The 557,390-nt window shown below is 35.7% G+C and overlaps 2 protein-coding genes and 2 pseudogenes across 14 annotated transcripts; 1 reads left to right on the top strand and 3 right to left on the bottom strand.

The window, feature by feature from the left end:
• Positions 1-52,678: 52,678 nt before the first annotated feature.
• Positions 52,679-53,967, bottom strand: LOC112915867 (alcohol dehydrogenase class-3-like; annotated as a pseudogene).
• Positions 53,968-146,726: 92,759 nt separating this feature from the next.
• Positions 146,727-225,936, bottom strand: ITGB8 (integrin subunit beta 8). 8 transcript variants are annotated; one of them, XM_025993165.2, is made up of 16 exons: positions 225,839-225,927; positions 198,787-198,872; positions 193,384-193,552; positions 192,328-192,499; positions 182,648-182,894; positions 181,097-181,262; positions 180,157-180,315; positions 169,514-169,609; positions 166,600-166,689; positions 162,554-162,688; positions 159,605-160,010; positions 157,011-157,236; positions 155,385-155,491; positions 152,252-152,415; positions 152,048-152,157; positions 146,727-151,968 (listed from the first exon to the last, which is right to left on the bottom strand). In XM_025993165.2, the coding sequence occupies exons 5-16, from the start codon at positions 182,875-182,877 to the stop codon at positions 151,911-151,913; spliced, it is 1,947 nt and encodes a 648-aa protein (XP_025848950.1). In that variant the 5' UTR covers positions 182,878-182,894; positions 192,328-192,499; positions 193,384-193,552; positions 198,787-198,872; positions 225,839-225,927; the 3' UTR covers positions 146,727-151,910. The 8 variants fall into 8 exon arrangements, with proteins under 8 accessions (XP_025848950.1, XP_072620617.1, XP_072620614.1 ...); XM_072764516.1 differs by lacking the exons at positions 193,384-193,552; positions 225,839-225,927 and adding exons at positions 223,563-223,595; positions 225,385-225,491; XM_072764513.1 differs by lacking the exon at positions 193,384-193,552 and having other exon boundaries at positions 225,839-225,936.
• MACC1 (MET transcriptional regulator MACC1) lies at positions 224,173-406,670 on the top strand. Of its 6 annotated transcripts, XM_072764510.1 has the most exons (8): positions 224,209-224,279; positions 244,977-245,022; positions 323,996-324,191; positions 330,013-330,173; positions 385,651-385,773; positions 387,246-389,287; positions 393,041-393,229; positions 406,309-406,617. In XM_072764510.1, the coding sequence occupies exons 5-8, from the start codon at positions 385,659-385,661 to the stop codon at positions 406,519-406,521; spliced, it is 2,559 nt and encodes an 852-aa protein (XP_072620611.1). In that variant the 5' UTR covers positions 224,209-224,279; positions 244,977-245,022; positions 323,996-324,191; positions 330,013-330,173; positions 385,651-385,658; the 3' UTR covers positions 406,522-406,617. The 6 variants fall into 6 exon arrangements, with proteins under 6 accessions (XP_072620609.1, XP_072620611.1, XP_072620608.1 ...); XM_072764508.1 differs by lacking the exon at positions 244,977-245,022 and having other exon boundaries at positions 224,173-224,279; XM_072764507.1 differs by lacking the exons at positions 224,209-224,279; positions 244,977-245,022; positions 323,996-324,191; positions 330,013-330,173 and adding exons at positions 344,842-345,461; positions 406,619-406,670 and having other exon boundaries at positions 406,309-406,530.
• Positions 261,248-261,347, bottom strand: LOC112915895 (U6 spliceosomal RNA; annotated as a pseudogene).
• Positions 406,671-557,390: the final 150,720 nt, after the last annotated feature.

The following is a 557,390-nucleotide window of genomic DNA, read 5'->3' as shown; positions in this document are numbered from 1 at the left end:
AGCACTGTTACAGGGGATGACTATCTGCATTTTATAGTGTTTTATGTTTAGAGTTGTGTTGGATTGTATATTTTTAAAAAGATTACAACCATATTTATGGTTCCATGTGCTTTTCCAAAACCTTGCCATACTCCCTCAAGGGACGATGAGGTCTTTGCTTCTCTCTTTGAAATTGGGTGGCATTTTGTGGCTGTTCTGACAAAGAGCATGTGGTAGAAGTGACAACTGCCTGATTTATCAGATTCAGTCAAAAAATGTGATATGGCTTCCACCTTCTTTAGTGTCTCTCAGGATGTCCACCCTTGCAACCTGACCATGTTGTGAGAAAGCTCAAGCCACAGGGACAGAACAGGGGTAGGTTTATCAGCTCATGGACCAAGCTAAGGTCTCAGCTCACTGCCATTATCAGTTCACCTAAGAGTGAATTTTCACCTGATTCTAGCCCAGCCTTTGAGCTGTTCCAGATGATGCCACGCAGAGCAGAGATGAGGTGTCTCCACAAAGCCCTGTACACAATACAAGTTCATAAGCAAGATAACTACTGTTACAAGACACGAAGTTTTCAGGTGGTTTATTACACAATAGTTGGTAAGTGGAGAAATAGTCCTAAACAAGGAGCAAACCATTCTATTTCAGCTTGCCTCTGAACTTTTGTTGATGCTATTTGTGTAACTGAAATACCCTTTCCTTTTCTTCCTCTCTCATTCCTTGCACTTGTCTAAACTTTCTACTTATTTTTCTTTTTAGTAATTTTTTTTTTAGTAGGTCTTCCAAAATCCTTGGTCAAATACCTCTTCTATGTGTGTAAACCTTAGTAACAGTCCTGGCCACATGGACTGTCAGGATCCGTTGAAATGTCTTATGTCTACATTAGATGGTACATTCATCTTTGTATTATTCATCCTTGCATCATTAATCTTTGTACATCCAGAGTCTAACATAGTGCCTGGCTCCACCATCTACTACCTGTGTGAACTTGGCTAAGTTATTAAATGTATCCAAGACTCCCTTTTATTATCTGTGAAAGGAGATAAAAACTAACTCATAGAGTTTTTTGGGGATTAGAAGATAAAGTCATCTAAGGTGCTAGTACTGAGTAAGTGCTACATAAATATGGCTATTATAATTATTAGACTAACTTCAAAATAGGGTGAAACACTCAGCATTCTAGAAAGCATATGCAACAAATAATATTCTGAGAAACATTAGTGAGAGTTCTTGACCCCACTTTTCTTCTTTTCCACTGAGCAACTTGGAACGTATTACCTTTTCTCCACATTATGACTTTATAGGCTGCTCATGGAGAGAGGGCATGGTATATAGCTTAGAAAGGGGATGTCAGTTGGACTGATAAATGGATTTTGAAACTCAGTGCAGAAGTAAAAGTCTTGAAAACCAAGTTCTTGAAACAAATAAGGTACTTTAAAATTCAAAAGCTTGGCTTTGGATATCAAAATCCAAAGTCCTGCAGGCCTGCCAAAATCGCCAAAATGTATGGTTATATAAAAATGACAGAGATCCAAATCCTGCTTTGTATTCCTTCACTCCCACCTCCCAAGAAGAAGGGAATTTGGTGCATCCTAGCCCAGGCTTCCAGGATAGGTGAGGAAGCCTTTTGAAGCCCCTTGGTTATCATGGGGATGATTAGCAGACCAGCTTTTGCATGATGAATAACCTGAGCAAATATTTCTGAGGACCTCTTCACAGAGTTCTTTGCACTCTATGAGTGAGAGAAAGGATCCAATGAGTATACACTGTGTTGAAAGAGATCAAGTGGACTTGAAGGAACCTGATGCAAGACAGGAAAATGGAGAGTCTGTGTGGTGGGGACAATGACTGGAGGCCATTATCATCAGGGCCTACCAGCCCATGACAATAAGCACTTGTTAAAGAGATGTATAGCTCAGCAGATACCGGACACTGTAATAGTTACATTTTTTTCCTGGTATGATATATAAACTCCAAGCTGTGGGTGAGTAATTTGAATACAGCTCATTTAGGCAGAGACTCCTTTTCCTTCAGTTATTCCCCCTTTAGCATTCAAGTGAATTGACAGCATGATGTCCAGACTATTGCAGCAGCACCCCTCTGCAAACTCAGTGGATTTAGGGCCATCTATTGACCATTTCCTGTTGATGGCCCTTCCAACAGCATGAATCTCATCAGTGTGGTTTCCTAGTACTCTCACCCAGCTCCCCCCACCATTAGAAGCTGATGCACAGGCTTTTGTGGAGGCCAGCAAAAATATCCCCTCTCCCTGAGATGTGCTGCCTCGTCAAGACTTGCAGCTCTCAGCGACATCGACCTTCTTATCACTGTAATCTGGAAAAGCACATGCTGTTCTCAACAATCTTGGCAACAGGCTTTATGAGAAAATTTTGTGGAAGTTGTCTTTTCCAGTTATAGCTAAACCACCAGGGTCAAATTCTATTTTGCACACAAAATCCACTGATGAATACTGTTGCAAAACCTGTAATATCCAGAGATAAAGTGCTCTAAACTTGAATCATGAGCTATTCAGAAGAGAGGCACAGTAGGAAAAACAGTATGGAGGAGCAGTTCTAAAAGAAAATATTTGTCAGATTGTCTAAGTTCTTGACCTAATTTCAATAGTTACTAGCTCTAAAGCTCAGAAAGCTATCTTATTTCCCTGTTCTTCAGTTTTTTCTAAGATAGACAAAAAACCAATTATCTTGTGTGATTTGGAATTAAATGATAAATACAAAGCACAGTCCTGGGCATTTTGTGAGTTCTCATTGAACATTAACTACTCTTGTCATGCTTATATTATTTCCAGCCTTGATGGTGATGGAAAATGTCGGTTGCCTACCCTACAGCCATTTCCTGCTGCCTGTTTCCTTATAAACTGAGTATTGATTTGTGTATTTATCTGGGAGCTACAAACTACTAAATATTGACTCAAAACTTGTTTAGTAACAAGTGATTCCCCTCTGTTTCTGGGCACACCAGGAAATGGCACTTCCCCACCTGCTTGAAGGTGGATACAGCCATGTAACTTGCTGTAGCCAATGAAATAAGAGAGGTGATGCTTATGACCTCAACCAATAGCACTCTAGGTGATGAAGGTCCTGAGAGAGGACAATTAGTGCCCAAAGCTCTGTCAGACTATGATAGACATGAATGAAAAATAAACTTTTCAGCATCAAACAACTGAAATGATTGTAATTGTCATCTATTAACTTACCATACCTTTTCTTAACCCACCCTTGCTGGTATAGAAGAGCAAATTTCATAAAACTTATTTTTGGTAACCATTTTGTATAGCATCCTTTGATTTATTTTTCAGAAATTATTTTTATTACAATCAACTGCTTTTTTGTATAAATTTCCAGAAATGTATACCAATTTAGTTGTTTTGTTCATATTATATTGCACTGATTTTAGCTTTGGTCATTGTGAGTTTTGTTTTGTGGCTATTATTTTTAACAAGCTCAATATGCTTGTGTCAAAATTTTCAGATCTAAATTCCAATAAGAAGAAGTGAATATTCTATAATTTTCTAATTAATAATAAAGACTTATTAGAAAGGGAGAGGTATATGGAAAGGACTTTAGGACTAAATTGATAGGTTCGAAACCTGCCTCTGCCACTGCCTTCTGTGTTGTTTGGGATAAATTACTTAACTTCCTTGTGCATTACTGCTCTCATCTATAAAAAATTAGCATATAACTCACAGGGAATCTTATAATATCCTATTATAATTCTGTGATTAATTCTCTGATGAGGGTTAATAAATTCCTTTTTAAAAAGTTCTTAGAATGATGCTAAGCTTATAAAAGCTATCTAAATATCTTTAAGTGAAAAAAATGTATAGACTTAACTACTGTCAATTTTGTTACTTTTTTTTATTTGTACAAAATATAATTCTTGCTCTGTTCTTGTGACTATAAATTCTATCAGCAACATATAAGTTTTTGTCAGTTTTTACTCTATATTTCACTGACAATAGAATATTTATGTTGATGATTTTTACTAGTAATATTTATCATAAATTATTTAAAGTTACACTTAAGTTTTAGCTAAACTATGAGAAAGCTGAATAATTCTCCACAAATACTTTAGGATTATCTTATGTCTAACATTGGCCTATTGTATTACAAGTATAATTTTCCATATACTTTGAATCACTTTGTAGTCTGGATCCTTTTGAAGAACAAATGCAAACAACAGAGTAAAAATTTCAGGTCACATAGCACTGAAGCTAAAAAGGCAGGCTAGATAGAGTCAACATTTTTTTAAAGATTTTATTTATTTACTTGGGAGAGAGAAAGCACAGAGGGAGAATGTAAGAGAGAAGCAGATTCCCTGTTGAGCAGAGAACCCAGTGTGGGGCTCAGTCCCTGAACCCTGAGATCATGACCTGAGCCAAAGACGACACTTAACCAACTGAGCTACCCAGGTGCCCCTAGAATCAACATTTCTTACTTCCTTTTGTTTCAGATATGTATGAATCTTCTACACATTCATAAATCATTATTTGGTTGTCCAACAGATGGTAATTGAATGCCCACTGCAAGCCAACAACTAACTGTCCAGGCACTGGAGATACAGCATTGGAGATACATGAAGCCTTTGCTTCATGGAGCTTACATTTTAAATGGGGGTAGGAAGAATAGACAAAAGCAAACAAATACATACTTAGGCAATAATAAGTGCTCCAGAGGAAAGACAGAATAAGGAAGGTGGGCAATATCAAGGTATGAAATAGGGAAGGCAAGAGAGCAAGCTGAAGGTGTGTATGGAGGAAGAGTGCTCTAGGCGGAGGGACAGCTCAAAGACCCTGAGGTGGGAGACTGCTTGGTTTGTCTGAGGTAAACCAGAGATATGTGGGATAGTAAGACATTGTAGGGACTTTGACTTTTGTGTGAGATGGGAAGATAATGGATGTTTTCAGGCATGAGCTTGTGGACCATGGAGCTAGACTGCCTCAGAGGAATCTTGGCTCCCTGACCTGTTAGCTGGGTGACTTTGGGCAAATTATTTTTTCTCTCTGTCTGTCTGTGCTCTCTTTCCATAAAATGGCATGATCATGGCATCTGCAATGTGAGATTAGAGAAAGGATCAAAATAATTAATATTTGTGACATGCTTTGATTAGTTCCTGATGTATACAAAATGTTGTGGAAATGTTTACTATGTGAATTAAGGTATTTTAAAAGTATCATTTTGACTGTAGTATGGATTATTTATTGTGCGTATGACTATTACATGGAAAGTACTCTGTGACTAACCTTCAACTCCAGTGTTTTTAAAATATGGATTGCAATCTAATTCATGAAGTATCAAAGACATAATTAAGAAGACAAGAAGCATCATAGAAAGAATGATGAACTTGCAAGTGGAAGACCTAAAGTTCTGATGTTACTTTTTCATCGAGGTTATGATTCTGACTTATTTAAAGTCATGTAGTTGGGCCAGTTTGGATTCTGTGATTTCCATATTTAGAATTTAATTTAGATAATATAATTTTTTTTCAGAAAATGATTTGAAATGAAGCAAAGGGCAGTGTCTTTGCCTTTTCTTTTCTTGGGGAATATTGTGGCAGTGGCATGGGGATGAGGGATGCTATAGTAACATTCAGATGACTATAATGAAATTTGGAAAGATGTCTGGTAGCCTGCTGTACTCCTGTAGGGTACTCTACACATTTACCTCAGAGTTACATATCCTGATTCAGAACTAAAATGCAACATTAGTAGAGGAGATTCTAGATATATGAACTGAGTTAAAAACTCCTAGTTCTTTATGGTTTACACTGACATGCAAGGGATTTGGAGGGAATGGGGGGTATGAGAGAATCCTTGTGAATTCTGTGTTAGTGTGTGCTGTGTGTGTGTGTGTGCATGTGTAACTTGTATAACTATTCCTTTAGGCCAGAAGGAATTTCACACTTTTATTTGGAAAGATTAATGTTTTTTTTTTTTTCTCTTGGTAACTAGCAGTGTATAGCTTGAGAACATCAAATTAGTTATATAGCAAATGAGTCTACCTTTTCTTTACACATGTCCTTGTAAGAGATAAAGTTGCTAGACATCTCCACATATTTTATATGTTTATATATTGGATTTATTTATTATTTATTGTTGATTCCAAGCATTTAACTTGCAGCTTATTCAAAATGAATCTACCTTAGAAAGCTTGGTTCTTAGGATTTGGGAGTCATTGAACTCTTTGAGAATCTAAAAAACTAAGGGCCCTATTTCTAAAAATGAATGTACCCACCAAATTTTGCATGCATTTTTAGTCATCTTCTGAAGTGCAGCCAGATAGTCACATGATACCCTTCTTGCAGCCATAAACAAATAATTTCCAATTCATTTTTTGGTTTGTATTCATTTTGACTGCTATGTTAGCTGACTCATATTTCTATCTGTTTTGCTACAAGTTTAAGTACCAGGGATCCTTTTATCAGTAATACTGAGAAATGTTTACTTTTTAGAAAGGTCATTGGGTCCTCCCCTTTGCTTGACATTTATTACGCTGTATTCTACATGTCAATTCAAATGTGTCAATCTCCTTTAAACTATAAATTTTTCAAAGGCAGAGACAAGGTCTAATCTAAGGCCATATCTGGCCTTAGCTTATAGGCCCTTAGTAAATACTTGAATGAGCAAATGAGTGAAGTATTATTCTCATTAAGCAGTCAAGAAACCTGAAGTTATATGAGGTTCAGTGATTTGCCCAAAGTCAAACAGTAAATAAGTGGTATAGTTGATATGACACTCAAGGCTGCTGACTACCTGTCCAAAAATTTTTTCAATACATTACTTGTCAGGGATAAAATGAGGGGCTGCAGAATAAGCCACTGATAGTGTGTGATCCCTTTTTAAAGTCTCAGCAGCTTAGGACTGACCATGAGGATAGAGTGTAACTGTGTAAAGTCCTGTGATATGGGTCCCAAAGGGGAGAGGAAAGGGAAAGGAATCTTCAGGTTGAGAGAGGCTTCTACAGAGTAAGATAATACATAGGAAACTGTTATTTGCCTCAAAAAATTGACACATTTAGAATGTGTAGAATATTGATTCAAAAAGTGGTTTAATCTTAAACATAAAGTAATTAAGAATGTGAAATCATTGTTTTCTTTTAACATTATTTTTAGAAACATCTCTGATATCAGCCCTGTTACATATTCTTATTTCTCTTAACTCTTAACCACACACTAAGGTCCACAAAAGAGGACTCTTTAATGTCTTTTGTTCTTGATGTGTCTGTGTTGTTTCGATGATGATGATGATGATGATGATGATGATTTTTTTTTGGAGAGGGGGAAGGGGAACAGGCAGAGGGAATGGGAGAGGCGAATCTTAAGCAGACTCCATGCCCAGTGAGAAGCCTGACTTGGGGCTTGATCTCACAATCCTGAAATCATGACCCGAGCCCAAATCAAGAGGCAAATGCTTAACTTACCAAGCCACCCAGGAGCCCCAGTTTCTATAATTTTTATGTATAATAATAATTATGTGCCTCATTTTCTAAATGAAAATTTTGGATGTTTGTGAAAATAAAAGATGGCTTTTATTGATGTCTTAGTTTTATCAGCTTCTTTATCAACTTGATCCACTTAAAATGGTTGCTTTATGACGAGTGGCACAGAAGACTCAAAATGTCTTGGTTAGTAGCTGAAACAGTCCTTTGAGTCACTGATTGATTTTATTTTTTTTTTCCATTTCAATTTCTGTAAGAACGTTTCTGCAATTTGCCACATCTTTCAAAGTAGAAAACAAGCCAATAGAATGTGTTTCTCGGTAAAGCCAGCCACTAATGTGAGCAAAATCAATCTGAACATATTGCTTTAAATTTGTTTTGAAGAGTGATCTCATAGCATGGACAACTTCTAAATGGAAATGGTTGAGGAAATCAATGCTGTTTAGAGAATAGCCTAACTTTTAGAGGAATTTAAGTAATTTCCTGTTTTGAGGATACATAAAATACACAGGAAAGTTGTGCTTTTGTTGCTGTTGGTTGAAAAATCTATTTGATTAAAAAGGTCTTTTCAGTTTTTTGAATGATCCATTTTGAAGTCTAGCATTTAAGAAAGCATTAGGAAAATATCGAGGAAAGAGAGGTTTGCTATATGTAGCCCTAGGACATTTGACATCTCTTTATTTTTCTATCTTTTAAAGTTAATTTTTTAATCTTTAGATAATCATCTATTGACAGTGAACACTCACCCCCCAAAAGCAGCAACAGCATTTGTGAAATGTATCTGTTATGTATAAATATGCTCAAAAAAGCATGAGATCATGAATAGATTTGTATTTAGAACTGGACTAAGCCACAGATGTTGTGAGCTTTTGGAAGAAAGTACCTTTACTTAAGATACTTCACAGGATTTCTTATTGAGAAACCCCTATCATACCAACATCCTTTAGTCTGAGATTGCCATTGTTGTCATTCTAAGGAGGTTACCACTTCTGATTAACAGATACGGAAGCCTTTGATGTCCTACACACACACACACACACACACACACCACTAAAGACAAATTTAAAGGGGTCGCCTGAATGGCTCATTCATTTGAGTGTCTGACTCTTGATTTTGGCTCAAGTCCTGATCTCATGGTCATGATAACTAGCCCCTCATTGGGCTCCACATTCATCAGGGAGTCTGCTTGAGATTGTCTCTTTCTCTTTCTCTGTCACACCTCTTCCATTCTCTGTCTCTAAAATAAAAAGAAAGACAAATTGGAAGAACTAAGAGAAATAAACTTATAAGCATAGTTATTAAGATACTTGAAAGGAAAAATCATGTGTTTTCAAAGTGTTAAAGTCATTCCAAGCATGTGTCAGGGGTCTAAAGTTGGTCTCAGATATAGTATTTTTTTTTGTTGTTGTTGTTGCTTGAAAGGGTAAAAAATACCATTAGTTCCTCTTCGCTCAACAGCAAAAGTGCTTTGTCAGATCAACTATCAAATACCTGATCAGACAAGGACACTGACAAAAAAGAACATGGAGTACATGCATTTATTTTTTATTTATTTTGAAAAATATTTATTTATTTGAGAGAAGGAGGGAGGGAGGGAGAGAAAGAGAGAGAGTATGTGAGCAGAAGGGTCAGAGAGAGGGAGAGAATCCTTAAGCAGACTCCCTGCTGAGTGTGGGGCCCAGGGTGGGGCTTGATCCCAGGATTCCAAGATCATGACCTGAGCCAAAATAAAGAGTTGGATGCTTAACCAATTGAGACACCCAGGCACCCTGGAATAAGTACATTTATCTATTTTCTGTTGGGGCTTAGGGGAAGCTGGGAGAGAAAAGAGTATCTGTGATAATCTACATTTTGCAGTTCTGAGAGGGGATTAAAGGCTGGGATGAGGTCACTGGAAAAGAAATTCCAAGAGAGGAGTGGACAGTTCTAGTTAGCATTGTGTTCTTCTTTAATAGTGTACTGAGCTCCGGCCTGTAGAGAAGGTAGACCTCAATAAAGGGATTAGTAGGACTTGAGTGTGGTGTCACAAGTTGTAGAACTATTTGGGGTCATAGCAGCATCACTGCTGTTTTCTCTTTGTCAGGCAGGTGGAGAAGGTATTGTGAAAGAACAATTTGAACAAAAACAAAAATGGAGGGATGGTGATGGACTGAGAGAGAGACAGCTTCTTATAGAAGATACTGAGAGGATATTTGAATAAAGGAGATTTTTAGAATAGTCAAGGGGGCAGTGACAATGTGCTAAGTACTTCTATTAGTTTTTTTCTCATGAAATCCTTAAGGTAAACTCTACGAGATAGATTGTTTTCATCTCCATGTTATAGGGGGAAAACTCTGAGGCTTAAAGATAGTAACTTTCCCAGGATGGATATTTATTTATTTATTATTTATTTATTTATGATTTTATTTATGATTTTATTTATTTAATCGAGAAACATATATAGAGAGAGGCAGAGACACAGGCAGAGGGAGAAGCAGGCTCCATGCAGGAAGCCTGATGTGGGACTTGATCCCAGGTCTCCAGGATCACACCCTGGGCTGAAGGTGGCGCTAAACCGCTGAGCCACCAGGGCTACCCCCTCCCAGGATATTTAATGTTTTAAAAGGCATTTAAAGCCAGAATAAGGGATACCCTGGGGTGGGGGGCTCAGTCAGTTAAGTGTCTGACTCTTGATTTCAGCTCAGGTCATGTGAGATCAAGTCTTATATTGGGCTCTGGGTTCAGTGTGGAGTCTGCTTATCCCTCTGCTCCATTTCTTTCTCTTAATCTCTCTCTCTCAAATAAATAAATAAAATCTTAAAAATAAAGCCAGAATGATTCATAAAGCTGGCAAGTAATAGAGCTACAATTAAAAACTAAGGAAGGGCAAGGCAATTTTAATAAAATATTCAAAGGAGGCCATAATGTGAAAGAGCAATTAAAAAAAATCATTTGTAGCTCTAGAGGGAAGAAGTAGGAATGAATGAGAAGTTAAAAGAAGGGGTAAATTTCAGTACATCATAAGAAAGGGCTTTCTGAAATTTGAATTAATTCTAGGGAAAAGGACTCCTTTGTGAAATGGTGTGCTTCCTAATATGAAACACGTTAAGGTGCAGATTAGATGGCCACATGTTAGAGAAGCTATCGAGGAATTTCAGATTTTAGTAGAAATTGGAGACCAGCAAAACTTTAAGTCCCTGTAATTGAAAATTACCACCCTGTGAATTTTTTTTTTAAACATCATTCATATGTATTTTGGGGCCTAGAAAGTAGCAATTCAGACTCAGGTAACTAATCTTTCTAGGAGTCAAAACAAAAAGGGAAATGTAATCTCATTTCAATAAAAAAATAGAAAATTAATTTTTTTGGGTGTGTTGAGAGATAAACCTTTGCTTTCATCTCAGGGGCAAACAAATGCAAGTGTCTGTATTTGATTATTAGGTTCAGTCAATGGAGCAGGGAGTTTAAAATGATTTTAAATTATAATTGTCAGTGTCATTTGCATATGTTTCTTTGTATCATTGATCATCACCATCTGTAATTGACATCCAGAACCCAGTGTTTGACACGTCTTTGATTCTTGGGCCTGAGAAGCATACATGGATAATCTTTAAGAAATCATATATTTGTCACATATTTATAAGTTATCTAAATTGAATCAAATACGGTAGCAACTTTTCATTAGCACTATTTAAGTACAGTCTTAACAGCAAAGTGATAAAATCCACAGTGGCCTATAGTCCCAGCAGATGGAAGATCGAAGATGCTTCCTGTCTTACAATTATTTGTGAACTGGATCTGCTCTGTTTTGTTTGTTTGTTTTAAATTAAGATTTCTTATTTATTTGAGAGGAGAGAGTGAGCACTAGTGTCTAGAAGGGGCAGAGGGAGAGGGAAGAGCAGATTCCCTGCTGAGCGGGGAGCCTGAGATGGGGCTTGATCCCAGGATTCTGGGATCATGACCTGAGCCAAAGGTAGATGCTTAACTAAGTGAACCACCCAGGTGCCCCACTTCATTTCAAATAAGAAAACACTCCCTACTTTCTCCGCAAGACTTTTCTTATTATTTACATTGCATATGTTGGGGAAATTAAGACTTATACAGTAAGGGGTAGGCTAACTTTATAAGACAAAAAACAGAAGGAATCGTATTTAACCTTGCTTGGTTGAGCAAAATGAAACCGTGAATGTTATGTCTTATGGGTTATGTGTCTAATAGCAATGGATTGTTATTTAGCTCTTAGAGAAGTAAAGCAAGTGGAATATGATGCAGTCTGGAAATATAATTACTCTAATTTTTTGGCAAGTAGCTAGGAAATAGAAAATTTCTTATTGGGGATCCCTGGGTGGCTCAGCGGTTTAGTGCCTGCCTTTGGTCCAGGGTATGATCCTGGAGTCCCGGGATTGAGTCCCACATCAGGCTCCCTGCATGGAGCCGGCTTCTCCCTCTGCCTGTGTCTCTGCCTCTCTCTCTCTCTCTCATAAATAAATAAAATATATAAAAAAAGAAAATTTTTTATTGATAAGGTTAAGGAATAAGGAAAGCTTTTAACCACAAAAATTTAATGCATCCTTATTTAGAATGAGACTGACTTAGTTCAATTAAGTGAATTAAAAAATTATTCTGTATTAACCCTAGATTTGGCTTTGCAGAAGATATAAAATGAGACAAAATATCCATTTTAAGAAATTTACCATCTGGTATAGGATTAATCAAACAAGCCAATAATGCTAATAAAAGACCATATATTGCACATATTAGAACGGGTATAAACAAAATATAGTGGCATTCAAAGGAATGAGTGTTCACTTATTTGGGGTGGGGAAAAGATATGGCTTCTTGGAAAAAAATGACATGAAAAATGGATGGGATATTTACAGGTGGAAAAAGGAGAAAGGGTGTACCAGGCAGACAAATGATTAAAGGCAAGATAATAGGCAAGTTCTGAGTAAGTGTGCCAGCTAGAGTTGAGCATAGGTATGTGAAGAGTTCAGAGATAGGAGATAATACTGGAAGGGCAGGCTGAAGCCAAGCATGGTGAATATCCTGTATTAGATTGATGGGTGTGCATTTTTCTTTTCATAGGTGATGAGGGGTCATTAAAATGTGTGGAGTTGAAGGATGGCAGGGTCACAGGGCTGCCCAATGTTGTGTGAAGATTGTGCACTACAAAGCTTACAGGTTGTCACTCAATGGTAACTCTGTATTTCTATATGTATTGTTTTTATATTTCTATATTTATTACTGTGATAATGTTTAATTATATTATATTATGACAGATTCCCTGACAGATGAATATCAAGTGTCTTGAAGCTGTGGAGCCTTTTCTGATTTGTGTAAAAGCACCTTATGGGTGAGCAATACCCTGTGTCACCTGTGCCACAGGTAGGCACATCTTTAAGCAGAAGATAGACCAGTTGCTCCAAGGAAAGACTAGAGGCTTTGACAATAGTAGACACTAAGGAGCTTAGCTTGGAAAAGATGGGCTGATGTGGAATCTGGGTGGGAGGCAAAGGAAGGACCCACACATGATTTCAAAGATGGGTGACAGATAGTGGAGGCAAATAGGAAATAGAAAAGTGAGAAGGGAGATTTATCAGAGTAGGGAGAAGGGAGGTTCATGGAGGGCAGAGCTGAGAGGCTCCATTTTGAATACATTTGGAACCAGACATGTTAGTTGAACATCCAGGTGGAAGTGTCAAACATTAGACTGATATGTTGGTCTGGAGGGCAGGGGAGGATTCAGCTAGAGTCATCCACATAAATGTGATTGCTGAAATAATAGGAGAGCCTTGAGACAGGCAGGCGGAACATAACTGGTGTAAGAAGCAGTCCTCCTTCTTATCACATTTTGCTCTCTAAGCTCAAAAGAATTAAGAATAAATCTTGCAAAAGGAGTTTGCTTTTTTGGTAATGTGGTTGTTGGATAGCGTGTTTCCTTTCCAGGTCCTGCCAGCCATCAAATGCAGTCAGAACACCAGCTTTTATACATAAACATGTCATTTTTTTCATTATAAGATTAGATAGGAGTATCAGCAGGAGAGACTTTCTGACCAAAAGCAGAATTGTTCATGTTTTAATGGAGAATTAGAAGCACAGAAATAAGTTATAAAATACAGTTAACTCAAGAAGGAAAGCAATGGCAAAAACCGCTAAAAGCACTTTTATTTGAGTCTTTTATGAACTTTGTATTTGGCTCCATATTTTCATCTCATTCTGATATTTTCATCCTAATCTGATGCTAATATTAATTTACATTTCATAAAGTCATAGAATTGACGATAAGAGATAGTCCAGAAATACCTTGCGTGGCTGAGAAGCAATTAGGAGATGAAAATGTTTGTCTTATGTAGAGAATGAAAGCTTATTCTAATGTCTGTCCTGAGCTTCGCTTAGTTTTTTAGGTTGTCTGGCAGGAATATTTCCTGGTATTAGTACTCTAGTACTTTGTTAGGAAGACCCTATCAACCAAAAGATGTTGATGTTTCAAATGTTAGATGGAAGTTGACATTTAAATACTATTTATCTTCAACTTACCCTCTGTCCTATTTTATGCTACTTTAATGTACACAAGGGTCCCAGACTAATCTGGAAGTCATAAAATACTGGTTCCTCTGTGTTTTCAGGAAAGTTTTTTTTTTTTTTTAAAGAGCAACATATGGGTCATCATCAGAATTTCCTTGATGTATCCTCTTAAATTCCTAACATGGTAATGTTTGTTTTCTGAACTTTTCAGGGAAGTAGAAAAGTATTAATGTGTCAGAATCTTCAAGTTGATAGGGGGAAATCTGGCATGACATCAATGTACTTGAAAAATAACATTTTCATAATCTCATCTGAATATTGTATGACTATTATTACTCGATTTTCTGATGCTCCCATTGAACTAGAGTAACTTTTTCCTTTAATGTAGGAAGCTGTATTTAAGAATACTATTGGTAGAGTAGGGAAATTAAATGAAATATTTAATCAACACTTTGACTTACAAATAGAAATATGTAACTTTTTAAAGTAGGTCAGTATTTGTAAGCTATAATCAAGGAAGAAAAAATTGGGGGTATAAAGTTTATGAATTTGATTATGTTTTAAAAACTATAATAGAAACTTTAAATATATATAAAGATGTTCTATTAGTATGGTGAACTAGTCTCTCAAATGTTATTTAAATTTGAACAAGCTAATTTTCTTATCCATTTAGAAAACAGTTCTAAATTGTACTATATTTTTCTATTTTATGGATTAAAAGATGTACTAGATCTTATATTATTTAAAAGTGAATGTATTTAGTACGTAACTCTTCAGAGTTATGAAAGCTGTGAGTTGGATTGTTTTCCTCAATTCTGTCAATTTCCGCATGGAGAACCTAAGCTGATACACACACACACACACACACACACACACACATGCATGCACGCACTTAAACACACTGATTAGGTCCTTGAATTAAAAATAGCTCCTGAGCTGTTTTTATGTGAAGAATATAATATTTGTATGTATTTAGCTAATGACGTTTATCCAGCTGGTCTTTTATAAATGTTTACTAATAGTGACAACTGAGAAAATTAGTATGTGCAAGCATAGAATTTTCATAAATATTTAAATCAGGTAAAAATTCAGAAGATAAAGTTAATGGCTGTTGAATATATTACAGAAATGACTATGAAATGAACCTGGGAAAAAGCACATCTGGTTTCTAGGAGACAAAATTAAATCACATTTTCACTTAGAATATTACAGAAAACTTTTGAGATATTGTAGATTTCTTTTAAATTTGATTTAAAAATACTTAGGGACTTACCAGTCCAGAGTAAGTCTGCAGGCCAGAATATTAAAACCTTTTGAGGAAAAGTCTTGCTTTCAGACTTCCCCAAGGACGTTGTGAAATCTCTTGGGAACAAACTTGTAGAATTATAGAGATATTCTTCCAAACTTTCACTTGGCCCCGACAGCCTGATTTTTGATGTTTTTTCCTACTACTGAGTAAAATGCAGAACAGCTAACCAACCAACCAACCAAACAAACAAAAAAGGCTGGATCTGGAGAAATGTATAATTTGTGAAATTGTCTATAGTCAATGCCTCAGGAAATATGGTTTGAAGCATAAGTGGCTGGTGATACTGAGAACATAAAAGAATTACATTCTTTTATTTTCCCTGCTTTAGCATATGACCCTGAACTATTTGTCCATAGTGTTAACATTTTTCCTTTGTAAAAACCACATGTGCAACTAACTAGGAAATTAAAACGTATGTGTAATTGGTATGGACTGAATTGTGTTCCTCCTATATTCATGTGTTAAAGTTCTAACGCCCATTACCTCAGAACATGACTATATTTGGAGATAGGTCTTTTAAAGAGATAATTATACTTAAATGAGGCTGTTAGGGTGAGCCCTAATGCAGTCTGATTGGTGTCTTTATAAGAAGAGGATATGTGGACATTTAGAAAGAGACATCGGGGATGCATGTTCACAGAGAAAGGCTATCTGCAAGCCAAGGAAAGAGACCTTAAGAGAAATCAAACCTGTTGACATCTTGATCTTGGGCTTTCAGTCTCCAGAATTGTGAAAAATGACCAGTTTGTGGTTATTTTGTTACAGCAATCCTAGCAAACTAATACAGTGATAATCAAGTAGGTACTAAATCTTTGAAGAAAAAGGATTGATTCATTTAAATCACTTATAAATAAAGGTACTTATCCTGACATTTGAACTATAGGCTCCTATATGTTTTGGTACTTATGTAACAATTCTGATTTCCTATTATGTCACTCTCATTTAACACATATAACTAAAAAAAAAACAAAAACAAAAACCAAAAAACAAAACATGTATAACTATTGACGCTTGCCCACCTAGCCATTTCCATCATTCCACTTGGATTGCTTGCTGTTCCTTTCATCCACTTCCAGGTGTATGTTGCAGGAAAACATCTGTGAAAAAAAAACAACTGAATTTGAATTCTCTCTCCACCTTTTAAAAATTGTGGTAAAAAACACCTAATATAAAATGTACCATCTTTACCATTTTTAAGTGTCCAGTTCAGTAATGTTAAGTGTATTTACATTTTTGTGCAATGAATCTGATGAAGAACTTTTCATATATGACCTTTGCTATGTTGGGGTTGTTTTCTGTTTTTAGTTTGTTGAATGTTTTTAATCATGAATGGCTGTTGAATGTTCTCAAATGCTTTTTCTGCATCAGTTGAGATCATGTGGTTTTTGTCCTTTATTCTGTTAATGTGGTATGTTATATTGATTGGTTTTTGTATGTTGAACCCTCTTTTCATTGCAAGAATAAATCCTGCTTGTTTATGATGATATATTATCTTTTTAATGTATTGTTGAATTTGGTTTGCTAGTATTTTGCTGAGGATTTTTATGTCAATAGTATTCCAAGATACTGGTTTTTCCTTTTCTTTCTCTGTAGTGTGTATTTTCTGGCTTTGGTATCAGGGTGAAATTGACCTTATAAAATACATTTGGAAGAGTTCCTTCTTTTATTATTTTTTTTGAGTTTAAGAAGAATTGATATTAATTCTTTTTAAAATGTTTGGTAGAAATCACCAGTGAAGCATCAGGTCCTGGGTTTTTCCTTATTGGGAGGTTTTATATTACTGATTAATTCTCCTTACTAGTTATAGGTCTGTTCGTATTTTTTGTTTCTTCATGATTTAGTCTTAGTAGGGAATGTTTTTTAGAAATTTATCCATTTCTTCTAGGTTTTCCACTTTGTTGGTGTGTAATTATTCCTGATAGTTTCTCTTTTATTTGTGTGGTATATCCTCTCTTTCACTTAAAAAAAATCCACTTTTTAATAGTTGTGAAAACATGTTACTTAATGCTCTTGGAGTTCTCATCTGTTCATCCGTAAAATGGCCATATTATATACTTTGCCAGATGCTGTTCCCTACTTAAATGTTATTTTATTCAACTTTTTATTGTCACATTGTTGGTGCTTAATAAATAGCATTATTTTTCATTATTTAAGTAAGAGAAATTCCTCTCTGTCTGTAGATCACAAATCCTTTTCTCATTTCTTTTCAAAAGGATCATGAACTCTAAGCTTTGCATATATTATTGACATTTATTTCTTAGGAATTTGAAATCTTGCTTTTGTATTGTCTCTTATTATTCTTACACAATTCTCCTTTTGGTTGTATGGCCCTTCTATGCACAGGTTTAACTCAGTAAGAATGTATTACTTCCAGAAGTCTTTCATTACTAATTTCCTTATACACGACCATAGCTGGATACCTTATTTGTAGAATTTTAATCTGAGGTAAGTATTTTTCCAACTGTATTTTCTAGTAAGTAGAGTAATTCCATGGTCATTCCAAATACTGTGGGATACTGATTTCATTTAATTGTCCTGTAAATTTAAATAACTTGAGTCAAGTGAAAACCTATTAACTCCCAGTGAACCTGTTTTTAGTAGATGTGGTTTCAATTTTTAGGATAGAAGTGAATATTGCTTTTTTTACCTTTCTGGACTGCTTTTCCTGTGTTTGTTGGGAAGGCTCTTGTTTGATTTACAGGTTGATTAAACATAGTTGAGTTTTAATTTTTGACCTGATTAAGCTGTCTGAAAACAATTATAGGCATGGATAATGCATTTACCAATTTTTCTTATTAAATGTCAGCCCCAAAGCAGTATTTGATTTTATGAACAAAGGGAATATCCTTTGAATTCCCCTCATGGAAAACTATATACAGTTTAGTTTTATTGGCCTTGTTGTTAACTATTGATTGCTCTATAAATCATGGAGGGTAAAATATTTAGTTTTGGAGGGTAAAGAATGGGATCTGAGTATAAAGAGAGGAAATATAGCATTATTGTACTTTCTTAAAGTTATACAAAGTAATTGCAAAACTGTTGGTGAATTCAGCAGCTCTTATCTTAAACCCAATTATCTAGCCTAATGCTATTCAAGGGTAGTTTTGCAGACATTTGATTTGGAATTAGATTAGCATAGATTTGATTTAGAACTTTTATCTTTTGAATGTCAACAAATAATCCCTCAATTTGAGAGGTTTACAAAAATAAACATTAATTTCTTTCTCATGTTGCATGTGGGCTTTGAGTTGGCCATAGCTTTGTTGGTATCAACTGAGCTTCATGTGTCTTCTAATTTCTGGGCTTTGGCTGGTAAGCAGCCATTTTCTAGAGCATACTCTTCTCATGGTGATGAGAAGTCAAGGCGGGGGGGCGGGGGTGGCGTATAAGTAAACCACACAAATACATTAGACCCTCACATCCCCTTTATCAAAGCAGGTCAGATGGCTCAGCCCTAATCAGTGGGGCAGGAAGTGAATTTTGCTCCCAGGAAGGCACAGCAAGAGTGGAGGGAATGACATAAACTATATAATTCAACCTACCGTAAGAACCTGTCTTAAAAAAATACTGTGGACCCTCTTTGGACACTCTCATGATAAATTAATTCAACATGTCAATTCAGACTAGAATAAATTATTTTTAAGTCAGATAATTTTAGAAACAACTTATATTTTTTTAAGTCATGGATTCCTTTCTTCAGAGTGATGTTGTTGAGGCCCAAAAGTAAAAAAGATTGAAGTGAGGGAGGGGAACCCAAGTCTTCCCTGCTGACTGCTTCCTCTTTGTGTCCTTGCTTTCCCTCACTGTGGTTTTTTGGCAAACCCTAAGATGATTTTGCAAAACATAGTTTGAAAATCACTAGTGCAGCATTTCTCAATGCAGCCTCTACAGATGTTTAGGGGTGTTAGGTTACAAAAAAATGTAAAACATTCTGTGTGGGTTGTACAAAGTTAGGCAGAACTGCAGGAATTCTCAGAACCTTTACTCTGTTAATGTTCCTTGTGAGTCTCCAAGATGATTGTACAGGACTGCCAGACTCAGAATTGCCCAAACTTTTTGTGAAACAACTTAGTGCTTTGAAACATGTCTTAAGAACAGTTGCATTAGAAAACTCCCCTTTTATTTTAAAAAATCTATCATCTATCTATCTATCTATCTATCTATCTATCTATCTATCTATCTATCTAATCTATGTCTCTCTATTTGGAGTAGAGATCTGAGATGGAACAATTGGCTGAGTTTTTCTCAGCTAGTTAGTTGCAATGAACAGATTAAAATTTAGGACTCCCCAATCCCTCCCTGGGAATTTTTGGTCATGTTGCTGGGTTTATTCATATGACCAGGACATACTTCCACAATTATGTAGTGGTTCATGGAGTATTTTAACCTTTGAGAAAAGTGAGTCTAGTGAATGGTAGGGGTCTTATTGGACCCCTTTGTTAGGGTCCAATAAGAAAGAAATTGAGTAACCATGAGTAACTGGTTTCATAAAATGAATGAAAGATTGTATGATCTCATCTAAGCAACTTTTGGGATAAGCTACAGCATTAGCAAATGCTTAGGTTTTTTTTTTTTTTTTCCAGTGAAATTAAGGCTCCATTCATGAAGAAAATAATGGATAGTGAAACCATAATTTTCCATAACACAAACTCTGCTCTTTACTTTTATTTTTTATTCACAAATAAATGTCTGTTGTGCATCTGTATTATTTATGTCCTAGGTTACTGTTTGATAGCTCTCTAAGACTTATATCACATAGGAGATAAATTTGATCTGATTCTTGTCAAGAGCTTAACAGCTATTATGCGTTTAAAAGGAGTGATCATCATCAATCTTATCTAAGAAAAATCCGTGGTATCAAATGGTGGTGGAAGACCAAATGGAGAAGAGCCTTATTCTTATATAATTACCTGTGATTTGAAAATACAAAATTTCAAGGGGATTAAAAAATGCAGTAATAAATGGGAAATATCCAAAAAATTTCGGATGAACACTTGTAGAACTTGTTTTATGTCTCAAAATATCTGTAAAATACAAATTAAGAGAAAAGAACAGCAAATTAAGTCCTAGGAAAGAGAATTACTTTTTAATTTAACTTGGATTGTTTCATAAATATTGAGTAATTGTGGGATACCTGGGTGGCTCAGTCGGTTAAGTGTCTGCCTTCGGCTCAGATCATGTTCCCAGCCAGAGTCCTGAAATCCAGTCCTACAACTGATCCTTGCTCACCAGGGAGTCTGCTTCTCCCTCTGCCTTCTGCTCCCCTTGCTTGTGCACTCTCTCTCTCTTTCTCGGGCAAATAAATAAATAAATAAATAAATAAATTCTTTAAAAAAATATGGAGTAAGGGCAACTTTACACTTTCCTCCATTGTTCTTGTAGAGTAAGCATCCTATTTTATTTTTTACTTGATAGTTGAAAGAGGCAAGTGCAGTGTTTATAGTTTTTTGAGCCTCAGGCATCAGTTATTGAAATTGTGAAAAGCAAAATAAAACTTTCCAGGTGTGTGTAAATGAAAACCATATGTGAAGATAAACTATGATTAGAATACAGATTAAACAATGACATTGATTTTTAAAATGTACAGTTAAGGTCAAATTTTGTTTTAAGTGAATACAAAGATCTCTGATTTCATTAACTTTTGTGCACCTCTTGAATGTTCCCCTCTTATTTAAAATAAGTAACATGTATGGAGATGTCTTACTAGGTGGAGTATTATGGATGTGCTGAATGTCTAATATCCAATTTTGTAAAAACTGCTCTAAGCTATACTTTTTAAGATTTTGTTCCAGTGTCCCTCCTAAAAGGTCTCTGTATTTTTCTAGACTTGACTTTTTTCTGTTAAACTGAAAAAACTCAAACAAACCATATTAATTTGCATATTATATATAAATAGTAAAGTTTGTACAAGTCACAAGTACACGCTTATTGAAATTTTCACAATAGGTCACACCATATAACCTACACCCCAGAGACCCCTTAATATTCCCTTCTATATTCTTATAAGCTTTTGTATACAAAAGCAAAATTTGGGGCCCACGAACCTCCAGTTGGGTCATTTCACAGTTTAGAATTTTCACCCTCCTTTGGGAATTGACATTTCAAATACGATTATACATTAAACCCCAATGAGTTTGCTTATTCTCTAAATACTTGAAATTACTTTGATTTTTACCAGAGCTAGTTGCATCCAGTAATGTTCAGAATTTTTCTATCATTTTGGAAACCTCTGTTCTTAAACATAGGTGCCTATTTGAGCTTGTCTGTCCAGTTTTCAGCTGTTATATTTGGATTACATGAATAGTAAACAAGATTAAATGTTGCTTTCTTAGAAGTACATACACCTATATGTAAATAATTTCTGGGATCTTCTCTTCCTTCTTATATCTTCTGGGTCCTTTTGGTTTTGTGAAAAGTTAACTGTTATATCACATGGGAGGAAGGGTCATTATGAATTCAGCAATAGTGTGTTGTATTTCATAGTAAAATCAATTAAAAAAATTGATTTTACTATTTTACCATTAGTCATTGGACAATCATCCCTCTATAGTAGTGCATGTTTATGTATAACTATATATATAATATATAGTATTGAAGTTTAAATTTGTATTTAAAAAGTTTAAAAAGAATTGCTTGTGTTTTTCTTTTATATTATATATATGTATATATACAGAAAGAGAGAGCATGCATGCACAAAGGGTAAGGGACAGAGAGAGGTGGAGAGTGCTGGGGGCAGAGCCTGACTGGGGCTCAGTCTCGATCCTGAGATCATGACCTGAGCAGAAATCAAGAGTCAGATGCTTAAACGACTGAGCCACCCAGGTACCTTGCTTGTGTTTTTCTGTTACATGTTCTTTTTTTTTCTTTTTTTAAAGATTTTATTTATTTATTCATGAAAGACAGAGAGAGAGAGAGAGAGAGAGAGAGAGGCAGAGAGAGGCAGAGACATAGGCAGAGGGAGAAGCAGGCTCCATGCAGGGAGCCTGATGTGGGACTTGATCCCGGGTCTTGCCAGGATCACGCCCTGGGCCAAAGGCAGGCGCTAAACCGCTGAGCCACCCAGGGATCCCTGTTACATGTTCTTGAAATACCTTCCTTAGAAAGGTCATTTTTGGTCTCCTAACTTAACGTAGCTGGCTATCTGGCCCTATGATTCTCTCTTATAACTATTCTTTTCCCTTGTAGTACTTACTGCAATATATAAGAAAAGATTTGGAATTGTTACTTAATGCCAGGCTTCCTCTGTAGACTTGAGCTGATCGTTTTAGAGACCAGACCATGTCTATTTAGTTTGTGGGTATATCTATAATGCTGAACTCAATGCTTGTCATATGGTGCAGGTTCAATACATATTTGTTGCATGACAACAAATGACTTGAACAATATGATTATATTCTTTAAAAAAAAAGGATCCTGTAGCTATTGGACCTTCTATTTGCATTACAGGAGCCATCTGCCTTATATTTAGAGCTCAGCCATAACCTTGGGTCCCTCCCTAACTCTCTGAATCTGGGCTTTAAGTCCTTCTTACTTCCTTCCCTCTGGCTCTGACCTTGGGCCGCATTCAGAGAACCCGGCTTTGGTCTTTTCTCTCTGTTGGAGCCTCCCATCTGGTTTGTGGAGGTGGAGTGTTACGGATGTGCTGAATGCCCAGGGCCAAGTCTGTGAGCAGCTGCACCCATTTTCTTTGTAAACCAAGAGGGAAGAAGGTTGAAATGCACTGTCTTAAGTCTGTTTCCTATCATAATAAACTTTCAAAACCTCAGTAACTCTAAGTTTGAACATTTGTGCTACTTTCCGTGGGTCTGACTCAGAGACTGGCATCTACTCTTGAGCCCTGGTTAGGTGGCTGGGGTGCTACTTTCTGCTGATAGACTTTCAAATGCTAGCTGTCAGCCCCTCTGTCTGAAGCTTGACCACTGCTATCACTGGATTTCCCATGACTGCTCATTCTGTCTTAGGGGATGGCCAATAAATTGAGGTCAGATTCTTGAATGTGAGCTGCTTATGTGGTTGCCATATCTGCTTGGCTGCTATGCCTTGGCTGCCAAATTATTCTATTTGTATTCACAGCTTGTTTCTCCTTCCCCTAGATAGTATCACCTTCAAATTATGGTTTGCTTTTGTCTACCTTTTGGGCAGCAGGGCTGTGCAGATTGATGTTCAGACATGACGTTCATGTTACTCGTGTATTGTATGTATGCTTCAACCTGTACCCCATTCATGATCTATCATAATAAGAAAACATTCCAGGTGTACCTCTGTGGCTCAGTTAGTTAAATTCTGCCTTCCATTTATGTCATGATCCCAGAATCCTGAGATCAAGCCCCACATCAGGCTCTTTACTTAGCAGGGAGTCTACTTCTCCCTCTGCCTCTGCCTCTGCCTGCCGCTCTGCCTGCTTGTGCTTCTCTCTCTCTCTCTGTCAGATAAATAAGTAAAATCTTTAAGAAAAAAAAGAAAGTACTCCAAGTTTATTTAAAGTTGAGTTGATATCATTTTAAAAGATGACTATTTTCAGTGGCACTTGGCTTTTGACATGTTTCAGTCCTCTACCATTAAGATGGAACTGTGATAGTGGAAATACAGCCCTCTGCTTGTAAATAGGACTTGTTTTTCTGGGCAGGTGGCATTCCAGTTATTTCTGAAATGCATTTGGAGGTATTTGCTTCCAAGGCCCAGGTTAAGGTACTCTCTGGTAATGGCATGTGACCTATTTTCTTTAAATCTGAGATACTGAAAGGGCCTATGGCTTTAGATCTCTTTAAGAAAGGAGCTGTATTGGCCTGCTAGTACCTATTAGTATATAAAAGCAAGTCCTCCAGAAATTGGCAATAGGGATTAAGCATGTGTGGGCTAGCAGAAGTAACATAGAAGGCATAGAGTCAGGTTTTACAGCCTTGGGCAGCACATCTTAGCACATTCAACTAATTACAAAATAGTTATTTAAAGGAAACACTGGATGTAAATTACTTCATTTAATAATTAAGTTAAAAATTAAAATTTTGAGAAATTGCTTTAAATAAAATAATTATTTTATTTATAAGATAAAATAATTGAATATATTTGGGTTTTTTCTGCCTTAGGGTGATCCTGGGACATGTCTCCTCTGTTTTGATGGCTGTGCCAGGTTTTACAGAAGGCAGATTTATCAGCTTTTGTGAAAAAACACATGCAATCACTTACTGCTGAGATCAGAGTGAAGGGGGCTTAAGAGAGCTGATAAAATAAGCAGCCTCAGAACAAAAATAAATGTATACTATGTAGGTAAAAATAAAATATTTTGTTATAGGAGAATTTAATAACATTACTAAAATACTGTTTAAAGTTCTTCAAAGGAAATATGGTAGATCCTGCTGATTATTTTTTATTTTTTTTAGATCCTGTTGATTATTATTTCCAACACCTGCTCCCACCCCTTTCTCCCTTGGGCACTTTCACTATAGAAGCTGCAAAAACTAAATACTAATTTCTCTAGCTTCTCTTGAAGCTAAGCATGAACCATATTTCAAGTTAATGAACCTGGGAATGGGGAGGTGAGGATTGGTTAGAGAACACTCATGTAATGATCAAAACTAAGGAAGCCATCTTGTAACCATGAGTTTACAAACATGAGAAAAAGGCTAAGAGTCTAATAGTGATGCGATCCTGATAATGCAGAGTCACTGAACCATGTATGCCTCTCCCCACCTTTAGCAATTTGGTATATGTGTTAAAGATGATACTACTCAGAGAATTCTGGTACTTGCAGCTAAAAGCATGGTTGAATACTATTATATGTCATGAAAGTTACACATATTATTCTAAATTTCATCTTTACAACATTGTGACCTAAGTATTAAATATACATGAGGTAAAAGAGATGGGGAAAGGTTTACTTGCTCTTCTATGATCTTTCCCGAATTAGAGTTGGAATTCAAAATCAAGTTGTCAGATTCTAGCACATAATGCCGATAAATACTCTGATGGAGTTCGCACTAAGTTATGCCTGGTTTTAGAGCATAAATGCAATTGAACCTTTATCATTGGGGTTTTCTTCTCTGAAAGTCCCCATGACAAAGTTACCCAAATTTATGAAATTTATACTTTTGAAAACATTATAAAGACTCTCAGTCTTCAGATAAGTGCACAGCAGAGGGGTGATGATCTTGATTAGGAATTTATGTAAGAGTCAGAAAACAAACAATGAGTTTACTTAAAATTTCAGGTACATTTTGGAGAAGTAATTGGTTAGAGCAGCTTGAATAGCTTGGGATGCAGGAAACATGCTGTTTTATTTAGGTTGTTTGCCCCTAAGTCACTCTAGTTTATAGTGAAGTCAACTCCTACCTCAGATACATCTATTGGTACAGGATTGAAAAGCTGAAAGAAGAACTGGTGATTTGAAATATGAGAAGAAACTCAGTGAATGTAGCACTTTCAATTCATTCTGCTTGTTAGGTCCCCTCCATTTCTTCTCCAAGTAAATAGCCACCAAATAAATGTTAAGGGCAGCTGCTCCCTTTGTGGGAGATGCAGTAAAGCTTTTAAACAGCACTGAAAATCAAAGATGTCTCTGACTCTTCTTATTCTTCTTTTTTTTCTTTTCTGACTCTTAGAGCTTTAATGGTTTTCTACTCTGGATCAAAGCCAAACCTTCATCAGTGCCTAGCAGCTGTTACCGTGCTCTCACATAACTTATACCATTTCACATTCTAAGGAGCTTTGAAGTTGCTTTTTTTTTTTTTTCTTCTAGGTGACCATTCTTTTTAAAACTTTTGACTTGAGGATTAAATATTACAATTTAATGATATGGATTGGTTGAATGAATGAGGCAGGGAGCGTGTAGATTCAGCTGTTGGGAGGTAGGATGGCTCCAGGAATATTTTAATACAGAGTTGTTGGTAACAGCATCAGCAGACAATATATTTTAAAAGAAGAATTTTTTTGAATTGAAACCTGACTTAATTATCCTTAATAATGAAATAAGAATGAAAGAAGCATTAAAATTTATGATCTGTGTTTAAATTTTTTCTTTCACATTTTTTTATATGAATATGATACACAAATGAGATATCACCAGTTGATTTGGTTTGGACATTTTGCTGTCTTGCTTTTTTTGTTCTTCTGCAAGAAGAACATTCTAATTAAATTATTTACCAAGTCCCTTTAAATTGTTATCTTTTTCTGTAACTCAGCTAATGTACTTTCATTAAAAAATTTTTTCAATAAAATATATATAATGTAATTACAAAATAAGTAGAAAACTTCTTTACATATCCAGAAAGGGGGAATTAAAATGATTATAAATATTATTTGAGTAATTCCCAAGTTGTAGTTTTAAAAAGAGGTCTCTAAATGAAAACAAAAACAAAAACAAAAAAACTCCTAAAAACCGAAGTAATTGTTAAATTGTTTAAATTCTGAGTGAGAAATAGATCACATTTTTTTTTAAATTAAATTTTTTAAACTGGTTGAAATACACACATAAGCTCATTTTTAGGAGGAGGGCACGGCATCTATTTTTAAAAATTACTCTTAAGTTTTGAATTGTAGAGAAGTTTTTAAATACATAAACCATTTTAAAGTACTGTAGAAGTTGCAGTGAAAGTTCCTTGGACAGATATAAATCTCTACTGTGCATATATTCTTTAAATTTTTTTTCTTGGAAATATCTGGGAGCTCATTGTACATAAAGCTTATTAAGCTATACAATATACATATTATAGAATACATTTGTGATGCAATCAGTAGATACAGACTCAATTATTTTTCTTTATCAACATGTATGACACTCCATTGCAAATATGAAAAAATTTGGTATTTTAGTGGCTGAAATTCTGAAAGCTTAACCAGAAACGAAAGATTTTGTCTAGATTAAGAAGAGAACTGATATTTTCCCTCACATTTTGGCTCTCACAGGCCTATGCCCTTCTCTGTACTATTTAAAGTTTATTATTTTTATTTGACTAGAATGCTCTAACTTTATCTATGTGGTCTTTATGCATTTACAAAGTCAAATATTAACTATCTTTTTTTAGGCTAAGATAAATTTTAATGTTTCATAAATTGCTTCTGTAGTTACATTAACTTAATTATAATTTTTGTACAGTATTTTGTTCTAGATCAGTTACAGTATCATCGTTTCATAATTTATCCTTTCCTTTTTCTTTTTTAATTTAAATTCAATTAGTTAATGTGTAGTACATCATTAGTTTCAGATGTAGAATTCAGTAATTCATCAGTTATGTATAACACCCAATGCTCATCACATCATGTGCCCTCCTTACTTAAAGCTGTTGAAATTTCCTGTTCTACCAGTCTTTAGAGAAGTGGCTATGATATTTGCATTTTGTATAGTTGTCCAGGAATCAGCCTTAACATTAGTACTTTTATCTCTTGGGACATATTCCAAAGTTTTCTAAACAGTCTATACAGTCATGCGGAGAATATTGTGGTTTTTAAGATTGCTCCCAGCCCGTCCCTTGACTGAATTGTTTCTCCTTCATTGATGATATCATTGTAAACTATGAAGACCATGAAGACTAAGTTTTAGGTTAAACTCTAAGAAAGCTTCAGGAGGAAGAAGACTTCTTCTCTCCCAAGTACTGTACTCAAACTTTGAGAAAACACTTGTTTTTTAGCTTTTGCTATGCTACTGGCAGATGTTCACACTGTTAAATTTTGAAAAATGGCAATAGGTGAGTTAGCTTTCCTAGACTTAATTATTATACTGGACCTATGAAAGAGAATGCCCTTTTCTGAAGAGATACACATTGAGGTATTAAAGGGGTAATAGGTCTATGATTCACTCTTAAATGGTTCTGGAAAATTTTTCATATATATACACATCCATGTAAATAGAAAGATGAGGCAAATATGGCAAAAAAATTAACAATTGATAAAGTATAAAGGGTACACTAGTACCTTGTGTAATTCTTGCAATGTTTCTGTAAGTTTGAAATTACTTTGGAACTAAAAGATAAAATGTGTTTTCAAATTTAGATTTAAGCGAAAATGAATGTTTCTGGCCACCAAAGCCATACTCCTTTCTAATCAGTGTATTAATTACATTTTCATATTTTAAAATAATGAGAAACCATATCTATGATATTTTAGGACATCTGAAAGTAAAGAGGGTGAGAGACTTCCTTATGACTGTGGAGACTGCTGATAGTTGCTGCAGGAAATAGATTCTATGAGCGCTTCCTTCCTGTCAGGACTGAAAACAGGAAGCCCTGGAGAGCTGACTCTACCTCAGCACTGTGGGGAAGGTAGGGGTTTTATTTTTTTCTACTTTCTTCCTTCTAGTAAGAAATCAATTATGTGAATGTGCTAATCAAATTCCTTCATATACAATTGTAGTTTTAGGGAATAAATAAGTAGAATGCCTTAAACATGCTATACTCTGAGTACTCAGAAATCTTGTTTTTTTTTTTCTAATAAAATATGAAAGCTTTGCATTTAAGTTAGGGTTTTGCACATAATGATATCAAACACTTTTATCCAGTTATACAGTTATTTGACTTCAAAGATTAAATGTGATTAACTATCTCAGTTTTTCCTAACCTTTTCATATAGTTTTATACTTTTCAATAATTATAATTTCTTACATGCTTTGATGAATATATTTAATATTTATATCTTTACAGGACTTTCAAAAATTAGGAAAAAAAATCCCCATCAGACTATATGTTGTAAAATAGAACCATTGTGTCATTAGCTCCTATGAATTAAGCCAGGTAGTGTGAGGGTTAGTAATCAGCGTTAGACAAATGGGGAAAAATGAGGTGCAGAGGACGAAATAACTTTTTCAAAATAAAATAATTTGTACTTGAGTTTATGCTGTAATTTATGGTGTCAAGCAGTAGAATTCTTTGTAAGGCTTACAAATTCTCTTAATTTTAATCAGTTTATAATTAGACATTATATAGCCTTCGTTGGTCATTCTTTCTGTTTATTTATAATTAGTTGCAATTTAAAGGATCCAGTATTTTTTGCAATTGAAACCTACAGAATGCACACTGCTTTGTAATTACCAATGGCAAAATATTTTGAAGTCAAATTGTAGAGCTTAAATATGTGTTTTGATTGTTGTGATACCTTTTGTTATGTTTTTAGCAATATGGTTCTGAGTATCTTCTCACTTAGAAATGGTGGTTTAAAAAATCATCACTTTTAATATCAACTTATTTCTAAAATCAAAGCATCATATAATACTGGTACTCTCGTCTCATGTTGCAAGAAATGCTGGAAGTCCTACTTTGTGTGCTAAGAAAGGATTTGATTCCTCATATTTCTTTGGATGCAGGTCCTCAGGGTTCAGTCTTGCCATATATTTGTGACTATTTCCTTACTCTTGGCTACTCCAAACCTTCTTCTGAGTGTTGAAATCTTTAGTTTCTATTCTCTACCCTACTGTATCCTCTGAGTTGTGACTGTTCTGTTGTATGGAACCCTATTTCTCTTCATTCTCCTTATTTCATCCTTTTTCTTTTAAAATAGGTTTTAAAATAGGTTTCCATCTTCACCTTCATAAGCAAAGCCCAACTCACTGTGGATGTTTCTCCCTAATGGCAGGGTCACACAGTATTAGAAATTTCATAATCGGATATATAATGAAAAACGTTTAGAAAGAGAGGACAAGGGACACCTGAGCAGTTGAGCATCTGCCTTTGGCTCAGGATGTGATCCCGGAATCCTGGGATCGAGTCCCATATCAGGCTCCCTGCATGGAGCCTGCTTCTCCATCTGCCTATGTCTTTGCTTCTCTCTCTCTGTATCTCTCATGAATAAATAAATAAAATCTTTAAAAAGAGAGAGAGAGAGAGAGAGAGAGAGAGAGAGAGAGAGAGATGGTGACTCAGGCCAATCTCAATGAAATCATCAATATTTTCAGCTTTATTCTTACTCTTCAACCTTTTCCTGGCTAATAATCTTTCTAGAATCCCCATATTTATTTTTTCAAGAAATATTGTAGTCAAAGTTGAATGCCCAACTAGGAATCTATGCAGTACACATTTAGTCTCTTAATGTCAGTTTCAAGTATTGCAACACTTCTGAAACAGCTTGAGAGGGAGAAAAATGAAGAGAGAGGGAACAGAAGCTTGATGAGGTATAGGGGGCTGAATCACAAAGAGCCTCACATGTTATGTTCTGTGGAGATTTTAAAAAAATATAAGCGCTAAAAGGAGAAGCCTCAAAATGTATAATGGAATTATAGAGAAAGTTAATATTTTGGATAGATCAAATGACACGTCAGTTGAATTAAACATAAATATTAGATGATGCTTTTCAGACTTTGAGTGTATACAGATGGCCTGAGAATCTTATTAAAAATTCAGATTCTGAGTCAGTGGGTTGAGAGTGGAGCCTAGGATTCTGCTTTTCTAACAAGCTCTAAAGTGATACTGGTTGCTGCTAGACCATGGGCACACTTTGAGTAGCATGGTTTTAGAATACCCTAATCTTTTTGCATGGAAACATACCTTTTACATGAAGACCTTATATGAAAACTTTTTAAATAATTTCAAATATACTCTGATTTTAGTGTGCAGATTAAAAGAAAGGAAGATGTGTAATGGAGAATCAACCAATTAAGCATGCATTTTAAAGGATTCAATTAAGATGACAAGAATCCAAAAGATAGTAATTAGATTTGAAGTACTAGAGAATATGACACTATATTTCCATCAAGAGAAACAGAAATAGCATACATTCTATTAATAAATAGTTTTAACTTCTAAAGAAGAGAATCTGAATCATTCGTTTGCTTATGTTCTGCCAAGGTTCATAAAATTTCTTCATCAGGTAAATCCATGTGCCCATGTCAGAATCATGGCTTTCTGCTAACACAATTGTTTATTCTCTAGAAACTTGAAAGTTGGGGCCTGAAGATCTTTTACAGCTAGTCTTTTTAGGTTTATAATATTGATTTTTCAGTCCTATGTTTCTTTCAAATTTGACCTGTTAATACTAAATGATGATAATACTTATTTACATATATATGTATATATTTAATCATTTATATTTGCATAATACTTTAAAATGATTTCCACATACTTTGATGCTCATGATGATCTTGTGAGTTTAGCTATTTTCTCCCATTTTGTTAAAAAGGAAACTAAGGCTTGAAGATGTCAGGAAATGTGTCCAGGATCAGGTAGTTAGTAAGTGGCAAAACCAGGATTCAAATCTGAGTCTTTGATTTCTTTAAAATTAATTAATTTATTCATTCATGAGAGATACACAGAGGCAAAGACGTAGGCAGAGGGAGAAGTAGGCTCCCTGTAGGGAGCCTGATGTGGGACTCAATCTTAGGTCCCTGATATCACAATCTGGGCTGAAGGCAGATGTTCAACCCCTGAGCCTTCCAGGTATCCCTGGATCTTTGATTTAGAAATCTCAGTTTCTTCCACAAGGCCTTATTTCTTTTTATCGGATAGAACATATAGAGAGATGAAGTTATTATACTGTTCAGAAAGCAGGAAACAAAGAGAACCTAATTAGAGGAAATACGGCATTTATAAATTACATAATACATATATATTAAACTGTGAAACCACACATACATAAACAGAAATTCAGATTTTTTCCCAAAGATTCAAGTCAGGAGGATAACTTCTAAAGTAGATTAAATAAAGATTGTAGAATGAGAATGGAGAAACAGCTTCCTGAAAACTTTGCCCAGCAAGTCAACTCAAGAGTTGAGTTGCATGGCTAAAAAAAGATATATTAACTCTGATTAAATAATAAATTTTGACATATAGCAGTGAACGGACAATAGGAGGCGACCTAGAGCTTGCAAGTGTACAGACTGAAATAAATTACTTGTGACAGTGAAATACCAGTAATCTTGGATTTCCTTTAAAGTTCAAGCTCCCTTAAAAATGAAAAAAAAAGAGGCAAATTTTGTTTAAAAAATTATTTAAAATAAATAGTGCTGGCTGAACCAGGTAGCTGTTACTATTTGTGGTGGACTTTTATATCTTGTTAAAATTTAAAATTTCTGGGATGCCTGGGTGGCTCAGTGATTGAGCATCTGTGTTCAGCTCAGATTGTGATCCGGGGTCATGGGATCAAGTCCCTCATCAGACCCCTCGTGGGGAGCCTGCTTCTCTCTGCCTGTCTCTGCCTCTCTCTCTGTGTCTGTCATTAATAAATAGATAAAATCTTTGGGAAAAAATCTGAATTTCTGTTTATGTATGTGTGGTTTCACAGTTTAATATATATGTATTATGTAATTTATAAATGCCGTATTTCCTCTAATTAGGTTCTCTTTGTTTCCTGCTTTCTGAACTATTTAAGAAGACTTGGGCATTGTTCATCTTTACTTCCTTGTAAACATTTCTGCCACCTAGTGGACTATTGAAATGTCAGGTTGACTCATTAGATGTGTGGTTAGGCACACACACCTAGTGCTCTAGGTGAACTAGTTAAGTAGAGTTGGAGATGCTGTAAACCCTGTATTTATATGTTAAGCTGTGCTAAGGTAAATTGAGTAGCCAGCCTGTACTTAGGTATTTTGTATCCTGAGATCTCCATACACGGAGATAGTGGCTTCTGTACTCTTAAGTAGCTGTTTTGGTTAGCTCTGCTGAAATGAGCTATGAAGGAGCGGTCCCATAAGAAGTGCAAGAAAGACTCAGGATTGGAAGTAAAGTGCTTGAAGAAATAGTTCTGACCCTTGGTATTGTCGGTAGGAGATGATGGGACTCTGGAAATGTGGAAATATCTGGGAATCCAACCTGAAAACTTCAGTTTGAAGAGCTAGCCCTGGGGTCATATCTTAATCACAGATGTAATGAAATAAAAGTGTTATTACTATTACCAGCTTAGTAAATAACATTATTATTAGTTGAAATTATAATCTGATTTGCATGTTCTTTGTTCTCTTTATAACTACAACACAGGTTGTTCTAAAAGTTTTGTGTAGGTAGGGGCACCTGGATGGCTCAGTCTGTTAAGTATTTGACTCTTGGTTTCCACTCAGGTCATGATCTCATGGGTTGTGAGATTGAACTCCTGTATTGGGTGCCACACTCAGCAGGGAGTCTACTTTGAAGTTTCTCTCTCTTTGCTCCTCCAACCACTCTTGCTCAATCTAACAAAAAATAAATAAATCTTTTAAAAAAACGAAGTTTTTGCCTATTCATAATCTGAGATTAATTATTATGAAAGTGCTAGGAATGGAATCCTTGTGATACTGAATATATTAGTGCTAAGTTCACTTTTGGACATCTGATTTTCAGAAAAATTAGCAAAATCAGAGGTAAAAAAATAACCCCTGCATTGCCAGCCGATGCAGAAAATTTAATTGCCAATGTAGAAAATTTAATTTAATTTAGAGTTAAAGATTTAAAATGAATTAAGTAATTATCTCTTACTATAGCCATAGTAATATTGGAAGAATCTTCATAATTTGGGGAACACATTAGCAAGGACATTCCTGAGCATTGTACAATCTCATCTGCTCTTCATAATATGCACACCAAAACCATCCTGGAATTAGAGACTGAAGTTTTGCTTTAGAGTTTAGAGTTCAGGTTTAGGCCATCTGTTTTCTCCAGAATTTAGGGTATTTATTTTAAAGTTGCCTTTCCTAATATAATTTCAGGAAAATTAGATTTCCCTAGAACTCTGTTAAAATCTAATACACATGTATGCACGTGCACACACACACACACACACACACAGACACACTTTAACATGAAAGGTGGAGCTGGGCAAGAAACAATTGCCTTTCACAGCTTGGGTTTCAGTTTTTGGCCCTTTGATCCCTGGAATAACCTGTGTAATGTTTTCTGGGTCCACAGTATTCTGACTTTGCTCCCGTTCTCTAGTTCTTAATTTACTTTTGGTCTTTGTTGAGGTTTCTTTCTGGACTCAAAGGACTTCCTTGGCTTGTTTGGTTGATTTGGTTGGGTTAGACATACATAAAAATTCTGACATGGGTTAGGAAGCAGAAATGTCAATAGAGAAGTAGTCTACCTATTTTTTTGTTGTTTATTCTACTTTTTTGTAAAAAGGCAGTTGCTACTACTTATTTATAGTTTTTCCATGTTTAATTATTATTATAATAAATGTTTTTTATTACAAAAACAATAGATATACATTGCTAGAAATTTTAGAAAATACATTAAATTTTAAAGCAAAAACACCTATAAATCTATATTACATGGAGAAACACTGATGAATAGAACTAAAAACCAGCTTTTCAGCACATAAGCACAAATTTTTAAACAAAAGTCAGATGACATTCTTTATTTTTTTCTTATGATCAAATGTCCACTTCTCCATGTACTTTTATTTTCCTACGATATCATTTTTCAGTGGCTGTGGAATAAACCACTGTGAATATAACTTGTTAATTATTTCCCTACTTTGGACAGATTTAGATATTTAAATACCTTTTCTATTTTAATAATATTGTGTGAACATCTTTATATATAGAGATTTAATAGGCCTGAGATATTTCTTTAAGATATATTCCTAGAATTGAATATTTCTGATTTAAGTATTCAGAGGTGGATACATAGTATTAACAATAGGTCCAAAGTGTAGCTATTTTCATATTTCACAGTTAATTTAGGAATTTTAAACCTTTTTTGGGGAAGACCACTCTATTTTGACAGTTTGATTGTAATCAGAATGAGCAGAAAATTTATAAGGTTTCTTTTTCCACTTAACATATAATGCAGATAATCTGATTTTTGTTTTATGCCTTCTTTGATTTGGTCTTTGTTTACTTTTGGATTTTTGTTTGTTTATGGTCCAAAAACTAAACTTTTTTGAGGCAGGATCTTTTTTCTTTGGCCAAAATCTGGTGCAAAATTGATGATAAATGAAACAATAAAGCATATAAAATGTATTGTTCTTAACATGGAAAATGTTTCTAGTTTGTTTCATTTGATCATTTCCTATAAAAAGTTTATTAAAACCTTCTGAAGCATATCTGGAATTGAAGCTAAAACAGCAACCTCAGCATGTATAGTGAATGTACAGACTTGTTCAGTCTTCCCATAAAGGTACCAGATAAAATCCAGCTTGTAAAATAAGGTAACAGTTAAAATTATTCCATAGCAAATGTACTGTGCCAGCTCTCTCTGCCAACTCATAAATATTTCCATCCACATACACTTTCCAAAGGATAGTTTTCCAGTTGTAATTAAACTCCAAGCTGTTGCATATTTTAGGGCTTCAGTAATTTTGCCTGTATACAATTTAAATTTTGAAAATGGTATTCTTAATTTATTACAATTATAATAAATTCTTCTTAAAGAAATGTCCTTCAAATCTTAGGTATCCTTGTGTAGTAGTCTATATTTCAAAACTGAATACTTCTATTTTAATAAGGTAGTAGTTACTTTCCATTTTTCCATAGATAAACCCATAGAGAAGAGCTTCACAGTGGTTATAAGAAACACTAATAAATTTATTAAAACCAAAGATTAATGTGATGATCCCAACCTCAAAATAGCAAAAGCTCAAACATTTGGTTCTGAAGAAATGCAAATATTTTGATTTCCTAAGTTTCCTGTGGCAACTAAGTTTTTATGATTTTATGCCTCAGACAACTGTTTATCCTATGAAATGCCCTACCTGTTTTTCTTTATAGACTATTTGATTGTTATTATTTATTTTAAAATATTCATAGTATATTTAAATTTTTTATTTGTTGAGTGCATGCTGTGTTCAAGGATCAGTCCTAGATGCTTATTTAATATAATCCTCACAATAATTCTATGAGGGAATTAATGTTATTCCTATTTAACACATAAGAAAATGGAGGGTCAAAGAATTTGAGTAACATCACCAATGTCACACAGCTTAGAAATAGCAAAGCTAAGTTTTAGACTTAGTTCTGGATGAAATAAATACTACAAATTATATTCTTGAGAGTAGGCTACTATCTGAAAGGAACAAACTACAAAATAAAATACTGATAAATGCCATTTTATCTCATTTTTGTTTCCATATATTTGGGTTATTTTTGTAAGAAAACTGCAAGTGAAAGATGGCAAAATGAATCCTAAATGTATACCAAACCTACACTGAGGCTACTGTTTATATATATATATATATTTTTTTTTTTTTTTTTTTGGTGTGATGAAATCTAAATTTGGAAACAAGAATCAGAGCTGTAAAGAGACTTAAAGCTTAAAGGTTAAAGATTCCTTCCAGCTATGCCAGTAGTCAGTTCAAATAAGTATTTCATATTCCTTCAACAATGTTTTAATGACTATACCATTCTATCTTTTCTTAAAGTTTACTACCATTTGTTTTCCATTAGAAAATCATTTTAAATTAAGAGCACCTTTAAGATTAAAGGTCCATAGGCTGTAAGAAGTTAACAAATGAGAGAATATTCTTTTGTATTTCACCAACCTGAACCTATATCAAATCAAGGATATACATATGAAGATTAAAGTATAAATTACCCAACTTTTTACATTTCTTTCCTGTCTTCTTCCATGGCACAGCTATTACCCAGTGTAGAAAATGTACTCTTTTAGCCTCTTCCAAAGAACTTATGTCTCCTGAAGTGTGTCCAGTAATAGAAGGTAATTTACTTCTATTTGAAGCCAGAATAAAAGCTGATCAGGCCAGGATGACTTAAGCTACCTGCCAGCCACATTCAAAGGAATCAGAGAATCAGTAAGTCTCCACAACAAAGTTCAGGTGAATTCTTGCTGCCCTGGAGCACAGTACTTTATAAATTGTTTAGTAAAGTGTTGAATTTCTATCTTTATTCTATTTTCTCTAAACAAATGGCATTATTGCCCAAAGAAGGCTTAAAATGCCAAAATGAACTGGTGCCAATGGAAAATTCAACTAGTGATGAATAGAAGATTAATCATTGAGGAAATGAGTAGCCTTGGTTTAATGCATAGGACTTTAAGAAGACAGGCAGCATTTTTTGAGCTATAAGCATTGCTAGCAGACAGCATTTTATTTTTTTTTAGTAATGTTGTAGAAGAGAAAGTAAACAGGATTTGAAGATCAGAGCTTTCAAAGGGGAGAGAGAAAAGAAAAATACTTTTTTTTTTTTTAAGACTTTGGTGTGCAATCGTTCCTGAGTTAAGGGTGTTTACATGTTTTCTTGTTAAATCCTCACAATACTGGCACTCAGAGAAGTTAGGAGATTTGTCCTAGGTCAGAACTAGAAAGCAGCAGAAGTAGACTATAACTCTATGTTAATCCAAACCTGGAACTCATCCTGCCGCTCTCAAGAATATGATTATATTCAGTTTATCAAGGAGAAGGATAAAATCCATTCTTTTTTCTCAGAGTGTCATCTGAATATCACCTATTTCAAAATTATTTGGAAATCCTCAGGCTCATTCTAGATCTATGGAATCAGAATCTTTGGAGAAGGGCCTGTGATGTAATTATAACAAGTCCTATGGTGTGCTTTATTATGCACATTAAAATTTTATAGCTGCTGCTCTAGAGGAGGGTATGGAGGACTGGAAAAATATAAATTGAAAATGATACTTGAAAACTATTTTATCTTTTAAAGTTATTCAAAACCAAGCGTAATACACAGGTTCCTGCAAATGGGAAGCAATTTGAAAATAAACTAACAGCCCCAATGCCATAAAGGAAGCCTGGGGAAATACATGGATATTTGGTGATAGGTACAGTTAGCCAAAATCTTTTGCTTAAAGGTCAACATAATTTCTGTTGTCTGAAAGACTATTTTTCACACACTGGGGTATATACATATCTATTTGGATTTTGTTTTGTAACTGGCTGATCCTTAAGGAGATGCAAATGAAATCATGGAATAGAATAAAGATCTTGGATTTTCAAGAACTACAGACTTGGCCATGAATGATTACTGGATGCGTGACCTAATTTACATTTTGCAGCCTCAGATTTGTTATCTATAAAATGAAATAATAGCTAGAACCTTATTAGGTATGTTAAAATCTCTCATTATACTGGCAAAATGGTCTAATTCTTCTATTGGTACTTTTTTCTATAGGAAAAGTTTCTGTTTGCTAAATTATCAGCTTTTTGCTACATTATCAGTTTTTAAATAGCTTTCTTGAAATATAATTCACATATACAATCACAAATTCACATACACAATCCACCCATTTAAAGTGTACAATTCAGTGGTCTTTAGTATATTTACAAATAAATACAACCATTAACTCTGTCAATTTTAGAATATTTCTTCTCAAAAAGAAACCCCATACCTTTTAGCTATCACCTGCCTGTCTCCCATTACCCTATCCTGTCCTAAGCTGTCATTAATTTGCTTTCTATTTCTGTGGGATTTTCTGTCCTGAACTTTTGTGTAAATGAAATTATATAATATGTGGACTTCTATGACTACTTTCTTTGACTTAGTATATTTTCAAGGTTTATTATGCATGTGGTAGCATATATCAGTATTCATTCCTTTTAAGGATTGATAATATTCCATTGTATGGAATTACTACATTTTGTTTATCCATTTGTTCAATGATGAAGATTTGGATTGTTTCTACGTTTTACCTATTATGAATAATGCTGTTTTAAACATTAATGTACATTTTTTGTGTGTGGATATATGTCTTCATTTCTTGGGTAGGAGTAGAATTGCTAACTCATATGGTGCCTCTTTGTTTAATCAGTTGACCAAATGCCAGACTGTTTTCAAAATAGTTGCACCATTTTACATTTCTTCTATCAGTATATGGGGATTTCAATTTTTAAAAAATCTTCAACTCTTGTTATTCTATGACTTTGATTTTAGCCAGGTATGAAGTGATACCTCATTTTGGTTTTTATTTGCATTTTTCTGATGAGTAATGATGCTGAGCATCTTTTCATGTGCTTATTGGCCATTTTGGGGGGTTTTTAAATACCAACTAATTTATGTAAAAATTCCTGATATATAGTAGACACTAAAATGGTGGCTGCCACTGATTTTTTTAATGTTTCAAGTTGTTAATTTTAAAAAAATATATTTATTTATTCATGAGAGACACAGAGAGAGAGAGGCAGAGACACAGGCAGAGGGAGAAGCAGGCTTCGTGCAGGGAGTCCGATTTGGGATTCTATCCTAGGACTCCAGGATCAGGCTCTGAACTGAAGACAAATGCTCAACTGCTGAGCCATCCAGGCATTCCTCAAGTTGCTAAATGATATATATAAATTATAACATGTAAAAAAAATAAAAAAAATTATAACATGTAATGTTAGTTTCAAGAGTAGAATTTAGTGATTCATTACTTATATATAACACTGGGTATTCATGACAAGAAGTGCCCTCCTTAATATCCATCACACATTTAGCCCATTCCCCCCACCCACCTCCCCTCCATGAACCCTCAGTTTTGTTTTTCTTTTTCAAATTGCTTTAATTATTTGTGGTCTTTTGTGATTCCATACAAATTTTAAGATTGTTGTTCTATTCTATGTAAAATGCTGTTAGTATTTTGATAGCGTTCATTAAATATGTAGATTGTTTTGGGTAAGGACAGACATTTTAATAATATTTATTTTTCCAATCCATGAACATGGAATGTTTTTCCATTTCTTTGTATTCTTCAGTTTCTTTTATCAGTATTTTATAGTTTTCAGAGTGCAGGTTTTTCACCTCTTTAAGTTTATTCCAAGGCATTTTATTATTTTTGGTGCAATTGTAAATGTAAGTATTTTCTATTTAAATTATTTTCTTAATTTCTCTTTCTGCTGCTTCCTTATCAGTGTATAGAAATGCAACAGATCTCTGTACATGATTTTGTATTCTGTGACGTTACTGAATTCATTGATCAGTTCTAGTAGTTTTTTTTGGTGGAGTCTTTATGGTTTTCTCTCTCTCTCTCTCTCTCTCTCTTTCTTTCCCTCTCTCTCTCTCTCTATATATATATATATGTATATATATATATAATCATGTCATCTGCAAATAGTTAAAAGTTTACTTCTTCCTTACAAATTTGTATGCCTTTTATTTCTTTTTGTTGTCTGCTGGCTGTGACTAGGATTTCTAGTACTATGTTAAGTAAGAGTGGTGAGAGTGGACCTCCTTGTCTTATTATTATTATTTTTTTATATCCTTGTCTTATTTCTGACCTTAGGGGAAGAGCTCTCAGTTTTTTCTCCATTGAGTTTATGTTCACTGTGGATTTTTCATATAAGGCCTTTATTATTTGAGATGTTTCTTCTAAATATACTTTTTTGAGAATTTTTAAAATAATGAATGGACGCTGTACTTTGTCAAATTCTTTTTCTGCATCTACTGAAATGATCCTATGGTTTTTATCCTTTCTTTTATTGATAGATGTATCACATTGATTGATTTGCAAATATTGAACTACCTTGTATCCTGAAAATAAATTCCACTTCATTATGGTGAATGATTTTTTAAATGTACTTTTGGATTCAGTTTGCTAGTTTTGTTCAGTATTTTTGCATCCTTTTTCATCATATTGTACAATATTTTGCATTTTGGCCTGTAGTTGCCTTTTTTTGTGGTGTCTTTATCTGGTTTTGGTATCAGGATAATGCTGGTGAATGAATTTGGGAGTTGTCCTTCCTCTTGTATTTTTTTGGGATTGTTGGAGAATAATAGGTATTAACTCTTCTTTAAATTCTGTAAAGTCATCTGGGTCTGGACTTTTGTTTGTTGGGAGTTTTTTGATTATTGATTCAATTTCATTGCTGGTAATCAGTCCTTCAAATTTTCCATTTCTTTCTGCTTCAGTTTTGGTAAGTTATATGTTTCCAAAATTTTATCATTTTCTTCTAGGTTGTCCAATCTGTTGCCATATAATTTTTCATAATATTCTCTTACAATTGTTTGTCTTTCTGTCACATTGGTTGTTATTTTTCCTCTTTCACTTGTTGATTGTGTTTGAGTCCGTTCTATTTTTTGATGAGTCTGACTAGAGGTTTATCAGTTTTGTTAATCTTTTCAAAGAACCAGCTCCTGCTTTCATTGATCTGTTTTTTGTTTGTTTGTTTGTTTCTATACCATTTATTTTTTTTTCTAATGTTTTTTATTCCTTACTTCTGCTGGTTTTGGGTTTGTTATGTTCTTTTTCTAAGGCTCCTTGGGTGTAAGTTTCAGTTTGTTTGAGATTTTTCTTGCTTCTTGAAGTAGGCCCAAATTGCACTAAACTTCATGCTTAGAACAGCTTTTGCTGCATCCCAAATATTTTTGACTGTTGTGTTATTTCTTTTTTCATTTGTCTTCATTTAAAAAAAAATTCCTCTTTGATTTCTTGGGTGACCCATTCATTGATTAATATATTGTTATCTAACCCCCAGGTATTAGAAAGGTGTTCTTTCCAGGTTTTTTCTTTTGGTTGATTTCTAGTTTCATGGTATTGTCATTGGAAAAGATGCATGATATGATTTTGATTTTTTTGAATTTGTTAAGACTGGTTTTGTGGTCTAATATGTAATCTCTTCTGGAGAATGTTCCATATGCACTTGTTGAAAAGAATCTGTATTCTTGTAAGTCTGGTTTTACTGGTGATAAAGTCCTTTATTTATTTATTTATTTTTTGTCTGGTTAACTATCTTTTCTTCTATTCTCAGTGGTAGCCTTGCTGTATAGAGTATTATTGGCCACAGTTTTTTTTTTCTTTCTTTCAGCACTTTGAATATATTATGCCACTCTCTCCTGGCCTGCAAAGTTCCTGCTGAAAAATCAGCTGGTACTCTTGTGAGATTCCTCTTGTATAACTGTTTTCTTTTTACCTTTGTAGTTCTCCTTTATTTTTCTATTTGTCTAATGCCAGCAGTAATGTACCCTCTTTCATTACTCATTCTGCTAATTTGAGTATTATTTCTTTTTTCCAAGTCTACTAAGCTAAACATTTTCCAATTTTGTCAGTCTTTTTAAAGAACCAGCTTTTGGTTTCATTGATACTCTTTATTGTTTTCCTGTTTTCTATTTCATTTTTTTCTGCTGTACTCTTTATTATTTCCTTCCTTCTGCTTGCTTTAGTTTTAGTTTATGTCTTGAGGAAAGCTAGATTTTCATTTGAATTATTTATTATTTCTTAATATAGGCATAAACAGAAATTTCCCTCTAAATTCTGCTTTAGCTGCATCCCATAAGTTTTGGGGTGTGCATGTGTTGTGTGTTTTATCTCAGTATATTTCCTGATTTTCTTTTTGATTTGCAGTTTGACCTATGGGTTATTCAAGAGTGCTGTGTGTGTTTAATTTCCACATATTTGTGACTTTCCCAAATACTTACCTGCTAAAAGGTTCTAATTTTATTCCATTGTAGTCAAAGAATGTGTTTTATATTTTTATCTTTTCAGATTTGCTAAGATTTGCTTTTTGGCTTAGCACATAGTCTATCCTGGAGAATGTTCCATGTATACTTGAGAAGAATATATATATTCTACTGTTATGTTGAATGTTCTATAGATGTCTGTTAGGCCTAGTCATTTTATAGCTCTATTCAAGTCTCCTGTTTCCTTGTTGATTTTCTGTCTAGCTGTTCTATCCAATATTAATAGTGAGATATTAAAGTCTCTGACTATTATTGTTGACTTTCATTTTTGCTCTTCATTGCTATCAATTTTGTCTCATGTATTTTGGTACTTTGTTATTAGGTGCATATATATAGATTAGTGACTTTGTGTCATGAGCCTGCATTAATCCAATTCTATTCAAAATATTTCTAAAGAGAAGAAAAATATTAATGAAACCGTATTTCTTTGATTTTAAGATGTCATCAGTCATAAGATTTGCTGGTCAAGAAAAGGAACATATATTAAATATTCATGTTTATTTTATAAATGGAAGAATTTCTAAAAAAGAGTAAAAAAATAATGTATTTAATAGTTAGAATTAATTGGACCTTTAATCACATTTCTTGTTCTCAGCAGTCATAAATATGGGAGAATTTCCTTTGATTTGGTGGTTTTTGGTAGGATGGCAGTGGGACATGTTTATCAAGAAATAGGCCAGATTCAGTGTGTCATTGAACACTTTGAAAACTTCATGTAAACAACAATGGTAGATGTCTAATTTGCCTATGAATCTTTGGAGCTAATTGAGCCAATGAAGCAATTTGGTCTTTGACAGGCAGAAACCTTTAGCATTCACCTACTCCACTGTGATGAATCACCCCGGGTATATTTTCTAGCTTTGACAATACCTATTTTTTTTTTTTCTTTTTTGACAAATGTGAATAAATATTTGAAGGACAGGTTCTTTTAAAAACTACAGGCTAGGGGTGCCTGGGTGGCTCAGTCGGTTAAGTATCTGACTCTTGGTTTAGGCCAGGTCATGATCTCATGCTTGTGAGACTGAGCCCCATGTCAGGAGGCTCCATGCTCAATCAGTCTGCTTGAAACTCTCTCCCTCTCTCTGCCCCTCCCACCATTCATGCTATGTCTCTCTCTCAAATAAATAAATAAATAAATAAAATCTTTAACAATGCAGGCTAAATATTTTTAAATTAAACAAAATCAACCCAGTATTAATTTCATATCTCAGACATATCTTCTATACTTTAGAGTGGTAGGTAAATATACCACATAAAACTGTAAAACTATCAATTTATTTGAAAAGATTAACTCTGCACTTGACTTCATATCATTTTGGATAACGTTTTGTGTGTGTGTCTGACATGTGTACAGTTTGGGCTGATTGCTTTTGGCATAAACAGTCACAAAGTTAAAATGGTTGCCAAGGGATTGGGGCCAAATCTCTCTGAATCAGTCATCTTTTTGACAGATATTACATAGAACTACTCAGCTTTCTCAGTGAGGAGTAATTAGAGTCAAGTCATACTTACAGAAGTTCCTTTTTTGTTCTTCATGCTGCCTCTTAACATAGTTCAGAAGGGCCGTTACTCCACTACAGATAAATGCCAAACATTCTTTGGAAATAAACAGTAAAGCTGAATTGTGCATTTGTATATGTGTTGTAGCATTTAGTATGGTACATGCAGTTAGAGAAATATATAATCAAATAAATTCTAAGAAGGGAGAGGAGGTATATTAGAATGACTAAGATAAGTCTATTGCTTTCCTTTTAGCAACTAAATACTATTATTAAGAGAAGGGAATTTCAGTTTCTTTCACATTCTAATTGTGGCATATATATCTGTTTCATCACTATCTAGCAGGGTTTCTTCATGACTACCTTTTCAAAACTGTAGTCCCAAACTGTATCATAGCATGCTTGCTAATAATTCTTTTTTTAAAGATTTTATTTATTTATTCATGATAGACACACACAGAGAAAGAGAGAGGAGAGAGAGAGAGAGAGAGAGAGAGAGAGAGAGGCAGAGACACAGGCAGAGGGAGAAGCAGGCTCCATGCAGGGAGCCCGATGTGGGACTCGATCCTGGGACTCCAGGATCATGCCCTGGGCCAAAGGCAGGCACTGAACTGCTGAGCCACCCAGGGATCCCCTGCTTGCTAATAATTCTAATAAGAGTTTCTTGGTCAGATAGGTTTGAGAAATGGTGGATTTGACAGAGTTAAATAGTTGTGCTTTTGGGGGCTTGTTTTTTTAATCTATAGGGTTTCTTAGGGCCTTTTGTATATTTATATAAATTTTGAATCCCTGAGTATTGATAAGGAGTGCAGTATTTTAAAAATCCATTGGTCATGAAGTTCTTATAAGGAAGAACATCTCCTGAAGCTAGTTTTCCAAGAGGATCACTCTGGGAAACACTGCTGTGGTCTTCAAGAACATATTAAAATGTCTCCCATTCAAGACGTATTCCTTTTTTATGATATTTGGATAGCAATAAGACAAATGATCCTTCTTAAGGGACACAGATTCATATTTTCCCAGCTACCTGCTTCTCCTCTTTCTCTTCTCATAGTGAACAGTGTGGTTTACCAAATTGTACTTTGGAATTTTTTGTCTCTCTGAGAAGCAGCCTCTTAGCTTCAGAGAATTCCACAAATTGGTGAGGTCCTACCTAAAGACCACATGGACAGAAGTATACTCTGAAATCAAGTCCCTCAGAGGTATTCTTATCAAGAGAAGTAGCTACTGGTATAATGGCTTTCCAACTGAGGATTTCATCTTGTGTTTTAGAGTCTGCCATAGAGGACTGATTCTGCACTGATGCTAGAAGAGTGTCATCTTTATTAGGAGACTATGGGCCCCACCATAAATTATTTATAATCCTGAGTGATCTCTGAACCACTGGGGGGAAAAGAGTCCCTTGGATAGACTGACTGTCTGGGTTCACAATAAATTTCCTCAATCCACTTTTAAAAAATATTTTATTTGTTTATTTTAGAGTGAGATAGTAGATAGAGAGGCAGAGGGAGAGGGAGAGAATCCTCAAGCAGACTCTTTGCTGAGCACAGAGCCTGATGCTGAGCTTATCCCACACCCATGAAATTGTGACCTGAACCGAAACCAAGAGTTGGATGCTTAGCTGACCGAGCCACCCACCTTCCTCAATCCATTTTAGAGAAAACAAGAATTGTCTCAGGAATTGGGAGAACATGTGTTTGAAAACACTTGAGGAACAAGATTTTAATAAACATGGTGTGTATTAGTTTGCTAAGGCTGCTATAATGAAGTAGCACAGACTGGATGGCTTAAACAACAGAGATTTATTTTCTCACAGTTCTGAAGGCTTAAAGTCTGAGGTCATTGCTTTAGCAGGGTTGATTTCTTCTGAGATCTCCCTCTTTAGCTTGTGGATGGCCATCTTTTCTTTGTATCTTCACATGATCTTCCCTCTGTGCATTTCTATGTCCTAATCTTTTATATGGACACCAGTCATATGAAATTAGAGCCCACCTAATGACCTCACTTAATCTTAATTAGTTAATTTAACCTCTTTAAAGACCCTCTCTCTTAATATAGTCACATTATGAGGTCACATTCAAATTCAACATTTGAATTGGGGGAGACAGTTTAGCCCATAACAATGAATAGCCCTTGACCAGCAACCTTCTGAGTATATTCCATTAGGTCAAACATATTAACATCTCAGAGAGAAGCCAAACTTCTTGGCAAAAATATTGCAAAATTTTATGGACCATGGATATTTATAAATCATGTTTAAGCCTCACTTTGCTTTTCTGTGAATTTTTGCAAACCATATGATCTGTAAAAAGGGAACTGTGAGCTGCAATGTAAGATACTGTAAAAAAAAAAAAAAAAAAAAGGAAATCAGGTCCAAGGATTGTTTGTATACTGATCTTCGTATTTCTCACTATTTTCAGGTCAGAGCATCTGTAGAAAATGACATTTGTCCTTAACACTGGATCAATGTAACAGGTGCTTGTGACTGTTGAAACCTGAGGGGATCTTTATCCCAATGTGCCCATAACATTTTCCTCAGCAGAAACATGGGTCATGCACCATTACTAAACTATAAATGGCTTACCTGAAAATGAGGAACTTGGGGGAAATCAGATTCATGTAATAAAGTAATAGAATTTTAACTTGAAAGGGACCTTTGATATCACAAAGGTGATTCACAAACCTTCTGATTTGTTTTTACCATATCAGTGAAATACAATGCTTGCATTGATAGTTATTTAATGTCTCTTTATATTGACTTGCTTTATAAGAAACATTCAGATTTAACCACATCTTAGAAAAAAAGTATTCTGGGGTGCCTGAGTGGCTCAGTCTATTAAGCATCTGCCTTTGGCTCAGATCATGATCCCAATATCCTGGAATGAAGTTTTGCATCAGGCTTCCTGCTCAGTGGGGAGTCTCCTTTTCCCTCTCTCCTTGTTCCTCCCCCTGCTCATGCTGTCTCTCTCTGTCAAATAAATAAATAAAATATATATATTTAAAAGAAACAAAAGTATTTTGAGTTAGAATTCAAAATATGTTGAAACCATAACAGACTCTTAAAAGTAGGGAACAAACAGGGTTGATGGAGGGAGGTGTGTGGGGGATGGGCTATATGTGTGATAGGTATTAAGGAGGGCACTTGTTATGATGAGCACTGGGTATTGTACATAAGTGATGAATTACTGGATTCTACTCCTGAAAGCAATATTGCACCATATGTTAACTAACTAGAATTTAAATACAAATTTGAAGAAAAATATAGTATGTTAAAAATACCTTCTGACCCTAAAAAGTACACATCTATTTATAACCTATAAATATATAAATTTACATAAAATAAATATACATAAACATACATTATATATTAAGTAATATATAATACTAATATTTATAATACTAATTACTATATTTATATAATATTAATTAGTATATTATATGTAGATATAGTATATATTTCTTATTCCGTATTTGCTCTCTTTGATCATTTAGGAGTGGGAGAAGCAATTGGAAATTGTGGAGTCACTAACTAGAAGAAATCTGGGTTCTTGAGTGACTGCAAAAGAATGTAACATTAGCAAGAAATAGATCTTACATTAAGCCTCAGAGATACTGGTGCTGTTTGTTACAACCATTAGCCTACCCCAACTAATGTAATCAGTTCTGTAAGACTTTAGCTATTTCAGCCTCCAATGATCTTTTCTTGCATTTAGGTTTAGACACTTGTTTTTATTATTTATCCTTAAATAAATTTTCCTTAGGTCAGTACTTTTTATGAAACCACTTTTTTGGTTGTGAACCTACATTAAAAGTAACATTGAAGTAAGTGTGTTGCTCAGTCTCATCATTCCTTTGCATATTATAGTTACTATCCTATTTAAAATTTTAATTTATATATATAAATATATAAAAATATATATAAATATAATATATATTATATATATATATATATATTTAGAAATGTAACATTCAAATTGGAAAGAGGTAAGTGTAGTTATATGAAAGATTATAAAGCAAACTGCAATTGCCCTTGCCCATACTCTGCTTACCAATCCCAGGATCTTAACTTTTGGATGAATTCTCACTGCCTCTAGGCACTCAGAGTTAAACCTTAGTACATGAAAATTGAGAATAGGTAAAAATTATTCCTTATAAAGAATTTAGACCAATCTAAAATCACTATTACATATAAAAAGTAAAATTAAAACATAAGTACATGACTATGTAATACAGAGAGGATTGACTAACCTGAAAAAACAAGATTCCTTCTATTTTCCTTTAGCAGTTTTTAAAATGATTTTTTAAAAGATTTTATTTATTTATTAATTTTAGAAAGAGAGAAAGAGCACAAGCAGGGGGAGGGGCAGAGTAAGGCGGGGGGAGAGGGAGAATCTCATGCATACTTCACACTGAGTGTGGAACCTGAGGTAGGGCTTGATCTCATGACCCTAAAATCATGACCTGACCTGAAATCAAGAGTTGGCACTTGACTGACTGAGCTGCCCCGGCACCCCTTAAAATGATTTTTAATTTTATTTGCTTTATTGGTCTTAGAGTTTGAGAGTGCTATTTTAGAGGTATGTGTGATGAGGTAGATAGATGTATTTGTCTCCAGGTGCCGCTTACAGATGAATGCCACATATAGCCATCTTGGAAATGTTAATGCATTAATAGATATGAACCATTGTAAACATTCTATATTTTATTTTGTTTTATTTTTAAGATTTATTTGAGAAAGAGAGAGAGAGTGCAAAGGTCAGAAGGAGAGGGAGAAAATCTCAAGCAGACTTCCTGCTAAGCACAGAACCTGACATGGGTTTCAATCTCATGACTCTTGAAATCATGACCCAAGCCAAAAATCAAGTCTGATGCTTAACCAACTGAACTGTCCACATATTCTATATTAAAGCAAATTCAGTGGCAGAATATTAAAGATGAAGTGAATCAAATGCTCAGCAATATTATTGAGCCACTATAGAGGTTTATACTGTGATTCAAGTGTTTAGATTCAAGTTCTTTGAAAAGTACCACAGCCCCTCCTTTCATGGGCCTCATAGACTATGTTTTGAAGTATAAATACCACAGGTAATGGAGTACTCACTCAGTTGTGTCAGAACTGCCCTTGTGTGTCAAGTCTAGCATGTTCTTTAAACACTACACTAAAACATCCTCTCAAAACCCACAGAAGTTTCTCTCCTACTAGTATCCCTGCCTTGCCTTATCCCTTACCATTTCAACATGACCTGACTCTTGGAACTTACCCCTGTTCCCAGAGCTGTGTTTTATTCCTCCTTTGGGCTTTAGGATTTCAGTGATTTGCTTAAGAGTTGGATATCATTTTTGCCAACCTCATTATCATGGTTGGTTAATCCTTAAAACTATTTCATTTGCATTAAATAAGCCCCAAATGCTGGTTACATAAACAAAACATTTAAAAATGCCACTTGGCAGAGGAATCCATTGATACCTTAAGAAGGTATAAACATTTAATCACATCAAATAATAAAATTATTCTTTTTATACAAAGGAAAATTCAGCCTTAAAATATTACTAAAATGTCCTTACAAAAAGTCTTAAAATGTGACAAAAAGTCCAACCTAGGGTATGAGGCAGTTACAGAGGTAGAGATAAAGACTGCAATAAAGAATTATGTACATTAGATTGATTGCTTAATAATAAGCAAGCAAATTCTGGAAAGAGAATCTTTTTTTAAAATGTTTATTTATTCATGAGAGATCAGAGAGAGAGAGAGAGAGAGAGAGAGAGGCAGAGACACAAGCAGATGGAGAAGCAGGCTCCATGCAGGGAGCCTGACATGGGACTTGATCCCGGGACTCCAGGATCACGGCCTGGGCTGAAGGTGGCGCTAAAACGTTGAGCCACCGGGCTGCCCTGGGAAGAGAATCTTAAATCTAGTGAGAATTTCCAATAGATATAAACATTAGATTGTAAATTACCTTATTTTTATAATCTAGAAAATTTAAACGTATAACTTTATTAAATTTTATTAAAAGATTCTTATCTTGGCCTCAAATACTGTATGCCATAATTATTATTCCAGTGCTTAGTATTTTCAGTCTTGAGCAAAAATAATCATTAACCATATTCTAAAGTGTTCTTCCTTGATATCCCTGAAAAAGAATGTAAGTGTAATATCATCAGTTTATTACAAATATAAGAAAAAAAGAATAGAATAATCGTTATTACTAGATATTTATATGCAGCAATTTCTAACTTATAACAATTGATATAAATCAATTTTGTTCCTGAAAACACTGATGAAGGAAACTGAACATGACACAAAGAAATGGAAAAACATTCCATGCTCATGGAAGAAAAATATTGTTAAAGTGTCTATACTACCCAAAGCAACCCACATATTTAATGCAATCCCTATCAAAATTCCAACAGTATTTTTCACAGAGCTAGACCAAAGAATCTTAAAATTTGTATGGAACCGCAAAAAGCCCCAAATAGCCAAAGCAATCTTGAAAAAGAAAAGCAAAGCTGGAGGCATAATTCCTGACTTCAAGTTATATTACAAAGCTGTAATGATCAAGACAGTATGGTACTGGCACAAACACAGACATCAAGATCATTGGAACAGAATAGAAAACTCAGAACTAAATTCACAATTACATGGTCAATTAATCTTTGACAATAGTAGGAAAGAATATTCAATGGACAAAAGTCTCTTCAACAAATGGTGTTGGGAAAACTGGACAGCTACATGCAAAAGAATGAAACAGGATCACTTTCGTACAGCAGACACAAAAATAAGTTCAAAAGCGAGACCTGACAGTATAAAAATCTTAAAGAGGAACACAGGCAGTAACCTCTTTGACATCATCTATCGCAACTTCTTACTAGATCTGTCCCCTGAGGCAAGGGAAACAAAAACAAAAATAAACTAGTGAAAGTATATCAAGGTAAAAAGCTTCTGCACAATGGAGACAATCAACAAAGCTAAAAGGGAATCTTCGGAATGGGAGAAGATACTCGCAAATGACATATCCGATAAAGGTTTGGTATCCAAAATCTGTAAAAAGAACTTATCGGACTTAGCACTACCAAAACAAATAATCCAGTTATGAAATGGACAGAAGACATGAATAGACATTTTTCCAAAGAAGAAATAGAGATGGTTAACAGACAAACAATAAAATGCTCAACGTCACTCATCATCAGGGAAATATAAATCAAAACTACAATGAGTTATCACCCCACACCTGTCAGAATGGCTAAAATTAACAACATGGGAAACAACAGGTGTTGGCAAGGATATGGAGAAAGGGGAACCCTCTTACACTGCTATTAGGAATGCAAACTAGTATAAGCCATTCCAGAAAATGGTATGGAGGTGCCTCAAAAACTTAAAAATAGAACTACCCTATAATCCAGCAATTGCACTACTAGATATTTACCCAAAGGATACAAAAATACTGATTTGAAGAGATACATGCACCCTAGTATTTACAGCAGCATTATCAACAATAGCGAAATACGGAAAGAGCCTAAATGTCCATCGATTAATGAATGGATGAAGAAGAAGTGGTATATGTACACAATGGAATATTACTCAGCCATCAAAAAGAATGAACTCTTGCCATTTGCAACAACATGGATGGAGCTACTGTGTATTGTGTGAAGCAAAATAAGTCAGAGAAAGATGAATACCAAATGGAATTTAAGAAACAGAACTAAAGTACAAGGGGTTGGGGGGAGAAGAGAGCCAAACCAGAAAATAGACTTAATTATAGAGAACAAAGTGATGGTTACTAGAGTGGAAGTAGGTGGGAGGATGTGTTGAATAGGTGATGGATATTAAGAATGCATTTGTGATAAACACCAAGTGTTTTATGGAAGTGATGAATCACTAAACTCTACACCTGAAACTAATAATACACTGTCTGTTAACTAGTGGAATTTAAGTATAAACTTGGAAAAAGAAATAAATCAATTGTGATCCTGAAATGAATCAAATAATTTTATTTTTATTTTTTTATTTATTTTTATTTTTTAAAAGATTTATTTATTTATTGAATTTTCTTTTAAAAACCATTCACTTTTTATGTATGTTTCTGGGCTTTTTTTTTTTTTTAAAGCATTGTCAACAATTCTCAGAGTATTGAAGGAACAGGGCATGGTCACTATTTGAAGAATAAAAAGTAAACATTCTTTTTTTTTTTTTTTTTTAAAGATTTTATTTATTAGCGAGAGAGAGAGAGAGATAGAATGAGAGCAGGAGGAGAGGCAGAGGGAGAAGGAGAAGCAGACTCTGTGCTGAGCAGGGAGCCTGACTAGGGGCTCAATCCTAGGACCCTGAGATGGTTACCTGAGCTGAAGGCAGATGCTTAACCAATTGAGCCACTCAGGAGCCCCAAAAGTAAACATTCTTTTTTTTAATGCAGAAATTACTTTTATTATGTTAAAGTATTCCTTAATGGGTTGGCAGTTATTCATGTGAAGGAGAGTTCAGAAATCAGATTTATGGCTGTATTAGCCTTGTCCTTGATTAGAGATTTATGACTTCTACAAAAAATATTATTCTCTAGAGAAGGTTACTCTAGAAGTAGTAGTAGAGAAGGTCTAAGAGGCTGTGAACTTGGAAGAGCATCTCCCTGCTTGTCTGACTGTTCCAGTTGGACCACAAGACTTCGGTACAAGGATGGACATGTTTTCTCTGTTGAATTTAAAGCTTTACACCAGTTTGAATGCTCTTTCCTGCGTGCAACAGGTCAAAGGTTTCATTAATTTGGTCAAAAGGCAGACTGTGAGTCACAAATTCATCAATTTTATCTTTTTGGATATATAGTCAGACACCAACTTTGGGACACTTTCCACACTCTTCCATCCTCCAAAGGCAGTGCCTTTTCATACAGGGCCCGTTACCAGCTGAAATGGGCGAGTGGTGATTTCTTCACCTGAAGCAGCTACTCCAACTATGACACTGACACCCTAGCCTTTGTGGCAGGCCTCTAGTGCTGCTCTCATGACTTTCACGTTACCAATACACTCAAAGGAATAGTCCACTCCCCTGTCAGTCATTTCAATGAGCACTTCCTGGATGGGTTTACTGAAGTCCTGGGGATTAATACATTCAGAGGCTCCAGCCACCTTACAGCTCATGATAGTCGCCAATCCAACTCCTCCTAGGCCAAAGACGGCACAAGTAGAGCCGGGCTCCATCCACCTTGGCAGTGTTCAGAGCCAGCACCATTACCAGTTGAAATGCCACAACCTAGAAGTCAGACTTTATCCAAAGGTGCTAAAGGATCAATTTTAGCAACAGAGATATCAGCCATAACTGTATATTCAGAAAATGTGCTGGTTCCCATGTAATGTAAAATTGTCTTTCCTTTGCAAGTAAATCTGCTAGTACCATCTGGCATTAATCCTTTTTCCCTGTGTAACTTATCTTTTCGCAAAGGTTTGTTTTAGGATTTAGACAAAATTTGCATTCTCCACATTGTGGGATGTAAAGTGGGATGACAGTGTCACCTGCCTTCAGCTTAGTAACTCTTTCGCCAACACTTTCCACAATTTCAGCACCTTCATGTCCCAGGATCACTGGAAAACTCCCTTCGGGATCAAGCCCTACTCAGGGTATAGGCATCGGTGTGGCAAACTGCAGTGGCAATAATCTTAATTCGAACTTCATGAGCCTTTGAGGGTGCCACCTCTACCTCTTTTTTTTACAAATTTTTATTTATTTATGATAGTCATCACAGAGAGAGAGAGAGAGAGAGAGAGAGAGAGAGGCAGAGACATAGGCAGAGGGAGAAGCAGGCTCCATGCACCGGGAGCCCGATGTGGGGGGGTCTCCACGGATCCCCGGTCTCCAGGATCGCACCCTGGGCCAAAGGCAGGCGCCAAACCGCTGCACCACCCAGGGATCCCCACCTCTCCCTCTTCTATAGAGAGAGGCTTTCTTGCCTCCCAGGCAACTGCAGCCTTGCACTTGATAATCTGGTTCGCCATGTCCTCTGATTTGGGTCAAAAAGTAAACATTCTTATTAGAGATATCATATACTGACTTTCTTCAGAGTTGGATTTTAACAACTGAATTTATCAAATGTTCATTATTTGTCAAGGTAATGCATGAAATGCAAAACAAAATTAGATCTACACTGAAATTTAGGTTGCAAAATTTTACTTCCTTCATGTTATTTTTGTTTCTTATTTTTTTAAAGTCAAGGTTTTAACATGTTTCATACAAAATGTAGAAAATACAAGCAGCAATGATAAAATAAAAATTATCTATAGCCTTACCACTATTGAAGCCCAATCATTGTTAAGATTTGACATATTTTTTCTGTATTTTTAAAGTAAAATTGTAATTGTGGGTGTTTGTGTAATTTAAGATCCTGATGTTTAACTTTATTGTTTGTTGATAAGTTTTTTCCCCAATATTATTTCATAGTTTTCATACCCATTATATCCTTAATAGATACATATCATGTATTCTCAGTAGTTTCTTTCTTTCCTCCCTCCCTCCTTCCTTCCTTCCTTCCTTCCTTCCTTCCCTTTTTCCTTTTCTTTTTTTTTCTTTTCTTTTTTCTTTTTCTTTCTTTCTTTCTCTTTCTTCTTTCTTTCTTTCTTTCTTTCTTTCTTTCTCTTCTTTCTCTTCTTTCTCTTCTTTCTCTTCTTTCTTTCTTTCTTTCTTTCTTTCTTTCTTTCTTTCTTTCTTCTTCTCTCTCTCTCTCTTTCTCTCTTTCTATCCTATAGTTCTCCAATGACTATCTTCATGTATAAAAAAGGTCCAACTTTTATTTCTCATTTGGAGAATTCAAGGTCAGTGCATGTAAATCTTATTTAGACTCTTGGTAAATACTGTCATTTTTTAGGTGCCTCAGTGGCTCACTCAGTTGAGTGTCTGACTCTTGGTTTCAGCTCAGTTCATGATCTCAGAATTATGAGAATGATTCCCACACTGGACTCTGTGCTCAGTGTAGTGTCTGCTTGAGATTCTCTCTCTCTCTCTCTCTCTCTCTAGCTCTCCCTCTGCCCCTCCACTCATGCTTTAAGTAAATAAGTAAATAAATAAATAAATAAATAAATAAAATTTTAGAATAATAAAAAATTGTTAATTTTATTTTACATAAGGATTGGACCAAATTGAATTCTCATCAGTATACATGAGAACAGTTGTTTTGTCATGTTGTAACTAGGATTGGAAATTACCTGTTTTTTGTTGATGTTGCTAATTTGAAGTTAAAAATATCTCACTTTGGGGTGCCTGGCTTGGTCAGTTAAGTGTCTGCCTTTGGTTTGGGTCATGATCCCAGGGTGCTATGATCGAGCCCCACATTGGGCTCCCTGCTCCACGGTGAGCCTGCTTTCCTCTTCCTCTGCCTGCTGCTCCCCCTACTTGTGCTCTCTCTGTCAAATAAATAAATAAATAAAATCTTTAAAAACAATCTCACTTCAATCTGCCCATAGCACTTTGTATTTCCATTGCATTAATCATTTTAAATAACTTTTGTTTGTTCTTGTTCATTTTATTAAGAAGAAAACTATTTTCAGAAGCTACATATAATACACATTATTTGGAATTTTCAGAAGCTACATATAATATACATTATTTGGAATTTTCAATTACTTATAATTAAAAACACAGCTAAATAAAATATGCTCTTTCTTAGAATAAATGTTTAATTTGCCTTCTTAACATATAGGCTGCTTTTTGGCAGTACTTACCTGTTGGTAGAAGATATATTTTATTTATATGAAACCTTTTCACCATTGTAGAAATGGATTTTTCATTTTAAAATTTAAAGTCAGTTTTCTCTTGAGGTTAGAAGCAGCTATAGCCTAAAAAGAAATGAACTCTAAAAAGAGTTCATCTATAATTTCGATTGAGCATAGTATCGTATAATACAGGTTGTGGCATAATTCAACAAGTTGTTTTTTGAGAGTAAAGTACTAATACTTTACTAAGTATTCACCTTCTACACTTAGATGTATATTGTAATTTCAAGCATTAAAATACTTCATCTACAGATGCATGGAAGGCTCACTAGGTTGAGTGTCTTACTCTTGGTTTCGGCTCAGATCATGATCCCAGGGTTGTAGGATCAAGCCCCACTTTGGGCTCAGGTTCATTGTGGAGTCTACTTGAGATTCTTCTTTCTTCTCTGCCTGTCTCCCTCTACCCCTCTCCCTGCTCACTCTCTCTCTCTCTCTCTCTCATAAATAAGTAAAATCTTTAAAATAAAATACTTCATCTATCTTGTGCTTTCTTTTAATTCTTTTTTCAGGCAGTTACAGATTATACTAGGAAGTCTGCTATAAAATCATACCTGTTCATTCTAAATATTCCCTGAGGGTTTTAGTATTTTGGATTTTATTAGCCAGGTAGGGTTAAGACAACATATGGTACTGTGTTTAGTTGCTTTTTCACATTAATCAGGGCTGGTCAGAACTCTAAGGAGGATTGAAGAGGCCAGTCTGCCAAAATGCCTCACCCCCTACCTCTTCAGATCTTCTCTTACTTAGCCAGATTTCCTACATTAGAGTCACTGCTTTGGGTAGAACACAAAGTAGAGATGATGTGTATCCAACATCCTGATAAAATAAATTCATTGTTTACCTGGTAATGGAGGTAATCCATTATCATTGCCTAGATTGTCAAATCATCTTTTCGGAGTATGCTCTCTTTTAAAAACAATTAGTGTTTCAGGTAGAAGATAAAACATTTTCCATTATATTATGTGATTTCAAAAAAATATTTTTTTTTGGTTTTTTATTTACTGTGATGTAGGAGAGGTGATTGAGATTACTTTTTATTTAGAGTTGGTTTAGAAAGCACATAAATGACATAGAGCAGGGGCTTTGGAATTCTGTTTTTGCCATTTACAAGTTGTTTTAACATTGGACAAAATATCTTTTCTCTAGGAGTTTTTATGATCTCCTTTGTAAAATGAAAAAAGTAACACTCCATCTACTTGACAGGATTTTTGTGATGGCCAAATGACATACTTGAAAGTAAAAGTACTCCATAGATTGTTATATCTTATTTCTAAGGGCAAATATTTTGAATTTATATATAAATATTTTTTTTACAATTTAAGCTAAAAATATTTCTTAAACAACTTTGTTCTATGTTATCAGATATTTTAAAACTTGCTTTTTTTTTGAAGAGGATTGCAAATAACAATTTTATAGGCTATTCTTTGTAAAAGAAATGAATGTTCATTGTGGAAAATAGAGATAAAAAATTTTATTAAAAATTACTCATAGTCCCACTATTCAGAAATACCTCATGATTCTACTTAAAGTAGTAATTGGGGTTGTGGTCTTTGAAACATATTCTCTATGTTGCTGACATGTAAACATTATGGAGTTTTTTTTTTGAGATTTTTTTAATCTGATTTTTTGTATCTCTTTTTTGAAGACCATAAAAAATGTCTACAAAACTTTAATCTAGACATTTCTAATCCTATATCTTTGGTCTTAAGTATGATTCGTCTGTCCTTGTGGGAATGAGACTTAGCTGCCTATGTTTTATAAAAGAAAAATTCGATTTATCACTATGACTACATCCAGTAATCCACCTGGTTCATTGCCAACTTTTTACCACTTAACTGAGGCTGAATTAGACTAATAGTTTTGTGCACTGAACAGTGAGACTTTCAGCTCCTTATAATGATTCATGTGTTACAGCTGCAGTCCACGCTCGTTAATAACATCTGACTTTTCATTGAACCACAGAGCTTCCTTTCCTCTCAAGTAACCTTTTGATAAAATTTCAACTTTTCAGTTTTCTGGATGAACATGTGAAAGTTAATGAAATTCATTGACTTGAAGAAATCATTATTTAGGGCAGGTTAGACTGAGAAAATTAATTGTTTTTAATGTTTACTAGGATTCACATTTAGGAAATACTATATACTTTCACTGGAAAAATATTTTTTTCACATTTCCAAAGAAATGTTCATGTTTAAAACAGTTTTTTTAATGCAGAATAGAAACTTCCCCAATATGTTATATTCTAGAATTTTTGCTCTACATAAACCAAAATTGACTTTTGCCATTATAGGAGTATTTATGGATATTATTTCATCTTGCATCTCCCAGTTTGCTGTTATGTTATGTGAACATGATATGAGAGAAATTGACAATTGGTTCAAACCAAGAAGTAAGGAACCTAAAATACTCTGATTAATATCTCTGAAATATTCTCTTAAAATAATAAGCTTATGTAATCGAAATATGTAATACATATGTAATACGTATACATTAATTAAAATTAGGGACTGTAAATTAACATCAGCAAGCAAAAGTTGTAATATTTCTCTGGCAAACATATGACAGTGAACTCAAATTTTATAACCAAAGGAAATTTGGTTAAAATGGATGAGGAAATGATTGAAGATTGTTATTGGCTTTAAAGAAGTATAATATGGGTGTGTATAAATATTTTCATGAATTATGTTTATACTTTTTTAACAAATAATTTTGCCTTAAATAAATTAAAAGTATATTTCCTTTGGTTTCACTAGTTTTGAATATGGGTCCCAATATGATCTTCACGAACACAGCAGATAAATCATTCTGACCATAATGTTTATGATTGAGTGAAGAAAGTATAACTTCTTCCGTTTGCAATTTGACTTCTTTATTTATTTGGTGAAAATCACAGTAAGCATTTGTGGTAGATCCTATGGATTGTTTTCTTAAACATGCATTCCAGCTTCTTAATTTTATGACTTCCAGTATTGCAGTAACTAGAGGATAAAATAAACAAAACAAAACACTGCCACATATATCCTTGGCTAAGTTTCCAGGTGTGATTTGGGTTCCTCCAGTCTGGTACACACACAAGAGACTTGAATTTAGAACTAAGTTATTTGGATAGAGACCATAATTATTCTGTTCAGATGATGGTAGTGGCAGCGTGGGTCCAAGCCACCGGCTTCCTGATGCAGCAACTTTTGTTAGTGGCAGGTGCAGCATCCCCAAACACAGTAAGTAGCAGTGGGACAATCCTTGGGTCTGGGAACTTTCTTAGACATCATACCTAGAACTTCTCCTTTTCACTCAACAATTTTTAAACGAGAGTATCTAGTAATATGTCCCCTTCTATATAGCAGGTTTCTGTAGTTCTGTAAGGGAGCCCTTAACACTGAAGAACCTTCCAATTTTAAGCTATTCAAGGGAATTTTGATAGCCCATTTCTGATGATGGGATGAATAGATGCTCCATATTTCCATTTGTTATTTAACCTATGATTTAGGTGAAAATTGCTAGCAAATAAGGTTCTGCTTTCTTTCTTTTTAAAAGATTTTATTTATTTACTCATGAGAGACACAGAGAGAGGCAGAGACATAGGCAGAGGGAGAGGCAGGCTCCCAATGGGGAGCCCAGTGTGGGACTCAATCCCAGGACCTCAGCATCATGACCTGAGCCAAAGGCGGACGCTCAACCACTGAACCACCCAGGTACCCCCAAGGTTATGCTTTCTTTCTTTTTTTTTTTTTTATTTATGATAGTCACAGAGAGAGAGAGAGAGAGGCAGAGACACAGGCAGAGGGAGAAGCAGGCTCCATGCGCTGGGACCCCGATGTGGGATTCGATCCCGGGTCTCCAGGATCGCGCCCTGGGCCAAAGGCAGGCACCAAACCGCTGCGCCACCCAGGGATCCCAAGGTTATGCTTTCTAATAGGTTTTTTGACAACAGAATTATTGAGGATATGAGGGGAAAATGTGGGTTCTTTTCTTTAAATGCTCTTTTTATAGAAAATAACAACTTTATTCAGTGACGCAGTAAAGGTAAACATACATACATTCTTAGAATCGTACAGTATCTGTAATATTAGGGAAAATTAATGCTGCAAATCTAAAAATTATACATTTAAATAAGGTATGGTAGTAAATTTATATCACATCATTATTGCCTTTATCTGTTTAGTATGTAATTTATGATGATGTTCAGATGCCAATTCCTTTGTAAAGCCTTCTCTGCTCCTCTCATGCTTGCCTCTCTATCCAGTGAACACACATGCACACATATACCATTCCTGTATACCAATTCTGTATGTAATTCATATTAGTACTTTGATCAGAGTTTGTGACATTTATTTATTCAGTCTTCCATTCTTAATCATGAGGTCATTGAGGGCTTTATTGTAATCTCTGAATCCATAGTTTCTAGAATATTGTGGATGTTTAAAAAGTGTTAGCTGAACTGAACAGATAAGGCAATAGGGGAAGAGAAATGTGAAGAGGACAGCATTAGGGAACTACAGAGATTAATGGATGAGGAGTGTGGAGACCTATTGTTGCAATTATCTATCACTGTAAAACAAACCACCTCACAATTTAATGACTTTATTTATTTTTATTTGTTTATTTTTTAAATGACTTTATTTATTTTTTAAAAGATTTGCTTTATTTGACAGAGGAAGAGAGACAGCATAAGTAGGCAAAGTGGCAGGCAGAGGGGAGGGGAGCAGGTTCCCCGCTGAGCAAAGAACCTAATGCAGGTCTTGATCTCAGGACCCTGGGATCATGACCTGAGCCAAAGGCAGATACTTAATAGAGCCACCCAGCCACCCCACAATTTAATGACTTTAAGCAACAATTGATTATTTTCCTAATTATGTAGGTTGATGTGCAGTTTCTTTATTTCATTGTTATTTGAGCCTGTAGAATAGCTGGAAGACCCAAAATAACTTTACTCATGCCTGTCATTTGGTGTTGGATTTTAGCTGAGCAAAAGATGATGGTAACACTGATGATCTCTTAAAACCCTGTCTTGGAAGTTATGCAACCATGCTTCCACTGCCCTTTACTGATCAAAACAAGTACCTGGTCAGCCCAGATTCAGGGTGAAGGTAAATAGGTATCACCTCTTAAGTGTATAGTAATAAAGTTGCATTGTAATAGAGATAGGAAATACTGTTGCTGCCATCTTTGAAATCACTCTCTGCTACATCTTTATTTTATTTCTATCTCCCCTTAGATGTGAAACATTTTATAGGTTTCAGTTTTCCCATCTTTATGATAATAGTATGGATTTGATAATACTAAATTTCCTTGGAGCTGTAGGACTAAATGACAGAATAATGTTTTTGTTAAAAAGGTTCATTATTGAAAATGGAACCAGATTTTATCATGTCTTTATTTCAACTGAAATCAGACCTTTCTTTTTAAGTATCTTGTGAGCTTCATGAAGCTTTGCAGACTAGTGCTACTCAAAGTGTGGTCTTCACACCACCATTATTAATATATTCTGGAATCTTTTTTTAAGAAATAAAGTAATCCTCCTTTATCCTTGGTTTTGCTTTTATGGTTTCAATTACTTGCAGTCAACTATGATTCAGAAGCAGATGATCCTCTTTCTGAAGGAAGAGAATGGTCAGATGGTCAGTAGTAGTCTAATGCTACATCACAATGCCTACCTCATTCACCTCACTTCACCTTATCATGTGGGCATTTTATCATCTTATATCATCACAAGAACATGAAGAACAAGAAGGGTGAATACAGTATAGTAAGATATTTTGAGAGAGAGAGACCACATTCACATAACTTTTATTATAGCATATTGTTATAATTGTTCTATTTTATTATTAGTTACTGTTAATCTCTTACTGTGCCTCATTTATAAATTAAACTTTATTGTAAGTATGTATGTATAGGAAAAACCATAGTATATACAGGGTTTGGTACTATCTGCAGTCTCAGGAACCCACTGAGTGTCTGGGATCTTATCCCCAGCAGATGGGGGGAACTACTGTACATATTAATGAACATTATTCACCCCAGAGCTACTGAATCAGGATCTGTGGAGTTGACCCAGGAATCTGGGTTTTGACTAGTTTTCCATGAAATTTTAATGCATACTAAAGGTAAGAAGCACTGATACAGGATATATCAAAAGTAAAAATTAAGCAGTAATGTAAAGCAAAGTATTACTGCTTATTTGCCATACATTTAGTCAAAAGAATTTGGTAGAAGTATGATTACATTGCACAAATTCTCATCTCAGCCAACCACACTGGAGTTCTACTATTACAAATTCATTATTAGGGTTCAAATCTAAGAGTTTAATCTTAGAGGATAACCTCTCTAAGGAGAGGAAAAACATAAGCGAACATTAAAGCTATGGCAGAGGTAAGTTTTACTTCATTGTCTTTCTGAGAACCACATATCAAAATCTTAAACCAAACACCAGACAATAAAATTTTATTTTGAAAACAATCTAATTTTAAAAGTTTAGTCTAAATTTCAAGTCTCCTTGAGAAAGAAGGAAGATCTACAATGGGATCTCTGGGAGTGGGGAAAAAGGTGTGGAGTAGTCTTGATAACTTGAGAGAGGAGTAAGGTGGTATAACCTAGGTAGATGAGATGAAGAAAGTGGAAGATAAAAGATAAAAGCTATTCCTTCCTTCCTTTGGTCTGGGCCAGCCTTAAGGCCTGTTACTATGGAGATGAGTTTTGAAGTTGCTCAAGAACAGTAGAAAAGATAAAAGAGAGGAAGCGATGAGAAAGGAAAAGGAAGGGAGTGTGAGAGAATATAAAGAGGAGTGTTTGGAGCTGTTTACAACAGCCAAGAGAAAAGAAGACAAGCAAACTATCCTAAAAAATAGGACCTTCTACCTATAGATCTATGTGTAGACACTCTATCCATGGCCTAAATGTATTTTGGAGGCAGGAAAAAGATTCAAGTTTGAAAAATTCCCACATTGTTTTATTTAAAACTAAGTTGCTTGTGCCCTAGCCCAGCTGCAAGGGAGGCTGGGACAAATTTTTGGGAACTCTACCCACAAGGAAGAAGAAAGGTGATTTAAATAATACACAGCTGTCTCTGCCACACAGATACAAGTAACATATGGTTAAAAAATGATTTATTTCAAATCTACCCTCGGAGCAAAGATGAACAACTTTAATGAAGTTAAAACAACAGTTATAACTGAAGTTTATAAAAGATTATGAATTTATCTGTGGTCACTCTGATATAAAATAAATGCATTGGTTTTCCTAAAAGTTTTCTTAATGTCAGCTTTAGTTGCATTTACTTTTCCAAGTGGAATATTATCAGTTGTTGACATAGCAAATTATATAGGTCAGTGGCTTATAAGATGTTATTTTTAAAGCCATTTTATATTAAATGTTCAAATAGCATAACTAAGTAATCTAAAAAAAGAATGTTGATGGGAGCAAAAATTATTTAACAAAATATAATAATTAGACTTAAATCGAGAGGTAATTAAAATTTCAAAGCCTGATGCTGGCAAATTGGTTAAAAACACAACACTACTAAGCAGATATTAAATATATTACTGAATGTTTAAGAAAATGATGGTATATTCAAGAGCTACCTTGCACTTTCTAGTTGTTTAGCCTTGAATAAGTTACCTAGTATTCTAGGACTTGGTTTCCATATCTGTGAAATATGGAGGGGGTTGAAAATTTGGAATAATAATTTTCTAAAACCTTTTATAACTCCAAAGGTTTATTTTAAAAATTTTTTAAAAAAATATTTTATTTTTTCGTTAATGAGAGACACAGAGAGAGAGATAGGCAGAGACATAGGCAGAGGAAGGAGCGGGCTCCTTGCAGGAAGCCCAAAGTGGGACTCGATCCTGGGACTCTGTGGGATCATGCCCTGAGCTAAAGGCAGATGCTCAACTGCTGAGCCACCCAGGCATCCCAACTCTAAAGGTTTAAAAGGCACATTAGATTAACAGAAGTCTTAAAGTGTTTTGTCCATGTAAAAGTGTAGCAAAAATCTTCCCTTCATTAAGACTAAACCAAAAACACTTCAGATATGTTGAATTCTATCTGTAGAATTCCCTTTCTGGGAAAGGAAGTGGAGTTACTGGAAGCAACTGTAAAGCTATAAAACTCTTAGATAGTGCTTAGTGCAAAAAGAGAACTCAATAAGTTAATTAATATTAGCCATTAGAAAACCATTTCAGAACACTTCATAAGCCTCAAGTCCAAAAAGTTCTTTCTTCTTCTTATCCTATCACATAAAAAATACTTTCAGATCATTTACCATTTGGACTACAACTTTACATATAAATATATCCCAAGGGGTTAGGTTGCCAGGAAGGGAAGAGGAATATTTTACATCTACTGACCACCTCTGTTCTCATTACTTATTCTTTTCTCCATTCCCCTTTCCCTCTTTCTGACCTGTAAATTCATGATTATGAATTAAACCATGTGAAGTCTAATTTCAGAGCCCAGTTTCCAAGCTGTTCTTCTATGATGACTTTTTCTAGCACCTTTGATAGTGCTTTGCACATAGGTACTCTATAAATGTTGATTGATGTATTCTTGGCTTTTTTTGCTTCTGTCTTGCTTTAAAATTTTTTTTTGTAGGATTCAGTATTTGGATAATTTACAGATATGGGTAGATATGGGTTTCAAGATGTTTCCAGTTATCCTTATCAGTATCATAAGCAGTTTTTGGCATGCTTGCTAATGCAGCATTGCTTGATTTCTTTCAACCAGTGTTTTATTTCTTTTGGTTATTGAATAGTTATCATTGAACCCCTCTTCTTTCTTGTTTCTAAATCCCATCAATGGCCAAATCTTGCTTTTTGTCTTTCAAATAGCTCTCAAATCTCATGTCTCTCCATCTCTATTGTCAATACCCCAGTTAAAACTGCCCAGAATCACATCCTTGGACCTCAATGGCAACCTCCTAATAGATTCTCATATCACTCCTGCTTATCCCAGTATGGTGATTTTCCTCACAGTAGCAACAGTGATCAATTGAAAAATGCAAATGGATTTTGGCTGTTCTATTGAGCATCAGTCATAATTCAGACAAGAAACAGACTTCAGTTCAAATAGTTTAAATGCAGAGATTATAATGAAAGATTCACTTTGCATTACGGTCATGGTTAATTAGTAGAAGATCCCGAGGAACATGAAGGTAGACAAATGTGGAAGTTGCTTACTATCCCTTCAGGTTGAAAGAGCAAGGGGGAGGAGGTTGTATTATCAGAACTCGCTGAGAAGGTTCAGAGAGCTAGAACTATAATTGTGGAGAGACAAGCTATTACCAATGATACTGCTGTGAAACAAGAAGGAATTAACTTGATCTTCATTTCTTCTCCAGTCTCAGCTCTTTTGTCAATTGGCCAATTTAACTAGAAACCAGAGTGCAAGAACCTTGTATAATTTAGTTTACAGGTGTCAGCCTAAAGGAGAACAGAGCTGAGCAGATACCATGAAGAATAAGCAGTGCACCTTAGCACCAAATCCTTAATCTGACTGCAGAACCTTGTAAGATCTGACCCTTTCCTACCTCATCAGATTCATCCTTAACCACTTTCCTTGTGTCATTGAGATTCAGCCATATTGGAATTTTTTGTTTTCTTGAATGCACTGTGCTTACTCCCACCTCAGTGTCTTTACACAAGCTGTTTCCTCTAACTGATGATTCTGGCCCAATTTCACTTCACTAAAATTTAATCATCTTTCAGAGCTTAGCTCTAAAGACACTTCCTCAAGAAAGTTTTAATATCTTATGGTGAACAAAGAGTAAGCATGGTTATTGTTCTCCTGCGAAATCTGTTGTAGAGGGATGCCTGGGTGGCTCAGTGGTTAGGTGCCTGCCTTTGGCTCAGGTTGTGATCCTGTGAGGAGCCTGCTTCTCCCTCTGCCTGTGTCTCTGCCTCTCTCTCCCTGTCTCTCATGAATAAATAAATAAATCTTTAAAAAATACGTTGTAGATTATAATTGTCCCATTTGATAGCCATTTAAATAAAGCATGATAGTGAAATAATTCTCTCAATGTTACCACAAAGTGAATGTATTAATATCCGTACACTGCATAAAAAATAGCTAAAGGATGAGTCTGTTAAATCCCTTGAATATTGGGGCTCCTCAGACTTCTTTTCTTGGATGTTTTCTCTTCTTGTTTGCCATAGTTACATATATATTACATATATATTACATATATATAATGACTTCTGTTTATCCCAGCCCCAAGTCTTCTCTTTGGTTCCAGATTCATATTTTCAGGTGACCTTTAACTTTCTCTCCCAACACCACACCTGCTAAACTTATTATATTTTCAGTCTCAGTGGATCACTACATGAATAGCTTCTCAAACCTTGTTTCTTAGGCTCATTTTTTTAAACTTCTCTTTCCATATCTAAACAGATACCAAGTCCTTTCAATTCTAACTCCAAAATGTTCTTATAACTTAGTTTCTACATTGTCTCCCCATTGCTGTTTCATTGGGTCATTTTCTCACTATTTTAGTGTAATATTTATCTGTAGTCTTCTTGCCCCATTTTTCCTCTTCATCATGATCTGTCTTCTGGGCAGAGATAGCCACCTACAAAAACAAGATTTATATTACTATTGCTCAGAAGTATTTATCATACTTTAAGCTTTTTGCTTACTCCTCAGTTTGACATAAAAAGTTCTTTGAAATATGAACCATTTGAATCCTCTCTACCATTCTATCTATTCTAGCTTATCACTTACCATCTACTATCTCACCCAAGGATTCTGTTTGACATTTTGATGACATTAGTTGCCATGTGTTTTTCGTAACTTTTGTTTAGTGATGGAAGAGCTAGGAAGTCCTTTGAAAGCTTGCATTTCTGTGCTTATTTACAAGGCAGCTTAATGGCTAATTCTTGGCATATTCCAGACCCCATTTTATCCCATCCACCATTTGGTATTTCAAGAACTAGTGTTAATGAGAATTATGCTGAAATTACTCATACTGTGGTCTCCTTCTTTATAAGGCATTTGTTTAACCATTTATTCAATTATTCATTCATTTTGTTGAACACCTACTATGTGCCAGACACTAAATGTAAAGTTAAAGACCTTTTCATCAAGGAACACAGTCTAGTAGAAGAGATGAATATGTAAGTAATTATAGAGGTTTGATATCACCCTATTTTGAATCTAAGATATAATGTTTGTAAATGTATGGCAAATGAGTAGGGCTGACTTCTCATAAGTAATATATAAATGGCTGCTAATTTTTCAGCCCTTAAAAAATTATTATTTAAAAGAAAGCCTATTTCAAGAATTTCTTTTTGGTCCAGGCCCTTACATTTTCAAAATGTGTTTTAAAATTTCAACTTTTTTGTTTATAAATAGTCTTAGAAGTTCTCAAAAACAATTTAGAAATCACAAGGGAGATGTATTAAATGTTAAGTTATAGTTTATTTTTTTTTCCTGAGTGTTCCCTGGCATAGGTGATTCTGAACAATTAAAATACTGACTGACAACTTAACACCAAAAAACCCCCAAATAATCCAATTAAAACATGGGCAGATATATAGACATTTTCCCAAAGAAGACACACAGATGGCCAATGGACACATGATAAGATGCTCAGCATCACTTATCAAATGTAAATGCAAAACAAAATGAGATATCACCTTAAACCTGTCAGGATGACTAGTATCAAAAAGATAAGAAATAACAAGGATGTAGAGAGAAGGGCATCCTGGTGTACTATTGGTGGGAATATAAATTGATACCGCCATTGTGGAAAACAGTATGAAGGTTCCTCAAAAAATTAAAAATAGAAATACCATATGTTCCAATAATTTCACTACTGGGTATTTACCCAAAGAAAAAAGCAACACTAATTTGAAAAGATACATGCACACCTATGTTCCTTGCAGCATTATTTGCAATAGTCAAGATATGAAAGCATATCCATTGTGTCCACTGATAGATGAAGAAATAAAGAAGATGTGGTGTATATATACAATGGCATCTTACTCAGCCAGAAAAAAAAAAAAAGATGAGATCTTGCCATTTATGACAACATGGATGGAGCTAAGAGTATTATGCTAAGTGAAATAAGTCAGACTGAGAAAGGCAAATACGTATGATTTCACTTATATGTGAAATCTAAAAAACAAATGAATAAACAAATAAACAAAAAGCAGAAACAGACCTATAAATGCAAAGAACAAACTCATGGATGCCAGACAAAAGAGAGATGGAGGGATGGACAAAATGGGTGAAGGGGAGTGGAAGATACAAGTTTCCAGTTATGGAATGAATAAGTCAGGGGAACAAAAGGTACAACATAGGGCATATGGACATTGGTATTGTAATATCATTATATGATGACAGTTGGTAGCTGTACTTGTAGTGAGGATAGCATAATAAACTTGTCAAATTACTGTATTGTATACCTGAAACTAATGTAACATTGTTTGTTAATTTCAAAAGAAATCCTGACTAAAATAAATAAGAACCAACATATTCTTTGTTCATTCATAAATATAAATATATACTATTTAAATATAAATATATACTGTTTATTATATATCATATATTATAAATATAAATTTGTTTATGGGTAGTATAATTAACTGGCACATTCAAGTGTGTATACACAAGATGTTCTGTATGTTTATAGAAATAATGAGTTCTATTAGAACTTATTCCTCAAGAAAGGAGAATTTTATTCTCTTGGAAATAGTATCTAAAAATACTGACAAATTCTGTCTACAACCATTTGCTTTTCATACCCCAGATTTTTTCATTATGATTACAACTTGGATAGGCAGCTTGGGACACTTAGTAGGGTTACATATCTTTTTATGAATAATTTTTTGAGATACTTTCATTAACTAGAGCCATGATTTCAATAAAGTAAGAATCTAAATGTACTGTCCAGTTCAAAATTGCTGTAATTTTTCAATGTTTAGTTTGTGGTTTCAAATTTATTCTTTAAGGGTAAGTTATGAATCAGAAAGCTTGAAGGGACTTTATGGGGTTCATTGTTTCTACTATTGCCTAGACATGCATGAGACAAACTTACCTAAATTGACATTCTTATTTGAATCTCCTATGAAGAAAGGGGCGCCACAGCCTTGCCTGAGTGAAGTGCTTAATCATCCTTAGAATGGATATGATGTTCTTTCTTAGAGTGTGAACACTATTCGGCCCCTTCATTGAAAATTAAGCCAAATTTCTTTTTAGTTTTTGGTAGGTGCTTATTGGTCACACTATCCTTCATTAACTTGAAAGCATTTATATAACCTTTTGGTCTTCTCTTTACAACAATAAAAAAAAGAGGGAAAAAACAAAACCAAACACTTCTCTACTACACTTTTCTTATAGAACCTGTTTTCCTATTTCTTTTTTTTTGGGGGGGGGGGGTCTCTTTTAAGTTTCATCATAATTTAAAATACTAAAAAAATCTGAAGATATTTCTCTGAAGCAAGGTCAAGAAGAGCAGCCTTCTTCCTTCCAGTTCATTTGGCAAAAATCTATTGAGCATGCATTTCATTCCAAGCCAGTATTCTGGGTGTTAAAAGGGCAGTGCTAAACAAGGAGGCTCTGACCTGCAGGAGCTAGCCATCTGGTTAGGACGACCGAGGAAGGAGGCAATGCAGTCTGGAATGCTAAGTAGGTTAGTGTGAGCATTCAGAAAGGAGTAGCCAATGGAGGCCTTAGGCTACTAAAGCAGTTGAAGCACCTGTGGTGACTTGATGCCATATTTAAGAAATTTGTATGTTTATCTAGTGTAAAAAAAAAAAAGACATGAAACAGGTAAGAACTGCAAATTTAGTTTCGTGTGTACTTAAACAAACAAATGAAACCTTGATTTGAGTTGTGGCATTGTCCATAAGCAGCCTTTTGATTTGAGAGATTCATATTTACTCCTGACAAAAGATGAAAGCATTTGTTTTTTTATCCGTGACTCCTTTACCTGTAGATGATTATATGTATACATACATATATACATATCTATTTTGTTGATGAAGTTGAGGGGATGACTGCCATTTGGTCACTATATGTTCACTTTCCACTTTGAGAACACAATCCTCAAATTTATTCTATTCTTATCCTGAACAAAAAAATCAAATTTTTAGCCCTTGTTTAAGTGTTAAATGGTTATTATGGCACTATATATTCTTTATATATATATATATATATATATATATATATATATATATATATATATATATATGTATATGTAAATGTGACTGTATATCCTAATTCTCTGAGGATAGATCTGATTTTTACATGCAGTTCTATCATAATTATTATTTGACTTTTTCATACTCAAAATATCCTAGATTGATACATGGTTGGTCTATATGATAAACTTTAGGTCAACTGCAATAATGAGAGGATAAGGAAGTAGTTAGCATGAAGCAGTATGAAAGCATTTACAGCTACATTTTGAAATTAGTAAAAATCACACATCTATTCCTTTTTCTTTTTTTTTTTAAGATTTTATTTATTCATGAGAGACAGAGAGAGAGAGGTAGAGACATAGGCAGAAGGAGAAGCAGGCTTCCTCCGAGGAGCTTGATGCAGGACGTGATCCCAGGACCCCAGGATCATGACCTGAGCCAAAGGCAGATGCTCAACCATTGAGCCACCCAGGTGTCCCTCTGTTCCTTTTCTTGAAGAGGTCTGATATTTTCCGGCTTGGGACTTATTCCTGATTGTAACACGAGGGGAGTGGAGGGTGTTTTTGAGAGTCTATAAATAATTCATATAAAAGATGATCAATAAACAGGTGATCTCAAATTGGCTGCATCTGAGTAAATTAATTTTGAATGACAAAGATCTAAACAATTGTTTATGAAAATATATTCTATGCTATTTCTTTGTATTTCTGTATTCTCAATGTTATATTTCTGAATTGTCTATAATTAGCTTTGTCTTCTATTAAAATGTCAGCACACAGATCTCTAATGGAATAAAATAATTAAACTAGGTTAATGTTTTAAGTACAAAGATTTTCTGGATATTGATATGTCTTATATCCTCCAAGTTATTATTGTATCTGGGCAGGCCTAAAATTACTTTCATTTTAGATATACATTAGGTTTTAGTTGATGTATTTATATATTTATGCATCCTATATGAGGTTGTCATCATGGCATAAATTTAGAAAGTTCACCTGGAAATGAATTGGGGATGTTAAGTTGCTTGAGTTGGACAGAGGAAGGGATGATCTAGGCAGTCAGTTGTACCAAATGTTTTATTTTCTTGGAGAAATAAAATGCCTGGAGAGTTACCTCTGAAAACACTGTGTTTTAGTTTTCTATGGCTGCCATAACAAAATACTATGGACTGGGTGGCTTAAACAACAGAATTATATTTTCTCACAGTTCTGGAGGCTAAAAATCCAAGATCAAGGTGTTGGCATGGTAGTTTCTTCTGAGTTCTTTCTCCTTGACTTACGGAAGACTGTCTGCTTGCTGTGTTTTTCACAAGGCCCTTCCTCTGTGAATGTGTACTGCTGGTGTCTCTTTGTGTGTTCAAATACCCTGTTCTTATAAAGACACCAGTCTGACTAGGTTATGGCTCACCCAAATGACCCCATTTAACCTTAATTGCCTCTTTTAAGACCCTATCACATTCTGAATTACTGAGAGTTGGGACCTCATTATATGGATTTTGAGGGAGCACAATTCAGCCCATAACCCTTCGAAGGAGAAATTTCATTTGCTAGAATTAGTGAAGCCAAATCCTGTAGCACAAAAATTTGAAGGCAATAATGGGACAAGCTCTGAACTACTCCAAGAAAATTCTGGGGTGTTGTATAATAGTTTAGATGGCATATATTGTTGAAAGAATTTTTTATATTTTTTACTGTTTATGCTCTGAAAAGTTCTAGTGCCCTTGATTATTTTTACTTGAATACATGGATAACTCATATATTGGTGGTTTCTGTTTAGTATGTTTTATGCCTTCCCAAGATACCTTATTTAAATGATAAAATAAAAAGGCTAAGACTCAGAATAAAAGAGTTAAAATCTTATAATTAATTAGTTTGGTAGTCCTAAGGAAAAATGTTGAATTCTTCATTTAAATTTTATTACTGTTTTAGAAGATATGTTCCTTTCCCATACCATATATAAAATGATTAGATCACTTAGAGAAATGTAGAGGGAGATCTTGAAATTCATAGATCATTAGGGTAGGAATTAATATTACATATAATCTCCAGATTTTTAAATTTTCCATGTGAAGAATGTGAAACCCATGAAACCTTTTTTTATTAAAAGTTTAAGCTCTGGAGTCAGAACAGTCTGAGTTTGAATCAGTCTTGGCTACTTTTTAACAATGTGACTTTGGGTAAATTACTTAACCTCTTTGAACCTTGGCTTCTTTAACTACAAAATGAAGTGAATAACAATACCTTCTTCCTAGGGTTACTGTGTGTTTCAAATGAAAGAATAATTGTAAAGCATTTAGCACAGTGTTTGGCCCCTGTTAAGTGTTCAATAAATCTTAGTTCTAATAATAACTTAGTGCACTATTGCCCAGGATCATGGAAATGGTATTATTTGAAACCCTGACATTTCTAGTTTTAAAGGTATGTTTCAAATTTAGCAAGAAAACCATTTCCACTTTTAAAACTTTATAAATACTACCTACTTCTATTCATGCCTTCTTTTGATGGCTTCCACCAACCATTAAGTGCAATAACTTTCTTTAGAGTAGCTAAAAACTACTTTAGCTTTAACTCCTGCTTTGGCATAAGCAGACAGTTTTATTGCAGTTGGGATTATCAGAATTCTAGAAATAAACTGTGATTTCCAATTCTAGAAATAAAACACCTTTGATAGTTTATTAAATGGTGTTATTTAGGGTTGAGGGTCTGTTGACTTTTGAATATTTTTCAGATCTGGGGATAAACTTACAGCCCAACAAATAGAACTTTTTACTATTTCAGTGGATTTGTATGTTACTTAAAAATTGACAAGAACTGGCAAGAAGCTTGATGAACTATTCTGAAAAGTTTTAGAGATGCACATTTATTAAAATTAATTTTACTATAGTAAATCTAAGAATAGGCAATTATATGTATATCATTATAAACTGAACATACAAAAGTTTAATGAAAAGTACAGTTTAGGGCTGTGTTTTCCATGCAGAGGAATAGGGTTGGAAGGAATAGGGGCAGAAGGGCATGTATCAGAATGTTGGGGGTATGTGGTGGGTGGCTTAGTAGTGTGAAAACACCCAACACCCTCGGTGTGTTCCTCATTGCTTTGGCTTGCTTTTTAGTCATGCATGTCATGCATGGTATTCAATGTATAATGAAGCAGAAAATGAGATCTTTGTTTATCAAATGAGGGCATTGGTTATAAAAGGTTGAGAAAATCTGGTTTGGGTGAGGGGGGTAATGATCAAAAGTTACCATGGCAAAAACAAAAACAAAAACAAAAACAAACCAAACTTACCGTGGTAAAGTAAAAAAGGCTTTATTTAAAAAAAAAAAGGGGGGGCTTTATTGTCCGGTAAGTATGAAATCAAATTCTGTTTCTACAATTGCATTGTGACCTTAAGAAAGATAAATATCAGTGAGTTTCTCAGTGATAAGATGGGCATAATATTAACTGTCCTTAAATGAGGGTGACTGCGTGTTCATTTATTTTAGGGCCAGCACCTAGTTGCTATTCTCTTAGTAACAAGTATTTTAAATAGCATATAACTTCTTGTGTTCAGTGGTTATTGTCTCAGTCAGTTCAGGTTGCTATAACAAAATACCATAGACTAGATATTTTAAATGACAAACATTTATTTCTCACAATTCTGGAGGCTAGAAAGCCCAAGATTAAAAGTTGCTACCATAGTCAGCACCCTTTCATGCCATACCATTACATGGTAAAGAACAGGAATAAACTCTCATGTTTCTTTTTATAAAGGTACTAATCCCACTAATCCCATTATTGAGGGCTCTATCATCATGATGTAACTGCCTCTCAAAGGGGCTGCCTCTTTACTCTATCACATGGGAAGTTAGGGCTTCAATATAAGAATTTGTGTGTGTGGTGGGGAGGGAGACACAGACATTCAGTCCATAACAGCCACAGACACTTCATTATTCTCTATAACATGAGGCATTTTAGCTAATGCTACTATGTAATTACTTCTTTGGTACTATAACTTGCTTTGGTAAAGAGTATAAAGAGTAAACTGATAAAGAGATAATATGAAATTTCTGTAAAAAGAGTTAAATTATTTTCTATGTACAGAGATGAATTTTCTATGGGGATTTTTATAATAGGCATGATTGTATGAAAGTGGAGAATAAATCAACAAAAGCGTACAAATTGACAAAATGTAAGAAAAATGCCAGAAGCTTGTACATATGAAAAATTACATTTTTTAATTATACACTTATCTTTAATCAGATACATTTTATAATTATACATAGTAGCACAATTTTGTGAACTCTCTAGAAATCTATAAGACTCTGATCTGCCTCTGGTGGCTTCCCTCAATTAATTTAGAATGAAATAAGAAAATGTTGCTACTATGCAAATTTTCATTAGAGAAAAAGCAAAATGTTTGAATGGGTACAACTTAAGTCTTTTCACTTCCTAATTCATATTGGATTTTATATTACAGAGAGATGAAATGTTCTACTGAAAATAAATGATCACATATTGCTTATAGATACAATAGAAAATGAAAGTATAATTGCATATAGAATGCATCCTTGCATCTCAACTATTCTGTTTAAATATAATGAAATTACTAATATTAAATTAATTACCATTCATATGAAAATATATTCTCTAGTTTATTTTTAAAGATTCTTGTTATACTGATATGTTTGGTGACACATCATATCAGATTATATCTGTTGTCCTGGTCTTTTCTACGAATACCTCTTCCACCTGTATAGTACTGTTTTCATTTGAATTATAAATTATTTGTCATCTTAATAATATTACTAAGAAATTAAAAAAATGTCTTATTAAACATTTGCAGTAGAATTCTCATTCATTTAACAAAAGTTTATTTAGAGCTTTGTGTGGATTGTGCTAGTGCTAATGAGAAAATAAAATGAAATAAAGTAAAATAACTAAAAAGAGAGACATACTTGGCCTTTATTCTCACAGAATTTATAGTGCATGGAAAGGTGGTTATTAATATACAAATTACACAGACAAATGTGTGGTTAAGTGTTAAGAAGGGGAGGTTCATGGTACTATGAGGGAGTATAACAGGAAGAATTGTTTTGGAGATTTAGAGAAGGCATTTATGAAGAAGTTATGATTATAATAAAATATTAAGGTATCTGATCTTTAACACAAGTAGAGTTCATGGGGTGTGGTCATTAAGCCTCTCCATTAGGCACTTTGCAACATGGATGGAAGCTGGCTTTTTTGGTGTGAGAAAGAGAGAAATCCTAAAAGGGTTCCTAAGCCAGAAGCTAGAGATTTCTGGTAATCTTTTTTTTTCTTAAAGATTTTATTTATTTGAGAGAGAGATAGAGCATAAGCAGAGAGAGAGGAAGAAGCAGGGAGCCTAATACTGATGCTGGGCTCGATACAGCATTCTGAGATCGTGACTTGAGCTGAAGGCAGATGCTTAACCAACTGAGCTGCCTAGGCATCCCTGGATTTTTGATAATCTAATGTTGAAGTTATATTACCTTCACCATATTCTGTTAGTTAGAAGGGGTCATTATAATGAGCCCACACTCAAGGGGAAGATGTTACATAAAACATGAATACCAAGAGAGGGGAATCACTGGGAGCCATCTTAGAGGCTGCCTCTAATTTATGAAGTTTTCCCACATTTATCAAGAATATTGTATGTTTTTCTTTTAATCCCTTCAGGCAAAAGTGATAAATCCAACTTGAACATAATATTTTAATTTTTCCCATACACTACTAGATATGATTCATGGATAATTTGGTTAGACTACATCTATGGTTATATTTGAAATCTGTCTATAAGTTTGCTTTGTTTATGTGGTTTTGCAGTCAAGGCTGTGTTAATGTCATAAAATGATAAATGGCTTTTATTTATTTATTTTTTATTATTTTTTTAAAGATTTTATTTATTCATTCATGAGAGACACACAGAGAGAGAAGCAGAGACATAGGCAGAGGGAGAAGCAGGCTCCATGCAGGGAGAGGGAGCCGATGTGAGACTTGATTCGGGTGTCTGGGATCACGCCCTGAGCCAAAGGCAGACAGATGCTCAACTGCTGAGCCACCCAGGTGTCCTGAGGAATGGATTTTAATATAGAATTGTGTAAGACAGATATTACAAAAAAATTCTATAAACTGTGCCTGTGAGGACTTCAATTTGCAGTTTGTGTCTGTCTGACCTCCCTCCTCTGCCCAACCAATTCTCAAAAGGCTGTGTTTATCTTTTGCAAGGGATTAAAAGGGAAAACTATCCTAGGGAGAAGCACATTTACGCTTCATTAAGTATGATGTTAGCTCTAGTCTTTTTATAGGTGTTTTTTTTTTATCAAGTTAAAGAAGTTCCCTTCTGCTTCTAGTTTTTGAGAGTTTTTTTCATCATAAAAAGAAGTTAAATTTTTTCACTTTTTTCTGCATCAATTTATATGATCATATGATTTTTTTTTCTCTAGTCTGTGAATATGGTAAGTTACATTTATTGAGTTTTCCATATTTAACCAGTCTTGCGTCCTCAAAATAAATCTCACTTGGCTCTGGCATATAATTCTTTTTTATATTTTAGTGAGTTTTATTTGCTAGTATTTTGTTAAGAATTTTCACATTTATATTCATGGAGGATATTGATCTGTAGGATTTTTTTGTGCCATTTTGGTTATTATCAAGATAATACTGGCCTTATGAAATGAGTTTCCTCTTTTATTTTCTGGAAAATGTTGTTGAATTTGTGTTAATTCTCTTAACACTTGGTAGATTTTTCAATGAAACAGATTTCTTTTTTGAGAGGATTTTTTTAAATAAAGTTTTTTAAAAATTTTTTTATTTATGATAGAGAGAGAGGCAGAGACACAGGCAGAGGGAGAAGCAGGCTCCATGCACCGGGAGCCCAACATGGGATTCCATCCTGGGTCTCCAGGATCGCGCCCTGGGCCAAAGGGAGGCGCCAAACCGCTGCGCCACCCAGGGATCCCCGAGAGGATTTTTAATTACAAATTCAATTTTCTTAATTGTGGGTCTATTCAAATGATCTATTTTTTATATTGGGAGAATTATGTTACTTACTTTTTAAGGACATGGTGTATTTTATCAAAGTTATCAAAATTATGTTGTGAGTAGAATTGTTCATCATATTCCCTTATTATCCTTCTAGTATCTACAGGGTCTGTTGTGGTATACTCTCATTCTTAGTAGTAGTAATTTGTATGTTCTCTCTGTATTTTTATGAGTCTTGCTGGAAGCCTGTCAATTTTTCTTTTTTTTTTTTTTTAGATTTTATTTATTTATTTGAGAGAGAGAGTAAGTGCACAAGTTCAGAGGAGGAGGAAGGAGGGAGAGGGAAAAACAGACTCCCTGCTGAGCAGGGAGCCCAGTACCGGGCTTGATCCCAGGAGCAGGAGATAGCAACCTGAGCCGAAGGCATACACTTAACCAACGGCACCCAGGTAGCCCTGCCTAAAAGCTTTCTGACTTGCTGAGTCTCTATGTGATTCATGTCTTTTTCCTGGTCTTTTAACTTGAGAGAGAAAGCTATTGTTGGGACTTTTTGGTCTGTGCCCATTGGCATTTCCTAGTTGTTAGTTACCCAAATTTCAGTCTGGGATATATGTGGCAAAAAGAAAACCCAGGGAACTCATAGTATTGTTTCTTGTGTTCTGGGGATTCCTGGCCACACTGCCTTTGGAGTCTTATGTTTATTTCGCATATAAAATTCTGGGGTTTTAATTGTGGTTGATGGGAGGATTAGAGAAAAGTACATCTATTCCGTCTTCCCCAAAGCAGAAGTCTTCTACATGTCTTATTTTATTTTATTTGATCTTATTTTACTTTTTTAAAGCATTTTATTTATTTGGTAGAGAGAATAAGAGAGAGAGAGAGAGAGAGAACCAGCAGGCAGAGTGGAGTGAGAGGGAAGACGTAGACTCTGTTGAGCAGGGAGCCCAAAGGAGGCTCAATCCCAGGACCCTGAGATCTTGACCTGAGCTGAAGGCAAACGCTTAACTGACTGAGCCACCCGGACGCCCCTACATGTCTTATTTTGGACATGTAGTATTTTAAATATTATTTAGTTCTAAGTATTTTATAATATTTATTATTCCTTCTGTGATCAATGAATCATTCAGAAATGCATTTTAAAATGGCACAACGTATAGTTTTCTAGCTATAGTTTTGTCATTGGTTTCTTACTCTCGCATTTTTGTTAGAGAATATAGTTAATATGATGTCAATCTTTAAAATTATTCAGAAACTTCAGAAACTCAATGTGTTTGAAGAAGACATGCATTCTTCACTTGTTGGGTGGAGCATTCAATGATTAGTTCAGCTTTGTTACTTTTATTTTCAAGTCTCTGTATTTCTTTCCTGCTGGATATATTGTTTTACTAAGAGAGATATATTAAAGTATCACACAGTAATAGATAATTTGTCAATTTCTTCTGATATTTCTGTTAATTTTAATTTTTCTTTCAAGTTATGTCACTAGGTACATATAAATTAAAAATTGAAGAAATTCAGTATTCATTTTAAAGTCACCATCTTTATCTGTAATATTTTTTTGCCCTCATATTTATTTTATCTGGTTTTAATATACTTATTCCAGCTTTGTTTTGCTTAGTATTTGCTTCATAAATCTTTTCTCTTCTTTTGGCCTTCAGTATTTTGTTTCTTTATGATATATTAGTCATATAAAATTAATAGGTCTTTAAACATTTTTTAATTTAGTGAGATGAACTTTGGGTTTTTTAAACTTTTTTTTAATAAAGGTTTATTTATTTGAGAGAGAGAGGATGCACAGTGGGGAGGGACAGAAGAGAGAGAGAGAGAGAGAGAGAGAGAGAGAGAGAAGCAGACTCTGTGGTAAGCAAGAAGCCCATGTGGGGCTTAATCCCACCCAGATCGTGACCTGAACCAAAGGCAGACACTTAACTGAGCCACCCAGGTGCCCCCGAACTTTGTTTTTAATGAAGAATTAGTTTAGATTTATAATGATCACTGATAATCTTTTGATTGGCTGTACCATTTTATTCTGACAGTCCATTTGCCTCAGCATTTCTTTTTCTCCCTACCTTCTTTCTTGCTATTCATTGCTTTTTCACTTTCCTTTTTTTGGGGGGGTCTGTACAGAAGTTTTTCATTTTTATTGATAAAATTTAATAATTCTTGGAGCTGCAACTGGATTTTGAATTCATAATTGCTGTTTCTCATTCTCGTAATTGGTGTGTTTTAACATTTCTGGAAAAGTCTTCACCTTTACCTCCTTTAATATCATCTCATCCCAGTTCGTTCTATTATTTCCTTTGGAGTTCTTAGTTATGTACCATTTTTTTTTTTGAAGATTTTATTTATTTTAGAGAGAGGGCGTATGTATGAACAGAGGGAGGAGCAGGAGAAGAGGGAGAGAGAATCTCAAGCAGACTCTGCATTGAGCGTGGAGCCCAACAGGAGTCTTGATCTCACAACCCATGAGATCATGACCTGAGCTGAAATCAAGAGTCAGTCGCTCAAAAGACTGAGCCACCCAGGCACCTAAATATACCATCTTAATTTCTCATTTTTTATTTATTATAGTTTTCTTTGTCTTTACTATATCCTGGATAATTTCTTTCAATTTGTCCTTCATCTAATCAATTCTTTCCTTAGATTTTCATTTGCTTCTTTCAGTCACCATGGCATTTAATTAAGTTCTTTATTTTTTATTTTTTTTAAATTAAGTTCTTTAAATTTTACTCTCTATCTAAGCTTTTTCAGACAACAGAAGCATTAATAATTCAACTGTAAATCCATGAGGGCAACCTTGTGGTTATGAATTCTCTGGAGAGATTCTCTGCTCCCTCCCACCCCCACTATATCCTCATCTATGTCCTGGCTTGAGATAGGCAAATTTCCTTGTTAGCTCCTTATGGGTAGCAGATTTTATTTCTTCTTCACCTTTATACTGCTGATAGGAAATCTTATTAGATTTCTCACTTTGACCAAGTGCTAAATATTATCACCTGTGCCCTGCATATTATTCCGGCTTTAGAGAGAACTCAGGTTTCCAGGGTTGGGCAGAAGCTCTCAGAGGGAAAAGCTGCCTTAGCCACTGGCTTGTCTCCCAAATTCCCTATGTAGCCGTGGGGAGTGGCGGAGGGGGGGGGGGAGGAAGCTCTACAAATCCCTTTGTTGGTTTCTTATTTTTTAACTCAGCAAATTACTAAAAATTAAAACTATACATATATGTTTACTCACCATTTTACCTGATTTTTTTCTGGAGTAGTTCAGAATATCTGATGTTGCTAGAAATGAAAGTTGAGACATAATCCTTTTTATTTGTAATTTCACTTCCTCTGCAAATTCATTATTCATTACTAATTTCTGTGTTAGTGGGTGGCTCTATTACAAGCTGAAATCACCATACCCTTCTGGCAATGAGTCAGCTGTTTGGGGGTTAAAAGAAAAAAAGGAATTATACTTCCATCTGCTTGTTACTTAGGTCTTAAAGTAGATAGTTTCATCTCCTGACTTAAGAAAATATCTATTCCTATATTTCACAAACAGATGTTAGCTATGGAAACATTCTATTTCTATTTATTTCATATATTTTTTAAGCATGGTCAGTGTTTTGGTTGAGAAGGTGATCAGATCTCCCTTAATATCAGATATGGCTTGTTGTTTCCCATTGTTGTTCTGACTTGTCGCTGGGTACCAAATATGGAGACCATCTCAGGATTTGATGAAAGAGCACTAGATCTGACCACTGTATAGAAGAGAGTCAGTGAGAAAAAATACCTGTCCACACAGTCATAGATTGGATTCCTTTAGAGTCACAGATCAGATTCCTGCAGATCAGTCTGATTGTACTGCTTTCTAGTCTCAGCCTTGACTTGAACATTTGTGTTTATGACCATGGCTACTTTTCTAGTTAAAAGTGGAAAGAAAAAAGGGAGGGAGGGAAGAAGAAGGAAAGAAAAAATTTTCTTAAAATTTTCAGTTATTCTTGTTTAGTCATCAAATATATGTTGATTACTTACAAAGAAGCCACATCAAGGCTTCTATAGAAATTCATTATCCTTAGCTTGAAATATTTTCCCATTTGTACCCACTCTACCCACCTATCCAAATGAAACAATCATCGTGGTTCTTATTCATGAGTAGATAGTGAAGTCACGGAGGGCAAGAACCATGCTTTTACCCCCGCCTTTCTTTCCTCCCCCTCCTCACCTATTCTCTCCTTTTCTTATTTTTTTTTTTTTTAAACTTGAGGACCTAGGAATTAAAAAGTCTTCAATTAAATTTTAATTCAAGCCCCATTCCAGTGCTACCTTTTCTGGTTATACTGCCTGTGAGAAAATATCTGATATTAAGGGAGATCTGATCATCCTTCTCAATCCTTTCCCTTGACCTACCAGCAACACTATTTCCAGATTAAGGAAAAATGATCACATGTCTGTATTCGTTTGCAAAATGATGACACACTTGTTTGGTGTTTTATAAAACAAAAAGCCCTGTATTGCAAATCATGTATCATTCATTGTTTTTTGGAAACTAGTTATACATGAATTATATCATAGCCAATGCAGCCTGTGTGTGTTTCTTCCACAAGTTGCCATATTAATTTTTCTGCGTAGGCTTCCTCTTCAACTGTCACATATTCTTTCCCAGAAATCTTGCTGTGCTTTGTAACAAATATGTTAAAAAGCTTTTGTTCTGAAAAAAGCCACCCATTGAGTAGGAGTGTGAATTCAAATGTTAAGGTCACCATGGGATCCCACAGTTATTCAGCTCAATAAGATCTGTGTGACATCACACTTTTGTTAAGTTTCTTAGGGAAAAAAAAGAGAAGAGAGGCCAACACTTGCTGAAAGAACTTTTGTTTCTTGTCTAAATTCTCTGTCTCTTCCTTCATTCACCTCTAACCAAGGCAAAGGAGTATTTCCCAGCATTTTAAACTTATGTTATATAAAAATGGGATTGATTAATCCATTTTTGGAGTATAAAACACTGACCGTTTCACCAAGTGGCTACTTCTATAGATTTTCCTCTCTTTCATGTCCTTTTTCTAGAAAATTGAGGCAGATGTTAACTTTACTCTTAGAAAAGATCTTGTGAATTTCTTTTTTAAAAATTATTATTATAAAAATATACAACATAAAATTCACCATCTTAACCATTTTTAAGTACACGGCTCATAGTGTTAAGTATAATTAAATCATTATATAATCAATCCCCAGAACTTTCTCATCTTGCGAAACTGAATTAAATAACAACTCTCCATATCTCTGCCCCTTGCTTCTGGTAATGACCATTCTGCTTTCTATCTCTATGAAGTTGACTACTTTAGATTTCTCATTAAAATGGAATGACCCAGTATTTCACTTTTGTGATTGACTTATTTTACTTGGCATAATGTCTTCAAAGTTCATCCATATTGTAGCATGTATCAGAATTTCCTTCCTTTTTAAGGCTGAATAAAATTTCATTGCATACTACATTTTATTTATCCATTCATCTGTCCCTGGACACATGGGTTGCTTTTACCTATTGGCTATTATGAATAGTGATGCTATGAACATGGACATACAAATAATTCTATGAGAGTCTGCTTTCAGTTATTTTGGGTATACACTGAGAAGTGGAATTGAGGATTATGATAATTCTAATTTTAACTTTTGAGGCATCACATACTGTTTTCTATAGTAGCTATATTATTTTATATTCCTACCAATAATTCATAAGGGTTCCAATTTCTGTACACCCTTGCCTGCACTTGTTATTTTCTGTTTGTTTGGTGTTTTCTTCTCATGGGTATGAGGTAAAATCAAATTATGGTTTTGATTTGCATTTAACTAATGATTATTGTTTGTTAGCTATTAACATATTATCTTTCCATATGTTTGTAGCTATTAATATAGATCTTTCCATATGTTTGTTAGCTATTAATATATTATCTTGGAGAAATATATATAATATACAAGTATATTATATATATGAATCATATATATGTCATCAAAAATATATCATCTTCGGAGAAATGTCTGTTTAAGTCCTTTGCCCATTTTCCAGACATGTTATTTTGTTGTTGTGTTGAGGAATTCTTTATATGTTATAGATATTAATCATTTATCAGATACATGATTTTCAAATAGTTTCTCTCATTTTGTAGGTTGCTTTTCCACTCTGTTGATTTGTGTCCTTTGATGAATGGAAGTTTTAAAGTTTGATATAGTATACTTTATTTTTACATTTGTTGCCTATCCATTTGGTGTCATATCCAGGGCATCCTTGACAAATCCAATGTCATGAAGCTTTCCCCCTATATTTTCTTATAAGAGTTTTATAGTTTTAGAATTTATGTTTAGGTCTTTGATCCATTTTGCATTAGTTTTTGTTTATGGTTTATTATAAAGGTACAATCTCATTCTTTTGCATGTGGTTATCCAATTTCCCCAGCACTATTAAAGAGATTGTTATCGTTCTTTGGTTTTGGAACCTATATTACTTGGCTTGAGCTACTATAACAAAATACCATAGGACTGAGTGGCTTAAACAACAGAAATTAATTTTGTCTCAGTTTTAGAGGCTGAAGGTCTGGGTTCTCTACTCTGTTTCATTAGTCTATATGTCTCATTTCTTGCACTTCTGCTTTATTATCATAACTTTAAATTTCAGCTCTTCTTTATATCTGAAAAAAGGAATAAAAGTTTACTTGGGAATTTAAAAGTATCAGGTAAATAGATATGAAAATTTCTAATAGCTGGCTTAATTTCAAAGTGTATTTTCTTGACAACTTTGCAATATATATTATTTTGACTTCTTAGGAGTGCCTGTTCTAAATAATAAATTATTTATTTTATCGAAATATATTCTTGGATTAATTTATTCAGACTTCATAACTATATTAACTGTGTTCTAGTGTAATCCCCATTTGACTTAGTTATTTTTTTCTTAGTCTTATTTCTAAGTACATTATAATTTTTAAAATTAGATCTACATAAAGTTTTAAGCATTTCATTAAATAGTACTTCCTTTTTTTCCATATTTAAATTTTAGTTTACCTATAGCTTGTAAACAGACAATTATTGCTTTCCCCTCATGTAGAATAGAATTGTATGTACTTAAAATAAATACAAGCTAAGTCACACAGTAGCTAGGTGTGAAATGTCATTAGGCTCCTTTTCTTCTAGCCACATGATGTCTGATAGTACATAATCAAAGAAATATTAAAATAGAAAACATTGAACGAGTGTGGGAGTGAAGGAAAGAAAACAAAAGAGGCTGCTCTGAAAGAAACTTTTGATTCTAAGAAATAAGGCATAAGTTTATGGGGTACATATTCAAATTTTCTTTGTAACTTCTTATAAAGAGAACATCTTTCCATGTCACAAACCAGTTTTAGTAAACTAGAAAGAAATAGAATATCAAATGGAACCAGTGAAATGCTAATTTCACCATGAAAAAACAGATATCTTTCAAAAATAGGTATCTTTTTTAATTGAATTTCGATTTGCCAACATATAACACCCAGTGCTCATCCCATCAGGTGCCCTCCTCAGTGCCCATCACCATGTTACCCCATCCCACCTGCCCGCCTCCCCTTTCACTACCCTTTGTTTGTTTCCCATAGTTAGGAGTCTCTCATGTTTTGTCACCCTCTCTAATTTTTCCCACTCATTTTCCCTCCTTTCCCTTATAATCCCTTTCACTGTTTCTTATATTCCCCGTATGAGTGAAATCATATGATGATTGTCTTTCTCCAATTGACTTACTTCACTCAGCATAATACCCTCCAGTTCCACCGACGTCGAAGCAAATGGTGGGTATTCGTCCTTTGTGATGGCTGAGTAATATTCCTACCTTGAGGGTAGGCTATTAATATTAAATACATAAGTCTAGGGATCCCTGGGTGGCGCAGCGGTTTGGCGCCTGCCTTTGGCCCAGGGCGCGATCCTGGAGACCCAGGATCGAATCCCACGTCAGGCTCCCAGTGCATGGAGCCTGCTTCTCCCTCTGCCTGTGTCTCTGCCTCTCTCTCTCTCTGTATGACTATCATAAATAAATAATAAAAAAAAAAATCACCTTCACATGAATCCCCACTTCAGAGTGTTTTCTGGGGAACCCAACTGGAGAGAGAGAGAAGAATTTCAATCTTCTCAGAAAGCAGGAGAAGAATAAAAGGAAAGTTTTTTAAAAAAAAATAAATAAATACATAAGTCTATCATCTATATCTATTAGATTGCAAGTCATTTTTTTAAAGATTTTTATTTATTCATGAGAGACACAGAGAGAGGCAGAGACACAGGCAGAGGGAGAAAAAGGCTCCATGCAGGGAGCCGTATGTGGGACTTGATCCCAAGACTCTAGGATCATGCCCTGGGCTGAAGGCAGATGCTAAACCGCTGAGCCACCCAGGAATCCCGCATATCATTTTCAAAATGGAGCTGGGTTCTTGACACTTTCATGGGTACAAAATAAAGTGTGTCTCTGTATCTGAAAATATAATTGAACCTTTTCCTCCCTTAATCCCCTCAGGGTACACTGTTTCAGTATCTTCCAAGAAAATTATAAGAAGAGGGAGGAGTAAAGTAAGAGGCTGGCCTTTAAATATTCCTATAGATGCCAGTAATTTCATTTTATTAGTTTAAGTGCTTTAAAAAGGGAAAGTCAAAAAGCAAATTCTCTTTTCCCACTCATTGCTCTTTTGTGAGACCGTTATCATTTCTTAAGCATTTTTTTGCATATCACTGTAAAAAAAAGATCTGATAAGAAATCATTTATTCATTTAGAGGAGGGCATGCACCCTGGGTTCTTTTTCTGGTCCTGACGATAGAGTTCTGCTGACCCATGCATACCCTCCTGCTCTTTTCCCGTTATGAAATAATGGCTTTTACTTGTAATGTGATTAACCAGGGTTGGGGTACATTCTGCAACTACGGAACAAAATGAAGCCGTTGCCCCAAAAATGGACTGAACCTTTGACATTGACTGTATTAGTATTTTAATCAATGTGGAAACTATCAGAAGCTTGTACTTATAATAGTCCTAAACCACATAATGTAGCAGATAGTAAATATCATTATGATTAAAATGCCCCTTTTTGTGAAATCAAATATAAAAAAAGCCTACTATTAGGTCAGTACTGGTGCTTTACTTCCTTTTGAGACTGATAAATTATTTGATTATTATAATAACAGCAGCAGTAGCAGCAGTTAACAGCAGCAATGATAGCTAACATTTATTGTTTCTTATTTAGGCCAGTTTTATGGGTTGAATTGTGTCTCCACCTCCCCCCCCCGCCACCCCCAGTTCATATGTTGAAGTCTTAACCCCCAGTATCTCATCACATCACTGTATTTAAAAAGTTTTTAAAGAGATGTTGGAAGTTAAATGAAATCATTGGAGTGAGCCCAAATTCAGTGTGATTGATGTCCTGGTAAGAAGAGGAGATGGTGATACAGACACAAGGGGAAGAGTACATGAAGACACTGGGAGAAGATGGTTGTCTATTAGCCACGGAGAGAGGCCTCAGAAAGAACCAGCTCTGCCAACACCTTGACTTTGGACTTTTACACTTTGGAGTTACCTCCAGATTTGTGAGAAAATAAACTAATGTTGTTTAATCCACCAAGTCCATGGAATTTTATTATGGCGAGGATAGCAAACTGATAAAGAAAACAGTGTGCTAAGTGTTTTACATTCATTTTCTCTCTTAATTTTCATAATAATCTTTGGAATATGTGCTATTATTATTCCTACTTTGCAAATGAAGGATAAAATAATTTTTTTAAGGCTAATGAGTGGAAAAGCCAGGATAAGAACCACTGCAACTGGTTTCTAGCATCCACAGATTTATCCATGAGGATGTATTGCCCCTTCTCTGCCATATCTCAGGTGATACAGGCAGTAGCACAAATTGGGAATTTGAGACTCACCTGGGACTCATGAGTGTCTTGTCTAACATTACTCAGATCAAATGCCTAAGTCAGAATCCCATGTCAAATGTGTCTGACTCCATGACTGTAAATCCTTACCATCAAACTATCCTGACTTTATTTCCTTTAGTCGAGGAAAAGACCTATCTCTTAATTTCTTTTTGAATCTTTAGAGCCTGGCATAGTGCTTGAACAAAATTAAAATTGGGCAGCCCAGGTGGCTCAGCAGTTTAGCACCAACCTCAGCTCAGGGCATGATCCCAGGGACCCGGGATCGAGTTCCCTGCATGGAGCCTGCTTCTCCCTTTGCCTGTGTCTCTGCCTTTCTCTGTGTGTGTGTGTGTGTGTGTGTCTCATGAATAAATAAATAAAATCTTTAAAATAAATAAATAAACAAAACTAAAATTGACAAAAATAACCTACTTTGTTATGCTTACTTTAGTGCAACATTTGCAATTTTAATAATTATTCATTATTACTTAGAACTAGGGTCTGAAAGGAAATAGCAGATTCCTTCTGTTCACCCCCTTCTGTTAAAATCAATAGTTGATGACATTGGCCAGCAATTTTGTATTTCAATAATATTCACAAAAGGATCAGACTGTTAAATGGTAGTACATGGTTGGATGATTGTCTTTTAGCTATTTGGTTATTTTATCTTCTACCCCATCAGGCTTCTATTTTTTGTATCCACAGAAAGGCAATAACATTTTATTTTAGCTTTCTCAGTAGAGGTTTTATGAAAATTACTGAATAAAATGAGAGTTGGGAAACAATTTTAATTTAATTGAAGAACCAAATGGGGGAAAAAGTCAAATAACCTAAAAGCAATTTTATTCGATCATTAAATGACCCGTTTAAACCCAGTACATTTACACAGCATAAATCTTTAAAAGTATCACCTTTTTAAAACCATTCTGTCATATTTTAAAACTCATTCTCATAAACAACAACAACAAAAAATTCATGAAAATTCTAGGAGATCCAGAGAGATATAAAGGTGGATATTGTAGTTTTCTGAAATTTTCTTTACTTGTAAACTCCACTCTTCAGAACTTGTCTGAAAACCACAAGTTTGCAAATGCAAGTCTTATACTTCAAAAACAGATTTCAGAGTCCATGTATTAAAATTCCTTTGCTCACAGAGCAAGTACAGTAGGTCCTTGGCCAGAACATATTTCCTCCTAAAACATCTAACAAATTATTTATTTGCTTTCCCTAGCTCACTACTTATTAGAAGCAGCAAATTAAAAAGGAAGGCTCAGGGAATTACTAAACACAAATAAATTGTTAGCAAGAAACAGGGCTTCAACATAGGAAGAAATTTTAAAAAAGTAAATTTAAAGTGTTGTTTAATACCAAATGGCAAGATAGCAGTATAGAAAGACTGTAGCTTTTGCCCACAAATAGTCATGTGTAAAGAATCTTTGTTTACTACCTGTTTAAAATTTCATTGTCCATTTTATCAAGTGTAAGATGAAATAATATTTAATTTCTGGAGTGGTACAGGGATTAAATGAAATAATGTGTGCAAAATGCCTGATTAGTATTTGTTTAATTCTTAGGCCCAAAAGCACATCTCTGTATACACTTCAGTAGTTTTCACAACTCAATATATCCTAAAGTAATTCATGCTCATAATAATGAATGATACTGGGTTGTTATGACAATATTAAAGCTATATCCAGTAGGAATCTCTCCCAATATATATTTCATGTTAGAAAACACATCAGAATGATTATTGTTGGAGTCATCAATGGAATGGGTTACTTGGTCCATTTTTCTCTTTGGTTCCTGATACCACCACCATCTGGGGACACTGAGTACAGTATCCTCCTTCCAGGACTCAAGACGACAGGGCAGTTCATATCTCAAATGTTGCCAAACCACCAACACTAGAGATACAAGCTCTGGAAAGTCTCATACCGGCAATTAAATGCTCAGCCCAGAAGTGACACATTGCTTTCATGCATGAATTCATCATTGTCATATGTCTCATCCAACCACAGAGGGCCAAGATATGTAGTTTTGTTCTCTGTCCAAAAGGTGGAGGACTGGAAATATTTGGGGAACAACCATATGACTAAACTCAAAAGAGACTGATGTATAAAGCAAGTTTCCAATATATTTATTTGAAGAAGAAAAGTCAGAATGGATCAGACTGGGTGCCAGCATTCATCTGTCAAAAGATCTGTCCCATTGCCATCATATTTGTTTTAAATGGAGAATATCTATTTTTAGTTTTTGGATTATTGATGTCAGCTTTCTAACAACACTCTCACCTGTATCCAAGCTGAGAAGCTATAATTAGAAAGTTGCTTGGTGGTTGACAAGCCAGATCAGATCACAGTGTTAGATAATTTAGAGGAATGATTCATTCATTTTCTGATAAAGCCTAATGAAGTATCCTTGCCTCCTGACTGAGAACACTTCTCTAGGAATAGCAATGCTGGATTTAGTATCTCTCTTTGTTAGATTATGGTAAATAATCCTCAGAAAATTTTATATTTCTGACTTCTGTTTTTACCTGCCTCAACCTACTTCATCTTTTTTAGACAGACTCCCTTCAAAGTTTATTAATACCTTTGGTGAGACCCCATTCCAGCCCTGTTATTTCTACTTTTTTTTCAGTCTATTGAGGTACAATTGACAAATAAAATTGTATTATAAATATACATGTGATGATTTGATATATGTATATGTTGAAAACAGATTCCCACTATTGAATTAATTTAACACACATTCCATCACCTCATGTATTTACCTTTTTTGTTTGGTTGGTTTTTGTTTTCTGGTGAAAACACTTAAGTTCTACTCTCTTAGCAAATTTTAATTGTACAACACAGTGTTATCAACTATAGTCATGATGTTATGCATTAGATCCTCAAGACTCATTCCTCTTATAACTGAAGGTTTGTACCCTTTACCAACCTCTTCCTATTTTCCCCACCAAACCATCACTGCCCATCCAGCCCCTGGAGCCACCATTCTCCTTTCTGTTTCTGAGTTTGGCTCTTTCTCTCTCTCTCTCTTTTTTAAGATTCCACATACATGTGATACCATGCAGAATTAGTCTTTCTTTGTCTGGCACTTAATACAATTGCCTACTGATTCATCCATGTTGTTGCAAATGGTGATTTCCTTCTTTTCTAAGGATGGATAACATTTCATCATAGATAGACAGATAAATAGATATCACATTTTCTTTATTCATCTGTTGACAGAGACTGAGGTTGTTTTCATTCCTTGGCTATTGTGAATAATACTGTATTTAATATATAAGTACAGATATCTCTTTGAGATTGTGATTTCATTTCCTTCGGGTATAGACCCAGAAGTGGAGTTGCTGAATCATATGGTAGTTCTATTTTTAATTTCTTGAGGAACCTCATTAGTGTTTTCCATAGTGGCTGTACCAGTTTACATTCCCATCAATAGTGTTCATGGGTTCCCTTTTTCCACATTTTTGCTAGCATTTGTTATCATGTGTCTTTTTGATAATAGGTACCCTAAAAAGTGTTGAGGTGGTATCTCATTGTGGTTTTAATTTGCATTTCCTTGATGATTACTAACATTGAGTACTTTTTTAAGGTACCTGTTGACTATTTGTACGTCTTCATTATAAAAAGTCTTTTCTGGTCCTTTGCTCATTTTTAAATTGGGTTATCTGTGTTTTTGCTATTTGTATATGTGTTCCTTGTATATTTTGGATATTACCTCATCAGATATGTGGTTTACAAATGTTTTCTCTCATTTTGTAGCTTACCTTTTTGTTTCATTGATGGCTTTTTTTGCTGTGCAGAAATTTTTAATTTTGATGTAGTCCCATTTGTTATATGTTAGCTTCTGGTGTCAATTCAAAGAAAAAAAAATCATTGCCAAGACCAATATCAAAGGGCCTATCTTCTCTTGTTTTTGTGATTGTTGGTTGTTTTGTTTTGACCAAAGTATATTTTACTTGAAAGTTGGATCCTGTATATATCTGATCTCATTCTTCATGTTTTACTTCACTAGCTTTATATTAGGGTTGGGAGGTGTCTTTACTCGAGATAAATGGAAATATTAAATTTTTTAAAAAATCTCACATGCTGGATCTGTTTACTAGGTTATGGGTACTAAAATCATTTGGTTAAGAAGGATTCCTGAGTCTAATCGGGGTTCAGTGGTGAAGAATGGTGAGATTGGTTAGCAATGAGACCATGAATTCAAGTGGGGGATGGGTGTCATAACTGTACCTAAGCCTCATATTTGCCATATCAGGACTAAAGCAATAAGGGGGACAGATTAGCAGTGTGCCCACATCATGTCTCCAGATAATGATGGTTTTATTAGTCACCATAATTGTCAGGCCAAACGGAGAGGGGATAGTATAATTTTAGAACAGAAAGGGCCTTATTGACTTTATTCAATATTATTCAGAATATTTTTATGTCCTTGGCTGATCAATAAAGGCCAAAAGACATACTGATTAAATACATTTTCTTTAGAAAAACAAATCATATTTAACTTACCACATTTAATTATATGCTTGCTAAAGAAACACCTTCTTTTATAACTCAAGAGATGAAATCAGAGCCAAAAAGGAACTCAGTACTTACAAGGTCAATACTAGTTGGTATGTTTCCAAAATTGTTCTCAACATTATTGTACAAGAAAAAAGTTTCAACATTTCATTGAACAAAAATATACAAACTACTCTCTTGGGAGCTGATAGTCCTTAACTGGAGAAAAATATTCAAGGGCAAGATGATCTGTAGTCCACTCTCCTGCAAACACAAGGTCTAGAGATAAGGGATAACATAATATCACCAGTAGAAGTGCTTTTCTTGAGGTTCAGCATCTGGAGCACCTTATATAGGGCAAGCTTTTATCTCTAATGGTGGAAATGTCATGGAGTAAATGGTCAGGATATTTGATTTACTGTCTAGTAAAAATGTCATGATAAAGGGTTATAAGAAAAACTATTGTGCGGTGGGAACTAAAACAGTGTTAATACTAGTTCTTATGTTTCTAAAAATGTCTTCAACATCAATATATAAGAAGAAAAGCCTCAGTATTTCTTTGAGCAAAAATGTATGTACTGCTTTTTCAGGTGTTTGATTGTCCTTGACTAGGAAAAAATCTCTGGGGAAAATTGTTTCTTTACTTTAAGAATCTGTTTCCAGCAGTTCTAGAGATAATTTAATGTGAGCAGATACAGAATCAGTTAATCATTGACTACAGTTCCCACCTTCAGACATTTCAAGTTCATTACTCTGCCATGTCCCATGAAGTGAGAAGGAATACAACCTTTTAGGTTTTCCTGCAGTTTCTTATTTGTATGTTTACAGCAACAGATCACATTCTTAGTAGTTAGTGTTTGTGTACTGGCCTCCTGATGAGGCTGCCTAAAAAGGGAAGCCGAAAGCTTTAAGCCAAATGACAGAGGCCTCAGGGTATGTTATCTCTCCAGCTCTCTTCATTCATAATGTCTGAGTCTGGTCTGGTTTTGAGTCACTAATCCTATGCTAAAGCTGATTCCTTTGAAATCTATCTTTAGGACTTTCATTCAATCAACATTTATTTAAAATTTTTTAAAGATTTTATTTATTTATTCACGAGAGACAGAGAGAGAGAGAGAGAGAGAGAGAGGCAGAGACACAGGAAGAGGGAGAACGAGGCTCCGTGCAGGGAGCCCGATGTGGGACTTGATCCCAGGTCTCCAGGATCAGGCCCTGGGATGAAGGCAGTGCTAAACTGCTGAGCCGGCTGGGCTGCCCAACCAACATTTATTTAATGCATACTTTATGCTGAGAAATGCCTAGAATGTAATAGCACATTTTTAAAAAGAAAAGACACAGGAAATAATGGTTTGTTGAGAGGGAGGGAATACATAAGGAAACAATTATAACAAAACAATTAATTTAGCTAAGTTCAAAATTCTGAGGAAACCTAGAGTGAAGGGGATGTTGGGCAAGTTTCCAGTAGAGAGGTGATGAAAATACTGGATCTTAAAGATGGGCAGGAGTTTGTCAGCCAGAGAAGGTAAAGTGCAAGTTATATCAAACAGCGTAGAGCATTTAGTGATGAGAAAATAGGAGTGAGGTTGATGTACATTGGAAGCAAGATTTATGGGTTGGGAGATGGGTATTTGGAGAGGAATACGGGCAGGAAAGGGAGATTCAGATCATGTCATGAAGGCTTTGAATTCCATGGTTAAGGTTTGGGATGTTATTTTTTTGGCAGCAAGGGAGCCACTGAAATTCTGAAGCAGGGAAATACTATGATCAGACCTCTTCTTCAGAAATAACCCTCAGATTTACATGGAGGGTGGACTGAGGTGGGGAAGAGCCTGAGCAAGGAAGGTGGGTTAGGAGGCCATTTCAGCATCCTTGTGAGAGTTAATAGAAATCTGATAATTGGCTCCTAGAATACTGAATTGGCAGGACCTGATGACCAAAGAAGAAGATACATCCTTAAATTCATTCAGTAATTAATCATTGAGCTCCTATTCTGTTCCAGACACTATTGTAGACACTTGGGCTACTGAGATAAAAAGACAAAGCTCCTGTTCCCACAAAGCTGTATTCTAGTGAGAGAGAAATAAATAAGTCCACTAATGTACATCCTCAAATTACATGATGTGACATTAAGTGCTCTGAAGAAAAATAAAGCACATTGTGGAAATGATGTTATATGACTTCTGAGCTTGAAGCTTCTGCTTTTGGCCTACAGAACAATGTCTGAGATGGCCAGGTAAAGAAATTAGTCTAGCAGATAGGAGGATCAGGGGAAAAGGAGATCCCTGGGCACCCAGCTGATAGCCAGCATTGTCTAACAGAGTAAGGAACATTCTATCTGAACTTTCTACTTCTACTGAAAGCTGCCTCATCAGTGAGCTCAGAAGAATCACTAAGGAACTGCCCAACTAACCCACAGAGTTATGAGAACTCATAGATTTTTGTTACTTTTAGCCACTAACTTTGGGGGAGTTTTATTACACAGGAGTAGATAACAGAAACAATGAATGAAGAATAAGAGACAGTTACCATTTAAGAGTGATTACTGGATCACTGATATAAAATGACAAGCTGGCTTTGTGGCACCATTGGCTAAGAGAGGCAGAACTTGAAATTCTGAATTGCCCCAGGATGGAAAGTCTTTGGCCATTCCAGATGAGGGCAAAATTTAATTAATATTTTTTTAGTATTAACTTTGAAAGGCCAGATTTAAAGAGAACTTATTTTTTTCCCTTTAAACCTTAGAAAAGTAAAGTACTCAGTAAGATAGCTCATTAGTTTGAATACATATTTTAATTAAAGAGTAATTACTAATCAATATGTAACTGTAACTGTTAATCAGATCTTTTCAGATTTTGTTTTGTGTTTTCTGATTATTTACATAGGACAGGATCAGGGACAGTGAGAACAGGTCTTCAGAAATGGGTGGAATGAATAGGGAGACTAATACTAAGAGGAGAAAAGATGGAAACAGGAGCCTGAGTACTGAGATAAAGTTTTCTTATGTTAACTTTTATATACTTGTATAAAAGCCAGTTGACCACAGAACAGCATTTTGACATCCAGTCTGTTTTGAACGATTGTTGAAGAATTTTTTTTAAAAAAAGGTTGAATTTTCATAAAATAGCCTTTATTCTTAGGAACTGTACTACTCTTAGAGTTACTATAATGTTTTTTGTAAGTGAGAAGAACCTGTGTGTTTTTCTGGGTTACAGTATACTACATTGGGTCATAAATTAGTGAAAAAAAAGTCCTTGCCAAATATCTTAATTTTTTCTCCAGAAATTTTAATATACATAATATTAATTGTAACATAGTTGTAGTCTTTCATTTTAGTTACCAATAAGGATATTTCATCCTTTTATTATTGGCAGCAAAATTCATAGAAATGGCTTATAACACATTAATAGATCATCTTTGTCAGGTCCCATCAGTCTGGAAATTGCTGCTCAGTGCTCTTGTTATATATGTTCCTTCAATCTCCATGAGATTCAGTACAAAAGAAAATATCATTTTATGTATACTTTTATTGTGAAGAGAACATTGGGTTTCAAGAAGAGAAAAAAATAACCTTCACTTATCCATCTCCGCTGTTTAAAATGTACTTAACTTGACCTGGATATTGATTTTAATGTTCAAGGTGTACAGTTTATACTATGGTTTGATCACATGACCTAACAAACAAAATTCAAAATGAATCCAAAGCTTTGTGCAGCACCCCCTCTTCCAAACTAAATTTATATGTAAACTTCTCTGAAGAGGAGACAATGATGAAAATTGAGGGAAAATAATGAAATAATTAAATCTGTTGATTAGTGCTCTGGACTAAGCATTTGTATCCTTCAAAATTCATATGTTGAAATCCTAATCCCCAGGGTGATGGTATTCGGAGGTAGGGCTTTGGAGGCAGGAGTAACTAGGTCATGAATGGGAAGTGACAGTAGAGTGTTTTTTTCCATTCTGTCTCTTGCTCCACCATTTGAGGACACACTGAGAAGATGGCCATCTGCAAATCAGTATATTGAAGGCCTTTACCAAGAACTCAGCCGTGCTGACACTCTGGTCTTGAACTTCTGGCTTCCAAAACTCTGAGAAATAAATGTCTGTTGTTTAAGCCACATGGCCCTATACTATGTTATCACAGCCCAAAGACAATAAGACTTTCAAGTAGGAGGGAAGCAATGACATTACCGCAGTTTTTAAAAATTGCTTTTAACATATACATTTAAACCATGGAATTCTCAGTAGTGAAACTATTAATCTTGGTCAAAGAGTGGTTTTGACACCTGTTAAATAAATGCTAAAAGAAATGTGAACTTTTGTTTTCCTCCCAAAGGGCAAATAAAGTACTCTGCTATAAAGAAGCTGCATTTCTTGGGACAATGGACACACGAGTGTCTGCATTATAGCCTATTATAATTGGCCTTATTTCATAATTATTTATGTCCATGTAAATCTTCCGTATGAGATCATGAGCCCTTTAAAAGCAAGGAGTACTTTTTCCTCATCTTTATATGTCTGACATTACCTAGTACAGAACCACATACAAATAATGAGATGAATGAATAAGTTTGAGATCATGCATTTTGCTTCTTAGGTCTTAGCTCATAGCACTAGCAACAGTTGTAATTATTGTTATTAAATGTGAAGATTGCTACTTAATGCCTAAGCACCCAGTAGACTGGGAGCTTTGTTAGGGCATGGATGGTGTTTGTCTAGTTCATCACTTTATTTCTAGGACAAGCATACTGCTGGAGTATGGTAGTTTCCCAGTAAGTATAAAACCTAGAATAATTGAATGCATGAATAAATAAATAAACAAACACAGCTTCAGTGTACCATCTGTCTCGGAGAAGGAAAAGCCCCAAAAGTACTTCCTTTCTGTGGATATGAGTGTACTGTATTTTTATTTGCTGAAAATGGTAACCCTAGTGTCAAGCCATTTCCTATATAAGACTAGGAAGGCTGTATCTGGTTTGGAAATTCATCTCCAAGGTCAGGGCCCTATTCCTGCTTCAGAGTTTTGTTTCCTCTACACAGGGAGGAAGAGCCTTGGAGAGCCAAAAACTTACCTTTCTACATGGCTCTTTTTCTTAGAGGAGCCATGCAGAGGTCTTATATACATGGATTTTTTTTTTCCTTAGGCATGTTTTGTCTCATTAAATATTACACATAAAGTCATTCCTACTAAGGTATAAGTGACAGGCAAGGTTAATGTGTTATTTCTATCAGGAATATTTATACTGTCCCTACGCACCACCAAAATAAAAAAATTCAAACTGTGGAATTTTAGGATTTCTCTGAATTGTTTTTGGAGGTTGTTTTAAAAGTAGAAATTGTTTTGTTCTCTTGAAGTTAAGCATTTGGTGTTTGACTGTTATAGCTTCTTAAAAAGGTATATGTAAATCTGGGGTTCAGGCTCCAGAATCTGGGTGGGGGAGGGTTATCAGAAAAAAGGATTACTCTAAATTATTCAAGTCTCTTTATCCTATGACCAGAGGAAAAATAGACTGTATCTAACCTAAAAAGAAACAACTTCATGGAGTCCCTTCCCTTTGTTAGTGTTTCTTTTGCTAAGTATTCTCACATGTCATTCTTGGAGAAAGTTCTGTGAGGTGGGCCATTTTATGTCCAGGTTTTCGATGGAGCACCTGAAGTTCAGAGAGGTTGAGTGAGCTGCCCCAAGTCAAAGAGATGGTAAATGGCAGAGCTGTGATTCAAACTAAGGGTTTTTTTACTTTGAGGCCAGTCATCTTTCTGTTTTACCATGGTGGCCACCTTCCCCCACAGCCCCCTTTTGGGAAGCCCCAGGATCCCCCTGAAGCTGTTCAGGGTATAGGCCTAGGGTGTGGTTGTTGGGTAGTAAATGCCCCGTGGTTAAATGACTTTTGATTGCAAAGTTTTGAGAAAAAGCAATAATGCCAGATTACTTCAGTGTCAGAGATGGGAAAATGATTCAGAATCATATGCTGTTAGGCAACCAAATTTGGTTGGAAGTTTTTCTTTTTAAGAAGTTGAATTGCTCTTTATTCATGAGTAAAGCCATGGTGGAGGGTAAACAGATTGTGACACCACCATTGAGATCCATTCTCAAGGCCATTGGGCAGTTAAAGGGGAAGTGAAGCAAAATTGTGATGTAAGGGAACTTTGTCTTTGGTGCCCTCTCACTGACCCTTTAAGACTGCCTCTTTTCTCCTTTTAGCTCTGTGGAGCCTAATTATTTCATTTTTTAAATAAGATTTTATTAATTTATTCATGAGAAACATACAGAGAGAAAGACAGAGACATAGGCAGAGGGAGAAGCAGGCTCCATGCAGAGATCCTGATGTGGGACTTGATCCCAGGGCTTTGGGATCATGCTGTGAGCTGAAGGCAGAGGCTTAACCGCTGAGCCACCCAGGCATTCCAGCCTAACAGTTTAGAAAGAATCTGAAAGATTGCTCTACTGTCATGTTAGCTTGTGAATACTCAAAATGGAAACTTTCCTTAGGGTATGAGAACTTCAATAGAGGATATATGAAAAAGAAACAAAGAGTTGTGTTTTTAAATGGCAGCATCCCTGTAGGTCAGTAAATGGGGAGTGGGAGTCTTTTGGGGTGGAAAACTACTGGAACCGTGCTTCCTACGCAGTACTAGGAAAGAGTGACTATGAATTAGAGTTAGATACTTTATGTAAACTGTAGGTTGGTATTCTATAATTAGTAAGTTGAAGGCAGGACCCCATGACTTAAAAGTTGTAGACACATGGTGAAAATCAACAGCAAATTTTAAAAGAGGACTTAAACGCTATTGAGAGTTGGTGAGTGTTGGGATCAGTATTTGGCCTGTGGGAAAGAAGCACAAGACATAATTTCCCTTATAAAGTGGGAATTAAGGGAATTGGTTTGATATCCTTCATCTTTATGAAATAAAGAACTAAGAAAAGCTAAAAATGAATAGTATTTGATACAAAGCATCAGTGGTGCATTTTAATGTTGGATTTCTTGATGAAAAATTGTCTGGAGATACTGGGATTTGCCATTATAGATTTAATCAGACTAGGAGGCGGTATGATATAGTAGAAATAGCCTGGTTTTGAAGTCAGACAGGATTGGATCTTATTCTGAATCTATGTCAGTTACTTAATCTTTTGAAACCTCAATTTCCTCCTCTGTAAAATGAGAACAATAATACATAATTGAGTTATTTTAAGAATATTCTGAAAACTAATGAGATACTATCAATAAAATACCTAGTAAATATATAAAGGACTTTAGTGATATTCTCGTATTTCTCTTTCCTTTTATTTTAGTAAATAGCTTATATATAATTATGCCTGAATATCATAAACTGATTATAGTTTCTAAATTAAAGCAGTGAGGTAAAAGTAAGAAGACTTAGAAATTAAGAACAATATTTACAGAGAGTTAGAAAGACAAAACTATGTGTCTAGTTGGAGAAGTTTTTACCTTAATTTGATCACACTGTGCTTTCACATTGAGTTAGAAAATAGGCATATCAATAGGCACATGCCTCCTAAGTAGGAATAAAGGAGGAATAAATTACTTGGACCATAGATCAATAAGGAATAGACCAAGCTGTTTATATTCAAACCTCATAAGCATGCATTTATTGGGAACAGGAATTCATTAAGTATTATTAATAATAATGATAACCTATATCCAGAATTGGAGAATCACTTTTGGAATTGGAAACATTGCCAAGGACTTGATACTTAAAATTATTTAAATGCAAATAAAAGGAGTAGGGCAGGGAGAAGGGGCTGCATCTGATATAACTGATCAGGACTACATGGAAAATTATTACAATTTGTGAAATATGTACCATATATTAAGAACCACTGAACTTGAACTGTTTTCATAGATAGTTCTTAGCTCTCCAAATCTTCTGTTTTATAATGAACAGCGAGGAGGCTGGATGAGAGCATGAGAAGAATTGAAGGCTTGACCATGTAGCAGTTTTAGGCTATTTTGAGGAGTTGATCTTTTGCTCATAATCTGACATGTTTTAAAAGTCATTTTTGTGCATTGTTTAGAATAGACTATAGGGAACAAGAACTAAAGTAGGAAAAGAGTTAGGAGGCTCTTATAATAATCAGGTGATAGTAAGTGCTTAGACCAGGGTAGAGGGATTTGAGGTTGTATAACAGATCCTGAATTTATATTGAAGATAGAGCCAATGGGTGCACAACAGACACATGAAAAAATGCTCAATATCATTAATCATCATGGTAATGTAAATTTAAAACCACAATGAAATATTATCTGTCAGAATGGCTAATATCAATAACACAAGAAATAAGTGTTGGGAGATGCCTGGGTTTGCTCAGGGCCTGATCCCCTGGTCCAGAGATCGAGTCCCGCATTGGGCTCCCTAGAGGGAGCCTGCTTCTCCCTTGCCTATGTCTCTGCCCTTCTCTCTGTCTCTCTCATGAATACATAAATAAAATCTTAAAAAAAAAAGAAGTATTGATAAGGATGTGGAAAAAATGGAATCCTTGTGCACTGTTGATGGGAGTGCAAACTTGTGCAGCCACTGTGAAAAACAATATGGAAGTTTCTCAAAAAATTAAAAGTGGAATTACCATATAATCTATAGTAATTCCACTATTTGGTATTTACTTAAGGAAAACCAAAACACTAATTGGGAAAGATATGTGCACCCCTATGTTTATCACAGCATTATGTACAACAACCAAGATGTGGAAGCAATGCAAGTATCCATCAATAGATGAATGGATAAAGAAGATGTGTGTGTGTATATATATATATACACACACACACACAATGAGAATATTACTCAGCTATAAAAAAGAATGAAATCTTGCCATTTGCCACAACATGGATTGACATAGAGTGTATAATGCTAAGCGAAACAAGTCAGAGAAAGATAAGTACCATATGATTCCAATTGTATGTAGAATTTAATGAACAAAACAAGTGAAAAAATAAAGACAAACAAGAAACAAGACTCTTAAATACAGTGAGAAAACTGGTAGTTGGGAGAGAGGGGGCGAGTGGGGGGCTGGGCGAAATAGATAAAGGGCATGTAGAGTACGCTTATCTTGATAAGCACTGAGAAATATATAGAAGTGTTGAACCATTATATTGTACACCTGAAACTAATGTAACACTCTATGTTAATTATACTCAAATAATAATAATAAACAAAAGCTAGACCCAATAGGATTCTTGATGGATTGAATGGGAAAGATTAAGAGTAATCAAGAGTAACTACACATTACTGCTTTGAGTAACTCTACAAGGGATATTGCCACTATTATGGGGAAGTCTATGGAGGAGCAGGGTTTTGAAAGAAGAGTTTGAAGTATAAGGAGTTTGGTTTTACTCATATTAAGTTTGAGATAGTTATTAAATATCAACTGGTAGGTCAGGAGGTAAATGGATAAATAAATCTAGGCTTCAGAAACTAGAGAGAGAAACTTAGAATTGTCAGTGAAATAAGATCTAACACTGAATGAAATCACCCAACAAATGAGAAAAGTTCTTAGGGCTGAGATTTTGGGTCCTCCAGCCTTCAGAAGCTGGAAAGATTAGGAGGAGTTCCCAAAAGAGACTGGAAAGAAGTGGCCAATGAGGAAGGAAAAGAATTAAAGAAGAGTTTTATCTTAGAAACCAAGTGAAAAAAAGTGTTTCAAAAAACAGAGAGATTGACTATGTCAAATGTTGCTGGTCAGTGGAAATGAGGACTATGAATTACTTAGTTCAGCAATATGGAAATCATTAGTTGACCTGATGAGTTGTTTCAAATGGAGGGACAAAGAGGCTTGCCCTAAACCTTTGCAGGCTACATAACAACAGTACAATTTGAAGTCCATGCACTATATATCTACATTTCAAAAATTACAAATCAAAATAGAAAATAGCAGGTATTTTGTAACCATGAGGCACTAAATATGAGAAAAAGGCCAAGAAAATAGCTGAAACATTGGCCCTGATGTAATATTTCCACTAAACCAAAGTCAGCAGCCACCTCTCCACACATCCGAGCTTGGCAAGAGAGGAGAAGGATCAGTCCCCATCTTCCCATTATCATGCTGGGAAACATATAGGGGCCAGCAATCTTCAGAACATGGAATGTGGGTTTCCACTTTTCCTTTCCTTATAGTGCAAGCATTGAGAGCAGTCTTGTCAGTGGGATAATGCAGAGGCTATTAGCTTTGGGGTTACCAGGTGTCACAGGAGTCTTCTGGGAACTGAGCTGCTTTGAGGTCCATGAGATGGAGGAAGCCATGAGTCCTGTGGTGCACCAAGGTGAGGTATAGCCCCTCCTGCTGAGAGGATGAGGATCCTCAGTCTTAGCAATTTTTTTATTCACAGTGAGCTCCCAGTCATTTTGAGGCAAGTCTGGTCTTGCACTATAAGATTTTCTTTTACTTATAGTTGAATGAATTCTAACTGATTTATAAGCATTCAATAAATATTCATTAAATGGCTGAATGAATAAGAAAACATTATTATGACATAATATACAGCCATTAATAAGGGTGAAGCACAGCTATAAAAATGATGTTTATTATAATTTATGTATGTTTATATATGTATGTATATACATTTAGTGCATATCTAGAATAGGTGTACAGAGAAATATACATATGCACATGTGTCTTTATCACTTTTCAGTGAGTACAGTTCTTTGCTATTAGCAAATATTTGAATGCTTATGAATGAATAAACATTAAAATAATAGTTCACTGTCTTAATCTAAGAAGGAGAAAAGGCTCAGATCTTTATCTCAACCATTGGGTTCACTCCAAATTTCAGGTTGTCCTGCCTGCCAAAGGTACCTTTCCCTTTAAGGCCCCAAATATTTATTCCAAGGCATCTTTCCAAATTTCTGCTCAAAGCTGTTATTTTATTTTGCATTCTGTCTACCAGTGTTCATTAAATGCTTCAGGAAGTACTTACTTGTTTTTCAAATCCACTGAGATTTGTGCTAGGCAGGGTCATTTCCAGTGATGGCTCTGAACTACTTTGTTTGCTTTCTGCATTCTGCTGCCTCTGAATAGCCCCCCTCCATGCTGCTGTGGCTCTCCAATCTTCAGATCTTAAAATTCTCTTTTAAAAATATTTTATTTTAATTCCAGTTCATTAACAACAGTGTTATTAGTTTCAGGTGTGCAATATAGTGAGTCGGCACTTCCATATACTACCTGGTGCTCATCAGAAGTGTACTTTTTAATCCCCATCACCTATTTCACCCATCCCTCCACCCACCTCCCTTCTGGTAGCCATCAGTTCTCTATAGTTAAGAGTCTGTTTCTTGGTTTGCCTCCCACTTTCTTCCCCCCTCCGCCCACCATTTGATCATTTGTTTTGTTTCTTAAATTACACATATGAGTGAAATCATATAGTATTTGTCTTTCTCTGACTCACTTATTTCACTTAGTATTATACTTGCAAATGGCAAGATTTCATTTTTTTATGGCTAAATAATATTCCATTATGTATATGGAATAGATTATATATATAATATAATGAAATAATACATATATAAAATGGAACGGAAGAAGATATATATATATATATATATATATAATGGAATATATATTCTATCACATCTTCTTTATCCTTTTTTCAACTGGTGGACACCTGGGCTGCTTCCATAATTTTGCTATTGTCAGTAATGCTGCTGTGAACACAGGGGTGCATGTATCCCTTTGAATTAGTGTTTTTGTATTTGGGTAAATAGCCAGTAGTGTGATCGCTGAGTCATAGGGTAGTTCTATTTTTAATATTTGAGGAATCTCCATACTGGTTTCTCCAATGGCTACACCAGTTTGCATTCCCACCAACAGTGCATAAGTGTTCCTTTTTCTTCACATCTTTGGCAACACTTGTTGCTTCTTGTTTTTTTAAGTCTAGCCATTTGGATAGGTGAGAGGTGATGTCTCAATGTAGTTTTGGTTTGCATTTCCCTGATGGTAAGTGATGTTGAGCATCTTTTCACGTGTCTTTGGCCATCTGTATGTTTTCTTTGGTAAAAGCTCTGTTCACGTGAGGCCTTAATTCTCACTGCCCAATGGACATTGGACTATGGTTTCAACATAGGTTTCATTAAGGCTCAATAGGTTTCATTAAGGCTCAGGATGCCCAAGGAATGACAATGCAGACGAAAACTTAAGACTGCCTGTAGGTCTAGCCTCTAGGTCAGGCTTCTAAGAGGGTGCTCCCTACTGGCCACACTTCTGAGGCCTTGCAGGTTGCTTGGGTGGGAGAGCAGGGGAAAGAGGGTAGGAGTGAGGCTGAGGGCAGCTTATCTTCCCCAAGGAATCCTTTTCAGATTTCCTTTTCTTTACATTTCTCTGTGGGCCATATCAGAGTTCCAAAATGTTCCATCTAAAGCCTAATCCAAAGGGAGGAAAACATTAACACAAATAGCCAAAGAAACAAACTGCAACAAACAACCCCATAATTAACCTCAGGCCCTTAGCCCTCAAATAAAGATTGCCTTTTATATCATTACACAGATGAATTATGGATTTAATCTGGGACATCTGCATCTAGATAGTTCAGTGGTATTGGGCTTTTCTGAGAACAAAGCTTACCTCTGTATTCCTTTTCCTTTGCCCTGAACAAATATTTATTGAGTGTATACTATGTGCCAGACACTCTACCAAGTATTTGGGATACAGTGGTAAATAACAGATACATCCCCTATACCCACAGAACTTACATTCTTAAAATTAAAAGTTTGAACATGGTAATTCTTTCTAGAAAAATGAGAGAGTCGGCCCCAAGAATCAAGACCAGTTTATACTCTAAAATAGAGAAGATACTATCCTCTCAATAGCAATTTCACTTCTCTGCTCAGGCCCAGACACTATCTCTAGCAGTAGAAAGTGGTGTCTGGATACATTAATAATGAAGAGTGTTTGTGGGGTAAATCTCTGAATTGTGTCAGTAGTATATAATTTAGCCTAAGTAGAGTATTTTTCTAATCCAAACTCCAAGGAGAGAATATATCAGAACTACTTGGGAGCTCACAAGCACCAAGCACACACACAGCACACACCACATGTACACCATACATACACACACAAACCATCCCTTTTTCATCCCATTGCCCACCCCCCTCCACACACACACACACACACACACACACACACACACACACATATATATAAGGGCCATACTGCTGAAGTTTCAAGAGGGAATATTTGACTTGTGGAGGAGGTGGGGGCATAGAGGTAGGAAATCTGTTATGTTAAAAAAGTAACTGGAAATCTTAATCATCTATCAGATTTGGACTCTAATCCAGTTGAAAAATCAGTTGATTGGGAATTGGGAGAACTTATTTAGAAGGATGGTGACCATGTTCTCTGTAAGTAATCTATTAGGGCATGGGGAAGTCATGCCCTCTTGAGGTCCCACCTCTCCATAATTGTAGTGCTCTCCCCACCATGACCCGCAATTGAATTATAATTACAGTTGCTTTTCCCTGGTACAGAACCTTGCCTGTATTCTTCAACCACATTCACATGAGCTGTGGTGGAGGTAAATGTCCTTCTTTCACTGTAGGCCCTAAAAAATCTTACATACAATGCAACATAGGAATTCCAGAGATTGTGATTTTATGTAAATTGTATATTCCTGCATTTGCTAGAATGTAAGTTCTTATAGATTTCTCCTTCAAATCTCCAGTTGGTATTTCTTTCCTATCTTTGGAAAGGTCAACTCTGGCCATGGGAAGAAAAGTTTCTACCCTTTGATACTTTCTCTTTGTCAAGCAAATTCCAAGTCCTGGAGGTTTATCTGGATTCTAATGAGTCTCATCTCTCCCCAGGCTCTGGTCCCAAAAGTAGGAGTCTGGTTCAGACCTTTTCTGTCTCTGACAGGAGCCTAAAAAGCAGGCACACATTGCCAAAACTAGGGCCTTATTTTTTTGCCCAGAGACAACATATTAAGAAAGTGCAGTCCTGTTGTATATGTCTTGGATCAAAATCTTGGCCTAAAAATAACCCTGGCATGAGTGGGTTTTGGAGCATCTGATTCCTTTCGGGGCCTGGCTTATTTCAAGAATCACCTCATTAGCTGCTCATGACTCTGTCTTAGCCATCTTGATGATGGCACCAGATGCACTTAAATTACTTTTTATTTTTTTAATTAAAAATATTTTAATTACAATTATAGGAGATGATGTAACAGATGGTTATTTTTCCATCACCCAGATCTAATAGTTCTTTCAGTCTGTCCTCTTTTTTGATGAAAAAATCGTAGATACAGCTAAAGAAACCTTCATCCTAAACTCTTTCCACATCCTGAGTCCTAGCAAGAGTCGGTATCTCCAAAATGCTATAAATACAGTTTACTATTATACTATGTGTGTTATGTATCCTAATAAACAATATTTAAAGTTGTTTGTGTCTTAAAGTTTACACAAATAATAATAAACAGGGTTAAATTTTATGAGATCTTCATGAATTATGATTAATATATTTTTAAAGGATAATATTTAATTTAAATTTTTTTTCCTTATAGTCTTGGTTTTCTTCATATGGAGTGTTCTTCATTCAGTTAAATGGAACCAGACAATAGTAACAATGACCATTCTTTAAAACAAATGAAATCACACTCAATATTCTATTTGTTTACATATTTAAAAACTATTGACTGCAAGGGAGAAAAAAAATCTATCCTTAAACCACAGCAAAGAAGAGAAATGCGTTTTTCCTTGCTTTCAAAGAACTGATGACATGGTTAAGACCTGATGACAGCTGTAAACAATTGGGTAAGTGCTTCAGCAGAAACTGCCTTGTAAGATAGCAATACAGATTTGGGTTTGGGAAATCCAAAATGCATATGTGGAAAAACCCATCATCATGGAGCAGTTTCTAGTTGTTTTATGATCTTATTAGATTGCAAAACATGAAGCAGAATGGATTAACACATTCTTTACCTTGCCACTGGGAAAGCTTTGCAGGAATTTAGACATATGAGCATTTTGGTAGTAAAATGTAGATAAAATCATGCTGCAATAATTTAGAAATACTTGCATGAGGAATTAGAAAGACTTGACCAATGGTTTGAGTTCATTCTGTTTCCTCCTCATTTTTTAAATTTCAAAATCTGTGTGTATTTCTCATACAAAATGTAGAAGACATATAGAAAATCATGAAGAGGAAATAACTTGCTCACAATTCTTTCATCCTGAAAAAAATCACCATTGATCTTTTTTTTTTTTTCAATTGGGATGTTATGAGCATTTACTTGTGTAATTATTCTTGTGTAACATCATTTTCTTTCATAATTTTAAAATTATAAAATATGTTTATTATAAAAAATTCAAGCAACACACACATACTTGCATTAAAAAGTCTGTTCTTGACTACCACTTCCCATGCAAATTTCACTCCACTGTTTCAAACACTATTTGTTTCTATGCAAACATTTTTTAAACAATGGTTTTCCTATTATATTTTTCATTTGTTTACTTAATGATTGCAGCAGATTGTTACAGTGGTGACCCCCAGTGAACCATGCTTCCTGGAATCCACACCTTTGGATAGTCCTCTCCCACTTTGTGTCTGGGTTTGGCCATGTGTCTGGGTTTGGCTAATGGGACATAAGCAAGCTTGAAGCAAACAGAGGCTTAATAAGAACTTCCATAGTGGGGTTTGACCTCTTAGATCACTTCTTCTTGGAATCTAGCTACCATTCTATAAGGAAGCTGGTCTAGCCTTATAGATGAAGAGAAACTTTATGGAAGGGAATTGAGGTGCTGCTCTAGGTGTCAGCTAGCAGCAAATGACAGATGTGTGAGTGAGGTCTTAGACATTCCAGCCCCACCCAGTTTACCTGCCAGCTAAATGCAACACGATGAGTTCCCCTAGCCAACACCAGAAAGAACAGGAAAATACTTCCAGTCAATCTACAGCATCTTGAAAAATAATATATAATTACTTTGTATTTTATTGGTTTGTTAGGTAGCAATCAATAACTGAAACAATAATAGAGCAGTTCATTTTCATTCATCTCATCCTTTTTCATTTCCACTTAGTGCGCAATTATGTGATTATACAACCATTTATTTAGTTTCTACTTGATAGATATTTTGCTTGTTTGTACCAACAGTATTGCAGTGGACATCATATTTAACATTAAGGCAAATATCTTGATATACAGACTTTCATGCATACCTCTGAATATGTCCTTAGAATAAATTCCTGGATACCTCTGAATAAAGACTAGTTTATTTTTAAGGTTATTGATAGATTTTGCCAAATTGCTGTCAAGAAGTGAGATATCTTTATTTTTCAGAAAAAAAATATTAAAAAAAAAAAAAAAGGGACGCCAGGTGGCTCAGTGGTTGAGTGTCTGCCTTTGGCCCAGGGCATGATCCCGGGATCCAGGATCGAGTCCCACGTTGGGTTCCTTGCAGGGAGCCTGCTTCTCCCTTAGTCTATGTCTCTGCTTCTGTCTCTCTCTGTGTGTATCTCTCATGAATAAATGAATAAAATCTTAAAAAAAAAAAGAAAAAATGAAGATAAGAAAGGCCACATTTAATCATTGAAAATCAGCTTGGACTCTGGCCTGCTTATGTTAATTACTTAGATTGAGAAGGTGGAACATAATTGTGGATAAACAAACAAACTTCTGTTAATGCTATTGGAATAAGGATCCATCCAGAATCAGGCATTGTTGGAGTTGTAATTTCTTTTGGTAATATCTGTTTAAAAATTGAAAGCAGAGAGGAGTTATGAATTTGACCTCTTTTTTTTTTTGGAAGGTTTTATTTATTTATTTGAGAGAGAGAAAGAGAAAGAAAGAGAAAGAGAAAGCGAGCATGCATGAGCAGGGTGAGAAGCAGAGGGAGAAGCAGAGAGAGAGAGAGAGAGAGAGAGAGAGAGAGAAAGCGAGCATGCATGAGCAGGGTGAGAAGCAGAGGGAAAAGCAGAGAGAGAGGGAGAGAGAGAGAGCGAGAAAGCGAGCATGCATGAGCAGGGTGAGAAGCAGAGGGAGAAGCAGAGAGAGAGGGAGAGAAAGAGAGAGAGAGAAAGCGAGCATGCATGAGCAGAGTGAGAGGCAGAGGGAGAAGCAGACTCCCCTCTCAGCAGGAAGCCTGATGAGGGGCTTAATCCCAGGACTCCCAGATCATGACCTGAGCTGAAGGCAGAGGCTTAACTGACTGAGCCACTCAAGTGCCCCTGAATTTGACCTCTTTCAAAAAACATTTTTCAATATCTGGTTTAGTTGAAGATGTATATACCCTTTGTTTCAGAAATTTTGCTCTTAAGTATAGCCTAGGGAACTCTCATGTGTGAAAACACATGAATTTTGAAAAGTATTATTTGTAGTGGCAAAGCAATTCTGTTTGTCAGTAGGAAAATACTTATATGGCTGTATATTGATACAACAGAATCATGCAGTGCAAATGTTATTATAGAAACTTGTATATCAACAGGTGAATCTCATCTATGTTGTGTAGGAATGCATATGGATGTAGTAAAAGTATAAAACATGTATGGGAATAAGCATCAAATTCAGAGTAGTAGTTATTCTATGAGGGAGTGAGGGTCATGTGATCAAAGATCAGTTCTCAGAGACTTCTAAAGTTTTGGTAATATGCTATTTTTTATGAATATGATATTAATATTTTATAATACAGCATGGCAAATCTAGACTTCAGATAAAAGGAAAACTTTACACATCCTAGTGTCTTCAGCATATTTTATGCAAATAGTTTCAAGAACAAAAATTCTAATTTCAAATGAAGATTGATGATCGCGCAGCCCCAGTGGCCAAGTGGTTTAGTGCCGCCTTCAGCCCAGGGTGTGATCCTGGAGACATGGGATCGAGTCCCATGTCAGGCTTCCTGCATGGAGACTGCTTCTCCCTCTGCCTGTGTCTCTGCCTCTCTCTCTCTCTCTCTCTCTCTCTCTCTCTCTGTGTCTCTCATTAATAAATAAATAATTTTTTTTTAAAAGAAGATTGATGATGATCTATTGTGGTTTAATCCTGTATACCCCCCACAAAGGTATCAACAGTTGTTCCATGGAAGCTATTAAAGTTGCTGTCCAAAGTTAAATGAAATTTCAGTTTATCAGAGTAGCATTGAGAAAATAAGGGAATCTGTTCATGGTTCTTGATTAATGCCAAGTGTGATCAACACAAGAGAGTTTATTACACTATACATTATGTGGATAATTTGACATGTCATTGTGCCTGCTGTCTGCTTTGAGTTTGCATGGCCCTGAGTTTCAGAGTTGTATCTCTGATGCACAAAAGCATCTGTCATCCTTTGTTGTATATTTTCTGTTATGCATACTCTTAAAAAACATGCTAAGCATTCATATAAATTATTTAATGTGTTTTGGGACAAAAACATATGTCTGGCTTTTTAATAGGTTCTCCTCACATTGTATGTCATAAAACTGATTAGGAAACTCTTTTCCTTTAGAACTTTTCTTTTCCACTAGTCATATTTGCGTCTTAAAATCTTATTATGTGACTGAGGCGATTTCTCAAGTTGGGAGGTAGGTATGTGGCTATATGTTTTATTATTTTACACACATTTTATGCGTTTTAAATGTTCTGTATGTACACATTTTAAAGACTGTGCTGGGGGTGGGTGGGTAATGCAGAGGTGGCAGATGTCTCTTCTGTGGTATAATATTTCTTCATGCTGAGATGGGGAAAATACAGGTGATGGTTGGGGAATTCCCAGTCATATGTACAATCAATCCTTTTGTAGCTGGTCCCTGCTGACTGGCAGAGGAATCCCCAGTATTTTGGAAATATTTAGAATATCAAGAAAGTTTTCCAGTGGATAGGGCCTATTTTCACTTCCTTTAAAGTACTTCCTAATATCCCTCCCTGTATGATGACAATGCATTTTTGGCTCAGTTGGGGAAATAGTTCATGTCTTTACCCATTGAAGGGCCAGTCCTTCACTTTCCTATATAAGGAAGTGATAGCAGGTAGTACGGTGTAATAAGCATGTAACATGGACTGTGAAGACAGAGCATCTTAAAATCATATCCTGACATATTCTCCTGCAAGCTATGTCAACTTGAGCAAGGGCTAAGTTACTCAATTTTGCTGATTTGTTGTGAAAATCAAATGAGATCTCCTCTATAAAGTGCTTAACACACAGGGGCTCAGTCATATTTTTTTCTTAAGACATCCTACAGTTTCGGGGCACCTGGGTGGCTCAGTTGGTTAAATCGTCTGCCTTCGGCTCAGGTCATGATCTCAGGGTCCTGGGATCAAGCTCAGTGTTGGGCTGCTTACTCAGTGGGAAGTCTACTTCTTCCTCTCACTCTGCTGCTAACCCTCCCTCATGCTCTCTTTCTCTCTCAAATACAAAAAAAAACTTTTTTTAAAAAAAGACATCTGCAATTTCTGCATCATTTTGATGATATCTGTAACCATAGAATTGAATGGTTATATTAAGAAAACATATTGAAAGTCACACCTTGAAACTAAACCAGAGATTCTCAGGGTACTTGTTTTTTTCCTGGCTAACCATTAAAATAGTATGCTCAAAGATTCAATTTGGCTACTCTTTGTTGAGTGAGTTATTACTTATCAAAGCTAAGGACTTTCCTCTCATATGTAATTGTACAATAGAAGGTTCTTTATTTATATTAGAACAGATGAGTACATGTTTTGGTTTTGTACTTTTTATTTGCAAATTAGTGTCTATGATGATTTAACTGGAAAAATTATAGCATTTAAATCCATTAGAATTTTAGATTTTAAGTGATCTTTAGAGGCCATTCTGAGCCTGTTATTGCTACTGTTCCTTGGCCTCTCATTGTTTGTCAGGACCTACCAGGGGGAGGGTGATCCCTGGGGCCTCATCACAAAAAATTTCAATTGATTCATCATCAACAGCATCCTATTCCTGCCTTCCTTCTCCTAGCTGAAGAACTTCTAGAGATTTCATTCTCCAGTCAGTACAGTTGCTGTCCTCTTCCTCATCTTGCTCTGGTTTTAAGACTTGAGGAAAGAAAATTCACTCTTCTTTGGGAGGAATTTAGACTCCTTATCTCATCTAAGCCCCCTCAGTTTGGTCATTGTATTTTGCTCTTCACAGCTCCTGTTATGCTTTGATCCCCGTTAAAAATTTGTTTGATTTTAATTAAGGAAGACCTGGAGAAGTTGAAGTTTAGTAGAACCCAAAGAAGGTTAAGCTTCTTTTGCCTTGACAAAGTTGGATGACAATAAGGTTGAGTTAACTGACTTTTTATGCACATAGGAAACTTATACCAGCAGAACTGTTGAAGCACTAATGTAAACTGAGATAAGATAGAAGAGAAAGCACCAAAAAACAAGACACCAATCAGATAAATAAAATTCCATTATTTTGATTTTCTTTCCAAAAATTATGGAAGGGTAGCTCAATCCTATGTAGCTTAAAAACAAAAATATATGTTAACATCTCATAATACATACTTTTTCCACTTATGTATCCTCTAGTTAGAATATCATTTGTAATCTGTGTTTTCATTCTTTCTTGTTATTCTTTAAATTTTATTTGATTAGCTAATGCTGTGTTTTCCATTTATGGTAGAAATTCCAGAGAAGGAAACTAATCATCAGATGAAATAAAAGCAAACTGGAAAGAAGGAATGACATATGTGGTCCATTCAGCAAACTAATAACTAAAAGTTTCACATATTTAGTGTCAGAAAACAATTCGTTTCACATAAATACGTTTTTCAAAAATTGAAGATAACTATTTTAAACACATTACTAGAAATATTTGTTAAATGTATCTTGAATAAGTTCATCTCTTTCACAGTATAAACGTCAATAAAATGTTTTCTTTTTCTCAAGATTTTATTTATGAAAGAGAGAGTATGAGCAAGCACATGAACCGGGGGAGGGGCAGAGGGAGAGGGACAAGCAGACTTCCTGCTGAGTGAGGAGCTTGATTTGGGCTTGATCTCAGAACCCTGAGATCATGGCTTGAACAGAAATCAAGAGTTGGATGCTCAACCAACTGAGCCACCCGGGCACCCCTCAATGAACCGTTTTCTTGATGAATCCAGGGAGTATTTATTAACTGAAGATCTTAATCTAAGGTAGCCACTATTCTAAATGGGCTAAGATGATTATGGTTTTATTTATTTATTTTTTTAATTTTATTTTTTTTTAATTTTTTAAAATTTTTATTTATTTATGATAGTCACAGAGAGAGAGAGAGAGAGAGAGAGAGAGAGAGAGAGGCAGAGACACAGGCAGAGGGAGAAGCAGGCTCCATGCACCGGGAGCCCGATGTGGGATTCGATCCCGGGTCTCCAGGATCGCGCCCTGGGCCAAAGGCAGGTGCCAAACCGCTGCGCCACCGAGGGATCCCTGATTATGGTTTTAGAACTCAGATCTACTTTTCATAGATCTCTTTCTCCTTAGCCTTCTCTCCAGTATTAATAAGTGTTTCCCAATTTGCAGAGGCTAAAAGAGACATGTAATATTTATGGTAACTTGATACATACATATAATGGAATATTATTAAATTGATTAGTTTTAGACTAATATTTACTAAGTAGAAATGCTTAAGATGAAATAAAAAGTGGAAAAAATATATAAAAGTAGTGTATTGACTTGGATATCAGTTGAAGAAAGCAAAAGTATGTATATGCATAGAAAAACAAAACAGCGAAAAGTGAATAATACATAATGGTTGTATTGCTGGAGATTTCAATAGTTTCTTTGTTTTAATTTTCCAAATTTTCTAGTATATATATTCTATATCTACTATATCTGTCTAATATATCTGTCCTGAGATCTATATACATAAACTTTAAAGAAACAGGTAACTCACATCCACATAATGCTGCTGCTGCTACTACTACTATTACTACTACTTCTACTACCACTTATATAGTTATCCCTTTTCTTAGCACCTTGCATATATTAACTCAACAGCCTGTTGGAGACAATCCTCCATAGGTTTCTTGTACTGCTAACCATCTTGGTGGAAATGCCAAGAGTGCAAGACCCTGACTGTGCTATACTGGATCACTTCTGAGGATTGTGTTTGCAATGACAACCTTGGGAATGAAAGAAATATTAATATCCTATTCTGGGACAGAGTAGGCTTGCTTTTAGCCTTCCATAAAGCAGCAACTTCCCCAGGCCAGCATTCCTCTTCTGTAACACAATACACTGTGTGTGCAGGCATCCATCTAGGCAAACCTGCAGTGCTACTGGGGACTTGAATTCAGGGAACTGAGCCAGCAGTGTTGACACTCTGGCTACTGCTTTTGCTGTGGGTAATAAAGTCTTTTTTCTCTGATCTATAAATCTTGTATCTTTTGTCAGTGTTCATGAAGTTGCGACAAATTAATTTGTTAGCTTACAAGTAAGGTAATATCTAAGAGTTTTTACAGTTCTTGACAAAATTGCATTATTATTCCCATTATATGAGGAAAGAGAGACACAGAGGTTAAGTTACTGGCTTGAATTTATATAGCTAGTAATTGTCAGAACTAGATGTGAAACCTGGTAGAGGAGCTCCAGTGTCCAGGCTCTTAATTAAATTACTACATATTCTGTTACTGTGTAGCAACTGAAACTAGGTATTTTGGGAGTTCAGATGTCTACCAACTACTCTATGTGGTCAATAATTCTGCAAAATTGGCATTCCTAAGAATTGCCATATGATGATGCTTATTTTTCTTCAAAAGTATAAATGTGGCAAATTGTTACCATGAGAGCCTGGGGAAAGCAAGTCATAAGGTCCCTCTATTCCTATAGCATCAGCAAAATATAAAAATAAGGAGGTAGGATAAAAGCAGAAACTATTCTATCACCTTTATATTTTGTATTATATTATTGTATGCTTGCCTTTTTGTAATATTTCTGGTAGTGACTAAAAGGAAAAGTTCTGTCTGGGTCTTATCACTGTCAATTATCTTGATATCAAATATGGAGGTGGGTCTCTTTATCACTTCAAAGCAGTCACTAGGTTGAATGTCAGAGCTTGACTCTGCATGAATCTCTAGTTGCACTTGGATCCAGAGCTGCTGTATTATACAATTATTGAAGGTGCCATTGACATGCACACAATATGAATGGCCCCTTCTAGAGTTGTGTGATATGGAGTTATATGACCTTTGATGCAATCTACAAAGAGGGACATCACTGACCTTTAAAAAGACGAAACCAGCATAAGCAAAATATAATTTTTAGTATCTCTTGACTTTGAAATAAAAGAATTGTGTCTGAAAGCACTTCTGAGTGAACTCTTTTAGATTTCTTCTTCCCTGCCTTTGATTTTCAGATTACAAATTTCTATACAATACAAGCTATTCCTATTAAAATATTGTAGGCAAATCCTGGTTTATTGAGTCTGGGGAAGGGGTTGAAATGCTACTATTTAATATTATTTAAATAAATTCCCAGGTGGTGTCACTGCTACTTATCCAAGGATCCGTAGTGGGTCTTTACAAACTTATTGGTTGGTAAAAATCATCTAGGCAAGCTAATGTTTAAAAATGCTTTTAGGCCCTACTCTTAGAGACTCTAATTAGGTGGCTCTTGAGGATAACCTAAGGTTTTTTTGACAAGCAATTCAGGTGAATTATCATCAGGAAATTTTGGATACACTGTTCTAAATCAGTGGCTATCAGATCTGGCTGTACTTTACTGTTAGGATAGGGCTTGTTTAAAAAATAAAGAGATGCCTATCACTGAGAATTAGGCCCAAGTATCTGTTAGGGGCCTAAGAAATTGTTGCTTCCATGAGGGCAGGGACCAAAGTTTTTTGTTACTCACAATATCTAAAGAACTTAGCGCATTGTCTTACAAAGTGAATACTCATAAATTATTTTCCAATTGCCTAATTCTAGACTCCCCACAATTTACCCCTGGATTAGTCAGAGCCCTTGTGATTTCAAGTGACCAAAACTCATCTTAAACCAGCTTATACCAAACAAGGGAATTTTGGGGGTTAACAAAAATAGAACAGTCTAGGGTTGTTCTGATCCCTGGCATAGTTGGATTCAAATGTTTAAATAATATTATCAGATATCAGGTTTTCTGCCCTCCCTCTTCCTTCTTTCCTTTCTTCCTTTCTCCCTTCTTTCCTTCTTCCTTCCTCTCCTTCTTTTTCTTTTTTCTTCTTCTTTCTTTTTTTTCCTCCTTCTTCCTCCGTCTCTCCCTTCCTCCCCTCTCTCTCTTTCTCTTACCTTCCCAGTCTTTATGTCTTTACTCTGTTTCTTTCTTTCTTTTCTTTTCTTTTCTTTTTTTTTTTCTATTTAAGTGCTAATTTCTTTTGTATTTTCAGTAGGAGTCTACATGGAAGAAGTCCAAGGGCATCTCCAGGTCTACATGGTCCTTAAATCTTAAATGTCAATGGAAGAGTCTCTTTCCCTGATAGTGCCAACAAAATGATAGAGAGGAATCTAAGTAGCCTATTTCTGTGTGTATATATATATTTAGGGAAGAGGATACTTTGATTTTTGAAATTTGGAGTTAATTCTACTCAAACCATATGTATTGAAGAAGATGAATGGAAAAGTTGGGCGGGGGGAGTCATTCAAAGTTGGGAGGTGGTATTGTGCAGGGAAATATATATGTCTGCTATTGCCTCAAATCTGTATTTCCAGCCTCATTGTTTGGAATATTACTCAGTGGTGTATGACACACCCTTAACTAATTACTGATCTGGGACTCTTCTGCATCTATCCCTTTTCCTAAGGTATTCTTTTAGTTCAATGTTCCCTAACATTGTCCCCTACTCCTGCTAACTTATTGTAGTCATTCATGTTATTCTTCAAATAAAATGATCTTTTTCTCTGAAGACTTCTTTGGAAGTGTGGTAAAAAAAAAAAAAAACACATAACATGAAATTTATCATCTTAATCATTTCTAAGTATACAGTTCAGTAGAGATAATAATATTCACAATGCTGTGAAATAACAAGCTCCAGAACTTACTCATCTTGCGAAACTAAAACTGTATACCCATTAAATAACTCCCTATTTCCCCCCTCCTCTAGTTTCTGGCAACCACCATTCTACTTTCTGTTTCTATGAATCAGACTACTATGTCTCATGTATGTGGAATCATATGTTATGTGTGTTTTTATACCTGACTTATTTGGCTTAGCATAATATCTTCAGAGTTCATCGATGTTGTAGCGTGTGGCAGAATTTCTTTCCATTTCAAGACCAAATAATATTCCATTGTTTGTATATACCACATTTTGCTTATCCATTCATCTTTTGATACAAACTGGGGTTGCTTCCCCCTCTTAGCTATTGTGAATAATACTGCTATAATATGTCTGTACATGAAACCTTCTTAAATCCCTCCTTCATCTTCTCTTTCTCCAAGGAATGAATTTCTCCCATTCTTATAAAAATATTGGTTCTTCCCATGCCATTAATCCCATCTTACCCATGCCACTCTGCACTCCATGGTACATTGATAATTTTATGGGATTTGAATACCATCTGTATCACTCTTGGTGTATGCCTGGACATCCATTCTTACAGATGCCTCACTAGTTGCAAGAATCCAGAAAACAACACTGCTACAATTATGTAAAAACAAAAATGTTTAAGGCTGTCCAATTACTTCTCTATGTTGCAAGTTAAAGTAGAACATTTGGTGTGTGAAATTTTGTCTGTTTGTGTGTCTTAAAGCATTTGATTAATAAACTTCAAGTTTTTGTTCAAATTAATTGCCATAACTTTCTGTAGAAAAATCATAATTTACCCATATCATTTACCCAGTAGTTTCCAGAAGTACATTGCCAGAGAATTATAAACCTCATTCATGGAAACCCATATCCAGCTTCATGGCCATTAATGGTTTTGTATAATTTTAGTGCTAATGATCCCATTTGAAAGTTTTGATAGCTATCTGAAACTGCACATAAGGTAAATCCTTCAGATGTTGTAATTGTCTCTCCAGTCATTCTTGCTTTCAGAAATTGATTGCAATTTTTATGTTTTTTTCCATAAATATGTTTTTTATAAAGGAGAGAAGCAAAAAATAATACTGCTTAAGATTCTCTCTCTCTCCCTCTGGCCCTTCCCCCCCTTCTCTCTCTCCTCTTAAAAAAAAAGAACATTATTTACAATAGCCACATTATGGAAGCAGTCTAACTCTTTATTCATAGATGAATGAATAAAGAAATTGTGGTGTGTATATATATATATGTACACATATATATACACACCACATATATAATGGAATATATATATATATACACACCACATGTATATATAATATATACACACCACATATATGTGTGTGTATATATATATATATATATATATATATAATGGAATATTAGCCATAAAAAGAATACCTTGCCATTTATGACAACATGGATGGAGCTAGAGGGTATTATGCTACGTGAAATAAGTTGGACTGAAAAAGACAAATACAATATGATTTCACTTATTTGTGGAATTTAAAAAATAAAACAAATAAAGCAGAAACAGACCATAAATAGAGAGGACAAACTGGTGGTTGCCAGAAGTGAGGAGGTTGGTGAAGGGGAGTGGAAATTATAGGCTTCTAGTTATGGAATGAATGTCATGAGGATGAAAAGTGAAGCATAGGAAGATAATCAATGGTATTTTAATTTCATTGTATGGTGATAGATGGTAGCTACACTTATAGTGAGCATAACAAAATGTACAGAGATGCTGAATTACTATGTTGTATACCTGAAACTATACTTCAGTTAAAATAAATTCAGATAGCCTGTTTCAGATAGCCTGTGTTAGCAACTGATAGAGAACACTAGGGTAAGACTTCAAATATGTCCTCATCAGAAAGGAGTGTTTATCTAGTGCCCATCAAATATCTCCCTGAGGAAAAGGATGTGTGTAGATAATCATTCTTGGTATAAGCAGTTCATCTTCAGGTAAGATCTTCAGATAAGCTCCATGAGGGCAGGGGCTTTTATGAATTGCTCAGTGCTCTATTCTCAAAAAGTAGAACAGCAGCTGTGCAGAAAGTATCTGAACATAAAGAAATATTGAATACATGCTACACTTAAAGGTCTTGTATTACTCTCTGGATAGATATCCCTTTTCAGGTTTACAATTTTATCTAGTCCTTTTAGTTTTAGTTCCTAAGAGACACCCAGATATGTCCACAGCTCTTCATATGGACAACTGCCAACTCTAACAGAGTGAGCCTCTCATATGCAATGGTCAAAAGTGTGATTTCACATTTGTTCATGTGATTCTTTGATTAAAGTCTGCAATCTCTGTAGGGTCTGTCCTCTAATGTCATAATATATTTCTTATGCCTAGCAAAGTGCTTGGCACACAGCAGGCAGTCAGTAAATACTGGTTGAATAAAGAAATGAATGGATGAATGAATAAATGAGTGAAGTTGGACTACCAGAAAACTGGGTCCCAGGTTGTGCCAAATCCTTACACAATCATTCTAATGGGGAAGAAGCATGTTAATATTACTTGTTATCAGGGATACTATTGAAATCAGCTCCATGAAATCTGTTAACTCTGTTTCCTATAGGGCTATTGGTGAGTTTTTTTTTCCATCATATTACTCAGTTTTCTACATACTAAGTAATGAAAATAATTTATTTTTCATCCAGTTTTGGAATAACTTTGCTTTCCCAGAGAGAGTAATCTGTCGTCTTTCTTTTATAAGTGAACAGTAGGGGTACAGCTTTAAAAGCATGACCTTCAAGTTTGCAACATACATAACAAAGCTCTTGGGAGAATAGACAGCTGATGACTTGCAGCAAAGACCCTTCCTGCTCATGGCCATCTGCTGAAGAGAGCCACCTGGCCCAACATTACTCCACTTCCCAGGAACAGCCTGCATCAATGAGGACCCAATCTGGGTTTGGGAATGAGAGGTATAAGGGCTATGTTATCCAATTGGAAGAACTCTCCAGAGCTGGCCCAGCTTCAGTGTTCCCCAAAAGGGAGATTTCAATGGCTTCATAGTTCAACTCCTCTCTCTTCTCATTGGACTTCTTTATCCTTCCCCATAGGTGCTGATCTCAAGAACCACCCCCTACCCAGTAAACTTCCTGAATACAAAGACATCTCCTTCCTAGAAACCTTACAACCTTCTTTTTCTCCAAAATGAAAATTGAATGATTTTACTTCACCTGGAAACTCAGAAACCCAACTAAAGTAGCTAAAGTGACTTATATAATCTACATATTAACAGAATTGGTCTAGGTTGTCTATTTGGATGCCTGTTTGTCCAGTGTCTCTTTTTATTAATATTATATAATATTATTTTTAAATTCTTTTTTTTTTAAATTTTTATTTATTTATGATAGTCACACACAGAGAGAGAGAGAGAGGCAGAGACACAGGCAGAGGGAGAAGCAGACTCCATGCACCGGGAGCCCGATGTGGGACTCAATCCCGGGTCTCCAGGATCGCGCCCTGGGCCAAAGGCAGGCACCAAACCGCTGCACCACCCAGGGATCCCAATATTATTATTTTTAAAGATGTTATTTATTCATGAGAGACACAAAGAGAGGCAGAGACATAGGCAGAGGGAGAAGCAGGCTCTATACAGGGAACTGATGCGGGACTATGTCCTGGGACTCCAGGACCACACCCTAAGCTGAAGGCAGATGCGCTTAATCGCTGAGCCATCCAGGCATCCCAATATATAATTATTTTTATTGGGTATACTCTGATTTTAAAGTGGTGAACAAGGCAGGATTTCGATGAGTAAACAAACCAAATAAATAGGAATAATAGTCTGCTTAGAAGATAAAATAAACACTAAGCACAGAGATTTAGGTTTACTTAGGATGTGTTGAGATTTCTTGCACTAAAAGAAGATAGATATGCTGAAATATTGGGCATCTTGATTGTTTTCCCTCCAGTGTTCTTCTATTAGGGTACAGTTATGACCTTTTGAAATAAGTTGGTTGGACAGAAAAAGGAGGTGTGAGTGTATTTGCCTTTTCCTTAAAATTCACTTTCTGCTAAGAAGCAAGGTGGTAAAAAAAAAAATAATGAGAAAGTCAGGAGGCAAATGGTCCCTGGTTCAGTCAACCTTCCACAGTTTCCTCCTTTTAGACAGTTGTCCTCAAATAACCTTTATCATGATGTCTTGATTCTGTACTTCTTCAAGCCATTTATCTCCTGGGAAATGAAACAACGTGCAATGTTAAATTTCTCTTATAAAGTGGGTATGACTGCTTCTCAGTTCCTCATTTTCCAAACCCTTGTAACCAAAGTTACCAAACAGAAACAGCGTGAGAATTCAATAACAGAAACATTTGCTGATACAGTCGTTCATTTACAGGCATCTCATAGGTTCATTGTTTTTAGTGAATAGAAAGCAAAGCTTTTGACCTCCCAAAAAGGTGTTTTGGCTTGGGTAAGTGAAATATGTGCTCTGCTAACATTCCTGATAGACTACTCCTTGTACCCATATCAGAGACATTTACACTTTCTGATCTTATTTCCTCATGGTAAGGTTTTCTGATCTATTTCCTCATTTGAAATTTACCTCAAAAAATGAAATAGAAACATGAATTTCTTTGATCATGTTGGGGGAAATGCCAGGATCTCTTTTTCTTGTAATTAAAGTCTTCCTTAGGAGCACTACTTCCCTTAATGAGGGAATACTTTACATAACTAAAGGAACATTTAAATCTTGTGCATTTCCCATTAATGGCAGATTACTTCATACAGTCAGGAGTTTGGATATGATGTTTAAAGTAGACCTCAGAGACCATAATAACTTGAACACTAACTAGAACACTTGAATGTCTGAGTGTTCTAGCAGAGAAAAGAAATGGGGTGATTCTAGAGGTTTATTAGACAATTTGCTAACCTGTTTGTTTACTCTGTATTATGAATACCAGTTAAGATCTATTTATAAAAATAAGAGAAAATACAATAAAAAATATAGTGAGAACTGTCAGGCAGTTAAAGAAGAATTTTCTTTAAAATAGAACTGAGGAAAAAAAATAAATAAAAAAAATAAAATAGAACTGAGGGGTGCTTGGGTGGCTTAGTCAGTTAAATGTCTGCCTTCAGCTCAGGCCATAATCCCAGGGTCCTGGTATTAAGTTCTGCATCAGGCTCCCTATTTAGCAGGGAGGCTGTTTCTCCCTCTCCTTCTGCTGCTCTCCCTGCTTGTGTTCTCTTTCTCAAATAAATAAATAAATAATAATCTTTAAAATAGAAGATCTAAGAGGGCATGCATCTGTGTGACTCAATCAGTTAAGCTTCTGACTCTTGGTTTTGGCTCAGGTTATGATCTCACGGGTCTTGGGATTGAGCCCTGTATTGGGTTCCATACTCTGCTTGGAGTCTGCTTGAGATTCTCTCTTTCCCTCTGCTCCTCCCTCCTCTCACATGCGCCCTTTCTCCCTAATAAATGGATAAATCTTAAAAAAAAAAAAAAAAAAAAAGAACAGAACTGTTCTAATAAGTTAACAAAAGAGTACTAAGTCATAAGAAAAATCTGCTTGTCAAATCAGTTTATTCTGATAATCATCCTAAAATTTGTGGATTCTTATAAAACTAAAGTCTTTATAAAAAATAAATTTTGGGAAAATTAAGATAGTTATTTAGCAAAGATAAGATGATGTTCAGAAACATGGCTTGGAGAAATGAATCCTGATGTAAGAACATCATCCCACCAAGATAACAAGGGAAAAATGACAGTAAAAGTTGTGACCTCCTTAACTTAATTATACTTTTTTAAAAAAAACCCTGTCTCAGTCTTAAAATTTGGCTATAAAATCACTAAGTGGATTCAGTAACAGAGGATGGGAAGCAAAAAAGAAAGGATTAAAATAACTTAGAAGAATATCATTAGAATGTGACATGACTTCATTCAAAAAAGGACTTTGGTGGATTCTGACCCTAACTAGGCCCAACTTCACAAATTAGGAGCACAGGGATCCCTGGGTGACTTAGCGATTTGGCGCCTGCCTTTGGCCCGGGGCGCAATCCTGGAGTTCTGGATCAAGTCCCGCGTCGGGCTCCCTGCATGGAGCCTGTTTCTCCCTCTGCCTGTGTCTCTACCTCTCTCTCTCTCTCTCTCTGTCTGTCATGAATGAATAAATACATAAATCTTAAAAAAAAAAAAATTAGGAGCACAGGCCTCCATAAGACTGCCCACATTTCATATATCACCTGCAAGGAGATCCTAAACCACCCTCACTTCTGACCAGCTAGCTACAAATTTAGAGGTTTGCTAGCTAGAATGACTCACAGAACTCAGGAAAGTGCTATACTAATGATAGCTTCAATCGTCTTCTCCCTATAGAGTGAGGACAGGTTACTGTCCCAGCACATCAGTGTATGACAGTGCATGTATTGCCAATCAGGGAGTTAGTTAACCTCAACTTTGGTGTCCAGAGTTTTCACTGAATTCGATTATATAGGCATGATTGATGGAATCATTGTCCACATAAGAGAACTCAATCTCTAGTCCTTCTCTCCTCAGAAGTTGAGCTGTTATCTCACTCAAAGCCTTAATCCTGTAATCACATGGTTGGTCTTTTGGGCATGGCCAGCCTCCATCCTGAATTATCTCATTAGCATAAATCATCCAAAGGACTACTATGTTAATCTTATTTCAGTCACCTAGTTAGTATAAATTTAGGTATGGTTCCAGAAGCCCCCAATGAAAAACAAAGACACTGTTATCACTTTGGAAATTCCAGGGGTTTAGAGGATACCTCTTAGTAGCAAGGGACAGAGGCCAGCCAGATTCATTATTAAACTAAAGGGAACTGGGACACCTGGGTGGCTCAGCAGTTGAGTGTCTGCCTTTGGCTTAGGGTGTGACCCTGGGGTCCCAGGATCAAGTCCCACATTGAGCTTCCTGCATGGAGCCTGCTTCTCCCTCTATGTCTCTGCCTCTCTCATGAATAAATAAATAAAGTCTTAAAAAAAAAAAAAGAACCATGGTTCATTGAAAATTATTAAAAAACTGATACATTCCAACTTATTAAGACTTAAGGATATTTATTCACTGAATTTTGTATTTAAATGCTTGTAATTATTTATGTAATGCTAACATTGTTTTTCTAATAATCCTTCCTACAATATATGAGGTTTTATTTTATTTTATGTTTTAAGATTTTTATTTATTTATTCATGAGAAACACAGAGAGGAGCAGAGATATAGGTAGAGGGAGAATCAGGCTCCCTGTGGAGAGCCCTATGTGGGACTCTATCCCAGCGCTCTGGCATCATACCCTAAGCCAAAAGCAGATGCTCAACCACTGAGCCACCCTGGCATCCCAATATATGAGATTTTAAAGGTTGACTTCACTGGATAAGAAAATAACACATAGTGGTGTTCTCTTGGTTGTGATTCACAAATTTGTGCTTCTAACTTTACATTTTAGGAATTTTTATTTTCCACTTAATGATTTCCAAAATCACTGGACAGTGTTAATCTTATTCTGTTTACCAAAAATATAATAATGAAAGCTACTATTTTGTAAAATCTTAGCTCATTGGGTCTGAAAACAAGTTTGTGAACTTCAGTCATTTGACATCCAAAGGTTTTATATTTTCTAAAAGTAATTTTCTTAGGCTTTTATAATTTTCAGAAAGGTACTTACATCTACAGTACCCCCAAAATAATTTTTCCTCAAATATATTCAGGAAGATGATTTGTAGAAAGGCATACTGATAAAAGAAGAAAAAAATACAGAAATGACAACCCAACCTGATTCTTTCATTGACAAATCACTTGGATTACCAGCTGCATAAAAATTTTCCTCCACTTGTTTTTTTTTCTTCCTCCCTGCCTCTTTTCCTTTCTTCCTTATTTTCATTCATATGAGAGAGAAATTTTGAATTTGCAGATGGAGACTTTATTCCTTCCTAGCATATTTAAATTGCTTCTAATGTTCCACCAAAGGTCGTTTCTTTGTATTGTTAAATTATGGAACTTTTTGAAAAAATACTTAATGTCTTAGGATCCTAGAGTAAAAGGTAATAAAGCTCTGTATTTTTGTATGTGTGCTAACATACTTCCAGAAACTTAGCAAAAATATTTCATAACCCATCTGTGTAATAATCAAATCCAGAATATTCTACTATTCATATCCCAAGCATGGAGCCCTAGGCAATTCAGAAAATTTGTGGGTATTGAGCCAAACTTCTTGTGAAAGCATTTCTTACTCTGCTTTTGTTGTCATAAAATGGAGTGGAAGCAGTAGCTAGAAGGAGACCTGGAAAAGGGCCAGGTTGATAAGTGGAAGGCCACTGGAGATCAAGGCCTTCCCTAAGTATCATTGCTGAAGACAGAACAGTCTTCTTTGGTATTTCCCCACCAAGATTAATAACTTTGTTCATATCCTACCTCCTCAGGCTTAGAAACAATATTCAGCCTTTTCTTTCTACCAGTACATTTTCTTTTTACCTGTTAATGCATTATCTCAATGAAGTGTCTTCCTACAGAAGATATGATTAGTGAATTCACACTAAGAAGTTAGTACCTGCTAAGAGTAAAGCATGTTCTTACTCTTTTAGAAGGATATTGCACCTTAGAGATAATACTTTGATTCAAAGGGACAAATGTTTAATGATATAATTTTATGAATGCATAAGAGATTATGATATTTTTTGTAGATAATTTGATTATAACCTAACGAGAACAAAAAAATTATGAAAAATACTTAGATTTAAAAAAACAGATTGAACATAGGAAGAGAAATTTACAGAAGTCTATAACTTTCCTCTATGATATTTACATCTATCTAAAAGATATAATGAAGAGAGGGCATGGGATATTCTTTATTGAAAAATAAAAAAGAAAGCCTTATATCAAGGTATAATCCTCCAAAACATTTGTGTGGCTTACGAATAAAGCAACAATAATGCATTGAGAGGTATAAAAGAAGAGTTGAATTTGCAGTTTTGTACCGGAATACTGCTTTTCTTTCTAAAGAGCTCAAGTCTTTTCTTAATTTTTAGTATAAGTAGTTGACAAATATTATATTTAGCTTCAGGTATACAACATAGTGATTCAATAATTATACACATTATGAAATGCTCACCACAGTGAGTATAGTTACCTTTTGTCACCATATATAGTTGTTATAACCCTATTGACTATATTCCCTGTGCTATATTTATTATCTCTGTGACTTATTTACTATATAACTAGAAGTTGATACCTCTTAATCTCCTTCACCTATTTTCCCTGTTCCCATGCCTGTTTCCTCTCTGGCAACCACCAGTTTGTTCCTTATATTTATTAGTTTTCTGTTTTTGTTTGTCTTGTTTTGTTTATTTGTTTTGTTTTTTAGATTCCACTTGTAAATGAAATTATATGGTGTTTGGCTTTCTTTGTCTGACTTCTTTCACTTGTCATAATACCCTGTAGGTCCATCCATGTTGTCTCAAACAGCAAGATTTCTTTCTTTTTAAAGGTGGAATAATGGAATATAATATTACGATATCTTCTTTATAAAGAGGTCAATTCTTACTAAATTATCTTTTGAAATCGCAAACATAATTACTAATAGGATTTTATTATTGGACAGATGTGGTACTTGATGCAAAATTCTGAATTTCATTTGGAAAAAATGAGATTAGCTAAAAATGTTCTGAAGAAAAATATAAAAAGGAGGGGTTTGCCTAAAAATGCATAAGTATTATGATTAAATATTGTAGTAGTGTGAGAATAGATTAGAATAGATAATCAGTCTAGAATCAGCCGAGAATAGGTGGATAGACATCCTAGTGAATATTCACAGTTCTTTCAGAGCAATCACAAGGGACTCATGCCTGAAGACTTCCCTTAATTCAGCAACTTATTCAAAATGAATTCTGACTGATGACATTTTTGCCTACCAACTGGAACAGAAGCCGTCCATACCCATCCTAATACCTAACACCTAATACATCCTAATACCTTAGGCCTCTCTATTGTAGTACACCCCCTCAAAACCTATGCCCCCTCATCTGGCTGCTAGAGCCAGGTGTGCGACCAGAGGCCTCTAGACATGCTGGAGAGTTAACACCACAGCTAGTAGCTATCAACTATCAACTGACTGGGGTTACTGCACAAAATCTCTAGTTCCTTCCTCCCTAGTGTGGACACCTTAGAGGAAGGAGGTCTACACTGAATCAGACTTAACTTCCAGTTGCCCACGGTGGTAAAGAGTTTGATATGACATTCTTTATTGGTCATTTTTCATTTCTGCTTCTATTCCTCATTTCCCTATCAGTATTTCCTCAGATCACCTCCTAAATAAATTACTTTCACTTGAATCTTTGGAGGTGGAGGCAGCAGCTTCTGAGGGAGTCCAAATTAACCCACCAGCTAAGATTACATGATTACATTTGCTCATTTTAGGGCTTCACAGACCAGGGCTGCATAGACCAAGAGTCTAATTTTCTAGAATACACAATGCTATGCTGTAGGTGCTACCAACATATTGCACAATTTGGGGACATGGGTGTTATTATTTTTCCTATTTTCTTTTTGGGATTACTTTATTCTTGAGAGATTTTTAATTTAGAGTACAGCTATTAACTTTTCTGTGCAAAATAATTATTTGCTAACATTATCATAGTAGGGTATGTTTTCAGATTCCCATAATTTAAATTTATGAGCAAGAATGCATCTTTGGTTTGTGTGATCGCAATGGATTCACATATTAGTAAAAGAGTTGTATGTTCTTCCCACTGAGCCAGCCAGCACCCTCACATATTAGTAAAATAAAGAATTATATAATACATGGTGCCAGGACAATTAGTTAATTATATGAGATGAAATTCAAGTTATTCGTAACTTCATAATACAAAAATAAACACTATATTTATCAATAAATTAAATGTAAATAAAAGAAAAAATACTCTAAAGCAACTAGAAAATAGTGTGGAAAATCTTGTCTTGGGATGGGAAATGACTTTCTAACCAAAAAAACAGTGAAGGAAATTGCATTGTTAGATATTACTACATAAAAATGAAATATTTCTGTGTTGCAGTTGTATAAACAAAACTAAGAGGCAAATTATAGAGTGGGGAGATATTTTAAGAAATTTTGGCAAGGGTTACTAAAACATAATATTAATGTTATGGACTTTAGAGAGCCAGAAATGGATAAGTTCACTGGTTTAAGACTTCGTTCTGTTTTCTAGCTGTGTCACCTCAGGCAAACTAATTAATCCTGATTATTCTCTACTTTCTTATCTGCTAAAGGGAGATAACAGTATATGTACTCATAAGGTTGTTGTGAATATTAGATGAGATTTTCTAGATAAAGTACTTTGCAGAATGTCTGAAATATGGTAAGAGTTCAATAAAGTCTAATTCTAAGTATTTCTTTCTTTAAAATTGATCTAGATTTTTTAATAAATAGTGAATAATTACAATGCTATTTATTTTTTTGGAAAGATGAATGTGACAGAAATAAAAAGAGGACATAAACAATTTACAAAATAAAGATATTGAAACGACTAAGTGCCAGGCATTGAGGCACTTTTATGTATTTGTTATTTTAATACAACCCTATAAGATAGGCACTATTGTTATTTTCATTTATAAAATGAGGAAACTGAAGCACAGAGGGATTGAGGAACTTGCCAGTGGTCACACATCTAGTATTATTACATTTATTTCTCAAGGAGTGTCAGTGATTGTAAAAAATATATATATAATTTGAAAATTCCTTTACCTAATTTGGAATACCAAAAAACTTTTCACTATTTTTATAATTAGTTTATTATTATAACATATTAAATACTTTTCAGTGGAAATTGATTCTTTCCTTTTGTCCTTGCTAGACATGGGCAGAGGATAGAAATAAAATTTGGTTGAGTGACTGGAGTCATTCTACTTTATCTGCTTTCTCCTACTCAAAAAGCTGCGAAATAGCTGGTGTTTGTGGGACAGGAGAGGGAGGAGAACTCTCAATAACTTAATAAAAAATTTTCAAATAACAGCCTAGAGTAGAAAAATTATCTTTGATAATACTCATAATATAGAAAGCTGACAACCTAAAGGTCAGAGAAAAAAAGAGAAATTATGTAAGGAAAATGAATCTCTTCACAGAAGTCCCAAATGTAGGGAGGCACTTTGTTTAGGTGTAGATGACAGCAAAAAGTTTTAAGTCTGGGGTGGTCAACAACATTGAGAGCCTTCTGGAATCCTTAAAGACCTGTCATTCTCATTAGCCAGGATGGCAAAGCTGAGGGTCAACATTGGAGATGATGGGAATGGGGCATCATATAGGAAATTACTTTGATACAATGGAAGTCTACAAATATCCAATCAGAGAAGCTTTCCCAGAGGTTACAGAACAGAAAGACTCAGAGACTAAGTTAAAATTATTAAAGCTAATGGTTTATTGAATCAACATAAAGTGAAGAGTAAGATGCCAGGGAAAAAAGATAGTGTAGGTGAACATACCTATACTTAGGAAAGGGTAGAGGAGTAGAAGGACCACTATGTTATACAGTGCTTTCATGTCTTATCTTTCTCTCTGCCTTATCAGCCATCCTCATTGTCAATGTGATTAAAAGGACCAGAATTGAGAATGAACAAGGAACTCAGCTAATGGTAGGGGCCTGAGGTTAAATGTTTGTGCTATAGGAGAGACACAGAGGCTAGGATGACTTGCCACAGGTATAGCTTGCCCATTAGTTTGACTAAGCAATTGTAGATTTTATCTGAGTTTCTTAGGCATAGGACACATGAGCCAGAATGGATGTCACTAATAGATGGAGGGTAATTAAAAATCTCGCAAGTATTTGATATCTATTTTGCCTCATAAATATTAGTAGAACATAAAGATTTGGTGTCTCATGTGCCATACTAATATTTGATCCCTTTGATCTCTCTCTCCACCTTTGTTTATCACTAGTGGCCTTTTTACCTTATTTATATCTAATGTATTTCACATGTTATTAACTTAGTATCTGTGCTTAACACAAGTTTTTCTTGTGTCTCATAAGCTAATTTTGTACTTACTATCTATATTTAATGTTTCTTATGAGTTTTATTGATTCCATTTGCTTTTCCTGTCTTCTGTAGGAGATCTGAATATTCTCAAAGAATACAGCAAACACACCTTACAAAGGGGAGGGTATAAAGAGGAACAAAGAAGGATCAGGGGTTATACAGAGGGAAGACTTCTGTTTGTGGAGGTAGTTCCTTGGTGTAGTATGGCTCTACAGAACCTAGCAAAAGGTGAACAAGGTACTCTTTTTCTCTCTGAGTATTTCCTGCATTCCCTCTTAGCTCAAATACTCCAGACTGTTTATACAGCATTCCCCCCTTATCTGCGGTTTTGCTTTCTGTGGTTTCAGTTACCCGTGGTCAACCACAGTCCGGAAGCAGATAATCTTCCTTTTGACTTATCCTCAGAAGGTCAGTAGTACCTAGTGCCATGTCACAATGCCTACATCACTCATTTCACTTCTCATCATGTAGGTATTTTATCATCTGGCATCATTACTAGAAGAAGAGTGAGTGCAGTACAATAAGAGATATTGAGAGAGAGAGAGTGAGACCACACTCACAGAACTTTAATTAGGATATATTGTTATACCGATTCTATTATTATTGTTAATCTATTACTGTGCCACAATTTATAAATTAAACTTTATCATAGATGTGTATATAGAGGGAAAACATTGCATATATAAGGTTCATACTGTCCCATCTCAGGAATCCACTGGGGATCTTGGTGTCCTGAGGGTGAGGAGGGGGTTTTGGGAGCTACTCGACTGGTTTACATGGATGGTTTATAAACAGGTGCTGAAGAATACTCTTCATATAGCTGTGTATTTTGAAAGCATTTCTTTTATAAACGGTTTTATGTTGTTTATTCTTCTACCATCACATCTTTACTAAAACTAATAAATTGTTTATTTTAGGTTGATAAGGCTTAACTAGAAAAGCATACCAAAAATCAGAGTATCAAAGGCTAGAAGAAAGGGGAATACACAGATATTCTCAAGCAGTTGGCTCCTAAATTATTCAAGATAGAATTAAGACTTGTACACGGAATTTGATTGTAACATATAAAATAGGGATTCATCAAGTATCCTACTCTATAATTCCTACTGCGTTCAGCTTGTATATGTAGTTCAAGACATACATTGATTTTCACCATTGAGTACTATACATTCCAGCTGAATTTTAATTAGCTGTGTTCTAATATAAGGGAGAAAAATCCCCACTATCATTTACAGTAGAAGACTTTCTTCTTTGTTTCTCATCTTGGATCATGGAAATCACCAAAGTTTTACTGTTGTCTCTTAAGTTTCTGATCTGAGTGGGGGTAGTACTAGTCCAATATTTGGCAATTTCTATTTTCCCAGGCACTTACTCCATACAGTGTCTGCCACACTAAGACAAATTTTAAGAAAGAATATTTAACATTTGCAGTTTCTTATCTAGGTAATTTAATTGTCATCTGAAGACTGTTATTAAGGCCAAAAGTGAAAATGTCCAAATGAATAGGTGGCAAAATACTTCCATGATAACAGGTGCTAGTTTCATCACAGGAAACCTTGACTGTGCCAAAAGTTGTACTGTTCTGAACTCCCATATGGTTTTAATTCTAAAAGCTAGCTTTAACCAAGATGCTTTACATTTTTAATTGTTTTGAAAGGTTTTATTTATTTATTTGAGAGAGAGAGAGAAAGCATGAGAGACAGAGATCACAAGCATGGGGGAGGGGCAGAAGGAGATGGAGAAAGACTCCCTGCTGAGCAGGGAGCCCAAAGTGGGACCCGATCCCAGGACCCTAGAATCATGATCTTAGCTGAAGGCAGATGCTTAACTGAGTGAGCCACCCAGTCACCCTCATTTTTAATTTTTAATGAAGACCATTTGGCTACACTTTAAATGGGTTTTAATTTTCTTTTCAAAGATTATGAGAAAATATTCAAAATAATTTTTACAAATGAAGGATTATATTTCACAGTTGCTTAATAATCAATCTAGTTGTGTAAAAGCATTCAAAATAGTGTTAAATTGATGTTAACAATATTAATGTGACCATATATTTTAGTATTTCTCTATTGAATAGCTCTTTTCCCTAGGTAGAAGGAAACTGAGTGTGTGTCTGAGGTGGGGGACTACAAAGAGATAGAGATTTCAATACAAGAAAGAGTAAGTATGTATAGGACATTATATGTAATTAATATTTATATATGTCAAATAGGTTTTATTTTTACATCCCCTACAAAGATTAACACAGTGTTTCTCACATGGTACCGCTTAGCATTTACTGAGTGAATAAATGTAACATTTTATCTTATTCTTTTATACATATTTTTACAAAGGATTTTCAGAGAAGCAGGAGGTTCTTTTTATCTTTGCAGTTCCACCAAAAATAAAGGAGCACAGTCTTTCAGAATTATTCCAAGAGCAGTAGGGTGTGTGGAGGATTATCTCATTATCTCTGAGCATAACATTTCTGGAATCTCCCTAGAGCTAGAACAAGAAATTCCCTGTATTATTGTACTAGAAGAAAAAATACCAATTGTAATATTCAAGTATTATGCCCCCCTGCTTCTCCATTACTCTCCACCACTGACTCTTGTCACTCTCCCTTGATCCCCAGCAGTTTCTCCTTCTTGACATGGCTTTTTGCTAATAAAAAAGAAGACTAGAATAGTGCTCATGTCCAAATTATTGGCCCATGGAAAGAGAATTTAGATAACTGGAGGAAGGTTCATGGAGAAAGTGAATTAAACTGGACCTTGAGGTAAAACAGGAATCCAGATAGATGAAGCAACAAGAGCATTGAGGGTTAGAAGATGAGCATCAGTCAAGCAGAATAATGAAGTTCCACAGCTTAGAGTTTGTGATTGTACCTTGTGCAAAATACGGTAGAATATGTAGAATGAGTTTATACTGTGCAGGGTGTTTAAAAGCAGCTGAGGTAGTTCAGCATTGAAAAAGGTCAATAAATGTAAATTTACCATGTCAACAAACTAAAAAAGAGGAAAAATATGATCAGAAGTTACATACTATCATTTCCAGAATATCCTACTTGTTACACAGCCCTATTAAATTTAGGAGAGTGATACATAGAGATGTGAATACCAGGATCCTTGGATCATTTGGGGGGCCATTTTGGATGCTGACTATTGCAAATAGCAAAGAAGGGTATGAAAAGAAGCTTCATGTCTTTACTCATTAGGAAAGTGCAAATTAAAACCACAAAGATAGAGCAGTATACACCTATTAGAATGGCTCTTAAAAGTCTGAAACTACAAAGTCCTGACAAGGGTGCAGAGTAACTGAAAACACTTGTGTAAAATGGTAGATCTACTTTGCAAAATAATTCGGTAGTTTCTGATAAAGTTAACTGCACATTTGCCATTTGACCTAACAATTCTACATCTAGGTATTTATTGATTTATTTATTATTTTTTTAAAATTTTTATTTATTTATGATAGTCACAGAGAGAGAGAGAGAGAGAGAGAGAGAGGAAGAGACACAGGCAGGGAGAAGCAGGCTCCATGCACCGGGAGCCCGACGTGGGATTTGATCCCAGGTCTCCAGGATCGCGCCCTGGGCCAAAGGCAGGCGCCAAACCGCTGCGCCACCCAGGGATCCCAACATCCAGGTATTTAAATAAGGGAAATAAAAACATGTCTTTGCACGAAGGTCTTTATGAGAGTGCATATAGCAGTTTTATTCATAATCACCAAAAACTGAAAATAGTCCAAATACTCACTAACCAATGAGTGGATCATCAAGTTGTGGTACATCCATACAGAGGAATTAAGCAAAAAAAAAAAAAAAAAAAAAAAAAAAGGAATTACTTATCATGTCAACAAAGCGTTATGCTAAGTGAAGAAAAAACATACACAAAACTCTATTTTATGGTATAATTCCGTTTGTATGACTTTCTGGAAAACAGAGACTATTAGTGGCTGTTAGGACCTGATAATAGGAAGAGAGAATTGACTATTGAGTATTGGAAACTTTTGGTCATGATGGAAACATTCTGTATCTTGGTTGTGGTAGTGGTTATATAACTACATGTATGTGCCTGTCAAGATCCATGAAGGTGACATCAGAGAGGGTGACAGAACATGAGAGACTCCTAACTCTGGGAAATGAACAAGGGGTAGTGGAAGGGGAGGTGGGTGGGGGGATGGGGTGACTGGGTGATGGGCGCTGAGGGGGGCACTTGGTGGGATGAGCACTGGGTGTTATACTATATGTTGGCAAATTGAACTTCAATAAAAAAAATATACAAAAAAAAGATCCATTTGGAAAGAGTGAATTTTTCTGTAGAGAAATTATACTATAATAAACCTGACTTTTGAAAAAGCAAATGTAATTTATTTAAATATAATGCTAGCTTCCATACTTTAGTATTGATAAGATTGTGTTTGGATAAATGTCAGGTGAAGGGCTATTAATTCTGAGGGTAATTGCAGGTAGGATAGTTGGTTATGGTAAGAGAAATCAGTGATTGCATGAAAAGGGAGGTATTCTAGGTTCTTCAGAGGAACAGAAGCAATAGGATGGAAATATCTCTCTGTCTAATAGGATGAATATATATTTTTATATATGAACTTTATATGGTTTTTATGTCCATATTTTATTTGTTTATTGGAATTGTCTCATGTATTTATAGAGGCTTACTAAGTCTAAAATCTGATGGGGTAGGCCAGCAAGCTAGAAACTCAGGAAAGAGTTGCAGTTTGAGTCTAAAGGCAGTCTTCTGGAGATTTGCAGATGAAGTCCAAAGAGTTGATGTTGTTCCAAAGGCAGTCTGCTGGAGATTTCCCTCTTGGCTGAGGGAGGTGAGTCTTTTGTTGTATTCAGTGATAGAACAAACTGATTCAACTTCAATTTCACCTGATTGAATGAGGCCCATTCATATTATGGGGGGCAATCTGCTTTACTCAAAGTCCCATAATTTAAACATAAATCTCACTCAAAACACCCTCACAGACATATCCAGAATAATGTTTGACCAAGTATCTGGACACATTGTCCCAGTCAGGTTGACACATAAAAATAACCATCACAGGAGGTTGATTGGCTGGAAGGGGAATAAAGAACTTTCTGAGATGAAAGATGTTTTATATCTTCATTGGATTGGTAGTTGCATAGGTATATACATTTGTCAAAACTCATCAAGTTGTAAATTTAAGATCCGTGCATTCTATTATATGAAAATTACACATAGAAGAAAAACATCCAAAAGGGGCCTTGTACAGGTGTGCCATGACTGTTAGTACTCGCACAGAGTACCTATACATGAGTTGTGTATATGTATATGAGAGTGTGTGCGCATTAGGAAAGGAGAGATGGTAGATAAGGGATATTTTCTTGCTGTGATATTTTGTTCTCCACTTCTCTCCTTTACTTTTGAACCACCTGACACCTTCACTTTTTGAGAATGCATTTACTTTATCCCCAATTCTTCATTGGAAGTGTGTGGGTCTCTTCTATGCTGCTCTTGTTTTCAAATGATTACTAACTAATTAGGCCATTATCTACCTATTACCAGAATAGAGAGTTAAGATGTATGCTTATTCTTACTGAAACTTAAATTGCATGTTTATCTTTTATTAATAGAGGAAATTTAAAATGATACATATATAGTTACCATTCTAGTCATCCAATTTCGACTCAAAGACTTCTATATATATTTTTACCCAAATAGACTCCATGTCATCAGAAGACAATGAAATGAAATCTTGAAGCTTAATAATTGGTTTTTTCATGATTTATCCAAGGGCAAAGGAAAATGTCATTGTTGTCAAATAATAGGAAGATAGGAAATTGCCTAGTGAAAAGTAACCAACATTTGCAAAATCAGCCTGCAGATTAAAGTTAATATTTTTATGCAAAGAAATCTCATAAATTTAAATTCATTAAATATGAACTTTAATTTTTAATTTAATGAGATATAATCGGCATGCAATATATTAGTTCCAGTTGTACAACAGTGATTTGACATTTGTGCACATTATGAAATGGTACCACAATAAGTCTGGTTGCCATCTGTCACCTTACAAAGTTAATAAAATACTGACTATATTCCCCATGCTATATATTACATCTCCATGACTTATGTATTTTATAAATGGAAATTTGTATTTTTTTACCCCTCTTCACACATTTCTTGCATCTCTCTTCCCTCTGGCAATCACCAGTCTGTTCTCTGTGTCTGTGAGTCTGCATTTTGTTTTGTTTGTTTTGATTTATAGTTTCGACATATAAGTGAAATCATGAGATATTTGTCTTAATGTGTGTGACTTATTTCATTCAGCATGATGCTGATAAGGTGCATTCATGTTGTTGTAAATGGCAAGATTTCATTCTTTTTTATGACTAATATGTGTGTGTGTATATATATATATATATAAATGCCACTTCTTTTTATCCACACGTTCATCAGTGGGTGCATAGGTTTTTTCCATATCTTGCATGTTGTAAATGAAGGTGGGAGTATATATATCTTTTTTCAATTAGTGCCTTTGTTTTCTTCAGTCCAAAACCCAGTAGTGGAATTTGTGGATCATATGGTGCCTCTTTTTAAAAATTTTTGAGGAACCTCCATATTATTTTCCATAGTGACTGCACCAACTTCTGTTCTTTTTTTTTAAAGATTATTTATTTATTCATAGAGACACAGAGAGAGAGAGAGGCAGAAGCAGACTCCATGCAGAGAGCCTGACGTGGGACTCGATCCAGGGTCTCCAGGATCACGCCCTAGGCTGCAGCCGGCGCTAAACCGCTGTGCCACCAGGGCTGCCCCCAACTTCTGTTTCTATCAACAGTGCACAAGGGTTCTCTTTTCGTCACATCCTCACCAACAATTTTTTTTGTCTTTTAATAATAGCCATTCTGATGGGTATAAGATGATATCTTATTGACATTCAGTTTGCATTTCTTTAATGATTAGTGAGATTGAGCATCTTTTCATGTGCCTGTTGGCTATCTTTGGAAAAAATGCCTATTTAGTTTCTCTGCCCATTTTTAAATCCAATTACTTGCCTTTTTGTTAATGAGTTTTATAGGTTCTTTTTTTTTTAATTTATTTTATTTTATTTATGATAGTCACAGAGAGAGAGAGAGGCAGAGACACAGACAGAGGGAGAAGCAAGCTCCATGCACCGGGAGCCCGACATGGGATTCGATCCCGGGTCTCCAGGATCACGCCCTGGGCCAAAGGCAGGCGCCAAACCACTGCGCCACCCAGGGATCCCAGTTTTATAGGTTCTTTATATATTTTGGATATTAACCCCTTACTTTGCAAATACCTTCTTCCATTCAGTAGATTGCCTTTTTCTTGTGTCGATGGTTTCCTTTGCTGTGCAGAAACTTCTTAGATTAATTCTGTTCCATTTGTTTATTTTTGCTTTTGTCTCTTTTGGTGGTTGGATCCAAGAGACATTGCTAAGACCAACATCAAGGAGTTTACCCCTTATGTTTTCTTTTATGAGTTTTATTATTTATTTATTTATTTTATTGAAAGGGTTTTTATTTATTCATGACAGACACACAGAGAGAGAAGCAGAGACACAGGCAGAAGGAGAAGCAGGCTCCATGCAGGAAGCCTGACGTGGGACTCGATCATGGGTCTCCAGGATCACACCCCCTGGCTGAAGGCAGACGCTAAACCACTGAGCCACCGGGGCTGCCCTTTTATGAGTTTTATGGTTCAGGTCTTAGACTCATATTTTTAGGACATTTTGAGGTAATTTTTATGTAAGATGTTAAGATAGTGGTCCAGTTTCATTGTTTTGCAGGTAGCTGTCCATTTTTCCAGCACCATTTAATGAAAAGATTGTTGGGGATCCTTGGGTGGCTCAGCGGTTTAACGTCTGCCTTCGACCCAGGGCATGATCCTGGAGTCCTGGGATCGAGTCCCACATCAGGCTCCCTGCATGAAGCCTGTTTCTCACTCTGCCTGTGTCTCTGCCTCTGTCTCTCACTCTCTGTCTCTCTCTCTCTGTCTTTCTCTCTCTGTGTGTGTGAGTGTCTCTCATGAATAAATAAATAAAATCTTTTAAAAAAATGAAGAGACTTGTTTTCCCATTGTATATTCTTGTCTCCTTTGCCATAAATTAGTTGACCATATATCCATGATTTATTTCTGGGATCTCTGTTCTGTTCCATGGATCTATGTGTCTGTTTTTGAGGCATTACCATACAATAGCTTTGTTGTATAGTTTGAAACCAGAAAGTGTGATATCTCCAGGTTTGTTCCTCTTTCTCAATATTGTTTTGAATTACTTGTTTGAATTCTATGAAAAATGTCATTGGAATTTTGATAGGGATTGCATTGAATCTGTAGGTTTCTTTGGGTAGTATAGACAAAGTAATATGTGCTTTTCCATCCATGAGAATGGAATGTCTTTCTATTTATTTATGTTGTTTCCAATTTCATCCATCAATGTCTCATAGTTTTCAGTGTATAGGTCTTTCATGTCCTTGATTAAATTTAGTCCTGGGTATTTTACTCTTTTGTATGTGAATGTAAATGTGATTTTTTTCTTGATTTATCTTTCTAATAGTCCATTATTAATGTATAGATATACCACAGATTTCTGTATGTTAATTTTATATCCTGTAGCTTTGCTGAATTCATTTATTAGTTTTAACAGGTTTTTGTTGTTGTTGTTGTTTTGGTTTTTTGTTTGTTTGTTTTGTGGAGCCTTGAGGGTTTTATCGTCTCACCTGCAAGTAGCAGCAGTTTTAATTTATTTTCAATTTGTATGCCTTTTATTTATTTTTCTTGTCTATTGGCTGTGTCTAAGACTTCCACCACCAAGTTGAATGGAAATGTGAATAGTGGGCATCCTTGTCTTGTTCCTCATCTTAGAGGTAAAGCTTGCAAATTTTCCCTGTTGAGTATGGTTATCTGTGAGTTTGTTATTATGGCCTTTATTAGGTTGAGATTATGTTCTCTTTATATCCACTTTGTTGAGAGTTTTTATCATAAATGGATGTTGAATTTTGTCAAATGCTTTTTCTGCGTCTGTTGAGATAGCCATAACATTTTTATCCTTCATTTGTAATATGTGGCATGTCACGTTGATTCATTTAGACATAGTGAACCATCTTTTCATCTTTAGAATAAATCCTACTTGATCATGGTGTATAATCCTTTCAAAGTATTAATGTATTCTGTTTGCTAACATTTTGTTGAGAATTTTTGCATCTATGTTCATCAGGAATATTGACCTTTAATTTTCCTTTTTTGTGATGTCCTTGTCTGATTTCAGTTATCAGGGCAATGCTGGCTTCATAAAGTGAGTTTGAAAGCTTTTTTTTCCTCTTCAGTTTTTTGGAAGAGTTTGTTGCTACTAAGTCTTCTTTGAATGTTTGGTAGAACAGCAGTGAAGCTGTCTGGTCCTGGACTTTGTTGGGAAGATTTGATTGCTGATTTAATCTCCTTGTTAGTAATTGGTGTATTCAGATTTTCTATTTCTTCACGATTCAGAGTATTATAAATTTCTAGGAAGTTATCCATTTCTTCTAGTAGTTCAGTTTATGGCAATATAAATGTTCAAACCAGTCTTGTTTGATCCTTTCTATTTCTGTGGTATCTGTTTTAACTGCTCCTCTTTCATTTTTGATTTTATTTATTTAAGCCCTCTTTTTTTTTCTTGGTGAGTCTGACTGAAGGCTTGTCAATTTTGTTTATCTTTTCAAAGAACCAGCTCTTAGTTTCATCCATCTTTTCTATTGTCTTTTTAGTCTCTATTTCATTTATTTTTGCTTTCACTTTTAGTATTTCCTTCCTTCTCTAACTTCATGTTTCATTTATTCTTTTTCTAGTCCCTTATGTGTAAAGTTTATTTATTTGAGTCTTCTCTTGTTTCTTGAGGTAGGCCTGTATTGCTATGAGCTTCTGTCTTAAAACTATTTTTGCCGTATCACATAGATTTTGGTAAGTCTATGGGTAAGAAAATGGGATCTATTTTCATTTTTCTCTAGATTTTTTTTGCATGATATGACTGAGTAGTATTTCAGTAACATATTCTTTAATCTCCACATATTTGTAGTTTTTTCAGTTTTCTTTAGTAATTGATTTTGTTTTATATCATTGTGTTTAGAAAAGGGGTTTGATATGCTGTTTTCTTGAATTTATTGAAACTTCTTTTGTGGCCTAACATGTGGTCTGTCCTCGACAATGTTCCATGTGCCCCTTGAGATGTTTATTTTGCTGCTTTGGGATGGAATGTTCTGTATATACCTACTAGTCTATTTGGCCTAATATGTTTCTTAAGGCACTTGTTTCCTTTTGCTTTTCTGTCTGGATGATCTATCTGTTGATAAAAGAGAGGAGGATTAAAACCTACTATTATTGTACTGCTGTCAGTTTCACCCTTTGGATATGTTAATATCAGCTTTATATATTTTGATGTCTCTATGTTGTCATTATATAGTGCTTCCTTTGTCTTTTATTACATTCTTTGTTTTAAAGTCTATTTTATCTAATATGAGTATAGATACACCAGGTTTCTTTTCATTTCAGTTGCATGAATATCTTTTTCTGTCTCTTCACTTTCAGTGTGTACGTATCCTTACTTATGAAGTGAGTCTCTTGTAGTCAATATTTACATGTGTAAATATTTTTCCTTTTAAAAATTGATTTAGCCACTCTATGTCTTTCAATTGGAGAATTTAGTACATTTACATTCAAGGTAAAGTATTTATAGATATGTACTTACTAAAAAAAAAAAAAAAAGATATGTAAGATATGTACTTACTGCCATAGTACTTACTGTTGATTGTTTTCTGGCTGTTTTTGTAATTCCTGTCTTTTCTTTTCTTCTTTTCTTTTCTCTTTTTTTCTTCTGATTTGATGACTTTATTAAGTGTTATGCTTAGAATCCTAATTTTCTTTTGTGTATTTACTATAATTTTTTGCTTTGTAGTTATCATGTAGTTCACATATATCATCCTATGGATATAACAATGTATTTTTAAATTAATAGCAACTTAAATTTGAACATATTCCAAGATTCTACATTTTTACTTCTCCTACCATTCTTTGTTTTTTATGTTGTTTTTTATGTCAGTTTTTACATTTTCAAATTTTCTGTATCCTTTATATTTTTAGTTAATTTTACTACTTTTGACCTTTTTTTGAGATTTTACTTATTTATCTATTTAGAGAGTGCAAGCCTTAGCATAAGCAGGAAGAGGGGCAGTGGGAGAGGGAGAATCTCAAGCAGACTCCGTGGTGAATGTGTGGAGTCCAATGCAGAACTTGATCTCACAATGCTGAGATCATGACCTGAGTCAGAAGCATAACTGTCTGAGTCACCCAGGTGCCCCACTACATTTGACTTTTAGTGGTCTTAATAGCTTTATAAGTGATTAATCCCTGCCTTTACTATATATTTACCTTTTCCAATGAGATTTTTACCTTTGTGTATTTTTTGTTATTAATAGTACCATTTTTTTTCAGGTTAAATAAGTCCCTGTAATATTTCTTGTATGGCCAACTTAGTAGTGGTGAGCAACGTTAGCTTTTACTTCCCTAGTAAATCCTTTATCTCTCCTTCAAATCTGAATGATAATCTTGCCAGGTAGAGTATGTTTGGTTGGAATTTTTTTTTTTTTTTTAGCTCTTTGAATATGGCATGCCACTTTTTTATGACTTGCCAAGTTTCTGCTGAGAAATATGTTGATAGCCTTATGGGGTTTCCTTTGTACAAAACAATTTGTTTTTCTCTTGATGCTTTTAAGATTTTCTTTTAAACTTCTGACATTTTATTTTTTATTCAATTTTTGCTTTAATTCTAGTTAGTTAACGTACAGTGTAATACTGGTTTTAGGTGTAAAATTTAGTGACTTAGCACCAACATACAACACCCAATGCTCATCCCAACAAGTGCCCTCCTTAATTCCCATCACCCACTTAACCCATTCCCCACCTACCTCCCCTTCAATAACCTTTGGTTTGTTCTTTATAGTTAAAAGTCTGTTTTCTGGTTTGCATCTCAGTTTTCCCCCTCTATGTTTATCTATGATCCAGTAATTGCAGTATTAGATATGTACCCAAAAGATAAAAAAAAATACTGATGCAAAAGGATATATGAGTCTGAATGGTTATAGCAGCATTATCAACAATAGCCAAATTATGGAAAGAGCCGAAGTGTCCATTGACTGATGACATGAAATATTACTCAGCCATAAAAAAGAATGAAATCATGCCATTTGCAACAATATGGATAGAGCTAGAGAATATTATGCTAAACAAAGTAAGTCAGTCAGAGTGAAGCAGGAGAGCTAGGTTCTTGTCTCACTGAGTTGAAGAATGAATCTCATGGACAAAGGAGAGTGGGTAAAGTAATAGAAATTTATTAAGCAAAGATATAGAGAAAGCTCTCAGAAGTGAGAGAGGTCCTGACAGGGTTGCCACAGAGAGCTTTTTTGGCTGGCCTTTCATAGAAAACCTGACAGGAGAGTTGATGGATTTGAGATTTCTTGAGTGAATGACATGACTGTTTTGAGTCTCAGTGATTACTTGATAGCTGCCAAAGGAGGATACTCCCTAGTATTTTGGAGTCAGAGGGCCATATTTATTTCCTTATCTCGTTTTTTTTTTTTTACCTTATCTCTGCTGTGTCTCTGTGCCCTTGGGATTTACAGAAGCCCAGCAATCTGTGGGAGCCTGACTCTGGGCCTTTCCTTTATCTTTCCCTGCCTAACCCCATTTGTCCCTAACTCAAGAGAAAGACAAATACCATATGATTTCACTCATGTATGGAATTGAAGAAACAAAATAGATGAACATAATTTTTGACATTTTAATTATAATGTGTCTTGATGTGTCTGTCTTTGGGTTTATCTTATTTAAAACTCTGTGGACTTCCTGGATTTGGGTCTTTGTGTTTTCACTAGGTTGGGGAAGGTTTCAGCCATTATTTCTTCAAGTAAGTTTTCTCCCCTCTTCTCTCTGTCTTCTCCTTCTGGGACCCCAGTAATGTGAATATTATTCCACTTGATGTCCTAGAAATTTCTTAAATTATATTTTAAAAAAGGAAAGAGCTATTTAAAATCTTTTTGTTTTCTGCTTTATATGGGTGAATTCCAATACTTTATCTTCTAGCTCATTGATCCTTTTTTATTTTTTACTTCATCCAGTCTGTTGATTCTCTCTTGTATATGTTTTGGTTCAGTTATTGTATTCTTCAGCTTTGTGACTTCTATGTAGTATTTATGTTTTCTATCTCTTTATTGATGTTCTCTGTCCATCCATTCTTCTCCTGAGTTCAGTAAGCATCTTTATGACTACTACTTTGAATAATTTATCAGGTGTATTATTCACCTCCGTATCATGAAGGTCCTTTTCTGAGGTTTTATCTTATTCTTTGATTTGAGACATATTTCTTCATTTCCTCATTTTGCTTGGTTCTCTGTGTTTATTTCTGTATATTAGGCAAAACAGCTACCTCTCTCAGTCTTGAAGTAGTGGCCTTGTATAGGTGGTGATCCTTCTTTTTTTACTGGGTCTCAAGGTGAGCAAAACTGAATGTGAGCCATCCAAGAGGGAGAATTCAGTTTCTTAAAGCACTTTGGGATTTCAGATATCTGTCCTGTTGGACTTCTAAGCCAGATATTCTGGGGGCTCTCTGGTGCAGATCCCTGGAGTAGGGGTCCCTAATATGGGGCACTAACCCCTTGCTTCTCTGAGAGAAGTGCCTTTGGTGAGATCTCTTATTATTGTGTATCCCTGCCCTGGTGTAGGGTTTTTTTTTTTGTGTGTGTATGAGACCATGTGTGTTTGCTTCTCCTACCCCTCTTAATGTGATCCTCTTGTTATTTTTTGTACAGAGTAGTTCATTTAGTTTTCTGATTTTTCTGAGAGAACTGATCCGTTTACAGCTATAGATTTGTCTGTGGGAGGAGGTGAGTTCAGGATCTTTCTATGCTGCCATCTTGGACCCTTCTAAATACTTTTAAAAAACATAATAAGCAGTATTTTTGGAAACATTTTCAACGTTATTTGTTGTTTTCAGATTCTTTGGTCAGGAGAGAGGAAGTTGTTAAATTATATCCAAAATCATTCTTGAGAAGAATCTGACATTGTTTTGCTATTTGAAAGGGGGAAAATGGTGCTTATTTCTGTTTCAAATTATGCTCTACCTTGTAAAATAAGAATAGAATTAGTTAGAATTAGGGTAGACATACATAGTACTAGTCATTCATCTTCTTTACCTAGGAAGAAATGGGGCTCACTGTATAACCTTATATGTTATCAGCACCAATCTGTGTTACAACAAAGCCTCTTTTCAGGCATACTCAAGTCATCAGACTTCTCTGTCTTCCAGATGTAAGAATACATTTCAAAGCTTCTACTGGGTCCCTGAAAGCCCCACTAGGCTGGTAGTTAGAAGGAATATCTTTCACCCTATCCCTGTAGAGAGGTGAAATAGAGACTCACAGCAGGGATTTTTCCAAAAATTTTTAAAACAATCTTTTTTTCTCTACCACTTGTATCCTCTCTTTGTTTCCTCCATGGCCCAAGGGATCCTGACTCCCAGAACCAGTTCTCAGTACCATTTTTTATTCTTTGAGTCTGTCTGGTACATATACATATTTATATATTTCTTTCCCTTTTGCTATTCCTTGGCAATGTAAGTGTCATTTTCCTTTTTCCAAGCTCACACAAAAGCAGAAATAATACCAAAATAAGTGCAAAATTTAGTGGATTAGAGACGAATGTGGGTACATATCTGTTTATAGATCTACTTTTTTTTTTTTTCAAGATGAGATAAAATTGGATCTGGGGCAAGGGAGAAAGAGATGAATTAGACCTGAGGGAAGAAGAATAAACAAAAGTGATCCTCAAAGTAAGAGGGACCATAAGGATTTTCTACTGGAGTGCCCAGGGAGTGGAATGGAAAGGCTGCTGTGCCCCGGCATCTTTGATGTGGCTATCCACTTTGTATGCCCTAAAGAAAACAAATAGACCTGGACACTCATGTTACTAAACAGAGAGGAAGGAGAGAAGTTGTATATTTTGGTGAGGATGGGAGTATGAAGAGAAGATTTAGTCCTCTGACCAAGATGGAATTCCATAGGCCATGTTAGGAATTTCCCTGTTAATTAAGGTAGTGGTTGAGATCCTCCACTGTTTCATGCATGCACACAAATGTAAATGCATTTAGCTTTTGGGAAGAACAGAGGGGATTTCAGTGATAGAAAAATGGGAACTGGCTATAGATAATAAAAATATTTAATGTAGGCCTCTATGTACACTGGAGATGTTAGGCTTGCTATAAAAAGCAATTGAAGTCACCTTATTTATTAAAATAACAGGTCAGACAATCATATTATTACTTTGATTTTAACTATAAAAAAATGACAAGCAAATTTCGAGCATAGTCTTTTTTTTCAGGACATGTCTCAGGGGCCCAGAGAAAACTGAACATTATCAGCTCACCTGTAGTGAGTATTGAGTATCAAGTATACCATAACCATACTGAGTATCAGCTCACCTGTAGTGAGTATTGAGTATTTAATAGTATTAAATATTTAATAATATTTTAAAAAGAAAATTTTAATTGAGTATAGTTGACATGTTACATTAGTTTCAGGTGTACAACATAGTGATTCAGCCTTAGTAGAATTTAAAAGTATTGATATTGGGGCATCTGGGTGGCTCAGTGGTTGAATGTCTGCCTTTGGCTTAGGTCATAATCCTGGGGTCCTGGGATCAAATCCCACAACAGGCTCACTGCAGGGAGCCTGCTTTTCCCTCTGCCTAGTATTAGAGGGTGTGAAATTAATGTTTAATGTAAATTTTTTATTTATATTTTGTGAGCATATGCCAAATTATATAATTCCAATAATACCACTCTTCTATGTAAAAACTTCAGGACTTACTATTTTCCTAGTAGCCAAAATGAAAACTTCTAACCCTGGGAATCAAATTCTCTATAACTTTGGACCTGTAGGTTATTGCCTTTCATTATCCAATAATGTATCTCAACAAGATTTCATTGTTCTTGCATGGAATTCCCACTTTTGTCTGCTTTACCATTCCCTTAATTCTCCCTGACATCACCTTTCTACATGTTCACACTCACCTTTCCTTCAAATGCCAGGCCAAATGCTCTCTGTGGACCTGCTGTGCTGTGGTATAACTCCAACACGTGAGTGCATTAGCAATTGTTTTTCATTTTTAAGGTTTATTCACTCCTTCCTGTGTAGTAATTTTACACATACATCAACTCTTGAACTTAATTTATGACATATTTAGGAGGAGGGCATGGGGACATAGTTTGAGTAGCAAAACTAGTTAAACTAGTAAAAATCTAACCTCACAAAACATATAATCAGTCATTTATGGAGAGAAAAACAAATCTGGGTATGAATTCTGCCTTGGCAACTTGCTGGCTGTGTGTATTTATATGGGCCCTTTAACACTTACCTGCCTTGTTTTTCTTATTTGAAAAATCAAGGGAAATGATAATTAGCATTGCTGAAGATTCAGTGAGACAATTATATAAAGAATACGTTGTTAGTTATAGTTTATCTGCTATAACATCAAATGCAGTGGTTTAGCTAAAAGGATTGTTTCTCTACCAGGTATCAGTCTTGAGCTAAGCAGCTGATGGCTGAAGGGGAAGCTCTGACAATTTCAGCACAGGGCTTCCTTGGCTAGGACAGCTACTCCAGTTGTTCCAGTCAATAAAAAGAAAGAAAGAGGAAGTGAGATCCATAGTCCCTCTTCTCTCATTTCACTGGCAACATTTAGTCCTCTAATCACATTTCCTGCAAAGGAGTTTGGGTAGTTAAGTCTTAGCTATGTGCTCTACTGACACTCAGGTTCTATTACTGAAGGTGAAGGGAAAAATGGAGCCAAACAGCACTCATAACAAAATCATGATTCTGAGCTTAAAAGAACATAGTCCAAACCCAACTGGGATGAATTCTCAAAAATAAGGTCTTTGTGAGACCTCCTTATAGGTTTCATCTGATCTTTCCACTGCAACTGTTTTACTTATAGATGTTCTCCGCATATGTTTTCTTTTCAAACTATTAAAATTCATTTATGACAGGCAATGTGTCCCCATGTCTTATTTAACTTTTTTTATTTTAACATATTTAACTTGTCCCCTCATTTGCTTTACTCTTGCTCCAGTTAAAAAGGAAAATCACAACACAAGAGTATTCCATAAATTTCAGTTGTTTAAATATGGCTCTCAAGAATGGGCAATTGAAGTTTATGAACATGTTAACATTTGTATCAAAGTGATGGTAGAAATCTCTGGCTAGTAAAAAATGCCTGATTATCTTTTAACTAATTTTTCAGTTCTCTATAATTTGGATATTCTTTCTGTTTCCACTTTTGGGCAGCTATTAAAAGGGAAGAGGGAAATTTGGATGGCCTCATATCTTTATCATTGGCTCTGCAACTTTCTAGGAAAAAGTAGTAGCTTTTTGAAATTATGTAATGTCCTCTACCAATGACAATGTATGGATATTATTACATTTCCTTGTATGAAAATGTGGTATTGTCTGGCAGCTCTGAGGGTCATGTAACACACAATGGTAAACAAAGAAGCATTCTGTGCATTCTTAGATCTTTACGTTTTTATTTTAAAACATAAAATTTCATATTAATTAATACCTACTTTTAAACAGAATGATGCATTAATTAAATGCCTTGTCATAACTGTTATAAGCTCTGTTAGAAAAATAAACATCTCACAACAAACTACAGTGTCAGCTCTTTAATAAATACATAAAACAGAAGTTAGTAGTCAATCAGAATTACATGAACAGGTTCATAGTATATTTTCTGAAATTACCCCCCAATTTTCTGTGTCACTTAAGGCAGTTTAACTATGTATAGTTCAAAGCCAGAAATAATAAGAAACTTGTTTATTGAGAATTCATTTCTTTCATAAAAGTTATTTTATATTCAAATATTTTAATTTAAAAATACACTCTATATTAATTTTTTACAAAGGCTCAACTTGTTAAATGAGACAAAGAAGGTTATATTCCTGATAATTTAAAAATATTTCTAAATTATTTTTTCAAATGTTTAATAAAAACCCTTAATGAAGTAGCTGGTAAATGTAAAATAGTTTTAAGGTTATGTTAAATACACACAAAATGAATTTCTATATTATGTGCAAATTTATATTTTCTTATAATTTAGAATTAAAATATTTCATATTCAATATTCTTAATAAAATTTATGTACCATGAATTTTGTCATTGTGGGGAGTTCTTATCAAAATCACATTTATCTGTGGTAAGGTGTAAAGTCAGTAAATGTTCTTTACAAAAATCACACATTTTTCCATCCTTGATAACTGTAGTTTTTTTTTTTTTTAATATTATTGGATTAAATACTTTTAACTGAAATAGGTCACAGGGGTTGGAAATCTGATTAATAGAGTTAGCTTACAATGATAGATTTTATGCAGGAAAGTATGCCAGGTAGATAAAAAAAAAGTAGTGTTATTACCCTCAGGTATTTCATTAACAGCTGCCCAGATAGCTGAACAATTGTTTCATATAACTCAAATAAGTTAAATATGCAGTTTTATGACAATCATTACATGGCATTGAAAGTAAATTTATTAAAGCCAAAATAAAAATCAAACAAAAGGGCAGAAATGAGAAAGACGAACAAAAAACAGAGAGGACTTGAAGGGAAAGTTTTTTCCTACAGTACTAATTGGTTGTATTATATTTTTCTTCTGTCATTGACATAAGACATACAAGATGCTACAAAATCTAATTATGATGGTTTCATATATTTTTCCAGTTAATTCTGTTTAAAAGTGAGATGATCATACGAAAGTATGTTTTAGAAAGGAATAAAAAGATTAAACATTTGTTTGCAAAATTGGGAGAAACCCACTCATTCTTGTCAGTTAAGTTAGGTTTGCTGAAATCATAGCCACTAGCGTAAAGTGTACAGAGGAAGATGAAAGAGCTTTTATAACCTAAAGGTCTGCAAGATCTGAGCTCATAATCAGACAGGCTCCTTGATGAGTTGTGTGTAATTTAGTTGTACTGAAAATTGACTTCACACATTATCATAAATAGGTTCTCAAATATTTATAAGAAAAGGAATGTCCCTATTCTCATGAACATTTAAAGATGAATTAGTGTAATATTTATTCAAGTACAACTTCAAACACTGCATCTAAGATGCCAATGATTGCAAGATACACCATAATTTTAGAGATGTGAAATTGAAAAATAGATGTCTTAGAATCAATGAAATATGAGTATGTATAATCAGTTACCCATAATAAATTTGCCACAGAGTAACTATAAAAGAAAAAGGAAATTATCTAAAAGAATGCTTGTTCTATTTTTTCTGAAAATATCTCTCAGTTTGCATTGCATTAAATGGAATTCTTAAGGTCAATATAAATAAGAATAGTTGTAAATTAAATATTGAATATATAAAACAGATTACAATATGCATATGATTGAATTCCCAAGTAGCTATATTTCACTCAATACTTTTATTTAAGATACAGATCTTAAATCCTTTAGATCTGAAAGAAGCTCAAATGGTTGAGAAAATTATAAATTCTTAGTTTTTAATGGGTGTGTCTTGGTTCAGTTGCATGATGAATTTTGAAATCATTAAGAGATGTTTGGAAATGAAGAACTTCATTAAACCATTATATTGAGTTATTTTTCACAATTAGCCTTATTGGGCTTAGAGTTTTAGGGCAATCTCTTAGGAAAAGTGAGTATGAAAACTAGGAGTAAGGAAAAGAAGGACAAGTCATTAAGTACAATTTACTATACCATGTACCAGAGGAATATAATTCTATGGAGAAATATTTTCATAGTTCATCATAATCATATTTCAGTGTCTCATGGATGGATGCCTGTTGTCATACATAAGAATATATTTAATGGGATTAAATATATATTTAAAAACTTTATGTTACCTATTATAAAGTGTTGTACTTGATGCATCCACTAATTATAATTTCGGGTTGAAAAATTTGCCTCCAAAGAAATCTATTCTGTTAACCTTAGATTTTTTTTTTATCCTTATAAACCAAAGCTATATTGAACATTCAGTACATAATCAGATTTTTAGTAAGTTTTTGAGGCTTGCAGAGAATGTCTATGACTTCATACATATTAATGTTTAATAAAAAGATATGAAATGTTTATAAATCCACATACGCTGTGGTGTAAAGATGTCCCCAGAGAAATAAAATGCATACATTTATATTGTAGTGTATATATGGCACATTTCTAAATCATTACATACTTTACAGCACAAAAATGCTATCGTACCAAAAGTGTTGTTCAAGTTCTTTGTTAACTATTTAAAATTTCATTACTTATTTAATATCATGAATCTCAGGAGGCTCCTATGGTCATATTAGTTGAAAATAGGCTCTATTTACATAAATTATTTAATCTAAGAATAAGAATACCCTGTTTTCCCTTACCTGTTAATTCTTACTAGTCAAATATTAATTCTCTTCTTATAAGCCATTTTACAGGAAAATATCCATTATTCAAGTAAAATATAAGCTCTAGACTCTTTAAGAATTAGGTCTTTAAGTAAAAAAAGAAAGCACAAGATATCACAAGCATAACTACAATCATCATTAAGCATTGAACTGCTTATCAGGAAGTTTGTCTTTTCCTAGAACAGCCTTGGTCCATTATATTAGTGCAAACTAGTGAAAGTATAAAAATATAAACCCTTGATTTTTAAGGGTTTCATTTTATTATGCTCCTTTGGATAATTCATTCCACATGGAGATTAGTTTACGAATATTATAATGTTCATTTTTTAAATTGTCAGTATTTTAATGAATGGATGATTTCCACTTTTTCCTTTTGGAGAGCTATTAGGTATCCATAATTTTCTTTTTAAAATGGGTACTGTGTGTGACAGGCAGCCCACAAAATATGATTTTTACATTATCCCTGGTGTTCAAAGTTATCTTACACAAGTGAGTCACAGTACTGAATTATGTCAATGTCCCCAATCTCATTAGTTCAACTAAGCATCATAATTGCTTGGCTATAGGGGACAATTATTGGAGCTGCTGTGCTTGTTTGCTCCAGAACAACTTATTTTATGCTTTTAAATCCTCTTTGGGGTAAAATATGGGGTGGGGTTAAAATGCAAATATCTGGCATTTCTTCAAGTGCTGGAAGACAGCAAATTTGGGAAGTTAATTATAAAACATTTTAAACAAATTCCTTTGTTTTCATAGGCAAAGCTCTGTACTACACAAAGGACTATTGGACTTCTAGCCAATAAAATCAGACTGAATATGTCTGTAGGGATATGGTAATTGTGAAGAAGTTTCCATTGTGGAAGATAGACGCTCATGGCCTCTGATTCAAGCTCTCAGGCTGAGCACTTCACAACTCACAGGCTTGTGGTGTGAACAGATTTCCCTGTAGTTAGGCCATGCTGCATTCTCTTAGAAGCTATCATGTAAGACTGGAAGCCAGTCATGGAATTCAGTTTGAGTTACTCTTTTTTGCTTTATTTTGAAACTTTCTCATGCCCATATACTCAAGACTTCAATGAATCACATTTAAAAATACTTCCAATCAAAGATTTTAAAGATTCAAGAGGTAGCATGATATTGTACAATGTTGTACAATGAACACTAGCCTGGCAATAAAAAGATAGAAGTTCTCTTCAAATGCTGCCACTTAATCATTTGGGTGTTTTTTAAGATACCATTTAAATTTTCTGAGCCTTGGTTCCCTGACTAACTAAAAGGCTGAATTAGCTTATTTCTAAGATATGTCTATCCTCCTCCAATTGTATATGTTTAAAATTCTGGAGAATATGGTTGAGGTGATTCAGGGAAAGCATTTCTTAGGCTGCACTGAAGAGTGAAAATAGTATCGCTTAATATAGCTTTTAATTTGAAAAATGCTAGTATCTACTTGGAGTATATATCTGAGAGAACTCACTAAAAAATGTGGCACTTTGCTTGAGGCAGAGTTTCGAAACACCTTGTGATCTTCAACCTGATGATTAGACAAGTGAAATGGTGAAGCATCCAGTTTTTCAGGTAAGATCAGTAAGACTCCACATCTGCGCACAATGAAGCTGTTCAGGTTTTGATGTTACTTTACAGTGTCCCTTATTAAACATTCAGCTTTTAAAATCAGTATTCTAATAAAGTGACATTGTATTACTAGGGTTTTATGGCAGTAGTAACTTAGCACTTATTTAATCCAGTCATCTGTGACATATATAAACTTATCCTGTAAGAAAGAAAAAAATATAAAGGCAAAGAGAGAATGTTGGAATTAGTATCTGTAAGAAGCAGAAAACATAAACACATGCATAACACTACACAGTTTCAGAAGCAATATCCCTTAAAATTAAGGTTTTATCTACTAACCTCTTGAATAAGTGAAACACTAACCATTTATTCATCTAGATGTTTTTATCTATTCACTGCCAGTTGTTGAAGTGTTTGGCAACAGCAGTATAACTGCCTTTTATTTTTTCATCCACATGTGTGGTGTGGGGATTACTGTACCCTTGTAGTGACACAGCATTGTCTCTGGGAAGCGTAGGAATGGCAGGTACCTGTAAAGTGTAATCAGTGCTCTTCAGATGATCTACATTCTATGCTGATCTAAATAAGTTATATATTACAGTAAAGTGCTACAATGACACTAGTCTCAAACAGTAGTAAGACACATTTTTCTCTGAAAAATTCAGCAGCAAAGTGAGTCACATGATGATAAGGATGCTTGTCAGTCTTCATTCAAGTGGACAACCAGCAACCAGCATGATCTAGAACAGTTTGTCTCCTCCTGTGACTTCTAAAATTAAAATTTTTAGGAGCAATTATTAAAAATCCAGTTTCCCATAAAATACTTTTTATCTTTTTAGAAGTTGCACCTGAAAGTTTCATGAGCATTTAACTTGCTGATATCCATTTTTATTTCTTCAGGTTTCTCACGTCGGTAGGTTACTGCTCTTGTGCAAACGCTTTGCAGAATCAACTTGTCCTTGATGGAGAAAAAATATTATTAATTAACAGTCTAAATATTGGAAGTAGACAATGACATACTGATCGTAATTGCTTTTTTAAAATTCACTGACCTTTTTTGAGGCTGACACCCTGTAATCCGCCGAGGACTTAATTTTATTACTATTCCATTGTAGTATCACCTGTCTAATGATAAGGACTTTAAGCAACCCAATCAAGAATGTAACTATGAAGATGATGAAAAATATTCTTAAATAGCTTGGGCTAGAGAAACATTCTGTAATAAAGCAAATAAATAAATGGATTAAAAACTGGAATGAGTAAATCAAAGGATTCTAACAAGCAAACAATGTTCTCCATCTCAATTAATAGAACCAGAGATATTTGCAAATCTACATTTTCAGGACAGAAGAATGTCATTACTATTGATTCAAAAAGTAAACTGTCATTTTATTACACATTTATTACTAAAATATTTCCAAAAGAAAACTTTTGGATAATAGCCACAATTATTCAAAAATATTATTTCTTTGCAGCTTGATTCTTTAATTGTACTAACTGGAATGTGTCCAAATTCCTTAAACAAATACAATTTTATCTGTGGCAGAGAGGGGCAGTTTTTGTGGTGTGCGTTGTTGATCACTAAGTGGAAAACAGGATTCAGAAATTATTTAACAACTCTACGTTTTAGCACATGTTTCTCTTGTTATGCTTGGTCTTCATTCGTTGCACATCAGTAATGGAAAATAAAGTAAACAACTGCAGAAGCTAAAATCAGTACCACTTTAAAAGATGAGTAAATATTTCCTTTGAAACTGTAGTGTAAATTTCCATTATTATTACATGTAGCCTCTTGGGACAATATGCAAATCTCTTTCCTCAATTTTTATTAATTTAGTTTTTATTTGTCTTTTAACCAAATCTGTCATTTTTTGCTTCTAAAAACTCCACTGTGTATTTTTTTTTCAAGAACAAATCATTACTAGCTGGAAAAGGAAATGCTGCATTAAAAGGAGGAGCATACTAGGTTTTCTGTTTTAGCACTAGACCTTTGGCAAACTCTAGTTGGAAACTCTACAGGCTCTATGGATGCCAGAAGTATTACCCTAATCTAAGAGGAACATTGCACAATATGCCAGTATTCCACAGAATTCACCAGCTGCCCCAGATTCACAAAATTGCCTCCTGGCTTAAAGAGGCATGTGTTTTCTGCCCATTCTCCAGACTTTGGGGACTTTACCTAAATGTCTGAAGGTCTCCCTGAGACAGTCTTTTGGGAGGGGACCTGCCAAAGTTTAGAAGATTACATAGGTAATTTGTGTCTGAATTCCCAGGGAGGACCAAGTATGCTTCTGAATAACCCAAAATGCAGAAATGAGGCAAGGGCTCCTCTCCAAGTGGGAAGGAACACTTAGGGCCCAGTTTTCCTTGGTCAGTGATAAGGTTCCTTGAAAGAAAGGCTAAAGGAAGTCCGAAGGACTACTAATTGAAATAGAAACACCAAATGCAAGTGTAAGTCTCCTGTTGTTATTGGTCTCACACACAGAATCCAGGATGCTCTTTTTAAAGGTGGTGCCCTTAGAGTCTTCCACAATGACCTTCAGGTGTGTGGCAAGCATGCCTTTCATCCTGACAGACTGTCATTTCTCTTGGCTGACTTAGAACTAGTCAGTCAGCTAAAGCTGATCCTTAAAAGGGGACACGTGGTTTGATCCCACTTACTGGCTTCTTGCCTAGGAGGAGCTTAGCCAGAAGACCAGAACTTCACCCTTTAAGTGTGATTGAGTGGATAGATAATAGAGGTGGCTAACAAATGCTCTTTCCTGCTCTTTCTACCATAGTTGTGAAGGGGAGGGGAGCCCCCTAGCTTCTGATAAATTTTACAAATATTTCTAATGGGTTAGGATAGAGAACATTTTCAGGCTCAAATCTGCATGAATTTTAAATGTCATTTTGCATAGCCAAACATTTAGCCTCTGCCATGACTCCCATCTTAGTTTAGGTCAAGCAAGGGCTTTTCCTAAGGAGCTTTAAGGGAATACTTTGTAACCACACTTAGGTCAGAGTAGGTTTGTTTACTTAACATAATAAATGACATGTTGACAGTAAGGGCTCTATTTATTAGAAAAGGCGCTTGGCTTTCTGGAGTGATTGCTGCAGCCCCAGCTGGCAGCACATGGGCTTTTTGCAAAGCCAAATTCGTTACGGGCTAAGATCAGTGTGTATGCAATGGAAGAAGGAAACAAAACTGGAGAAAGTTTATTCTTCTGTGCAGTGTGAGAGCTGGAATTATCTTTACAGGTCGGAGGAGAGACTAGAAGTAATAGTAGCAGTAGAAATGTTTTCAAAGAAGACATAATTTCAAGCTTAATTTCCAATTCATATATACTTTACCACCTTAACACCTGAGCAAAGTAGGGTACTGGCTTTTGGCTTCTAATGAATTTTTGTCTTAAAATGGTCTGAACACAGCTTTCACATGTTTTTCTCATTTGCTTTTTCTTTTAATTCACATCTTTCTTTCATGTTCACTGGTTCATTTAATCTCCTACAATTCTTAAGGTTGGTATTATTATCTCCATTACAGATGAGGAAACTGAGACCCTGGGAAATTTTGTAAGAGGTCTGATATTTCTTATCCATTAATGTCAAGGGAAATGGATTAAGCCAACATCTTCAAATTAAAAGTTTCATGCCCTTACCATTTATGCTGCTTTTATAATCATTCACCCCTAAATTATATTTATATCAGAATGAAAAATACCAAAAAAGAATGGCCCTTTTTAAGTTACACATTTTTCAAAAGCAGATCATTGCTATTAGAATTTTTGGCTTCACCTGAAACATAAAAGAAAATTTTGGTTTTATATGAGGAACTTTGTAACTGGAAGCAAGTTTGGGTTATGAAAGATAATTAGGTTCCATAGTTTATCCATAAGGGTGAAATGGATTCAACATAGGAAATTTCCATTCTTGGCTCACTGAGGCCTCTGTAGAAAATCTTCTTGGTGTACTTCCACAGGGGGGCACAGCACGAGAATTTAGCTGGATAACTGAGATGGAAGAAGTAACAATTCAGCCAAAACATGGCAAATATACTCAGCGGCTTTTTATAGAGTACCATCTCTGGAAGACTGAGAACACTGAAGCAGTTAGTCCTTTCTTTAGGATGACTGATTATAGGCTCTTTGGGGGAATGTGATTCTCTACAGATACTCTTCAGTGCTTTATTAAGCTTTGGTTTACCTGATGTTTGCTCCATATAATGCTGTTCCATAAGAGCACATGAGGTTTTGCAACGATCAAGTATAGCTTGAGACAGGTTGTGAGGGTGAAGGCATTGCACACAATTCCTGTAAGGAGGAACAGAAATGAAACATTTAATCTTTGTAATGGTTGTAGTCCATAGTATTTTCTGCAAGAAATAAAATATCAAAATAGAGCAGTCCTGCTTTAGGACAGGAGTCTTGTAAAACTGGGAAAGAAAGCCATGACATTTATTTATAATACTCATTGAATTTAATACCATAGCAAAATATAACCACTATAAATATTTTAATAATGTATAAAATAAAAATAATGAATTTTCTGTATTGAGAAGAAAATATCCAGGAAATGCACAGATACTTTTTTTTGTTTTAAAGATTTTATTTATTTATTCATGAGAGACACAGAAAAAGAGAGAGGTAGAGACACATGCAGAGGGAGAAGTAGGCTCCTTGCAGGAAGCCGATGTGGGACTCGATCCCAGGACCCTGGGATCACACCCTGAGCCAAAGGCAGACACTCAACTGCTGAGCCACCCAGTCATCCCAGCATAAGATACTTTCATCACAGATAAAACTTGCAAAAATATTTTAGAGAATAAATGTTATACTATTAGAAAGGTTTAGCCATGAATACAAAGTTCAAATTTCAATTGGTTTCACTAGAAGTAACTCCAACATTATGTTTAAGTAGTGCATTTCCAAGAGAGTTACATAAATTACTATGTATAATTTAAATTTTTTTACTTGAGCTACCAACCTGGGAAAGTGAATGTCTTAAAAAATTTGAATAAAACAAATTGGAAGGCACAGTGATGTTTAGAGTAGTGATCTTTGAACATGCTCTAATTGTTCCTGGGAAAAACAACAGTGGCACAAACAACGTCACCTTCATTTAACATATCACCTTTTACTTATCCATCACTTATTCCAGAGTTGCTTCATAGCCGCTATCATTCTTTATTTTTAAAATAATTTTTCAAAAACTTGAAAAAAGAAAAAAATCCAGTAATAATAGCTAACATTTATTCTAGGATTATTATGCACCAAGTGCAAAGTTTGGGGGTTTTGTTTGTTTGTTTGACCTAAATTATCTAACTTAATTCTATCACAGAACTATAGCAGATATTATTAATAATCGTCATTTCCAATATCAAGAAACTGAGGCACAGAGATTTCAACAGTGTACCCCAGATCGAAGAGCTGATTGATAGTAAGCTGGGGAGTAGGCAGCTTTTAATCCTCATGCTGTACACCTAAAGCCTTGATTAAACAAGGTTATACATCAGTTATATCTCAATAAAGCTGGGGAAAAATAACAATGAATACTGAGTATTACTCTTTAAAACAACAAACCCATTTCTAAAAAGCTAACGGAGTGAATGTCCAGATCAGTTCTGATGCTTTTACAGCTATCTAGTGACCAAAAGTTGGAATGTAAGTTTTCTAACTCCTAAACTCTCCATTCAGTTCTTTTTTAGCATGATGATAACAACTTACTTGGTTGAGAAGATCCAGCAACTTCTAAGATTAAGGAAGGCAAAATAGGATGAACATAGCTATAATGAAGGACTGCTTTATGTATATTTGGAGTTGGAGAACATACCAGTTTTCACTGCAGGCTGTGTGACACGTGGGGCAGTGTTCACAGAAGCGGCCAATGCTCCCAGGATCGGTGCACTCACACCTGCCACATACACATGTACCTCTTCCACTACACACTTGGCCCTTTTGATTGACACAGTGCTGGGCTGATGCTGACGGGCACTGGCACCGATCCCCTTCCCAGCCACTGAAGCACTGGCATCTGCCCGCTTCACACTCTCCATGCCCTGCAACAGACACTCCAGGACCTAAGTTATTGGGGCTGCTGACTTTGTGTAGTGTTTCCAAACATAAAATCCCCTCCCATATCCATGGAAACACACCAACAGTCAAGTGAATGGAAACAGCATCATTTTCTATTCGTCTTACAAGAACAGTGCTAGTGTTTAGGAGGGTCTATTTTCAAAGCTGTTCTGTTGTCAATAATCTCCTGATGCTAATCTTTTGTGGGGACAGTTGTGACATCTGCCTTGATGCAGTGGCAGCTTGGACACTTGAAGGTCACTGTACGTTCAGTTTTATATTCAGTTTTAAATGAAAAACATACAAATATAAAAAAGCTACAAAGGCTGAAATAATGTTAATTGCCTGTTTTAAAATCTGAAGAACAAGAGTATTTGATTAATAGCTTCCATAATTTATTCTTTTGGTCTCTCATTATTGCTAAGGGCCTGGGATCATTTTGGTCTGTGAGGCAAACAAACCCTTCTAGTACTTCAGTTCTGCTAGTGCCATTTTGAAGATGAGATCTCTGGAGAAGTTGAACTAATCCTTTCACATCTTTAGGACATTATTTAGCAGGTTAGAAGGGCATGTCCTAAAATATGCTGTGAGCTGTTATTAGGTTGTAAATGAGAGAAAGCAAGGTGGATTGTGTATGTGTGTGTGTGCACATGTGTGTGTGGGTGCATGCAAACATACACGTGTGTTGGGGTTGGGGTCATGCGTGCAGACAAATGAGTTGAGGAGAAACACTGGTTACATGTACTTAAATGGATTTTAGACTGCAGGAAGCATCCAAAATTTAATATGCTCATGTGAATTAGAAATCTTCTAAAGGGAATATATATTACAGGATTACATGGTATTTCTCAAGCTTATTTGGCCAGACTTTTCCTTCCTTCCTTCTTTTGCTTCCTGGCCTCATCTCTCCCTCGTTCCCTTCCTTATATTGAGAAGCACATCACATGGTAACTATTTCACAGAATCTACTGTTGGACCAACTCAACTGCTAATGTAAAACTAATGAGGTCCAGGCCAAACAAATGCCTGCCAGACCCTGTTCCCTATATGTAGGCTGCACGACTAATCCTAGCCAGCTGACCTGTGAACATGTGTTTTTATTCTCAAAGGAGACTAGTGAAGAAAATGTTTGTCAGCCTACAGTTTGCATTTATAATTTATACACAAATAATTCAAAGCAGATTTTCAACTGCCTGTGGGCCAGTAGTATAGTCATATATAAGGGCTAGTACATTGGTTTTCGATATTTAACTATAAATAGAGACTGGGCTTCTCAATGTATTTCAAGCTTCTTTGACAGATTAACAGTTGTGGGATATGAGAATTCCACCTGTAATCCATTCTACCAATGATGCTAGGTACAGCAGAATAAATATTTGGCATATAAAATATTCTGTGTATATAATAAAAAGGCAATTCTCCATTGCATGTGATACAGGGCAAATTTCTAGTTTACACAAGAAAATTTGTATAGAAATTTTGTATAGGTTTGTTTCTTTCCATATGGTTATGACAGGAAATATTTCAGTTAATCAATAATTTAATATTTGCTTACCAAAATGCAAACGTTAAAAGGGTGCTTTGACAATAAGTGGATTTAGCACACTGTCACAGAAAAATTAAGTCATTAAAAAACAATATTTTCTATTAAATTTAAAATGTTGCACAGATTTTCTAACCTCTAGGTGGCAGCAACTAAATTAGCCAAAAAATACTTTTGATATTTTTGTTTTAAATTATTTCATTTTTAAATGTAGTCTGCATGTGGCCTCTGGTACTAATCTTCTAGATTACTTATGAAACCAGCATTTTCTTGGAGAATGCTATCCTTTGATAATTCTGTTGCTGGCATTGTTCCAAAAATAAATTGGAAAGGTTTAAATTATTACAGATTTATAATCCCATCTTTATAATGCATTAAGACTTTTCTAATGAATGGAAACTATGTTTTCATGGCTCACTATCCTCTGAGCAAGCTGGAGGGAGTGACCACTTATGAGAATGAATCAGATCTTTCTAGAAGAATACTCTGATTATAGAAAACCTGCCAGATATCATCAGTAATTTCTTTTTCTGGGTATATATCTTTACAAGATCAAGGCATACTTGAGAATAACACTTAATTTTTAGTTTTCATTTTGAAGTATTTTCTGTGCAAAATAATTTAAAATATAAATAGCAGAATCATGTGTGATAAATCTGTTGCCATGCCCTAATTTCATAGTTTGAAATTCTGAATATTAAATGCAGATTCAGGGTTGGTAATTATAAAAATTTGATTTAAAGACACTTCAACATATGTGCTAGCTTAATAGTAACTAGTAAAAATTACATGTATATATTTATACTTACCAGCACACAGATTTCCATGGTGATATGGACAAGAGAAATCATCCTTTTCACAGTATTTTCCATACACTTTTCCAAACTTAACTTTGTGACATAAACATTTTCCACAAACACAAACTCCTCGTCCACTGCAAACAGGTTGATCCTTGTGTGATTTGCAAGTCTCAGAAGGAAATTGAGCCTCATCAAAATGACATTTATTCTCATTACACTGGAAACACTTGGCATCTAGAAAAATTTCATCTACACACTTTCGTTTAGATCCTCTCCCATCATCACACTGACAGCTGCAGTTTCTGTGTATGTGAATTTTAGTGGTTTCATTGAAACCAATAGGTTTGATTATTGCATAGCTCTTTCCTCCTGTGACATCACATTTTCTCATTTTAACTGTTACATTGAAAAGAACCTAAATGAAAAGGAGGGAAAGAAAATATATTTATATGTCCTGATTATTTTTATCGTCACATTATTTATATCTGTTAATGATAGTTTAAATCAATAACATACCATCTTATAGAAATTTATAATACCTGTAAATTATACATGCACTCTTTCATAGGTAGATGTAACATCCCTTTTTAATTTCATTTATTTCTTAATTAATGAACTAGAGAGTTAAAGGAAGCAATGAGTGCTGCTTGTCTATATTGTACCATTAAATGAACATGGGTTCAAGCCTATTTGAAATGTCTACTCTACTTCCAATGATTAATTGATGTCCTCTGCTGATTTCTTAGCAAACTTGAGAGGGAATGACTATTTTAAAAATTAAGTCCTTAAAATGTAGAGTTACTGAATATTTGGCACAAGAGATAGATCAAATAAACTAAAGGACTACTGCTGAACTGGTTTAAAACCATGAGATAAGATGTTCAGATGAACAATTTTTTTAAAAAAGATTTTATTTATCTATTTGAGAGGGAAGGGGGGCTGCACATGAGCAGAGCAGGGGGAGGGAGAAGCAGATTCCCCACTGAGCAGTGAGCCTGAAGCAGGCCCCCGGGATTGTGACCTGAGCCGAAGACAGATGCTTAACCAACTGAGCCACAGAGGCGCCCCTTCGATGAACAATTTTTATTTTTGTTCCTATTTTCTGGAGGCCCAAGTGAAGTTTTAGGGTTCAATTTTAGTTTATACATGGTGTCAATGAAGGAAACCACGAGGCTTTCTCTGATGTTACTTAAGGAAAAAAGACTTAGAACTCTCTCAATACATATTTCTCAGTGGAGATGTGAGCCCACAACTAAAGATCTGGGTTGGCAGGAGTTTATTTCCCTTGTGAAATGACAGATCCTGCCAACTTTTTCCTTTTTCTCTATTTTTTCCTTTTTGTAGGACATGATTGGGTTAATGTGTCTCTGTATCTTTGTATTTGTTAGCCTACCTTACAATCTTCAGGTACTTTTGCAAATATGATTGTATGTTTTTTTCCATGTTAGAATGAGATTCATTAAAACTTAAAAATAATTTGTGGTAGCCTTTTTTGTTGGGATGGATATACATATGTATGTGTCTCCACTCTGACCAACAGGGCTAGCACAAATACACACATGCATGTGCACACACATGCACACACACACAAGATCTGAAAGATCTAAATTAGGCTTATATATTACATATATGCATCAGAAATTAGAATCCATTTCATAATAGTAAAATTAATGCAGTTGGTATTATGCTTGAAATGCTTTTTGTCCTTAAGAATGTTAAGGATTAACAGATGTGTAGGATAATGTGGTCATTGCCAAAATTAATAGAGCAAAACTTGGGGTTTATATAATTAAGAGGTCATATGACTCTTTCTGAAAGTCAAACTGTTTATACTACTTAGTTGAAAGTGAGGGGGGAAAAGGTATTATAGACAAAGGGAAAGGAAAAAAAAAAGTAAGAAGTAAGGAAAACCATTCTGCCAAAACTGATTTTGAAAGAAAGAACTACTAAGAGGCTAACCCTTTCTCAGAAACTTTGCTAGTACAAAGTTTATCTATACTTAATGAAAAATCAAATATAAATATTTTATAAACTGGTGTATATAATATCTTTGGAGCAAAATCCATGATTATGTAGAGACCTGCAGAATTAGATACTAGCAATAGTTGATTTCAAATAGCTTGTTGGAGCAACTATATACCTGCAGGTTCTAAACTTCCCAAGATGGAAAAATACGGCACAGAACTTTAAAGATGAAAAGAAGAGGGATTAGAAATCTTCTAGTCTGAACTTTTCACTTAAAAGTGAGGCAATTGATGCCTCAAGACATAAATGGCTCACTGAAAATCACTGCATCTAATAAGAATTCTTCTGTGTGCTTACTTTCTTTTATGCCAATACTGTGAGAATCCCTATCTCCCCTGGTCCTATTTCCTAACACTGCAATAATCTGGGCCCTTTGTTTTCCACATTTTATCCCTTTCTAGTTAAATGACACTTCTTTTTTTATTGTTCTTAATAAATTCTTTCACCTCTTCCTAGATTATTATGAGTGTATTGAGACAATAATACAGTGAAAGATTTTGGAGTTCTTAGCCTTTATCAATTGTTCCATCACTCCCATTCTTTTCTGTGCCTTATTACCTTCAATTTCAAATTTATTCTGATAATTTTCAGATTTGAAACCAAAAAGGTATTATCATCCTAAGTGCAGACACTACTTATTTGAAGAGATGTACTTTACTGACATATAGTGGCTGTCACCCCTAAATTTGAAGTTATTATTAAATAAGTATTTAATATAATATGTGTTTATTTAACTTGAGAGTTTGAGAAAATAGTGGAGTTAAAACAAGTAGGAATTTTGGAAAAAGACATTAAAAATCACTTTGAAGGGTGCAAATAAGATCGTTGGAGTCAGTAGTAAATAAGGTTTTCCAGAATGGTTTGATTTTTCTGTGAGAAAACATGCCAGACAACTTAGTTTATTTTAAATGGGAAGAATGTACACCCACGTACTTCGTCATTGCTTGTCACATTTCCACATCCGTCTGTGCCTGGTTTTCGGGTCCCATCTGGACAGATGGCAGTAATATTAAAATAAACTCCTTTTACCTGGTTTTCCACCTGAACTTTCACTTCTGAAATGAGTTTCTGCAGAGACATCATTTTTTAATTGTATATTACAAAAGTTTCAGATGTAAGCAACTAAACAGTCAAGCTTATTAAGTCATTCTAGATTTAATTTTTAACTAAATCAAAGAGTCTATCTCTATAAAAGGATAAATATAGTATTTCCACATAATGATCCAATTATATTTGAGATACATAAGAAATACTGAATGATTATACCATCTTCATTTAAATTGTTCTATTTTTTCGCAAAATTCCATGACTGCATTTTGATGACTTAAAGATATTTCTCGCTCAGGCTGTGTTACAAAAATAGTCATTTTAAATCCAACAGTATTTATATTTTGTTATAAAATTTAAAACATTGAGAACACCTATACTGTCAAAGGGTAAATCTTAACTGCTTAAAATCTGGAAACACATTTCTGACATTTATAGCTATTAAATAAACATTTCCATTTCAAACACTTTAGGCTATCATGAAAATACCTTATTGATATGGAATTGAAAGGTAAATTTTGGGGAGGGCATTTCTATACCATAAGTATAAGAATTACCTGCCTGCTATGGTCCTATAAATTTTCTAAGCATGGCCTAGGATTTCTGTCAAGTCCCTGGGGCTTGATTGTATCAACCAAATTTGTTCTAACCCTTAATACTGAAATGGGACCACTTACTAGACAGAAAACCATTCACTCATTTATTCACTCATTTATACAGTTACTCAAAAAATATCTATGTAATGCTTATCATGTATCAAACACACACAAATTTCTAGCACAATCTCTGGTTCCAAAATCCCCAGCTACATTAAATATATACTGAAGATCTGTGTGTATTTCATCTCATAAAACAGAGTCTACCACATGCAAAAATCCTTAACTTGTAAACAAAAGGAAAGAGGAAAGATGAAGTATATACATAAGGAAAGAGTGAATATAAAGAAAAATTTTTTTCTAATGACTTCTAATTTTTTACTTGAGTAAATTTTCATCTTCAACTGTATAATAGATAAAGAGATGTGTGCTTTACAGACTAATAACTGACCATGGTGGTAAATCTAAAACAACATACTTCTTCAAATCAGTAAATTTTATTTGGATTAGATAAGACTGTGTTAGCCACATTTTTAAATCTCCCAGAGAGTACATCCATTGTAATCACTTAATTCAACATTCTCAGCAAACCAACAGTTATTTCTAATGGTATGTAAATGGTATTGATAGGGTCAGAAGGAAATTCCTAATACAATAAGTGTTCTCAGTTCGCCCTTCTGAAGTCCTTTCTCTTAAAAAGTTAATCTTGTTACACCAATGTTTTTTGCTTAAGCAGAGTGCAAAGACAAATATCTAAAATTTTGCCCAGTTTTGAGATTTAGAAATTAGGCCCCAAACATAATATTCAGTTTCCTTTTTAATATCTAACAGGTAAAGAGGAAGAATTTTTTTATATATATAATTGTTTGTATTCAATATAATTTATTTTTCATTTCTTAATTTCAGCTTATTATTGTAGTCATGATTTTTATTTAATTTTAATTCTAGTGGTAGTGGAATGTAAAGGATAAAAAATAAAATGCAGTACATTCAGCATACACTAAATTTGTGTGTAATTTTATAAAATTCTTAAAGAGGAAATGCAAAAAATAAAAAATTAGGATGAAATATGTTTATTCTTTTCTTTCAATGAATTGTGAATTACTTCTGTTGGACTGTGAAGACAAAAAAAAATTTCAGAATAATTCTGAAAATATACATATATGTAAAATAATAACAGAATCTCAGCTTAAGGAGATTAGTTAGCCAGGCTAAGTCTTAACTGGATTTATATAGTATTTTCCCCATTGTTTAAGGTTAATCAGAACTACAGTTAGCTAAGGCATTGGATGCTTATCCTGGGAAAATAAAGAACAAAAGCCAAATACTGATGTTCCCTTTCCATTGGTATAGTCTGACACACAGGCAAGTTTGTCAATTTATATTGTTTGGAGTAACAACTGGGTTCATACTATAAAAACTAGGGTTATTTCTAACACTGTACATTCCCTTATTTTGATTATTCCTGGGAACAAACTACAGATGGGAATGAACTGTACACATTTGATCTTCCTTGATAAGAAGCTCCCCCAGTCCTAATGTTCTTTTGTAACAGTGAGAAATAAAAACAAAGCTGTTGTTCTTTATTTCATCCAATGTAGTTTTCAGATATAGAACAATTCCTTGGCAAACAAAACAAAAGTCAAGATTTATTTTCTTTTAAAAGAATAAAGTTTAAACAAGTCCTTCATTTTCTATCCCATGTCTACTTCCTGACATTCCCTTTTGTGCTCAAGTAGAAGGCAGAAGCTGCAGGGAGAAAATGAGAAGAGAAACCTGAGGTTTCTCACAATGCTTGGGCTACTATTTACACTATTCATCTCTACTGTGTCAAGAAGAGAATCAGAATTTGGGAAGTGAGGCTTTATCAGTGGTCCATAAATTCCCGGTAGAATAAAGCATATCTTTGATACTATGTAAAAAAAGAGAAGAAAAGAGAAAGAAAGAAAGAGAAGAAAGAGAGAAGAAAGAAGAAAGAAAGAAAAAGAAAGAAAGAAAGAAAGAAAGAAAGAAAGAAAAAAGAAAGAAAAGAGAAAAAAGAAAAAAGAAAAAAAAAAGAAAAGAAAGAAAAGAAAAACAGGAACAGGTATTATCACACAGAAGGAAGCACCTGGGGCCTAGAGTTAAGAATGACCTGGGTTCTGATCCTGATTCTGCTGCTTGTTTCACCTTTTGTTACCTTGCTTATCTTCTTTGAGCAAAGAATGGAAGACTAACATCTCCCTTATGGATCCCTTGTATGGATTAAATGAGGTCATATATAGAAACTAACTGGTTCTCAGTGATATAAAGTAACAATCACAATTGTTACAACATTTTAACAGGGATTATTCTATCCAGGTTTGACCTATACTAATGAGCAGATGTTTCTCTAAATCTTTGTATTTGTCTCTCTTCATGGACTGGGGATAGTGTACAGCTGTCAATTCAACAAAATAGTACACCTCTTCAGGTAATTCTTTTTTTTTTTTTAAGATTTTTTATTTATCCATTAATTTGAGAGAGAGAGAGAGACGCAGAGACACAGGCAGAGGGAGAAGCAGGCTCCACGCCAAGAGCCCGACGTGGGACTCGATCCCAGGTCTCCAGAATGACGACCTGGACCGAAGGCGGTGCTAAACCACTGAGCCACCAGGGCTGCCCTCCAGGTGATTCTTTTAAGCAAACTAGTTTGATAAAACTGCTAAAATTACTGGTTAAACAATCAAGTGATTGATCAAAGAGACCCCAACACAGTTGTCTCAGTAATCTGTATATCCCAGGCAGTTCATTTTCCCTGAAAGTTTGATGCTTTAGTGTAGATTTATCTTTATGACAGGAAATTGTGACATTTCTGATAAAAAAGTATATTCTTTAGCCATGATTTAGTGACTTACTGAACATTTGATTTGGAAGGAAATTCAGATAGCCTCTGGCTCAACATGAGTTTACTGTCAATGAGACAGTGAGGTACAGAAAGCTGAGGTGACTTTCCCAAGGTTACATGGTTAGTTAGTGGTAGACCAGGGCTAAATTCAGGTTTCTAGTTTTTAACCTAACTTTCTGCCCAACATTCCTCTCCAGATGACAGGACACTAATTTGTATCCTGCCATAGAAATTGGGGTTAAAAATTTTTGTGAAAAAAAATTATTTATTTATTTATTCATGAGAGACACAGACAGAGAGAGAGAGAGGCATAGACATAGGCAGAAGGAGAAGCAGGCTTCTCACAGGGAACCCAATTCGGGACTCAGTCCCAGATCCTGGGATCACAACCTGGGCTGAAGGCAGACACCCAACCGCTGAACTACCCAGGTGTCCCTTCTGTGAAAAAATTATGTGTAATGTATACATACCTGATAGGCATCTATTACCAAATTATTTAAGTTTGCAGCCTTTGATTCTATTTCACCAGCGATGGTGCCAGGCAAGAGGGGTAGAAGATCCTAGAAAATATACAAACAATATTTACTTAATGACAGTAGTATACAGTGGTTCAGCAATTAACAAATATTAAAAATTCTTGTAGTTATTAGTGGAAGGTGAGCCATTACATGAATGATAAAATATAAGATACAAGAAAAATATAAGCAACCAGGTAGGGCAGCCAGAACACACACACCTGAAATGGGAGTGTATTTATATGTGCATGAGCATGTATGTAGGCACAAATTACATATTGACCTAAAAACCCAATCAGAGTACAGACCAGCATTTCCCAAAGTATCTTGCATATTCCGTGGGACGTAGTTATCAAAAGGTTTCTGAGGGCAAATAAGTCTGGAAAGTTTTGCATATGGTTTCTTACAAGTAGATACTCAAAATGCACACTTGCAAAGTAAGGGTTCAGAGAAGTCCTGCAAGTTTTAAATAATTTAGCAGCAATAATAATTTGTTGCAGAATTTCTAACATTTTAAAATTACAAAACCCTTTTCTCATGTACCACATATAAATATTTAACAGAGCTACTGTTCCACGGAGTGACCTTTAAGATATGTTGGCCCAGACTGGAGCATAAAAAATCATTTTTTGCAAGTGCAAGTTTCATGGAGTGGGTTTTCTTGATGGATGGTACTTATAATTATGAAGAAAACTCTAGGTATTCCTAGTGAGAAAATGAGAATTAGCGTAGGGTTATAGGTTTACCTGAGTTCTAGATGAAGAAAACAGAAGAAACCAGTCTGACTGAAGTAACACATAGCAGAGAACAAAGCTAAAGCAGTAAAAAACTGCACAATAATTTGAAATTCAACTATTTTTTCTCTATAATTTTTTTTAAATTTATAATCTCATTCTCTTTTTTTTTCTTTTCAACTTTTAAAAAATTCTAGTTAGTTATCATATAGTGCAATAAAGGTTTCAGGAATAGAATTTAGTGATTCATTGCTTACATACACTTCCCAGTGCTCATCATATCAAGTGCCCTCCTAATACCCAACACCCATGTAGCCCATTCCCCACTCACTTCCCTACATCAACCCTCTGTTTGTTCTCTATCTTAAAGAGTCTCTTGTGGTTTGTTTCCCTCTCTCCTTTTTTCTCTCCTTACCCCCATATGTTCATCTGTTTTGTTTTTTAAATTACACATATGAGTGAAATAATATGGTATTTGTCTTTCTCTGACTGATTTATCTCATTTAGTATAATACACTCTAGCTCTATCCATGGCATTGCAAATGGCAAGACTCCATCCATCCCTTTTGATGGGTAATGTTCCAGTGTGTGTGTGTGTGTGTGTGTGTGTGTGTGTGTGTGTGTACCACTCTTCTTTATCCATTTACCAGTTGATGGACATTTAGGCTCTTTTCCATAGATTGGCTATTGTTGATAATGCTGCTATAAACATCAGGGTGCATGTACCCCTTCAAATCTGTACTTTTGTATCATTCGGATAAATACATCGTAGTGCAATTCCTAGAGTAACTCTATTACTAACTTTCTGAGGAACATCCATACTATTTTCTAGATTGGTTGCATCAGTTTGCATTCCTGAAATTCAACTATTAAGTTGAGAGGTTAAGAGCACAGGACTGAAGCTGTCAGGAAAGTTTGGATAAGTATATAACCTCCGTTAATGTGTTTCCTTATCTTTAAAATGGGCTTTAAGTTAATTATACTTCCTCATTGTTATGAGTATTACATGAGTTAATGTTAATAAACTCCGTGCCTGATGATAGTAAGTATTCAATAAGTGGAATCTGTTACTTTGTTAATAAAGTAGTTTGGGCATTTAATTTGGGCTCCAGCCCTACTTCTGTGAATATTAATGGTTGTTACATTAAAAAGGGGTTCCATGGTATATCAATTTGGGATTAAAGTTTCGTTGTAGATTTCTAACAGAAGAAGTAGCGTGATTAAAGTAATGCTTTCAGATGAGATATACAGTAGTAAGGTATTGGGGAAGTTGGTGGAGGGAACACCAGCTTTTGTGGCTAATTTAAATAGATTCAAGAATTTGTTGAAGCCGAAAGAAAATATAGTTTCTCTGAAGTATCAAAAGAAGTAAAGGACAGTGAGAGTGGAAAGAAGTAGATACCACACAGGCAGTGGAGATCCAATGAATAGACATGTGCAATGAAAATTAGGCTATACAAACTTCATGAAAATGAAGAAAAGAGTTTCCTGGAAAAAGGAACCTAAAAGACTGTGAAAAGAAAGTAACAGCAGGGTCACAGAAGCAGTTTTTTATTGGGGGGTGGATCCCATGATGCTGCCAGAGTGACATGGCTGCGGGTCTCATCCAGCCTGAAGGGTTATGGACAAAACCAACATTATTCTTAGGTAGGCGAGCTCTGTCTGGGTCAGCCACTTTGATGGCTCCTTCTGTTCCTTTATTGGATGACCTAGACCAAATCTTGGTCTATCGTTACTATTGAAAACTAAACTGATATTCCTCAACCTCTAACCTATTAAAAGAATATGCCTATGGACCGGAATAGAAGCAAGAGTCCAGACATAAAAGGTGTAGTTGGAATGTGATCTAAAAAAGTCACATTCAATCATCAGAATGTAACCTGGTAGAAGTCTTCATTATTGTCACAATCAGTACTACACTAAGTATCAATCCCTACACTTGGTTCTAAGTGTTACATACATAGAATTTATATATAAATCCTAATTTTTAGGATAATGTGTGGTATAACATTAGTTAATACATTATTAAATTCAGATTGTACAAAGTACAATAACTTTAGAGTCCTTACCTGGGTATATAAGTATTCTAATTTCAACTACCAATTTTAATTTTTGTATTTTGGGAATTAACATACCTTATACCAGTGAAACTGTTTTCCTTGAACTGCAAAGATGACATTAATGTTGTTGTCTATTAACTTTTCAGAAAGTTGGCCTAGTGAGGGATGTTCCTACAAAGGAAAATGAAGAAAAGAAGGGAGTGAAACTTAATAGCTCAATCCCACAAGTACCCAAACATCTATTATGAGGAAAATCATACGACTGACATAAAAATGCATTGTGTTGGGAAGGATTATGGTTTTATTGCAGGCATTTAAATTCCTTAAAAAAATAAGATCAGCATCATAAGGATATTTCCACCTCCCATAAAAATCTGTAACTCAGAAAAATGAAGAGGGCTGAACCAACATTGTGCCAAGGATGTTCAGCACCTGTTTAGATTAACATTGGCCTCACAGTGGTATACCCTGAAAGATAATGTGCTATCAGAAATAGACACATTAGTGACATTCATATTCTGAAATTCAGTAACAAGTGTTGAAATGCAAATATATGCATGTATAAACAGAAATATATATTCTATATATAACATGATATAGAATAAACTTTATTTAAAAGCAGAAAACCTGATATTCAAATCCCAGGTTGTCACTTTATGACAAAAATTCTACCTCAGGTCCATCCTGTGTAACATGTTAATGGTTTTTGCAAGATTAAAAAGATGCCAATTGTATGTGATCTATTTAGTGCAGCTTCTTATATATAGTAAGTGCTCAAAACTAATAGCAATTATCATGATTTTTATTTCCAACAGCTTATACAAAATGTATACAGATCTCTCAACTTATTAGTATACTTAACCTTTTGGCTATGTGACATATTATAAATCTGCTTTACTTTGATAAATAGATCTTATGCAGAGCCAACTGTGACACTCTGGATTACCGAGAAAGCTGGGGAAGAGTAGAGGAAGGGTATACAATTTAGTAAATATGAGAAAGCTGCCAATTATGGAATGATATCTAAAGTTATAAAAAAAATAAAATAAAGTTATATAGTTAGACATAGTACTTGATATTTTTTTCTTTTCATAAGTGCTCTTCCAGAAATTAAAGTGATGATTTCAAATAACAACTTCATAACTAGACACTTCTCAGAGGGATGATGTCATAATTCACCTGGAGTGGTCCTCACCTGTCCATTGGTTGCAAGTTGCAAATGAGGATCATGTGACTGAGCCTAATTAGTACCATGTGATTCAAGTTCAAATTACTATGTAGTTTTTATTCCTCCTTTCACCCTCCAGTGCTAATTGTGTTAGGGGAAATGTTGCTAAACCATTTTGATGAACATTTCTGTATTTGGGCAAACTATGTGAACTTAGTAAAAGAGCTAATTTGACTAGTTTCCCTTATAACCTAAACTCTGAGACCCCCGTATTAAACTTACATACATAGATATAAGATACAGCTTTGTGTTTAAAAATGCTATTGCTAACATGAGTAACTACTAGGATCTGTTTGTGTCCTCCTCTCCAAATTCATACATTGAAATCCTAACCTTCAAAGTGGGCCTTTGGGAGATGATTAGATCATGAAGGTGGAGTCCTCATGAATGGGATTAGTGTCCTTATAAAATGAGGTCCAGTGGAGAAAGCCACCTTGCTGTTTCTATCACGTGAGGTGGTGGAAATATTACTGCTAGAAGGTGTCATGTATGAACTAGAAAGGAGGCTCTCACCAGATCCTGAATCTGCCAGTGCTTTGACCTTAGAGTTTACAACCTCTAGAACTGTGAGGTGTTTTGTTACAGTAGCCTGAATGGACTAAGATAATAACCATAACAAATATGTTTTATTTCTATATAATCTGTTATTGTTGAGGTAGAAAAATCAAATTTTTATGAACTGCATTAAAATGTGATATGAAACTAATTTATGAAGAGGTTAAAGAAGTAATAGATTTGCATAGGAAAAATTCTGCCCAAAGCAATTCTTAAGAATGTAACTTTAAATAGAAAAACAATTCCCAAAACATAAATTCTGCCAGATAAATTCTTATGCCTTACTCCTAATACTATGTATACTCTTAAAATAGATTTATGACAGTTTCCATAATGTTAGTAAGTTAAAGAGAACAAATCAAGGAAGGGTAAATCTAGTTGTATTGAGATATTTTTTTTAATGGCAACAACTACTTTTGAAATATTTTTGCTTTAACAAAAAATAATCACAGTTTGCCAAGCATTCCCCCTTAGTTTTAAAGACCATTCATAATTTAAGGAAAATTTAATCCATATGTTTTTTTAACTAGTTTATACTTAAGTCACATAAAATCAATATTTAAAGAACATCCCAAAATGTAAGCAGTTTTGGGAGCCTTCTTAATCTCTTTCTCCCTTTCAAAAACAGGAAGTCACATTGATGGAAAAGTACACAAAATTTAAATCTAAAAAGTTCTAGTTTGGTCAGAAGCTCATTAAGAAGGTCAGTTCGATTTTTAAGTTTAAAAGAACACACTTTTGAACCCTAGAAAGAAATCGGTTTTAAGAGAAAATTCCAGCTACTTTGAGGCAGATTGGTTAAAATTACAAATGTTTAGCAGATGTTTTAGTAAACCACTGTTGACAGGAGAACTGTGGATTAATGGCCATTTTTGGAGCCCCTTCCCCTTTCCTCCATGAAGCATATTATCTTTTAAATATTTTATCTTTTATGTCTTGTATTTCACTAGCAGAACACTCCCTCTAGGCCAGCTGTCCTATTCTGGTGACGTCACTGCTTCACATCTCTAACTCCCCCCTGTCTAACCCATCACATATTGTTTCTCTAAACTCTAAAAATAATTAATAGAGATAACAGGCATTTCAGGGGCAAAAGGGAGAAGGGAAAGCAATGTGCCAAGACAGCTGCTAAGTATTTAAGGGCAAAAGGATTCCTTTCACATTTTTCTTCTTCACCAGCACCTTCACTGTGATTTGTGGGAAATAACTTCTAAATGTCAGAAGGGAAGAGGAGGTAAGAAAGATTCACAGGGAGCAACTCCAGTTAAAGAGATAATCGTGTAGAGGTGTATGGGAAAATTTTAATAATGTGCATAGATAGTGACAAAAAAAGTGTTTAAAATTCTCTTCATAAAACTGAACCTCATAGTAAAAAATTTTATAAGCTAATAGAGAATTTATAGCATTGAATATCATCATAAGATGAAAAAAACCCTCAATGTCTTATTAAATAAAGTACTCAATTATCTGGATTATTTTTTTTACAGTTCACTTTTTAGAAGAAAGACAAATAACATGAAAGCAATCTGCTAGTAGAAACACATTTAAGATGAAGACTCTAAATTCTGTGTTGTCAAATCCCCATCTATTGTAATAGCATATTTTCTATTTTTATAATTGCGCAGTAGTAATCACATAGACTAGGGTTTCTCATGAGTGGCACTAGAGTATTCTGTGTTGTGGTGCACTGTTCTTGTCCTGTGTTCTGTAGGATATTTAGCAACGTCCCTGGCCTCTACTACTAGGTGCCAGTATCTCCTGCCTTCCACAGTTGTTTGTAACAACCAGAATGTCTCTGGAGATTGACATGTCCTTTGGGATTGAGGGGCGGGCAAAATCACTCCAGTTAAGAACCATACCAAGAGCAGGGGCTCTGGAAACAGACCTCCTGGGCTTTAATTCCTGGTTCTGCAATTACTAGCTATGTGACACTGGGTAATTGTTGTAGCCTTTCTGTGATCCAGTTGTCATATGTATAAAACAGGTATAAATACTACTACCTACCTCTCAAAGTTATGGTGGAGACTAAATGAGTTAACATGTATAAAGGCTTTCACTTACCATTCTATAGTTATTACATCCAGATTATGGTGAGTGGGGGCTCATGTCCTGATGTCACACTGCTTGGTATTTACCATAGGCACCACTATGCAGGGCTGTGTGACCACAGACCAGTTCCTGCCCCCTTTAGTGTCCCCATTTTCTCATTCATAAAATGGAGGTAATAGCAATATCTATACCTCACTGTGATGTTGGGTGTTGTTATATAATGTAATGGGCAAATACCATAAAACTTAACAAAAGACAGCTTTCAAGAAAATACTGCTTAGTGAAAGACATTTGGAGGCCATTACCAAAGGCTAGATGTTGGGCTCCACTTGGATATGCTTTATTTGTTATACCTTGGTACCTGGCCCCTCAAGTGTTTGAATTTGTGGGGCCAAACACAGTATCATTGTAATCAGTGATATCCCAGTTGCTGATGGAGGAGGACGGACTACTAAGTTTTGTAAGTTTTTCAATTAAAGTGGTTATAAAAAGTTTTCTGCTTAAATATGATTGAGCTGAAACATGTCATTTAATAGGAACATTCTATTTCATAAATATTTTCACCACATTTGGTTTTTATAGTGTCACTTTTGCAAACCATTATTTTTTTCAGAGCTCATTTTCAGAGTCCTTATATAAGCAGTGCCAGGCTACTGTAAGCCTAGCCCAGGTGTTTCTGTGTGCAACTTTTGCTTTCAACTTAAAAGAAAAAATAAACTAAATATTGTTTGCAGGGATCATTCCCTGGCTATTTTTCTTTGAGCATGAGAAATCTTCAAATTAGGTCTAAAGTTATTATTGAAGTCATTATTGTTCTTATGGCATTTATAGTTTTAAACAGTTAAGACAGCAGTAAGCTAAAATCGGACATTTTGCTAATGTTTAGTGTTGTAATAATATTTTTAAAAACTGCAGCTGGACTTAAAATATTATTTAAAACTTTCTAGATACATTCTGCCTAGGTGACATCTCCTTTACTTTCCTGATTGTGCATGTTCATAAAACCCAGAGGTGCTTAGTGAAAGACATTTGTCTAAACTGGTCTTATCTCTAATTAATTTTAGAAGTTATGGTTTCATGTAGTGTTAAGCAGAGAAAAAAATAAGAAATATGTGAAAAGTATTATTACATGCTTTAGTTTAGCCATATTAGAATTACTGTTATCATTATTATTCTCATAATTACAAATCAGTACTTTCCATGAGACTCAATAAGTACTAATTTCCTTAACAGGATGATTTTGGTTTAGATGTCCTTGCCATTTGACTTTAAATAGCTGTTGTTAAATAAGTAAGTAAGTAAGTAAATAAATAAATAAATAAATAGCTGTTGTGCTGTTAAGCCTCAGTCTGTGCAAAAGGTAGTAGATTGAGGGGGTTATTCTAGATTTGTTTTTCATTAGATATAGAATTCAGTATCGTGCAAAATTAGGACTACTGTATAAATTTGGGCTTGAGAAGTACATTTTTAAATGCTCAAAACATTTAGAATAATGATTATTTGGGGAAGACTTCAGAGTCGAATATGTTTAAAACTATTTTTTTAAATGACTCAATTTAGCTTGCTGTCAGTGTCACTTGCATTCACTGGTTTTCTGAAAAGCAGCCAGTACTCAGTATGAAGACTGTAGTGTAGGGGGCAAGCTGGAGCTCTAAGAATCAAGTATCCTGGGCAAGATGTTTACCCTCCCTCACTACTTCATCCTGGATCGGTATGATGATACCGACCCTGTCAAGCTGATAGGTAGATTTAATGAGCTAAAGTATGTGGAGGGTCCAGCAGATCATCTAGTTCAGGGTCAGTGGTAATAAATGGAAGCAGCCAGCACAGTCATAGCTTCTGGTATTAGATAGGTTAGGTATGGATCTTGACTGATATTTATAGTATGTTGGTGGCCTTGTATAAATCAATCTAAGGTCTCTAAGTTTCAGCTTATTTATAACATGGGTTGTGGTGAAGACTGAATGAGTTAATGTAAACAATATGGTCAGCACTGTGCTAGTGCAAAATAAATGCTCAGTGAATTAACACTTTTATTAATATGTATCTGAGATTAAGAAGGTGAGAAGCAGAAAAAGATATTTAACACTTTATGAAGTTATTTATAAGTTATTTCTTAGCAGCAAAAATGGTTAACAGGGCTCTTTCCTGAAAGATTAAAATTGTCTCCTTACATGGAATGCTGTCTGATAACAGCATTCATTATAAATGAGCCTTGCAGATATTTGAAAATGTCAGAAATAGCCCTTTCATAAAAAAAGGAACACAAATAAATATAATAACTTTAACTTTTGTTAACTCAGCAGTGTTATGGATTAAATTATTCAGTCAAGTATCTTCTCAGGCTCCTTTTCTGCGGTTCTGGAAAAACTGCATATAATTGCAAGTAGTTCAGATACATGGTAAGAAAGAAGGCTTCCTAGGAGCTCCTACATAGCTCTGCCACTTGAATGTCCACCCCTTGATTTCATCTCAGGTCGTGATTTCAGGGTTGTGAGATCAAGCCCTGCCTTGGGCTTCACATGGAGCATGGAGCCTTCTTAAGATTCTCTCTCTCCCACTCCTTCACCCCCTACCTACCTGAGCCTACAAGCTGGCTCACTCTCTCAAGAAAAAAAAAAAAAAAGGCAACCAAACTTAGAAAGGCAGCTTCCTAAACATGTTAAATATAGTTACGTGAGCAGTCACACACAAGCAGAATATTGACTGCTTTTAACCATAAGGAAGCAAAACTCTTTAGTAATGCCTAACTAACTTTTCTGCAGTTCAGCTTCCGTCCTCTAAGGCAGTGACCTGTTCAGCCCCTAGTATATCCAAATGAGCTGCAGGGGAGGGAATGAACTATGAAGCCAGCAGTAAGGTAATTCTGAGGAGTTGTATGTTAGGAGGGGTGAAGAATTCCTGAACATAATAGGATGAGGCACAAAGAAAGGCTGAGTCAAAAAAAAACATCAAACCTAAGCTACCCAATATGTTTAGGAAGATGGTAGGGTTTTGCCTATTTGCATGTTTCCATCCAGAACAGAGAGTCACAGCAACTTTTGAAAATCCATTAATAAGGATTCATTTAATGACCAGTGCTCTTCCAAATATTTGCTCTTTGGCTCCCTTTCACTGTTACTAGAGACCTTCATATTATTCTTGGCCTCCATCAAGGATGGGGTGAATGCTGTAAGGAAGGCTCTGAGTAAGGGTGGGAATCACCCTGGAGAAGCTGAGTGGGGAGACAGGTTGAAATCCCAGACCCTCAGTATTAATAACCTTCTTCTACACTATTAATGTTTTTTATACTAATAGCTACTATTTTAGAAAGAATGCCATATTTTAAGCTGCCATTATTACTAGAGAAACTATAAAACACACTACTACTCAAGTTTTCATTCTGGAATTTAGAGAACAAGCAGTGGAAAATGTAATTTAATGAAGAGTATAACATTATTTTACAATGACCATATACTAATACATAATGTGTAAATAGAAACTATTTTAATTATATCTCACTTATTCATGTGAACCAAATTATGTGTTTTATGTCTTCCATAAGTAAGACTGCAACCAGGAAATTAGAGCAGCAATTATGCCAAGGACTTCAGCACTCTATCTCTTGTACTTTTCCCTTAAGACATTGTGGCAAAGATTTTAATGTAAGATTGAACTGGATTGAGACCCAACTCTGCTACTTATTAATTTTTTAGCTCTCTGTCCTTAGTCAACTTACTTAACTACTTCTATCCTCAGTTTTTCTGTTTGTTAAAAAAAGGGGGGGAGGGGATAATTATGACTACTCCACAGAGTTACTCTGAAGATAAATTCGATACTGTATGCAGTGTTTGCTATAGAAGTTTCAGTTAATAAATACCCAAAACATGGTAGCTGTTATTATTCTGGAATTCACATTGACATACATGAAATATATGTATACAAGTAGCAGAACTCTGGCTCATGTAATTTAGTCATATATAAGGTCTTTTATTAGTTATTTACTTTTATAAATAAAACAACCAGAGTGTCAGACCAAAAAGTTCAGGTACCATTCAATTGGTGTTGGCTGCTGGAGATAAAGCCAGGAAGCAAAGTGTTTGATGGCTTGTCTAACTTATACCTTTTAAAATTCCTCTATAATGCCAAATAGGAGAGGATGGAGATCATTTTTAAATAAGCAGGTAAATATGCTTAGAGTCAGGTTCAGGGTAGCTTTGGATATAGGAAGTTTCAGAGTAGTAGCGCATCTTGCAGATAAAAATAAATGCATAGTTGAGGGATCAATCAAAATGCTTCAACTTCTTTTGTTTTATTTATTTATTTTTTTTAATTTTATTTATTTATCATAGTCACACAGAGAGAGAGAGAGAGAGAGAGAGAGAGAGAGGCAGAGACACAGGCAGAGGGAGACGCAGGCTCCATGCACCGGGAGCCCGATGTGGGATTCGAACCTGGGTCTCCAGGATCACGCCCTGGGCCAAAGGCAGGCGCTAAACTGCTGCGCCACCCAGGGATCCCACTTCTTTTGTTTTAGGGCAGTGTCCCTGGAAATGAAGGGAATGAGAATTCTTAGGAGGAGGATCCCTTAAAACAATGACCTGGGATAAATGAGATAAAAATGTTCTTCTAAGGTATCAACAAACACACTGCTCCTTGGTTTACTCAATGCGCATCAGTGACATGTGAAAGGTTCATTCTTTTAAGTAGGTGGAACAATGTTTAAGGAGGCAAATGAAGTTTATGATAGATTGTCCAAATTCCTGATGTCATAAGAGCCCAAACACTGTGTAAAATTCCACCAGAATTACAGTTTATTTCCATAAGGTTAATATGGCATGGCATGATGTCTAAAAATCTGAGAGCATTTCTATGTCTTAAGAAATCTTTCCTATATGTATAACAGCACCCTCTAAAATACAGTTATAAAGACATGACTTCAGTGACTTGGCAAAAATTCAAAAGGACAATGCAATGCAATCTGAGAATAATGTGATTATTATTTTTTCTTTTTCAAAAAAAGCTTCTCCTTGTCTCACAATAGAATAGTTCCTCTTGTCTCCTCCTCCACTCCCTGGAAAATAATTAGTACTCTATCTCAGATTTTAAAAGATTAAGTAAAAGGAAGGAAAGATAAGAAATGACTAAATTAAAGTGGGTGGGTCTATCAAAGCGTAATGTGGCTGAATAGAAGAGAATTAGCAAAGAGGAAGACATTATTGGAATAATTCCAAATCCCAAAATTAAAAATTCAAACTCTAGTTACCTTTTAAAATCTTTAAGTTTTCAGACTGCTATCAAGAGGCTAACCCAACCAAGGTTTGAATTTGTCCTGTGAAGTAACACACTTGCTCCTCTAGATTTTCAGTATCTGGTTAAGATGTTGCAGATTAAGTAAATTTAAACTATTTAAACTTGACTCATGGGAACCACACAAATTTCAGCATAATTTATATGCTTCTAATATTGCAATTCCCAAATTGTGCATGAGGTTCTTGGAGTGCTACAGTACACTCACCAGAGCGCTTTGAAATAGCTTTAATTTTTAAGGTGATAATTAAGTATCTGCCAGGTAGCCATGAACTACTAGCTGTTAAGTAGCTTGTGGTTTTAAGATTACATTCGGCTCTGTTCCTTTAGGTGACATCATATCTTTGCAAAACTGGGCAGCATGAAAATCAATGTAGAACAGGAAATGAGGGTGGTGATGTCCAGTTTGATTCTAAGGCTTAGGAAGTTCCTATTAGTAAGTTCATTACTAAGAATGACATAAATATACACATATGTATTTTTTGATGATTCATATGTATTATTTTTTAACTGGCTACTATATTTTTAGGATATAAATAGTTTGGACCTAACTACTTAATAAATAGAACTGTCAGATTTTTTTTTCTGATTATGGAAACCAGGGGAAAAATTATTTAGACACTAAGGTACTAATATCTGAGAAAGCTTGGAAGCTTTTGTTCTAACATTCTGTGTAAATAGTTTCCATCAGAAATAAATGATGCTTTATACAGTTGATTTTCCACATGTAGAGTAGTAGCCAATGCTGGAAAGATGTGGTTCTAGGAGATTATATTAAGTGTATGATTCAGAGCTGAAGCTCACCCTCAGGAAGTAATTCAGATATCTACTGATTTTTAAAAAAGAGCCCCTATATATAGGTAAGCTTTAGAGGAAAGCAATGAGGTCCAGAATATTGAAAGCTGGCCTTGTGTTACTTTTTTTTTCCTAGTCTTTATTTAGTTCTGCCTATTATACTGTGAGAATGCTTCAGGCCAAATATCCTTTTCTTACCAATCCTTAATGTATATCAATATACAATTAATATACTATATATATATATATATATATATATATATATATATATATATAGCAAAGGCATATATATGTATTTCATTTTAAAATTCTTCAGTTGAGGGATCCCTGGGTGGCGCAGCGGTTTGGCGCCTGCCTTTGGCCCAGGGCGCGATCCTGGAGACCCGGGATAGAGTCCCATGTCAGGCTCCCGGTGCATGGAGCCTGCTTCTCCCTCTGCCTGTATCTCTGCCTCTCTCTCTCTCTCTCTGTGACTATCATAAATAAATAAAAATTAAAAAAAAATAAAATTCTTCAGTTGCATAAAAAGTGAGGACTTTTATCACTTTTATTTTTACATATTATAGAGTGCTTTTTTAGCATATCAGAGAGTTAGCTACTAGATGTTGTTAAAATGTTTTAGACTTATATCAGTCAGCATTTATATACTGCATTATTCCATAACTTCTCTCTCATGGTTTATCCTGACTCTGTATCATGCTTGTTTAGGTAAACTCTTGGTATAAGAACAGCTGAATTGCCTACTTAAACTTCTACTTTAGCCATGAGAGTCCTAACTTCTAAGAAGTTTTTGCTACATTACCATGCTTGTTGATCTGACGTAGATGTTGTTTTTGAGATGGCAGTTTCCATCATTTGGCACCACTATTCCTGCCAATTTGCTATCAAGAGCAAGATGAGATGTCTGATCTGTCATCACCAGCAGCAATCTTTTAGCTTCTTTTCGCCATCCAATATGACTCTTAAAATAAACATGTAATTAGATATTGTACAATAACATAGATCCGTCTCAAGAAACATTAAGTTCAAGTTTAACAAACATTAAGTCAGGCTAGAATAATGTGCATAAATACAATGCTGTTTTCTAAGTAGCATTAACTTTTATTTATACATCCTCTATTTTACCACAGCCATTTGACTGAACCAACTCCCAGCTAAAGCTTTCTGGTGTTCCCCCAGAGGAAGAACAAGCCAGGTTTACGAAGTGCAGAGTACCCAACACAATGTGAATAGGAAAACAGGCTATTTCAGGCTCTTCCTTGGAAAGTGGTGAGTGAAAAGAGTAGCTCTTTTGGAAAGGATTTTCCAAGTGCATAAGTTATTCTTTCCCTTTTATATTTTCCTATTTATAACCCTCTCCCAATTTAGCTCCTCTGTCCTGAACACATACCAAAATGAATAACATTGGTGATGAATAAGAGTTAGAAGAATGTATTCTTCTATATTATGTTTTCACTCTATAAATCAAAGAGAAAATAAAAATGTGGGGATGCCTGGGTGGCTCAGCGGTTGAGTGTCTGTCTGCCTTCGGCCCAGGGCATGATCCTGGAGTCCCAGGATCGAGTCCCACATCGGGCTCCCTGCATGGAGTCTCCTCCTCCCTCTGTGTGTGTCTCTGCCTCTCTCTCTCTATGTCTTTCATGAATAAATAAATAAAATATTTAAATAATAAAAAAATAAAAATCTTAAATTCTTGGAGAATTTGCATCTGAGCAAAAATTCAATATTGTGAAACTTCTTACCTCACAGACAGCTGCCTGAAGCATGGCATCAAAACCTCCTTCAGGTGTATCTATGTTTCCAGAGATCTTTTGTCTGTGAACTGCTTTTTCAAACTCAGTAATGTTCTCCGTCAAAGATAGCACATGGATGTATCCATGAGGAGGCATACAATCTAAATTGTAGTCACTATATGGGAAAAAGATGAAATGCAAAATCTATTTTGCTATGCTTCATTTAAAGATACTATTCACAGTAAAATTGTGTGGTTTGGTGTAAGAAAGGAATATATATAAAATAATATTTTAATTTATATGTATCATATATATTTATATACATATAAATAAATATATTTTTGCCAATATAATTTTATTAGAGAAAATCTGTACTTTATAAAATCAGAGAAAAGTTCGATATTGGTGGATATTTCTTTGCAAGTAGGAAATAAGAATATAATGGTTTAGTGTCCAAAAACTTAAAGATGATTAAAATGTTTAATATAGGACACCTAACAGGCTTTTATTAATGGTTAATTTTAAGAGGAGATAAGAATTTTCAGTGATTTCCTATCATATCTGACCATTAAACAGCTGAAAAACACTTTTTGGGAACTGTTTTTAGGAATTTAGTGAAAATATTATACTATTCTTTGATATTTTAAAACGTACTAATTTTTGAAGTGTTGCTTGGTGTGAAATTATTGATGAAAAATCAGAGTTTATTAAAATTACTTTGAGAATCCTGTGATGTCCCAAGAAGTGAAAATCATTCCTCAGGCACATGCATGTTCAGGGAGAAGGAACATGAGGCTCCATGAGGAGATGTATTCATTCCGACAGTTAGCAGAGCTGTTTTGGTAGATTATCTATAAAGTTATTGGGGCAACTTATGGAAGTAGAAAAGAAGATGTTAAAATGAAATGTTATATTAAGGAAGAACTGAATACATTTCTGAGAACTCAACAGGCTAATTAGGATATTGTCTGAGAAACTTGTATTTTTAAGGTCAGTTCTTGTTTCATGGTGGGGCATATGCTATTTAGAATCAGACTTTCAAAATGATAAGAAAAGCATCTCTTTCCAGAAAAAAGACAAATTCTCATCTTTCCAACTACCCTCCATGTCCTAGCTGAGCTTTCTTTGAAGTCCCATCTTAGGTAACATAATTATAAACATAGCAGCAACAAAGATAGTTGTCATACTGGCAATATAAGTACTTTAAATTTGACAAACCTTAATTTAACAAATTTGGAGCTTGAAGACAAATACAGAATTCTCAAACACGTATTTATATGCCTGTTTGCCTGAATATTGGAGGTTTATCCAAGATGACTAATATTATTTGTGAGTTTTTTGTGATGAAACGAAGTGATATTTGAAAAAACATAGAAACTTCAAGCTACACATAATCTCATAAATTTTCAGATAGGAACATACCTCCTCTCCAAATATTTTCATTTCTCACTTAATAAAACAAAAATATAAAATTTAGTAAGTCCTTTATATAAAAACAGAGAGATTTTATAAGAAAAAAATAATTTGGCATTTATGAAGTCCACACCAACCACCAGATACCTGCATTGATTATGAATCCTTTCTGGGTGGATGCTAATGTATGGTGAAACTGTTTTATCAACATAGGAGCCAAATCCAAGGCGGAAGTCACGGGAAAAATATGCCATTTTTCTAGATAAATCATTTCCAACGGAATTTAATTTTTCAATATTATTGTGCATTGATGCTGAGACATCAACCAGGTAATAAAGATCCACAGGATATTTCTTCAGAGGATGAATTTTCAGCATAAAATTAGCTTCAGCTTCTGGTTCAAAGAAAGACAGACATCATGTAGTATTCATTTTAAACATCTCAGGATAAGCTCTCAATAAATCAGTCATGCTTTATATACATAACAACTAGCACAAATTTGTGCATAATGAATGAAGTTAGGAATATCCTGGAATAATTTTAAAGCAATTTGAAATCTGTATCAGTTTATTAGTTTCCAACTTATACAATGCATTTCTCACAATTCCGTGGTGCAGATAGTGATAGTAACAAACGAACCATAAAGTTCTATGCTCAATATAAATGTAGTAGAGAATATGTTTATCCCCATATGAACTTACTTCCCTTAGTACCTAGGAAAGCACAGCACAATACTGCAAGCAGCATTCTGTCTCAAGAGTAGGTGGCTGTATTGGTTTGAAGAAAAGTAGAAAGGCATCTTAAGAAAGTTACCTCTTATTGGATGAGGGTATAAATTCATCCTTTTAGGTTAAGGCATATTTACATATGAGATGTGAAAACTCTGGTACTGAGTAGTATGTTACACTATCCAAACTAAGTAATAACTCATTATGAATTAGATGATGAGATTCCTCCCAACAGTAGTCATGGGATGAGAAAGAATGAGACAGTGGTCTAAAGAACTGTACCCAGCAGTGCCACACTAGGGACCTGGGCAATGTAGGGAACAATATTTATCTAACACATAGTAGGTGCTTGATAAACATATGTAGAAGAGGGATCATAGAGGCAAAGGAACTAGATGTGAAAAGTGGGAAATGTGGGAGCTTCCCAACAACTGTGTACAAGACAGTTTTATTTGGTTTTCTGTCTATTATCATTTGATACAAGGACCTATATCACTGTATCCAAGGATATGGCACTCTGTGGAGTTGGTAGTTCTGTATTTAATTTTTTTATCAATAAAATCAATAAATAAATAAAATTATTTTTATCTATTGATTGATCTTATTTGAGTATAGTTGACCCACAATGTTACATTAGTTTCACCTTAGAGGTTTATGAAGTTTATATATTATGCTGTGTTCACCACAAGTATAACTACCATCTGTCTTGTTACATAGCTATTATAGTATCATTGTCTGTATTCCTTAGACTGTGTTTTTATTCTCATGTCTTACTCATTCCATAATTGGAAGTCTGTAAGTATATAGTAAAAAGTCATCTATATAAATATGGACAATTTGTGAACTTTACTGTTTTAAACAATAAAGTAAGTGCTTTGCAAGTCATTTGTCAGTGGAGAGTAATTAGTGTAGAACAATTTTTTTTTTAATGAACACCGATTTGTATATACAATTGATAGCCTGATCTACTTACCAGAAGATATTTTATTTATTTATTATTTATTTTTTTTATTTTTTATGATATTCACACACACACAGAGAGAGAGAGAGAGAGAGAGGCAGAGACATAGGCAGAGGGAGAAGCAGGCTCCATGCACCGGGAGCCTGATGTGGGATTCGATCCTGGGTCTCCAGGATCGCGCCCTGGGCCAAAGGCAGGGGCTAAACCGCTGCGCTATCCAGGGATCCCCTACCAGAAGATATTTTAAGATATTTTCAGTCTTAATGTATTCAAAAGCAGTGACATTTTCTTTTAAATTATTTTACAAATCAGATGTTTTTAAAATCAGTTATAGAATATATTCAAAATAAGGTTTTCTGGTACGTAATAATAGTTATGGGAGAAATTACTCATTCCTAATTTGCCTGTATGTGCTGGAAAACCCTTTACTGTAACACTCAGTTTTTTGGCCCAAGAGTTTGGGAGATGTAAAGGCCACTCAGTCCACTTTCTCACTACTTCCCTTTATGAGCTGGGCTGCCTCCAAAGAGCATATATTCAGCTCTGCTTTTCCAGTGTCTGGTAAAAAGACCTGTCCCTGTGGAAGTGTCTTGCAATTTGGGTGGAGAAGTTCAATTCAGGAGAAAGTCAGAATCTAGACAGGGCCAGATCAATAAGAAATAGAAATGGAGCATAATTAGGGAACATGGCTCATGTGGCTTAATATGTGGATCAGCTGCTGCTTTTTTTTTTTTTTTAATTTTTTACAAATTGGATGGTCGTTTTTTAACTGTTGACTTGGGTATAAGGCTAAAGACCTTAGGCACTGGTCACATGGTGTTTTCATCTTGGTGATCATTACAGTATATGGTGGCTCTGTCTAAAGATGAATGGCTATGTGATTTCATGGAGTTATTGCAAAATTTACCAGATATTTAGTGTATTGTGCAGGTTGTTATAAAATTGGTTGGTTATCTTAGCCAAGGGAATCTGCAAAGGCACAGGCCTTAGAGGACAAAGATATTCAGGGAGGTCCAACCAAATGTTAGCCGTATAGGGGGCCTCAGCACACACTAGCTTCTCTTAACCTTGCAAGCAAATTCCTAGTCTCACTGGCCTCAGCAAAGAAGATGGTGGTAAGAAAGCCTGCCAAATGGTCAAGGTTGGAGGGTTTAGGCTGCTCTTGATTTTGAATTATATAGATGCTTGTCTCAGTTTTGTACCTGGGTCACTTGAAGATCTCAGGCTAAGGCCTCAGGAAGATAAAATTTTAATAAAGGGGTAAAGAGACTCTTTCCATACACAGGCCTTTTAGTCATTACTGGGGAATATGATAATTACCATTTCTAAATTGCAAGGCATTTGCAGCACCTAGATGGCAAAGTCGGTTGAGCGTCCAACTCTTGATTTCGGCTCAGGTAGTGATTTCAGTGTTGTGAGATTGAGCCCCAAATCTGGCTCTGCACTCAGCGGAAGTCTGCTTGAGATTCTCTTTCCCTTTCCCACTGCCCCTACCCCCTCTAAAATAAATGAATAGATCTTTTAAAAAAATAATAAACTGCAAGGCATTTGAGGTTCCCATAAAGTTCTGACTTTAAGTCATCAGCTCAAGATAGGCAGCCCTAGACAGCCTGATCCCAAACCCCACTTTGCTTGCTAAGGAGGAAGCTGGAGGGACCAAGCTTGGATTACCGTGTTTTGCCTCTGAGCTTGAGATATTCCACATGTGCTTTCAAGCTGGCTCTTGATGGTTTCATTATATATGAGGAAGAAACCTTCTCAGAGACAGTAGAAATTACTTTTTATGGGAACATGGATACTGTACCCCCAGATAAAATCTCCACTCAGTTCATACTGGGATGCCACCAATACAGGGTTCAAAAGGAGGATTATATAAATGATATTTTGAATATTATATGAGAAAAAAACCACATGTAAAATAAGACTTACTATTTATGAGGTTATCAATGTAGGCAGCAATGTCATAAATACTACTCAGAGCAGAGCTATGTAGGGTGGATTCTTTTAGTGTCTAAGAGCTACTAAGTGACATAATCTATTTAAAATATTTACCTCAGTATTTAGAAATATATATATATATATAGTATATATATTAATTACTATATATATATAGTAATTATCACTATTAGTATTACTAAGCTTCATTAAGGTGAAAACCATTTATCTCTAAAGCTTCTGGGTTTGGTACGGGCAAGGCTCCTCATAAATGTATTTAGCTAAACTACATTTGAAGCACATTTTGATGCATCATTTCAAAAGGTCCACATATTTTAACCTTAGTGAGAAGCTAATTATCTATGTTTTCTTCCCCACAGAGTAGGAAAAACTGAAATAGCTTCTCTGTTTGAAAGGAAAGAATATCATCTGGCCACAAAATGTTTATGCCACTATCTATATTATCTCCAAGAAAGCTTCATTCTTACACCTTGTGAGATTCTAAAGGCTCAGATCCTTTTTTCCATCAATCAACTTCAAAGGGAAGAAGTGGGTCTGTGACATAAAATAAGAAAGAGGACTTGGAGGAAAGCTGAGACTTACTAAGAGCTTTTGCCAGTATTGATTTGAATAACCCAAATAATTAGAAGTAGTTAGAATGAGTTTAAAATCATTCAAATAATGAGGTGAACATCTCTGAAGACTTGGCTACAAAAATCATGACTGGACATTGAGAAAAGATAACTAAAACTGTTCTGCATAAGATGAAACTAAGAAACCATAAGAAAATATGGAAAGCTAGCAGGAAGAAAGAACAGCCAGATTCTGTTCATTACACTTGGGCGAGGGAAGGAGAAGGCCCCAAAACAAGATAAGATTGAAACATCAAGGCACAGACTCCAGCATGTTTCTGGATTTCTGTGGGGGATAAAATAAGGGATAAGTGCTAGGGGTGGAGGGGAAAGAATGCGTGATTTCTATATTTTTCTGGTTTTTAAAAATTTTTTGAATTTAGGAAGAATACCTGAAAAATCTTACATTTAAAATTAAACTACACTAAATTAAAGGGCATTCTTTTGTTACAATGTTAAAATGAATCAAGTTTGAAAGATTTTCTTAAAATAGGGAGGTATAGATTGTATTAATCCTTAATATAGACATTGTATTACTTCTGAAGCAGAATTAGAGAATTCGTTTCCCTCCTCTATCTTCCTAAAGATTTCATTTCAGTGTAGGATCAGTAGCTTCTTTATATTATTTTTGCTTAAGATTGATAGGTAAAAATAAAGAAAAAAGTATAGTTTAAGAAGTAAAAATGAAAGAAAATCTCACTTTTAAATCTCACTTTAAATATATAAACTATATAAGAGTCCTACTACCATTCTTTTTTTTCTACTACCATTCTTTAAAAAGCCTAGTCAGTATATCATATAATAGAAATATTCATGAAAAAAATTTTAATTCTTAATAAGTGCTACATTGAAGGTAATGATTTTTTATAAGATAAGAATAAAATGATTATAAATAAACCAAATCAAAATTAGGGAATAAATACATTTTATACTTAGGTATGCATTGTATATGTCATGGTAGAAAGGACTTTTATATTATGAGGAGTAATGTTTCTATATATCTGGAGTTGGTAAAATGTAGCTTTATATATTATGCCTCAAAGCTGGCACATCCTTGATGCCACATGCATTTTTAGATGAACTTCTTAAATATAATTTAATAACTACTTGTTATATATGCATATTATAAAATATAGTTCTTTCGTAGCTATGTTGGAAAGATGGCTTGTACACTTTAGACAATTACACCAATTTGCATGTAGAAATTCAGACAGTAGTGGGAAACTGAATAAAATCAAGCCACATAATGATTGACATAGATATTAGGCATTTCTCTTTTCACTCTCCTACTCCTCATATACCTTCACTTACCATCATTTACCACCTGGTGTTGATGTCTCCCACATCTTTGTCCAACCCGTGTTTCCTGCTGAACTGCAGCCTCATATATAATAAAAGTCATTACCTCAAGCTAAAGTGTCTCCGTTTGAACTCAGTACCACACCATCCACGGAGGGCAGCCATCCCTCTCACCTTGTTGCTTGAGCCACAGCCCAAGTGTCCCAGTGTTCATCAGTCACCAACCCCTGGGGATGCTATCTCCCATTATCTCTCATGTCTATCCACTTTTCGTCTGCCTCATTACCATTATTGTCATTGCTTATCTATAGCACTGAAGCAGTTACCCATCTTTTGAACTGTTAATTTTTAGTCTTAGAAGGATTCAACCACCATTATATCTACAAAAAGTAACAGACTAAATTCATTTAAGTATATAAATTTAGATGTTAACACACCCATAGGAAAAAAATGCACCATTGTAAATTTCAAATCCTCTGTTTAAAAAAGAACAGACTTTTTGAAAGAATATAGTCACACTTATTAGAGGTAAAATAATATTTGATAAGCTTCATGTATAAGCTGCTGAAAAGTAGTGTTCAGTTATAAAAAGAGGAAAATTTTTATAGAGAGGCATATAACACGCTAAAAAGAGAACTAAAGTTGGTTAATAAGTTTAGGAAGCTTTCTAGTACTAGAAAAAAGGCAAAAGAAACAGGTAACAGACTAGTTACTCTTAAAAATGGAAGAGATTGAAAAGAATGAAAAGACAAGGTTGACTCCTAAAAGCTTTAACTGAATATCTATTTTTCTTGTGAATAACCTGATGATATAAATTAAAAACCTAAATAAATGTGTATCTATTTGACCTAGTAAATTTACTTATAAGAATGTATCCTAAATGAATATGCTATTTTATACAAAGAAACATGCATGATGAGGATCATTGAAGGTTTTAAAAATTTTCACTCAAATTGGATTGGGATTGACTTCTAGTTATTAATTCATTTGGATCTTACTAGATTTACAGACTATGTTTTTTTACTTTTTTTTTTTTTTAATTTTTATTTATTCATGACAGTCACAGAGAGAGAGAGAGAGAGAGAGAGAGAGAGGCAGAGACACAAGCAGAAGGAGAAGGCAGGCTCCATGCACCGGGAACCTGATGTGGGATTCGATCCGGGGTCTCCAGGATCGCGCCCTGGGCCAAAGGCAGGCGCCAAACCGCTGCGCCACCCAGGGATCCCCTACAGACTATGTTTATAGAAAACTGTCATTGTTATAATATTGTCTTTCTAATCAAGAACATAAAATTCTTCTGTACTTTTTCATTTCTTCTTTGAGGTAGCACAATAGATCTCATATTTTTTTAAAAGTTTATCCCTATATTGTTTACATTTTAGGTTGCTGCTATGAAAATTGATGCCCTTTTTCATTATATTTAATATTACATAGAAATTTTATTGATTTGAATATTTTTAAAAACCTGCCATATTTATTTATTTTTAAAAGTATGTATATCTTATTTATATAATGATGACTGAGGAATTTATTTTTAATTTTTATTAATTTTTAAGTTCTAGGCCCAATGCAGGGCTCAAACTCATGAACCCAAGATCAAGAATTTCATGCTCTATAGACTGAGCCAGCCAGGTGCCCCTGTTTTTTATTTTTAATTTTAAAAGTTAGTTGATTTGCTTGGATTTACCAGAGACATATAATGATAATTTTGCTTTATCTTTTCAAAATATTTATAGCTTGTATTTGGTGGGGTTTTTTTTGTTTTGTTTTGTTTTTGTTTTGTTTTTGTCTAACTGCTTTTAAATAAAACTTCCAGAAGGATATTAATATACATTAAGAACTGTTCTTCAATTTTGCTTTTGGCAGAATGGACACTAAATTTTACTGTATGATTTTCAGCATCTGTTGAGATAACAATATATAATTTTTTTTCTTTGGCATTGTTTTCCTTATTACATTTGAGTTAATGTAGTGGTTAACTAAAATGTTAAGGATTTGATACTAGGGTTATGCTAACCTTGTACAGATTGAGTAGCTTCTAGGCCTTTTCTAAAACTAATGGAAGAGTTTATGTAGCATAGGGATAATACATTTCCTGATGTTTGGGTGAACATCATTTCTTCCGAAGGAAACATTAAATATCCAATGGGGGTGTTTCTTTTATAATGATCTTGATTTCTTTTATTTTTATTAGGTTTCTTAGGGTTCTCCCTCTTCTTGAGTCAGTATTAGTCACATATGTTTTTCTTAAAATTGTCTATATTATCAAGATTTATACATTTTACTGTAGATTTTTATGCATAATATTTTCATAATGTCTTTTTTCCTTAGTATTTGTTTTTCTGGTATAATCTATGTAACTGGGTTATTTTTTCTTCTTTTCTTAATTAGCCTTGACAGCAATTTATCTATTTTATTGGACTTGGTAAAGAACCAACTCTTGGATTTATACATTAATTTCACCTTTTTATTTCTATTTTGCATTTCATTATTTTTTTGGTATATTTTTTATTAAATTTTTTTCTTATGAATTCCTTCCTCTTATTTTTCCTTATGGCTATTCTGTTTTTGTTATATCTTAATTTGGATGCTTAGTTAATTTTTGTTCATTCTTCTTTAATAATAAAAGCATTTATAAATTTTAATTTTCCTGGGAGCAACTTCAAACACATTCCATATATTTTGATGTATGTTGTTGTTATTATTAAATAGTCTATGACTAGAGTTTGATTTATTCTTGGAAATAGACTTTATTTAAGGAAAAACTATTTTAGTTTGTTACTTAATATTTGTTTATCCTCTTGTATTGATTTCAAAATTTATTGCATGATTTACAGAGATAGTGACCTATAAAAAGTTTCACTTTTTGGAATTAAGTTTTCTTGTCTAAGATATGACTAATATCCAAAAATATTCCATGGCCTTTGAAAGTATTATTTTATATATCAAGTGCTATAGACTAAATTGTGTTCCCTGCAAATTTATGTGTTGAAGCCCTAACCCACAATGTAATGGTGTTTGAAGATGGGGCCTTTGGGAGATAAGTAGGTCATGAGGGTGGGGGCCTCATGATGAAATTAGTGCCCTTATAAGAAGAAACACCAGCGAGTGTGTGTCTCTCTCCCTCTCCAGCCACCAAATCAGCCAGCACCTTGATCTCAAACTTTCTCGCTTCCAGGACTGTGAGAAAATAAATTTCTATTGTTTAAGCCACCTATTGTACAGTATTTTGTAATGGCAACAATAGAAGCTAATGAATGGCATAATCTTATCAATCTATTTACTTTCATTTTTGTGTATCCCTTTCCAACTGTTGCATATATATGTCCACCCTGGGCTGTTTTATATGGTGAAGAGCATAGTTTTAATTGGAAGCTGGGAGTATGCCTAGAGCCAAGAAAGAAATAGACTTTGTTTTTCTGGTAATCTAAGAATCTGGAAGAAATAGCTCTGCTTTGGAATAGGCAAGTCATGTGTCAATAATGATTATTTAAAAATTAAATGACAGGATAAGACCACCCAGAATAAAACAATGAAGACTTGAAGGCAATGGCATACTGCTTAAAACTAAATGCATCTAAATGACTGATGCATACCCGTGTACCTGAAATTATCTTGCCATGTGTAGTGTACACCCTGGGATTCTCTAGCACTGGAGGAAAATGAATAATTTCCAGTGGCCTACTACATGTGACAATCTGTGGAATACAATGTGATAAAATGGCAAGTATAAGCGAAGCATAGAAAGAAAAGTATGTGTTAATCTCAGGGGCCATCACAAAGCAGCTCAAGTTAATTATGATAATTATGAATTGTAGTTTTGTGTTTAAAAGTTTATCACAAAGGCTTTAAGGGCTTAGTTTAATTTACAACTCTACTAATTAATTAATCAACTGATCAAGTCAACAAATACTTATGGAATGCTTGCTATAAGCCAGCACTCTGTGAGGCTTTGGAGAAACAGTGGAATAAAACATGTTCTCTTTCTTCCAGAGCTGGCAATGGAATAGGAACACAATTACACTACAATTTGATCAAGTCTGGAAACACATAATTATAATATAGTGTGGTCAGGTTTGCAGAGACTGTCCGAGGCCACACAGCTAGCTAGCTATAGGCACACAAAAAAAGCAGAATTCTGATTTCTTGATTCTGAGCCCACTGTTATTTTTACTACAATAGTACTGCCTTTCACAAAATATTGAATATGAGCAAATAAAGCTAAATTTAATTTCAAGTCAGAATAATAGGTTTATTTGAAAATCACCAAACCTGGACGCAGCTGGATCAACACTTCTCCTGGTGTCACCTGGGTATTAATTTCATTTTCACTTGGTATTACATGTACAGATGGGTATTCTATTGAATCAGTCGAGCAGCCTTTGCTTATTAAGTTGGAAATAATATCACAACGTTCACTCCTTAATCCACCTGAAATGAAATCCTGTGTAAAAGAAGGAAAATGACTGACGTTTTTAGTGCATACCATCTTAGTTATAACCAAAAAAATAAAAAAAATAACTCACACAGCAAATATTACAAAGAAGCCATCTTCCAGTATTGCACAAATTATGGAACTATTCAAAATAGCTCCATGTTTCTAATAAGAATATGAGTAAAATTATCTTAATGAAGCTTTAATTCCTAAATCTTATTTAAAAAGAAGAAAATTAGTATTAACGTGGAGATTTAAACCAAGTACTTATATTGTTAACTGATCACTGTAAAATTATACCAACTTCTTTCTAAATATTTTACATTGGAAAGACTATTTCAAAAGAAAATTTATTCAAAATAGGCCATTCAGTCATTCCAAATATAAGTCTCAGTTCTTAAAGAACCCCGCTGGATGTTTATTGTATAAATCATGTTTGGAATATAGAGCAAGCCCTTAGGAGTCACATGCCTGGCAAGATACTAAAATTTTTTAAAAAGTATATTGGAAGTCTATATTTTTAGACCATAAAATCCCCCAACTTAGACACATAATAGCCTGTAAATAATTTAATAAACTAAGGAAGATGTTCATAACGAGGCTGGGAGATACCAAGACTGCAGCTAAAATTCTCCAGATTTTGCAACTAAATCTAGAATTTTTATTACAATTCAGCATTGGTTAGTTGATTGTCATCATTCAATAGCTATACAATAAACTTGAAATTAGTGGAGAAAAGTTAAAATTTAATTTATCCTAAGAAAAAATAGATCCTTTTATTTTTTATGTAAACATTCAGGTTTTTCCTTAAGAATAGGAAATGTATCGAAAAGTATAGAAATATGTTTTATTATATATAATGTTGGCCTGGACTATTTGGAATATTTGCTTACACATTAGCTGGATATTTGCTCAGTGATCTTCCTGGCAGTGGCTATTTTGATCTGGCATTCAGTCATCCCTCCTTTAGTTCAGCTGATTCAGGGAGTTTGGTTTCCAACTAATCATTCATCCAAAGAATACAGACTGAATACTTACTTAGGGACAGTAGTTTGTTAGGTGCTGAGGATACAGAATAGAATAAGGTAGAGTCCATGTCATCAAAGAGTCAACACCCATTGGTGAATTTAGCAATTAAGCAAGTAAATATAATTATTATGGGCATTAAATTTAGAGTAAGCACAGAATTTCATAGGTTTATGGAGGAAGAAGATTATCAAGTTCAATACTAGTTGAATCTTAGATCACGAATTATGAATAGGAACATCCGTAGTACTGGCGAATATTAGATGGGATCGTGGTGGGCAATATAAAAGCATTCCTACAAAGATTTTAATTTAATTCCTTTCTTAATATAGAGCAGGTGCAGGAAAACTAAGGGCAGTGGGACAAATAAAACAATCCACGGCCTGTTTTGTGTTGCTTGAATGCCAAAAAAAAAAAAAAAAAAAAAAAAAGTGATTTCTACACTTAAAGAATAATAAAAAAGAACATGCAAGGGATCCCTGGGTGGCGCAGCGGTTTGGTGCACGCCTTTGGCCCAGGGCGAGATCCTGGAGACCCGGGATTGAATCCCACGTCAGGTTCCCAGTGCATGGAGCCTGCTTCTCCCTCTGCCTGTGTCTCTGCCTCTCTCTCTCTCTCTCTGTGTGACTATCATAAATAAGTAAAAAAAAAAAATTAAAAAAAAGAACATGCAAGAAAGATAGTATGTGGCCCACAAAACTTAAACATTTTTACTTTATGGCCCCTTACAGTACTGATCCTGAACTAGAGTGTGAAGCACACTTATAATATAAAAATAATTAAAAGATAAAGGAGGTTATATCCTTTTCTTTCTTTTCTTTTTTTTTTAAGACTTTTTCAGGATATATCCTTTTCAATCAAGATTTCCAGCTATCATTTGGTAAATGACTTCATGGGAACAGAAGAATTCAATTTGCTTTGCTATTGACCATACACCTAGATTTTTAGCATGAAGTTTAAAATATCCAAAGCCTTGGGATCCCTGGGTGTCTCAGTGGTTTAGCACCTGCCTTCAGCCCAGGGTGTGATCCTGGAGTCCCAGGATGGAGTCCCACATCGGGCTCCCTGCATGGATCCTGCTTCTCCCTCTGCCTGTGTCTCTGCCTCTCTCTCTCTCTCTCTCTCTCTCTCTCTCTCTCTTTCTCATTCTCTCTCTCTCTCTCTCTCTGTATGTGTGTGTGTGTGTGTGTCTCATGAATAAATAAATAAGATCTTTAAAAAAAAAACCAAAGCCTTAATTTCTTGTATTCAAATTTATCCATCTATTGATAAAACTCAGAGGTACTCAATATAAGATTTAGCTTATAAACGGTTTGGAGTTCCTCAAAGAAAGGAGGCATATAATGTGATAATATGTATCACTTTCCTTCAGAAATCTCCAGGCTAGATGGGAGATCCTCCTGTCCTGGAGCTTAAGGAATATTGAGGGTGCAAGAGATTTGGAACATCTATGCTCATTCATGCCTCACATGATAGGCCACAGACAAAGGGCCATGTGCATTTTAAGATGTAAGAACCCGGACTTCAAATCAAGAAAGAAATAAAGTACAAATAATTATGATTTTCTTTTTCAGCTAGGGATTTTTTTCGTGTATACAGAAATGGAAAGAAAGGAATATAGTTAATTCACTGCAACTATACATCACACCATGCCATTTGACCTTTAAATGTCAAATCATTTTGCTGAAATAGGCAAAATAGTCTCAATTATTTTGCAATGTCTGAATCAGCATGGCTGTTTTTACTCCACTGTAAAAACTGAGTTAGAAAAATACTGCCAATTTGACAATTAGGTTTGAGAAGGAAAGAAAAGACCGTGACATCAAAATAAAGAATGGAATGCTGCCCCTACGCACTGTGGCCTACTTTCCACTTTGTATAAAAGAAAAGAATTTGAAACCACACCCTTTTAATTTGTGGTGTTTTGTGTCACTTTAATTTCTTCTAATTCTCATGTTTTATTTTTTCTGTAAGAAATACACAAGCAAAATCATGCTCCAGCTGTCTCCATCTCAAGCCTATTTGTAAATGAAAAAACCCAGGTTGAAGTTACCCCAGGTGGCTTTTCATCAGTTGTTACTTTTATCCATTCAATATAATTATCTGGGGAAAAAAATAGGAAAAGTTTTTTCTTCTCATTTCTGAGTCTTTCTGATTTCCAAATACGGCAATCTGCACAGAAATGAAACAACTCTATCATCTTCCTTTTGACAGTGAATGCCCTTTGTGTTGCATTTTAGTATAATTATGTTCGAAGGCTGCCCTCTAAACTTCTGGCTATGTAACCACAATCCGTGGTTGGCACAGCAGGCAAGAGAGAAAGAGAATTCTTCAACTCATCAAGATTTTTACATTTGTTAAAAAGATTGAGGCATTAAGCTAGGTAATATTGATAAGATCCCTTCTAATTATTTTCCAATTATTTTTATGTAACATGGAGAGAAAGAGAAAGCAAAACATATAGAATGATGGATTAACATGCTATACAACAAGAATGTAGATTAACATGCTATACAACAAGAATGTAGGTAAGTTGAATATGCCCTGTCCAGATTTTCTAGTGATGTTTTACTTTTGATCAGCTTTGAAAATTGTACAAACCACACTTAATTTCTTACTGTTTATCTATTCTAATCATGAACAGGAAGAAAAATGCCTTTCCCTGTTCCTCTACTCTCATTGGTTAAGAAATAAAAGACATCAGTTTCATAGGTGTCTAATGGTGGGTAATCTTTCAAAATTAATCATTATAGTCTTCTTCTTGACAATGTCAAGTCAGCCTGCACGGAGTGGACAGCTCCTGTTAATGATATGGCTAATGGCTGAGTCTGGTTGCTTTCTCTTGGGCTGTATTCTTAATACAATCTTCTTGGTTTCCTAACCCAAATGAGTTGTTCTGGAGTCTCAAATTCTTACAGTAACAACTCCCGTCTCTTAAGCAATGCCTGGGTCAAATGCTTCTCGCATACTGTTTCATTTAATCTTCACAACAGTGTGTTATAGGTACAATTATTATTTCCTAGGGAAGACTGAGGTTCAGGGCAGTTAGAGTAAAATGTCCAAGTTAATACAATTAGAAACTGATAGCCTTGGGATTTGAATCCAAGCTGATCTCATTTCAGAACCTGCTTTTTTGATACATGAATTAGAAGACCGTTTACTACATAGAAGAATATTTTGGGACATAGACAGCCAGTTGGTTTCCACATGTTTCCCGAGATCCTCTATTGAAGCATTTGACCAACATCAGACACAGGTTTGCCTCCTCTGCTCTGGCAGCCACCTGACATTTCCTTTTGCATTACCTCCTTCCATTTGGCCACCAATTTCTATAACTACTCAAAATCCTTCCTCTTGTGGCAGGACTGACATTTGCTATGCCTATAACTGTGCCTCTCCAGATTTTCTGTGCTAGCAGCGGTATCACATAAAGGGGTCCCTCTGGAACTTGGCATTCTATATGGCTGGGATGTTACATTTGGCTGACAACTGGGTTCCTTAACCATCTTTTGAAAGTCCCTCTAAACTATACTCACTAAAGTTCTTAGCAGCTGATATCCAGTTGACATAAACTTCATGGCTCTAAGGATCTTCTTTAGTAAAAATCTAAAATGGAATATTGGCCTAGGATCAGGAAATATCAAGCTCTGAAACATTCTTGACAAGAAAACCTAGAAGTAAACTCCAAACTCAGGGTTATGAAGATGAGGAAGGGAGGCTCAAAGGATAGAATGAATTCTATATGATCATTTGGCTCATAGGTGGTGATGGGAATAGAAACTCTGGAATTGTCCTCTCTCTGACATTGCCTGGTTCCATAGGTTCTGGTGAAGCACTGCCTAGTTTTGAGTGACATCTGATTTTCTCACTGGTAACACCAGAGTATATCCAAGAAGGCTTTGGGTTGTCAATAGGAGGTACATTTATTTTCAGACATGGCTACTATTTTGTGAACCCTTCCCCTCCCTCTTTCCTGACTTGCTTTAGAAGAAAGTAATGTCCACCATCCTTTGCTACTTTTCAGCTTTCTTCTTCCTCTTGGAAAATGCATAATGGCAAGCCAGAGAGGTTGGAAAGACAATGGTAGGTGCAGTATTTGAGTGAAATCAGAGGAGGCAAAAGCTAGAGATTTATCTTTATGTCAAGCAAAAGGCCATAAAAGATTTATTTTTCCAATTCAGAAGAGTTACATAAACAAATATAAAATTACCTATGTAATTTTACAAAAGAAACCTCAGATTAGTAGATGGCTTCTTCATTACAACTTACTACATAAGGTAGTTCTGATTGAACATTACCAACAAAATAAAAAATTTATAAAACAACTTTACAGTCAAGAAAGAAAGAATATAATTATTTTACTACGAACTTTGTTATTGGGGTATATTTCTCTTGTTAGAATATAAAAACACTAATTTTGAACAATAAACTATTTCTGAGTTATTCTTTATTCCACGGAATTTAAATGTACACAGTATTGCATGAATAAGGTCACATGTCAAAGGAAAAGCATCCCATTTTTCATAAATAACCGATGAATTGAGGTACAATGTTGTAATGTTATAAAATGGAGTAAATAACTTATCTCTAAGTATTTCAAATAAAAACAAATGAAACAGACCAATAAACTAACTTTCTTTGTTTTAATAAGCAAGTACAAGACTATGATCCAACTTGGATATATAACCTACTGCCCCAGGCTGCAACAAGAATTTCACACAAAGCCTACTGACCTATCAAAAGTCACTTTCTGTGTTTGCCAATTCTCTCTATACAACAGATGGAAAACATAAAATGGTTTGCACTTTATTTCAAAATTACCATAATTTTCCTAATGAAAAGGTTATTCTTCATTTTATATTAAGCCAGATATGCTGTTTCCAAGCATAAAACCAAATAAAATTTTCCTGATGCTCAGCAGTATCTTTCTTTTTCCTGATGTACCTTCAAGGCACAAAATATTAGGGCAATGAAATCATGGCTAGAGAGAAGGTCAACCATGAGGAACAGAGAAAAAAGCAAAAAAGAGAGAAGAGAAGGAAAGGGAAGGAAACGGAGGCAAGGAAAGAAGGTAGACAAGGAAAGACAAGGAGAGAAAGAAAGAGGAAAGAGAAAGAAAGAAGAAAGAAAAGAAAGAAGAAAAAGAAGAAAGAAGAAAGAAAGAAAGAAAAGAAAGAAAGAAAGAAAGAAAGAAAGAAAGAAAGAAAGAAAGAAAGAAGAAAGAAAGAAAGAAAGAAAGAAGAAAATAAGAAAGAAAGAAAAAGGCACACCTCTTGAGCACACCATCCACATTCCGGACCCAGCGCAAGGCATTTGGTGCAGGATGCTGCATTTGAAGATGTACATCTATTGTCTTCTGTAATGGAGGATAAAATGAGGTGTTACTCTCATACAGGGAGTATATACAATTCTAGACCAAAATGTATTTTGAAAACTGAAATAAGCTGATCAATAGTTTTAAGTACACAACATTAAAAAATACATAATTTCTTTGGGCGGAGATAAGGTTAACTGCATTACAATGAACAGATACAACATTTCCTGGATAGTTACTGGTTTTATAACTTTGGGAGAAAGGGTGATGAAATGTGATTTTAGTGAGATTTGGAATTTGGCTTGGATTCTACTCCAAGAGTAAAAGACACTCCACATTTCTTAGTGTGCTGAAGTTTCACTGTATTTCATATTATCTGAACTAATGAGGTGTTTTTGAATATAGAATTTTTCCTGTAAAAATAATCATATACAGACTGAACAGGTCAATCCATATTGGGTCATAGTGAATGAACTTTCTAAAAAATGATCTCAATTTCTTGAGAAATGATAACACACAGAGTAACTTGGGAATTCTGATTTTCTTAATATTGATTATTTTGCCTTGATGGATATCAGAATCAAATATAACAGTTTGAGTCAACATTTTAGACATAAAGTAGTTACAATGGATGCATTTTTTTAGTTTACCCAATTTAGTTTTCCTAGTAAGTTTTTTACCCAATTACATTTCTAATTGGGTAAACTAATTTTAACCAATTTAAGATTGCTTTAAGATCATGACCAACTCACTTTTCCATAGATTCTCACACTTAGCTGTGACATTTTAGTAACATAGCTGTGCCTGGAAACTATTTACCTTTATCTCTAGCCACTAACTACTTATATCATTATGAGGAAACTCTTCATTATGAACTTAAACACATAAAATACAATAAAGAATGAAACATAAATTGTTTTCTCCTGAGTTTTTAGTCCATCCTTTACTATGAAACATCACAAAAAGACTGGAAATCACAGCATTCTATTCATCTCACTCACAGGCATACAGTAAATAAAAGGCATTCTAGCTGTAAGTAGTTCACAGTCCTGGTATGGAGAGAACTGTATTGCTTGCTTTAACAATAAAATACAGTATGATAAGTGAACCAGAGATAGAGATCACCAAGGCACTATGGGAACACAGTGAGGGGCTTCTCCTTCTGCTTTAGGAAGGAAGGACAGGGGTGGGGAAGAGGGTATATTTAAGGATGATCTCTAGAGGCAGTGATATCTAGTATATCTCTTTGCCATTTGATTTTGTTTCTTCTTATTTGTATTTATCTTTAAAAAAAAAAAATAACGAGCACCTGAGTGGCTCAGTCAGTTAAGCATCTGCCTCCAGCTCAGGTTATGAACCCAGGGTCTTGGGATCGAGCCCCACATCAGGCTTCCTGTTCAGTGGGGAGTCTGCTTCTCCCTCTCCCTCTGCCTATCACTCTCCCTGCTTGTTCTCTTCCCCCTACACACCGTCAAATAAATAAGATCTTAAAAAAAAAAAATAAAAAGAAAAAATATAATGAATGAGGCATGAGAGGACTATGTGTGTTTGTATGTGTATACAATCACATGAGGACATGGTAGTTTGAAAGGGGATCAAGTCCACAAAATCTCTAGCTGTCCCCATCCAATCAGTTTCTCTTTTTCTTCTCTTTCAACTTGCTCCAACATTCTAGAATACACAGTTAAAACAGCTCTGACCTGAGGGTGGCAAGGGATGGACTTTGGCAGTGGGAGAGAGAAAAGGGAACTATAGGAGATTAAGTATAGCATAAAGGTACTAATTGGGGTGGTAGTGAACACTCTTCCCTGTATTTCCCCAGACAACCAACAAGTTAACCCAAAACCATTCCTCCTTAACTCTTAACAGCTGTTCTATTATCTCCTCTCTGTGTTCCCTTGCAGCCTTTGTCCTTGGCTTTATATCAGCTTTTAATACACAGTATACAAAACTTTACTGATTTGTTCAAACCTGGCCTAGACTTCCAAGGACTAAAAATAACTACTGTTTTTAGGCTGCCTTTACTACAAGTGTGGCCACCTGACTATGAAAACTCCATAGCCTAAAATCCTTCCAGCTAGCTTAGCTTACCAAACTATATAAAAGGTGCTTATTTCTCAAGTATTGAGAGGAGAGAGTGACCTTTTTAGTTTTGTTCTCAGAAAGAAATCAAGCACATTTGCAGACCTAACTTGGCTTTTAACAACTCTTAAACTTGACCTGACTGGAAAGTGGAATTAAGTCTATTTCAGTTTAGACTTAACTAACTCTTTCACTCAGTAGGTAGGATGTTGGTACTGGCAGTTAAGATTGCACTCTCTTGAAAGGGAAGCTACAGCCTCTATGACTGTGTGTTTGTTTCTACTAGTTGTCTGTGTCCTAAGTTAACCTAGATTCAAGGTCAGTCCATCTCCCCTTTTTTTTAAGATCTTATTTATATATTCATGAGAGACAGAGAGAGAGAGACAGAGAGAGACAGAGAGAGAGAGAGGCAGAGACACAGGCAGAGGGAGAAGCAGGCTCCATGCAGGGAGCCCAATGTGGGACTCGATCCTGGGACTTCACAATCACACCCTGAACCAAAGGCAAGACACCCAACTGCTGAGCCATCCAGGTGTCCTGGTCAATCCATCTCCTACTTCCAAGACACAAATGGTAAATAACGAGTTTACAAATCTGTTTTCTTTATAATCTGCCTTCCAACCATTTGTTTTAAAAAGTTCTAGTGCCAACTTCTGTTCTTAGATTTCAGATACCTAAGAATGATGACCAAGAGGAATAGAAACTTTGGTCCTGTCAATACTTACGAGGTTCCAGGGCTGACATTTCTCAGTCTACATAATTATAGGAAAAATGATCCCCTAAATGGATATGGAGGAAGCAGGCCTTATGATTCTGCAGAACTGGAGGAAGGCCATAAATTGAACTCCATGGGAATAGTGTCAAATGTTACTGCTGGAGAGTGTCATGGTTAGATTTTACAGAAAACAAACCAGATACACTTTGGTATGTAGCATCTTAAGGGTTTTTCTTTTTAATTTTAAACACACATTAAGTAAATACCTAACATGCAAATATCACACCAATTAGAACAGTTCTTTACACTGAATGGTATGCTACTATGGAGGTTGTTAGTCAATATGTGCTGAAGGGATGTGTGTATGTGTGTGCCTGTGTCTGTCTGTCAGCCAGACCTTCCTGTGTAAAGAGAAATCTTTACACTGAACACACATCAATCAATGTGTGAGTGCTATTTACAGACATGGGCAGTTTGTCATGAGCCTCTAAGTTGACTTTGTTCATTGGCTGCCCCATCCCTCATGCAGCATCATAGGAGGCTACTTTCCAATGATGCTTTCATAGCAGCCTCAGCACTGACATCTCATTAGAGGGGGTGCCTGAGCGCTTCTTCTTACCACTCTATGAGAGTGGTAGCCTCTTGTCCAGCTATTTGTTCAGTGATGTGGCATAGCACTGTAATCTTTATGTTCTACCATTGTGTTTTTATTAAGGATACTTTTTTATGGGGACACCTGGATGACTCAGTGGTTGAGCATCTGCCTTTGGCTCAGAGCGTGATACGGGAGTCCTGGAATAGAGTCCCACATTAGGCTTCCTGCATGGAGCCCGCATCTCCCTCTGCCTGTGTCACTGCCTCTCTGTGTGTCTCTCATGAATAAATGAATAAAATCTTTAAAGTTTAAAAAATGATATTTTTTATGGATCTTAATGGAAATTAGGAAAGATAGTGGAAGCAGAATCATATTTTAAACCATGTATCTTCAGAACCTTTTTTTGTTCTCATCTGCTTCTTATTTGCTGCCTCACAAATCCCATGTCATTAAAAAATGTGCTACCAAGACAGAAATTAGTAAAGGATTTAAGGTCATTTAAGTGTGTACATACATTCTGAAAAATTCTATTCCTTGATCTATGAGCATGGGCTGAGATTTGTACTTTTACTCCTGTTACAATTGGAGGTAATAGATATGATGAGGTGGCATTGCTAAATAGTAACTAGAAATAAAGTTCCAAATTTCCACAGCATTGTTACTTAATAGCAATATGTTCTTAGGCTAGTTACCTAAATTTTCTGAGGTTCCATTTCTTCCATGGTAACACAGGGCTAACTATACCTAGATCAAAATACTGATAATGAAATGAAATGAGCAAGCATAAGCATGACAAGGATAGTACTTAGGGTATAGTAGACACTCAGCAAAGGGACTATTGTAACTTATTTCTAATTAATATTATAAAAATGTATATGTATATACATACACGTGTATAGATGTATACATATATTGTGTGTATAGATCTAGCTTCAAAAAGGGGGGGAGGTGTTGTGTCTTTGTTGTAAATATAATTAGTTGTCTTTAAGATAAAAGTCCCTTGAATTATAAACACAGAGTTTTAAAAATATAGCTAATATATAAAAATAACTATTAAATAAAAAGATACAGCTTTTACCTTGGTTATTTAAAAATGACTCTTGAAAGCCAGTTTAGTCAAATATACACACATCAGTCCAATCTGTTACAAATACAATTTTGGTATGATTGTAATTGGTTACTGAAAATCTCTTACAACATCTTCATTTTGTACACATTTTTCAAAGTGTACCTTGACTTAATCTGAATATTTTTCTAATTATTTCCCAGAATTAAATGTTTCTGACGCATGTAAAATGACCTTTATAACAGTCTGTCATAAAGTATAATAAATATCCATCATCAACAGGATAAAGTACACAAAAATCAGGAAACTACATATTTGTGACCATCACTTAGATATTCTTTTAGATGATTCATTTATTCATATTATTTTGAGAATGCTTAATCTATAGAAGTAAGAAGAGAAAGAAAATGGACCAAAAAAAAAAACTAAAAAAGCCCATAAGTTTCAATGTTTAGATTGAGATCTTTTCATAAGTCAAGTAATCAAATAAAGTGACAGGTTTAGCAAAATTTCTAATGTTTTTCTGCTCTAAAGTCTACCACAAAATTCCAACAAAATTTAAAGGATGCTCAAAGCTATCTATAAGAAGGAGCAATTAAAACTGATAAAAGATTGTAGTCCTTGGTATTCAGAATCAATCATTCTAGATTCTCCTGTTAGACGAGACAGAATGATTTGTGAAGAATGCAGAAATGCATTTTTTTCAGCCAGTATCCTTCCTTAATTGCATTTACTATACAAATTAAACTTGGATAATTATATAAAGCCACTTCCTTAACAAAAAAATAAGCACTGTTACAATGAATACATACTCTACTTTGATAATAGTCACAACCAGACAAATTGAGCACACATAGAATAAGGTTTGGAGTAGAACTTTGGATTTTCCTTGTTCTAGATGTATATCAGAGCCATGTAATTGTTACAGATATCTTTTACAGATATCTTTAGTTTTACAGATACCTTTAAAATACATTACTTGATTACTGAAAGCTCTATTTTGCACACTTAGCATGCTATCATTTGATCTAAAAATAAAAACAAAGCAATAGATTTCTGTTCTAATCACTTGCTAGTTATTCCAAGTTTTTTTTTTAAGATTTTATTTATTCATGAGAAACACAGAGAGAGGTAGAGACATAGGCAGAGGGAGAAGTAGGCTCCCTGTGGGGAGCCCATGTGGACTCAATCCCAGGACCCTGGGATTATGAACTGAGCCAACTCAACCACTGAGCCACCTAGGTGCCCCTTATCCCAAGTTTTGATTGAGAAGCTATTCCCTAAAGGTGCCTACAAATATATAGAGACAGAAGAGGTGGTTAGGACTACTACTTTGAAAATCAGGCATAGGAAACAAAACCAAAGTCAGTTAAATTTTGAGATTAGGTTAAAGGGGCAAGGGAAAAAACGTGGAAGCATGGGAAGCTCTTTGGAAAAGGTAGATCTGAGCAGGGAAGCTCTGAAGAGCTAGAGATGTATTATGAGGAAGCTAGTGACTGAGGGGGTATAACAAAACAGAGGGAGCAAGGAAATAATACAATTAATTACTTGTATTATTCTTTTTCTTCTGGTTTTTTCCTTGGACTTCATATAAACATAAACAAAACCACATTCTTTATTTATTAATATTTTGCATTTGCTCTTTAACTTAGCACTTCCTCTATGCAACATAATTTTACTGTAAAATTAGACAAGGCAGCAGATATTATTAAAGGAATTAAAATAATGTATCTGTGCCAAACTTCAGCATACTAAAATAATTTTTATGCAACAAATGCATATTTCAACTGTGCTCACATAGAATTAGTTGAAAAAGAAACTTTAATATCTCCAGTTTGCTACTAAACTAATAGTTCAGGAAATACTACTCTTCTAGCAGCAACACCCAACCTAGAGTATTTTTCTCTCCTTTGCCTTTACCATATTGTTTCAAACTTGTAGCAAATAAGCATGCAGGCAGTGGAAATGAAAATGAGTATCTCTATGGGAAAAAACACTTTGTCTAATAATTTTGCCTCTACTTGCACTTGAATAAACCTACATCCATATTTATGTTTGGTCAAAAACAGCTTCTTGGATTCCTTTCTTTCTTGTCTTCTCTGTTAGCTGTTCCGGTGATGAGGTTTGATAGTCTAAGGATATTTGGAGGAAAAGGCAGCGGTATGATAATGTTCAATGCTTATATGGAAACTCAAAAGAAAGGGTGAGGAAATGAAGACCTTATAAGAAAGACAAATAATTGTCTTAGCTACCCAAAGAAAGAACCTGAGATAGAGATTGTTGGTGGCAACGATCTATTGAGAAGGGAAGTGAGGAAAGGTCAGCAAAGACAGGGTGCAAAGATACTGTTGCAGTCAAATTCTGATCTCAACTGATTCTACCCAGAACTCAGAACACAAATGATACCACAAAGTTTTTCCACTTTGAGGCAAAGTGGGAGCCTGGCTTTTATACCCTCCCATCAGTCAGCCATTTACTGAGGGTAGCACAGAGAGGGCTGGGGGTTGGGGTGGGTTAACCTCTACACATTACTCAGCAATATGGCTCCCTTTGATGGAGGCCATTTTTCTGAAAATGATGTAGCTGTGAGTCATTAATGGCCAGAACTCAGAGCAACTGGGGATGGTGCACCAGCACTATAAAAGGATGTCTAACTTAGTAGCAGCCATCTTGAGCCCTGAGGGAACCTTTCTCATGAAAGCCAATGCTAACAATGGCAGAGGTAAAGAGGGCCTGGCCCCTCACAGCACCATGTAGTTGCTGCCCCCATTCTGGGTTGTGTCTCAGAAATTTTTTTTTTTTCTTTTTAAGTTCTCTATACCCAACACGGGGCTTGAGCTTACAATCCAGAGATCAAGAGTTGCATGTTCCTACTGACTGAGCCAGCCAGGTGCCCCATTCAGAACTGTTTCTGATGTAAGAGGAAAATTTACATGAGTTTTGAAAGATAGTAAAAGAAAGATTTGAGCAGGATTAATGCAAATGCTTTATGTTAAGCATAACATTACATGACACAGACCATCCACTCTGAAGAGACGTATTTTGTTTTTCCTTGGAAAAAATAAGACTACTAGGCTGGCAGTTCTTGGAGGACAGATACTTATATATATTTTCTTTTTAAACCCAGTATCCAAATCTAAAATAAGTCTTCAGGGAACCTGGGTGGTTCAGTGGTTGAGCTCAGGTTGTGATCCTGGGGTCCTGAGATCAAGTCCTGCATCGGGCTTCCTGTGGGGAGCCTGCTTCTCCCTCTGCCTGTGTCTCTGCCTCTCTGTGTCTCTCATGAAAAAATAAATAAAATCTTAAAAATAAAAAATAAATAAATTTTAAAATTAAAAATATTTATTTCTAAAACCAATTTATTGCAAAAGGCAATACATATAATTATGCTTACTGGATGAACATATCTTGATGTTTTGAAGTGTGAAAAAAAACCCCAAAATATAGTGACGAATTTCTTTACATTTGGTCTTCTGATAGTGTATAGTTCTTCTGATTTATTTTATGGCAGGGTAATTTTTTTCTAAAGAACCCTGGATGTGTGATGGAAATGATATTGAATTGATATAGTACTTTTTAACGCTATAATTAATGGATGCAAAACCACCAAATTCACTTATTGTTTTCTTATTGCATAGATCTAAATCAAATTTCAATTCAGCCAATGTTCTTTTCCCCTATAAGGTTGAGTAGTTTTTTTTTTGTTTTTTTGTTTTTTTTTTTTTTACTGAGCAGAACTTTCTTATAAGGCTGATGTTATGAAATAGCACTAATCTTTTCTTCTCATCAACTAGGTTATTAGGTTTTTATTATGTGTAATCTTTACATTTCAGGGACAAGTTTCAACCTCCCTTGCTACAAATAAAAAATTCATGTGAGTCCAATAGGGTTTTAGGCTAGCATAAAGATTTTTAGAGAACAAAAGCGGGAGAAAAACCACTTTCAATGCTGGGCAGGTTAAGAAATGTTAGGGCAATGTTACACATTCCATTTGTCTGCCCTGCCCTATTTGGGGCAATCCCAACATGAGTCAGAATTTAAAGTGGGCTGGGATGGCATAAATCAAAACTCTAGTTCATGATGGAATTTACAAGAAGAACCATTGTAAAGCCACTGATGACATTCATTTGTGTTGAAATGGGCCATCACAAGAAGGCTGGTCTGGTGAGGTCATATCACAACCTTTCATTGTGATTCATTTACACACACTTTAGTCAATGTAGCTTTGAAAAAATTCTGATTGCAGCATACAATGGACGATTATATAAACCATGCTGTATCAGAACACTTTTTAACTTGAAAGAGGACACTATTAACTACACTGGTGCAAGGTATAAATTAGAACTCAGGTAAACTGAGGTCTGAGGTCACCCTAAATGCACATTAGTTTGGTGGTAAAGAACAAGAAACCAAACAATAAACAAGGCAATCCATGCTAAGGTGATAAATAGGAAAGGTCAGGAAAGGGAATGCCCTGAGTTAGTGATGAAGGAATCTCTTCACATGAAGGAGGGCCTGACATGTTTTGAAGGACAGGTACGACGCAGACATCTGGTTGAAATTTGTGATGGTTTTTAGATTTTATATATAATATGTTTATGTATATTTGATATTTTATGTATTTTGACATATATTCTTAAATGTGGGAAGATGAAAGAGTATAAAGAATACTTGAGTGCATTTGAGAATGACTTTGCAGTTCATATTATTTTCTAGACAGTGAAGTTTCTCTTGGTGGGCCAAGCAGATTTTCAATTTGTAAAAAAAATTTGTTCCTAAAGACAATCAAATTCAGTTTGCAACTGAAAGCACCTGAGCACATCAGTTTGTCTTCTGACATTTACTCATCTGGGGGAAATTTGTGAGGAAGTGAGAGGAAACTAAGAGAGAAAGATGGGGTCAAAGCACAGAATCTCCCAGGATAGCTTTCCTTCTTCAGACTTGGAACTTCAACAAGGATCAAAATCTCAAGATTCAGGGAGGGCTCCAGAGGCCCCTCTGAGGCAAATTCTGGTTAAAGCTGCATTTGTCTAACTTGGAAAAGCAATATTAGTCATGTGCTTTGTGTCTTGTTTTAACTGGAACTATTCCATACATTCCAACTGTCCTGTTTATGAGGCACACTCCCTTTTTATAAAAGCCAAAATATTCACCGGTTTCCCACTCTGTTCCTCTAAATAATGTTTTTAATCTAACATACTAGAGTTCCAGGGGCTCTTCCTATTTTCCTCTCCAACTCTTGGCAGGTATGAATTTCCTTTCTCCCACTTAAAAAAAAATATATCACACTGCTATTCACGTCAAAACCTCAAATGCCATAGTTAAGGATGTAAAAGAAATGCCCCAGGATAGTAGGAATGCATTTTCTACATTATGTTTTTTAAATCTGAAGTCACATTGCAGGTGTGTACTTGATTAGAGAAACAAAGAAACTCTTTATATTATAAAGAATTTTGTTCTTAGTAAAAAAGTAAATTAGAATCCAAAATGAATTTTAGTTCATTTAGCATTTGGCTTTCCTGCAATTACACTTCAAAAACCAGAAAGGTATTTATATTTTACTCTGCCCTTGAAAAAGAAAACCTATATATACAATAGGATAAGTTAGGGAAAATGAAAAACAATAAATATTTATTAAGTGATTACTCTGTTTTAGGTCCTCTACTAAGCACTTTATATGTATTATTTCATTGAGACTTTTAAAAAATCCTATAAGGAAAGGATGCCCATCTATAAAGATGGGGAACTATAGTTTAGGGAAAGTCTCATTCTAAAGTCACACATTTAGTGAGCAGAGAGACCAGGTTTGAACCTAGTTCTGAGTACAGAGCCTTTTCTTTTAAATGATGTCCTATATGGAATAGAGAATAACATAAAGACAATTAAGCCAAACTCTTGCTATTAAACTATTATTAGTCTTTAAGTAATGACTCAATAATAATTCCCATGTACCTCAATTTTTTTCATATAAATAGTATGTCATTGCTTTTTCTATTATCAGTCCCACTCTTGGGAGGTGGGTGTTAGATTCTCAGCAGTATTATTTTCTGTGTCAGTGCCAAAGACCTCCCTAAATACTACAGTGCCCTTTTCAAAATTCATTTTATTTGCATGCACAAGGAAACTTTGAGTTTTAACACTGAAGCTCCAGCCTGAACATCTCACTGAGTGCTGAGTGCCTAAATTACATTAGTTGGCACTTTTTCAGCATAAGGGAGAACTTATCCTTTTACAACTGTGTTTCCCCAGCCTCTTGCCAGGGGACAGCTCTGGGCTGCATGCTAATTAGGCAGAAGCACTTGAAATGGTGTTTGCAGTTGCTATTTCCATTTGTGAATTTCCAGTTCTGTCCTGGAAGCCAAATCTGGAACAGGGAAGCAGGCATCTTGTTCTTCTCCATAACTGCCTATTCTTTGACCTTGGTTTGATAATAACTTTGCTGGGGTTTTGCTTCCTGGCTGATGAAGCTAAGAAAATGCTCCTCCTTTTTATGTGCTCTAAAAACACTTTAAAATGAAGAGTCTGAGTTAAAAGGACATGATTGGTGGAGAACATTTGCTTTATACCATGCACAGTTCTATTAATTTATGGGAATATTTTAAGATACAATTTATAATATGGAAGATTTATTTTAAAAGGCTCACTAAGGGGCAGCCCAGGTGGCTCAGTGGTTTAGCGCCGCCTTCAGTCCAGGGCCTGATCCTGGAGACCTGGGATCGAGTCCTATGTCGGGCTCCCTGCATGGAGCCTGCTTCTCCCTCTGCCTGTGTCTCTGCCTCTCCTCTCTCTCTCTCCTCTCTGTGTATTCTCATGAATAAATAAATAAAATCTTTTTTTAAAAAAAATAAAAGGCTCACTAAGCCCTATATGTTAGGTATATCCAGTTGCCCGCCAGTTGTCTGGTAATGCAGAACCATTCACTGTTTTAACACTGTTAACTTAGAGGCACAAGCAAGCTTTTTGAAGGATAGAAATGTTCTTTATGTTGATTGTAGTAGTAGTTCCACAGGCCTATACATCTGTCAAAACCCACTAATTGATACGTTAAAGAGACGTGGTTTGTTAATGTAATTATTATTACATATTACATATTATTACATATTAATGCAAATTATATCAATATATTTTATTAAAATGAGCTTTGTAAACTAACATGGAGTATTTTTTGTTAGCTAAAGGACAATCGGTGCACAGTGAGGAAATATATTTCTCTCTTGATAGTATATACAAAAATATTAAATTACTTCAGTGGTTTTTAAAAAGTAAGCCAATGACACATTAATAAATCCTTTGACTTACAGATAATTACAGATCAGTTAGTGAGTAACTAAAGTCATTTATCTCTGCACTGTACTGATCTGATATACATGACTTCCATTCAGATCAAGGGGTAAATTATTTTAATGCTTCTTCAAATACATGGAGCTCAGTTGGATAATAAAATTATTTTTCAAATTCAAAAATTGATTTTTATATTCTACTGGGAACTTCTTGCAAGCCTTCAGAGTATGAAAACTTGAGTGTGTAGTAACACCAAATGTAAGATTAAGTATCTTAGTAATTAATACTGTTATTGCTAATAAAGCTAATACTAAAACTAATAGCGTGAAGTATACATGAATAATATATTTCACATTCTATTCTCTATAGTAAAGTTTCTTCTATCTTCAGTGCAAGATTGATCCTAAATACTTGTGTCTTTTATAAAATCCATTTTATTTTGGGCTCAAAGAAAATTCTGAATTATAATGAAAAGATTTTTCACCTGTCTTATAGGATAGAAATTTAATCTTCTATAATACTTTAAATACCTTAAACTATTTCAAATAATAATTGCTCAGTTTTATTTCATTGCATGGAATTTGACTAGGTACTTCTTTATACATATGCATGAGTTGACAGTGTTTTACCTCATAGTCTTTAGTGTGTACTTCCTAAAAACAAGGATATTCTCTTACAAAACCACCACAGAGTTGGTGAATTCAGGACATTTAATAGTGATATTATAAAACAAACTAATCTATAGTCTGTATTGTCCTATGAAATTCTTGTTCCATATTCTCCATATGTCCCCAAATGGTCCAGCTACTACTTCTCCTTCATCAAAACTCAGCTTTATCAGAGTTCATTTTTCTTTGGGTAAATCTTCAACCGATGCTTTAATCTTCTCTTTGTTCTCACTGGCTGTTTATAGGCCTCTCCCCTAACCCCCACCTCCCCATTTCCCAAAACTATCAGCCTCTATTTTTTCAAAATCCTAAGCTCTTATTTAATATGACCCCCTCTCCATCTTTGTTATTACCAGACACTTTCCTAAATTTTACAGTGTATTCATACCTTTGCTCAAGGTTTTCAGCCTCATCTGATTCCATGTAATCGTCCAAATCACCCACACATCTCACTACCTCCACCTGGGGCAGAACCATTAGCAATCCCTAGAGCCAGCGACTGTGGCAGGGAATTCTCATGAGGTATATTCTCATGAGGGACCACTTGATCATGAAACCATGAAAATGATATCTGACTTTTCATAATACCTATAACTCAATTTCTGCCCAACAAGTCTATCACTAGATGATCTAGTTTGTGACCCTGTTCTCAGAGAGCAGTGACCTCTGGTATCAATGCTGTGCTGACCTCCTAGTAGCCAAGGGTTAGTCCTGAATATATATATCATACCTTGTGCACCCTAAGGGGGAGCACTGGGCCTCATTCTCCAGCTGTGCTATGCGGCCTTCAGCAGGGTACAAGACATGCTCAGAAACCCAGGCCTCTATTCCATCCCAACATCATCCCATTAAATGTCACCAAGCATTATGTGGCTTTGGATTCTTCAAGAGGCATCAAACATGCTACATCCTCTGAACTAGTGACTGGTACTAGTAATGTTAATCCTTGTGTTTCTGTTACCAACTTCAGAGGTTATAGGCACTGTGATTATATTACATTGGCTCTCACCTTAAGGCTCTGGTTCTAGATGGTTATGGTTGAAACACTCATCAAAAGGGACTTTTTAAACCAAAATTTTGAATGCGTGAAACTTACTCTCTTTTTGAGAGGTTTTTTTTGGTGTTACTACCTTCCAAATGAATTCCCTTGGAACTTGAGCCCCATTTATCATTTCCAGAGGGTTTTCTTTTGCAAATTATGTTCCACTCGTCTTCAATAAAAGTTCAAGCCAAATGCACACAAACACAATAGAGCAATATCTTAGGAGGTATGCCTTGTACTAAAAAAGGAGACCAGCTAGGTCATTTTTCCTGCCAATAATACAGTTCTGCTACAGTGAGTTCTTTGTTTGCAACTAGAACAGCCAGTTCTACAGCAATTCCTACACCCTCCAAAACTTTCTTGCATTCTTTGTTCTACTGCAGTCAATGAATACCTTACACTACCAGGCATAGCCAGTCCAGCACCCTAGCAAGCTGGCAATAAGAAAAGACATTTCCTAGTTTGGCATTCCTTAAGGTACCTACTGTCAGCCTAATCTTGTAGAATTCTGAATTTTTCTTTTAATTATTTTCTTTGCTCAACCTGATAATATTCTAAATCTGTTTTGGAACATAGTCGTAATCCCTCATACCATAAGGTTGAAGCTTTCCATCCAGCTCCTTTCTCTACCCAGTATCTATAACAGTTACTAGGGAATCATAGCAAATATATGCTCTCCACTGAAATCAGGAAAAACGCTTGTACCTGGGAAATGTTTGTGGTTCAATTCAGAGGATAGGACCCTGGTACCATATGTATATGTGGACAAACAGTACCTCAACTGTGGCTGCATTTTACCATTATCATATTTAGAAATATCAACTTTTTTTTCTATTGTAAAAGGAAGTTGGGTCCCAAACCATGCAAAATATCAACACATCCATGGCGAAAATCACTGCCCACTTCACATACCTAAGAAGACATATTTGGTACATTTCTTCAGAGCTGACATTTCTTGTCTTTCATTTTCCCACCTTCATTACCACACTTTCCCTCCACTTCTAAACTTGGTCTCTCCCATGGACTTTGGCTTGAACTAGTCCTTGGCAGGTAATTTTCCTTATTCCATACAATCTGGGGAACATGATTTTGGGAGGCAGTTTTCTAAGTCAAACTGCATCAGTACTGATCTAGAATGGCAACAGAGTCTGTCTTTGACAAATATAGTGGTATTTGTTGATTAATACAAAACATAGCAACAAAACAATAAAAACACCTGGGAAAGAGAGAGAGAACACATCTCCAGAATCACTGTAGTAATGATGGTTGGCTCATTGATAAGGTTATCCTGAAAGGCCACTTCCTAAAATCTTATATGCTGTTTTAAAATATGAACATTTAGTACTCTGAATAACAGCACTCACAAGCATTTTTAAAAATCACCCTGAGTATATATCCAATAGAACCACTATAATGTAACATTATAATTCTAATTTAATGATCTTATTCTTATTTCCTAAACTAATTTTAATTGGAACATTAAAAAAATAACTTAGGGAAGGTAATTTTGATAAATCTGTTTAATATTAGTAGCTTCCCAGTGTGACTTGATCAAATACTTTTGTTGAAAGGTAGGATTGTTTTAATTAAATTATAAAATCCCAATGGAAACATTTTGACTTCCATTATTTTTCCTTGATATGTAAATTATAGTAATTTACTTACTCTAAAAACCGTAAGGAGGTCACATTAAGATTGATCTTTAAAATGAAAAATAGGCCTTTTAGTCCATTAAAGCAGTATGAAAATGTTTATTTTACCTATTCATTCACTTATAGATATTAAATATAAGCCAGCTGAATAATTCAACAAAATTTGGCTAATTTATGTCAGTAAATTACTTCCCCTTGTTTACTTCCCCTCTCTTGGATTAGGCATAAAGGTGGCACAGTCTACCCACAGGATGGCCCTTAAAGTAATTTGGGGCTGTTTGGCCAGAGAATTCTGGAGATGATGTAGAAGGGAATAGTCAGTCATACAGCATGGGATAACTTGCCTGTAGGGAGGACCAGAGCAGGGACTTTTCTCATCCCTGAAGACAGTCTATTATGTATGATAAAGGCTGTAGACTCAATGCATTTAGGTCTGAATTCTGGTTCCATTACTTATTAGCTAAGGATATTGAAGAAGTTATTCAATATTTCCTTAATTAGTTTGCTTAATTATAAAATCGGAATTATCAGAGTATATACCTCAGAGAGTTGTGGGCATTAAAGGATATATTTTTATACTGTATGTACAGAAGGGTACCTGGCATACAGAAAATACTTCACAAATGTTAACTATTATTATTCTTTTAACTCTAACACACAAAGCTATGGATGTTTTAAGAAAGTCTAAATGAATAATGATTAAATGAACTAGAGTAGTCTGTCTTCAATACCTTTTTTAGTATTTGGTTAAGTAACTATAAAATCCAGTTTGTATAATCTAAATAGAAATCTATTTTAAATTACAAATTGACGGTAAAGGATCAGGATTACTTTTAATACTTAATTATCAACACTGGAAATTATCACAGGAATTTAAAAGGAAAACAACTTTGTAAAAAGTAGATTAAAAATACGAAGTCTCTATTTTGATCTTTGCTAGAGATTTTCCTATAAAGCCAAGAAACTGCCTTCTGGAGTGGACTGAGAAAGCAGAAACAGGTGTATTTTATGGGATTAAAACTTTCATAGTAGAACTCACTTTTGGAAAGAAAACTATTTCTTAAAGTTCAAACTCTAATGAGGATTATAGCTAAAGATGTTTATTTGCTTGAATACCCAATTTTAAATTAATCACTATTGTCTCCATCTCATTCACTCAGTCATTTACTTCAAATAGTTTATTAGGACCTACCATATGCCAGGCATTAGAGACACAGAACCAACCTGAAGTCTCTCTCTCTCTCTCTTTTTTGTCTTTTTGAGATTTATTTATCTAGTTGAGAGAGAGAGCATATGAATGGGGACAGTGAGAGAGGGTCTAAAGCAGACTCCACATTGAGCATGGAGCCCAGTGCAAAGTTGGATCTTAAGACCCTGAGATCAGGGCCCTGAGATCACGACCAGAACCAAAACCAAAGTCGGTTGTTCCACCAACTGCATCACCCAGGCTCCCCACAGTTTCTTTCTTACGGAGGTCACAGGTGTTGAAATGGGACATGAACAAGGATTCAGAGAGTTAGGCATGGGATACCCTAGAAAGAATTTGTCTGCCCTGTGGAAGAACCTGAAGACACTTGTAGTATAGAAGGTTCTGAGTAGAAAGGTAAAATGTGGACAAAGATTTGAAATGATGAAGACTAGTTAGGAAGGAAGGTCATGGAATGAAGGATATATTTCAGCTTTCTCTACTATGGAGGCATTATATTAAAAGGAGGAGATAAATGAAAAGAGTGACAAGAATAAGAACGGCTATTCCGCCCTTAATGAGATAGTGACCAGGGAATACACAAGTGCATCCATGGAATGGGCTTTAAGAACCATGCCCTACAGGCACTTTGCCATGAAGGAGAAAGGAACTCCAGCTGTATACATTGGCATCAGGCTCAACAGAGCTATGTCGGTCAAAGGAATAAGGAATGTCCTACACTGCATGTGTTTGGTTGTCCAGAACACATGAGGATAAAGATTCACTAAATAGGCTCTATGTGGTGGTGACCTATGAATCTGTCACAGCTTTCAAAAAATCTATGGACAGTCAATATGGATGAAAACTAACTACTGACTGTCAAATAAAATTCTAAAACTGCAAAAAAGGAAAAAAAAAAAAAAACAGCAAAAACTTCTGCCTGAAGAAAGCATAGCAGTATATTCCTCTAGCCTAACTGGAAATGCTCTAAATAACCAATACTGCTAGACATGGCTAATCACTACAAATATTTAATAGCCAAATAATTACCTATTTTAGTAAAAATTAATGGAAACATAATAATATGAATATATTAAACTATACAGAGTATCAACCTATAATAGAATAGCTCCAAGCTGCGAGGAATGACACAAGCCCTAGGATGATCAGCGGTCTGACTTATGTACCTTGAATACTTTTGACTGAACAGGTTACCACATACTTAGTAGATCAGTCTCTTTTTCTTTCTCTCTCATAACCACAAGTCATACACATCTGTAACACATTGGAAATCCTGTGGGAGGCAGAGTTACATTCCAAGTTACTCCCATAAAGCCACATGTCTTCTCTCCGTTCTCACTATAATAGGAAACTAACCATAGTGAAGTGTATTTAAGATGAGTTGAGAGCATTTGGGTGCTTCCACTGGAGGTATGCTTTGATCACGCTCCCAATTCACAAATCATTATATTCCCATCTGTAATTACTCTGTGCCAGTAACATTGTTACAGGGTAGGACCCAGGAATCTCCACAGAAGCAGTGTGTGAAAGTCCTCTTTCATCTGACAGTCACAGTGAATGTATAACTTTGAGCAACATCCAGAAATTTTTTGAAGAAGGTAGGAGGCAACATAACAGTTCAAATCTCATCTTTTCTACTTACTACCTAGGTGACTGAAATGATCTCCTCTGTGCTTCAATTTCCTCATCTCTAAAATAGATAATTCTACCTCTTTCATAGTATTAGCATGAAGATTAAATTAATATGGCAAATCATTTAGATCAGTGAATGGTATAGAGTGAGAGCTACCTGTTTGTTACATTATGTGAACATTATACTTTCTTTCCACTGCATATAGAAGCCACACTTTTATGACTTCTTTAGGATGTAATTGGGAAAGTGACATTTTTAGAGATTAACAATTAGGCCATCTACTCAAGCTCAGCATTTAATTGTTCAATTTAATAAAATGCAATATGAATCATCATAAAATGTTATTTTTTCTATGGCTGCTTTTATTTTATAATCAATATACAGTTTACAGAATGCATTTCATATAAAATTGGAGAGGATACACAGGGCTCAGCATTCTCATGCTGGCAAAACTCTAAACGTACAGACTTGGGCTGCGACAGGGTTTAGTTTTGTTTTGGGGACCAAGAAGGTCCTAAGCATGTACTGTACAGGGTAGGTTTTGAATGTTGTTAGGTTATTCGATGAACATACAAAAAAACTTTCCTAATGTCAGTTTGGTAAGAGTCAATAATATCATAAGTAACACCATTTTTATACAAGTTACTCAGTGAGTCTCACTGAACCAGCAAAAAGACATCATTCAAATGACAGAATGCTATATACAACAGGCATTTTCAAGGGGGATGCTTTGAGCATCCTAGCTTATTAAGTACAAACAAGAGAAAGACTATGTAACAAGGCAAGTAGTTTATTACTTTTCAAGAAAACTGATGGTATCTGCATAGGATTGACTTCTACTTGTTAAAGTCTAAAGAAACTTAGATCAAAGCAATACCCTCTGGCACCCAGCTAGTGAATAGTAAGATGACTGTGGGGGTGGTGCTGGTGGACAAAGTGAGGAATTTAACACCCAACTATTTATACTTGGATAAGTCAAATTTAACAGATGGGACACAAAAAGCTCTAAACTGATGAACAACAAAGATCAGGCTATTTCAAATAGTTTATTTGTTCTGAGGAAGGTTCATTTCAAAATAGGGAATAGAAAAATTGAAAAGGCAATATAGTGTTGCCTCATAAAAAAATCAAATTGGAATGAAAATTGATTATGATATTTATCTTGTTGTTGCCTATATTAAAACTTCTTCAAAGATGACACTTACTCTCCCAAATAATATCCTCCAACTCCCCTTGGTTCATTAAAATTATTAACTTTTTTTGTTTTTAGTCTAATCAAGGTTTAGTTTACCAGTTGTATATAATTTATCTTTAAAACTTAAATATACATTGAAAAAAAATAAAACTTAAATATACATTGGAAAAAATTATCAGCTGGTAAAATTCTTCTGAGATAATTGTTTTATACCTGGTCCATCTTCTTCTTCTTTTTTTTTTTTTTTTAAGTATTTGTTTATTGGAGAAAGAGATAGCAAGTGTGGAGAGAGGCAGAGGGAGAGGAAGGGAATCCTCAAGCAGACTCCTTGCTGAGCAAAAAGCCAGATACGGGGCTCAATCCTAAAACCCTGAGATCATGACCTGAGCTGAGACCAAGATTTGGATGCTCAACCAACTAAGCCACTATATATATTTTTTTTTCAAGTTCTACCACTTGAAGATATGGTATATTTAAAAATACTTTTAAAAAAGAGAGGTTACAAGATTAATTCAATTTTTATCAAATGTGAATGGACAAGAAAATCATAGCAAAATTGGCTTGATGGGCAATTTTTTCATGTTTATACTAAATATAGAAATACCTTTATTTTTCTTCTTGAAGAAGATTCTGTTATCTAATAAATATAGTAGAACTTGATTCTTCATCTGTTTGTTACAAAGGTTAGAGAGATTGACAAGAAATAAATGAAACCCTGTTTTGGAATGAACAGAGAATCAATCTGATGACAAAACTGAGAAGAAATTTACTCATTCATTCATTCATTCATCAAATATGTATTGAGCACCTTTTATGTAACTGGCATTTCCATTACAGAAACAAGAACAAAGTACCTTCCCTTATAAGCTATAATGTAGTCGCTGGGTTGGGAGCAAGAAAGAAAAACAGTAAATAAATACATAACATATCCAGGATGCTACAATATACAAAAGAAAAAAAAAAAGACAGGTTAAGGCACTAGATAGTGTTGATACAGAGGACAGAGAGGGCCTCTTTGATAAGATGATATTTGAATAGACATCTCAAAGAACTAAGGGAGAGGGAAACAAATATATCTCATGGAAACACATTCCAGGCAGAGGAACAATGAGTTCAAGATTGGAGGTAGGATCATACATGGTACATCCAAGGTATAGCAAGGACCAGTGTTGTTGTAACAAAGTGATACAGGAGGAATGGAGAAGGAGGTGAGGTCAGGAAGTCATCAGGATCTTGGAAGCCATACAAAGACTTGGCCTTCAATTTGAATAGATGAGAAATCATGTAGAGTACTGAGGGGAGGAGGGACAGAACCCTGAGGTACATTTTAAAGGAATAAGTTTGGCTGCACTGTGAAGCAGAGAAGTCAGTTTAGGTAGGCATTCAAGAGTTCAAGTAAAAAATGGCATAGACCAGAGTGGTGGCAGTGGAGGTGGTAAAGTGACTGTGGAATGTGAGAGAAACAGAAATCAAAGATGCCACCAAAGTGTTATCCTGAACTACTGGAAGTGTGACTGGTAACTTAGTGAGTTGAGGGAGAAAATCGGACATTTGGTTTTGAATACATTTGAATTGATTTTGCCTTTATATGTATGGTGGAGATGCTCAATAGGCATTTTGCTATGCCACCTGGAGATCAGAGAAGTCAAGACTGGAGTTGTTGGCACACAAGTGGCATTTAGGACCCAAGACTACATTAGTCCATCTGAAGACTCAGTGTATATCTAGAAAAGAAAGTTTGAGGACTGAGTCCTCAGCCACTTTGACATTTAGAGTTGGGACAAGAGGAAGAACCAACATCAGAGAATAGAAGGAGCTTAATCCAAGAGAATGTGGGTTCAGGAAATCAAGGAAAGAAGTGTTTTGAAGCAGGGAGTGGTCAATAGCATCAACTCGCTGACAGATGATAGGCCAAGTGGGATGAAAACTATAAACTGGCAGTCACATTTGGCAATAGGGAGGGCACTATGATCTTAACAGGATGGTATAACTGCAAAGGTGATTAAAACAATGGATTCAAAGAGAAGGTGAGGAAGATTGGAGACAGCAGGAATGGACAACTCTTTCAAGGATTTTTGCTAAAAGGAGCGTTAGAAGTAGAAGTTGAGAGATATTACCACATAGTATGGATATGCATATGGTATAAATGGTCCAGTAGAGAGGAGAAAAACTGACAATTCCAGACACAGGGGGAACAATCCTTAAAACTGAACCCAAAAAAAGCTATACTTGTGATTCCATTGGGATAAAAGAATTGACATTTGTCTGGGGAAGTAGATTTATTCATGCTAATTTTTTTTTTTATATACATGCATACCAAAAAGCTGTTACACATGCATAGTTTTAAGAGAAATATTTTTAATGCAGCCATAATGGAATCACTGAAAAGTAAATGATTGAAACTACCTGTCTTTGCTTCCTCCCTCACTTCTTCATCTCTTCCTTTAAACATAGTAAACACTCCTATAGCCCTAAATTTCAGCTAAAATATTCATGCCGTGAGACAAATGATAGAGTTTCTCCTATAGTATTTTGATCTACTGAAATATTTTAGAATAAAATGACATAAAATTTACTTTAAAATAACCTTATTGGGGAAGGAGATGAAATGAGTAGGGGAAGAGATAAAAAAAAAAATTAGCCCTGAGTTGATAGTTGATGGAGCCTGGTGATGGGCGTATGGTGACTCCTTATACCATTCTCTCTCCTTCTGTAGAGGTTAGAAAATTTCCAAATATAGTTAAAAATTAAAAGAAATCTGCCAATACCATACTTAATCCAAATAAATCCATTACATGGTAAAATTTCAGCTTATTTGTTAACAGGTGAAGGAGCTATTTGGGGGCACAGGAATTTTTCCAAATCATAATCAGTTCTTTTGCTTTCATATACAACACAAAGACTTCACATGCAGCACAAACTTTTTTTTTTTTTTATCAGAAAGCGTTTCAATTGCTTTAAGATAGAATTAACTTGGACGCTTATTGTACAAATATTTTGAAAGGCTGGACTTTTAAAAATGAAGCCTTGATTCTCTTAAATATCCTCTTTAGATAAGTATAAAGAAATCTAAGGATACTTGTGATGTGAAATATGTTCTGAGGTAAAATAATATTACAGTTATAAGAGAATGCTAATCTGATTGTTACTTAAAAGAATAAATAGCTGATTATGCATAGAAGGTAAAATTTTATTGCAATAATAGTTAACATTTTTTAAAAAAATAAATGGTAATTTCTGAAATTTGTCATTCTTATATTGCTCTATAAAAATTTAGTAAAAAATATTTTTAACCTTTCCAAGTGAACAAATGTAGAAACAACAGTGTTTGCTGAATTAACTCTTCAAATATTAACCACTAAGTATTCTTTAGTGTTTTCCAGTTACTCATTAACCATTTTATACTGTTATTGTTTCTCCAATTGTCGGTGATTTCCACCAGGGAAAGTTGAAAAACATTTTTCTAGATCAGAAAAATGGTCAGATTTATTAACAACATCCCCCTTGCTCACCATATATTCATTATTAAAAGTCCACTACATATTTGGGACCTATAAATCCTAATTCAAAAATTAAACCCAAAGTTATGTTGTTGTGCAGTTTATGGTTCCTTATATATGGCTTTATTGTCCTCAACATTTCCTTGGTGTAAACTACTGAGCAAGGGAACAAGATTTCTTTTGTAATTGATACCTAAATTTCTATTCTGCTTTAAGCATCTAATTTGCACTGTGAAGACATATAATCTGAGACTTGTAGCTATATCATGAAAGTACAACAGTTTACGCTGATCTCTAATTTTCAGAGTTGTACTGGCTATAATTTAAATTTTTTGCATGATTTTAACTGAAATGCAAACCAGTATACATCAGGAACCTTTGTATATTGACAGCGACTGGGAAAAGGATGCCTTGTTCTGATTTCAGATAAGCATTCTCTTTTTACAACTGCAGGTGCAAGGGAACCCATTCATAGTATTTGCTCCAAACCAATTACAGTCACTAAATGGAAATACAATGCTATTACATGAGAACTTGACTAATCTTTACAAGCACAAAGAATATTTTTAAAGTATTGTTATTAGTAGTAAATTCTAGAGGCAAGTAGCACTTTTTTCTCTGTCTGTGTACTGGGGATGAAATATACTTTGTTGACACAGTCTTGGTCATTTTAGTATTGTGTGTGTGTGTTCACTAAATCTAGAGAAATACTTTGTCAAATAATAACCCAAGATGGAATTACACTCAGTGGAAAATCTGCTGCAATCAATGCATAGTTCCACTGAAGAGATAATTGATAATGAATGCTACTATTTCCTTTGCCTTCAAGTTTCACTTATTTTGTAATAAACATTTAAGCCAAAAAAATAACCACAAGATAGAAATTTACTCTAATTGCTCTCATTTCACATAACTGGGTAAATCTCCTGTTGAAACAAATATTAGACAACTATTAGTGCAACAAATGAGTGAACTAGCTGGATGTTTCCATGTTGAACTCTTATTTATAAGATTATGACTTGATCGTTTTTATTAGCTTCAGGCAGAAACATGGCACATCAATCCAAAGCATAAGATAAAATTTTAATCTACAAAACAACTACAACTCTACAGGAGAGGTCAGAGAAAGGTGCTAGCAGAATTTAAGGGCTTGATAACCAAACACAGATAAAGCAAATTTATTTTTTAATTGGCAATAATCATTGCCTTGGCAAAAATAAATATGTGGCTTATATTTAAAACCAAGAAGAACTCATCCCAAATTGATGATTACTATTATTACTTACTGTATGTTTTACTGTTTGCTAACAAGCCAGGATAGCCACCTTAAATCTGCGTGTAATTCAAAGGGGCCAACACACCTTTTCATACACTATTTGACTTGAGCTTTTCTTGTGACTTAGGGAGGGAGATCCTGTCCTCATTTGTAAAATCAGGACAATAAACATTATAAAGAAGTATCTTTTCCAAATCAAGGCAATTCTATAGAAGTGGCTTGCCTGGATTGAAAGCTGTCAATCCTGGTCTAGGTTTCTGTCTCATGGTCTCAGTCTCAGGGGCTGATCTGACTGAAGCATCAGTTAGCTAGGACCCTATTTTTATTTTTTAAACTGAAAAAGTGGTGACTTAGAGAATATTTTTCGATTGTGTTCAATTCCTTCAGGCTGAGAGCACTAATGATAGAAGAAACTTTTATGCAGCCATCCTCTTCTTTCCTGGACTCAAAACCATAAATCTCACTCCCATTATACCAGTGTATTCTCAGCCTTGAATCAAATGCTAGTGGTACATGCAAAACGATGAGGGGCATCCTCAAAGATGCCTTCAAGGAGGATGCCCTTAAGGATGGAGCAGAACCCCTAAGTTGGTTTAGGTAAATAGGAGCTCTCCCTCTTCCAAACTTCCATTCTCTTACTGCGTCCCCCAATCCCGGGAGCAACACACAGAGTGTCCTCGTACAGTTAGTTACTGCTGTCACTCCGGGCGGAAATACTTGACACCTGGCCCCCCTCAGGCCGCCTGAAAGGAGGACGCTGCCACACACCCGCCCTTCTAAAGTTCTCAGGACGGATGGAGGCTGACACTGGGTCACTTACCTGGCCGGGATGTTCCTCGTCACAGCCCAGGGCCTTCGGGGAGGAGAAGAAAACAAAAGAAAACCAAACAACTTACCACTTTGGCCCAGTCCAAGAACAACTAAAAGCACCCAGGCCGCCCGAAGGAACGGGGCTGGACCCGGCCGGCAGTTTTGCAGGCAGACAAATGCGGCAGTGAAAAAAGCCAGAGCGGAGCGGCACATAATGCACAGCAGCCCGCACCCGCCCGCCGCCTGGCCGCTCTCCGGGGCGCACCTCGGGGCCCGCGGGCCAAGGGTCTCTAGGCAGCTGCCCGCAGGCCCTGCGGGCGGACCCCGCGGCTCGGAACCAGCGGTGCAGGTACGCCGGCCCGGACGCCGCTGGGCATCTCAGGGCCTCCGAGGCCCTGCCACACGGCGCGCCGGGTCCCGCGACCTCCGCCAGAAGCACCTCCTCTGACGGTCAGTGGCCCGGGGCGGCGACGCGAGCGAAGGCTCCGCAGCCCGCTCCGGGACAAAGAAAAGAGCTTTTGTTTCTCTCCAGCCGACGGGGCTTCTGCTGCATAAATCAGCTTAGGGAACAGCCAAACAGAATCAAACCCAAACAAAGCCCGAAGCCTGGGGGAAAAACCAGCCTAAAGTACTATCACTGGGTGATGCTGCCTCGGTGGGAGGGGACGCCGGCGAGGCCGAGGGGGAAAGTCGATGGCGCATCAATCAGCGCGAGCTTCTTCCACAGGTGGGCAGGGAGGCCAGTTCCCCTTGGGTACAGCTCCGCAGCCGCGTCCGCCGAGCAGCGGGCACAGTCAAGGCGGCGGCGTCCTGGCTGGCGAGGGAGGCAGCGCGGGCTGCCAGCAGCTGGAGAAGCGGCTCCGCAGCACCTTAGAAGCCGCCGCCGGCGCCCGCGGACGCGGAGGGAGGCATAGCAGCTCCCCGCTCGGCCGGGAGTGGGGCGCACGGCCGCTGGCGCGGGAGGGGAGGCTCGGCGAGGGTGCCTAGCCCGGCCTCGCGGGGCGGGAGCTTCGTGCCCTCGTCCTTGCGGCCCCAGCGTGCCCCCTCGGGCGTCCCGCCGGCCGGAACCGGGCAGCTGGCGCACTCCGGGGTGCACCCCCGAGGAGGCGAGAGGAGCGAGGCTGGCGAGGGGCGGGGGAGCAGTGGTCCCGCGCGGGGCCCGGGCGGGGGGGCGGGGGGGCGGGGGGAGGGCTCCCGAAGTGCTGGGAGCTGGGCGCGCTCGGGGCCGCGAGTTGCTAGGAAACAGCCCCACGCTACCCAGCGCCTCGCCCCGGCCGCCTGCAGGCGCAGCGGCGGCTCCGGCGGCGGCGGCGGCGGCGGCAGCGAGAGCTCCGAGCAGCGTGGGCGGGACATTGGTGAGGCATGAAGTCACCGCGGCCCACACTCGCTCTTTGTTTTGCTCACTCCGGCTCCTTTTTCCCCCCCTTGGCTCTGATAGTTGTCATGCCCACCGTTCACGAGCGCTCCTGATGCGTAGCCGCGCAACAAGAATCGCTCCCCCTGTTCCCTCGCCCTCTGCTCGCCGAATCCCTACACCCCCACGCTCCCTCGGACGGTTTGGAGATTCGCTCAGCCCTAATGGCAGCTGCGCACAAACCCCCAGCCTCTCCCCCGGGCACTCTGCGCTCCTTTGTTCCCAGATACTCACTGCCCGGCAGCTGCGCATACAGAGTGCAGCATGGGGGCCTCTCCCCGCCCCCAACACCCCTGGTCCGCGGGTGCGCACTGCCAACTTTGCTTGCAGATTTAGGGGCTCACCCTTCACCCCACCCCAAGACCGGCCGGCGTCTCCCCAGCACTGGGAGAATTGGCCCAGTCCGCGGAGGCCGTACCCCGAGCCGCTAGCTGAAATTCCTCGCGCCTCCTCCTCCCGCGGAGTCTCAGCCCGGGCTGGACAGCCCTGTCCTTCCCAGGGTCTGGTGGTGGCTCTGGGTTTTGCTCGTTACAGTGGATCTTTTGACCTTAAGCGTCACCTTTCCAATAAACGGAACAAAGAAGTTACAAAGTGCCGCGCAGCAGGAGAGAGAAGCTAAGGAGAGGATGAGAAAGGGCATTTCTGCCCGCTTTGGAGCTCAGAAGTTTAGGTGCAAAAAGGAAGCGGGTATTAAGCTGGGCAACTGCCGGAGAAGCGGCGCGCCTCCGAGTCCTGTCACTACCACTCCAGGCCGAGGGAGGGAACCCCGTCCTCCGGATTGAAAACAAGGCTCGGTTTCCAATCTGAGACACAGGGTGATGGTTTTCTTTTTCCTCTAGGGGCAGGAGTGGTTCCCTGCGGTAAAGTCTGACCTCTCGTTTTTCCCCCAGCAGCCTGCCCGACGTCTTTCATAGAGCACCCGCCTCTTACAGGCATTACACCAGTCCAGCCAGGTCAAGGTGAAATATGCGGGAGTTTCCCCTCCTTCTTATTTGTTTAATAGTTTCCATCTCCATATTTGGAGTAAAAAAACAAGTAGGAGGCTTTCTTTCTCTCTCTCTTTTTCTGTTTTCTAATTGTTAATGAGTGAATGGAAAGTACCTGGTTAATAAGCCACAACATTGAAAACTCCCCCTTTTCAGGTGTGGACTATGCATTGGGACCCACAGAATTAGCTAAACAAACCAAGAACCCAGCTGGAAAATTACAAGTGTCCTAGATCTGCAAAAGAGGTCCTTTTGAGAGACCAAATGAATGCTCCAAACCTGAAAAACTGATACTTTGAAACACAATTCATTATAGTCTATGTACTCTAAATAAATAGCATTAATTTTAGTTCAGCTTCTTATTTTCTTTCTTTGGTTCCAAGTTGGAACAGCTTTTGTTTTGCTGTAGGTGATCTTAAAGGAAAGGCCTGAAAAGTGGCTGGGATGGAGATGAGGTCTTTAAATTTGAACACAAAAGGAGCTCTCAACAGTCACTCTTCAATGAGGGGAAATGTATATTTTCTAGAGATTATTTCACAGTCTTAAAGAATACAGCCACTGTTGAGACAGTGTGGTACTGCAATGGAGAAAAAAAGTCAGGGCAGCCCGGGTGGCTCAGCGGTTTAGTGCCTGCCTTCTGCCCAGGGTGTGATCCTGGAGACCCAGAATTGAGTCCCATGTCTGGTTCCCAGCATGGAGCCTGCTTCTCCCTCTGCCTGTATCTCTGCCTTTCTCTCTCTCTCTCTCTGTACCTCTCATGAATAAATAAATAAAATCTTTAAAAAAAAAGTCAATTCATAATCCCTATAAGGGTGTGTGTGTAAGTGTACTCTACACTGTAAAGTGACTATCACATCAGAGTTTCATGATGTATTTAAAAATCTAACTCTTGATGTTGGAAATGTAAATAGTAATTATAATATTAAGTGAAATGTAAATTAATGTAAATAATAATGGATATAGTTTTGTGACATTGAATAGGTATACACCAATTTTTAACTCTATACATATCTTCATCTTTGACTTACCATGGGGTTATGACTTTAAAAATCCATCATAAGTTGAAAAAAACTCTAAGTTGGAAATGCATTTAATACACCTAACTTACTGAACATCATAGTTTGGCCTAGTCTACCTTAAACATGCTCAGAACATTTACATTAGCCTGCAGTTGGGCAATATCATCTAACACAAAGTCTATTTTATAATGAGTATTGACTATCTCATGTAGTCTATTGAATACTGTATTGAAAGTGAAAAACAGAATGTTTGTATGGGTATAGAATGGTTGTAGGTGTATTGGCTCTTTACCCTTGTGAGAGCATGGCTGACTGGGAACAGTGGCTAACTGGTGCTGCCCAGTATGAGAGGTAGGTGTCCTACCACACATCACTAGCCTGGGAAAAGATAAAAATTTGAATACAATTTCTATTGAACTTGTATCACTTTTTTTATCTTCGTAAAGTCAGAAAATTGTGAGTCAAACCATCATTGAGTCAGGGACTGCCTGTATAGTTAGATGTCTATATATCCTATATGCCAGGTCAAAACAACTGTGTAGCAAGAGGAATAAAACATTTTGTAAATCTGTTGCAGGAAACTTTTGGAGCCCTTTAAAAAGAAAGACTTCCATGTTTTGTTATATGAAACCCATGTCAATATGTATCAGGATACCAGTTTTATGGAGTTGTTGAAGAATAATTACAGTGCCGTTTATCACCACTTCACAGTTGTAAAGAGGTTATAATTCTGGTTATCAAAGTAAAATAAGACAGTATCCCAGCTGAGACTGCGATCCTGGCAAGTTATTTATAAACAAGTACATTTTGGTCTATAAAGATAAAAGTGAATTCTCCCGAGCTCTGCAAATCATCTGCAGGGTTTTCTTTCTTTTTTCTTTCTTCCTTCCTTCCTTTCTTTCTTTCTTTCTTTTTTTTCTTTTTTTCAGGGTTTTCTTTCAGTAAATAAAATCAGAGCCCAGGGACAAAGCTTGCTTTTTTTTTTTTTTTTCAATATGTGTTATTAGTCACCACAACTTACCCTTTTTTCTATAAGAAAATATATAAGATATTGTGAAGAAATATGGCATTGTTATCTTCATCATATTACCTGAAGAATTCTAACAGAAAAAAATTTCCAGAAGATGGTTAGTTGACTAATTCTTGTTTCTATGATGTTCTGCTGTCTTGCTTTGAAATTTCTGACAGCTAATTTTTCATCATTTGTGGTAATGAGAGCAAATGAAATTCATGGATGGTCTAAAAATAACATTTTAGCTATTCATTCCAGTCTTCCTATCATCAGATTCTTTTAGTTGCTAATAAGTCATCAAATTAGATGAATTAAGTTTCTTCCCCACTCCTTTGATTTCTCTTTAACCTGGCTTTCTGGCTAACTCAGTCTATGGTGAGAAATTAATAAGCTATAGATGGATAGCAGCAGTGAGAGAGACATATGAGAGACTGCTCCTTTTAGTGTGTGTTCAGCCTTTAACTAGATTTTGTTCAAATCATTGAATCATGATACAGTTAAGACCATATGTATGTTTTAATATTACATCTTTCTGAAGTTAGGGTCAATGTTCACAAGTTATCTATAAGCTTGCTTCATCTACAGCTCTAAGGAGATGATGAATGATCCAGTAAGTGGGATGTATTATTGTAACCATGACTTCTAGCTTCTTCCAGTGATAAAGAACAGAAGTCCCTGGAAGGTAGTTTTCACTGAAATATTCTTCATACTGTGGACTAAAGACTGCCTACAATATAATCATCTGTTGAGTGATTCCTCAGCTCTATTCCAGGAGATTCTGAATCACAGATCTGCTGTGGTATCCAGCAGTATTTGTTATTATAAGATGCTCAAATGGTTCTTTATGTATTGCCATTTAAGAACTCCTACCATAGTAGATTCACACAGAAACTCCCCAAAGTCCTCACATAGTACTTATTGACAAACTCCAGTGTCAGAAGCAAAACCAAAGAAAAATGAAATGCTGAAACCAATGTCTCTAATCAAGGTATTCCAGGAATGATTAACTCTGTGAGATGTTAATGTTTTCAGAAACTGACTTCCATGACTAAGTTTAGGAAATGCTGGTTAAAGTTAAGTAAAATCCTTTATTGGAGGATTTTTCAGAAACATACGGGCTGCATGCAACTAGATTCTCCAAAAGAAGACCACCTTTTCACAGAACATTTCACAGACTAATATCCAAAAGGCACACTGCTGAATGAATCCTATTTTATGAAATTGGAAACTAAGAACCAGATTGGTGAGAAGACTAACCTTACTTCTTCAAAAAAATTATTGAGCAGACAGACATAAATCAGAGCTCTGAGTCTTGTCCACTACCTCGTATCAGTGATGACTTTTGGTTTCAAGTAACAGAGTCAGACTGTGACTGCCATAAGTGAAAGGGGAAATAATTGGAAGGAAATTGGGAGCTCACAGAATCAGTAGGAGGCCGAGAGACCAGGATTGAACAAGGTCAAAAACCAAGGGAGGCATAAGCAAGGGCAGTAAGCATGCAGCAAAAACAAATACTTTTCTAATCTTCCTTTCATCTTTGTACACTTGCTGAAGATTTAAAATCCTGGCTGGGAATGTCAAGTTTTCAGAACTTTAGTCACATGACAGTCCCTTGGTTTTTTGAGGGTAGAGGGAGAGGAGGAGGAACTCTTGCCTTTGAATCACTCAGTGAAAAATATAATACTGTTTCAACAAGATGATACAAAATCACCTAGGTTGATGAAGGAAGCCCTGTAAAGTGACAGATGCTTATCACTTGCATATCCTGACTTCCACAGGCTACTGCTTTGTATTACAGTTGGATTTTGGATTTCTCTAACATGCAGCAAACTAATGCTTATTTAGCCTTTAACTCATAAGAATCATTATAGAGAAATGATGACCTTTGAAGGAATTTCTTAGCTTTGTGAAGTCCTTTATTGGCCAAGTCTGAAGCAGATGCTATTGTTGACCTTTCTCTGTCCCTCTAGGCGTGCTACTTTATTCTACACAGCCAGAAGTGCTGGAGACTGAACACTCATGGACCCTGTCTCAACTGAGAACTGACCTAATGGGAACAGAGTTATAAATACTCCAGCTCCCTTGTTCCTTGTATGGAATCACTTTGGGCCTTGTGTTCTACACTAGTACTTCTCAAACTATTTTTGGATTAGTTTTTAAATTTTCAATCCATCATGGATTGGTACTTTAAAAAAATAAAATAAAATGAATTACTAGAAAAATGGTTGTCATACAAATGTCAAATTGTTATAAAAGTTCTTAAGTACTAACTTACTTTTTATACATGATTTATTCTGGAGCAGCCTTGAAAGGTGCAAAGACTGATACTGTCATACACCACATTCTGAGTAATATTAAACGCCATTCCCACAGGTTCCCTTACAGATGTAAGCTGCAGTTGCCCACACTGATAACTTTATTCAAACATATTCTTCCATTGGCCACCTTCTCCCTCATTTCCCCACTGTTCCTTAGTATTTCCTTGTTTCAGGGTCCTCTTCTAGAGGAACCTAAACTGAGACAAATAATAAATACATCTGGACACCACTCTCTGGAGTCCTCCACATGTGATTTTGAATTTTATTCTTTTCTATTAGGCAACCTACAGAATAAAAAGTACAGGAGGTTTGGAGTCTGAAAAAACTGTGTTTGAATCTGTTACTTAGCAGCTGTAAAATCGTGGGCAGATTATTTACCTTCTCAGAGCCTCAGTTTATTCATTTATGCACAACAAAATTAAAATAACTATCAAAATTGCAAATTAAAATAATGAGCTACCACTGTACTTCTATTGGAATCACCAGAGTCCAAACACCGACAACTGGTGAGGATATGACCTAATAGGAACCCCCATTCATTGCTGGCATGAAATGCAACATGTTACAGCCACTTTGGGAGAGTTTCATAGTTTCTTACAAAACTAAACACATTCTTACATATAATCCGTCAATTGCACTCCTTGCTATTTAACCGAAGAAGTTTAAATTTTATGTCTACACAAAAACCTGCACATGGATGTATACTGCAGTTGTATTCATAATTGCCAACACTTGCAAACAATCGAAGTGTTCTTTCATAGGTGAATGGATAAATAAACTGGTATATCCAGACAGTGGAATATTATTCAGTACTAAAAAGAAATGAGCTATCAAGCCATGAAGAGATATGAAGGAAACTTAAATGTGTATTGCTAAATGAAATAAGTCAATGTGCAAAATCTACATAATATATGATTCCAACTGTATGACATTCTGGAAAGGCAGAAGTGTGGAAATAGTAAAAAGATGATTACTAAGGTAAGGGAAGAGGAAACCATAAATTGATGGAACGTGGATGATTTTTAGAGCAGTTAAGCAACTTCATATAATACTACAATGGTGGATGCATGTCATTGTACTTTTGTCAAAATCCATAAAATGAACCCTGATGTAAGCTATGGACTATGGGTGATAATGATGTGACAATGTAGGTTCAGTCCTTGTTTCAGGTGTACCACTATGATATGGGATGTTGACAGTAGGGAAGGCTAGGTGTATCAGAGTTCTAGGAGACATATGAGAACCCTCCATATATTCCATTCAATTTTGCTGTGAACTTTAAGCTACTCAAAAAGGAAACTTTAGGGGCACCTGGGTGGCCCAGATGGTTAAGCGCCTGACTCTTGATTTTGGCCCAGGTCATGATCTCAGGGTCATGGTCAAGCCCCACATTGGGCTCCACACTCAGTGGAGAATCTGCTTGAGAATCTCTCCCTGTCCCTTTGCCCCTCCCCTCATTCTTTCTTTCTTTCAAATAAAGAAATAATTTATTTAAAAAAGTAAAGTTTATATTACACACATACACACACACACACACACACACACACACACACACCTACCAAATAAGATTATTGTGAGACTCAATGGAGAGATCATGCATGAAACACATTTAGAATTCACCATATATGCTCCAAACAGTTTTAACAATGGCAATTTAGATTAAATTTCATAATATTAACAACATTGAAAATACATACTTATTTCAAGACTTGCATATTGTCATAAAATATCATAAAAATATCATGAAATATCTGTGGTTTTGATTAATACATAACTTTCCTGGTAACTATACAATTATTTACCCATATTAGTAGATGTAGCAAGCATGACTTAGTATAGATACCTATAATCCATTCTTTATAATGGCCTAATTTTATGTCTCCTTAATCAAACAAAATTGTTCCACAATCTTTTCAGCCTGAAGTCATCCTTGTGCAGTTTGACATAAAAATATATGAAAGCTTCACTTATTTGTACATGACAGGGACAATATACTTAATACTGCCCTTTTAATTTTTTTCTTTTTTTCTCTTCTTTTTCAAAGATTTTATTTATTCATTCACGAGAGACACAGAGAGAAGGCAGAGACAGAGACAGAGGGAGAATCAGGCTCCCTGCAGGGAGCTCGATGTGGGACTCGATCCCAGAACTCCGGGATCATGCCCTGAGCCAAAGGCAGAGGCTCAACCACTGAGCCACCTAGGCGTCCCAATACTGCCTTTTATTTAAAGTCCAACATGTTTAAACTTATATGTAGTCGGGGGTAATATGAATATGTAGTATATTTTAAATGTTATTGCTTTATTGCTCAGTACTCTAAATGGATAGCAAAGTTAAGGGCCCACAGCTGGTTTTCCCAAATAGAGGTATCAGCAGATATTAAAAAGACAACATTTCACCATTGACATAGTTCATTTGTTGAGCCAGAATGGTATGTGGACTGATTTGCACATCATTACACAGCTAAAGGCCTTTCTGAACTTCAATAATTCAGAGTGAGCCCACTACTAAAATTTTCCCTCTCAGCATTTTCTCATGATCACATAGCCTCTGGAGAATGAAGTCACTACACAATTTAAATTATTCTAATCAGATTCACATGGCATTTTTATACTTGGAATGCTTCCATTCTCAACCCCTTTCTCCAATTTCAAAATTACTTCATGTTTCACCTTGAAGAATGTGACCTTTTAACATAGTGAGGAAATTCTTTGTAAATTAGGCACAGGATATTCAATTTCAACATTCATTTAATAAATACATAAATATTTATTGAACATTTGCTATGTGTAAAGTGATAGATCCTATGGAAAATATAAGCATCAGTAAAATCTAGTCCTCTTCTCAAAAGTATTTAATCTGACTTAGAAATAATATGTGATTAAAAAAAAGATGACTGAGTTAGTAAGTAGAATAGATCAGAAGTAGACTCTAACATCAATAATAATTTAACACAAAATGTGCTTTGAAAATTGATAGAGAGGGAATAAATATTTTAACAAATAGTATTGGGATAATTGTTAGCTATTTGGAAAAAAGCAATATTAATTTAGAAAGTTACTATATGCCCAAATACAGTCATGATAAATTAAAGGGCTTAAGTATAAAACTACAAGACTATACATATCTTTTTTTCTGATACTGGCGTAAAATTTCTTTCTGAAATGCATATATTATTTATCTAATTCCAGAAGAACAAACCAACAAGTTTGATGATGACTTCTTGAAAACTTAGGTGTTTATACATACTTAAGAAGAGGTATAAATATATACCATAGAATGTGTACATACAAATTAATAAGAAAACATTTAGTCTACAGTAGATTAATGTGCAACACTAATTTCATGTCTGGGAAGTTAGTCCTCTAAAGATTCAGAAATATAAGAAAATTGTTTATAAAGATGCACATTTCAGTATGATACACAATAACAAAAAATGCAAATGATATTTTTGGTCATTTGAACCCTTTCAAGCTAATGTAGCAGAGAAGATTATCAAGGGTTTTTTAAAAATTTTATTTATTTTAGAGAGAGAGAGAGGGGGAAAGAGCACAAATAGGGGGAGCAGCAGAGGGAGAAGGAGAAGCAGACTCCCTGCTGAGCAGGGAGCCTGATATAAGACTTGATCCCAGGAACCTAGGATCACAGTTCAAGCTGAAAAGCAGACACTTAACCAACTGAGCCACCCAGGCACCCCAGAAGACTTTCAACTTTTTAAGTGTGCCCTAGATAATATTATTCTCTCTTTGAGATGTATGCTGCATAACCCCGTCTTTCATTAGTTAACAAATTATATTTAATCCCATTATAATGACTTGTTCGCCATCTTTTCCTTCCCCCCCTTTTTTTTTTCTTCATCTTTTCCTTCCTATTTAATGTCCTTACTGCTGCCTTAATCCTTCTTTTGAACTCCCAGCCATCTCATCCCGTGCTATGGAAGCTTTAGATTTGAAACACAAATCTAAACTTATTATTCTTTCTTAGATCTTTCTATGGTTCATCTTATGCTATTCCCCAAACTTTCTCTAAGCCATAAAAGAGAACTTTAGTGAGCATCAACTATGAAACCTTGAATATTATGGCCCTAAATCACAATTCCTGGTACCATTTTGTACGACATCTCCCTTGACTACCCTATGCTCTACAGAAGAGGATCTTGATTTTCTATAAGCACTTTCACTTGCCTTTTCACAGGCTTCAACATCAGCTGGATATGTTTTCCTTACCTGCTTTTCCTTTCCATTTGTTCCACTTGATTGTTAAGAATAATTTCTGTTACCATTTCTACCAAGTCTTTCAGGATTCTTCTTGGTATAATCTACAATATCTTTCACTTCTAAGTGATCTTTAAATAAAATAAAAAGTAATATCTTTTTATTATAGAAAATTTGAAGAATATATTACATTTTCATGGTGAATTTTATTTGCCTTATTTTTATGTAGCTTTGTTCAGACTGGGTCTACCATTTTGTTTTTAATATTCATTCTTCATGAACATATTTCTATGTCATATATTATTCCCTAGTGAGTTTGTTATTCAGTTTACTTAAATATGCTCCTTGACTCCACCAGATTTTTGGCAGTGAAACAGTTTACTCAAACTGGGTATTTTGAGGAGAATTTGTTAATAAGTTTGTAAAAATTTGTAAATAAAAATAATTGTTTATAAACATGAGGGTAGAGTGTCAGTGTTAATGCTGTATTCTTGAATTAGAAACAGTGGGGAGATGCATCACTATGCTCAGGCTTGAAAGAGTAGAATAAGAGTATATTATTAAACCCCAGAGGTATTGAGTGTGTAGATACCACCTGACAGGTTCTATCACCTTTGTTCAAGAGTGACAGCCAGCCTGAGATCATTTGCACAGACAGGACAGGAAGAATAACTGCCTCTATTTCATTCCTTTCGTCTTCTCTGATGTCCTGTTAAGACATACCATGGGGGAAGCCCATCCCTAAGCAAGAGGGTAGTGGAGCAATAGCCAGGGTTCAGGCAGGCTGGCCCCTCAAGCCAGAGTGGAGTGGAGTGGAGAGGTAGTGAAGCAAAAAAAAAGATACTTAGCATCCCTTAGAATGGCATGTGGGTCATTTATGGGTTTTGACCATTTTAATAACAAACATATATGCGTAAATCTTTATTTAAATTATTAAATATTTAAGATTTTTTTCCTTAAGAAAAATTTTTGAGGTGAAGTTACTGAGTCAAAGGTTAAATACATTTTCAGGGCTCTTCATACTTTCTGCCAAATAGCTTTGCTTTATCAAAGGACCCAGAAAAATAAGAATAAAAGGACTTGAGAAGTTTTGTCCAATGAAGAGCCCAGTGCTAGGAACTCATTGTGTCTTTGGAAATGGCATCTTAAGACAGGCTTCTTCAGCAGGAAATGGAAAGTAGAGTTAAGCGGGATAATTGAAATTGAAACCTAAAGGGTAGGTTTTATGGAAGGGAACAAGTGATAGTGTGTCATCTTCTGGGGCTTATAGCAGTAAGGAACTTTTAGCACCCTTGGCTTGAAGGGTCAAGAAGAGGCAGTATGTCAGGGCACACACACACAAAAGGTCTATAGGAGCTGTATAAAGAAAGCCTCCAGACAGGAAGGAAGGAACCAGTTGGTGAACAGCAGGGGAAAAGCAGGGCAAATCAAGCAAGATCTTGACATCAATTTCTTCCTACCCTCTAAACTCCTGTCAGTGCCTCAGATGGATCAAACCCAATGGAAGCCAGAGATAAAGTAACCCTTCAATGCAATCTATACTGGCCAGTTTCCCGGGACAGAGAGGGTAGAGAAGGGAACTGGATGGGTAAATGGAAAATATTCAACTTGTTTAGTTTCAAAGGAGATCAATGGGCAAGGGAAAGGAGATTGGCTTTATTAAGATAGCCATAATCTATCTTGGCAAGATTTGCAAAAACAAAACAAAACAAAACAAAAACAAAAACAAAACAAAAACAAAAACGACCATGAAAATTGCCCCTTACTCTTTGCCTAATTAGTAGGTGTTTTTATTGCTGCAAGCAAATGTAAGTTTCCTCTCAAATATACCCCTAGTTGTTTGCTTGAATTTCCTGGACCTTCTTGACTGACTGTGAAACACAAATTTTAGAATCAAATATGAACACATGTTTTCTTTGGCCCTCATACTATCTGCCTTTAGAGTAGTTTAACTTAATTTTTTTTTTTTAATTTTGCCAAATGCTTTAAAATTAGGAGATATCATAAAATCCCAGTTTTAGCTTCTTTTTAACAGTCAGACTATTAAGACACAACTGGGCCTACATTTCTGTAAGACATTGAGCTGGACCTGCATATCTTCTACTTAAGAAGGAGCCCAGGCTCTTCAGTTTGCCACAGTCCTCACCATTCCCTGTTGTAATTTTGATAGCCAGTTACCGTTTTTCAATACAATCATCCTACTGCTTTTCATATACCTAAGATGGGTTGTCTCTTATATATGTCCAAGTCCTGTAGACATTCGAGTTTGTGGTCTTTTCATTAGTGGCTCATAGACAAAGGAGGCCTCATTTATTTTCTTAGGATCAACTGAACATTTGACATCAATGCAGCAGGAACTATATTATGAACAGTAAGAGGTGGTATAAGTAAAACTACTGACAATCTTTTCACAATTCCTTTTGCCAAATAGTGATTGACTATTACCTGTCCCGTGTCCTGGCCCTTACCACTTTCCATTATGTCTCTTCTCTCTGCAGGAAGTGGCATGGAATTATAACAGCTTTTCTCTCATTAAAACAGATTTCTTTTTATGAAACCAGACACTGCCCAGATGGTGAAACTAAATAATAATATGGCTCTCTATTATAGACATTGAAGATGATATTAGATGCTCAAGCAAAGATATATGTACAAGTGGGCAATGTCAGGTTTTATTTGCATAAAGTGTTTGGTAAGACATTAGGCCTAGAACCTTTAAGAAACTTTTTATTAACACCTCTTAGAATATTAGAAAGGTTAAAAGACTAGAAAGGTTAAAAGACAACAAGAGTTTAAAGAACTTAAGGTTTTGTTTTAAATATTTTACCCAGATAGCAAACAATATGTATTTAGAGAAAGGAGAGAAATAACAACTGGAGGCATAAATGCCATATGACCCTACTTTAGAAGAACAACAGAGCTTAAAAAATCAGTCCAAAAACCTTACTCTGTCTTTGTTTTTTCCTACTTATTTTCAACCCTAGGAGAGAAGATTCAAGAGTATATTAGACTGCACATACATTTATGTTTTCAGGAATGTGAAAAATAATTTTTGCTGACAGGGAACCAGATTCTTAAGACTAAGCAGGATTTAGTGAGATAAAGTTCTTGGTAGGACATCTTAGATTAAGTAAGTGATTAAAGCCCTTTAAACATAAGAATTTCTCTCAAGATTCAGCCATTCTGGGAAGCCTGGGTGGGTAGCTCAGTGGTTTAGCACTGCCTTCAGCCCAGGGCCTGATCCTGGGGACCCAGGATCAAGTCCCGCATCGGGCTCCCTATATGGAGCCTGCTTCTTCCTCTGCCTGTGTCTCTGCCTCTCTGTGTGTGTGTCTCTTATGAGTAAATAAATAAAATCTTAAAAAAAAAAAAAAAGATTCAGCCATCCTGAGACCTAAAAGGACTTGAATCAGTTGAGTGAATAGGATTAGAAAGATTAGAGGTGGTACCTGGGTCTGAGTGCCTTTGATAAAAGGGCAAACAAAATCCAGGTATGAGATTTTAAGAGAGATTAAATGAGAGATTTTAAGGACTGAAGTTGATTTCAGTCCTTGATTTAAGGACTGAAAATGAGTTTTAGTAAGATGAATAAGGTCTGAGAATCTAATGTAAAACAAGGTAACTATAATTGATGGCACTGTATTGTATAATTGAAAATTGCTAAAGGGGTGGAAAAATGTTCTCATAAAAAAAGATAAATATGCGAGGTGATGGATGCATTAATTACCTAGATAGAAGAATTCTTTCACAGTGTATACCTATATCAAATCACCATGATGTACACTTAAAATGTTATAATTTTTATAGCAATTATACCTCAGTGAAGCTGAAATTTTTTAAAAAGTAAAATTTTTAACTAAATGCAATATTTATCTTAGGTTTTTATCTTTGTACATTTTATGCTGAGTTAAATCATTAGTAAACCACTTTATATCTTTATTCTATTACTAATTCAATAAACACATATAGAGCTTTGAAGCATCCTTATTTTTCTCCTAAGTGCTAGCATACAATAATTCATAAGACATAGTCTCTATGTCCTAGGACTTCACAGTACACCAAGATAGCCATTTAAAAAATAACTACAATATAATTCTATATTAATTATATGAGCAACAATAGCAATATGTTTGGAATATGTAAGATAGTATAGGGAAGTGAAAAATTTACTCCTTTGGGGAATCAAGAAAAGCTTTACATGAGAGAAGCTTACATGGGGTTTTAACAAATGAATGAGGAATAGTTACTGGGGTAATGAAGTGAACAGAACAGAATGTGCAAAAGCCCAAAGTTATTAACTTTTGTAGTGGGTTCCAGTTTGAATGTGGAAGGAAATAGCCAATAAAGAGGCTAGATAGGTAGGTAGAAATAGACCATGGAAGACCCTGTTGGGCAAGGAGTTTGGACTTTCTCCTGCACATGATGAGGAGTCATTGTGAAATTCTAAGAAGGCGAATGATTTAGTTATATTGTCATTTGGGATATATCATTCTGGTATCAGTGCGGAGAGTGAATGTGAGAGGATCAGACTGCAGCAGGATTAGGTGAGATGTGCAAAGGACCTGGGCCAGGAAAGTGGTATTTGATGAAGGACAGGAGGCAATAATTTTGAGATATTTATATTTAGGAGATAAAAAAAAAAGGTATCTAGGATATATTTAGTGATTAGTCAGGGAATATAAAAGGAAAAGTAAGATATACTGGGGAAGATAATTTAGAAGTGGGCTGCAAGAATTGCAGGTGGAGATATCCAGAAGACAATTGGGAATATAGGTTTGAAGCTTAAAACCGAAGTATATACTGTTATTATAGATTTAAGACTAAAAATATGCTAGGTAGTATATAAAGTCATGGGTATTCTTTGGTGGAATATGTAGAAGAATTACAAATTATGGTCGAGAAGAGGAATCTGTGAAACAGTAATTGAAGGCTGAGATGAGATATTCAGTGAGTCAAGAGAACAAGGGTAGTAGAGACTCATTGATAGAAACCAAGAAGAAATGAAACATATCTAAAAAGAAAGATAGATTCGAGGGTCAAATGCTACAGAAAAGTCAATCTTCATAAGGGCTTCAAATGCCCTAATAGATTGGAACTTAGGAGATTGTTGTTAGGGAGAGCATTCTCTGTAAAAGGTGCCAGACTAAACTACCTGAACAAGTTGAAGACATCTTTTGATACGCTGATATGAGAAGAGGATGAAAGAAGTCAGAATAAATTGAGAGAAAGTTCTACATTATATATGCTGCCATATTAATAGTTTTTTAAATAAAATCAGTATGGAAACATTTGTTTGGTATCACAGCGTAAACTATGTCTATAAGACAGCTTATCTGTTGTTAGCTCTCCTGGGGATAGGAAGTGACATTTCAGATTTCAATCTAAGAGGAAGTAAGTAATATGTATAACACCTGATGGGGAAATTCAAACACCTCTGTGTTTCAGGGTATACTTAACTTGATGTCATAAGAAATGAAAGCTATGTAAACAGACTTTGCAGTACAATAATTAAAATAACAGAAAAAATAAAACATATGTTATATTCCTGTAAATTGGACACACTGTTACAGAAAAATAGGCAAAGATCTGCTTCAGAGGCCAGATTCTCAGAGATAAAGAACTAGAAGGAACCTGGCACGATGGATAACTATTGAATTGAATTTTAGGAATTAAACCTTTTATAATACAAATGAAAAATTGGATAGTAGAAGGGCAAAATGATTTAATCAAAGTTGCTCAATGAAATAGTGACAGAAACTAGCATTAGTTATATTTGGCAGTTAAATTTGTTTCTCATTCATTAAGTGCAATTTATATGCCAGGGACTGTGCTAAGCACTGTCTATTCACTTTGTCTTTTAATCTTCAAAGACAATTATGACTTCAGTAATATTATTATTACATTTACAGAAGGGGAAACTGAGTCACGAGAAATAAAATAACATACCCAAGATCACTTTGTAAATGGTGGAGTTAGCATTTAAACCTAGGCAATCCGACTTGAGTTAAATGCTTTTAATCATGACCATCTTCTATCAGATATAAGCACATACACTGTAAAATTATTACTTGAAACTGTTAGAGACATTCAGCCTTCTTTTTTATAGATAAAGATCATATGTACATTAAATATTCTTTCTGGTTTTGGGCTTTAATGAGAAAGAGTTAAAAACAGAAAAGTCACAATGCGATAATTGAGAAATTTAATTTATTAAATTAATGTTTTCCTTCAACAAATAAATTTTGAAAAAAAACAGCTTTGATTTTTTCATTTTACCACAAATGTAACATAATAATAACATGGTTCAGAAAAGCTTATTGTCATCATGAAATAACACATTTTTGCCAAGGTAATTATTATAATAATAGGCTATTTCACATTTTTCCCTTCTCCACCCAAGTCATTTTTTTTTAATAAGCAGACTTTCATCTGCTTAGCATATGAGTTAGATGACAATGTATTTGCCTAACTGGTTGTTTTATTTTGGGAGTGCGAGGCAAGATTACATTCTACCAACAACTTTAGTCATCATCTTGCATGTAAATCATATAAATTGATTTAGCTTGACTTTCCAGTGGTAAAATTCTTTTTTTAAAAAAAGATTTTATTTATTTATTCATGAGAAACACAGAAAGAGAGAGGCAGAGACACAAGCAGAGGAAGAAGCAGGCTCCCTGCAGGGATCCTGATTCAGGACTTGATCCCAGGACCCCGGGATCACACCCTGAGCCGAAGGCAAACGCTCAATCGCTGAGCTACCCAGACGTCTCTCCAGTGGTAAAATTCTAAGAATATCGACTGATGTTTTTATATTCACCTTAGGTAACTAATGGAAAATCCAGTAAATAGAGCAGATTTTATTGGTGGAGAGGTGCACAGAAGACTTGTCGCCATTGTATTTGAATTGGCTGTTCAGCATTTACTAAATGGTGCTTCTTACTGACTTAAGAATTAACTAAGCCTTAGGTTTTGCTTCCATTCTAGATAAGTGCAGAAGAATGAAATGTGAGTCTGGCATAGGTCCTTTTTCTTCCCAGAACCTGTCTGGCCAAGTGCAGGCAAGCATGTAGGCCAAAGGTTTTCAGGGGAGAAAGGGGCAGAGAATTGCCAATTTTCCAGTTTTGCTCTATAGACTCTATCAACATTTCTCCAGTTAGGAGTCACAATCTAATTGACTATTCTAATTTGTCACCAGAGTCGAACATCACAGGCTCATGTATATAGGTTGAAAATCCTCACAAATAATCCTGATATATTAACTCACTGCAAGCCCTCCCTCCCACCTCTGCTCCAACAGACACACACCATTGTCTCAACTCCTGCTTGAGAACTCTAGACCTATATGGTGGTGAAGAGAACCATGGGTAAGAATGGAATATCCCACTCCTGGACCAGTTCTATGTCTGCAATTCTCAACCTCTGTCTTATTTAAGTTTGATAATTCTTTTTTGTTGGGAAATGGGACTGTGCTATACATTGTAAGCTGTTGACCATCATCCCTAGCTTGTACCCACTAGATGCCAATTACATTTCTTCCCCAGTTGTGATAACCATCAAATGTCTCTAGACATTGTCAAGTGTCCCCTAGAGGGCAAAGTCACTTCTGATTTTGAAGTGAGATTGAGAACCAGAATATTTTAGGCAATAAATTAAAGCAGGACCTAGCAAATGAGACTGTGGTGGACCTAGCTGAAGAGAATTAGAAATCCTTAAATGCAAACTGGAATGCATGCAGTTTATCTGGGGCTTTATATTTCATCCAAAGAAGCCACAAAACTATTTGGAATTTGTTCTGGTTATCTACTGCTGCATAAAAACCACTGTAAAATTTAGTGACTTAGAACAGTGACAACATTCCTTTTATTCACAAATCTGCAATTTGGCCATGGCTAAATGAGAGAGGTAGTTTTTGCTCTACCGGGGTGGCCCAAATTTGGGGGCTGGAATCATCTGAAAGCTCACTCACATGTCTGGTGGTTAATGGCTGGCTGTCAACAGGGGCTTCAGCAGGAGCTATGGCTAAAAGACTCACACGTGGCCTTTTCATGTGGCTTTCTCACGGCATGGTGGCTGGATTCCAAGGGCAAGTGTCTCAAGAGAACCAGGCAGAAGCTGTTTTGCATTTTATGAATTGTTCTTGGAAGTCACATAACATCACTTCCACTGTGGTCAAAAGTCTGCCCAGATTCAAGAAAAGGGAACATAAACTCCATTTTTTGGTGAAGAGATGTCAATGTCACTTTATAGGAAGAGCAAATAAGATAGTATGTATTGCTACAGTCATCTTTGGAAAATACAAGCTGCCACAAATTTGAATTGGCAGATAATTTAGGATTGGTTATCTGGAGTCTATGACAGTGTTATCTAAGGATTTTTCTAAGGACCACATATATCAATAAGCTGGGGAATATTTGTTTCAAATGCCAGAATCTGGACCTCTCTCTCAAGATTTGCATTTGGCAGATCAGCTTTAGGCATCTGGCATCTGGTTTTTCAAGAAGTCCTCAAAATTTTTCTTATGTGTGTTAAGAATGTTCTTTGTTTATATAGATACTTTAATCATTTACATATTTCCATTATACATTTACACGTTTTCTTCCATGAAACAAGGTGGTGATACAGGGAGATCTTTGAGGAATGTAGGTCTCCGGAAGAACCACTTCAAACATGCCTTTGGATTTGTAATATGCGTATGTTACTTGTCAAAAGACACTTTCAAAGTAGTGTTGCTGATTGAGGTTTTTGGACATTGATTTTAGTTTCCACGAATGTCAAAATAAAAAATAAAAAAAAGGAAAGAGGTCACGTTATAGTTACAGTCCAGAAATTTGGGATTTCTTTTAGTCAAATTTTATATGCTTTTATGCTACATTTGAAAACTATAGGCATAAAATGAAAAAGCAACATTTGTAATGATGTAGTTAAAGTTTTGTTGGAAGGATTCCCTGTAGAAGCTTAACATGATAATGTATATGGTAATGGGAATTCCATTTTTTTCAAGGAGCTTCATGAAAAATGTGGGAAATAAAATGCTAGTACAGGGACATTTCCCTGACTTAAACTTTCCTGATCAAGCAACTTCAATGATGTAAAATATATTGAGAAAACAGTATTTTTTTTTTTTTAAAGCCTCTGTGCATCAAAATAGAATACAGAAGTTCATACTTAACTTGGAGTCTATAGACTACTAACTTGCATGAAAGTCTGATAGGGTTTCTACTTTCCAGCAGAGGAAAAAACATTGTGTTAGAATGGATCAGAAGTGAATGACTATAGTCTGGCACAATAAGGACTAGGAGCTATTGAGGCAACAATAAAAATTTAATTATTTCAAAGCATGGTAGTTTTTCTGAGTACAGGAAACCCACTCATGCCTAGTATTTTTAGAGGTACCACTATAATACAGAGATACAGCAACTCCTTTTCATCATAGTGGGCCTGAGTTTTGAAAAGTTTAACTAATATTAAATATATTTAATAGATCAGGAAAATATTTAACAATTTAAAAAACAATTTCTTCTAAATGCTTAAAATTAAATAAGTTTTGGTGCTTTTAGTACACAAACTTTTATTATGTATAAAATTATTTTTTGTAGATTGTCTCAGTTGCAGGAGATTGTCTCATTTGCAATTTCCTTATTGACATGCAAATAATTCATTCTATTAAGATATTCTCTTATTTTTTTTTACTAAATTAAAAGCTTAATTGTGACATGAAATTTAACATAGCAATCTAAATCTAATATAGAAAACCATATCAGCATTTCAGAGTGATATTCGTATCAGCAAATGCTAATAAGGTGGGAAGGAATGGTGAACCAAGAGGGTCATCTAATCCCTACCATTAAGTCCTATTGAATCTAGCTCTAAAATTGCCCTCAGATATATTTGCTTCTCTGCCTCCACTGCCACCAGTATTGTCCATGGCACCATCATCTCTCCCATCTGTATTTCTTCACTACACTTCTGTCTCCCTCTTCTCTTGCTGCCTCCAATCCCTTCTCCTTGGAGCCATCAGATCAAGTTATTTCCTTCTCTAATCTGTTACTGTGAGTTTCCATTCTATTTCATATAAAACTCAAAGTCCTTACCCTCTTCTTTGAGACTCTGAATGATTGGGTTTCTTTTTATTTCTCCACATCTCACAAAACTCTACTTTGCTCACTCTGCTCTAGATCCTTTGGCCCTCACTAAGTGTTTTGGCCTTTGTATAGATAATTCCCACCGCCTCTTCTCTATATTCTTGGCAGAGCTGGCTCTTTGTTCTTCTGGTGTCAGATTGAATATCGCTTTCTTTAAGAGACCTTTCTTGACCACACTTCCTAATGTAGGTCTGTCTCTCCTTGACATTATTCTTCATTACAGTAGAGACATTATTCTCCATTACAGTACAGTGTGTTAAGTTCTTTTGTAATTTGTATCATAATATATTCTGTTTATTTATTTTGTTTCCCTCACAAGCTCCATGATGGCAAAGACCAATCTGTTTTATTGAACACTGGCAATGGTGAGTGCCTGGCATATAGTAGTATCTAATATTTTTTGAATGAATGAATAAATGAATAGTGGTCTATAAGTAAATCAAAAGCTAAATACACAGAATCTATAGTGGCAAGTGTGGATGCTAATAAAACTTTTCTATATATTTAAGAAAAATTGGGGTGATTCATAGATGCTCTAACTGTACGGATTATGAAATAAGAAATTTGTAGAGTTTATAATCGATGTTTTACTGTGATATTATAAATTGCATTGATTCCATTCTCCAAACATGACTTTGTCAGAATTCAGATAGGGTGTTGGAGATATTTGGCCTGATTCAATCAAGTGTTTCTTCAGAGGAGAATGAAAAGAATGAGACAATGGATATGGAGATATATAGCATGGAATTATTAGCTCTGATATCCATTTACCCTCAAGTACTATCAAGAGATTATATCTGTTATTAATGTTCTTTATGGAGTTTGAAAATTTTAGCCTATACATTACATTCAGTAATGATTCAATAAACATGAGTTTAGGGCAGCCATGGTGGCCCAGCCGTTTAGCGCTGCCTTCCGCTCGGGGTGTGATCCTGGAGACCCTGGATGAGTCCCTTGTTGGGCTCGCTGCAATGGAGCCTGCTTCTCCCTTTGCCTGTGTCTCTGCCTCTCTCTCTATGTCTGTCATGAATAAATAAATAAATAAATAAATAAATAAATAAATAAATAAATTCATTCTTTAAAGAAAAAAAACATGAGTTTAATTGAATTTACCTTGGAAAGTTGGAAATGAGAAACATTTCTCTTTGTTCAAGCTTCTAGATTTACTCCTTGGCATCCAATTAATGATAATTTTAATAGAGATTATGACGAAAAGACAATTTTTTTTGCATTGGTAACCGGTGCATGCTTCTTGAAGCCAGAGTCGATGGTATAAGAATTTTTCTGTCTCTGAAGTGAGCTTAGGAATGGGGGTCGTATATTATAAAAACAGAAATAAAAATATTTTTTGAAGGAATAGAAAATTTTTGGAGAAGGAAGACTTGATCTGATTGGTTCTACCATTCCTTCCCACTAAGAGGGCCTAGTTTTAATTACTTTTCTGTACCGAATAGATTGCAAAATGGATATAATTATATAGGCTGCTAATGCAAATATAAATCTCTTTACCTTATACTTATGTCAAGATGTGATGATACAGGCAACAATTTTATTATAAAAGGCATGCACAGTAGGTCTTATGTAAAATAAAACAAGAAAGAAACCTTTAGGTGGCGGCCAAGAGCTATGATTATGAATTCCTTAGTCTGCTGTTATGAGAATTTATGATCTTGTTTGAAAATAGTCATGTTAAACAGACTATGTAAACCAGAGTAATTCAGTGCAAAGCAAGTACAAGAAACAAAATTAGGCATGCAAAGAAATGGTTTTGAATGTTAATATCATTAACCAAATTTTAGTTTTGATTAAACAACAGGTATTCTTATTATGAATATTAGGAAACTAGATCTGGGAAGTTAATTTTATTGGTAGTCATGGGATTACTCTTGGCAGTTAGATAATTGTTTTAATTTTGAAAGAAATCATCTTTAAAATAAACTGGTAGCATTTTAAGAACTCTGAGAGTGTAATAAAGATGTCAAAACTGTCCAGATGCTCATTGTGCAACTGGAAACTCCACTCAAAATTGACACAATGCCCCAGAAAAAAAGGTCAATGATCTTACTCATTCTTGCAACATCTGCCAGAAGCTGTGGCTTCTTGGAGTACTGTGTTCTTTTTCTCTTGCTTTACTCTCTCAAATGAAAGTTTATGATAAAATCCATCATATAACTCTTTCAATTCTAGAAAATAAAAAGGAAAAAACAGAAAATATTTGTTAAAGTATTATGATTTTATGATAGTATAAACTAGATTTTTCTCCCTGCTTGTTTTTTCATCAATATGCATTAATCTACTAGAGGAAACAATTTTAAGCATCAGTCTTAGAGGTTGCTTTATAATAATATTCATTTAAAAGTTATTAATGATTAATTCTGTTAGCATTTAGATTCATAAGGTACATTTTGACAACATTTTTGTCAATATAGACTGAATTTGGATGTTTGCTTCCAATTAGTCAAGACTTCTTGTCCACTGAAATAGCACACATTTAACATCAACTATATGCATACTGAAGATTATGGAGGAAGAGGGGATCCTTGGGTGGCTCAGAGGTTTAGTGCCTGCCTTTGGCCCATGGCGTGATCCTGGAGTCCCGGGATCGAGTCCCACATAGGGCTTCCTGCATGGAGCCTGCTTCTCCCTCTACCTGTGTCTCTGCCTCTCTCTCTCTCTCTCACTGTCTCTGTGTGTGTGTGTGTGTGTGTGTCTCATGAATAAATAAATAAAATCTTAAAAAAAAAAGATTATGGAGGAAGAAAAACAAGTAAAACACAAACAGTATATATGGAGTTGACAAGCTTTTGAGATGCAATAAGAGAACAGAAACAAATTAAAATACTATACCAAAACCACACATTATATTGAGTAATAAAAAAGAAGAGAAGGAAAAGTGTGGGTTGATATTAACAAGGAAAATCTCTATAGAGAAGAGATTTCTAGTAAATCTAGTAAATTGGTGGTTTCCCAGTACATTATTGGGAAAGTAAACATTTTAATTCCTAAGAAACTTTATTTCAGTTACTTAATGTCAATATTCCAAAATTGTACTGTGGTAATATAGATGTAGCAATTGCATTGAATAGCTCCTTTTCCAAATATTTTCCACTGTGTTAGTCAATGGCAATGTGAAAGCATCTCAAAAAATCATTTACTATGTTGTTGGATTACATAGCAAGCTACAGAAGGAGAATTACCTAGAAATTATTTCACACCTTACTTTACAATGTAAAATTGTCTAGGAGTAAAGTTAGGTTAAAAGCCTAGAAAGTTGTACCTATGGGATTTATGTGATAGAAATATAATATTTTCCTTGTCACCACGAATATCTTCAAAATGATATTCCTGAGGACAGGAATTAGGAAAGCTGGCTCTAAATTGACTCTGGATATATATATATATAATCATATATATGGTAAAATTATAGTCAGGATACATCACTTCTCTGAAACCATCTTCCTTCTCCATAACATGAAAGAGAAGTGCATAGTCTGTACATTTACATGTCAGGAATTTTAGAGAGTAAAAGTTAAATAATCCAACATTATCAACACAGAAAATTTTGCTCATATGACAGATAAAAGCATGGCATAGTTTCTATGAGAATTGCAAAATCAATCTACCTATATACAAAACCCCAAACATAAGTCAAGAATGACTCTCTAGCATTGTGAAGTGCTCAACATGCATGACTGTGTGTTGGTGTTATAATTATATCCATAATAAAGACAAGAAGATATGGAAAATTCTTCTGTACTAAAATTTTATATAACAGCGATTTAGTTCCCAAGTCATGGTCTTTTTTCAGAACCTTTAAGCAAGTACCTTTAGGCGAGATAAAAACTGTTAAGAGCAAAAGTAATAAAAACAGAGGATAACAGAAAAGGCAGATAACTATGGTGAGTGAAAATGAATTACCAAAGCTTTGAGGGCTATATAACCAGTAGGCATTATGGAGCATCAGTATTTTCTTATGGATTTAAAAGACTGAAGATTTATCAGTGGATGACTGTAATTTTTTAGGTGCTTAAGAAATGCAGACTACTCTGAGTTTTAATTATAAGTATGTGAAAGCATAAATAATTTGCGACTATGCTAATGGGTTTAGTTATATATGAATATATCTCATACAATTTATATAACTATATGGTCATAAATAATTCAGATATTAAGATATATATCTCCTTAGTTCAAAGCAATGCATTTAAACCTGAAAGGACCATTTATCTTTACATGCAATCCACTATTGCATACTTTCAGAAATTAGGTAAAAGCTTACAAAAGAAAGATAAACATCCAATTACCAAAACAAAACAAAAAGCAACTCAAAGTGTATGCCCCTTTGATGATAGGGGAGCAAAAGAAAAGAAATTCAAGAAATTTTTATTATTCTATCTGCCATATCGAATAAACAGTATAAAATGATGGATGTGCCCAAATGCTTTTTACTTTCAACACCGTATGAAAATAAGTAGGAGAAGAACTTTTTTTAAAAAGGATTTTATTTATTTATTCATGAGAGAGAGAGAGAGAGAGAGAGAGAGAGGCAGAGACACAGGAGAAGCAGGCTCCATGCAGGGACCCCAATGCAGCCCTCAATCCTGGGACTCCAGGATCACACTCTGGGCCGAAGGCAGGCACCAAATCTCTGAGCCACTCAGGCATCCCAGAGGAAATCTTTTGTGTCTTGTTTCTTACAACTATCAAAAACTACAATGAATCCTGAACCACATCTTTATTCTGCTTCTCTTCAGTGGACCACATAATGTACAAAAGTTATTTTATCTTCCGTGGTAACAACTCAGCATGCTGGACTTGCTGATTTCAGAGTCCTGCTCTTCACTACGTGATTAGAGTGAATAATGCCAGAACTGGACAAATGTAGAAGATGACAATCTCCTTGATTCTATTCACTGTGAACTTAAGGAGGGGACAAAGAGAAAAAAAGCAGGCTACTGTTTAAGATGCTATTTTCTAAGGCTAATTTTTCTTTTCACTTTTCTTATATTAAAGAAATACTTTAAATTGCTTCGATTGTAATGCTTTGCACAAAGTCAGTGGGACTGGCATTCAAATAATCAGGAAAAATAATACTTGGAAGGAGAGAGAAAAGAATTCACCAAGGAACAATACATAATAATTTAGAAAAAGCAAAATACACAAACTTCTAGAAGAGGAAGTACAAAGAGAGTAAGAAAAGGTGGCAAAAATGAAAAACTAAAGGCAGGGAAGAAGACTAAAGATACGCATAATACCAAAAAAAAGCTAAGAAGAGAGAGGAGGCTAAGAAACAAGAGTGAAGCCAGAAAAAAAGTAATGACACTAGAGAGTAGAAATAGCAGAATAAGATGGGAAAAAGGAGGTCAAGGCTTAAAGATTAAAAAAAAAAAAAAGCACAAAATGAGTTGGAGAGCAGCAGACAAAGAAGTAGGATACAAATGGAAAGAGAGCAGTGTCTAGATTATAAAGGGGGGGAGTGTAGACAAGTAGGAGGGAGGGAGGCCGCAGAGCAAAGAGCTACTGGACCAAGTGATTTTGCTTTGTCTTTTACGAGAAGAGTTTGTGCCACTTGAATGGAGCTTGCAAATGGGTGTGAATTATTTTACTGGTATCATTCAAAGTTCTGCTGTGATAGTGTTAGGAATTTGGAATAGTAGTATAAGCCTAACTAAGCTACTAACTTCCCTTTATATTGAATCAAAGCAGTCAAATTTCCATCCGTCTGCAGTTTTCAGGCTCTATTTGAATAACACATACTAAACTATAGGTAGGCTAGGAAAATTTTGGACATTAAAAAAAAAAGAATTGTTTTATTAAAAAACGTGCTCATTTGCTCACATTCTCATTGCTTTAATGTATAATTGTGGCTTTTTTGTTGTTTTTTTTTTCATATCAGTTTGGCCAAATTTAGGCAGTTTTGTGAAAATTCAAATATTCTTGAAATATGCAAATAATAATTGCAACTATGAGGATCAAATTGCTAAAGTAAAACAGACCATCAAATCACCATTTAAAAGGCTCTTTGTCTAAGTAGCCAGTTTTAAAAATTGCTTTTGGGGAAAAACAGACAGTTTAAAGTTGCCATTAAGGACACATTAAGAATGATTTGTTACGTGGCAGGTCAAAAGTAATCAATAGTTTCTTAGTTTTGAGCTGGAATTTGAAACCTGGATATATTTTCTACTTTTCTGTCTTTTTGTTTTTATTCTTGAATAGCCTCTGAGCAAATTATCCATTGAGTGAGGTTTTATATCTTCAAGTTCAGCTCTGTTAAGGTGTTCACTTTTGTTTCTCCATGGGAACAAACATGTTGCCTTGGAAACTGGGTAGTACAAAATATAGATAGTACAGAAAGCTTTATAGAAAGAATCAAGCTTGTAATAGAAAGTTAACTACTTAATGCAAGTACTATCTGGGCTCTCTAACACCAACATATTAGGCATTCAAAAAGAATAACTTGATTATGTGGTTTATCAGATGTTGGAACAATAAAATATAAGGAAACTACCATTTTCTCATTAAGAAAAAATGTAAAGGTTTACTTTTCATTAAAAAATAGAAACCACCAAAAAAGATTGATCATGGTGATTATTTGCATTGAATAAAATAAATGCCTTCAAGATTTCTTTTATAGGATGAGTGCTATTTACACACTGATGTTGTCTTATTCCATATACCACACCTATGTACACTATGAGGTGTGCTGAGCCTCAGGTCAAGGGAAAAGTAGGAAACAGGAAAAAGGGAGCTGGGACCAAGGTTCTAAAGTGAATGAGTTACCAGCATTTCCAGTTGTCATATCAGAGTAAGGACTGTGGGATTCTGAGCCAAGAATGATTTATAAGGGGCTGTAATTAAGTAGGGGGTGAATATGGCAATAGGAATTCCTGGAAGTGCTAGTGTTTTCACTCCAGATAAGGGAAGGAAAGAGCTCATTCAATTGGAAGCAGAGCTCCAGCCTGTTCTAGGAACTGGGTGTGAGGTGTCTGCCCAGATTCTAGTCAGGAGGCAGGGGCTTTGTTAAACCAGTGGTTATTTAGCTTAGGGCATCAGTTCCAACACCAGGAGTGGAGGATGTCTTTAAGGACAGGCATCCACAATGAAGATTGGGCAACAGAATTGTTGGGTGGGAGAGTGGCTGCAGTTTGCTGGGTACATGAATGCATAGAACACTCTATTCTGGATTCTGGGCCCAGGAACACATGGTTAATTTCAGACTCCATTTAATGATTATGGATAGAGCTCTTAATATATTGCTTGGCTGCATTAGGATTGACTCTGAGGCTGGGTAGAGCATTGACTGAAAGATTTTAGGCAACTAGATGATACTGATACAGGTAGCAATTAAAAACAAAAAAGAGACTTGATATGTCAAAAATCAACCCACAATAAGAATTCTACACTTACTATTAATGTTAGTACATCTGTCTGTAGGAAGAAACATTTGTAATTCATTGGCAATAGGACACTCAACACAGGGCCAGCATTTAGTTTTGTTTTCAGTAATATGTTATCCCAGCAATTACTGCATGTTACTTTTAAGTAAGAAAAATGTCTGATGTGACATTAACCCCTTTAATAAAGTAACAAAAGAAACTTCAGTAGAAGAGTTAACAGTATTTTTAAAAAGTGCCTAGATGCCATCTTCTTACCTTGTGGTTTTCAGAGTTCTGCAGTGGCTGTTTGGCAGAAGCTCAAAGCTACTGCAGGGAACCAATGTGAGCTGCACTGTGGTTCATGAATCTGAGATCAATGAACTGGCAAACCCCTTCAGCTTTCTGAAATAATGTGGTCATGCTGTGTGTGTCTCATTGCACTTTGGGGTTGTGGTTCATTTAATTTTATGGAATAAAATAGGCTTCTATGGAAAGTAGCATTTTTTTATATAAGTTAGAAGCAGATAAAACAAAACTAATTTTGAAATAAAGCCCCAGTGTCTCCTATAGCTTGCATGTAAATTCCCTGGGCAATATTAGCAATAGAGATGCTATTACTAATATAAAACAAAAGATATAAGAATAGGCAATTGTTATTTTAAAAGGAAGTAGACATCCAAAAGAGGAAGATGTGAGGTTAAAGGGAACAATGGAATAAAAAATGATAGTGAGAAAGCTAAGAAAGAAGGAAAATAAGCTGATAAAGATTTTTAAATAATTTTTAAACTATAAAATATAGGAGTATAGATGTCCCTCTTATGGTTTATACATTGAGACAAAAACTAAAGCAATGTGTTAGATCTTCACATGGCTCTGCTCACAGTAGTCAGATAACTTGTTTCCCTTTTTCTGTGTACACAGTTACTTAAAGATTGCTCTCACAAATATACCACTGCAGTAGTGGTTGGGTATCTGTGTGACAAGATATTGTTTAGTTATTTCATATGTAATACACACACAATCCGATGAAACGTTTAATCATTTTACTTTATTAACTTGTGTAAAAAAATCACTACATCAAAAACAGGAAACACAGTACAGTTCTAATTTGGGCTCTTGGAGTTCAAAAACGAGCATAGCATGGCAAGTAAGGGGGATTGTTCTATACTTACAATGTAGAGAATTAGAAGCAGATATGGAGTGCTGTCAAAGATAAACAATGGCAGACACTAGTTAAAGGAGTGAAGACATATTTTAATCAGTAATAACTATTGCAGTAAGGAAAAGATTCCAGCATGAGTTGAACTCAACTTCAAATTCTAGGGGGTGATGAGGTGTTTTAAAAGGAGAGTAGGGAAAGGAGCCAGCAGGGGCTCAATAGAATTTTTCAATTACAAAGAGCGGGAAGGAAGGATTTGGTCCATGTGAAATCCAAGTTAGGTTCCTATACTCCCAAAGAGACTAGGAGACAGGGGCTCTATCTTCACATGTGGGCTGGAACAAACACTTTTGGTTGCCATGAGTTTTCTTACGCAGGTACTTTAAGGGGACTAAGGTCATCCTAGCAATGCAGCCTTAAGCTGTAGAAACTGTATCAGTGCTCATTTAAGTCTTTATAGGTTGAAGCATAGTTAAGAAGACTCAAAGGAACCTGACTAGAGCTTGGTCAAGGAAGAATCTTTGTCAGTGCTAAGGAGAAATGTGCCTGGGAGGTCTCTCAAGACTTGACATCTGAAACTCTTGAAGGTGACGTAAGAGGATTCCCGGAAGACACAATGGGGAAATTAATGAGCTAAATATAGTGAGGATATGTGGCTTTTGCGGTGGCAGGAAATGAGGTTGAAAGGTATTCAGGAGTGACATGGTACCATGCTATTGAGTTTGGATTTTGTCCCATAGTCCAGTGCTTCCCAAAGTATGGGGCTTATCTATAGATGATATATATATATTTTTGGTACAATAACACAGCATTAAATCATAATTAAATCACACAATAAAAAATAATTTTCTTTTCAATTATCTTTTAACTGATCTAATTTAAGGAGAAAGTCTTATGTTGATACTAATATGTGTGTTAAATGGTATTTGCTAATCAGTCCTTTTAATAAAGAAGTAGATTTCTGTTAAAATTCAATTTTTCATTGAATTTTCAAAAATCTATTTCTTTTTTAACATCTGGTGGTTTTAGTAACTTTTAGTAACTATGAATGAATAATATGATCTTTTAAACACATTTAAGTTAAAAGAATCCTTCCATTTATTTTATAGATTTAATTAATCTATTTATTGGAGAGAGAGAGCATGAGCAGCAGGATAGTTAGAGGGGGAGGGGGAGGGGGAGAGAGAGAGAGAATCTCAAGCAGACTCTGCAGAGAACATGGAGCCTGCCACAGGGCTCGGTCTCACGACCCTGAGATCATGACTTCAGCCAAAACCAAGAGTCAGATGCTTAACCACCTGAACCCCAAGAATCTTAAATCTATTTAAAGACAAATATTAAACATAGCAGCGGTAGGAAGAATCAAGATGACTCCTTTGCTTTTGGGTTACTCAAAGAAGACAGTGGTGGTGTTATTAACAGAAGAGTTACAGGAAAATTGCCAGAACAAAGCAAAGGAAAATAAAACTGAGAATAAGTTCCTTGTCTCTTATTACTGAATGTCCAACAAAGTTTATTTAGACCTATTGTCTTCCAATATCCCATTACTTTAAGGTCATATCCAATACACCTTCACATTCTCTGCTATACAGCCAATAAAAACAAGTCATAAAAAGCACTGTATTTGTAAAACCTGCTTTCTCACTGGATTGCTTCACTTATAGTGTGCTCAGATTACTTTTTCTTCTGCCAGGCATTAATTCTAGGTTACATCTTTGCTTCTTGTTGTAGTTTGGTCTTGGCCTCAACATCAAGATTTTCTTTGGTCTTTATTTTACTTGCACCTCTGAGCACTTCTGGAATACTATATCCAGCCAGGCTCTAGACCCTTGTGTCTCAGATGCTGGCACCAGCACACCCCCAATAAAAGATTGTCTTTTATATGTACCATGTCCCTTACAGGATTATCCTTCTCTCTTGCATGGGGACTTGGAATTGGGACTTTACGAAATATGTGGATCATGCATTAAGGTATCCAAGGTCAAGAATGCCAAAGTTGGGGTGCCCAGGTTGCTCAGTCAGTTAAATGTCTGCTTTCAGCTCAGGTCATGATCCCAAGGTCCTAGGATCAAACCCTGCATTAGGCTCCCTGGTCGGTGTCTGCTTCTCCCTTTCCCTCTGCTTTTCCCCCTGCTTGTGTTTGCTCTCTCTCCCTCTCTCTCTGTCAAATAAATAAATACAATATTTAGGGAAAAAAATAATGCCAAAGTTTTCTTCATCTCTGGATATCAGGCAGCCATTTTCCTTTTTTTGGAGTAGTTTAGAGCAAAATCTCTCTTTTGGAGCAAGAACTCAATTTTTTGTTTCTTCCTTTTGAAATGGATACCTTTTCCTTTTGAGTTTCTCTTTGAGGCATGCATCTGAAGTTATTCTGTTTATCTTCTGAGATGCTGTGCTTTATCATATCAAAAATATATACTAGGTACTAGATACATAGTACACATCCTTGATGGTTTGATCCTGCTGAATGCCTGTGGGGAGGGCAGTCTTCTTTTTAATCAATAGGCCCTTTCAAATTGAGTCTTAGGATAGAATTGTCTTTAAGTGAAAAATTAGCAACATCATATTTTCAATTCATCATACATTATTTGTAATTAAATAAAGTACTTCAGGTTTTCTTATGATTTTTCAACATTTTTGGAAATTTTGTTACATTTGGAGATATAGTAATACATGTACATTTTAAGATAAGTACAGTTTTAAAATTTCATATGAAACTTTTAGGTGTAATTAAACCCAAGAATAGGTGCTCCTTTCTTCTAATAATCTACTTTTTAATTATGGACTTCCTTTTAGTGATTTTTAGATAGGTACCCAAGAATTAAAGGCCTGCAAATGGATTAGACTTATTAAACACAAATACTTACTTCCTATAACATGTATTCAAAAAATTTGTCTTGGAATATTTTGTTAACTTTAACACTTCCAGTTTTTTAAAAAGATGAGTCATTTCCTCTGTCTGGGGCATGACTGAGAGTGGTAAAAGTCTGGGTAAATATGTTAAGGTCTCAGGCATTTGTTAGAGTACAGGATCCAAGTTTAGTTTCGAATTTCAGCTTGACTTTGAAATCAGGTGATGATGTTATTCAGAAAAAGCAATGAAGGAATGACTGATTTAGTAGGTAAAATTTTAACTCTTTCTCCAGTGATTATCTCTAGTAGAAACAGGTGATATCCCAAGCCTTAGGTTTTTGAAATACTCTTCCATAAGTGTAATGAGCCTAAATTCTTACTAAGGCACACCTTCTTTGCTTTATCTTTGGTCAATTTTGGTCAATAGGATAAGAATTTAAGTTGAAGAGTGATGTCATAGCTGTAACAAAAAGGATGTTAAAGAATACTTATATGTCTATTCTAATCATTAACACAGCATTTTACCAGAACAAATGTGGCCTTCAGCTATCATGTGTAATAGCTATTGAGACCTTGACAGGGCACCTGGGTGGCTCAGTAGTTGAGCATCTGTCTTTGGCTCACCTCAAGATCCCAGGGTCCTGGGATCGAGTTCTGAATCAGGCTTCCACAGGGAACCTGCTTCTCCCTCTGCCTATGTCTCTGCATCTCTCTCTGTTCATGAATAAATGAACAAAATCTTTTTAAAAAATAGGTATTGAGGCCTTGAGAAACTTACTCAGTTTCTTTCAGCCTCAGGATTCTCAGCTGAGCAAAGAGGAATTATAATACCTTCTTATTTATCATGAAGATTCAATTAAAAAGTTTATTGAATGTGGTAACATTTGTAAAATGCCTCAGATGTCACCTAGCATATAGTTGGGGTTGTTTTCACCCCAAGTTCCCTATTCCATCCCCCTGTCCTTCCTTGGAAGAGAGAGAAAATGTTTTTCTTCAAAAGTCATTCATTTCTTGATGGAAGATGATAATGTGTTAAAATCTAAGATGAGTGATAGGTAGTAATAGAAAATGATGGATAATGGCAAATATTAAACAGATTAGGATCTGGATAAAATATTAGACTCCATTAGCTAAGATAGTCTTCTGCATTCATGTGTGTTACACATGATAAAGTAGAGCAATTTTTAACTGCTTAGTAGTTAGAGAACACTATTTGGAAAGCTCTTGATAAGTTCTTAGATGAGGTCAGTTTTTGCAGGTATGTGTTGGCCTTACCAAGGCTTCATGAATCATGTGTGATGTAAAGATAAGATTCTATACAGTGGAACAGAGGAAAACAGAATTAAGAAATAGGAGGGATGAGAATAGGAACAAAGTAGAGGCATCAGGAGATGTAATAAAGCTGTCATATGAATAACATTACTTTCCTCATGAACTATTAAAATTACTAGACTCATAGAATGCTTGTTGTGAGTGGGTTTTTGGAGGTACCAGAAAAGTAAAAAAGTTGACTCTAGCAGGATAATAATAACTGTTACAGGGAGAATTTGGAGCATTGAATTCGAACTAATGATTTGAATGAGAGTCATTTGGGTCTCTGTATGTGAGAGTCTCTGTTGATGTTTGCTTTATACATGATCACATGACATTTCATCAATACATAGAGTGTTATGGATCATGTTACTGTATGTATGACACTTTATGATATAATATCCTATTCAAATTATTTTGAAATAGAAATACGAAGTTCTTAGTTTTTTGTAGTAAATGTACTTTCCATATATGACGCAAAATTCTCTAACAGAGCTCTAACTCCCAGTTACACTATTGATGAAGTTATATTCTCCTACATGACAACAAGGAGAGCTAGTAATGGACATCCCACCCTTGTTCCTAGTTACCAGCATTTTAATAATGTTTATTCTTTGCTATACTCATGAAAATTCTTCTATAATTTTTAAAGACTTACATATATATATATTCTTGTAGGGACAGACATACTCAAATAACCAACAAGACTATCAAATGGAAAGAAAAAAAATAGTAGTGGAATGAGAAGAAGCTGTTGCAAAGGGTGACTTTTGGAAGAAAGAAAGGAATGACTGACTTTCAATGCCATAGCCAATTATCACTTATTTGTTTATGTATACATCATCAAAGATATTTGACTAGTGTTTAAAAGGATGTGCATTTTCATATAATATTTAAATCAATCAAAAGAGTGTGAGAAGTGTTGGATTTTTATTCTGAATTTTAACAGATCTTTGTGACAAAGGCACAATTTTTATACATAAAGATAGTATAGAACATGGCATGTGCTTTCTTTTTCACTGCCACTGCTCTAGCTCCAGTGAGGAGCTTCTGGGTTTCTGTGACAGTCTCCTAGTGGCCTCTCTGTCTCTAATATTTTTCTCCTCTAATCTAATCTCTGTGACTTTGTGAATGTTTGTAAAGTTACCACATTGCTATTACAATTAAAACAAAAACACCTTACAAGATTTATTGTTCATCAGTCTCCTTTGTTTATCCACACAGACATATTTGCAGTTCATTACACGTGTGCTGTGGATGCTGTCTCATCTTTGGGCTCTGTGTAAGCCATCTGAACATTTCTTCCCCATCTCCCTGTCATTTGCCCCTTCACTCTTTTTAAAATCCCAGTGTACAGTTCCTTTCTTTTGGGAAATCTCTACGAGCCCTCAAGAAAGTTAACAATAGCTACTCATTGTTGAGCATTAGAGAGGGACTGGAGATGTCTTCACTGAGAAGGTAACATCTGAATTGAGTGTTGAAGGACTGAAAGGTCAGGCTGCTGAAGAACAGAAGGAGGTTTTAGGCAGGAGAAATGATCTCAGTTAATATAAATGGGAGACATAATGGGTCAAAGGAAGTCAAAGGAGCAAATGATAGTTTGGTAGAATGTAGGATGGTGAGGCAGAGAATGAGGGGAGGTTGTTAAGAATTCAGTATGCCAGATTATAAATGGGTGATGGGTATTAAGGAGGACACTTGTTGTGAGGAGCATTGAATGTTATCTGTAAGTGATGAATCACTAAATTCTACCCCTGAAACCAACATTACATTATATGTTAACTAGAATTTAAATAAAAACTTAAAAAAAGAGAATGCCAGATTGTGATGTGTAAAGAGGTTTTAATGCCTAACCAAGAAGTTTCAACTTATATAGTCCACAGATTTCCATCGACAGAAATTTTAAATTTGCATCATGAGGCAACATGATTAGACAGATTTTAGAAAGATTATGTTGTCAGAAATTCAGGAGAGAGGGTTAGTAAACGGCTGAGAATGGTAGCTGGGAGACAAGTTTTTGAGTAGATACAAATGAAAGAACCCTCATATTTGGGGAGAAATAAAATACTCTTAAAAAGTAAAATACTTGGCAGCATAGGAAAGAATTATATGAAAAAATACAGGTAATAAAAGCTCATAGGTTTTCAAGAAATGTATTTTTTTCTTTAAGCTTTGAGAGGAATTTATTAAAGGGGATATTAGATGATGACAGCATATTGGTTGGGGTTGTGACTGGAAACCAAATTCAACTCAAATGATTCAGATAAGAGACATTGATGCAATAGTTCTTAACCTTAGCTGTACATTGGAAACACTTGGGGAGCTTTAAAAAATACTGATGCCTGGATCCTGCCCTTAGAGGTTCTCTTTTAGTTGGTCTGGTTTGTGGCCTGGCCACTGGGATTTTTCAAAGCTTCCCAAAGCTGATTTTAAAATGCAGCCTGAGTTGACAACCACTACTTTAATGAAAGGATGTTTTCAGAAGTGTGGGCAGTGTTAAGAAATAAAGGATGGTAAGATATTGGAGACTAGTAACAGGGGAAATATTACCACACTTATGGCCAAGGAACAAAGGAAACAATAGATTGAGAGAGAGAGAGCTCTCCAGTGAGAGCTGGACAAGTGAAGAAGGAGTCATTTTACCAGGGCTGCAGCTACTTTCAGACATTTTTTTTTTTTATAAAATCTTTTTTTTTAAAGATTTTATTTATTTATTCATAGAGACAGAGAGAGAGAGGCAGAGATACAGGCAGAGGGAGAAGCAGGCATCATACAGAGAGCCTGACGTGGGACTCGATCCAGGGTCTCCAGGATCACGCCCTGGGCTGCAGGCGGTGCTTAACTGCTGTGCCACGGGGGCTGCCCAACTTTCAGACACTTAATGCTAGAGCAGGATTATATATACAGACATATTTCTTTTTTTCTTGCTATATGTAAATATATACACAAAGAGATATATTTTAAAGGATCAGCTCATGAGATTATGGGGGCCAGTAAATCAAAATTCTGCAGGGTGGGTCTGTAGACCGGAGACCCAGAAATAGCCTATGTTGCATTTCAAGTCTGAAGGCTGTCTGCTGGCATAACTACCTTTTATTTGGGGAAAGTCAGTATTTTGTTCTATTCAGGCCTTCAGCTGATTGACATTATGGAGAACAATCTGCTTTACTTGAAGTCCACAATTTAAATGTTTATTTCCTCTAAAAATCATCATGCGGGTACCTGGGTGGCTCAGTTGGTTAAGCATCTGCCTTTAGCTCAGGTCATGATCCCAGGGTTCTGGGATCAAGACCTGCATCAGGCTTCCTGCTCAGCAGGGAGTCTGCTTCTCTCTCTCTCCCTCTACCCCTCCCTCCTGCTTGTGTGTGTGTGCTCTCTTTCTCAAATAAATAAATAATATCTTTTTAAAAATAATTAAAAACCATCTCATACAAATATCCAGAATCATGTTTACTCACATATTTAGGCATGTGGCCAGCCAAGTTGACACATAAAATTACCCATCATATAAGGAGGGTTTGGAGAAGTAGGTCAATATCTTTTACTTTCCTCTCTCTTTTATTTTGTCTAAAGAGCCTCTCAAGTAACAGAGAGAAGAATGGATAATGGATATGAAGGAGAAAATGGGAAATATTCTGCATATACCACCTACTCACTTATAGCCTTGACCATTATTCTGGAAATGCCTTTTTTATTGTTAGAATTACAGTTTGGTTAGATGGAGGAATATTATGACATATTTGAGTTTAGTTTCTAAAAAACTATACTAATGTTTTAGTCATTTCTAAAATTATAGTCTAATGAAATTTTCTGAGATGTTTCTTTTTCTACTAGAATAACATAAGGAGGCTCTTGTCACAAGCATAAATGTGTGTGTGTGTATGTTTTAAGTAAAATATGGAACATTTCATGAATTTACATGTCATTCTTGCACAAGGGCCTTGCTAATCTCTGTATCATTCCAATTTTAGTATATATGCTGCTAAAGCAAGCACATTAATGTGATTTTTATTAAACAATAAAAGCAGTACTGCAATTCATTCTCAGTTTAAAAGGAAAGACTTTCTTCTTAGATTTTATATTAGATAGTATCAGTTTTTTCAGATTTGTTTCTCAGATTAAAAAGATTATTGTATATTATGTATTTTGAATAATCAGAAAGGAAATGTATAAATAAATATGGGTATATAATATAAGGATGTAAAGGGTATTTGCTATACAATCTAGATGGTGATTATTAATAATTTATATGAGAAATGATAAATGTTCTGAGTAAACAGCCATAGAAATGGAAAAGACAGCTTTAAGTCCTGTGATATTTAGTCTAGAAGCCTCAACTGTTTCTTCCTTGTGTAGTATAACATACTACATAAATAAACGGAGAGATAGTATGTTGATATTGATGTATACGTAGCACATTGAAGTGAAGATATTTGTGGGGCAAAGGAAAAATCTTGTTTGAAACTTGGAAAAATGTTGTGGGGTTTATGTGTGTCAGCTGAGCACTCATTGTACACCAACTGTGGGAGGAATAATGGCAATGGAGAGGCTGCTTTAGAAAAGAGGAATGTACAAAGGAGAGCAAGCATGGATGGAGCTCTTGGAGCCACTAATATTTAAGAGATACACAGAGAACTAAATAGACAAGGAATACTCAGAGAAATGAGAGAAAAACTAGAAAAGAGTCAAGAAACCCAAACAAAGAAAGGATTTTAAAGATGAGGTAGTTATCAAATAATTAGGAAAACAATGCTAACTTTAGTGAGAATAGTTTCAATAGTTGGGATAGAAGCAGCAGGCTCAAGAAAGAATGTGAAATGAGGGACTAAAGATAATAAAGGCTGATAATTCTTTTGAGAAACATGGCTGTGAGAGAAAGGAGAAGGAAATGGAGCAGCAGCTAGAAATAGTGATTAGAATCCCCCCCCCCCACTTCTTCTTCCTTTCTTTCTCCCTCCTATTCTCCTTCCTCTATTTTATCTTCTCTTCTCTTTTTGTTTTTCAATGAGACAAAGGAGTTAGGATAATGGTTTGCAGTCAAAGTTTAAGATTCTGAAGGTTAGTTAATTCTAGAGGTTGATTAGACCCATGGTATGCCTTTGGAATTACACTGTGGAAGATCTTTGGAATAGAGAAAGTCTATTAAGTAGCTCAGATGCAGGGTAAAATGTTGGATAGTTAAGGATGGAGACTGTGGATCAGATGACAATGCTCTCAGTAAACGTTGGAGAATGTCTAAAGATTAGAAGATGAGAGCAGCAGGTTCAGGTAAATGGATGTAAAGCCAAACATTATGAGATTAAAAGAAGCTTCTTAAATGAAAATAAATGTGCAATAAATAGGAAGTGGCAGTAGAAAGCCAGAAAGATGCCATCCCTGCCTCCAGGGCTGAGATGTTCATGGTGACTTATGGGAGAATGTGCAGCCCATATTAGAGAAGTCAACATGAGAAAAACTGATTTGCCATCAAAGTTAGATTTCTGGTAAAAGAGAGCATAGAGGATACGCCCTGAGAGAGTTTAAAGATTCAAGGATGTAGACAATTTGAATTTGATTGGTTGTTTTGAGAATGGATTCTAAAGGCCCCTAACACCAGAAGTGGCAGCATTTGGAGGGAAAGGACCAGAGGGAAGGTGGGACACTAGGACTAATGAGCTTGATCTATAGTGACAAGATGCTTAGTGACATAGGAAGTTGTGAATTAACCAGAAGTGATGTAGATAGAATACCATGTAATTAGTGGAAATTTGATCTTAAATAATTTTGATAGTGGCAGAGACCCAAGTTTTCAGAAATCTGATTTCATAGATATCCCTACTGGTACTGAACTGAAGCATCTTGCCAGGAAGTCATTGGTGATCATTAAGCCCTCCTGTTGCTTCTCACCCTCTAGCATGTGCCAAATAGGTCCAGGCTTCAGGAGGAAAGAATAGTTGTTATAGTTAGTGGCAGTCAGTATAGTGACTAAATGTAGTGATTCCATTTTGCCCACTTCTCCCTCAGTGAGATCTATAGGAATCTGAGAGATGCTTATGAGAAACCTGTGGTTGATCAATGGGATTGTTGAGGAATGCTTATTTCCATCTGTTTCTCCACAGGAGCTAGCTAAAATTCCCCAGTAGCCTCGTAACTCAGAGTTAGTCCCTTTCAGTTCTAAGAGGGAAGAAGTAGGGATTTCCCAAAGGGAAAGGAGAATCCCCTGTTGCAGTCCCACTATTGTTCATAATCATAAACAAAGGGACAAAATTCCTTAGGTCAGAGTGAATTTTCATACCTTACACCAGAACTTCACTGGGCATGTATGCTCATACTTCATACTTCAAACCTCAGAAACTACATCAGGGAATTTATATTACTTTTTGCAGGTATGATAAGGTAAGATCTCATTCTTACCTAATAGATTGTGGTTCTTTTAAAAAAAATTATGTGGACTTATCTTTTTTTTTTTTTTTTTTTTTCAGAAATGACTCACATGGTATTTACTTCTTCTTCTTGCTTTTTACTTCTTGCTTTTCCTTGATATCTAAGTTGGGACTGTGAGAGCAAATACTTTGGTTACTACAGGCAATATTTCTAGGCAAGGAAAATCATTCCTGTCAATAGACATTTCATAGAATCCATAAGGGGAGCATACTCCTATTGTATTTGAGACAGGGTTTCACTAAGTGGAATGAATAATCCTAAGAAGGAAAGCTGAAAATGAAAATTATTAAAAATTTTCAATATCAATTTTTCAGCATATGTATTAGAGTATAGTTTGGAAACACTGAAAAAAAGACTCAAAATTGTACAAATGTATTGAGGAAACAGTAGGACAATGGTCCTAGCATCATCTTTCATCTTCAATTTAGAAAGTATTTTATGAAAGTTATATTCTTATTCCAATGAGTCACTGTATTTATTGCAAGGACAGAAAGCTATTGATGACTCTTAACAAGGCCTATCTGGGCATGAGAGGATTCTGAGAAGATGGTACAGTAGGAAGCATTATGAATCCATCTTCTCACTCATAAAATAGGTACACTGGCAGAATGTGTCTAATATAACTATTTTGTATCTCCGGAGCCTACCGAGGGCTTGCTACTTTCAGAGAAAAGCTTGGGCATTAATTTATGCCTAATTTCAGCCAGTTTCAGCACTAATCATCTCCCCATACCTACTCTTCAGCCGATGGCAGACAGCTGTGCACTTGTTCCTAAATCATCTTACACACAGTTTGCAGCAACCAGAGTGACAGTAAAGACACTGTCCTCCACGTATCAGGGACCTGTTCTCTTGATTGCTGATTGTTGCTTCTGATCATGGATATGCAGACACAGAATTGGGTAGCTAGGGTAGCTATTGATGCTACACCTCTGCTTATCTTTGGAAGCCCCCCCACCTTTCAGCTGAAGTGACTTCCAGGAGATTTAAAGGGCTGGCACCTCCTCCCCATTAACACACACAATTTACCTCTTTATTTTTTTTTTTCTATTTTGGGAACCAGACATTAAAGAGTAGGGTATTCGGACAGCCCAGGTGGCTCAGCATTTTATCCGTCTTCAGCCCAGGGTGTGATCCTGGAGTCCAGGGATCGAGTCCCACATCAGGCTCCCTGCATGGAACCTCTCTCTCTCTCTCTCTCTCTCTCATGAATAAATAAATAAATAAATAAATAAATAAATAAATAAATAAATATCTTTAAAAAATAAATAAAGACTAGGGTATTCAAAATCAATCATATATGAGGGAAAATGGAAAGTCACCACATATGGCCAGGGAAAGGTGCAGACTCAGTTAAGACCTCGTAAGGCCTTAAGTCCACACATCATACTGATCCTTGGCGTGGAGAAGCCTATACCAATCAAAACCAAACTAAACACCCCAGGAAACCATGGAGAAGGGGGAGAATATAATTTTCATGATTATCACCTTATTAAATTCAAGTGTCTCATTTTCAAATTAAAATCCAAGGCATATGAATAAATAAGAAAATATGTCCCATTCAAAGAAAGACAAGACACCAACAGGAACTTTCCCTGGGAAAGACCTGATGGCAGATCTACTGGAAAAGGACTTTATAACAACTTTTAGCTCAGAGAACTAAAGAAATATGTGAGAAATCAAAAATGATGTATGAACAAAATGTAACTATAAATAAAAAACAAGAAACCTTAAAAAAAGCCAAAAAGAGTGGGACTTGAGGCCTTTCTTCCAGAAAACAAGGACTTGATTGTCAGGCCTATATTAGTTTCTGAACCTTAATGCCATGTATTTGTACTTGTTAAAAATTGTTTCAATAAAAACTATATTAGTAATATGAACTTCTGGTTTAGTTGGGAGTTCTTCCATTTGAAAATGTGATATTTGCATGGAACTGTTTGAATCTTTGTTTTCTCAGTTTCCCCTCCACTGGATAGAATTGAAACTAGAATTTTCCCTTTTGTTAAAGGAATAAAAAGTGAATATGTTATTTGTAAATTGATGTTTAGTAACTAGAGATAAACTTGAAATACTAGAATACATTATAAGCCTAATCCTAGGTAGTCTTATGAAAATCTCTTTTTATTTTCTGAACCTATCTATATTCACATTGCTCTTCAAGATATCTTAAGTTATATTTTTTCCTCTTTTCAGAGCTGCTTCTTTGGGGGCTACTTTTTTTTATTGAGGTGTAATTCATAAGGGGCTACTTTTCTGATAAGGCTTCTTATAACTATGGCTGGATGTTTTGTTCTAGTCTTCCAAGAAGGACCATTTTATTTTTTAGAGTCACTTCTAAAGTCATGTGGTCTTTAACTTTGGGGACTATTTTGCATATAAGTGCTAATGCAAATAAATTTAAACCCAAGTAGACCTCATCACATGTCACCCCATGAATGTTGACAATGGAAGGAATACCTTGCCTGTAGTATAATATCAGTTCTGGACTGAAAAGCTGGGGAAGAAAATTTTCTTTTTTGCATAAACCAGAAAAACCGCTATTGTGCAGTTTCCTTGTTGACCTCAGCAGATGAAATGATAGTGTTATTTCAGATTCGTGAAATTACCTTAATCTTGGTTTGTATAGACTTGCAATCTACATGCAATTTTAACTAAATCAGATAGCTTTTACATTTTCACTTTGTACATAGGCTCTCCCCACCCTTTTCAACATCCATTAGTTAATTGATCTTTGTAAACTGGCATTGAAACATTACAACAATGTTTTATTGCACCAATTTTATAAACTTTTACAGTGCAATACGTGTTATTTTTCTGAGACAAACCAAAGGTTAACTTCTCAAGGTTCTTGCTGCCTGCTTTAGCAGCATTTGATGGGAGGATCTTTTATATACATTTGTAATAGACGAAAAACCAGATTGCGAATCCTTTTTTTTTTTTTTAAGTTTAAACCATGTACCAAGTTTTTGGTCCAAATTGTGTAGGATAAGTTAAACTTAAATTGCATTCTATTAACCAATATGAGTCTATTTCTGTAAGCATAGTTATGTTGAAATAAAGTTTTAAAAAGCAAAAAAATAAAAAGCCAAAAAGAAATTCTGGAACTGAAAATTATAACGACTGAAATGAAAAATCTGCTAGAGAGGTTCAAGGATGGTTTTTGAGGAGGCAGAAGAAAGAATTGGGGAACTCGAAGATAAAACAATTAAGTTATAGGGATCCCTGGGTGGCTCAGCCAGGGTATGATCCTGGAGTCCCGAGATTGAGTCCCACATCAGGGTCCCTGCATGGAGCCTGCTTCTCCATCTGCCTATGTTTCTGCCTCTGTGTGTGTGTGTGTGTGTGTGTGTGTCATGAATAGGTAAATAAAATCTTAAAAAAAAAAAAAAAACAAGTTATGGAATCTGAGGAACAGAAAGAAAAAAGATTGAGGAAAAGGAAACAGAGCCCAAGGGAACTGTGATACACTAGCAGGTGAATCAACCTATATGCATTGTAGGAGATACAGAGAAAGGAGGTGGTAGAGAGAACATTTGATGAAATAACCCAAAATTCCCCAAATTTGGTGAAAGATATGAATATAAACATCCAGGAAGCTTAACAAACTCAAAGTAGGATGAAGTCAAAGATACTTACACTGAGACATGTTATAATTAAACTGTTGAAAGACAATGAAAGGGATGCTTCAGTGGCTCAGTGGTTGAACATCTGCTTCTGGTTCAGGTTGTGATCCTGGGGTCCTAGGATCAGTCCCACATCAGGCTCCCTTCAGGGAGCCTCTCTCTCTCTGACTATATCTCTGCCTCTCTCTGTGTGTCTCTCATGAATAAATAAATAAAATCTTTAAAACAAAGCACAGAGAAAATCTTGAAAGCAGTGAGAGAGAAATGATGCATCACATACAAGGGATCATCAATAAGGTAATTCATGGATTTCTCATTAAAAAACTTTGGAAACCAGGAGGCAGTTCACTGATATATTTAAAATGCTAAAAGAAAAAAAAACTGTCAGTCAAGAATCTTATATCAAATATAACTGTCCTTCAAAAGTGAGGGAAAAAATGAAGACGTTATAAGATAAACCAAAGCCAAGGAATTTCATTGCCATTAGACTTGCCGTATAAGAAGTGGTAAAAGGAGTCCTTCAGGTTGAAATGAAAATACACTATATGGCAATTTAATGCCATATGAAGAAATAAAGATCATACTAATAATAAATGCCTAAGCAATTATAAAAGCTAGTATTATTGTAATTAAAGGGAAAAACACACTGCTTCTCTGTCTCCTTTACTCTCACACTACTTCCATACTCATTCACAACCGTCTGACACTAGGTATTTGGGTTTTCCACACATGAAACAATTCTCTGCAGCACCAACTGGGTGTCCTATGATTTAACTCAATTCTGATACTACCTACTTGGAGATAGCATCCCACAAGTTAAGCACTCAATTTCATAAGACTGCCCTTCTCCACACTACAGATGGCAATCACCAAGTCCCAGTTCTTCTGACTGATTGTTAAGTTAGGGTTCCCACAGCTGGGTTCAGTAATTTGTTAGAATTCAGGGAAACACTTTTGGTTACTGTTTTATTATAAGAGGATATGATAAAGAATACAGATTAACATCCATTTGAAAGAAATGCATATGGCAATATGTGAGGGAAGGGCTCAGAGCTTCTATGCCCTGCTTGCGTGCAACACCTTCCCAGTACCTCCATGTGTTCAACAACAGAATAGACATTCTTTTCAATTACACATACATTTTCTAGGATAAATCATATATTAGGTCACAAATTAAATCTCAATACATTTTAAAGGATACAGATACCTTTTTCAGCCACAATGGGATAAAGTTAGAAATTAACAACAGAAAGAAAACTGAAAAAATTCACATACTTGTGGAAATTAAACAACATACTCTTCAACAGCCAATGAATCAAAAAAATTATTAGGAAAATTAGAAAATTTACTTAAAGTAAAATGACAATGACAGTACAACATACCAAAACTTATGGAACACAATGAAAGCAGTCCTAAGAGGGAAATTATAGCTATAAATACATATATATAAAAGAAGAGAGAGGGCAGCCCAGGTGGCTCAGCAGTTTAGCTCTGCCTTCAGTCCAGGGGCTCCCTGCATGGAACCTACTTCTCCCTCTGCCTGTGTGTCTGCCTCTTTCTCTCTCTCTCTGTCTCTCATGAGTAAATAAATATTTTTTAAAAAATAAATAAATAAAAGAAGAAAGATTTCAAATCTATTTTTACAACCTAAGAACTAGAGAAAGAACAAACTAAACCTAAAGTTGAAGTGAGGAAGGAAGAAGTGAAGATTAGAGAAGTAGAACCTTCACTTAACACCATATAAAAAATTAACACAAAATGTATCAAAGACTTAAGTGTAAGACCTAAAACTATAAGACTCGTGGAAGAAAACATAAGGCAAAAGATTCATGACATTGAATTTGGAAGTGATTTTCATGTGTATGATGCCAAAGGCACAGTCCACAGAAGAAAACATAGACAAATAGGATTTTATGAAAATTAAAAATACCTGTACATCAAAAAAACAGTATGGATAGAATAAACAGGCAACCCCAAGAATGGGAGAACATATTTGCAAATCATATATCTGATAAAAGAGTAATATCTAGACTATATAGATAATTTCTAAAACACAATATCAAAAATAAACAACCTGATAGAAAAATGGGCAAAGAACTTGAGAAGACATTTCTCCAAAGAAGATGTATAAATGGCCAATGAACATGTAAAAAGATGTATATTATCGCTAATTATTAGGGAAGTACAAGCCAAAACTACAATAAGATACCAGTTCATATCCATTAGGATGGCTATCATAAAAAAAAAAAAAAAAAAAGCAAAGCAGAAAAATAGTAATTGTTGGCCAAGATACGGGGAAATTGGAATTCTTGTGCACTGTTAATGGGGATGTAAAATGGTGTGGCCACTGTGGAAAATAGTATAATGGTTCTCAAAAAATAAAACATGGAATGATTGCATGATTCAGCAATTCTACTTCTGGGTATGTATCTGAAAGAACTGAAAGCAGAGTCTAAAAAGAGAATTTTGTATAACTATATTCATAGAGCATTATTCATAATAGCTAAAATGTGGAAGCAATGCAAGAGTCCTTTGCTGGATGAATCAATAAGCAAAATGTGATATATATACATATATATTACACAACCTTTAAACAGAAGGAAATTATGGCATATGCTCCAATGTGGATAAACCTTGAAAACATTATTCTGAATGAAATAAGCCAGTCACAAAAAAACAGATACTGTATTATTCCATTTATGTGAGTTACTTAAAGTAGTCCAAATCATAAAGAAAGAATGTAGAAAGTTGGTAGTCAGGGGCTAGGGTAAGGGGGAATAGGAAGTTATTGTTTAATGGGTGCAGAATAGGCAAGCCTGGAGGAAAGGGATGGCCTTAGTCTAGTAACCTTAGTAAAAATGTGTATATGACACAACAAAGTTCTGGCTAAATCTTACCTTTTGTAATATGGCTTAGTTTGTTCCTATAATCTAAATTTCAAATTACAGAAATCCCATAAGATATGCATAGATCTCTGTAGCCTTAGATGTATCAACATCTGTATTGATATCTGTATTTATGTTTACATCTATATTTAAAATATATATTTACACATAACAATCTTTTAAAAATTCTAGGCAATATATTTTTCAAAAGGACTTGGGCAGCGGTTTGGCGCCGCCTGTAGCCCACGGCGTGATCCTGGGCACCCGGGATCGAGTCCCGCGTCGGGCTCCCTGCGTGGGGCCTGCTTCTCCCTCTGCCTGTGTCTCTGCCTCTCTTGCTCTGTATCTCTCATGAGTAAATAAAACAAAATCTTAAAAAAAAAAAAAAGGAATGGGGACTTTCATAAAAATAAAATAATAAAAAAGAATAAAATGCTCTCCAATAAAACAAAAAAAATGAGACCTTCAATAAGCAGGTATTATAAATATTATCAATGTTGTATAAGTTAAATAAGATGGAAATTGAAAATTGATTATTGTTACAAGATCATTGGTGGGCTAAAGGAGACTTTTAGAAGGATGGTGACAGAAGCCAAACTCACCGGATTGAGAAACGAATGAACCTAAGGAAGTCATGAGTATAAATTATATAATACATCCAAGAAAATCAATGATAAAGATCAGGAGGGAAGTAGGCAGTAGTTTGTATAGTGTGTAGGAGGAAGGATTTTCTTTTTTACTTTTTTCTGAATACGAAGACTGAAAGCCTGTTTGTAGAAGAGGGAAAGGAGATCCGGGAAAGAGAGATTTTGAAAATAGAGATAATGAGGATAAGTTGCTGGTCAAACATCTCAGAAGAGATAAGAAGAACTAGATTTAGAACACAGATTAGCCTGCCACGGATAAAGAGCATTCTTTCTTGAAAGATAGGTTGCAAGGCCAAGAGGATGGGTATCATTCCTGGAAGGTTAGAGGTGTAAAGGTTGAAGGAGTTCATATTTGAAGGCCTATCGTCTGTGAGACAGGAAGCAGAGGTATTTCTGAAAGATGAGAGCCATAATCCTGAGACAGTGCTAGAGATTTGAGATAGTTTGTTAGAAAAATGTGAAATGGAGTTTATCAGAAACAAGACAAATGAAAATAAAAGGACAAAAATAATTATATATCTAAGTTACAATTTTCTGTCTAAAACTAATTTGAAAATGCTAGCACTTCATCTATACTACCAAAACTCATTGGGTCTGGAATGTGAAAATTTATTTTTAATAGCAAATACAATAAAAAAATTTATGTAACTCATGTTGACATTTCTATGCATGACTCAGATCCACGTATGTGAAAAAAATCATACTCTATTTGCTTGCCATGAAAACAAAATGTCACAAATGGGAAATATGAGAGCAGATATGGTGTTGAAAATCTAATTTACTGAGAAATAGTTAACTGAAATAAATCAAATAATTTAGGAGCAAGCTCCACAGGTGGACAGACTGGATTTGTATCAAGGCTTCACTACTTACAAGGCAAATTTCTTCTGTCTTCTCCCTTTTATGTGGAAAATAGTATTATCTTCATTGGGGTATTGTGAGAAATATGGAATAATTCAAAATACTTATTTTTTAAAACAGTACTTGCATATTAAGCATTGAATAAATTTTAGATTTCTCTCTCTCTCTCTTTTTCCTAATAACAGTTTAAAGGAAAAATGAGAATAGAAATCTTTGCCCTCCAGTGGAAGGTTTACAAATAATATTTCTGTTGTTCCTGCTATACTCCTAAATGAGGAGTTTGTTAGATTATGGAAAAGCTCCCCTCCCAGCAATGCTAAGTATGGCTAACAGCAAAAAGCAGTGTATCCCTTTGGGCTAGATGTGAGGACCACTTCTGGCAAGGAAGAAAGAGGAAGAAAACACTTGCTAGTCCACATCCTTGAAGGTAAATCACAGTACTTGCCTGGATTTCAATGGGAAAAGAGGCTAACAGTCAACCCATAGTTTTATTCTACTAGAAATCAGTAGATCAATGAGTAAAGCTCTATCTTTCTACAAAAGTAGGAGGATTGAGAGTAAAAGTCATTTTTCTAACTTCCCAAGCTTCAAATGAACATAGAAGCAAGCAAATAATGAATCAGAAGACACAAAAATGAAGTTTTGTATATTGAGAAGTACATGCAAGGTAACATAACCTGAGCAACACTTGGAGAATTTCCTAAAAAACACTTTTTTCTTTGGTCTGAGACCTCCAGAGTTAGCCTTGATTATACTTAATCCTTAAGTTCCTTAAAATATTCTTTCTAAATCAAGAGCATTGATTAATTTTTATTTTTTTCTTTGTAATCAGTTAGTGATATGTTTATGTTAACAGGGCTCTGCAGATGAGGAGAAAAGGTCTAATTCAAGGTCCTCTTCTTGGATCATCATAGAACTCCCTCCTCATTATGGAATTGAGTACATTGTTGAGATAAACATTCTGTTTTCTTTAATTAGGAAATTAGTGTGGTAAACCAGTAGGTAAATTAAGTTTAAGCAAGAAGACTTGCTTACAATAAACTGTGTTACTTGACTCAAAATTCACCTTGCCTCTCAAAGCTTCAGTTAAAAGAGCAAAACAGTACCTACTCCTGGAATTGTGAGGTTCAAACAGGACAATGTGCTTATGAAATCTCTTCATATCTGAAAGATTATAAAACATGAAATATTATTATAATAATATTTACTAACATCTAGTTTTAAAATAACTCTGTACTTTTAAGAAGTGACCCCAGGAAGAAAGTTTGGTTCTAGTAAAAAATATCAGTGTCAAAATTAAACTTTCAAAAACACATAGGAAATAGTTCCAAATGACTTTTATATAAAAAAAAAAAAACTGAAAATGTTCACAAACTCTAGTCACTGATAATTCTTTGTAGCCTAAGTTTTACTGTTGTAAGTTTTCAAAAATAATCAGCAACTTGCAGTTAAAAATGGCAATCTAAGAATATATGCTAACATCTCTCATTTTTCTGAAGGCCATGAAATGACCAGAGAGAGAGAGAGAGAGAAAGAGAGAGAGAGAGAAAGAGAGAGAGAGAGAAACAAGAGAATAAATCCGTATCTGCTCTAAGGCATAAAAAAAGAGATCGAATAACCAATAATTTCTGCAAGTTATAGGCTTGAGTGGCTCAGTTGGTTAAGCATCTGCTTCTTGGTTTTGGCTCAGGTCATGATCTCAGGGTCCTGAGACTGAGATTGAGCTGCTTTGGGCTCTATGCTCAGTGGGGAGTCTGTTTTTCTCCTACTCCCTTTATCCCTCCCCTTCCTCTCTCATTCATAAATAAATAAATAAATAAATAAATAAATAAATAAATAAATAAATAAATTTTCTAAAAAATTTCTTCAAGCTATAAAGGATTCACATTTAATTTCAAGGAGAAACCAGAGCAAACCATAAGTAAACTACAAGTAAAACTGTTCTTCAGTAGACATAGGAAAAGAACTGACAAAGACAAGTAAAGGTAACTGATTTTTTTCCCTAGTTCATCCTAGAGAAATTCTAAGCTCAGAGACAGCAAGAACAAGATGTATTACTCTCAGGATCTCAAAATTCGGAAAGAACAACTTTCTAAAAATATAAGAATCTCCTGAGGGTGGGAAAGGAAGGAGGATATTCAGATGCATGTACTGGAAAGAATGAGAATAGTATTTCTAGGATGCTGTTAAAGACTCTGGGGAAAGGGCAGAAATTGAACAGTTTTTTGACTTCTGCACTATTGAAATTTGGGGCTGGGCAACGTGTGTGTGTGTCTGTGTGTGTGTGTAGGACTGTCCTGTGTATCATAGTATTTTTGCCTTCTTCAGCTTATACAGCTTATACTCACTAGATGCAGTAGCTCCCCCACCCCTATCAAACTGTGACAATTAAAAATATCTGTAGATGTTGCCTCCAGATTTATATGTTATATATTTGTTTATTAATCTAACATCTGTTATATTTGCTAGTTATTCATGGCAATATTATGATTTATAAGAAATATGTATTCGGTCAATTCTCATATTTATTTGGTCTTCTCCACAGTTCTTGGCTCACAGCTCTCTAACCCACTGGAATTTCCTAAGTGTTAAGAATGATAAAGGTGTCTTGTTATGTTAAGGAGGTGATTTTTGGAAAGCACCTAAGGATGGGGGCTGCTTGCCAATGGAACTAACTCTGTGATTAGAAGGTTGGAACTTTCCAGCTCACCCCTGACCCCTTGGGAGGGGAGAGGGACTAGAAGTTGGATCAAATGGCCAATGAGTTAATCAATCATGCTTACGTAATGCAGCCTCCATAAAAATCCAAAAAAAGAGGATTCAGGGAGCTTCCACACTAGGGAAGTAGAAGGTTTCCATGTGCGATTGTGTGGGGACCCCAAGCTCCACAAGGACATAAACTTCTTTGCTGGAGATCTCGCCATATGTAACTCTTCATCTGGCCGATGATTCATATGCTTTACTATCCTTTGTAATAAATTGGTAGTCTGGTGAGTAAACACATTTTCCTTAGCTCTGTGAACAATTCTAGCAAATTAATTGAACCTAAGGAGGGAATTGTGGGAACCTATGATTTATAGCCAGTTGGTCAGAAGTACAGGTAACAACCTGAGCTTGTGATTAACATCCTAAGTTGGAAGCAGTCATTGGAACCCCTAATTTGTAACCAGTAGGTCAGAAGCACAGGTAATAACCTAGGCTTGCAGGCAGCGGGGGTGGCTCCGTGGTTTGGCTCGCCTTCAGCCCAGGACCTGATCCTGGAGACCTGGGATGCGAGTTTCATGTTGGGCTCTCTGCATGGAGCCTGCTTCTCCCTCTGCCTGTGTCTCTGTCTCTGTCTCTCTCTGTCTCTCATGAATAAATAAATAAAATCTTTAAAAAAATAATCTGGGCTTGCAGCTGACATCTGAAGTGGAGGGTAGTTTTGTGGGACTGAGCCCTTTACTTGTGGAATCTGAGTCTACCTCTGAGTAGACCATATTAGAATTGTGTTGAACTCTTGGACACTCTGCTGGTATCTGAGAATTGCTTGTTGGTGGGAGGAATCCTACACACACACACACACACACACACACACACACACACACACACACACGTTGCAGTTGGGTCCAAGAACCTAGTTTATTCATCCTGATTATGTTCTTGGCTTTTCTTTTGTGAGCCTTCATTATCTTTCGATTTTTTCACCTGAATGCTAGATTGACTGGTAATCACCCATCATGGATCTTCTCTGCAGTTCTGTAAGTATATTTCCCCAATGGACCTCTTACCTAATGGAAGGCTGTTATGGAAACTCTCAGTGAGGGGAGAATACCGCCATGTAGACTTCCTTTCAGGATGAGTAGGCATATAGTAGACAGGTGTCTTGACAGTCTCACATTTGGTAAGAAAAAGAGAAAGAAGGAGGTTAATCTGAGGGTAAAGAGCAAGCAAAGTTATCTTTCCTTTTTAAAGTAATTTCCTTTTTATCCATTATGGGCTATCCATTTTCCTGGTTTTTGCTTTTTTCAGAATTTCCTATTTGGCATTGATAGCCAACCTATAAATTCTATCAGAAAAGATCCTGCATTTTATTTTTGGAGCAGATTATAAACATTATCCTAGAAGTAAACAACTACTATACATAGTTCAATATGATAGGGATGGGAAGTGGTATTTCTGTTCCGGCTACCTTATAAACATATCTTTAACTAAGTTACCTTTAATTAACCAGCTAATATATAAATACATAGTATAATTAGCTATATATTAGTTTTATTAATTGGATAATAATTCCTCACTTCACTTCTCATTCTTGTGCTCATTCAATTTGAGCTTGGAGTTTTTCTGGGTCTCCACTAGGAAGAGAGTTTTCAATTTAGTAGTTTTTTTCTGTAGATTAGGTTTCTTTCTTTTGGTTTCTCTGTCAGTTTTATCCCACCTACTTTGTATTTACAGAAAACCCTCAGAATTTTTTGTCCACTACTGACACCCTTTCCTTTCTGGTTTTAATCTTGTAACTTCTTTTTTTTTTTTTCTTTCCCTGTCATTTCAGTGTGATTTTGGGAGAAAGGGTTTCTCAATGCTCTTGAACCAATTCTGTCGCTTCAACCTATGGAACTTTCTGAGACTTTGCTTGAGCTATTTATTCCTCCTGGCAGAAATATATATATTTTTCAATATTTCCTATCCTCTAAAGTATTAGTTTTTAACTTCCTTCAAGATATGAGCTCCAAAGCCACTCCTTTTCCAATCAATGATTGTTCTCTTACCTGAGCTATATAACACATATTCTCTTCTATTTTTTAGAACCTATCATGCTTATATTGCTGCTTAACCTTACTTATTTTTTCAGGTCTATATACTTATCTCCCCCAAAAGAATTTCTGTCCTTTGGAAGCAAATACTACTTAAGAATTTTTAAGTCTTTCTTGTTATAAATGTGATGCCTTATTCCAATAGTTGCTCAATAAATATTTTAAAAATCAACTTTATTTTTAAAATCATGTAATTTCATAAAAAAAAAATAAAATAAAATCATGTAATTTCATGTGTCATTTATTATAAGGATTTTGTTGATACAAAGCATTCACTTGTTGGACAGTGTGTTTAACATTTCCACAAAAAAGTAAAAAAGGCTGGATTTCCAGTTTTGCTGATTTGACATTGTAGGAAACTTATTTTTTAAAAAAATATTATTATTATTTTAAAAATATTTTATTTATTTATTCATGAGAGACACAGACTGAGAGAGAGAGGCAGAGACACAGGCAGAGGGAGAAGCAAGCTCCATGCAGGGAGCCTGATGTTGGACTTGATCCCGGGACTCCAGGATCAACACCCTGGACCAAAGGCAGGCGCTAAACCGCTAAGCCACCCAGGCAGGATCCCCGAAACTTATTTTTTTAATCTCAGTTCTATACTTTGTGTTTTGATTGGACAAGGCAGTATCTCCCACAATTATAGATAAGTATCACTATATTTGAAGAATGATGATAATTTATAAAAATAAAATCTTAAAAAGTCATTGGATTATTACAACTGGTAAATAAAAGTTCTCTCTACTACTAACAAGGCCTAATTATGTCCTTTACTAGTCTCATAACATGCTTGAGAGTTGGAGGATATTTTGAATCTACAAAATGTGACACTCATCCCAAAATGAATAATTAAAAGAAATAAATGCAGACTTCAAACATCTGCCTCTATAACATATTTTCAACAGCACTCTTTCACTTTTGCAAACTGTTGGATAAATCCCGTCTGCTCTCAGAGCTTAGACTCTGTGCTATTTTCCTTTTTCTCTAATCTGTGTTATCTTCACACCTTACCACTGCTAGATTTCTAGAAAATAGAAAATAAATAAACCACCAGAACCATTAGCAGCTAAAGAAAAATCAAATAAAAATAAGGAAGCAAAGAAAAGTCAAATAAAATAACTAAATTCCAAGCTAGATAAACCCACTTGCAATAATGGGAACCTTTAAACAAAAATTAAAATCAGTGTATCAAACCTTATACATCCAGGTGAGATTCATCTCTTTGGTTTCTTCAGAAAAAACATTGTAACCTGAATAACCAGGGAAGAAATAACAATACTTGAATTATGTAGAATCTTGATTTCATCTGTTACAATTAAAAATTACCTATATGAAGGCTCTAGCATCTTGATATACTATGATTTAAATCTACAGTTTCTTAAAAAATAAAAATAATAAAATAAAATAAAATCTACAGTTTCTTTCCTTATTAACAATTTAATGGTAGTAGAAAAGTTTTATTGGCTGCATTCCAGCACTTAATGGTTTACCATATGCTTGTTTTCTCTCTTTCTTTCTTTTAGATTTATTTATTTATTCTAAGAGAGAGAGAGCAAGAATGAGAACATGAGCAGGAGGGGCAGAGGGAGAGGGAGAAAGAATCCTAAGCAGACTCTAATATGAGCAAGAAGCCCCACATGTTGCTCATCTCAGGACCCTGAGATCATGACCTGAGCTGAAACCAAGAATGGGATGCTTAACCAACTATGCCACCCCGGCATTCTGCCCATGTGCTTTCTTTCTTATTAACTCATTTGTTTTTATAGATACAGATATATTTTATTTTTTTAAGGTTTTATTTATTTATTCATGAGAGACACAGACTGAGAGACACAGACTGGAGAGAGAGAGAGAGGGAGGCAGAGACACAGGCAAAGGGAGAAGCAGGCTCCATGCAGGAATCCTCCATCCTGGGACCCCAGGATCACAGCCAAAGGCAGATGCCCAATCACTGAGCCACCCAGGCATCCGGACATAGACATATTTTATAGATAGTACTTAAAAGCAGGCAAGGCAAATATCAAGTAAACATTGGTTTTTATATATGAGGAAACAGAGGTTCTTATATGGTAATTATGTCATTACATTATTAGTAGATTGCAAGACATTTCTTTTTATAGAACTACATTTTATTGAAATATAAATTTGTGTTTTGTTTTCCTGGTATTTCCTTTTAAAAATTTAAATTCAATTGATTAACATAGAGTGTATTATTAGTTCCAGAGGTAGATTTCAGTGATTCGCCAGTCTTGTATAACACCCAGTGCTCATTATATCCCATGTCCTCCTTAATGCCCATCATGTCCTCGTTGCCCAATCCCCACGCCCCCATCCAGCCTTCAATCTTCAGTTTCTTTCCTATATTAAGAGTCTCTTATGATTTGTCTCCCTCTTTGATTTTGTCTTTATTTTTCCCTCCCTCCCCCTATGCTACTGTTTTGTTTCTTAAATTCCATATATGAGTGTGATCATATGATAATTGTCGTTCTCTGACTTATTTCGCTTATCATAATATCCTCTAGTTCCATCCACATTGTTGCAAATGGCAAGATTTTTATTTTTGATGGCTGAGTAATATTCCATTGTGTATATATCCCTCATCTTCTTTATCCATTCATCTTTTGATGAATAGGCTCTTTCCATAGTTTGGCTATTGTGGACATGCAATAGACATGTTAATCTCAGCTAATGAACTCATAAGTTGACTATATGTTTATGATAATCTGCAGTGATAGACTGGATAATATTTAAAAAGAGGAACAATATATCTCTTCTTCAGAATTTTGGTATAAGTTACTGAGAAACCTAAGTCATTCAGAATTCGGCTCTAGAATTTATGGGTGGTAATTACAGAGTTGAGCAGATACCCAGGTTGAGTTGAGGTAAAAATGGGTAAGCAGAGAAAGATGATAAAAAATATTCCAGATTGAACATATTCATAGAGTAAAATTAAGAAAAACAGTTCAGGAAGTTCTTGAAAGACAAATAATTGGTTTCCAGTTTTGCAGTCCTTGGTCACAAGAAGCCCAACTATCTATGCTTCATTTTCTGTTTTAGTACTTTAGGATATTTTGTATTCTTTGATAAACCTCTTTTATTTTGTTAATTTGAGTAGAGGTTGCTTCTTGCAATAAAGGATCCTTGTCAGGAGCAATGATTTAGATTATCCTATGCCCACTTAGATCATCGTTTGCTAAGGGCTCAAAGTGACAAAGACAACCATATGATATATTAAAGGGAGCAATGTAGTATAAGCTTCTACCTTGATAAATATGGAAGTCAAATATTTTGTAAGTTTGATATTGGAGAGGTTGACACTGTTTTATTTAAAAAGGAAGCAATATTTAACTGAAACAATAAAATGAAACCTAGCTATTAAATAATCCACAAGTGATGTCTTGCTTTTTAGTACTCTTTTATTGTTTTAATACTCTTTCATTCATTGTCTTCCAATAAAGAAAAACTGGGTCAATTATGGGGCTGTGAGAAGCATTTGTACTTCAATTATATACTTTTGAAAATTATGTTTTAGAAAATTGTACATACTGAGACATATAAAATAGTGGGGATTTTCTAGAATCTGGAAAAGCAAAAATTTTCCCTTTCAAAACAAATGTAATTAGATGAAGTAGAAAGTTTTAGCAGTAACATTTAGGAAACATGCCTATACCACCAGTAAGCAAACCATGCACAAAACCAATAGCACTTGCACACAAATAGTGAGTTTTTTTAGTGATTTGATTTCCTGTCCCTTTCTTGGAACACATTGGATTCAGCCTCTGGATTTTCCCTAAGATTCCTCCACCATGTGTTTAAACATCTTTTGGTAAAAAGTTGTTTGCTATTTTTAAAAAGAATATGTTTATTTATAAGGGTAAGCTTGAACACATGTATATTAATAAGTACAGGATAGAAAAATTTGTTCTTTGCTAATCTTGAGAAAGAAAAATCATTATTTGTCCTTAGCCTTAAATTTACTAATCTTAGTCCTTTTGAAGACTTGTACTGTATGATAAGAATGAAACTAGTTTGGATTTTGAGACTCAGGGTGAGTGCCTCTCTTTTCTTCCTGATATTTGCATTGGAAGTGATGAGAAGCCTTTGGAGAGGGATCCCTGGGTGGCGCAGCGGTTTAGCGCCTGCCTTTGGCCCAAGGCGTGAGGGAGTCCCAGGCCTGCTTCTCCCTCTGCCTGTGTCTCTGCCTCTCTCTCTCTCTCTCTCTCTCTCTCTCTCTCTCTGTGTGACTATCATAAATAAATAAAAATTAAAAAAAAAAAAGAAGCCTTTGGAGAGCTGTTACTTTTCACAGCACTGGCTTCCTAATCTGTAAAACAATAACCTCATTCTTGCATTCTCTTCTTAGATATTAACATAATACTGATTATTTAAAATCCATTTCTTACTTCCTGAAAAATTTAAGTGGCTTCTGTCAAAGTGAAAAAGAAGTAGGGTTAAAAAATATCCCAAACCACATTAATGTAGAATTAAAGATGCAAGTGATAAAGTAATGATTATATTTTTAAATGCCTTACTGAGGAAATCACAAAATGTTTTTCGGTAGGTCAATACAAAGATTTATCTATAATGGGCTACATATAATCTCATTATTTTTAGGAAATTAGTTCATCAGCAAATAGTCCATACCCACTCCCTGCTGGAGCTCTCAAAAAATTCTCAAGATTTTTATTTGGGGAACGCAAATGGAATATTTGTGTGATGATATTTTTTCAGTTTAAGTAATTTAATAATTTGGACTTTGATAAAAAGCTTAGAACTTAAATTCAAACATTTTGTAGTAAAAATTCTACAGGACATTTACTATAATTTGCAAATATTTTAAAGATTTTATTTATTTGAGAAAGAGAGAGAACATGAGTGGAGGGAAGGGCAGATAGAGAGGGAAAAGTAGACTCCCCCTGAGCAGGGAGCCCAACTGGGCTGGATCCCAGGACCCTGAGATCATGACTTGAGCAGAAGGCAGATGCTTAACCAGCTGAGTCACCCAGGCGCCCCTTAGTTTTCAAATATTTTAAATCTCAGAAACAATATAATTATATTAAGTTCTATGGAAAAGTATTATATTTGTGAGATATCATTTCTTACAATGGCCACAGCAACCCCTGATATCCCATGTACTCTTTTGCAATGTGACTTTGCCCCCTTGTCTATCATGAGATGGAGTATACTTCTTTCCTTGAATTTGGCCTTCCTGGTTTGTTTTGACCAATAGAAAGAAACTTCTAAGCCTAGTACTTAAGGGGTCTTGCAGATTCTGTTTCATTCATTGGGAAGCCTATGGCCATGTAAAGAACTCAAGGCTACTTTATCAGAAAAGGTATGTGAGGATACCCTTGAGGATAAAAGGTCACATGGAAGAAAAAGAAAGGATCTTAGCTGAAAACCAGCACTAACTGCTAAGGCTGTGAATGAAGCCATCTGAGATGTTCCATCCCTAGATGAATTCCCAGCTGAATGTGGCCACATGAGTGAATCCAGTCAACAATAAGTGGAATAGAAAATCAACCCGTAGAATTGAAATAAATAAAAGATCATTGTTGTTTAACTAACTTTTAGGGTGGTTTATTATGAAGCACTAGATAACTCATGTGAGTTTTTGGCAAATATTTTTTTCCTAGTCTGTGGCTCATCTTCTCATTTTCCTTAACAATGTCTTTTGAAGAGCAGAAAATTTTAATTTAATCAAGTTCTGCTTATCAATTCTTTCTTTTTTGAACCATGCTTTTGGTGGTGTATCTAAAAAATCAACATCAAATTCTGGGTCATCTAGACTTTATCTTATCTCTGAGGAGTTTTATAGTTTAGTGTTTTGCATAGAAGTCTGCAATCCATTCCAAGTTAATTTTTATAAAGAAACTAAGTTTGTGTCTAGGTCGATTTTTTTTCCCCTATGGAGATGTTGTTCTACCACCAATTGTTAAAAATATTATCTTTTCTTTGTTATATTCTGAAAGAGGCTACTTTTTAATAATAATAAAAAAAAACAGTATAACAAACAATGTATTTAAACTTTATGTGGTAATGGTGTATGTGTGTGTTACTATGTGAATGCTTCCTTACTATAAATGTGTGCAAACAATAGTCCAATTTAAAAGATATATCTGAAGAAGAGCAGACAGGAATGGCTAACTCTCTGGCTTTAATTATGGGATATCCAGTGAAAGTCTCATAGTGATATTTCCTGGGTCTCTTCAATAAAACACAGATTAAATCTTGTGTCATTTAAGTGAATTAAGGGATAGAGGCCATAAAAGGAAGTATACTAAGGATTCCTCAATCTTTAATTTATTTCATATTTTGTTAGGTAGTGAAGAACTTTCTAGATTTCCTCAATGTGGTAAGGTTCTCAATTCTGTTCCCATTCTTAAAGAAAGCATTTTAAGAAATCCATGGGGCTCCCCATGCAGGGAATATGAGCCAAGATCCCCAACAGAAATGGGGACATCCAGTGGGAATTCACCCACTTCCAAGGGAGTGTCCCTTCCCACCTGGGGAATACCTGGAGCATTACTCTCCTACTTGTAAATCAGTGTGGTGTTTGTGGATATACATGAATTTTTCTTGAAATTGTGGTCATGACTAACTGCTCCAGGTTGCCAAGGTCTGCTTATGACTTCAGATGACAAAATTCCTGATTGTATAATTGACTGTAGTATTTATTTTCTGCTTCCATCATATAGTTCTGAGAAATCAGCTTCCCACCTTTGGGTTACATCATGTTTCCACTTCTTCAGAGTCTCAACTATGAAGGAAAAAGAGAGATGGGGGGGGGTGGAGAAGGCAAAGGAGTAAAGGACAGTGGGAGAGAGGAAGGAAGGAAGGAAGTAGGGAAGGAAGGAAGAAGGAATAAAGTTGAGAGATCAGTGAGTAGGGAGGTGGATAAATAAAATCTGAGCTTAGATGTAGTTTTAGATTTTGTCTTTGAGGCTTCTTCTGGCTTGTCAAATTTTATGGTCTCTTTGCCAAATCTCCTAAATATGAATCCAAAACAGCATGTTTCTTTAATGTGTATTATTGCTGAGTTGTTTTGTGGCTTTGTCGTAAGGCCTAGTTTCAAAAACAATATGAAAGCAAATGTTCTCAGAAGGATTGTGAGGTTTCATCTAAAACCAGAAATGGAAACAAGGATGAATAACTCACCACAGAAGAAAAACGAAACCTCTATATACAATATGACCTAGCAAAAAAAAAAGTGGAAATGCATTTCATAATTTGTCAGAAGTTTAAGGGACATATAGCATATGTATTTTTAACTCCCAAATTAACTGAATATCTTCTTGTTTCAAGTTTCAAAATGAAATACTTTCTCACAGTTTTGGTATAGTCCTTGAAACTGATAAATATTGTGTTTTGTATTTATTAGACAGAAAAATAGACACATTCCTAAGTATTCATATAAATATAATTATTCTAACTAAAAATATTCTATGATTAAGTAGGTATCAGTAAAGTATCATTTTTATTTTAAAAATTTTAAACGATTCAGATTCTCTTTTTTTTAATTTGTGAGTTACCATTTTTAAAGATTTTTTTCCCTCTAAACAAAAATGTGGGACAAAAATGCCATTGACATAACCATCACTATGAATAACTCACTGATGCATATTTGTAAGTTTAAAGTTCCTAGAATTATGACTTCATTTTTAAACACCAAATAATGAGTAGGTGTAACAATGATTGAGCAGGAGGCAGTATTTTGGGTTTTCCCATATGAGTTGATATATAAAAAACTTTTATTTATCTATCTATCTATCTATCTATCTATCTATTTATTCATTTAAAGATTTTATTTATTTATTCGTGAGAAACAAACAGAGAGAGAAGCACAGACACAGGCAGAGAGAGGGAGAAGCAGGCTTCATGCAGGAAGCCTGACATGGGACTCGATCCCGGGTCTCCAGGATCATGACCTGGACTGAAGGCGGCGCTAAACCGCTGAGCCACTTGGGCTACCCAATATAAAAAACTTTTAATATGGATGTAAGGTTTCAAGCTTACAAAATTTTGTAAAAATAGAACAAGACTGTATATATTTTTCCCATTTCTATATTACTCTCTCTGTCCTCTCTGTGTGTTTATGAATATGTAAGGAAAATATGTATCGTGTATGTGTATGTGTGTGTGCATATATATACAAGAGGATATAAGTTGATGTCATGTGGATATAGGATTGTTATATGGAAAAACTCAACTAATTTCCTCTTGCTTTCAGTGATCAGACAGTCAATATACTGTATATAAACTTGAGCCAGGCTTTGGCTTAATAAAAGGAAGAATTTTCCAGCATCTCAGCTACTCATTAAGTATGATAGTTACTTTGTTGACATATAAATACCTCCTTTACCAGATGCTGAGGTAGAATTAATTTTTATTAAGGATGTAGTAGAGAAGCATTAGGTATTTTCTAAGCTCTCATAGTGAAAGAAAAGAAAACCAGTTTAAATTTATAATAGTGCTTCTTAGCTTTCGACATAAGAGTTTAATTTGTGGAGAAGAAGGGTAGTCATTTTATACTACACTCTATATTCTAAATTTATATTAAAGAGGCAAATATAATGGAAATAGATAAGTGTTACTTATTTCAGCACTTTCTAAAACACCTTCAGATCATGGAGTTAACATAAACTCTTACAACTTTTACACCTCTGAAGAGAAGAGATATTTTTTTTTTTTGAGAAGAGATATTTGAAACCATTATCTTGAAAAATTTTAAGTTCCTAAAATGTCATCAAAAGATAAATCAATGCTTAGCAGTTAAGAAAATTAATAATCTTTGAATTGATTAATAATCTTTGAAATAAAAATGAATAATCATGTTAGTAAGTTTTAGTGTTAAGTACATTTTGTTGTATTTGAAATGTTTTAAAGTTGATAATCCATTTGGTTTTATGTGCTAACACTCTATTAATTATAGCATTTGATTACCTTATTCTTCAAGCATGCCAGATAAATTTCACTTAACTGCTCTTTTTAAAATCTGCCCAAAAAATGATCAGACTAACCTCTGCTTTGTATTATGGAGTGGCTCACTCTTTTTCTGGGCCCCTGCCCCCAGTGCACACAGTCTTAGGAACTCACACTCATACATGCTATTGGTATGTTTTACCTATGCTGCATTTATACATACACATACAGCTATGTATGCTCATACTTGTATAATATGTTTGTGTATGTAAATGTAATACAAAGCAGAGGCACCAAGAGACAGAGAAAATTGTTTTAGCAAGATCTTCTAAAATAATAAGACTTGAAAAGTTGCTGAATACTCACTCAGGGCTAAGCAATACACTAAGTAAATGCTTTATCTTGCTAAATGCTCATAGCCCTTTAACATCCACCTGTTACTTTCTTTTTAAAGATTTTACAACTAGTATGTGATAGAATCGAAATATATCATTGGTCAGTGTAATTCCAGCCATTCTTAACCACTGCACCACATGGTTGATAATGACTCACATACTTTCTTTTCCTTTTCCACACCTAAATGCAAATTCATGTCTCCATGTCACAATACTTCCCTATACTTATCTCTTCCTAGTCCTGTGAAGAGCAGTTGTTCTCAGCTGGGAACAGTTTTACCCCTGTGGGATATATGGCAATGTCTGAAGACATTTTTAGTTATCATAATTGAGAAGACATTTTTAGTTATTGTAACTGTTAATAACTGAGTTATGAACAGCGGAGGTTAAGGATGATGCAAACATCCTGCGAGGCACAGGACATGTCCCCAGCCCTACACACATACACAACAAAGAATTATCTGGCCCAGTATGTTAGTAGTGACAATAATGAGAAACTTTGGTCTGTAGAGACATATATTTGAAGAGAAATATAAATATTTATGTGTGTATAGTTAACAATGATTTCTCTTTAGGGGTCCCGTTTAGGTTGTTAGAGACAATCACTCTCAGAATGTTTTAGAATTCTCCTGGTAGGTTATTTTGATTCACAAAACAATAGTTTTCTATCCAATTGAGAGGACAGTACTGCCACATTGTCCTTGATACCCCACTGTGTTATATGTCCAAAATGTCTTGATTTGGTGTTAGAGATTATATATATATATATATATATATATATATATATATATATATATAGTAACCCCTCAAGCTTGGACAAGAAACCTATTATAAAGTCATCTTTGTCTTGGCCCAGTTGACATGATTTGATCTATATTGTATTGAGAAAGAGACAAGATATCCAGCATTAAATGAACAAGTCTTCTTTACACAATCATCTACCACTTTGAAACTGCTCAAGGCCATCTCCTTTCTCTTAATTGGCTACAGCAGACCACATTTTACATATTCAAAAGATTAACAGGTCATGTCAATCCCCTCTGACCTAACAGACTTTCTAGTAATATGAATCTTCTGAAATGTGATTTAATTTCTCAACTTTGCAATTTTTGTGTCCTCTACAACCATAAACACTTCTGGGATAAAGAGTCATTGGGAATGAAAAAAAGAACTATGAATTTTGGAAATGATATGTATAGATCAGTGTATGTGAAATTGCCAAAATTTGCTATTTTTAACCTGTGAAAATGTCAATTTCACATAGTTTGACAAGTAGTAGTTTTGGTCCTTGAACATAAAGTAGTAATGAAGAGCTGCAGTTCCACAGTTAACCTGTGTTAATTGTTTAGATCCTGGCTCTGCATTTTAGTGCTTGTGAGCGTTGTTTGGCCTGTTTATTTTTATTTTTATTTTTATTTTTATTTTTATTTTTATTTTTTTGTTTGGCCTGTTTAGATATCAGTCGCCCAAAGCCTTCAGTTTGCATATTTACTAAATATGTGTATTTTGATTTTTGTCTTCACAAAAGCTAGAAGCTTACCTATCTTTTTATATTTTCATGCCCATTTCTTAGTGCTTAACAGAGCAGCTGTGGTTAATGCAATATACACTTGTTGAATGCATGTATTCATGAAGAATATAATATTTACTTCATAGAATTGTTGTGAAACTTAAATGAGATTATGTATATTAAAGTTCTCAGTGTATTTACTAAGCGTTAAATGTTAGATGTGGTTATTATTAATTCAAAAAGAGCAAGAGATTCCAGATAAGTTTTAGAGGTTATTTTTTTCTGTTTTCATGTATTTTTATCTGCACGTTGAAAGTTCATTTTTGGTTCAGTACTATAAAGTTCTATCTGATCCTGGTGAACTTGCATGTTAGACTCTCTTACCACACTTTGAGAAATACGGCCCCGAATTTTTTGTGCATATATCACTCTGTAATTGTGTAATTATTTATTGAATGAATAAATGAATGAGTAAATAAATTCACTTCCCCTTTTTTCTCCTTTCATCTTTCTCCTCTAGACTGTGAGAGAATACATTTTCTTCAAAAAATACCTGTAACTAGGCAGATTTCTATTGCAAACAGATGCAGTCCCAGGAAACCATCTAGTGTCTTAATGAATTATTAGTCAACTTCTTTCCTACCAAGAGTCTCCTGGTTCCTTGGCCACATGACGAAATATTCTTGATGTCTTTATTTAACTTGGGCAGGAACATGTCTTTCTGTGCATGCCATGAGGATGATGATGGCGCTGCACTATTCACTAAATCACAACTTGTTTAAAAGCTAGCTAACCCTCTCTGTGGTAAGCTAGGAAGTAGTAAAACAAAGCAGTATTAATAAACCAATTGTCAAAATTATATACTTACCTATACCATAGCTTTATCTTGTTTCATGAGATTGTTTTTATACAAAATTTCATACCCTACAGCACTTCTGGACTAGAATCTTAATATCTGAAAGGACGGTTAATATTCAGAGATGTCTAGTTTCACAAACACTTATAGAATTTCTAAAAGTTATGCTTGCCTGGGCTATACCCAATGGAAATAATGACTCAGTAGGTGAAGGAAGGGGGTCAGGTATCTATATATAGATGGCATATATATAGGCCATCTTTGTTAAAATCTTTGACCTAGAACACAGTTTCTGAAATCTAAGCTGAATTATGAATCACCTGTAGGACTTACTAACCATGAGGGTATCCAGGCTTTATCTAAGTGAACTTCATGCAGTAATTTCAAGGTGGAACAGCAAAATCTGCATTTTATGTAAATGCCCTGATCGACCTGTATTTCATATTCTCTTACTACATTTTGAGAAATGTGACCCTAAATTTTTTGCACATATAACACTTTGCAAATTATTTAGTGAATATATAAATGGATGAATGCACCACCCTCATAGAATTATTGTGAGGCTTATAGAGATAATATATAATGTACTAAGTACACATTAAGTGTTTAGTGTTAGCCCTAATTATGATTAATTTTTAAAAAGCCATAGATTCAGATGTTTTGAATTTTTTTTTGTTTTCTCACATTTATCATTACTGTCCTCATCAGTTACTCTACCTTTAGTGTATAATTAGTGAGAGAGTCAAAGTTAAATAATTACATAAATTATTATTTGACTCATTAGGGTAATACAATAAATAAAATATTTAGATGCTATGGTAATAAATGAGAGGAGTAATTTAGTTTGAGAATTTGAAGAAGTTTTCTGGAAAGAAAATATTTTTTTTTAAACTAGAACTTGAAGAGTAATAAGCCAGATACAAAGTAGAGGAAAAGTCTGAAGTAACAAGAACAGCATGCACAAAATCCATTTGTTAGTAGAATTGCTTGGAGGTGGACAAGAGAGGATAGAGGTCATGAGGAGACTGTTGCATTAATCCATGTAAGGAATGATGGTGACTTGGGTTAGGGTGCTGGCAGTAGTATGGGGAAAATGTGAAGAGATTCATAATCTATATTGGAAGTGGAAGCAATAGCTTTTAGTAATGTATTGACTGAGCAGTGGATGAGGAAATGGAGAGGTTAGGGTGATTTCTAGGCTTCTGGCATAAACTGATGAGTAATGGTTATCCAACTTACATATTATCACCTGGGAGCTTTTAAAAAGAGGTCATACCTGGGCCCCACTTCTAGAGATTTTAACTTAGTTTGGATGGGGCTCAGACTTTAGTTTTTTAAAACTCCCAAATTGACTCTAATATTTAATATTCAAAGTTGTGAATTACTGGGCGGGGTCATTGTAGTACTCCCTGAGATATGGAAGATAATCAGGAGAAATACAAAATTCTAAATACAAAATTCTATTTTGGAGAAATACAATAAGTTCTATGTTGGTCATACTGAATTTGAGGTATCTGTGAAATACTTGTGATAGCGAGGGGCATCAAGCAGGAAGTTGGAAACATGGTCTGAACTCAAAAGATTGGTCTTGAATAGTGACTTGGATGTGACTTTAGAATGGTATGTGAAGCCATGAGAACTTTTTCAGCTTTGTCTAGAGAGAGAGTCATCTTAATTGTAAGAGACAACTGGCTTTTGTTCCTCTGTGAATAATGCAGAAGCCCAGCCACCCCCTGAACTTCATCTAATCATTTCTTGGAATTCCCAGGATGGCACATACAAATTCACATTTTTTCTACTGTTGTTGAGTTGTGTCCCTTCACAAGACACTTCTTAAAGATGGTACTTCTCCAGAGTCCCCACGGTGGAGCCCAGTACATCAAGGAGCTGGTTGTCTCTTGATGCTTTCTTTCCAGCTTGAAAACAGGTAGAGCTATCCTTCATTAACTGGAGTTACACTCTTGATTAACTTTACCACACCAGAGTCACATGGAGATTTTATGTTATTTTATTTTTTTATTTAAAAAATTTTTTTCTAAAGATTTTATTTATTTATTCGTGAGAGACATGAGAGAGAGAGAGGCAGAGACACAGGCAGAGGGAGAAACAGACTCCATGCAGGAAGCCCGATGTGGGACTCGATCCTGGGACTCCAGGATCACACCCTGGACTGAAGGTGGCGCTAAACCACTGAGCCACCCAGGCTGCCCAACATAGAGATTTTAAAGGCCCTTTTTCCCCACTCTGTGCCATAACTTGAATAAAGAAGCCCCCACAATGTCACCAAGTCCTACAATAACTCCTTCAGCCTTTGTTTCCACCTCTTTTTCTCAGTAAGATTCAGGCATCCAAAATATCTGACTTGGGAGAGAGGACCAAAAATGAAGGAAAGATCTTGTAGTTATCTCCGTTCTAATCCCCTGTATCCTCTATCAGAGATTAACAGTTTTTATCTCCCTCTGAACCAAAACTGTCATAAAGCCCCTAGTCATCAGAAGTGCTCAAGACCTGACTGAATCTCAGTAGCACTGGGTATGACTTTAGATAGTGTTGTAGTCTATCCTCTTACTTGAAAACCTGGGAAGGGGAGACTTAGTTTAATTAAATGATGACTTTGCTCTATATCTTTAGAAAATGTTTACACCAAATATGGAAAACAAGTTGTTTGACATGTGGAGAAATATTGCCAAACAGCAATGAAAATTGCATATCAATAAAAAACAAGTGTATATCTTTTGGCAAATGTTTTCAAAAGCTAAGGATTATATTTGCTATGGTAAATTCAATGCTCTAGATGCTAATAAAATAAAATAAAATAAAATAGAAATAGTTAACACAGATTGTTACATTTAAGAACTATCTTAATTATAAAAACAAAAAAGTGAAAAACAGCCTAGAGAATTGATCACTTAATCTGTATCAAGGAAGACAAGGGATGAAACAGAAATCTCCCTTACAGATTTCAATATGGAACTTGATCTGGTAGTTTATCTGAAATGGAAGGAATGTCTATTCACTTTTATTCTTGACTACAATTTAAGAAAAGGCCAAGTACATAGCAAGAAGACATTTCTAAAGTCAGTCTAAATCATTTCAAGTGGCATCAAAGAGATACCATAAGCAAAGCATTATAGAAGCTCTCTGGAAAAACCAGCATTCATCTATGAAGGAAATGAAGAGCATAAATTTAAAAACTCTCATTTTAAATCCTATATACCTGTCATTATGAACTTTTTAAAGTGTATTTGGCCATTTTAGTGGATAGAAATAATTTATATTTATTTTCCTTTTTTTTTTTCAAGAAAGAAACTTTGGGTGCTTTTTTTGGCCACAAGAAATCTTGGATCTCCTTCTCTAGCAGATTGAAGAGCTCCTTTCTCTCTGTTTCAGATAGAAACTAAAGAGGGCCATTGAAGAAATTTTGCTTAGGTTTCTGTTTTTGCACAGGCACTGGTAGGGACCTTAGCTGAAAAATTACTATTAAAAAATCAACCAGAAAAGCTGTAGGTCTACAAATTCAACACTGAAGAGGCAAAATTGTTAATAGTGCCAATAATAATCACTATAGACAACTAAACATTAACGTTTCTCCAGGAACACCTGATAGGACAATGTCAGCTGTTTCTTGCTGTACAACTGTTTTATCTGAGTCTCAGATATTTAATTAAGAGAAAAGTAAATGTAAGGACAACAGGAGAAAGTCTTATATTGTTCATTGCCAGAAAGGCAGTAATCGTCTTTCTACAAATTAGGGAGATAGTAGTAGAATCCTCTCTTTCAATCACGTGGTTTTATTTTTAAAAAATTTTTTAAAGATTTTAAATCTTGAATAATCAAGAGAGACACACACAGAGAGAGAGGCAGAGACACAGGCAGAGGGAGAAGCAGGCTCCATGCAGGAAGCCCAATGTGGAACTCGATCCCTGGACTCCAGGATCACGCCCTGAGCCAAAGGTAGATAGATGCTCAAAACAGCTGAGCCACCCAGGCGACCCTCAATCACATGGTTTTAGGAAATGTTTTATTTGAACTTACATTTTCCTAATAATGTGGAGACATCTGCAAATGTAAGACATTTAATGAGAATCCATCTGCTCTAGGGAACTTGAAACAAAGTCACATTGTATCCTTTGTTCACTGATCATTAACAAAAAAGAATCTAGGACAGTGATTACTTAGGGTATTTTGTGGAGGAGTTCTCAATTTTATCAGATGTGAGGCTGTCTTCTAATAGTATCTATCAACATCTTCTCTAGTAACCTGAAAATAAATGTATAAATAATATGACCTATTTGAACACATAATTACTAAAGCATTAATATCTTGCTTTAATAGTTAAAGTAGAAATAAATGAAAAGTTGTTTTCTAATAAAATTGTGAATATTTTAAAGCAAATATGAGGACAAAACTATACCAGAAAACAAAATGTGATAAGTCAGAGGTTTCCACATACAGAAACCCTGTGAGTATGACTGAAGACTAATCCAAGTGCAGTATACTTATGGCTAAAATGTCATGAGAAGCATTGACATCAATGATGTGCTTTTCTTGAAATTGATTTATTTTATTCTTGGTAAAGTACTAATGGAAACAAAGTACAATATTCCATCAGTTTACATGATATTTGCACTTCTAGAAAACTCGATATATATTAAAACACTTCAAAAATGCCTTGCATTTATATGTAAAATGTATTAGATTCTTGGCTCAGAAAATTATAAACAAGTTTTAAATTCACATGAATGTCTAGTGGGAAAATATAAATCCATATAGAACACAGAATGAATATTCATCATATGTGATTGTCCCATGCATTCCAGGAAGTCTAGCATCCCTGGTTCCTGCCTACTAAATGCCAGTAGGTTTCCCAACCTTGAAGATATAAAAAAATCATACTCAAGGGAGCAATAAACCTTGTTCCCCCTCTCCCTGTGGAGAACCACTGTTTAGACAGTTCAGTAGAAAGACATGGCTCTTTCCTCATGTGATTATTTTATTTTTTTATTATTATTATTTTTTCTCATATGATTATTTTATACTAGAAATAGCATAAGTCCCTCCTTGCAAGGTTAAATCACAATATACATCCCATGCTAACAGTTCCAAAAATCTGATGTTCATTCATGGTATATTGACTTAAATACTGAAAAGGATCTTACAACTCAACGAATCCAAGCCCCTTAATAAAGGATGAGAGCCATGAAGTATAAGATAGCTACTGAACACCTACAAAACAGCTTTATATTTGTTTCTAAAGAAAAATTCGGTAATGAAATATTATTTTTCCTCTATTTCACATCATCTTTAATTGTACAAATGAGAAAACTGAGGCTTAGTTTGTAGGCAGCGGTCTCAGTTTGGTCTAACTCCATATTCCATGCTTTCTCTGCTACATCTTTCTTAACAACATCTCAAAACTGAGTAGTGAGTGAAGACTTACTATTTGTACAGCCTTCATATCTTCAGATGTCAAAGGTTATTATGCTACTTATATATTTCTCCTTTACAGTGTCCTCCTCACCCATTTTTCCTGTTTCTCTGCATCAGGGGTTGGCAAATTATATCACTCAGGCCAAATCTTGCCTGCTGCCTGTTTTTCTAAATAAACTTCCACTGAAGCATATTGCTGATGAATGCTTTCATGCTACAAGGGCAGTTGCAGTAGAGACTGCACAGCCTATGAAGCCTAAAATATTTACTCTTTGGCCCTTTAGAAAAAAAGTTTGCTGGCTTCTATTCTACATTAAAAAAAAAAAACAAAAAACAAAAAACAAAAACAAAAAAACAAAACAAAACAAAAAAACCAAAAAACTTTTCTTCTGTTGCCATCAATGTATAGCAGTCCCTTGTTATTTGCCTCTGCTAGTGTATTAATGGATGTTACTTAGTGTATTATTCTTTTTAGAATTACATCTGTATTTCTTTAAAAGTGCTTTCTATAAGTAGATAATTAATCCAAGAGATAACTCTAATGATGGAAAGTTATAAAAAGAGTGAGAGGAAAGAATGAGTTGAGGACAAATGGACCTGTCGTTTACCAAATGACTATATACTGATGTCATCTATGGGTAGAATGAGCTTCTAAGCCTCTCATTCTCAAAATTAGAAAGAATCAGAATTTATTTTCTGATAGTACTGATATTTGCCCAAGCTAAAAGCTGGAAACTTTGACAAACAAGAGTAAGTATGAAAGTTGACTTTTGCTTATTCAGATAACATTTTTTTTACCTAGTTCTCAAGAAAATGATATTTTCCCCATATGTTGAGTATGTATAGTAGAATATATATTTGAAAAATGTCTTTTAGAAAAGAAAAAAAGATTTAGTTAGTAGGCAGATGTGCCAAGTTATCAATTTATTACTTCTCCGTTCCAAACTTACCCTTTTTTCCTATTCTGTGATAACAAAGTTGGGCCTTGTTAAGCACTGTCAGTGTAGAATGTTGGAGGGACCCTGGAGGAGAGAGGTTTCTTCCTCCTAATTATGTGATGTGTGCCCATTTAGGTGAGCTCTTGGAGAGTGAATGGCTTTATTTTAGCAGTGTTCTTGCATAAAGCAGCAGGTGGCATGTCCCCAGCTTACCTCAGCACAAACTCTACCTTGAATGATTTCCAGCAGTAATTTCAATGGCACTCCTGAGGACAACTAACAAGTTCTATGGATTAACCAGTTCATTTTCTAGTAAATCAACTGCACTTCCCTCCTACACCCCTGCTGCTTCCAGGTGGTTTTCCATGAATTCAGATGGTGCCTAAGCTGGCTTTCCAGCAAGTCAATAACAACCTAAACAGATAGCTTCTTGGTGACTTTTATCAGTATCCTGATAGAGAATTCTCAGTTGGCCTGGAGACTCTGGCCTGGAACAACCCAGTGAATTTTTCCAATATACTATGGGCTTTGATGATACACTTTCCAATGAGATCTGAGTCCTAGCCCTGGGGAGTATTCCTTTTTTCTAAGTTTGTTCCTTTGAATACTGTCCCTCAGTAACCTTCTTTTGTGTATCACACAGAGCCCCTGCCCCTCAATTTGAGTCAGTTCTTTACTCCAGTCCTCGGCTGCTATATCTTTATACCAAATTTTACTGTTTAAATTGCTGTGTGGTTTCTCTCTTCTGATTGGAACTTAGCTAATACAGCAGAGAAGTAAGAACAAACATTTTATCTGATAGGCAAATCAATTTTTATAAGCATAAAGAGCCCAGGGCTTAAATAGACTTTTGGGTAAGCCTTAAAATGAAATTACTGAATCATTTTCTACTTCTGAACATGATCCCTTTTGTGTACGAGACTACCTCTGGGAATTCTTGTTAACAATAACAGTGGGGCAGAGAAAACACTCAGTTCTCTCAGCCTCCTAGAGAAAACAAGGACATCAGAGAAGCTTCCTAGTTTTGGTCTTTAGTGTTGAAAATCTTGCTTGAGTTCTATTTATATCTTAGTTCTTCCAAATATTAGCCAGACTTATTTATATCATTCCATTAGAATTTTCTGACTTTTTCCCTCCTTTCTTGGTCCATCTATGTATAAAGCAAAGACGATCTTAATCTTGTAGTCGGAGGAGATGAATGTTTCCCAAAACTCTACCTACATGCCAATCCCACCCAGAAGCAAAGCCAATCCCAAAGAACATTGGTACATAAACTAAAGTTTTCTTGATTCTTCTTTTCTTTTCCTGTTTAAGCTGTCTCCTTTGCAGTTCCTCACTTTATCCCCTATAGACTCCCTAATTTGGTACCTCTTCAGAAATCTAATATCCAAAGGACAACTTTCATACTTTGTTTTGTTTATTTGTCAGTGCCAGATGCTACTTACATCTGGCATCTATTCTAGGTAAGCATCTAATTTATCTGCATTTAAACATTTAAGTGAAAATCTCTTTGAATATTTTAAGTAGACAATGTGTCAAAATATAGATTCCTGGATCCTGTTCTAGACTTACTGAATCAATCCTGAGAGAGCCAGGATCCATAAACCTGCATTTCTAATCATTTTTTTCCCATACTAAACTGCTTGCCTAGTTGACAAGAGTTTAGTGTTTTCCCCAAATAGATATTTACATTTTAATATGGTAACTTCTAGCCCTAAATGACATTTTCCATTGGTTCTAGCACAGTCTGGAATGGAGAATTAACCTGGACATGTAAACCTTTGTTATTAGGGACCTTGGAAACTTTGCATGAAGGTTTACTACAGACTTCTTTAGCCCCAGAAGTTAAAGTCCATAGGCTCAAAAGGCTGTGAAGTTGGACTTCACAATGGACTATGGAAAGCAATATTTAGGTTATTCACTTTCATTCCAGACAACTTATATGGACCACTTTGTAATAATGAAGTTGCTAATTTTGAGGACATTCAGAGGCTGTGAGGCCAAGGTGTTGATTCTCTATAAAAACTGATGACAGGGATGCCTGGGTGGCTCAGTGGTTGAGTGTCTGCCTTCGGCTCAGAGCATGTTCCTGGAGTCCCGGAATCGAGTCCCACATCAGCGTCCCTGTGTAGAGCCTGCTTCTACCTCTGTCTATGTCTCTGCCTTTCTCTCTCTCTCTGTCTCTCATGATTAAATAAATAAAAATCTTTATTAAAAAAAAAACACCTGATGACATCCAGGATAGAGATAAGACACGGAGGTGAGTAGAAGACTGGGAGACAGGGGCAAATGTATTCAGTCATTCTTAGATAGAAGTCAGTATGGGATAGGAGATGAATAGATACTTAGTGTTCTCCTAGGTCCTACCACTCCCAGTAATGTCATAGCAATTAAATAACACTTTATCAAAAATAAATTATCTGAAAACTTTCTCTAACTTCTGTAAAAGTATTGTATTGTGGAATTCAGTGTTTGCCAAATATAGCAGTACATTGTACAAAGTGCTGATTAAAAAAATATAGATTATTGGATCCCACTCCAAAGTTACTGAATAAGAATCTTTCAGGGTGAAGCCTGGAATATCTGTTTATCCGATCTCTCTCTCTCTTATCTATGTCCACCATTAACTTTTTATTTTGAAATTATTGTAAGTTTACAAGTTGCAAAAAAAAAAATGTTAAGTGAGTGCCATGTTGTACCCTTCAGCCAGTTTCTCCCAATGGTAACATCTTGCATAACCATAGTACAATATCAAAATTTAGAATTTTTATTTTTATAATCTCTTTAGATAATGATTATTCAGTTAGTTAGAAATTGAATAAATGAATGAGTAATTATTCAAGGAAATTAGTTAACTTGGCTATTTGTAATCCTGGAATATTTAGCCACCTAATTTTTACTCATAGATTAGACAGTTCATTCATTGCTCTGATTAGAGAAATTATTCAGAATGATTCACTGAAATCCTTGAATTAGTAATATCTTTCTTCCTTTGGGGGCCTTTTGTATCCCCTCATTCTATGAATCAGCCCATACTGAATAAAGTCTTTTTCTCAAGTTTTTTTTGTGTCACCTGCTACCAGCACTTTGCGGACCAATGGACAAGAGAGATATTGGAAAAGTGGATCTGTTTGAATCAGCACTATACAGATAATTCTTGAAATCTTTTCTTCTTTCCTTTAACATTAATTCTTTCTTCAGAAAATTTGTCTCATTCCGCCTTACTTTTTATTCCCCCCATGTTACAATTACTTAATAGTGGCATTAAATTAAAATGATCCCTTCCATCCCATAAATCACTCAACTATTAGCATAGCTCTTATCAACTTAGTGTAATTTTAAGCATTAGGAGACATGGATGCTGATGTAGTTCTTCCATTTGCTAATTGTTTGACTTGACCAACAAAGACAACCCGTCTGTGCATTATTATTATAAGTATAAAATAGATCCCATCTTTCCTGTTATTACACAGACTTACTTTGTATCATCCATAATACATTGTGAAAATGATGAAATAAATAAGCATTAGAACATGAGATTGAAAATAATAATAATAATAATAATAATAATAATAATGAAGAAGAAGAAGAAGAAGAAGAAGAAGAAGAAGAAGAAGAAGAAGAAGAAGAAGAAGAAAAAGAAGAAGTAGGAATTTTCGGCAGGAATCTCTTTGCTTCTAGTGGTGGAAATTCTGATGTTGGTTTTTTCCTTTTTTGTATATCTTTTCTTTTTTAACTTGGACCAGAAATTCTTCTAAACTTTATGTCATGCAATTTTGGAATTCAGTTTGGAATGTTCTTTAAATTATGTTAGTATTGCCTCTCTTTCCTGTGTTATCTAAAGCATCCATTTATTTGGGCACTCCTTCCAGTTGGTGTTGATAAGCATGGTGGTTCAGTAGTTAAACTGCAAAATGCCTAGATGTTACTTTATGAAGATGTGTCTTGAAAGGTGTTGAGCTGCGGCAAATATCTCTTCAGTTAGCATGTGAGAAAACTTTGAGCTAGTTCCACTCTCAACAGCATTCGGATCATTCTCAGTGGGCACAACAGAAGCAAGAGGATGGTTTCCTGAAGCAGCTGAGCAGTGGCTTGCTACTTGTGACTGTGCCTCTGATATTCAATTGAGTTTCTCTGTGCAGAACATACCGGCAATTTATCATTGCTACCTCCACCAAAATTGATATCAGTAGTGTGAAAATCCCTGAACATCTCACTGATCCTTACTTTAGGAAGAAGAAGCTTTGAAAGCTCAGACACCAGGAAGTGAAATGTTTGACCCAGAGAAAGAGCAACACCAGCACAGGGTTGAGCAAAAAGCTATGGACTCACAAATTCTGCAAAAAATAAAGGCTGTTCCTCAGCTCCATGGTTACCTCTGCTCTGTGGTTTCTCTCACAAATGGAATTTACCATCACAAATTGATGTTCCAAATTTCTTACAAAAAACTAATTAAATAACTGTTAAATTAAAAACAAAATAAAACAAAACAAAACCAGGGGCACCTGGGGGGCTCAGTCAGTTACGCATCTACCTTCAGCTCAGGTCATGATCCCAGGGTCCTGGAATCAAGCCCTGCATCAAGCTCCCTGCTCAGCAGGGAGTCTGTTTCTCCAACCCTGCCCCCCAACCCCCCACAAATAAATAAATACAATCTTAAAAACAACAACACTGAAGTATAGATGGTAGTATTCAGCAGATTCATTCTTCTCTCTCCACTGGAATAAGAAAGGAGCTCTAGGAAAAGCAGTTAGGTGGAATGCCTTTGTAGCTCAAGAACTTGATAGTTTAGACAAACATGTGAGAAATCTTTTAATCAACAGTACATTTCATGGTTACCACTTATGGAAAAGATGGTATGCCCTGTTTCCTTAAATGGATTCCCCACTTTCCCTCTTGCACCACAGGTCCCCGGTATACTGATTCCATAAATGCCTTCCTGGGAGATGTTCTCATCATTCTCTAGAAACAGCTATGACAGTGGGAGAAGAGCATAAGTGGTGTGAAATGTGAGTAAGTAGCTGTACACCCTGTTAGCTGTATCTTCTGTGTCTCTCAATCCTGCATTTCTTTTTTTTAAAGATTTTATTTATTTATTGGAGAGAAGGGGGAGGAGGAGGAGCAGAGGCAGTGGGACGAGTAGACTCTGCACTCATTGCAGGGCCTGATGTGGGGCTTGATCCCAGGACTGTGAGATCATGACCTGAGCCAGAATCAAGAGTTAGAAGCTCAGCCAGCTGAGCCTCCCAATCCTGCATTTCACATAAAAATTCAGAAAATGTTTAAGTAGAAGTTCGTAGTAATAACCTATTTCTCAAGTTGAAATAAACGAAAGGATGAAAGATCAGTTGTGGTTTTATTTAATCCAAAATAAACATGTAAGAACTTTTATGAATATCCACGTTTGGATTCCTTCATTCAATAAATATTAGATCAATTATTTCCAATATATTATTCCATGTATGTATCCAGCTGTCCCCAGAATTATTTCATATTTATTTTTTAGTCTTTTACTTTAGACATTTTTATTAGTTTTCTATGAATGTATAATAAGTTACCCTAAAATGTAGCAGCTTAAAACTACAAACATTTACTATTTTGACTCCTGAGGATCTAGGACCTGGGTTCACCCTAGCTGGGTGTCTCTGGTTTGGAGTTTCTCACAAGGCTGTAATCAAATGTCTTTTGGAGCTGCAATCATCTCAAGGGTTGCTTGGAATATTTTGGTGGCTTTCAAACTCACTCATGGTTCATGTTGCTATTGGCAGGCTTCAAGGGCCTCTCCCTCCATTCTCTCTTCTTCTCTTCTCTTTTTTCTTGGTGATAATTTAGATGTGCCCTCCTTTACTGAAACAAGTGTTTTTTTTTTTTTTTTCACTTATACTATAATAAAAGGTAAAAGAGAGTTGGTATGGTTTAATGGAGCATTTTCCAAAATATGTTTTGTTAATATAAACAAATACTACTAAACAAACACACAGTACTATAGAAAGTGAAGCTGAGTTAAAGTATTTTTGTTAGTACCTTTAATTGCAAGATTTCACAGCACCTTTAATGTGTGCACTGTTTATCTTTGAAGGCACATTCAGTATGGGAGATTACTTAAATACATTTTACTAAGAAACTGTTTTTACGAAAGTGTCTCTTGGAATCCATGGGTAATTCTTTGAAAATGCTGGTTTAGTGTATTTTATCCTGGACAGAAGCCTAAGTCATATATATTTTGTATGTTCAACACCTAACTAAGCTTAAGTCTACCTCCGGCTTGTAAATGAAAATAATAAAACCTGACCTTCACCATCCTGAGGGGATATTATAGGATTCAATAAAATAAATATAGCAAAACATAAAAAAAACTTAGATATTATCCTTGCTCCCTATTGGATCTTCAATAGTAGCATGCCGCAGAGCAACATTTCCTAGTGCTACCTTTTTAAATCACTTAAAAACATAAACATCAAGCCAATTCTAAAAACTGCTAAAACTACTACGTGTATATAAAATGAATTTGAGGGGGATCCCTGGGTGGCTCAGCCGTTTGGCACCTGCCTTTGGCCCAGGGCGTGATCCTGGAGTCCCGGGATCAAGTCCCACATCGGGATCCCTGCATGGAGGCTGCTTCTCCATCTGCCTGTGTCTCTGCCTCTTTCCCTCTCTTTCTGTGTGTCTCATGAATAAATAAATAAAATCTTAAAAAAAATAAAATGAATTTGAGAGAAGTAGGGCACAGAGATACATAATTGCATGTAACTCTGAGTAGGAAGGACCAAAAGGAGAGAAGCTCACTTCTGAGTGTCCCCCCCTTCCTTTTTTTTTTTTAACCAGTTATTTCTGCTTCTTTCCAGTCAGTGCCCATTCAAATCTGGCTGAGGCACTTTCTTAAATGAGTCATCTTTTTTAATATAAGCCTGTCTATTCACTAATGACCTGACTGAAGTCTCAGTTGTTTTGAATGGGAGTCAACCAATACTAAATCTCTAGTAACAAGAACTGAAAGCTGAATTTAAAGAATAAGTTTAGAGGTGAAAGTATAACTTTTATTGACACTATATTTGGAGGTGGTGGCATGTGTTTTTATCCTCAGCCCCCACAGGAAGATTTTGGACCAATTCAATGAACTTGCTTCAATCCCACCTTAACAGCATTTGGCATCCATCAGAAATGAGTCAAATTGTAGCTCTGCTTGTGACTGAGAACTTTATCTCTTCATCTTTAAAAATGAAGCTTTGCCCACTCAGCAGGGTTGTTGTAAGAACTAAATGAAATACCATAGATTCATCCAGGGGTACTTAGCAGGCATTCGGTAAATAGTAGTCTTGGGTTTTCCTTTAGATTAGACAGGGTTATCAGATAACACACTTCAGGACTAACCGTTGGGGCAACTCTAAAACCAAATTGCTTTTTGACAGTGGAAAGGTGGAATTCTGTTCCTTGCAGGTTTGCCCATATTAGTGCATTTTTCTTTTTCTAGAAAGAGTTAAGACTGTCATTTCATATGCCTGTTATTCAAGTATGGGCTTCATTTTAATTTTAGTCTATCTTGTGTAGCAGAATAATCCTTCCATTTGTGCTTTAAAAATGTATGTATTATATGTTAATTATTTTTGTGGTTTTTGCCCAATTAAGGAGTTATTAAACTGTGCTCTTTTAATAGACAAGGTCACATACGTTAGTGAGAAAGAGGCTGTTATCTGGATCTCTGTCATTTACAGAGAAGTAATCTGAGGAGGAGGCTGGAGTTTGATTTTTTGTCCTATCCCAAGGGGCAAGGATGTCCAGTGATTGTACTTATATGGTGGGAAATATATGCCATATAGAGGTAAATGGGAAGATAGGAGAAATTACACTGATAATGATTTTCAGACATCAAATCAGTGTGTTCTACATCCCAGCCATCCCTACTTTCCAGTTATCCAGCTCTCCAAACCACTGGATCAATAAAATACATTGCATCATGAGGAAAATAATGACCTAGTTGCAATTAGGAATGCATTGACTTTGAATTTAATAATGGAATTTTTTTCTATAGTCTGACAGCAAGCACTTTTGATTATTGCAAATGCTGGCTTGCTTTGAGAAAGGGATGATATTCTCCAAACTCCAAAACAAACATTCAACTTGAAGAGGATCAGGCAATTTACAGGATGGAACTAAGGAATAGGAGGGAAAGGATGTAATGCTGTCTGATTATTGAGAGATGGGGCCTGGGAGAGACCAAAAAAAAAAAAAAAAAATTAGAAGAAGAAGAACAACAACAACAACAACAACAACAACAACAGCAACCAAAATCAGGCCCTATTATTCTGATTTTCCCCTTAAGGGCAAATACCAAAGAAGGAATAAATAATATCTAAGTAGGTTTAGGCATTCTAAAGACCACTGGAGCTTATAAGCTTTACTTTCTTGGGCATGGCCTGAGAAAATGGAAAGTTTCACAACGTTCCATGCATTTGAAATATCAGGAGCATTTATGTAATAAATAGCTGAAGCAATAGCTGAAGGAGGAATAATTAAAGAGGGTGGGCCTGAATGAAGTCTCATTTTGGTGTTGTGGAGGAAGCAAATAATAAAATCATAGGTCTCTATAAGAGCTAATACCCTAGTGATCATTAGGAGGATTCTTGTAACCATATTAATGGAAGGTGTAAGATCCTTGTGACTGGAGGCTAGGGTGAAGTCCATGGACATCAGCAATGGGTAATAGGATGCCCTCTAAAAATCAAGCAGGACCATCTAAACTCAAAAAGATAATTAGTGGACATGTGATTTTACATCATTAGGGAAGCAGCCACAACAGAGGTCAACTCAGAAATCAAGAAGGATGTGATGATATATCACCTAGAGACTTGGATGTTCCTTCCCCATGTCAGTTTCATTCTGTACCCAGATACTATATTTGGAAGGAGAAGAGAAATAATTTAAAACCATGAGAGAATCCTAAATATGAGATAAATATATGTATTCTGACTTCTGTGGTAAGGAGGCTTTTAGAGTATAGAATATTCTTTATAAAACTAAATTGTATTTTTGATATGTGAATGTATACTTGCTGAATTCATATCTTTCCTACAAGAAAGACGGCTATGAAGGTGGGTCAGATTTTTTTAGGATAGAATTTGCCTTTGAACAAGACTCCTGAAAATGGAAATATGGAAAATTAGCCAAAAGCTATTAAGACATTCTGTAACTGATGTCTTTCATTTCTTCCTTGGCATTTATCCACTGTGTGCCAGGATATCTGAGGCCTAAGTTTTAAAATGGAGATTAATATCTTCTTACAGGCTACATATGAGCTTGTAGGAAACAAAGTGAGGAAATGCTGATGACCACAGTATAGTCTGTGGAGCACTTTGGGAACTTCACTTGTGGAATCTCCTAGAGCTTGTATCTGCTCAGTCTTAAAGGGACCTGCATGTTACATATTTATATATGACATTCCTTGATAATGTTTATGGCAATGCTATCTTCCCCTCAAGCCATCCCATTGTAGTCTCTTAAGAGGTTGGAGAGTAGAAGCTAAAAGTAATTGTAATATGTGCATGGCTATAGGGCTTGATTCAATAGGCAAAACCAGAAATAGAGCTCTAGTTAGACACAGAGGATCTGGAAAATAACAGGCCGAGGCAGGCAGGCAAGGTAAACTCCAGAAACCTATGCTAAAACAGAAGGAGTAACCAAGTATTAGGGAAGTCTAGCCCTTAACAGATCCAACTCTAGCTGTGAAATTTGGATAGTGAGCGTTGACCTACATTTAATAGTAAGCAAAAGGCTGTGGAAAGCAGTGATACTCAATTTGCTTCTTGCTCAGCTGTAGAGATGGGTTGAGTATGGATGGGTCTGATTAAAAAAATACCAGAAATGAGGCATAAAAAATGGCATACTCTATAAACATGGTAAATGGCTTCTTTTTGTTTTATCCCAAATGGTGTGTGTCTGGAGGCATGAGTTCATTTGCCTCCTGCTTTGAAGGCAGACCTCCTCATAGGCCAACATGATCCACTCTCTAGAATTTCTGCATCCTTTTAAAACTCTTGTTGTTGACCTGTCCCTGACCTATATCTATTTCCAAGGCTGCTTAACAGGCTTCTGCCTATTTGTCATCCCTGAAGCCCTTTGTTAGTAACTGCCTATTCCAGCTGTATTCTACTGCCAGGATTCTATTTTCTTCTTGCTGTAATTTCAGCCAAACTAGCCCTCAAAGCTGTTTGTTCTTGGTATTGATAGTGGTAAGTGGCAAGATGTCCTATTACCTAATGCTTTCAAACTCATAATAGTTGTAACATTCAAATGAGATTTTACATGAGAGGCTGGGAAAACAAAATCAGTATCTAATTTTGTTAATTGTTTTGTGATGTTAACAGATAAACATAATAGCTAAAAAATTCTGTAACAATAAGCTTGTAAAAAACTGGGTATTCAAGCTATTAACATATGGGGTTGCCAAATAAATCAATGACTGAACAGTTATTAGTTTAGACTTTTAACTTTGCAAGTTTTAAGGCACTCTTTTGGTTTTTTTAGAAGGATACTTTCTTATAAAATTAATGTCTATTGGCTACTTCTAACCCTTTTTCCTAATTTTGAAAGAAAACCCAACAGGAAGTCACAGAACTCACTGCTTCACTCTGTGCCAATTCCCTCAGACCACACAGAAGCGAAGGCTAGATGGTTTGGCAGAGCTATCAGACCTGAGGAGAGATTTGGCCATATGACAAGCAGAAGGGAAGCTGAGGTGGTGTCACTAGGCCAGGCCAGGACAGAAGAGTGGTTACAGGCAGTGCTAGTGAACTGCCTACATCCTCAGTGGAAGCAGCTGGGTAGGAAATTTGTCCCAGGGGAAAGAGAAAACACTTTGGTTCACCTGATGTCAGGATAAAATGAAAGTTGGCATTTTAGGAAGTTATTGAGACCACAAAGATTGCTTGTGGATGGAGAAGAGGTAGTGCTGGTAGGACGCCTATGATCTATTGTAGGTTGCTTTAAATACCCAGTAATAGGGATCCCTGGGTGGCGCAGCGGTTTGGCGCCTGCCTTTGGCCCAGGGCGCGATCCTGGAGACTTGGGATCGAATCCCGTGTCGGGCTCCCGGTGCATGGAGCCTGCTTCTCCCTCTGCCTGTGTCTCTGCCTCTCTCTCTCTCTCTATCATGAATAAATAAATAAAAAAAATCTTAAAAAAATAAAATAAATACCCAGTAATGCCACTTTCTAGGTTTAAAGCCATGTAAAACGATGCTGTCTGCGTACTTTGTTGGGATGAAATCCCAACTTAAAAATAAAACAAAATCTTCAAAAAAAAAGAGAGAACTAAATGTAAAAATATTTTCCAGATTAATATATCTTTATGATTGCCTTTGAAGAAAATAGGTTTATCTAATTTAAATTTTTTAAAAGATTTTATTTATTTATTCATGAGAGACGCTGAGAGAGAGGCAGAGACACAGGCAGAGGAAGAAGCAGGCTCCCTACAGGGAACCTGATGCGGGACTCAATTCCAGGACCCCTGGATCACAACCTGAGCCAGAAGCTCAACTACTAAGCTACCCAGGCACCATGATTTATTTAATTTAAAAAAGTACTTTAAAGCAAGTTCATATGTGGGGTAAGGTAGATCCTATAAAGACATAACATTATTGTTATGGTCATTAGAAGTAAACTTATGTTTTAAAAATTTATAACGCTGTACATTCTGTGGAATATAAATAGTAATATTAGACAAATTTTACTGAAGACTTACTCTGACCCAGGCACCATGTTTAGTGGTTTACATTTATTTTTTTTTCATCAAAGTTTAAAACTTTGAAGCAATTACTATTTTTATTGTGACTAAAGAGATGAGAAAACTGAGTCATGGAGAAGCTAAGACAACTTATTCATAGTCACATATATAGTAGGTACCAGATCTGGGATTCAGATCTATGTATGACCCTTAGTCAACCCTGTCTACCTGGGATTCTCAGTTGCTAATCTCCTCCTCTACAAAAGCTGTTTCCCAAAAGCAGCTTAGAATTGCGACAATAAACCACTACATATTCACAGAAACGGCTGAAATTTAAAAAGACTTGTAATACAAATGTGTCTAGGATAGGCGCAACTGAAGCCCTTATACATTGCTGGTATAGGTATTAAAGGGCACAATCTGTTTGCAGAAGAGTTCAACAGTTCCACATATAGGTAGCATACACTTACACAACCCTATGATTCCATTCTTGGGTATTAACCAAGAGAAATGAAAATGTACTGGTACAAAATTGTTCATACTAGCTTTATTTATGATATTCAAACATAGAAACAATTCAAATGTCCATCAAGTGGTGAATGGATAAACCATTTGTGGTGGATACATACAATGAAATATTACTCAGCATTGAGAAGGAATGACTACTGATACAACATGGATAAGATTAAAAATACTATGATTAGCAAAAGAGGACAGACAAAAAGTGCACATACTGAATGTTTTTATTCATGTGAAATTCTAGAATAGGCAAAAGTGATCTTTAGTGATATAAGGCAGATCAGTGGTTGACTACTACTGGAAAAGTAGGATTAACTCTATAGGGGAATGATTAAAATATTGGATGACATAAATATTCTATATCCTCATTTCATCATGGTTACACAGGTTTGCCTATTTGTCAAAACTCACAGACTAAACCATATACTTAAAATGGTCATAAACTCTATGCTTAAATTACTCCTGAATAAAGTTGATTTAAAATTTTGCTGTTTTCTGTAGTTTAGTCCCTACTGCCTAGAAGTAAAGCTGCCTTTACTTCTTTGAACTTTGAGCTAGTATGTATGTAGTAATATGTATTAATTTATTTATGAGATAGTGTATTTACCTGCTTACAGATTAAGTTACTTTACAAAATTGAATTATGTATATTTTTGTTTAGTGTTTTCTTATGTTTGTCTGTTTGGTCTTTTTTTTTTTCTGACTGCATGAGTTAAAACAGTTTTTACATTCTTATTGTATGAAAAATTATGCACTGCCAGAATTTTCAAAATATACTGCATAATGCCAAACATTCAAATAGTAAGGTGAAAATTTGAATCAAGCATTCATATTTATTCACTCTGTATTAATCAAAAACCTCTTAAACCAGTACCTCACATATATAAAGCAATGGAAAAGAAGTCCTTAATGGTGAGCTTGAAATGTTAACTCCTGAATTATCATCTCATCATCTCATATGGATTGATTGTAGTTTTTGCAAGTTTTAGTTTCAATTGAAAGTCAGTGTGCTATTGTAGGAAGAGTTTAAATGTTGCAATCAGGTGGCCTGGTTTGAATTTGAATTCTAGTTTTACCACTTACCTGCTGGATGACTACAGACTTTTAGATTATCCACTTAACTGAAAGAGATAATCTAATTGGATTGTGACAAACAGGAAGAGTGTAGAGCATATAACAGATGCTAATATCTAATGGCCACAGTTCTTGCCATTTATTGTATTAAATTGTATTAAATGTAGTATAATAAGAATCTGTATTTTAAAATTAGAATCAAAGGTTTAGATCTCTTTACTGACCAGCTTGGGGCCTAGGGCAAACTCCTGGACCTCTTTGAATTTTTTTTTTTACTGACCATTTATTTATAAAATATAGTAATGACATTGGTTTATTTTGCAGTTTAAATCAGACTTTATAAATTGAAATATATAGCACACTTGGTACAGAGTAAGACCCCATAAATACTGATTTGAAATCCAATTTTTATTGAAACTTTCACATAAAATGTATAATAATTCTATTCAATAGGATATTAATAATAGTATTCTATTCACCAACCATTCCCAAAGATAAGTATTTGCACCACCTTATCTTAAGAAAAAAGAAACACTGAGATCATAGAGCTTTTCCTATTTTATCCAGACCTTCAATATTTTAAAGGTATACCTAAAGAACTGTCCAGATAATGCAGAAGGCATTTTATGATCCTGTACCCTAAATGCTTATTTGTATCTTTTGTTAGATTTCTATGAAAGCCTACAAGTTGGGAAACAGAAGGCAATGCAACTAATAACAGTACAGCACTGATAATTTCTTTTGGCAGCACAACTGTTTCATCATAACTTGCTTATTAAACAGATGAATTAGGAAGATGTCAAAATAGACTTGAAGCTCCAGGGACTTGAGCTCTGTAATATTATGTTATAAATTATTCCTCTACCGGAATGCTTTTTTCTAATTAGATATTTATTAACACAGATAATGAATAAAGAGTTATAATAAATAACAGGTAAAATAAATGAACACATATAATGAGAAAAACAGATGATATTGTTTGAAAATGAGAAAGTAAACTCTAAGAAAATAAAGCAAGATGATAAAACTATACATTCTTTAAAAAGTGAGTATAGAAATATTAACACACTGTGATGTAAAAGTAAAGGTAGCAGCATGTCTTCCAAACTTTTGAATGAGAAAAGAATATATTGCTTGGCTTATTTATTTGTAACTGCCAAGCTGACTCTTCATTTCTGCATAATACTCTATGTGCCTACCTGCAGGTTTAATTATTCTGATGTGAGGATATATATGATATCAAGAAATGTTGGGACCATCATGATTTTTAGTTAGAGATGCATGTGCATATGAGACCTTTTAATTTCCAAGAACTTATTTTTCATATTTAATTAAGGAAATATCTTACTTTTTTTTTTTTAAATCTTGTCTGGAAAATTGAGTTCATTTCAAATAAAATGATAGAAGTATAACTACTGGTATTTAAAATAGTATAGGTTGATTCAATTAAATAGTTTAAGTTAGTTTAATTCTTTTTTTTAATATTTAATTTATTTATTCATGGTAGACAGAGAGGGAGAGGGGCAGAGGACACAGGCAGAGGGAGAAGCAGGCTCCACTCAGGGAGCCCGACGTGGGACTGGATCCGGGGTCTCCAGGATCACGCCCTGGGCTGAAGGCGGTGCTAAACCGCTGAGCCACCCAGGGATCCCAAGTTAGTTTAATTCTTAAGTAAGAATTTAAACCCCATATATAATTATTTTCTAAATAAAGCACCAAAGTAACAACTTCCCTCATTATTGTTCTTACTGCCTTCTATTATTCCCTCAGTATTATCAAAAAGGTCAAACCACAGTACAATATATTAGAGAACACAGGCAGTTTAGTCTGGTCATGAATATGTTACATATAAAATAATCATAATTAGTTAATAAATCATAAAGAGAAATCAATTCATCAGATTAAAATAACTGAATAATGAAACAGAAGCTAGATAAGAATGTCTATGTGAGAAGCAGAATTATAAGTGCATTATATGGAGAAAACCCTTTGTCTCATGAATCTGTGTTGTGTTTAATAACTACTTTCCATACAGAATCCTTTCAACTACTGTGAAACTTCTTGAGGATAGTTAGTTGCCCCAGACTTGCATGGTTATAATATGCTAAAGTTTTTTTTTAGAACCAAAATATCCTGACTTTGTGTTTACTGTTTTTTACTCTGTTGGATAGAATAAAATCACGTAGAACCGGGATTGCTTATTTAACTAATGGATTGTTCATCTTTTTAAAAATAGAAAATTTATATTCATCAAGTAATTTTGGCAGGTTCAAATTTACTATCTAGTCAATGGTTTATTGATTATGCTCATAAACATTCACACTTAGCAAATCTACTTTTTCCTATGCTTGTGTCTTAAATGAGAATGTTTGATATGTGAATCACTATCATATTTGAAAAATGGAGCTATATCAGTAAGTTACCATAATGAAGCATCACAAATGGTATCAAAGGCTTAACTTTCTGTATCTCAGTTCTTTTTTTTTTTTTTTTTTATCTCAGTTCTTTTTAATGGTAAACTTTTATGAATTAAAATCACCCAACTATTCTCTAGGCTTGAAAAATTGTTTTTAATAATATTTAAAATAAAAGCTTAATGAATTGTCTGTGATTAGTAATTCAGTAACCCTGATATACATCAGTAACCATGACTTCTGACTGATTCCACAAGAATTTAGAACATGGGCATAGCAGATAGCTATGCATGTTTACATATCCAGTATCCATGTCCTTTTCTTCTGGCATAATAACATCTTGACTTTCCTTTGGAGAGCTGCTCTTCCCTACTTTAAGTTTAGGCTCCAGAGATGGGCACTCCAGGCCTACTCAATAAAAATCCTTTTGGCGCTAAAGAAGAGCTCTTTCTCATACTGAGTCTGCAAAGATGGAGGAAGCTAAGCTTCAAGTGTCTTAGGCCATGTTGTTACCAGGTGGAAAGATCTTGCTAGTGAAAGAAATCTACATGGAAAAAAGGAAAGCTAAGAAATGGAATAATAGAGATTCCTAATGTTATTTCTTTACATCAATCATAGCCAGCTCTCACTTTTGGACTTGTGATTTCATGCATGCATCCATCCATTTATTTATTTCATAAGCCATCTGATTTGAGTTTCTGCTACTTGTAACTAAAAATGTGCTGATTATTACATCGTGTGGATGGATGATTTTAGTGCTTCACCATGAGTAAGTTCAGAGTTAACAACTTAGAAAATTTCATGAAGGTATGTTGAATCTCAAGTATATATTATGGTCTTAAATATGTTGTGCAGTAACAGGGATTCATTTTCTCAACTATAACTTCTGGTAACAAGGTATAGAATACCTGTGCTAGGTGTGCCTATTTAGTGTTCCACACACAAAAAAATAGGAGAATTTCCTTTGAAAATAGCAGGTGAAGCAGAGAATGATCAAATAATACTAATTAAAGATCAATGAAATCTAATGAATGTTATTTATAATTAAAATTATATGAGAGTGCACCTAGGTGGCACAGTTGATTGAGTGTCCGATTTTCGGTTTCTGCTCAGGTCATGATCTCAGGGCTGTGGAATGGAACCTCTCATTGGTTTTGCGTTCAGTGTGGACTTTGCTGGAGATTCTCTCTCCCTCTCTCTCGACTCCTTTCGTTCATGCTCTCTCTCTCTCTCTCTCTTTCTCTGTCCCTCTCTCTCTCTCTCTAATAAATAAATCTTAAAAAATTATGTGAGATCTTCTCTAAATGTAGGTCCAGGTAAATTCTTTGTATCAAATAATGTGAAAGCAGTATGTTCCCCAAAAGAGACCAAAATTTTCTTAGAACATATCTTTAATTTCTTAAGACAGTGACAGAGATTTGCTTCTTTAAATGTGGAAGCATTCATGTTTAACTTCTAAGCCTCTTCTCCCTTCCTTTCCTCCCTCCACAAATATTTATGGTAGTCCCTCCTGCGTCAGACATTGTGCTAAGTGCAAGGGATGCAGTAGTGAACAGGTCTGACATGAATTTGTTTCTTATAGATACTTCTAAATGTTATTATAAATTTGTTATGGAAATGGTAGAAAGGTGTTCTAAGGTCTACCAAAATTATAGATGCTTCTATTCTCTAGGTAAGACCATACTATAGATATATTATGCCAGACAATGAGGTAGAAACTATGACATTGTTTGCATTATTGTCAGTTTAGGAAACAAATCCTTAGGAAGCTTTTTTTAAAGAAATAAATGGAAGTTTCATTTATGTTTTATTCTCTAACATATTCAGTACCAAGTAACACCTCTATCATTGGCACTGCTTCTACTGTTTGCCTAAGAAGTCCCTTTTCAAGTATATGAAAAGACCTGGCCCCTGAAATGTGGCAAGGTTCACTTGGCCATGGGGATTGATGGCAAAGGTTGCTTGAGGTACCCTGAAAACAAACAGGCAAGCTTATTAAGAAAGGGGAGAAATTCTGAACTCTTTCATTACTCTTTTTAGAGAGGAAATTTTCTTTTTGGGGGACAAAAAAAGTCACATCTTGTTTATATGAATTTTGATACTGATAGCAAGTTTCATATATTCTATTAAAGTAACTTAAAAGGCAAACAATAAAGTAGGACTTCCAGGCAAAATTAAACTTATTTTTATAAAGGATTTGTAGTGTGTTGTGTTTTTCCTCCTTATTGAATATGTGGGTTATTTCTAAGAAGAGTCACAGTTCTTGACATACATAGTGCACAGACAGCAGACAGCAATCATGATGGTCAGTCTCATTAGTTTCCTTTGATAGAAAAAGTTCTCTTTATATCATGGTGTAAGAGAGTTAGGTCCTTTAAAGGAAATGATTGATTTCCTTTGAAAATGACAACTTTAAGGGCACTCAGCTCATGCCTCCATCGCTTGACTGAATCTTTGCTAATTAACTTCTATCTAATCCTGGCATGTTTGTCAATTGCTGTTTACTTTAGGGCTTCTCAGATTATTAACTATGTTTGTATAGTCAATGTCCAATAGGGATAGTATATTTCATTTCCTCAAATTATTTGACAAGTGGCATTTTTTTTCTTCTTCTCATGGGATTTGTTCATACTAATGTTCTGCACAATGACCATCATGAAATTAGTTGCTGATCTAGAAAGGAGCATTTTCTCTGCTAAAATCAGTCAATTATTTTTATTTCAAATAGTGTCGAGAGCATTGCCACATTTAATGTGAAAGTTAATAGACTGTATGAAAGCAATGGTAATAATTTTCTTTTTTTTTCTAGCTTTACTGAGATATAATTGATGTATAGCACTGTGTACGTTTAAGGTATACAGTATGATTTGATACAGGTATATATTATGAAATGGCCGCCCCAGTAAGGTTAGTTAAAATTTTTATCACCTTAAATAATTGCCTTTTGTGTATGTGTGTGTATGGTGAGAACATTTCAGATTTACTCTTTTAGGAACTTTCAAGTATATAATACAGTATTGTTAACTATAGTCTCAGTGCTATACATTAGATCCCCCAGAACTTACTCATCTTACAACTGGAAGTTGTATGCTTTGACCAACATCTCTCTATTTACCCCCAAACTGCAGCCCCTGGCAACCACCACACTACTGTTTCTATGGGCTTGACTCTTTTTTTTTTTTTTAAAGATTTTATTTATTTATTAGAGACAAAGAGAGAGAGAGAGAGCACAAGCAGAGGGAGGGGCAGAGAAGCAGGCTCCCCACTGAACAATGTGGACCTCAATCTCAGAACCCTAGGACCATAAGCTGAGCCAAAGGGAGATGCTTAACCAACTGAGCCACCCAGACACCCTGGGCTTGACTTTTTTTTTTTTTTTAACTCTATATATAAGTGAGATTTTCTTCAGTACTTGTCTTTGTCTGACTTATTTCACTCAGAATAATGCCCTCAATGACATTCATGCTATCCCCAAAGGCAAGATTTCATTTTTTTTAAAGGTTGAATAAGATTCCATTGTATATATACACCACAGTTTCTTTACCTATTCTATTGTATACAAATACTTAGATTGTTTTCATGTCTTGACTATTATTGACTAGATACTGCTTCAAAGAACACAGGGGTACAGATAACTCTTCAAAAAAGTGATTTAATTTCCTTTGGATATATATATCCAGAAGTGGGATTGCTGGATTACATGATAGTCCTTTTTAAGGAACATCTAGATTGGTTTTTATAGTGGCTGTACTGATTTACATTGCCACCAAGAGTGCACAAAATTTCCGTTTTCTCCACCTCCTCACCGAATTTGTAATCTCTTGTCTCTTTGATACTTGCTTCTAATCGGTGCGAGATAATATCTCATTATGGTGTTGATTTAGATTTTCCTGATGATCAGTATTATTGAAGGTATTTTCATGTACCTGTTCACCATTTATATGTCTTTGAAAAAATGCCTTTTCAAATCCTTTGCCCATTTTTAAATGAGACTGTTTTTCTTTCTCTCTCTCTTTCTTTCATTCTTTCTGTCTCTCTCTCCTCCTTTTGCTTTTGAGTTGTAGAAGTTCATTATCTATTTTACATATTAAACCCTTATCAGATATATGATTTATAATTATTTTCTCCCTTTACATAGGTTGCCTTTTCATTTTGTTGATTGTTTCTTTTGCTGTACAGAAACATTGTGGTTTGATGTAGTCTCATTTATTTTTGCATATGTTGCTTGTGCTTTTGGTGTTAACCAAATATCATTGTAAAGTCCAATGTCAAGAAGTTTTTTCCCTCTGTTTTCTTCTAAGAGTTTTAAGGTTTTAGGTGTTAATCCATTTTGAATTAGTTTTTGCAAGTAGTGTAAGACAGGGGTACAGTTGCATTCTTTTACATGTGGAGATCCAGTTTTCCCATCACTGTATCTAGTCTCTTTATTGAAGAGACTATCTTTTCCCCATGGAGTATTTTTGGCCACTTTATAAAATATTATTTGACTATATACACATGGGTTTCTTTCCATGCCTTCAACTCTGTTTCATTGGTCTGTGTGTTTATTTTTACATCAGTATCTTGTTTTTACTATGGTTTTGTAGTATAATTTGAAATCAGAAAGTGTAAGTTTCTTAATGGCCAAATAGAAGAGACTTCAATTTTGTTAAGGAACTCCTTTCTTTGGGCTGCTTCTAAATATCAAATCCGCTTTTAAAAGGTAGAGATTTGGTTTTCACTTCAGACCAAAATAGAATAACAGTCCGGATTATCTTCTCACGTGCCTGGAGCCTATGGCTTCCGATGATGCCACATCTGCACTCTCCCTCTCTTTCCCTACTCCAGAGTGGGATCTTTTTCCACATTTAAAATCTAGTTTTTCTTGAAACATGAGAAGAGCAGCCTTAGCAACCTCCACACTAAAGCATTTCACACACCAAGTCTTTCTCATTCTTCATGCCTTCCTCACTGGAATGGAAGTAGGTGAGAAGAGGTCAAATCTGGGGCAACCGATAGTTTCTTAAACATAGATTTGAAATAATAATTTGTTAACTGGAGGAGTATATGAAATAATAGTAATAAGGTACAATTTTTGACTCTTCTTTTAATTTTTTTTAATTTGAATTTTTAACTTCTCCTTTAATCTTTTTTATTGGCTGTGATAAATACTGAGGATTGTCCAGCTGATAGTCTATTATGTACACTTGTACAGACACACAAACCATGAGCAAGTCCTCAGAAATTCTAGCCTCTCTTTCAATTTCTGACCTTTGTTATTTCCTCCTTCTAAAATATTCTTTGCCTCACTTTTCACTCACCAGCTCCTAACCTTCCTCAGATATCAGCTCAAATATCACTTCCTCTAGAAAGCCTTACTGCTTAAGATTGGGATAGATGTTACTCTTATGTGCTCTGAATATAGTCTCTGCTAACATTTACTTTAGCCCTTAAGATTCTAGGTTGAAATTGCTTATTCTTTTCTGATTCTCCTATTAAATTTTAAACTCCTTTCGGCAAGCACTGTATCTTATTCACTCTTGTATACCCAGTGCTTGGCATAGTGCCTGGCCCATGAAAGCTGCTCAAAAATATTTTGGCTATTCATCCAGGGATACATAGCTAATGAGCGGCAGATCTGGGATTCAAATCCAGCTCTCTGTGCCTGTGGGGCATCTTTTTGTCTTGCGCTGAGAAATACTACCTCTTACTCCCACACACACTCACCTATATACATAGGTATTAAAAATCTAGTCTTCAAAGTCTAGGTAGGGAATGATCCACAGCTAAAGTAAATGATTCTAAATACCTTCACTGAAGTGTGACAAAAGTTGGCACCACATGTGGTGTTCCTACTGCAGTGTGCTTTGTGGGAGGAATAGGCCCTGATGCATTTCTCATGTGACGGAATAATAATAATACCTACAAACCAGCCATTTGGAATAAATAGGTCATGGGTGAATTGCACAAAACGGCCTCTCCCAATGAAACAATGTTATTCCATAAAATATATCTAAAAGTTATCAACTTGTTCGCTTAGATTGGGAGGAACAGAAGTGTTTTGTGGGTGTTTCTAATAATGGAGAAAATTACATTTTAAGTCTTTTCCCTTAAGTATATTTTAACTGAAATTTTATTATATGTTATAATTTATGATGTATTTGTGCTACAAGACAATACATCTTTCAGTCTCCACTGTAATGATGAATTATGCAAAAGTCTTAGTGTTTTTTCTTCTTAATCATTTGGATGCTCAACTTTTAGATTATGGTAGCATTACAGGCTGCTGCAGCTGAAAAGAGAAAGGAGAATTTGACAACAATTCCTACAGCTGTACACAGTGTATTTTATACCCTTGTTACTTGAGAAAGTTTATTTGTAATTCAGGTGGCACAGACTGAACGTATAAACCTATTCATTGTGCTCATTCACACTTTTTAATGGATTTGATGTCTGAAGGCCTTAACTGCCAAGTATCTACCTAAAGCAGAGGTAGTCAAACACATGTGTTTTAAAAGCAAATGCGTTAAAGTTTTTAAATCAAGAGATTTAGCCTCAAAATATATATTTCTGAGATCTGAAAAATTAAGTGATCTGAGACAGATGCCTATGCAGCATAATCTCCTAGAGGGATATAGCTGCTGCCTGGTTCCTTTCAGGCACAAGTATCTCTAGTCCCTTACACCCACACATTTCCCCCTTTCGTGTTATCTCCTTAGCTCTCTTGGCACTGTTTGGTTTTGATTCTTTATAGTTTTTTTTGTTTTGTTTTGTTTTGTTTTTTTTAGGTAAGCTCTATACCTGACATGGGGCTCAAAACTCATGGACATTGATTTCTTTTTATTTGGGCTAAACTATTCCTGTTTGAATAAATAATGATATGTCTGTCAACCAATAAAAAGGATCCAAACAAAACTTATTTTTAAGATTAATAGCTGTTGCATTCTTTAATCTGTAAGTACTGGGAAGTATTTTTTTTTTTAATTTATTTATTCTTGAGAGACAGAAGGAGAGACAGAGCCAGAGACACAGGCAGAGACAGAGCCAGAGACACAGGCAGAGGGAGAAGCAGACTCCATGCACCGGGAGCCCGACGTGGGATTCGATCCCGGGTCTCCAGGATCGCGCGCTGGGCCAAAGGCAGGCGCCAAACCGCTGCGCCACCCAGGGATCCCCGGAAGTATTTTTTTTTTAAGTCATTACTGTAGGAATAAGTGAACTTTTGGCCAATATTATTTTCATATATGACTTAATTTAGCTCATAAAGAATGAATGGAACATCTATCTATGAAGCCGTCTTCTTTCAAGGAACTTGTAGCTATTCTCTACTGTATCAGTCAATTTTCAACAAACCAGCAATAAGATTGTGAATTTGGGGTAGGATAGGTTACAATCTGTTAAATAAAACAGAGAAGAATTAAACTTTTAAAACTATCTAGAAATGTTAATTCATAAAGATCCTAGAATTTTCATCAAAATGAAAAGAAACGTAAATCCGTAAATTATATTCATTTTACCACCCCTACCTCACCTCCCCATACCTACAAAACAAACCCTAAGTGTTTTATAAGTAAGCATTTTTCTTCTTGGGGGAAAAATGGACAGTCCTTGAAAAGTAAGGTTCACTTGTACTCTCACTGAGCATAGTTGTAGAAAGTAGGTCATTGCTTTCCTCACCAAATTAACTAAATATGTTAGCCCTTGAACTTAAAAAAAAAATCACACTGTTAGCACTAGAACAGCCATGGTGTTCTTCATGGATCTGTTCCCTAGTTAGGAAACAGCTGTTTTCATGTTCTTTGTCCTGCTTTATTGCCTTCTAAATATTTCAGTGTTTCTTCTACTTTCAAGACAGAAAGGCACAGAGATTTGCCAATTCCTGGTACCAGCTCTCTTGGCTATAGCCATTTTGTGGCATTTTGATTTTGGACTTTATTAGTTTGATTGAATTTTTTACAATTATGGCAACATAAAGAAATGAATCCAGAATGAATAGACTAAGTTATAACTTGGTTATCAAGCTTGAAGTCCATCAATTTTTTTTTATTCCAAACTGCTCCTTAATATCCTTTTTTTTTTTTTCTTAATATCCTTTAAAAATCCTGTGGTTGTTACAACCAATACCTCTTCCTTAGAAGATGGTACTGGTCTCATAAGTAGAAATTATATACTTACTGATTTTGCCCTACAGTCATGTTGATTTTCTTGAAGCCTCTGACCCCTGCACACACCAGTCAGTATTTTTGCTCCTAGAGTTCCCTCTAAATGAAATTCCAGTATCTTCTTTCCATTCAGTGATTTCCTAACTTTCTCAAACCGTAGCACCATTTCTGCTTTCACCTTTCTATCAGTGCATCTGCTTTAGCTGAGCTCTCTAAGGAGATGCACATTACCAAATTCAATAGTCCTTAGTCTTTCTCTTCATTTTTCTACAGATTCTTCCTTTGGAACTGCTGTTACCTGTGTGACTACAGTTTCCTGGTTCCTTCTTCCCTTCCTACTTAGTTTCTTTCTTTTTTTTTTTTTTTTAATTTTTTTTTAATTTATTTATGATAGTCACACACAGAGAGAGAGAGAAGCAGAGACACAGGCAGAGGGAGAAGCAGGCTCCATGCACCGGGAGCCCGATGTGGGATTCGATCCCGGGTCTCCAGGATCGCGCCCTGGGCCAAAGGCAGGCGCCAAACCGCTGCGCCACCCAGGGATCCCCTTACTTAGTTTCTTTCACAGATTTCTCTTCCTCTGCCTATCCCTTAAATAAAATAAAACACATTTTATTTTTGGAACTTTCATGTGCTTCTCTCTTCCGGAGTGATGTAGTACGTACTTATCTATGGAGACACATTCCTATGCCACTAGCTCTCAAAGCTGTCTAGATCTTTTTTTTTTTTTTTTGCCCCCACTTTTATGCCCAACCTTTGAATGCACATACTCATTTATGTGGAATACAATACTTCAACTTACATTTTTGCCTCCAAGCCTAATCCTCCTCTTTTATTCCTTATTATTGTGAAGAAGATCTTTATATATGCAAAAACCTAAACTAAACCCTGGGACTAATCCTGATCTGCTTTCTCTTATTATGGAATTCAATCATTTACTGCAGGGAGGTGGAGAAGTTACAAAGACCATTCAGTTCTGCTCCAGTGGCCTGCTCTTCATCATGCGGGCTGCCATCTGGGAATAGGCTCCCAGATCGTGACTTTGGTGATCTAATTATTCTTAGAATCTAACCTCAAGCTCCTTCCTCCTCCACTGAAAATCTAGTCAGTGACATCTTAAAATGTAAATCTGTTCTCATTACTCTCAAAAACAAACAAATACCCTTACACAGGCTCATTGCTTGTAACAGAGGTTTCCAAACTTTTTCTTTTTAATAAATAAAGGAATTCTTAAGTAGAAGCCCAAACAGATAAAAGCAAAGGAGCTTTTATTTCTAGCCAGCCTGAGAGTACTCTATTCTATAACTTGAAAATCACTGGCCCATGATATAGAATCAAAATTCCTCCATATGGCAAACAAGGCCCTCTCTGTCAATCTTTCCCACCCTTCCACCTTTTAACCTGCTCTTCATGATACTCATCTTCTTTCCTTTTCTGTAAACTTGTCACTTTTGTTTTTGGCTTCTATGCTATTTCATATCCTCTACCGAATGCCTGAATGTTCGGCCTCAACTTATATGACATAATATCTGGCTTATCTTTGAGACAATTAAACTGTCTCCCCAGAGGCATATCTCAATGCTCTCCTCTCCTGCCTATGCCTTGTATTCCCAGCAGCATTGATTATTCCTGCTTCTGAGCATGGTAGTGTGTATGTATGGGGAGAGGTGTAGATAAAATATATATATTATATATATAACAAGTATAATTAATATAAATATTATATAAAATCTATGTTTTACCTATGCCTCTATTTTACATATACATTTATTTATGAGTTAATTTCTCCCATGATACTATGAATTCCTTGAAAGTAAGTTCTATACTCATCTTTGTATTCTCAGCCATTAGCAGAATGCTTGGATCAAATTCAATATCTGTTACCTTTTACAGTGATTTTAGATAATTTTCCTTTTTCTGGATATATTACTTATGACATTTAATCCTTTTCTTCAAAAGCACAAATGCACTTACCCCCTTTTGCACAGTTCTGCAGTGTCCTACTATATGGTTCCTTTAGTTATGGTATCAATAAGTACCAACTAAATGATTCACCTTCATAAATTTTTATTTGTAATTTTGGAAGTGTTTTTAGAACATATATTCATATGTTAACCTATCCAACAAGCATTTATTGGTAACCCATAGTGTAGTAGGTACAGAGAAGTGAAGAGAAACAGGGAGACAGAAGCAGGGATATCCATTTTCCTATGTTAAGTCTTACTGTCCGTGGTGATAGCTTTCAAACTTAACATATTATGGAACCTTTGAAGAGAAACTAAATTTGGCTTTTAATATGCTAATCCTTAGAACACATGGTGAAATTTAAGAAAGAATAAAGCCTTCACAATTCTGCCTTTACTTTTAATGTGTCTACCATATTGAAGTCATTATCACTTCAGAAAGGTACACTTATATGATGCAAAGCAATAGCCAGAATTCATTTTCTGTCTACAAGTTCTATGATGCCTTACTTAAAGAAACGGAGAGTTTCTTTGACCTTCAGTATTTCATAACTCTTATTTATACATATGAACAAAGTGGTTTTTCTTATTTGAGTGTAGTTGATACACAATGTTACACAATGTTAATTTCAGGTACAGAAATTAGTGATTTGATAAGTTTATATATTATGCTATGTTCACCACAAGGGTAGCTACTTGCTAGGTTGTATTACAATGTCCTGTTACATGCTATTACAGAACAAAGTGGTTTTTATACATTTTGGAGAGAGTAGTTTGGTTCATGTGGTTGTAGGTCATTAAACTGAGAATTAAGAATGATTATTATTGTTTTATATAAATTCCTGAGTTGATTATTAAAAACAAAAACAGACCCTCTGATTAAAGATAACTCATGGCTGCCAAACTCAAGCTACTTATTACTTAAAATGTTCAAATACAATAATACACATAGAAACACACTTAACAATGCACATAGAAAACACTTGGCTTTCCTTGGACTGCCTTGCATTTTTAGGAAAAGAAAGGGGTTAACTAATATTTACGCAATGGCATTTAAATTCTAGGATAATGTCAGATGTTTCTCTTTTAATCCTTTCTTCAAACCTTGAAGCAAGTAGATAACAGATCTCAAGGGAAGTGAGGTAATTTCCCAGATTCTTCACTAGAAATTAACAGAGTCTGATGTAGAGTTCAGAGCTCTGAAGTCCATCCACACTCTTTCTCTGTGCAATATTGCCTCAGAAACAAATGTTCAAGGCCAGTGATGAATAATACCCAGGTAAATGGGATAAAATATGCCATTTTTAAGTGATAACACTTCAGACCTGACCTTCTTGTTGCTCTGTTTCAGTAGCACATTCTATTTGTAACTATGAGTCACTTTTCACTACCCATAGCTCATTTCTAGTTCTTTCCTGAGGCTGTGAAACTTATTAGAATTGTTTTTATGATGCAATGTATAGGACTCCTAAGTCTACGAATTAGAAATCACAATTTATTTTAATTTTTAAGCTTTATTTATTTATTTTAGAGAGAGAGAGCATGCAGAGGGGAGGAACAGAGGGAGAGAGACAGAGAAACCTAAGCAGACTCTGTGCTGAGTGTAGAGCCCAATGCAAAACTCATTGTCACGACCCTGAGATTACGTCTTGAGCTGAAACCAAGAGCTGGCTGCTTAACTGACTGAGTCATGCAGGCACCCAGTTGTCAGTTCTTCTAAATTATTAGGTGTTTTGTGGTTACTAAAGCTTTCAGATATCTCACATTCTTTTGTGCATATACATTATAGTCCAGTTTTTATATATCATGTAAAGAGATTTGCTGTCCAAATATAAGATTGCTGAAAGGGAATTCAGTTCTAGAGCAGAATTGGGAATTTCATATTATAATTTTATTTCAAAGCTTCAAAATACTTTGCAATTGGTGTTTAAACAGTGGAGTGCTGTGTAAAAAATTTAAAAGATCTGGGGTACCTGGGTGGCTCAGTTGGTTGGGTGCCTGACTCTTGATCTCAGCTTACATCTCAATCTCATGGTCATGAATTCTAGTGCCATGTTGGGCTCCACTCTGGGTATGGCACCTACTTAAAATAATAACTATAACTATAATAATAATAATAATAATAATAATAATAATAATAATAATAATAATAACTTTTATCTATTACCCTGATGTCTATTATTTCTCTCCAGATCATATTAAAGATTTCCAGATACTCAGGCAGCAACTAAATATACTTCATTAACACTTATTCACAAACATACTATAATGTCATATCTCTATCATGGGAGGAATAGGACTACACACTTCCTTTTGGCATGCAAAAAATAAGAAAATTACAGCTTGTGCTTTTTGAATGAAGGGAGCCCATTAATAAAACAAATTGAAATCTTAACCAATGGAATAACGATTCTGAGGAATTAGGTCTCTATTTTAATATGCATACTTTGATGTTTCCATAAGCTTTAATAAAACCTAAATTAGCAATAATTCAAATTATAAATTAATAACTGAATATTTTAAATAACTGTGCAATAAACAACTTTATTATTTTCTACAATTTCAATTAGATTCTGCTTTGAATTTTTACCAGTTTTATTTTGCAGAACAGAGAATCAAAAGAGGAAACTCATTTTTATAAGTAGGACCAGAATAACAAAATTATGTCAGTGCTTATCCTGTCCTCTCTGCTAATCACTAATAACTTCCTGGGTGTAAATATTTGTTTAAAGACATTGGCTGTCTCCCTGCCACTACCCATCTCCTTTGCATCCCCCCATAACCCTATCCTACAAAACAATCTGAGTTTGTTAATAGATAGCAAGGTATAATTTTTAGTGAACTGAATCAAAAGCAACAGAAAAAAAATGCTTTTTTATCACCTATGCTATCTGACATATATGAAGGCCATACTTTCTGTCTACAGTCTCATATATAGTAGCAGAATCAAGTCTAAAACATAGACCTTCAGACTGATATTTATGCCACACCACACTGTTGCTTATACTGAGTTCAGCCAATGATAATTTGTGCTTTGCATATAAATAGTTTGCCTTGATATTTCACAGCTTTTAAGAAATAACCATTCATCTCACAGTATTTATTGAGCATCTGTTGCATGCTAGATATAGAGTTATGACTTAGGTGGACAAATTCCTTAACTTTGCAGGGCTTAAATTCTAGTAAGGGAGATGCACAATAAGTAAACTGACAAATCTAAAATATAATAATAAATACTCAAAAGCAGTATAAGGAAATAAGAGTATTTTGGATAGTAACTTTGTGAATACATTGTTTGGCTATATTACTTTTTCAGGTGAAGATGGAATTGAGACATTTGGGGGAATGTATTAAGAAAAAGTATGCTTTTATTAATTTTGGCCTTTGTACTTAATTTAGTATATTTGCATATTTGTGAACACACACAAAGAGTGGGTTAGTTAGATTGACACGACAATGGCTTTTCTGATGAATTGTTAAAATGCTAGGTGTTTTTTAAAGATTTATTTATTTATTTTAGAAAGAGAGAGCACAAATGGACGGAGGGGCAGAGGGAATCTTCAGGAAGACTCTCTGTTGAGTGTGGAGCTCTACGCAGGACTCAGGCCCACAATCCATGAGATCATGACCTGAGCTGAAATTGCAGACTGGATGCTTAACCAACTGAGCTACCCAGATGCCCCCAAATGCCGGTTTTAATACAGATTCATCTCTTTGTGAGTATTGCCATTCTTTTACTCCAATTCATTTCAATGACATAGTTATCTAACAGTATTAACACACCTAATCATTGATACAAAATTTGAAAGGCCAAAAGCTATAGAAAAAGAAAAAGAAAAAAAAACCCCAACAGAATGACTTAACAAAACAGAAAAAACAGTGGGGTCTCTTTAGTACAACCGTGAAGAAACTTTTCTCATTCCTAGGGAATTCCAGTGTATTGTGGAGAAGAAAGGCCTCTTGCTCCCTCTCATTCTGTTTTATCAGGAAAGAGTAATGATAGTATTCATAGCTTCTGAATGGCCATAAAGCAAGTGGCAAATATTTTCTTTTTATCTCTTCCACTTTTTCAAATATCTGAGAGTTTGCTTTTATAACCAAAAAACAATTATCAATTTGATAATAATAATAATAGCTAATATCCAGCTCTTATCATGTTCTTAACATTAGCACTGGGAAGTACTAATCACTAATAACTTCCTGGTACAGTACATATGCAAAGAACTTTACGTGAATTATTTTATTGAGTGAAAACGAAACCCCCATGAGTTAAAAATATTGTTTGTGTTATGGGTAGTAGTCCTAAAAAGGTTAAACATTTTGTTCAAGGTCACACACCTAATCAGGAGAGTCAATGTGGACCCTAGCAATTGGACTTAAATCCTCAGCCCTTAAACAAAAGTCATCTGTGTGACTATTTTATTCTAACAAAAAAACTTGTGGGTCAGGTTCTAAGTGAAAAGTGGGAAAAACTGAACTGCATGCTATGATGCAAAAAATGTCTGAAGGTGCTCACTGGTCATGATCAGTAAAAAGAGTACTCCAGTGTGGTGAAAGACTGTGGTTTTTCTAAGTATCTGTCCACTTTTCCTGAGGGTGATCCCCATGAGCACAGCAGAGTTTTTAGACACATAGGTTGATACAAACAGAAACCTTGGAGAAAATTAGATAATTTTTCCCTGCAGTATTTTAGACAAGTACTCTTGGTAAAGCATTTGTAGGGTGTGTTTGGAAAGACCAGGGAAAAGCCTCACAAATATCAACCAAAATCCAAAGGGTACTTGTGGTTGATGGGTACATAGGCTTTATAACAACTTTCTGGCCTCTGCTTCTTCTTCTGTGTCTTGTGGCTACTGAGAGTGAAATTATTCACATTTGCAGACACTTCCTTGATCACATCTTTATTCATTCAGCTACTATTTATTGAGCATCTACTCTATGTCAAGCATGAAGCTACAAAGAAAGGTTATAGAAATGAAAGAGCAAATTCTTACTTTAAAAGAACTTATGGAATGTTCCTTCTCTCCTTCTTCTAATCCTTAACAGATATTATAAGAGGAAATCATATGCAATATACTGCTTGGTCCTGGCTTACAACCAAAAACGAAGGAAATCTTTACCTGAGCTTGTGTATGAGGCATTCTAAAGAGGAGACAAAATAATCAACTAAACAAATACAGACCGATTATGATTATTCCTATGTAGGAATTAAGCAGGGTGCTGTGAGAGAAAATATTAGAATGTTCCTCTTTATGGAGGGAGATTAAGAAAATCTTTCTAAAAAGGTGACACATAAGCTGAAATGGGAAGATGAGGTAGAGACAATCATGGAAAAAGCCAGTCAAAAAGAAGTCCAGACAAAGGAAATGAAAGACTTAACATGGGAAGTAAGACAAATAGGAGAGGGGAATTTAGTGACTTAATATAGGTTGAGAAAAAAAGATTGTTATTTGCAGGGCCAAGAAAACCAGGTTTCAGAGCCTTGTTCCTATAATTTCTGTTATACTTTCCTGTTTCCAAGACAGTGACATGAGCACTAAATGGACCAAAGAGCCATGAGGAGGAAAAAATTATTTTCAAATTTTAGCAGGTCTTCAAGATACTGTGGGACAAATTATATTTCCAGAGAATTAATGACTCTTCAAAGAGTAATACATCAAGGTAAAATCCTTAGGATACACATTCCTTACTTGTGAAAATATGTTATTTCCCAACAGTTAATTGAGACACTGGGATGGTAGGTTTGTTATAAAAAAATTTTTTTTGGAACTTCAGTTAAAAGGCTTTATTGAAAATATTTGTCATGACAACACTTCACTTAATGTTTTGGAAAAGTCATTGCTGAGGTCAATATCTGTGGACAAAAGTGACATAATTTTTGTTTCAGCTCAAAAATTGCAGAAATAAGTTTTCACTAATGATTACTTCCTTATTTTAACGAGGTACTTTTCTGTATTGTCACCCTAAGACACTGACACCTCATTACTTGGCAAATTTATAGGGTTTTCAAATCTCTGAATTGTCCAAAGAAGAATTTGTGAAGCCCCAATTTCCTCAGTTTCATTATTTATATGACTGATTAAAAATTAAGTCATGAGGGAAGCACTAACAATGTGATTGAAAGTCTGTGGTTAGCTGCTAGCTTGTCAGAAGAATCCAACATACGCACACATGTGTGCAGGCACACTCACCCACACGCATCCTGAATACAGACACAGACAGGAAAGCCATATTTTCAGTGAGCATGGCCATAGGAAGGACAAGACATTCACAGGCTCAACATTTCTTTTTCACGCCCCTACTAGATGAGCATCTGGTCAGAATATTCTTCGATTCTTTTTTTTTTTTTCCCCCAAAGATTTACTTACTTATTTTGAGAGAGGTTGGGGGAGGGGCAGAGAGAGAATCCCAAGTGGACTACACACTGACCATGGAGCCTGACGCAGAGTTCAATCCCAGGACCCTGAGATCATGACCTCAGCAGAAATCAAGAGTAGGATGCTTTAACTGACTAAGCCACCTAGGTGCCCCATATTCTTCAATTCTTCAAAGAACACTGGATCATCCCCAGATTACTCCATGATACAGCCTTGTGACTCTCTGTTGGGGAAATGGTTTATTATAGGGAGCCACGAGAGCCCTTCTTGAAATCTTATTCTCATCTCTCCTTTCTTTGCAGCCCCTTCAATTTCATTTTCTCTGATATCTAATTCTCTATATCCTTGCTTCTCAAGGTGAGGTCCATGAACCAGCAGTATCACACGAGGGCTTGTTTGAAATGCAGAATTTCAAGCCCCACCCCAGGCCTGCTGAATGAGAATCTGCATTTTTAACAACAAACGTTATATGTACATTACAGTTTGAAGCTCTTTTCTACATTTAAACATGCACAGATCTTACCTATCTGACAAAGCTATCATCAGACCTTGCCCCCTTCTCTTTGCTCTAATTATATTTTTCCCTTCTTTTCAGGCAGGCTTCCAAGTGTTGCTTCATATATTCCAATTCCTTTTTGCTTTGCCCTCCATACCACCCTGTCTTCATGTCCAGCTTTAGTGCCCACATAAAAATCATCACTCCTCAGCATCCTTTCACCTTATCCCCAACCTAGCCTCTACCGCTGCTCCCTTCTCAGACCATGGGGTTCACACCCCGCCCCCAGGGTACTGCGTAGGTCCAGGTTAATTCAAGTAGTCAACTACTTTCTCCTGGCCAGGATGACTGGTGTCTACAATGGAGTGGGCTTGTGACCACTTAGAGTGAGGAACAACCAGACTTGCTCAGGACACCTGGGGTTGGAGACTTCTTGATTTATTTCTCTGAGGCTTCAAGATGACAGGATGTAAGTTCTGGAGCTCCTTCCATCCTGCCTTTAGACCCAGGTAGAACTGCTATTTAACCTGGACCTTCGTGCTCTGGTCCTAGCTGTGGCTGGGCTTCTTACAGCTGGTCAAAGATCCTCTGAGGTCATGGGGATGGATCGAGCACCCCCTTATCTAGGAACATGGGACTCTGGAATTCATCCATTTGATGCCCCGCCCCCCCCAGTCTGCTTGCAGAAAGAAAGGTGCTTGCGCACTTCTTGGGCTATTTCCTGAAATGTATCCTGCTACTGTTAGCGTATGTACATCTTAGCCTGAGTGGTAACAGGGGCAGTTTTCTGTGAGGGGTGTGGACACAGCTTGCTCCTGGGGGCTGTGTGTTCACATAATTCTGTCACCATATCCCCATGGGGCAGGGTGGGGCCAGAGGAGAAGAAAGAAACAGCTAATGACAGCCATCAGTATTCATTTATTGTTGGTAGCATGAGACCCTTACCCCATTTCTGCTCTGGAATGCCACTAGTGACTTGTCCTTTCCACAACTTTCCTGTTTTCATTTTCTTTGTATACTGTCCCTCATTTGGCACTATAGACTCCTTTAGAACTTGGGGGATCCCTGGGTGGCGCAGCGGTTTGGCGCCTGCCTTTGGCCCAGGGCGCGATCCTGGAGACCCGGGATCGAATCCCATGTCGGGCTCCCGGTGCATGGAGCCTGCTTCTCCCTCTGCCTGTGTCTCTGCCTCTCTCTCTCTCTCTCTCTGTATGACTATCATAAATAAAAAAAAAAAAAAAAAAAAAAGAACTTGGAAAACTCAGTTATGAAGTATTTCTATTGTGTACGTGTCATAGGTTGTGAATGTCAACCTAGATTCTTCTCTCCTGGTGTGATCTTCACCTTCAGGTCCTTCCAATTAAAAATTGTTTTTGATCAATCACATCTTCACCTTCCTCACTGTAGACGTCATGTATTAGTTAATTCAGTAGATTTCAAATTAGTCTCATTCTTCTCAAATACATCTTCTGCAGAATCATGAGAGATCTTCTAACAGGAAACTAATTACATATTTTTTCCTATTTATTAATCACCAGTGGTCCTCTCCACCTATTTAATATCCACAATCTTTATGATGGCTTACAAATCCCTCCAGTCTCTGTCCCTTGTTTACATGTCCAATCTACTTACTCATTAACTAAATATTTACTGAGTATCTACTTTGTAATAGGCAGAATTGTAACGTAGATACTCTAGCTAATAAATTGGGTTCCTGCTTTCAAGCAACTGTTAGGGTCAAATAGTCTATAAACAAACAAGAAGCTAATAAGGGAAATTTTTAAAAATTGGTATACTTTGTTAACAGAATGAAAAGAGTTACCTGTTAGAGAATAACAAGGGCTAAGTTAAGCTATGTGGTCTGTCTGGGCAAGTTTTCTAGAGATGTGACATTTAAGCAGAGACTTCAATGGCTAGAACACATTTGTACCTGAAGTGCTGCCAAGTGAACCTTCTAATAAGCGAAACCCAGAAAGAGTGCAAAGTCCCTAACAGACCTCAAACTTGCAATTTCTCAAGCATGCCAGGCTATTTCAAGCCTCTGGTGGCTTGGTGCATGATGGTCCATCTGCTTGGAATGCTCTGTCCTTCATTCTTCCCAGACAATTACTACTCATCTTTTAGTTCAATCCACCTGTTACCTGCTTTGTTAAGACTATTGGACAGCCATCCTCTTGCCAAACAGATGGAGGTGTTCCCTCCTGTGCAACCCTCTCCTTGCATGAATTCTTACTGTATAATTCGTTTATGGTCTTGAAATTCTCTTAAAGACAGAAAGCATGTTTTATCACCTTGTTTTTCTAGTCTTCAATGTATTACACACTCAATGAATATTTGCTGAAGTGGATGAAGGCAACTTTCATTTGAAACTGTCTCATCTCTTCAAATCCCTATGCCAGTCTGTGCTAATTAGAATAAAACAAAACAAAACACTCCTGGACATCCTTATTTTTCTTCTTAGTGGGCTCTTCTTCCTTCTTTCCCTCCCCATCTAGTCTTTATGATTCACTTATGAGTGCTGCAGATTTACAGCTTTCCAGTTTGGAGAGCCACTGAATTTTCAGAACTTGAATAACCATTTCTGTGTTGATTTAATTTTTTTAAAATTTTCAATAAGATGCTAGTATTTTTTTAATTATATGTTTATTTTCTTTTTTTTTAAAGATTTGTATTTATTTATTCATGAGCGACACACAGAGAGAGGCAGAGACACAGGCAGAAGGAGAAGCAGGCTCCCCACGGGGAGCACAATGTGGGACTCAATCCTGGAACTTCAGGATCACGCCCTGAGCCAAAGGCAGACGCTCAACCACTGAGCCACCCAGGTATCCCATATCTGTTTATTTTTAGTTGACTTTCATCTCCTTGTTTTATTCCTTGTCCTTAAGATCTTAAAAATTATTGAGAGAGGGGGGAAAAAGAAACACAACATATTAGGCATAAAAATCAAGTGACAAATTCAAGGAATCACTGGTGTGTCTACACATGTGGTGGTTGTCAAATAGCTTTGAGTCAGATATCCTAAATGCTTTATAAGTATGTCATTTAAACTTCAAAAGGGTATAATAAAGTAGGCACTTTTATTACTTCCATTTTACAGGTGGGTCAAATAAGGCTTAGGGAGATTGGAAATTTGCTCTCAGCTTCCAGTTGGTGCTGGAGCCTGGATTTTAACTCAAATCTGTCTGATTCAACATTCAACCTATAGGCCAGAAGGACATACAGGATGTGTTATAAATATTAAGCATTTTGTGACAATTATTTGCCTCCTCAATTTATAATCCTATAGCTATCTTTCAAGTAAAGCTAGGAATGCATTTGGTCTTGAATTCCTGGAGCCATTTAGTAATGGGAATTTGTATCCAGCCTTTTACCAACCTTTTTTTTTTTTTTTTTTTGTCCAGTAAACAAGTATATATATACTTTATATATAAAATTTCTTTCTGAATCCAGCCACAACATTTTTGAGTTTCTTGCATACTGATGAAAAGGACAAGAATAGGACTCAGATTGCAGCTTGGTAAAATTTTTGGTATATAATTTAGGGGATAGAAATTTGGAATTCACTAAGACTCCTAAGAGAAGTACATTTTGTAAATCAAATAACACTATAATCAGGATTTAGGTACCCCCAAATGGTTTCTTTCAGACAATGTTTTAGAGATTAAATATGTTTTCCCTAGAGAACTGTACTAAAATGTGACAACAATCAGCTTCTCTGGCTAATTAAATACTTGGTGAGCTTCATAACTTCACACTTACATCCACTGCAGCCAGGCTTATTTGGGGTCATTCTAGCAGTGTCCCTTGAGGAGAAAGGCAGTTTGGCCATACGTGATCAATATGGCAATCCAATTACACACTATAGTGATTCAATAACAACTAACATTTATTAAGACATTGCCGTCACATGCCAGACACTGTTGTAGAAACTGTACATGTATTAAACTCTGTTAATCATTGCAAAATGCTAGTGATATAAGGATTATTGTCACCACTTTTGAGATGAGGGCAAAGGAGAGTCATAGATCACACGGACCAGCACTCTGCCTTTAAACTCTTCTGCCATTTTGTTCCCCCACTCTACAAGAACAACATTCCTTATATTTGAATAGCAATTTATAGTTCTTGATGCATTATTTTCATATTTACACAGAAAATATGCATAAATTAGAAAAGACAAGTATTTTTAAGGAATTAAGGGTGATTTTTTTTTAAGGGTGAGGTTTGTATTCTGTAAAGTCACATAGCTATTCCACATCTCTTCTATAAAATGAGCTGACTTTGAGAGCAAATACTATCCAGGCTAGAAAGTGTTTATTTCTGGATAGAGAAAATGAAAAATTCAGAGATGAGTGAATCACAGAATGGAGAAGTCAGAATACAATCTAGGAAGTGTGACTTTTACTTCCTAAATTTGGCAATAGACCAGCAACTTCTTTGGGGTCTAGTCCTTATGAGAGGGAGTCCCTACAGGCAAAACTGTCCACAGAACAGAGTTTACCTCCACAGTTTACCAGGAGTGTAAATATATTCTGTGGGATTGAATTGAAGGAGAAAATGCTGTACATCATTTTACTCAAAGCCCACTAAGAGTTAGTGGGCAAACAACCACTTTGCCCCTCAGTGCCTTGTGTAATCTGGCCACAGGCATGCTCAGAAAATGGGCCCATTTTCCCTTTTTTGCCCCCAAGGAGGTTTTCTTGGTCACTTTGTATGAAGATGGAAGGGAATGATCATTCTTCCTCAAAAAATGGGTTTGACTAACCTTATATTCTTATTGTTATTATGCTTTAGTTGCTGACAAACAGTTGTACAAGAAGGTGGGGGTTCACTCATTTATTCAACAAATATTTATCTCTAGTAAAGTGTCACATTGAAGAGAATGAACACTGGAGCCAGGCTGTGTTTAAATCCTGTCTCTAGTCTTAACTGGCTATGAGATTGATCAGTGTTACTGTTTCCTTATCTGTAAATTGTGGCTAATAATAGTACTTGGATCGCAGGGTTGTTATGAAGATGAGATACCTGGCACACGGGTGCTATGTTAGTATTAGTGTGTCACTGAATGCCTACTCTGTGGCAGACTCTGTTGTAAGGACAGGAAATAAAGTCATAATCAAAGGAGATAAAACCTTTCACTTCCCATGGCCTGCATTCAATCATTCTAGTCAAAAGATATTAAGCATCAAGTTCAGTATACATTTTGGTTTCAAGTTATGTTTTAAATTACATAATGGGTGTACATATTCATATGTTTAACAGTATAGTACTTTATAGTAGATAATACTCCTCTGTTTCTAGGCACCTTCCACATCTCTTATAATCACTGCAATTATTCATTGGCCCAGAACAAATGAGGTACATATTTTTTTGAGTCCTCCTCTAAATTCTAAAAGGTAAGAAACTGAGACTCAGAGAAATTCACTAACATGGTAAGTGGTGAATATAAAATCCAAACTTACATTTGTATCACTTAGAAGTCAGTGTCCCATAATGGCTCTATGCTGCCTCATAGCCCTGAGATGTAGGGGGAAGGAAATCACACCCATTTCCAGCTGAGAAAACTGTGGCTCAGATTAAGTGTCTTGGATCAAGGTCAGATAGCTTACTATGTGGAAGAGCTAGGACGTGAATACAGGTTTTTGGATTCCTATGTCAGTGTTTTATCTACCATAGCAAAATTGCACAATTCCACAAAGCATTTGAAGAATGATTGGAAATGCTATCTAGTTCCTCAAACCACTCTCAAACTTTATTGTCATTATTCATATCATTCTAGGACTTAACCATGTATACTTTAAAAAATCCCTATCGAATGTGTATGAGTCAATTCTTTGGAATGGGAATATAGTTTCCCAAAGCAACAATATTCAAATAGTGGTTAGTTTCTTGGATCAGCCTACAAAAGTTTTAACATTTAGGGGCATGGAAATATAATGTTAGTGAAAGCCAGTAGATACTATTGATTTGTTAGTTTCTCTGGATTTATGTGAGGAAACTTTTCTTTCTCAGGCAATTCTAAAAGTCCTGCTCAGTTGGGAAAGGAAAGATGGAGGATGATTATAGAGAGAGATCACTCTATCTCCTGATGGGTCACCTGTCAGTCAGAGAAGGCCTGCATTTCATTTTCCTGAAAGAATCCCATGATAGATAGCATAGATGTTTCTGACTTCTGTGTGAGACAGTAGTTATATTCTTTATAGTTCTTAATTGTTAAAAACTAACATGACTCAGTATATTCAGATAGTAATCTATCAATTCCTTCATGCCCCCCCCTAAAAGATTATATATATAAAGATTTTTTGGAAATAACTTTCAAATCTTGTATTTCTCTGATACTTCCAAAATCTCAATGATGTTGGAAAATTTGGCCCAAAAAGAGAACAATAGGCAAATCAATATCAGCAGAGCAAATATAAAAGGAAATTGTGTGGTGTCACCACAAACTGTCCTCCTAAGACTCTTAAATTGGCCAGAAAGATTCTTTTATATTATGTGGTTTACCTTTTGGAAATACAAGCAAATGTATCCAAATGAGTCCCAGAACTTTTTCATATTTCAGAACTTTTACTTTCATCTACCCACCAGTGAATATGAAAGGGACTTTTCTCTGTTTAATTTCTTCTTTGGAATCCTAAAGCATTTCCCTCAAGTGTTTTTGATCCCCAGATAATTTTTTTGAAAATCGTTTTTTCCCTTTTGCTAAATGGTTCCTTTTAACCATTATATAAAATATTTATTTAAAAATATGCAGTACTATAGTTTACAGAGTGTTGGAACATTCATGATTCCAGAAAGGTTATATTAACTGTCATCATGGTAAGTGGTTCAACATTGAATTAAGAGCACAGAAAGCCAATATCCAGCCTGGTTCATCCACCATGAAGATTCACTTAAATACTTCAGTCTGTTGCAGTGCCTGATACATTGTTGTGAGTTATATGAATAAATAATGTTTTAGGAATTTGCAAAATAAAGGTAGTCTTTGGCGCTGTGTGGAATTGTTGAATTACTATATTATACACCCAAAACTAATAAAACACATATGTTAACTAGCTGAAATTAAAATAAAAACTTTAAAAAAAGTTAAGGTAATCTTAGTCCTGAAAAATTCTAAGTGACCTTTCAATGTTTAGAATCTCTTTTTAGACTCTACCCTAGCATTTTTCTAATAATTTTCATCATACCTATGAGTGACTTGAGCATCATTTAAATCATGTTCAACAGGACCTTTCCTAGGCAATTAGCAAACTATTATTCTTCTGCAAAGATGAATGGAATAGGAGCAATCTATTTTATAAATTTAAATAGTATCTATTTTATAGGTATAAATAATATATGTAAATATCATTTTTACAATAGTACTAAAATTCACTGATTATGTGTCTCCAAGAAGTTAATGCTGTAAAGTGCTTAGGGAAGCTGAGAATAATTTAATTACACAGAGTAATTAATGTGAATAACATCCTCTGATTTTAGTCTCAAACAAATTTGATATTTTCTTTCTTACATATATTGAAATTATTTTATTCATGTTCATTTTTAAATGCCTTATTGATGACACATGGGCCTTAAACACAGATTTCAATCTTAAAGTCTAAAATTTCTGTTGCTTAGTTCATTATTGATTACTCAAATGCAAATTCGAATTATATCTTTCAATTGAAAAGAAACATTTTTTGTTAAACAGCATTTAAAATTCCACTAGAGGAACTTTGGTAACTTAAAAGAGTTAATATATGTCTAAATTGAGATAAATTATTTCCTTTTTGCTGGCAGCATCAGTCCCTAGGATGACACCAAAAATTATCATCTTGGAATTTAGAGTGACACATTGCTTTAATCACTTGCGTGTGCGGCTGGTTAACTTCATTTCCCAGAAATACAGTGAAATATGCAGGCCTGTATTTATTTAATATGGCATCCATGACTTTAAACTCTGCCTTTGGAAATTCATAAATTTATTTTCAAATGGAAAGGGGGAAATCACTGTAACTGTGTTCCAGTTAATTATTCTTTTTCAGCAGTGGCCATCTGGATATGTATTTAGTCTCTACCCTAAGTATCATGTTAGGGGAATGTCCATGACATATAATTTGGAAAAGATGAGCTACTGTGCCTCTTTTATTAGTGAGGTTATCACCAATGATCCCACAAACAAGTACATTTTCACAAAAACCTCATCTAGCTAAAAAAAAAAGTGTTGCTTTATAAATTTCCCTAGTGATAAGGACTTCATTTCCTCTCCATTTTGGGGGCAATTTTAAAGAAAGATGTAAATCTTGCTTCCACTAAAATCTACTATACAAAGGAATATAAAATCTACCATTCAGTCATACATTCAGACTATAGTTAACAAACATCTACTGTATCTCAAGACACTATGCTAGCTGGGAAAATAATGGGGAAGAAGCACAAACACAGGCCCTGAACAATAAACATGAAGCCTGAATAAGAAAGAGACATCTATTATGGTGAACCTGAGGTTTTTGAGGCTGTTTTCAGGGTAGTAAAATCTAGACCATTGTAACTAATACAAGTGTAAAATTTATTGAGAGATCAAAAAAGATAAAGATTGAAAAAAAATCATTGATTTTAGAAAAAAATGGCCGTAAGAAGAGCTTGATGGAAGCAGGATTCAGATTAGAAAGGGCTGAGGACCGAGAAGAATGTAAGAAAACTGACAGTGAGTATATATAGAAAGATTCTGTCTGAAGCTTATTAATGATGAGAAGCAAAGATTATCACAGTTGCTCAACAACAGTGTAAAAGTTTGCTGTTTTGTAAAATGGGGGAGACTTAAGAGATGTGCAGGTAAGATAGGATCCTGATGATAGAAAGTGATAGAATATGAAAGAAAATATAAGAGAAAATAAGAGATAATTGACACTGAATGTTTCTTAAAAAAGCAGGAGGGATACACCTTGAGAACTACTAACAGAGTTATGCGAAGTTTGACTAACAAGTAATTCCTGGTTCCTTGTGAAAAGAATAATTTATTGGAGGATAAAAATGTAATTACTAATAAATAAATGAATATTCCAGAATGAATGATGAAACTTTTATTTATTTAGCTTACTTCATTCTTTGTTTTGGTCTCAATGCCATTTGCAAAAAAGACAAATTCTTACTTCATCCTCTCCATTATGAGACTTCTGTGTATTTAGAACTAGTCCTCGGCAAAACTCTCAACTTTTAATTTGGCTCTTTCATTAATTAGAAATACAACAATGAGGATGTGTTGGAAGAATAGAGAAGAGTGAAGGAGCACAGGAAGTCACTGTGACATTTGTATGACCAGGAACAACCCAAACCTACTTTGGGGTACAACTCTTAGTAGACAGTCACTAGAATATAGACTCTATGAAGGTAGAGATTGTGTCTGTTTTCTTCATAGGAATATCCCCAGCTCTTAGAAGAGTCCCTAACACATAGCAGACACTCAGTAAGTATTTGTTGAATGTGGGAATAGTGAACAGCTCACCTCGCCTTGCCCTTGTAAATGAGTGTCTCATACTTCCAATCTGCGATTCTGCTATTCCTGTGACTGACCTTTCTTTTTACTCTGCTTCTTTCTGTTTCTCTTGCCACTGTCAGTTACCAGCTCTCCACCCTGCTGCTCTCTCCTCCCACAGTTTCTGCAAATTACTCAAGCTTTTGACTAGTTTGTGGTTTCTATTTTCCGTCTTGTCAGGTGTTCATCTCGGTTTTGTAACACTCCAGAGCCTACAACTCTTATTTGCAATTTTTCATTGGCATTCCATGAGAGAGATGATTTAATTGGTTTGTTAGTTGCTATCCAATATGTGTGTGTGTGTGTGTGTGTGTGTATCCCCTCTATTTTTGAGCATAGCTCTCATGCCAGAGTACCTTATCAGACCACTATTTATCTCTGTAATTTTCAAATTTGCCTGGAGGAAGTGACACGTTTTATGTTTAACCCAATAGTCAAACATACATACAGACACGTGCACACATGCACACATACATACTGAAATAGACACTTTATGAAACAGTACTGACCCTTTTTATTAGTTTAATGAATCCAGGTCTATTCTTTTCTAGTTTATTTTATTCTTTTCACTGCATGCCATTTATTCTGTTCAATTCTGTTCTGTTTCATTTCCATATACTTTAGTTCACTCTAAAATGTTGGAGAATTGATTCATAACCAACAAACAAGTCAAGCACGAAAAACTGGGATCTAGCTTGCATTTGGACAACTTTGTTTCAGACATCAATTTTCAAACGAATTATCTATGATCAGTCATCTATGGTCAGTCAGGGCAGTAGAATCCTATATTAAAAAGCATGAAAAACTCTATCTGTGGCTAGATTCTTTCATGAGAAGGGAGAGACACTCCTTTTCCATGTGAGTTAGAGAGGTACTTTGTATGGCATCTCTGATACAGGCAAACTCCTGCTTTTATTCTTCCCACATTCTGCCCATTTCATAAACCATCCCCTTCTAAAACATTGGTTGATGAAGCCTTGCAATGGGAATCCCTCTAAGGTGTATTTCCATTTTAATATGGCCTTTTTAAAAGAATATTTTATTTATATAGAGAGAGTAAGAGCACAGGAGCAAGGGCAGGAAAAGCAGACTCTCCACTGAGCAGGGAACCCCAATGTGGGCTTGATCTCAGGACCCTGGGACCATGACCTGAGCCAAAGGCACTTGCTTAACCAATTGAGCCATCCAGGCACCCCCCCTTTTAAAAAAAATATGGTCTTATTTAATTAATTGAATTTAATTGCTCTTGAGAGCAAATCACTTTTAGAACTGAATCATGGGTCTCTCAAAATAACAGGTGACATTCCAGAAGCAGGTGGATGTTTGGGGGATGCCTCTTCAATTATATGTCATCTCTTAAAATTGGCTCTGTATGCAAATAAAAATATTTTCTGTCAACTTCAATGGGAAGTCTGTGCAGGGCCCAGCTCTAACCTTAGAATATTACACAGAGGATATCCTGAGGTGATAACCTGGTATGACAGCCTGAGTAATGTCCCCTCCAGGTCATCCATATCCTAATCTCTAAAACCTGTGAATATGTACCTGACATGGCAGGAATGACTTAGCAGATATGATTAAGGTCTGTACTTTTAGATGGGGTGGAGGAGGGAATATCCTTGGCCTCTCAAGTGATCTCAGTATAATTAATGAATTCTTTGCCGAGATGCTTTCCCAGCTTCTGAGAGAGAGAGACAGAGAAACAGAAACAGATGGTGACAGAGAAAGGCAGAGAGATTGGCAGATAGAGACATAGAGAAAGAGAGACAGAAACAGAGAGTGATGACAGGATTAGAAAGATGTCACGTGAGAGGATTCAATCTGCTGTTGCTAGCTTTGAAGATTGGGGAAGAAAATCTAAGCTAAGAAGTATGGATGGCCTCTGGAAGTTGAAAAAGGCAAGGAAATTGATTCCAGAATTTCTAGAAAAGAATTTACTCTTACATATACCTTGGTTTTAGCCTAGTGAGATTCATGTAGCCTTCTAACTTTGGAACTTTAAGATAAGTTTGTGTAGTTTAAATCACTAAATTTGTGGTGATTTGTTATGGTGGCAATCAAAACCAAATACACTCAGAATGACCTTGTTAGCACCAGCAGAACATGTGAAATATAAGCAGCCAACCTCATATTGGCTTTGACATCCCAAATGGTAATCCTTATAGGATAGTGGAGAAGTAACTTAAGACATTTATCTTTTTGTATGTGAGAGAACACTGGATTTTTGTACCTTGTAGGTACACTTGTGTCTCTATGGAGTCCAATGTCTTAGCCCCAAGTTAGAGAATAGAGATTATGCAGTTTAGTTTTTTAAAGATCTTATTTATTTATTTATTCATTAGAGACACACAGAGAGAGGCAGAGACATAGGCAGAGGGAGAAGCAAGCTCCCTGCAAGAAGCCTGATATAGGACTCAATGCCAGGACCCTGGGATCATGATCTGAGCCAGAGGCAGACACAACCACTGAGCTACCCAGGCACCCTAATATTGTGTTTTAATACTTATTAGGAACATGCAAAAGAAGAGGCAGTATTCCCAGAATATTATATATACTTCTACTTTATTACAGAGCTTCAAACTGACAGGAAAATTCCAGTGATGTCCATAGCACATAGCAGTATGTGGATAGATGTTAATATTAAAAATGTTTTGTGTTTTCTTTGCACAAAAATTTTTTTAAAGATTTTATTTATTTATTCATGAGAGACAGAGAGAGAGAGAGAGGCAGAGAGAGAGAGAGAGAGAGAGAGAGAGAGGCAGAGACACAGGCAGAGGGAGAAGCAGGCTCCATGCAGGGAGCCTGACATGGGACTTGATCTCAGGTCTCCAGGATCAGGCCCTGGACTGAAGGTAGTGCTAAACCACTAAGCCACCTGGGCTGCCCTTTTTTTACAAAATTTTAAAATGTTCAAGAAACATATATTGTAAGGCATATTATCCAAATCATATTAGCAGATGAATTAGAACTATCTTGTCTTGGCTTTTAGATTGTGATGTTTATAGAATAAAATTAAAAGTTGATATTCTATTCTCAAATATACCATCTGGTATACCAAGGACTCAGAGTAAACTCTTTTTTTCCCCCTAGAGTACACACACATGCACACACACACACAGACACCTACTAAGTGAATGCACACAATCACTATTTTAATCAAAATTCTGCACATTCTTAGGGTTTAATGACAAATATACATATATATACTTTGGAAATTTTCTGGAAAATTACATAATTTCCAGGCAAGTTGATGTAAAAACAGTTGAAGATTTTAACAGAGAGTGATATTGGTATAAAAGTGGCAATTGTACCAATAAGAATACAGAAGAGCCAACAAATTAACAACTCTTTAGGTTATGGTTAGGAGGCAAGTAATCCATACATTCCAGCAAAAACTTCACACAGGGTCCTTTGTTGTTGATTGGTAACAAAAGGACAGGATGGAAACATCTTATGATCATGAGAACAGTTGGCACATGTTTCCTTGTGTGTTATCCTGAAAGTAGCGAACGAAAGAAAACAGTGATGAACTTCTCAACTTTTACAGCTTGGTAGGGGTCAGTTTATGGATGATTCATCTTATAGTCGAATAAGGAGCCAGAAAGATGTAATGAAGGAAAATATGAAATGGTAGGAACAATTTGGTTACTTTCATAATCTAGGGAAATAAGATCAATCTGACCTAAATTAAATTTGGCCGTAACATTTTACTATGATTTGAGCTATTCACTGAAATTAACTGGTAAATGGCATAGTTATTAACTGGTTTTGGAAAGTTACAATGTGATCATGACTCAGGGACAAACTGACCCAGAAAACGGATGTCACAGGCAGCCCAGGGGTCTGAGAGTCAATACATACTGAAAGACAACAGAGAAAAAACTCCAGGGGGAACTTTCTTCTAAGCTTCAAATGTGGCCTTTTTCTCTCCAAGATAACCTCATACTGGGAAAAATCTGAGCATGTGGGGAATATGGCTGTTTCCTATCACTTTTTCTGGTATACTTGTCCTACAGAGACCAAACATGAGTGACATTTAACATAGGTCATTGAAGAAAATCCCCTTTTGATTATTAAGTAACACCCTATTGTGTCTATGTATGTTTGATTTCCCCCTCTAGATGTAAGAAATCACGAGCTATGCTCTCTTACTAGATATAGAGAGAGGATAAAGCCAAAATTCCAAATCAGCTGGAGAAAAAAAATACCTCTGCATTAATAAGCAAGCTACAGCTTCCATGTCAGCTTCCATTCTCTTTAGAGAATTTTGAAATTAGAAGGAAGTTTAAGCAAGGCTTCCTTATTTTACTGGTCAGTGTAATTTAGATAAACAAATATGTACCATAGCCAGGTGGAGGTTTTGGTATTTAGAGATCAAATAAGCTCCAGTCCTTGAGCTGATGAGGTCTAATAGTAGTAGGGTAAGCAAAGGTACTATCTGTGTCATTGAAGGAAGAACTGTGTTAGATACATGTATCAGTCGGTGTTTTTACCTCCTAGCAAATGAGTTCGGCGGATATAAATTGAAAGGCAACATGCCAAACTCCATCCCATGATTTCTAGGGGGGCTGAAGAATTGGACATACAGCTTGTAAAGCCAGAACAGCGCCAAAGCAATGCCACTGGATAAATTAATTGTTTCGGTATCCCTAGAAACTGCAGTTTGCATGATCAGCACCAAGAGTCCTGGACCCTGCTTTCCATGACCATTATAGCCACATTAGAAGTGGGACATCGTTTACACTGCTGCTTATGTTCACTGCAGGAGTGGATTCTCTCCTGTCCTGGCTTCTTTGTATTGCCAGTTCCTGATTCCAGCTCCCAGATGGCTGTGTCTGATCAGATATTCTGAGTGCTCAGCTCCTATCTACCAGGCTGGCTGGGTCAATGAGTCACTGCCATTTCAACTTCCACATTGATTGTCACCAGTAGAGTGTGGATGGAGTGAAGCAGATTTGAAATTCACAGTTTAGTACATCACAGTCATTAGCCTAAATAATCTTTTGGGTGACTCCTATTTTATTTTCAGTTTCTCCTCTGCTTTAGTCTCTGGTTTCTCTTCAAGATGGTACCTGAGTATATGGTAGGAAGATAGCCATAACATTGTGGTGTGGTGAAGGGGGCCTGAAGCCTATGTGATGGTATCTGGGTCTTGTTTGGCCTGCTGTGGAGCTGTCCTTTTTGATCTGGTGCTTGATCAATGGGCCTTTTGGGAACATTGCTCAAGCATGGCATCCATTAATGGATGATTTTTACCATTTTTCTGTAGTCATAAAAGCACAGTGTAGCCTCTTTGCCTCACGCCTGGCTTCTGCATGTCCACTAGCCCTTTTGGCACCTTCACATTCCCACACTTAAGGGTATAGGTATAGTTAGTACCTGGTTAGTTAGCTCTCCCAACTGGGCAGAGCATACAATGGTGTAAGCTGTGTGGCTAAACATGGAGGCTCTACTTCCAGTACATTTGACTCTTCAATGCCTACCAATATGTTTCTACAGAAGCCCCCCTTAGTGTTCCACTCTACCTTTGGCTTGCTTTTTCCTACACATTTGGATCAATGGGGCTGGCTTTCCATACCCTTTTTCTATCTATCAGGAAATAACATTTGTCCACATTTTACTTATTTTTTAGATGCAATAAATATCATGGCTGCAAAATATCATGATTTCATGGGTAATGGAAACATCCTGAATTAGCATAAGCAAAATATTAACCCAGCCAGACATCTGCATAAATCAATATAAGAAACATGTAAGGGGAAAAAGTAGAGGTGAAGAGATCAGAAAAGACTTCTTAAAGAAACTACAGTGAGGTATATGTTGATGTTGAGGATGAACTCTGCTCAACTTTAGATAGTTTAGATTATGTTCCCATAGGCAAGCTAAGGGACTGACAGTCTGTATGACATGATAGAGGAGGAGTTAGGAAGACTTTCAGGACAACAGTCACCTTCTTCAGCCTGCCTTTGTGTATGATGGTCCACAAAAATATCATTTCGTGTCAGAAGGATCTAGAAGGTCCTTCTAGATCTAGAGGACACAGTAGTGTGTGTGGACCAGGAGAATCCTATAGAAGCAGTGGTGCAAGGAATTAACAGGTGCTGAGAGACTTCCCTCACTTTGGTGAAAGAAATTAGTGATTAGAAATTATTTACAGTAATCAAAAATTCAGAATTACATCTTGAGAGCCAAGAGGTTAGATTATAGGAGAAGTAAGCCAGAGATGCTGAAGCTGGTAATCAGAAAGCATAGATAAAGGCAGGGCTAACTCTCCAGGATGCAGTCACGGGGCTGAGGGCCAGTCTTAGGGAAGCTGTTGGGAAAGCTGAGTGGATGACATGAAGCAGAGCTGTGAAAGAATTAGTGCTGATCCATGAGAGCCTTCATTTCAGGTACTGTCAGGAGTTAAACTGATAGATTTAATGCCTTACCGTTCAGCAAACAAAGATTGTGGAAGCCACACCAGATTAGACCACAGGGGGGACTCTGATAACAGTACTCTTTACCTGAGTTTAGAGAGTTCTTTAAAAAGCAAATGTTTGTTTTATGGGACAGATAGAAATGGTGTTGGTATTGGGGCGTCTGGAGGGTTCAGTCAGTTAACATCTGACTCTTGATTTTGGCTTAGTCTGCTTGAGATTCTTCCCTTGTGCCAACCACTTCTGCGCAAGCATACACTGTCCCTCTATCAAATAAATAAATAAATCTTGAAAAAAGAAATGGTATTGGTAGTGACATTCGGCTTAGATTTAATATCTCATTATTTCGTTCATTGCATATTTTTTTGAGTTAGTGAAGTGGGAACAAAATAAAGTTTTGTCTTCATACTAGAAGGTAAGACTGCAAAAAAAAATAAAAAATAAAAAAAGAAGGTAAGACTGCCTGTACACACACACACACACACACACACACATAAACAATGAAAGAAGGTATAAAAAGTATTATGAGAACACTAGATAAAATATTATGCAATTTATTAGGACATTTAAAGGTGGGGAAAGAATATTTTAGGGAGAAGAAACAGCATGGAGAAAAAAATCTGTAGGGTCTGGGAAAATGGAGAGCCATTTGTTCTGGAAGGAATATAAATGACATAAAGACAAGTTAGGTTCTAGTCAGGAGATTGAAGGACCTGTAACAAAGGAAGATAGAACAGCCCAGTTTGGATTGTGGGATTACTCAAGGAGAAAATTCAGCAGAACTCTGGGTGGGCTAAACAGCTTGGGCACATGAAGACCCAGGGTTCCTTCAGGAGGTAGCATGTAGAATGGGTAGAGAGAAAATACAGAAAGGGAAAAGACATTTCTCCTTTGTCACTGTTCTTCCATCTGCTTATTATTTTTTTTTTTTTTTAAGAGAGGGAGATGGGTAGAGGAAGAAAGAGGGAAAGAGAATCTCAAACAGGCTCCATGCTGGATAAGGGGCTCAATCTTAGGACTCTGAGTTTATGGCATGAACCAAAAGCAGGAGTCAGATGCTTAACCGAATGAACCACCCAGGTCCCCCACCGCCTGCTTACTTTAGATGGATCTTCCCATTATGTTTTGGGGCCCAGTCCAAGTCAGGGCTTGTCTATATCCATTTTCTGGGTTGTGTCTAACAGGAAACAAAAGGCTAGAAAAAGATGCTGTGTGAGCAAATGGAGGAAACACATTCCTCAGCTTTTTTTTTTTTTTAAGCATTCTCTTTTCCCAGTGAAGCAATTATTGCACTTTTCATTTTACCCACATTTTAAAATCTATTTTTCTTTTTTCCCTTTGATTTTCTTGTTCTTGAAGTTTGAGCAATCAGAAATAATGCTGGAATTTACAGAGGGAAGAAACAAAATCAGAAAATAGAAGGAAATATCAAAAGGATTTTCCATTTTGCTCACACTTTTAAAAGCACGTTTTTAAAAATCCAGAACATTTTTGTCAGATGAAAGGTAAAAGTTCTCTACTGCATCCGTAATAGCTCTGAGTGCCAGTCACAGTGCTAATGTAGGAGAACTAGAGACTTTCAGGCCTCACCAGGGACATTCTCGTTCACCTGCTCCACCAGGCAGTGAGGCATCCTCAGCTCTGACTCACTGAAAGAGAATCTAGTGGGGCAGGTTCTACCTCTGCATGAGGATTTGTTTGCGTGAGGAGAATTTAGTCCTTGCCAACACGGAGGGAGCCTTCTCACTCCTTGGCAAGCATCAAACCACTTTTATTTCCTTGTTATAGAAATAGGTCTGTATTTACAAATTATTCTTACATATACCCACCTGATCTGATTGTTTAAATGCTTTGCCTTACTGTTGTGCTTTTCCGTTTCTATACCCTTTTTTCCTAGGGTGAAACTGTAGCCATGCACTCTCTTCTCCTGGTTTCAGGTGAAGAGTCTGAATTGTGGGTATTGTAGTTCTTTTGCCTTTTAGGGTTTCTGATTGGGCAACCTTGGAGTCACAGTGGGAGGACTTCTAGTCCCAGGTGTCTCAAAGAGCAGCAGTTCAATAGCCACCACACACAGAGGGAGACACGTTTGACGAGAGTCCTTTGGTTTTGGTGGAGTGACTTCCATTCACTAAAATAATGTTCCTGAACTGAAGAAGCTGGGGTTCATTTCCAAAACTGTAAGTGTTGCTTTTAAAAAATTAATATTTTATTCACAATTGATGTATAGTACCCAATAGGAAACTGTAATTTCCAGAAGAATTGAACCAACTAAATTCTTCTTCCAATCTAAGCCCTGCTTGGAAAGAAAAAAGGGAAGGAAACTGATATTTTGTGACTTTGTGGAATATCGTTTAGAATAAGCTTTGAGACAGACACTAGGATGATACTTTGAAAAATGATTTAGAATAAAATAATTTATAAAAAGAGGAAGAAGATATGCAACATTCAAAGTCAAACTAGAAACACACACACACACACACACACACACACCACTCTGGCTTACTTCAGAAACGTAGATGGTTGAAATCTTCTGAAAATTTTAAGTATTGCAAAAGATAGCCAAGTGTATTGAAGACTGGGCATCAAAGTCAGATAAAGTTGGATTTGGTGGCTCCACTACTTATCAGATATGTGACCTTTGGTAAGATGTTTCACCTTGTCAAGCCTCAGTTTCTTCATTTGTAGAGTCAGTATGAAAGCTACCTCATTGGGTTAATAAGATATTTGCATAGTCCTAAATAAATGATTAGACAATAACTGATGGAGCATAAGCTTGGCTTTTTCCTAATTAAGTTTCAACTAAGCTTCAAAAAGAGATTAAAGAAACACACACACTAAGCCTGTATGAATTTCACTTATGAGGTATTGAGAGTAGCCAAATTTATAGAAACAGAAAGCACAATGGTGAGTACCAGGGGTTGGGGGAGGGGAAAATAGGAAATGTTTAATGGCTATAGAATTTCAGTTTTGCAATTTGAAAATGTTCTGATGATCGGTTGCACACAATGTAAGTATAACTAACACTACCTAACTGTACACTTAAAAATGGTCAAGTAGATAAATTTTATGTTATGTTTTTCACTGCAATTTAAAAATATAGATTAAAGAGCATATGGTGAAAATTCTGGTGCCTCCACTTTATTAATGTGTCCTTCACTCTTGAAAAATGTCTATGTCCATTTTCAAAGGATTGCTGTTGGATCACCTATGTTAGTATCTGGTTTTTAAACACCAATAATTAATAGTGATGATGATGCATTTCAGATATATTCTTAAAGTTGTCTTCACTTTAGTGGTCATCTTTTAATACTCCCTTTAACTTAATTATATGGTTAACTCTAATTTGTAATAGTGACATTGAATATGATTTTATGGGTATTGTATGGAATCTAGAATTAAGAAGTCATAATTACTAGTTACAACTCAAATGCATCATTTATTCGTTGTTTTTTTTTTTACCTTCCTTATAGCTTATTTATAAACAGTCTATTCTTTTGTGTCTGTGCCTTGGAAATAACAGAGATTGTCAAGACAGAATCTGTTAAATGCCATCTAATCTTACAATGTATTAGCTAATTTGGAGGACAAAAGACAATTTGGAATTATATTGATTTAAAACTTAAAAGCTTGGGGCACCTGGGTGGCTCAGTTGGTTAAGTGTCTGCCTTCAGCTCAGGTCATGATCAAGCCTGTTGGGCTTCCCACTTAGCAGGGAGTCTGCTTCTCCCTCTACCCCTACCCCTGCTCATACTGTCTCTCACTCTCTCACTCTCTCTCTCTCACATAAATGAATAAAATCTTAAAAAAAAAAAAAAAGAAAGACACTTGAAGGCTTGTCATTGTTGAGCTTTTGGGAAATCCTTTCTTGAAGGGCTTTATGTATACCTAGTTGTCTATTAAGACTATCCCCCTTGGTGTTTGGTGAGAACTGAAGGTGATTGCAACAAGTGTTTGTGATGAGTGTGCAAAGCTTTGCGTGTGATATGCCACATGAATTAAAATCCTCTCAGGAGCTATGTCAGGAAATCCAGGGTAACATCAGAAGAAAATATAGGAGAAGGAAAGCTGAAGAAGCACTTGATAAGTACTACCTTAAAGCACCATTTTTGCCATTGAATGCCATCTGTGGCCTACTTTCTTTAGGAAGCATCATTTATTTATCTAACAACTACTTCTAGCAATCCTGCAATGTTCTCCCACTGGGCAGGGTCCTGGTTAAAGAGTGACTGAGGCTTAGTCCTTGAAGGGGTCCTGACCTATTAAAAAAGAAATGTATTCATAAATAGCTAAAGGGTGGTAGTGCTAATACATCAATCATGCCTGCTACTGTGGCATTACTGTTCATTAATTCCCACTCCTTAAAAGGTGTGATGCTTAGTATCAGGGGATAAAAAGAACTCCATAAATCTTTGCTCAAACTGTTATCATTGGAGATTAAAAGGAATAAACTTTCGGCTTTTATATGAGTCAGTCAAAACCAGAATGGAGTGAAGAAATATGTACCCAGAATAGCTGAGAAAGAGGAGGCCGTGGCTTACTGAATATGAAGAGGACACTGTGGGAAGTGGTGGAGCTTTAGCCAGGCATGGAAGGATGCACAGAGTTGAAATTGGCAGAAAAAGATGAAGAGACTATCTAATCTAAAGCAGTATTTCCCAAACTTTGCATGGATGAAATGATTTTAGGCAATAGATAGACCAAACAATCAATAACATTGAGTAACATTGTGAGAAAGTATATTTTTTCAAATTTCTTTCAATTTTTCAAGGAAAAAGTCTTATTGTTGATAAGACTTTAACACTTTCTTCTAACATTTGTTTTTAATTCTTCTTTGTAAGAACTATAGAGTAACAATAGGCTTAATGATTTTATTGAGCAAGAAGTATTGTTATAACTTAACTTTTAGAATAACATTTATTTTTAGAATTATTGCCTATTTATTCCAACAGACACTGATTTTTTTCCATTTATGATACTGCTAGAAATATGCTTTTAAAAGACTTATCTGAGCTAAAATGAGAGTGGGTTTACAGAGAATACTAAGTAAAAAATAGTTCAGATCATACTTCATAATAGAAAAATCATGAAGAGGTGCGAGAATGCCTCAAGTTTGGGAAACACTGAAGTAGAGGTGCTATCCAGTACAAAAATTAGGAAGCAAAATTGAAGCAGTTATGTTTATGTGTAGCTGGGAAAGAAGGACATTTGGTATTATATGGATATCTTTGGATAGTGATGCTGGAATAGGGTTGATTGTGGAGCTTTAAAGAGATTTGGACTTCAGCTTCTAGGTGGTGAGATCATCTAAGGCTTGGCTTATTAGTGGTTTGGTGCACAGGGACTATGAATACAGATAGAATACTTTGGACATATGTCTTGATAACCTGAGCATGAATAAACAACGGGTTCTGGGAATGAAAATGGAAAAGAGAGGGACGAGGATGTCATTCAATAAAAAAGAAAACTAAGCAATAATTATAAAAAGACAACCACCAAGTTACTCTTAATTTGTTAAGTTTGGTAGTCTAAGAGAATTACAGTGACACAGACAAAAGAGAAAAAGCTAGTGTTTCCTGGGGAAATGATCCTTTGGGCTATGGGCAGTTTGCAAATAAGACAGATCAACCTTCCATTGGAAAGGGAAACTGCATTGTTAATCACACTGGAAATGGAATTCTAGAAAGCCATCAGAGTTGGCCCAAAAAGTGGAGAGACATGAAGCACGTCCCTCCTTAAAATGAAACTCAGCCCTGCTCTTTTTCTCTACCCCATTCACAGAATAATAGAGAACTTTTAGGTATCTGGGGAAAGGAAGGGGAATGGAGAGGAGGTTGACTGTTTCCTCCCAAGATTTTATTTTCTCCTGAGAATTCTCTTAGTTACTGTAGCTACCACCTTGCTCAGAGATGAGACTCCTTTCTAGGGTCTTTGATGAAAATAATCAGACACCAGGTTTAATTTCTAGGAATGGTAGAGTTTTCTGTGTATTTTCTTTCTGCTAGGAAAGGCACTTAATTTACATGTTTCCCTAATATGTACAATACATAGTAGATAGATATTTAAAGGTAGACAGATATCACAAAGACTCCCAGCTTAACCAATAAAAAATTAGAAATTTTTAAAAAGGACAGCAGTCTCCCTGATCCCCAGGATCCAGCTCAGAAGTTACTACTATCCTGTCTTTGTACATTATCTTTCCATTGTATGCTTCTATTCTTTTATGTTTTTATTTGTATGTTTATTTATTCTTCCTTCCACTATGTGAATTATGCACAAACGGTATATAAGATTGTTTTGAATGTTTAAAAATTTTACATAAACTTTAGAGTATACATTATTCATCTGCAACTTGCTCTTTTCCTCAACATTGCACTTTTGAGATGAATGCATGTTGATTTGGTGGCACAACTTATTCATTTTCATAGCTGTATGGTATTTTGCTATCAATATTTATTCCTACATATGCGCTTGGGTAGGAATGTAAGAATGACTGTAGAGACTATTTCAAGACAGATTTGCTGAGCCATAGGCATATGCATCCTCAATTTTATGAGATACTGATAATAACTTGCTTTCCAAAATATTTATACCATATTTTATTCCAGACCACAATGAATGAGGCTAAGCTGTTTCTCTACATTCTCAACACACCTATTTATCTAAAATGTGCCAAATAAATAATCTTTCCAGATATAACAGAAAACCAGACCCTGGTGGCATCTGAGAGACTAAGATGTGTTTGGAACATTCCAGTCTCTAAAATATAGTGCAAAATGTGATTTCACATCAACTTTCTTATTTCTCAACCTATGAGAGAGATTAACTGACTTGTCCCTTAACACTTACTTTAGTATTAATTATATTAATAATAAAGATGATAATATCAACAACTGCTAATGTCATTGAATGCTTACCATATGCCAAGTGCTGTCCTGAGGACTTTAATTATATTGTCCTTAAATTATATTATAATTTAATTAATTAAATTACATTTAATTAATTCTGGGAGGACATAATGATATTATACCAATTTTAGAGATGAAGAAACTGATTCACAGAAATATTACATGGGGCACCTGTGTGGCCCAGCGGTTTGGTGCCTGCCTTTGGCCCAGGGCGTGATCCTGGAGACCCGGGATCGAATCCCACATCGGGCTCCCGGTGCATGGAGCCTGCTTCTCCCTCTGCCTGTGTCTCTGCCTCTCTCTCTCTCTCTGTGACTATCATTAAAAAAAAAAAAAAAAAAAAGGAAAGACTAAACACAATTGTTAAATTTCTTCAGACAATTTTCTTTATCCCAAAAACCGCCTTGGAGTATCTCCCACTCCTCACTACACTTTCCCGTTCTGGGTTAGGCGTCTCTATTCTGCGCAAACTCCTGTTTCAGTTCTCACACTCTATTTTCAATTTTATATACTTATTTGTCACTTCCTTTGTAATATGAGCTTCTCCATCTCTACTTCCTCAGCAAAGCAAAGCAGAGGCAGAATAAGTGTTCAATGAATAAATTAATGAATAATGCAACTCACCTCACAGTGACTCATTCTGATTCCTCGCTGCCTTCGGAACAAGTGCACACTTCTAGGACTGATATTTGAAAGTCCTTTGTAATTAGACACAACCTGTCTTTTCAGTCTTATTTTCTTCTTCTTCTTCTTCTTCTTCTTCTTCTTCTTCTTCTTCTTCTTCTTCTTCTTCTTCTTCTTTTGGCTCCCATTTTCCCAATTACTCAATCTCCAAGTACGTCTGTCTATGGGGAGGGATGGTGACTTTCTCATTCAGTTCTGTATCCCAGAACTTAGCTCAGTGCCATAGTGCAGATGTTCAGAAATTACTTGTTGAATTAATGATTTGATAAATTAACTTTACCAAACATTGTGTTTTCTACTTCCTTATATTTTATAAAAAGCTACTCCCTTCCCTTTTTTGCCTTTTTTTCTCTCATCTCCATTGCTCAGTAAAGTCTGATAATCTATAAGGATCATTTTTAATTTTCCTAGGCAAAATTAAATTAAATTAAATGTTTCTTTGATGTAATTTAAATACTAACTAGATTCTGAACTTTTAGAAATTAAGGATTATGATACCTTAATGTCTCTCTTTCCAGTCTGTTCCCACCTATCCTTTCTCAGGATAGTCTACCTAAAAAGGAGGGATTCCTTTTTTTTTTTTTTTTTATTTGAGTGTAGTTTCCATACAATGTTACATTAGTTTCAGTTATGCAATGGAATCAGTTATGCTATGCTCATGGGGTAGCCACTATTTGCATGCAACCCTATTATAATACCATTGACTATCATGAACCTTTTATTCCTGTGACTTACTCATTCCATAACTGGAAGCTTGTATTTCCCACTCTCCTTCACCCATCTTGCCCATCCTCTACTCCTCTCCCCTCTGGTGACCATTGGGTATTCTTTGTATTTATAGGTCTGATTCTACTTTTTGTTTGTTGGTTTATTTTTTTATTTTCCTTTTAGATTCCACACATAAGTGAAATGATATGTTTTTTTTTTCTTTCTCTGACTTATTTCACTTAGCTTAATGCACTCTTAGGTCTATCATGTTGTCACAGATGGCAAGATCACATCCTTTTTTATGACCAAGTAGAATTCCTCTGTATGTGCATGCATGTATGTGTATACCACATCTTTATTTATTAATCTGAGTATAGTCTTTTATAGAATAGCATTTATTTGCTTTATCTGGTTTCAAAAGTGTTGCATGTTCACTGTAGAAAACTTGAGAACCACAGTCATATTTAACAATGATATACATCTTAAAGATTTGTTTTGTGTATGTATTCCTGCCTTTTTATGACTACGATACAAATTAAGAATGAATAATTAATAAAAAATGTTATGTGATCATTTTAGTTCACCCAATAATATAGTACATATTTCCTTATCATTGTATATCCTTCAATAAGGTAGCTTTAAATTGCTCATTTGTATATGGTATTATAATTTATCTAGTCCTTTAGTATTGAAAATATCTGTTTCTCCCCATATTTGCGATTTTGAATATTGAATTTGTTGTACAAAATCTTTGAATGTATCTGAGTACTTTTAAAGATAAATTTAGGGACACCTGGGTGGCACAGCAGGTAAGTGTCTGCCTCTGACTCAGGGTGTGATCCCGGGGTCCAGGATTGAGTCCTGTATCAGGCTCCTTGTTGTGAGCCTACTTCTTTCTCTGCCTATATCTCTGCCTCTCTCTCTCTCTCTGTGTGTGTCTCTCATAAATAAATAAATAGAAACTTTAAAAAAATAAAAAATAAAGATAAATTTATAGAATTTGGATTATAGGTCATAATACCCACTAAAACTTCTAACCCTATCATGCTAAAGAAGGAAAGCCCTCATAGTATATTTAACAAGAAATTGAATTGATGAAACTTGCATTTTAGAAAAATCATATTTCAAAATATTACGTGGGGAGAACAGGAAAGATTGGAAGCAGCAGGCCAGATAGGCTTTATTGCAGAAATCTAGGTGAGAAAAAAAATAAAGCCTACACAAATGAAGCCACATTAGTGTTGGAATATGGCAGAAATTTTTAGAGATATTAATTTTATAGAAACTAGTGGATTAGGGAGAGTGGCTGAGGGACAGGAATGGAATAAAATTGATTGTGGATTATATTCTTGTTTCTGACATGGTTAACTAACTGGATGGACAGTGGTATCCTTCTTCCCTTAGATAGAGAAGACAAGAGAAACAGGCTTGGGAGGAAAGATAGGGGAGTTCCGCTAAGGCTAGTGGACTTTGACCTGCCTGTGACTATTTACATGAATAAATTATTTAGGCAATAGGACAAGTTTGGGCATCAGGGGTGCAAATAAATTAGAGAAAGATGTGGGAGTCAGCAATCCCTAAACATAGCAACAGTCATTGGTGTGGATGGATCTCTCAGAGGTATTGAGGACTACAGAATGAGATGAGTAGGAGGCTCATGGTGGTATCTTCTGACATAATAACATGAATTAATAATAATAATAATCCATAATAACATGAATCAGAGGAAGAAACAGCCATAATGGAAACTGAGAAGGAGAGGCCAGAGAAATAGGAGGAAATCCGGTGGCAAGTAGAGTGAGTGAAAACAAAGGAGGAGAACTTCCAACAAGGGAGAAGTTAACAATGTCACATGTCAGAGCCAGGCCTAACAAGAATAAAAGGTGTTCTTTAAATTTCTGTGGAAGGCTTGTCCAGAGAAGTTTCAGTAGAGCGGAAGGGACAGACACCAGAATGCTATGACTAGACTTGTGTTTCAATGACATGATTTTCGTGCAGTGGGGAGAATGGTGTAGGGAAGGAAGAAACAAGGAAATGGAAGGCTAGTGAAATGGAGAGGGAATTACGGTTCCAGAAAGGGTGTAATAAGGACTAACCCAGGGCAGTTGCCATGGCATTAGATAGAAAGAAACTGTGGCCTGAAGGTTTACCAAATAGGTGGATATAATATGTGGGAGAGAGGATGGAGCTCAAAGGAGCACCAATATTTTAATCTGATATAACTGAGAATATTGCAAAACCATCAACAAAGGCAAAGTTCTGGGGGAAAAATAGGAATTTTTGTTGGTAAAGGTAAAGAAAGAGAGCTGAGTTCTACCATGGATATGTTGATTTGAGGTACATCTGGAGAAGTTTAAGGGTATGGTATATTCGCACTCATAGTAGCTGTTAAGGGTCTGCAGCTCAGGGCAGAGATCTAGGTTAGAAACAAAGATCACTGAGTTTTTCCCATGAAAATGGGACCTAGAATCACGGGAAAAGCTGGAGTAGCTCAAAGAGATCACTGAGAATTAAAAGAATAAGAAAAACCTTGAACATTTATTTATTTATTTTTAAGATTTTATTTATTTATTCATGAAAGACAGAGAGAGAGAGGCAGAGACACAGGCAGAGGGAGAAGCAGGCTCCATGCCAGAGGCCCCATGTGGGACTCAATCCCGGGTCTCCAGGATCACACCCTGAGCCAAAGGCAGGCGCCAAACTGCTGAGCCACCCAGGGATCCCCCATGAACATTTAAATAAATAGGTAACATAGGTGGAGTCACTGAAGAAAACAAGGAAGATGTGATCAAAACAATAGCAGGAAAACCAGTAAGATATTAATTCAAGAAAGTAGAGGAGAGAGAGTTTTAGGAAGCCATGGTCATGACCAAATCAGCTGCAGGCTGGACAATCAGGCAGAGGACCAAGGAAGACTTTTGGGATCTGGGCTACTTACAACTTTCTTTGTCTTGGGAAAAAAATTTTTAGAATATTTATATCTTTTGTAATACTGTGACTTACATTGTTTTCTAGGGTGTTTTTTTTTTTCCTTTTTTCTTCTTTCCTTTTGCATGGAGTTAAATACCTACCTTTGTTTAATTCTATAACACAGCTTTTGATTTGTCTTCCCTTTTATTAAGATTTTCTTTTATTTATTCATGAGAGACACACACACACACAGACAGAGAGAGAGAGAGAGAGAGGCAGAGACACAGGCAGAGGGAGAAGCAGGCTCCATGCAGGGAGCCCAACGTGGGACTTGATTCCATGTTTCCAAGATCAGGCCCTGGCCTGAAGGCGGCGTTAAACCACTGAGCCACGAGGGCTGCCCTGATTTGTCTTCCTGAGTGAAGTTATAGAAAATATACTATGACCAAACTTACATTACTAGAAACTAACCAGTCTGACCTCATGAAAATTTATCAAAGGCAAAACTTTATGTGGGTTTCTCTTACCTTTTGCCATTCTAAAGAAAATAAGTTGTGTTAATTCACTTATCAATTCATATACCGCTTTCTTTTTATCTACTGGAAATTTCCCCCTGATATCTATAGCTAAATTTAATTCTAGATTCTCACACTGGGCTACTAGGAGGAACTTCTATTCTTGTTTGAAAAGTAGCATATCTCCAGCAGAGACTGCTCAATGGGTGATTCTCTTTTTTGGGTTATTTCAATAAACTGAAAATTCAATAAAAAAATTATTTGTCTTCGATTATCAAGAATCAAACATCAGGGATCCCTGGGTGGCGCAGCGGTTTGGCGCCTGCCTTTGGCCCAGGGCACGATCCTGGAGACCCGGGATCGAATCCCACATCGGGCTCCCGGTGCATGGAGCCTGCTTCTCCCTCTGCCTGTGTCTCTGCCTCTCTCTCTCACTGTGTGCCTATCATAAATAAATAAAAAATTGTAAAAAAAAAAAAAAAAAAGAAAGAAAAAGAATCAAACATCATTTTCCAGATGTAAAGTTAATTTCTCCGTATTTGCACATAGCTTACAAGCTTAAACAATGAACGTAGTTTGATGCTATTCCTATAATCCAGTCTATTTTTCTGTATTCTCCTGGGAAAAGAAAGCAGGTACAGTTCACCTATTTACTCAAAAACATAGACTCATTTATTTTTTCTTTGGTGTTTCAGTCAGGTTTCCAGAGGTAAATGCTATAAATAAGCTGGTCAGTTGTTTAGATAGTGTATTTCACTCAGACTAGCATTTAGACAAATCTGTGTTGGGTTGCCTGGCCTGAAAAAAAGGTGTTAGAGAATCTGTGCCAGAAAGAAAGACTTGAAAATAATATATTAAAACATTGAACAATCAAGTTGCTTTAATATTTCTCCTGATATATTTACAAAGATACTTTAAAACATAATGTAATTTATACCCACAGTAAAAAATCCAAATAATATACGAGCTTAGAGAATGCGAAGTAAGTTAAAAGGCCAGGCTTCAGATTCTTCATCTGTAAATCCTGTCCTCAGAAGCACAGCATGGCAGTTTCTTCTGAATTCTTTCAGTAATAATTATTCTAAGCACATGGAGTATCTGGTGCCCTTGCTTTTTTCACTTAGTATTTTGATGGTTAATTCATATCATTGCATATAAAGATACCACACTTTTTTTTATATATATAGTCAAGACTTATTTACTGCTCTCCTATTGGCAATTGTGTACTTTCTAGTTTCTAACTCTTGACACCACAGCAGTGATCATTTTTTGTGAAGTAACAGGATATTAAATTGGAAATTTTGGCCAAGATTCTAAGACAATTGACCAGAGATACCAAAAAGAGGTATCTGACTAAAATCCCAATTGGAGATATTTTTACAGTTCTTGAGTTCCTTACTCACTTCCAGGTTATAAAAAAACTATAGGGAGGAAAAACAGAAGATCTTATGAGAATGAGTTTGGAGAGCTAACCCAATACAGAGGGGCAGAAGTGAAGAATGGTACTTTTTATCTCAAGCTTTGAGGAAGTGGCTTTATTGCGAACTCCTGGAAAGCTTGTAGTGTCTTTCTAAGAGAAAAACAGAGCTGAAGGAGGCGTAGCTGACAGAAGGATTAGATGCATTGCTCATTTCACCAGCAGTGCAGTCATAAGCTTCTCAGGATCCCCCAGGGCTCACTGGCACATGGGTGCTCACGCGCACAAGCGCACAAACATACCCCCCCCCCCACACACACACAGGGTATCAGCAATAAACATCAGCAGAGAAAAAACCCAGCTTTCAGTCATACCAGTAGAGTAAAAAAGTTCTGTTTTATCTTTCCCTTTCCTTCACCATTCTCTAACTTTGGAGGCCTCAGTAACAAGACCTTGCAAGTTGGATGATGGAGGAGGTGACAGGAAAAAAGAACGTGCATAGGGCACTCCCTCCCCCAAAGGCTGTAAAGCTGCAGGGCAGGAGATCTGTCTTAAGCTGGGAGATTGGTGTACTGATGGAAATACTGGATGAGACATTCTAATTTATGAAACAAAACTGCATTTTGCAACTTAAGTAACCGCAGGATTTTCTTTTGGGCTGAGAGTGACCAGAAGATACATGGGGAATTTTTATTAGTGGTAATGGGAAAAACTTCCCCAGTGAATACATTTTTAAAAGGAAAGTGGTAGACAAAAATGCAGTTGCATTCTGAATTCATCTCACAATTGTTTTTAAAATGATCATATACCCATCTTTGCATACATACAAGGAATCAATCTTAAGTAATTACACTATACTAATTCATGGATTTCCAGAGCAGAGGAGAGATAATTAACTTACAGTAGGAATAATTGAAACTAAAACCGTATTCCAGGGTGCACTTTCCAAAATGGTAATCATAACCACATGTGTCTTTTAAAATCTAAATTAATTAAAATTAACAACTCAGTTCCTCGGTTGTACTAACGTATTTTAAGTGTTTAGTAGTTGCATGTAGCTCTTGACTCTGCTTTGACAGGGAAAAGTTTTGGAACACTCCTAAAACCATAGAATTTTTGGTCCTTATAACACACTTTAAACCATTTAATTCTCAAAAAACACAGCAGCAAAGGCATAATTATTATTCCCACCTAATAGATTTTTAGAAAAATGAAGATCAGAGAGATTTAGGAACTTGATCACATTCTTTGATTCCAGGTCCCATGTTCTTTCCTCTAACCCACATTTTTCAACTCTCAAACTAAGTATAAAATATAAAATTAGCTTCACTCTACTTTCACCATGCAATGGAGAATATTCTAAAATCTAGAAATCCCTAAGGGAAGGGAGGCTTTGCCCTTCTCTATGTCATTACTAGGGAGAAACACAGTTTTGTTTCTCCTTCTAATACCTGCCATCTTACAGCCCATGAAATTTATCAATAGAGGTAGATTCAACTAATTTATCAATAGAGGTAGATTCATGCCTCTAGTGAATGGGAAAGGTATTAATAGCAATACCAAGTCCTAAATATCTGCACTTACCTATATTATTCTTTCAGTTCAGTAGGGGTCTCTAAAAGGCTTCTCGCCGACTGGGATACGTAATAGATTCTTTTGAGACTTGACTTGCTTTTTGTTTTGTTTTGTTTGTTTGTTTTTGTTTTTGTTTTTTTTACAAATGAAGATAAATGAAATTTATAATAAAACTGCTTCACACTGAACATCTAGTGGTTTGTTGCAGATGGTTGTTTTATTATTTAGGGGGAATACAGGAGCAACGGAGGGGGGAAAAGATCATTAGCAGTAAGTCAGTATGAATACACACACTCTTCCTTTCTAGGAGGACCAGAAAGGTCCAACTGGTGCATGGACTAAGGGAGTTACCTCCAAGTTGTGAGTCCTTGGAGGCTGAAACTCAGAAATTGAATCTAAGGAAGTCTTGAGTTCAGAACTTGTAGTTCCTGGTTGCTCAGGAGTGAAAGACAAAGAATGAATTGGGCTCTGTCTACATCTCTTCACTCTCACGACCACTTTCCTCATTCAGGCCACTGCCATTTTTCCTTGTCTCTATTTCTGTTCTACTTTGTGGTTTCCATACCTCTGCAATGTAAATCATAAATTGGATCATATCATTCCCTTGATTTAAACTCCCCTGTGTCTTCCTTCTTTTAGGCATACGTTCAAGCTCCTCAGCAGGTCTTGTAAGGTCATTCAGGCCCAGCCCTGCTGGCCTCTGCATCCTTTTCTCTTGCCGCTTCCTCTGTCCTCTCACCTCAGTCCCTACTGCACTGCCATGGCCCGGCCTTCCTCAGCTACTTAATTCCTGAACGAGCCACACTCACACTCATTTCTCCATCCTCTGTATCATATTCCCTTTACCTGAAGCTCCAGTTTGGCTGTCATTGGAACCCAAATAGCACAATCTTCAGACCCCATTTCATAAACACTACAGGATAATATGGGGCAGATAGGCTGAAGGGTGTCTCCTATCCTTAGGATCCCAGCTGCTACTTTCGTCCCTCTCTTCTGTTATACCTATACATGGTGTGAGCCTTCTGCTGGGTTGGGCTAGCACCCATCAGTATCATCTCTACATTGGATCATCAATTCTGATGACACAGTATCACTTCTCTCTCTTTAAAATATTTATTTTTAAATAAAGAAACATAAAAATAGAAACCCATTTTACTAAGTAATACCCAGTCATCTTGGGAGGTTTGTAAAAGAGAAATGAACAGTTAGGTTGGGTAGGCTTAGGTTAACACATTCCTGGATGCAGAATGATATTAAAAATATTCAATAGTGGATATGCATGGAAAACTGACCTATCAGAATGGATGCTGGCCAGTGTATGATATCTGGGTGTTCTCACTGAATATCTACTTTGCTTGGAAGCAAGGAATAGGCATGAAAATATTGCCTTATTTTTATAAACTTCCAATATTGAAAACACCCAAGTTTCTGGGCAATAAGGTCAAGGGATATCTTTAGAAGCCTAACTGTGCATAAATGGGAATATTTCTCCTGGCCAAAACAAAAAGGAAATTAGATACTAATGGTTGCATGCAGTGCTTTGGCTCCCCTCTTGTGTAATTACATTGCTTGATCTCTGGTGTCTTCAGCTGGGTTTGGCAGTTTCCTAAAGTTCAAAGTCCCTGTGATTAACCTATGCACTCTTGCCTGTTGCAATTCGACGATTTATTTTCTCTTCCAGGATTTGTTGTTATGACCAGTAAGTTGGTTGAGAATGTTGATAAGAGAGGTCTCTCAGTTACTTCTTTCTTCTTGGATGTCATCATTTTTTCTTCAGTTTTTGTTATTATTATTTTGAAATATAACTTAGTACTGTTTGTTAATGGAGAGGCATCTTTATGTTTCTCTGTAGCTGTCCATTTCTAGTAATTTTAAAAAAATATTTTATTTATTTTTTTAAGAGAATGAGAGAGAGAGCATGAGCAGAGGGCAGAGGTCACCCCCTTCTCTCTTTTACTATATAATTGTCTCAGTAGTAGATAAATAGGTAAAATTGCCTCTGGTACCTTCCTAATGCCACTTTGTACCTTCCAATATAAGGACTCCCCCTACCTCCCACCTCCTGCTTGCCCCAGGCTCACTAATTAGTGAACAAAGTAAGGTGATATATAAAAATAAAGCAGTGTGGAGAAGGGCATTTGGAGCAGGACCCTCTGTGCTGCCCCGCAGGTGGGTCAGCCTTCTTATCAGGACCCAAGTTTCAACTCTATAGAACCTGCACTTCTCTGCTTCAGAAGCAAAAGGTTCTCCCAATGTTTTTGCATAGTTTTCCCTGTTTTAAGTAGGTTCTATGAAAGTAGTTGAGGAAATAATTATTTTTGTAGACTTAGGGTATAAATAAATAAGGAAAGCTTTGTTATCTATAATCTTCATTGAAGAGCTGATCAATAACAGATAGTGAAACTTGATTAACACTTTTTAAAACTTCTATTAATATACCTTATCCCTATTTTGGGGGGGAATTATGATTTTAGAGTTCACCTGCATGAAACAAGACTATAAATTTTGAATATAAACTTCATGAGACTCAAGACTTGTTATTTTGTATTTGTTACTTCTTTACTGTTTTATTGTGTGATAGAATGTATGAGAAATTTGTCTTTGTTCAGAACTTTCTGATTTAATAAATTATTTTTCTAATACTTTAAAAAAAGATCTTTTTTTTTTAGCTTAAAACAATAATCATTTTATTGTCTATCATAGTTTCTGTAGATCAGGAATTTGGAAAGGACTCAGCAGGGAGATTCTGACTCAGTGTCTCTTATATACTTGAAGTCACATGAGTGGCTATAGTTGGAACAGCAGGGAGCTGGAGCAGCTGGAGGGGGCATGCCCATGCATTTTTTGTCTCTTAATGTAGTCTCAGGGCCATTCCATATGGTTTCTATACATGGACTAGTTTGAGCTTCCTCATACCTTGGACTCAGAGCAGTCAGACTGCTTATCTGTTGGCTCAGAGCTCCAAGCACAAGTATTGCTACTAGGAAGGCATAGCTATGTTACTTTTTATGACCCAGCTTCAGAAGTCACAATGTCACTTCTTCCATACTCTGTTGGTTAAACTGTTACAAAAGCCAACCTATTTTTAATGGTATGGGATATAGACTCCACCTCTCTATTTAATAATGTCAAATTCACATTTAAGAAAATCCCAAACACGTAGTATGGGAGATACTGGATTTGTGGTTCTCTTTGGAAAATACAATCCCTTCACAGGGGTCATGTTATCTGTTATGGTTCTTTTTTTTTTTTCATAGGAAAACTTAAAATATTTTATTGGAGTAATCTAGAAAATTTGAGAATTGTTACATCTTTGGTATTTATAAATGTAGTAACTTCTGTGGGTAAGTATACAGGGACTTACAGGATCAGAAGATACAAATTGAAACATTCTAGCACCTTTTAATATAAATAGAAATGCAGTGATGTAGAGGTAAAAAAAAAAAAAGATCTTTAAATAAGTTGGTTTTTTCCCCACCAGTTCTGCATAGCCTTCTCTAGGTCAAGCAGACTCCCCACTAAGCAGGGAGCCCAGGACCCTGGGATCATGACCTGAGCTGAAGGCAGATACTTAACCAACTGAGCCACTGAGGTGCCCATTTCTAGTCATCTTTTACATGAGTGTATATGTGTGTATGCATATGCATGCCAAATGGTATTGCCATTTGTTTGCCTTTATTCTCTATCTTGCTAATGATTGTATAGCATGTGGCTAAATCACAACTGCTTTAAAATTCTGCTCATAAGGCTTTTTTCCTTTATGAAGATATGTATAATTTATGACTTTCTAATTGATTCATTTTACAGAAACTTTAGTTTTATTTATTTGTAAATTTATCGTAAGCATTATTTTAAAATAAAATTAAAGAATTACTAATTTTTAAATAAAATTAGGGTTTTTTTGTTTTTTGTTTCTTTTTTTTTTAACTAAAAGAAGGAGGTAGAAATGAAAGTAAATTCTGCAGTATTATTTTGGATGACACTTTATGTACTCTTGACTCACTTTTGTGATTTCCTCTTCATTCATTTTGTTGTTTAATTCTTGTGTTAATGAGTGCTCTGTTGTCATTGTGTACTTCCTATTTAATTTGAGCAATTGTACTTATTCCCTTATTCTAATCCTTATTTCAGAGCATGGTTCTGAAGTGATTGCTTCCTGATGGTTATGCGATGATCTCTCTACAGTTACTGGAGGGTGTGGAGAGGGAGGGTGGTGTGAGAGCAGGGATTGGCTTCAGGCCAAGAGGATGCCAACAAGTCCATTGTGCTGAGCAAGGCAAGCCAAACCCTTCACCTGTGTACTTCACTGGTATCTTCTTGCCTTGAACTGCTGCCTCCGACACTCCACTGCACACTCTCAGGTCTCCTTCTCTTGTGTAATCCCCATTTACCTCAGATAACTTTATTTGGGATGGTCCCCACTTCTTGATATGTCTGGACAGGAGAAGGTCCAATCTGCCAACTCTATATGTGGACTATATTCCCACCTTTGTAGATAAGGAATTTTCCTTCTACTCTCAGCTTCCTGTGCAAATCTTTATAAGCCACATAATCTGTGTCTTAGTTTCTTATCTGCAAAAAGAGGTAATAACACTGGCTACTCTTAAGATAACCCTGAGGATTAATAAACTGGCATTCAAAAGCACAAGTGTCTGAAATGATACGTCTTCCAAAATTCAAATTACTATTATTACTACCATCCTCCCTTTTTACAGCCAGCAGGATAATAACTCATATAGGATCTAGTATTTATGGAAGGCTTTGGATTTTTAAAAGTACTTTATATTGTTTAATCATTTGGAAAAGCCTCTTCCTGCATAGTCTCATCATCATACTTCTTTGGGCAAAGGATTTACTGAGTCTTCTGTAGATCTCCCTTTCTCATGAACTCTTCATCATCATGCCAATTGATATTATTATTTTTTAGCCCTATTTTGTCTCTCATTTGAAAGATTTGTTCATATCAAGGCTGCTTGGAGTGTATGGGATTAATTCTTATGATTAATTGGATAATATATATGTAACTTGACTTATAAATTGGTAACACTCAAAAAAATCTTGTTTCATTAGAGAAAAACTGAAAAGATTAAAAATGTGGCTGAGATTTGAATGGAGAACTCCAGAATGGAGGCTAGGACCAGGGGCTGACTTCAGGAGCTTATCAAGACATGATTGGATAATCAAAAGGTGGAGCCTGGACAAAATGTTTACTTGTCTGGGTAAGCCTTCGGTGTTTACATTGGCCAATTGATCCCCTTTCATCCTCTGATGCCTACTAGGAGACTAACATCCATTAAACTCAAGTCTTTGGCAGTCCTGCTTTATTCATTGTTTACATCCTGAAATAGCATGATTCTTTTGGCTCTTTATCCCTCTTGATCTCCCATGCTGCATTTGGATTCAATGGCTAAATCTGATTCAGAAAAGTCCCTGGGACTTTACTTAGGGACTAGTTTAATTACTGCCAGGTTTTTCCCAGTCCTCCTGAAAGGAGATCAGACATTGCTTTGATCAATATCTTTTTGTCAGTGGTTTGCTTCTCTTCCCACCATACTGCATGCCTCAGGTATCTGATGCCCTCAGGAACCTCCAGATGTTGTAGTCTTCCTGAGGTTTCTTCACTAATACCCACTCTTCAGACCCTTCTTTTAATTCCTCTATCTGGATGGGTCAGTGCCAGACAGGAGGAAGACCTTCTGCCCTCAGGACCTTGCTATTTCAAGGTTTCACCACTAGAGAGTGATGTTTTCTTCTTATGATCCTTTAAATGGTTTATGTTGAAATGGATTTTGTTAAATAAATTTTTCCATAAATGAAATTGTCTATATATCCTAGTGAAAAAATAAGCCTGTATATTGTGTGGAATAAAAATTGAAACATACAGTAAAAACATTTCTCCTAAAAGCCATGATATTAAGCCTACTACTAAATGATCAAAATTTGATTGAAACTTTTACTGCTTCAGTTGAAATTGAGTGTGAAGATTTGTGACTTTGAATTTTGCAGTTCAAATATGGGTTTTTTAACTTTCCATGGTCTATCTAGTTTTTCTGAAACCGTTGTGCATAATGCAGTTACATTTTACTTTCTTGGTTTTCATCTGGAGACATTTGTAAAATAAACCATGCCTCTAAGTTAATTAATTCCTCAGTTAATTCATTCCCCAGTTATTCCAAGTTAATTAATTCCTCAGTTAATTCATTCCCCAGTTTATTGATGGTACCTACACAAGAATATGTGCAGGTTTTTCTAAATGGACAAAAGAATTTGATATGTATAATCTTAAAAATCAAAGTCTGGCCAACTTTTAATGCCCAAGAAAGAAAAACGAGTTGTCACTAAGATTCCACATAATCTTTATCTTAGCTATCTTTATTTAATATACAAAAAAAATGCAGGGCCACATGATTCTTTACTCAGAAGGTCAAAAAATTTAGCTCTACGGAGATTGCATTGGGATGAGGCAAGTGGCAGAACCAGTTGACAGCAAATCTGAGAAGAAAGGAGAGCATTTCCTTGTGGATAGGCCTGGTAGGAGGAAGAAAGAGAAAATAGCATTTGCTGCTTCATTGATTTTAAGAAAATCTCAGACTCTTTAATTTTTAACAAAATCCCAAATCACTCAACTCTTTTCAAGCACCACAATTTTAATGTTAAACCGATTTTGGGATTTATCTTCCTGTTGTGAAAAAAAATAAACATTTGGAAGTCAGGGACCTAAAATCGATATTGACCTCATAACCAACTAGGTTAAGTTTTTTTGGTAACTCATAATTTCAATGTTTTAATTTCCATATTTATAAAAGAAGACAACTGAAGTTGATCAGTAGTATTTAAATACGCACCATGGAAAACCAAGTTCTGTGGAATGACTCCAGAGCTCCTCATTCAGTGAACAGGACGGTAGCAAGGTGAGGGTAGTGAACTTTTATCTTCCTTCCTTTCAAACAGATGGGCTTTGCTTTTATTTATTTATTTTACAACTGTATTTCTTTAAGTTCTGGACAACATTTCTTTAAAGAAATAGATTCTCCATGCATGAGAAAATTATGTTAGGAACTAATCAATTAAATTAAAACTAAAGTCTTTTCAGTTCTAAGGATATGTTTTCTGTGATAATCAATGATAACATATATCACATACAACAGAAACATATATACATATACCAATACACACTGTTATATATTTATATGTTACCTTTCCCCAATATGACTCGAAGTATCTAATCATAAAAATATACACACAATAAAATTGAAAACAGTTAACAATAGAAGCTAAGCCTCACATAATAATGACAGGGTATGGTTGTTTGGGATTGGAAGAGGAAATGACTTATATCAAACAAATCAAAGGTGGGAATATAGGGATATTACTGCAAATGTATAAAAGCCCAGCCTAAGCTTCCTTAGTAGCCAAAGGAAAATCCAAAGCACGAGGTGATGCAGTATTTTAGTAAAAGAAAACATTAGGAGGAAGAAACTTTTCCTATCCCTAAACTCTGAAAATAATTTGCCATACAGGACTTTATATGAGAACACCACAGACAAATTCTCTGATTACAGTTTTACAAAAATATTTAGAAATTTCATATATGGTCACATCTCCTCTGTACCATGAGTAAAACCCAAGGAGGTCAGTGCTGAGCCATCACTCTATAAAGGCCATTTTGATAGGCTGGAGTAAAATGCTTTCCTTTTTAATACTGTCTCTTGATTGAAAGTGATTTAGAGACTAAGACTAGAACTGTGTGTGTAAATGGTTCCTGTATCCTCTTTTAGTCCCAGCATGGCTTTTAAAGAAAAGATGTGGTAGGTGAGTTTAAATTCACATTGTGAAGACACACCCGAAAGGGAGGCTTTCCATATTGCTCTTGAATACAGCACAGTGATGTTTTGTGTGGAAGTAAAGTACCTGACATAGTCTTGCCTTCCTAGTTGCCTACTGAAGCTCTGCCACAAGAGCCCAGAGGTTTAGCTGGCTTGGCCATCACCCTAATGAGGCACAGTGAAAGAGGGAGAGCTACTTCAGAGTCTCTCTTTACTTCTGCCACGAGTTCAGTTTAAAATGGCTTTCCCTGGGTTACTCTAAAGAAAAGTAAAAGGAGAGGACATGGGGGTGGGATTTGGTTGCACTGTTTTGGAGAATAGAAGGAGAGCTGGGTCCCTTGCTTCTGTCACCAGTGAACTACATCCAAACCTGGCTTCCCTTTCAGAGATAAAACCCACTTAACAGTGTGGTTTCACAAATTCCTTATTTTTTAAATGTACCCCATTTCATTTTGGACAGAGTTGGAGTGTGGTGACAACAGACTGGATCTTGGTGATCACATCTTGACGAACCTTCCATTTTACAGATGGACACATGAGGCTCTCAGCAAGCAGAGTGTCACTGCAGTCACATAACTAGCTGGCCGCAAACCTAGAACTAGCTTCCAGATCTTGAGATTTCCCACCAGCATGCCATAATATCCAAAAAATTATTATATAGCTAATGTTTGCTTTAAATAAGTGTACTTGAAGGTGTGTGTGTGTGTGTGTGTGTGTGTGTATCTGTGCACTTTAATCCATTCCTTTTTGTATAAAGGTGGCAGATGTGGAGATGGTGACAGTATTGGCTCTTCGATTTCTGGCCCCTCACAGTTTTACTTTGTCATTCATGAGGTGAAAGAGGAAGAGAAAGAAGACAAACTTCCCCATGAGTCTGAGTTTACCTTCCTAATGACAAATTTATTTTCCCACATCACATTTTGCAAAGATATGAGAAGTGGACTTCCACAGCCCAGTTGGTCTGCTTTCCTGAGATTTGGGCAGTACAAGAATTCCCTGAGTTTAGCCACAGCTTTTACAGGATATGTCTTATAAAACCTCATATGCTGATTTCTGAGAGAGCTTGCATCACTTACAATGACCATAATGGGATGTGACTTAGAAGAAAAAATGTGAAAAAAAATTAAAGACAAAGTTGCATCTCATGACCATCATCTCAACCATTCTCACTTCTCCAAATTTCTTTCCAGTTTTTATCTGTAATGTATACATTTTTATACTTGCAATCATAGTTTATATAAACTTTCCAAATTAGCTTTTTCACTTAACCATACTATAAACAATTTCTTGTGTTGTTAGAGTTTTTGTAAGTAGTTTTTAAAAAGATGACATTGTGCCCTCAGTTGATAGTTTATAATTTATTCAATTATTCATCTGTTATAGAACATTTGAGTTATTTGCAGTTTATTTTTCTATTATATATCATGCTCTGATAAGGAGTTTTATAAACTTAGCTGCCCTTCTTCCTTTTGAATTATATTCCTGGGGAAAATATAAATTACTGAGAAGGGCTAAAAGAGTTTTAGGATTATGAATATACATTCCCCAGGGATAGATTCTATTTTGTGGGGCCTGAAATTTATACAACTTGGGAAGGGGACCCTTTGAGAGAAATAATACAAATTGTAAACATAAATTTTTAGGGGCCTTCTCAGTGTTTTGAAGGAACTCATCACACTAAGGGGCCATAAGCTCAACTTGTATCAACTTCATATTGTCAAAGATTTTCCTTCAGATATTATATTAATTTTCAAATTCATAACTCAGATATGAGAACACTTTATCCCCGAATACTGTGTTTTGTGATTTAATTACATTAGCCAGTATAACCTGGTTACCTTTAAAACGGATAATTTGCTTTAGTGTGCATTTCCTTGCTTATTAGAAAGACCACATTCCTTATCTCTTGCTACATAATGAACTATCCCAAAACTTAGTGGCTCAAAATAAGCATTTTATTACGTCTCACAATTTGATAGCCGTAAGGTTCAGGTAGGGATTGGTTGGGTGGTTTTCTGCTCATCATTGTATGGACTGTGGTTCTTGGTTTGCAGATAATCTGGTTTGGAGGGTTCAAGGTGCCTTCACATTCATGTTTGGCACCTTGCAGGGACTGGCTAGGAGTTGGAGCTCTGCTGGAACTGTCAACAAGAGCACCCATATGTAGTATCTCCACCAAGGTGGTCTCAGGGTAGTTGGATTTCTTACATGGCAGCTGATTTCACCCAGAGTAAGTTTCCTTCTTTCCTCCCTCCCTCCCTTCCTCTCTCCTTCTCTCCTTCTCTTCCCCTCTCTCTTTCTCTCTCTCTCTTTCTATTCCAGAATAAGTTTTCAGAGAGACCTGAATACAAGGCTGCAAGATTTATTATGATCTACACTTGGCAATCGCAGCAATCCCAGTTCCTCCTGGATTCTATTAGTCATGCAGATCACTAAGGCTAATATAAAGTTGTAGGGATTCTCAATGAGAAGAGTAGCAAAGAATTGAACTACTTTATTTACCAAAGACTAAAAAACATTTCTTGATTGCTTACTTCTTGTATTAGTTATCTGTTCATGAACATCATATGTTGGAATTTGAACAGAATTATAAAGGTTTAAGTAAAACATTAATGGCTTCATGGCAGTAAGAAAACACAGATACCATTTTGTAATTTGCAAAAACTGGCTAAATGTGCCTTTACTAAAGTTGGAAAAATCAGATTTTTTAAAATAGCAGGCTTAAACAAAATCACTAGTTTATAGAAATATATTATATATTACATATTGTATATTATATCCTTGTCTTCTATTTATATCTTATTTGTTTATCATTTTATTCCTTTGGTAAGATTATAAGAACAAGATGCCAGATTCTCACTGGCAAATTTAGATATAACCATTTTAAACAAATACTACAGAGAAATTGGCACAGAAGATAAAAGATGTTACAGCCATTCGCCTATTTTCTTTCAGTCTCCCCTTTTTCCCTACTATGTTTTTCTATGTATGATAGGCTTCTGATACTCCACAGTTTTTATTGCCAGCAAAATTCCAGTTAGCTCTTGCTAATGTGATATCCTGGCAAGAGGCTGAGAAGTGAAAGAGATGCAAAGTGACTCACCTCTTATTTGTAGCTTTTGGGTCTCCATCTACAGCAGCTAAAGGCTATGGACTCCAGCATCCTCTGGCCATTCCAATTACCCATAATTCAGAATTCTTCCTTGGTTTCATGACCAGTGCCACCTCAGATATCCTAGCATCTGCCAAGTGGTGCTCCCCTTGGCTCTGCCAGCACCTGTAGGCAGAGCCTGTTGGTAGCCTCAGCTCCAGGTGAGTGGTACCTGCCTGGCAAATCCAGTACCAGTTATAGAGGCCCCAGCTGTGTTTTCAGATCAATGTGTAACACACCTTGAACCAGGTTCCTTACCTCCAGCTGAGGTGTGAAGGACCTTGTATGGTTTCTGTTTTCCTTACAGGACCCTGTAGGTGCTGTGTTACTGCTAGTCATTTGTAGACATGGATAAAATGTCTAAGGAAGAATGTTTTGATTAGTGCAGCTGGCATGACAAAAAGAAAGGTGAGTGAGTCATTCAAGAAATATTGGAGCTTTCTTTTCTGAGTTTTTACTATCCTCCCTTGTTTATAGGCTTTGTGTCATAGTACCAGTTGTGTTTTTCAAGGGAAGACTGTATTTTCACAAAACAGAAAGCAAATATTATTGGGAGTAATACTCATTTTTCTTGTCAGCGTCTAATAGAATTTTTAACAGAGAAATCACAGTAATATGTCCACTGATCATTCTGTCATTAACAGTTCCACAAACAGGCTCTCAAAAATAAAATAAAAAAAAAAGGGTGGGTTATTATTAAAAAAAAAAAAAAAAAAGCTTGTGATTAATCCCACACATACTTTTTTTTTTAAATTTTTTTTTAATTTTACAAAAACAGATTTTGGCTTTGTTGCATTTGAAGAAATGAACTGCTCCAGAATTTTCATGCTTTAGAATGTAATCTCTGCAGTCCGTGGGAAGGGGAAAAGGCACTGCTAATTCCTTTTTGAACAAAAGAATCAACAGAATGTTTGTTTGTTAATGCCTTGACTCTCATACTCTTAGTTAGTTCTGCAAAATTTGATTTGAGCAAAAATTTTTTATTTATTGTCAAGATCCAGTAATGTTATATTAGTGGTTTGTTAGCTTATTAGCCAATTTCTGGTTTCAGATACTATACAAATGCTAAATAGTAATTAAAATAATAGGATCAAAATGTTTTGAATAAAGGAAAGTAAGTAGAAAACTTGAAAATTAAACATTTAATTTGGCATAATTGTAATTTTCTTTGATATTCAGCAAACAAAAATAATCTGGTATACATACATTTGAATAAACATGAAGTGTCCTGATTTATTTTTTACCATTTTAAGCCTTTTCCTTTGGCTATTAATTGTATATTTATCCTTCTATCTTTAAAGTACCACTTATTTATACTTATTCTATGTCCTAGATGTCGTTATTTTATTAAATCACTTTGGAATACAAAAGACTGGTTCATGGGGGAGGCAGGTGGGGGGCAGTGAAAAGGTATTAAGATCATTAGGTTGCCAGTCTTGTAAGATGAAATGATTATTAGAATCAAGGGATTGGCATGAAATACTAATTTATGATAGAATTTTAAGAATTTAAGAAATTTTCTTTGTTTCCATTATGGTTTCCTCTTCATCCTGTTTTACTCTAAATGTGTCCCTCTTTGGGAACAAACTATAATTTAATCACCATGGCCCATAAATTATGCAAAAAAATTTTCATAAGAAGAGAACATATCTTGTTAAACATTGGAAAATAGAAAAAAGGACAATGAAAATCGGTATTAAGATTCTAACTATTTATACACGTCTTGATAGTACTTTAAAATGTTTGTCGGGGATTGCTGGGTGGCTCAGCAGTTTAGCATCTGCCTTAGGCCTGGGGCGTGATCCTGGAGTCCCGGGATTGAGTCCCACATTGGGCTCCTACCTGGAGCCTGCTTCTCCCTCTGCCTGTGTCTCTGCCTCTCTCTCTCTCTCTCTCTCTCTCTCTCTGTTTCTCTCATGAATAAATAAATATAATTGTTTTTTAAAAATAAAATGTTTGTTGCAATCTTGTTTCCCTTTCTCTGATTTTCTAAAACATGGTAATAATAATTATATGCATTTGATTTTGGACCACATTTTAAGCTTTTCTGACTTACTGTAGTCTTATAACATACTTTATGCTATAACATACTTCCATCCAGATTATTTTTAACAGCTGCATAATATTCCAGTGAGATGATGTTTTTTAATTTATTCAATTTTGTCTACATTACAAGATATTTATGTTAATTTACTTTGGCATTGAAATTGTGTAGTAATGAATATCTTTATGTATGATTAAACTATTATTATTTAGATTTCCTTAGGACTCTCTATAAACTCATTCTCTTTCTTCAAACAAAATAATCCAAATTCCTAAGTCAATCCTTAGATATTTTTATGTGAATCTCCTGAAAGTTTCCGCATCATATTTTAATAATTCTCCCACTGGGACTGATCTTATATTTTCAGTATTTCTGGCTCCTGTTTATTTATTTTATTATTTTACCCACTTTTCTGTATGGTTTTAGATTTTTATGGTGTTCCATTCTGACCGCAGCCATAATTTCACACATTGTTGATTAATATAATAATTTATTTCAATTCTTAGTACAAGGAATAAATATTTTGTATTTTTGGAAGTTTCCACTACCCCCACCACCCACCTCAGGAGCGTTCAAGAATCATTTAGAATGCTGTTGGTAAATGCTTCATCTTCCTTATATTGCAAAACTGAAAATTAACATCCCAATTATCAAGTTCCTTTGAGTACATAAGGATCAAAGACACTTTTAGATTACAAGGAGAGGCAATAAAAGAACATGAGGAAGTAAGGAAGAAAAACAGCCGGAGAAGCCCAGGAGCAAAACTTTCCTGAACTGAGACCCCATTGTGGATATAATAGGAGCTCTGGCCATAGGGTGGTAATTCTTGCAGGGGTTCCATCAGAAGCTCCCTACCCCAGGTCTTCTGCAACAAGGACTTTAGGAATGTTGCCCACGGATCACTCTGCATATAGCAGTAGGGAGTGTGGGCTCTGGAACAAGATTTGTGGGCTTTGGCTCCTGTCCCATTTACTCCCTGGAGTATGATGTTGGATAATTGAATTAATCTTTACGTACCCAAGTTTCCCCATCTGCCAAAAAAAGACAATAATATGGTGTATCCCCTAGCACAGCTGTGCTGATTAGAGGAGACAACAGATACAAAATACTTGGATAGATGCTTGGCACAGAGGATGCCCAATGAGTGCTAGCTGTCCATAGTTGCTACAAATTTAATTTAATCTGTACTAGACAGTCTTTTTCCTATTTCTGTCAGATTTCTCATGTTTTCAGGATCTTTATTTTCTATTACTATATTTTATTTGCAATGATTTAAAAATACTAAAAGTTAATTTTTCTCACTTTGTTCTGTTTTCATTCTCTTCCTTTGATAATTCAGCAGAATTAATTTTCTATTTCATTTTTATTCACAGTTAAAACCTATTTAAGGAATGTTTCTATTCCCTTCTGTATATTTTATAAGTACCATCTCATTTTTAGCTTGGACAGCCAAACCAGTTTTAAAAATCTTCCTTATTTCTTGCCTCTTTTCCATGATTACATGTTGTTTTCAATTTAGTTTATGTATGTCTGTGTGAGTTTGATTGGAATGCTCATTTTGTCTATTATTTGAATACCAAAAGATATATGCTAGAGAAATAAATGTTTTAATATAGTTATATAAAAAGCTTATAAGAGATAAGTAGCTAGGATATTGACAGAATTTTAAAGAGCATTTTGTCTCTTATTAGTTCATTTATTATAATGGCAAACTGTAGACCTGTGTACACAAAAAATTTCTTGGTGATTCAGATTCGATTTTTCTACTTCTTAGAGAGGACTGATAACTATTTACCCTCTATGGTCTTAGTAGGAGGTTGAAGAGAAATATGATATGTGTTTAGAAATGTGGAATAGGGAATGTAAGGGAATATTGAAAATTTTATAAATCTAAGAGAAGGAAAAGAAAAATAGAAGCAAGTAAGTAAAATATGACATAAGATAGTAGAAATTGATGTGGGAAACAAAAGCAGAAGAAAAATCATTAAATTTCCTTACTATCTACAGCCCATTGACAAGTCCTTGAAATAGGCAGAGTGACCTTCCTCTAAGGACTCAACTGCCTTGATGTTAATACTTTGCAAAGGGCAAAAGGCAATCTTAGCCCAATCCCCAGGATCCTTTAAGTATACTTTAACATATAAAAGTTCCTTTAGAAATTTCCTTTATCTCTAAGCCCCCAAGATCCATGTTGGCAATCATCCCCCAAAACATATGGCCCACCCATATATCTGAAAGGTCTCATGACTAAGGTTTTATTAGACAATAACAAATGATCCTTTCCCAATAATACCTAGTTCCCTCAAGGTTCTGGAAACCTTGCTCCCAAAATTCCTTAGAGACTTATGCTGTCCCTAATCCCTTCCCAATATGAAAGTCTATAATGGGCTACTCCTCATGACCCAGTGCAGCTCTTTCTGCCTACAGGTCCTGTCCCTGTGCTTTAATAAAATCACCTTTTTGCACCAAAGCCACCTTATGAATTCTTTCATGGCTATCAGCTTCAAACCCTAACATCTTCTCCTACATCAGAAATGATAAAACTTGGGAGTTTTTAAGTGATTGTAGAAGGATAGCACTCAACTACTTAAAGCTAGAGGTTAATAAAAAGCATAAATTCTTAAAAACCCAGCTATTTGATGTTTAAGGTGGCATATCTAACAATCAACCACAGGAGTTGAAATACAGAAATAGTAAAAGATAGCCAGGTAAATACTGTATTTCTTTGAATTTAAGATACCATACATTTTAAGGCACACTTATTTTATGTAATACCATAGTGAAAAAGTCAAAGCCAATTAAAATCTGACATCAGTTGCATATGCATCTTGATTTCTAGAGATATTAAACTTATCTTAATATCTTAATATCTTAAAATTGTAGAATATGATAATGAAAAGAAAGTGGTATGGCAATACTAATATCACATGAAATAAATTTAGGTCAAAAAGTATTCAGGGATAAATAGAAACACAGAGGAAAATAAAGAGAAAATCCATTTTAGGAAACAGCCTTTGCATACTTGCATGGGCTTAACAACAAAGCCCTGAACCTTATAAAGCAAAAAATTACTGAATCACAAGACAATTTAACATCTTCAAAATTTTGTTTGGAAATTTTTTCATGTCACCAGCAGAAACTTATAAAACACCAATTATAAAATAGTTATAAGCATAGAGTATACTTGAACAACATAGTTTAAGAACTTCACCTAATAGACACAAAGGGACTCAGAAATTTCCTACCTGAATTTAGTCATTTGTCCTTTAATTTCAGACATTCTGTATTTCTATATTTCCAACCTTTTAAATGAGAAAAGTGATAATGCATTATGTATCACCCCAAACCCTCAACTCCTTTCCTAAATATGTAACAAAAATAGTAAAGCAGACATACACATTAAATACCACACAGTTAATATAGTAATATAAAGCCAAAAAAAATAACTCAATATTACTTAGTGTCAGTAGCTTCAAAATGCACGTCCTTTATATATACTATCTTTTTTAAAATTAATTTATTTGTTTATGATAGTCACAGAGAGAGAAAGAGAGAGAGGCAGAGACACAGGCAGAGGGAGAAGCAGGCTCCATGCACCAGGAGCCCGATGTGGGACTCAATCCCGGGTCTCCAGGATCATGCCCTGGGCCAAAGGCAGGCGCTAAACCGCTGCCCACCCAGGGATCCCCTATATATACTACCTTGATTTTGAAAAGGCTACTATTGTTCCAGTGTTCTGTTGGTTGGATTTGACATGAAACTTTAAGTTTTCTTGATATTCTTTAGCTAAAAATTTTCCTTTGAGTTTAGGGGAAATAAATATTTTTTTCCCTAGGAAGATAAGTGGTCAAAATATTGTAATGAGGGATTCACATTTCCATAAAATTTATGTACTAAATACTAAGAAGCTTTTACTAGGAAAATGTTAACCAGAGAGATTTTTTTGGGATATACACGTGTAAGGGAAAGAGAGAGTGAGTGAATGCTAGAAAATGCCACCTGGAGCCCAAGAAAACTCTTCCTAAGCCACAGGTAGAACCTAGACTTATGCTAAAAGCAAGTTGTTACATTTTCTTAATATCTGGAAGTGTCTCCATCTAGATCTTATAATTCTAAGAAAAAACAGGAGCCCTGAGCCCTGGTAAAGCAGTGTAAAGGTAAAAGCTTTCCCCCTAACCTAGAGCAAAATTGGTCTTAGAAACAATTCCTAGACTATCCCAGGAACGGCCATGCTACCCACAGGGAAGAGAGAGTCCTACAGTTTTCCTTTATCACCCTGATACCTCATGTCTAGTACAATGTCCTAATACATGTTTTTGCCTCTAGAAGAGTTGCCTTCTAGGGGGTGGGGAATCTTGAGCTGCCATATATTTTATTATTTCCAGTAATATGTCTTACAAACAAAATGAAAACAAATATATTTTTATCACATCATGATTTCATGGCTCTCAATCTTCATTGTATATCAGAATCTCCTGAGAGTTTTTTTCTTTTAATAAAAATAATGATACTGGGCTCCATCCCAGGATCTTGGGATTGGTTTAGGGCATCTACATATATATATATTTTAAGTTGTGAAGTTGATTTTGATGAAGGAACCATTGAGAACCACTGTTGTACATTAAGCTGGTTAGGGCAAATGGTTAGGGAGCTGGCCAGAGCAAAATTCCAGAACAGCAGTTCAAGAGGACCCTGACCTGGCACCAGGTGGTGCTGTGGACACGACTCTGAGCCTCCTGCCATTTTCCCCATCTGTTGGTGAGGAGCCCATGGCTCTCACAAGGGTTTCAGCAGAGAGAAACACAACTCTTAAACCTGAGTATTACCCTTGTTTTTAAAGAAGTGGGGCATAGAGAGGAAGAGAGAGAACGGGCTTGTTCTTGGAAAGATTTGTAGTCTGTTTGGGCTGCTGAGGAGAGGGTTCCATTTTTCAGGCTGATTTAATGAAATAAAAAGGACAATGATGGACAATTCTATTCATTCCATTCTAGATGATTTCCTTTGTGTTTAATTTGCTGTTTCCATTAGAATAATATCTGAAAGTAAAAAAATAAAATGGAATTTAAAACATTAAAATTAATCATTCTTGTACAGCTCAGATATATGTATTTGCTTCTCTTTCTCATGATGGTTTCAAATATTTTAAAAATTTGTGTAGAAAGAAGGAATTTACATTGAATATTTTACATCCTCCTTGTGAGATCATGTGTTTATAGCGCTATATTTGTAATTACAGTGACTAACCATCCTGGTTTTCACTGAGCTGAGAAGTTTCAGATTTAACACTGAGTGGTCCTGGGTGAACCCAGATGGATGGTTGGTCTACCTACTTGTAACCTATATGTTCATTTGGGAAGCTGTGTTTTCCTGTTATTTATCCTTCTAAGTAGAACTCAACACCTCTCATTATTCAGTATAAACTTTTTTTTTTTTGCATCAGTGAGTCATATCAAGATTTCTGAAGATTGTATGTAAGAACTAGATAGTAAGGTTAGCAATGGATACCTCTTAGTGTTTCATTGAGAATATTCTCATTAGTTACATCTTCCTATTCCCCATATCCCTTTTAGGCTGCAATCACCTGCAGTTCTAACTCTCTACCCCATCAGTTGGTTTCCATTCTTACATAGGAAAATTTTAGTTTCTTTTAACTTTTTTCTTTAGTCTTCTTGTATACTCCATCACTACTTGATACTATATTCAAATAAGTGAAATTTTGAAGATTTGTCTCTCAGAAAGGAAATGATCTTCTAGTTTCCAGTATTCAGAGAGCAGTGAAGTATTATTAATAACAAAAATATTTATTGTTTGACTAAATTGTGTGTATATATATATAATCTGTCACATATATCTATAAAATTATCCATCTATTTATCCATTCATCCATCTATCTGAATACATGTATTCACATAGGTACACATATTTGAATTTTCTAGGTTTGTGCTTTGATAAACACTTCCTACTTTGCACACTATTCCCAGTTTACAAAATTGACAAATAAAAACACGGTAAGTCCCTGGAACTTTAAAAATTAGACATGATAAATTGTGGAGAACTTAGGGGAAACTCTTGCTTTATGCATTGGATGATGTGGCATAATGAGTGTTCCTTTTAAAAATCTACCAAACTTCATTCATGTGTTCTACCAAACTTCATTCATGTGTTCCATCTCACAGCAATTACCATGAACACTCTGTTCTCATTTAACAGCCACTGAACATTGACATTTGCTTTCTGTCAAGAAGGTAGACTTTGTCAGATGATATGTAGATGATTCACACCAGTGTTCTAAGTTCAAAACAAGAAAGACTGTGGGTGTATACAAAATGTCTGTCAGAGGCTATGTTTCTCTTGGCAAAGAATATTGGGAATCTTATCACTAGTTCTGTCCACTAAGAGTGGGGCAAGTATTGGCTGAAAAACATTAGATTTTTGTTGAAAAGGGACTGATAAACTATAGTTGGGAAATAATATGGTGTTTTTAAATTATCTTAAGAGGTAAAAAAAAAAAAGCATTTCAGACATTGAATACTCAGTTAAGCTAAAATGATGAAATTTCACAATACCTTTCCTCCTTTCTCTTTTCTCATATTCCTTAAGTATCTTTGTCAGTGGCCACTCTTACTCTTGCTAGAATCAACAGAATTGACATAAATGTGAGAAAATAAAACAAACAAGAATTATCATTTTAAACAGTAATTGGCGTTAATTGGAGATTTGTGGTATTTAATCTGCATAACAGCTTTTTAAAATTAAACAACTTTATTGATATGTAATTCACTTACCACTGCTGCAACTACTTAAAGTAGATATGTTTGCACTCTATCAATGAGAAAAAGTGATGCTCAGACCACTGTATTCATTTGTAACCTTTTTTTCAAACTTGTCTAATTTTAAAGCCAGTATTCTTTCTACTATACCCTAGTGCTTCTGTTGTCACAAGACCAGCACTCTTTTTGGCAGGAATAATGCAAATAATTTTTAAAATGTTCTACAGAGAGTGATGGAAAGTAGATTGAGTTCCAAAATACAACTGGTCAGTAGTCTTTTTTTTTTTTTTTCTCTTAGGAAGTAAGGTTAGAATCTCAAGCCATCTGAGGGAGAGCAACACAAGCTTCTCAAGTGGGTCCAGTTGGAGAAATTGTTTCTATATTTTCAGGAATAACAGGAGGAAGAAATCAGAAGAAAAGAAAGGGAGTCAGCTGATTGTGTTACTTTTTATAGCCATTTAACTATTAAAGCAGTACTATGAAGATTGTGGGCTCGGTATATAATAATAAAAGTAACACATAGAAATACTTGCTGCTTTTCTTCTTCCTCTTCTTCTGCTTTTGCTTCTTTTTTACAGATGATAAATAAAATCACAGAAATGTTTAGCAGCTTTCTCAAGTTTATACCCAGGGTCTTAAAACAAGAGAATTCTAATTTCAAAGCCTGTATTCTCTGTACTTTGCCAAAATGCATTTACACATAACAAACAAACAATACTGCTGATAGGTGAAAAGCAGATCCCATGATGTTAAGTATTCTATAAAGTGGAGGAGTTTTGCAGTATATGAAGCTTACAAGAAAACAAAGAATTAGGCTCAGGGCCTTGGAAAGGGTTGTGCAAGTGAGGGTCCTACAGGTTTAGCTTCATTAGCCACACTGTAAATCCCAACTCTGGTTCCATGCCTTTTGAATCAGTACCTTTTGAAAAATACAAGTCAGGAAGTTTTTTCTTGCACTGAAGGTTGCAAGAAAAAAAAAAAAGGCTTAAGGTCACTGTTACGTAGCCAAAATTGTATCCAAGAACTTATGCAACAATTAAACTTGTTCTGTTACTATGAATAGGTTTTACAGCTAATTTATCTTTGACGGCTATCTAGGAGCATGCAAAACTTAAAGTTGAGAGACACATCACTGGGAATATTATACGGCAACAGTGGGCATTTGATAACAAATTTATTAAATGTTTTCACAATGCAAGTACTAAATCCTTGTTCTGTGACTATAAGGTTAGTACTCATATGCTTTTGTGGGGGAGCAATAGCACAACCATGTTCTGAGGAACATTTCAGCCTATGTTACAGCTACCATATACAAAGGTAGAATTATCTTCTGTTTAAGGCCTACATTTGAGCTACTTGTCTCGATTTTTACAAGAGTATGATTCTCATCTTTAACTTAGCTTATTGTTTGGGTCTTTTTAAATTAATTTTTATAAATTTATTTTTTTATTGGTGTTCAATTTGCCAACATATAGAATAACACCCAGTGCTCATCCTGTCAAGTGCCCACCTCAGTGCCCGTCACCCAGTCACCCCCATCCCCTGCCCACCTCCCCATCCACCACCCCTAGTTCGTTTCCCAGAGTTAGGAGTCTTTCATGTTCTGTCTCCCTTTCTGATATTTCCCACTCATTTTTTCTCCTTTCCCCTTTATTCCCTTTAACTATTTTTTATATTCCCCAAATGAATGAGACCATATAATGTTTGTCCTTCTCCGGTTGTTTGGGTCTTAAAGAGAAAGTGCTGCTCTCTGTCCTCATCAAGAGCTAAAACATCTAACTCTATGCAGGTTGAGAAGTGGAAACAGTTGAAAGAAAGTAAATATGATGGGTTTTACTAGACCAGATGACCTATCCTGGCTTTTTCTAACCTAACATGTAGTCTTAGATCCATATCTGGATTATGAGGCAGATGGCTACTTAGCTGGACTCAATGCTTTCCATCTGATTTGACACAATTGCCCTTGGGCAAGATACCATCAGTGCACATCATGAAAGAGTTCCATGAGAGAAAACAAGTGTTGAACATAGGGTAAAGGGTGGGGTGAGGATGTTGTTCCCAGAAGTCCTGATGATGCTGGTGCTTCTGCTAAGTGATTTATTTGTATTGTATGATCACTGTGAGGCTTGTAACTAGCAATATTTTCCTTGCTGTGATCTCTTTGAGAAAGGGAGAGACAGATTTGTGGTTTATTGTTGGCCATATATGGAACTTAAAAGCATGGTATTCATAAAATTACTTATTTTGGGTTTCCTACCAGCTCTCTGTATCGCCCTAATCACTGGCTTGTGTTTTTAATTTTTTTAACTTTCTGAAGAATAATATGCACTTGCTTGTCATTTAAACACATTGTTGAGTATTTGTAAGCATTTTCAAATTCTTTTTACATTAAGGAAAGGAGTATGGGGGCGGGGAGCTGTGCGCACAGCCCCCCTCCCCCATCCTTAAAATGAATATCATTATGATGGCAAATTTTTATTATTAGTTTACAGGCCTGAGATATTCCTTTTAGTGTATCTACTTAGAGCCTTCATGTTTTCCCTTCCAGACTGGGGCTTCTGTGAAGATTCCTTGGCTATATCATTAAACTAAACATAAAACAATTTCTGATCACTGTTTCTCCGTTCCTGATTTGTGTTCATTAATATGTTATCCTGAACAATTATCATAATTTTCCTGAACTTCAATACTATCATTGATGGAAGGGTAATAAGATAGAAAGGAAGTGATAGACATATTAATGTGGTAATATTAACAAGATGGAATATTTTGAGTTACCAAGATTGAAAGCATCATAGAAATTATTGTGCATTACTAGTACTGCTTATAAAGTATCAGGGTCCGTGCTGCCCACCCCAAAGAATCTAATGAAGCCACTTTCCTTGGGGAAAAATTCCCTATCAGGTTTTTTGAATCTTTGATCATAATGACCAGAGATAACAAACTATTTAATTATTGGTTTATAGAATGTAAACTACTAATGAGAAAGTGCCACAAGCCCATCAGAAGGTGCTCTGGGGGTAACATCTAGTAAGGTCACACACACCATGGTAACATTAAATAAAATCATACCAGGTGAGAATCATCAGCTGATTATAGTTCCTTACCTTCTGAGAGGTATGAGCTTCTCAGACTATTTATTTATTCATTTATTTTTCTGTATATGTATTTATTTAAAGAATTTTAAAGTTTTCTTGAGAGAGAGAATGAGTGCAAGAAGAAACAGAGGGAGAGAGACAAGCAGACTCTGCTTGGGGGCTTGATGCAGGGCGCTAGGCAGGGCTCTACTCAGGCACTCTTGAACCCCCTCACCTATTTAACCCAACAAAGGAACACATTTTAAAGGAATAATTATTTTAAATGATACTGCTTCCCTGGCTACTCTTGCAAACATTCTTCTCCCCACCCTCCTAAAATTTTCTGGGGTCTTGGCTAAGTTGTATAGTTGGTATATATTCCCAGTTGCTTAAGGTCTAGTTTAAACAGTAAAATAAATGAAGAATAAAACTTTGTTCATTGTGGGTTTTTTTTTTTTTTGAGAAAAATAATGGATCATGTAGGATCAGAATAAGTGTACTAAAAAGACATGTTTGACAAGAATATGTCCCCAATTAAATGAGTAGTCAGCTGCTCTTTTCCCACTTATTCATTTTAGCCAAGACTGACTCATGCTTCTTTAGACAAAATTTAAAAAATTCCCTTTTGGGAAAGCAATTGCCATTGAGCATGACATTTAATTGTAAGAAAACACAGGGAAATGACAAATATGGCTAGTGCTATTGCACCTGTGTAAACAAGCAATGCCCTCAGCCCAAGGCCCCCACCATGGGCCTTTCAGTCAAAGGTTTTTCCTGTATACCACATTTCTTTCCTGTATTCATAGAAAAAAAATTCATATTTACGGTGAAGTCCTGCGAGATTGTGTGTGTGTGTGTGTAAACAAAAAGAATCAGAGAAGGAGGATTTGTTGGGGGATAGTGATAACAGCCAGAGAATAAGGAGAAATCTATTAGGCCAAGAAAAGAACTTAGCGTGGTGGTTTTCAGAATGTGGTTCTCAAAATTTTGCCCCTTTCTGTTAACTCAGAACCACAGCATCACATCACTTTGCCACTTTGTTAGAAATGCAAAACCTCAGATGGAATCCCAGACTTTCCGGATCAGAAACACAGAGTGGGTCCAGCAAAACCGTCTTTGAACAAACCCTCCAGGTGATTCTAGTACCACTGATGTTTAGAACCACTGGCATGATCTGCTTGGGTGACTGGAGAAGAAGGCTACTCCACAAAGAATTCTAGCTGACAACCACCTGTACCTTTGTTATGAAACGTTATGACCCTCCAGGACCACAACTGTGTAACTCATCATTCTGATTCTTATGTTGCTGAGAACTTCTAAATGCATTTCACTGGGTTATAAATATTTTTTTACATCAAGGACCGTTAGCCTCAAAGGAATCCTAGATATAATTTGTTCCTTTCTGCTCTTTCCTCTACAAGAAATTAAGGAGTTTTAGGGAGCTTTCTGTCTAAATTGATTTTCCATTAAAAATACACTTTTAGGGCAGCCTGGCTGTCTCAGCGATTTGGCTCCGCCTTCCACCCAGCTCGTGATCCTGGAGACCCCCCGGGGTTGGGTCCCACGTCGTCGGGCTCCCTTCATGGAGCCTGCCTCTCCTTCTGCCTGTGTCTCTGCCTCTCTGTCTCTCTGTTTCTCATGAGTGGATAGGTGAAATCTTTAAAAATACACTTTTATCTTTTTGAAAAATACTTTTTCATTTAAACATTTTTTATTCATTTTAATTTGATTTGCTTAATTTTGCTCAAAGATGTGTATTTAATTTTCTGTCCTAAAGTTTTGGATACATATGGCATGCCAAGGGCTTTAGTTTTGGGCATTAAATTTGGTAAAATCAACCACAAAATTTGAGGATCTGCCAGGAAACTTGACGTTTAAGTACAAATTGCATATTGCAAAATTTGGCTTTTCACCCAAACTTCCCATCTCGTTTCACATAGCAGAGGAAAAAATTGCTATTTCACCGTTTGAATTTTTAAAGTATGCCACATAAGGGATAATTTTTGCATTTGTTTATTCATTATGTATGGAAAACATGTTTTCCCCACTTCTTTTCCTTTTTCCCCTTTCCTCTTTTCTCCTCGTTAATTTTGTTCTTAACTTCTTGATACCAAAAAAAAAAAAAAAAGGCCTTTGGTTTCTTTAAAAAATAGAATAGATGTCTTTGAAATAAAATGTCAAGAACTTGGAAGAAGAGTATGACAAGAAGAATCAAAGGTGAAAGAGGTACAGTTAATACCTAAAGGAGAAAAAGAACTAAAAGTTTAGCATGACTGGTAGTTTGAACTAGAAAGTAGGATACTTTCAGAATATAGGGTTGAGAACCTTGAGTCTGAGATGGGGTATATGGCATCCTGAGTCATGCATGGGCTGTATAGAGTAGCTGTAACGTTCATGAGGAATTATTTCTGGGTCAGTCACTCACCAGCTATTTGACCTTGTAGGTTAGTTATGTCCTGTTGCTGAGATTCATTTTTCTACTCTGTAAAATCTTACTGAAAACATCTATTTTTCAGGATTGTCATGGGACAAAGAAAACATATATGTAAAGAAGGCTGAGTCTCAGCAATGGGACGCTTACTGTTAGTATGTACTGATGCTTTTAGTTGTAATTCATGTTTTCATAATTACATGGAACATCACTGAATTAAAACGCCATATTTACTTATCCATTCATATGGCAAAGAATTCTAGCGTTTTGTTAATATAATGCACATCTGTGTATATTTTTTCTGATATGCATGTACATGGTTTTACTAGAACAAATAATTGAGATTGGAATTGCTGGGTACTAGGGTATAAGCATCTTTCCTAGATAATGCCAGATTGATTTTTAAGTAGTTATACCAATTAACACTTACAGTAAAAATGTATAGGGTTTCCCTTTTTCTCCACATCTTTGCCAAAAATTGGTATTGCAGATTTTAAATCTTGGCAAATTTGATGGGTGTAATTGTATCTCCTGTGGTCTCATTTAGCATTTCCCTGATTTCCAATAAATTGAGCATATTTTAATATACTCTTGGGTCATTTGTGTTTACTTTTTAAAGAAATACTTGTTCATATCTTTTCCAAATATTCTATAACTTTGTTTCTATTTTGGTTACTGATTTATAGGAGTCTTTTTTTTTTTTTTAAGATTTTATTTATTTATTCATGAGAGACACACAGAGAGAGGCAGAGACATAGGCAGAGGGAGAAGCAGGAAGCTCCTACAGGGAGTCTGACGTAGGACTCAATCCCAGGACCCCAGAATCATGACTTGAGCTAAAGGCAGATGCTCAACCACTGAGTTACCTTGGTGCCCCTATGGGAGTGTTTTAAATTTCTTTCTTTTTTTTTTTTTTAATTATTAAGTGGGCTCCACACCAAGCATGGAGCCCGGTGTGAGGCCTGAACTCAGGACCACAAGATCAAGACTAAGTTGAGATCAAGAATCAGATTCTTGGAACGCCTCTCTCTCTCTGTGTCTCATGAATAAATAAAAAAAAAATCTTAAAAATAATAAAATAATCAGATGTTTAACTAACTGAGCCACCCAAGCATCCCTGATTTGTTGAAGTCTTTTAGAATCCAGTAATTTTTTTTCTTTTTCAGTCATGTAATGTAAATATCTTCTCCCACTTTTTTGGTTTATGTTTTACTTTTTGTAAATGATGTCCTTTCATCTATAGGATTTCTCATTCTTCTTTAATATGGTTTACATTTTGTACTTGTGCTTTGCTTAAGAAATTCTTCTCAGAAAGCATAAAGGTAATTTCTTAGATTCTGTTTTAAAGTTTTGCCTTTTTAGTCTGATGCATATCAGAAAAAATATACACAGATGTGCATTATATTATATTAACAAAACGCTAGAATTCTTTGCCATATGAATGGATAAGTAAATATGGCGTTTTAATTCAGTGATGTTCCATGTAATTATGAAAACATGAATTACAACTAAAAGCATCAGTACATACTAACAAATCTCTTAGAATTGATTTTTGTGTATAATCAATGTAATACTTTTAAGCATGGACAACCAATTGTATCTTCATTCAATCAATCTATCATTTCTATACTGCTCTGTGTGGCAAATTCTGTCATATATCAAGTTTTCATGTGAGGGTGGGTCTGTTTGTAGGTGTATTGTGTGTCCTTAGTTTATTTCTGATCTCATTTCATATTGTCCTACTTAGCACATATTTATAATAAATGCTGGTGGCACACTTCACTTCTTCCTGTTCTTTTTCTGGATTATCTTGGATATTAGCTCTTTGCTTTTCTATATAAATTTTAACATAGCTTAAGGAATTACGAACACATACATATATGTGATATGTTGTGATTTCTCTTGGAACTGCAATGAATGTATAGAAGAATTTAGGGGAGAATTTCCAATTTTGTGAATGTTTGTTTTCCAATCACCAAACAGGAATTTCCTGTTTATTGTAGTTTCAACTTGCTATTCTTTTTTGTTATCCTTGGGATTTTCATTAATTACTTTTTTTTAAAGGATCAGTAATACATTCTAGTTTTGCTTGTTAGTATTAATTCAGAATCTGAGTATTTTTCGGTGAAGTGCTAATAATGAATATTTTAGGATATCTAGTCCAACATCCCAATAGAAGTAGGGGATCAATTAGAGTATTTTTATACTCTATTCTATAGAATTCTATAGAATAGTATACTTCTATACTCTGCAGTTTTCTACTTAAGTATGTGTGAATACTTTAAGTATGGTTTCTCTGACAACCTGTATGTGTATGCTTATACAATTTGTTATTTACTTATTTATTTTGTAGGTGGAAAAATGATAACCAGTGAAAAAGCCCAATTTTGGCTAGGAGGAATTTCGCAAAGTAGATCTGAAGGAAATTTGTTTGACATGGAGGCTCAGAAATCCTCAAGAAATTTCCATATTACAGGTATGAGAATTTATAACTTGTAATTTTTTTACCCGTCACCGATAACTATTGGAGGGCTACTTCTGAAAAGAGCTACAGAAGATTAAAACTACAAAATTATAAACTTATTGTGGAAATACTTACACTATCATTAAAAAGATGAGCAAAATAAAATAGCATAGCCACCTGATTACATAAACCTTAGGAGAAGGCAAAAATTCATTATTAAGTGAATGATATATGCAGTAAATATAATGAATTTTGGGGTTAAAGATATCTTAGAGGTTGGAGTGGGTAAGAAATCTTCATGAAGAAACCTTCATAAAGGAATTGAATTGATCCTGAGAGGAAAAGTAAGTTTTAAGAGAGTTAGATGAAACCAGATTGAAGAAACATGGAAATGAGAAATGCAACTTTTATTTTTCAAATACATCTTCTAACTTTTAATATGTGATGCTTAAAACTCATTTCAAATAAGATATAGTTCTATACATATTAAACAAAAACTCTGAGAGTTTACTTGAATCTCTTCTTCAGTTTTGGCTGGCCAGTTTGGCTTTTGTTTTCATGAAAGCAGTACCAGTTTCACAGAGTTCTCAGAATCAATACCAATATCTATTGAGAAATGACCAAGAATTAGTTGCCCTAAACATTAAAAAATCACTAATATTTGTGAGATATATAGTCATGTATTGCTGATTCTTAAAATATTCACTTGTCAAAGTAATAACATGTTTTCATTTCATAGAGGTAAGCCTGTTCTCTGTCATTTTAAACTCGGAAAAGCTCAATGAATTCTTTCAAGTAGTAAATCTAATGGTGATCTATTTTTCAATGTTCATTTTCATGAAATTTTTTTCCATGAAAAATTTCAATGTTATTAAAATTTATCAGAATAAAGCTAGCAGGAAATAGTTTAAGAAATGCATTACTGTCTAATTGGCATATTGTCTCTTGGCATATTGTTTTTTAAAAATTATTTTAGCTATTAACAGATGCTTTATTTGATTTTTTTACATGTGGACTATTATCAGGAAAGAAAAACATTAAATGAACAATCTACATATAATGAGACTGACTATTTAGTGTTTAGAAAAATTTGGATAGTTGACTGAATTATTCTGTTTGTTCAGAGGTTTTCTTTTGTGGAAATGAAATATAAAACAATAAGGCAAAGTATATGGAATCTGGGTAATTTTCAAGGCAATGTGTTCAAATGATTATTATCTGAATTTTTGAACACTTACTTGTAAATTACAGTGTCCTAAGACAAAATAATATTAAACATGAACAAAATAAACTGGTAGAACAGTTTCTCTTCCCTTATAACATGACAATTTGAGAAAATTTAACATTAATTTTGTAGTAGCTATTAGACTGATCAAAAAGCAAAATAAAAAGTCTTGAAGTTTTAAGCTATAAGAACTAGTCTTGCTTATATCTCAGAATGTTACCTCACCTTTGTTTTGCTTTATTTTTGTCTAAATAACAAGAACGTCCAGACCCAGAATTTCTTCTCAATTGGTCAGATCGTCTCACACGTCAAGGCAATAATGTTTCCAAGGCTACAAATCCATTCTGGAATGAACTGTCTGCTTCTAACCCATTTTTGGATGACATAACTCAGCTAAGAAATAACCAGAAGAGAGATAATATTTCCATCTTGAAGGAAGATCCTTTTCTTTTTTATAGAGAAATAGAAACTGGAAATTCTTTTGATTCTTCTGGTGATGAACTAGATGTGCATCAGTTGCTTAGGCAGTCTTCTGCACAGACATCTGGAAGATCTAAAAGTGTTTCAGAACTTTTGGACATTTTAGATGGCACAGCACATGGCCATCAGAATATACATAACTCTGGCCAGATACTGGAACAAGACTTAGAATGGCTTCAGGATGATAGAGAGGCTTATAAAATGGCTTGGTTAAGTCAACGCCAGCTGGCCCGTTCCTGCTTGGATTTGAATATAATTAATCAGAGTCCTGGATGGGCCCAAACACAAGTTGCAGAGACTGTGATAGTTTGTAAATTAAGCCACCAAGGAGGGTCAGTACAATTACCTGAATCAGATATCACTATTCATGTGCCCCAAGGCCATGTAGCTGTGGGAGACTTCCAAGAGGTGTCTCTAAGGGCATTCCTTGAACCTCCACAAATGCTTAACCATGATCTTTCATGCACTGTAAGCCCACTGTTGGAAATCATGTTAGGCAACCTTAACACAATGGAAGCCATTTTGCTGGAGATGAAAATAGGGGCTGAAGTGAGAAAGGATCCTTTCAGCCAAGTCATGACAGAAATTGTGTGTTTACACAGCCTGAGTAAAGAAGGCCCTTTCAAAGTGTTGAACAACTGCTATATTTATAAGGACATCATCCAAGTCAAGCTAATAGACTTGAGCCAGGTGATGTATCTCGTGGTTGCTGCACAAATTAAAGCTACTCGGTCACCAGCTGCCACCGTTTGGGATTGTATCCACAAAACCACGTCAGTAGGGATTTATGGGCCCAGATACATTCATCCCAGTTTCACTGCTATTTTCATCGTTTGTGGACACAGTTATATGCCAGGAAAGCTTACAATCTCAGATATAAAGAAAGGTGGAAAAAATACATCTCCAGTTGTGTTTCACCTCTGGGGGAAGCATTCGTTCTTACTTGACAAGCCACAAGATTTAAATATTTCTGTTTTTTCATGTGATCCTGATTTTGAAGTAAAGGCAGAAGGAGAAAGGAAAGAAATTAAACAAAAGCAGTTGCTAGCAGGTGAAGTAGTTAATCAACAATTTTTATTTTCCTTAATTGACTCCAGAGAAATGCACTTGTGTGTTTTCCGTGTTCAGATGGAGCCTCCTGATGGTAAAGCAGTGACACAGTTCTTTGTCACTACACCTGATCCAGCTCCCAACCTGAAAAGATTCTCAAATCTGCCAGCTGATTTTCAGGAAGAGAAGAAAATCAAGTCTTCTCCACTATTACCAAAAGTTTGTGTTAAATATCCCACATTTCAAGACAAAAATATTAACTTTAACAACTATGGAGTAACCCTGAAGACAGTGCTAAGGCAAAAAAAGAGTGACTACTTACTTGAATATTTCAAAGGGGACACAGTAGCTCTTCTTGGAGAGGGTAAGGTAAAAGCCATTGGGCAGTCCAGAGTGAAAGAATGGTATGTAGGAGTCCTCAGAGGTAAGGTTGGACTTATACATTGTAAAAATGTCAAGGTGATTGCAAAAGAACAAGTCATATCTATGTCGGATAATGTCTTCACAACCAGAAATCTTCTTGAACAAATTACCCTACCTTTCAAAAAACTGACTTACATCTACTCAGTTGTATTGACTTTGGTGTCAGAAAAAGTTTATGATTGGAAAGTTTTAGCTGATGTCTTGGGTTACTCACATCAGGCACTAGAAGATTTTGATCAAATACAAGCAGACAAAGAATCAGAAAACGTTTCCTATATTGTAAAGAAGTTAAAGGAAGATTGCCATGCAGATAAAAATACCAGGAAGTTTCTTTACGAACTTACTGTGGTGAGTATTGCTTGATCACGGTAATTTGTTTACCATAGAGAACTTTATTAACTTGGGAATATTTATAGAAACATGTGACAGAAGTTAAAAAATTCTCAGCAGGCTCAAATAAACTGAGTCACTTTATAGCAAATACAGAGATTTTCTTACAAGATCATATAATTGATTTCTTAGTTTTAATATTCAAGTGTGATTTTCCCAGAAACTAGGCTCCTGAGGATCATGTTTCAAAGGCACATTAAAGATTCTGTTTGTGCTAGAGTACAGCAGTTAAGAGATCTCTTCTCCTCCTCTGTCAAGTAGTTGAATAGCTTTTAAAATATCAGAGCAGCTTCAATAACATGGAAGTAAATAATACCAAATTGCTGGGGTGCCTGGATGGCTCAGTTGGTTAAGCGTAGGACTCTTGGTTTTTGGCTCAGGTCATGATCTCGGGGCAGTGAGATTGAGCCCTTGTGGGATTGAGCCCAGAGTGGGGCTGCATGCTCAGGAGGGAGTCTACTTGATTCTCTCCCTCTGCACCTCCCTCCCCATACCCGCTCACACTCTCTCTCTAGAGTGTCTGGGTGGCTCAGTTGATTAAGTGTCTGACTCTTGATTTTGGATCAGGTCATGATCTTAGGGTCCTGGGATCAAGCCTCATGTTGAGCTCTGCCCTCTGCATGGAATCTGCTTGAGATTCTCTCTTTCCCTCTCCTGCTCCTCCCCACCTGCTCTCTCAATCTCTCTAAAAATAAATAAATCAATCTTTTTTTTTTTAAAGGTGAACTGAAACAAGATTGATTAACTTGTCCATTCTTGTAGGTCCACTGTATAGAGGTTTTTTGTTTTTGTTTTTTGTTTTTTTTTTTTTTACTTCGCTGTGTTTTGTTTTTAAAACATGCTGTTAAAATTTTAAAAAACCCATATCGTCAATGTCCTTTATTTTATCAAGCTAATATTCTTCTTGTGTATGCAATGCATCACAACCCCAAAAATGATATTGCTAATTCTCTTCTTAGTCTTCATGTTTTAATAAAACTCTCAGGATCATTTTTTTTTTCAACATAACATTTCCTTCATTGTAAGGCTCAGTGGAGAGTTATAAAATAGATAAAGAACTATTTTGCCTTTAAAGTGGAAATTCAGTATTTTATAAAAGTAAAAAGAAAAATCTAGAGTATATTCCTAAAGTGACTATAATATGAATACATAAATAATAATAATGGTTGCTAACACTCCTTTAGCGTTCTCTATGTGTTTGACCCTGTGCTGAATTCCCTATACACACTATCTCACTTAACCATAGCAACTCTATGGAGTAAGTATAGCTAGCCAGAAGCTTCATCCTACTAAGATAGTCTTGGGAGGCTGGGAAACTTGCCCAAGATCCCATAGTTGGTTAGTATCAGAAGTAGATTTGAGTTTGGTTCTAAAGCCGCACTTAATACTATTATACTTTCCTAAATCAGTTATGAATTTGTGTGTGTGTGTGTGTGTGTGTGTTTATGTGGTCTGGTATAAAAGTTTGTGTGAATATGTATATTGAGCATGTAGTAAATACCATTATAACTGCAAGACTGGGGCCCTCCAAGAGATGAGTAAGATTACAGAGGTAGGTTCATGTAGAGAAGGAGAGCTTTAATTGAGGTGTTGAGGTGCACATGGAGGAGAGAGTTTTTTGGAGAGGAATTTATTCTGAGACACTAGTAATAATTTAATAAAGAAATAGTATATATAAAACATTTTCTCTCATTATTTTTATGATTCTACAGTGATACTGACGGGGTTAAATTTTACAAGCCCCAATATCCAGTTGTTCAATAGCTAGTTTTATGATGGGGTGCTGAATTCTCCATCTAGGCCATTTAGAGTCATTGGCTAATGTACCTGTGTGAAGCTGCATGTGCATTTTGCAGCAGCTCATTACATCTCATTACCTCTGCATTAGCTCATGTTCAGCATGGACTCATGAAGGCTTGAATTGAAAATTGCCTTCTTGTTTCTCCTAGTGACCAAAAAAAAGTTATTTTTTGGCCAAATGGTCTGGAAGTTTAAACCTAATCATACCTGCACTATATTGGTGTATGCTAATTAATTGAGTGGCTTTGGTAACTAACTAATCAGTGCTGATGGAGAACACATTCAAGGGAATAGTTCCTAAAAACTCTTACTGTGCCTCAGTGGAAGCTTCAGGATTCCTGTGTGGAAGGGGCTTGGCCTGGTTATATGACCAGAAGATGATGAAGTGTGAGGTATAGAGAGACCATCTCTTGAAACTTTATTTGCACTATAAGTACATTTTTTGTTGAAATATATATTAATTTGGAGTGCTGGAAGGGAACTAATAAAGATAGTGGGTTCAAAAAGTAGTCCTATCTAGACATTGAGACTGGTTGTCCTTATATATTTGACACTTGACATTTCCTAAAGCGCTTGAATATCTGATTCAATTTTCACAAAGATAGGCAGCTAGAGAAGATGGCATTACCTCTGTATCCACTTTAAAAAATCATTAGACAGAGATGTTTTGTGATTTATCTAAAGTCCTTTGTGGAATTGAATTTTAAACTCAGATTTTGTAACTCCAAGTGCAGGTTTCTTTTCCATAAAACAACAATCTGGAATAAGCATTTCTAAAAGTATTCCACAATTTACTAAAAGCACTTTCAGAGGCCTGCTAGCTCTATGCTGCTTTTTCCTGAGTTCATAACTCCTCACCATAAAGTTAAGGACCAGTACAGTCGGTGTATAAAAACCATGGGTGATCTTTCTAATGTTCTTATAGGAATGAATACTCTATGGACTTTACTAGTTGCCTTACTTGGCCATTCATTTTTACTTATTGTTTCGTAGTGATACATAAAGCTTTTAAGTGCTGTTAAGTGACAAGGCACTACCATACCTGTTTATTTGCTTGTATGAACAGGGAAGAGATATAGATAGACCTAATGCCATGTTTAAAAACATATTCAAGGCAAAAAGAAACTCATAGATTTGCTTGAAATATACATGGTGATTGACAAAGCTCAGAGGCCTAACTAAAGAAGGAAGAGAAAGAGGGAAAGGAAGGAAAGAGAGGAAGGAGGGAAAAATTGATGGTTTTCCATTTTGCATTGCTAAAGACTAAGTTTTTTATCTTTAATACTCTGTGGTTTCTATTTAACGCAATTACACTGATGATGAAGGGAGAGAGTTAATTTTCTAAGGTCATAAATATCAATAGCTTTGTTCAGAGTTGTAGAAGTATCTCATTTTTATGCAAGAGGCACTATTCTGGGAAGTTTTAGATCACATTTGGATGAAAAGTAGAATAATATTTACCAGCACTAGTGTGCTTATTCTTTAGAGAAATCCTGTAGCCAATTCTCTGGTAAGGAAAGGAATTATTTTTTGTAGGGTGAATAATCATCCCTTGGTTGATAAATTATAGACTGTCAGATCCTCAGGGTATCTTTGGAAGTGTCTAGTTCAACTTCCTCCTTTTCCAATTAGTACATTAAGAAACATATTAGTTGAGTAGCCTACCCAGGGCCCTATAATTAGTCACAGAGTTGGGCTTAAATCTCCCCTAATTTTGGTCTAGTCATATCCTCTGTACTTTGCTGGTTGGATTTGTTTAAAAGTAAATCTGCTTTTTGAATTTAGAAACCTCAAATATACATGTGGTGAGAAAGAGGTTGCCAGTTTCTAGAAAATATAATGAATATTTTAACTTACAGGAGAAAGCCCAAATTAGTTGATTTTAACTATGATATGTAATTGTTGCTGCAGGCTCTGCTGAAGATGGATTGCCAAGGGTTAGTAGCACATCTCATCCAAGAGGCTGCTATTCTGACTTCAGCTGTCAAGCTTGGAAAAGGCTGGAGGGAACTAGCTGAAAAGTTAGTACGACTCACAAAGCAACAGATGGAGGCATATGAAATTCCTCATCGAGGAAAAGCTGGAGATGTTGCTGTTGAGGTAAGATCTGTTTGTCTAATTAAATAGTAGAAAAAATACAGACGGAGTAAATCAAATGTGATCAAACCTATACTACATACAGAGATTAAATAAGGGAGTGTCCTAGAGGATCCACTAACTGAAGTCACTGCACCCATAACCACCAACATTATCTGAATACACACATTGCTCTTTAAAGGCATCAAGAACCTTTAAAATATATTGATGTTTCTCCTACTGGATTGCATATTAACATGATCTTTGCTCAAATAAATGGACCAAGTTGGGTATCTAGTCAATCAGTAGGCAGGGCTATAAGAACTTGAGGCAGAGAAGAGATAAACTTTGAAGGGAGGAAATGGGGCCAAATCAGAATAAAGGAACAGGACATAATAATAAGTATTTATCAGCCTTCAGTCACAGACTTAGTCATTTGTGATAAATAATGTTTGGTGACAAGCATTAAGGAGGTAGATAGTGCGGGGTCACTGGTAATGAGAGCCAGAAATATCTAAGAGTTTCATTGCCTCCTGCACAATTTTGTATACAGTAAGAACTATAGACATCAAATAAAGAATAACAACACTTGGTATAAAGTAAATATTTGCCATGCAAATGTTGTTTTTATTAATATTAAAACAAATGTAAACTGTTACGCCTAAGTTAGATAAATATTTTCTCTATTTACCATAAAAAGAGTCCATTTTTATTGACTTAAATGAAACTATTCTGGTGATGAGCACATATAAAATGTCCTGTAGCAAAAAAAAATTAAAAAAAAATGTTCTGTAGCTTTCTCTCACATGAGTGAAAGCATTTTCAAGATATTTCAGTTAAGAAAAAGTCATTTCTTTGATTAAAGGATGACGTGGAAGCTATATTCCCCACTTCCTATTTGGACATAGAGCTGGGTTTTAATTTCTTGAGAAAATTTTCTGATTTTGAAGCAACTATGCCAGCTAGATGGGCAAAACAAGACAACCTTTCCAAGAAGCTTGAAGAGTCAAATCAAGTCAGTTGAATCCCAGCAGCTGCAGTGGAAGCTTCAGGGTTCCTAGAACCTGGGTGTCCAATCAAGGACTCCACTCAACAGACTCTTTAGCCAGGAGCATCCGGGACTTATTTCTCCCATATAGTCTACTTCCCCCTTATAGACTATATTTAACCCCATACACTAAAAAAGACATTACAGTCTACAAATCAGTTTTTGCTGAATGAGCTGAAAGATAACAGACCTTTAAGAAGGGAAAAAAGACAACATTATGCTGGGATATACTCTTCTGATATTTCAAAGAAATTGATTAAAAAGATATCTAATTGTGATACCACCTCCTGGGACGCCTGGGTGGCTCAGCGGTTTAGTGTCTGCCTTTGGCTCGGGTCATGGTCCCGGAGTCCTGGGATTGAGTCTCCCATAGGGCTCCCTGCATGGAGCCTGCTTCTCCCTCTGCCTGTGTCTTTGGCTCTCTCTCTCTCTGTGTCTCTCATGAATAAACAAATAAAATCTTTAAATAAAAAAAAGAAAGAGATACCACCACCTGTCAGAACGGCCAAAACCCAGACATTGATGACACAGAATGCTGTCAAGGCTGTGGAATAATAAGAACCCTCATTCATTGCTAGTGGAATGCAAAATGGTACAGCCATATTGGAAGGCACTTTGGCTGTTTCTTACAAACAAAGTATACTCTTAGCATATATTCTCTCAATAACACTCCTTGGTATTTGCCCAAAAGAGTTGAAAACTTTTGTCCACACAAGATGTCCTTCTGCAGGTATATGGATAAATACACTGGTGCATCCAGATAATGGAATAGTATTCAGTGCTAGAAAGAAATGATCTACCAAGCCATGAAAAGACATGGAGGAATTTTAAATGTCTATTACTAAGTGAAAGAAGCCAATTTGAAAAAAGTTTCACACTATATGATACCAAATATATGACATTCTGGAAAAGGTAAGACTATGGACATAGTAAAGAGATCAGTGGTTCCAGCTACCGGGAGGGAGATATAAATAGGCAGAGCATAGAGGATGTTTAGGGCAGTGAAAATAGTCAATATGATATCATAGTGATGGATGTATATCATTATACATTTGTCTAAACCCACGGTATATATATAACACCAACTCCACCCAAGGAGACTTTAGGTACTTATAATGTATCATTGTAGGTTCATCAACTGTAACAAGTGTACCCCTCAGGTGGAAGCTGATGGGGTAGGCTATGCATATGTGCAAGTGGGATATATATGGAAAATCTCTGTACTTTCCTCTCAATTTTGCTGTGAATCTAAAACTACTTTAAAAATAATTATTTTATAAAGTTGCCTAATTAAAAGCTAGACTTTTTTTCTTAGTAAGGCCTTATTTTAAAAAAATGTTTTCTTGAGAATTATTTATCAGAGCGTTATTTATTCTCTCAGGTTTGTTAAGCATCTAACCTCTCTAATTGTGATTGTTTATATTTTGTCTTCCTCCAAATCTTGACGGAAGCCAACAAACAGCCTACTTGTCCATTATTCACTTTTGCACAGTCCAAATCACAAAGGACTAAGTCTATGTCTGAGTTTGATAAAATACTCAGAAGCAGGGAGGAAAATCCCTAGGTGTCCTTCTAGAGGTTATCATTCAATTTACTGTGGCTAAGGCTAACAAACACCACTCTGAACTGTGTTATTAAATGCTTGGAAAATTATGCATGGTCTATGGGCCTAAAGCCATTCCAAATAATCTATGGGAGTCTTTACCTCTTAGACCACTTAAACCAAAGGGTAGATGTATACTAATTTTCATTCCCTTGAAAAAAATCCAATTGTACAATTTTTTTTCTCTCAGGAAGGAGTTGATTTTTAAATATGATCAATATACAAGTAAAAAAATGATTTCAAACCACACTGATACTAGTTCTGGGTAGGACATGCAGAGGGAAGGAACCAGCATCAGGGAAGGGAGATAACGAGGCCTGGCGGTTCCCACGTGGCTTCCATTTCCTTTATCTCACTTCCTCAGAGGGCACACTTTCCAACAGTTCCTCTCTATGTGTGCCAATGTCTACAATGGGGCTCTTTCACTCACTTTCCTTCTTTTTCAATTTTTCCCTTTTCCTTTTGTTCTATTTTTATTCTGTCTTAAAGACAGATATCTGGCGCTTATTCTGGGCCAGGAACTGTTCCAAGAGCATCACAAAAATTACCTTTATTTAATACTTTCAACAAAAACTTCTGGGGTGGATACTAATACTAATATATAGAGGTTAAGTAACTCGGTTAAACACCTATAGCTAGAAATTCATGGACCCAGGTTTGGAGCATGGGCTTTGATCTTAGAGTCCTTGTACTTTAACTATTATACTCTGCCCACCCACACCAAATCCACTGTGCTGTGGAGTGGCAGAACCAGGAGGTGTGGTCAGGACTGGGTGGGGAGGGTGGTAAGAGGCTCCTTTCACTCTTTCTTTTCCTTTTTCAAGCTATCACATGATACTACCAAAATTTCCCTTAGCATTTTTTATTCAGCTTCAATCCAGTTAAAGAAGAGATTAGTAATAGTATCAAATTTTTCTTGAGTACTTTTGGCCATTTCTTATTCTTTTATAAAGTTAAAAAAAAAAAAAAAGCTTCTCTCTGGAGATTTCTGAGAATGTCACTTTTTAAACTAACCATCTTTCTAGTTATAAGAAATGTTACTCAACTTTTCTAATGAAATAGCATTTCCTACATAAAAGCAAAGCTACAAAACTTGGAATCTGTTTTTAAGGGAAATACGTTTGTCAGAGTATTTCTTTTGAAAAGAAAATACATTTATGCTATACAAAGATGTTTAATCATTGCCAAGGTTTTCATGTGAAATTTAATGAAAATTGGTTGGAGTTTTCCTGAAGATATTTAGAGCTTTATTTATTTATTTATTTATTTATTTATTATTTAGAGCTTTAATTAAAAAAAACAGAATCAACAAAATATTAGTAAAGTAGCTCATTTAAAAAATTTGGATTTTACAAGAGGAAATGCTGGGGATTTCAGGGCTAAGATATTCTCAGGTCTAAATTGGATATTCTTTACCTATCCTTCTGGGGATTAATAGTATATATGACAAATTTCCTAGCCACTATCTTCCATTGGCTTTTGCCTAACAAAAAAGACTATATGCTCTCTCCATCTTATTCAGTAAGGGCACTTACTTATGAAGGACACTAAAAGGTCACTTCTTATTAAATGACCTTCTATCCCACTGGGCTCCACCTCAACCACAGGCACAAGTAGGTCTGTCAATGCTGATTTTTTAACTGTTCTGCCAGAATGGGCCACCTTGACTGTGGAAGCCTAAGGAAGTCAATATTACTAATTGTAATACATTTTTATATAGGAAGCTACTCTCCCTATAGACTTATGACTGGCATGGTGTGTTTATAAAGTCTTTTTGTAGTCCACACTCAATCAGTGAGGATCTGATTCCTTATTTTATCTTCTAGCCATAAATTTGCCCCTCCTTATTTTTGACCAGCAGCTATAGTGTCCCAAGCATTTTATTTTAGGTCTAGATTTAAATTTATTTATTTTTATTTTTTTTATTTTTTTATTTTATGATAGTCACAGAGAGAGAGAGAGAGGCAGAGACACAGGCAGAGGGAGAAGCAGGCTCCATGCACCGGGAGCCCGACGTGGGATTCGATCCCGGGTATCCAGGATCGCGCCCTGGGCCAAAGGCAGGCGCCAAACCGCTGCGCCACCCAGGGATCCCTAGGTCTAGATTTAAAATGACAAGTAGGTATTCCTCAAACAGCTAATTTTATTTGCTTTTATACATTAATAAAAATTATATATGGAATTCTTCCTACTTATTTAGTATCTTTCCTCTAAATCCTTATTCTCAGTATTTAATTCATCTATACATTTAACACGTTTACTAGGACTATCAGTTCTTAGCATTAGAGCATTAAGAGCTACAAAAATCACAAGCAGAATGAAAAAATGTGTTTGTTTTTTTTCTCCCTAAGGCCAAGTTTTATTTGGCCTGGGAATTGAGATAAACTGTTGCTTTTTTTTTTTTTTTTTTTTTTGAGAAGGGGTAGGGGGTATAGGAAGAGGGAGAGAGAGAATAGTAAGTAGGTTCCACACCCTGCACAGAACCCAACATGGGGCTCAATTTCATGATGCCGGGTCATGACCTGAACCAAAATCAAGAGTTACTTGCTAAACTGACAGCTACACAGCCACCCCAAGATTTGAGTTGCTATATTTTAAGGAAGTATATGATTAGATACTGAAATAAGTGAAAATGAGAATAGCAATAGGTTTCCAATTTATTGCATGTTTACTGTGTGTGTCAGCTAATCATTATGAGCATTTTATTTACTCTATCTCATTTATTTTAACAAGCTTTGTAAGGAAAACATTGTAGCTATTCAGTTTTCACAGTATGCTAAGGGTGAATGCATTTGTGTAAATTATCCAGAATTACATGGTTATTAAATATAGAACTGTGATCCAGACCCAGGTATGTTTTGACACAGTTCTATCCATATGCACAATTGATAAGTCCTTTCAGAATTAACTAATAAAAGGTCAAGTGGGAGGAGCTGTCAGAAGACACATCCTAGTTCTGAAGGATGGATAGTATTTGAATAATTGGAGAGGATTGGAAGGGCGTTTCAGTACTTTTTGGTACCAATGACTTCTAGAGACTACTGAAGACAATATGTGGGCTGGAGGGAAGAGCATTTTAGTAATTACTGGGAGATTTGGTCAGAGATACATGTGTTTTAAAGTCGGTAGAGAGAGCCTTTAATGACTGCCAGAGCATAGTGGTTATGCTTCCTTGTCTAGATTCCTGTTCCAACTCTATCATCTACTAGCCCTAGGTCCTTAAGCAAGTTACTTGACTTTTCCAGGAATAATTTTTTTAATTGCAAAATGAGGTGAAAAATACTTTCTTGCTTACCGGATACTTGGAGGATTAAATGAAATAATGTATGTGAAATATACATTACTAAGAGGAAGAGATAAATTTGACAACTGTGTGACATTGGATGACTTTGGAAAAGGAAATAAAGTATAGTAATTTTTTAGTAATATAACTGAGTGTAACTATAGAAAGAATGTAGGTAAGGGAAAAGTCAGCAATGATTTCAAGGTTTCTCTTCTGAGAAAATGGCAGAATGGTAATGCATGGAAAAAATGAGAAAAAAAACTTGGCTGGTCAGCTTTTTTTTAATGGTTTAACAACATTTCTTTTTCCTTGGAAAATATCTCTTGCAAAAGATAAAAAGAATGTCCTTGAACTCTTATGGTTTTCTGGCTCACACAGCAAGTCCTGGATTCTGCTTACAGGTATGGCATTGTCCAGGTCTAGCCTTGGTACTTAAATGTATAGTTTGCTGGGCTTTTATAGTAAGAGCTATATTTATAATTTCTTTAAAAATGGGAAAGTATTATATGGAAATTTCCCTACCAGTAGCAAAAAGTATAGAATAATTTCTTAACTCTTCATTGTTTGCACTAGAGATTTGACACAGCGACATAATATTTAGATACCATAGTCTGTTTTGTATAATACTATAATGCTTGTTGCTACCATCTTTAATTCCAAAAAGATACTCAATTTTTTGAAATGATGGAATAAAGAAAAAGATGACATCATAGTGAAATTCATGGGGTAGCACACTGTATTATCTTTGCTTTAATCCTACATTATGTATCTTTTTACATCTGAAAATCAAGTAGAAATAATAATAATCATTAAATATTATAAGGGTATCTTAAAATGGATTTAGAGACACCAATATTTGATTTAGGTTTTAGATTTTCTTCATTAACGCTTACTTTGAGGGATCACAAACAACCAGGAGTTTTAGAAAACCGTAGTCCAGCTAAGTATAAGATTTAAATCAGCATTTATTAAAACTTCTTAATATTGAAACAAATCTGTGGCTATACTTTAATGAAATGAGCCTGGATTTATAGCCAGGTGACCTGAATTCTCTTACTGGTTAGTGAATGAGTTAGTGAGGTAGTGACAACAGCTTGTCCAGCAGGTTCTCCTAAGATGTTAGACTGAGTGGATGCACTAGCAAGGAATGAGTACTCTATCCTCTGGCTTATGCTTAACCCCTGATTTTCCAAGGGGTTATTCCTAGAGGAAACAGAGCTGACTACTTTTCCAAGAGAATCTTACATAAAGTTTTAACCAAGTACCGTCTCCCTTTGAAAGGAATAGGGACCTCTTGATATGTTAGCCTCCTTTCTTTTCTGAAGATACTTTTCTGAAGGTACCATTGTACCTTCATCTTCAACAATATTTAGATAGTTACCAATTACAGGTGATATAAGGCCCCCTTGGATATTGTAAATGATGTACTGAATATAGAACACATGTACTAATCATTAATAAGGCAAATTTGCCTTAATATTTCTTCAGCTAATTATACTTAAAATGAAACATTGCTTCTATAGTTTTATGAGGAATGTAGGTGGGTTATGAATCTTTTAATGTGGCAAAATGTAATTATCCAAATGTAGTTAACCAATTGCATTCTTTATGCAATTCATGTTTTATGAGCTAAAAAAAGACATAGATGCTTTCCTCAGATCTGAATTGCTTTTATTCATGTTGCATTTCATTATCTAGAGCTTTATCTAATGAATCTTACTGGCTTCCGGGAATAAGCACTCTAAATTTGGAAAACTATTTTTTAAATCTCTATTCCTGTTTCATTTCTTTTGACATCTCACCACTTCTTTTATTGCTCGTTTACCTTTTTCTTTGTCCTTTAATATCTGGAAGATAAACCAAAGACATAATTCTTTTAGAGAAGTGCTAGAACTTTGGAAACTGTTAACTTTTGATAGGTGAAATGCTTACTGATGCTACTGCCACTTATAGAGGGAGATCAAAACACATTTCTGAGAAATTAACAACTCTATGCTTTTGACAGCCTCATGCTCCTATTCAGAGATGAACCCATAACATCATAAAGTTAATATTAAAAAAAAATAAGAGTAGAGGAGTAAGAATGAGACCTGTGTGTCAAATAATTGTGATTGAGATGAGAAAGCTGAGAGAATTTGTTTTGTGGTTAAGAATAATTCAACAAAAACTCTCAGGAGCATGCTTTCCTTTTGATTTGTCTAAGCATTAGCGCAGAGATTCTGCGTATCACCCCTTAAATCATAACACTGAACACAAGCAGAAGAACTATTTCAGTGGAGAAGTATTTCAAACCACTGAAGAGATAGAAGATAATATAAACCTGGAAGAGACCTAAGCAATCCACAGTCACTTCCAGCTTTTGGAGGACTTAGGTCATCCTGGAAAGAAATTTGTTTATTCTACTTATTTTTTTTCATTCAAACATTTCCAGAAAAAAAAAATACTTCATTTTCATTTTCTCTTGAATTATTACAAAGCTGCGAATCCTTTGTGGCTTTCAGTGTGTGTTTTTGGACATAATTTCATAAAGTCTGTAGTTAAATTAACATTTGCAAGTTCCCTTTTGTGTCTTTGCCTTCAATAGAATATGTTCACTTGCTGAGTAAGAGAAGTACAATGACATAGAAAGAAATGCTGAGGAAATAAAAGTGTAAACATTTAAGGATTTGAGTCAAATGTCATATAGCTATGCCACAAAAGACAGCAACAACTGATGCATTGATGAAGGCTGGATTTTTGTCATGCTTTGTAAGGCAAATCTCAATATAGAAAAAGTTATATTTACCATACCTGACAGAGATTTGCTTATTTCTCTTAATAAAATACAATTTTAAAACACAGTTCCCCAAATTTAATATTTTTCTTTTGTGTCAAGGACATAATTATAGCTTATGCTTTTGCTCCCATTTCTTCTCAATAGTTCTTGATATTCGCCCTATTATGTACCTTAACTCCATAATAATTTTAGTATTTGTATGTGTTTCTGTGTTCTGCCTGAAGTAAGTTAACTTATCTTCTTGAGTGTTTTATATATGCTACCTCCTTAATCTTCATCAATCCTAAATTCTTCATGTCACTAAGTTAGGATTCAAACCAACCTCCCCTTTCAATTATAAATTACTAGTTTTTGCAGATTTTTTCCTTTTAAAAATGCTTTTATTTTCCACTGCTTCTCCTTCTCACTTTGTCTCTCTTCCTTTAACTTTGAAATTCCAAATGTGACGCACTTTTTCTGTGGCTTCTAGTTCCTTGGCACCTGCTCATACCTCCAGTTTGCCTTCTGCCACTTGAAACTGCCTTCTTCATGGTTACCAAAGACTTACTAATTGCCAAATATCTGGATTTTCTCAGTTTTGCTTCATGCTTCCACATTATTTGATGTTAGAGGTAGCAGAGGGGGATAACAGAGAAGAGATATCCTCAGCCAGTGGCATGCTGGCAAATGTTCAATAACTCTTCAAGGGAGAAAAAGCCCTACACAGTAGGGTATAACTTTGCCAGCTTCCATGGTATAACAACTCCTAACATTGATGACTTTAACCTCTCTATGTGATGTCATTGAACATGGAATTGGAAGGCTATGTGAACAATAGGCTCCGAGAAACTGCTGTGAGCTGAATGTCCTTTTTGGGATGCTATCAGTCCTTGACTTTTGCAACATGAAGTACCCCATTCCATTTTCTATTACTCTGACACCAGTTTCTCTTCATCTTTTTATCGCTTCTATTTCTTAGTTTTAATCCCTAACTGTAGACTTAACTAAGGGTTAAATTTTTCATCCCTTCATTTTCTTTCTTGGCATTTTCCTCCACTCTCATGCTTTCATCATCGCTTAGCATGAGTGATGCTAAACTCTTGACTGTTCCCTGGAGGTCCTATCTCTACTCCAATATCTTATTGAAGATAAAGATACTCCCTCCTTCACCTCATATGCAGTAGGGTTAAAGCTAGATTTCTTACCTTTCTCTCATCCCAAAACTACACACTCATATCCTATTAAAAAGTATTAAATATAACTGTATGCCAGACCCTTCAAGAAGTGCTTTAGACATAAACCTGGAAATTATTATCTATATTTTTATTTTCTCTATTATTATATATACTTTATAGAGTGAAAAATTCAAAGCTCAGATACTTTGATTAATTTACTCAAATTGACCCATCCAACAGGGAACATAACTCAAGATGTTAACCTAGGACTCTGACACCAAAACCAATCTTTCTTTTTATTACACCGTAATGCTTCTCAGTCAATGGAACTATCATTTTTATTTCATAATTTTTATTACATTAAATTAAAATATGAAAGTAATTTTTTGAGTTTTTCTTAACTGTTAGTAGTGACCAAATCCTGTCTATTCTTGCATTGGGCCAGTGTTTATGCAATTATCTATTTCCTTCCATGCTATAAGCTTCTAAAATCAAGCCATGCCATATTCATCATTTTATTCCTTTGTGTAACAAAATTATTTGTAGTGGTAGCTACTCAAATATTCTTGATTTAATAAGTGAAATAATTAATTAATGAACAACAATGTATTTTGAATATATTCATTGTATTTATGCTTCCATAATGTTTCTATGTCATTTCTATTCAGAGCCATAAATGATGTTTTATATAGCAGATCAGGTTTTGCACTGAAGGAATATTCAGGTTTAGTTTGCTGAAAAGAGAAACAAAAATGGAATGCAATATATACTCATTTTAGTATAAATCATGACGTTTACCATTGCCCTAAGCTATTGTACCCATTTCTATGTAGCTTATGGATTAGACTCCAGAGAATCCCCAATAAGTTTAAGGCAATATCCTTCCTTGCACTTCTGACTAATTCAGAGTAGTCCTGGGGAGTCCTTTTATACTATCAGATGTCTTATTTAGGGTTCAGGCTCAGAAATTTCTCTGAATTGCGAGAGCTGACTGAAATGCTCTATCAGTAAAAATTGCCAAATGTGAGAGCATTGTATGGCTCTCTGCACAAGTGAGTAGATAAATGTATCATTGGACTTCTTCTGAATCTGTAGTTTCCAATTCCTGCATCACCTGGGTGTATTTCCTGCTTCAGACAGCACCAAGGGACGGCTGCCTGATTGAATATGCCTCAGGGCTTTTCTATACATAGCAATCCACCGTGCTGCTGCGGCAAGATATGTGATGCAGAGTTTTTCTATCAGGAAAAGCAGTGGAGCCATTTTGCCTGCCTCTATGAAGTTACTTTGAATCTGCACACGTAGTAGTGCACAACCTGAAAATTACCCACTGCGATTCTTTAGAAAACATCTGTTTTTTTGTGATACTATGCCATCATCTTGGTACCAAAACATCCCAGTTGCTATTTATCATAAAATATCTTCAAATACATCTTTTTTATCATTCACTTACTAAGGGATTTAGCATAAAATCTTAGAAGCCTTTAGCTATAAACATCATGATTTTAAACAACATATGACATGTTGAAAAATAACGTACCAGCTAGTTGAGCATCAGGGAATTTTAAATGAATGCAATATAGAACTCAGGTCTCGAAAGCTTTTACAGAGAGTTTGTATATACTCACTACAGAATAGTCTACTTGTTTAGTGTGTCTTTGCATCTAAGCAGTCACAGGCAAGATTGAATCTGGCAAAAAGGCTCTGGTAATATGCTTCAACTCATCTACCATTGCTGAACTATTAGTGGTGACCACTAGGTTTGGTTTCAAAGTGAGTATTCAGAAAAATATACGAGAGGACACCCCATTCACAGTCTATCAGTGATGGAAGATACCGTTCTTTATAAGCCAGGTTGGAGAGGGTAAAGCTTACCCGCCAAAATCTGGGATCATTTGGGACAATGCATCATGACCACCTGGACATGGTAGAACTTTGATAATTATTTTCTATTCAGTACCTTGCAGAATCAAGCTTCCTTAAGAGGGATGAAGATACGAGTGTCTGTGGTTTCTCAGGAATGCTAATTTGGACGAATAACATCAAATTGTCTTTTGAGTTCAATGCCTAGCCTTTTATGTAGATTAAATTGAAACATAATGGAACTCCTTATTTAGGTCTTTCATTCTTTTAATTTCAATTGTAGAGTATATGAGGCCATCAAAGCAGGATGAAAAATTATATCCCAAGGCCCAACTTCATGTGCTACTACTGTGAATGGAGGCTCTACTTTAAGAGGGCAACTTGCATAATATTGAGCTCACGGTCTGCATTTTGCAAGTGATAAAATCACAAATGAATTAGTTTAGTGAACTCAAATTAGTAGCAAGTAATAAAGTTTAGATTCTAAATATTCCAGTTATAAGTGCATGGTTCATTTTGTCGTTTTCTTAGAGGGAATTTATTTTAAGCTGGATGTGTTTCTGTGTGTGTGTGTGTGTGTGTGTGTGTGTGTGTGTTATTCTACAATTTGTCTTATTTGTTCGGTCTTTGTCTTTATTCTCCCTGAGACTGGTTGCCTTGGTTACCATTACATACATGCCTGAACATGAAGTTCCTCTTTGACGTCCATTTATTTCTATGGAAACAATGATGTCATTGGTATGGGTGGGTGCTCAGGGAAAGCATAATGAAGTACTGAATATTGATCTTTCTTTTGGTCATAAAGTGATTCATTAAATTATTTTTTAAATTAAAGTACTGTATTTTTGCTTTCTTTTTGAGTTGATCATGAAGGTACATTTTTCCTTGTTTATAGACTTGCTCATATAAAATGACTTACTTAAAGCATTAAATATACCATATAGCTCTTTCTCTGATGTGTGGTATTGTAAAGCTCACCACAGATACTATTATAAGAGTCATTACCTTACCTTAAAAGTGTCTCAGAGAGTGAGAAGTTTATCTCAGTAACATCTAAATATCATCCAGAAATTTTGCAAGGAATTTTTATATTCAGATCAAAGCAATGAGTAAATGTTTAGATGATGGATCAAGAAAAAAAGAGGCCCTATTTGTAGTCATTATTTTAAAAATCGCAAGGTTTAGAAACAGGGGATATAACAGGGAAGTGATAGCTATTAGAGCATGTTTTATATGATATTAAGTAAATCTACATATAATTGGTATTCCTTTTTTTTTTTTTATCCTAAAAGGCTTTTAAAACTTCTTTTTTAAAAGCATCTATTTTCTTCTGTTTTACTTCTGCTCTACTCCAGTCTAATTTTTTTTCTTTATAGATGATGTGGAAACCTGCTTATGATTTTCTCTATACTTGGGGTGCTCACTATGGAAACAGCTACAGAGACATGTTACAAGACCTTCAATCAGCTTTGGACAAAATGAAAAACCCTGTGACCAAACAGTGGCGAGATTTAACTGGAGCTTTAATACTAATACATTCCTTAGAGTTTTTGAGAGCAACTGCATTCTCCACTTCTGAGGAAGTATAAAAATGAAGGGTGTGTTCTGGGGAGGAGGGAGAATGGTAGGGGGAAAATGTGTGTGTGTGTAAAGAATCTCATAAAAGTATTACTTTTTTTTTTCAAGTTTGAAAAAGATTTTTTTCCTGGTGAAAGCACAGCCTCACACAAAATCCAAGGGTAGGTCTTACAATCAAGCATGTATTTTTATGTATGTTTCAAATGCAAACATTAAGCTGTTGTATTCTTTTAAATTTTTTTTTTTTATTTTTTTTTTTTTTTAAATTTATTTATGATAGTCACAGAGAGAGAGAGAGGCAGAGACACAGGCGGAGGGAGAAGCAGGCTCCATGCACCGGGAGCCCGACGTGGGACTCGACCCCGGGGCTCCAGGATCGCGCCCTGGGCCAAAGGCAGGCGCCAAACCGCTGTGCCACCCAGGGATCCCAAGCTGTTGTATTCTTGAGAAAGGAAAATAAAACTCTCTGTCTTTTCAGAGTTACATTCAATTTCTTTAAGTTAAAACAAATGACTGTTAGCATAATTATATCACACAGATACCCAGATAAACTAGAGGCTTCCAAGGGTGAACACTGGAATTTTACCAGTAGGCAGGTCAAGAGAGAGGAGAAGGAAACACATATTCTGTGGATAGGCACAGGACTACAAGCTTTCGATATTTAATCTTTTTTTAATTTCTCAGTGGAGTTTGCTAACATTCTTCCCATTTTTCATCTGAAAAGACTAAGGACTGGAGAAGACACTTAGGGCAATATAGCCAATGTGAAGTTAAGTTTTCTGTCTGCAAAACCTGGTTTTATTATTTTTTTTAAATAGCACATAGCAAAATAGTAAAAACTAAAAATGCGTATTAAAACTCATAGGGACAGGGTAGCTACTTCATTTTAAGTGAAGCTTGCTATACTTTTCCACTATATTTTGAAAGATTGCCAGAAAGAAATACGATTTATCATCAGAAATCTATTGTCAGTATCCATGAACTATAGTTTTCACCATCTTCTTCCAGTAACTTGGGACATAGCTAATCCTGCTTAACTTGGATTTTTTCTTCAGGATCATAGTGCACAGTAGTTCTTTCACTCTCAGGGAGTTTTAATAAGAAAAATTATTTTTTAAAGCCTGATTTATCACTGTTGAGTGTAGCAGTCTCAACCACCCAAAACACTGATACCTGTGTGTGTGAATTTTCACGTGTTCATGCAAATATGTGTGTTTGTGAGTGTGTTTGTCAGAGTTTTTCAGAAAGCTTCTGGAAAACAGAGACTATATAATAATTTAGGCCAGTACAAACGCTAACTGCTGGTGGAGTTCACAAAAAGATGGTTTGGGCTTACTCATAGGTTCAATCCTTTTGCCACCTGCCAGCGTTGATTTGTTTTGGACAGTCATTCATTTGTTGTCATTTAATCAACAGTTGGAGTGTGTGTACCTATTCTGTGGCAGACACATAGATGCTTGAGGTTAATAATAGGGAAAGAAACATGATCCCTGACTTCAGTATTGCTAAGTGATAGAGACAAGCAACAATTTAAAACATTATACAGTTAAATGTAAAACTGAATCTGTAATAAGAGCGGCAAGGGACAGGCTGAGACCCCTTGGCATCTCAGCCTTATATGGAGGGCCATCACATGAAGCCAAAAGATCAGACATGTTTGCCCTGGGAAAGAAATGATGAGCCTGAAGGAGATGGGGCATTGCTTCTAGTCTGGGAGGGTAAAAGAGGTAGTTCCTCCATGCACTGAAGCCCTCAGGCAGAAGGGGAGCTTTGGAAATGCAGGGAGCCAGCAGAAAGGGCCTAAAAGGGTAAAGGAGTGAAGGAAGGAAAGACACACCCTCAAAGGTAACATGATAAGCTGAATAAGGATTTTGTCCGGGGATCCTGAATAAAACATGTCCATTTGGCTAAAAAGTAAAAGCAGAATCTTTTTAGAGCTTTTAATCCACCTACCCAGGGGTATTTGTTATGCTGGCAAAGGTAATTTGAATTAGGTTTAAGAACAATCTTCAAGGCTTTCAATATTTATATTTGATAATAAGAGAACATAGCCTGCCCAGGGAGTTATGCACACACATTCAAGGACAGAATTTATTTTAGTTGAAAATAAATTCAGAGAGAGGGAAAAAAATACAGTATGTAAGTTCAGGACACAATCATTTTTAGTGGTGATTTTGCTTTCTTTAGAACATTCTTGGAATCTTATTAGCATGTCAGCAAACCAGAGAATTTCGGGAAGAGATAGTACGGAATTAATAACTGGGTTTTTCCAGGCTCTAAGATCTGAGAAGACAGAGATCTTGTTAGCTGATTAGGGTAGTAAGATTAAACAAATCACTTCAGGTTTATATCTCATCATGTGTTGTGACTGTGGCTGGGAAGTTTAAAAAGAGTTTAAAAGATGAAAAACATGAGGTCCAACTAAAGGATGAAGCAATGGCTTAAATATTAATATATACAAAGATATCTTATATTCTTATAACAAATCCTTCCAGAGGAATTTTAAATCCATGTACAAACATTCTGTTCTTATAAATATATTCTAATATTTTTATAAATCACTTCTACTTTTCTGATTTTTGTATTTTTCTTCCTATAATGGATTTCATAATCAGGAAAGATTAACTCAGTAATCTTGAATTGCCTTTAATATTTGGCAGCAAATCAAGGGAATTAATAAGGCACTTAAATCCCATCCTTGACATCATTAAAAGCATCAAAAGCCATTAATCTAAAACTTCTTTTAGCATTTCGGAAGTGGAAATATCATAGATAGTTCTTTCAGTACCTCGGGCTTTTTCTCTAATGATGCATTAGGATAAGATTTTAGTTCAGCTCTCAGCTTGCAGTGTAACAATTTTTCTGTGTAAGCCACTGATCTCCACTTCCTCTGTTAAAGCCTTAATATGAAGACCAATTAAGGAGGTGCATGCAAGAGTGGATAATTAACTGTTCATACCAATAATGGATACAGCACACTTTCATGTCCTGTAATGTAGAAAATACCTTATGAAGTTTTGACCTTGGGGATAACTACACTTCTGGAAGGAGCAGCATGTACAACATTAATAGATGGCATTAGTCTAAGAAATGTCATTGCTAATAAACAGGTTTGAATATATGATATGAAAATACAGTAGGAGGGCAGCCCCGGTGGCGCAGCGGTTTAGCGCCGCCTGCAGCCCAGGGCGTGATCCTGGAAACCCTGGATCGAGTCTCACATCGGGCTCCCTGCATGGAGCCTGCTTCTCCCTCTGCCTGTGTCTCTGCCTCTCTCTCTGTGTCTCTATGAATAAATAAATAAAAATCTTAAAAAAAAAAAAAGAAAATACAGTAGGAGAAAAAGGAAATACAATAGAGAGAATACATTCACATCGTACTATGCTATAATTAAAGGTTCAGAACTTGAGATTTCATGCTATGCTACTGTAAATTATATTTTCTGTAATTTTTTCAATGTCTAAGGAATATATTTGGGATGCCTGGGTAGCTCAGTGGTTGAGCATCTGCCTTTGGCTCAGGGCATGATCCTGGGGTCCTGGGATTGAGTCCCGCATCAGGCCCCCACCGAGAGCCTGCTTTTCCCTCTGCCTATGTCTCTGCCTCTCTCTCTCTGTGTGTGTGTGTCTCTCATGAATCAATAAATAAAATCTTAAAAAATAAATATCTAAGGAATATTTGAGGCAATATAAAAAAAGGAGAATAATGAAAAATTATGTTGCTAGACACTTTTCTAATTAAAATAGATGTTTTCTTCTTATTCCCACATAATTTCCCTCTCTTCTATGTGAAGTTATTTCCCATGTACTGCTGTGTAGCTTAGTTAGTGAAGTTCCAAAGATCATATATTACCAATATGCTAGGTGCGGTTAACCCAAAGGCATTCTTCAGAATAAAATAATTGTTAAAAGTTGTTTTCTTGCATATATATTTATTAGTCCACAACACAAAATAAAAAGCGACTATGTGTACACAAGAAACTTGAATTTGTGCAGGTGTAGCATCTGTTGTTTATCTCATATTCAGCATCAAGATTTCAGTAAGTGTATAAATTTGTGGCTTCTGCATGTACTTTTTACATTGATTTTCTCTTTATGTATAGCTAAGCTTATATAACCCAGAACGTTTTGAACCTAATAGCTTTGCAATTCTGAATAATAGTGTCAGTTCATATATGAGGGAGTGTAGGAGAGATCAGTACTGAATAAAAATTAGTAGTGCCAAAGGAGAAAAGTCCAGAGCAAGTACTGCTGTTGTAGTAGTGAATACAACAAGAGGGGCCTCCTCTGTAAAACAGCAGTCTAGAAGTTGAGAGCTGTGGCTTCTAATCTTTGCCTATTACTTCCTAAGAGAATTTCTTTTTTTTTTTTTTAAGATTGTATTTATTTATTTGAGAGAGAAATCACAGAGCACAGGAGCAGGGGAAGGGGCAGAGAGAGAAGCAGACTTCCGGCTGAGCAGGGAGCCTGACATGGGGCTCCATCCCAGGACTCCAGGATCATGACCTGAGCCGAAAGCATCTGCTTAACTGACTGAGCCACTTGGTGCCCCTCTAAGAGACTTGACTTGTTGTCTAGCCTCTCTGGGCTTCAGTTTTTTCATCCATAGAATAAAGAACTTGAACTAGGTAACCTCTAAAGTTCCCGTTGGGTTTAAATGTCTATGAATATATAATAAGTAGGATATTTCATGTGTTTTTATTTGTTTTGCTATACAGGAAGAGAATGTGAACCAAGACTAATAATTTGAACATAATGATCTACGTCAAAATAATGTCCTCTATGTGTGAGGCATAGCACACATAGCATACACACAGGAACATACTAAGCACTTTACAGCACTTTACACTATTACTTACACAACCTAGTGAAATTGTTTTTGCAATATGTACTGTTTTGAATAGTTGAAAACCACCCAACCATTCAAACAGACTAGACAATGGTACATGAGGGTTGCTTAGAAGGGCAGCAGGAGTTTTACGAGTCGTGACCTAAAACACACACACCACAAAGCATTCTCTGGTCTCATTGCAAGGCCTTAGACTAGGCAACCTCTCTTGCAGAAATCCCCAATTTCAGCAGCAGAATCACCTGGAGGACTTTCTGGAACACAGCCTGCTGGGCCCCATCCCCAAATTCCTGATTTAACAGGTCTATGGTGGTAACCAATAATTTGCATTTCTGTTAAGTTCCCCTGTGATATAGATACTGCTGGACCAGGAACCACACTTTTGAGAACCAGTGAATTAAAATTTCCTTTCTCTGTCTAGAAATAAATTTTTGTTAAGCCAGAAAAACTTGCTCTTAGATAAACAAGTTGTGTCATTCCATCCGAGAATTAGTTTTTAAATTATAAATTATAAAAAAACAAAAATGCAAAAAAATAAAAATAAAAAACAAAAATGCTATATATCAAGTGAACTTTTCACAGTGAATATTATTGATAAAAGCCTTATTATTGGGGGAGCCCTGGTGGCGCAGCAGTTTGGCACCGCCTGCAGCCTAGGGTGTGATCTTGGAGACCTGGGATTGAGTCCCACGTCGGGCTCCCTGCGTGGAGCCTGCTTCTCCCTCTACCTGTGTCTCTGCCTCTCTCTCTGTGTGTCTATGAATAAATAAATAAAATATATTTTTTAAAAAGCTAATTTAAATAATTGAGAACTTTGCATCTCATTTGAAAAGTAAACACATTTGAGTAAAAATAGGTTAATAATTTGAGATTAATAATTCATGATTTCAGTGTGTTAAGATGATTTTGCAAAATATATGTAACAATGCACTTGTTTCTTTTTTTATATATAAATTAATTTTTATTGGTGTTCAATTTACCAACATACAGAATACCACCCAGTGCTCATCCCGTCAAGTGTCCCCCTCAGTGCCCGTCACCCATTCACCCCCACCCCCCGCCCTCCTTCCCTTCCACCACCCCTAGTTCATTTCCCAGCGTTAGGAGTCTTTATGTTCTGTCTCCCTTCCTGATATTTCCCACACATTTCTTCTCCCTTCCCTTATATTCCCTTTCACTATTATTTATATTCCCCAAATGAATGAGAACATACACTGTTTGCCCTTCTCCGATTGACTTACTGCACTCAGCATAATACCCTCCAGTTCCATCCACATTGAAGCAAATGGTGGGCATTTATCGTTTCTAATGGCTGAGTAATATTCCATTGTATACATAAACCACATCTTCTTTATCCATTCATCTTTCGATGGACACCGAGGCTCCTTCCACAGTTTGGCTCTTGTGGACATTGCTGCTAGAAACATCGGGGTACAGGTGTCCCGGCGTTTCATTGCATCTGAATCTTTGGGGTAAATCCCCAACAGTGCAATTGCTGGGTCCTAGGGCAGGTCTATTTTTAACTCTTTGAGGAACCTCCACACAGTTTTCCAGAGTGGCTGCACCAGTTCACATTCCCACCAACAGTGTAAGAGGGTTCCCTTTTCTCCGCATCCTCTCCAACATTTGTGGTTTCCTGCCTTGTTAATTTTCCCCATTCTCACTGGTGTGAGGTGGGATATCATTGTGGTTTTGATTTGTATTTCCCTGATGGCAAGTGATGCAGAGCATTTTCTCATGTGCATGTTGGCCATGTCCATGTCTTCCTCTGTGAGATTTCTCTTCATGTCTTTTGCCCATTTCATGATTGGATTGTTTGTTTCTTTGGTGTTGAGTTTAATAAGTTCTTTATAGATTTTGGAAACTAGCCCTTTATCTGATATGTCATTTGCAAATATCTTCTCCCATTCTGTAGGTTGTCTTTTAGTTTTGTTGACTGTATCCTTTGCTGTGCAAAAGCTTCTTATCTTGATGAAGTCCCAATAGTTCATTTTTGCTTTTGTTTCTTTTGCCTTTGTGGATGTATCTTGCAAGAAGTTACTGTGGCCAAGTTCAAAAAGGGTGTTGCCTGTGTTCTCTTCTATGATTTTGATGGACTCTTGTCTCACATTTAGATCTCTCATCCATTTTGAGTTTATCTTTGTGTATGGTGAAAGAGAGTGGTCCAGTTTCATTCTTCTGCATGTGGATGTCCAATTTTCCCAGCACCATTTATTGAAGAGACTGTTACCCTAATACTCCTCCCCATAAAAGTCAGGGACTTTTTGTCTCTTGATGCTTTAAAGATCTTCTCTTTATCTTTGGAATTTGCAAGCTTCACTATTAAATGTCAAGGTGTTGAACGGTTTTTATTGATTTTAGGGGGGGATCTCTCTATTTCCTGGATCTGAATGCCTGTTTCCCTTCCCAGATTAGGAAAGTTTTCAGCTAGGATTTGTTCAAATACATATTCTGGCCCTCTGTCCCTTTCCGCGCCCTCGGGAACCCCAATCAAACATAGGTTTTTCTTCCTCAGGCTGTCGTTTATTTCCCTTAATCTGTCTTCATGGTCTCTTAATTGTCTGTCTTTTTTTCCCTCAGTTTCCCTCTTTGCCATCAACTTGTCTTCTATGTCACTCACTCGTTCTTCCACCTCGTTAAGCCTCGTCGTTAGGACTTCTAGCTTGGATTGTATCTCATTTAATTGATTTTTAATTTCTGCCTGATTGGATCTAAATTCTGCAGTCATGAAGTCTCTTGAGTCCTTTATGCTTTTTTCTAGAGCCACCAGTAGCTGTATAATAGTGCTTCTAAACTGGCTTTCTGACATTGAATTGTAATACAGATTTTGTAACTCTGTGGGAGAGTGGGCTGTTTCTGATTCTGTCTTTTGAGGTAAGGTTTTCCTTCTAGTCATTTTGCTTAGTGCCGAGTGGCCAAAAACAAGTTGTATTGGGAAAAGGAGAAAAAGAGAGAGAGAGAAGGAAAGAAAAGAGAAAAAGAAAAAAGAGAAAGAAGAAAAAAAAAGGAAAAAAGAAAAAGAGAAAGAAAAGAAAGGTGAAAAAAAGGGGTGGGGGAAGTAATCAGAAAGCAAAAAGAAAGAAAAACAAAAAACAAAAAACAAAAAACAAAAAAACAAAAAAACACGGGGGAGTATCTTCCGATTCTGTATACTTTAAGTCCCTTGACTTCCCCTGGAACTGGTCCGTCCAGCTGGTCTTCTGGGGGAGGGGCCTGTTGTGCTAATTCTCAGGTGTTAGCACTTGGGGGAGCTGCTCTGCCCTCCGCCTGGTGCAGGGCTCAGTGGGGGTTGTTCACCCCGTGAGGCCCCAGGAGGTACAACTGCAGTGGTGGCGGCAGCTCTGGAGCCCTGGACTCAGCCCCCGCAGTAGCTCCGGGGCTCTCCGTCTGCAGGGCCTGGGGGCTCCGGGGCGGGGCCGCTGATCTGCTCAGCTAGAGGCAGGAGCGTCCTTGCTGTCCTGGGCCCTCCCGGCCTCTGCCTGTCCCGGGGGAGGCCGGATCCTGGGCTGTGTCCCGGCGCCCTGTGCTCCGGGGCCTGCGCTGTTGGATTCACGCTCCCGGCCGCGCAGCTGCCTCCGCGGAGCCGCCGCCCGAGCCCCTCCGAGCCCCTCCGAGCCCCTCCGAGCCCGTCCGAGTTGCTCCCGGAGCCCCGCCGCCCCCTCCGCGGAGCCGCCGCCCAAGCCCCTCGGAGCAGCTCCGGGTCCCGCCGTGCACGCTGCAGCCCTTAGGGAGCTCGGCGCACTCTCCTGTGCGCGCAGCAGGTGCCTGTTAGTGTCCCCGGGAGCCCGAGGGCATCCCCGCCCTCCCGGGTCCTGCTCTAACTCCCTGCGAGCCCCTTTCCGTGGGGAAGGTTGGTGCAGCTCCTGCTTCTCCGGGACGGGGCTCTCCTGTCCTGGGGACACTCGCCCTGGCCTCAGCCCGGCTCCTCGCAGGGCCCCTCCCCCTTGGAGGCCTTTTGTGTCTTTATTTCTTTTTTCCCGTCTTCCTACCTTGATAGAAGCGCGAACTCTTCTCTCTGTAGCGTTCCAGCTGGTCTCTCTTTAAATCTCAGGCCGAATTCGTAGATTTTCAGGATGATTTGAAGGTTATCTAGGTAATTTGTTGGGGACAGGTGACTTGGGCACCCTACTCTTCCGCCATCTCGCCCCTCCTCTCCTGCACTTGTTTCTTTTGAGAAATCCTTGTTTTACTGGCCCATCATTTGTTAAACTTTTTGTTGAATAAATTTTCCCTACTGGGAAAAATATTTTTTAATCTGATCAATACAGCTATTTAGATGTATCACTTTCATTGCAGAATTCCAAAGTGATTACAGGCACTTGTTAATAAGGTAGCCAGATATTTTCTTTCCTGAATACTTCCACATTTAAAGGGATGGTGATTCTGAGAAGAGTGATGAACTGGACAAGTTCACTTAAACATTATGTATCGTATTTCACCTTCTACATCATTTTCTTTTTAAGTTGTTCTTTGGGTAACTAGGAGGGTCTATAACTTTTTTTTTTTCCTGTTCATAGAAATAATTGAGGCTATCCTTTTGTGCCTGGAAGCAGATTTTTAAAGTTCCTAAAATTTAAGCCTGCATTTGAGCCCTTGATACATACTGGGACATTTAACATATCCATATAAGTATGATGAGTACTTAAAATCAAAACAGTCATGATAAAGTTACTGGTCTTATTTAAATTGGTTCTACCAAGCTCAGTCTTTTAAACAGACTTTGGGATTGGTAAATTTGGTATAATGTTAATCTTACACACATTAGATTAAATGGCATAATAGAATTAGCTAACAAACTTCTTAGAAAAATTCATTTTGTGGGAGGAAAATAAACTCTTTTACTCCCAGAAAATATGTACTCAGTGCTCACCCAGGCACCTCACATTACAGTGTAAAGAAAGGAAAGTGGAGGGTAGATATGGAAAAGAGTTTGATTATGGTCTAAGGAAAAGAGACTATTAAGGGGCAATGGAAACTCTGTCTTCCTCTCTTTGTGTTGGTCTTTTTAAAATGAAAAGTATCTTCCTTCTTTCTCCTTATCTGCTCAATAATAACTTACAAATTAACTGCAGCTTGGTCTTCTCCAGGATAGACTTAATACTGCTCCAGTTTGGTCTTTAAAGCTACTCAGAAAGTTCAGCTAAGGCAAACCCAGCAGCCCTATGTTAAGATGGTCATTTAGCAGGCTATCAAGAGCTGGTATCAGAAAACCTGTTTCAAACTGGCTTCAGCACCAAGAATTTATTGTCTTTCATATCTGAAAACTCTAGGGCAGTTTCAGGCTTCACTGTATTCAGGGCTTGAAGGATGTGATCAAATTTCTTCTTTCTCCCTCTTCTGTACCTTTGATTACATGGTTTCATCCTTGGGCTGCACAAAAGCAGCCTTGCCACACTGGGCTATCCTCTCAGGATTCAAGTTGGCTGCGGCACGTCCAGCCAAACATTTCCCATGTTCCACATTCAGTCTGTTTTATCTTTGTAGTGTGTCAACTCAACTAAACCAAACTATGTTCCTCAGAGTTCTCCTCACTAAATATTTCCAGTTAGGTCTGGCCTCAAGAAAAATTTGTGGAATATTTGCAAGGTCACAGTAGAGCAGCAGCCACTGTGACTCTTCAAAGGTGGGTTTGGTTCAGGCCCTACTGCAGACCCTGACTCAGTTTGTTGGAGGGGTGAGGATGGAGGGGCAACTGCCTGGCTTGCAGCTCCATTTTTCCTATGTTCTCTTTCTTCCCCTTCTCCAAATCGTGGCCAGGTGTGAATGCCAGTTAACAGCAAGAGCCCCGCTTACATGGGTTATGATCAGCAGCCAGGCTGCAGATTTGGAGTCAGAGAGAAACCAGCATGGGTGCTAGTAACCCACAAGCACAGATTCCAGTTGTATCGACTCTTCCCCAGTCCATGTCCATCTTTTCTTTCCTATGGCATGATCTATGACTTTCAGGCTCAGCACCAAGACAGAAGGAACCAGCCAAGACTTTGACCAGCTCTCATACATGTGGAAGGTCAAATCACCATAATAAATCCTTAATGTACATCATTGCTGATGGTTATGCTTTTCTGAGCAAAATTTCTTAATGGGTAGGACAAGAGAGTAATCCCTGATAACCCAAAACCCAAAAGAATGGTCCTTCTGATTGGACCAATTTAAGTGTGGTCATCCCTCAGTCAATCACAGAGAACTGTAACCAGTGGTCATTTGATGGGCCAGAACTGTCGGTCACATACTCTTCCTTTGACAGTTTATCTAGGAAGTACTGGAATCCTTGATCACCAGGTGAAATCAATTATGTTTTTGAAAATGGAAGGAGACGGCTGTTGGGGAGGCCAACAGCAAAAATGTAAGGTGAGATTAACCTCTGCACTATTTCCTGTAACAGGAAAACTTTCTCCCTCAAGTGTAATTCAAGAAGCTAGTCATCTGAGTCCTTATGAGACTGGGTAATGGGTCTGCTTCTGCAAACTTCTGCACTAAATCAAATGCTAAGTAAATGGAATTTCACCTGTAATATCTATCCTCCACATACCACTTTCTAAATTGCTGATAACATGACAGAGCCATCTAAGACCCCATCAAGACTATGCATTCATTTGACCCAGGAGGTCCAGGGGCGATCTGCCTTCTATTACTCTAATTTCTTACTCTCAAAGTAGGACTCATAACCTAGTAGAAATCTCACCTACTGCCAGGAAGAAGCTGAATGGGAGGGAGGGATAAAGGAGTTCCCAGAATAACAGATTGATAAAATTATAAAGTTAGAATCGAATGGTATTACCTACCAGTGAAAAACAGCATGGCAAAATCTTTTTAATATACTCTGAATCCAATTATGAAAGCAAGCCCAAGATCAGTGGTATTTCTTTTTTTAAATTATTTTTTAAAGATTTTATTTATTTATTCACGAGAGACACGTTGGGGTTGGGGAAAGACAGAGACGCAGGCAGAAGCAGGCTCCATGCAGGAAGCCCGACATGGGACTCGATCCTGGGTCTCCAGGATCAGGCCCTGGGCTGAAGGCAGGTACTCAACCGCTGAGCCACCCAGGGATCCCCCTCAAGATCAGTGGTATTTTTATCTTTCTCAGCCATCTGATGTTTCACTGAAGACTTTTATCTCCTCTTTTGGATCAATAGTAATTTCTAAATGTTGCCCAAGGGGAAAGTAGAACAGCAATATGAACAAGGTGAATTAGATGATTCCAAGACATCAGTGAAAAATAGGGTCAAATGAAAGAAATACACTGACAAAAGTGGTGTGTTTGCTTGTTTGTTCTACATACATAATAGCTTTTTAAGATATAATGCACATGATCATACAGTTCACCCTGTCCGTTTTTAGGAACCCATAAACATTTTCTTTCTTGATATATAGTTCCTGTTTAAAATGTGTTCAGTTATATTCCAAATTTGCTCTGTGTGGAGAGATTCTCTTCAGGAGAGGATATTATTCTTTTTGTTTTTGTTTTTTGTTTTTCGGGGTGGAGTGGAATACTGTGGTTTGTGGCAAAATAAGAGATTAGCAGTCAAGGTTATTTGTGAGAAGACTAGGAGAGAGGACTTGATGTTATATCCCTAAAGCCATTTTTAAGAGGTTTCACTGATAGTTTGGAAGAAAAAAAAAAATCTAAAACCCTCCTTTCATAGTCTTGGATGGAGAACCTTTGTATTTCCATTTTGATTGCTGGGAAGATTACTGTGTACTTAGGGATGAACTTGTTCCCATGTGAGAGCTGCAAATGCACTGCAAGTAATCAATCCACCCGCCCTGGGTTCCTGCCTCAAGCAAGGTTCTAAATCTATCTTTAATGAGAGCTCCATTTTGACCACTTAGTATATTCTGTGTTTACCTACTAGAAAACTGTATTAATTTGCTAGCACTGCCATAACAAAGTACCACAGACTGTGTGGCTTAAACAACAGACATTTATTTTCTGACAATTCTGGAGGCTAGAAGTCCAAGATCAAAGTTTTGGCACCATTGGTTTCTTCTAGGACCATGAAGGAAGGATCTGTTCCAGACCTCACTCCTGACTTAGAGATGTTATCTTCTTCTTATGTCTTCACAGTGTTTTACCTTGGTGCCTGTGTCTGTGTCCTAATCTCTTCTTTTAAGGACATAAATCATATAAGATTGAGGCCTATCCTAGTGACCACATTTTAATTTACCCCTGAAAGTCCTTATCACCAAATACAATCACACTGTCAGCTACTGAGGTTTAGGACTTCAACAAAAGTATTTAGGAAGCACAGTTAATAACAAAAATGATTTGGTCAATTTTTGTCTTTTTATTTGCTAAAATCAACTACTTTGTTTAAATGCATTTTTGTGTTTACATTGTTTTTTTTAAAGTTTTTTATTTTAATTCCAATATAGATAACAGTGTGATATTAGTTTCAGATGTACATTGTAATGATTCAACTATTCTATACGTTACTCAGTATACATAATGACTAAGCGTACTCTTAATCCCCTTTACCCATTTAGCCCATCCCCCCAACCCACCTCTCCTCTGGTAACCACTAGTTTGTTCTCTAGAGTTAAGAGTCCATTTCTTGGTTTCTCTCTCTCTTTTTTTCCCTTTATTTATTTGTTTGGTTTCTTAAATTCCACATATGAGTAAAATTATATGGTATTTGTCTTTCTCTGACTGACTTATTTTGCCTAGCGTTATACTCTCTAGCTCCATCTATGTTTTTGCAAATGCCAAGATTTCATTCTTGTTACGCCTGAATAATATTCCATTATATATACATCACATCTTTTTTATCCATTCGTCTGTTGTTGGACAATTGGTTCGTTCCATTATTTGCCTATTGTAAAAAATTATGCTATAAACATAGATGTGCATATATCCTTTTGAATTAGTGTTTAGTATTCTGAGTAAATATTCACGAGTGCAATTACTAGATCGTAGGGTAGGTCTATTTTTAATTCCTGCAAAACGTCTACACTGTTTTCTCCAGTGCCTGTGCCAGTTTGCATTCCCATGAACAGTGTAAGAGAAGCCCTTTTTCTCCATATCCTCATGAACACTTTTTGTTTCTTGTGTTTTTTATTTTAGCAATTCTGACAGATGTGAAGTAATATCTCATTATAGTTTGGATTTGCATTTCCCTGATGATGAATGATGTTGAGTGTCTTTTCATGTGTCTTTTGGCTATCTGGATGTCTTTGGAGAAATGTCTGTTCATGTCTTCTGCCGTTTTTTTTTTTTTTTTTTTTAATAAATTTTTTTTTTTTTAATTTATGATAGTCATACAGAGAGAGAGAGAGAGAGGCAGAGACACAGGCAGAGGAGAAGCAGGCTCCATGCACCGGGAGCCCGACGTGGGATTCGATCCCGGGTCTCCAGGATCGCGCCCTGGGCCAAAGGCAGGCACCAAACCGCTGCGCCACCCAGGGATCCCTCTTCTGCCGTTTTTAATTAGATTATTTGTTTTTTGGGTGTCCAGTTGTATAAGTTCTCTATATATTTTGGATACTAATTTTTTATTGGATATGTCATTTGCAGTCAGTAGGTTGCCTGTTAGTTTTGTTATTGTTTCCTTCACTGTGCAGAAGTTTTTATTTTGATAATAGTCCCAAAAGTTGATTTTTGCTTTTATTTCTCGTGCCTCAGGAGACATATCTAGGAAAATGTTGCTGTGGCCAATTTCAGAGAAATTACTACCTGGTGTCTCATCTAGGGTTTTTATAGCTTCAGATCTCACATTCAGGTCTTTAATACATTTTGAGTTTACTTTTTTGTATGGTATAAGAAAGTGGTACAGTGTCATTTTTTTTTTTCAGATAGCTCTCCAGTTTTCCCAACACCATTTATTGAAGAGACTGTCTTTCCCATTGCATATTTTTACCTCTTTTGCTGAAGATTTCTTGACCATATAATCTTGGGTTTCTTTTTGGGCTTTCTATCCTTCTCCGTTGATCTAATTTCTATACTGTTTTGATTACTACAGCTTTGCAATATAACTTGTAGTCTGGAATTATGATACCTCCAGTCTTATTTTTCTTTTCCAAGATTGTTTTGGCTATTTGGAGTCTTTTGTGGTTCCATACAAATGTTAGAATTGTTAGTTCTGTGAAAAATGCTCTTGGTATTTTGATAGGGATTGCATTAAATCTGTAGATTGATTTGGATAGTATGGACATTTTAACAATATTTATTCTTCCAATCCATGAACATGGACTATCTTTCCGTTTGTTTGTGTCATCTTCATTTTCTTTTATTCGTGTTTTATAATTTTGAGTACAGGTCTTTCACCTCTTTAGTTAAGTTTATTCCTAGGCATTTTATTATTTTAGATACACTTGTAAATGGGATTGTTTTCTTAATTTCTCTTTCTATTGCCTCATTATTAGTGTATAGAAATGCAATGGATTTTTGTACATTGATTTTATATCCTGTGAATTTACTGAGTTCATTTATCAGTTAACAGATTTTGGGTGGAGTCCTCATGGTTTTCTATATATAGTGTCATGTCATCTGCAAATAGTGAGTTTTACTTCTTCCTTACCAATTTGGATGCCTTTTATTCCTCTTTCCTCTCTGATTTCTGTTGCTAGTACTTCCAGTACTATATTGAACAAAAGTGGTGAGAGTGGACATCCTTGTGTTGTTCCTGAACTTAGAGGAAAAATTCTCAGCTTCTCTCCATTGAGTATGATGTTCACATGGGTTTTTCATATAAGGACTTTATTATGTTAAGGTATGTTCTCTCTAAACCTGCTTTGTTTAGGATTTTTTCATGAATGAATGTTATACTTTGTCAAATGCTTTTTCTGAATCTATTAAAATGATCATATGTCTTTTCCCTTTTTGATGAGATATATGACATTGATTGATTTGCAGATATTGAAAAACCCTGTATCCCAGGAATAAATCCCTCTTGATCATGGTGAATGATTTTTTAAATTTATTGTTGGATTCAGTTTGCTAATATTTTGTTGAGGATTTTTGCATCTATGGTCATCAGAGATATTGGCCTGTGGTTCTCTTTTCTTTTATTGTCTTTATTTGGTTTTGGCATCAGGGTAGTGTTGGCCTTATAGAATGAATTTGAAAGTTTTCCTTCCTCTTCTATTTTTTGGAGTAGTTTGAGAAGAATAAGTATTAATTAATTAATTAATTAGTTGAAAACAATTCTTTAAATGTTTGGTAGGATTGGCCTTGAAGCCATCTGGTCCTAGACTTTTGTCTGATGGGAGTTTTTTTGATTACTGATTCAATTTCATTGCTGATAGTCATTCTGTTCAAATTTTCTATTTCTTCCTGATTCAGTTTTTGGAGGTTATATGTTTCTAGTAACATCTAGGTTGTCCTAGATTGTCTGTGAACTTCTAGGTTGTTCAATTTGTTGGCATATAATTTTTCAGAATATTCTCTCATAACCCATTGTATTTCTGTGGTGTCAGTTGTTATTTCTCCTGTTATACTTCTGATTTTATTTGGGTCCTCTCTCTCTCTCTCTCTCTCTCTTTCTCTTTTGATTAGTGTAGCTAAATATCACTTCTGTTGATCTTTTCAAAGAACCCACTCCTGTTTTTCATTGATCTGTTCTATTGCTTTTTTAATTTATGTTTTGTTTATTTCTGCTCTAATCTTTATGTTTCTTTCTATTACTGGTTTTCGTTTTTTGTCTTTTTTTTTTTTTTTTTTTTTTAGCTCTTTTACAGGTAAGGTTAGGCTGCTTATTTGACATCTTTCTTGCTTCTTCAGATAGGCTTGTATTGTTATAAGCTTCCATCTTTAGAACAGCTTTTGCTGCATCCCAAAGATTTTGGATATTGTGTTTTCATTTTCATTTGTCTCCATGTATTTTTTTATTTCCTCATTGATTGCTTGGTTTGCCCATTCATAGTTTAGTAGCCTGTTATTTAATATCCACATATTTGTGCTCTTTCCAAATTTTTTCCTTGTGGTTGATTTGTAGTTTCATAGCATTGTGGTCAGAAAAGATGCATGGAGTGACTTTAATCTTTTTTAGTTTGTTGAAATTTGTTTTGTGGACTAACATGTGATCTATTCTGGAGAATGTTACATGTACACTTGAAAAGAATATGTGTTATGCTGTTGTTAGATGGAACATTCTGATTATATCTCTTAAATCTATCAATGTGTCATTCAAAGCCATTGTTTCCTTGTTGCTTTTCTGTTTGGATAATCTATCCATTGATGTAAGTGAAGTGTTAAAGTTCCTTTCTATTATTGTACTATTGTTGATTACTTCCTTATATTCGTTGTTAGCTGATTTAAGTATCTGGATGCTCCCATATTGAGTGCATATGTGTTAATAATTGTTAGATCTTCTTGTTGAATTGACGCCTTAATGATTATATAGTGTCTGTCTTTGTCTATTGTTACAGTCTTTGTTTAAAGTTTATTTTGTTCAATATAAGTATTGTTACTACAGATTTCTTTTCACATCCATTTGCATAATAAATTGCTTGTCCATCCCTTCACTTTCAACCTGCATGTGTCCTTAGTTCTGAAATGAGCCTCTTGTAGGCACTATATAGATGGGTCTTATTTTGTTTCATTTCGTTTAATCCATTCTGTCACCCTGTATCTTTTAATTGGAGCATTTAATCATTTATATTCGAAGTAATTATGTATTTTTTGCTATTTTGTTACTAGTTACTTGTTTTATAGTTGTTTTTCTCCATCCCTTTCTTCTCTTGCTATCTTCTCTCACAATTAGTTAGCTTTCTTTAGTGATATACTTGGATTCCTTTCTCTTTATTTTTTGCATATCTATTACTAGTTTTTGATTTGTGGTTACCATTCAGTTTGTGTATAACATCTTCTGCATATAGCAGTCTATAAATATAAATTATATATAAATTTATATAAATTATATATATTATTTATAAATTATAAATAAATTGATGGTCACTTATGTTTGAATCCATTCTTTACTCCTCTCCTCCCACATTTTAGGTATATGGTGTCATACTTCACATCCATTTACCTTGTGAATCCCTTGACTGATTTTTACACAAATACTGGTTTTTACTGATTTTGTGCCTTCTACTTTCCTCAATCTTGCTTATGGTCTTTTCTTTCTATTTCTTTTTAAAGATTTTATTTATTCATGAGACACACACACACACACACACACAGAGGCAGAGACACAGGCACAGGGAGAAGCAGGCTCCATCTGGGGAACCCTATGTGGGACTTGATCCTGGGACTCCAGGATCACACCTTGGGCTGAAGGCAGGTGCTAAATCACTGAGCCATCCAGGGATCCCACTTTTCTTTCTATTAACAGAGTACTCTTTAATATTTTTGTAGGGCTGGTTTAGTGGTCATGAATACCTTTAACTTTTTCATTTGGGATACTATTTATCTCTCTTTATTGAATGATGACCTTGCTGGATAGAGTATTCTTGGCTGCAGATATTTTCCTTTCAGCACTTTGACTATATCATGCTACTGTCTTCTGGCCTGTTCAGTTTCTTCAGGAAAATCAGCAGATAGCTTTATGGAGCCTCCCTTCTATGCAACCACTTTAAAACTTCTCTCTTTATCATTGCTTTTTGTCATCTTAATTACTGTATGTCTTGGTGTGCACTTCCTTGGGTTAATGTCATTGGGGGATCACTGGGCCTCCTGGCTCTGAATTTCTCTTGTACAGATTTGAGAAGTTTTCAGCTGTTATTTCTTGAAATAAATTTTCTGCCCCCTTTTCTTTTTCTTCTCCTTCTGAGATCCCTATAATGGTAGGTGTTATTATAGTTGATGGTGTTGCTGAGTTCCTCAGGTGTATTCTCATTTTGCCTAATTTTTTTTATCTCATTTGCTCAGCTTAATTACTTTCTGTTACTCTGTCCTCTGGATCACTGATTTGTTTTTTTTTTTTTTTTTTTTTTTTTTACTTTGTCTAGTCTATATATTCCATCTAGTGTATTTTTAATTTCATTTATTGTATTCATCTCTGATTGGTTCTTTTTTATCTCATTATTAAATGTCACATTGATGTCCTCCTCTCTTTTCTCAAGTCCAGTGAGTATCTTTATGATCATTATTTTAAATTCTCTATTGGAGAATTTACTTATTAATACATAGATTTGTTTAATGTATTTTAAAGTAAATTTGTAAATTACTTATTAGTTAATAAACATTAATTAATATTAATAAGAATATTACTTATCTTCATTTCTCTTTGGTCTTTTGCTGTGATTTTGTCCTGTTCTTTTATTTGGGACATATTCCTCTGCTTCCTTATTTTGTCTAATTCTCTATGTCTATTTCTCTGTGTTAGAAAAGACAGCTATGTCTCCTGCTTTTGAAAGTAATGGCCTTATGAAAAAGAGGTCCTGTAGTGCTCTGCTGTGCAGCATCCCTGTTCACCAGAACCTAGTGCTTTAAGGGTGTCTCCTATGGGTGTTGCATGCATCCTGCTGTAGTGGCTAAGCCACTTTTTCCTTCAGTCCAGTCTTCTGCAATGACTCTTTTTGCCTGTTGTGGGCGATGTTTGGCCTCTTCAGTGTTAGTGGGCTAGTTTGGGGACTCCTTGGGCTTGAATTGAGTCAGACCAGGCACTTGTCAGACATGCAGTTGCACCAAATTGCAAGTTGCTTTCCCTGTATTGTCCCCTGTGCAGCTTCTGTTGGTGGGTGGGGCCTGAAGTCAGACCAGTTGTCTGCCTCCAGCTTATTCCTGGGACCTCCATCTATCTCACTTGTGCATGTGGCTATATTTCTGTCTGTCTATGGAGGAGTCATGTTGGAGTGGTGGTGCCCACTGTATAGGGTTGATTGCACACTGTGAAGCCTGTGATATCTGGCTTTGATCAAGAGCATATTGTAGAGGGCAGATCCAATGAAGCACAGTGGGGGAGATGGGGTCTGCAGCCTGGTAGCAGTGCTAGCAAGCTTTGTGTGTGTCCCAGATCCTCTGTGTGAGGGGCCCTATTGTGCCAGGATTGAGGTAGCCAGGATTGAGCACATCAGGGTGGGGCAGCAGGGTGGCAGTGCTAATAAGCTTTGAGTGGGGCAGCTCCTTTGTGTGAGGTGTCCTGCAGCACTGAAACTGAGGCATACTGCCCAGAGGGGTGGATTAGTAGAAGCACAGCATGGGAAAGGGGTGTGGGATAAGTTAGCACTAGCAAGTTAGGTATCAATAGGTCCATCAAGTGATCGCATGTTTATGCTGGTGGCAGTGTGGGGAAGAGGGAAATAGAGCTTGTCAGTTTCTTTGTTCCTGAGGAGTTCCTCAGAGATTTCTGTCCCTCTGGACAAACTCTGAAATTAATAAATAAATTTCCCTCCCATATATTCCAGATGCCTTCAAACTGGTGCTTCTATGTCACAGACTGTCATGCTCTCTTTTTAAGGGTGGGGGCTCTGTTTTCTCTCACCTTCCCACTCTCCTCAAGTTGAGCTGCTGATTCTTTTAAATTCTAAGTTGTCTCTCTAGCTTAAGAACTTCTAAAATACAATCTCTCTGGTATTTCAAAGCTGAATGTTATGGAGTTTGTCTTCCCCATAGGGGCTCCCTGATGTGGGTGTCGGTTTCTCTCCCCTCTCAGTGCCCCTGGCATTCCTTCCTCCTGTGGACAGTCTTGGGAGTTTAGTTCCCGACCATATCTCTGCCCTTCCTACCCTTTCATGTGGCCTCTTCTCTACATTTGATTGTGGAGTTTATTCTACCTGTCTTTGGGTCATGTTCTAGGTTGTTTACACTGATATGACTGTTATCTAGTTGTATCTGTCAGACAAGGTGAGCCTAGAGTCCTAATATGCCATCTTCCCCCAGAACCTACTCAAATGCATTTTATTTTATATTATTATTTTTTATTTTTTCATTTTTTAAAAGATAGATTTATTTATTTATTTATTTATTTATTTATTTATTTATTTATTTATGATAGGCACAGAGAGAGAGAGAGAGAGAGGCAGAGACACAGGCAGAGGGAGAAGCAGGCTCCATGCCGGGAGCCAGACGGGAACTCGATCCCAGGACTCCAGGATCATGCCCTGGGCCAAAGGCAGGCACCAAACCACTGAGCCACCCAAGGATCCTCTCAAATGCATTTTAAACAATTCTGCAATGATTTTTTTAAATTTTTTTTAATTTTTAAATTTATTTATGATAGTCACACAGAGAGTGAGAGAGGCAGAGACACAGGCAGAGGGAGAAGCAGGCTCCATGCACTGGGAGCCCGGCGCGGGACTCGATCTCGGGTCTCCAAGATCGCTCCTTGGGCCAAAGGCAGGCGCTAAACCGCTGCGCTACCCAGGGATCCCCTGCAATGATCTTTTAAAAATTATGCTTCCTCATTTCTCTATTACAGATAAACCATTGATATTTGAGAAATGATTGGTGCTCTAGAGCCACAGAATGAATGGAATTGAAAGGAGATGTCAGACCCTTTAAAAAACAAAGCTGGAAATGTGAAACTGTCACTGAGAGGTTTTTGTGTTTTTTTTTGTTTGTTTTTTTGTTTTGACAGCAACATGTTTATTTTATCATCCATCTGAGGATATAAACATAAAATACTTCTTAAGTAAAATATGAAAACATCAGGCAATTCCTAGACTACTACTACAAATGTAGTCTTCACCTACAGTAAATAACTAAGCCAATCATTTTGGTCTTCATCCCAGTCTTTCTTCCCACTTGGAGGTTTGGGCCCACCAGCTGGTTTTGCCATGATGATCTGATCCACTCTAAGTACAGTGATGGCAGCATTCGTAGCCAGCTTGATAGCCCAGTATTTTCCCAAGTAAGTGTCTAGAATACCAGCTTCCAACATGTCCTTTACAGCAGGAACTTCAGCCTCAAAATCTAATCCAACGTTTTTATTTCCTTCTTGATGTACTGCATAGAATTTAGGCAAGATATAGCATCTAAATCTGCTTAATAGAGCTAATGAAAAATATTGGTGTGGATAATACATATTTGTAGAGAATTTCCCTTGGGTTTCCTTTGTTGTCACTAAAGGTTCTGAATGCTGCAGATAAAATATGTTCTTTTGACAGGTGGGGAATATGAAGACAGTCTAAGAACAGACTAAGTGTCATGGGTGGGGACTATCATATAAATCTGGACTCTTTTATTTATTTGTTTATTTTTGTGTGTGAACGTGGAAATGCCTGGGAAGGCAAATGTCTCTTATTGCGCAAACAAAAATAATAGAAGGCTTAGATCACCCAGAAAGCACACTGAACAAATCTGGGAAATTTGTCTTGAAGAGTGTGGTGGGTGGGGAAGAAAGACAGGATATGCTGGACTCCTGAGGGGGCCAGATAGATCATTCCAAACAGGGATTTGAGAGGAAGTAGAAAAAAATCTCCAACTGGGAACTGCAATTTGAGAGAGAGGGTAAAAAAGTGTTCCCCAGTTATCATTTTTGAGTTCTTCCAGTGTGGTTAGGATAAACAACCTTCCCAGTTTGCCAAGGACTGAAGGGTTTCCTGAGGTTTGGGATTTTCATTGTTGAAACTAGGAAAGTCCCAGATAAACTGAGACAGTTGGTCATCCCAGGTGCAAAACACTGAAAGTCACTGATAAAAATAAAGTAGCAACTAGGAAGGAGAACACTTTGAAATCATTGTCTGGCATTTTGTACAACCTCAAGTAATTAAAGTAGTTAAACCCATGTTAATGAAGGGACATGGGCTATTTTAAGTGAAGGGAGTCATGAGAAGTAGCAAGAAGGTGTGAGACAGGCTGTTTTGTGAAAAAGAGAAAGTTTAAAGCAAATACAAGGTGCAAAAGTTGATGAGGAGAGAGATTGAAAGCAAATCTTGCTAATTAAAATTTTGGCTGAGGACCAGGCCTGATAAAACTCAGGCCACGCTGATATGAATAATCTTTGTAAGTATATCTGTCTGTACGTTTATTGCTTGAGTACCAATTTTCCTGATTACAAAACACTGAATTATTAACTTAATTCAGTCAAAAGAGTATGTAGTAGTCAAGCTAGTTGTGACTTTCCTGGCAGATTTATGGAAAGAATATTTGCTAAAATGGTTATTGTGATTTGTGAAGACCAATGTCAGGTACTCATCTGCACATTAAACTTAAAACATAGAGAAGGTGTGAAAAGCTTTTAAATATCTAAATATGATTTTTGCAGAGTCTTTGGAAATGTTTCTCAGGGTTACCTAGAACATAACAGTGACTTAATTTGGATGCAGTTATCAACCAGCCTATAAATTAGCGTTTAAGGATCACCGATTTGTGCCGTTTGGCATCATATGTATGAACAATGATCCAAATAAATGTAAGTGGGAATTGATTAATTATGCGATTCTAGTCAATGCTAGGCTCCTCTGATTTTTTTTCTTTCTTTTCTTCTTCATCCTCACCTTTATCCTCCTCTTCGTTTCCCTCTTCTTTTTTCTCATTGGTGAGAAGAATGGAATTATACCTATTATCCTCAAAACAAGACATGAAGTAACTGTTTCTGAGAAAACGATATTCATTGTCTACCATGTCTACAGCACTATGCATAGCATAAGGCATAAATATAGGAAATTTTTTCATTACTGTATCATCTTCTACCTAAGATGGCGGAGTTAAGCATGTAAACAAATCATTATAAACATGGCAGAAAAAAATAATTGGTCAGAGGTTGAATTCACATGTAGAAAGTTCTTGAATAGATGCTTATTATCTTAAAGGACTTACAAAACATATTAAAGATGAAAGGTAGTGATACCTGTTGTCACTAGTATTGCAATTCAGTCCTGTTGCTTCCCCTGTGGTTTTGTGGCAAACAGCACACATGCCTGTGTTAACATAAGTTTTATTTTGTATATTTACATTTAGCTAGATTCAAAGCTCATTTGACAGTTAATTTCAACTGTTGCATACAGTAAAAATAGTGGACTTGAAGACTCTTCTTCTGTCTGGACTACCTACTTCTTAAATTCCATTTTTCTATGTCCTGGGAATGCAGAGTAAGTACAATCGACCAGTCTCCTGCCTTCCCAGCCTTATTTGTATTTTGATAGTGTCTGTATTATTTAGGAGCAAAAAAACACCTTCAAATGGAAAGTTTCTAAAATCTTACACAAGGTTCTTTATTAAATATTACAGTGACAACTACATTAATGCACTCCTTGATTCCTTAGGGGCAAAGGGCACTTGGAACACAACGTTTAAAGCTCTGAGTAAATTCAGGAATCTATCAGTAAGTCCTGACTCAACAGAATTAACTCAAGTTTACGGGCAGGGCTCTTACATTAATAAAGGAGATTGTATTTCCAAAACATTCCACTGTTTAAAAAAGTCTTAGAAAAGCTACAATCCTGACTAAACAGTGCTTAAGTAGAAATAATTCTGTAACAAAGTACTTTGTACAGGAAATAGGCCTTGAGAAAGGTCTAGTTATAATAACTGTGAAGATGTGCCTTTGACAGTTGTTCCTCTGTTTAGGAAAAAAAAGTAAACATTTTAATAATTGGGGTTTAAATATAAATACTTTCTAGATATTGAATAAAGTAATTGGAAAGAATCCCTGGAACAAGAGGCTTGATATATCTCTCTAAAACACTCTACCAAATGAAATTGTAGACTATCAAAGCACATCTGTGAAAGGATTATCTAAAGTTATATAATATGTAAGAATATATATAATCACATGATGTTTCTGGATTAATATCATGAGTGATTGGATAAACTCATTGGTGAAACAATTTGAGTGACTATCAGTCACATTCATTTTGGGTATAATTATCAGGATCAGTGGACCCAGCAAATATATAGTAACTCATTGGAAATACAGTGCATAGGTCATAAATTTTTACAATTAAAAGAAACCCACTGTATGATCATCCAGATTCTGTTTCAACAGAGTAAATCCTGAAAAACTCATCACTCAAAAGGTAGGTCATTCTACTTTCAATCAATTTCTCCTTTTATGAATAAAGTCTGTCTCTGTGTAAGCACAAAGCTACCTTTTGAACCTCATAACTGAGCTCATTCATTAATTCATTTACCATTTAATAAGTATTGATTGAGTACCAGGGGATATAATGATAAATGAGACATATTTTCTGCTCTCATGGATCTGACAGTCAGTGGGAAAAGCCTATTCTACCAGCACCATTCTATATTTAGCTCTTTCAGACATGTAAGACAACTAACACTTTCTCAACTTTAACACATTTCCTCATTAGGCTACATGTCCATTAGTCTACCTCATTTTAAATAAAGAAATTCCAGATTCTTCACTGCATTTGTCACTTTTACTGTGGTTTGCCCATGCTCTTTTTCACATATTTGCCCAGTACTAAACCCCTTTCTTGGGGAGGTCTGTTTAGAATATAATAATCTGTTCATTTATTTAGAACACTTATTTAGCACCTGTCATGTGTCAGGCAAATGTGAATATGGCCATAATTTCTGCCTTCAAGAAGTTCATGTTCTAAAAGAAATTCCAGAATGCACGAACAACTGCTACTCTAACACAGTCCCATTAATTCTGTCTGTGCTCTGCAGATAAGGAAATAGGTGTTCAGAGGCTTATGACTTGTCTCGTGTTAGATTAAGGAATTATGGCTCCAGATCCAGGCCCAAATACAGCAAAATTCACTGAGCTAAGCCAGTAATCTGCAACTGAAGACCTGAGAAATAATGCAAGCTACAAAGTAATCAGTTTCTTTATATGTAAAATAGAACATCAGCCTCTGCAGGGCTGGAGTAAGTTGTAGAAAACCAGTAGATCTCTAGTCAGTATTAATTTGAAAATATAAAAGTATATACACATATTTTTAAGAGTTATGAGTCAAATAGTCTTACATGTTGTCATCATTATTAATTTTTTTAAAGATTTTATTTATTTATTCATGAGAGAGAGAGAGAGAGAGAGAGAGAGAGAGAGAGAGAGAGAGAAAGGCAGAGACACAGGCAGTGGGAGAAGCAGACTCCACGCAAGGAGCCCAACATGGAACTCGATCCTGGGATCCCAGGATCACACCCTGGGCCGAAGGCAGGCACTAAACCGCTGAGCCACTCCGGGATCCCCATTAATTAACTTTTTTGTTTGTTTGTTTCCTCATCTTCCTCTCAAGTAATGACAGCTTCTGAGCCTGTAAACACAGCCTGATAGTGGCAGCTTGGATACAAATGTCTCTTCTCTTTTCTTTTAGTCTCTTGGAATGAGAGGAGGTTTCCTGCCCATTTTCTGTGTTAAGGCTTTTTATTTTGAGATTACATACTTGTGCTACAAAGAGAGCTAGTGAGCAAAGTGGCTAAAGTCATTTGTTTGCTCATACACTTAATCATGTTATTTCACTTATTCATTAAATTTTAAAAAATGGATATAGTACCTGGTTCATATTTGGACTTCAGTTAACTTTTGTGGAGTGAATGAATGAATGGATGACAATCTACTTGACCAACCCTCGGTAGATTAAGATTCACCCACTTAATGGACAGGAACAGGATTTGGTTTCTTGTAGCCTCATGAAGCTTTAAGTCTGTGATGGAGAAATGCTACCAACAGTGTCAGGGATATTGCAAAGAGTACCTGTCCAATGGGTAATGGGTGGCTATGACTTAATCCTGTACTTCTCAAGTAACTAGCAGACTTGCTAAAGTCTTATTGTGTTATGCCCCTAAAAAAGCCAGGGCTTGCAGGAATATATTTGATTAAGTTTAATGTACCATTAGGCCTTTTTAATGATCATTTTAAAGATGCCTTGTTATTGCTGCATTACATTAGGTATCGATACTGATTCATTTGTACCTGTGCCTTACTTATTTTTAAATATTGTAGATATCACTCCTGCCACCATGAGATCAGCTTTCAGCTCAGACATCATTTATAAATGGCTCTTCCCGTCAGGGGTTTACAATGATCCTCTAGTCCTCCCAACATGATGGAGAATAAGGCATACGTGCTTGGGTTGGTGAGCAGTATCGCAGAGTTGAAAAAATGTAGGTGTCATTTCCAAGGCAATAAATATATAGGGAGAGAAAGTTTTATTTTTTTTCATTTTTAAAGATTTTATTTATTTATTCATGAGACACACACAGAGAGAGACAGAGACCTAGGCAGAGGGAGAAGCAGACTCCCTGTAGGGAGCCCGATGTGGGACTCTACGCCAGGACCCCAAGATCACGACCTGAGCCAAAGGCAGACTCTCAACCACTGAGCCACCCAGGTGCCCCAGTAGTCAATTTTTTAAAAGATAAAAATGTTTATAGACATTTATTGCTAAATGCCCTTGCGTACATTTGGGGGAACTAGGAGTAAGGATCCAGAAGTAAGGATCCAGATGCTGAGAAGGGATCAGTCCTGAGAGGGAAAAAAAAACAGCATGGAAAAAGAGAAATTCAAGCAGAATTAAAATAGAAATTTACCTTGGTTAGTGGTCATCACTGGTAGCTTAAGAAGAAGGAACTAGAAACTGCAAAGTAATTTCCGAAACCAAACATAAGAAGTTACAAGGATATATATTTTATGCCAAATTTAATTATATAGTACTGTTAGTGTGGCAGGATGAGTTTTCTAAGCCTGCCCAAAACCAGTTCAAGATACTGCTTAGAATGCATTGTATTTCAAAGTTTAAGTAATAAAAGGGAGATGATTTTATCAGTGGAAATCGCACTGAAGTTGATAGACATATTCTGTACAATGATATGTAGAAGATCTGATGACTCTTCAGTGAAGAGTCTTTTAGATAGTGTGCCCGAGACCAGATCATGTTGAACTTGTTTCTTTCAATGGTCAGGATCTAAAGCTGCTGGGTCTCTATCAATCACAAGAATCTCCTGAGGTCTCTCTCCTTAGCTTCTAACTGGCCTCTATCTCAATGCCTCTTTGCATGGTCATTTCTCTGATAGCTCTGGTGTCCTTTCCTCTTCTTATAAGGACATGTTCATATTGAATTTGGGCCCTACCTAAGGGCTTCATTTTAGCGAATCTCTTTTAAAATCTTATTTCCAAATACAGCCACATTCTGTGATATGGGGCACTGGGACTTCATATGAATTTTGGGGAGGTCATAATTTACCCCATAACATTGCTATGTACATATAAGAGGCAAATATAAACAGACTGGAGAAGACATGTCTAAGTCCTAGGCACTATCTAGACTTTGTGTGGAATGAGGGAACATTCTCCAGGTGCCAGTGCGTATGTGTATGTGGGCCACACTGTATTCCACATCTTCTATCAGAGACAGGTGGTTGGAGTTACAAAACAGAATTGCCAGTCCCTAATTTTTTGTTATTTCAATGCAGTTTGGAATTATAAAACTTTCCAGATACTAATACAGACATCTAGGTTGATGAGGCCTAATTTCAATATTTCATTAAAATGTCACATCAAGTGGACCTTATCAGGGTAAGTAGGCTCCTCCGGGGAACACTGTCCTCATACTGCTGCTTTTTCTCAGTGCATTTTATATTCACCTCCTTCATTTGGCATTCCAAAAAGTAAGCCTACATCTAGCTTTTTGCCTGAGTACTTTGTCATGATACACATGAAGATAGTGGCAAATTAGAAGGAAAAGTAGTCTTCAGCTTTAGATATCACTCTTTTTTTTTAATCTCTTACAGTTGTGAACATCAAATAAGGCATTGTAAACAAAAGTGATTTGTAAAGATATTAAGTGATTTATAGATATCATTTATTTATAGATAGTTTGGCCCTCCATGTGGGGCCATGCTTCTGGCATTTATCTAGTATTTAAATGAGAGACTGGTACTCTTATTGGTCTAACTTTCAGAGTTTCTTATTAATCTTTTTACCTATTATAAAACCAGTAGCATACATTTTATATGGTATGACAGTAGAGTCCTGGAGAAATATCATTTGAGAAGCCACTGAGTTATTAAAATTACTTATAATTCCGTATGCTTTAGTCACACAACAGGTATGGGAAATGAGAAATTTGTGTCAAAAGAAATAAAATGCCTTGAGCAGTTTTTTCAGACTAAATGCATAAATAATGCAGCACTTAAGAAGTCCAAAATAATTTGTCAAAGCGAAGACATTTGCAAGAGTACTCCTAGGGTAAGTGGGGGACTTTTAGATTTTGTTGGGTGACAAGATTTCAAAGGAAAGGGAAAGAAGGAGTTCCACTGGTATTAACAGGACTATAACTCAAAACTGGGTAGACAGGGGATAAAGAGTCATTGTAAGCACAGGAGATGGAGGCAGGTGGGGAGGCGGTGAAGGGGCAATAAGCCTAAGTAAGGGCTGAGTAGGAGTGGGATCCCAGATCATTTGGAATTCTCCATATTTCTTTGGTGGGTCTCTTTTATTCCAGATTTTCTTATTATATTTTACAGCTTGGTTCCCTATGCCTAATACTTGACATTGTTATATCTCCACTCCATTTATTATGTCAATTTCTCATCTTCTTGAAGAAGTACACCACCTGCATCAAAATTATATATAATTTAAGATACACAATTGCCTTTGCCTTATGGGAATCTGCTACTTAAATATATGTTTTCCTTCCTAATTTCCTAATCATATCTTATGCTCATGCTTATCATATGCCTTCACACCTAAGGATATAATTTATGTACCTAAGGGCAACACCTTCTAACTAAAAGCTAAAACAAAAACATGAGGAGTGAAGAAAGTACAGTTAAAAAGGATTTACACAATATGTAGCCCTTCATATACATTTTTAAGTATGCAAAATTATTCATATTATTTATGAGTACATAATACCTATGTAGTAAATATGTAAAAGAGATGCATGGAGGAAATGCATGGCAATTTCAGAAGAGCAATCACATTTAGAAAGAAGAAGAAACTGAGTAGTGGGGCATTGGCTGTTTCTATACATTTTTGTTTTCTAGATGGGGTTTGAACAACATATAGCAAAATATTAAGATGTGTTTAATAGTTATTTTTGGATATGGATGCTTGCATGAATAATACATTTTGTACTTTTTCTTACATTTTGTACTTTTTCTTACATTTCAAATACCTGTAAACAAAAATGAATTTTAAAAAACTAACAAGGGCAGCCCGGGTGGCTCAGCAGTTTAGCGCTGCCTTCAGCCCCGGGGCCTGATCCTGGAGACCCAGGATGGAGTCCCACGTCGGGCTCCCTGCTCGGAGCCTGCTTCTCCCTCTGCCTGTGCCTCTGCCTCTCTGTCTCTCTGTCTGTCTGTCTCTCTGTGTCTCTCATGAATAAATAAATAAAATCTTAAAAAAAAACAACTAACAACAACAACAAAAAAGCCTAAGCCTTTATTTTTCTGCTAGAAAAAAATTTTTTAGCAGAATTCCTCATCAAGCAGAATCTTCCTTGAAATTCCTCACCAAAGCAGAATCTCAAATCATTCAACACTCTTCACTAACCTGTCTACTTAATAGTTGAGAAATATGCTTTCATCCCACATTATGTGGCAAGGATGCTACCTTTAAAACAATTAGTTATGTATTACCGTTTTATAAGAGATAACTCCTATGCAAAGATAACTGAGTATATGAGGAACCAGGAAACTCTGAGATTACTACAGTTTTCCTCTAAAACATTAAAACTGCACACAAATGACATATATGGATTGTGTACCATACAGAGAAGGGTGTTGTAGTAAAGAACTCTGAGTTAAGGACTAGAAGACTAGGTTCCGGCTCCTTTCTGATGTTTACTGTAAACTATATACAAATTGGTTATTCTCTCTGGATCTTTACCTCTTCATCTGTAAATTGAAAACTTGAAATTTTTCCTAGCTCTGGGTCCTCTCAATAGGGGGCAAAGTAGCAGTGTTAAAGAAGTAGGTTCAGGGATAAGGCTGGAGCAGATTGTCATCCCTTCCATACAAGGTGTTTGTGAGAACCGAATAACATAATACAAGCAGAGTTCTTAGAATTGGATATTTGCTATTTTATATAACTATTTCATATTTGAAGTGCCTGACAGCTACAAAAGGGCTCAGTTCTTTTTACTGCTGTGATAAAATGCTGTGATTCTGTGTGCTCGGAATCATGCTAAGCTTGTGGAAACTTATGATACCAAATGTTTTGTTTTGGTTGATCACATGTAAACTACTTTCACACTATTGCATTACATCTCAGGACTACAAAGACATATATGTTCTGGTCCTGGGCCTTGAGGACTTAACCGAGTAGTTGGGATATAATAAGTAAAGTACATCAGATACTTACTAATCCATATAAGTTCTATGCAGTGAAGAGCTAGAAGATGAGGTTCACATTCAATACAGAGGAGGAGATTGGAGATGAGGCATACATAACAGTGTTGGAGATGAGATGGAACAAAAATGACTCAGTAATCAACATGGGAACCCAGCTAAATCTCAGGGTCCATTGTTATCTTAGTCTCTTCTCAGCCATTGCCAATGCTAATTAACAGAATGAGTAGCGAAGTCCTGATTGTGGTCATCATTAACAGGGAGGGCTCTGGGTTCTGGGAAGAATATGATTTAATTATTTACAACTTGGGACATGGATTGATAACTTCTTTCTTAGGCAAAGAAGCTTATGTGCCAAAATCTACATTCTCTCACTTCAAAGTATGAATTCCATTTGTTCTAAGGCTCAAATACTCTTTCCAAATAAGCTATTTACTTTTTAATCCTGTCTGCCAGGAATTCTTGTTGTAATGAGCATCCTTGCATGCTCATTACTGATCTCCTGCTCAATGTGGCAATGCATTTGGTCTTATGCTTTTTAGTTTGAACCAGGAGGATAATTCAGCCCTCACAAAAGGAAGAAATAAGCCTTGAGCAGAGACTTAGAGCCCACTATTGTTGTCTAGAATGGTCAATGCCTTCATTCCTAGTAAGAAGGCAGCTACCCTTGGAAAGCTAGCTAGTAAGTCCATGTAGAAATCAGACTCTGGCAGAGTTTATCCTGAGTCTTTCTGGCAATGTAGTAAACAACAGTAAAACAAGATTCACAGGCAGGTAGATTTGGGTGGACCTCTACCTCCTACAAGCTACTGAGCTTATTTTAGCAAATTACTTAGCTACCTTTAGACTGTTTTCTTATTTGTAAAATAGGAAAAAAATAGCTATACCTTATTGGATTATTGTGAAGATTGACAAGATAGTTCATGTAACATATTTAGCAAAGTAATCAAAAAGGGTTATCTATGTATGTGATACATAGAATTAAAAATATCTGTATTAATTCCCATTATCTTGCTATTTCCTGAAGTAAAAGTAAACCACAGCATTTCAAAATAGGGATTTTTTTAAACATTTATTCTTTAGAAAATATAAAGAAGAAATTCACATTTCAAATAATTCAGATAAAAATCCAAGACTTTAGTCAAGAGAGAGAAGACTATAATGAGCAGAATAGAGTCATACACTGTTCTTTTATACTGCCCAAGGCATTTAAAGAGGTATGGTGTTTGTTTCCCCAGTCCACATTCTATTATCAACATTTATTAATGTTTTGTTTCTGTGAGGATCACAACTTTCCTTTGCTAATACCCTTGGATGTGTCCTTCCATCATCAAAGATTTTGTTTTACGGTTACTCATTTTTCTCATGTTATTGAGTGTAAAAAGATTTTGAATGAAGGGGCTTTTCATTGAATTGAGTCAGGTGATCTCAGAAATCTGATTTAGAATCCAAACTGAGTTGTTATGTTCCTTTTGTCCCATACTAATCCTTTTATTCACCTCAGCTGGCTCCCTGGCCTACAAAACTAACCAAATCTTTGAAACTCTCCCATCTCCTCTTTCATGCTGCCTTTCACAAGGAAGAACAAATAAGCAGTACTATTTCTGACTGAAAGAAGCTACACAGAACTGATAACAGACTTCTGTTTTTACATTATGGTGCTCTTTATATTCTTAGTGTGGCTTTGGTCTCAGAAGAGTAATGCCTAGAAAGCAGCTCTTCTGAGCATGGCCCCAAACATCTGATAGTCTTCCATTAGTGATGGCATTTCTGGAACTCAAGTATTTTCTTATGTTACCTTTACTTGGCTTACAAAAACACAGAATATCCAGAACTCTTCCTGAAATGACCATGATGAAACTATATGTGGCTAAGGAGAGTGAGGATATAATTGGGTACTCTCTAATGTTATCACCCAGAGGTAATGAAAATGGATCCCACAACTGATCTTTAATTTTAACAATGTCTCTTTTCTACATAAGTATTTACCTTAATGATAGAAATAACTAAAGTTTATCAAGTACTGACTACATGACAGGCATTGACAATAAATGCTTTAACATGTGCATGTGCACCTATAAGGTATAGGTACTATTATCATATATGCTTTGCCAATAAGGACGCTGAAACACAAAGTAAATAGCTCATAGTCACACATCGTGTAAGCTTAAGGCATAGGCTCTAGAATCAAAATTTAGTCTTTGGATTCCAGCAGAACCACATTTGGAGAGTATTCTTACAAAAGGCTGCAATTTTTCCAAGGATGCTATTGCTCCCAGATTCCATTTGGATTTTGTGAATAAGATAGTTTTGAAAAAGAAGACTCCCACCCAGATTCAAGGTCCATTTTGAACAGCCTTACCTCAGCTAGCTATTTCAGTGTTTCTCATATGCAGTGATGCTCCCAACTATCTTTCAAAACAAGAAGGTTATAGGGATAATTAGAAAAGGCAGAGGTGATATTAGGCTGTTGATTAAGGACCTATTATAAGAATATTACTTTCTGGATTTATTATAAATTTCCCAGACACATACTATATGTGTTTGCTATTTTAATTCTTAGTTTTTTTTTATTTCAATCTTTTAGGAGGAGAAATAAGTTGCAACAGAGAATATGTATTCTTTTTAAAACTATTTTTCAATGCATATATTTCATCATGTATATAAAAAGATAAAATGGTATTAAGCGGAATGCTAAAAAAAGAACTATAAGAAGAACTTTAAATAACAGAAATGTGTTACATGTGGGCAGGTCACAATGGAGAAATGAAAAAGGAGAGTGTGAATCAGAAATGTTTAGTGGAAACTCACTTTTCACCCCGACTTGGTAATAGGCAGTGAAATGAAAGGGTTTTTCTAGTTATAGCTCAGAAGGAAATAATTGAGTAGTGATATCATTCATCCCAGAAGGAAATATCTAGTTAATGCTAAGAAAGAACGTGACCCTTTGTCATTGAAAACATTTTTTCATTTTCTTGTGACATATGCAAGACCCTCTTTGGATTTTTTTTTTTTTTTTTGCAGAAATATGCATTAATGAAAACAAATGTTTCTTTCCCCAAATTTTGTGTGAGAACTGTGCAGGGGCATAGAATGTTCTTCTGAGCTATCATTTCTTTCAATCAGGGTAATTATCATTCATTCTTAAAACTGTGTGGACTCCAATATCTACCAGGACACATGGGAAGTCCCTATATACTGTTTTTCTTTCCTCTATGGCTTCATAGGTATTTGCATCATAAAACATCTATGCTAAGATTTTAGAATATACCTTAAAGTGAAACTGCTATTATATATGGAGACCTGCTCCTAGGATCTCTTTTTGTTCTTTTTTAACTTTTTTTTTTTTTTTAAAGTAACTCTAGGGGGACCTGGATGGCTTAGTCAGTGGAGTCTCTGACTCTTGATTTCTGTTTAGATCATGATCTCAGGTTTGTAAGATCGAGCTCCCCTTGGCCTCTGTGCTCCTTGTGGAATCTGCTTAAGATTCTCTCTCCTCTCAGCTCCTCCCCTACTTGCTCTCTCTCTGTCTCTCAAATAATAAATAAATAAATAAATAAATAAATAAATAAATAAAATCTTAAAAAAAAAAAAGTGCTTTACTAACTGAGCCAGCCTCCCCTGCTCCCTCTGCCAAGATATCTTTTAAATACAAATATCATGAATTGGTATCCACTGAGGGTAAAAATCCATGAATGACATATAAACATTTTTTTTCCTTTGAAAAGTTGTTGTCAAAATTCAGTACAGTTAGGAAAGAAATATTTGGCCATTGGTGATTTGGAATCTTCCATTAATATAGCACAACTTTATTCTTATATGTCAAGATTTCCAATAAAGTAATACTGTACTTATCTCGATTATTCAATATTCCACATAAGTTTAGTCCGTATAGATAATAAAGTCCTATTCTTTATGTACTGTCCTTTTCATGTTTTTTAAACCTTTTATCACAATCTTTCTAAAATGTCTTTAAAAATTTCCTACCAACGTATACTAAGTATACACTAAAAGTAATGTATTTCTGAATGGTGTGGGTTTGATATGTATTTCACTCTATAAAACTCTGTGGAAGTTTTAAATTTTTTCCAGTCTCTTCCTTTGGTGTTGTCCAGCTTTTCATATTGCAGCTCTTGCTGATAACCAGGGCTTTTCTATCAGCCCACTTCTTTTTTCAAAGTTGCTATTTCTAATCTGTTGTAAACACAGAAACCAGATAATAGCTCTTAAGTGAAGTTAGAGTTAACAGGCTCTAAGTTAGATCTCTCTTAAGTGTAACACTGATTTTATCTTATTTGGGGAGAACTCTTTAATTTTATCTAAGATTCTAAAATATTCTGGAGAGTTGACATTTCCAGATATATGACCTCTGATTCAGTTAGGGAAATGAAGAGGTGGAGGTGGGGTCTCCAGGCAATCCAAGGAACATGAAAAGAGGCAGGAATGGGAGCTGGAGATATGGTATGTTTTGAAAACTGCAAGTAATTTAGCAAGGCTGCACCCTCAGCTATGAGGCAAAGAGAAGGAATGTGGGATATGGCAAGAAGTGACAAGGAATGGAATAATAAGGGAGGGAAAAATAAACTCAGCTCTTATATTTTATATTAAGGAATTTTAATTTCAACAATGAGGTGTGAAATGACACTGAAGTGTTTTAGGGAAGGTGACGTCATAGTCAGATCTGCATGTTAGAAAGGTCACTATGTCACTGTGAAAATGTTGCTCTAAATGATTAAGGAAATCATGTTAATATTATCTGTTACATTAGCTGGCAGCATTTGGTGTAACAGCCAAGATAGTGGAAGGGGGTTGTGTTTAACCCTTGTTTATAATATGACTTATTTTCCTATCTAAAATTTTAAAAATTGATGCAAACGACCTAAGACTCAAATGTGACAGTAATACATCAGCTACTTCCAATAAGGGACACACAGAAAAGAATCACTAATATTCTGTAGGGCTTTTTCAGAGAGTTCCAGAGTTCCATTGTATATATTTTTGGCCTCTGGTATGTAGTGGTGAAGTCTGGAGACAAATCTAGAATATCCTTACTTATTTGACACAGAGAGATAGAGACAGAGAGAGAACACAAGCAGGGGGAGTGGCAGGCAAAGGGAGAGGAAGAATCAGGCTCCTTGCGGAGCAGGGAGCCTGATGCGGGACTCAGTCCCAGGACCTTGGGATCACCACCCAAGCTGAAGGCAGACACTTCACCGACTGAGACACCAGGTCTCAGTGTCTCATCATGATTATGATGTTAATCATAATACATAAGATTAACTTTTAAGTGATAAAAGAGATGCCAAGAAGGATAGGTGGCTTGCTCAAGTAGTAAAGATAAATATACAAATAGGTCTTCACTTAGTTATGTAAAAATTTGGTCATAAGAGGTGAGTTTTTTCTTTCGTACTGGTCAAAGACTCTAACCCCAAGTATACCAAGTTGTCTGCCCAAAGAAACTGAGAATGGAACTCTGAGAAATATTCTGCTATGCTGTCATGAACATAATAATAATAATAATAATAATAATAATAATAGTAACAACACAATGATTATGATGGTAGTGGTGATGAGAATGATGGTTATTTGGTTTCCCTCACTGGTAGTTTTGTCCTTTTATTTTCTCTTATGGACAAATTCTAATAAAGTGTAGGAGGAGCTAAATATATAAAGTTGATTTCAATCTGTTTATTACTTAAGGAGCTAAGTGAAATAATTAAACCCTGCCCTTTAATTTTGTTCATTAGGAAACTAAAGCTCAGAAGAGGTAGAAGGTCACTTAGTTAGAATTTCAAAGCATCCGGCTTCATACACTTCACAATTCAGTACATATTTCTCATATATTGAGTGTTCCTCAAAAGAACTGGTCTTGTGGGGCCCAGTCCCTAAATTCATAAGGGGGGGTTATGACAGAAGTAATACCACTGAAATCTACTCCTAGGTTGACTGCTTTTTTGATTCTATTCAGCAGATGTCCATTCTGAGATAGGCATAATAACTTCTCTTTAGGAGAGCAGAGTGTAGGCTTCTGCTAATCAACTCTCCAGAGAGATAAGGAAGCGTATTAAACCATCCAGGATCTATAGGTCTATGCCTCATATTTTATTGCTTACGTGTTTCTTTAGATGACTTCAGAATTTAACTGAGTATCATTAAATGCAGTTGAATGCCATGTAAGTTTGATCACCCAATGCCACCAGTATCCTGTGGCAGTGTCCTAGGCTTGGATTTTGCAATATTGGTGTCAGTAATCTGCTACAGAAATATCTAATTTTGTCGTTTGGATGTATTTTTTTATTAGTCTGGTCATTTTCAGCCCAGGATGGGAGTTTTTCTTTTGATTTATTATTAAACTATTCTAGTATAATAGTATTATCTTGCTGTACTTCAATAAGCTTATAATGGTCTCTTTACCTAGCAAGGAAAAATCCTGAGAAAATATACCAGCAATTAAAAAGTATAACTTAGGATCTGAAAATTGTATGAAGGTGAGGTGTGTCTAGGATTTTGCTGAAAAATGATTCATAGAGAAAATACTTGGCCATCTATGGTGTGCATCTGAAAGCCATTTTGATAGAAAGTGTTCCCATCTCCAACATGTAGTGTGCTTAAATACAAATGTTATGCATATTGTGACTATAAAAGCTTAAAAGATTTTCTTAGGAATGTGATTTCATGAAATGCATGAATGGTGTATATCAAATCAGCATGTTCAGAGGAGACCAGGAAAGCTGAATCAGCTTCATTCTAAACCATCAACATTTGTGACCTTGGAACAAATCAATAGAATCTATTCAGCCTGTCTTAGGGAAATGAAGTTAATTCACCTTCTAATTCAAGACAATTTATACCTATGGATCCCTCAGAATGTTCCTGACTCTAGGGATATAGTGAATGGTCGCTTTTCTGTTCTCCAGTAGCCCACCATCTAGGTAGGAGAGATTTGTACACATTGTACCAAAATACAAGTTTGGGCTATGACCATCACACAAGCAAAACACCGAAGGGAAACAGATGATGACTAAAAGTTGAAGGGAGCCAGGGAGGGGAAAGCTTTACAGAGGAAGTGAAATTTAAGTTAGATATTTAAGGAAAAGTAATTTTTTCCTTCATTATTACCAAATGCTCAACAATCCTGTAGAATCACACACCTTTTCTTCCTTACAGATCAGATTCTTCCAATATGCTAGTATGCGAACTATTTTTATCACTAGAGAATTATTGAACTCAATTGACTTTCCAAAAATGTAATCTTGTCTTTATTTATTTGTGAAGACTAGAGTTGGGAGGAAGTAGGTATTCTCACTTCTCAAGTGGGAAATTTGAGTCAAAACAGATAACTTAGTGGAAAACCAAAAGAGAATCAGTACTTCTGTTTTTACAAGGAAACATTTTTTTGCCTGGATATTTCCATTATCAAAACAAACTAACAACAATAATGACAATGACATTGACAACAAAGCAAGCATATCACTTAGATTCCTTAAAAGAATATATATTCATATGAAAAAGGCATTACAAGGATTCTGTTCAACTTCAGACATCAAACTAAGGCCAATGGTTTGTTTCTTGGATTTGGGCTTCATAATGGCAAACTTCTGAAATAAAAGTGGCTCAAAATTCAAATGAAGTGCCTTGGAAAATAATGAGCTTTCGGTTTTCATATGGAAGAAAGATCACCACCCTTCCAAATAAAGTTAAGCTCTAGGGTTATGGAAAACATAAACATTTCCTCAAGATGCAGTTTTGGATTGACTCACATAGTCAAGGAAAGAGAGTTGCATTCCATTGAGTAAGACTGAGATGACTTTGGCTCAAACATTAAAAATAAAATGAGCAGCTGACAGGGAAAAAGAACAAAAAATAACTTTTGTTTTTGGCCTGAACCATTTGGGAACATTATATATCCAAAAGATATATAAAAAGATAAGTTGAAAAGAAAACTGACAAATCTTTTTTTTCCTTTTTCCATTATGAATTAAGAGCCATCTGTACAGCCAAAATGCCTCAACAAATACAAGTATTCAATCATGCAGTAGATGAGATGAGATAAGGAACTAGACATGTATGCAGATAGTATGTATGTTTCTTTGACAAATACTTATACATTTAAAGTGTACATGTAAAACATTAGGAATAGGTGTAGATTAATCTCTTTAGTACTCTAATTCTAATTTTGCTTGATATAACAAGGCAAACGTTGCTCAACCTAGAGAAAGCAAAGAGGGTAAACCTCACTGCCAGCCAGATTGTCCTAAGCTTCATTTTCTAGGCCAAAGAAAATGCAATGCTGAGTTGGATTTTTCTATTAATAGTGATTGATCTGATTTTAACTGAGATTGGATGACTTCTAAGTTGTTTTCCTATCAACCAAAAGGAAAAGAGAGGACTTGTATCATTTCTAATATTCTTTCCCAGTCAAGGAAGAAAGAAGACTTGTAACACTTAGAATATTTTATGCATGTCTGTTGATCCTTGGAATCAGACTCTTTGTACTTCTACATAGAGCTCTGACAGCATTTATTTAGTCATCCCCTACTTTTTTGTTTTGTTTTGTTTTGTTTTCCTCTCTGAGCTTCAGCCTTGATTGGTTAGTGGTAGAAGGAGAAAGGGCTTTATGAGTTTAGACACACTTTAGATCTAGATATTTTTTCTTAAGGATTCCTGAAGGCCTCTGGTACCTGATCCAAATGACTCATCTGCCTTTCATACTCCCAATTTAATGATCTTACATCATAATTCACTTGGTGAAGGCTGCCAGCACATTTGCCCTAAACTTCTACTCTCTCGATATATAGTCTCTCTTGATAGAGAAATATGTCTTCACCTTCGCATGACCCTACATGGTAGACATTTCCATATTTTTATCTTTCCTACCAAGGATTGTAATTGACCTTGTAATGGAGTCATTTCCTATTTACTGTTTATTGTGGTTTCCTGCATATAGGTGGTACCCAACAAATATGTTGACTGTCAAGAGACATGAGGCGAGTTTGGTAGGAATTTGGTAAGAATATTGCCTTTCCAAACTGACCTCATTTCTTTTCTTTTCTTTTTTTTCATAGATTACAGATCAGAAGATACCATAAGCAATATACCCAATTTTAATGAATTGTCATGTGATATCCTGAAATAAAATTCAGAGGAACATTAGCTCAATGATAGTATGGTTAGGTAGGTTTATAGCTTATTGAATAATTAGACTTTCAGCTTTTTGGTCAGTGGCTCAATGTTAGGTTGTTTTGGTAGAGGTGCATGCTGGAATGCTATTCTGGAACTTCTCAGAGTTCTACAAATAAGAACAGCATTCTAGAAGCTTATTTGTATCATTATTTAAAAGGACACAGTAAAAAAAATAAAAGGACACAGTAATATACTTTTAATATAGAAAATTCATCTATTTTTTAAAAAAATTTCAATATACCTAACATACAGTATTATATTAGTTTCAGGTGTACAGTATTCAACAGTTCTATACATTACTCAATGCTCATTATGTTAAGTATACTCTTTTTTCTTTGTTCATTTGTTTTGTTTCCTAAGTTCCATAAATGATCTCTTTAAACACGCTTTTATATTTTATATCTTCTTGTGAAATAAAAGGAATATCTTATAATATGTTCTTTCTTTAAGTCACTGTGGAGTTTCTTCTTTCTCCTGGGTCACATGTTGGCCAGCCTATTCACAGACACTACTGGGAAAATAATTGAAGAGATGAAGAGATGAAGATAACAGTGACAAAATCCAGATCAGATGCTTAGCCCACTGGGCCACACAGAAGAAGAAATGAGAGTGTAATGATGGTGATTGATTGTGATTGATTTTTAAAGGAACTGTCTAATTATTTAAAATAAGTGCATCAGACTGCCTCCTTTAATGTTGAATATCTCTTTTTATCCATTTTATTTTTTTAACTTAAATTCAATTAAGTTAACATATAGAGTATTATTAGTTTCAGGGGTAGAATTTGGTGATTCATCAGTTGTATACAACATCCGTGCTCATTATATCATGTGCCCTCCTTAATGCTCATCACCCAGTTACCCCATCACCACCCCACCTTTTCTCCATCTACCCTCAGTTTGTTTCCTATGATTAAGAGCCTCTTATGTTTTGTCTCCCTCTCTTATTTCATTTTTGTTTTGTTTTTGTTTGTTTTTTGTTTTATTTTTTCACTTTTTTCCCCTATGCTCCTCTGTTTTGTTTCTTAAATTCCACATATAAGTGAGATCTTATGGTAATTGTCTTTCTCTGACTAATTTCATTTAGCATAATACCCTCTAGTTCCATCCACATCATTGCACAGAATAAGATTTCATTTTTGATGGCTGAGTAGTATTCCTGTGTGTGTGTGTGTGTGTGTGTGTACACACCACATCTCAACATAAATTTCAACAGAAAATTCTATTCTCTCCCTCCTTCTCTCCCTTTCACTCTGTTTCCATCATTACACTCTCATTTCTTCTTTCCAATAACCCTTAACTGCTTGAAGAGATCTAATATGAAGGACACAATAATGATGCTTCAGTTACCCCTTTGCTGTTTAATCTCTCTCAACTCACATTTGGGCAATTGGAGGCTGTTCTCAAAATTGGTCTTCAATTCCCTCTCATATACTCTTTAAAATGCAGTTTATACTCTGCTTCCCATAGGGTCTTTCTGGTCAATCCTACCCCACAACTAGGATTGTGTTTGAGTGCTGAGTCCAAATATGTGCTCCTTTGACTCTCAGTTCTTGCCTATCGTGCCCCAGACCTGTTCTGCTTCTAGTGTTTCCTGTTGAGGGGAATGGAGTTATGTAAGTCATGGAGCTATCCATGGAGATAACATTGCTGCCTTTCTATTCCTCACTCCTCATGTCCAACCCATCACATATTTTGGTCACTTTTTCCCTCCTAATCATCTCGTGAATCAAACTACTTTCCTTTATTTACATGACCCGAAATTAGCTCATGCCATCTCCTCTCTGCTAAGACATCTGCAGCAGTCATCTAACCCATCTTATTTCCACTCCCTCCTCCTTTCCAATGCTCAGGTCATTTTCTATGCACTTCCATTAAAAATGTTTCTCTTTGCTTTTGAGATAAAGATCTCTAAATATATCTTGCCCTGTTCATGGTTTAGCTCTTTCAGATCTCTCTGGAATCACTTTCCCCCCATTTTCTGTCTTGTTCCTCATAGTCCAGTCATAATTGAGTTATCTTAATTCCTCAAATAGGTCTGCTTCTTCCCAACCCACATGCTATTTCCTCTACCTGGAGAATTTTCTCTTTCCCTCTTTCCCTTAATCTTGCTTCAATTCTCAGTTCAGACACCATTTACTTATACAAGCCTTCTCTGACTCCCCTGGCATGTTAATACCTTCCTTCATAGCAGCATATGCCTTCCCTTTGGGCACTCACACCTGGGGTAGGTTTATTTTTATTTGGTTGTTTGATCAGGTGCTGAAAAGAAAAAGGCTCACAGTGGGTCTGTAATTCATTCTTTCCAGCTTCGAAATGCCTGAAACAGTTTTTCTTTTAATCCCAAACACATCTCACTACAAATATTGACTGATGAAATTTACTAGCTCCTGATCACTGATCTAGGAATGCTCTATCAAAATGTGCATGATCTGTCTGACCTGTTTGTTGTAAATAGATCTGTAATTTATGGATTTATGAACTGCAGCTGTGCTGATGAGTGCACGTTGATCACATGGTTAGAACTGGACTGTGAGATGATAAGTAGAAACTGTGAGACCACACACTGAGAGGCTTCTCTTTGTTAATTCAAGCTATACAGGGGAGCAACCTTCACCCCAGAGCGACAGCACATCAGAATATAGAAATAGGAGGCTGTATCTAATGGGCTCAGGTCTTCCTGAGATAGCTGTGGCGTTCTCTGTTGATATTCCCTTCTTATATCCTTTGCTAATCATTTGTAAAGGTTGATACTAGGTGAGATTTTTATTTCATGTGAGTCTTACAACTCTGGCTTTTATTATATAAGTAGAATATCTATATTTCCTCTTTATTGTCTCATGAGCTCCACAAAAGCAGGAAAATGACTGTTTCATCTGACAGAAACATTCCTGTTTTCTGGCCTGGTGGTTAGCACACAGCAGATGCATAGAACATGCAAAGTAGATCCTTTTCTTTGTGTGGCGGAGATCACTAGAACTCATCATATCCAATTTTTCTTTTCTTCCTCCACACATGGGAAAACTATCCAGCTTCCTATATAATTATGTTGGGGGCATGTGGTTAATTTTGGTCAGTGGACTTTAAGGGGAAGTACCATGTAACTTCAGGGCAGAGGCAGGTAAGGTGAGATTTACGTTGCACGTGCTATTTTTTCCTTTACTAGCAAATGCTGAGACCTTGTGTTAAGACGGTTTTATTAAAAGTTGGCAGAGCTCTGATCATTTCTGGGTTCTGACTAGTATGCAAGGAATACTCTCCTCCTACTCAGGTTGAGTGTATACTACGAGCCAGAAATGCCAAATGATATTATGAAGTTCCTGAAATTTTGAAGTTAGTTTGTTACCTATATATAACATAACACATGCTGTCTAATACATGAATAGGTAGGCAAGACCATGTATAAGGACACTCTGGAGCACATAAACCTTCTCATCCCTTAATTTTCCACTCTCTCTGTTCCTTCCCAAAATGCAAATTTGTGAGGTACAAAAGAGAGGGAATTACAGTTTCAACTGCTACTCCAAAAACAATCAACTTGTCTTAGACTGAATTGACTGAATGAATTAAACTGATGCCATAATTTATATAGCAAAGGATCTTATGTGCCAGGTCTTTTGCTAGGTATTGAGGTCAATGATGAAGAATGCCTCAATGTGCTCATATACCCCAATAAGAGTAGTGGGAAAATGAGTATGCTGTAATAAAGAGATAAGGCAGGAAAGATCCATCAATTCTGATTTATGGACGAGAGTTGGAGAATGATTTTATAGAGTAGGGTGACAGCTAAATATTTGAAAGAATGAAGGATTTTACCAAATACAGAGAGAAAATGGCCCATTGTAAACAAATTCCCATGGCATAAATGTTTATGGTATGTTTAGAGAATTTAGTATTTGTGGAATTGGTGGCTGGGGTGAGGATTGGGGAGAGAGTACAGAAGGTCAAGTTCTCCTTTCCTATTCCCTACCTCGAATTCTTGTTTTCATATATTTTCCCCTCAGCTTGAGACTATAGTGGTTTCAATTGGTTTCTGAAATATATCACAATAGGTTTGCATTAAAATTGTAGACAGGGGACACCTCGGTGGCTCAGTGGTTGAGCGTCTGCCTTCTGCTCAGGGCATGATCCTGGGGTCCTGAGATCGAGTCCTGCATCGGGCTCCCTGCATGGAGCCTGCTTCTTCCTCTGCCTACGTCTCTGCCTCTCTCTCTCTCTCTCTCTCTCACGAATAAATAAATTCTTTAAAAAAATTGTAGACAGGATAACAGCATTTATTAAAGAATAAAAGGAAAGAGAAATATACTTAACTAACCAATTCTACCACCTATTTTATACCCAGAGTGTTGTCTTTATTTCTAGTTTTTTAGTTCAGTGATTCATATATGGCTACTCTGAACACTCCTCAAATGTGCTCTATATATCTTTCTGTATCTATATCTAGCTAGCCCCTCTCCTATTTGCATTTCTAAGTTCTGTCCTTTATTCACACTTTAGTTCTTTTGGTGCTAATGTTCTCCTTTTCTTGTAGTTCCTTATTTATAAAAGGGCAGACCTTCTAGGTTAACTGTTCAGTGGCAATATTTCACTTCTTTATAGCATTATCGTAAAGATTTAAGGGGTGACCTGGATCATTGAACTTTGAGAAAAGCTTAAACCAGAGTAGGAGTTTTTCACTTTTGACTAAAAAATACATCCTATGTTCCTGGCCATTGTTCTCACAGGGTATTTAACTATATCTCTTGTGGTTCTAAAAAAAAAAATTGGTATGCATAGGAATCATCTCAATAGTTTAGTAAAAATGACCATTTTAAGATCTCTATCCAATAATTCTGAGTCATTGGCTTTGTGTGAGGCCCACAGATTTGCATCTTTAATAATACTCTACGTGTTCTGATTTACATGATTCTCAAATCACACTTTAATAAACACTACTATATACAGTAGTTGTAAAAAATCTAGTTATATGGGCTGTTTTTCATATATTTCAGTGTTTCTTAATCCTGGCTATATATCAGAATTGCTGATACCTTGAAATGGAGAGCTTTTAAAAATAATATCATTGCAGAGGCCAGTTGTATCTGATTATCTGGAAGGAGATGCATATAAGTGAGTTTGTATTTGCACACTGTGGCAAATTATTGCTTAGAAGGTCTCCTACTTACTGTGGCCATTACAAGAAATTGGTAAACAGGTCCTCTGCCAGTCATCAGCCAGCCTCTTAACTGAGAACTCTGATGTAGAGTATTGTAGGATGAGGCAAAACAAGTAACAACTTAAATGTTTAGAACATAGAGAGCAGAGCTTCTTGGTAAGATACTCTACTTATAACTCTAACCAATCTACCCTTTCCATACCAAATTGGTACTGTAGACCAAGCAGGTAGGGACTGAAGAATGTGAGCCTTAGATTTTCAGAGCCCTAAGAGATGGAGCAACAGGTTGTGAAATAGGGCAGAAATCAGAGTTAGAAAACCCATAATGAGTATCAGAAGGCTATGATTCCTCTACTTAGTTCAAATTGATTCTATTTTGGTTAGGGTGTATGTGTGAGAGTGAAGATAAAGAGGCCTAGATAAGCCCACATGAGTGCACTTGGTTTCTTTGACTTTTGAGGCATATAGAGCAGCAGTTAAAAAGTAGACTGAGTTTTCTGTCTCTGAAGATTAGAGTTCCATGGACACCAAGAAACAGAAAGACTTTCTGCCACAGGGGAGAACAACCTAATGGCTGCAACACTGTCAGCCCATGTAGACAGAGGCTCCATCCTGTAGGACTACTGTCATTTAGTTTTTCCCAGAAATTGGATTTTAACTTCAATGAGCAGAACCCAGAAAATTGCAACTCACCTAAGAGGGCCAAAAAGAGAGTGAAGTAATTGATAGGACCTTCAAATCAGGCTCTTGATCTGGCACACGTGCTGGACATTTGAATAAAAATAATATAAGGCTCATTTAATAAGATTTAACTACTAAAGTTCCAAGTAACTTTAGGAAAATTATACCGCCTTCAAGTTTAAAAATTCATTACATCAATGGAAAGAGAAGATACTGTTGATTACTGAATTAGTAGCATAAAAGAACAGGTGGAGGAAATACCACAGAATAAAATGCATAGAGCTAGGGGATCCCTGGGTGGCTCAGTGGTTTAGTGCCTGCCTTTGGCCCAGGGTGTGATCCTGGAGTCCCAAGATCGAGTCCCCCATTGGGCTCCCTGCATGGAGCCTGCTTCTCCCTCTGCCCCTCTCTCTCATGAATAAATAAATAAAATCTTTTTTAAAAATGCACAGGGATAGAAAACATAAAGAAAGAGTTAAGTGGCATTAAGGAGACAGTCAGAAAACAGGTATTCCAGAAGAAGACAAAAGAGGAGATAATGTCAAGACATTAATTAATTAAATAATAGAAAAAATAAAACTTTCCTGAGTTGACGAAAGCCCCATTAAAAGGACTTTCCAAATTCAATGAGAATTTATAAGAAAAAATACACTTAACTTAAATAAAATTTCTTAATTTCAAGCATGAAGAAAAAAAATTTAAACATACATATAGAAAGATCATTAAATTGCAAAGACAGGGATATGAGATTCAAATTGAGCTTTACATCTCCCATGCTGACCACTGTAGAACGTCAATAGCAGAATAACATCACAGTAGAATAATAACCACAAGATATCAACCTTAGATGCACATTAGAATCAGGTGGGAACCTTTGAGAAAATGCTGATGCCAGGCTCCATCCCAGATGAATTAGATCAGAATCTCTAGGGGTGAGGCAAAGACTCAGTATAGTTTAGCTCCTCAGGTGCTTCTAATAAACAGCTTATAGTGTGAACTGATCTATAGATTACTGGGGGAAAAAAAAGGAATACAACCTCAAAATCTTATGCCCAGACAATTCTACACCCATGTGGATATCTCCTAACCCCATGCCAAGGCAAAGGAAAGATTATTGCAGATATACATGTTTTTAGAAAACATACCACTATTTACCTAGTCTCAGGAAATGGAGAAGCTATCTACCCAAAGAGCAGATAAATGTGGGTAGTTAAGATGGAGAGGGACAAAGAGTGCATATATAGGAAACAGGTAAACCAAGAGCCATACAATATCTGGTTACATCTGAATGATGATAGAGATAGTGATTGAAAAGCCTGGGAGTTTACAACAGATGACTTTAATAAAGGTTCTTGAAACCAAAGAGACAAATGTGTAGGAATATTCTTTTCTTTAATTTCGTTAAAGATTTTATTTATTTATGAGAGAGAGAGAGAGAGAGAGAGAGAGACAAGCAGGCTCCACGCAGAGCCTGATGTGGGACTCGATCCCCCAACTCCGGGATCACGCCCTGGGCCAAAAACAGACGCTCAACCGCTGAGCTACCCAGGCGTCCCAGATTCTTTTTTTTTTTTTAATTCAATTATCCAACATATAAGACATAATTAATTTCAGATGTAGAATTCAGTGATTCATCAGTTGTATATAACAGCCAGTGCTCATCACATCATGTCCCTTCCTTAATGCCCATCACTCAGTTACCCCATCCCCCACCCACCTCTCTTCCAGCAACCCTGTTTATTGCCTATAGTTAAGAGTATCTCATGGTTTATCTCCCTCTGATTTCTTCCCTTTCAGTTTTCCCTCCCTTCCCCTATGATCCTCTGCACGGTTTCTTATTTTCCACATAAGAGTGAAACCATATGATTATTGTCTTTCTCTGAATGACTTATTTCATTCAGCATAATACCCTCCAGTTCCATCTATGTCCATGTGTGTGGGAAGATTCTAATAATAATTTGGAAAATATCAAGTTACTTCAGTAAAATTTAAAAGTTGGTTTAGACTCATGATAACAAAGCAGAAGTAGAAAGATTTAAAAGATTTCCCCTAAAAGTAAAAAAAAAAGTGGGAGAAGAGAAGCAAAGAATGGGAACAATTAACAGTATTCTAAAGGTCTCATCAACTGGCTGGGACATCACTGAGGAATAGAAAATTTTGATGGAGGAAACAGTTGATAACTTGGTTTCATATATATTGATAGTTTTTTTTTTCCCTAAGCATCAAGAATGGAAAGTTAAGCACAAATTGCATGGAAAAATAAAATATAACACCTAACATAAGGATTAAAGAGTGATTTGACCAAAAGAACAAAAATAAGTAAAAGGGTGTCTTTTCTTAGTCCCCTAATTTTAGTCCTAAAATTAGTCCCCTAATTTTCCTTCCTGCTTTTTACTATAGGTGATGCATCTAAAGGTGGTTTCTTTACTTGTGTACATTCCCAGTGGTCTGTTCAATATGTCTGCAGAAAATTGCCTCTCTTTCCTACTTCCACCATTTCACTGTCTACTAAAGCATTTACATCAGCATCCAAACATGCTTTTCTTTCTTTTTTTTTTTTTACTTATTTAAAAGTAATATCTTCATCCCACACCCCCTGTGAGCTGTAGCCGTATTTATATAGTCCAAAATTCCTTTCCTCCTAAATGTTCTTTAACTTCATCAGATCTTCTGCACCTCATTGCTGCAGGTGCAACATGGTCAAATCTCCATGTTGCTAAATCTAGGTTTCAATTCTTAGTCTTCATCTTAGTCTTTCAGTGACACTTAACACAAAGGTCTTTATTTTTTTTTTTAATATTTTATTTCTTTATTCATGAGAAAGAGGGAGAGAGAGAGAGAGACAGGCAGAGGGAGAAGCAGGCTCCATTCAGGGAGCCCGATATGGGACTTGATCCAGGATCAAGCCCTGGGCCGAAGGCGGTGCTAAACTGCTGAGCCACCTGGGCTGCCCAACACAAAGGTCTTTAAATGTCTCTTACGGTGACACTTAATTACCCTCTTCATTTGATATCCTTTTTTCACTTGTCTTCTGGGAGACCACATTTTTTAAATTTCCTCCTCTCTTACTGGCCTCATTTGTGGGTTTCTCTTTTCCCTAACAGCTTCATCTCAAATTGCCCCCAGTTTCAGTTCATTCACCTCTTCCCCACCTATATCCACACTCTTAGTGATCTCATTCCATCTAGTTACTACTAATTACCAAGTTTCCATCTCTGGCTAAATATGGAATTGATATCCAAATGCTCATTGAACATTTCCATCTGGATATGTAATAGACACCACAAATCAACATGTACAAACCAGTTATATTCCTCTATGTGCAGCTTTCTCTGATTAAGTGTCAACTCATCCTTTCCAATGCTTTTGCCAAGTAACCCATCAAACATTCCCTTTATACTCTACTTTTTGTGTGATTTTTCTCAATGACGTCAGCTCTCTGCAATTCCTGAAATTTGTTATTCATGTTTTCTTGAGTCTTTTGCCTGGCCATTTCCTCTCCCAGAACCACTCTTCCCTCAGATATCTACAATGCTATCGCCATTACTGTTTTTGAGACTTTGTTCAAATATCTCCTTTGTACTTTTATATAGAGTACCTTGAGTACTCTATATAAAATTATTCCTGCCCCTTATGTCATAACATTCCAGTCCCTCTTATCCTACGCTGTTTCCACAGCATTTACCACCATATCATCATATAAAAGATTATATAATTTATAATTGTGTTATGTTTTCTATATGCTTCATCCCATTAGAATTTGTGTTTTTTAAAGCTGAGAATTTCTGTTTGGTTTTACTAATTTATTTATCCTGATACCTTAGGACAGTTCCTAATACCAAATAAGGCTGAGCAAATATTTGACAAATAAATAAATTAGATTCATTTGTATTTAAGTAGCATGAATAAGAATGATTCATGGGATACAGAGCCTAATAAATTTTAATCTCTTAAAGTTAATTAATTTTAGCAAGTCCTTCTCCTGCCCCTGCATAAAAATTCATATATGTCCATAAGATGACTTAAAGCAAACATAGTCTCAAATTTATAATTAAAACTTCCCTTAGCAGGAATGAACTGCAGGAAAAGAGCCTTCATCTGTACCTGTTTGCTTGTTGCTTGCTGACTCACTTCATTTCCTCCTAGCTAGCTGTTCTTACTGAGCTGTCCAAGGTTGCAGTGCCAAGTGGGATGGAGAAAGCAAGGATGGAAAAAAGCCTAACTAATTGGTGCTCTTATAGGGCAGCTTTGTATTCTCTGGCTCTGATGGATGGTAAATCAGTCTCTTTCTCTCTAGACCACTTCTATGGCCTCTTCAGGTGCTCCTCTGTGGGCTTCTTAGATTTTGACTTATTTTTCAAGGAAGAAACATTCTTTCTAGCCTCAGGGTTTATACTGGTCTACTCGATGCTGTTGGGCAAATTGCCTTTTCAAAGGGTACTCTGTGATAGAAGCCAAAAACAACTCTAAGCCTACCATTTCCTTTTTATGCCTCAGACATATCCTGGACCCAATCTGCCATTGGGGAGGACAATATGTCTTCTCAGTAGTAGCCCTCTTTGAGGCCCCAGGCTACTTCTAGTTGTCTTTAACATGAGTTTCCAGTCTCCTTCATTGTCCAACTTCAGAGAACACATGTCACATTTCCTATGTGGCATTGTTTTAGCCTTTCTTGATAGACCTGGAATTAGGAGATGATCCTTGGTCACCTCAAACCATTCTTTTTAGAAAGAAATCTTTTTAAAAAGCCATTCCCAATTTCCACACACTTCATTTTTTATAACCACTTTGTGGATTTTTAAGGTCATCTTACTAGTTCTCATCATTTTGAAATGTCCTCCAACATCTGTACTTCATTTTGAAATTTTATGCTGATTATATTTTGGTATCCAGAGGAAACTTCCTATTTAGTATCTCTTTATATGTGTGTGTCTTGCATTTTTATGCACATATACTTACATACAGTTAATGAAGTTATATGTAAGCTTCCTAGATTGTTTACATGGGTTACTATGAGTTAGATGAAGGTAGGTAAATGACATAGGCCGAGGGAAGAGAAAAATGAGAGATGGACACTCAAGAAAAAAAACAGAAAAAAACCAAAGTGTTGCCCTAAAATGCCTCAGCATCTTATATAATTGATCTTATAGAATTGTCTTTATAAACTACTCTCATGTGTGTTAGTTTGTATATATTCATATTTTCTTAGAGTAAGAAGTCTTAAGTGAAAATTAGGTTCAGAATACTGTTTGCAATGTGTTTCTACTTGGTTAAAGTAAAAATAAATTTCAAATATAAACAGTAGTGTGTATGACATTTTTTGGTAAGAAGCAACATGGGGAAATCAAACAAAGTTGAAAAACATTAACATCAATGACTTCAGGAAAGTGGAATAGGAGATATGAAATCAGAGGAAGGTTTTCTATTTTCCTTTGTGATCCCTTTATAATTTTTCTTTTGCCATAGTAGCATGTCTTGTAACCATATGAATAACTTTCTAAAAATCAGTGTAGTTCTGCACTTCTAGAAGTTCTTATCCATCTTCTCACCAAGTAGGTATAAAGATCACTTGCTGAATACAGAGACGAAAAGGGTAGATTTCTGGAAATGAGTAGAAAATCTGAAATAACAGCAGTGGGATTTCCAGTATGGAGTAAATTGGAACTACTAAATTAATTTCAATTGGGAAATGACTAAGGCGAAAATGAATGGGATGTAGCTTATTTAAAGTTCTCAGCTTACACTGGTGTCTTTGTTTATTAGTAACCAATAACTTTGTGTTGAAAATTTTCAACATAATACAAAACAGACAAATTCTAGGTTATCTCAAGGTTGGGGTTGGCAGGGGTGTAAGTAAATAGGTTAAAAGAATGTTGATAAAAGTATGTTTGAGTCAGTTGATCATGAAGGTATAGGTTGAGTAGAGAGACAAGGAAAGCGTTGAAGAAAATGATTAGATGGGAAAGAAGAAAAAGGCATGAAACCAGATTACTCATTAGTGCAGGGAACATGCTTGATAAGACTAAGATAGTAAAATGAGTAGGAAGAGGAGTTATGTCCTAGTTTGCCTGGATGATCCCTGTATTATTGCTAATAATGTCCTACTACACTCTCAGAAGTGTCCTTTGTGCATGATAATTTAAATGAGGTCTCTGCAAGGGCCAGGGGAAAGGCCATTTTGTGAATATGAAGCCAGAGGAGATCTCACATGTGTAGGAAGAAGGAAGTGAGGGGATCTCAGCTCAGTGTCCACTTTGGGACCAAGCTATTAAGTACATGAAAAGTAAAGGGGTTTACTTTAAAGTAAACCACTTTTCATGTATGTGGTTCACAGGTGAGATGTGTACTCTGGTTATTTTAGATTGTATTTCTCAAACTCTGAGATCATCTTCAAAGTTTAACAAATTTTGAGAATTTTCTTAGGCACTTATTAATAAGTCAGAACAATGGGTCCCTTCATAAATTTCCAAACTATATAGAAAGAGAATCTGAACCCTAAAATGACTGCTAAGTCAATAAATATCTCTTTACCTTTATATACCTTCTTCTATATTTTTCAAAATATTTACCTTTGCTCTCCAGTTGTCCTTTAACATACTATATATCTGGATGCAGTAGTCCATAGTATGTGATGACTTCAACCTTGTTGACGGGTAAAAAATAAAGAACTCAATTTTAAATTCAGTGTGATTGTAACTTTTCAATTCGGATTGATTAGAACTAGAATTTAGCCCTGTCACTCACTAGCTGTGGTTATTGCACAAATTACTCAAATCTCTTAGTTTCAAGATCTTGAGTCTCTAGAATGAGAGATCTACCTTTCAGAATTTATGTAAGCAGTAGAGGTCATAACATGTAAAGTAATTGACATGATGGCAAATACATGATAAATGCTCAAAATGTTACTTCCTTATTTTCCCTTGGTTGTATTTAGAAGTCTTCTGTAATGAATTGCATTCATTTACTTAGCATTCTCATTTTTTCCTAAAAAAAAAAAAAGGGTAATGAGTTCCTAACACCAGAGTCCAACAAATTTTTGAAATCATTGTAACGTTTTTGAAATCAAAATCATGCACAAGAAAAGTTATCCCTGAAATAGGGAATATAAGCTCATCATTCCATATCATTTCATGTATTTGATTATAAGCTAATCTTCAAGCTGACATTGTAACATTTTAAATCTTGCTCCTTACATTCAGAAAAATAATTCATACAAATTTGTTTTAGACTGTTCAGTTTTAAGAGAATACAGAAAGAGACTATGAAAATACAAATTTAAATTTTTTAGACTCCTAAGATAGTAGTGTTTATTATCCTTAGAGCCCACATTGCTGAACTTAACTGGAAATAAAAGGACATATTTTATTCTATTTTTATCTATTATTAGTTTCCTATTGCTGTGTAACAAATTAGTAGAAACTTAGTAGCTTAGAACAATATCCATTTATTATCTCATAGTTTTTAAACATCAGAAATATGGATAAAGGAACGCCTGGGTGGCTCAGCAGTTCAGCGTCTGCCTTCGGCTCAAGGCTGATCCTGCTCCAGGGGTCAAGTCCTGTATCGGACTCCCTGTGAGGAGCCTGATTCTCCCTCTGTCTCTCTGCCTCTCTTTCTGTGTGTCTCATAAATAAATAAATAAATAAATTAATTAATTAATTAAATCTTAAAAAAAAAAAAAGAAAGAAAGAAAAATATGGACATGGAGTAGCTGAGTTCTTTGCTCAAGTCTCACAAAATTACAATTAAGGTATCAACCAAGGTGCTTTCTTACCTAGAGTTCAGAGTTCTATTTCAAGCTCATTCAGGTTATTGCCAGATTTTCTTTCCTTGCAGGTATATGTTAAGGTCTTCACTTCCTGACTAGCTTGTTTGTACCCTGGGAACTGTCCTTCAGCAATTAGATACGACACTCAGGTATTTGCCATGTGGTCCTCTTCTCTCCTAACATGGAAGTTGGCTTCTTCAAGGCCAGCATGGAAATTTTTCTCATACTTTGAATTTCTTCCTTCAGAGAAGTCAAGGTCTCTTTTAAAGTCTTACCTTATTATGTCAGGTCCACCCGGGATAGTCTCCCTTTTGACTGCCTCAAAGCAACTGATTTGGGACCTTTATCTGAAAAGTCCTTTTGCCTTTTCATATAGCATGATCCATTTGTCATATAACTTGACAGTCATGGGTGTGAATTCCATCATGTTCACAGTGCCTCCCACACTCAAGGAAAGAGAGGGTTATTCAGGGAGTACACACCAGAGAGTAGCAGGGCTGGATGCCACCTCAGAATTCTGCTTCTCATGGTCAGATTTAGGTTAAACATCATATTCATATTGCTTTTGTAGCAAGTGTATCATGTGGAAAAATCAGACTGAATATATGTGATATTGTACTTTCACCTTTTATCATTGTATTCATTCACAGTTAAAAACAAATTTTTCTTTTCCTTCTACCACATGTAAGGAAATTATCTTTTAATGTTTACTCCATATATAATCCAGATGGAAAAAAAAACTATCTTATGAGAGTTTACTACTTATGGTGATAGGTCTTTTATTTCATCATAGAATATTTAAGAACAGCGAAATTGTTGCCATTTATTTTCTAGTCATAAAAAGAGATTCTGTGTGTAATATATAAACCAAAAGTTTAAAAATTGATAAGTAGACTCCTAGAGGAACAGAGACACTATGCCATTAGATGAATAGCACCTATGTGGAAAACACTTTTCAACTTTTAGCATTTTAAATTATTGCGATGTTTTTGTTACTATTTATGTTTAAATTCATTTACGTATTAAATCTTAGATATTTCTTTCAATAATAGAATAGAATTTAGCTTTTAGAATACTATTAGGAAAATGGCTAGACTTGATATTGAAAAAAATGGGTTTAAAAAGATTAGAAATATGTATTATTAATATGTCAAATCCATCCCAAGAAATACTATCCATTCCCACTTTCCATTAATAATTTGCATGGAGAGGTACCTGGGTGGCTCAGATGGTTAAGTGCTCAACTTTTGATTTAGGCTTAGGTCATGATCTCAGGGTTGTGAGATCTAGCCCCACATGGGGCTCTGTGCTGGTCATGGAGTGAAATGAAGCCTGTTTAAGATTCTCTCTTTCTTCTCACTCTGGCCCTTCCTCAACCACTCCCATGCTCATGTTCTCTCTCTCTCAAAAGCAAATTTACATGTAAAATATAACAATTTATTCTTCTTCTAAAAATTATCTGTAGTATCATTAGCAGAGAACAAATCAGGTAACAGTCTCTCATAATTTTGAATTTATTATTTCTAAGCAGAACATTTTTTCATTTTTTTTTTTTTTTAGGGTTTTATTTATTTATTCATGAGGGACACAGAGAGAGAGGCAGTGGAAGAAGCAGGCTTCATGCAGGGAGTCCGATGTGGGACTTGATCCCGGGACTGCAGGATCATGCCCTGGGCCGAAGGCAGGTGCTCAACCACTGAGCCACCCAGGCATCCCAAATTTTTCCATTTTAAAGAATGTAATTACCTGGAAAAATTTAGGTTTATAAAGGTCAATTGTTTTCTATGTCAGGGAGTCCTAATGTCTTACCTTAGGTTCTCCCAAAAGCATAGCTTGAAATAAAGTATTGCATAAAAATAGTTTGTTTTGCTAAAAGATTCCAAGGAACTAGAGGGGGTGAGTGGAAAGAGTGATCCAGGCAGAGAGAAAAATCTGACCTAAGAATATGTTATAGAGCTGATCCCAACTGTGGACAGCTGAAAATCCATCACACTGTGGACTTGTTAAGGCCCTGTGTATAACGTACTTCAAAATTGTCTGCTAAAGGAATCAAGAACTGTTTATCCACTAGCTCTTATCCACTATCAGTCTAGTGTTAGTAGGATATACACTGCCTTGCCTTTCTGATTTTTTTTTTTTTTTGCTTTTTCTGATTTTTTATGTGTGTCAAAATGGTCAGGCAAATTCTTGCCAGCATCCCACGTGGTGGTAGCAGGGAAGCGCCTGGGAACCAAAAATGAGCAGGTCATGGTACAGCTGAGGTGAGATTTCATCAAGTTACACTTGCTTGCAGTGGATTATTTAGAAATTACTGGAGTTATCCTGGGTGGCTCAGTGGTTGAGCTTCTGCCTCTGGCTCAGGGCAAGATCCCAAAGTCCTAGGATCGAGTCTCACATCAGGCTCCTTGCATGGAGCCTCCTTCTCCTCCCTCTGCTTATGTCTCTGCCTCTCTCTCTCTCTCTGCATCTCTCATGAATAAATAAATAACATCTTTAAAAAAGAAATTACTGGAGTTAAATGCCAATAGAACCCTTAGTCATGTGCCCAGTTTTGCCACTCTACTGTAAAATGTCTCCCTTCTTCTGAGGCAATGTTATATGAGAACCTATGGTAGTGAATCAAGCATTCTGTAAGCTTCTTGTGTTGCTGCTATTTGAGCTATTAGAAGCGGGGAAGGAAAAACTATATCCAGGACAATTGTCAACTCCACTAAGGATAGATTTCTGGCCCTTCTGAGGCTATCATACTTTGAAAATACTTTATTCATAATGTCAACATAAGAACTTATGACATGCTTCAAGATTCCCTTGATTATTTTAATATATAACTACTAAGTAATTACAGGAACTTCCAGGCCTCATCAATGCCATATGTGGTCAATCTCACATTAGAGACTGACCAGTGTGGCATTTTATTGTTCTTCAGTGCTGAATGTATTCATCATAGGGCAACTTGACAATTATAAAACTAGTAGAATAAAACTCTGTGAAGCTGGTAGATGTTTGTTTATTTTTGTGACTGCATTGCCATGATCTCACCAGAGACATTAAATGCAGGAAACAATAATTAATTAACTGCAGCTGCTAAAGTTGTCACTTGTAATTTCCATATATATCAGGGACAAACATACTCCTTTAGAAAATAAAAGTTTATGGAAATTCAGTCAATATTTGTTCAATAACATTTTAGTACATGTTTATTATATGCCAACAGTTATAAGCTTATATGGGGGGACGCAGCAGTGAATCAGAGAGATAGGGCCCATTCTCTGGGAGCAGATAATCCAGTAATGGGGGAATCTCATGTATGTGATTAGGTGATGGTTTGCAGCATGGGTGTTTTTGTTTCTGTATGTGGATGTGGTGTGTGTATAATAATTTAGGGTATATGTAGAAGAATAGCTAGCATTGGCTCTAGGAATAACTCATTGGGCTAATGATCTCCCAAATTTTGATCATTGCTATTCAAAACAACATATATTTTTCAAGGATTCTTTAATGTATGTCATTTCATGTGAGCAGTTAATGAGCTACAGAGATAGGATAGAGGGTATGAGGAGGCTGTCTGTCTTCTAATTTTATTTTTTTTATTTTTATCATTTCTTTTGTCCTTTTGGTGTACTTTCTGGGAATATTTTCTCAATTTTATCTTCCAACCGTCCACCCCTTACTGATTTTTTTCATTTCTTCTATCATATTTTTTAATTTATGGGAAGTCTTGTCTCTTTTAATTAACCTGAAGCAATTTAAGCAATATGTTCTCCTATCCCTGCATATATTCATGATGTCAATATTTTCTTGTCCCTGCATAATCTGTTTTCCCAATTTCTTTTCCCTTTTTGGTTGTTTTTATCATTAAAGACATCTCTTCTCTGAAATGTTGGTTAAGACTTGGCATTCTGTTCATGGGTAAAAGTGGGAGACAAATTATCTAGGTTCCCTGATGATTTAGATTGCCTTCTGGGTTTATCTGGGTGGGTTATTTGTGCAGAATCCCTAAAGTCAGCATCTTGGCACAATGAGTTCGCTCAGCTTTCTGAATTCCAGAATTTCAGTAGCCAACTGAAGGAGAAAGGCTAAGGGTGGTTCTGCTTTCAGTGTTGGGAATGCCAATGGTCATTTACTCCCTCTGTTGCAGAGGAGCCTTCAGAATTCTCCTGGGGTCCTCATTTCGGAGACCGTTTTCTAAGCCAGAGACTAAACCTTCAGATTTCTGCTCCAAATGGGAGCCAGTACTCCCAAGGCATGGTGTGGGAGAGGGACCCAACTTCTCAACAGTGTTCATTCCAATCCCTTCAGTCTTTACCTGCTTTCCCACTTAGAACTGCTTCCCTGTGCCTTTTGAAATACAAATTGTGTTGCTTCTTTGTTTTCCCTATTACCAACTTTAATTTTGGCTTTCTTGGGTGTGCTAAACCAGTTATCCTTCCGAATTAGGAAAAATTGTTTCTTCCTGGAGGACACAGGTCTCACTTGGTGAGGGCAGTTGAAAAGCTGGATTTTATGTCCCACTGGCTCTCATTCCCCCAACATCTGTCATACAAAGTGGCCATGGTCAGTCACTATAGGCCCATATGCTGTTACTTTGTCCTGGTGAATTTTTATCTTCTCACAAAAATCCCTTTGCAAAAGCTTAAATGTGTGGGGTTTTCCTCCCTCTGGAGGAGGCTAAATTATATATATAATATAATATATTATATAAATATATTATATAAATATGTTTATTTATATAATAAATATAATATAATTTATATAAATTATGTAATTATAAATTATATATATAATTATATATATTTATTCTATCTGCCATTATAACCTGGAAATAATATTTTAAAACATTTAAAGTCAGAAAAATATAGTGTTCTGGAATCATTATTTCAACAGAGCTATTCCATCTTTATCTCTAGACAGAATCATTTAGTCAGAATTCTAAGACAAATCATATAGCAACTGATAACAGACTATTATTGCCTAAGTAATCCTGAAGAACATACTGTTTGCAAAGTAAATTCAAAAATACATACTTGACTTGACTTGGGCAATCTTAAATCTTAGAAGTCAGCTAGGATAAGCTTGATTTTTAAAACTAATGAAGGAGTTGTACAAACTGCACATAAATATATTACTGTATATGCTGTATGGTTCACTGCAGAACATTATGCATCCCTCTTAGTAACCTCCCATTCAGAAGTGAAAATAGAGATTTCTTTATGCTCAATGATGGAAGCCAAAAGCTATTTACTGTTAAGCTGAGAGTTCCCACACTCTAGCTTTTCTAATGGGTTGGAAATTAGTAAAATCACAAGGGACTTTGCACTTTCTTTCTCTTTGCCACAGAGATGTGGCAGAAATGCATGATACGAATTATCTTTAACAGAATCTAGAAATGTGTTTTAGACAAAAGACCTGTGTTAGACACCTTTTTTTTTCTTTTTCCCCTGGGGGTTAAAGAGTGCTTTGGGGACCACTTTCTCTGACTACAACAAATAAGTGACATTACCCATGCCCACATCTACAGCAGTCAGCTAGCTCCCTCACACAAACCTAAAGGAAGCTGAGGTACTCCTCTAGCAGCCCATCCAAGCATCCCAGTGTTTACTGTTCTCAAGAAAAACTTGCCCATTTGTATTCTGTGAGTTCTATGGGCCTTGTTCTGAGCACAGAAATATCTTCAGCCAAATAATTTCTAAAGTACAATTTAGATTTGTATCGTTTTCTCTTTAAATCCTTTTGCAGTTCCTCACTGCTTATCTGTTAAGGTCTATATTCATTAGCTTGGCTTCTAAAGCTCTCAGAATTTGTCTTCATTATGTTGTTACCACTTATAGTCTCTATTGGATGACTTGCTATTTCTCTAAAAATGTTGTACAGTTCCCTGATTTCATATATCTGCCCTTACCAATTTCTCCATTTGGCATTTCTTCCATCTCTCTCCCCATCTGTATCTACTATATTTTCTTTATTAATTAAGTTCTAGCTCAAGGGTCACTTCTTTACTCAATCTAGTCTTCTGACTCAACGAACTTTACAACATTAAAGTTAATCTTTTTTTATTTTTATTTTTATTTATTTATGATAGTCACACAGAGAGAGAGAGAGGCAGAGACATAGGCAGAAGGAGAAGCAGGCTCCATGCACCGGGAGCCCAACGTGGGATTTGATCCCGGGTCTCCAGGATCGCGCCCTGGGCCAAAGGCAGGCGCTAAACTGCTGCGCCACCCAGGGATCCCCATTCAGTTAATCTTATGTAACATATATTTTTAAAGTTTTTATTTATTTTTATTTTATTAGAGAGATAAAGAAGGGGGTTGCAGAGGGAGAGAGAGAGAGAGAATCATAAGCAGGCATCATGCCCAGTTCAGAGCCCCAGGTGGGGTTTGATCCTACAAACCCTGAAATTATGACCTGAGTAGAAATCAAGATTCAGACGCTCAACCAACTGAGCTACTCAGTCCCTTATGAGATACATTTATGTCATTTTCCTTACTCAATTTCAGTCCCCTTTCTCCTCCTCCCCCTCCTCTCCCTTCTTCTTTCTATTCTTTTTTAATCCTCTCCAGCTCTGAGCCAGGATACTGGCTCAAATAGTAGATACTGAATAATTTTCCTGAACAAGTGACATACTAAGTTTTTCAGATGTTTTTTGTAGTTAGGTTTATAATAAATTCTGTATGGACAGAGAGAAGGCATTTGTCTTATAAGGGAAACTTTGTTTTGGTAATTTAAAAACTGAAGTGGACTTTTACATTTCTTCTTCATAATAAGTAGGAGGTTTACTATTGTGAATTGGTTGGACTTCCTTTGTATACCAGTATCAGGAAAATTTATATAAATATTCCATTTATGCTTGAAAACAATGTGTAATCTTTCTCTTTGCTGTAATAAGAGTTTATTCAAGAAATATTTTATTGAAGAGCTACTATATGCCAGACACTTTTCTGGGCACTAGGAAGTATAGTATCATACAAGTATTCATGAAACCTTCTTTCTAGTTTAGTGATAGGCAAACAAATAAGCTAATAAACATATAGTAGTCACTATATGTTATCATGTTAGCATCATGTGGTAGTCATCATGTTAGCATCTTTACAGGCTATGAAAAATGATTTGGATTTTACTTTGAATGAAATCAAAGCTATTGGGTGATTTGAGCAGGGATATGGTATGATTTAATTGTAAAGGCCAGGCACTGGAGGTCAGTTGGAAGGTGACTTCAGTTCTCTAGATGAAATATGATGAGGTCTTTGATTAGGGGGAAGACATTGAATATGATCAGAGTGTTCATATTCAAGAGACATTTTGAAGTTATAGATAAGCAGACTAAACTCTGATGATTGGATATAAATATGAGGGAATTAGAGGATTGAAGCATGACTCAGGTTTTGGGCCTGAACAACGTGCTGTCATTTAATGAGCTAGAGAAAACTGGGGAAAGAGCCAGTTACTGATGAAAAATCTGCTGTCAAATCTTTCTTTTAAAATGACTGCTTATAATATTTTTTGTTTTGTCTTTGGTATGTAGATCTGTTTGTATTTATCCTGCTCAGATTATCCTGTCTCTTCTGTATGAAAACGTTTGCATTTTTTTTTTCAAATCTGGAAAGTTCTTTGTTGTTATATCTTTAAATATTGCATTTGAAGAGAGCCATTCTTCCTATTTTCTCTTTCTAAAATTCCTATGGAATATATTGGACTTTCTCATTCTATTTTTCATGGCTCTTTAACATCTTGAATCTTTTCCCTGATTTCTACATAATCTTTCAGTTTATAATTTTTTTCTTTAGCTGGATCTAAACAGTTCCCTTTTTAAAGTTCAATTTGGTTTTTATATATCTTCTTGTTCCTCTTTTCCTCTTATTGTGTCCTTTTATTCATTATGGTTTGCATTTTCTCTTTTACTCTGTAATTCATTTAAATACTAACGTACAGTTTTCTTTCATATTCATCTATGATCTCTAGTTCTTTCAGTTCTCCCATATTTCCCTCTTACTTTTATAATGATGACTCCTCCTTCTTCCTCTTCCTCTTATTATTCTTTTTGCTATGAATCCCTCCTCAGTAGGGGATTTTTTTTTTTTTTAGTTTTTATTTCATGTACTTTCAGCCATGGAATTGTAACTATACAGTATTTTTTGCCAAAACAAAAGTAGCACAGGGCCTCACTAGCCCAGAACTGGCCTTTATGCTAGATGTTAGTTTCTCAAATTGGGTTTTATGCACTATTTGTTTATTTATTTATTGGGGGGAGCTTTATTGTATTTATTTAATTTTATTTAAATTCATTTAATTAATATTTAATATTATTGGTTTTAGAGGTAGAGATCAGTGATTCATCAGTATTATATAATACCCAGTGCTCATTATATCACGTCCCCTCCTTAAATGTTCATCACCCAGTTATTCTGCCCTCCCACCTCCCTACCCTCCAGTGACCCTCGGTTTGTTTCCTCTGATTAAGAGTCTCTTATGGTTTGTTTCCCTCTCTGATTTTGTCTTGTTTTATTTTTCTTCTCTTTTCCTATGCTCCTGTTTTGTTTCTTAAATTCTACATATAAGTGAGATCATATGATAATTGTCTTTCTCTGATTGACTTATTTCAGGTAGCATAATATCCTCTAGATCTATACATGTCATTGCAAATGGCAAGATTTCATTTTTTTGGTGGCTGAGTAGTATTCCCTTATACATATATACCATATCTTCTTCTTCTATTTGTCTGTCAGTCGACATCTGGGCTCTTTCCATACATTGGCTATTATGGACATTGCTTATGCACTGTTTATCTAAGCAATTCTACTGGTGTATATGATATAAGCTTGGAGTCAGTCTTGATTTATTGTGGATGACTTTATCCCTTCAACTTCAGGCTTTAGTAGAAGAAAAACTTCTCCTTGGTTTTGGGGGCAAGTGGATAGAGTTTTTCATGGAAAAGGCAATAAGATTTTTGGCACCCAGTATCTCATATGTCTCACCTCACATTCAATTGAATTATAATCCTAGCCCTAGTCTCTGTAACCTGTGCCCATTCAATTGAATACATTGAAGAAAAATTACAATGCTAAATTCTACTCACTTCTCTTACTTGAGTTTCTAGCATATTCCTGGCACATAGGTATATGTGTGTTTTTCTTTTTTCACTTCAGATTCATTTAATTTTATTGTTGATATATATGATCCAGCACTTATAGTATTTTTATTAAGAAGAGTTTATTCCTGCTTAGGCCACTAAGTTGCCAAACTTCAGAAATATCTTTGTGAGGTCTACATATCAGACCATATTCAGGAGAGCTTCCCTTTTTCTCACCCCAAACATTGAAAATATGTGTTAATTCTCAGGCCCTTGGACCAATGCCTTTGTTGAATGGTCTAGTCCCAGATATGCTAGTGTTCTTTTGAGAATAAAGGGCAAAGCAAAATTAACACCTCTTGGTGTCACAAGACTGTAGTAGAAGAAAAGGCTAGGGAAGAGAAATACCCCCATCTTGCTGTTAATAGCTTCATCCAACACAGCATCAGGAACAAAGGATTTTCCAAGCCAAGAGTGCTTCTTAAAAACAGAAATCATTATTTATAATTCAAGAAAGAGTAGGTTGTCTTTTTATAACCTTTGCCTACTTGTCATTCAAGTAGGATTCAAGCTGAAATCCTTAAAAGGGAATGGGTTGCCCTTCCTTAGTTTTGCATGAATATCAAATAGTAAATAACTTTTTGAAGGTGTATAAATTAGTTTGCAATCCCATCCCATTCCCATCCAAAGTCCTATTTTGATGAGTTGGGCACTTTACAAACTTTTTATTTAATTCCCACAACCTCTAATGCAAATAGTTACTATTACTCACTTTTGGTGGTAGTGAGCAAATAACATTCATAGAAATTAAATATACTTCCCAGTGTCTTAGAATTATTTACCAGAGTTAGAATTTCAGCCCCAATACTATTACCTTGGTTTCATAAAGTATCTAAAATTAGAGAAATCTAAAACTCATTTATGAAATCTGACTAGTGATTTCAGGTCATTGCTAAAAAACAGATGGGTGGACCTAGAGCCATAATTTAAACATCTTAACAACATCATGCTTCATTTCCCTTAATTTGTAACTTCTGATGAATAGTATTACCTTTTGAAGTCCTTTTCAGTTCCATGAACTCCTTCAGAATGATCAAATCCATATATTGTTTTCTAGGAATTCTAATACTAAAATCCAAGTAGATAAACGAAGTCTTTTTTCTTGTACATGTTCCCCTTTTTTTGTCCGTATTTCAAAGCAAGAGCTTTATGGGGCTAAGTAAAGGTGACTAATTTGGCTACACAAATATTTTAATTGGTTTAATATTTGCCTCAGTATCCTGAGATGCAATAGCAAAATAGTTTTCCATATCATAATAGCAGCTGTCATTTACTTTGCAGTATCATTCATGATGCATTTTACTACATCGTGTGCACAGATTGTCTCAACAATTCAGTGATATATTGGAAAATCCGCACTTTTCACCAAAGGTCTGAAATTAGATAGTTTTCCAAAGTTGCCCAGCTGATCAGTGGAGACTGCAATAACCTGTTTATCTGACTTCAAAGCCTAAGTTATTGCTACTATAGTACATCTTAGAGACTCTTAGTAAAAACAATACAATTTAATAAAATTGCATTTTAATACAATTCAGCCTCTAAACTCAAACTAGTTATTCTGCTCCTATAGGCTTTTGTGAACCTGAATAAAATATAGATGCAATTTCAATTAATATTTAATACAAATGCACAGGGAAGAGTGGAAGAGTGGGTGGTTACTGCTTTGTGTGTTGTTGCCAGTATAACTTAAATGTACTTCTCCCTTTGTGTAGTGCTACCTTTGTGGAGAAAATGTTCTGTTACTAGAAGCCATTATCAGAGTGTATATGATATACCTGCTATATAAAACTATAGAACAGCCATTCCTGTAAGGGGCAACCTTGACAGTGTTTATTTAGAGTTACTTTTCTGATGCCTTTGTTTAAGTTGATGTTTGCCACCTGACATCTCCTAGCTAAACATAGCAAGACTTTGAAAGCTGTACATTCAAGCAAGTCTAGTATAACAACGTTTTCTCAGCTATTCCAACTTAATTTTTGTCCCTTTTTTTCCACCATGGTCAAAATATTAGATTAAAATAATTGGATCAGAAGTCTCTGTGCATGTTCTTTCTCTAATTGTATTTATTTTGCTATGTCCAAAGATAATTGTCCTTATGATTTTGTTTCCTTAGAACACTTTAACCATCATAGCTTTCTTTCCTTTGCTACTACTAGGACTTTTATTCAGGAATATAATCTGGACAAAATTTAACTTAGTGGGTTTTTCCTGAAATCCAGTGGAAGTCATATATTTGAATGCCTAACAAAAATATTATTTTACTTAAAGCAGATAGAGAAACCTATTTTTCTATAATTAAAAGTAATATGTTATTAATTGAGCCAACATTTAAGAGACATAATTTTTTTTCTTTGTGTAGCATTAAAACATAAAATCTAAGAGCATCATATGTTGCTCTTCTCTCTGGGATTATTGAGATTTTCTTCCCCAGTGATACTCAGTAGTCAGTAAGTGTTCAATAAATACTCAATAAAAAGTCTCAGAAATAATTCTGTTTTTGAGGAAAGTAATATCAATATCATAAATCATATGTCTTGATTTAAGTTGCTATGTGAAGTTATCAGTAGTATGTGGCTTCCTAGCAATAAATTAGATGTGTTAAAATTAAAACAATTCTGAAACAGCCAAGAAAACTAAGAGGGCAGTCTACTGAATGAGAGAAGATATAGGCAAATGATGTATACAATAAAAGTTTAATATCCAAAATATATAAAGAATTTCTATTTTTTTTTGCCTGCCACTCTTCCTATGTTTTTAAATTGGAGTTCGATTTGCCAACATATAGTATAACACCCAGTGCTCATTCCATCAAGTGCGCTCCTCAGTGCCCGTCACCCAGTCACCCCATCTCTCTGCCCCCTTCCACTACCCTTTATTCATTTCCTAGAGTCAGGAGTCTTCCATATTCCACATTCAGTACCCAAAAAATAAATAATCCATGGGCAGAAGAACTGAACAGATATTTCTCCAAAGAAGACACCCAGATGGCCAACAGATACATGAAAAGACACTCAACATCACGCACTCATCATCAGGGGAATGCAAGTCCAAACTACAATGAGATATAATCTCATACTTATCAGAATAGCTAAAATCAAAAACACAAGAAACAAGTGTTGATGAGGATATGCAGAAAGAGGAACTTTCTTGCACTGTTTGTGGCAATGCAAACTGCTTCAGACACTGTGGAAAAGAGTGTGGAGTTTCCTCAAACAGTTAAAAATGGAACTACCCTATGATCTAGTAATCACACTACTGGGTATTTCCCCCCAAAATAAAAAACCACTAATTCACAGGGACACATGCACCTCTGTGTTTATAGCAGGATTATTTAGAATAGCCAAATTATGGAAGCAGCTCAAGTGCCCATCAATAGTTCAAAGGATAAAGAAGATGTTATATATATAGCAATATTATTCAGTCATAAAAAGAGAAGGAAATCTTGCCATTTGCAATGACATGGATGGAGCTAGAGAGAATTATGCCAAGTGAAATAAGTCAGTCAGAGAAAAACAAATACCATTCATTTCACTCTGTGGAATTTAAGAAACAAAACGAAGGAGCAAAGGGGGGAAAAAGAATTACAAACCAAGAAACAGACTTTGAACTCTAGAGAACCAACTGATGGTTACCAGAGGGGAAGTGAATTGGAAATGGGTGAAATAGATGTTGGAGATTAAGGAGTACACTTGTGATGAGCAACAGGTGCTGTATAGGGAAGTGTTGAATCAGTATATTGTACACTTGAAACTAATATAATACTGTATATTAACTACATTGGAATTAAAATTTTTAAAAAACCTGAAGACTCCTTACACCAATAACCATATTTACATATGACATAATTTTTTGAATAATATGTCTAGTAATAGCTAAACATTTTGAAAAAATAAATACAAGAATGTAACTTATTTTTACATTGCTACTTAGAAATTACTTTGAGTTAAAGTTTTTTTTTCTCAATAAAACTGTGACAAAACGTGAGAAAATATGAATGAATGAATGAATGAATGAATGAATGAATATAAAATTTTTGTTCATTATTCCACAGGGAGAAAAATCTTTGAAGCAGTGATATTTTACCCATAAAATTTTCTGTTAAAAATAAAAGCAAAATAAACACATTCCAAGCAAACCAAAACTGGGACGATTTGTTGCTAGTCACCTTACATATTAAAGGAAGTTCTTTATTCTGTAAGCAAAAGACTTCAGACAGAAATTTAAATACACATAAAAATAAAAAGAACATTAATAAAGGTAATTTTGTAATTATAAAATATTTTAAAATAAATAAAGTTCAGACACTTCTGTAACTGACTTTCCATTGTAGATAAAGTGTACAAGTGTGCTTCTCTATGAAATGACAAACTAACAAATTTAGATACTTTTATGCTAATTCCAATGCAAAGGCAAACAGAGTTATTTTAAGTCACTTATTATGTAATTTGTGTAAAATGATACTTAGCAAAATATAGTCATTATGCTCTGCTGCAAAATTTTATACACTGTGAGTTCCTAGACTTATTTATTAAAAACAAAAATGAGGGCAGCCCCAGTGGCTCAGTGGTTTAGCGCCACCTAAAGCCCAGGGCATGTTCCTGGGGTCCCGGGATCAAGTCCCACGTCAGGCTCCCTGCATGGAGCCTGCTTCTCCCTCTGCATGTTGTCTCTGCCTCTCTCTCTCTCTCTCTCTCTCTCTCTCTCTCTCTCCTCTCTGTGTATTCTCATAAATAAATAAAATATTTTTAAAAAATGAAACAAGATTCATTTGACAAAGTAAGTTCATTTAAAAAATTCATTTGATTCCAAACTGTTTCTGACCCAGACTTATTTTGAAGAGTTAGAAATAGGGCATTTTTATCCCAGACTGTCATTGCTACCATGGTCACTGAGATTTTACAAGCTAGCATATACTTTCCCATTGTTATTATTTTATAGTGAGGTATCCGTCCTAAAGATTTTGGATGCACACTTCTCCCTGAGAGGTAAATAAGTAAAATCAACACGTACTGATGAGTTAGCAATGAACAGGTCATTTAAGAATCATTCTACCTAAGGAAGAAGACAACAGAGCTTTTTGACTACTGTTTTAGTCTCTAAGAGATCTGCTGATGGAGATTGTGCTATGTAGGGCAGCCCTGAATACTGTAGTGACTGAATACAGAGATCTCTTCAAATATCAGTTAATAATTTGCCATCCTATTTAACCAATCTTCAAGAGACTGATAAATTCAAGGTATACAGATAAATTCCTACTTCTTAGACTGCAATGCTGGGAATTAGAACCTGGGGACTCCACTAAGGTGACACAGCTTGTAAAGAAGACCTTTGTAGGTGACAAGCTTTTGCTGCAATGCCACCTCAGCTTCATCTCTCCAACTATGTAAAGAGCAGATAAAACTTAATCATACCATTCCAGATCACTTCTCTAAACCACGTATAAAGAAAAGTAATTCTAATTGGAAGGTTACTCAACACATTTTTTATTCAGAACTCAATTTTTATTCCTTATATTGGTGGTTCTCAACTGCTTGCTCTAGTTCTATTAAGAACTGTTCAACATAGTTCTGGAAGTCCTCGCCTCAGCAATCAGACAACAAAAAGACATTAAAGGCATTCACATTGGCAAAGAAGAAGTCAAACTCTCCCTCTTCGCCGATGACATGATACTCTACATAGAAAACCCAAAAGCCTCCACCCAAAGATTGCTAGAACTCATACAGCAATTTGGTAGCGTGGCAGGATACAAAATCAATGCCCAGAAATCAATGGCATTTCTATACACTAACAATGAGACTGAAGAAAGAGAAATTAAGGAGTCAATCCCATTTACAATTGCACCCAAAAGCATAAGATACCTAGGAATAAACCTAACCAAAGAGGTAAAAGATCTATACCCTAAAAACTATAGAACACTTCTGAAAGAAATTGAGGAAGACACAAAGAGATGGAAAAATATTCCATGCTCATGGATTGGCAGAATTAATATTGTAAAAATGTCAATGTTACCCATGGCAATTTACACGTTTAATGCAATCCCTATCAAAATACCATGGACTTTCTTCAGAGAGTTAGAACAAATTATTTTAAGATTTGTGTGGAATCAGAAAGACCCCAAATAGCCAGGGGAATTTTAAAAAAGAAAATCATAGCTGGGGGCATCACAATGCCAGATTTCAGGTTGTACTACAAAGCTGTGGTCATCAAGACAGTGTGGTACTGGCACAAAAACAGACACATAGATCAATGGAACAGAATAGAGAACCCAGAAGTGGACCCTGAAATGTATGGTCATCTAATATTCGATAAAGGAGGAAAGACTATCTATTGGAAGAAAGACAGTCTCTTCAATAAATGGTGCTGGGAAAATTGGACATCCACATGCAGAAGAATGAAACTGGACCACTCTCTTTCACCATACACAAAGATAAACTCAAAATGGATGAGAGATCTAAATGTGAGACAAGAGTCCATCAAAATCATAGAAGAGAACACAGGCAACACCCTTTTTGAACTCGGCCACAGTAACTTCTTGCAAGATACATCCACAAAGGCAAAAGAAACAAAAGCAAAAATGAACTATTGGGACTTCATCAAGATAAGAAGCTTTTGCACAGCAAAGGATACAGTCAACAAAACTAAAAGACAACCTACAGAATGGGAGAAGATATTTGCAAATGACATATCAGATAAAGGGCTAGTTTCCAAAATCTATAAAGAACTTATTAAACTCAACACCAAAGAAACAAACAATCCAATCATGAAATGGGCAAAAGACATGAAGAGAAATCTCACAGAGGAAGACATGGACATGGCCAACATGCACATGAGAAAATGCTCTGCATCACTTGCCATCAGGGAAATACAGATCAAAACCACAATGATATCCCACCTCACACCAGTGAGAATGGGGAAAATTAACAAGGCAGGAAACCACAAATGTTGGAGAGGATGCGGAGAAAAGGGAACCCTCTTACACTGTTGGTGGGAATGTGAACTGGTGCAGCCACTCTGGAAAACTGTGTGGAGGTTCCTCAAAGAGTTAAAAATAGACCTGCCCTACGACCCAGCAATTGCACTGTTGGGGATTTACCCCAAACATTCAGATGCAATGAAACGTCGGGACACCTGCACCCCGATGTTTCTAGCAGCAATGTCCACAATAGCCAAACTGTGGAAGGAGCCTCGGTGTCCATCGAAAGATGAATGGATAAAGAAGATGTGGTCTATGTATACAATGGAATATTACTCAGCCATTAGAAACGACAAATACCCACCATTTGCTTCAACGTGGATGGAACTGGAGGGTATTATGCTGAGTGAAATAAGTCAATCGGAGAAGGACAAACAGTGTATGTTCTCATTCATTTGGGGAATATAAAAAATAGTGAAAGGGAATATAAAGGAAGGGAAAAGAAATGTTGGGAAATATCAGGAAGGGAGACAGAACATAAAGACTCCTAACTCTGGGAAACAAACTAGGGGTGGTGGAAGGGGAGGAGGGCGGGTGTTGGAGGGGAATGGGTGACGGACACTGAGGCGGACACTTGATGGGATGAGCACTGGGTGTTTTTCTGTATGTTAGTAAATTGAACACCAATAAAAATTAATTAAAAAAAAAAGAACTAGAAAAATTCAATGAGACCCAATGTCTTGATGACAGCAGTTACTTTGTGAAATTATCAAGTGAATCTGGATTTTTGAGAAGAAATTAAGTCTGGGGAAAAAAAAGACCAAAAAAAACCTGGGTTCTTAGAGAAGATAAGTGTTATAATCTATAATAAATTATGGTTCAAAAAAGAAAATAATTAAACCTGATGGCAAGATACAAGTAGGACCCTAATTTATAAATTTGCTCATACATCAGCATAACAATTCTTAAACTTTAGTGTGGATCAAGGTCCTCTGAAAAGCTTGTCAAAACAGAGATTACTGGGCCTTGCCCTCACAACTTCTGAAAGTTTGGGTTGGGCCTGAGAATTTACATTTCTATAGGACCCTAGGAATACACTTTGAGAGCTACTGTACTACAACAGTGGGGTATTAGTGTGTCCTAAGAGTATTTATATTGCTGTTGAAACTTTGGCATCTCCATATTAAACACTTTTGAATAGAATCCAAAGTGGAAATTCCTTTCATAAGTTTCTCTTTGTAGTGAACAGCATTGCATTTTTTTAAGCCTTAACTTAAGTTTATTTTTCAGTTATAACATACGTTACATATTATAAATAACATGACTAATTTGCTGGGAGATGACATTTTTGGCAAAATCAACAACTTGAAATTAATCAAGAGATGCACAAGTAAAGATTTATCAGTCTCTGAGGAAAATGGAAAATAAGTGAACTACAGTAATTTCCTATCATCTGATTTGAGAGTCTAACCTGAAAGGAAGGAGCAATGTTGAGCTTCATTCCAGTGAATATCAAGAAATGTAAGAGAGTAGAGCAAGAGTCGAGAAAAGATGGTGAGAAAATTAGAAGCAGAGGAGATTAAAAACAGAGAGAGAACCAGTGACAGTGAGAAGAAAGTGGTAAGAAGGAGATAAGAAAAAATAGCTGTAATAGAACTGAAATAATAGTTCTACACACCTGGCCAGCCCTTGAACTTGAGAGACTCACTGAGTCAACACCAAAAGTACAGAGAAAATGAAGTGTTGTTATGTCCTGTGGGTCATTTAGTGAAAAGGCAAGCTAAATATTCACTAAAACATTTTACAATTATACCACACTAATGTTGACTTTAATAAAAAAAAAATGTTTGGCATACCCTGTTCACAAGATAGCAAAATATGTAGTATACTTTAGATTTTTCTAAAATTCTATTTCAATAAAAATTATTTTAAAACTCTAACATGTTAACTGTTAACTTGCATATATATATAATTAGTTAAATGCTCACATGTATACTGCACAAATACCATCTAACCTGCAAACATAGAATAAGATAATTTGTCAAACTATGGGGCTAGGGGTAATAATGATAACAATAGTGAAAATAATTATGACATAATAATAGCTAATAATAGCTATTGGTGCACGACTTGGTGTCAGTCATTATTTTAAGTACTTTACACGTGTTTTATAAATCTTCATCATGTATTTTCTCAATTAGCAATTATGATTACTCCATGAGCTAATGTTATTATCTCTAATTTATAGATAAGGAATCTGAGGTACAAAAAGGTTAGGTAATTGCCTAAAGGTGACATAGCTAAATAGCAGAATTATGACAAAAACACAGTCTGTTCCAGGGATTATAATCTCCAAGACCATGCTTTGCTCTCACAATGATAGAAGTGAGATTTCAGAGTTTATCCATAGCTTGTTCCCTATCTGGGGTATTAACTTATGTGGACACAGAGATCAGAGAACACACACATTATAGAAAAATAATGGTAAATAAATATCAGTCATATGACAACTCAGACTGGTAGGCAAAACATACCTGGCGTGTTGTGTTGAAAAAAGATCATAAGGCTCTGTCTGGAGTAGTAGAAAATAGTACTATGATCAGTTAGTGACATCTGTCAGAGACAAGGGAGAGGAAAAGTGTCATGAATTGCCATTCTATAGTAGAACAGAAGGAATGTTGGAAATTATCTAGACCACAGTGAATTAAAATAGTAGCTTTTTTTTTTTTTTTTTTTTTTAGAGAGAGAGAGAGAGAGAGGGATCCTATTGTGGGCTGGATCTCACCAGCCTGAGATCATGACGAGCCGAAATCAAGAGTTGGATTCTTAACCAACTGAGCTACCCAGGCGCCTCAGTAGCAGTTTTTGTTTTGTTTTCTTTTTAGTTTGGATTTTTTTTAGAAGAGCTTTCCCAAATGAAATGAAATTGAAATGAAATTGTTTTATTGAGTTCCTTGGTGGTGGGATAACAGTAAAAGATTGTTTTTATAGTATGGGTAATTTATTTCACTGAATAGAAGAGTAGTCTGTGCAAATTTGTCATACGTTACTCAGTAAAATGTTAATTTCTAGACAGTTTTGACAAGTGGCCACATGAAGGTAGTTTTCTAATCTTCCTAACTTGAAATGAGATTCCAGGTCATATTATTAAGTTGAGCAGAGCAACTTGTAACTTGTGCATGATGGGATAGTGCTTGTTTATCACTAAGTCAGAAGCACCCTTTCACTTTATACATGAGTTTAGTGAAGTTAAGAGAGGTTAATTTGGCTTTGCTAATGATTTTATTCACTAATAGTATTATTATGAAAATATTCATAACTTTAGATATCATTGTGGATCCTATGTATTATGTATCTGTCTAGATATCTTTATAGATAAATGCATGTATAGCAGTCAGTGTGCCATAACAATTCTGAAATAGAGGTGGGTACATGTTGGTAGGCCCTTTGTTAAGGCCCAGTGCTACTTGGTAATAACTCTCCAAAACTTTTAGGGATGCTCTTGCGACTTCACTGTCTAAGTCATTCTTTTCTTTTCATAAGAAATGGTAAATGTCTGCAGCTAAGTAGGGTAGCTATTTCTTACCCTCCAAGGTTGTATTCTCCAGGATGTATTTTAATTTTGAGCTGTCTCTAGCCCTTTCAATTCAGGCTCACAGTGCTTCTACCAATGTTATTCTTTGTAAACCTCAAGAACTTCCTATGAATCTCATTGGAGTTAAATTTCTAAGACAAAAGTTACACCCAATTCTTTGAAAACAGCCTCTCTCCATCTTATGTGGATAATCAGAGGATTGTGGGACATCACCCTTAAGATTTTTAGAAGTCTAACTGAGTAGTTGAGAGGGTCTGTAAGGCACCTCTAATATTTCTGAGATCCCAACAAGAGGTTTACTATCACACATTAGATAGGAACTTTATTCTGAAGCCTGGTTTTACTGTCAGTGCTCTTGCTTTGATCATTGTCTTGAAGCCGTTTCTTTCTTTGAGTCTTTTGCTGTCTGGAGAGAAACAGTTTTATTTACAAGCCAAGAAAGTTCTGGATACTTTATATTGTCTCTAAATTCTGCTTGAAAATTAGAGTCTCCTCCCATCCCCACCCTCCCGTTTTACTGTATTTTGCTCCTCCCTATTTTATCATAGGCATCTACAAGAAGCCCTTCAACACTCTGGACAGGAAAACTTCTTAGCTGAAATAACCAGTTCTTTAAGTACCGTATCTTCCATGTTATTGCAGATGAAACTCACTAATTGTCCTGCCAAAATAACTTGGATCCTCTTTTTTCTAGTCTTGAATAATAATTTATTCATTGTACCTCAAGATTTCACTGACAATCTCTGCTTGTGCATGCTCCCAAAATCAATGGTACACATTTTAGGTTTCCATTGTGTAACATCCCATTTGTAAGCCCGAGGTAGAGAGTTAGAAAAGAGAATGATGAAAGCACAAAAAGAATTTATTATGAAAAAGATTTGTAGAATTCACTATATAAAAAATATTTAAAGCCTCATTGTATCAACCTCTCTCACCACAAGTAAAGCTTAAGATAAATAATAGAGTCACATATTATGGGAATAGAATTAAATTTAAACAAGAAATGACCTTAACAGAAATTTGACAATATGTATCACAGATAAAAATGTCTAAGTCTTTGCCACAATAACTTTACTCTTTGAAATCTATATTAAGGAAAGATCAAAAGGACACTTAAATGTAATACTATAGGGGTATCCATTACAAGGTTATGCATGTCACAAAAAGATTAGAAAGAAAAACTAAAAATCTCAAGCAACACCTCACTAACATACACATAGTTTATAGGTGAGGCTGGTCAAGGGCTGGTACCACTGCATTATAGAAAAGTAGAAAAACAAATCTGGTACTTGCTTCAGAAAAGTTACAAATAGAAAAAAACAGGGCAATTTTCTTTTTTAGATTTTATTTATTTATTTATTTATTTATTTATTCATGAGAGACACACAGAGAGAGGCAGAGACACAGGCAGAGGGAGAAGCAGGCTCCTCGCAGGGAGTCTGATACCGGACTGGATCCCTGGGCCCCGGGACCATGTCCTGAACTGAAGGCAGACACTCAACTGCTGAGCCACCCAGGCGTCCCAATAGAACAATTTTACTTTAACTCTTGAAACATGATTTGTGCAAGAACTTTTGTACACAGCAGAAACTCTAGGATTCAGAAATATAAAGTCAAAAAGATAACATTGAGGGTGCCTGGGGATTCAGTCATTTAAGCCCTGATTCTTGATTTCAGCTCAGGTCATGATCTCAGGGTCCTGGGATCCAGCCCAGCATTGGGCTCTAGGCTTGGTGGAGAGAGTCCGCTTTAGATTTTCTCTCTCCTCTCCCTTTCCCTCTGCCACTGCCCCTGCTTTCTCTCTCTCTCTCTCTCTCTCACTAACTCTCTCTCTCTATTTCTCAAAAAAAAAAAAAAAAAAAAAGATGTCATTAGAATTATAAGGAAAAGTGTTTTTACTTACTTCCCTGGAATATTGGGATGAAAAATAATTAATGATCATAAAGTGCTTTGAAAATGTAACTGCATTGTATACTGTCAGCCTTGGTGCTAACCTTTAGTAGGGTTCACAATAAATCAATTAGTTCTTGATCATTCTGGCATTGCCAAGTATCAGTGCTAGAAACCATAGCAGCCACCACAGACCCTGCCAATGATGACTTCCTAGGAATCTTAGTTTTCTGTCCGTGGAATAGAGCTGGCCCTGGCTGCACATTATAACACAAGTAATTATTCATCAAAACTGGTCTTGCTGCAAGCAATTCATTCCCCTCTCCCCAGATGTCCCCTCCTCTGACCAGGAGCAGCATGAATGTAGGCTAAAAATAGCAGCTGCACAATGCAGCCAGCAGCCATGCTGAGACTTTGCATTGAAGTGGTTTTCAGACCCTTGGTTTCAGAGCACTTTCCTCACACAAATTAACCCTTGCAGAAGTCCTGGAGGGTGAATACTATTTATTCCTTCGTGCACCTCAGTCCTTGGCAACATGAAGCACATTTCTCATTGTGAATTGACTCTGCTTTGCCTAATTGAAAATTATTCTCTGCTTTGTGCATTTACCATTTCTTGTTTCCTTGCCTCCCTCCCCTCTTTTTCCACAGCTGGAGTGGGAGAGTAGAGTATCAGTTCTACAACTGATGACACTAAATGCTCAAAAGATTATATTCAGTAACACCTACTATGAGCAAGTACGTCTAGGCACTTTGGTGGATAAATATATAACCCTTATTCTCTTATCCCATCAGCCTCAGTAAAACAAAGCATTAAAGTAATAACCAGAGAAGCATTTGACTCCAATCTTCAGGTTTGTTAACATGGTTTTAATGTCCCTGGTGTCCTCATCCTGTTTGGTTTCAACTGCCTTCTAATGTGAAGCTCTTATAAATGGAATCTTGATTTAAGAACTCCATATACATCACCTAAATATAATCCTCTTAAAAGCAGTCTCTTACTCTCTTTTGCTGACATATCTTTGTCTTGATCTAGGGAGTTGGCCATCTTGGCTCAAAATCATTTTCACAGTTATACCAAAGTGTCTGATTCTTTCATGCTAATAAGACTGTTGGATCCCAGAGCTCTTTAGGTACATAGACTGATTAAGCTCAACTCTAGTCTTTAAAAGGAGTATGATGGTTAGATGTGGTCTCTTCCCTCAAGGGATTTATAATCTAACCATGCATGCTGGCTATGATTATAAATTTTCATGTAATTCTTTTGTTTTTAGAATTTTAAGACTAGACACTTTATTTATATCAGATCACTTAGTCTCTGTGATGACTGCCTGATATAGTAGTTGTTCTGCTTCTTCTCCAGCTTTATTGAGATGTAAGTGTCACATAATATTGTATAAGTTTAAGATGTACAATGTGATGATCTCATACACGTGTACATGGAGAAATAATTGCCACGGTAAGATTAGCTGACACGTCTTTCACCTCACCTACTAGGCATTTTGTTGTTGTTATGGGGAGAACATTTACACCTCATGTAATTCTATTGCCAGATTTTTGATGAATTGATGAGCATAAGATGGATGCTAAATTCTAGGCAAGACCAATAATGGAACATTATCTCTACCTTGTGGTTCTTGCTTAGGTAATGTTTCTTAATAATATTAATCATTAGCTCTTCTGAACACTTACTGTGTATCAGGCACTGTTCTAAATGCTTTGCGTGTCTTTAGTCATTTCTCCCCACGACAACCATATTTCTTTTATCACCTTATTTTGAGACATAAGTTCAGCATTCAACGTCACACAGGAGAAAAGTAGCAGAGGCAGGATTCAGACACAGATGGTCTAATTTGGCAGCACACATTTTAACTATAGTAGTAAACAACCACAGTTGGCATTGATTTCTAGAACTGCAATGTATATTCCTTGAAATATTAGTCCTTTAGAATGCTGTTTGAAAAAGGATGTTCTATGGACATATAAGTTTGCAAAGCATTGTATATGCCTTGTATGGGATTCATGGCACATTTTAAAATGGTCAGAGCTTACCTATAAAATACTGCAGAGAGGAAAATAGTTTAACTTGGCATAGCACAACATCCCCAAATGCTTTTGCCTGTGGGACACTTTCCATCACATGGTTCTATAGTTCCTAACATGCCACTGAAAAATGCTCCTAAAAAAATCTACTTTGAGAAGTAATCCCAAGGGAAGGAATATAAGAAAAAAAATGATGTTTCTGAAAAAGATTCTGTGATAAAATGAGATAAAAGTTCCTATAGTGTCAGGAGTTTGAGAAAAGTTTCTTTGTTATGTTTCAGTAAAGCATGATTTAAATATTAGTGAACTGTGCTTGGTGTTTCTCTTTACTTCCGTTCCCATCTGTAATTCATCTTGTCTTTTTAAAAGGTTACTTGGTATATTTCATGTTGGTCCTGTCTACACTGAGAACGCAGAACTTTCTCTACATGTTTACTTTAACACAAAATGTTTAAAGAAGGAAAACATACATTTAGCAAAGTCTACATATCATATGTGTCAGCTAAATTTCAGAAAGTGAACACATGTGTGCCATCAGCATCCAGACCAAAACACAGAGCATAACTGGAAGCCCAGAGGCCTCTCCTTCTTCCAGCGACTACACACACTCACGAAGGGTAATAACTATCCTGACTTCTAAGTCTGTGAATTTGCTTTTCCTACCTTTTTGTTAGTTTGTTTACAGCATCACTGAGATATAACTGACATTTATTAAGCTGCATGTATTTAAAGTGCAGTTGTGATGAGTTTTAACATAGTATAAAACACAATCAAGATAATGAAGATATCCACCATCCCCCAAATTTTCCTCCTGACCTTTGTAATTCTTCCTCTCCAAGCAACCACTGGTCTGCTTTCTGTCACTATGGATCAGTTTGCATCTTCTAGAATTTTAGATAAATGGGATCATACATATGTATCCTCTCTTTTTTAAGTGGGGGGTCTGGCTTATTTCACTCAGCATTAACTATTTTAAGATTCTTTCATTTTGTTTTATGCATCAGTAATTTGTTCCTTTTTATTACTGAGTACTATTTCACTTTATGGGTCCACCACATTTATCTATTTACCTGTTGATGGGCATTTAGATTGTTTTCAATTTTGAGGAATTACAAATAAGTTTCCTTAAACATTTGTGTACAAATTTTTGCATAGACATATAATTTAATTTCTCTCTTGTAAATATCTAGGAGTGATATGACTGGGTCATATAATCAGCATAGGTTTAACTTTTTAGGAAACTGCCAAACTATTTTCTAAGGTGAATATACCAAATTACATTCCCACTGGTAGTAAATAGACTTTCAGTTGTTCCATATCCCAACCAACACTTGATATGATCAGTTTTTCATGTTAGCCTTTCTGTTGAGTACGTACTGATATGGTATTGAGGTTTTAACTGGCATTTTATTAGCAGCATCTTTTCATGTTTATTTGCCATCTTGACATATTCTTTGCTGAAATATCTATTCAGATATTTTGCCCTTTTTGAATTGGGTAGCTTATTTTCTTATTACGATCTTTGAAATTTATTTCTCTATTAAAAGCTCTTAATTAAAGCTCTTAATTAAAAATCAGTTTTGCAAATATTTCCTCCCAGTCTATAGCTTGCCTTTTCATTTTGGTAATCATATCTTTTGAAGAATAAATGTTTTTAATTTTTCTGTAGCATCATTTAGGGTCTATCATAAAATTTTGATTAATTTCTGTTTATGTTGAGGCAGCATCAAGCTGTATTGCTGCCATTGTTGAAACAATTCTTTCTCCAATTGAATTGCCTTGGTTTCTTTGTCAAAAGTCAAATGACCATGCATATGTGGATCTATTTCTGGATTTTTTATTCTATTCCAATGATTTATTTGTATTTACACTAATATGACATTGTCTTAATTACTGTAGCTTTACAGTTATTCCTTTTTTAAAAAGATTTATTTATTTATTTATTTTAGAGAGAGGGGTGGGGAGGGAGAGAATCTCAAGCAAACTCTGCACCAACCATGGAGCTTGATGCAGGGCTCAGTCTCATGACTCTGAGATCATGACCTGAGTCAAAAACCAAGAGTTGGAGGCTTAACCGACTGAGCCACTCAGGTGCCCCATATCTAAAATTTCAAGTTCATTGCCAGTATAACATAAATTATTTTTGCTTGCTTGACAATGTATTTTTTTCCTGATACATTAGAGTATTCATTACCAGTATTTTGACTATCATTTGCAACATTACAATGTTTTTTAAAAATATGTTGCAAAGGAAAAATACAGAAGAGCTCTTTGTCTTTGAGAAATCTATGAATCATTGTTGGATTCGCTCATTCATATTTTTACCCAGTTATTCTTTCCCATTGAAGTTTATGCTGAAGGAAAATTCTTAAATTTTCTTTAAAGTTTTTAGGAAACTGAAATTCAGGGATGAAGAAAATTTCTGTAAAAAAAAGAAAGAAACTTCGGGCAGCCCTGGTGGCACAGCGGTTTAGCGCTGCCTGCAGCTGAGGGCATGATCCTGGAGACCCTGGATCGAGTCCCACGTCAGGCTCTCTGCGTGGAGCCTGCTTCTCCCTCTGCCTGTGTCTCTGCCTCTCTCTCTCTCTGTCTGTCTCTATGAATAAATAAATAAAATCTTTAAAAAAATAAAAAAAGAAAGAAACTTCAAGAAAAAAATTTATGCTTTGGTTTTGGACCTAAGTTTGGTATTGATCACACATATATGGTTCAAACCATACTATGAATACCATGAGTTATAGAGATTCGTTAGTCCACTAATTGATGGCAAAACTTACCAATTGGTATTATAAACATCTAGTAAAATCTTAACATTTTTGCCTATTCTGTAAAGTCCTACACTAAGTATTCTAGCAATATTAGGCCTTTAAACACTTTCTCAAATCTCCTGCTCCCAACACACATAGAGACAGGCATGCGCACACACACACACACACACACACACACACACATCAAACAAGCTGCTTATGGATTAAATTTTTCACTTTATCTTGAAATTAATATATTGAAACCATAAACCCCAATGTGACTGGATCTTAGGAAAGGGTCTTTGGAGTTAATTATGGTTAAATGTAGTCATAAGGATAGGGCCCTAAACCCTATAAGACTGATAGGCTTATAAGAAAGGTGGAGAGAACGGGTCTCTCTCTCTCCAAGTGTATACAGGAAAGGTCAAGAGAGCACACAGCTAGAAGGTGGCCATCTGCAAGCCAGGCAGAGAGCTCTCACTAGAACCCAGCCATGCTGGCTCCCTGAGCTCAGACTTCCAGCCTCCAGAACTTGAGAAAATACATTTCTGTTCTTTTAGCCACCCAGTCTGTGGTATTTTGTTATGGAATTCTGAGTAGAACAATATACAAGCCGAATATAATTACATTTCCTATAGCTTTCTTCATTATATAGTTGCTTAATTTGCTGCATGCAGTAAACTTACTGATTACTCTAGCAGATTTAGGATTTATAGGTAGCCTGTTCTGATGATCCTGGTGTTTTCTCATTGATTTACTGCTGGATGTACTCTTATTACTACTACAGGACCATCAAGATGCAACTCATTAAGCATTTCATTAAATGACATCTCTTCCCAGAGTGTGGAAATATGCAACCTCTCTTAAAATGAGGCATTATTTTGCTAGTATTTAGTATAATAAATGGCAAATAGTTTTGGGTTTAACAACTAGAAAGAAGAAGATGGAAAACTTTGTCAATAATGTTTGTTAATTTGATTTGTGTATCTAGGTGTCTGAATTTCTAGTAGGCCTTTTTCAGATGTTTATTTCTTTTTTTTTTTTAAGATTATACTTATTTATTCATGAGAGACACAGACAGAGAGAGGCAGAGACACAGGCAAAGAGAGAAGCAGGCTCCATGCAGGGAGCCTGATGTGGGACTCAATCCCGGGTCTCCAGGATCACGCCCTAGGCCGAAGGTAGGCGCTCAACTGCTGAGCCACCCAGGGATCCCTTTTCAGATGTTTATAATATTTTTCATTGTGTCTTTATTCCTCAAAGCATTTAGAACCTCAATTCATTCTTATGAGAAATAAACAGTTATGACTGGTCTCATGGAAATTGCTTTAAGTGCTATACACTAACTGATTATGGCACTGGAGCTACTCATGGAAATTCCTTTGTTTTCCTAAGAAAATCTTTTAATATAAAATTCCTGGGTAATTTGTCCATGGAGCACTTTGAGAGTCTGATGCTCCTGAAGATGCTTGCTTCACTAGTGAGAAATAACTGTATTACGCTATTTACCTGGTAAAATATCAATCAATGCACTCTAAATATTAGCAGGCTCCCACTTACTGCCAGTTCCCAGGATTCTCTTCATAGGAACCATGTTGATGAGATAGCCAAGCTTTTGAAATGTGATCTTTAAGATAACGGTTTTTTTGCTTGAAAAATAAATTTTTAAATATTTGTGTTTGGCTGAAAGACTAAATCAACTTGTTTGTTTTAAGATTTCATTTTTTTACTTGAGAAAACATGAGCAGGGGGAAGGGGAAGGGTTGAGGGGCAGAAAGCGAAGCAGACTCCGCACTGAGCAGGGAGCCTGACATGGGGCTCCATCCCAGGACCCTGGGATCATGATCTGAGCAGAAGGCAGATACTTAATCAACTGACCCACCCAGATGCCCCTCAACTTGTTTTGTTTTGTTTTTTTAATAATATAGATCTTTACAGAGAATTGAAAAAAATGTAAAAAGAAAGGCCAAATCCTAAGTATTCTAAAAAAACCAGTTAGATTTTGCTTATTTTTTCCTGGTGTTTTTTTTTTTTATAAAGATTTTATTTATTTATTCATGAGAGACACAGAGAGAGGCAGAGACATAGGCAGAGAAGCAGGTTCCTTGCAGGAAGCCCGATGTGAGACTTGATCCTGGGACTCCAGGATCATGCCTGGGCCAAAGGCAGGCGCTAAACCACTGAACCACCCAGGCATCCCTTTCCTGGTGTTTTTAATACGCATATTCTGCATATATCATCGTAACTAGATTAATGCTAAATTAATGGAAGTTTAACAAGGAGAAAAGCTTTATTATGCAGTTACAGCTCTTCAATTCTCTTCGCACTATTTCTCACTATATAAAAAGAAAAGGCAAACCTAAAAGTTCATGATTTAGGAGTGTACTATGTAAAATGCCGACAAACTTAAGAAATGCCTTTGATCAGACTAGGACATTTAGGAAAATTTAAAATAATATCTTAAATGGTTCTTTGGGAAAAAACTTTAGAATCCAACACTCCCCCCCTCACTGTACCCCTTACTTCCTGACATTGTGCCAAATTAGATTGCAGCTATAGGAAAATAAACATCTAGATAAGAAATGAAATATTTAGGTAATTGTGAAGTTTTCCCCAAACCTCCAGATGTTTGGCATTCTGTGAGGAAACTATCACATAACTGAATTTTCCACTTTACATCTGGATGTTTTGCTACCACATAGTCTCTTGGTTTATAAGAAACGTTCATATCTTGTCATGATTCTTTAGAATAGAGTCAATTTTAAAATAGCAGCAATGAAACAAACTATATATCTTCCATGTATTAGTCAAGACAGATGAAATGATGTTCAGAAATAAGTATTCAAAGTGATTCATTGTAATGGTACACAAAATGTTTTTGTCCTTTAACAGCTATGCAAGATATGAACAGCATTAACTTACACATAAATGTAAGCTTGGATTGACAATTGAAAATCAGCGTGCACACACGAAATTGTTTTCAGTATTTATTCCATGGGTAGCTCCTCATGGACAGTATGCTTCGACTTAAAAAGGGATGTAACAATGGGATTTCTAGCTCAGAGTTCACAAAATCAAATGCCATCAAGGACTAGGGTGAGAAATATTAATAGTAATTTATTATTGATATTAATTAATTTTATTATTAATTAATGATAATTAATAAATAATTCTTATGAGGGTAAGAAATAATAATAACTCATTGGGACAGTCTGGGAATCCCTAAATTCCCTATCAAAAAAGATGGAAAGAAAATAGTGAGAACCCAAGGAAATATACCAGGGAACTGAATTTTGTTGAAGAACTTTTTATTTTTATTTATTTATTTACTATTGTTTTTAGAGGGAGAGAGAAAGAAAGGAGGGGAGGAGAGTGAGAACCTTTTTTTTTTTTAATTTTTTTTTTTTTTTATTTATTTATGATAGTCACAGAGAGAAAGAGAGAGGCAGAGACACAGGCGGAGGGAGAAGCAGGCTCCATGCACCGGGAGCCAGATGTGGGATTCGATCCCGGGTCTCCAGGATCGTGCCCTGGGCCAAAGGCAGGCGCCAAACCACTGCGCCACCCAGGGATCCCGAGAGTGAGAATCTTAAGCAGGCTCCATGCCCAGCACAGACCTGATATGGGTCTCCATCTCATGACCCAGGGATCATGACCTGAGCCAAAATCAAGAGTTAGATGTTTAACCAACTGAGCCACCCAGGTATCCCAAGAACTTTTCAGTTTTTAATGCTTTACTTTTAGTTTAATTCCCCTCTGGCAATTTAATTCCCCTCCTCCGGAAAAGGAAACTGAGTTCCAGTTTGTACTACAACAGAACAGCCTACATATAACCACAGTAATTTTGGTCCTTAACTCAGTACTCTCTCCTTCTCACCACCTTTCTTTATGCAACTTACAGTGCATTCATATATTCTTTAGCAAGTTCTTTAGATTCGTTCACAGAATTGAAACCAGTACCTTCAAATAATATAGATATGAGTTCAGACAGTCCAGCTTTAAAAAATTACCATGTTAAGGGTGCCTGAGTGATGGAGTCAGTTGAGTGTCCAACTCTTGGTGTCAGCTCCGATAATGATCTCAGGGTCCTGAGATCGAGCTCCACCTCAGGCTCTGTGCCCACGTTATGTTTGTATAGTACAGCTATTGTAAGCATGGGCTTTGGAGTATGGATTTATTGAAGGCCCGACTCCATCATTTAAGAGTTGTTTGACCATGGGAAAATGAGTCACTTAATCTCAGGTTGCTCATTTGTAATATAGGAAAACTAAGAGAATTCCTTCAGTGGGTTACTGAGAGAAATAAATGAGATGATGTCCATGAAATACTTAGTTCAATGACTAGAATAATAATAAATAATAAATATTGCTTGTTATGGTTACATTATAGATACTGTCAGCATAGAATTTGTTTTTAAGAATTAATTATCTATAACATTTATTTGTCAATATCTCTAATTTTCTTTACTCTTTTGGATTCATGAAATAAATTTATTTATCCATTTATTCATTTAACCATGATTTATTCAGCTTCTCATGCAGGTAGGTATTTTTCTAGGCACTGTGTTTATAATGGAAGAAGATACAAAAAGCCCATGCCACCATAATATGGAGCCTAGCGGAAGAAATGCAATAAATTATATGGAAGGAGAGAGAAGTCAGAGGGGAAGAAAGAGAGGAAAGAGTGAGAGAAAGGAGAAAGAGAGGCAGAAAAGGAAGGAAGAAGAAGAGAGGAAGAAAGGAGGAAGGGATGGATTAAAGTGGTGATGCCTATTTGATGAAAATAAATTATTTGGGAAGATCATGGTAGGTCAAAGGTCCAAGAATCATGAAGTTCCAGTAGGAAAAGTTACAATATTCAACGAATTAAAAGAAGCTTTGTGAGATCGTCATTAAGGAAGATGGAATGAGAAGTCAAAAGTGAGATCAAAGAAGGATCAAAGGCTAGATGATATAGAGTTACTCACTATGGCAAAACATTTCTATGTTTTTCAAAATGTGAAAGGGAAAATAATAGGAGATTTTGCATAGGGAAATGTCTTGATCTGACATGTTTTTAAATGTCTATCCTGACAGCTGAGTAGCAGATTGTAGAGGATCAAGAATGGAAAAAGCAAGGAAGCCCTTAGGAACTTTTTTGCCCTAGTGGAGGCAGAGGTCATGGCAGCCAGGACAGGTGGCAGCTAGAGTGAGATGGGAGAGAATTTAGGATGTATTTTGAAGGCAGAGCCAATACGATTTGCTGATGGATTGGAAGAACGCAAGCAAAACCAAGGAATTGGATCCACCTAGTGAATGGTAGTGACGCACTGATTTGAGGAAGACTGGGGAGCTAGCAGGGAAAATCAGGAGTCCTGTCTTGGCTGTGTATGCTTGAAGTGCTTATCAGCAGTGTGAGAAGAACCATAGAGTGAGCAGAGTCCTGGGGAGCAATGAGGCTGAGATTTCTTTGGGAAACAGCAGGACTATGGAGTAGAGTGAGGTGAGAACTGAGCGCCAGCACGTTCCAAAATTGTGATGCTCAGAGGGGAGGTTTAATGAAAGGATTCTAATTTTTCCCCCCGCCCTAGCAAAATGAAACAACATTGTATGTTGCTTACTTTTTTGCTCCTCATCCCCACTTTATTAATTACTTTATACTAATTAGAACTTCTGATCACATAATGTGATTCTTTCAAGTCATTATTTACTTCTGGCTGTGCACTGTGAGATAGAATTCTGTGAGACGGATTTTAAGCCACTCTGTTCTCCAGCACACAAGGAGTTTACTGGTGAAAGTGGATAGAGCAGGAGTCACACTCTAACCAGTCTATTTTATTCCCAGAGGCTACTGAGTAGAAATCAGGATAATTACTTTATAATTATTATGGAAAACAATATTATCAAAACCGACGTAGGGGGATAATTTAAGTAAAGGACCTTACATGACGTCTTTCAGTGAAATGAAGATTTCCCATGAGAAGGCAAATGTCTTCAGTAGACAAGTGAAAATAAATATTAATATTAATAGCTGGCACTAGTAGCAATATTCTCTCTTTAGGAAAATAATCGGGTAAATTTCATGTAGTGGAATATAAGACCATGAGAAGAGGATTCAGAGGAAGCCTAGGAAACAAAAGAGCTAACTATGCCCCTCTGCCTTGGAAGGGAGGAGAAAGTTAAAGGAAAACGAGCCAATGGCTGGGCAAGATTTGAAGTTGCTTAAGAGGTTTGGAAGCAGCAATGTCTAATGATTATTCATAAATTGTTAAGAGTAGTTTAAGAGCTTCTTGCATTTATTTATTTAATTTTTTTCCTTAAAAATTCATTTATTTATTTGAGAGAGAGAATGCACATGTGAGGGGAAGGGGCATAAAGAGAGAAGCAGACTCCCTGCTGAGTGGGGAACCCAACCCACAGAACTGGGCTTGATCCCCAGGACCCCAGGATTAAGATCTGAGCCAAGCTGAAGGCAGATGCTTAACCGACTAAGCCACCCAGGGCCCCCTAAACTTCTTTTAACTTAAACCCCAAGCCTTCATCAAAATGTGCTACACACACAATGCCGTCTGTAACTACTTTTATGTCTATGTGTCTGGATGCATTTATGGTTTTTTTTTTTTTTTTTTTTTTTTTTTTTTTTTTAGTTGCAAAGAAAGGCAGAGTACTGTGGTTAACTCCAGGACAGATGATAAGTTCCTAGCATGAAGAGTAAGAATTCAGTGGTGTTAGAAGGCAAAGACAGAAATGGCCAGAAGGCATAACTCATTTATTTCACCATCTTACATTTGGAAACCAGAGGCATATTGGTGAGGATTTCACTAGCTGTAAATTGTGAATCGGTAGTCTTAACAATCTTGAATGATTCTAAGGAACAAAGTATATCATAGTTTTGTTGTTTTTGTTGTTTTGTGTTTTGTTTGTTTTTAATTGTGCTGTCTTAACTGGGTTTTGAGGCCTTGGCCAGAAACCGGTTTGTTCCCTTTTTTGAGCATCCATTAAATCCCCACCCCCAACAACTTCTCTTATCTGGCTTTCACATTCCAGGTTACTGTGCATTTTTTTAAAGATTTCATTTATTTATTTGGGGGGAGAGAGAGAGAGAGAGAGACAGAGAGAAAGAGCGCACAGAGTGGTGGGGTGGGGGGCTGGAGGGAGAGGTTAGAAACAGACTTCCCACTGAGTAGGGAGCCTAACGCTGGACTGAATTCTAGGACCTTGAGATCATGACCTGAGCTAAGACAGACACTTAACCAACTGAGCCACCCTGGTGCCCCTTATATATTCTTCTTAATCACCCCATGGCCAGGTACCATACAACTAGGTACAAATCATAGGCCCCATGACCTGCACAGTTATTCACATTAGCCAGTCCACAGGGAATGCAGAAAACCTAGCAACCTACCCTGCTTGCCATATGTAAGCTATTCCCACAGCTCTAGCATGCTGTTATTTCCTCTACATTCCCCTGTGTGGCCCTGTCTCTCTTCTGGAGCTGAAAGTAACCACACGCTCTGCCTTTCATCTATCCGTGTGTCAGTGTGTCATGTCCCACCATCAAAAGAATCTTTAAATCCTATGAGACACAAAGAAGCATCAGGTCAATATCTGGAATTTACTTCAAAATGCAAAATATATACATTTATTTCCTACTATATGGAAGACATTGATATGGTGACCCTAAATAACACATCTTTCAACTGGCTATGTAAGAATCATGCCAAAAGATTTGTGAAAAATGTAGACTAATGTTCCATCCTAAACTAACTAAATCAGAATCTCCAGACGGTAGGAAGTAGGAAACTGTTTTTAAGTTTTTCAGATGACTCCAGTGCACATACCAATGTAAGTACTGTTGACATGGAAGATACACAAAAGATATCTTGCTCACCTGCAAGGATTTTAATTCCAGATTGAAATCCTAGATCTACTTTTTACCACTATGTTACATGGAGTAAGTTATTTAACCCTTTTTGATATTTGTCTTGTCTGTAAAAATGAGTATAATAACTTGCTAGATTAGTGTGATGATTAATGAGAAATTTACTAAAACTATCCAGCAAAATGCCGAGAGCTTAACATGTAGTAGCTATTACCATTTAGAGAAAGCAAACACTAGAAAAAAATGTAATGTGTAACAAGGGCCAGAATCAGCAGACTTTATAAATTTTGAAAATAAGAAGTAGAAATGATAAAATCTTCCAATACTTAATTAGCCCAGATATATGCAACAGATTTTCCCTGTAAAAATGGTAGATATTAATTCAGTATTTAATCCTAACAGTATAGCTAACAGTATAGATCCTGAATATGATGCCTCTGTAATGTAGACATTTATTTGTAAGTGTTCATCAAATATCCGCCTATTTGATTTACACCAGTTGCATCATTGGCATTTTGGAGGGTTTCTTTTCTATGCCTGTGTTGTAGCTTTCAGTGTTTACCTAGATGAGTCCACAACCCTGTCCTCTCATATGCTCTTCTCACAAGTTTTCTCTTCTTTGAAATCTTTATTTTCATCATTAAGAAGCACATCATACGATAAGGAAGCTCCAAGTCTCAAAGATGAAGTAATTACTCAGCAAGTTTTAGATAACACTCCTACACTTGGAAGCTGTTAAAGCAATTGGTAATGAAGATCTTTCCAAATATATACATACTGGGGTGATCTATTGTCTGTATGGGCTGGTCTGTATGAGTCTTTTTCTACACTTCTTTTGTAATGATGACATCCAACTTGGCTTGCCACTAAGCACAATTTTCCCTTAGCATTGAAGACATACTGAGCTATCACGATTGATTTAAAGTTCCCACATTGCTGTAAGCCACAATTACTTCTGATACTCCCCTCTTTGCTCTTCCCTATTGCAAAAAAGTAAAGGAAATAAAAGAAGCAAATTGAAGATCTCTATTTGGACTGTTATTCTTACTTTCTTCACTATTCACTGGCTGGATGATCAGGAGCAAGTTATTAGCTTCTATGGGTCCACTTATTTATTTATAGAATTAGACATGTCAATACCTGCCACATAGGAATATTTTGAAGATTATATAATAGAAATTGATGCATGTAAAAGCTAAGTGGTAAACTTTCAAGCATAATACTAATTCATTACTATTTTATATATGCATGTCGTTAAGGAGCACCTGGGTGACTGTTAAGTGTCTAACTCTTGATTTCAGCTCTGGTCATGATTTCAGGATTGTAAGATTGAATCTTGCTCAGGCTCTGCAATCAGCGGAGAGTGTGCTTGAGATTCTCTCTCTCTCCCTCTCCTTCTGCCCCTCCTCCAGGTTGTGCATGAGTGCCCATGCATGCTCCCTCTAAATAAATAAAATTTAAAAAATGAATACATGTGGTTAATATAAAACTCAGGGTGTTTGGCTAGACTATTCTTTACATCTTCGATCACATCCATTTATTTTTTATTTTTTAAAAAGATTTATTTATTTATTTATTTGGGTGGGGTGCAGAGGGAGAGGGAGAGAAAAATCTCAAATAGACTCCCTGCTGAGCGCAGACCCTGACACAGGGCTCAATCACACAACCCTGAGATCATGACCTGAGAAATCAAGAGTCAGTCTCCTAACTAACTGAGCCACCCAGGTGCCCCCAATTACTTCTATTTAGACAAAACTAAGTCAGCGTTATTATCTTCTACCCCTTGCACCACACCACTAGATCCTTATAGGTCACTGCCATTTGTTCATTCTGTAGGGTTCGAAATTATCCAAGGAAAAGTGGAAACTGTACTGTCGAAGTCCTGCTTCTTCCCAGGGAAGCGCAACAGAGGGGGCTGGGTTTCTTGTACACTCGGCAGTTGGCAGTCAGAGGTACTGGGAAGTTGGCGAGACCTATTTTCTGACACTGTTCTTGGATTCCTCCCAGGCCCCATGGGGGTCATCCAACCTTGAATCGAGAGATCTACATTCTAATTTCAGCCCCACCACAGGCAAAGCAATTTTAGTTATGTTATTTAAATTTCCTTGTTCTCAATTTCAGCAGATTTCAAGTAAGGATGCTCATCTTCCTCCTGGCCTGCCTCAGAGAGACTCTATGAGAAAATTTTCTCCCGGATATACACTGCTGTGAAGTGATTAGAGACAGATGTATTTTCGTTTTGTGAGCCCAGGTACTGCAATATAAGGCTCAGGATTGTTTGAATCTCAGAATATAATGTCAGCATATAGGAAGTAATGATCTGTTTCCCTCATCAGTGACACTCTCATGATCCTTCTATTTTGCTAGGAAAAATAGAAATGAAGTCTGTAGCAATTGGAAGTTTTTTATTTTTCTTTTTTTCCTCGAGAAAAATTAAGTATTTTGAAAGTGTCTTCTTCTAAGAAGCTTATCAATTCACACAAGGTTTTTCTTGGGACAGACATACCCTGCACAAAGCTAAGCGAAATGCTGATATGACTACATTTCTCTTTTAGGTAAGTCATCTCATATGGTTGCCTGTATTACCAAGGTGATAAAAACGGAGGGAGGATGTATTACAGCAGCATTACATCATCCTCAGTTAAAAGGGCACATGTATTTCCATTCAATAAGGGAATTGAAAATAGTCACTTTAGATATCCATTGAAATAGAAACATTTATGGAACCCTCCTTTGGTGTCAGAGATCCAAAAATGATTAAAACACGTCTCCTCTCCTCATTTGGTTAACAATCAAAATAATTTCAGCAAATTATGATGTGTCCTTGGATTCCAGACTGATGGTCTCAAAGGAGAAGTAGCTTTTAAGAAATTAATTAGATTTCTGTCATTAATGCTATTGTCAATAAAAATCAGGAGCAGGAGAGAAAGACTATGCAAACAGCACATTTTTGTGAATCTCAAAACAAATCTCTGACTATAAAGACTATAACAAGCTAAGCAGACCTCAGTTTATACATCAGGCTCATAATCAAAATCCCAGCAATTTTGTTAATGTGGCACAGATTCCTGTTTTAGGGACATTAATTCCCATTCGGTGTATAAAAACTTCAAAAGCAATTAAGCAGTGAGGTTAACAGATTTGGGGGATGAAATATAGAAAAAGGGAAAGTGTATTTATCAAGAGGAAGAACAAAATTTTGCTTTTCAAGAGGATATCATCATCTTCTGTTTCATGGTGAAACATTTCTAAAGTGGATGTGATTTGAACTAGACATTGAAAAGAGTAACATAGTAGTAGTAAATGAATCCTCTGGGTAAAGTATGGCATTATGCAATCACTTATTTTGGATTCTTCTCCATCCTCCTTGTGATGATGGTAAAGAAATAAAGCATTATAAACTGACAAAGATGAAGAGAAAAGGAGACAGAGGATAGCATTTTGTGAAATGGGAAACTAAAAAATCAGAAAGTGGAAACCTGCAGAACGAGAAGCCCTGTAGAAGCAAGAAGACTCATTCTACCTAACTACAAGGAAGTTCTCTATTAGGGGCTTTAGAGATATCAGAAGTTAGGGGTAAAGGATGGATTTTAGAATAAAAAGTTTGAACGGTATGGCGAATATATTATTTAGTGAATCCCTTAGGATGCTTTTGTAAGGGATACATTATTAGCTATTAAACCATGATATGTGACATACATTAGAACTGTCCTGAGAAATGACATTAATTCCATGTAGAAGTAGCCTGTTCAAATCTTGCTCTTATTTTTTAAATTGAATTATACTCCTTTTCAAATTGTTTTGTGTTTTAAAGTATGATATTTTTGATACTGAGCCTCATCAGGTATGTGTTGCATATCTTCTCCTATTTTGTGACTCGTCTTCTAATACTTAGGGTGGAATTCTTTGTTTTTTTTTTTTTTTTTTTTAAGGAATAGAAATTCTTAATTTCAATAGCATCAGATATTCATTTACCCCTTTCACAATAACACTTTTCATGTTCTCTTTAAGAAATCTCCTTAGGGACGCCTGGGTGGCTCAGCAGTTAAACATCTGACTCCAGCTCAGGGCATGATCCTGGAGTCCTGGCATCAAGTCCCACATTGGGTTCCCTGCATGGAGCCTGCTTCTCCCCCTGCCTGTGTCTCTGCCTCTCTCTCTGTGTCTCTCATGAATAAATAAATAAAATCTTTAAAAAAATAAGAAATCTTCTTAATAAAATCATAAAGATGCCTGTATTCTTTTCTAAAGCTATAAAACCTAACTTTCACAGTTAAGATTTTAATCCACCTGGTATTAGTTTTGTGTGAACTAGAGGTTAAATATTTTTATGTAATATTTTTATTTAAATAATAAATATTTTTATTTAATATAGAGGTTTAATATTTTATTTTTTAGTATTCTTATCCTGACATGATATTTTTAAAAGCTACTGTTTTCTACATTATTCATATGAGTCAACTGCCCATACAAAAGCAGTGGCTTTGTTTCTAACCTTTTTAAATTAAATTAAACTTTATTTTAATTAATTTAATTTTTTTTCCTAAGTCTTTCTGTCTACATGCAACGATAATATTATGGATTTATTTTTTAATAATTTTAAATAATTATCTACTAAAGCACATCTTGATTCTCTTCTTCAGTAGGGTCATTGATATAACTGACCCTTTGCATTTCAATTAATTTTTTATAACTATTTCAAATTCCATAAAAATCCCTCTTGAAATTTTGGTAGAGATTGAGTCTATAAATTAACTCAAGGAGAACATTTATTTTTATGATTATGTGTTTTCTAATTTATTGATTTTCCATTTATTTAGGTTTTCTTAATTTTTCTAAAAGTTTTATAATTTTCTACACAGTGATTGTGCCTATTTTCTTAGATGTATGTTGATACTCTTACAAATGTCATAGTCTCAATTTTTCATTTTCTAAGTATTAATGGTAGATATTTGTATATTAATTAACTTAAATTTTTTTTTAATTTTTGAATTCAGCCATCTTGCTAAATTTTTATCAAGCCTGGGATGCCTGGCTGGCTCAGCAGTTGAGCGTCTGCCTTTGGCTCAGGTCGTGCTTCCCGGATCGAGTCCCACATCTGGTCCGTGCATAGAGCCTGCTTCTCCCTCTGCCTGTCTTGCCTCTCTCTGTTTTTCTCATGGATAAATAAGCAAAATCTTGTAAAAATATTTTCTCAAGCCTAATTACGTAACTGTAGATTCCTTTTGTTTTTATGCAATAATATAATCCACAAATAATGACAATTTATTTCATTTCCAATTCTCATATTTTCCATTGCTTTTTCGATTAACTTCTCCCTCTGTCTAGCACCTACAATCCAATGTTGCATGGGAGATAGTGGGCATTCTCTTGGTTCCTACTTAAAGGGCATACCTTCAACATTTCAACAACATTGATGCTTTAGCATTGCTCTCATTGTATTGTAAGAAAAGGAAACTTCCTTTTTTCCTCCTCTAGTTTCTGAGAGTTAATATGGAGGTTAATTTTGTCAAAGTGTTGTCAATATCTACTGGGACTATCATATGTATTTTTTCTTTTTTAACCAACTTTTGTGGCAAAACACATTGTTACTTTCTAATATCAATCTAATGATTTTTTGGTGTTAAACTAATACTCCTCTGGGATAAAACACAGTGATTCATAGAATAGCATCCTTTCTCCATATTACAGAATTCTTGGCTTATGAGTTTTACAACTGTGTACAAAAGTGAAGTTGGAGTCTAATTTTCCCTTTCCTTAATTTTTTTAAATATCAAGGTTTTACTAGCCTCATAAAGTGAATTTGCATGTGTTATTTATTAATTTTTTTCTTCCCTGGAAAGATTCATGTAGGATTGGAATAATTTCTTTTGTGAATGTTTATTAGAGCTTGTCAAGGAAGCCATATGGTCCTGAGTTTTCTTTGTTAGATGTTAAACCAGTGATTTTTTCCTTAATTGTAGTAGGAATAGTCAGATTTACTATTTTTTTTTCTACAAACTTGAAAAATATGAATTATCTTACTAGTAACCTCTTCTTGGCAATTTAACATTCACCCCATCCTGATATTGGCTTTTTTGTGACTATTTTTCCTTGACCTATTTTCACTTCAAGTTTACCAATTTTATTAGTCTTTTTAGGACTGACGTTTGGCTTTGTTGTCACTCTATATTCTCTGTTAGGTTTTCACTTATGTCATCAATTTCTGCCATTATTGCTTTTATTTCCTGCTTTGCAGGTTCTTCTGTCATTTTGGGCTTATTCTACTGTTATTTTACTAATATGTTTCAATGGATACTTAGTTCTTTAATTTCAGTCTTTCTTATTTTTTAAAAAATATAGATTTAAAGCCATGACTTTTCCTGTATTACTTTAATCCCCTTTAATAATTCGTAACAGTTTTCTAATACTGTATATTTGCATCGTGATACTCTACCTTCTAATTTCCTTATAAGTTGTTTGTTACTTAGAAGTGTATTTTTAAATTACCACTTTAATTTTAATGTCTTGGAAATGTAGTTAGCTTAATTCCTTTGTGGTAAGAGAATGTGTTCTATATGAATTAAATACTTATAAAAATTTTGAGACTCTAGATTGTTACTTTTGTTTAATATAATCAATGTTTGTTTACTTTGGCCTACATTTTAAACCACTTTTTCTTGCTTAATTGCTTCTTGCAGTTGAGAGCTTTTATCTGGGACTCACTTCCTCTCTACCTATAGCACGCCCTTTAGAATTTTCATCAGTAAGTGTGGGAGTGCTGACAGCACTGGTTCCAGCTCTTTCATGACCTGCATCCACCTGCCTTGGGGCTTAGTGTTCTACTCCCAAGGGAGATTGATACAGCCCCTGACCAGAATGTGGGAAGGCTTGCTCTGATGTCTCTTAAGAGGTGCACAGAAGGCCCCACCTTAGGTAACTATTCTGTGACCTTGCCACCTTGCCCAGCACTCAATAAAAGCCGGGAATTACAGTCTGGACTCAGCAGAGAATAGATATGTAAGATAGCTGTGCACTGCCTGGATTGTTGGCCAGTCTACTGGTTGGATCCTTCCTGTCAGTAAGTTACCCTCCATAAAACCGAGTGGAGGGTATGGAGTGGTTTGCTCATTTCTCCCTCTCAGAGTGCCTTCTCATTCTGCAGGATATGATACTGACCCTATTCCCTCTTCTAACAGGAAGGACTGCTGGTGAGCACTCTGATGTTTTTCATTTGAAAATGTCTCAACTTTGCCATCCTCTTGAAAGATAGATTATTTGGGTATAGAATTCCAGGTTGAGTGTTATTTTCTGTCAGCCTATTACGTTGTGCTTTGAAGAGGTCAGATACAGCTTTATTTTGAAGGCCATGTGTCTGTTCTAGTTTTTTTTTTTTTTTCTAGTTGGTTTTAATATCTTTTCTTTCTCTTGGCGTTCTGAAGTTTCATTATACTGTTTCTATCTGTGCTTATCTTCCACATCTTTATGCAGTTTTCCCCTCATTCTCCTATTTCGTTGATCTGTCAGGCCTCTTTTCCTTTATATCTGCTAGGTTATAAATCTCTTTTATTTTGTGTCCAAACTGCTGCTAATTGTCTCCATTACTGCTTTCATTTCAGTTATTGTGTATTTGTTTTTGGTTGTTCTTAAATCTGCAATTTAATTTTTTATAATTTTTTGTTTCCTGCAGATATTTTCAAGTTGATTGCGTTCACTATATTTAATAATATAAACACTGTCACTCATACTATTAAATGTGGCTAATATAGTTTTAAAATATCTGCTTATAATTCCAGTATATAACATCATATGAATCTGATGTTTTTGCTATTTTTTGCTGGCATACATGTGTAAGGAATCTAGGATATATTAATAAGCAATTGAATTCTTAGGCCTTAGGTTATATTAGTGTTCTGCTTTATGGGTGAATTAGGAGAAATGGACTAGGTGCTTGTAAACATTCTTGAAACCTCAGCGCAACAAAATGTATTTCTCATTCATGCAGCCTTCTGTTGAGTTAAATGACTTTCCACTTTACCCTCCAGCTAAAATGGAAATCTATGTCAAGGGGCTTTTCAGATGTGATTAGTTAAGGAGCTTCATATGGGAAGATTATCCTGGATTGTTTGGATGTGCCCAGTATAATCACATATCTTCTTATTAAAAAAAAAAAAAAAAAAAGAGGGAGGCCAGAGAGTCAGTCAAAAAGAAATGTGAAGATACTATGCTGGTGGTTTTGAAGATGGAAGGGCCATAAGCCAAGGAATCCAGGCAGCCTCTAGAAGCACATGAGGAAGGCAAAAAATGAATTTTCCCCTAAAACTTCCAGAAGGAATATAGCCCTGCAGACATCTTGCTTTTACATTTGGTAAACCATTTTTCTGAGCTGGCAAATTATAAAATAATGAATTTGTGTTTTATGTCACTAAATTTTAGTAATTTGTTATAGGCGCAAAAGGAAATGAACAGTATTAGTTCATTGACACAAAATAAAACATGTCTCTAGTAGACAGAATAGAATCAGATTTTGTTACACTTTGTTTTTAATCCAAGTCTAACTTTTTTAAAAAAAGATTTTATTTATTTATTCAGAGAGAGAGAGAGAGAGGCAGAGACACAGGCTGAGGTAGAAGCAGGCTCCATGCAGGGAGCCTGATGTGGAACTTGATTCCAGGTCTCCAGGATCACGCCCTGCACTGAAGGTGGTGCTAAACTGCTAAGCCACCAGGGCTGTCCTAACAATTTGTTTTATAATTGGATTATTTATTATAATAATCCATGGATTATTATGGATATAGTTGAGTTAAAAAAAAACATTTTGTATTTGTACTCTAAGATCTAATGTTATTCTGTCTCCTTATTTCTCCTTTATGCCTATTAAGCATGATTTATCGTTTTATTTCTTATATTAGCTTTTTAGTTGTATACATTATATTATTCTTTCAGTGGTTATGCTAGATGTTAGAATACACACCTATGAGTTCCTACATTAAACCTTACACCAGTGTTTTACCACTTGTTGCACATTCAAGGACACCAAGAAGTTAACTGTGCATGTCCCCTACTTCACCTTTTGTAAGGTTTTCATCTACATGTTTTCTTTCTACATATTTTATAAACCTCACAAGGTACTGTTATTACTACTATTATTGTTATTTTAAATATTATTTATATTTACTTTATAAATATAAAGTATTTATTTTATTCTTTCTGGCACCCTTTGTTCTTCTAGTTGTCTGCTTCTAGTTGGCATCATTTTCCTTCAGTCAAAAAACTTTACTATAGGGTTTCTCATAGGGTACATTTCCTGGCAAAGAATTTCTTAGTCTGAAAATTCCCCTACTTTCCCTCTGGGAGGCAAAACAAAAGCAGTAAGCAATCTACTAACTTCAGAAAAAACAAAAAGTTGTTAAGGAATTAAATGAATCATTGTCAGCATGTGGGGCACTTGTGAACATTATGGAGTTAAAATATTAAAACTCAACATTTGTTTTTTAAAATATTTAAAATATTTAATATAAAATAAATAAAATATATTTTAATATAAAATAAATAAATAAAATATTTAATTTAAAATATTTAAACTTAACATTGAGTGTATTTGGTGAACCTTGCTGGGGAAACTGTAATGGGACTACATATTTATTTTCTGTGGTAGCAAGGAGGATAATATTATAGCCAAATCCTTATGTTCAACTCTAGATAAGCAGTAAATAATATTAAAATTGGAAAATTAAAACAATATATGGACATAAATTTGAAAGTCTTAAGATAATAGAAAAACCAGTGAAGATATTTGAATATTGCTGCCTGCAGAGAGGGATTTAGGTGGAAGTTAGGAGGGGAGATTGCTATTTTTCAATATAAGCCCACAGGACTATTTGAGTTTTTATATTAATGGCTGTTTGATAAAAGCAAAAAAGTAAAAGGTAAGTTTCCTTATGAAGACTGATTTTTGGGTAAGATGTAAAACTTCTGATAAGAGGTAGACTGAACAGATTAGGAGTATGATAAAAAAAAAACTACTAGAGTGCAAATAAGGTAATATCATCAAAAGAGGAAGATATGGAAGTATCCATTCAGGCATTCTGGAAACAGGCATTTTTATTTTTATTATTAGTCTCAAAGGTAGAATTTGGTGATTCATCAATTGTATATAATACCCAGTGCTCATTACATCATGTGCCCTCCTTAGTTCCCAGCACCAAATTACTCTTTCCCTGCACTCACTACCCCTCCAGCAACCCTCAGTTTGTTCCCTATAGTTAAGTGTCTCTTAGGATTTGTCTCCCTCTGTTTTCATCATACTTTATTTTTCCTTCCCTTCCCCTATGTTCATCTGTTTTGTTTTTTAAATTCCACATATGAGTGAAATCATATAATATTTGTCTTTCTCTGATTGACATATTTCACTTAGCATAATACTCTCTAGTTCAACCCACATCGTTGCAAATGACAAGATTTTATCTTTTTAATGGCTGAATAATATTCCTCTGTGTGTGTGTGTGTGTGTGTGTGTGTGTGTGTACTTACATGCACATATCACATGTTCTTTGTCCATTCATCTGTCTATGGTCATCTGGACTCTTTCCATATTTTGTCTATTTGTGGACACTGCTGCTATTAACGTTGGCATGCATCTGCCTCTTTGAATCACTATATTTGCATCCTTTGGATAAATACCTAGTAGTGCAATTGCTAGGTTGTAGAGTAGTTTTTAGAGTTAAGTTTTTAGAGTTAAGTTTTAGTAGTGCAACTGCTAGGTTGTAGAGTAGTTTTTAGAGTTAAGTTTTTAGTTAAGTATTTTAGAGTTAAGTTCTTATTCCCAGTTGGCATTTTAATGGAATGTTATTTCATCGACATATAAACCTGGCTAAGAGGCAAAAACTTGAGGGAGAGAAATTTGACGGCCATTTTCAATCACATATGAAACAAATAATGGCAAGGACACCTGGGTGGCTCAGTGATTGAGCATCTGCCTTCAGCTTAGAGCAAGATCCAGGGGTCTGGGATCGAGTCCCACATTGAGCTTAATGCAGAAGCCTGCTTCTCCCTCTGCCTATGTCTCTGCCTCTCTCTCTGTGCCTCTCATGAATAAATAAATAAAAATCTTTATAAAAAGAGAAACAAATAATGGCAAACAAACAGATACAAGGATAAATCATCAGGAGCTACCCTAATGAACAAGAGATGTTGGTTTGGATTTTATAAGAAAAAGTAGTTGTAGATTGATAAGGGGCACTCACACAGAAGAGAGACTACTGCAGTATAATCCACAGATGTGATGAAGAAAAAGGTTCATGAATGAGGGAAGTTAAGCCAGTACATCTTTTAGCTGTTGGCATTGGTGCTACCCTGACTCGATATGCAGGCAAAATGTCAAAATAAAACCAAACCTCGTTGTATAGATACCCTACTAGAGGCAAGCTGTGGCACAGTCACAACTGACCCAACTGTAGGATCTGCTGTTCTCTTTACACTTAATCCATAAACACTGTTGAACAATAAAATGACACCCTGTGCGAAAATTCTTGAGAGACAGTAAAGGGCACTATATATAAATACTACTACTGAGGACAAGCGCACAGATATTTTGTTAGCCAGGTCTTTGACTAGATGTGCACTTTAGACTTCATTTCAGCAATAAGATCTGTTGCTGTGTGACATTGTGGATAAAGTGGTCACTTATTTTGAGGGACAGAATTTCTGAGCTTCTGTTTCTCATCTGTACAAATAACGATAAATGACTTAAGTCTTACAAGATGTTAATAATATGGGAAATTAAATGTGGGATGTATAGGAACTCTCTGTACTACTCATTTCTTCTGAAAACCTAAGGTTGTTCCAAAAATATAAATTTTATTTTAGAAAAGCATGTATATGACATTTAAATGAAATGTTTGTCAATAGAATGATTAAACTATATCTAAAACACCTCATGGAGTGCCTGGTACATAGAATAAGCTCAATAAATGTTGTTTCCTTTTATTTTGTCCTTGAGCTCTCAGGAAATTGATCTTCCCCCTGTAATCTCTGCTTATTCAGCTTTCCTTCTTATTCTTGTCTGTTTTTCACTATTTGATTCACATTAATTCAGCCCAGCACACATCTTTTTTTGGGTTCCTCATTTTGGACAACCTTCAGATAGCGATTTCTCTCACAGGGAAGCTGGATCACTTTTCAAGTCTCACTTTTCTATTTGTTAGTCTTTTAATAAAACACCCAGAAAAAACCAATTTTCATTAACTTCCTTGAACAATTACTCTGGCTTCACTAAGGTATTGAAAAACAATAAATTATTAAAAATACATTTAATATGCTTGACAACCCAGATCCTTACTCACCTGAATGCTTACTTAAGACTAAAACTGTGCAAACAAAAAAAAAAACCTTCTATTCCAAACAGAAAGGCAACATTTTCCAACATCAAGAATGATGATTTGTATTCTCTAAATGATAGCTGGCCGTGCAGGAACGATGGTTGGTCCAGAACTTTTCAAGTGGGCCCTAAGTCCATAGAAGGATCATTTTCTTTGGGGGCTCATTATCAGTCTCACCATCCTCTGCTTGTAAGATGCCTGATGGCAGCTCTGCACCTTTGAATTTCAGTTACTTTTCTTGAGGACTTAAGGAGTTCTCATGCCTTCTTCATGCAACCCGTTTGCAATATTGCTTTTCTTACTTGAACTTATTTTGCTCTTGAACCACAGCATTCAATTCCCTTACATATACTTCTTGTTTTTTGTTTTTTTGTTTTTTTTTTTTTTTTTACCCTTACATATAATTCTGTTTGATGCCTCAGAATTCTCCTGGGGTGATGTACCACCATGGCTGGGTTTACTTGGCAGACTTGACTCTTGGCATGACTGGGATTTTTCTTTGTTATCAAGAGTTTTAAAAGTTCACTTGCATAACTAAGAGAAAATCAACATTTCAAAGTGATATTAGCTATTTAGAAATTTGGGGCTACAAAAAGAATGTGTTGAGTGATAGTCATTCTTAATTTTTACCAATTGTAATCATTTATTTTCCCCCCAAATTCTTTTAGGAATCAATCTGCCTAAGTTGAATTTGAGATCAGAGGCTTTTTGAATCAGACAAATGGATATATATATATATATATATATATATATATATATATATAGAGAGAGAGAGAGAGAGAGAGAGAGAGAGAGAGTTGTAAAGAGTACAATAAATCACATTTTCCTAAATGTTCTCACTTTTAAGCACTATGGAGGAAATGTTTTAAAAAGGCTTAAAAATATTTTGGCTTGGGATGCATCTGAATGTTCATTAGGGAAGCAGAGTTAGGGCAAATCAAAGTGAAAGCTGTTATCTGCATTTAAAAATAATTGAATTTAGAATAAAATGTTTGATCAAAAGCTCTTAGCCTCCCTTAGGGTAAAAATGTTTCCTTCATTACACAAGGGTATTAGAAGAATGTAGAGCTGCACACTCTTCTACCCTTTAGAGTTTTGTTTCAGAAAAAAGCTATATTCTTCTTTATCATATGCTATATATGTGATAAAAATATGTCAGATGCATATTATCTTCCAAAATGTTAGAATGAGGTCATAGGGAGCTTTTCAAAATTTTTCATATATGTTATCTTCATTTATTCTTCTCATACTGTAGTGAAATTGTCAGGTATAATTATTCCCTCTTGAGATACAGAAAGATCTTGTGACCTGTTCAAGGAGATCCAGGTAGATAGGAAGATATATTGTATGCTATGAGAGAACACACAATTTTTTTTTCAATTTAGGGGACTTGAGTTTCTAGTCCTGTCTTCATAATTGAGTGTTTGTTCTTCTTTAAATATTTGTATAATTTAGTGTTTGTTCTTATCACTGGTATCCTCACTTTACTTACTTTAGGGGGAAGTACTCACATAACCTCATAGTGTTGTAAAAAAATCAAATGAGAAAACACCTTTCTGTAAAATAACTTGTAAATTCCAAAATACAGCACATAGTGGACTAGACTGCCAGCCTGAATTTTAATCTAGTGTGTTCTAATGGTTAATTTTTAAAAAATATTTATTTATCTATTTTAGGGAGAGCGGGGGGGGGGGGGAGGAGGCAGGGGAAGAGAGAATCTCTAGCAAACTCCACATTGAGCACAGTGCCCCATGTGGGTCTCAATGTCATGACCTTGATATTATGGCCTGAGCTGAAACCAAGAGTCAGACACTTGACCAACTGAGCCACCCAGGTGTCCCTTTTAATGGTTAATTTAATGGTTAATTTAGATCCTCCCATTACTTCAAGAATTTTGTCGGAACATATCAAAATGTCAAAGTAAGAATAATAGTCTAAGCACTGTGTAATTTCGATCTACTAGAATTGCACAATAGAAAAACCAAGAAGAAAACACTAGAGACAAACTAAGCAGCACCATTAAAAATGATCAATGACTTTAGAAATCTCCTGGCCAATATGGAACTCTTTTGAGTTATGAGCCATGACTACTCAGCAAAGGAGAAAAAGATGAGACCTAGTTTTTTTTTGTTTGTTTTTTTTTTGTTTTTGTTTTTTGCTTTTTTTAGTGCTTTATGTATGTCAGATAGCTGGCAAATGGATTACATACATTGCCTCATTTCATCTTTACAGTGACCTTTTGAAGTGATATATACTATCCCATTTTATCATAAAGACATGTAAACCCAAAGATGGTAAACAAAGGACTCCTCCTTAGGTTATGTATCAGGCAGCCAAGATTTTAACTTTGGTTTGTGCCCTAATCATAACTCAAAAAATATAGTAACCAAAAATTTTACCAGGTTCCCTGATATTATTCAATATACTCCTCTGTTTGCAAAATAGTTTCGTAATTAATAATCACAGTTATTTTGGCTTTTGCCAAACAAGTATCTGTGCTACATTTTAAGGGTAACCAGCTCCAGAGTGATATAAGGAATGGAAATTTTCGTACAGTTGGTAAGATAACCTCATGATGATTTGTAGCATTGGCTTTATGATTCCAAAAATAGAGCTCACTGAAGCTACACAGCCTTTGGCTGACACAGCAGAGAGTAAATTTCATTCCAGCCTGAGGCTTCTAACTGGACTTTCCATTTGTTAGAAGTGCTTGTGGATTTCTCTCTATGTTCCCTTTACAAGAAGGAGTCACCATTGCCCCCTTCAGCACAGACATTGCCTTTGATTTAAAATGCCTGTGGACTGCTAGGGCCAAAGAAGGATCTTGGAAAGCAAAACCAAAACCTCTCCTGGAGGCACATAGCCTGTAGAAGTGATATTTTAGACATCTGCAACTCTGTAGAATGATCTCTGTTGACTGCATTTTCTGTGTGAAAGAGTTTGATGTAATGCGGGCAATGGATTTGTCTAGCTGTTTTTTCCAAAAGTGCTTATCTTTGAGTTTGGGTTCTAAAGAAATAATTGAATAGGCAAGTGAATACACCAGGCTTCAGCTGTGTCAAATTGATTTGCAGAGGAAATAAACTGAAATATTTAACTGTAGACAGCACAGTTCAGGAGGGTGGTTAGGGGAGCAGTTTCTGACCCTCCCTCTCTTCTGTGCCTTCTCCTTGAACATGGGTTCAAGTGCTGATTAGAAATAGCAAAAGATACTAATGTTTCATACCTAGTTACCTCTCTGATGTTTTATAGCTGAAAATAGCAGTGAGTCATTCTGTGTTTCAAGGAAGTAAGTATCTGTCCAGCAGGAGGGGTATCTGGTTTGAGTTCTAACCATTGAGTGGGCAGTGTTTTTCCTAACAATTGCAAAGGCACTTGCGGTCTCAATTTATTACATACAAATCAGATTAAAAGACTTCCACAAAATCTCCTAAGCAATTTACAGCTTTGGAAAGGGACATAAGATGGGATAATTAGACTTCTATATAAGAGTCTATTTTTAAGTTTTCAAATGCTTCAAAAGATGATCCATCTCTGGGGAATGGGGATGTGATACAGACTGCAAGCCTTGGTGCCACTCTCATTACACAGTCTAACCAAATGGGATTTCAAAAGTAACTTTCCAAAGTATCATTATAAGGACATTTATGTCTGACCAGATGGATCAAGATGTCAGATTCTCATGGCCTTTGCATTAATTCAAACAAAAGTAGGTCCTTCTCTGAGATTGTTTAATGTTCAGCTTCTTTTCTATTAATACATTGATCTTTGGACTGGAAAGTGATTGAAATAAAGTTATGTCTTGTTTGTGATGTTGTACACAATGGCTAATCAAAATGGGAAATCTCATTTGAAAGAATTGTGTGCTTTATTAAATAAAAACAATATATTAGGGGTGGCTCAGTGGCTGAGTGTCTTCCTTTGGCTCAGGTTATGATTCTAGAGTCCTGGGATCAAGTTCCACATCAGGCTCCCCATGGGGATCCTGCTTCTCCCTCTGCCTATGTCTCTGCGTCTCTGTGTCTCTCGTGAATAAATAAATAAAATATTTTTAAAAGGCAAATATTAGTAACAATAACAAGGAAAAGAATACTCTACCTTAGGAATTAAGCCATTGATCTATTGACTGGTTCGTGCAAAGAATTCCTCTGATTGTCTATTTTCTGCCAGGCTCTGTGCTAGGCTCTGGGAAAGCACAAGAGGTAAATGGTCTTCATATTATTAAGGAACTTATAATATAAGAGTATTTACCCTGAGCCCTGGAAGAGCTATCATACAACAGAATCACAGCCATTTCTCCTTAGCCGCAATCAGAATCTATAGTTAAATTATTTCATATACTCAATAAAATCAGGTATATATATGGAAATGACTTTTTGGTGATTCATGGCAAAATGGCCTCCTTTAAGCTATGATTAAACAAAAGCAATGAAATGCATGATCATATAATAACATTTTAGCAGAAACATAAGAAATGTCAAAGGATAGGGCAAGTTGAGCTGGAAATTGCAAATGGAGAAGAAAGCAGGGAAAGAACTACTGTATGCCTGGCTAGGCAGCCAGGCTATATATAGGCTTGACTTGTGTTTACACAATTAAACTAGGATGATATCCCTAAATCTTTGGCATTTGCAGAATGATTTGTGTTTTGAAGGAGGGAAAACTTGCTGAGTTTGGAGTAAAAATGTTATGTTCAAAGACTATATATACCCCCCTCTAAAAAAAAGGATATTATAATATGAGCAAAAACTAGTTAATTAAATCCCTTTTAGCTGTGTTCACAGAAAACCCTGATAAACAGTCATGATACTCTTTCCTCTGAATCTATTTCAGAATCCTGGCAGCATTTACCTGAAGTCAGGAAAGATTTCATTGAAGTACCATTTAAATTCCAATGTGAAAGTAGTTTGTTAGCTGAGGAATGGGAGTGGCAGGCATATATTCCAAGCATTTCAAATAACTACCCTTATTTCTCAAGGTGAAAGGATATTCTAAATATGAGATGCTTAGGAGACCCACTTTATTTAAATTCCAGTTTCCTTAACTAGAGTATAGAATTTCTTAAATATGTATTTGTCTACTGACATTTTGCTAACATGAAAGACCTAACATTTCTAAGTACATAGTAGCAATTAAATGTTAGTTGTGACACTTTCCCAAATTAATTGCTTCATAAAAATTCATTTTAAGAAATATGTACCCTAATGAGAATCCTCAGGACACTTTGCACAATTAAAGTTGGTAGTAGTTTCTATTTCTAGTGGAGTTTTAAAAATTCCCAACTTACATGGTGTTTGACCACTATTTTAAATTAAATTTGCTGAGAGAAATTTTAAAGATCTATTTTCACCTAAAAATAATAAGTTTAAAGATAGGATGCTAGAAAGAACTTCAAGAAACCATTTACCTTATTTTCTATTTAACTGTTCCTGTTTTTCTTCTTCAAAATTATCTCCAAAGACCTGCATTTGTTTTTGGCTATTGGATTGATCATCACCATTTTAATGAACACTGAAAAAAATTATAATGTAAAAAATTTTATGGTATTAGATTAAACATCACAAGCATGTTTACTTAAATGTAAACATTGAAATATAATGTTATTATAACATAATCAGTAGACTTGATTTAAAAAAAGAAAACAGACTGGGATCCCTGGGTGGCTCAGCGGTTTAGCGCCTACCTTTGGTCCAGGACGTGAGGCTGGAGTCCCGGAATCAAGTCCCACATGGGGCTCCCTGCATGGAGCCTGCTTCTCCCTCTGCCTGTGTCTCTGCCTCTCTCTCTCTCTCTCTCTCTCTCTCTCTCTCTCTTTCTCTCTGTCTCTCATGAATATAAATAAAATCTTTTTTAAAAAAGAAAGAAAAAACAGACCAACAGATAAGTGATAACCAAAAATGATAGCAGTGATTTTGAGTAAATGTTTAAGGGACCCCAGAAGTAACCTGACCAAGATTCCAGTTTTAGCCCAAATTCTTATCTACCTCTGTGACATGTGGCAACTGACTGACTTCCTGAAAAAAAAAAAAAGACATCGTAGCACCCCTCTCAATGTTTTGTTGTAAGAACTCAATAATTAGCAAAATGCCCAGCACAAAGGTCATAATAAAAGATCACACGATCACCTTAATAAGATCCTAACCCACAAAAATCCTCACCTACCCCGCTCTACAATAATTTTGCGTGCAGTTCAATTTACCCACTCAACCCCATATGAAGAAATCCCTCAGATATTAAGAAAATTTTCCTTTAGCACTTCAGCCTTTTTCCTAGCTCTCTTTGCATCTTTTTAACCTCCTTGACAAAACTGACTTCCCAGTTTCTTAAATAACCAGCAGAGCTTTTCTTCTCCTCCTGAGTCACAGGAAAAAACCAGCATTCTCTTTGCTGGCTATGGCAGTGTTTATCTCCTTGCTCTCCACCATTTCTTTTTCTTTCTTTCTGTTTTTTACCCTACATTATAAAATTTTACTTTATTAGTTGTGCCAACAGGTAGATATTTAAGAGGGCTGATGGTGAGAGAAGGTCAATGTAAAAGGTAACTGCCCAGGACATTAAAAGTGCCCTTAGTGATGGATACCCTTCCCCCCACACAAAATCTCTCCTGACCTAAATGGGTTCACCCACTGGTTGGCAGATGGGCTGCATTTGCTGACATCCTGGCCACCTACCCTAAAAGGGTCAGCTTTGTGCCACACCAGCCCAAATTCTTATCTACCTCTGTGACATGTGGCAACTGACTGACTTCCTGAAAAAAAAAAAAAAGACATCGTAGCACCCCTCTCAATGTTTTGTTGTAAGAACTCAATAATTAGCAAAATGCCCAGCACAAAGGTCATAATAAAAGATCACACGATCTTTTATTATGATGTGATAAAAGATCACACAGTCAGGACATGCAGTTCACATTCCTGGGTTTGGAAATCCACCCTGGGGAATGAGGTAAACAGATGTTACACGGATGGACCAGCCTGGCCACAGTCCCTCCAGCAGTGTCCACACTGAGCTCTGCAGCATTTGTAGCAGGTTCTCCTGCAGAGCAGATGGAGGCACAAAGATGTTTGCATTTAGAACCTGGCTTTGCTTGTAGAGTCAATATTCTCCACACAGCTGCTCCACCTAACATATCAAACAATTCTTCAAGCTTTGGATACTTCCGATTGGTTATCTTGTAGGGGATGTTGTGCACATCTCAGGGCAGGTATTGCAGGAGAAGCGGTGGTGGCATTGTCCCTCCTCCACAATCAGCCCATTTCTGCAAGTCAGGCTGAAGAGCAGCCCAGGGGCCAGCTGGGCCCCACAGGTCATTTCTTAACAATATCCCCTGTATGTACTTGACACTATCTGTTCATCTGGCCTCCTTTATTTTATACTCTGCAATTCAAGGACGTTTCCTATATTCCTTAATGTTTCTATCTTAATATTTTTGATTACTGACATTCTGCTGTATATATATATACCCTGCAAATAACCAAATCTCCTTGTATTTTGTTTCTGAACAGTAGTGGAAGGGTTTTCAGAACTTCTATTATTCTTGAGCTATTGTACACTTTGGGGGTTGTTGATTACAGTAGTTGGAAATACCTTAAGTAATACATATACCAATTGTTTGCATGATTAATATGTATTATTTAAAATTAATTAGGAATGCACTGATATTTAGGAACCATTTTATTCATTTTTAATTGATTGCTGTTTTTTTAACTTTTGGAGCTAAGTTTGAATGTCGTTAATGAATTCCTTGAGACAACAAGGTAGATATAGAAATTAAAGAGGATAAAACAGTATGAGCAATGAATGGAGGATTCAATTGATGTATGTTCAAAAAATCACATTATATGGCAGAGAAGAGTGACAGGAGATAAAGTTGCAACATTAGTTCGTGGCAAGATCATGAGGAGTCTTTTATATTAGACAAAAAATACTAATATAGCAATTATAGTTAAGGAAAATGGCTCGGTTGTGTCCCCAAGTACTTTCTGCCTGCCTCTATAACCACACTGCTCACATTATATTATAATTTTGTGTGTCTGTTAAAAGATACTTTCTGAGGCTTAGTTTTAAGATGTCAGTGGTTCTAAATTGACCACAGAATGAATCTAGAATCTGTTGAAGTTGCCCTGGTTCCTGTTTCACCCTTCTGAACAGCTATTAGTCTAGAACTGAGTGTCTCAACTTCCTCAGTGCTTTGACATTTGGGGTTGGAAAATTATTTCTTGTAGGAGGTTGTCACTACATTGTAGGATGTTTAGCAGCATCTCTGGCCTCTATCCACTAGATGCCAGTAGCACTCTCCCCACTGCCCAACCTGTGATACTAAACTGTCTCCAGACATTGTTACATACCCCCTGGGAGACAGAATCATGCTCAGTTGAGAAGACTGACCTAGGTGTCTCATCACCATGTATTTTGGGAATCTTATCATTTATTTTTTGTAAGCAATCTTTTCTTGTGGCTCTTTTGTTGCTTGGATCCCCTGTTTTCTTCCTCTTTTGTTAACCTCCTCATTTTAATTGATTATATACTGTAACCTTCTGAGATAGAATGCATGGGTGGCAAAATTATTGAAATTTTGACTATTTTAGCTTCAGCTATTCTACTTAATTTAATAGTTTGCCTGAGTATACAATTCTTCATTGGAAATCAGTTTCCCTGAGAATTTTGAAGGTATTGCTCCACTGTGGTCTAGCTTGTAGCATTTCTGTTGAAAAGTCTGGTGTCATTCTGATTCTGCAATGTGAGGTCTTGTAATTTCTCTTGGGAAACATCTAGAATTTTCTCTTTGCCTCCATGTGTCCTGAAATTTCACAGTGATACACTTTAATGTATGTCAATGTAACTATTATACTGAATAACCATTATGATGATCCCTCTTGATGAATTCATATGCTTCAGCTTGGAAAAAAATAAATATTTATCTCTGATAATTTTTTCTCTCCATCTTTTCTCACTTTTTTCCCCCTGGAATTGTAAATGTAAAGTGTTTTAAGTCGTAGAATAATATTCTCGTCCTTCCTTTTTTTCCCCTGCTTTTTGAGAGATTTCTTCATCTTTGTCTTTAACTTTTCTATTGGACATTCCTGTTTTACTGTCCTAATTTTACCTTCCAAGATTTTTATCTTTTTCTGTGCTTGGCATTTTAAAAAATTACCTCATGTTCTCATTTTATGAGTATAATAATTCTAATCTCTGAAAATCTAAAGTGCCAGTTTAAAAAAAAAAAAGCCTTTTGCTTCTTTGCTGAGACTCTTTTTTGTCCCCCACTTTGTTTAGTCTTTATGGTAGAGGCTTACTTTAAATGTCTGGTTATACATGACTTTCCATCAGGATTTAAGAAATAGACATTAAAAGTTTATTTGAAGGTATATATGGCTTATATGGGTCTTGTCCTTTGGTGGGATTTACTGTGTGGTATTTAATTTGGTTTTATTGGGAGATTCACATGGTTATCTCTTATTCTGTTCTCCTTGTGCCTTTCCACAAAGAATATTCATTTATCCTCCAGCCCAGTCTCTCTGTAAGCATTCTTAGGCTGATTGGGAAAAGATCTTTGGGTTTCAATGATAATTAATGAGTACTCATTTTTCATATGGTGTCATTACCCTTGGCAATGTGCAGTGTCCCTGAGTCCACTGCATTAGAGGGGGAAAGTAATCTTACTGTAAATGTTTGGGAAAGTGATCTGAGGAATCTAGTGATATAGTCCATGGCTAACCAATTCTCCTGATTTCTACCCCACCAGTTATCTTTCAGTTGGAGAGGTACCTGGCCAATGGCTTTAATTAGTGTTCCCTACTTTAGTTCTGTGACAAAATATCCTGCTTCTATTGCTCTCCTTACTGACAGTGTAATTTTCAGCTTTGATGTGCTAAAGTCTACCACATATGGTAGGTTGAATAATAGCTTCAAAAGTTTATCTAAGGCCTAATCCATGGAATTTGGGAATGTAACTTTACATGGCATAAGGGCACATTGCAGATGTGTTTCAGTTAAAGATCTTGAGATGGGGAAATTATCCTGCTTAGTATAGGTGGTCCCTAAATGTAATCACAGGTATTCTTATCAGGGGAGGCCGAGGGTGATTTTTTGACCACAGAAGAAGGTAATGTGATAACGAAAACAGAAAGATTTGAAGATAATTTGCTGCTAGCTTTGAAGATGGAAGGATGGAGCCCTGAACCAAGGAATGCAAGGAATGTAGGTCTAGAACCAGGAAAAGTACAAGGAAAGAGACTCTACTATAGAGCCTACCAAGGAAGCATGACCCTGCCAACACCTTGGTTTAGGTTGGCAAAACCATTTTGGATTTCTGGCCTTTAGAAACATAAGAGAATAAATGTGTTATTTTAAACCATCAATTTTGTTGTAACTGTTTAAAACAGTCATTGGAAACTAATAAACCATTCATCCACCTCCGTTTCCAAACCTATGTTAGTAAATTCCTTTCCACATTGTTTTTATCCTTGTGTACTTATGTCTTTTCAATCTTCCTTGTCTTTTTCATGACAGTTTGGGTAAAAGAAATACTTAATAACTTTTAATTCTCTATGTATTTATGTCTAAGTTTTCTTTGTTTTCTTTAGAGATATTAGAGTAATGCATTTCACATATAATTCATTGAAAAATGATTATTGGATCATAAAAGTACATTTTGTTTGCATTTTGTGGTGTTTGAGTTTGTGGTGAGCTTTGGCTATTTATGACAGTTTGTTAACATAGAGAATTTGTAATGGGTGAGGTAGACATGATTAGCTAGAAAATCTTTTAGAAGACAGGAATGCTACTGTTTTCAATGGCACTCAACATTAGTAAATGCTATTGTAAATGCAATTAGGCAAAAAACATGAAATAACTGGTATAAATATCCAGAAAAATATGAATTATCTCTACTTGCTAATAATATGAATATATACCTAAAAAACTTAAGATTCCATTTTTGTAAATAATGATAATAAAATACTACAGTTACAAACAAATAGATCTTTGCAAAATCAGGTACACATAGACCACCAATTCTGAATAATCAGATATATGGAATATAAAATAAAATCAGTATGTCCATTGAATTTAATGGAATATTATGAGAGCATTAAAAGCAACAAAAAAATTCTATCAAAAAAGAATTAGCTAACCTGGAGAAAAGAAGTAAGCCTCCTAGAAGACAATCAAAGATTGAAATTAAGAACTTAGAGATTATATTCTTGTTTGGGCATAACTGAAGAAATAATTAGTGAACTGGTATCTGAAGAGATCACAGAGAAATATCACAAAGAGACAAATAAGAATGAAAATCTGAAGGAGACATTAGGTGACATAGAGGGTAAAGTGTATAATTCTATATCTAAAAACATTCTAGACAGAATAAAGAGAAAAAAGAGACACAATATTAGAAGATACTGAAATTTTACAGAATTTATTAAAGACAAAAGCTCTTATATGTTGATTGTCCAAAGAATTCATAAATGTGAAAAGGCAATTCAAAGAAGAACAAATCAAGGAAATGTAAATCTGAATTAAAACAAGATACTAAAAAAAAAAAAAAAAAAAAAACAAGATACTATTATACCAACCAAATTGTTAAAAAAAAATGTAAAAGCCTGAACATCCCACATGTTGATAAGATGGGGAGCAATGAGAACTCTCATAAACTGCTGGTGTACTCTAAGTTGACATGCTACTCTGGAAAGCAGTTGGCTGGGCATTTTCAGTAAAAATTAAAACTATATAGATACTTTGGCCTAGAAATCCTACTTTTGGAATTGAACTTACAAAAATGAAAGTGCAAATAGAGAATATTCATATGTAATGTTATTTCAATATTGTTGGTAGAAGCAAAAACTGAAAGAAGAAGAGAAGAAGGAAAAGAGGAAAGCAAGAGGAAAGTGATGACTAAAACATCTTTTATAATATGGACCCATTCATGTAAATTATATGCAAATGAACACATGAAGAAAGTTATAAAAAAGGTATCACAAAATATTAATGGTCGTTATTTAAATCAGGGGGTTGGATTTCCTTTATGTTTTATTTCTTTATGAACCACTGAAAACTCGTTAGCAAGCAGGCGTTGTAAAAATGTATAATAAAAATAATAAAGGTATTTTTTTCTTGTGGAAAAATAAAGTAAAAGCAAAAAAAAAAAAAGCCCCTGAGTCTCTTATTGAGCCGAATATTATTTTATTTGTCATATTCAAGTGAAGAATGTTTAATTCTATTCAACCCCTTATATAATTAAAATTGGACCTGATCTGATAAAATGAATAAGCAAACTTTAACTTGATTAATAAATACATAGTCATGAATCTCCTTTCAAGGTCAAGAAGAGTGGAGACAAAATTTCTAAAACACTTAAATGTACCCAGAGGTGGCTTTGCTGGTAAAGAGAAAGCCACTTTCAAAACAAAGGTTATAATCACATTCCTTGGCATCCACAAAGCCACTGATAAGTTCATTCATCAATTCAAATGTAAGCTCCATTACAGTATAAGTGCCATAAGGGCAAAGGCTTCATTTATCTTGTTCTCTGTCCTGTGCCCAGGACCTAAGCCCAGTGGCTTCGTCATGACAGAAACTCAATCAATATTTTCTAAAGGAGTGAATGTATTCACATATTCACTCAAAACACAACTTTTGTGTTTTTGTTATTCTTTTGTTATTTTATATTTATTCTAAATTTCTCCCACAAGGATTTGTTTAATAACTGCCATGTTCAAAGATGTTCATAATAAATATTAGACTTATTAATAAAAACAAATATTTATTTATTTATTTATTTAACTTTCTTTTTAAGATTTTATTTATTCATTCATGAGAGACACACACACACACACACACACAGAGGCAGAGACACAGGCAGAGGGAGGAGCAGGCTCCATGCAGGGAGCCCGATGTGGGATCCTAGGACTCCAGGATCACACCCTGGACTGAAGGTGGCACTAAACCGCTGAGCCACCCGGGCTGCCCAACAAATACTAATTTAGTATGTTTGTGTATCAAGCATTGTTCTAAAGGTGTCATGTGTTCTTGCCATTTAATCCTCACAACTAATATTACTCCAATTTTACAGATGGTAATGCTGAGCCACTTAATTTGTCTAGGGTTTCGTAACTACTGAGCTGCAGTTCCAGGGTTTGAGTCCAGGTGGTCTAGCTCCAGACTCAAGCTTTTCCTCCAGTCATATGCCTTATCTCTGAGAATATAGAAATGCCAAAAGAAGTTCTAGACCAGACCATTCACCACTGACATACCTTGGTTTTATCTTCTCTGCTAGGATTTGTCTCATTTCAACTAGGCTGCACCAGAGCTGTACAGTCCATGGAAGTTATGGTTTGGGTAGGATATAGAACAGATGTGAACAATATGCCATGCAAATCAAATGGTTGAATATTATTAACAAGAGAAGAACCAAATGATGCTATGAATCTAGGGAGAAAAGGGACAAAGGCCAAAGCAGAAGGCCAAAGGCAGGTGTGAAGGGACAGGGATTGACTCAGGTCAGGAAGAGCAAGTGGACATATAGGTCTGTGTCCACATAATTGCAAGCCAGAATAACAACAGAGAACAAGAACTCAGCCCAGGAAAATTGCTGGGACTTAAGTGTCATTTCTGAGTAATAGCAAAAATCAGAACAACGAGAGACTGAAAATAGGTGTTAGGGCTTCAGCAGGGACAAAGAGACTGATGCTGAACCAAATGTTTTGTGAAGTACAACCCACTGTATGTATTTAGCTGTTAAGAAAGGCTTTGGAAAGCAAATAGGTCTGAGAGGAGAGTTGGAATTGTCAGCAGCACTTGGATGGAGCCCAGGGTTGAGGAAACAAAAAGCAAAACAGATCTTTCTGTAGATTTAATTTTTGTTCATTTTTACTTTTTACATATTTACTATGTAATATACATTTACTGATAAACAGAAAAAAGAGAAAAAATGTCCACAATTCCACCACCGAAAGACGGATCCTTGACCAACAGGTAGGGGTGAGGGGATAGAGCTCCCCTTTTTAATCGGCATGGTGGAAACTTCTGATTCCCTGAAAACTTAATTACTATTGATCTGTAGCCTTACTGAGAAACAGTCGATTAACAGGTATTTTGTATGTAATATGTATTATATACTGTGTTCTTAAGATAAAGTAAGCTAGAGAAAAGAAAATGTTAGTAAAAAAATCATAAGAAAAACACATTTACAGGACTGTACTATCAAAGATCTGTATATAAGTGAACCTGCAAATCAAACTCCTCTTGTCCAAGAGTCGACTGAACTATTAAAAAGGGGTGTGAAATCTTGTGTGTTTTAAAAACTGCTATGGAACTTTTCAAACACACAGGTGGAAAGATTAGTGTAATGCACTGCCATATATTCATCACTCAGCTTCAACATTTTACTGTTCTTGCTCCTTCTTTTCCCTCCCACATTTTACACATATGTACACACGTACACATATACCCTTAGAAAAGATTGTCATGCCTCCCAGAAACATCATAAGTGTCCTCCTTTTAATTCTATAATCATTAATAAATTGGCACGCTATTAAAAATACATTTAAGTCATTATGACTTTATAACCACATTCTTGGATATATCATGCATTGTTTACATTTTATTAATGCTTAACTTGTTCCTAATTTTGAAAATAAATAATGCTGCCTGAATATATACACACAATATACATGCACAAGATATATATACATACACATATATATCATAAAGCATTTATCTTCTTGCTGATATATGTATACGTATATACATATACACACACATATATATAACATTTTATATACTGTTCCAATTTATTCCAGTTTACTAGAATAAATAAACTCTTAGATGAGGAAAATTTTGAGTCAAAGAGTAAGTCTATTTAAAAAAAAAAAAAATTTAGTAGGGCAGCCCTGGTGGCGCAGTGGTTTGGCGCCGCCTGCGGCCTGGGGTGTGATCCTAGAGACCTAGGATCGAGTCCCACGTTGGGCTCCCTGCGTGGAGCCTGCTTCTCCCTCTGCCTGTGTCTCTGCCTCTTTCTCTCTGTGTCTATGAATAAATAAATAAAATCTTTAAAAAAATTTTTAATATTTATTGTCAAATAACACTCCAGAAATTTCCTACTCTTTTACACTCTTAATGGCAGTGTATAGATATATGTATTTTTCCATTGCCTCAGTAATACTGAGTAATTGCAATACCTGTAACCTTTTCATGTTGATTATTTAACTGGTCTGTTATTGCTTAGATGTGTAATTCTTAGAATATTGCTAATATTAGACATTTCTATATTTATGAGCCAAGAGACACTTGCAGGGAAAATGAGGAATGCAACTAAAGCTTAAAAAGCTGATTCCATAAACTACACATTTCTTTTTGTTTTATATATTGATTAACCTTATTTGTGTATTTTTCTAGACATACTTCACAAAGGGAAAATGTGCATTCCAAAACTAATGTGTTCAATTGCTTATTTAATTTTCTGAGAAAGTATGGATTGCTTTAAAGGAGATTGCTAGTAAATTAAATTAACTATATTTAGCATTCAATTCCATAGCCATTGAGGTTTATATCCATTAAATATGAATTTGTACCTGAATTCATTTTCTTTCTCTGTATTGTTGTCACTTTATGATTGGCTGTTCTCCATTCTAAAAGATTTATTATTTGAGTAGGTTGGATAATGGTTTAATAGCTTACAAAACCTCAAAAACCAGCCACTGGAGCACTAAGTAAATTGCATCTCTAAATAACCTCATTTCAAAAGATAAAACTATGTGATAGTGAAACGAAGTCTAAAAAATATCATCTGGTCTAATGTCTGTGTTTTATTTTTTGAAAGATAATTTATGACTGTCAATGCATTGTGCTTTGAAAAGCTTTGCTAGAAACGTCAATTGGTAGAGGGGGATTCAGCATGCTTAAATGTTTCTCTGAATAATAAAAATGCCAAAAATAGAATCTAGCAATGAAAGTCATCAGAGAAGGAGTGATGGAAAGAGGGTAGCCAGGCAAATTGCTTTATATTTTGCATAGCTGAGGAGCCAGATGGTTTAACTGGATTTTTATTTTCAGAACCACCCACTGCAGGATTTTAACTAAGTCCCAAGTCAAATACAGTACTGCCAGATTTGAGTTTAACAATGTCTAGACCAAAGCCCATTACCTTATCCAGGCATTCCCAGGTTCCTTATCCTTCTAGTGTTGCCAGACCTGTCTGCCATCTACATTTTTATTCTGGATATGTGCCTTTTTATATTGGTTTAGAAACAATTTTACTTATAAAATATCATCTTCCACATAGAGATAAGATAAAAGAAAAGATATGGCACATGCTTGGAAAATGTTTAACATTCAACTTTTGACTTTTCTCATGTAATCTGACATCAATTTGGCAGTAATATTTAATCAATTTTATCTGATTATTGCTTTTTTTTTCCATTTCAAAGTATCCTATAATAATCATCTTGCTCATCAAAGAGAACAAAGAAAACTGATCCAACATGTCAAACACTAGCAGTATATTCCACTGTTCAATTTTAGGGAATTTTTGCTCCAATAACTGTTTTAGTCATCAGTCTTATAGAATGGCAAACTTGATTAGAGCATATAAATTTTTAAAAACAGATTGCTCATGAAATATTTATTTTATTGATGATTTCTTTTAAAATTCTTTACTCATTACTCCAAAACAATGAAATTGACCCTTTCCTAGTTTTGAAAATTTGTGCTATTTCTTTCTTTTTTCTTTCTTTGCATCCTCTCCATCCTTATACTTAACATGTTTAAATTCTGGCAAAGGATTGGAAACTAAATGGCCAAATTCCTGAGGAAAGTCTGTGCTTTTGGTATTTCCTGACCAACAGGAAACATATTGGACCACAAATCTAGCCAGAAAAAACAAATGGCTATTGAAAGTGATCCAATCCATTTTTGTAGGTCCAAAGTCTGGAGAGAGATTCTAAGCTTTAGGTTAATATTCCAAAGTTTAGAATATATGTCATAACAAAAGAAAATCCACTAGGGCTTGATCATCATCAGTTAAACCCAAGGAGAAGACTGGTAAAATATATGCATAATTTCATTCCAATTGGCTAACTTGGAAGTTTTTATGAGGTTGAGTCACTTTTCTAAGGAATTTTGCAATAAACCAGTTTTATGTCAGAATGTCATGAAGGAATTGATTTTGGCATCTGCTTTCTTTTGGGCTTCTATCTCTTCTCATATCTCCTTTAAGGGATCTGCCTTGGGTTTGTCCAACTAGCTTTCTTCGCTTCAATTTCCTTTTTATAGTCCACTGGTTGCTTGAGTCCCTGGCACAGCTCTCACCCAAACTTACCCAGCTGAGTGCATCAAACAATATTACCCCACTCTGACCTCCCCATTTGGGCACCTTCCAATATAGCCAAATTCCCCCTGGAATATAGCAACCTCAACATTATTAAAAATGTCATACTTGTAATAATTTTGCTGACTCAGTTCAGAATTGGATTGAAAGAAACAGGATTTCCATTACCAAAGTATTCTATATTCTGTTACATTTAGGGATGAGAAAAAGCCACAAACACAGGGTCTTAGACTAACCATGGTGTATCATATTACCTACAGGAAGAAGACTTCCATAAGCCGAAGAGACTGCTCAACTTAAGTTATGTAAGAATTAGTCTTGGCACTGCATTGCATGGTCCTATTGAACGAAAGGTAAATGTGACAGTTATATCCCCATTTAATCCAACACTGAATTACCTCTAAGCATTCTTTACATCTATACATTCAGAACAAATTTATCCCAAACTTACATTTAGCTATATCTGACTTCTAAGAGGAGTAATAGTAAAAAAATCAAGTGGTATGACCTTTGATTACAAAATTACTGGTTGGGAAATTAGGCTCTGAAGTAACAGAATTGAAGTTAATATACCATTGCCATCATTTACTAGCAGTGTCATTTGGAGGAAATTAATTAATCTCATTTAATTTCTACGTATCTCGACAAAACATGCATAGCAGTAGCACTTAAATATTGTAATATTAAAGAAGGTAATCCATAGGAAGCATGGCATTCTTATGTGCTGTTAGGGATCACTAGAGTTTTAACAGAGTTGTAGGCTGGGGGAATTGGAGTGAGTCACAATTACCTTATCTTATTCCACCATCTTGGCTCCCATGTCCCATCTCTGGTTTTCTTATGAATTGTCAAGAGTGGGTAGTGAACTGAAGTATTTGCAAATCTCTTAACTTAGGTCTTTCTTTTACTCTAATGGACTTTGTTGAGAATACTTTAAACTTTTATGTCACTCCTCAGAGTACTGTCCAATGCTTCAAAGGTCTTACTTTCTTTTGGATCTGGCCAATATTTAATAACCATCCTTTTTGCTTTGTGTGTGTATATGTGTTAAAGAACATGTGGTTTTTCCTTCTGTGAGGTTAATCCTACTTTTTGTTATATCCTTTTCCTGTCAACATTTTCTATTCATCAATCTCATGACAAATGCTTAGATTCTCTTCTTCCTTCTCAGAATCATGTACATTCTTCCTTTCCTTTCAGTATAATTCTATGCATTGTGTTTTAAAATACTCATTTTCTGCAATAAATCTTATTAAGTATCCTTTAATTCTCTTCATCTTTTCTTGGTTATTATCATTAGCTAGCAAAAGTTCTTGTTCTTAAAAGGAAAAAGCATATACCACAAACTATAGGCTAATGACTTATCTCAGCAAGATTCTAGAGTATGTTATTAAAATGATAGTTTTTGGGCAATAAAAATAAAATGATCATGAAGAATCAGCATGTATTCAGAGCAAAGCTCGGTAGATATAATTCATTTCTACCATTCCTATTCATTGATAGGATTACTAAACAGATGAAAATGTATTAATCATGACGTATCTGGGCTTGTTCAAAAAGCAATTTAACAAGATTTCTCAAAATATTCTTTTTAAAGAAATACTCAATTTTTAGAGCAGTTTTAGGTTGCTAATAACATTGAGAGGAAAGTTAAAAGATTTCTCATACACCTTGCCTGCACACATGTATATCCTTCCCCTTTATCAGTGTCACTCACCAGAATGGTACCAAGATAGCCTATATTGATAAATCATCATCATCCAAAGTCCATTGTTTATGGTAGAGTTCAATTCTTGGTGCTGTACTTCTATGGATTTGGGCACATGTATGGTGATGTATATCCATCATTATATATCTTACAAAGTATTTTCACTATTCTTAAAATCTTCTGTGCTCTGTCTGTTCACCTCCACAGCAATTCTTCACCCCTACTGGCAGCCACTGATCTTTTTGTTGTCTCCACAATTCTGACTTTTCCAGAATGTCATATGGTGGGGTCATACAGTATGTAGCCTTTCCAGATTGGCTTCTTTCATTTACTAATATGCATATAAGTTTCCTTCATGCCATTTTATGGTTTGATAGCTCATTTCTTTTTAGTACTGAATAATAATATTTCATTGTCCTGGATATACCAGGATCCATTAAGTTCCTGAAGGACATTTCGGTTGCTTCCAAGTTTTGACAATTATGACTAAAGCTGCTAAAAACTGTGTGCAAATTTTTGTGTGGACATAAGTTTTTAATTCCTTTGGATGAATAATGAAGAATATGACTGTCGGATCATTTGTAAGAGTATACTTACTTATGTAAGAAATTGCCAAATAGCTTTCCAAGTAGTTGACTATTTTGCATTCCCACCAGAATTGTGTGAATTTCTGTTGCTCATATCTTTGTCTGCATTTGATATTGTCAGTGTTCAGGACTTTGGCCATTCTGAGAGGTATGTAGTTGTATTTCATTGTTGTTTTAATTTTCATTTCCCTAATGACATACGATGTGGAGCATCTTTTCATATGCTTATATGCCATCTATATATCATCTTTGATGAGGAGTTTGTTAATGTCTTTGGTTCATTTTTTAATCAGCTTATTTCTGGTCATGTTGAGTTTAAGAGTTCTTTGCATATTTTGGATGGCAGTCCTTCACCAGTGTGTCTTTTGCAGCTATTTTCTGCCGGTTTATAATTTGCCTTCTCATTCTTTTGATAATGTGTTTCACCAAGTGGAAGTTTTACATTTTAATGAAATCCAGCTTACTAATTCTTTATTTCATAGGTTTTATCTTTGATGTTTTATCTAAAAAGGCATCACTCTACCCAAGGTTATCTAGATTTTCTACGTTATCTCCTAGGAGTTTGATATTTTTGAGTCTTACATTTAGGTCTGTGAGTCAGTCTTTGTGAAGGGTGTAAGGTATGTGTCTCGATTCACTTTTTTGTTTGTGGATGTCGACTTGTTCCAGAACCATGTGTTGAAGAGACTGTCTTTGCTCCAATGTATTGTCCTTGCTTCTCTGTCAAAAATCAGTTGATTATACTTAGTGGATTTATTTCTAGACTCTCCATTCTGTTCCATAAGTCTATTTGTCTATTCTTTCAATATGAATACCAGTGCCAATATCACACTGTTTTGATTACTGTGGTTTTATAGTAAGTCTTGAAGCCAAGTAGTGCCAGTCCTCCAACTTCGTTCTCATTCTTCAATATTGTGTTGGCTATTCTGTGTCTTTTGCATCTACATCAAAAGTTTAGAATTAATTTGTAGATACGTTTAAAAATTCAGATTATTTATAGGTCTTTGGAAAATTTAACCAGAGGGTTATGTCTACTTGACAGATTTAAAAGAATTGGAAACAAGTGCATGAAATTCTTTCTGAAATGTGAATGAATTCTGAAAAAGTTGCAAGATACAAGATCAGCACACAAAAACATCAGTTGTGTTTCTATGCACTGGAAACAAAAGAGCCAAAAATGTTACAAAAACAATTCCATTTACAGCAACATCCAAAAGAATAAAATATCTAAGGGTGAATTTTACCAAGGTGGTAAAAGAGCTGTATACTGAAAACTATAAAACATTATATGAATTTTAAAAAGACCTAAATGGAAAATATCTTGTGTTTGTGGAATCAAAGATATATATCATCAAGATGGCAAAAGTACTCAAAATATTCTACAGATACAGTGCAATCCTTATTAAAATTTTAATAGCCTTGTTAAAGAAATGGAGAAAGAGTTCCTTAGAGTCATAACAAATTACAAGGAGCTTGGAGTAGCCAAAACAATCTTGAAAAAGAACAAAAGTGGAAGACTCATACTTACCAATTTCAAAAACTACTACAATGCAATAGTAAACAAGAGTATGATATTAGCATAAAGATAAACATCTAGACCAATAGAATAGATTTGGTGGTCCAGAAATAAATGCATACATCTATGCTTAACTGATTTTTGACAAGAGTGCCAAGACCATCAGCGATTAAAGAATAATTTTCTCAAAAAGTGATGGTGTGACAACAGTATGCCACATGCAAACGAATGAAGTTGGATCCTTACCCCACAGAACATAAAAAAATAACTCAAAATGAATCAGTAGGAGCGCCTGGGTGGCTCAGTCGGTTAAGTGTCTGCCTTCAGCTCAGGTCATGATCCCAGGGTCCTGGGATTGAGCCCTGAGTCAGGCGCCCTGCTCAGTGGGAAGCCTGCTTCTCCCTCTCTCCCTGCCCCTCTCCTCTGCCTTGTGCTCTCTCTCTCTCTCTCTCTAACAAATAAATAATTTTAAAAAATTAAAAAATGGATCAGTAATTTAAATATAAGTTATAAAATTAGAAAACTTTTTATATGAAAATATAAGGATAAATCTTCATGGCCTTGCATTTGGTAATAAATTCTTAGATATGACACCAAAAGCAACAAAAGAAAAATAAATTGGACCTTATCAAAATTAAAAATTTTGTGTATAAAAGGAACTATCAAGAAAATAAAAATACAAGCTACAGAATGAAAGAAAATATTTGCAAATCATGTATCTATCAAGTATCCAAAATATACAGAGATCTTCAAGGTAATAGGACAAAACCTCAAACAACCTGTTTAAAAAATAGACAAAGGATTTAAATAGAAAACTATCCAAAGATGAAGTACAAATAACCAATAAGCACATGAAAAAATACTCAATAACTTTAGTCACTAGAGAGATGAAAATAAAAAACTCAATGAGATAGCACTTCACACCCACAAGGACAGAAAAGGAAAATAACAAGTATTGACAAGGATGTGGAGAAATTGGTATCCTTGTGCCTTTATGATGGGAATATAAAGTGGTTTTACTGTGAAAAACAGTTTGATGTTTTCTCAGAATGTTAAACACAGAATAACCATTAATAGCATATTCCACTTTTGAATATATACTCAAAAGAACTGAACACAGGCACTCAAACAAGTCCTCGAAAATATAGCCAAAATGTAGGAAACAACCCAAATATTCATCAGTGAGTAAATGGGGAAAAACTGTGGGGTGTGTGTGTGTTTGTGTGTGTTTGTGTGTGTGTGTGTGTGCGTGTATATTATGGAATATTATTCAGTTGTGTAAAAAAAGAATGAACTACTACTACATTCTACAATGTGGATAACCCTAGAAAACATTACGGAAGTGAAACAACTGAGACACAAAAGGTCACATATTGTGGGATTCCACTTATATAATTATCCAGTATAGACATATCTATATAAACAGTGATCAGATTGGTGGATAGCGAGATCTGGAGTTGGGGAAGAAGGACAATGGGAAATAATTGCTTAATGTGTGTGTAGCTTAATTTTAGAGTCATGGAAATATATTGGACCTAGATAAGGTGCAATATTGTAATCTAGTAAATCTCACTGAATTGTTCACTTTAAAATGATTAATTTTATGTTCCATGAATTTAACCTCAATAAAAAAATAAAACTTAAATTTTGAAAAATGGAGTTACACTCCTTTTTACAGTAGGATATTCATTACAGTTTTGAGTAGGAGTGGTGAGTAGGGATGCTTCTGCTTTGTTCCTAATCTTAAAGGGGTAAGCATGTCTGTCAACATGAAGTATCATGTTAGCAATAGGTTTTTTTGTAGAATTTTTTTTTATCAAGTTGAGAAGTTCACCTCTATTACTAGTTTCCCAAGAGTTTTTGTTTGTATGCTTTGTTTTAATGAATGAATGTTGGGTTTATCAAGGGCTTTTTCTTTGTCAATTAATATGGTCACATATTTTTTTTTCTTTAGCCTGTTTATATGAGGGATTATATTGATAGATTTTCAAATATTAAACCGAATTTGTGTAGCTAGTCTTGGTATAAAACTCTTTTTATGTTGTTGGATTCAATTTGGTAATGTTTTGTTGAGGAATTTTGCATCTGTGTTTATTAGGAATATTGGTCTCCTGTTTTCTTTTCTTATAATATCTCTATCTTGTTTTGGTATTAGGACAATTCTGACCTCATGAAATGAGTTAGGAGGCAGTCTACCTGCTTCTACTTTCCATAAGAGATATTGTATACTTGGTACCATTTTGCCTTAAATGTTTGGTAAACTTTATTGGTGAAACTACCTAGACTTTGTGTTCTTTTTTAAGGTTAGTAATTATTAAACCAATCTTTCAGAGATGTAGGCCTACTTAGATTATTTATTTCTCCTTGTGTGAGTTTTAGTAGTGAATTGGTCATTTCATCTAAGTTATCAAATTTTTTGGACTTAGATTTGTTGACCATATTCCTTTATTATTTTAATATCAGTAATAATGGCCACCTCTTTTATTTCTGATATTGTTAAATTGTGTCCTTTTTATTTTCTTGGTTATTCTAGCTAGAGGTTTTGTTTTATTGGTATTTTCAAAAAACAGCCTTGGAATTAATTGCTTTTCTCCATTGTTTTTTTGTTATGAATTCCATTTATTTCTGTTCCAGTCTTCAATATTAATTTTTTTCTGTTTATATTTTTGAAAGATTTTATTTATTTATTCATGAGAGGCACAGAGAAAGAGGCAGAGACATAGACAGAGGGAGAAGCAGGCTCCTTCCAGGAAGCCTGATGCAGGACTGGATCCTCACATCTGGGATCACACCCTGAGCCGAAGGGACACTCTCAACCACTGAGCCACCCAGGCATCCCTCTTTCTCTTTATTTTTAATCTGCTTTTCCTCTCTAGTTGCCTAAGGCAGAGTTTAGATTTTTTTCTCTTAGATCTTTATCCTTTTATAGCATGCTCCTTAAATGTTATAAATTTCATACTAAGTACTACTTTGTTAAATCCTACAACTTTTGATAAGTTGTATTTCACTTAATTAAAAATACTTTTAAATTTTTTTCTGAGCTTTCTATTTGACCCATTTTATTTCAAAATATGTTGTTTAGATTCCAACAATTTCATTTTTTTCCAGCTTTTATTACCAATCTCCATTCCATTAGTAACTGAGAACATACTTTGTATGATTTCTATCTTTTAAAAATTGTTAAGATGTATTTTATAGTCAATGTGGTCTATTTCAGTGAATATCCCATGTTCACTTAAAACAAAAGTTGTTTTTGTTTTTTGGAGCTGGTGTTGTTTGATGCAGCATTCTATAAATGTCAATTTTATAAAGTTGATTGATAATGCTGTTCAGATCATCTATATCCTTACTGATTTTCTGCCTACTAGATATATCAATTATGGACAAAAGGATTTTGAAGTCTGTAACTTTAATTATGGATTTGTCTATATCTACTTGCAATGCTATCAGTTATTGCCTCATGTATTTTGGCACTTTGGTTCTTAGATGAATACGAAGTTAGGATTATCGTGTCTACTGTGTCTACTTGGAAAAGTGACACCTTTATCAGCATGTGATACCCGTATTTATCTTGATAATCTTCATTGTTCTGAGGTCTGCTTTGTCTGAGATTATACAGCTACTTCAGCTGGGTTTTGATTAGTGTTAATAAATATAATATTCTTTCCTCACCACTTTACTGTTCACCAATGTGAGAATTTGCATTTAAATTGGGATTCTTGCAGACAGTATACAATTGAGTCCTGGTTTTATATATATATATATATATATATATATATATATATATATATATATATTTGAGAGAGAGAGAGAGAGAGAGACCATGAATGGGAGGGGCAGAGGGAGAGGGAGGGAAAATCTCAAGTAGACTCCATGCTAAGCACCATGTGGGCCTCCATCTCACAACCCTAAGATCATGACCAAAGCCAAAACTGAAAGTTAGTCACTTAACAGACTGTGACTCCCAGGCACGCTGAGTCCTGTTTTTTTAATCCACTCTGAAAACATCTGCCTTTTCTTTTCTTTTTTTTTTTTTTAGATTTTTTTTTATTTATTCATGAGAGACACAGAGAGAGGCAGAGACATAGGCAGAGGGAGAAGCAGGCTCCCCTTAGGGAGCCCAATGTCAGACTTGATCCTAGGATCCCGGGATCATAACCTGAGCCAAAGACAGATTCTCAATCAAAGAACCATCCAGGTGCCCCAATATCTGCCTTTTCATTGTATATATAGACAATTGACATTTGAAGTGATTATTGATAAAACTATAACAATAATGTTTACAACTGTTTTCTATTTGTTGATCTTATTACTTGTTTCTCCTCACTTTGTCACTCTTATGATTTCTGTTGTTCCAAATGAGAATTATTCCATTTTATCTTAGAGTGTTTGCAATTTCTTCTTCCAATTCATTATAGCATTGCTGTTACTCATTTAATTTGCTCATGCCCTATCATTACCCAATGTTTGTTATTATTTTTGTTTTAACAGTTATCTTTCAGATCAATTATAAACAAGAAGAATATAACATTTTATTTTACCTTTATATATGCCTTCTCTAATGTCCTGCCTTTCTTTAAGTTGACTTTTCATTTCATCCCCAAGTCCACTTCTTTACAATAATAGATAAAATTAATAGAGTACTTACTAGTTGCCAGCACTCTTCTAAAAACTTTTTATTTATTGACCTGCTTAATCCTCTCAAATACCATGTAAGTTGTCTTCTCTCATTGTTCCCATTTTACAGTGTAATGAATCTCAACACAAGACATTTATGTAAGTCGTGAGAGAGGAGTAAAGGCAGGTACAAACCTGACTGGTCTAGAGCCAGAATGCATGTGTTTAAAAATGCCACTCTCTGAGTCCAAATACCTAATCATCTGCAGCCTGGACAAACTGAAGTCTTCTTTAAAAGGGCCTATCATCATTTGTTCTGGCTCATATTGCATTGGATTTCCACTCTGCAACCAGATTAATGTTTTCAAGATACATATGTTTTCATTTCAACCAACTATTTAAAACCTCCTAATGGCTTCCATTGCTTTTAGTATAAAAATGAATGGTTCTTTTTTTTCTCCCTTATTTTCAATGTTTTTCCCTGGGGAAATCCTTCTCCAACTTTCCTGAACAGATCAAATTCCCTGTACTATGTATTATTAACACATCCCTGCCCTCTGACTTCACTTGCACTAGACAGTTTCTGTGCACATGGTCTCTTACCTCAAGTGGCTGCAGCTTTCTGCTTCTCTGCCCCAGAGCTTGCTTGGATACCACCGGCAACCCTGAAGTTGCCTAGAATTTAATACCACTGAGGCAAACCTCAACCAAATAATATAATAGTTAGTTGGTGGATAGATACTTCATTTCCCTCATAAATTAGAGGACATCTTTGATATGTGTTCTATAGAGTTCTTTAATCCCTTAAAAAGTCTCTAAGAGAAATGGGATTCAGTTACCCACAGAGGAAGTCCACTCATGAAAGTGCTCTTCGTTAAACTTTTCCCTTCCCTAGGTCACTTTCTCTACCACCTCACATACTCTCCTGGGATCAACTCCCAAATAAATATTTGCATCTGAGTCTGTTTCTCAGAGTCAGCTTTTGGGAGAATGTAAAATATGGCATCTTCTTAGTTTACACTTTCATACTACCATGTATCTTTGTCTCTTGGCATAATCAGAATTTGTATTCATATGGATGCACAGAAAGAGGCTCAGAATAGCATTAATCAAATTTTTTGGAGGTAGAATTTTTACTTTTAGTATTGTTTTCTTTTTTAGATATTAGAATTTTAATAAAAATCAATAGCATAAAATTTTTCCCAGAGCCATAAAAATTAATAAAATGAGGCATTTTCCTTTTATTAAGAGTTTCTATAGAACATAAACTTCTAGGGATACCTGGGTGGCTCAGTGGTTGAGCATCTGCCTTCAGCTCAAGGTGTGATCCTGGTGTCATAGGATCCAGGCCCTCATTGGGCTCCCTGCTGGGAGCCTACTTCTCCCTCTGTCTATGTCTCAGCCTTTCTCTGTGTGTCTCTCATGAATAAATAAATAAAATCTTTCAAAACAAAAGAATGTAAACTTCTAATTTAAATGACTTTATTTTATATGACATACTTGTTCACTTTCTTATTCATATACTGATTGAAGGAAATGGCTTCATTTTTTTTTTCTGAGTGAGACTATTTAATTACTACAAACCTAAGGAGGGTTCCCTGATTATTCTTTTATGAGGTTTTCCTGAAGTAGAAATTGAAAATTGCAGGTGGCTAAGGAGATAGTATTTTCTGATACTTTAATTTTTCTTAAAATAGATTTAACATGTCATTTGGTCTGTATTATGAAGTCTAAATTAGAAAGCAACTAATTATCTTGGTGCCTGTATTTCATAGTTCAGCCATTAACATTTTATGGCCACTTTTTAGTGCTATAAACAAACATTTCAAAGAGGAAGGAATGCAACTATATTTAGATAAAGTGGTATTGAAGTGTGGCCCTCAAGCTAATATGAGATTAATGGCTTTTCCTCCTACTTCTTCTAAGTAAAAATAGAAAATGGAAAGAATTTAATCCAGCCAGGATGACCCCAACAGAAATTCAGAATACCATTACAGCTAAATTATCTATTGGTGGCTGTGTTATCTTTGCCACTGATAAGGGTATCACACAGAAATCCTTGCTTTTAAAACAAAATGTTTCAAGAGAATAGGGTCTCTGTGAACTTCAAAGAATAGGTATTTATGGATCACAGACGTTAAAAATCACTATTTAATTAATAGAAGATACAAGCTTTCTTTAGCCAACAAAAGAGTTTACTAAAGCCATGGAAAAACTTTCCTATTCATTTGGATCCTGAAAGATTAATTCATAATAAATCACTAACAGTATTACATTATGGAAGAATCTCTGGAGTCAGAAGATATGGGTCTAGTAATAAATCAAATGCATTTTTCTTCTATTCAATTTATAAAGATTAAAAATATTAATATTTTATGTTGGGAGAGATTGGGACAATAAGCACATTCATGAATTTCTAGGGGCCTTATAGACATTGGGAAAACCTTAGGGTGATCCCTTTTATTTAGAATTATTTATCTTAAGTTGGTGAATATTTTGGATCTTTGACATCAGACATCTCCAGCTCTCTGGTGGGAGCTAGATTAATACTATATTTTTGTTCAATGCAAAAACCATTTAAGTGGGAATAGAGAGCCTGTGAAGGAGAATGGGTGTGATAAGAATATCAATTCTAAGAGTTTCAATGGAAAAAATCATGATGATCTGTACTACTTGTGCCCAAATGAAACATGAAGAGAAAGTGATGATATAATGAATAAAACATTCTTAAATTGGGAGTCAGGAAACGATGTCTAGACCTAGATTTTCTGCTAACTATATAACTTTATGTGAGTACTATTACTTCTGCAAACCTCAGTTTCTTTCTCCAGATAAATATTCTATACTATATATTAGTTTTGTATGGCTGCTATAACAAATATACAAACTTCATGGCTTAAAACTACAGGCATTTAGTCTCATAGTTTTGAGGGCCACAAGTCTGAAATTAGTTTCACTGGGTCAAAATTAAGTTAGCTGAGCCATACTCCTTCTGAAGGCTATAAGAGAGAATTCATTCCTTGCTTCTTCCAGCTTCGGGTGGCTGCCAGCAGCTTGTGGCTTATGACTGCATACTCCAATCTCCGCTTCCATCTTCATACTGGCTTCTTTTTGTTTGTTTGTCTTTTAAGTTTTTATTAAATTCCAGTTAGTTAACATACAGTGTAATATTAATTTCAGGTGCACAATTGAGTGATTCAATACCCACATTGACTTCTAATACCTGTGTGTAGTGTATGTAAAATTTTATTCTCTGTTTTATAAGGATACATGTGATGGCATTTGGGGCCCCTCCAGAAAACTCAGAACAATCTCCGGATCTCAAGATCCTAATTTAACCAGATCTGTAGAGACCTTCCAATCCATGGACCTTCCTTCCTCTTCCCTCCCTCCCTTCTTTCCTCCTCCCTCCCTTCACTCCTTCCTTCCTCCCTCCGTTCTTTCCTGCCTTCCTCCTCCCTCCCTCCCTCTCTCTCTCCCTTCCCTCTTCCTTCTTCCTTCCTTTCTTCCTTCCTTCTCCCTCCCTCCTTTCCTCCCTTCCTTCTACCTCCTCCCTCCTTCTCCCCCTTCCTTCCTTCCTCCCTCCCTTCCTTCCTTCCTCCTTCCTCCCTCTCTTTCTTCCTGAGAGAGAGAGAGAGAGAGAGAAAGCACATGTACCTGCTGATGAATAGGGGAGGGGCAGAGGGAGAGACAGAATCCCAAGCAGTCTCTATGCTGAGTGTGGGCTCATGACCCTGAGATCATGACCTGAGCTGAAATCCAGCTGGACACAACTGACTGAGACACCCAGGTGCCCTGAGACCTTTCTTTCATAAAAGGTAATATTTATAGGTTCTAAGAATTAGAATGTGGATATTGTTTAGATTTTTAAATTTTTGACCTACTACACACTACGTGGCCTAAAAGATCCAGGTTTTAATTCAGTAAATTCTTCCAGGTTTTAATTCAGTAAATTCTTTAGGGAGGAACCTGTTTTTATTCTTTAATTTCATGAAATCCTAGTAATAGAATGAGAAATTCAAAAGGACTCCTCAGCTCCTCAGTTCTACTTCTCTTTCCATCCTAGACCATCTATTTCTGATAAGACATGGATGTGGGTATTTTTTTCTGTAAAAATTTAATTTACTCCTTTAATTATATCAAAGAACAATTTAAAGGGGCATTCTAAAATCTATTCTTGCAGAGGAAGCTGTGTAGAAAACCCATCAAGTATCTCAGTAAAAAGTAGTTTAAAATTTTTTAACAATGAAAGTAATGAGATGTTTTTTGCCATTTTTGTTATCAGATCTAAAACTCATTAGAGCACAAAAATTAGGAAAGGACCATAATATGTTTTGACAACAATAGAGAGCCTTCTAATAACTGCCAAAATGAAATATACTAGAATAAATTATGAGATGTAAGCCTTTGTTTCAGTTTCCAAAAAAATGCAACTGCAGCAAATCAATAAAAATATTATCTTTGTATAGGCTTTTTTTTGCTTTCATGGCAACTAAGAATACTAAATGGAAAATTTGGTTGCATTGTACAATTTCAAAATCAATCTCTCTCTGAGGCCGAATAGAGGAATCTAGAACTTCTGGAAGTGATTTCCTGAGACTTTTCAACAATGTGACTGATGGATGAGGTTGGATTCAATAGAGATTCAATAGAGCATTCAAAACTATAATGCAAGTAGAGTAAGGATTCCATTAATCATCCAACTGGACTCTGAACTCAGGGCAAAGGAAGTGAGGTCTAAGACTTATCAGCACTCATTCTAAGACTTTGGAGTGGTTTAAAGTAATTGTCATAAAATATGAATTTTTTAAGTCAAATAGTATACAATTACCACCACAATCATCACAAACAGCATAATAAGCTGTTATTCTTACAGTAATTCTAGAGAAATCTGAAGAAAAGTATATAACATTCTATATAACATTCTATCCCTCCAGCCCCACAGACTTTAAGGCTTTTTCAAAGCCTTAAACAATAAACATTCACTCATTCAATATTTATATGACAACTCTATAGTATGGAAAACACTGGAGATAGTTAAACTTTATTTTTGTCCTTAAAGATTCCCAATTAATAAAGATAGACAAAAAATGACTACCTTACAATTTTTAGTGTCATGAACAGTTATGAATAGAGAGGCATCGTTGGCTAAGTCTGTTATATATATTGTATATTATATATATTACATTTACTATATATATACTTTTATATACTATAAATGTAATATATATAATATACAACTAATATGCACATAACATGTTATATATTGTTACATACATAAATGTCTCTTATATAAATTTATATTATGTATATTACATTTATAGTATATAGAAGTATATATGTAAATAGTATATATAGTATATATATACTATATATATAGTATATATAGTATATAAAAGCTATATATCATAGTTATATATATCATATATAATATGTAGTTATAATAATATAATATATAGCTTTTATATACTATATATACTATATATAATATATAGTATATAAAACTAATATACAATATAAATAATATAATATATATTACAGTAATATTTTATAAATATGTTACATGGGGAGAATTTCAGTTAAGGAGGGATAGGATATGAGTAGTGCAGTTTAGAGATATAGGGTAGCAAGGCAACAATATGTTTCTTCCTCAGATATTGAAGTTAATTTTTTTTAAGTTAAGGAAGAAAGTTAAAAAGGGGAGCTGAATTTTCTTTTTTTATTTTTATAAATTTATTTTTTATTGGTGTTCAATTTGCCAACATATAGAATAACACCCAGTGCTCATCCCATCAAGTGCCTTCCTCAGTGCCCATCACCCAGTCACCCCCACCCCCTGCCCACCTCCCCTTCCACCACCCCTAGTTCATTTCCCAGAGTTAGGAGTCTTTCATGTTCTGTCTCCCTTTCTTATATTTCCCACTCATTTTTTCTCCTTTTCCTTTTATTCCCTTTCACTATTATTTATATTCCCCAAATGAATGAGACCATATAATGTTTGTCCTTCTCCGATTGACTTATTTCACTCAGCATAATACCCTTCAGTTCCATCCACATCGAAGCAAATGGTGGGTATTTGTCGTTTCTAATGGCTGAGTAATATTCCATTGTATACATAAACCACATCTTCTTTATCCATTCATCTTTCGATGGACACTGAGGGGAGCTGAATTTTCTTTTTCTTTATTTTTTTAATTTTTTTAAGGGGAGCTGAATTTTCAATGCAAGTAGAAACTTTGGAAGTCTCATGTTAAAAAAAAAGTTTAATAAAACAAAAAACAAAATTTGAAGCTGCCTATTGAATGTAATAGAAAAGGAAATTGGATTGATATTCAGAGAAACATGGAATAATTTTACCCAGTGAATAATGGAATCCATGAACAATGGAAACATAAACAACAAAATCCATGACATGTAAAAAAAAAAAAAAAAGATTACTAAGTAGTAAATAAGGACCCAACTTGGCAATTTCAACTATGTAAAAGAAAATAATAGAATTAGTCATAACTAGCCAATGAATTAGAATATACGAGGTATATATTAGAGATTTTCCAGTGCTAGGGATTGGAGAGGTTAGAAACCTAAGGGTTGCTAAAGGATAAATAAATCAGCATCAGTAATGTGGACATTATCAGAATGACCAATTATAGGACTCATCCTGGGAGAGAAAGAGGTTGAATGGGAAAGAAGGGTAAGTGGAATAATAGCTTGAGAGACCAGGGTGAGGTTAAGGAATTAGAAATCATAATCAACATAGAGACAGGTAGAGCTGGTCAAAAGGATGGGGAGAAGTGAGAATGCAGGTGCTTCTAGTCAGAAAAGAGAATTGCAGAGCTGGGAGGCATTTCAAGTATAGCTTTTTTATTAAATAGTTTTAGACACTGAAGATAATGGAAACTGTGTGGCTAAGACAAGCAAATATGTGGATGTTTTAATCATGAAAGGTAACAGAGGCCAGAGTGGCAAGGATAATGAAGAGTCTGGCACTGAATTCATTGAAGATAGTAAAGTGCTTTCATGGAGGTCAATAGCCATTTGTAAATATTGAGGTAGGCCAGGGTATTCATTCATTTATTCCACAAATACTCATTGCCTACCCAATGCCTGGCACACTTCAATAGTGAACAAAAATATACAATTTGCTCTCATAGAATACACATTCTAGTTGGAGAGACAGAAAATAAACAAATGAGCAAACAAACTAATATGTCAGGTGGTGGTAAGGGCTATGAAGAAAAATAAAGCAAGGTTATTATATTACAGTATATATACTTAGGGAAGAATTAAAATAAGAGATAGCATTTGACATTAGAGATAAGAAGGAAGAAAACCATGTTGATAACTGTAGAAAGAGTGTTTTGGACAAAGAAAAAAGCAAATGCAGAAACCCTGGAAAAGGAACATGATTGGAATGTATAACAAAGAGTGGAATGTATAACAATAAAAAGCCAAGTGTGATTGGTGTACAGCATGCTTAGGGGTGGAGGCCAAGGTAACAGGTGAAGTAAGGGAAAAAGCAGGGGGAAGAGTATATTGGGCTTTGGATTTTATGGTGAGTGAAACGGAAATTTGGCAATCTAAATGATAGACTGTAGGAAGGGAAATGGTGAAACCATGGACAATGTTAGGAAGGTAATTCAATAACCATTGGGTAATTTTGGTGCCTCGTGCTAGGGTGGCATGGTGTAGATAAGAAGTGGTTGGAAACTGGATACATATTACTGAGGAATTCCTCACTGTAGGCCCTTGACATCCCTTTCTAAAGAGCATTTACTTTAGAAAACTCACAAGAGAAAAACGTCTTCTTTGAGATGTAAATCTTCTACAACCCAGAAATGTCTTTCTCAAGGATCTAGAAGAAATATCTTTGGAGTGTAATTATTGAGAAGGATGGCACCTCTATCTAACATTTTCTGTGGGCATTTAGGAGCCTAACTTAAATAAATGTCAATTATCAAAACTGATGGCCTAATCACACTGACCAACCTTACCCCAATGCTTAACAGCACTTTCTTTTATTTCAACATAGTTGAGTTCAATCTCTCTTCTCTATTGCAGTGGTCTTAAATAAGGTCTTCCTTCCTTGTTTAACTGGTCTGATGTGTTTTATAAATGCCTACTAGATATTTAAATTGAGATATCAAGATAGAAGGCATATGCATTTGGAGTTCCAGGGAGAGCTTCAGGTTGAAAGTATAAATTCAGGAATTTTCAGGATTACAATCATATTTAAATCTGCAAGACAGAAGGAGATCACCTGGGTTAGAGGACTGAGTCCTGCAATATTCCAATGTTTAGAGATATGGGATATCAAAGAAGATTGAGAAGGGGCAACTAGAGAGGTATGGATTAAAAGAAGACTAGTACTCTGAATAAATTGTTTCAAATAATAGTGATCAATTGTATCATATGATTCTGATTGGTCAAATTGGATAACCAGTAAATGATCATTTGATAGCATCATACAGGGTTTTTTACTCCCTACAAAGAGCAACTTAGGGGAGTGGTAGGTATACAAGTCTGAATGGAATGGGAGCAGGAGAGCATGGGAGGAGGGGAAAGAGAATCTGTGAAATCAAAAGTTCTTTTTGAAAAATGTTGCTAAAAGGAAACCAGATAAATGATGCAGAAACTTTGAAGGGATATAGAATTAGGGGAAGCTTTCTTTAAGATGGTATATATTTTATATTAATAGAAATAAACCATTATAGAGAAAAATGATGATGCAAGAGAGAAAATAGACCATACCAAGAGTCTATACCTTGAATAGACTAAAGTAGATGGGTTCTGGTACCTAAGTGGGTAGGTTGGCCTTAGATAGGGAAAAGAATAATTTGTACCTTGGCATTCAGACAGTCTATGGGTATTGATGTTGGAAGAAATGGTGGTAGGAGCATGTGGGAATCTTCTAATTGCTTCCACTTCCTTGATGAAGTCAGAAGTATGCTCATTAGTTGAAATTGAGGTAGGAGGAGAAGGTGAAAGTTTTTGGAGAGAAAAGAAGGTATAAAATACTTGCCCAAGAGACTGGGTGTGTGAGTGAAAAAGAAGAGAGTTTACAGGGCAACACTAAGGCCCACTTAAAGAGTGTGGTCATGAAATTAATATGAGCACAGGTAGCACGTTGTGTAGCTTGCTACCATCCATTATCAACCTCCAGACTTCAAGATCCAGATACGCAGAGAGTTGAAACTAGCTGAGGTTAAGTTTGGCCATCAGGGGATTCATGGAACAAAATGTTGGGCTATAGGGACTAGGAAAAGTAAGGTGAGAAGTGAGGACTTGAGGGATATCCAGGGCCATAAACAGCTGACAGGAGCAATTGATTAGAGGTTTTTATAGAAGCAAAGAACTTTTGAAGTCAGAGTGTTCAAAAGAGAGTGGATAGTTAGGAAATGGCGGTCAGAGAGATTTGATGTGTGTTTCTAATTGGGATATTTGGAGTAGGTAAAATTATTGTTAGTGACAAGATTTAGGTGTGATCATGGCTGCAGAAGGATAGAGGCAAGATCATTGGAATAGGGAGGCCATGTATAGGAAATAATAAATGTGTGGAATTGAAATCACTTAGCAATATAAGAGACATAGTCATGAAGGGTAGACATCTGGGGACTAAAATCTCCAGAGAATTACAAAGATCAATTCAGAAGCTTATAGATTACTGAGCCAAAGAGAATTATTAGGCAGTAAACGTTTTGGATAGCACTTTCTTCATAAAAGCAGACAGTTTTAGGAAGGAGAGAGAGATCATCCTATACCAAAAGTGTTAAGTAGTAAGCAGGACACCCTTCTTGTCTTCAGGGACAATAATACAAGACATATGAAAGATATATTGACACATATTTCTTCTGATGGGCAAGAAATGACTTTCATAAGGGAGTTGCTTTACATCTTATTACATGAATTTATTCAGTTCTAGGAAATATCAAACTTTAATATGGTGCGTTGAAAACTAGTGGGTATAAAAAACATCTAAAGAGCTTGCTTTTGGGACATCTGGGTGGCTCAGTTGGTTGAGCATCTGCCTTCAACTAAGGTCCTATTTCTAGGTCCTGGGATAAAACCCCAAGTTGGGCTCCCTGTTTGTGCTCTCTCTCGCTATCTCTGTCTTTCTCAAACAAACAAATCTTTTTTAAAATTTTTAATTTTTAATAAAATATATATAATATATATAATATATAATATATAATATATAATATAATATATAATATATAATATATAATATGTAATATATAATATAATATATAATATATAATATATAATATATAATAAAATTTTAATTTTTTAATAAAATAAAAATTTTTAAATAAAATTTTTAATAAAATAATAAAATAAAAATTTTTAATAAAAAAAGATTTTAAATAAAATCTTTTTAAAAAATTAAAGAGCTTGCTTTAAAATGGAGATAGATGTTCCTCAGTCAGGTGGTCCTACCATATCACACCATAAGTAGTAAAATTTGTCAGTCCTATTGTGTGATGTGAATGGCACTTTACCCCTGTGATCTTCCTTCCCAAAATCCAGAGCCATACTCTAATTATAAGAAAAATATCACAGAAACTCCAATTGAGGGCCATATTATAAAACACCCGATCAGTGATCCTCAAAACTCTCAAGGTCCTCAAATAGAGGGGAAATCTGAGAAACTATTACAGCCAAGAGGATCCAAGAAAGCCATGATAACTAAATACAATATCATATCGTGGATGGGGTCCTGAAACAGAAAAAGTGCATTGGGGTGAATAACTAATGAAATCCAAATAAAATAAGTTTTTATAAAATAGTCAATACTAGTCCATTGGTTATAACAAATGCACATAGTGATGTAAATGTTGACAATGTGGGAAACTAAGTGCAGGGTATGCAGGAACTCTATTTTCTTTGAAAATTTTCTGTAAATCTAAAACAATTCTAAAGTTAAAAGTTTATTTTGATAAATACAGGTGTTTGGGTGGTAGGACAGAAGAACCAGCATTTTAAAAACTTGAGATACAGTTTACATATAATGAAATACTATGATCTTACTTGTTCCAATCAGTTCTGATGAATCAGGATATAAAGCATCTCTCTCCATCAACAAAGCTTCAACATGCCTCTTCCCAGTAACTCCTCCTACACAGAAGCAACCACTGATCTGATTTCTAGAACCATACGTTAGTTTTCCCTAGTCTAGAAATCCACATAAGTGTATCATATAATATGCACTTTTTTGCATCCACTTTCTTTCAGTAGAACATTTGTGAAATTCATTCATGAAGTGTTTATTTTTTTAATTTTTTAGTGTATCTTTATTTTTATTGCTGATAGATTTCCATTGTACAAAAGCATCACAATTTATTTAAAAATTCTTCTGTTGATAAAGAATTATTTTTAATAACCACAAAAGTGATTCTGAAGCAGGTGGTCCACAAATACCATTCTGAGAAACATTACTGTACAAAGAAGGATGCTCACTCCATTATCTCTTAGTTTATAAACCCTTCCAAGCATAAGAAGATAACTAAGTATCTAAGAACCTTAATGCACCTGCAAAATAATGTGTCAAGCCTGTCTCACTAGCCAGATAAAGCTGAAAAATTAACAACAATAGTCTCATAATGAAAAAGCAAGATATATTAGAATGTCTGCATAGATGACAGAAATAATTTGCAGTCCAACGGGTCTCATTTTTCTTTAGTAGTAGATGGTGTTGATTTGTTTATCAGCCTTCAGAGGCAAATGAGAACAAAGGATGAATACCAGCAGTGTGCTTCTGATGAGGCAGTAAACATCACTGGCAATAGCTGGGCAGTTTGGCCAACATCAATGACAAGGTAACCTTTTGGGTTTCTGCAGTATCATGTATTAGACATAATATGTGCACTGCACTGAGTGTTGACAGGAATGGTGGGGGAAAGGAAACAGCCTGATAAACTACAGGGGGAAGAAAAGGTGAACAGTTGGAAGCAATATACATCTGAATTCAGAAGATGGGAGGAAACAAGGAGCTAAGGGTGCAGGCTTGTTGCTTATGGTTATCTGGGGTGCAATAATTGAGAACTGAGAACACAAATAATATTCTGAATAGGTAAAAAGAGGCTGCTGCTGAACCTCATGCTTAGAATGTGTACTACATAGCGGTAAGCTTCTTCTGTTCCCATAGAGACTCAGATTCTCCAGCCTCAGACTGACAAAGCATTTGAGACTACCTTCATGAAAAATGCAAGAATGAATTGAAATCTGTTTGTACTCTTTCCGAATCCACTGATTGCAATTTCTCTCTTGTGTGTGTTTTCTCTTTTGCTTGTTCTCATTATCTCTTTTCTCTCTTCTTTTGTTTGGACATTTCATCTTGTAAATATCCTCTTCATTTTATATGTTTCTCTCAATAATATTTCTAAAGCTTATGTTGGTATTTAAGTGAAAATTATATTTAGCATTTTAAAGTAGATTTGGAAGAATTAGAAAGTGCAAGAAGCCTATGCCATCACAGAAATGATCAGAAAAGAACATTGCCCTCAATAAAGGGGAAAGGAGGAAAAATGGGAAATATCAGAAAGGGAAACAGAACATGAGAGATTCCTTACTCTGGGAAACGAACAAGGGGTGGTGGAAAGGGAGGTGGGCGGGGGGTTGGGGTGACTGGGTGACAGGCACTAAGGGGGGCACTTGATGTGATGAGCACTGGATATTATACTATACGTTGGCAAATTGAACTCCAATAAAATAATTTTTTTTTTAAAGAACATTGCCCTCATCTAGCAGTAGAGTAGCATGAATTTGAATTAGGGTATCTAGGTTGACCTCAATTCCTGCAGAAAAACCTGTGCACCTTTCCCCAAATTTCCTAAAAAACTTCGTTGGTGAGAATCTGTCAGAATTGGGATCCCTGGGTGGCACAGTGGTTTGGCGCTTGCCTTTGGCCCAGGGCGCGATCCTGGAGACCCGGGATCGAATCCCACGTCGGGCTCCCGGTGCATGGAGCCTGCTTCTCCCTCTGCCTCTCTCTCTCTCTCTCTCTGTGACTATCATAAATAAATAAAAATTAAAAAAAATAAATAAATAAATCTTAAAAGAAAAAGTCTTGTAATGCTTTCTATCTTAAAGCCTCTTGTGTCTATAAAAAAGAAAAAAAAAAAAAAAGAATCTGTCAGAATTAAGCCACCTTGCTTTCCAGAGAGCCTATGATCACATTTGATTTGCTGTTTAGATTGACTGCAAAATGCCCCCAAGGTTATTTGATGGTTTAATTCTCAGCCTTGTTACACTAATTTGGTTATTGAATGATTTGTGCTATTCCATATACAGTCTTTGTCTGGCACGCTGGATTCAGGTATAATTCTTAAGCAACCGGAAATAAAAATCTCCAAATCATGGAGGTTGTATAGTCAACTGAGGTGATTTTTAATTGTTGGGAGAAATTGAGACTAATTTGCTTAAGAAGTATGAACCACATCTAGAGTCATACTTTACAGTGACTTAACATGCAGCTCAACAAATTCTCACTTCTTGGATATAATGATTCTTTATGTCTGCATGTGCATTGCTACTGTGGCAGTGAATGGGGCTCAGGATTTCTTAACAATCTCTTACCATAAAATGACTGGGAAGTATGTCATAAGACTATGCCTTAGCTTGAGAGTTTGTTGTTTTCATCAGCCTTTGTGCTGCATTTAGGGCTTCATACTTCCTTTGCTGCAATTATGAAGTGTTTAGCTAATAAGACCTATCTCATTCTTAAGAATGAAGAGTCAGGAGCCAGACTTGGGCTGGATTCAAATCTCTCCCTGCTACTACCTCCCGAAGTGCCCTGGGAATGGTTTTTTAAGTGCTCTGGGTCTAATTTGCCTCATCTTTATAATGAGAGATCAAAATAATACACACAAGTAGTATATAGCATTCATAGAATTGCTTTGAGTATTGAATGAGTCTTACTGCAAAGGACTTGAAATGGTCATAGAACTTAGTGAGGGCCCACCACCTGATGGCCATTTGTGTTTTTATTGGTTTAATTTCTTTTCTTTTTACCCATTGCATGTTTTTGGTCGGTGATTTTAGTCTTATTCAGAATGTGACTCGTTAAAATAAATATATGTTCACAAGCTACTTTTCTCTTATTGAAGCATTCTGGTGTTGCTCATGTATACAGTGATGCTTACCAGATCCCATACTACAATTCTTTGTGGTATATCAATGTAATAGTCTCCATTTCATAGGTAAGTAAACCAGAGCCAGATAAGTCATGCATATTGATCAAGAATTGCGTAGCAAGTTATAAGAATTCTTCTCAAAGCTAACATTTCAGTACCCTTGGGAAAAGACTTATTTTTTTAGGTTTTTATTTAAATTCCAGTTACTTAACACACAGTGTAATATTAGTTGCAGGTATACAATATAGTGATTCCATGCAACACCCAGTGCTCATCACGACAAGCAAATTCCTTAATCCCCATCACCTATTTTACCCATATCCCCACCCTCTCCACCTCCTCTCTGGTAACCATCAGTTTGTTCTCTGTACTTAAGAGTCTGTTTCTTGGTTTGCCCCTCTCTCTCTTTTTTTCCTCCTTTATTCATTTGTTTTGTTTCTTAAATTCCACCTATGAGTGAAATCGTATGGTATTTGTCTTTCTCTGACTAATTTTCCTTATGGTAATATACTCTAACCCTATCCATGTTGTTGCAAATGGCAAGATTTCATTCTTTTTTATGACTGAGTAATATTCCATTGAATATATATTCATCATATATAAAATATATAATTTATATGTATTTAATTATATAACTTAATATATAATTTAATATATTATATATATAGTGATATATATATATAATCACTTCTTTTTTATCCATTCATCAGTCAGTGGATACTCGGGCTATTTCCATAATGTGACTATTGTAGATAATGCTGCTATAAACTTCTGGGGAGCATGAATCCCTTTGAATTAGTATTTTTTGTATTCTTTGGGTAAATACCTAATAGTCCAATTGCTAGATCATAGAGCAGTTCTATTTTTTAAAAATTTTACTTATTTATTTTTGAGAGACACAGAGAGAGAGGCAGAGATGTAGGCAGAGGGAGGAGCCAGCTCCATACAGGGAGCCTGATGTGGGATTCCATCCCAGGACACTGTGATCATGCCCTGAGCCAAAGGCAGATGCTCAACCACTGAGCCACCCAGGAATTGGAGCAGTTTTATTTTTAACTTTTTGAGGAACCTCCATACTGTTTTCCACAGTGGCTGACCACTTTGCATTCCTACTACCAACAGTGCAAGATAATTCCTTTTTCTCCACATGCTTGCCACTTGCCAACACCTAGTAGTGCAATTGCTGGATAGTAGGGTAGTTGTACTTTTAACTTTTCAAGGAACCTCCATACTATTTTCCACAGTGGCTGCACCAGTTTTCATTCCCAGGAACAGTACAAGAGGATTACCATTTCTCCACATCCTCACCAACATCTGCCGTATTTTGTTATTGATTTTAGCCATTCTGACAGGTGTGAGGTGATATTTCATTGTAGTTTTATTTGGATTTTTTGATGATGAGTGATGATGAGCATCTTTTCATGTGTCTGTTGTTCCTATGGATGTTTTCTTTGGAGAAACATATATATGTATCTTATCTTCTGCCCAATTTTATTTTTTTTATTTATTTATTTTTTTTTTAGAAATTTTTTTTAATTTTTATTTATTTATGATAGTCACAGAGAGATAGAGAGGCAGAGACACAGGCAGAGGGAGAAGCAGGCTCCATGCACCGGGAGCCCGACGTGGGATTCGATCCCGGGTCTCCAGGATCGCGCCCTGGGCCAAAGGCAGGCGCCAAACCGCTGCGCCACCCAGGGATCCCTTCTGCCCAATTTTAAATGGTATTATTTGTTTTTTGGGTGTTGAGTTCTATAAGTTCTTTATATGTATTTTAGATACTAACCTCTTGGAGAAAGAATTTTATATTTTTGGATACTAACCCCTTGGGGTTAGACTTGGGGAAAGACTTTAGATTGGTGATGAATGAAAAACCTAAGTTAGTAGAGAATACTTTAAAAGAAAAGAGCTCAGTTGTTTGGGTGGCATTCTTATGGTAAATTTTTATAATTTCTGATACTGCCATTTTTAAAATATTTATTTATTTACTTATGATAGACATAGAGAGAGAGGCAGAGACACAGGAGGAGGGAGAAGCAGGCTCCATGCCAGGAACCCGACATGAGACTCGATCCCGAGACTCCAGGATCGCGCCCTGGGCCAAAGGCAGGCGCCAAACCGCTGAGCCACCCAGGGATCCCCTGATACTGCCATTTTGATGTCATTTGTACAATAACAATTTTTAAGAAAAAATAGTACTATATCCTAATATCTATAGTGAGAATAAAGGAAGACAGTTTCATTCTCTTTCTTTTTCTATGTATTTGTTTGTGTATTAGTCAGTGCAGGGTTGCCATAACAAAATACCACAAGCTAGGTGAACAGGAATTTATTTCCTACAGTTCTGGGAGCTGGGAAGTCTAAGATCAAGGTGCTGGTGGATTCACTTCTTTAGTGAGTGTAATCTTTCTGGCTTGCAGATGGTCACCTTACTCTGAGTCCTCACATGGTGATGGTGGGGAGGGAAGTACAGAGAGAGAGCAACTGGAAGCGAGCTTTCTGGTGTTAATTTATTTTTATTTTTATTTTTATTTTTTTGAAGATTTTATTTCTTTATTCATGAGACAGAAAGAGAGAGAGAGAGAGAGAGAGAGAGAGAGAGAGGCAGAGACACAGGCAGAGGGAGAAGCAGGTTCTATGTAGGGAGCCTGTCGTGGAACTCCATCCTGGGTCTCCAGGATCACACCCTGGGTGGAAGGTGGCGCTAAACTGCTGAGCCACCTGGGCTGCCCTGGTATCTCTTTTTGAAAGGACACTAATAGTATACTGAGGGCCCCACTCTCATGACCTCATCTAAACCCATCTTACCTCCTGAAGACCCATCTCTGAGTACCATCATGTTGGGAGTTAGATCTTCAATATATGAAGGGGGGGCACAATTCAATCTATAGCATTTTGTTTATTGGTAAGAAACAGCAATACTTTGTGACAGCTTTTTATAAAGCAAAATTATTGTAGAATGTGGGATTTTAGAGGATCCTATGTTTTTAAGCTTAAAAGTATGTTATAGAATATGAATGTCAATTTCACTGAAAAAGGTTTAATAAAACTAAGTTATTTGAATTTTAGAAGTCTCTAAAAGAACAGACTCATAGGCACATTCCTTATCAGACACCTTTGTAGTAAAATTTAGCAAGTGCTTAGATGGTGTTATAAATCATGAGTTTCTTAAATTTCCTCTATCTTCCTCAAAGCTAGTGAATTACTAGCATCTGAAATTACCAATGTGGGAGTCATATGTTTCTTTGGGTTAATATTGTGCCTCCCTATGGGTACTTCTACAGTGTGAATGTGTTCCCTAGAGGGCAGGGGATGGTAACTCCTGAGAATAGGAAATTTTTCCTTCACAAGAGAGAATCAAAATGATGGGAACCTAGGGAATACAATATAGCACCTCTAAATTTGGAAGTGGAAGGTGAAGAAAAGTATCAGGGACATGATCCTGGAGTGTCCCATTGGAATCCTGTGGAAGATGAGGAACCGTATAGACAGATGAGATCATCTAGGCTAGGATGGTGCCTAAAAGATAAGGGCCCCTTAGTAGTATGGTTGGTTTACTAATGTTTTATATAGAAGTAACTTGATATCCAACAATTTTCCAATTCCAGGGAACCATCAAAATATGTGAACTCTGTGACTATCGCTATTTTTCCAGGTAAGGGAAAAGTCAGAAGTGTGGAACTGTAGTTCCCTTTAAGCAGATAATTAAGAAGGTGACTGTCAGGTGTGGAGGGGTCTTGAAGCTGAGCATTCACTTTGGTTTTCTTAGAAAGGAGTTCTTTGGATTTGTGTTCATTTGAAATTTGAGCAACATAAATGATATTTTATAGTAATGATTACAAAAGCCCCTCTATAAATCTTGATTCCAATAAAAAGGAGGGCCTAAATAATCACCTCTAAGTTAATTAATTTATAATAAACATTTCATTTTAAAATAAAATGGGCATAATATGGGAAAATACTAAAAGTGAGATCCTTCATATCCAATTTAATTATAAAGTTGCTTCATAATTAGAATTTTACCAGAAGCTATGTTGTAGCATTAGCAAACTGGAATACGAAATAGTAAATGCCAGCTGTGGGGATTTTGGTAACTTTCTGAACTCTTAGTGATTAATCCTTCATAAAAAAATATTTATAGTGCCATTTTATTATGTCACCAAGTAGTTAATATTTCAACATGATAATAACCCAACTAAAAATGTGATTTTTCCAGTTAAAACCAAAGGAACAAAAATGACTCCTCAGTTAATAACAGTATTGCCCAATATCACAGATTACAACTGAGAGTTCCTGTAGAGCAGTTTCTCAGCCGTGGGGTTATTGACATTTTGGGGTAGATCATTCTTTGTTGTAGAATGCTGTTCCATGTTATAGAATGTTTAGCAACATCTAGGGTCTCTACCACAAGATGACAGTAGCACCCTCTTTTCAGTTGTGAGAACCAAAAATGTCTCTAGACATTGCCACATGTCCCCTGGCCTGGGTGGGGATGGAAGTAGGAGAGAGAGATGGCCTCAAGCTGAAAATCACTGCAGTAAGTAAATGTACCTAAGTCTTAGATGGTGAATAGCTTAACCTTTGGTGTTTGACCCAAGATTAGATTTAGGTTTTATGGTCCTGAGTCAAAATTTTTTTTTAAAATAAAATTATCTCATCTGATTCATTCTGAACCTAGCTTAGTATAGAGCAATGTGCCCCAATTCTCAAGATGACTAATTTTGATAATTTAGTGCTTTAATGGTTTAGATTGTCCCTGTTGCTTTTTGTCTGTGCATATTATAGAAATTATAAAATTTCAAATGACATTTCTTTCTAAGCATCACAAAGGGCGACAGAAGCTATATTTTTACAATAAACATTTTTAAATGATGTTTTTATTCATATCCTCAGGATCTGCATCAGTAAATAGGTGTATTTTTAGAAGTCACAAGGAAAATTAAGAAATGCCAGACAATGACTCTGCTTACATTTTCTTGGCACATTGTAGAATCTTTCTGAACCTCCTTTATTGACTCACCTTCTTTCATTAGTCTGATTCACTTTTTCATGGATGTATTAATAAAAACAAAAACATACAGGCTTTACAAATTTTACTGAGGCTTCATTACACTGAGGATGGAATTTCCTCACTTCTCTTTCACACACACACACACACACACACACACACACACACACATGCCCACAACGCAATCACACATTTCCTGTAGCAATGGAAAACAAAGGTGTATACAATTAGAAAAAGTCTAAAAACTTTTAAAAGATTTTTTTAATGACAAGGGGAAAAGAAGTATGGAATTTTTCCTGTCTTAGCACCAACTAAATGTGTGTATATATAAAATGGCCAAATTGAAGAATAAAGTGCTCCCAGAAGTAAACTGTACTAGAACAGCATCACTTTATGAATTCTCTATTTTTATAAACTTTATCTATGATATTAAAACTTCTCACTGTAGGGTTTTAACATATTGGACTCTAAAGTTAGCATAAATAAGGAATATTGGGATGGTGTAGATGTTTTAAAACAATTGTTTTCAAAATATATAGTCTGTCAATGGTGAAAGAGCATGTCCACATTTGATATCATCTTCCTAGGACTGAGGAGAGAAGAGTCAACAGGGAAATAGAAGTGATGTTTATGACTGTTGCATTCCACACATTTTTGTAGTTTCTTTGTATGTGCATTTGATTGTATAGATGATATCTTTTATTCATGTGGCATGCTGTTTATTGAGCATCTCTTTTATGCCATGGTTTGGTAAGTGCTAGGGCTATAAAGATAAGTAAAACAAAGGCCCTAGTCTCAGCGGACTTCTAGTTCAGTGGAGGCAAAGTGATATACAAACAGAGATAACTGCAATGAGTATGACCAGTGAGCTATGGGGTGGCGATCTTCAACCTTATCCTCAGCTAGGCAAGGAGGGGTGAGGAAGGCTATGCATTGCCACAGACCCCAAAGAAGAGGAAGCCATTATCATTTGTTCATTGAACCCATGAAAGTGCATGTGGTGGAGGAAGCCTGAGGATAGGGGCAGTCAGAATATAAGGAACAAACACAGTGGGGTATGAGTCAACCAGAAGACTCTGTGGGATTCTTTAAAGTTTTTAGTGTGGCTAGTTGTACAGCACCAATGATGGAAGATTAGAAGGTAAGGCTGAGGAAGGAAAGGAGTTTTTGAGAGCCTTCTATGACATGCTTGATGAGAGAGATGCTCTTGTTATGTACTATGCCCTATATCCTTCTATTTCCTTTTGGTCATTCTGCAGAAAACTGATTAGCATGTGCAATGTTCTATAGGTTAAAATGATCTTCACATATTTCTTACTATTTGATCTTCACAAAACAACCCTATTTTGTGTAATAGTAAACTCCAGTAGAGAGGTTAAGTTACTTAGTTTGCTGGTAATAGGTAATTATAGATTTTGGGGTTTTTTTGATAAATTTATTTTTTATTGGTGTTTAATTTGCCAACATATAGAATAACACCCAGTGCTCATGCTGTCAAGTGCCCCCCTCAGTGCCTGTCACCTAGTCACCCCCACCCCCACACACCTCCCCTTCCACCACCCCTAGTTCGTTTCCCAGAGTTAGGATTCTTTCATGTTCTGTCTCCCTTTCTGATATTTCCCACTCATTTTTTTCTCCTTTACCCTTTATTCCCTTTCACTATTTTTTATATTCCCCAAATGAACTATAGAATTTGAACACAAGTCCTCTTGACACCAAGTCCTCACTACCCTTGTGTTCTCTCATCGTTTACCTTAAAGAATCTTCAGCCCTTTAGAGTTAGGAGAAGGAGATAGCTCACGAATATTCAGAGAGGGAGGGACAGAGGGAAAGACAAGAAGTGAGTGAGAAGTGTATATACCTGAGGAGAGTTTTTCTCATAAAGTTATTATAAACAAACATTTAGCCCTTCGTTAGAAAATAAAAGTGATTCTGTGCAGCCAAAATTCTAAATGTCATGTGTTAAAAAGGAAAAGTCATACTGAAGAAAATTAACAAGAGAGGAATATATATTTTAAGGCTATATGTTTACATTTGCAGTTACATTAATTAGTATGCACCAATTATTTACACCAATTAAAACAGTGTTATTTGTGAATGAATAGATCAATGGAACTGAGTAGAAGCTCCAGGAGGACTTCTAAAGATATTAGAATTTGTATATGATAAAGTAACCCTTCAAATCTGTGTAAAAAAGGCATAATAAGTATTAGGAAAACTGGATGTTCATCAGCATAAAAGGAAACATATTGGATAATTCAGATTGGTTTCCGTACCTCAAACGAGGCTAAATTATAAATGAATTCAAAATTTAACTTAAGAAAACATAAAAATATTTGAAAAAACCATGAAAGCGTTGCCTTATAATTTTGAATGATAAAAGCCTTTCTAAATATGACAAAACCTAGCAGCTATAAAAATGAAATATTTTGGGGTATCTAGGTGGCTCAGTTGATTAAGCTTCCAAGTCTTGATTTTGGCCCAGGTCATGATCTCAGGGTTGTGAGATCCCTGCATTGGGCATCTTGGGCTTGTGCTGGGCATGGAGATTGTCTCTCTCCCTCTCCCTCTGTCCCTCCCCTACTCGCTTGCTCTCCTCCTCTCTCTCTCTAAAAAAAAAAAAAAAAAAAAAAAAAATATTTTGACAAATTCAACTAAGAAATACACATAGACAATTTCATTCATAGAAAAGTAAACCATGAAGAAATATAACACACGGAAAAAGGGTAAAATGTGTTTCAACTAATACTAAACAAAGAGTTAATTTCTCTTTTTAAAAAATCTCCTCTAATTGATGAGGAAAGGGCCAACAAACCCAATGAAGAAATGCATAAATATTTTATAGGAAAGAAAATGGAAGTGGCTCTTAAGCATACATAAAGATACCCTACCTTCCTTGTAATAAGGGAATTGTAATTTAAAACTACATTGAGGTACCATTTTACTCTGAAAATATTTTAAAACATTTTTGATCTAATAGCAAACTTTTTTCCTAGTATGTGAGAAAATATGAATTCTCATAGAAGTGTAACTTGTTACATCTATCAGAATTGTAAATATAAACGTTTTTTTGACCCCGGAATTCTAATTCTGAAATATATCATGCAGATAAACTTCATTAATTTTGAAATGACCTTAGTACAAGGTTATTCACGGGAGTTTTGTGTGTAAAAGTCAAAGATGGGAAATAACCCGATGTGCATCAAGACAGGACTGGTTAAATACACTAGGTTGCATCTGTTGCCACAGGCAAGAATAAGGACATTCTTCAGGTACTAACATTAATTAATTTCCGTGATTTAGGGATACAAGTGTGTGTGTGTGTGTGTACATATACATGCACATTCACATATGTTTACTTACATATTGTATGTACAAAAGTACTTTAATGCATGCAGACAGCTGATCAACAGCTGTTGCCTCTGGATAAAAAACTGGGTACTCAGGGACTGAAATAGGAGGGAGATTTTTTTGCTACCAACCATTTTGTACCTTTGGAACTTTGTACTATGTGAATACATTGCCTTTTCAAAATAAATTTTGAGTTTTTGAAAAGGCATTTGAGTTGGGTATCACAAAACATGAAAGTCTTTCAGGATCCACATTGCTGAGGTGATTGCAGTAGCTGAGAATCTACTTGGCTTTAACAGCGTTTTATTCTTCTAGGTACTAGGAGCTGCTATTAGAATCATTAAGTTACATCATCTAGTTCTGCTTGACTTGGTGTTTTCTTGAGTTTCTCTTCCCACCAGCATCTCAATTGTATCCAATTTATTATTTCTGATTCAAATTCTTCTAGAACGACTTTAAGATTGGTCCAATTATTTATCATCATCTCTGTAAATCAGTGTTCTCATGCCAGATTATTATTTGCCAGGGGTTAGTCTATATATTGCCTAATCTGGGATCAGTTCACTCTTGGGCAATCATGTGTGGCCAGGTAGATAGTACAATTTCAGTCATGTGCAGTGGGAATCCTTTAGAGAGGCATTGCCTCTTTACTTCTCCTGCCAACCACTGCTCTGTTTGCTTTCCCATGCAGCAAACCTTCCAAAACAATCTACTTAATCTTTGTCTCAATTCCTCTCTTCTCAGTTGTTATTAAATCCATTCCAGTAAAGCTTTGGCCTCTACTAGTAGAATAATACTGCTTATCTCAAGTCAACCATTGACCTTTCCTAAACTTATAAATTTGAAGAAAATGGCCAGTCATTATTTTATTTGGCCTCTCAGCTGTCTCATTGACTATTTGGCAGCCTAGTATTGGGAGAGAGGGACAGGTGGGAATATCCCTAGGGATGCTACTTTATCTGTATTACTTGAATATTTTAGGAGAAAATTATGTGTATATTACCTGTAAAAATTTTTGGAAACTTTATTTAAGATTATTTATCTATTTATTTGAGAGAGTTACAGAATACATGTGGGGAGAGGGAGAAGCAGACTCCCCACTGAGCATGGAGCCTGACATGGGGCTCCATCCAAGGATCCTGAGATCATGGTCCCTTTGTTTTAATCCATTTTCATATTGTCCTTACTTTCCTGCAATATAGCTTCCAGTTATTCCAAGATTATTATCTCTTCTGAGCAGCTCAGCTTTCCTCGACTAAGAGGTTCAAAAGAATCCTGGAATTGAGTCTCACTGAGTTATGATAGGTAATAATCAAGCATGAACCAATCACTTTAGTCAAAGGGTGTGTTAATTTGATTGGCGAGGACAAGTTATATGTTCACCTTTGGTGTTGTGGAGGGAAGCAGCTCCACATGAATTAGGAGAGACAGAGGAATAGCTTTCAGAAAAGAATCAGGGGCTGGCACCAGATGAAAGGTAGAATGTTTTAACTACTACCAAACATATTTACTTTCCTTCAAGACTTCTAATGTATATTTTTTTGAAGTTTCTAAGATCAGCTTAAATCATTTTTAAAGGCATTTATCTACATTCCTACCAACTGTTTATAAATAATGCTAAGCTCTAAGGCTATATTCAGGCTTTAAGAAACATCTCTTTTTTTTCTTATATGATTCTTAGGTATCTTCTGCTGATGAATTGACAATGAAATGCCTGATTCTCTCAGGGTACCATTGGGAAGAAACAGAGCAATTTGTTTGCCAGCATTATTTTCTAAATAAAAGTGCAAGATACTAAGTTGGCTGATCTTAAGGGAAGAATAATCATCCTTTTATTTCATACGGTTTTTAACTTTCAAGTCAGCTATGCCTAAATTTGAATCAACATGGATGAGAGTTATTTGGTAATTCCTCTTAATTGGTGGGAGGTATATTGACTATAAATCTCCAGCCTATCTCATCCCAGTAAACCCTACATCTGTGTATCTTGATCAAAATTGGAATCAGTACAAAGAGATGACTGTGATGGGAAAGATAAACTGCTAGAAGCTGTTAGCATTCATTATGACCATCTCTACATGTTAGCCTACAGATATTTGGGGAAAAGCATAAATTAATGAATACAGGGACAGGCTGCCATGACTTAATGAAACATATCATTTTTGTTTCCCCATTGGTTTTCTGTCCTTGTAGAGTGAATTGTCTGATACAAACATCTGTTTATCTCATGAAGCCAGCAAAGTGATCCTGTGCAGCGTTTATGTAAGTTCTGCAGTAAAGCAGGTAGGTAAGAAGGTTACTGAAAACAATGACAGAAACACCATAGCACCACCACAAATCCACGCTAAGGACCATTTATGTTGCAGGACTTGAAGGTACATTAGTAGGAC

Source organism: Vulpes vulpes, chromosome 7 (genome assembly GCF_048418805.1).
Source record: "Vulpes vulpes isolate BD-2025 chromosome 7, VulVul3, whole genome shotgun sequence".
Classification (NCBI taxonomy): Eukaryota; Metazoa; Chordata; class Mammalia; order Carnivora; family Canidae; genus Vulpes; species Vulpes vulpes.
This window is presented reverse-complemented; position numbering and strand designations above follow the sequence as displayed.

Bases quoted from the DNA above. Each gene is read 5' to 3' on its own strand.
- MACC1 (XM_072764507.1), top strand. From the start codon at position 385,659: ATGATAACCAGTGAAAAAGCCCAATTTTGGCTAGGAGGAATTTCGCAA. The intron at 385,774-387,245 runs GTATGAGAATTT...CTAAATAACAAG, and splicing joins AAGAAATTTCCATATTACAG to AACGTCCAGACCCAGAATTT. The intron at 389,288-393,040 runs GTGAGTATTGCT...TTGTTGCTGCAG, and splicing joins TTCTTTACGAACTTACTGTG to GCTCTGCTGAAGATGGATTG.
- ITGB8 (XM_025993161.2), bottom strand. From the start codon at position 223,765: ATGTGCCGCTCCGCTCTGGCTTTTTTCACTGCCGCATTTGTCTGCCTG. The intron at 182,895-192,327 runs GTTTGGTGATTT...TCTTTGAACCAG, and splicing joins GTTGATCCAGCTGCGTCCAG to AAGCTGAAGCTAATTTTATG. The intron at 152,416-155,384 runs GTAAACCAAAGC...GCTTTATTACAG, and splicing joins TTATATGGAGCAAACATCAG to AATGTTTCTCTAGCCCAAGC.